The sequence below is a fragment of the Aythya ferina genome (genome assembly GCF_964211825.1).
Source record: "Aythya ferina genome assembly, chromosome: 2".
NCBI classification, from domain to species: domain Eukaryota; kingdom Metazoa; phylum Chordata; class Aves; order Anseriformes; family Anatidae; genus Aythya; species Aythya ferina.
The window spans coordinates 1,185,293-1,712,094 of record NC_140297.1 but is presented as its reverse complement, the minus strand read 5'-3'; the positions used below and the strand labels follow the sequence as shown (position 1 = coordinate 1,712,094).

The 526,802-nt window shown below is 51.6% G+C and overlaps 19 protein-coding genes, 4 long non-coding RNA genes and 1 pseudogene across 39 annotated transcripts; 12 read left to right on the top strand and 12 right to left on the bottom strand.

The window, feature by feature from the left end:
• Positions 1–39,880: 39,880 nt before the first annotated feature.
• LOC311432207 lies at positions 39,881–41,489 on the bottom strand. The gene is made up of 2 exons (XR_014689893.1): positions 41,040–41,489; positions 39,881–40,944 (listed from the first exon to the last, which is right to left on the bottom strand). It is a non-coding gene; the product is annotated as an uncharacterized lncRNA (long non-coding RNA).
• Positions 41,490–126,665: 85,176 nt separating this feature from the next.
• CCDC12 (coiled-coil domain containing 12) lies at positions 126,666–147,632 on the bottom strand. 2 transcript variants are annotated; one of them, XM_084512068.1, is made up of 7 exons: positions 147,464–147,632; positions 135,337–135,407; positions 128,797–128,876; positions 127,616–127,677; positions 127,497–127,531; positions 127,247–127,323; positions 126,666–127,030 (listed from the first exon to the last, which is right to left on the bottom strand). In XM_084512068.1, the coding sequence occupies exons 1-7, from the start codon at positions 147,611–147,613 to the stop codon at positions 126,951–126,953; spliced, it is 555 nt and encodes a 184-aa protein (XP_084368194.1). In that variant the 5' UTR covers positions 147,614–147,632; the 3' UTR covers positions 126,666–126,950. The 2 variants fall into 2 exon arrangements, with proteins under 2 accessions (XP_084368194.1, XP_084368195.1); XM_084512069.1 differs by lacking the exons at positions 126,666–127,030; positions 127,247–127,323; positions 127,497–127,531; ... (1 more) ...; positions 128,797–128,876; positions 135,337–135,407 and adding exons at positions 145,767–146,308; positions 146,778–146,902.
• LOC311433182 lies at positions 137,063–142,739 on the bottom strand. Its single transcript, XR_014690603.1, has 2 exons — positions 142,692–142,739; positions 137,063–142,120 (listed from the first exon to the last, which is right to left on the bottom strand). It is a non-coding gene; the product is annotated as an uncharacterized lncRNA (long non-coding RNA).
• Positions 147,633–148,276: 644 nt separating the features above from the next.
• On the top strand, positions 148,277–174,892 carry NBEAL2 (neurobeachin like 2). Its single transcript, XM_084508294.1, has 55 exons — positions 148,277–148,425; positions 152,523–152,611; positions 153,749–153,892; positions 154,681–154,762; positions 155,042–155,154; positions 155,254–155,336; positions 156,235–156,320; positions 156,936–157,203; positions 157,299–157,405; positions 157,634–157,717; positions 157,803–157,886; positions 158,020–158,118; positions 159,057–159,628; positions 159,708–159,840; positions 159,920–160,039; positions 160,119–160,446; positions 160,535–160,617; positions 160,771–160,863; positions 161,301–161,472; positions 161,971–162,104; positions 162,197–162,356; positions 162,428–162,530; positions 163,073–163,226; positions 163,390–163,548; positions 163,631–163,790; positions 163,944–164,029; positions 164,270–164,971; positions 165,055–165,233; positions 165,313–165,472; positions 166,685–166,822; positions 166,921–167,226; positions 167,385–167,534; positions 167,847–168,004; positions 168,088–168,212; positions 168,286–168,406; positions 168,504–168,661; positions 168,942–169,075; positions 169,204–169,311; positions 169,456–169,551; positions 169,644–169,768; positions 169,864–170,004; positions 170,100–170,230; positions 170,311–170,420; positions 170,524–170,641; positions 170,720–170,817; positions 170,912–171,028; positions 171,103–171,192; positions 171,293–171,402; positions 171,508–171,680; positions 171,905–171,999; positions 172,105–172,221; positions 172,304–172,465; positions 172,550–172,698; positions 172,788–172,923; positions 174,300–174,892. Exons 1-55 carry the CDS (start codon positions 148,375–148,377, stop codon positions 174,402–174,404), a joined length of 8,259 nt encoding a protein of 2,752 aa, XP_084364420.1. The 5' UTR covers positions 148,277–148,374; the 3' UTR covers positions 174,405–174,892.
• Positions 174,893–175,497: 605 nt separating this feature from the next.
• LOC311432199 (D-serine dehydratase-like) lies at positions 175,498–180,115 on the top strand. Of its 4 annotated transcripts, none has more exons than XM_084510435.1 (8): positions 175,498–175,524; positions 176,232–176,432; positions 176,542–176,822; positions 177,683–177,869; positions 178,715–178,836; positions 178,922–179,111; positions 179,196–179,301; positions 179,381–180,115. In XM_084510435.1, the coding sequence occupies exons 2-8, from the start codon at positions 176,284–176,286 to the stop codon at positions 179,468–179,470; spliced, it is 1,125 nt and encodes a 374-aa protein (XP_084366561.1). In that variant the 5' UTR covers positions 175,498–175,524; positions 176,232–176,283; the 3' UTR covers positions 179,471–180,115. The 4 variants fall into 4 exon arrangements, 3 of the variants coding, with proteins under 3 accessions (XP_084366561.1, XP_084366560.1, XP_084366559.1); XR_014689888.1 differs by lacking the exon at positions 175,498–175,524 and having other exon boundaries at positions 175,689–176,432; positions 179,381–179,659; positions 179,745–180,115; XM_084510434.1 differs by lacking the exon at positions 175,498–175,524 and having other exon boundaries at positions 175,684–176,432; positions 178,775–178,836.
• A 2,232-nt stretch (positions 180,116–182,347) lies between these two features.
• LOC311433087 (tumor necrosis factor receptor superfamily member 16-like) lies at positions 182,348–186,859 on the top strand. The gene is made up of 6 exons (XM_084511804.1): positions 182,348–182,848; positions 183,510–183,645; positions 184,336–184,722; positions 185,335–185,557; positions 185,647–185,792; positions 186,321–186,859. The coding sequence occupies exons 1-6, from the start codon at positions 182,789–182,791 to the stop codon at positions 186,623–186,625; spliced, it is 1,257 nt and encodes a 418-aa protein (XP_084367930.1). The 5' UTR covers positions 182,348–182,788; the 3' UTR covers positions 186,626–186,859.
• Positions 186,860–187,204: 345 nt separating this feature from the next.
• SETD2 (SET domain containing 2, histone lysine methyltransferase) lies at positions 187,205–237,331 on the bottom strand. Its single transcript, XM_084509362.1, has 21 exons — positions 237,044–237,331; positions 230,861–230,876; positions 223,416–227,860; positions 221,614–221,745; positions 220,569–220,697; positions 218,104–218,227; positions 217,016–217,093; positions 216,613–216,710; positions 214,446–214,572; positions 212,774–212,908; positions 212,056–212,184; positions 209,501–210,142; positions 201,374–201,422; positions 200,659–200,839; positions 197,322–198,006; positions 196,020–196,154; positions 195,702–195,841; positions 193,796–193,907; positions 188,429–188,509; positions 188,150–188,251; positions 187,205–187,986 (listed from the first exon to the last, which is right to left on the bottom strand). The coding sequence occupies exons 1-21, from the start codon at positions 237,079–237,081 to the stop codon at positions 187,825–187,827; spliced, it is 7,740 nt and encodes a 2,579-aa protein (XP_084365488.1). The 5' UTR covers positions 237,082–237,331; the 3' UTR covers positions 187,205–187,824.
• Positions 237,332–238,969: 1,638 nt separating this feature from the next.
• Positions 238,970–257,375, bottom strand: KIF9 (kinesin family member 9). 3 transcript variants are annotated; one of them, XM_084510378.1, is made up of 22 exons: positions 257,334–257,375; positions 255,685–255,857; positions 255,289–255,385; positions 254,554–254,719; positions 254,343–254,449; positions 253,643–253,867; positions 252,378–252,461; positions 252,168–252,260; positions 251,373–251,520; positions 250,698–250,762; positions 249,565–249,642; positions 248,904–248,972; positions 248,475–248,579; positions 247,238–247,293; positions 246,348–246,438; positions 244,968–245,101; positions 244,570–244,752; positions 243,132–243,340; positions 242,188–242,367; positions 241,194–241,309; positions 239,448–239,552; positions 238,970–239,173 (listed from the first exon to the last, which is right to left on the bottom strand). In XM_084510378.1, the coding sequence occupies exons 3-22, from the start codon at positions 255,382–255,384 to the stop codon at positions 239,069–239,071; spliced, it is 2,415 nt and encodes an 804-aa protein (XP_084366504.1). In that variant the 5' UTR covers position 255,385; positions 255,685–255,857; positions 257,334–257,375; the 3' UTR covers positions 238,970–239,068. The 3 variants fall into 3 exon arrangements, with proteins under 3 accessions (XP_084366504.1, XP_084366505.1, XP_084366506.1); XM_084510379.1 differs by lacking the exon at positions 239,448–239,552; XM_084510380.1 differs by lacking the exons at positions 238,970–239,173; positions 239,448–239,552 and adding an exon at positions 240,145–240,302.
• An 864-nt stretch (positions 257,376–258,239) lies between these two features.
• Positions 258,240–274,504, top strand: KLHL18 (kelch like family member 18). 2 transcript variants are annotated; one of them, XM_084512105.1, is made up of 10 exons: positions 258,240–258,379; positions 265,984–266,114; positions 266,314–266,454; positions 267,813–268,011; positions 269,199–269,359; positions 269,611–269,747; positions 270,626–270,848; positions 272,386–272,490; positions 272,806–272,917; positions 274,112–274,504. In XM_084512105.1, the coding sequence occupies exons 1-10, from the start codon at positions 258,245–258,247 to the stop codon at positions 274,496–274,498; spliced, it is 1,731 nt and encodes a 576-aa protein (XP_084368231.1). In that variant the 5' UTR covers positions 258,240–258,244; the 3' UTR covers positions 274,499–274,504. The 2 variants fall into 2 exon arrangements, with proteins under 2 accessions (XP_084368231.1, XP_084368230.1); XM_084512104.1 differs by having other exon boundaries at positions 270,611–270,848.
• Positions 274,505–274,520: 16 nt separating this feature from the next.
• Positions 274,521–277,595, top strand: LOC311433199 (uncharacterized protein). The gene is made up of 4 exons (XM_084512107.1): positions 274,521–276,721; positions 276,810–276,920; positions 277,164–277,247; positions 277,360–277,595. Exons 1-4 carry the CDS (start codon positions 276,557–276,559, stop codon positions 277,447–277,449), a joined length of 450 nt encoding a protein of 149 aa, XP_084368233.1. The 5' UTR covers positions 274,521–276,556; the 3' UTR covers positions 277,450–277,595.
• A 2,558-nt stretch (positions 277,596–280,153) lies between these two features.
• Positions 280,154–283,006, top strand: LOC311431416 (cathelicidin-2-like; the record flags this gene model as incomplete). The annotated part of the gene is made up of 4 exons (XM_084508871.1): positions 280,154–280,327; positions 281,114–281,221; positions 281,297–281,380; positions 282,859–283,006. 4 exons carry the CDS (start codon positions 280,154–280,156, stop codon positions 282,967–282,969), a joined length of 477 nt encoding a protein of 158 aa, XP_084364997.1. The 3' UTR covers positions 282,970–283,006.
• Positions 283,007–283,758: 752 nt separating this feature from the next.
• On the bottom strand, positions 283,759–286,464 carry CAMP (cathelicidin antimicrobial peptide; the record flags this gene model as incomplete). Its single annotated transcript, XM_084510440.1, has 4 exons — positions 283,759–283,885; positions 284,145–284,228; positions 284,347–284,454; positions 286,291–286,464. The coding sequence occupies 4 exons, from the start codon at positions 286,462–286,464 to the stop codon at positions 283,811–283,813; spliced, it is 441 nt and encodes a 146-aa protein (XP_084366566.1). The 3' UTR covers positions 283,759–283,810.
• Positions 286,465–289,166: 2,702 nt separating this feature from the next.
• On the top strand, positions 289,167–296,031 carry TBRG4 (transforming growth factor beta regulator 4). Its single transcript, XM_084507684.1, has 11 exons — positions 289,167–289,200; positions 289,294–289,716; positions 290,615–290,932; positions 291,903–292,074; positions 292,955–293,112; positions 293,317–293,427; positions 293,818–293,962; positions 294,281–294,523; positions 294,722–294,833; positions 294,929–295,043; positions 295,881–296,031. Exons 2-11 carry the CDS (start codon positions 289,336–289,338, stop codon positions 295,980–295,982), a joined length of 1,857 nt encoding a protein of 618 aa, XP_084363810.1. The 5' UTR covers positions 289,167–289,200; positions 289,294–289,335; the 3' UTR covers positions 295,983–296,031.
• A 1,176-nt stretch (positions 296,032–297,207) lies between these two features.
• Positions 297,208–305,727, top strand: NACAD (NAC alpha domain containing). Of its 2 annotated transcripts, XM_084507882.1 has the most exons (10): positions 297,208–297,518; positions 300,118–301,733; positions 301,788–303,486; positions 304,054–304,305; positions 304,409–304,497; positions 304,591–304,674; positions 304,918–305,064; positions 305,146–305,277; positions 305,357–305,479; positions 305,563–305,727. In XM_084507882.1, the coding sequence occupies exons 1-10, from the start codon at positions 297,410–297,412 to the stop codon at positions 305,575–305,577; spliced, it is 4,266 nt and encodes a 1,421-aa protein (XP_084364008.1). In that variant the 5' UTR covers positions 297,208–297,409; the 3' UTR covers positions 305,578–305,727. The 2 variants fall into 2 exon arrangements, with proteins under 2 accessions (XP_084364008.1, XP_084364007.1); XM_084507881.1 differs by having other exon boundaries at positions 300,118–303,486.
• A 1,244-nt stretch (positions 305,728–306,971) lies between these two features.
• CCM2 (CCM2 scaffold protein) lies at positions 306,972–319,105 on the bottom strand. 2 transcript variants are annotated; one of them, XM_084507884.1, is made up of 10 exons: positions 318,917–319,105; positions 313,025–313,198; positions 312,653–312,736; positions 312,317–312,500; positions 311,557–311,693; positions 310,822–310,957; positions 310,370–310,427; positions 309,092–309,230; positions 308,498–308,636; positions 306,972–307,592 (listed from the first exon to the last, which is right to left on the bottom strand). In XM_084507884.1, the coding sequence occupies exons 1-10, from the start codon at positions 318,944–318,946 to the stop codon at positions 307,312–307,314; spliced, it is 1,362 nt and encodes a 453-aa protein (XP_084364010.1). In that variant the 5' UTR covers positions 318,947–319,105; the 3' UTR covers positions 306,972–307,311. The 2 variants fall into 2 exon arrangements, with proteins under 2 accessions (XP_084364010.1, XP_084364009.1); XM_084507883.1 differs by lacking the exon at positions 318,917–319,105 and adding an exon at positions 314,039–314,159.
• A 136-nt stretch (positions 319,106–319,241) lies between these two features.
• LOC311432392 lies at positions 319,242–320,954 on the top strand. The gene is made up of 4 exons (XR_014690036.1): positions 319,242–319,421; positions 319,809–319,866; positions 320,412–320,577; positions 320,700–320,954. It is a non-coding gene; the product is annotated as an uncharacterized lncRNA (long non-coding RNA).
• A 798-nt stretch (positions 320,955–321,752) lies between these two features.
• Positions 321,753–331,139, top strand: MYO1G (myosin IG). Its single transcript, XM_084509153.1, has 22 exons — positions 321,753–321,911; positions 322,198–322,406; positions 322,487–322,580; positions 322,699–322,864; positions 322,948–323,001; positions 324,245–324,340; positions 324,414–324,530; positions 325,522–325,728; positions 325,807–325,952; positions 326,717–326,831; positions 326,936–327,106; positions 327,179–327,249; positions 327,895–327,969; positions 328,076–328,208; positions 328,581–328,747; positions 328,834–329,041; positions 329,438–329,661; positions 329,759–329,903; positions 329,988–330,092; positions 330,180–330,293; positions 330,509–330,663; positions 330,742–331,139. Exons 1-22 carry the CDS (start codon positions 321,817–321,819, stop codon positions 330,896–330,898), a joined length of 3,024 nt encoding a protein of 1,007 aa, XP_084365279.1. The 5' UTR covers positions 321,753–321,816; the 3' UTR covers positions 330,899–331,139.
• Positions 331,140–331,558: 419 nt separating this feature from the next.
• On the top strand, positions 331,559–334,055 carry LOC311431567 (GTPase IMAP family member 1 pseudogene; annotated as a pseudogene). Its single transcript, XR_014698877.1, has 2 exons — positions 331,559–331,943; positions 332,460–334,055. The product of XR_014698877.1 is annotated as a GTPase IMAP family member 1 pseudogene (transcript).
• Positions 334,056–338,369: 4,314 nt separating this feature from the next.
• On the top strand, positions 338,370–349,602 carry PTPN23 (protein tyrosine phosphatase non-receptor type 23). The gene is made up of 25 exons (XM_084509150.1): positions 338,370–338,510; positions 339,438–339,512; positions 339,659–339,786; positions 340,030–340,106; positions 340,294–340,343; positions 340,681–340,812; positions 341,037–341,117; positions 341,463–341,594; positions 341,745–341,792; positions 342,033–342,089; positions 342,368–342,426; positions 342,559–342,638; positions 342,824–342,938; positions 343,162–343,227; positions 343,421–343,566; positions 343,825–344,148; positions 344,540–344,694; positions 344,794–344,945; positions 345,087–345,266; positions 345,493–347,653; positions 347,919–348,103; positions 348,189–348,293; positions 348,387–348,525; positions 348,624–348,734; positions 348,809–349,602. Exons 1-25 carry the CDS (start codon positions 338,427–338,429, stop codon positions 349,376–349,378), a joined length of 5,412 nt encoding a protein of 1,803 aa, XP_084365276.1. The 5' UTR covers positions 338,370–338,426; the 3' UTR covers positions 349,379–349,602.
• A 97-nt stretch (positions 349,603–349,699) lies between these two features.
• Positions 349,700–396,673, bottom strand: SCAP (SREBF chaperone). Of its 2 annotated transcripts, none has more exons than XM_084509152.1 (24): positions 396,636–396,673; positions 393,735–393,831; positions 385,325–385,538; positions 375,303–375,432; positions 373,752–373,909; positions 369,987–370,207; positions 369,070–369,175; positions 368,012–368,184; positions 367,290–367,416; positions 363,143–363,255; positions 362,114–362,208; positions 359,275–359,373; positions 358,658–358,876; positions 357,536–357,969; positions 356,821–357,015; positions 355,923–356,124; positions 354,819–354,934; positions 354,046–354,595; positions 353,392–353,477; positions 352,896–352,978; positions 351,878–352,044; positions 351,310–351,390; positions 350,747–350,953; positions 349,700–350,631 (listed from the first exon to the last, which is right to left on the bottom strand). In XM_084509152.1, the coding sequence occupies exons 3-24, from the start codon at positions 385,444–385,446 to the stop codon at positions 350,386–350,388; spliced, it is 3,930 nt and encodes a 1,309-aa protein (XP_084365278.1). In that variant the 5' UTR covers positions 385,447–385,538; positions 393,735–393,831; positions 396,636–396,673; the 3' UTR covers positions 349,700–350,385. The 2 variants fall into 2 exon arrangements, with proteins under 2 accessions (XP_084365278.1, XP_084365277.1); XM_084509151.1 differs by having other exon boundaries at positions 396,515–396,650.
• Positions 396,674–397,201: 528 nt separating this feature from the next.
• On the bottom strand, positions 397,202–409,068 carry ELP6 (elongator acetyltransferase complex subunit 6). The gene is made up of 7 exons (XM_084511266.1): positions 408,913–409,068; positions 405,867–405,945; positions 404,596–404,666; positions 400,412–400,539; positions 399,717–399,909; positions 398,548–398,694; positions 397,202–398,115 (listed from the first exon to the last, which is right to left on the bottom strand). The coding sequence occupies exons 1-7, from the start codon at positions 408,964–408,966 to the stop codon at positions 397,990–397,992; spliced, it is 798 nt and encodes a 265-aa protein (XP_084367392.1). The 5' UTR covers positions 408,967–409,068; the 3' UTR covers positions 397,202–397,989.
• Positions 409,069–414,420: 5,352 nt separating this feature from the next.
• On the bottom strand, positions 414,421–419,476 carry CSPG5 (chondroitin sulfate proteoglycan 5). Of its 2 annotated transcripts, none has more exons than XM_084509148.1 (5): positions 419,314–419,476; positions 417,313–418,546; positions 416,539–416,727; positions 415,867–415,939; positions 414,421–414,813 (listed from the first exon to the last, which is right to left on the bottom strand). In XM_084509148.1, exons 1-5 carry the CDS (start codon positions 419,378–419,380, stop codon positions 414,649–414,651), a joined length of 1,728 nt encoding a protein of 575 aa, XP_084365274.1. In that variant the 5' UTR covers positions 419,381–419,476; the 3' UTR covers positions 414,421–414,648. The 2 variants fall into 2 exon arrangements, with proteins under 2 accessions (XP_084365274.1, XP_084365275.1); XM_084509149.1 differs by lacking the exon at positions 414,421–414,813 and adding an exon at positions 415,512–415,752.
• Positions 419,477–424,695: 5,219 nt separating this feature from the next.
• SMARCC1 (SWI/SNF related BAF chromatin remodeling complex subunit C1) lies at positions 424,696–506,700 on the bottom strand (the record flags this gene model as incomplete). 5 transcript variants are annotated; one of them, XM_084507488.1, is made up of 28 exons in its annotated part: positions 424,696–426,768; positions 428,326–428,502; positions 438,926–439,184; positions 442,843–442,977; positions 448,155–448,309; positions 449,195–449,309; positions 451,221–451,276; positions 460,767–460,928; positions 461,574–461,832; positions 465,515–465,574; positions 467,777–467,890; positions 468,215–468,368; positions 469,122–469,235; positions 473,580–473,651; positions 476,956–477,077; positions 479,503–479,540; positions 480,204–480,263; positions 481,010–481,134; positions 482,432–482,550; positions 483,239–483,364; positions 485,224–485,299; positions 486,305–486,374; positions 488,613–488,682; positions 491,480–491,572; positions 492,464–492,545; positions 496,178–496,263; positions 499,972–500,091; positions 506,392–506,700. In XM_084507488.1, the coding sequence occupies 28 exons, from the start codon at positions 506,698–506,700 to the stop codon at positions 426,683–426,685; spliced, it is 3,414 nt and encodes a 1,137-aa protein (XP_084363614.1). In that variant the 3' UTR covers positions 424,696–426,682. The 5 variants fall into 5 exon arrangements, 2 of the variants coding, with proteins under 2 accessions (XP_084363614.1, XP_084363615.1); XR_014688929.1 differs by lacking the exons at positions 424,696–426,768; positions 428,326–428,502 and adding exons at positions 434,099–435,231; positions 435,337–436,641; XR_014688930.1 differs by lacking the exons at positions 424,696–426,768; positions 428,326–428,502 and adding exons at positions 434,099–436,012; positions 436,094–436,641.
• A 718-nt stretch (positions 506,701–507,418) lies between these two features.
• LOC311431961 lies at positions 507,419–525,229 on the bottom strand. Its single transcript, XR_014689727.1, has 13 exons — positions 522,061–525,229; positions 521,110–521,352; positions 520,064–520,161; positions 519,615–519,971; positions 516,002–516,203; positions 515,167–515,210; positions 514,193–514,356; positions 512,958–513,122; positions 512,522–512,671; positions 510,941–511,113; positions 509,026–509,080; positions 507,811–508,087; positions 507,419–507,713 (listed from the first exon to the last, which is right to left on the bottom strand). It is a non-coding gene; the product is annotated as an uncharacterized lncRNA (long non-coding RNA).
• Positions 525,230–526,802: the final 1,573 nt, after the last annotated feature.

The window sequence follows — 526,802 nt, the reverse complement described above, 5'->3', positions numbered from 1 at the left end:
AGCAACTTTCAGTGGAGTAAGAGGGTGCATGACATCTCACTGGTTATGTCCCTAATCATCAAGTGGAGAAAGTAGTACAAAATTGCAGAGAAAATAAATAAAATGATGGCAAAAGGAAAACTGGACAAGCCAGACTTTCCTCCCCACTCCCACAGCATACTGTCCTCTTGGTTCTGTTTTTTGCCTTATGTGGTTGCAGTGGTTATTTTGAAGGATGCTCTCATGCCACCTGATACATTCACAGTATCAGTGTCATGAGGGGTGCCTCATTCCATTCACAGCTATGTGATGCCTTCATCCAGCCCAGCACAAACAATGCAGGGTGGTTCCCTACCCTTGCAGAGCTAAGACTGTAACTGGGCATGAGCAAATGCTGCTCTGCATTGCTGGTTTTGCAGCTCCCATCTTTCTTCCCAGACACCACCACTCAAAGAAAGCGTGACTTCATGCACCATCCCAAAGGCTTTGGGGATAGCCAGTGCAGCAGGTTCACTACACTGGCCACTAATGGTCAGAAGTGAAGCAGAACAGGAGGCTGAGAACACTATGTTGATCATGAGCAGTCGTTAAATTGGATTTTGCCCATGGAGCAAAAAGGAAGACAACCAACACAGTGGGAAGTTTTCCTGCAGTGGACGAGTGATGCCAAGAGCTGGCAGAGCAGAGGTGGGCTGGGTGCATTCTGCTGGCATTGTACCAAGCTGCAAATGTCCCCTTTTCCTCCTGAGAACCTAAGCATATCCCTAGGCACTAACCACTCCACTCCCACCCATGTTGCCAGAAGTCACACTGCTGAGATGGTTTCTCTCCTTCTATTCTTTTCTGCACTTTGCACCAATAGCTCAATTCAAACAAGAGGAGATTAGACCTGAACAGCCTCAGGTGCAATCTAGGTAAACCTGGAAAAGAAGTTAGGGATATTGAATCAAAGAGAGATAAACAAGTCAGACCTAGATCAACATAAAAACATGAATATTTTTTCCTTGTGAGAAGCAGAAGTCTCAGTTTGCTGCTGGCTGAGCAATTTGGCAGCTCCAAATCTCTTCAGTTCTCTCTCGAAGAACAAAAACCCTGCAAAGATTTTTCCATTTCTCCGTGCTCTGCTGAATGCCACAAAGATTAACAAGTAATATTAGCTCTGCTGAACTACCTTCATCTGCTCATGGAAAATAGAGGACGTCCAAGCAGCCAAAACTCTGAGCAAGAAAAAAGAAGTCAAACCCAAACTATGTCTGTTTGGAAGCAATACCCCTTTGGAGAAGGGAAGGATTGATATCTGCTAAAGTGCTAACAGCTGGGTTTTATATGCAGTACTATATAAATTTTCTGTAGGAGGAACACTGGATGCAACAATGGTGAATGATTTATCTGAAGCAGCAGGTGTATCCCAAACGGCATTTCAAGCTGTTTTGTGCATGTGTGTGGTGAGAGAGGAGAGCTTCAAGTGGTAGATCACGGCCACCTATGCAGTGGGATGTAGGCTGTGCTGTGAGCCAAATGGGCTGTTCAGTCAGCCTATCTGGAGTATATCTACCAGCTCCAGCATCAAAATAGCTCATGTTGTAGTTGGTGAACGTGCTTTTCTCCTGACTGGGAGAAAGCAAACTATTAAAATCACCATTGTAAAGCAGGAACCTGAAACTCACATTTTTAAAGGCTGCTCTTACCTACTTGAAACCCAGTTCTTACTCGTTTGAGAAGGAATTAAAAGGATGGTCCCTTCCAACCTTAAATTTCAAGCCTGGTTTTACAAGGTCTCTGCCCCTTTCCCTGTCTCTCTCAATGTTTGTGTGGTTCCCCCTCTCTCCTGAAGAAATAAACAAGCCTGGAGGACACCTTACTTCACCAGAAGTTGTACAAACCAGCCCTCGTGCTATGGTTATCCTCTTTGGAGGAGCCATGGCATCCTTCCAGGTACAAAACCAATCACTTAATTGACGATAGGATCAATGGACTGACCAACCCCTTTAGGGGCCGTGAGCTGGAAGGCTCAGCTGGCACATTAGAACCCTCCCCATGGCAGAGCCCAGGAGTAGGCTGCAGCTGGGAAATACTACGAGGAATTATTTTCTACCAGTGACATCTCCAATCAGAACACAACCAGGCCAATCCATTGCCTTTTTCCCACACCATGACTTTCCAGTCTAGAGTGAATTCAATGATTTCCATGAGACGCTGGGAAAGGAACGATGATGCTGAAAACACACAAGATACCGGTCTTATGAATAGACAGGAGGGAGCCATGACTGAGCAGGAGAGATGTTATAGTCCAGATGCAAACCCAGCCCTTCCTCGTGGCTTGGTCCCACCTGGGAGTAGAGCATTGCAGATACACTGAGAGTGCAGTTGGGAGATTTTATCAGCACTGATATCTGCAGAGAAAGTGCTGAAGGAACCTGAGATGGCACCAAGAAACATTTAGCTCACCTGGGAAGTTAAGTCTCTGAACATGTGGGTCCCGCAAGCAATATAGTGCTGAGCTGAGATCACGAGAAAGGAGAAAGCATGCAGAGGAGCTAAGTGAATAAACGACCAGGGTGAGTCTGCTGGAACAAGAAATGCTTTTTAGCGAACATGAGCTTCTCCAAAATGTCAAGTATCATTTATTCACTTATGCCTAAGCCTGAGGAACATCTTGTTTAAATCGCACACAACAGCAGAGCCAGACCCTGCACGCAAGTAAATCAGCATAATGCCACTGAACTCCAAGGGATCATGTCGATTTACACAGGCACATCACAGCTGCAGATTGTAGGGAGGTACTTAGGCTGCCAGCCAGGGTATGGGACAGGAAAGAGAGAGATTTAAAGGAGACCTTGGGGTGGAAAAGGTCTCTGACACAAAGCATGCAATCAGGATGAAGAGGGTAAAGTAGTCTTGTTGAAACACTTCCCTCCCCTTTTTGCTGTGGTGGGGTCAGCACAGCATCAGCTCCCAAACACACTCCAGGGATCTTTCCCCTATTTTGAAAACTGTGCCTCCCTGCCCCAAAGCCCTCCTGCTGCCCACAAAGGAAGGTCCCAGTGGGGCACGTTTACCTGGAGGTTAAGGAAGCGAAGGCTGGTGGGGTATCTGAGCTCCCCATTTCACAGGCTGTATCAGTGAGTTTCATGGTCCTCAGAGGGGTTTTCTTTCACGTTTGTCCCACCTCACGTTTTTTGGAGCTACCTCCCAGAGATGCAGCTGGACTAGGCACAGTCTGAAATTCCACAAACTTCTGTTTTCAACCTGCACTTTCTAAATGGCATTTGATGTCCTGCAGCCTTAGTACCAGGATAGACGGTTGCATGTCTCCCATGTGTTCCTTCATGCCTGTGGGCTTGCCATGGGGTCCACCTTGTTCCCCTCCCTAGCAAAATCCCATATCTCCTTCTCACTCTTCTGAATGAAAAAGGCAAAGGTGGTGTACACTGCCTGCTGTAAGCAAAGGAGTGTTTGGAGTAATAAACAGCACATTACTTTTTTTGCACTAATAAAATAACAGCTGGTATTTCAGTTTTTAATGATATTTTTCTTCTTAACTCTTCCAAGATATATACAGGCATATCTGGATATCGATGCTGTCTGTACTTCCCATATTGATACATCCATTGTAAAACCTTGCTTTCCTAAATGCAGGATGCTGCTGTTTCTGGTTACTTATACAAAAGCAGTATTGACTGCCGTCATGGAACTCCAGAAGGGAAATGTGGGAGAGGAAAAACCCCAATTCACTATACATGTATGCAGAAAACCACAGAATGTAGAGTATCTCCAGGGTTGCTGTAGGTGATCCTGGTGTGTAAGCTCACTTAGACACTCATCAAACACTGTTTAAGAACTAGACATCTTGCCTGTGCTCTTGATAACTACTTTGAATCAATAATACAAAGTCAAATCTATAAAACATGGTCTCCTATTTTACTTTTGGGAAGACAAAGAGAAAAAAAAGTCCTATTTTATATTCTTCAGGTTAGACTTTGGACATGTTTAGTTTTTCTCTGCAGCCACGAGGACTGGAAATTTAATTTTGGTTTTGAAAGAAAGCTGACTTCTCTGGTAACTATAGGAATGGAGTCATGAAAGGGAAATGCCAGCTCTTGGGAAACTTGCAATAAACTTACGAGAACTAGCAATGCAGTCTGGTGGGGAGCAAGAGTTATTTGGGGGAGTGTCTGGCAAGAAAAAGCTGAAGGAAAAGCAGACACGAGTCTAATCCAGAGGGATCCAACCAACCCAGCACAATTATTCATGTTTATTATTGTGCACATTTTTCTGGTCAGCTACTATCTGCCGGCTTGATGCCACCAAGTCCTAATCTTCACAGTTAGGAAAACATGTCCTTGTTGCTTTCTGAATCACTTCCCTAGAGAAAAGTATCAGGCTGTTTTGGAAATGAGTTCTTAAGTTTCTGCAAAGACATAAACTGTTAAACATCTGGAATGCTGCAAAAAGCCTGCTTTCCCTCAGTCCCTCGGCTAATTACATCAATAGCTGGAGGTTTTGTCTTCTCTTGGATTTAGCTCAGTCCTGCCTTGTTTGTTCATAGCTCCACCATCTCCCCTTATCTTGCTATGGGTATGGGAGAAAGATGATTTCATAAATTTCTATATGCATCTGAAATCTTCCTTGCTTGAAGCCTAAAAGTAGAAAACAACCCCAAATTCATTCAAAACTGACAAATAAGCAGTGGTCCTCAGTTGCACTAAAGGTCTACTTTATCCCAGGTGTTTCCATAAAACTGATAGTTCAGGGCAAAGGTAAATTTTGGCTAGACAAAAGAGTGAAGGCTGAAAGGTTAGAAAGCAACACAGCTGCTCAGAATGCATTCAGAGTCCCCACACTTTGTGACTAAATCATCCCTTGACACTAGTGGAAATTTTGAGTAGGATGGAGTACCAACACTCCCAGAGTACAGGGCTGGGTAACTTCTTAACAAGCTGTCAAAAAGACTTTGCCCTGCAAAGCAAGAGGTCACCATGACCCTGCTATGCTTATTTTTAGCCCTCATGTTTTGCATAGGGAATACCTTTTCAAAAAAGAGTTGTGTCTGGAAGTTTCAATGTGACTCTCATGTCTGATTAATACACCATGTAGACTGTTCCCTTGCATTCATGTGCCACAGATTAAGATAAATGGCCAGCATGGGGAAAAGGGTGATTTATACGTGTGTAATGAGATTAGGTGGTCTCATTCACTGAGAAAACAAACTAGTTGTTTTATAGGAATGTGAGGCTAAAGCAAAATGGCTTCAGTTTGGAATTTTCTTTCTCTCCCCATTCCTCTCCCTCAAAGGGTCACAATCAATTCCACATTCAAAAGACCTGCAATGGGATTGAATGAAACTGCAGGACTGAGAGTATCTGAAAAGCATTCTAGCATAAAATGAATCCCTTAGGTATAAATTAGGTATAAATTAGGCATCATTATGGCCAAAATCTTGGCCAGGGCATTTATTTGTCCAGTAACACTAGGCCAAATGAGAAGCATCCCTCTGTGTGTTCCCTCTATATATCTTCCTTCCCAGCTCTACTCCCAACACATGCATATATAAATATTTTTGTGCATTTGTGTGTATATACATGTATACACATTTATATAAGAACACATGTATATACGCATCCCTCCATATATCCTCTTAGGCTTTGCATTCTGCATATGCTCATGTTGTTGGCCTTGGGATTACTTCCCACAGCAGTGACATTTAGGTGTGCAGCAGTCCCCCCTGTTCTCCAACACAACAGTCTTCTCCAAGAGGACCCCAGCCAGGACAACCAAGAGAGCAGGACAGCAAAACACATGTTGGCAAGTCTGGAAGAAACCTTAACTAGGTTTGTCACATTCCTGTATGATAATTTAAGCCAGGAAGATCCTCCAGAGGTCATCTGGTCTCACACCCTGCCTGAGGCAGGGCCAGCTTTAACATCATAACCAACCCCAAAGGATGTTCAGGGCCACGTCCTCTTGGATTTTGAATATCTCCAGTAATAAATATTCCACAACCTCACTGCACCTTTGTTTCATTTTCTGGCCATTCTCATAGTATGTATTTTTTTATTTTTTATTTTTTGATATCCACTTGGAAATTCCATGCAACTTAATTTCACCTCACCTTTCATCTCCCTTCAGTTTTCAGCCTCTCTCATTCATTTCCATCACAATTCTGTGATTTTGATGGGGAAGAGCTAAGAACAGACATTGTCTGTTAGGAGTAAATTACATGAGATGTCTTCAGCACGCTAGGACATCCATATCCAGTATAAATGATTGGAGGGGTCTTAAAGTGCTTAAAATTTTCTCACCATGATGCTACTTAAGACTGGGTAGAATTACTATTATTATTGTGAAATCTTTGTGTTACAGTAAAGATGTGAGAGGAGCAATCTGACATAGATGAAGACAGGAAAACAAGGCCAGATGAGGATTTTTTAGGAGAATTTTAAATAGGAGACAAGGAAAGCAGAGAACACAGTGGATTGGGAGTCAGCAGAAGGAGATGCCACCCAAAATGGGACCCTCAGCCCCATCACAAAGGGCTTTATTTCTGACTCCCAGTGGGATCCAGGTACCTGCAAGTTCAGGTGGCTTGGAAGATTTTGCTAGATTTCTAAGTGCATCTTTTCTTTGTGGGGCAAGTCAGATCCCAGAATATTTGGTGTTTTAATTTACTGAGGGTACCTGGGTCAGAAGAGAGTCATGGAGACTCAAGTCATAGCTTACTTTTGCCCTTGAAGCACAGCATGATTATAAATGCTGGCTTTGCTCAGCAGAGAGCATCCTGTCTCTGGTTCCTCCCATGCAAATGCAAATGCGAGAATCAGCCGAGCTCATAGGGCCAACGATTTTAGGTCAGCCAGCTTTACTGAGTGCTGTCCCTGGGGTAAGGCCTTTTCTCTTCATAGGCAAGTTTTTCAGACAACATCCGTTACTTCTTTTGACTCAGACCACGCTAACCCTCTCTTGCGGTTGTTCCTGGCTGACCACATTCCCCCTGTACATGACGTTACAGCCCCTGCTCATATCTCTGCTATCTTTGCAGTTACATGCTCCTATCTCAGTTGCGTTGCTCTTGGTTTCCATGCCTCTGCTGAGTCTGGTTTTCAGCTGCATTTGACTTAAAAATGCTGTTTTATTCTTCATGCTCTCTACGTTTTTGCCCACAGCTCTGTGTGGGATGAGTTTCCAAAAACATCTCTCATGATATTGAAATAAAGAGTGTTGTCACTCCAGATATGCAGTGCAGACCTCTCAAACATAATCCTCCCATCTCCACACTACCTTTGAGCAGCTGAAGAAAGAGTTTACCCCACTGACACATGCATTATCACCCCAGACTTACATTAACATTTTTGTAAGACAAATGGTGTGGGCTGGCCCTCGCTACACTTCTGTCGCAATCCCTCTGCAGATGCTGGCGTGGAGATGGATGAATAATGGGAGTTTTGCTTCAGTGACCGAGCAGAAAAGGGAAAAGCAGAAAGAGGAATTCAGCAAAAAAATATTAAAAAAAAAAAACAAACAACTTTTTGTTACTTAAATAATTTTGGACTTTCCATTTTGGTTGAACCTGAGAAATTTTGTTTGACCCAAAATTCAATCTTTCATTTTACCCATGACTAATTTAGCCCTGATGATGGTGCTTAAAGTTGAGCTAGAATTGAAACTTTGAATTTAGGGTCATCTTATAATGGCAAATGTTAAAAAGATTTATTTCTGAATGTCAGAACTACACAGCATTTTGTCCTACACCCATGTGGTGTCCCTGTGGCTCTAAGAAATGTTTTCATGGGTGCATTGTGTGTTTTTTTTTTCTGTTCAGGGTGCGTGCCGAAGTGGGAGGGCTGTCCCACCACCTGCTAGAGCAGCATGTTCATAGTGTCAGCTTTTGGGTGGGTGTTTCATGACTTGCAAAGACAGCACGAGGTTGCGTGGGCATGCAATGCCTGCTGAGACAGCACTGCAGCATGGTCCCAAACCTGGCACTTTGCAAAACACGTAACACATATAGAGCAGAGACACAGTGACATGTTCCATGTCTCCTGCGAATGCAAAATATTTTCTAGAAAGTGGTCTGTGGTGGCTGAAGGTGTAGGTAGTGCACTTAATTGTCTGTACAGACTAGACTCAGACACGCACGGGTAGCCCATGACACACCATCAAGGCTGCACCCACTTGGAGCAGTGGTGAGGCTGGCCTCTGGACATCCTGTCTGCTGGGAATTCAACTCTGTGGGTCTCATTGTGAGCTCAGGGACTCAGAATTCCAGCCTTGCCCTGGGTTCAGCTCAAAGAGCCATTAATTACCCCCTTCCCCTAACTGTCCAAGCCCAGGAGTTGGTGGGACTACAGAAAACCACCTGTCTTTGCCATTTGGTTCTGCACTGCCCTGTGACTCATCCCAGTGTAACTTCTGTTTTTCATCCCCATGACTCCAGTTCTCCAGTGTATCCATCTCTATGTGACAGCACACACATATCACACAACCCCAAAGAGGTAACAAGAAAAAAATAGAAAGTAAGAAAACCCAAATCCAGTCCCCCTGTCCATGAACCTTTTCTCTAGTAGGGTGAACTAATAAAAGTTCACTTCCCTATATGCTCTTCACAGACTTTGGTGCGCAGTATGGAGTTTAGAGATGGCAGTCATTAATTTTACATAGATTTACTCATTTGTATACCAGAGTAAGTGGGAAGTACTAGGATGTACCAGAATCAAAGCTGTTGTCTGCACAGAACAGACAGTTTTGGGAGACTGCCCACAGACTTTGGATAGCACACACTGCAATGGGCACACATTGCAATGCCCCGGCTTCTTGAAAATTCCCTACTTTCTTATGTTACTCCCTTCACCCTTATCATTCAAGTCTCCTCCCTTTGGACATTCACGTCTCATTTCTTTAGCCTTTAGATGGACCTCATATTCCCGACAAAAAATGTTTCCACAATAATAGTGACCCCTGGGCAGAGAAACATCTCGCCACTGAAAAATGAATTTCCACACCCTCAAACATCCCTTTCAGAGAGCACAGCCCAGACGGTTTGCTCATTCTTCAGGAGATCTCAAAAGCATTTGTTAAACAGTTCAACACCCAGAAAAGTCTCTTTCAATACTGATGGTTAAATTACTTCAAATAAATCAAATTATTCCACTGATGACAGGTTGTTGTTGGGTTTTTTTGTTTGCTTGTTTTGGTTTTCCGTTTTTGACCTAGACTACTATTGTTTTATGTTCTCTCTAAATAGAATGAGCTTCAAGATGAGGAAATGCTTATCTTTCTTGCATTAGTTCAAGAGAACTACTCACTTTTGGAATATATTGAGCTGCTGGATAAGAAGGTGAACCCCAGGGGACTGGAGTTGCTCAGTTTATCGGGCACTTGGCACCTGTCAAACCCAACCCTGATAGGTGCCAGGAGAGAGAAGATAAGATGGTCCTAATCTCTTGCAGAAAGCAACAAAGCAGGCCCCCATGCTTTAAGTTTCTTCTAAATGATCTTTGCAGAGTAATGAACTTGATTTACCTCAAAAGGATGAGCTGTGATTCAAAGCTACAACCACGGGGCCTACTGCCAAGGCAACTGCATCCATGTGTAATTCAGTAACTCCATCCTCAGCCTGTCTGTGAGTTAAGTCTAGGTTAAGATGCTGAATGCCACCGACCTGTGCAGCACTGCAGACCAAGGGTGTATTTTATGATACCACTCACCCACTAGAGGTGCCAGGTCCAGGAAACAGAAAGAATTCAATAGACCTCAGCATTGCAATAAAAAAACTAGCAGCTTTGCTGAATGCATCCAGCTTGGGCTTAGGAGTTAATGGAAGTCGGATGAAGATCCAGCCCTTTTGTGTGCTGCTGTCTGGAAGAAGGCTTCTCAAGGTTTTCAGAATCCCAGGGAGTATCACAAAAGAGGTGTGTTTTTTTTCAGGATGCAAAAAAACTGCAAACAACTGCAAGCCCCAGTGGTGTGCTAAAGCAATTTGATCACAAAGTGAAGCTTGTGTTTCTTCCAGCCTCTAAACTGACCACAGACAGTGCACTTAGTTAAAAGCCAAGATGATTCCTAACAGAGTTTCAATTTTAATGATTTCATAGCGTACTATAAAAAACTAAGAAACATTTTTTTATTATTATCATTATTATTAATTTAAGTATGCCGTCAAACTCTCCGTGACTCTAAATCCATGCAATTCTGAGAATTGCAGCTACAAAATTGACTCACAGATTTTAATAGGACTTGATACTCTTCCAGAAGATTTATTATCATCAAACACAAGGTAATAGGATCAGCGCAGAGATGACTGCGAAGTGGGGAGAACAATGACATACATGAGGTCAGATTTGAAGATCTCATTATCCTATTTTGCTTTAAACCCTACAAATCTATAAGAGGCTATTTGAAGTTTTGTTTTGTTTTGTTTTTAGAGAGACATAACTCTATTTCTTTCTTTATTCTCTGCCTAGACAACTCTTTTACAACAGGTGATAAACAACCGGCCTTCATTATCATTTTATTGCATTACCCTTTGGTTCAAATCTAATTACATGAGCATCTTCCTTCTCCAAACATCTCTGATTAGTTTATACTCTCTGAAATTATTCATTTCCTCAACTAACGTCCTCTTTCCTGGTAAATAGTATGTATTTATATACATCTTTGACCTCATTAGCCTTGCACAGGCCAGAAGACACTTGTCCACCTTCCAGATTTAAGCAGATGCCAAGGGATTGCTCTCTGCAGCAAAGTGAAATGATTTTGTCATCGTTCTTAATGCTTTGTATACCCAAAGATATTTCTAAACAGCTCCCTATGTCTCTCCTTGTTCTTTTGCTAATGATTGCATTTCTCTGTCCCTGGTGTGTTTACATCAAGCCTATTCCATAGAGGAGATTTCCAAAAACCTGGAAGCAGTTAAAGCCCTAAATTCCCATGAAAGCCCTAGTACTTGCTTTGCACTGTTGAAATTTCCCCAGATAAGTTTTCCCTGATGGCTTTCCCCCAAGTCCTCTTTCTCCCCACATGCAGCAACCAGCCAAGATGCTTGCATGAGCACCAACTACTCTTTCCATCGGGACATGCCAGATTAGCTTAAACTGGTGAGGCAAACCCAATCCAAGTTTACATTATTATTTCTTCTTTTCAAGGAACCGAACTCTCGAAAAGCCCTGGGTCTTAGCTCTACAAGACAGAGGTTGAAGAGTCTTTGTTCCTCTAGCTCATTTTGACCCAAACTCCTTCTGGAAGCTGCCCATGTGCCATGACCAAGGAAACAAGAGCTGAGAGACCAAGGCCAGAGGAGAACTCCTAAGGGTTGAATCAAGCCCAGTGTTCTGGTGGACCTAAAGGAGCAATTGTCCATACAGTAGCAATGCCCAGCAGGGTTTTTATGCTGCCTGCAAAGCCTTTACTATCACCCTGGGGGTACTCAGCCCCAAGGGCCACATCTGTCATGGCTCCACATTCATTTAGGAGTGACTTCTTCTATCCTGGCAATAACTGAAGGGAAAGGATTTATCTTGTAGGTGCCCCCCTTCTGTCCTATCTTTCTAGGTGGAACTGGGGAGGAAGAAAATCCTCCCACAGCCTCCAGCCTGCAGCAAAAACTGACCCCCACCACCAGCTGTGCCTGTGCTGACCAGAGCAGTAGGTTAGGATTCATATCCTCGTTTAATTTGCAGCCACCCTTTAAGTCTGATGCAGAATAGCTTACAGACTCGCACAGGAAGCTTAATAATATCTCAGCTTATCACAGCCAGGAATAACAATATTTTTCCCTCAAAGGGAGAGCTCTTAATACTCTTTCATTACAAAACATATCTGGGCCAAAAAAAAAAAAAAAAAAAAAAAAAAAAAAAAGGAATAATTACAGGACTCGGTGTAGTTGGGGACGTTTCAAATAAAGAATAGGGAGAAACGTTCAGTGCAAATGAAGAGTCAATTACTGACTAATTTGTTTGTATCATTTAGCAAACCCTGCTGAGCACCTGGGGGGATGTTATTGCAAGGGAAGCCTGGGACTATTTCTCATAAATGTAAGCAGATTAACTTCCCTTTGTCTAAACCTCATGCATTTTGCATTACTCTGCAGGAGGAGAGATCACAGGTTTGTAGCCCTACGTTCACCTTGCTATCCATCAGGAGGCAAAGGAAAGAAGGCTGGTTCATTAAGTACAGGCAGTCTCCCACTGAGAGCCTAAGACTCACCCTGGGGTTGAATTCTCACCTGCACACAGAGCCAGACAGAAGGAAATTGTCCCTAAAAAATCCAAGCCTTCCTTACAGCCACAGGGAAGGTCCCAGGTGAGCAGCACCCAGTGCCATGTAATTCATCTTATCTATTTTAAACCTCTACAGAAAAAGGTGAATAGTGCTCTGGACATCATTTGCTGGATTTAAGTGGAAGTTAACAGTGATTCTTGTGACTCCACTTCAGCTGCTCTCCTGGGACAGATGAACTGCCTGGCAGGACTGCTGATTACTCTCCACTGCCCACAGCAGTGTCTTGGGATGTGCAGCTCGTGCCTAAATGCCAGTCCTTGTTCCCTTGTCTAAGCTGTGTAACGCCTTGCCATAGGGTAGTGCAGCTGCTCGAAGTAGTCTGCTAAGGGTTGTAAAATACACAGAAATTACCAGTCAGAAAGTACCTGGACTTAGCTGGTCAGAGGTTGAAAGAGTATCTGAGGGGAAAATTATGTATGTGTGTCTTGTTTCTGTACAATGTCTTGGGCACTTGTCTGTGATCCCTGCCAAAGTCGGGATTGTGGCATAGAAATACCTTTAAAGTGCAGCCATCCAATGTTCTTACAGCTTATTCTTACAGAGAATACAGAATGCTTTGGGTTGGAAGGGACATTAAAGATCATCTAGTTCCAACATCCCTGCCAAAGGCAGAGACATCTATCATCTCCATCTGTCTCCATCATATGCCCATCGATATGTTCTGTATATCAATGTTCTTATATGTATCACCTCCAAGACAGCCCTTCTGCCTGAGCCCATTCAGTCTCCACACTGTTCTTCAAAGAGCAAAAGTGCTATCCTTTAACTCTTTTGTTGTTGTTTTTTCTTCTGTATGTGTGGTTTTGTGTGTTTTGTTTTGTTTTGATTTGCTTTTGTCCCAAATCCCCAGGCATAGTCTGTATCCTTCCTGTTCTCCCATACATACTGTACCAGAAGCTGTATAAACCCAGGGGAAAAAAAAAAAAAAAGATACTGCTTCACCCAGAGATGCTGGCCTCCAACAGCCTAATGCACTGGTGACAATGCAATTACTTTAAGTAGGAATGTGGGTATTGTGACCACCAGCCTCTCATTTTTCCACCCTATTGATATACCCCTACAAAAAGAACTCTTGTATCTTTGCAAGCGTATGCATTTCTTCTCCCAGTAAATTACACTTTCCCAGGCCCCTTCCATGCTGACAAATTGCATGAAGCCCCACAGGCACGTTCCCTCATTTAATCAGAAGACTAACTGGACTCAGACACTTGGCCTGGACTCAAGTATAATGCCCGTCAGCAGTTGATGTGCTTCTTTCCTGACAGTCAGCTCTCCCTCCTTGACACGTTGCCAGAGACTGCTAAAGCAGCAGTGCTTCCTGCAAACATTTGTTACCCTCCCAGCAAGGAGCACCCCAAAGTGACAAGCGTGAGTTGTTAGATGTAAGACCGGCAGCAAGAAAAGAATGCCCCTTTCTCAGTGAAAAGGAAAAAAAAAAAAGAAAAAAGAAAAAAAAAAAAAGAGCATTGAAACAAAAGAGAATGAATGAAAATGAAAAGCAGGAATCTAATGTACTCACTGAGTAATTATAGTGGCAAAGGCATGCACCAAGCTGAGAGCTTCCATGGAAAAAATAGCTGAATATCAAGGAAAGCAAATTTCATGCTTATTTGCTGCAAATCCCGATTCTGCTTCATTTGTGTGCAGGGTATATAACCTGCCCAGAAATCCCCACATAAGAGGCTATATGCAGGAAAGTCGTTTGCATTTCTTCAGACCCTTGGCAAGCCATTCAGACCCCCAAAATGGGGGGGGGCTGGTTACATTCTGCAGCCCACCTCCAGCCCAACACCCACCCCCAGTAACATACAGGGCAGGTAGATGGGGGCACTGAGTGAGGCTCACTCAGATTGACATTTTCACTTGCAAACCTCACCTTCACAGCTGAATTTCCTCTGCTTTGATCATGCTGTAAGCATCCACGTGGATTTAAGTGTCACGATTTGGGAAGCGTAGTGTTACAAATCCAGGGAGAATAATCCCTTTCCTTTAAATCCCCTCTGGATTAATAATCATGGAAGGGTAAAAAGATATGAAGTTGAGTGGATCTTTCTTTTGGTGTAGCTATAAAACAGAGTTTCTAGCTATTAAAGCCTTTACAAGTATTTCTTTTTTATTTTCTTGCAAGAATCGCTATCCTGCCTTTATTCTAGCTTTTTTAATAACAACATAAAATGGCCCCAAAGGTGAAGTTATATCACATGCTCTCAGTTCTCATTTCACAGTAGTTTGTTGTTGTTGTTGCTTTACACTGTGAAACACCATAATTCCCTCCCCCACCCAAAAAAAAAAAAAGAAGTGTAGTTTTTCAAAAATCTGGCTCAGGCAGCAGGCTGACCCCCTCAGGAGAAAGTTGTGGTGCTCAAGCACCTTCACCTCAAGAATTTGGGGTGCTCAAGCATTTCAAGCCATGTGAGATGGTGGCTCAGCATCAGCCACAAGAACCAGGACACACTGCCTGGACCATGGCTCAAAAATGGCACCATGCAGAGCTGGTGCTGGACTATTCTGACCTCCGGGGTGTTCTCCTGATGGGTCTGCTTCTCATCTGGGGACAGCCCATAGGTTGTCCTAGGGGACTTGTTCAGCTGTGCTCAGTGGAGCCAGGCTTGGCTGAAAAGCTCCAGATTTTATTTTATTTTTCACACGTCCCTGGCTTCAGGATCTCAAGCTCTTGAACTTCTCTTGGAGCACTACCCAGGGTGGTGGGAAGGGATGTGGTTAGAAACAGGATGGGGCATCCCACAGTGTCCCAGGATACTTGGTGAGCATAAATACCTCTGTCCCACCAGTCCCTTAACCATTACAGGAATAATTTATCTGGATTAGGACAGACTGAACTGGCTATTGGAGGAATGAAGAAAGCAAGTGATGTTTTGTTGAGGGAAAGAAGAAAGACAAATGTGGTCAAGGGTGCTGTGAAGGCCTTTCCCAGCACAACAAAGCACCATGGAAGACAGTCAAATAATCAGAGAGAGGGAGCTTTGAGGGTTTGACAAACAATGACCATTAAATCATCCTCCTCCTGCACACTAGGGGGCTTTAGTCACCTTGGCAGGGAGTGGGGGAAAGTCAGACCTCAGGATCAAGGGAGGAACATGCAGCTGAGGGCTATGGGGATTAAGCTGGAAAACATGTCTCTGAGGGGAAGCTTAAAAAAAAATCATTAAAAAAAGCATGCATTCATAAAGTGCAAGGGAGCTTGGAAGAAAGGGAGGTGCAGAAATGAATTTGTAAGAAGCATACCAACTTTCAGAGGTCTCATTCTCTCTGATTTTGAAGTAAAGTCTCTGTTTCCATGCCTTTGCAACACACCAATGTGCCTGTGCCCCACCACTCCTCCTCCAGCCTGGCACCTTAATAAGAGCTCATCTAATGGATTAAGCAAAGACCTGAGATGCTTTGGCTGTTGGTTCAATTGGCATCCTGGCTAAATTCCTACAGGCACAGTAATCCAGGAGAGGTCTTCGTGGGTCAGTAATCTCTTAAAATTTAAGACTTTCATCCTCCAAAAACTCTGTGTCTCTGCTGCAAATTGTATCAGTGATGTCACTTAAGATTTGATGGAACCTCTCTGTGCAAGAGGCTTCCAGCTACAGCGGTATATGGCAGAAACATTGCTCCTGTACAAAACAAACCAGAACAAAACCACTTTATTTTATTAGATTCTGGTTGTGTGTTCAGGGTGAAAACATGCCTTGTGAAATTGAAGGGAACCTGTTTGATGTAAAAATCTAGTGGAGGCGAGTTATTGCAGCTTTTCACTGTCCAGCCTCTGGCAATTTCACCCCAGACACAGTGAGGTGAAAAGCAAAGTCTCGTCTTCTTTAGGGCTTCAAATTAAAAGAGAGAACTTTGTTCAGAGCATGTGGCCATTTCCATGGTAGTCTCCAATTTCCAGCACTGCCCTCACTATGATTGCTTTGAAATGAGAGTGCCTCTTTCTGGTTCAGTTTGTTGATGTTTGCGCGTAGATGTGGACTAAGGAAATTCACAAATATAGCATGCCATATCTCTTCTAGAAAAATCTCACATGCAGAATTTTTTTTATGATGGAGAATGGACATTTTCTGATTAATTAAAAGCAATATTGAATATACAAAACAATTCCTTTAGGAATGAGTTCCTTTCCCGCAATAAGCCTTGCATGGCGCTGGGGGGGTGAACATACTTGCTTTCACTGCTCATGTAAGTGGGAGCCTTTTTAAAATGCATGCTTCCTTGTTGCTATGTGTTCTAGATCTAAGACTTCTGATTATCTTCAATTACATACAATTACTTGATTAGATATGAGGCAGACCTAGTCTTTTACTGGAATCGCAGCCTTTATGACTCACACTTAAAATGAGTACTGCAAGCTAAATAGCATCAATCACTCAAGTATCTCCATACTCAAAGCACCAAAAATTGACCAGGTTAAACTGACTTCAGTAAAGGTGCATTGGTTTATACTGGGCTGAAAATCCATTTCTGGTATGGTAACAGGATTAAAGATCATATGATATATAACAAACCAGAGGCTGATTGGACAGCCGCTGCTGCATTTAGCCTTTGCCTCCCTTGAATTTGCCTCATTGTTTATTATCAAAATAATACAATTACGATTATTGGATTACCAGATAAATTCCTCTCTAGCAACAAGCTGTAATAGTGAAACCATCTGCCTTTGGTATTAAATGAACATGCTGAGTTATATATCTGCATTTCAGCATCCAGACCATTACAGAGACATTAGATCTCCGTTAACCTTATGCTGATTTAAGAGTTGTTGTTCTTTAGTAATGGAACTCATAAGAGAAAAAAAAAAAAAAAAAAAAAAAAAAAAAAAAAAAAAAAGTCCTTCCTGAGGCCACAGAGAGAAGCCCAGGTGATGAGTGTTTAAGAAGCACGTTTCCTCACTCCCATTTATTGCTGGAGACACCCCAGGTTCTGGTGGCGCCCACGCCACATTGGTGTTGTGACACCTATACAAAGAGGTGCCTGATTTGCCCCATGAATTCCCCTGAACTTGCTGTCCAAACACCTCCAGGGAGAAATTCAGGGAGAGAACCAGGCTTTCATGTTCTAGTTTGTCTTCTGAAGAGTCCTATCCAGGTGCCTCTCTGCCAAGAGAGGAATCCAGCCCAGGCTGGAGGAATAAAAGGTTGTTTCCACGGCCATGCCATTGTCGTATCATATGCATCTGAGAGGCAGCCACATCTGGAAGGAGAAAAATAAAACTCGTTCAATCACCTGCAAACAAGATCTCTCAGAGCTTTGGGTGGGGGAGAAAATGAAGTGACAAGCTGTGAAATACTGACCAAAAATGTAAGAGGAAATTGCACTCGGGGGGAAATAAAACTCCTGCTTTCAGATGGATTAGTTGGAATAAATGAGCTGGGAGAATTCAGCTTTCTCTGTACCTTGTTTATACTAATGAAGTATTCAAGCTCTTTCTGTTTGCATTTTCAGGGTGTATTTTTGAATTCATTCTGTTTCTAGATGCCTTTCCTTTTGAGGTTCCTGAACTCTTTAGCTCTTTGCCAGTGTTTATGGCAGGGATTTATTTATTCCTGTCTTAGTCAAAGGGATTTTTCACTCTCCTACTCATTGTTTCCTCAGCAGTAAGCCGGTAAATAGCATCTCACAGTGCTGGCAACACCTCATTTGCCAGGTGTTGATCTGAAGAGCAGCCATTTAAGCAAGCAGGTGTGGAAAGACTGAAGGGGTTGGTGTAACTTCAGGTAACACAGACAGAAGTGGACTTCTACGTGGATGTCATTTGCTAAACACTGTCATTCAGTGTGCAAAACCAGCATCACCCAAGAAGTGTCTGCCCTGGAACTTGACCCTTCTGCAGAGGCACCAGGGACCTGGAAGGACTAAGCAGCCCAAGAGGCCCAGTCCCTCCTGTCCTAAGCAGAAATACTCACCATCCTTCCCCAGAATGATTGGGCACCATGTGAAAAATGTCCAGGATCTGTCCTTGGTTGTTTCTTGCTGAACCTGTTCCAAAATGTCCATTTTCTACCTTTTAGAGACCTTCTAATTTCCCCTCTGAATTGATCCCTGCACACTTTATCTTCATTTGCCCTTGTTTTGACATTCTGCTTGAGATTAAACAATTCTTCTTTCTTACTGACCTTCGTATTAAAAACCACAGCAGTTATATCCCCGTTCTGCACTGTTTTTGCTAGTCAAAACTGATGTCTTCCCCAGTTTTGACCTCTCCTCCATTGCCAGTTCTTACATTGTCAACTCTTGGCATCATTCCTACTTCAAAAGCAACTTTCTTGCCCACAAGACAATGAGGACAAGACACAAGAAAGCCAGGTGGCTTCTCTTCTTTGTCATACATGTCTTTGACACATGCAATCCAGCATTTACTAGATAAGGTAAATTGCCTCAAAACCTCTGAGAACCAGACACAACCAGGTTCACCTCAGTCTTTTATGTCCCACCATCAAGACACAAAAAGCAGAGGTGATCTGAGCACAATCTCACCATGCCAATCCCAGGCTATGGCTCCCAGAAGGCCTCCCAGTGACAATTATGGCTTGTAGGGGACTCAGATTAGAAAATCCCACATTTATTCATGGCTCACCATCTAGCTCTGGGTGGAAAATACCAGCAAGCACATCCACACAGAGACTTCCAACAGTGCCTGTGCTGCTCCCTCAGCCCTGCCACTCATGGGTGTTTCAGCCCATATCCACCTTCCTGAGGCCAAGCATGGACTGCTGATGGTGGATGCACTGCTAGGGTTGTGAAGGTCACATCAGTCAGGACACCTTCATTCTGGGGAATGTATCCTTTTCAGGTTTTATTTCCCTTTTTCTGTCTTACTAGATTTGCTAGGTCTCTATCCAGCCCATCAGTCCCCCACAAAACACAGGCCTGTGCAAGTTCTATCAAGCTGTATTTAAACTTAAGCAGGAGGGATCTTCTCAGCCCCTTGCAAACCAGGTAACTGCACATTTCATTCCTTCCTCCTGGGCAGCTCTGCTTTCCTTCTTTTCCTTTGTTTCATGATCTCTGCAGAAGGGAAAAAGCATCTGCTCCTCCCCTGTTTACAGCTTCAAGGACACTCTGCTTCATGCTTTTCTCTTGGCCAAACCTACACCACTTCATAAAAATAAATATGGTCAAGCATGTTTTTCTAAACAGGACAGAAAGTACAAATCCTGTCCTTGGAGGCCCATATGCACACAAAAACACATGAGGGAAGGTCAATTGTTAATCTTGTAATTACCCCTTTTGCTCCTTGAAAGCAGCATTGTCTTCGAATTCACTGGGGATGCACACTGTGGCTGGGGAGATTTCAGCACGCGCTGGAGGTCGGCTGTGAGGGATACAAAGGCAGCAGAGGCAGGAAGAGCCAACGAGCTTCCCCACAGAGGTCTTGTGGATGTAGGCAGCGGGCCCCAATTCAGCTCGGCACACGCTGTGCTCGGCATGTGCTTTGCTGCTTGGGTTGCTCAGGATGCTCGTCTTTAAAGCACGGCATATAATCCTAGATTCATTAAGGTTGGAAGAGATCTTCAAGCTCATCTGGTCCAACCAGCACCCTACCACCAATGTCACACACTAAACCATGTTTATCGCGATTCCTCAGTACAGGCAGGACTTGGCAAGCAGTTTGCCACTTTGACACTTTGCCTGTGACACTCCCAGACCTGACTTTTGCCTCTCTCCCATTTCTCAGCAAAGTCTTCTTCACACATAGACAGCAAGCTCTGTGTGCTGATGTGCCCCAATACTTTTTCCCAGCTGTACATGGGCAGAAGTCACTCGTAGGTGCTGATCAGAATCCATATGATCAGCTCTCCTCTCCCTTACTATGCTAAAAGGGCATCTGGGTATCTGCAGCACCTCAACTCTCCTCTAGATATTCCTGTTTACACGAGGTCATGCAGGCAAATTTTCAGTAATAAAAAGTCCCCATTTGTGAGAGTGTGGGGTTTGTCCTTACTAGGATTTGCTCCAAGGCCCTCGTTTAAAACTGCTTACTTTACAGGAAGCAAATTCTTTTCAGCAGTCCTCTCTTTCTGCTAGCTCATTTTCCTTCACAGCTTCTCTTTCATGAAAAACTAACAGGAACAAATTAACAGACCTCTTTTTTTTCCTAAGGCAACAAGGGACCATTAGGTCATTTGAGATCGATTTCCCATATAACACAGTGTCACAACTCGGGGCTTTCCTTCGGCAATCACTTGGCTCCCTCCTATCCGTTTCTCATCAGAGGCACTGCTTAATGCTTCCTGGGAGTTCTCTTTTTTCCTAGTACTTGACATAACTCATCTCCTTGGTAATCCTTGCGGATGGATTGCCACCCCTCTGCTTCCCAATTTTCCCAGGCTTCTGGAGCCCCAGAGTTTATTCCTGCAAAACTGAGGATGTGGCAGTTCTGTGAAGGGGAGATGCTGTTCACGATCTCCGAACTCAGTACGTGATTAGGCAAGAACAGGACGGAACCAAGTGTTACAAGGGCAATGCTGAGGGTCATGTTCCTGGTCAGAAGAAGGGAGATATGCAAGAGAAAGAAAGGGGTGAAATCCGAAGGACTCAGCCCTGTCATTTTTCTCATGTTCCAGCTGTTACTTTCAGCAGCTTTCAGGTCTTGGAAGCTAAGGGCAATGTTCTGTGGCCTTTCACGACCATGAATAATAGGGATCATGTCACTAACCCAGGGCTCCAACCTGGCATCTGTTGCAACAGAATTACAGACTTGTTTCCTTAGGATGGTCATACTCACAGCTTGTTTTAGGTTAGTTTTTACACATTCTGTGTCACAAAATGTGGTGGGATGCCTCTTGTTTCTGACTGTGCTGTTACTCCTTTTTTGCACATTCCTATGTAGGAATTATCACTTCTCAACATAGACCCTTCCCATTTTCTGCTCCTCTTTGGCTGAGAGTGATGTCCGGTCGTGGTGACCATGTCTGTGCTGGAGGCTCTCAGCAGCAGGCTGGGTGCTGAGCTCCGTTGCTCTGCGCTGTCCTTGGCCATACAGCCAGCAGTGACAAATGTGGCAGGGTTAGATGTCTCCAGGTCCGCCATGGACAATGTGGACGAGAGCTTTGCACACAGCTTTTGCACATGAAATTACTCACTTTGCTTTTAAGGGTGAGATTTTTGCAGGAGCAGACCAGACCCTTTTTCAGTTGTACTCTATTTAAAGACACACTGTTAGGTCTAGCAGGCAGATGGACATACATGCAGACATATCTGTGTGCAAATACTTCTCTGTAAATAGTGTACACACATACATCCACATGTATGTCCTGCACAGACACCACACTACCTGATCCCCTGTTAAAGTTTGTCTGGCCATTTCAAAGCCTGAACATCCCATTCTTCTTTAAAAATAAATAAAAATTAAAAAAAAAAAATGCTGTGGTGGTAAAACAGGAGTAGGAATGTGACTTCATGTCCCTCTGCTTTGGAGGTGCCTGCAGCGAGCCACATTTGTTTGTTTACTTATTTATTTATCTTGCTATTTTGAGCGTGTTCAGGGGATTTCTTTTTTCAGGGGGTGGAATGTCGAAAGAGCTCTTTTAAAAATGGGTCACTGGTCCCCTCCCAACTTCCCACCCCCGCCCTCTCCAGCAAAATATATAAATAAATAAAAATATAAACAAACATGCTTGTTATTCTGCTTTAAAATCTTGAGGGATCTGTTAAATTCCTCCTGCACAGCGTGAGCACCAGTCTGACTAATGCTGGACATGTGTGCTCAGGGTTTTTTTTTTTCCTATGGTCGCCGTGATGTCCCCTGTGGGCTTTGATGCATGTCCATGAAGAATAAGGGGGAGAAGGGGTGCACGGGTTGGGACGAAAAAGAAGGAGAGCACAAAAATAACCTAAATTCATCTGTGGCACTGGCCAAGCACAATAAAAGGACTGAGGCAAGCACTCAGAAAGTCCCTTTTTAGAGCTTGGCTTGGGTTGCAGGCAGAACCCCCAAAAGGCCCAATCCAACCCTTGCTGCCAGCAGAGCAAATGTTGCCTTTGATTTCAGTGAACTCCAAAGCAGGCTCCCAGGACACAAGTCCACAGGCCAGGAAAATTGGGAAAAAGCTTGCAGGAAGGTAAAAAAACACCGATCCTGAATCCCAGCCACCAGCGTGACGAGCTCGCCCCTGATAACATGCACAGCCCAAATCCCCACAGGTCCTCACACCTGGGTCAGGTCCTTCCCTGATCACACTGAACGAGTCCTCCCAGCATCACTGTTCCCTCAAAACAGCTAGCACCATGCAGCTCTGTCACCTGGACACTAGCAGTAAATCAGGACACCTACATTCACCCAGTAATTTCACATTTGTTCAATCTATAGAAGAGAATCTGTCAAGGAAAACCAAGGCACTCCTGTGCTGTCTTGCCTTTTGGGATGAGGATGGGGCATCATGATTGGTCCAGTTCATCAGAGACCCTTGTGCTAAAATAATGGTTAATTAGTCATCACACCTCATGGCTGTAAATGGTGCAAATCCTGTGAGTTCACAGCTCTTTGCTCATGGTTCCTTACGAGCCACAAGTTCAAGATCATCCATGAGTCCCTGGGAAAAAACAAAACATCCAGAACATCTTCCCATAGACAAGGCAGCCCCCATTCTTGACGGTATTAACTGCCTTCTGCCCCAGCATCCTGAATCTCTAGTCACCAGGGAAGGTAGACAAAGGGTTGCCCACCCTTGCTGTTGACTTCACTGCTCTTTCTCCACCCATCTCCTCTGAAAAACCCTTTTTCCCCATGTTGGCTGCCCTGTCCTGAGCAATGTGAGCTGATGAGGAAAGAGCAGACAGTACTCGATGCTCCCCCGATGACGTGCACCAGTGCAGGGGGAGGTAGACGTGGGCTCCTGACCCAGACAGACGGCAGTTCAGCCAGGTTAATTCCTCTGTAAACACTTTTGTTTGTGCAGTGATTTCGTCTAAAAGGCCCAATTTTATAGGTATGTTTGTAGATTTGCAACTATATCTATGTAAAATCCATCGAAAGAAGCGTAGTGTTATTCTCCTCCAAAATAAATAAATAAATAAATGAAAAATAAAATTAAAACTAAATGACTTTCAGTGCTGTCCAGGATCCAACTACAACAGCCCCGCTGTGCCCCCAGCTCCATCCCAGCAGCCCAGCCTGCAGCAGGGCAGAGCCATCCTGGGCTTTCAGCCCAACTCAGTTACCTTCTCAGATCCACTTCTGCCTTGGGGCTGGGGTCTCCTCTCTCCTTGGCCTGGTAACTTGGGGCTCCAACCCTGGAGACAAAGTTTTCTTCAAGGTTTTCTTAAATTAAATCAAGATGTAAAATAAACTTACCTCTTCCACAGCCTGAGGAACCATTGGAAGAGTGCAAATGGCTTTCTGGGCAGAAAACTGCCCTACCACTTCTTTCTGGTGGTGGGGGTTCTTCCTATCTTTTTGCCAAGAAAAGCATTGCCCCGATAAAGAAGGCAGAGTTCTCCTAATCAACTGTAGGTTTCTCTATGACACCTGCTTGCCTCGGGCTCCCTCTTTACTGAAAGGATGGTTACTCAGTCATGAGTGTGATTCATCTCATCCAAAGTAGACATTGAAAACAGATTAAATACATTAAATTAAAATTAATCAAATTAATTTTAATAAATTTTAATTAAAAATAAAAAATATTAAAACCAGGTTAAATATATTGTGTCTTAATAGTTTCTGCATTTCTTTATTGTCTATAGGTGTCCCAGTTGGCAAGCTCATCTGGAAATGTCCCGAGTGAGATGATTTCAGCCTAAATCTCAGTGTTAAACCTCCACCAGCACCTCGGCTTGTGTAGGCTGTATCCTGGAGGCAGCTGTAGAGGTCTCAGAGCTGCTGAGATCTTCACAACCTCACGCCTTTGAGAGCTTTTGTGCTGTGCCAGCTGAAGGAAAATCCATCCTCCACTCCAGGTTTGCAGGTCAGTTTGGACTTATCAAAACTCATTCCCATGGGGCAGCTTTTGAAGCAAAGCAAACTGCCAGCACCCAGTCCTTTTCCTATCAAGTATCAGGGAATCTGGGAGATAAAAGGACCTTCTTGTTAAATGTCCCAAACATAGCAAATAAACCTGGTGACACAAACACCTCCTGACCTCTGGAGATCGTTCCTGCAAGAAGAAGTCTTTATAAGGCTGGGGGGCTTTTGCTAGCAGTGTTGGAAGGGAGGTTTATAACCCTGATCTAGCAGGAAAAAAGACCCATTACTGTTGCCACAAACCCTACAATGCTATATAAAGATTATAGTTTTTAAAGCTGGAGCCTAGGGAAGCTGACGTTTATGTGTGCCTCTTCTTGGTAGACACAAACTGAAGGAAAGGGAGGAAAACTTTAGGTGAAAAGCAGGAATTGCCACGGTTTCATGAAATTGAGGCTTTTTATTTTTTTCCTCATCTTACTAAATTTAGTGTGAAGTGAAATAGAATTACTTGGCTCTACTGCTGTTCCGGCCAGTTTATTTTTTTTAAAACCCAATATGAAACCAAGTCCAATTATAAACTCCTTCCCTGTGCTCTCCCTCAAGCCCCACCCAGAATAAATCACAGCCCCAGTCTTTAACAAGAATGTGAAACCACAATTCCGTTCCCCTAAAATGAAAAAGCAAAAACAAGACAAAAAATAAAAAATAAAAAGCTGACACAAGCCAATCAGTCAGGGGGGAAATGCTGACAAAATTAACACAAATGGTACCAATTACCACCTCAAGCCTTTGCCAACCACTAAATCATCCATAGAAACTAAGTTCACACCTCATCTTGCTGCTGGCATTGTAATTGCAAGTCCAACATGCTAGCTGGAGACACAGCAACTCCAGTTTTCCTATTTCCAGGTCTAGAAAATGGTCTGCACGTTTCCTCGCTAGGAATCAACAATGTCTCCTTTCCCAAAACACTCCAGAAAATGCTGACCCTCTCCTCCAGCATCGTTAACACTTCAGCCTGGAACTTAAAAACCTTTCCATGGAAGGGCTGGTGGGAAGTGTGCATGTGAGGAGCTGCACATGTGTGAAGGAAAAACGGAAATCAAACGCCCAGTGAACGAGCTGAAATAAAGCCGTGTGAAAGCAGGAAGGACGCAGGCCAAGGAGGCTTTTGCAAAGCTTCTGCTGAACTGAACTTCCAGTGAGCTTGGCAGGATGCAAATATAGGATGGGCTCTGCTAAAGGCAGATGCACCAACGAAACTATGAAAAGTTATCAGTCTGCATCAGAGGCACTCTCTACTCTGATAACAACTGGCCAGTTGCTGTCTTTCTACTGCGCCAAGGCAAAGGAGAATTTTCAGAATGTATTCAGTGAAATAGTTACAGAATATTGCTAGGACAGGGAGTCCAGGCATGGAGCAAACAAGCCTGCTGTTGCCAGATGTCTTGCAAATGTGAGCTTGTTCCACGGCATCTACCTGAGCAGCATCTCTCCTGCAGACAGAGTGAGAAACTAACTCATCTTCAACATACGTGTTAGTAGAATGGTCCCCAATGTGTGGCAATGTCTTAACCCCAAGGTAAAGCCGATACATGTAGCTTTCTATCATGTCATAGGCGACATTCTCAGACACCATCCAGTCTCCTGGGAATTTGCTTTTGACTGTTAATGGCACTTGGAAGAAAGTCAGATCAAAAATCAGAGGGTAAGCATAAAGCCAAGGACCATGAAGATAAGGTATTAAGCCAAGGATCAACAAGATTTAATGGAGCATAAAAGAAAAATGTTACTGGCAAGCCTGCTATCTGACCAGCTGAGTGTTTTCCATCTCACAGCTGATCCAAGCCAAGACGTTTTATTGTGTGCGTTTCTTCAAAAGGTGTCCTTTGTTTCTTCTCCCATGTCTTTCAAAGGACTTGGAATACAGAGGGCTTCGCCACATTAGAAATCCCCTGGCATTTTTCTGTAGGAGAAGAGGTGTTAACCTCACTCTCCTGGACAGGTTCCAGCTTGAGCAACTTCATTCATGCTGTTTAAATCCCTCCTTCTCTTTTATATGTAAGGGGGGATATAGATGCTCTAAAGCATCTCAGATGGCATTAGTCAGCAACACTTAGGATCTGAATCATTAACTGTCACTGATATCACTGAAACTGTCACTAATTGTCACTGATATCCCAAGCACAAGTATACACTTGGACTGCTGACATCTGAAGTCAGGTGTCTGCAACTGGAGCTGAATCCCACCCTGCTCAACACCAGCCCTTTGGGCTTCCTGCAGAGTCAGCAAAGATGGAAAGGTACTTCCAGGAGGTGTTTCGTGTGCCACGTGCTGTTCTTTGGTCCAAAGTCAGCTGTGTTGGCTTAAGCTGCCTTTCTGGGCATTTAAGCCAAGCTGCCTGACTGCACCGAAGGTGTGAGGAGGGCTCACGTGGCCCACAAACATCACCCAGCTCTGGGGCAGCACCCACCAGGAGACACAGCTAGGCATGGAGCTATTCCATCTGGGTGGCCAAGAGGACATCTGACCATGTGTTACGACACAAGAGCTGCATGACATCCCTCATCCTTATCTGGAGAAAAAAAATTCAAGGCTTTATTTTCTGCTTTTGGCTCGAAGTGGGAAGAAAAAGCCAATAATTCACTTCAGAAAGGGGAATATGCTGGAAATATTCCATTCCATTAATGTGCAAATGTTTGTTTTAACTGCTGTTTCACAACGGATATAGCTTTTACAGGACAAAACACTTGAAACAAGGTGGAAATGGAACATTTCAGCTCGAGCAGAGTGAAACTTTCCACGCATTGCCAGCACATCCTCCCCAGCACGAGAAACCCCTTTGTGGTGGCAAACTGAAGCTTTCAGTGATGCCACGGAGCTCACACGTGCACAAAAGCCACCCCTGCAATGGGTGCACCCCCGCAATGGGTTTCCTATTGTTTGAGGTCAGGCTAAAGTTAGCTCCATCCCTTGGTAAGGTGAGGGCTGAGGAAGAAAACCATCGGCTGCTTTGCAAGCAAATGCTGTGACTTTCCTTATGAGCCCCTTGGGGTTTGTAACCACAACATTTCCTCTCCCCTCCCCATACCAGCCCCATGCTGGCCTCAGGGGATGCAGCCAAACTGTTCCCTGAGAGAATATCTCAGCAGGTTGTTGAAATGAAGGAAAAATAAAGGCTGGCATTTTTTTTTACATTTTATTACTCATTTTCCTTTTGCTCGTATCCCTGTAAATGTTTAATTTACAGCCCGGTAAACTGAGCAGTCTCTGCTTAGAAATCCAGGTTGGATCCCTCTGCCAGTCATTCCCCTTCCTAACACTGGTCAAAGATGCTGATTTGCAGGTCTACGGCAAGGCTTCTTGAGTGAGGAAAGGAGAAAAAGGGGCAATAAAACAGACTAGGGCATCCCTTCGTAAAGCAGCTCCGTCTGGCAGTCATACTGGTGTTGGGCAGTTGGCCAGGGACACAAGAGGTGGTTTGGAGCCACCTTTGGCCTGTCCTTGGTGGCACCAAGGCTGAAGACCCTTCACAGTCAGCAGAAACAGCAGGATTGTGCCTGACTTTCATAGCAAAAAAAAAAAAAAAAAAGAGGGGAATATGAAATATTAAAATAACATGACCTCCCTCAAGGGTCCCTGGCACATATTAAAATTTTAATTTTCTCCTTCTGTTTGAAAGCCAAAGCCTATAAAAGGCTGAAAAAGTGGGGGGAAAAAAAACCTTTTAGATTCTCCTTAAATACATGCGCTGTCATCAATAATACAAGGCCTTGAACCCTGAGGCAAGGAATGGAAAGCGTATCAGAAACAGCAATTGCATTTGTCATGCTACTTGGAGGCAGATCTTCCATTTCAACTGTTCCTCTGGAACTCATAATCTGGGAAGGGCCTCATCATCTTCGACCAACTTCTGTGTCTGTGACATCCCTGCCCTACATACACATGTAGATGAAGTGAGGAGATGCTGTTATCCCACTCATACAGACAGGGAATTGGGGCAGAAATGTTGGAATGTGTCAGATATATAGATACATAGATATATAGATATGCAGCCAGTACAGCAGTCCCCAGCTGAGCTGGTCACAGAATCACAGAAAAGCTCCAGTGGTCACCAAGGCTCACTTAATGACTGATGGAAAAAAGCAAGTGCTATTGAGGTTGCTCAACAAATGACGGACATCAACTTTGGGATGAAAAGAATTGCAGCCACAAATTGGATTGATTCATGGTGTCCATGGTCCAGAGGAAAATCTGGGACACAAACAGAGGAGCTTCCATGGTGGGCTTCTATACTCAAGCCAAGAAACCCAGGGAGCCTCTAATCCACTCCCTTTCACTGAATGATGTCCCATATGAAGCAGAATATTGCATCTGTCTGAAAAGAAGCATGTGTGCTCATGGAATTTTGTCCCTGGTTGCTCTGTCTGACCAGCAAGGGAAAGCTGCTCACACTTTTGGGAGGAAAGCTAACCAGACCTGCTGCCTCTGTCTTCTAAAATGAGCAAAACCAGATTGGTTCACAGGCAGCAATGGTCAGACTTACAGGTCATTAGCTTTAGACCATGATCTCTCTGGCCCAGCACTGAGGTTCAGGGAATAGTTTGGGACCTTTTCTCTTCAGAGGGAATGAGGCAGATGCCCAGAGACCCACAATGTATGGGCACCCTGTGCCCGCAGTAGCTGGGTAAGAATAACCTTCCCTGCTCATTAAAACATGGGGCTTAAGTTTTCTTCTAGTGACCTCATACAATTAATAATAATAATAATAATCCACTTTCAGAAACTGGCGGGGCAGGGATTTTCTGCTACCTTCCCAAAACATCAGTGGTTAAAATGTTTGCTTCTGGCAAAGAAAAAAAGGAGGACAGCACTGCGAATTAGAGTCACGGAAGGAGGGCAGTTCTGCAAATTAATGAGTCAGAAAGTAGTTTCCTTTCCTAGAGTTTAGCCAGGACTAACAATTAAACCTCAGTACGAGGTGTATCCTGTGATCTGTTACAATTACAGATTACCACCTGCTCCACAGCCTTATCTGTATGGTGTAAAAAGAAACAAAAAGCAGATGGTTTGTGGCTGCATCCACAGCTGGAGGCAAGGTTGCTGCAGCTGTTAGCAGAGCCTGTGACGAGAGACTTTCTCAGGACGGGGCTGAAGCACAGGTTCCCAAGTGAGAGGAGCCTGGGACTGTTGAGTCCATCTTGCTGTTGCTGGGGCCAGTGACAAGCACCACAGGGTCACTGATGCTGTTCTCAATCAGCTCGTTTGTGCCACCTCCCACAGGCCCTTCCAGCCCCACCTTGCTTCCCACCTATCCCACACTCCTGTATTTAGAGGCAGGTGGCATTTACGTGGTCCATACTCCACTACCCACATTGCAACCTATATTTATCCATACCCAGCCCTCACCTCACACTCAATCTCCCTTCCCACCAACCCTCCATACCCAGTCCTTAGCCTCCCTCCTTCATTTCCCCCTTTTGCCCACTCTCACTGTCTCCAAACCCTGCCTCTTTTGCTCCACACCCTGCCTCTTTTGCCTCATCTTTCCTATCCATCTTCCTGAGTAAGGACCTCATCCCTATGCAATGAGACTGGGCACTCAGAATGGTCCCTTCCAGCCTGAAATTTGTTAAAGAGGAGCTTGTCTCACCTACCTTGAGATCTTCCAGAGAAAACATCCAGATTCCAGGAGATCACCCCAAACTGTCTCTTGCAACAAGGTGTTTTTTTGATTTGATTCCTCCAAGGCCTTTGAAGATAAAGCAAATTCTTATTTTCATTGCTGTATGGAATAACCAAAACTGGGAAAGACCTCACACCTCCGGACCTCTCACATATCTGACGTTTCCCTCAGAGACATTTGAGCAGGAATATGTCAAATGAGAGCCTGGCCTGTGACCTTCTCCCAGAGTTGACATGAATTTTCTAACCAGTTGCAGGAGAGAAGGCTTTTTCGTTCTAGCAAAATCTTCCTCCCTGGAGTTAAAACCCTGTTGCTGTGGATTTATACAAGAACAGCCAAGATTAATGGGATGGGAGATCCCTCCAGGGACCTTTTAATTAGGAGGGAAGGCTCATTAAAATCTTCCCAAATACCTGCATTGATGGCAATCTGGCCCACTCCTACACGTAAACAGCAAAGACTCTGTCTTCTGTCTTCCCCTTCCCTCCTCCCTTCTGCCAGGGAGGACAACTCTAGGAGGGCTTTGGAGGCACTACATGATGGCAGGGAGGGACAGAAAAATCAATTCCTATCAGACTGCCTCCCTGCAGAAGTCATCCGTGGAGCTGCAGCCTGGAGAGGGGAAGGTGCCCTGCAATGATCAAAATTTTCTCCAAAGGTCTGCTGTCAGTCCCCATGCATAAACATGAAAGGAGGTTGACCTTGTATGCATATTAATCAGATGCATATTGTATAGGATAGGGTCACCACTAAAATCTCACTTTTCCATTCAGCAGCCATCATGTCCCACAAAGGGTTGCAGCCACAGAGCACAACACTCAACAGATTTGCCCATGTGACCAAAAAAAGTGGAGGGACACACATGAAAGTGGGAAAAATAACCCAACCATCATTCTGCTTTCCAGGAAATACTGCGATTTCTGAATTGCAGCACCTCTGTTGGATAAAAATCTCCAAATCTATAAATCTGCTGCAAAATGAGAACCTAGTTTTAGAGGACTTTGTATAGCCAGCAGCTCTACAGACCCTAAAGACAGTGGGTGCAAAGATGAACAGCAAAGCCAACCCATCCACCAGCAAACTTATTTTTGCAGAAAAAAAATATCAGCCAAAACTAATGCATCAGCAATCTGGAGGAAGAGCTGTCGTCCACGTTTTGCTGACCTGCTTTTCTAAGAAGTGCAGCTTAAATTGAATGGCTGCTACTGAATCCGTTTAATGCTCCAGTGAAGGAGATCTGCATGTAAGTAATTACCAGCCCACTCTGTGGAATAAGAGGAGGACTTGCAAGAAAATTATTTACAGACAGGAAGGGCAGAAAAACTGGCCTGTAAATTATTCCTGAGCCCTACTTTATCTCTTCTTAATGTTTTTCCTGATGCTTGTCAATTAAGTAAATTTGCCAGATCCACACAAAGTAAGTTACTTCCAGATGTGAAACTAGGCCTTGGGAATTCCCACCTGTTCATTTTACACTGAAAAAAAAAAAAAAAAAAAAAAACAGCTCAAGTTCATCAGTTGTCCTCAGTCTGTAAATGCACCTCCTGAGCCCTCTGACATTTTTCAGCATCACATCATAAACCAGGATCATCCCACCCAGAGTCAGGTCCCTAAAGCACATAGTCAGGGCACCCAAAGTAGGGCCTTTCTGTCAAAAATGGGAAAACTGACGCAATCAATCCTCCCACAGCCTCAGTTATCTTCCAGTCACCCTTTTTTCATGTGGTGACCCCAAATCTGCCCGTGTCAGGTGTGTGTAGAAGTAAGTGGGACAAACTGGGATTACATGGCTGTGCCACCACCAGCAAATTGGGCAGAGCACTGGCTCGAGGTCAGTCCCACAACCACCCCCACATGAGTGTTAGCACTGTCCTTGGTGTCATTTTTGACCAAACTGATGAGCACAAGATAGCACAGGCCAAGGACAGTGGCAGTGGGCAGTGAGGATGAAGCTGTCTTGTTTGATGAGAGAGAAGATGTTGGGATGTTGGCTGTCCAAACAGGATTTACACTGTGCTACAGCCCCCAGGACCATGAGTAGGTCCCATTTAGTTTTCGGTATAGATGCAGCTTACATGCACATATTTAAGCACACTTAAGGACCTGGATTAGAAAAATTCTCAAGGCCTGCTCAGGCCACGTTTCTGTAATTTTACTGTGGGCTTTTCTCTTCAGCAGCATGTCCCCTGTCATCAGAACAGATTAGTCAGCTCAGTGTGCCGTCAATCGAGTAGCCACAAACAGCTAATGTAATTGCTACACGCTGACACAGCTTAGGTGAAAATACCCTTTGAGACATTCAGCATCCTCCAGCCAGCCTGTTGTGTTTTGTTTTGTTTTGTTTCCTTCTATAATGGGCCTTATTAAGTCAATTCATTATATTATAAATGATGGAGCTCCCCCACAATCAATATCTCATAGGAATTGAGTCTCGTCCACTTCATCTGCAAGAGTTCTTTTATCTCGGAGATGAAGAGCAGAGCTACTTGGACAAGGAGGTTGCAATTAGGACTATGATATTTGTAAGAAAACTGGCACCTGACTGGGCTTGCTGAATAATAAAGTAAACTAAGATAGATCCAAATAGAAACAACAGGAATCAAACTCTCCCTTTTCTGCATGGAAGTCCAGAGCCTCACGGTCAGCTGCCTCATTTCTCCATAGCTAGAACATGTATTCTTGGCTCATCCTGTGCTGCTGCATGTCTCTATTCTTGAGCTGCTATTTCCACCAGACAAAACCATGACTACATCATTTATAAACCTCTCAGGGCATTTGCAGTCCAGCTTTCACAGTTGTTGCCAGCAGCTTGAAACAGGTATGCTGCATCTCGTTTTGCATCTGTGCTAAATGCATTGGGATTTGCTGTGAAAGCTCCACTGCTCGCAGCAGAGGGGACTCAGCCTCTCCAGATGCAGTGACTTAATATCATTGCTCAACAAATCCCAACTATCCGATGCTCTGGGGACTTGAAATTTGTAGATCCATACAGTAATATAGGCTGGAAGGGATCTGTGGATTCCCATGGCACAAATCCTGCTCAGAGGAGAGCAGGTTGCTCAAGACTGAGAGCCCCAGCCAGGGCAGTGCTGCAGATGGGGTCTTACAAGTGCCTAAAAGAGTAAGGACCACCTTCCCTACAGCTGCTGGCTGTGGTTTTGCTGGTGCAGCACAGTATGAAGCTAAACTTCTCTATAAAGGCACAACCGAATCACTTTCACCTCCTTTTCCACCACAAGACCCTCATCCTTCTTCATAAATCTGTTCTTGAGCTCACCTGGCACCCAGGCTATGCTTTTTGGTTTTACAAATGGTACAGTTACTTATTCCAGCTTTTTCTCAGAAATTTTAGTTAAATTGACTCATCAATAATTCCTTCATTCCTCTTTCTCTCCCTTTTTAAAGGCTGGTACTGCATTTTTTCCATTCCTTGTCTTCAAGCGCCTCATCCATCTTCCATGTACTCGGAAGAACAGTCATTATGAGCTCTGCAGTTCCACGGGCTGTCTCTTAAAATATTTAAGAATGAAGTGAGGGCAGCCCATCTGAAATGCATTTGAGTGTCTGAGTGTTGAAACTGGCACCTTGCCTGTTCTAGACTGAGATGTCACTCCCTTATCCCTGGTATTAGCACTGTCCTCTGGTCACAGCTGATATTTCTAGGAAAGACTGCATAAAAAGGGCTCCTCGGTCTTCTCAGCAGCATCCATCAATCTCTCTTCCCCACCACTGAGTAAAGAGCCAGCTGTCTCTCAGATCTTTACTTTATTAAGGCGGTATATACAGAACCATAAAAGCAGCTATGAAAGTGCATATGTTTGTGGTATTCTTTTGTCGGAGAGACGTGTCCCTTGATTTCACGAGGTGTCCTGCTTTCTGAATCATCTTTAAATGTTCGGGCAACGCATGCTGGAGGGTTGTTCCCAGTCAGTGCTGCACCAGACCCAGGCGTTTGTGGTTGGAAGAGGCAGTGCTCTCAGTCTCCAGGACAGATGGGACACAGATTTAAAGTACCAAGCCCCCACTGAATGCTTTGTTTTGTTTGCTTTCTTCCCCCTGCCTCTTCCCCAGAGTGGAGATATAGTTTAATAACACAGCGTGTAATTAGTAACACAGCTAAGGAGAGTGGAGTATAAGAGGTTCATCATGGTAATGCTCACATGAGTGGAGCCCTTACCACCCCTTTCAAGTCTGATTGCTTCTTCCCCAGCTTAGTTATTTAGATGGCTTTGGGAATTCCCATGTCCGTGGTCACCAAACTGCACAAGGCAGCTGAAACTTTTGTTTGTCCATGCAGTGCAAAGGTCTGGTGCTCCCCACATGGCCGGTGTCACTCCTGAAATTATTCTGAAATTATTCTGAACTTATAGTGGGGAGAGCCTGGCATGCCCAAGTGTGCACACACACAACTGAATGCACAGAAACGCTTGGCACGGAGGTGGAAAAGTGCTTTCTGAAAGCAAGGGAGCCTCTGAGACAGAAGGACAAGCTAGCAGCACGTCCATGCAGGGAGCAAAGCGAGACCCCAGCAGCTGGGACACAGCAGAGCCTCTGGATGAGGACCATCAGGGATGCAGCACTGCTTTCAGACCCAGGCTGGTCACAGGAAAAGCAGTTCCCCTCTACTCCCCACACTTCCACACCTGCAGTGAATGTCAGCAGAGACAAACTTTAAGGTCACAAAAACCAACCAAGACCCTTCAGAAGAAAGAGACATCCCTGCAGTCAAAATTCATTACTCTGCCAACCTCATCACACACTAGCTGCCACCCGGGAACAGGCTTCTTCTTAAGCTAATTGCTTGTAATTGCAATGTTCTCTGTTACACTTCTCGCTCTGTGTTGCCTTAATGTGGATGCATGAGGTGAGAGGGAGATGTTTTTCACCAAATTTCTATGCACATGTAGAGGTTGTGAAGTCTGCAGGCATGAGGATCCAAGCTGGATCCACGGCTGGGAGCTTCTGCCTGTTGCATAAAGGATTCATTTTAAACTTAAAGGGATCACTAAAAATTACCTGATGGAGCAAGATGAAAATTAAGTTAATGGTTTCAGTGCTTAGTAAGCTATTTTCCTCTCTTGCAAACAAGAATTCAGTGCATCCTTCTACAGCAAATCTGGCTTTTATGTTGGGACTCACAGATCCTTCTGGATGAGCTGCTAATGCTTTGGTGTGAGTGTGGGCTGGCCTCTCTTCAATTTGCATCCACCTACACTCACACACATATGCGTACTGACTCAGTCCCCCAGTGGGTGGGCTCTCAGAGCTCTTGAGGATGAATGCACAGATCCAGATCAAGCCCTGGTTACTACCAGTCGCATCTGTGTGTGTTACAGGAAAAATCCTGTATGACTCTTGGTCTAGCAATGAGTTTTTCTCTCTCCTTACCTCCCCAGCTGGCTATTTTAAACCATAAACCTGAGCCAACCTGCGTGCACACTTCCAAATGTATTTCTGCTTGTCCTCTCTGTCTCTGAAGCCTCAATTTCAGACACTTGCAAAAATGTGTGGGGATGCTGCGATCTCTGGGTGCTGGGTCTGATGTGCAGGATGTAAAATATGACAGCTTTGCAAAATCAAAGCCTTGTGGTTGCTCTACAGCACGTCAAACTGTCTTCATTTACCAGACATGCATCTTGCACCATTTGACACCTCGATGTGTCCTCTTTGTCCTCCAGCCAACATATAAGTGTAAGACTTCTCATAAGTGCTATGTCATATTTGCTGGGGCTGTATGGATGCTTAAGATACCTCAGGGCATCTCAAATGCCTCCTGTGGACAACTGAGTGAGCCTTGAATATCCGACAGCAAGAGACTCAATTAGAGATTTGTCTACTTCCATGCTGCTGTGACTAAGCACAGAAGTTGGTCTACTGCCTCCACTGTTGCTCAGAGGATGCATACCCCTAATAAAACCAGTCACTGAGAGCTCTGACACAGAACAGGGGAGGGCACAGTCAAATGTGATGTTATTTACTGTGAAAGGAAAGCAATTTCATGCCGCTCCAATTAAGCTGTCATAGTCGTGGGGAAAAAAAAAAAAAAAAAAAAAAAAAAAAAAAAAGTCACATGTTTTGCTCCAGCCAGAGACAAAATCTTCAACCACTGTCAGCAGCAGCAGAGCCAACTGGGAATTGTTTTTTCCTCCTGCTGTCTCCTCTTTGATGCTTCTGTGAGACGACAGAGTGGAAGCCCGGTGGAAACCTATCTGCTTGCTGCAGATGGTAAATCAGATACCTTCAAATTGCAGCTGGAGTTGTGAGCTTGGACTAACCAGTCTCCAGGCTGCATTTTGATTATCTCAAGTTGTGTTTGTCACTCTTTAATGTCTCAGGCTTTTTCCTTCCCAGGCTTGCACTGGCTGCTTTATCAGCCACTGCAGACTATGCATTAGCTTGCTTTCACTGCAGTTGCTTTCAGTTTGGGAATTTCTTTCTACAAGGGGTAATGAACTCATTTATAGTAACAGAGGAGTCAGACAGCACAGCCAAGCTCACATCTTCAGAAGAGCAAATCCATTTTATCATGTGGACTGCTATTCTTCCTTAGAATTGTAGATACTTTCTTCTATTTCCATTAAAATATTAAAAACTGTGAATTCTAGCCATTCCCCATCAGTGGTTTCTCCTTTCAGTGGTGTGGTTTTGACCATTAGGATAGAGAGACATTGGAAAAAGTTGCCCAGAGGAACTGTGCAGTCTCCATCCTTGGATCATTTCAAGACCCAGCTGGACAAAGCCCAGCCTTGTTTTATGGATGCTCCTTTGGAGCAACCTCCATCCATTCTCCTGTCCCAACAACTCCTGACCTCGCTTTCTCCTTTCTCTCCCCCATGCAAGAGCAGCACATCTGAGGGGCAAAGAGCCCAGCAGCCAGCTTTGATGCAGGAGGAGAGAGCAGACACCCTCCTGAGGTCCCTCCTGCCCCTGTGCTCATCTTCCAGGGTTAACCTTAAGCACAGGTGGGAGCTTCAAAGCAAGGACATTTTCCTAATGCCTCATTTCCACTGCAAAATATTTAACAGGCTTCCTGAAACTGCTCAGCAACCATGGGGTCAGTTCATCAGCTGTCCATGAGGTTGGCTGTAAAACCTTTAATAGGTTATTAAAGATCAATCAGCCAGGGCCACATCTACCTGCAGAATCAGCATCTCGCACGCCACCATGCTGCGCCCAAGTGGAACAATAGCAAGAGAGATTCTGGGTGGTCCTTCCTATAGGACAAAGTAACCGATAGGAGGAAAAGCTGCCAAGCTTTGGGAAATCACAGACCCTGCAGGAAGCTGTTGAAGCCTCTGTGGTGAATACATATGCCAGCTGAATTTATGTCCTGGGTGGATGGGATTTATTACAGCAGTGGTACTGATTAGGTTCAGAAAAAGGCGATGGTGCAACTCGCACGCTTCCTTCTTGGAGGTGGGGGTGCACCAACATGCTGCACACAACAGCCAGCATCCCAGGAAAAGCAGCCACATTACTCAGGAGCAGCGAGGTGAGGAACTTGAATTGAAAGAAAACCTGTGAAGCATGCCATGGGCTGCAGCAATTCACCCTCCCCTTCACAGTCTGTCCCTGGAGCTGATGTAAACCTCAGCAACGTCCTGCAAGGTCTGAACACCAGGTGTGGTTTCCATAGCCAGCTCCATCACCATCTCTTGTTGTGCTGAGTGGTGAGACCACCTCTCCGTAGACTGGGAGAGGTAATTTCAGGGACTTACTGGTTGCAAAGCACGGAGGCAGGGTGGTGGGATGCCCTCCTGATTCTGTGCTGTGCCATGCTAGCTGGCATCTGCACGAGCAACAGACAAACTGCAGCAGCATCAGATCTAACCACAAGCCAGACCACTCACAGCGTTCTGTCACATCAGGGTTTTGATGTGTGTTCCTTTCCATTTTGGCTTTCTTTGTCTAAAACACTGATGGCTTGCCTGGTATTCAGATTTTCTGAGGACTTGGCTCCTCTTCTGCAGCAGGGTGGCCCTGTGAAACCCCCCCCAAAACTAGGAGCAGTGCAGCCTATTTTGTATCTCACCTGTTGCATGGCTTGTTTTACTGCTAGCTATGTGCTGGTCTGAGCAAAACCTCTTCTCTTGATGCACCCTCTCTGTAGTCAGTGCCTAAAGGCCAGCTAAGCCCACATCTCAGATCTCACAAGGCAAGAGGAACAGGATCAGAAGTCACTAAAGCCTCTTTAACCCACCCAGCTGCATGCATAATCCATGTCCTGTGATGCTCACCATGTTAATACCTGGAGCTATTCCTTCATCATGTTCTTTGTGCTTCATATCTTCCTTCCAGTGAGCCCTCATGCTCCCAGGCTGCCTCCCAAAAAGGTTGTAAAGCAACGGGAGCCCACTGCAGCCCTTGCAGCTTCCTCCTGCTTTGACATTTCTTTTCCTTCTTTTCCTTTCGCATCACATCATGTGGCAGTGAGAAATGTATAGCTTGTCATCGGAGGGAGAGGGGAGATCAGTCAATACCAGGCTCTTTCTTTTCACTCTGACTGAAAGCCACACATGTAGATTTTAAGGCTGCACTAATTTCCCGTCAGCTCTGTAAGCTATCTGTCACCCGTGCCCATATATTGTTCTCTCTGTCAAAGGGGGAAATAATTGAAACTGGAAAAAAAATAAATACTGAAGAAGGAGTTACACGGTCTCAGAGGGATTCACTTGAAAACAGGCCTTGCCCTGCAGGCCTTGGCCCGCGTCCCAGACACGAGAGCGGTGACTGGGAGCCTGCCACCCAACAGGACGGTGGTCTGGGACCTACAGAGGACTCTTGGGCTGGTGTGCTGGGTTTTGGGATCCCAGTCTGCCTCCCAGGGCACGGGAAGGAGGAAGGTGCACGAGGCCCAAGGGAACAACCAGATTTTAGGCCAGGGAAGGAAGGAGAAGAAGGAAGCCCGGTGTAGCCTAGTGGAGGAGGCTCAAAGAGTCCTTATCAAAGACTGTACTGCCACAACCTTGCACGTTTATTAACATGTTCTACTAAATCATCACATATGCTAACCACCAGAAAAAGCACATGATATGCTAAGTGTGAAGAAAATACACAGGCTGCTCAGCAGCTTAACTCAGCAGCTTGTTCTGCCTCCCCTTTCCCCAAGCCCACAGATTCAGCAATCATGTTGGGATATATGATCATTGCCCGAGGCACTCTGCTCTGTATCCTCTCTCCACATACTGCTTCCTCCATTGAATGCCCTGTGCCTGACTTGGGAGTCCCTCTTCAACCCTTGTTGGTTTTCTCTGGAGATCCCATAAATTCGCACATCCCATTTCTGCCTGTTCCTGCTTATGGCATCCCCAGCACCTATTGTCCAGGCAGGAGTTTCTGCTACAGCCAAAGAGGTGAGGAAAAATCCCACAGGGACCACACTTGCTGTTGGTGGATCACCATGGCTTTGTATCCTGGGGTGCTACACAATGCTCCCCTCACCCAGAGGATGCTGCCCATCCCAAATGTCAGTAGCTCATCCCTACCCAGAACACATCTTGTACCTTCAGACATAGAAAGTGGGTGTCTTGTTTTAGCAACTGAATCAAGCACTGCTTGTCTGTGGGGTAACATCTCTCTCTGCCAGTCAAGCTGGCCTCACCCTAAAATCAAGGGAAGGAAATAGGCACTTTCAGAGTGTGGCTAATTAGTCCTATTTTAAACATTGACAGTAGGATGACATTAGAGACAATTCATTCTCTCTGTGTTATGACCGTACTGACCCAGCCCTGGTAACTAGAAAGGGAACAGGGCTCACCAGTGCAGATGAAGATGTCCCTACTGCATAAAACCAGCTTTTCTCTAGCAAATACCACCCCTGATTTCCCAAACCAAGTGCTTCAGGATGACCCCATTTGCCATTGATTTGAAAACCTCCTCCTTTGAAAAGCTCCAAAGAAAACTAACCATCTTGTTTTTATTTTACAATCATCCCAGATGTCATAATTTTAGGTAGAAGAATATAGTTTTGTTTGGTTTGATTTGGTCAGGGTTGATTGCCACTGAGAACAAAGGAGAGAAAGGCAGGTTTAAGATGCTGTTTATTTTTTTGTTTGTTTGCTTTTGTCATGAGAAATTCTCAATTTAGGTTAAGGTGAGACACCTGTCCAGCTGAAAACATCTGCAACCCAAGGAGTTCTCTAGCAGAGTGAGAAGCTTGTGTAGCCTGTTCTGTCTGGCGTTTTATCCTGAAATCAATGGCTGGCATATCTGGTGCTGTGGCAGAAAAGTTTGTTGCCAGGAATGTGCATGAAGAGATTTTATTTTTCTTCTGTTAATAAAAAATAGAGGAAAAAAAAATAATCCAAAACTTCTCAAATGTCAGCTTCACAGTAGAGGCTGCTGTACCACCAGAAAACAGAGCAGGCTTCTCAGGAGATGGAAAACAATTAAAAGCAGGAAAACTTTTAGTCTCTCCTGCCAAAGGAAAATAATCTCAGCCTACAACAGATTTTTTTTCTGGCAAATAGTTGCGCAGAGAAGAAACAAAACAGGAAAAAAAAAAAAAAAGGAAAAAAAAAAAGAAAAGAGAGGCTTTCCAGGGGTACACATGAGCCTGGCTGCCGCCTGTCTCCTGTCCCTTCTTGACCTGCTGATCCCACCTGTCTCTACAGCGTCTTGAGGCAGTAAGTACCCGCACTTCACTCCCTACTTTGCAGAGAACATTTTTTCATCAGTTTTTAACCAATCCTCCTCCAAACTCAGCTGTGGCATTGCAGGATTTCTTAGCAGTTCTGCTTTCACTTTATCCACTGCCTTTGTGATGATGGAAAACCAGAGTGCATTCCCCTCTCTTCTCCTCTGCGGATTGAAGAGTCCTAGACTTGTTATGTTCTCCTCATGAAGAAATGCATCCATCCTCTTGATGACTCTTTTCTCTGTTCTTCTAACTCCAGTATGTGTAGGTATGGTCTGGTCCACCTGTGGAGACCAGAACTGTGCCCAGTAACCATGGCAGGAGACCTCGTAGCAGTAATTGAGGATATCTAATGCACCTTCTGAAGAGTTCAGGCTCATTTCTGACATTCTTATGTCAGCTCTCCAACACTGTCATGGAATCCTCCACTGATGGAAATTTCTCTGTTTCTCCAGCTGCACAATTTAAGTTTTCAACAACTTATTGCTGTGAAACGTTTCCCAGAGCCTGCCTGATATCTCCTCCTCTGGAGCTTTGGACCATCACTTACCAGGAGACAGGAGTAACAATTCCTTCTTCCATCTCTGCAGCTGCCTCCTAGATATTTGAAGACCATTTCTATGTCTCTTCCCCATGTTATCCATTCTATACAAACCAACCCCTCTGCTTTTAATCCTGCACCAAGTTTTTTCTTCTTTGGAGTCTTTCCTAAAGCAGGACACTTCCCAGCTTTGCTTCTATGTGTTGCCAACTTCTGTGTAGCTTTGCATTTTGTGTTCACTTGCCCCAAGTTAAAAATGGAATAAGTAAGTAAAATAATGCAAATAAATAATCTTTCCCCACGCTTTTAAGAAGAGTGGGGATTGATACACCAATGAAGAAACCAGAGACATAGGACAGGAGGAAACTTAAGGAGCTCAGCTTTGAGTGCTGTGTTCAGGACAGCATTGTTCATTGCTGCAGGCTCCATCTCTCCATCAGAAATCTTCGGTCCCAGGCCCTTCAGTGACACCATGTTCAGGAAACACCAAAACACCATGTCACCCACAGCACCCCACCCCACCACCTGCAAGACCAAGGCAGCCAAAAGCATCAGCCCAGCTGAGAGAAGGGCTTTGCTGATTAGACCACAGGACCAGGAAAATGGCAGAGGCTAATGATTTGTCATTATTTCAGCATCTGCTGACTTCAGAAAGAAAATAACCCGCCTCTTCCCTTCATCTTCAGACTTTGGGAGTGTTTTCCCATCGCCTCCCTGTTGAGTCTCCCTCCTCTCCTGATGAATGCACGACAACAATAATTTATTTTCTTTCAAGCTGCTTTAAGGCTAGCAGTTTTCTGACGCATTTAATTTTTTATCTTACAAATAAGGCACTTGGCAGCGAGTAAGGATCTGCATGCAGCTTTTAAACAAACAAAGCGAGACCAGCACGTCTTATGGAAGGGTGCAATGTCCTAGAGCTTTTTGCGTCGCTGCCAGCTCACAAAACCAGGGCTGTCTCTCCAAGCTGCAGCACCAACATCACCCATGGCGAGGAGCATTTCTGCTCCACACCGAGGCAGCCTCAAAAGCACCTGTGTGAGCCCCACACAGCTGATGAGCATGACCCACCCTCGTCAGGGTGGGCTGTTGTGATTGCAGGGTGAAGTCAACCCAAAAAGTCCTTCCAAGAGCAGGTGCTGCTGGTGGGAGGTGGAAGTGCTTGTTCTCTCAGCAGGTTGGAAGTACCGCTGGCGGCAGCTTTTACAGCAAATCTGCTCTTCTGTGCCAGTTCCTTGCTGGGCTCGGGGGGGTTGTTTCCCCTCCAAACCCCTTGCCTGGTTGATGTGGGTCTGGAGGAGCTCTGTGAGTCAGGGGGCTGCATGCATGAGGCTGTATGTGTGCACCTGCAGAGCTGCAGGACAGCTGCCAGGATGTTAGAAGGAGTGCTGGGGACGTGACCTCGCACGGCATTTAGGGGATATAAGGGACACAAGGAGCGTGGCTAAGAGCAGGAAGAAGTCCTTGCTTTGTGCTTTGCTGAGATTGAGGTTTCCACCCCTACACCTGAGAAATTTTGTTCAGATCTTTAGGTGGCCAACACAGAGAAATACCCTTCCTGGAGAAGAAAATAGAAAAGTCCTCTGTTTTCTTCCAAAGGAAGGTACCATAATAAATCATCTGTCTTTATTCTGTCCCAGCTTTTTATCCCACCATTTTGCATGTTTATAGCAATTCCTATTTTCCTGTAATTACAAAAAAAATAATTAATAATGACTGAGCCGATAGAGCAGGGACACCTAAGCAACTAAGAACAAACTTAAGCAACTAAAAAAAAGGTGGGGTGTTGATGTGTTTTGTAATAGCTTTCAAATAAAAAGAGGTCTTATGTGTCTCATCATCTGCTGGAGGGCAGGAGAAGGGCTCAGTCATGCACCAGGGCCAGTGGATGAGAAGATCCTCCATATCGAGCCATAGTCAATTGTAATTCCCTGAGCACTGGGCTCAGCTCTCCTTTCCCTGCCATGGTTGCTTTGATACATCGATAAAATCAGTGCAATGACAGCTGCAAGGTCCAAGGTGACCACAGATTTGTTACAATAATTATCAGTTTAAGCACAGTTTGTAGGAGCCTTGAATTACTTGACGGCTGCTGCCATCAGCTCTCATCAGAGCTCAGAGCTCTTCAAAGATGACACAAGTGCTGGGCTCTGCATATAAATAAAGGTCCAGGCACACAGTGTCTGTAATAAATACTAACGATAACAAATGATTCCTTGTCTGAAATAGATATATATACCCAACTTAGCAAAGATAGATTATTTATTTGGAAGATTTAATTTCTTTCCCCATTGACAAACTGTCAGACAGCACATCAAAATCTCTACTAGTTCACCTGTTATTCATCAAATAATTTGTGAGAACAGGACTTTCATCTACAGTGTGCTTTTTATTGCCACTTCATGAGAAGTATTCAGCATTTGACCTGTTTTGACTGACATTATTGACCACATCCTATCAAACCTGCTCTTGCAATATGAGAACAGCAATGTTTAGACTCTGATGAGGTTGTAATGGTTGTTCCTTAAACCTTAGCAACCACTTAAGGCTCTGTCCTGTCAGTATTGTAAAGAAACTACAGAAAAATATTTGTGTTTGAACTATTTATTGCCCTGAGTTCAGGCTGCCGTATTTTGAGCATGTTTTCTACCATGTCGCAACCTCCACCATTTAAGCAGAAGCCTAGATGAAAAACTCAGGCTTTAACATGTTTCTTCACTGACAATAGCGTCTTTTTTGTGGTGGTGGCCCACTGAACTCAGTGCAGTTTGTTTTGGAGGGAGTCATAAAATCAGTTATATTCACAATGAACAATACTCAGCCCAGAGGAAAGTCAGCACCATTATTTCAGAGATAAGCAAGTCCTCAACTAGGCTCTGCATGTAGAGGAAGACCTGGCCAGGCAACATCTGTAATATGTAGCAGCTGTTCTAAAAAATGTTTTGCCTGAAAGAAAGTGACGGAGCAAATAGTGAATGCATTGAACAGAGCTTAACTTGAAGTTGCTGCATTCCTCTACACACAAGCCAAAAATCTTTCAAAATCTGCCTTGATGGGGAAACCACTGAACATTTTCACTCATTCATAAAATGAACAATTTTCTTTTGGGCTCGGGACCCTCTGAGAAATTACTTCTCTTGTTCCAAGCACTGACTTCATTCTCTACAGGCAATTATAGTAATACTGCAGTTAAAGAAAAAAAAATAAATCAGGTCAATCAAGTTTGGACAAAAGTATGTTAGTCCTCCCCAGTGCATGTCCAGGCTGCTCTGAACAGACCCAGAATTTCGCACTCTTTCCTCTCATTCTTTGGTCCAAATGTCCTTGCAATTGTGGGAGATAGCAAAGGTTGATGACAGGTAGATATGTATCTTTGGGGCACATTCTCAAATCCATTCAGATAAAACAAAACTTCATAAAAACATTAAATAAATCAAAAAAAAAAAAAAAAAAAAAAAGACGATTTTAAAAATACCCACATAAATCAACGCAGTCTTGCACCTTGCAATGTAACACCACCGCTGGCTATCTATTTACCACACTAGGGTGTATTTTCTCCATCTAGCACCATTGCACCCACAAAAGTCAGTAAGAGAAGGGTCTGCTTTCACTGCAGTGAACTCGTAAATGCCATTGGCACTTGCACAAAGCAAACAGCCAAAAGCCCTGCACAGAGATCTGGGCCTTCCAGGGATGACCATGAAGGATTAATTCCCTCACACAAGGAGTGGATGAGATCTTGCCTGGGACAGGGGCAAGCTGGAAAAACACAACTTGCATGAAATCTCAGTGTCTGAATGCTGAATTTTCCAAGCTGATCTTGATTACCTCATGCCCCTCATGTGGTCGCTGGATCTGCTCTTTATGCCCTCAGCTGTAGACGAGGGGAAGGACCAGAGCAGAAAATGCAGCTACAACCTGATTCCCCAGTGTTGCATGCACACCAGGTGTGTCTGCAACAACAAACAGAGCAAGGCACAGGCTTGACTGCTGTCTCACACACCTCTGCACTGCTTAGCTTTTCACCCTGAGACCCCCCAGGATACCTGAGACCTCAGATGATGCCTGGGAATTGCCTGGGAACATGTTAGCTAAATAAAACCATACCAGTAAAACCATACAGGGGCATGCTATTTAGAAGCATATTAACAATTTCAAAGTATGGGCCACCCCAGGTCAGGAGTTATTTTTTAGTACCATGGGCACAGCAATGTAGAATCACAGAATCATAGAAATATTTGGGTGGGAAGGGGCCTTAAAAACCATCTTATTCCTCCCTATCTCATTGTACTCGTGTTCATCACTCATGTTTCACTCGTGTTCAATAAGTCATCGGAGATAAATAATCAATGGAAACAGCTGCTGCCTGCTCTCTAAATGGACCCAGATAAATAACATACTTTTATTTCTGGTGTTTCTTCATCTGTCATTGCCTTTCCCATTAAAAAGAGTTATTAGTGTGACTCCATATTGGATTTGTTCCTTAGGATGTACCCTGTGATTAGCTGTTTGGATTGTGAACTTATTCTGCCTGTGGCAGAATCACAGTCTAGAAAGAAAACATAGGCAAAAATATTTAAACAAGAGCATAATGGTATAATAGAGAGTATTGGAAGCTGCCACAAATTTACTTACTCTGGAGATAGTCAGATTTTAGCTTTGGGGTCTCCTGGGTGCTTTCATGCTAAAAACTTTCATGCTGTGCAAGCAAAAGATTGGAATTAGCATTTTTTTATTATTATTATTATTATTTTGCACCATTAGATCTGAATGCAATTACTTCTTATCTCTGTTTCTTACATCTTCCTTTATAGATGCAGATGCTGAGGTTCAAGAAGTGAAGTGGTCGTTTCCTCACTGATGTAGAACTGAATTCAGCCACTTGAATCCCCATGACAGAGGCATTTTGCAAAGCTGTGAAGCACGGCTCTATCAGAGCACAGGGCTGCAGAGTGACCACCTCTTAGAAATTAGTTTAATTACCAAGCAGGTTCCTAGAGAAGTGGTGAAGACACCCTCATCCAGAGGTAAAAATGAAAGGTTTCTCTCATGGAACAAGAACATGAGGAAAAATATCCAACAGTATACATTCTAGTGCATAAAATCCACAGCAAAAAAATAACACAATTCTGCCCACTGTCTCTAAGTCCTACTTTAAGATGTCTTGGGTGGGGGTCAGTGGCATGCCTGTGCTCTTATAAATGCACCAACACAACAAAAAGAAGAGCTTTTCTCCACCCCAGTTCCCATCTGGTCCACCACTGGAGGGATGGGGATGAGCACGGAGTCCAGCCAACCCAGGCTGCTGTGGTGAGGGAAGATGTTTGAGGGTTGTCATCAGCCCGTCCGTCTGCCGGTAGCTGATAGTGGAGCTCCCAACATTCCCACTGCTGGAGATGTCCTTGGGGCATTCTGATGAGCTCCCAAATTGTTTTCTTCCTCTCCAATTAATTATGTAGCTATCTGTGGCATCCAGAGCAGCAACATTTTTAATCTAGCATGTCAAGGCAGCCATCTGTCCTTCCTCCCTGAAGCTATAGGAGCTCGTCCGGTTACAGATAGGCTAATGCAATCACAGAGAGACACTATCACATAATTGGATAAACATGCCACAGCCATGTGTTTTGGCTCTTCCCTCCATCCTTTCTGCTGTCTCAGCTCCTTCTGCCCATTCCACCAGGATTTCTCCCTGTTGCAATCCGCTCCCTCTTCGCTTTTTAGGTTTTTCTGATTTCTCCCCTTCCTTTTCTTTTTTGCATAAAAAACAGAGGGCGTTTTTTTTATCCTCATTCCCATGCTAAAAGCTTAAAGTAGGCATCCCACAAGAGTAATATCCATCCACAAGAGTAATATCCATCAGATAAACACCCCTCAGAAATGTTTCAATACTAAGGGGAGAGGGAAGACCTGAATGAAGAGTCTTTAAGCATCAAGACTTACAACTCGGTTCGTTCATGTCTGTCCTTCTAAGCAAGTGATGGCTCTGGAAAGGGGACTCAGTTGTCTGTTCTGTCACCCTGTGTTAGTGACATGATGCTTCAATGGTGATTTTGAAACCAAGAAGTAGCATATAAATACAATGCATTGCTAAGAAGGGTGTGAGGAAGAGGAGAAATGCCTGGCGAGGATGCACAAATGGACAGCACATTTCCAAGGCTGAATCACCAGCACAGCCTCATCAAAGGAAGCTCACAGCAAGTGTGCAGAGTTCAGGACATCCACACTCAGTCGGTGAAATGGCTTTTTCTCTCGTCCCTTTTTGTTTTCCACTTTTATGCTAACATCCTTATATTTGTATGCATAAGGCTTAAGCTGCCCAGCACAATGAGACTGCCAATATATCTGAAATCCAGTGCAGACACTCAGGAACACCAGCAGTGAGGTCCTGCAAACATCAAAACAGAAAAATAAAATAAAATAAAATAAAATAAAATAAAATAAAATAAAATAAAATAAAATAAAACAAAACAAAACAAAACAAAACAAAACAAAACAGCAAAACAAACAGCAAAACATCACAGAGTCAGGCCAACCAAATTCTTGCAGTTCTGGAAAGAGAAGAGTTGCTGAGAAATTAAAGAGATGTTTCAATTAATCTTTCCCTTTGGGCAAATTCCTCCACATCCTAACCCTTTCCTTAGACACATTTCAACCAATTTTCAGCTTCTGATGTAAAATTCTGCTTGGAATTTCTCCCCACCAAGAGCAAAAGACAGTCTCCATCCAGCTGGTGGAGAGGCTGTAACATCCCCTTCACATTATACATGAAGAATAGGGGGAAAGGGAGATTAAATTTGTATTTATTTTGCTTGTTTAATTAGTCTGGATTTTGATGTGGGGAGTATATGGACCCACTGGTGTGTGTCTGTTCAGGTGGGTGTCTGAGCTGGATGCTATAGGTCTTTGGATGGAAGGATTTATATGTCTTTGAATGCAAAGGTGGTATGATACTACACAGAGTGGTGTTTGGAAAGAAAATCAGGGGAAGACAGTTTCAGCATGTTTCAGAGGGAGTTAGTGTTCCCCTTCCCTTATGCTATCAGCTTTCTCAGCTACTGCAGCAATGAAAATCACATCCAGACTGCAGAGGAAATCAAGCTGATCTTTGAAGCATGCTGGACCTTAATTCACATAAAGTGTGAAGTTATGTGCAGAAAGATGGTCATGAACTTAGTTTCTCAGGAAGCAGGGAAAATACCTCAAAAAAAATAGAATATGACAATAGGGAAAGAAAGTAGAGAAAGATGGAGCAGGAAGGAAAGGGAGACTTGGAGAAGGAAGGTGAAATTTGATCAATTAAAATTTCCCCCGAGAGCCCCAACCACTCTTTCCCCAGAGTAGAAATTGGAGCTAGAGGTTGTGCTTTAGCCTGCAAACCTTGGCTTTCCTTCAGCTCCCTCTAAGCAGCCCTTGTCCAATTTATTGCACTTGTGGAACTGATTAGTCCAGAGAGGAACAACCATCTTGAAAAGGGTTATTTGAAACTCCAGCAATAATCACTTTATTCTGAATTCCTCTATGATTCCAGGAGGGTGACTGCAGGTTTTAGCATGGGGAAGGAGCATTGCATATCTTGCCTGCATCAGCACAGAGCAGTCTCACCAGGTGATACCGCTCTGTGGTTTGGACACATGGAAGAGCAAAGGTTGGACATTTTACCAGAATGAAGACTGGGGATGTGTAGGGATGATAAATACAAATGGAGCTTTAAAAACATAGCCCAGTGCATTGGCTTGAAGCAAGCCTCATGTCTATGCTTTGGGTTGTTAGTGGCACACGGAGCTGACATTGCCCATGTTCCATCACTTTGGCGCTGCAAACCTGAGGTGTCATGAAATGCTCCTCCTTTCCTTCCCAGTGAAACATCCTGGTACTGAAAACCCTGAAAATGAGAAGAGTAAAGGAAATGAAGTTGAGCAAGATGTCTCCAGCAGAGATACCTTTCGTGCCCTACAGCTGTGAGTACTTAACAGGCAGGTGTCCATCTGGGGACAAGAAATTGTTAAAACCCATGACAAAGGATGATATGGTAGATGGTTTAAACATAGCCTGGATCTTCAGGCTTTCAGATGGGGTGTGAGCACCAGTCTCTGCAGGGCTCACTCAGGAGGTTTTCCTTCTCAGCGGCATTGCTCTGTGCTTACCATCCATGTGCCCTCTGCAGAACCAGTTACATTCCAGCATCAAAGGCAAGGCATAAGGAACAAGGCTGAAGCTGAAACTAGAAATTACTACTTTACTTCCATCTCTGAAGACGAAGCAGAAATGAGAGAGCTTTGGCTCACATTCCTTTTGGCAGAGAGGGTGTTGCTCTCAGTATCGAAATTTAGAATAAAAGCAAAATTAAAAGTGAAAAAAAAAAAAAAAAAAAAAAAAAAAAAAAAAAGAATAAGGAGAAGGAGAGAGAAAAAATGTCTGTGATTGACTAGAGCAATAAAAATCAGCCCAGGTTCATTTGAAACTTGGCTTGCCTTCGTGTCATGCCTGCACAGAAATTCAGCTGAGGTTCACTCCAGACCAACCCAGGTCTGTTTAAATACAATCCAGTCCTGCCCAGGGCTCAAGCAGATTAATCTGGAAGTGCACATATTGGCCCTGGCCAGCTGTGGTTTTGGCCCAAGCTCACTTGAAAGCAGCTCTGATCTCTGAGGACCTCAGGAACGTAATTGTGGAGGGGGGAACTTGGAGGGGAGGCATCAGGTTCACCTGCTGCAAGCCAGAATAAGGAACCCAACAACTTTATTTTCATCCAAGCAGGTAACAGAAAAGTCTTTTTAAAAATATATAGAGAGAAGATAAATGGAGAGGAGTCGTTTTCAATCCCCATGTGGCCAAAGGATGACATTCCCCTTTACAAGAAGTTAATTATTTTCACAAAGCCTCGCATCCTTCCCATTGGCACTGGCCAGGGCTTTGTCGTCCTGCTCTCTGGATTGCCATACCTCCCTGATTCATTCTGTCACAAGAGCAAGCACAGCTCCGTGCGGGGGAAGCTAAGGCGGCTGGGTTTCATAAACACTTTTGCAGGCCCACAAATCTTTAGCTGGAGCTCAAAGGGCAATTAATTTGTTACATAAATCTTAGGATAAACGCCGTGTTTGGGAGGCTTCCTGGTTTCGTTTTATGAAACAGAGCTGGGCAGAATCACAGGTTGGGCTCGTGGGACAGCAGCCTGTTGTGGAAACCCGTAAGCCATTCTAATTACATTTAGACACCTGCCTTCAAAAAGCATTAGAGCTTCAGGATCAAACACTTAAAATTTAGGAAATGCCAGAATTCGGGTAGCTGTGCAATACTGTTGGATTTTTTTCAATACTTTTTTGTTTTGTTTGTTTGTTTGCCAAAGCTAAAAAAATATTTAGGCCCAAATGAAAACAGATTATTCGTTTGACTGGGGAAAGGGATTGAAATCAATCCCTTGGAATGAAAAGGATTAATGAGATTAAAAATAAAAGTCCTAAAGACTTCATTTGGGATCAGCTTGAAACAGAAATGAACATATTGCAGAGTTATTGAATCCTCTAAAAATGATGTCTAGATTCAGCTTTGAACCAGAGACATTGCTTCCTCCTGACATTTTTTTATTTGAAATGGCTGAAAAATCTTCAGATTTATTTATTTATTTATTTATTTATTTATTTATTTATTTATTTATTCGGTGCATTCCGTGTCCCTCTTCCATTCACTCATATGCACACACACAGACTGCAGTTTCCAACTAGTTTGCTATTTACACCCCAAAACCGTATGTTTTTAATTGCCATCATTTGTCTTCTGTGCAATTTTCCATCACAGCTTAAATCAATGAGATGATTGCATGTTCCTCTGATCCAATATTTGATGCTCATCGCATATTTTTTGCTTAGGATAGATAGAGCTTGCTAGAAAATAAACTGTCAAAATTCTGCTTTTTTCCTTTTTTGCTGCTCCAACCCATATTTTTGTCACTGGCCAAGCCCTTCTCTGCAGACTGAACACTTTGTTTTTCATGGCTTCCCTGCAGCACTCACTGGTGTGTGGGCACTTTCAAAACAGGAATCCATCATCTCAATAGGGGTGTCACCACAGCATCCAACAAAGCCCATGTCAATATAGTAGCTCTGGAGTATCTGCTCAATTTTGGGAGACATGAAACGGAGATCTGCAGATGCTTCAGAAAGGCTGTCTCCAGCTGAAATTTAACTTAAAATTAGAAGTCTACATTAAGTCAGCCCTTACAGGCTCAAATTTGAGGCTTACAGGCTCAAATGTTGAGCTCAGGGAAGGCAAAGCTCCTTCCAGGCCTTTACAAAGTGACCGGCACTTGAATCCATGGCTTTTCTTGCCTTTAGATATGGATGGTTGTTTGTGTTTTTTTTTCTCTCTCACTTCCGTGCCTTGATCTCTAAGGGGCACCTATAAAGATTTCCTTAAAATGAGCCTGGAAACTTAAATTCATAAGCCTATTAAATGTATATGCATATATTTATGTGCACATGCACATAAGCATCAGTTTAGGTCATGGTTTTATCATACCCTTGTTGATCTATCCTTCGTCAATGGTAAGACCAGAGTCTCTAGCATTAAGAGATGTTATAGAATCACAGAATCATAGAATGGTTTGGCTTGGAAAAAACCTTAAAGATCACATAATTCCTACCCCCCCTGCCATGTCCATGGCCCCCTGCCCCCAGCCCAGGCTGCCCCCAGCCCCATCCAGCTTGGCCTTGGGCACTGCCAGGGACAGGGACCCACAGGGGCAACCTGCACCAGGGTCTCACTGCCTTCATAGTAATACCCTGAGTTGAAAGGGACCCTCCCCTGTCCCAGATCCGTACCATTCCCTCAGGTTCTGTTGCTGGTCACCACAGAGAAGAATATGTCAACGTATAGCCTAGCATCACAGAATCATTTAAATTGGAAAGGAGATGTGGAGATCATCTAAACAACCCGTGCCCAGAGCATGCCAACAAAGACATTTCATGTAAAGTTCTTGCTCCAAAGACTGCATCCTGTAAACAGCTGAGGGAAAGGAGGTATTCTACCCTATACATGGAGCAGCACCAGACAGAGGAACATCATTACCTGCCTCCAGGTGACTCTGCTCATCTGGTGCCTCTGCCTCTGCTCATCTGGAGGGGCAATGGCAACACAACTTCTTAGCTACAAAATTCTCCATTTCTTGTGCAGGAAAAACAAGGCTGGAATAAAGCCAGAACTGCCTGTCTTTCATTACACATGCAAGGACAGCACTGTAGGTAAAAGTAATGCATTTTATTAGACTTAATAATATAGCTGGAAAAAGAAGGTGAATTTACAGATGCATGAACCTTTTTTCAGATCTGGAAGAGCAACACCAAAAGTCACAGTTAAATTCAAGCTGACAGCTCAGTTTAATGAGCTGTGGATCACTCAGACCATCTGACCGAATAGAGAGAACCAGAAAGAAGGAGGGCAGGGAGCATGGTATAGAGAGGTGATGGCTGCTTATCTTCCAGAAGGAAGACACCAGAAATTCATCACACTTGGAGCAAAAGGTTTGATGAAGGAGATTACATGTCAAATTACAAGGTTCTGCGTCCATATTCCTCATGAGAAGGTGTTTTACCTCAAAGCCCCGGACTGAGATCAGAGTCCATGCATTCTTGCATGGGAAATGTTTTCTCAAAGGTAGTGGCTTGTTACCGTCCCTCCTGATGGAGTTTTCTCTGTCACCAAGCTTATCTCCCTGCTTGTCACCACACATGCTCCCAAGAAGTGCTGGCTTCACATCACCATTCTGTCTCCTGAAACCACAGCACTGTGCCATTTATATGGTCATTAGGATTTGGGGTTCGGCCCTTCTGAGCATCTTCATGGCTTCTTCTGGACCCACATCCTTCTTGTGCTGGGGGCACAGACCTTGGTGCAATACTCCAAGTGGGGGCCTCAAAAAGGTAGAATAGATTTGGGTGATTCCACTCCTTAACATTGGTGGGAGCTGGTGACCTTTCAGGAGGTCCTTCCCCTACAACACGACTTGAATAAGGCCATCAGAAAGCTGACATCACTATCTGAATGAAATTCATCCTCTGGGGGAAGGGATTTCCTCCCAGACCTGGACCACCAGGGTCATAAATGTTTTTACAGCTACAATGCATTGAATGACTCCAACAAGAAGAGGCTATGTGATCATCTGAGCAGACCCAAACAAGCAAATAGTCATCTTTTTAAAGAACAAAAGGTCAAAGGGAGGCAGGGCCATGAGGTCTCAGTCTGGAAAAAAGACCTTTCATCATGAAAGAGCCGGGGCAGCGCACACTAAGACGTCACTCATTGGGAGGGAATGAGCCTTTCCGACCCGAAAAATGATGCTCTCTATCACATGGAAACAATAGCTCAGTGCTGTGTGAAGGCATCTGTTTTAGTTCATGGGAACTGGGTTTTTCTCACTCTCCATGGGTTCAGTGCATGAATACTCCAGGGGTCTTTGATTTTGCACATTTCTTTGCTGGTGAGAGCACCCTGCGGCGAGCATGCAGCTCGCACACCTGAAAGGAGCAATTGGGATCAATCACCAGCAGCAACTCAGATCCATCCTTTGGTCTGAGGTGTCCTGGACCTCCTATCACACCCCAGCCTTCCTCATCCTCTCTTCTCGTCCTGGGAATGCTGGGTCCCCCACCTGCTTCCACTTCCCCCAAGCATTTCAATTTAAACCTAGGACCGAGCGAAATGCTACACCTTGCAATGATTCCCTCATTTTTAGCATGTTTAATAATATTTCCTGGCAATCCTGTGAGCCATCTGGAACCAGAGACTCCTCATAACCAGAGAGCTGAGGACAGCTTGATTGTCTGTTTGCTATTAAACTTATTTTTTGCTTTACAAGGAAGGGTGGGGATAGGAATGCTGTATTTATCAGCCTGCTGATGGCCCTGGCGTGGACCACTCACCTCCCACACACTTCACACTTCAGCAGACAGCGAAATGCCTCTTTAATGGACCTGTTTCCTTTTGCAATGTCTTCAGCAGGGGAAGCATCAGCTTCCTGACACCCATTGTGATGGGGCGTTATCTCAGACAACAATTAGTGCACCGAGCCACCCTTCATCCAGTACACCCATGTGGCGTAAGGAAGCCCAGGGGATGAGCTCATGAGAAAAAAGTGTCAAGCACCAGTCTGGTATGGACTTTGGTTTGCCAGAGGGCAGCAGAGGGGTCTGCTTTCCAGAGGGGGTGATGGAGGTAGGCGAGGGGTGAGGTGAAGCCTTTAACTCTGGCTGATCTCCGTTTCCCTCCTGTGTGAACACAGAGCAATCTGCTGATCCTGGGAGAGGACCAGGAGCCGGGTTTCCTGCCATGACATCCTCACCTCTCCCAGCTCTGGGCTCGTCACACGTTACACACCCACAAGATGCCCTGGGGTCGGAGCGGTGCTTGGGAGGGCAGGGCAGCCTGTAGGGAGGCCATCCAGAGGGCAGCTGAGTCGTGCCAGCTCAAGGTATGCTGAAGGCATCCTTCATTTCAGGGCACGAGCCTCTGTAGTTATTCAGTCCCAAGGGAATACCTTGTTATGGACCCAGGCAAGACCTTGATATCCTTCTTCCAGACGTGTTGCACCACCACCCAAAAATAAAGAAATAAATAAAATAAAATAAATAGTAAAAACAAAAAAAATTAAAAATGCATGTCCAAAGGAGCTCTGGAGATGTGCGTCTAGTTGGATGCAGCACTGCAATTCTAGCCTTTGTTTATAAAGCCAGTGGTGTCAGTAGAGCAAGCAGTAACCACAAGGTTCAAGGAGGGTGTCATGAATCCATTCATGTAGTACAGCCACCCACCTGGACAGAGAAACATCATTCCCAGCTAGAAATACAAAGGCACAGAAGTTAAAGAGAGAACCTGCATCTGGGTCGCAGTCCTGGTTTTGGGACTTTTTCCCCATTTCCAGAGAATCTCATGGGTTGCTCTCTCCAGGCTGGAATCCTCTGGGCAGCCTGGGGGCATGGGCTCCCTGCCCAGGGGCACCCAACAAAACCCCGCTGCCAAATTGTGTAGCCCTCAGCACTTTGACTACCTTCTGCCTTGAGTTCTCCTGGAAGGAGGTGAAAAGAGGGGGAGAGATTAACAGACCCACTGTGAAATCCTCAGATATTAACTCAGAAGCAATACAAGTGAGGGAGCCAGATGAAAGAAAGAGAGAGAGAGAAGGAGCCGTATTATTACAATTCACAAGATGTTTTGGCCCTGCAGGAAAGCGGAGTAGTTACATCACATCCCATGAATTCCTTCTTGCTGATTATTTATTTGCAAACACATTTTCTGGCCAAGATAAAGCTGGGTGACAAATGGAATCAATACTCTGACCCCAAATGACTCAGAAATATGCGGGTGAAAATATAGCTATGTTTAAAAACAACAGCACTTATTTTGGGAGAGCGGCTGTCATGTTGAGCAGCACGGAGGGTTTCACAATGCAGATGAGCAGAGCAGCCATGTGTTAATAATAACCATTAACTCTGTAGGGCTTTGTTCAGTCGATGGAGTGGTCCTGAGGAAGACGTGCAGTGTGTGAGAGACCACGCCACCAAGGCACGGGGTGGGAAAGCAGCTTGCCCAAGACCACACAGCCTGGAAATAGTCAATTCTCTGCCCTCCGGGGTAAGTGGTTGACTTTGCTGAGGCAGAATTCAACCAGTAGTGATTGCTTACGAATATCGCATTTTTAATTAAAAGCAGGCACAGATTTCCTGTTGATGTTTTTATTAGCGGCATTGTTCCAGCCGTGATGATCTAGAAATGCCGAGCTCAGCAGATTTTAAGCAGCAAGGTGTTTCCTTTTGTTAGGCAGGTCAGGTAAGCTTCCCTGCCCATGAATGTTTCTCTCCAACTTGGTGAAAAATGCCATGGAGCATATCCATTTCCATCAGTACTGGCTTTTATTTCTTTTCCACCAAAAGCTTAACAAGTGAAATCTTCTCATTGAAGTAGCTGGAAACCAAAAGGTTTTTAGCCAAAAGCAGAGGGAAAAAAAAAAAAAAAAAAAAAAAAGATGGGGGAAAGGAGAGGGTCTAACAGACAACTTGAAATTTTCCGCTGAACATCTTGCCAAAGAGGGATGTTTCGTTTCTGTCTAAAAGCTTTCCAAGCAGGTCTGCTCTTAATATATGCAGCTTGTAGTGTGCCCCACAGAACTAATTGCTGTGCCCTGTGCCAGCTCTCCGCTTCTCGCCACATCTGCTCACAATGGCCCAGCTGCCTCAAGAAGCCGTGAGGCCCGTCTTTTTGAACACCCATCCTCCTGCGTGCCTTTTCCTGGCTGTAACTTCTGTCAGCTGCGAGGAAGAGACTGAGGGCAGGGAGGAGGAGGCTCCGGTGACCCATAGCAGCTTTCTCTGAAGGGTTGTGAGAGCTGATTGGAACTTGTGAACATCCGAGCAGGGCAGGGGAATGAGCTCAGCTGAAGCATCATTGACTCAGTAGAGCTCTGCTGGTGATAAATTTGTCTGGGGATGATGCTCCAGCCTTCCCAGCATCTTCCTTCTCTGCTAGCACCATATTCTTGAAAGATACACCTAGGGCAGGCATTTCATCTTTTCTCAAAGTCATTTAGACCAGCCTTCCTGGAATCCCATTCAGTAAACTACAATTCTATGCAAATCTATGATTCCAAATTGCATGTCCTTCCAGGAGCTCTCTAAAGAAGCAAATCGGGTCCAGATTTGAGTTCACTCAATTATCTGTTGTTTATACAGGTGCTCAATGTCAGGCATAACATTAGCTTGAACCCTCTGGCTTGGAGGGAGCAAGAACTTTCCCATCACCCTGATAAAAGCCTAGTTCTCCAAAAAAAAAACTCAGCTCAGTCAGGATGAGTCACTTATTGGAAGAACTTACCCTCCTCATCTACCACCTGAGCACATCGTGGGCATTCAGCTCCAGAAGTCTCCAGGGCAGGAGCTTTGTAGATGCTCTCCCCATAGCTCAGGTGGAGAGAAGCAGGAAATTTTAGGGGAGGAGTCATTTGTCATACTTCAAGTGCCTGTGTTGGGATGAAACAAATCACACCCTTTGCTCCTTTGAATATGTTGATCAAATTTCAGTAAATAGATGCCATGGAGCTAGCTCAGGCAGAGATGTCTGTTTTGCCAACAACCAACTTTGGAGGATGGATCCCACCCATGGTGTCTGAGCTCCAGAGCCAGGCAGTAAGCATATAGGCTGCAGCACTCAGCAAGCCTATACCCACTCTCCAGCCTGATATTTACTTTGTGGTGCAGACATTCCTCCCATCTGGCATCTGTGAGGAGGAGGGGTCGTCGAGACAGGGAAAGCAGAGCTGTCCCGAGCACCACCCATGCGGTCCCGTTCCAACAGTACGCTGAGTTTGTCACGCAGGAGGCAATCACCAGCCAGTTATCACTCACACGCACTCATCACTTCCCATCGCTGCAAGTCATAGCACAACAAGTAGGGAACACATCTTGCCTCCAAATTTTTTGTTAGAACCCGTGTACATCACATCCAATGCAGATGTCTTTTCAGCAATGAGAATCTGCTGCGGTTGGAGGATTCTGCTCTCTCTTGCAGCCTGTGTCTATTATCGGACTCAAATTCCTCTTTTCTTTTCTTTTTTTTTTTTTTTAATTTTGGATATAAGCAGGATCTGAGATGAAATGCAAAGGATCCAGAACCGTGTTTTTCCCTCTCCCACTGATTTCTTTGCGGTTGACAAAGGCAATTGGCAAGGTCACTGGCACAGATGGCATCAGAGCTGTTCCATTCAAAATACCATGCCTTCAAAGGAAGAACAGGGATGAATGGGTACCACACCACGACCCAGCAATGCAGGCACTGGCACAGGCTTTTCAGCTATGTTGCATATGGTCTTGCACCTGCTCCTTTGCAGTTATCCAGCTTTGGCAAGCAAGCATCAACCAAACAAATAATGTTAAATTTAGTACCTTCACAGTCACTGATTGATATCACTTGAATAAGTACGAGTGAGATGTTTCAGGCAGGTCATCCCTCATAAAGACAAGCCATGGTTCCCCTCCTTCCATGTACTTCCTTATAATCCTCTGGCTTTAGTTGGCTCGATGGGAAGTTTCATAACCAAACCCTTTCTCTGGTTCTCATTTCCACTAGAGCTTTTCCACATGGCTTCGGACAAGTCTTTGAGTGCTTATTTTCAAATTACAGATACCTAAAGAGGCAGATGCATGTCTACCAGGGCCACCACATGCTTAGGTGGTTTCATTGCTATCTGCATCAGACCTTCTTTCTCCTTCAGCTGAGTTTAGGTGACAGGTTATCCAAACACTAAAGGTGAAACTCCTGTAGCAATGGGGAGATTTTCAAAATGTGGATGTTTCCAGCTGACCTTGTTTAAACTCTCCTTTTGGTTAGCAGGTATCAAAAGCACTTTTCAGACATGGACCATCTCATGCTAGTATCCAAAGCAAGTGCCTGTTGAGCATATTGAGTGGGAAGAGTCCCATCTTAGACATCTCATCTAAGCTACTCTCATAATCCCCCTTCACGGCCAGGAGAACCAGAAGGTGAGTCAGAAGGCGAGACATCTCACTGATGTTGGGCGGGTGGTGCAAGCAGGGACAAACCCAAAAATCCGTGTCAGCTCTGGGATGCCTTGAGCTGCAGAATGACAGGAGGAGGTGAGTCTGAGATGGTCCCAGAGCATCTGCCCTGATCTTCCATCTTCCCACAGCACCTGCTGGAAAGTGGACTGGCCATTGAGGGTCCTGGCCAAGGGAATATTTGATGTGATTTGACACAAACCCTTCCAACTCCCTGGAATAGAGAGGTGCCTCCCTTTCCAGCCATTGACTGGAGGATGAGCCTGCTCAGACTGCACACCCAGCTTCTAGCTGGGAAAACAGTAAGAACTTATCTAGTAGAGACGGCTGGTGGGACAGCTACGCACCTTTTCAGCGTTGCTACTTGTGGGACATAGTTGAAATTGCTGTACAGAATAAATAAATAAATAAATAGATGGGTAAATAAATAAATAGATAAATAAATAGATGGAATCTCCATCATCTCTTTAGATCCACAGGCAAAAGCAAGACTTTGGGTTTAGTCTGTCATTCAAAGAATAGCAACAGGAAGAGAGAGGGAGAAAACAGGACTAATTTGAAAAGCACGAAGGGAGAAGCATGAAGGTTTTAAACACCGTATCTGCCTCCTGAAGCCGGGCTTGCAGGAGGACGTGTGCTTTGTCCATCTCCTTGTTAGCAGCAGCACCACACATTGTCCACAGATGTTTGTGCTGAACCGTGGAAGTGCTTTGACAAAGACTGTTGCTTGTCTAACACAGTTGGGCAAATGTCCCCATGGCAGATTAATTGACTGAGTGATGGATAGGAGAAGAAAACACAGCCAAAGTACAAAGAAAAAAAAAAGGGGGGGGGGGGGGGAGGGGGGCGTTGGCTGGCCTGCTTGAATCAGCCCAATGGATTGTTTATTCCAAGTTTATATGGGGCACAATCTGCCTGAATCTGCTTGCTCTTCAAAGCAAGCAATAATACAATCTTTGCAACTGCCTCTATCAAACCACCATGGGTCCAAAATAACCCAGAGACCGGTCCAAGCCTCACTTCCCGTTGAGGCACAGGCCAAGTCCTTTCAGGTTTTGCCAGACTGTAATACTGTGTGATTTCCCATCGCTGTAATAATAACCCAGCATGTGAGCAGGGTCTCTGAGGGTTGCTACTCCTACAGCTACAGAGTCTTTGAAAAACACACGAGTGTGAGAGGAGATGGACTCTGCTCTACCAACATGCCTGCCACTTTCCAGATCCATTTGGCATGTCTTAGATTCAAGATAATTCAATTATGTTCATTTTTATCCAATAAGCTCCCTAATAATCCCCCAGAAAGCACCCTTAATGCCACACAAGTCTATATAAAATATACTTTTACTAAATATATTAACTGAGTGTGTAGGTATCAACAAAGATGATGAGTATTTAGTAAAATAATTGCGCTTATAACATAGGCGCTTATAACATAGGCTTATAACATAGGACAGGGATGGACCACCCCTCTCCCCTGCCAGCCCAAAGACCAGAGAAGTAAGGATTTTTATGACTTTAGCACAAAAATCATAGGAAGAAGCTCAGCTCAGTGCCTAACAGGATTGAACAATCTCCACAGGACAAAGAATTAAGTCATGAGTCACCACAGACAGACCTTTACACTGCCTGCCAGGAATGACTTTACTGATTTTTTCTGTTGTTGTATTATGCAGATTGTTTCCTCCCCAGAAACAGGTCACTTTTTGACTCAAACGTGAATGCATTTTTAGGGTGAGAAAGCTATTGCTCTAATATCATCCAGCAAGCCCTGATATGCAAAACTCAAATAACGTCATCCACCTTTTTCCATAATTAGCCTGTCTGCCTGTGAAGAGTTCAAGAACTTGAACTGATTGTAAAAAGGAAATTATCTTTCTGGCCACTTAATTTGATCTCCTCTGTCAAAGGTGGAGAAACAGTCATCATTTCCATTTCAGCAGCATTTCTGCATCTGATCAAGCTGCCATTCTTCGTGAAATTTGGCTGTTTTCCCCAAGCTAATTGCATGCTCTGGAAAAAAAAAAAAAAAAAAAAGAGAGTGATATTAATAATGCTAAAGTGCCATCAAAGCAGTGTCACAACATTGTTTCACCTTCTGTAGTGCAGTCACTTTCACCATCCTGGCAAACAGCACTTGGAGACTTCTACGCCACAAGACATTATTTTCCTCTCTGCTTAGTTGAGGGTTGGATATCTCCCAGCTTCAGTGACCCCTTTGACTAATCAGGGCTGTTGGCATCCACTAACATGACATTCCTGGACTTTAAAGTCAATGTGATGAAGATATGTTGTCAGGTTCTACAAAGAAGCTTTTCCCCAATTAATTTGTTAATAATTACTCTGGGCAGTTTTGGAGATGCCTACACTGGTGATACCAAAGGCCAGAGAGGCTCATAGCTCAGCAAGGTGTAATGAAGGAATTGAAGCTCTATGCATAACATACAACCACAACCAAAGGGATGAAGTTTTGCAAGGGAGAGTGGAGAGCAGGAGGAATGAAAGCCTGTAATGAGAAAGGTTCATGGAGAATCCCTCAAGCCATTCACTTGTATCACTGACCTCAGATATAGGGTCTCTGGTAGCAGGTTTATTTTCTCAAGAGCTCCATAGATGTTTCTTCTGATTTTCTAATGATCTTTACTAAAATGGACTTTTTAAAATATTTTCCTTTTTAATGTAAATTCCAGGATTTCAAAAAAAAAAATTTAAAGCAAAAGCTGCATTTTTTGCTCTGCCGGATGAACACTTGCCCTGTCTTCTGCCAGTGAAAGAAAATGAACACATTTTTCTCCAAACATATTTGGAGAAAGGGGTTAAATTCTCTTCTAAAATTCACAAACACATTTTAAGAAAGCCCTAATGATTTCATGAAAAAAAAAATGCTAAGTTATACAAAAAAGGCATTCCTTTCAAGCTGCTTCAGGAAAAAAGTTTATCTTTCTTAGAGCAGATTTTGTGAGTTAGCAGCTGAATTGCTAATATTTCTGTCATCACTGCAACAATCTTAGGGAAAACGTCTGTGTCAAATTATGAAATTAATTTTACTTCGCCACTATTGTTCATGATTACAGCCTTCCTTCTGGAGCAGAAGTCTCCATTTTGTAGCTAAGGCGAAAGATAAAAACTCTTATTTATTTCTAGAAATAAATGACATTGAAGCACTTGATGCTTTCAGTACTTTTACTGAACCCAAACAGAGGCGGTTAACTGTCAAACTTAGACAGAAACTCAGGAAATAAAGCATACCAGCACTGCATAGGACACAATGTATCTTGGTTGAAAAAAAAAAAAAAAAAAAAAAAAAAGCTTTGACACAAGATGAAATGACAAATTCTAGACAAATAAGAGTCCACTATGAAAGGTAGAGACAATGATGTGAGAAAAGGCCTGAAAATTCCTGGAAAATTGAGAACTGCTGAAACAATTACAGTTTGCAATCAGTGTCTTCACAAAGGCTTATTTGTTCCTGGAAATTGGTCGGCATCCCAGTGTGATAGACAATGGATAGACCTCAAAATACCACAGAAAGGGAGAAAGAGAAAAATGGAGATGAAACTGTGCACACATACACCCAAAACCCACCTGCAGTGACAAGCACAACCCAAGAGTGCCCAACACTGATACACAATATGACACAATGTGCATTGGTTCGATCTCAAGAGGTTTCCAAAGCATCACAAAAATATGACAAAGATGATGACAATGGTACTACCAGATATTAGGGCATAGGCAAACAAAGTAGTGGTGCCTATGTCTTCTACAGTTTTATTTACTGAAGTTTTTTAAGAACAAATTGGTTTAACTTCTGTCAGAAGTTATTTAAGTGGAGCAATTCCTGCCTTGGGACCATGGATGGATGACCAAATTTCTCAAGGATCTTCCCAGCTCCATTTCAGTGATTGCCTCTCCGGGGAAGCACTGTGTAGTGGCATCGGAGAGAACAAATAGACTCCAGCATGAAAGCAAATGGCACATCTGAACCTGTATCCTTCCTCCCTAATTTTGGATGTCAAACAGCGGGGAAGCTTGTCTCAGCCAGTCCTACAGGTTCTGTAAGTAGATGGAGACCAGCAGACAGAAGCACGATCCACCCATGATTCTTTGACCATCCTGTGTGACTCAGGTGGCTGGAGAGAAGATATCTTGTTCAGCCCTCTGGACACTGGGAAGTGGTATTTGCACCTCCGGATGATTCAGCCTGTTGAGGACAGATGTTTACAATGGACCTTTAAGAGAAATTAATGTCACTGATTACGAGGTTATGTGTATATATTTGTACTTGCCTTTCTTATTACCATTAATCATAAGTCAGTATTATTTCAACATAGCAATCACAGGAGGAGATATGAGGATTTTGCCTTTAAGTTTCTCCACCTAGGGGTTGGGTTGCTAAGCAGCATTCACAAGATAGGAGGCTGATAGCTCAAACCATGGGTGAACCTCGCTTTTTGCTCTGACAGATTACTGTCCTCTGCCGGGTACGCACAGAAAAGAGGATGAGAGACAGGCAAAGAAAAAAAGAAATGTTTTACACAGGAAAAGAAAATTAATGTGCAAACAGGGGGTGAGCCAGATTCATAGTGTGTTTAAACAATACAACTCTATTGACAGGGTCAGGGTGAGGCAGATTTGCACCATCTGCCTTGGGAACTCCATCAGAAGTCCTGGAGGCTGCCAAAAGAGAAGTAACTTAGCTTTGACTTGACAACAAGGCTATACAGCATCCCCTAAATCACATCTAATGCCCAGAATCATTTTCATGTGCTCTTCAGTATGAGGCTGTTTCTGATTATAGTGAGGAGAATTGAATTGTTATGATGCTAGTGGGAGAAAGAGGGGAATGGACAGGAGCGATTCTACCAGCAGGAGTTGTGCTAATGGCCAGGAAGCATCGATTGGTGTGTTTAATGCATCTTCCCTATTTAATGACACTGGAGGTAATAGAAAGCAAGAGAGGATTCAAATAATATCATTGTGAAAGATAATGGGAACAATAATGCTATTATCAATAAAGTCTAAAATGGCACGGTGTTGTTAAGAGAATCTGAGACACAAGTGGCAATCGTTCATATCCCAATTCGCCGTGACAATTTATTTGAATGCTAGCAATTAGGGGCTCCCGTTGCCCATCAGTTATAATAACAGGCAGGTCTCGTGCAAATTTGTGGTGGACAGAGCACATCCCAAACCAGTTTACCATGACCAGAAATGCAACTAAAATTTTTTGTTTGTTTTTAATATTCCAAAAGATAGGAACGAGTGGTAGTGAAAAGAGTGATAAGAGTAAGGACATGCAGTTAGTGAGGTGACTGTGGATGCCCAGACTGCTCACCCATCAGTTTTCACCAAGAACAGGTCATCTTTTAGGGACAAAAAAGGGTGGCTGGTCAGTTTGACACACTGCTTTATGTGCTCCAGCCATAAAGAATTGCTTGGTAAGCAGCAGAGACATTTGTCAGCCTACATGGGGAAGACTTCAGGGACAACACATAAGCACTTCTGGAGGATAAGTCTTTCCAGTTTAAGCTAGATGGAAAAGGATGAGGTTTCACAGCAGCCAAATCTAACAAGCCACCAAAGCCAGGCTGATGTTCCCTCTCCCCACTTTCCCCTTCTCCCATCAAGTCCCTGTGCTAGATCTAGCTATCCTGCAGTCAAAGATGAGTTGATTTGGGAGACAATTAAGGAAAAAAAAAAAAAGAGAAAGAAAAAAGCTGTTGACCAGGTCAGCCAGGTGAATGGGTCAGCCCCCAGATACACTAATGTCAACTCCAGCAGATAGGCTGGAAAGTATGTAATCTGCCAGGCGAGAGGAAACAAAAATATCATCTCCGTGTCCTAGCAATATTCCCGTTGCCACACAAAGATCCTTCAACAGCTAATACAGACTTGTGGCTTTTGCACATTGTGCAGCAAATTTCAGCAATGAATAGATCAATAAACTTTACTGCAAATTGACATCTCTGTGAGGAGGGGGGTTGGGAGATAAAAGAAATCACAGCATGTCCCACAGCTGAGGCTTTTCCCTCGGATATGTGTGCAGATTTAGCACTGTTGTATCCCGTGTCCTTCTGTGTTTCCAACTCCTATTTCTCAAACTGAATGTTAGGCAGGAAATCCCATGGATAGGAATAAAACCCTCAAAATAACACAAAGCCTTTTTGTGGGGCAGAAAAGCCCATCACCATGTTCAGCTGCTCTTGGAAGGTAATCAATCACATCGCTGCACAGTGACTTCATGCAGCTAACCCTATTCACAAATATTAATTAATTGAACTTAATGATAATTTATGCCTTAGGAACTACAGAGAAGTCAATGGCACCTTCTGGGAAGTTTGGTGATTTTTGTTTTAGCTACTATTCTGCATCTCTCCGAAAAGCTGGATTTGGGAAATTTTAATAGGTTTGGTTTCATTACTATTATTTCTATTGGTCTTCATCACTGTAGGATGTTTCCCCAAAGAAGCAGTGTGTGTTCATTCTACGTTTTCTTAATCTAGGAAGGAAAATCATCATGAGGATGAGGTTCATCTTACCCTCTGTGAGCCATCTCCATGACCAAACCTATGACTGTATGCCAAATATCTTGTTTATTAGTTGAGGGGATCCCTCTAGAGCCAGTGGGGAGGGAAAGAGGCACAATACATCTCTAGGAATGACCATTGTCTACCCAATGCTTTGCTCTGTGATGGTGCATGGGAAAGCAATGCTCAGGAGAAGGAGTATACCCCAAAAAAATGACATTTCTGAGTTGACTTGAATAAACAGGGAAGATAGGGGATGGGAAGAGGAATAGGGGGAGCAAATAGGATTCAGTTCATATCACTGCTGTCTTCCACGTTGCAACAAGACATGCCAGCATCTGATTATAACCCATGGAGAGACACTGGCACTGCTGAGGTGCAATCTGTCCACTCCATTTTACACTTCTGCTCTGGAATGAAACCAGCCACAGCATAGACAGTGCAGGGGACACAGGCTGATCAGCACCAGTGCAGATGTTTGCTTTATAAATGTCTAAGTTTCAGTGAGATGAAGCTCCCTGGGGACGTTCCCATGGTCAGTCAAGTTGTGCCAGTGGAGATCTGTGTATCCAGAGCTAATGAGACAGTTGGACTCTGTGTTACTGTTCCTTACTGGTGTCTCTTGCTATCACTGCATCAATATGGTAGTGGGGACATTGAATTTGATAAATTCATGCAAACTCATTTGCATGAATTTGATAGTGAGGATTAGCTGCCATGTCTATTGGCATGATAGAGCAGAAAAAACAACACCAGACTCTTTCTAGGGATTTTCCCATGAGATGCAGGTTCAGTGGCACAAGGAGGCAAGAAACAAGCTGGTCTCACTCTCAGTGCGTGTTTCTTGGCAGATTTAAATAACAGCTGAGAAACTTGCAAAGTGAAATCTGATCTGGGAGCACGCACAGAGACAAAATTAACAGGGCATCCCATGATGTCATTTTGAACAACCACTTTCCTGGCTGAGACAGAGGCAGATAATTCCCCGAGTCCAAGTCTGCACATGAATCCTCACTGAGGCATCTGCTGTTATTCCTCCACTCTCTTATCCTTCCCTCTATTATGGCAGCTTTGCCCAGGCCCTATAAACATCCAGGCGGCGATCAATGAGGTGTGAATATTTAGCTTATAAAGTTGCTCAAGCATGAAGGATATCCATTCAAAGAGGTTGGGAAAGCAGCAGTGGAAAATTATTTCCAGGCTTACTGTCACTGCTTTGCTGCTGCTTTGGATGCTCCTGAACTGTATCGATGCACCCAATTAGTCAGAGAAGTCATCTGTGGGCTCTGAACTGAAGACCCACCAGACACACTGCACTGGACATGAACCCGTGTGCCTGGAAAGGAAAAATGATGCATACCACTGGATTCTTCTCTATGCATTTGGAAGTGCTTCACATACCACCAGCAGTTGGAAAGCTCTGGCTTAAGTGCTCTACTCAGCTGGAAACAAGAGGTCGAGATGCCCGTGGAGGTATCTGCACTAGGAAATGAGATGTGCCGGGCGACCCTTGGTCCTTTGTGCCCTCTCTGTGTGCCATGGTGGTTGGCTGGTCCAACACATTCTGCTCCCCAACTCCAGAGCATGGTGGTCACACCCAGACCATCCACTGGAAGCTGCTCTTGGTCAGTGTGAACCAAACCATGTCTGGGATTCCCCTGGGAAAACTCTGCTTGACCTGAACCCAAACCAGGCCTCTGTGACAATTACTCAGTACAGACAGTTCTGGTCCTGATGGCAAGTGATGCAGTATGGCTCACATCTGTACAGCTAATACTCTTCCCCCCTGCCCCAGAAATGGAGGCTTGCTCTGTACTGCATAGGAGGGGGTGTTCCTGGTTCATGCTATGTCCTTCTCCATCTGCATACAATTACCGGGACACGTCTAGGAGACCACAAGTTGGCATGGGTCAAAGCTGTGCTGCAGAGCATGCTAACTATTAAACAGCATTGACAGGGAGTTCCAGTTCTTGAGCCTATGCCTTGGTTTTGTTTAGTTTACAAGTATTTGCTAGAAGCTTTTGCTACCAAAAGATTTTACACTTCATTATGTGAATAGGAGTAGTGAATTCCCTGGGGTTTCTTACAGGGTCTAAAGCCAAAGAAGTCAACAAATGTCAAAGACAGACTATGCTCATGGTATATTGCTGTGTGTTTTGAGTTTTGTGTCTAGGCTCTTTGAATTTAGAGAAGAAGAAAAAAAAATCTTTGAAATATTGCCATATTTTGCAAAGGCATAGGAGAAAGAATGTGTCACATGTTGCCACCGAAGAGGCCAATTTGGGGAGAAATGTCCACCCTTCTCCCTCACTACTAGATCAACTCTACTAACAAGGGTAAAAATGGTGGTAGGACTGGTAATCAACATTTGCAGCCACATATGGAGTCTGGATTTAAAAGGCAGGGGGTTCATCCCAGGCCCTTTTAGCCACCAAAAGCCAGCATCTTGTCTCAGCTCGTTTCCCCTAGTGCCCCTCTGTGAATAAGAAACTGCCTTCAGAAGGCAATTCAGGCTGTCTCTGCTGCACACCAGTCTAATGGCAGAATGAGGCTCCCTGTGGAGGCCCAGATCTCTCCCCATTGACTTCAAAGGGAGCCTAAAGAGCTGTTGTTGACTGGATGCCCCACGTGTCGGCAGCTGCAGTCAATGGAGAGAAATCCCACCCCGAGAGACCAACTGGCCGGTTCCTTCTCCAGGCTCAATCACCAGTTCTGCTGAGCCCTCTTCCCCAGCTGCTCTGCAGTCACGGACGCAGCCCCGTGTCGTGGCTGGAGGCAGCTCCTTGCTGGGGAGCCAGAGAATAGCAGGGCCACAGGGGGCTGGCACGTGGCTACAAAGCCTGCAGTGCCACAAGATCACCCCACAGGGCAAAGTCAGGTCATGCTCTGCATGGGCTGGACTATCCGAAATCTGAGCCTAGCATTTTCCTCTGGTTCCTTTGCTTAGCCTGCAGAGCATGAAAAAAGGAGGGAGAGGGGGAATAACCTCAGTGGCTTGTCCATCACCCCACACAGCCCAGCCCAAGCCCCACAGGAGCAAACAGAGGAGATCCCAAAGGAGGACAGCATCCTTTGGATGGGGGCTGCTGCTCAGAAATCCCAAAAGACAAGGGCAGAGGACGAACAGAATGAAAGCATGGTCCTGTCTGCATCTAGGACTAAACATGTGCTGTTCTTGGCCATAGCTCTTCTTGAGCCGTCAGCATGCTGACAAAGCATCTCTGTAGCCTCTGGGATGATGTATCCTCAGGGAGTGTGTTTATGATATTCAGGCTATATGTGCATCTGCTTTTACTCACCTCAAGGAGCCTTTATGCCAGTCTGGGCTGGAGAAGGTGTGGAGGTTATCCTGTGTTGAAGCAACAAGCCCCGTTTGAAATAGCGCTGGTTTCGTCTTACCTAGGGCTGCAGACAATTACACAGGCTCTTTGCAAACCATTCCTGCAACCTTTCACTCTTGGCAGCAGAGGTCCAGCTACGTTGGCAGTGGGAACACATTCTGTTCCCCTATCTTCAGAGATGAACACTTCCAAAGTAAAGTCAGACCTGGGAAGAGGCATGCCTCCTCGAGCCAAAGAATGAGCCAGTCGGTTTGGGGCAGACAAAGCCCTTCTATAGGAACAGGCTTAATTTTTTCTGGCAAAAATTCCTGCAGCTCTTCACCATGCTTCACCTTTGGAAAGCCGGTGAACATGACTGTGCAACTAGCAGAGGGCAGAGGAGAGAAGAGGCCCAGATGTCTGGGGCCTTGGCCATGGCTGTGAGCTCTACGAGGCCTCAGGGGTGGTTTCTGTTTCAGGAGCAGCTGGCTGGCCTTGCCGAAAGCAGAGTTTATATTTTGGGAGCACCTGGGTCCCAGGTCAAGATGAGCAGGTGGATGGGAAAGGGGAGCACATTTCATTATCCCACAGGTGTGGTCTATGTAGGCAGGCAAAGAATTTTGGGCTCCTTTGTACAGATTTAGAAAGTAAAGTCCAAAGAGGGATTTAGCTATTTACCAAGTGAGTAAAGCAAGGAAAAGATGAACAAAACAAGAGTCTCCTTTTAAAATAAAAAAATATATAAATAATAATTTAAAAAAAGTTAATGGTATCAGAATGGGCTAACTTTATTATCCTTTTGTGCAGAGTGGGATATAACTCTGCACTGGGTCTGCTTTGGTCTAGCTCAGCAGAACCTGCTGTGACTGAAGTCACTGAGAGGTCCTAAAGAGATGGTTTAAAGCAACTTTCAATGACCTTTGCCGCCTGGCACTGCTGTTCTCTTCCTCAGAAACGGCTCCCTTGGTAGGAGTGAGTCCTTCTCCACTGCTTTCCTAATCAGGCTTAAACACAGCACTGTCTATCACACTGGGGGTCACAAAGGGCTTATATCCCATAGATGTCTAGTCCATTTAATTGCTAACAAGTTCCCTAGCCGTGCTAATAAAGGCCCCAGGAAAAAATACATTTTAGGAGCAGAAACTGTGTCCAGTAGAACATCTTGAAGAAGACCACCTTGGCTGGGTGTGCATTTTGGGAGAGAAGTGTGGGGAGAGTCCAGCAGCATGGGTGAGAGCTGTGCCTTGCTTTGGCAGCACCCCAGGCACACACACATGTGCATTCACACTTACATGTATATATAATCACACATACATATATATGCCCACATGTAAATTTTGACGCACCACAATCTTCATCCCATTGGCACAAGGTAACATGGGGGAATATGACCAGAGAAAACTTTCTGCAGAAATATCTGCTTCCTCCCTTCTGAGATCAAGGAAGAGCCCTGGGAGATGCAGCCTTACCAGAGAAGCTAGTTTGCAAGGAAGCACAGTAACAAGACAATCACATTAACAATTCAGTGAATTACGTGAGAAACATATCAAAAGGAAGATTATTGTGGTGTTTTTTTTCTTGCAAAGTAGACATCAGAGTGAAAAGCGGACACATTTTAGAAAGCATTACGCACAAAGCCCCCAGTTTTCCATTGGAAATGTCTGATCCCTGCTGTGTGTATGAGGTTGAGTAAATGAGCATCACCATCTCCTTCACCGACACAATGTCAAAAATGTAGGAAACCTTAACAAATCAGGACCTAAGAGGAAATGAGCCTATGGATGTGAGATGGAGATGTGTGAACCCTCCAGTCAGTGCAGGTAGCAGGTGTTTTGTCCTCAAACAGGAGCCTCTTGCCCTTGTTTTTGTTACCAACCAGCCAGGGTTGCTGCTGTGCAAAATGGCATAACTCAGAGCAGAGAGACTGTACATATGCCATGCTCATGCTGTTGGTTATCACATTGGTCCCACCTCCAATTACTGGGCCTTGTTGGCCTCTTTTTGCTGAAATTCAAGTGTAATTTCAGGGAATTTCGACAAAGACACAGCTAGGGGAAGCTCTTGGTGCCTGATTAGGATAATTTCTGTAGTCCCTTGCTACAGGAATGGTATAGTTTTTCTTTAGCTTCACGTCTAGACCTTTTCTATTTTTGCTGTGTTGTTTTGAAGATAAAACCAGGGTGTAATAGTCAAAGGAAGACTATACTGTCCCTTTTTACGTTTATGACCTTCTGGCCAACAGCCAAGCTAGCACAAATGTGTCTGATCTCAAAATAACCCTCTGCCAGCTCCTACTTTATTTTTTATAGCCATCGAGCAGATGACTTCATTGATTTGAATACAATGGTGCCCAAATAGAGATTGCAAATAAGAAAGCAAAATCTTGTAGAAAGCAGGCAAATTGCTCAGGCTTGGCATGATGGAAGCTGAGACAAAAGGCGATGTGAATCTCTGTGGAGGACCACGCAGTGCTGAAAACAAAACAGCCCTCTTGGGTCACATACTTCTCTGGACATGGGCAAGACTCCTGGAGAAGCAATTCAATCATAGTTTACACAAATCTGCAACAGGAAAAAGGGTTATGATAAAAAGACAGAGGTAAGCTCCAGCAGTGTGTGAAAGTGAAAGATGAATTTAGATGCATACAAAGTAGCTACTCAGTGCAGCTTTTAAATAATGAAGGTAAATAACCCGCTGGGAACGTGGCAAGTTATCCCTGGAAATGTGAGATTTGGGTATCATTCCTCACTTCTTCTGAGTCCTTTTTTAAATATTACTTCCAGGAAGGAGATCCACAGAAAGAGAATTAGGCTCCTGATCTCAAGAGTCCCTGCATTGTACAGTCCAGTGCTGGGCGCACTGGATGAAGCCTCTAGTTTATATTCTGCAGCAGATCATCTTATCAATCATTTCCTACTTTTCTAACCAGAGCTGACATATACAAAGTCTTGATTATCTCCTGTTTTCTGTGTGCTCAGAGAAGATGAAAGATGTTTCTTCCCCTAGCATGGTACATTTTCTGCTCCCTTTTCAAAAACACGAATGATTATACAGAGCAGAGAATCAAATCTAGTGGAGGCTGTGCTGCCTCTCTGCTCCATAACCAAGCTCCCTCAGGCAGTGCTTCATATGCAGTATTTCACACCAGCAGGTTTCCTAAAGGGGCTCATGTCTCCACTGGAAAGTTCTTTGTGGTATCTAACCCCAATGCATATTTGCCTTGCAGCTGAAAATCATTGGGAAGTTGACAGGAGCAGAGAAGTCTGGAAACATCAGATCTGCAGGAAGAGGTAAAGGAGATGGGAAGAAGAGAAAGAATGGGGAACAGATTAAAAATAGAGACAAATCTTCCTTTCACATCCAATGCAAAGTAAACATGGAGAACCAAAGGTTTTCAATGTGCATTTAAAAAACAACATGGGCTGCAAGTAAAAACCCAGAGAATGCCAAGGAACCAGGGAAAGGGTAAAGGAGAAGAAGAAACAGTGTGGGAACTGCTCCAGCTCTTCCTGAACACTGGGGGATTCAGAAAGGGCCTAAACCACAGCAAAGAGCCAAAGATGAGGAAAGCCACAAGCACATTCTGAGCACGGCCAGCTCCACTTGAAGCAGATTAGCAGCACCAATAGATAATTGCAGAGTTGAAATGCCTGCCATGTGCCACAAGACTCAAGCTTCCCACTGGGGCCTTTTCCAAAAAAATTGCAAACAAGATGAGCATGCACAGCTATAACATGGCAAGCAGGGAAAGGAAAAGGACTGAGTCAGACCTCGGACCCCTGCTAAGCCAAGAGGTCGACCAATGCACACTGAAGAAGGTCATCAGCACTGATTGTTGAACACGTGAAAAAAAGGCTAGGAGAAAAGAGGAAGAAGCTGCAGGAATAAAACTTCAGAAGAAAATGTGGCAAAATATTAAAAGGATAGAGATGATAGAAGAAGGTCTTTCCACCAAGAAGAACAAAACTGCAGAACCCAAGTTTAAGTCCTCAGTCTGTAACCTGCTGCAAGCCAAAGGTGATTGAAGACATTTCTTCAATTTTAGTGCTAATCCTTTGTTTATATTTCCCCAAACCTTCCCTTTTAGAGTCTCCCAAGAAGTAATGAAAAATACTGTGGCTTGCTTAGCCTCCGGAGTTGATGAAAATGTCCTCTAAAGAGACCAAGGAGGAATCAGATGAAAAAAAAAAAAAAAGGTGTTGAGCTGGGGAAATACATAAGCGTACCTAGATTAGGATCACCGTGGAGTTCTGTGAGATTTTGTATGGGCTTTGGAGTGTGTTTTGAACATTTCCCTCAAAGAAGAAACCTTCCCAGACTCAGCACTGGCTCATGTCACCCTCCAAGGGATAATTAGGACTGAGAGGTGTTGGCAGGGGCTGCAGAAAGGATGGTGTGCTCTGCAGTGATGTATTGCTCAGCAATTCAGCTCCTGCATTCTCACCACTTCCAGGTGCCAAACATCTCTTGAATGCTGGAAGGACCTTCTGCAGAGAAACATTTGCTGCATAGCAAGTTTGGGATCTGGACGTGAGTGCTCAGTTCCCAGATGTGCTGGAGTCTGCATGGGATCAAGGGAGATAGCAACAAGATTAAATCCTGCACAAGCAGGGTTTCGACACAAATAAATGTTTGGGTACCAGCATGATTCTGGAGGGGAAGAGCTGAAGCACACACACCATTTCAGCCAGCACTCAAATCTCAGCCATTTCTGAGCACAAAGGGTGTTCCCATCAATGACCCAGTAAATGAAGAGGGACAAATACAATCGTATGTCCTTCTAGAACCTATTTAGGAGCCACGTCCGTGCTTTGCCTTGAGAAGAAGTTCAAGGGCTGCCCCAAAGACTATTAACATCAGTGGGGCAGGACTCATTCATTCTGAGGTCTTTAAACCATGCACAAAGTCTTTCTGTGCATTGCTAGCCCATAGCCAAATCCCTTACTCCTTTGTTTGTGTGTCAACAGTCTGAGTTGCTTTTCATGTCTAATTTCAGATGAAGCACCAAATGTAAACCACATTTCTGAACAGAACTTTTTACTCTAACATGGTACACTGAGTCTCTGCTGGTCTGTGCCTATACCTCAGCCATCTGTGATGCACATATGACATCCCAGCTGTTAAAACCACAGCTCCTGCCCCGTGACACAAATATTAATAGAAACAAATGCCCAAAGTGTTGCAAATAAACATACAGGATGCAAACAATAATTTCAGGTTCTTTCCATAAAGACCTAAACAGTTTCACTAAGTTCCTATATTTAATAACAACAGAGCTGAGCTTGTTGATGGCCCATGGAGTTCATAGTCTCATTGCTGGAGGTCTCAGGACCATGTCAGGGGCCGTGTATCGGGACTGGTGCACGGGGATCGCAGCCTGCCTTCAGGTCAGAAGTGGGCTCAGACAGCTGAAGATCCCTCCCAGCCCTGTTTTCTGCGAGTCTACAAAGGATTCAGCAAACAGCACCCATTCTGACTCCTTATTTTATCCTTTCTTTTTAATCTAAGGAAGAGTAGAATCCTGCTGGAACCAACTCCCCTGCTGGCAGCACTCAAAGCACATGTTATATCTTCATTAAGGAAGAGAAAAATGTGACTATACTGAAGTTTGAAGAAGGTGGTTTTCAATTTTCCCTGCTAAAATCCTCCCAGTGGCTCTGCATATGAAACTCTTTGGCAACAATAGCATGCTCCATTTAAAACATGTGCCAGCCCACCAAAAGCTGTCTTTGCTCTCCATGTTTTACTGCTACTTTCCTTTTTTATTATTTTCTTTTCTGTTTACATTTCCTGTTGCAGTTCCAGACTTTATGTGGTGAAGGACTGACAGAACAGTGATCTTTTAATTGCATCCCTCATTTTGCTTTCCTTTCTCTTTTTGTTTTGCTTGTTTCTGGACATTGAATATTTCGCATTTCTGCTGTAACTAACAAAAGGGAAAATCAACAAATTTTTTTGAGAAAAAAAAAATAATTTTAAACCCATTTAGATTAAGTCTGTAAAATCACCTACAAAAGTAAGGTTAGGTAGGTAATGGAAATAGCTTCTAGTCTTGCCACAAAATCAGGTTGCATGGAAGACTGTGAAGCACAACCTGACACCATCAGTAATTACTCCCCTGTGTAATTAGATAGTTGCACCATCTCACATGCAGGCACGCGGTGCTGCCTGCTCAGGACCCCATCCCTCTTCCTGAGAGGGCTCTTGAGCTTGGGACAGGGTCTCTAGGATGGCTGTTGCCTTAGAAAACACCAGACCATACAGAGATGACCCAACCTTGAGGAAATTTCATCCCGCTTTTCCTCAGTGCCAGTGTTGGGTGTGAAGCAAGAGGATGTCATGCTTAGCATCATGGATGCTCTGGGTTGAGATCAGTTTTTACTCCTGAAAGACCCCAAATGGGTTTGCTTTGCTGCTCAAAAATATTGTCGTCTCCACCCGCTCCGGGACATCCCCCTGTAAGGTTTTTTCTTCCAGAGCTTTGGAGGAACTACCTCTGATGGTGACTTAGCCCAGAGATGTCTGATGGATGTTAGTTTCAGTACATGATCCCCAAAATTACCAAGGTGCAGCCCCCACCTCTGCAAGCCAAGGTCCTGTTCCTGAACTTCACTGATCTGTCTGTCCAGCAAGAACAGGAGAAGAAATTGTCACACAGGGCAATGATTCCCTAGTTTGGGTCAAAGTCAAAAGACTTTGTAGTAGAGGGTAAGGTCCTTTTGATGCATTCAAAGCGTCTTGAGATCTTCAAAAGGAAAGGTCATAAGAGAGCGTAAAATAGGCTTGTTATGACTTAATCAACACACAAATACCTTCATCGTAAAACAGAAGGATCTTCAATAAAGCCAAGCCTTCCTTCCAGAAACTAATTTCAATCTTGATCCGGGAAGAAAGAGACCTAAAATAAAAGGGAATCAATACTTATCTCGTAGGCCACAAAGCAAGAAACCAGTGCCTTTCAATTGCTTTTTAAGTGCAACTGCATGAGTCAGGGCTCTGAGCTGTCCCGATAGCATCACCACTGAGCTCCCTTCTTCCCGTGGAAAAATTCAGCCAAGAAATGCTCTGCTGCAGCCCAGCACCTGGGGAATGAAGCAGAAACAAACAGAGCCATCAGATAAAGGTCAGGAGGACAGCAATGGTGAGGATCAATGAGAGAGGGCAGTAGGAGCCTGGGGAGGGTCACTGGGAGGACATAGCCACTGATCAAAGCCGAACAGGGACCTTCCACTGTGGGGAGGATGGAGTTAGGCTGGGGATGGCTTAGGAACAGGCAGCTCTGCCCTGGCTCCTGATGGCAATGTGCACAGAAATACAACAGGGGCTTTATTCTGACCGGGAAAGAGAGAAAGAAATAAAAATAAATGTGTTTTCTTTCCGTGACACTCTTAAAATGAGAAACACCAGCCATTTCTTATTCTAAGTGCAGGGTGTTGTTGTCTGTGGTGTAATGGTTCCATGCCACGGTGCACTAACTCTTGTTTTATGAGGAGCCACCACATACCAACAGCCTCCTTAGGATACTATAGATAGAGGTTTTTACAAAGGTACTCTGTCTGAAAAGCCAGTTTGCTTGGCTAAACACTGAAAACTCAGGAAATGTCGTGGCCTGGGTTATTGTTGCTGTTTCTAAAGCAACACGGCCACAAGCCTCAGGCAGTCTTGACTTTTTCTACTCAGCTTGAGAGGGTCTTGCAGGGCTGATGAGCCAAATCTGCTGTCCACCAGCCACTTTGGTCTTGTGCAAGGAGTAGCAGCCCAGGAGAGGGACGATGGCTGTAATTCCCACCCCACAAGCAGGCATCTCTTAAGGCACGATGCAGAACCACAGCCCCAATCCCATCCTGCAAACCCCACCATGGGGACCAGGCCAGTGCTGCTCTTTGCCAGGTGGGGATAAATTTGTTCCAGCTCCCTTCAAGCACCTTCCCATGGCACCATCCTACAGCACTGGTCACTCTCAAGAGGCAGAGCAGAACCAGGAGGAGAAGCACCTTCTCCATCACCCACAGAGGGGACCTGCAGTGAGTATGATCCCACCTTGTCTTCCCAAGTTGAAAGAAGCGAAGCCACTAATCTGGGCGTTGTGACAAGAGAGAAGAAATCTTCCTCTTACCACCTTAAAACCATCCCCTGCTGAACACCATGCACCAGTTTCACTTCTAATTTTCATCATTTTATCGAACCTCCCCAAGCGCAGCAGACCGGGGAGGGATTGGCAGGCGTGTAATAACCAGAGCCTGCGGCGGGGGGCTCGGTGGGAAGAATGCAAAATTGCCCTCCCAGACTGACATCCAGCGCCGGACTCTAAGCCATTTCCAGGATATTAAAATAGAAATGGTAACATGCCTAAATTTAGCCTCCAGTCTCCAAATGTTGGAGTTATGGGGCCTGATGGAACAATCTAGGCTGTAACGGTGCATCTCAGAGGGATATGTTTTCGCTGGCTCTTAAGGAAATTAACCTTGTATTATCACCGGCTGTGCTCATTTCTGTCATAATTGTCCTGCCCACCGGCCAGCTCCAGCTGCTTTCAAGAAGAGGGCTGATGCTCTCAGAAATATCAGGTTCCTGCAACATTTCTGAAGACAAGCGGTCAGGTCAGGGAGAAAGAAAATTACAGCTCTCTGGAAGGAAAGTCTGCCGTGGGGCTCAGCCCTGATTAAACATCAGAGGGAAGAGATTTTAAACACACTCTTTAATCCACAACAAGCCAGGCAGTTTGGGTTTTGCAGTTGGGAGAGCTATTTACTTTAAAGAGAAAAAGAAAGGGAAAAGACAACAGCAAATGGCCAACAACAGCAAGTGGCCATGCAGGAGACGCCTTACAAAAACATCTCCAGCTAAGATTAAAAGAGATTTCTGACACTGGCAGGGAGCAATTTTGGCCAAGATGCCAACACAGAGGTGGGGAAATGAAGGGAAAAGGCTGGGACAGCCTGTGCAGGTTTGCATGGGGTTGCGCTGCCCACTCTGCTCTAGCTGATATCTGTATTTCTGATTGAGCATTTTTTTTTTGAAGCAGATTGGCCACCCTGCTCTGTCTGACACCCGTATTTCTGGCTGAGCACTCTTTTTGGAGCAGGTTCACACGTGCAGCTTGACCAGCAAACCACCAACCTCGCAAAAGCCACGCAGAGCTAAAAGCGAGTGGCAGCGGGAGGAAATCGCTAAGTAGATACCCTAATTAGATAAGAGCTGCTCATTGCTGTGCTGAAATAATGTGGAAAGGGAAGTCGTGTCTGTGGAAGGCAGAAAGGTTCCCCAGAGATTATTTAGGGCAAACCGCACGAGGAGCTGTGAGCAGTTGTAGAGTGAAGCAGAAGGTTTTGTCAGAGAAAAGAGTGTAAGGAAGCAGAAAACCCTTTAATGAAGATGTCAGCATTTGGCAGGTTGGTCACGGCAAAGCCAGCTTGTGACTGATGTCTGCTCCCAGATTTGCTCCTTCGGGTGCTGATGGGAGGGAGGTGAGGGATGCTGGGGGGAGATGGGGATCAGGCAGCCACCCTGAGCAGGGCTGGGGTTTGTGTAGGATGGGTGCTTGAGGATCCAACCAAAGCCTGCTGTGATGCTCTGACTCGGTTCAGCTCCCCTGGGCAAACCAAGCCCAAAGCTGCTTCAGATCCAACTGTGGAAAAATTAAGTAATTCTGATTGATTCTGGGTTTTATGCTACTCTGCAACATCCCGTTGCCTTCCACTAGAGGGTCAGGCAACACGACTATCAGCTGTCAGCCGTGGTTTGCCTGTCATCAGCATGTCTCCTGCTCTGGGAGAATCGGAAAAGCAGCTCAGAAATCCAGCGAGAGCAGCTTTGAAAAAGAATCGAGCTCCTCTCCACCTGGAGGAGAAGGGGGTGCAAAGCAAGATATAAACCCAGTGCTGAAAAACAGCTCAGGAAAGAGAACTGCTGACTTTTATGGCTGATTCAAAAAGCTGAAATCTCCTAGTAGGGCGAAGCTGTCTTAGAGTGCCTATTGCATCTCAAACACCATCTGTCATCTAAACAGTCCATCCCGAAGTGCACCCAAATCCCTACAAAGTGGGAAGAAGCTGAATTCTCTTTGTTTGATTGATTTTTGTGTTTATTGTTGGTGGTGTTATTTTGTTTTGTGTTGTTTTGTTCTCTTTGACATGAAGTCAGCATCAATCACAGGGACATGGCTGCAGTAAGCAACCCCTGTCCTGGTGCAGTTATTTAGAGGCTGTGCTCCCTAAATAACAGGCAGGTAAATAAAATAGCAGGGCAGGAGGCCTGTCAAAGCCAACTCTGCATTTTTAAGATTTCTGGGGGCATGCAGCATCCTTGAACTGTGAGTTCTTTACACACAGAGCATCACGAGATCTGGGCTCCCTCCATCCTGGTGGAGATCGAAGAGGTTTGGGAAGGAATAACCAGGACACGTGTGCATTTGGTGTTCAGCAGAGGATGGCATCCAGTGCTGAGCACAGCCCTGGGCTCTCTGGCAGGGTTCTCTGCGATAACATCCATGCACCAGCTCACGTTGCAAACACTTTCATGCCATGCCATGCACGGCACAGGCAGAAAAATCAATCTTCCCTTCGCAGCCCAGTCCTGCTGGCTTAACCCTTGAAGCACCTTGAGGAAGAAACCCCCACAACTTGCCCAGAAGGGTCCAATCCTGAATCCAGCAAGGTGGACAAAAAACTTTCCCTGAGCTCCAGCAGAACATATCTGGGTGGCTGAGCTTAGCTGGGAGACCAGAGGAGAAGGTTGTCTCTTCTCATTTCTTGGTCCCATTTCTTCCAGTGGCTGCAGCCTTCTCTTTGTTCTGGGGCTTGGGGGTGCTGGTCTCATTTGGGGAAAATCTTTTTGGTGGTTTTGGCAGTGAGGAAGGCAAAGTAAATTGTCCCAGTTATGATTGGATTGGAGAACGAGAAGTAGTTGGAGCAAGACCATGGAAAGACTCCTTCAGATGGGGAAATGGAAAAGGAGGTGCTGATCTCTTCTCTCTGGTCACCAATGACAGGATACATGAGAACAGCACAGAGATGTGCCAGAGGAGGTTCAGAACAGACTTTGGGAAAATTGTCTTTACCCTGAGGGTGATCAAACACTGAAACAAGCTTCCTAGTGATGTGGTTGATGCCCCATGACTTGCTAGATACTTGGAGACAGTCTTCCCAAAACCCTTCACTCCAACCCACATGTCTGTACCAACCAAGCTATGTCATGTACACAGCCAGGGCAGGGAACAACATGCAAGCTTCTCAAAAGGGATTTCCTACAGAAAGAGGAAGTTTCAGTGTCCATACCCAGGAAGGTGCCTTCTTGTCAAGACAATGAGTCAACCAGTAGTTATGGAGGGGTAGCTAGAGAGGGCGAGAGTTGGATTCCTGTTTTTAGCAGCTTAGCCACAGAGTCAATGAAGTCTTGGAGACCCCATGTCCCACTGCTTTCAAAGGTAGGACTTGTCTTCCCCATGCACTGCATATCTGGAAGCTTGGCACTGACTTCTGAGCAAGACGGGCATCTTTACAGCCACTGCTGACTCTGGAGAGAAGCAGGTCTGACCTACCACAGACACATACTACTCACCACTACTTACCAAGAGTGAAGTGTTTTAGAAGTCCTCACTTCTGCCCAGAGGTCTCAAAGGGTGTAAAGACCTCTGTCTTCCCTTTAGCTGTCAAAAAGCCATCAGTGAATTTTGCTGAATCCTGCTCTTAAGTCCATGGGAACCAGAAAGATCCACACATGTAGAGCCTGGCTTCACCCCAACAGATGAAGATCTAAGCTGGGAAGATCTAAGCTTTTCCTCTTCCTGTGCACTGAGTAGAAAGAGAAAGGCATCCTCAGGTAGTAACTCATGGCCATATCTCTCCGGGTCTCTCCTTGGACTAGAGGGGCTGACATTGGGGAAAATTGTTTAGCCAGTGTTATCATTTCAGCTTGTACTGACACATCCAAAATTTTTGCAGAAAACAGACAAATGTACATTCTTTATTAAACTTCTTCCATCCTTTGGTACCTCAACTCCATGGCACGATAACTTGTCTCTGTGACTCATTGTGCCCTGAAGTTTTCCCCTGAACTTTATCCCTTCTGAATAACAGAGAACTCACTTTGGTCTTGTCTCAGCTGCTTTTGCTTTGAGGTCATAACTGCAAGATGCAGTCATACTGCCTTCTCTTTCATTTTTTTGTTGAAGGCAAACCTATAAATCAAGTGAGGAACACTTAGTGCTGGGCACTGGCTTGCTTGAATCATTTGTGAATCATAACGGACCACTTTGACCGACCAGGGCTCTGCAACAAGACAGTCTTTCCCGCCCTATTGGGATTTGGATACCTGCCAAATCTCATGCTGAACACATTAAGGACTTCGAACATATTACAGAGAAGACTAAGAGATGATTACATCCCAGATGAGAAAGGTCTACAAGGATGGGAGGTATCTGGTGTTTCAGAGACTCTTTCATGTGAGAGGCAGAGACAGAGAACGCCCTTAATGGCAGTGAAAACCAGAAAGATCCGAACTAGTAATTATGCACAAAATTATTGCAAGCATGATTCAATCAATGGAACAGCTTCACTAAGGAAATAGATTCTCCATCTAGGAAGATTTATCCCAGAGATGAAAGAGGATGTAATAATCTCTCTCACTCCCAACCAGTTAGCACCACATGGAACGACATATGGTCCTTGTCATACGATGGGAGACTAGTTACAGGCTGGTTCGGCTGCTATGTGAAACATGGCCTCACTTACATTATCTAAATCAGGACCAGGTGCTTTCTTCAATATGTGCTGTGGCCCAGTTCCAAGTTGTAGAGTTGAAAACCATAGCACCACAGAAAAATTCAGGTTGGAAGGGACCTCAGGAGGTCTCTAGTATGACCTCCTGTTCCAAGTGGGGTCAGGTGTGGGACCAGACCAGGTTACCTGTTGTTTTGTACATTTGGGTCCTGAAAACCTCCAGGGATGGTGGGAACTTGAGAACCTCCAGAGACCACACAACTTCTCTTGGCAACCCGTTCCACTGCTTGACTGAAATATAGAAAACTGTAGGAACTGTAGAAAACTGTAGACCAAAGGTCTTTTTTCCTTTCTCATCTCTGAATCCCAACTTTGCTGGAAAAAAAATAAATAAATAAAAAATAAAATAAAAAAATAAGACTTCTGAGTTCGGTAGATACCTACCAGCTTCCTAGGCAGGACTGCAGATTGTGGCTCTTCATTAGTCCTGCCATGTTTGCCAGCAGGTTATTTACCTGCTGCTTGCATGGTACGTCCCTGATCATAAATTAAATCCACATGTGCCTCCACTGGATACTCAAATATCCCAGTAGATCCACCATAGGTAACAACATCACATATATTTAGAGATCTAACACTTATTGGGAGAAGTAATTTCTTTAATTGGAGTTAATGATATAACAAGCCTCCAAGCACATAATCCCCTTTTCAGGTCTGAAAATGAAGTCAAAGATTCAACAGGAAATGTAGGTGATAAACAATTGCTTCTTGTTTGACCTAATTATTTTAATGACTTGGAAAACAAGAGGGAAAAGAACTGCAAGCAAAGTGGGGTGGAAATGAGTGTTATCAGGCAGTCAATTGGCAGTTCATTCACCTTGGCTGGTAGCTACTCCATCAAATTCAGGGATTATTACAAACCTTATCCTCTGCAGCCTTACCCTCGGTCAGCCATCACTCCAAAATCTTATTTGCTCTCGCTTCTGCAATAAGAGGCAAAGGAAACTCAATCATTTGGGTCAGAGCTTCATTCAGAGCTATTTGTGGCTCTGGACAATATTATTACTACCAACATATGTCTCATCTCCCTGAACATGGGGCATAGTTCTGAGTAAAATCTTTCAAATGTTATTGCTCCTATAAAAATGTTATACAGATTGTAGTGTGATGTACTGCCACTTGTGTTCAATAAAATGTCATGCACTGATACTGTGCAGCCAGAAAACATGATTTATACAGTACTCAAAAAGGGAGAAGAACTGGAAAAGTCCAGTTCTCAGACATGGACGTGGACAGGAGGCATCTGAGATACAAGTTTTGCAAGTGAGAAAATGCTGTTGATTGTTGTCTCTGGCTTCAGAGGTGGGGTGTGATTCATGGCTCTTTATTCCTGACATCTCTTCTAGAAGAGCCTTCAGGCTGGAACCATCATCCTAGACCCTCTTACAGCAGCAGGAAAGAAACAAGCAGGGCATGACTCACCTGGCAGGTCATGGGCACCCACTTCAGGCTGGGACAGGCTGTAGACTAACCTCTGCTGGTGATATCAGCCAGACTCACTGACATGAAGAGCACGGGGTGAGTGGTTAAGAGGCTGATGTGTATCATGTAGATGCACCTGTTCAGTCAGATGAGTCCAACTTGGCATCAACAAGCCATCAAAAGTACCCTTAAGGCAGGAATTCATCACTCTCCAAGCCTGAATCTCAGAGATATACTCCAACAAACACAAAGTGTCCCACATTCTTTTTCTTTCTGCAGGGAACTTCTCAAAATCATACTGAAGTTCAGCTCACGCTTCAGAAACCAGCAAGGCACCTGGGACTTACTACAGCCAGCCCTGCATCCCAGGACTCTTGCCAGCGTTGCCTTGCTTGGCAAGATGTGGAAAGATAACTACACCCCAAAGGGGTACACCAGCAAAATTTCTGCTGTGAATGCAGACACTGGAAGAAAAGAGTTGTTTGGCATTTTTTTCTGTCTACTTATGCTTTTTCAGGAATCACAGAAGCACAGAAAGGTGTAGTTTGGAAGAGACCCCCTGGAGCTCAGCTGGTCCAAGCAAGGTGATGTAGCGCTGCTGACAACTGCTTTTTTATCATTATCCACAGCTCTTTGTCTCCACCGAGGCACAAAAGAGGACTGGTGCACAACAGAAGTCCTGCCAACCTGTGGATCCTCTCCCTGAGTGCAAAGTGCATCTCACGTGCCTCTCATGCATCAATATTTATAGGTGCCTACTTACTTTCATGAAGCCCAGACCTACTTTTATTTTATTTTATTTTATTTTATTTTATTTTATTTTATTTTATTTTATTTTATTTTATTTTATTTTATTTTATTTTATTTTGTTTTGTTTTGTTTTATTTTATTTTATGTTATTTTTTTTAATGAAATGGTCACAGCAGTAAAAGACCAAATACAGAAAGAGCAAAATATTTTTCCAGGAGGACACAACCAATATCAACCAAAATGACTTTTCCTGCTGCACTTGAAGCCACAGTACGAATATTTGCTGGTATGCAAAGCTAAGTGATGAAGATCTTACTGTAGGCAGTGATACAGGTATCATAGCAATCCAAAGCACCAGCTATGGACCACAGCTCCATCTCTGTAAATGTTATCGTTGTCCTGGTTTAAGAGATGACAGCCAAGTTATGGTTGACTAAGCTGCTGGAGCCTGAAAATTGTAAACCCTTTGTAGACTTCACAGGTAGAGGAGGTACTCAAGAGCTCCAAAGTTGACCAATAAAGTAAATCTGAAAACGTCAGAAGGGAAGATAAAAGCAAGGAAGAACAATAGAACAGAATTTATGCTTGCCTCAAAACCAAGTGAATAAAATCAGAGAATGGCACTAAGACATCCAAAGTCCTGGCCAGTCTCCTCTGAATCCAGCATCCTGAGGATAATTCTCAGTCAGCACTCTGATTAAAATTGGGAAATGTTCTTTAGCTGCCATTAGACCCTCTTCAAGAGCATGGAGACTGAGACCAATGGACAACACCTGCTAATATATTCCTCCCTGCTACCATGACAGATTTTAAATGACAAAATGGTGTTAATTTTTAGCAGGAAAAGGTAAAACATGCCACTTAGGAATTTTTAAATGACTGGGAGGCCGTGGGGACAGTGGAGGACAATGACTTCAGTTTTGCTGCTGAGAATCAGTGATGAAATGGGGACGCAGAGAACAGAAAAGCCACTTTTATTTCGAATTGACGTATTGCAGCCTGATTCTCCTGGAATTGATTTTCTTTAGTGCAAAGCCACCGCATCCTGCCTGGGAAAGCTGAATTACTGTCATCTCTGCTATAAAGGTGTTTCTGAAGCCTAGGGGAGGTTTAAGTAGTTGTCTAGCTAAATAAAGGAGAGAACTGGTGAAAAACTATGGAAGACTACACTCAGCTATCTCTTGTGCAACAAAGTTGCTGTACAACAACACTCCTGACAAATACAAACCTTAATAGTGTTGAGATAAGGGCTCCTGGCTGGAAAAGATACCAGAGGAGAGACAGGAAAAGAAAGGGCTTTAAGATCAACTTAAATAAAACTGATTCTAGTTCAAAGTAGCATTACCTAGCCTTACTCCCAATGAGTAATCAATGCAAAGCTGTAGCAAAGGTGAAGCTATTCGCTTGGCTTCCCAGGGAGTCAGGAGGTCCAGTTGAACGTTGCCTCTCTCCACATTGCATCCTTCGTCCCTTCTCACCCTTCAAAAGCCACAAACTGCCACAAGGAGGGAGCTGCAGGCAAGAGGATTCAAGACGAAGAGCAAGAACCAACAACCACAGGCTCAGAGCTTTCACATCGAGGACATACGTGGCATTTGACCCGTCTTGTATGACCGTCCTCACAAATATCCCCTTTCATCTTGGCCTGGAAAGCCGTGCTAGGGCCAGTCCATCTCCAAGGGGCAGGGCGGGCAGCGAGCATCAGTATGAAGCACAAAGGTTTGCCAAGGAGTGTGGGATTTGGGGGGAGCAGGCAGTGGAAAAGGAGATGAGATAGCCCTGCGCAGGAGGAAGAAGAATATCATTAAGAAATAGAAGGCCACCAATGGGAGCAGAGGGGAATGTTAAAAAAAAAAAAAAAAAAAAAAAAAGGGAGGGAAAAAATAATCAAAAGGCCTAAACATCCCTGGTTTGGTTGAGAAATTCACATAAAGACAGCTTTTTGGGAAAGAAAGACAAAGCGCTACCTTTTCTGGAATTCAGGGATACAGACGTCTCTTTTTGGGAATTGTTTACACCTGGACACCAGGGAGTGGATTGAACAGCCAAAAAAGACTGAGGTAACTTTGAAAAAATCCGTGTTGGGACTGTGGGTTTTGTTTTATATTATTTGTTTATTTAAATACTTTTTTTTTTTTCAATGAAGCAGCTAGTGTTTGAAGAGATTGAGCTTGGTGGGATCAAGGTACATTTTTAGGTTAGTGGTAGCACTATTTATCATTTTTAAGACAAATTTGATTACTCTGATGGGAATTCATGTCTTCGGGGAAAGCTGCCCAGTTGTCATATTAATCATTGCTTTTAGTGTTTTCATTAGGGTTTTGGTTTTTGGTTTAGTATGGGATATTCATTTTTTTCCCCTTTTAATTTAGCTTTCAGTTGCCCCAGGGCTTTGGCCCGGTAACCTTTGCAGAGTGTTTTTCCTTCAGTCCCCTTGCAGCATCTGAATTTTATGAAGGCTGTTACTTCACAGCACTGCAGTGCCTAAAGATCTGTCACTCCTTCCACTGATGGGGAACCAGTGTCCAAGGGATTCTTTCTCGGAAGAAGAAGAAATTAAGAAAAAACCTCAGAGCAAAAAATGAGCATTTACAGTTTCATCTATGGAGCATGTTGTATTGATGTTCTTCCAAAGGACCTGTAGGCCACTACTGATATATTCTTCTACTATGGTCACATCTCCATCCCGATGAATGACAGTAAGACAAGTGCACCCAGGCAAACTGAGGCAGCTGCAGGAAATTCAGATCAGGCAATTCATCCTGGGTACCCAGTCACCTTGTGAGGATGAAAGGAATCCGTGGAGGATCCTGGCTCTTTGCCCAGATGATTGAGAGTGCCCAGATCTTTCCTTGGAAATAGATATCTACATTTTAGACAATGAAAGGAAAACGAAATCCCAAGTGAAATGAATTACACCCCCACAGTGTGCCACCCTCCAGAGATAAGTGCTAGAGCTGAGCAGTAAGGAAGTTTTAGATAACAATTTTACAGCTAGAGCAGCAATTTAATTGAAATCGCAGCATTTTCTGGGAATGCCAGAAAACATCACTGGGAAAATGCTGAAACAGATTGAGTCTATTTTCCCATTTTGCTTCAATGATGTTTAAATACTTGCTTTTGATAAAGAAAGTGCATCCGTTCCCTTTATCATTTTTATTCATTCATCTTTGACTTATATTTACAAGCTGCTGCTTTCAAAATCACTCTACATTTCTTAAAATATATTTCACTTTAAGACGAATTATATTGTTGTGGCATTTTCAAAACAAAACCATTCTCTATTACCAAAGAGAAGCAATTCAACATTCTCATAACCGACTAGATCAGCACTATCAAAATGAAATACTTAAATAGTCTGGGATATCAGCATTTTGTAATTCTTTTCCTGTAAAAAATGTTACCCTTTGGAGCAGAAACCAGTGATAAAAATATTTAAATACCCAATAAATACAACATTCTCATTCTCACTTAGGCCTACTAAATAACTAATGATAATTTGGGGGAACACAGAGTAATTCACAGTAGCACAAGGTGGGGGGGGGAGGGAAGGGGAGTAGGAAAACTACCAAATGGTTTCAATTTCCATTAATACCTCAAATTCAGGAGATATTTAAGTGTTGCAGTCAATAAGAGTTGAGCTTCACCTTAGCTGTTTGTTTTTAAGGACCCCAATAATGCCATAATCTTCACCCCCAACAAAACAAAATACCAGATTGGAGCATTTAGCTTGGGCTGTGCCTGACTGCGGGTCTCTGCAGGGACAGGAAAGGAGCCCCTGTGCTGGGGGGATCCTTTCTCCTTCCCCTGCCTTCCCCATAGTGGGGTCAGCCCCAGGGGAAGGGCAGAGCCAGATCCAGCACCAGGTGAAGATCTGGAAGATGTGATGATCCTCCAGCTCTGCACATCATAGTCTTTTCCCACCATGTCCCCAGTGAAACTGGAGATCTGCAGAGAAAAAGGTGGTCCTGAACTGGGCATGCATAAATCTCAGTGCTGACCAGGGACAAGGGCAAGGAAGGAAGAAAAAAGAGGGCACCAAAACCTCTACCCCCTCCAGTACATCCCTGCCTGGCTCTGCCTATGGTTTATGCAGAAATACACAGATGGCGATGAATCAGATTTTAGGACAAGTGGAATCAGCCTCTTTGGAGGATCTGGATCCTCTGTCCTGACTGCAGTAAGGAGGTTTCTTACTTGGGCATCTCCAATAAGTTTCTAGGGCCAAACAAGGCAGCCGGGAGGTGAACATCCAACTGCAGCAGGAGGGACCAAAAGTGTCACAGCCACAGCTCCGTCCCTCCACGCTTCACCCCTGCTCCTTGAAATGAGAACAGGAAAACAGTCAGTAAAGTTAACTAGTGGACGCATTTAAAAGAAATTAGAGGAAATAGACCCACATCCTGTGGAATTCACCCTTGCCAAAGCCTGCAAAGTCGAGTCCTGTGGCCAGATTTAGAAAGGGAGCGGAGAATTTAATGGCCAATAACATAGCTAGGCAGCAATGCCGGTGCACGCCCCACAAGCCACAATAGTGAGGCTTATGTTTCTGCTTGAATAGCTGAAAGCGTCTCTGTGACACAGGGCAGGAATGTCAGAGGCATCCCCCTAAATGTCTCTGCTACATTTTCAGACATGCAAATATTATTAGCACTACAATTATAGCAGCAAGGGCACCCAGGAGACCAGGGCTGGGCAAGCCAGCCAAGGCTTTAGAGAGGTAAAAGCTGTCAGCCCGACTAAGGCTGCCTAAAGTTAAGGTCAACACTAATAATCTAAATTTTCTCCTCAGTCTAGCCACCTTTTCAGAGGTCCCAGAGAAGCAAAATAGGAGATCATTGTATTCCCGTGCGCTGATGTTGTACCTTCATGCAACAGAGACCAGGTATAAATCTGACGGTTACAGCACTTGCCTGAAAAGAGTTTTGGGTGCTGGTGCCTACTTCCAAAATGTTTTTGAGAGCCACCTAAGTGTAATAACCACTTTGCAGCACTACCCCCTTTATAGTCCAAGTTCTGGGGTGTCTGATGGCTTCTGTTGAGAGCAAAGGTTTAAATTCAGCCCGCAGCAGAGAACAGCTGAAAAAAATGTTGGTGGGTTCAATCTGGTAGCTACAGGAATCGTAGAAGGTAGCAAAATACCAAGGTGGGGAAAGCAGCCTGTCCCAGCAAGCCTGATCCTGGGACACGACTCCTCTTCACAGTGCCTGTAGACCTGCCTGTAGACCTGCCACATCTTGGCCTCATCCCTCAGTTTCCTCATTCAAGATTAAAAATTTGTGCAACACGCTTGCAGCTACAAGTTATGTCAATGAGATGTCCACGCTATTTTTCATGCCTTGTATGCAGTTTGAAAGCAGTTCTCCCTCCCCACCAGGGACCTTCTCATATAGATGGAATACTTGCACCTGAATGTGCAGCAGCAGCATCTGCCTCCCAGTGCACAATTCCTATTAACCATCACGACAAGGTGGTGCCTGCAAGGGACTTTGCTAAAAAACTTCAAGGAACTTGCCCTGTTAAACTCATAAGCATGAAAACTTCCCATATCCAGTCCTTTCTGGGGAGCCTTTGAAAGGCTCTGCCAATTCGTCCTGCTGTCACCTATTCTGCAAGTGCCAAATCCTGGTTTCAGCAGAGCCAGGCTCTGAAGTTCAGAGCAGGGCCATGAGGGTGAGGTCCATGGCATGAAGTGGATCCCACAATTGCACAAGCTGGCACTGTTCAGCTTGCAAAAGTGATGATTTACAGGAGATACAAATGTGTTTACAAAAGCTGAGTGCCACATAAAGTGTGCCTGCTCTTTGTCTCTTCCAGAACAAGGCACCTACCCAGTGCTTTACTGCCTTTTTGGCAGGAAAACCCTTTTAGGACGGAGGTATCAGTGTTCGACTCGAAGTCTCTTGTTGCAGGGAAGCCCGTGACTTCCTGTTGTAATGAATGGTGCATTTTTTCAGATTGCACAAAACACCATCAAAATAGAAACTGGATGTCCATTGATACAATGGGATTCTACAAAATGCTAGAAACAACCAGAAAGAAAACGAAAGAGAGAGCTCAGTGAAATCATAAGGCCATGTTGACACGTGCTGTGTTTTTTAGGTCCAGCAGTTACTGGAGTCCCATCATTCAGCACCAGCTGGGAATTCCGCCTGTCATGGGGCCCAGATGTCATCCCTCTTGCCCAAAGACCAATGAAGGAGCATGAGGTAAAAGCTGGATCACTTGAGCTATTCCAGACAGATTTCCAACAAAACCTTCCTGACCCCACTTTCAGGATCCAGTCCACATTGGAGCAGGGAGAAAGATTACCTAACTATGGAAAATTTTCCCTTTTCCAGAACCAAAAATCATAAATAAAGTGATGCCATTCAGAACGAGATCTGGTTGTTTAAAGGTTGTTCTTGCAACGCTGGACCAGAGGCTTCTCATAAGATCCAGGTACCACCCATGTCTCGCTCAAGGTTTATGTGCAACTTAAACGATCCATGAGTTTCAGACAAGCAGATGCACTTCCAATATCACTTGAGAAGTAATTTGCATGTGCGTGTTCCATGGCAGATCTCTGGGCTATTTTTATTAGTTGCACACTCATGAAAGTGAGATCAGAAATTGAAATGTCATCTGCTACTTGATACTGATTACCAACCTTATTGACATATATTTTCCTCTTAATATATTTCATATGGTTATGAAAAATCGCAAGAAGGCATCTACAGTGTTGTTTAATAAACTGAACAGGCTTTGTTATTTTCATTTTTCCTAAGGGCCGAGGGAGCCCTTTCGGCAATTCCTCCAGTACTTTTTTCCATGGTTTCCTTCCAAATCACTGACACTTTGCTGGTATCAAGATGTCCAGATGCTTTTTTTCCTACCGTGGATCTGCCTGGTGAGACTCCTTGCTCCACAGTGTTGACGCATATATGAACTCCAAAATTCCCCTGGATTTTATGGCTTACATGGTATTGTAATGCAGTATCTAATAAATCACACACCACCTCATCTGGCATTTCTGCTTTCTAGAGCACTTCACAACCCGGGGGACCAATGACAGCTCTGCAGGATCTGAAAAGATGCTGACAGCACCACTCAGAGCCTGAGCCACACGGAGCTGGTTCCCAAATTGCCCAAGCAGGGAGAGCAAGGTGTCTGGGGAATCTCCTGTCCTGACAGAGACAAGATACTGCAGGAATGTGCACCAGAACTATCATTCCCATGATGTAGGCTGAGAATACACAGATAACCAGCTTCTAAATAGCTCAAAGCAGAAAGGTAAGAGCCACAGCTCTCGTGTTCAAAGGCAATCACTGAATCCTGGGCCAGTTCCAAAAGCATTATCATGGCCCTAAGCAGAGCCCCGCTGCCTGTAGATCATGTTTTGAAGCAGATATTTTTTATGCTGTAGTATTCAGCACGTTGCCCCGCACTGTGATGCCCTGCCCTGATGTGAGCCACGTTCACCATCCAGCCTCTACGGCACTTACTACGGGGTGTGAGAGCACATCAGGGTGGTGCTTGGTCCTCCAGGTCTGCAGCACCCAAAGACACTGGCCCAAAAGGAGCAAAGTCTAAGCAAGAGGAACAAAGGAATACATGATGATCCCGGTCTTCAGAGAGTCTCAACGGGGAAAAAGAAAGCTGGAAAGAAGACACGGGTAATAAAAAAAAAAAATATATATAGTAACAAAAAACATTCCTGTAGCCTCCATTGGGAGGTTGTTAGAGTACAGCCAAACCTGCTGTCATTGAAGATTTGCAGGACCCTAAACGAAAAGAAAGCTAAGAGGTAAATAAATACATGGTCAGAGCATTTAAATAGCATATCCAGAGTATCCATTCAAGCCAAAGGGCTATCCTACAGTGTCCAGGTTAGCCAAGCAAATGTCAAGGGAAAGCAGATAAGGTATCAACTGAAAACAGGCTGCGAGCAAAATTTAAAGACTAGCCAGCCAAGTCATGAAGGCAACCAGCAAAAAAAAAAAAAAAAAAAATACTTCTGCATATCAGAAACCATGGACTGGGAGAGAAAAAGAAGAGAAATCTCACAAAACAAAGGTGGCAAAGGCAACAGCATGGCCCATGGCTGAACACAGACCACATCACAAAAGAGAGGGTGCAAAGATAGTTCCTTGCAGTCAGCAAACCTGCCCTCAGCAGAGCAGCTCTGTGGAAATGCTCAGAGCTTGTACCATGAGTGACCACATCCCCAGCTCCATCCCAAAATCCTCATATGGCCAGCAGCCACCTGTAGGGTTGGGATGGGTCAGCAGTGGTCCCGTAGACAATACAGTGGCTTGGGAGCAGCCCAAGCCCCTGTAGTTGCACCCTCCCACTCTCAGTCATGTAAATGCAAGACATCCAGCTCAAGACCATCAGTTAAACACCTCTGCTTTACTGCATTTATGCCTCCACCAATGAAACCCAAGAAAAATGACCCAAGAGCTGAATCAGAATCAGAAAAAACATTTGAAGCTTATGAGAGTCTTTGTCATTCTGAATGTATACAAGAAGCAGAGATCATTTTATTTTTATTCCTCTGACAGCAAGTAATTTTTTCCAAATGGATGATTTTTAAGTAGCTGTCACAATCCCAAATTAACTCACAACGTATGATCTATAAAACTGGGTAAATAAATCATTCAAGAATGCCAGCCTTGGTCTCAATGGAAAGAGCAATGAATCCACAATATTTTTTCATCGATGAGTTTTGAGATCCGCTAAGATCAGGAGTAGCCAAAAAAACCACTGTCCTGACAGCTTAGTAAATATGTTCTTCCTTTTCCGTTTACCAAAATTCAGAAGGGGCTCTGTTTTCCTTTGTAACCTTGTTAATTTGCCATTGAAATTCACTGCCAATCATTAAAATATCATGCAAAGCCTGCATGCTGACTGGATTTGAAAGGATCTCAAGATTATAGGCATTTACAATGTGTTGGAATGAAGCCCACTTTGGAAAGTGAAAAAAAAAAAATCAGCCACCAGTGAGATTTCAGTGTTTTTAATGCGTGTGCAGTTGGTGGGAGGTTTGGAAGGTAGTAGCACGGTAGATCACCACCTACTCCTCAGTCACTTTGTAGTGTAGATAAGGGGAACATGGTGTTGAGTTGCTAAGAGGTTTAATTGCATGCTGTCTCAGCATGGACACTGAAGGATGCAGGTCCAAAGCTGCCTTGCCAGGATCCTCTCCAAGTCCTCATCCATCTGGAAAACCAGGGCTAGGGACAGTGCACGGTGCCTCCCAGGCTGCTCTCCCTGAGCTGTTGAGCTATGGCCATGGAAATCAGAATAGCCAAATTCAGCTCTTACCACGTTTGTTCCTGTCTCAGCAGGAAGAAGAGCTGAAATACTGGAGTTTCCATGCTTGAAGAGGTCAAAAATCTCTGCTGAGACATCTGAGATGTGTTATTTTAAGGGGAAAACCATACTGATCTGGATCAGCCTGAACTCGTGGATCATCAGACGGGTCTTGTACTTCACGAATCCTGGCAGCTCCCCCAAGGACCAGGGAGCTCAGGTTGGCTCGGTTTTCTGTCATTGTCATTCCAGTCGTGAATTACAGCGTCTCATCCAGGGAGAAGTGCATCACAACTGATGTAGTCTAGTCAGGGCCCATCCAAAAGAATGGGGGATGAGCCATGGAAGTGACAGCTCCAAGAAACGTCAGTGCAGATTGACCCAAAACTGTGTCACTTTGCTTCATGGAGAGGATTTGGAAGAGGCAGGGGGATCTGGAGAAGGCATTGTTTCATCAGAATATGCTTGGATAGAAGACATCTAGTGTTTGTGTGTAACTGGCAGTGTCTATGCAGACACTTGTCCCAGCACTGGGGTTCAGAAAGGCCCAAAATGCTTGTCACTGCCTACTGAAGGCCAATTAAATGCAAGTCCAAAGCTTCAGTTCTGGTGTTGAACAAACTATGAGCCAACAGTCAAAAACAGTCTTGGTCATCCTAATTATGCTGTGGTCATGTAAAAAGTAGCCAGAAATTTAGTACCGAATAGGAACAACTTTTGCTTATGTATTTGTTTTTTTGGATGAGAAAATCAGACCAGGAAACCAAACTTATGCAAACAAACCATGCTATCCCCAGACGCTTCCCTTCTTCTTCTGTCCAACCTTCTGAGTGATCTGAATCCACAGGTTCACGTCCAGCAGTTTTTCAGAGCTGCAGCTAGCCTGGAGCATGAAGTCAAGGATGTGGTGTGGTCCCAGCTGCAGCCCTGGAAGAAAGCAAAGCCATGGGCAGCAGTGAAAGCAGGGGACACATGGGAGGGAGCAGTGATGCTACTTGCATCCAGCCCTCTCTGCCTTCTGGTCTCTGGACTTCCCAGAAGGAAAACACCAGGCATGGGATGCTCTTCCCCGGGTAAAAAGTAGATGTCTTCAACAGAACAGGTTATTCACTGATTGCAAAGACCTCAGTGCAACTCCACTTACTTTAAACTAAGACTCAAGTCAAATTAATAGCTCTTTAATGCCCCAGTTCCTCCTCACTAAATAAAACAAAGTACTGGGGGGTGTATAGGAAACCAGCTTCATGGAAACAGAATCAGAGGACCAAAAAGATATCTACAGTTAGGGAAGATTCCCACACACCTCCCCAAATCACAGCACTTTCCAGGGTCAATTGTGGACCAAAAAGTGATGAAAAAATTATTGCTTTGTAGTTCGAGTCTGGAGATCCCAGGCTGTTGACCTGTTCAGAAGACAGAGCCCACCTTTTCCTGAATGTATTTGGCCTGCTCCAGCACATCCCTCTAATTTATCTGGTGAAAACCCAGTAGTTCTTTTCTGTCCCTAAGCTGAAAGCTTACCCCTATGTTTTCATACTCCAGCACAGAAAAGGAAAATGTAGATGTCTGGAAAAAAAAAAAAAAAAAAAAAAAAAAAAGTAACTAAAAAAAAAAAAAATAGTGTTGCAAAGTAACTTCCACAATACTTTAGCCAAGACTCACATATGCAAAATGTCATCTCCATGGGAGAAGAGCTTGGGCCTCACCAGGAACCTCACCTGGGGAGGAGACAGGTTTGCACTGCACTGGATGATAAATGCCCATTCCTCCCCATCTTGTCTTTCTTTTTATACAAGCCTGGAGCACTGGCAATTTGCATTACATAGGAGAGAGAACCCAAGGTGCCAGCCCAGATCCCAGCTCTGCCAGAGGCTTCCTGGCTGATCTCAGGCCAAGTGTTTCATTTGTCAGTCAAAAATTTTGGCTGGAAATAGAACTGAGACATCTTGGCATAGTTCCCCGGTGGTCTTAAGCTGCTAGGTGATACTGCTGTCAGCACTGACAGCTGGCATTACGGACCAGGAAACCCGTTTCTCTCATTTCTTGGGGTATAGCATGTGAATTACAGCCCTTGCTTTCCTGCAGGGTGTCTGTCCGTGTAGTACATCAGGTGATGGTGAGGCACCCTGCAGAGGTAACACCAGCATCTGAGCAGCACTGCACTGTGTTTTTCCTTGCTCAGGTGTATTTCCTTGCTCGGACAAGACACCAGCCTCCAGGACTGGAGATACAGTGCTGTGATCCTTTATTGTAATTCCCACATCACGTTAGAAAGGTGAGGGGCTTTGCTTTTTAAGCAGAGTAACCAGGACATTTTAGATGGATCCTTCAGTCTCTACCCAAGCAATGTGTTAAGGGTCTGGACCTGCTAGGGAACAGGAGTTTGCAAAGGAGAGCTGTGAAGGTATCCCAGGTTATTTCTCTCTCCCTCCTGATATTAGCCAAAAATGCTCTGAGCACTGTGAAGGAGGCTCATCTTTTTCCAAAACAGGACAAGAAGAGAGGGGCCACAAACACCTCCTCTCCTGCCCCTTCTGCAGTGAATATGAAGGGAATCACTCCTTGCAAGGAGATGTCTATCAATGGGACTGATCTGCCATCTCCTCTCTGCCTGCACAGATCATTGGGGAACTGGAGATGGGGAAAATTTTCAGGGAATTCACCATCCAGGTGCTCGGTGCCCATTCCACCAGGAGCTCGCCACTATCCGAGGCCGGCAGCGAGGTGGCTGGAGCCCCCGAGGCTGGCAAACAGAGTTTCTCAATCCCGACCTGGAACGAAGGGGAGGAGGGAAGCTGAACGAAAATAAATAATTTCTGGCTCCTCTGAATCAAAGCCTGTTACAATCAAAACAGCCCTCCGTCTGCAGCCAATGCCCTGGGGCCTCGTTCATCAAAAATTATACGCGTGCTAGAAGCCACAGGGCAAGTCTCTTCGGCAGAGAAGACCCTCCTCGTGTCAGGCAGTGCTGGGGAATGCTTTTATGCCTGTATCTCTGTCCCAGGCTCTCCTGGAGCGTGTGTGGACTCTTTGTCCAGTGTCCAACCCGGAGTGCGTTAATCCTCCAGCTCTTGCTGCAGGGCTTGTAGCAGCCCCTGCCCATGGGAATGACGGGCTGCCCGAAGGGAAAGGAGCAGAAGGAAATGAGGATTTGGGGGATAAATTGAAATGGGAAGTGGACAAGAGAGCATTGAAGGAGGCTGGCTGGAGAAACTCTCCGCACAAATGCAGGCAATGAGCCTGATTTTGGTTTTTCTCAGAGTGGCCCAGCGCTACCAATTTCAGGGGAATTATTCCTGATTTACAGCAACATAAATGAGATCCGAAGCAGGTCCTCTGCTTTCAGGAAGCGTATGCACTTAACGTCCTCCATCAGTCCGTGTGTGTGCGTGCACATATACGTGTACACATATGCGCGATGATATAGCAGATAAAATGAGCTCAAAAGTCCCAATGTGACAGGGTAAAGATGGCCCAGCTGACACCCCCCAAAAAGACACTGACCTGTGCTGAATATCTGGACTAGATTTTTCCTTTTCTCAAGACAGGCTTGCAAGCTCCCGTTTTCCTTGATGCCATCTCACAGCTGTCTGATCAGGGTTATTACCATCAGGCAAACCTCCCCAATTCACTGGCTTGGAGAGGCTGGAGAGGAGATAATAAAGAGACCAGACTTGGCTATTGGGTATTTCAATTCCCCTTTCACTCTAACTCCACGTTGCTGATATAAAGACATCATTTCTTTAAGCTTGAATATAGCTAGGGTCATATCTTCTTGTGTGTATAGAGTCTGGTTTACTTCAGTGAGCCTTCTGCATTGTCTGCCTCCTTCGTAGCCCTCACATAACCCAAAAATAGATCATAAACTTGGTCAGGCCTCTATCCCCTACAGACAGGACACTATAAGCAAAGAAGAGTGAGACAAGTAGGGACCCAGACCCACCGACATCCAGAGGTGCCTCCCAACCTCATTTAGCCTGTGCCTTTACGACAGGATGGAGCAAAGACACGACTGATTGTGTCCCGTTAGCTCACGAGAGGCACTGGGCACAACATTTTTCTTGGATTCTCCAGCAACAAGGGCATTTAAATAGAGTCGATTGGATGTTAATGCCGAGATCTGGAAGCAAAAAAAGCAATAAAAAGAGAAGCTGAGAACAAGCGAGGTGGGAGCTGGAGACTGAGTAACCTTTAAGCCGGTTACAATAGTCCCCCTTGTCTTGCAGCTGGAGTCTGGCCAGCGGGGTCATGAACAAGAAACTGCTCCCTCCCTGTGCAACGTATATTATTTCATTACTTGGTTTTATTTAATGTGGCAATAAATCCATGTATCCTACATGGCTGGAATGGTCCGGGGTCTTGCTTGTTATTACTGCCTGACCACCTAAAATTGCTGGTGCAAAACGAGGGCCCAGCTATAGCCAGATGTTTCTCCGTTTAGGCAATAGAGACAGACACATTCAAAAGGTGATGCAAGGTACAAAAATTAGGTACAAAATTACCAAAAAAAAAAAAAAGGTACAAGGTGAACCTCTCCATGGGCTACAGAGAGACCCCAAAACTGTTCTGTGGCTAGAATTTTGAATGATGAAGCTGGGCCTCAGAGCAGAACAATTAATGCTCAGGTAAAATCTCATCTGAAGACAAGGATGGAAAACTGACTTTGCAGCTGATAAAATACAAAATATTTTAAATCACACTAGTAGGATTTGGAGTACATGCTCGGGAGGATTCATTTTCATAGATGTAATTGTTTGACACTTTCCTATTTTTCTGTGTCTCTTTGTTTCTTTCCTATTTTCTTTCTCAATAGGCACAGGACTCTCAAAGCTTGGTGTAAATCATGCTGAGGAAGAAGCCTGCAGAGTGTTCTCTTAAAGACTTTCAAATATTCAGTTTGCCTCTATTCACCTATTGTTTGCAGGACGCATTTGGGTCTTTGCAACATCTGCAGTGACGTGTGATGAGAGAGTCCTTCCACAGATACCAAACAGGATATTTCTGTCTGAATTCAGACTGTAGGGCAGACCTCTGCGTCTGCAGTGTTTTGAGACTCCCTTTATAGTCTCTGGAAAGAAAAAAATATAAAGAAAAAAAAAAGACAGATTCGGCTGTGGTATGTGTCACAGGACTTATTTTGAACGCCTGCCTCGCAGTGTGATACGGCACTCGCCCCGCATCGCCTGTAAAGACGTCACAACTGGCATGAAGGAGAACACTTGTCCAGGCAAATCGCCACAGTTTCTAAATCAGCTCAGAGCTGGAACAGAATTTCTGGAGGAATCAAAACCGAGTGATCAAACAAAATTTCATAAGACCCAAGCAGAGATGTCCACATGCCAGTAACTTGATGGATCAACGCCAGCAACCGAAACCCTCCTTATAATACTTGCAAGTGGTCCAGCATGTTATAGACAACAACAAATGTCACAGAACAGAAAAGAAAATATATATGTATTCTATTTACACTTGAAAAGCAGATGACCTGCGAAAGAAGCCCAACTCCCTTTGCAGTGTACAGGACTGCTCTGCACATCAGCTGCCCACAGGCATTTGAAGTCAGGGCAGCAGAGGTGTGAAGCATCACTGCCTCCTCTCCGAGACCTCTCAGCCACTCTTAGATCATTGCAAAACCTTTTGTGTGCCCAGAGACTTAGGCAGAGCTGATTTAAGAGTTTAGATGATTTAATTGCTGGTAATCACTGACTTAAAGTGGGAACAAGCTAGTCACTCATGCACAAACTTTTCAGAGCCTGTAAACTGAGGCTGATGGTAGTTCATGCAGCTCCTAGAGCTGATTAACTCTAGAAGCCACTTCTCAGGCCCCCAACTTCACGTATTTTAGCTGGGATCCTTCCCTGAGCACCATCAATACCAGCTAGCCCTCATCAATATTCAGAAAGCATTGCAGTGTGAGGAGGGATTTTCAGTGCCTCTGCAGAAATCCTGAGGCTCAGACTGCCTGCTTGCTGCAAGATTTTCACAGCCATCACCTGTAGTGGCCAAAGCCAGGTGTCATCACCTGAAGGTGACAGATACTTCTTACCTCCCCGCTGCTCCTGCATCTGACTGTGGGACCATCCAAGACCACACTCAGCTCTGCTCCCTGTGTTTAAGCTGCTGTTCTTTATCTCACCAAGCTCAGCAGGAGCAGGAAAAGAAGGGAAAACATCCCCACCATGCACGGGTATCCAGAGGACAAGAGGCACCTGAATGAATGGGATCTCCCTCCTGGTTTAGGCCATTCTCTAACAGGTAAAAACGACCCCAAAACATAGACAATTTGGCCACTCGTGAGATTGAAGATTGTAATATAAGCCAGGAACAAATCAGGTCCAGAAGCCAGGACAATTCTCTGAGAAACCTAAGGCATCTAACGTTCTCCTGTTGCATCCCTGTGAAAAGCTCGGGTCACTTCTCTTGTGCCTCAGTTTCTCTCCCTGCTGTTACTCCCTTTTTCATGTTCAGACTTTACATCACTTCAGGCTGCATGTTGCAGCAACCACACTCCTGATCTTGTTTGGAGACCCCTCCTGCCAACTGGAACTCTGGTGAGGTATATATATTCTTACAATAATATCATATAACCTAATGCACCACTATATATTACACCATTATTCTTAAAATAATAGTATGCTGTGCAAGGCATGCAGTACCGTGCCAAAATGCCATTTTTTGGGTTTCCCACAGTATTTTAACAACACGCTGAGTCATGCTGGTGCTTCAGCTCCAGCCAGTGGGCTTGCTTTACCAACAGCACTCTCAGTGCATATTGTCTTCTCCTCACTTGCTCAGTATAGCTGTCACAGTCCTCCGAGCTCAGCATCCTTTTGTCCTGAAGTGCAGCTGAGTTTTAGCACAGGAAGCCATTCCTGGCAAAGGTTCGTGCTCGAGCTGTGCTTTGCCTTTTCTGCTTTTCCAAGTGAAACCTAATCTACAATCTTCTCTGCTACTTGAAGGATATTATTTGGTGGATGTGGTTTCCAACATATAGTTCAGTGCGTGATTTAGGACCTGATCCAAAAGGCAGTAAAATCCACAGAAAAACTCCCATGAATAACTTCAGCAAGCCTGTGGACTGAAAAGGGAAACCTCCCTGGGTGTTGCTGTCACCTCCCATCCACCGAGAGCAGCCACACTCCCACCGACGAGATTAGAGACACCAACATACCTGGCAGGAGCTATTTAAAACCTCTGCATAATAAGTGTTTTCTTGCATTTTCCAGCTCCAAACTTGTCAGTCATAAAGACAAACCCCAAATAGAAAGAGAAGCCGCCAGCTTTATGCTGGAGTCACCAGTCCATTGCAAGCACGAGAGAAGGTCAGATTATTTTGGGCCTGTCCCTGTCTGTGCAGTCACATACCAGCACGTGCATTCTTCAATTTGCAGATATCTGAGGTATGTGTGCAGAGACACACTGGCAGTGGCGGTGTCTGGAACCCATTTTGGGGGCCCTTGGAGCACTAGATATCCTTCCGAACTGCCAGCTTCAGTGTGGATGGAAATGAAGTTCAGGCACTGGAGATCAGTGCCCAACCACATGTATTTTGCTTATCCCAACATAAAATAAAGAATGACTCTACCTGGACCTACGCTGACACAGGCAGAAATGGGGTTCCACCATTAAAATATTCATCAGGTGTGGATGGGGTCTTGTCAGTGACACGGGTGGAAAGAAAAAAGTCATCTAAGCCTCACATCCCTTGTAAAATGAAGCTGGATTCAAAACATTTCTGAGGCACTTCTGGGGTCCAGCTGCATCTCCTTACCCATTTCTTAGTGCTCAAAAAGCCTGCAAGGATCTCCACAAGGACAGGTTGCATACAGTGAGTGAAAAATGGACTAAGCCAGCGTTTGTCCCACTCTCTGGCTCAATGAAATGCGGAATCAGGGAGAAATTTGGGAGCTGTGAGACTGCAGTGAGAAGGCAGTGAGGGTTCCTGGTTTGTGGGGCACCTCAACATGATCTACTGAGGCCAGTGAAGCGTTGTGCTGCATCCCATATCGATGCTCAGATTCACTTGCTGTCAGGGTCCTGTTAGGCCAATGCGATGGCAAATCCCCACCACATCCAGCAATGCACCAGCAAAAATAAATCTCCCTATTTCCTGCAGCAGACATCTCACCTTCACGTGGCCACACAGGGCTGCAATACCTGCCAGAGGGACAGAAACCTGATGACCTTGAGCACTGCAGAGACCAGTTCTGTTCAAGGCTGCCTAGAGTCAGTTGTAAGCATTCAGACTATAGCATTATTCCAGCAACACCAGGACAGGAATCTTGCAAGCCAAGACAACCTAAATTCAGTCCAGCATCAGTTTTAGCCTGAGAATAGAGGGATGCCCTTGAGGTTTCATATCAGAGCCCTCATTTACAGTACTCTGTTGCTGCAAGGTGGGAAGATCCTCCATACAGGTCACCAGCCCTCACTTTTTTTCGGGCTAGTTTCTGTGCTGGCCCAACCTAGGCTCATTTCATGCATCAAAATGGGATTTAGCTTTGGTAGATGTCTCCAAAAACTGTCGGTACCTCCAGCCTTCTCTACAGTCAACAGAGACATAGCCAGTAGAGTCAGCGACATTCCTGAAATAACTCATCCCACTTTAAACTGATGTCTAAAATAGGTCAGATGAATCACACCTTAAAATTGCTTATTTTTCTTTGTGGAATATAAACAGAGCCCAGGGTAGCCTGCTGAGCTGGACACATCTGCCCATGGGCATCTACACAGTGGTGATGCGAGTTGCACGCAGACTGTCACACAAGATTTACACAAACCATTTCCTTCAGAAGAGCCATATTTTATTTTTTTCCCTGCTAGACTGAGAGGCACACCAATTAATGATGAGCATGTTGGAAGAGATATAATACTTTGTGCTTCAGAGCTTGCGTCAGTCTTTGACTTTTGGAAGCCGGGATGAGACTTAATCCAAGATGCAAATTATTTTGCTGTTTTTAATTCCAGTGCCTCATATCCTGTCAGAAGCCTGAAAACCTGGGTCAGATCCACACATTTTGTTCCTCTCATCCCAGGTAAATCAAAGTCCTTCATGTTGAAAGCCCTGAGCTGACCTAGAGGATGGAAAAACCCTGACAATGCCCAGTGCTGTAGCTGGTTTGCACATGTGATGGGTCTGGTTCCTTCTGGTTTTCCACCTCTGCAGGACCACTTACCATGGATGATAGTATCTGAAACTTCACAGGTCTCCAAACACAAGACCTCACACTTTAGTGGCAGCACCAGGCCTAGACTCTGTGTGAAAGGTTCTCAGGTTTCCATTTAATCAACCTTTTCTGCATTCCTGGAAAATATATTTCTACTCCAAGAGGAATACTGCATTTATTTGCCAAATGCCCGGAGGTAAAACTCAGTGCTGAACTATTGCCCACAACATTTCAGTTTAACAAGTAGTCTGAGCAGCAAAGCAAAGAGAAGGAAGAAATCCAGCATTTAGCAATACTCAATTTGACTGTAGTAATCCTGCAATGTGGGACAATAAAAAGTGAGGCATTTTGGAGACCGGGGATCTACCAAGGGTGTTATTAGAGTCAGGAACATACCTCTTAAAAAGCTGTTTTCCAGCTCTGCTTGCTGCAGGGTCAGCCTGAGCAGCGATGATGATTCCTGCATGTGATGATGTCCTAATGCAGGAGCTACTCCTTTCCAGGACATGAAGGTAATAAAAATAGGTATTTACTGATGTTGGTGGGAATGGTTTTAAACTAAAAAAGGGTAGGTTTAGATGAGATATGAGGAAGAAATCCATCCATCTGCGGGCGGTGAGGCCTGGCACAGGCTGCCCCCAGGAGCTGTGGGTGCCCCATCCCTGGCAGTGCCCAAGGCCAGGCTGGATGGGGCTGGGGGCAGCCTGGGCTAGGGGCAGGGGGCCCTGGGTACAGCAGGAGGGTGGTATTATATGATCCTTAAGGTCCCTTCCAACCAAAGCCGTTCTATGGATCTGTAATTATGTGAAAAATCCTGGTAAAAACATATTTAGGGCGCACTGCAGAGGGCATGGCTAAATACCTGCAGCACCCTGTGACCAACTGGTCCACCACAAACTTGGAGCCCCCTTGATGGTCTTCACATGAACAACCTGATCACCCCCAGCCTGGATGAGGTCCCTACAGGTAACCAGGAGCTGGCTGCAAAACCAGAAAAGCCCCTGAGTGCTCTGTGCTGGGTCTTGCTGTCCCAAGGCCCATCCACGCCTGCCTCTCCCTTCATGGCTTGCACCCGAGACTGGCATCAGGGAGCATCATTAGGGCCGGGCTAGCATCACGTTGTGCCCTCTCCTGGCCCTGAAATGTGGAGCAGCACAAGAAACCAGCTCCTGCAGCAGCTCTCCTTGCTGGGACCCTTCTCTCCACCAGCTCTCCGATGTGACGAGGGAGGTCAGGAGAAATACAGCCAGAAAGAAAACGGCATTATCTGCTGAATGCCAGCTGCCAGCTGCACAAATGAACGCAATGCTCCATTTGGATGGTCTCTTGGTCTCTTTATCCCTAATAGAAGTGGGAGCCAGCCTGGGGAACACCAGGAGGCTTCTCTTCTTCTCTCCTGCACCGGCTGGGCTCAAGCACGGAGAAGTTGCTTGCTGCCCTCTCTTGGTTTCAAGTGGCTTTCATGTATCCCAGGGAAAATCTCAGCCTCCTACCTGTGCAAGTCCTTGCAGAGAAAGTGCAACAGGGCAATGGGACCTTAAGGGCTTAGGAAAGCAGCTGTTCCTCTCCCATACCTTCTGCAGACCCCAGAGCAAAGCTTGATTTCAGCTGCAGTACAGGAGGAGAGAAATTCTGGGGAGGAGCTGGTCATGCCTGCATGGGTACGGGACTTTTTTCCTCTAAACCAGACACAGAGGACTGATGCTTGAGCCCTGCTCACTGCATGGGGCTAGCTCATTTCTTCTGCTGGGCTGCAACAGCAAGCATAATTAGGAAACCCCCTTGGCATGGCTGTATGAAGTGTTGACCCATAGACAGCAAGAGCAGCCCACACTGAAATAACCTCTTCTGCAGCCCCCCAGGCCCCTTTCAAAGAGGTTTGGGTGATATTTTCCAGAGAGTCCTGAATTTGTCCAAAATGGGGAAACTTTAGTGGAGTGGCTTTAATTTGTTCATTGATTTAGCTTTTAAAAAAAAAACAGTGTGGAATAGTCTAAAAATGTCAGAATATCTTGTTTCTAAATGGTGGGGCTGAGGAGGGAATTTCTGCTTACAGGATTTTGAAACAAAGTTTTCTTTTTCCAGTTTCTGAAATGGTACTTATATTATTTTAAGTGAGCTATAAATTATCAAAGGTGAATTAATAATAAACTAATAACTTTGAGCTTTTTTTTTTTGTTTGTTGATTGGTTTGTTTTGCTTGTGTTATTTTTTGTTGTTGTTGTTTTTGTTTTTTTGTTTTTAGCTATTTCAGGCTAAGTGAAATGCTTGAATTTGATTTGAAATGGGCATAAATACCACAGTGTGGGCAGAGCTTGAGCATTATCATCTTGGCTGAGTGTTATCACCTTTGCTGAAAGCTTTAATCTTTCCATCTTTGAAAACAAACATACAAACAAACAGTAGATTATCATTCTTGTGAATGTGTCTGGTTACAATCAGCCAGCTGGTTAAACTCATTTTTTCTCCTTAGGAGACAAACCCTGATGGTCTGGCTCCAGTCCCCTTTTTGCCCATCTCCCAGTGGTGCGGTATGTGTCAAAAACACAACAAACAGAACAGAGCTGAGGAATTCTGAATTCACCAGAGGTCATCTGGGGACTCTTTGCCTTCTGTTTTATGGGCATCGTGTTTTATTTTCTATCTTCAGACATCTGTACCAACAGCAATCTGGTACACTCACAGACTTTTACCATCCCTGGGATAATAATAAGTTGTTCCAAATACAAGTGTATCTCTGAGGTTCGTTGATATTATCCACTACTCCTGACACAGAGAAATCATTATGGGATCGATCATGTCCTTTTAAAGTGCCTTGCATGTCCTTTATGAGCTTTCTTCTCATGAAGACTGGCAACCCAAAATCCTGTTTAGGGCTTGTTTTGGTGAATGGGGAACAGAAGGGCAGAATTACTCAGAGGCACCCAAGGAAATGAGTTCCTAAAGCAGACTCGCTATGGGGCATGCCATCTTTGAAGTGGAATTTGTTGAGGACCAAAAGCAACTTGAATCCAATTAACTCCTAGTGTGAAATTGAACTAAACCAAATGAAGGGGGTTTTTGACTCTAAATGGGACCATCCAGGCTGTGAACTGTTGTAGTTTAAATAATTCATCACTTCACGTACATGCCTGCCGTGAATTTGCACCAGGTTTCCTGAGCATCCCTGCAGCGATGGGCTCCACGTCACAGATCATAGCCAGGGGTGGTGGGGTCCAAGTCATGGTGAAAGGAGGATGGTGGCACGAGATGAGAAGAAGGTGAGAGGGGAGGTTCAACAGCTAGCTAACAGATATGAAGAGGAGGTCATGGAGTCATAAATTCATGACTCCATGAATTGTTTAGGCTGGAAAAGACCTTCAAGATCGTCAAGTCCAGCCATCAGCCTGACCCACCAAGTCCATCACTAAGCCATGTGCCTTAGTGCCACGTCCACACTTCCCTTAAATACCTCCAGGGATGGGGACTCCACCACTTCCCTGGGCAATTCATTACAATTCTTGATCACCATCTCCATGAGGAAATCTTTCCTAATGTCTAATCTGAACATCCCCTGGTGCAACTGGAGATGTACAGACACTCGGTGTTAGAGGAAAGGGGAAACCAGCAATGTCCTCAGAGGGAAAATGGGGCAAGATCTGCTGGAGCCTAGGCAGAGGAGGCAGCTGCTCAAGCAGGAGCAAGAACTGAGCCAAGAACATGTGAAGAGGTGGAAGAGGTGTGCCAAGGGAAGCAAAGATGCATCCGAGGAGATGAGAGAGACAGCTCAGCCAAGAAAGAGGCAATCAAAACCTTGTGAGGCTCATTTGAGAAGGCAAAGATGCATCCTCCCAGGCTCCTCAGTTAGGACCAGTCTCAGTCCTTTGTGAGCTCCTTATGTTGCTTGCAAGGAAATATCAATGCTCTGCCCTGCCAAGGCACTTTCTATCCACAGGCACAGGACAGGAAGCTTCGTTTCCATATCCACTAAATGTATTTCAGACACCTCCCTTCAGTTATAGCCAGCACACAATCTGGAGCCAAGGGCATTAGGATTATTATTGAATGCACCACATTTATGTATATGTGTATGTTAGTAAGCGTGCTGTCAAGACGTTAGAAGAGAAATCCTAAAAGAGCTGGTGTGCTTCAGGGACTGAATCAGGAAGTGCTACAGAAAGAATGAAACATCAAACACAATTACCACTTGCCTGATCTCAGCTTTTAAGAACCAAAGGAAATGTCTGTTGTGCCCTACCCCAGACCACCAAGGAGTTTCATAACCCACATTTATTTAATAGGGTCCATTATTGCTGCATATCCAGTTATCCCTAATGCAGGGGATGCTCACGTGTGACCAGACAGAGGCTGGTGGGACCTCAGTGCACAGAAAACCCTCTGGAAACAGGACATTTTTACTGGGTTTGGGTTGGTGAAGGTGGTTTCTTTTTTTGGAGGGGGTGTTTGCATGCAGGATGAAGGCTGGATCTGATCCTACTGCGTTGTCTTACTCTCCCTCTCCTGTGCTTTACCAGCCCTGCCTCAACAGTGTCTCCCCATTGCCTTTCCTCTCCTTCCAGGTTTCCAAATGCCCCAGAAATACAATTACAGGCCCCTGGCAGCTCCTCTCCTGGCTCCCCAAGGGTTTTTTATCAGACAGTGCAGGGAGGCTGGGTTGCAAGGAACCTGCAAGCTCAGGTGGCACTGGATCCCCTGCACAGCCCAGCACAGCACAGCTCCTTGATGGCAGCAGATGGACAGGGATTTATAATCCAGCATTTTGTGGGTATCCCTTCCCTCCAAGCTGCCCCCCACCAGACTGAAAAGTGCAGCGTTTAATATCCTCTGATGCTAATTCCATGGCGAAGATGGAAAATTCAATAACTTCAGCGTGCTGTAAATTGGGCTGAAAGTATTACACATCCCAGCTGCAGGGAGGGAAGCCCAAAAGCACAAAGGACAATGATGGGACATTGCTGTGAGCATCAGTGGCTTCCCCGTGTCCCATGGCATGGCTGTGCCAGGGATTCCCCCACTACATAGGATCTCAGGTCTGGATCTATAGCACGTGCTGCCAGCTGTAACAGTCCCCAGAAGCAGTTGAGACGACATGTCCAAGCAACACTAAATGCAAAGTAAAAAAAAAAAAAAAAAAGTGCAGCAATCTTTTACTACACATATTCATATTTTTAGTTCCAGTCTCCTGGGCTTGGCAACACAGCAGCAGAGATATATATAAAAACGTACTCTGCTTATCTTCATTTATGCCATAAGTTGCCTCTTTAATTTCACGTGGGCACAAAGCAGCACGAGCTGCCTCGTGCTGGGATTCATCACTCCAAGAGGGAATGGTAGGAGGGGAGAAAATCTCTTTGTGCAGAGCAGAGAGAGCCAAGCCAGCCATCTCTCCATCTCAGCCCAGCACCTTTACACATGGAGCAGCGACTGATGGCTTCTTTCTCCAGTGGATTTGGTGAAAATACAGCAGCACTTAACAGGAGCACATGGGCTTGTGCTAAGCAGTCTGTCTCGTTGTAAAGAAATTTATTTTCCTCCTAGACAACCCGATTCTTCTAATAAACTTTGCCTTCATATAGCCACGGAGTTTCCTTCCCAAGACCAGCCCAAAGTGCTTCAATCACCCCATCCCAGCCCTTCCCTGGGCCAGGCAGAGCCAAGGGACCTGGCCCTGCCTTCTCCCAGGCAGCTCATTGCTAACGTCTGTGCCTCAGCACATCTTTTGTGGACCCTTTTAAAGCATATTCCAATATTTAGCGCTAATGTTTCACTTGCATATTAATGCCTCAAATTTTATTACCCCGTGATCATAAAACCCCAGCTGCTGATCACGGCCCCAGCCTTCTTTATTTTACCCTGCTGAATTCCTGGGCCCGAGGCCAGGGTTGCTGAGTACAGCTCGTGGCTCCGTTGGCGTGTGGAGACAGCCCTCTACAGCTTGCTGCCTACATTCATTTACTCGCACGAAACGCTCAGCTCAGCTGCCAGCAAGCTGTTTTCCTCCTGCATCTGAAATCTCCAGGACGGGGAAGAGGATGGGGTGATCAGAGGTGTCCACAACCAGGACAGCCCTCCTGAATGGGTTTCTTTCACTACAGAAGATGATTTTTCCTTTCTCTGCCCCTTTTGTCCCTCTTTCCAAGCAGGAGGGAGCAAGGACCCCCTTTCACAGCACCTCAAGAGGGAAAGAGAAGGGAGTGATTTCAGTCCTAGACTATCCCGAGGTTTCTCCTAATTTTAGCTCAGTGTGCATAGGCATTTGGTGGAGTTTCCCCTAAATCCTGCTCTTCCATTCTCCCTGCTCCACCCCATGGCCAGGGGGAGAGATCAGGCTCCAGGAGGAGAGGGACGAGGGAAGAGCCAGTTGTGTTCACTGCATTTCTTGGTTCAATCCCCAGCAGCAATCACACCAGTGCTAAACCCATCATTTGGCAGCAGCTACAAGCAAGGAACAGACTCCCCATTAAATTTCTAATTCTTAATGAACCCTTTATCTGGATCTATGCAAATTACTACACCTGCTAATCAGTTAATTATGCAGTTCAATTGACTCTAAATTAAGTTGACCTGTGGCCAACAAGAAATAACAGATGAGGTGTTAGCTGTTGAGAGCAGCTAACAAGAAATAACAGACAAGGTGCTTGTTGTCAAGCCGGAGCTAGGTCCAAGGGGTAGCACAAGCTGGTAGCAAGAGGGGCTCGTGGTGGGGGCTGTCCCTGAGAGCTGATGTCCCTGCTGTCCTTTTGCCAATTCCTGAAGGATGTGGCCTCCAGATCAATGGAGATGCACCAAGCCACGTTGTGCTGACTCCATGAAAGGTCCTGGTGTGGTGGAAGGCGCATATGTAGTTAATTGAGGTCCAGCAGTGTGGCTCCTTGCTCATCAGCAAGTCAGTGACTTCCAACAAGCCGTAGGAAGGAGCAGGGGCAGATGCAGGTGCTGGCAGCCCAGACCATGGGAGGAGGAATGGTCTGGAGGTCAGGGCATTGACAGGACTCGGGAGGCCTCCGTTGGGTTCACCACCCTGTCACCAATTCTCTTGTACGACAAGAGATCCTCGGAGATAGGAGGTGCCAACCTCTGCCAGCTCACCAGCTCCAAAGGATGGGCAGACAGCACCTGGACTTAGCACAGACACCCAAATTTCAAAGCCCTGGGAGGGGATATGGTACAAAAACTGATGGAGAAACAGCCACAAGGTGAGCAGGCCTCTTGGAAAGCAGCAGGGTTTTTGACAACATGCGGCTTTCTCAGTGTTTTTTTGCACAGGAATCTGAGCTTCAAAGGCAGCTCCTCCTGTGGGTCAACGGCACAACAGGTCCCACGGGGGAGCAAGAAAATATGTGAATGATCATAAATGTAGGGGAAAGGAGAGGAGAAGACAGGACAGGACAGGACAGGACAGGACACCAAGACAGGGGGCTTTTACACGTTAAAGCTGAGCCCCTGAACAGGATCCACCATCCAGAAGTGAGATACTACAGACCGTGAAGCACCCAGAGGATTTCTGCAATTTCACTGATTTTTTTTTGTCACCAGGATATTGCAGAAGCATATCTTGATGTGGCAGCATACAGAAACTGGTAGACTGCTGTTGATTTCTCACACCTGGGGTGAAGTGTGATGGAGTGGATCTAAATCCAAGCTAGCAGCAGGTCGGTAGGCAAAGGCATTTGTTTTCTGGCTGTTGCATAATCATTGCTTAGAGTTAAAAAATAATAATAATAAAAATGATTGAACACAGAAGCTCCAGAGGGAGGGTAATATACTAAAGGCAGAAAGTTCTTCAAACCCCATTTCTTCTCTGTACCAACATCATTTCTGACACACCACGGCCTGTCTGCAAGTCTCCCCATGGCCTCTGAGCACAGGAAAGCCAAAAGATTGTGTTATTTATATCAGACTTTGAAAAAGATTGCTTTCCCTCCCCTACCGTCTCCTCAGCTGTCTCTGCAGCCCCAAGCAGATGCTCTGTTATAGGAGAGGAGGCTCCGAGTCTGGAAGATGTGCTAGGCAGAAAGCCTGGCCGGGTCTTTTGTTCACATGAAAAAGCGAGGGGGAAAGTGGAAGTGGTTTGGTTTTCATGGAATTTCTTGCTTCTGTATTTTATCAAAGAAATTGGTTGTAAAAACTATGTGTGAGTTGATATACCTGTGACTTTTTATTTTTTTTTTCCTTTAGATGGCTAGAAAGAAGACTAAAAATACAAGTTTAAACCCATTTCATTTGATTTCACCCAGCTCAGGAAAAAAAAAAAAAAAAAAGTCTCCATTGTATAGAAACAAGCATGTCATCAAAATTTCCATTTTGAGGTACAGGCTTTTGTATGAATATAGAGGCCTTTCAGGTGGTGCAGTTCAACTTTTTGGGCTTCTTTATGAGCTTCCTTCCCATATTGGAACAAAAATACCAGGGGACTGATTTTTGGCCATTCCCACCCCAAGCTGGGTGTCCCCTGGGTCTCCAGGACTCCATATGAAGGCTGGGAGGGAATACATGGACATTGTCCCAAAAGGTTGACCCAAAAGGAAGCAATGGAAAGCTTTAGGCTGAAAGGGGAAAAAAAGGGGTTGAACTTTCAGGGAAGTGAGGGAATTTCCTGGGGGATTGGATGGGGGGACAAGGAGATAATGGGCTTGAAGATAAGATTTGATAGGGTTGGTTCAAGGGCTCGTGGGACTCGTCACCGATGACCTCAATTCCTACAGAAAAGGAGAAGGGGTCAAGTTATCTTAGTCTGACACACCGGGAACGGTAACGACTAATGTGGAGCTGATTAATAGCAAGGAGTCTGAGGCCAGGTAGGAAAGATTAATAGCTGAGTTCATTAAGATTATTTCCGCTAATGTTAATTAAAATGGCAGAAGCGGAACGAGAATTTCAGCTACTTCATTAGGTCAGGCTCTCTTAGGCCGACAAGATCTTGAATATGGGGCATAGCTCTTAATTGTTTAATATGTCTATGGGTGCCTGATAGGCTCTGTGGGGATTTACAAGGAATTAATTTCAAAAGCAGGACTCTGCGGCTTGACCCTTGTTGATTTGAATTCTGCCATTACGTTGTATTAATAATAAATAGAGATTAAACCCATATCCTCCTGCCAAAGCATTCAGCAGCATGAAGAATAGCTGAAACTTCTGAGTCCAAATAAACTCTAGAAGAAATAATGGGTACAATGCCCACCCTAAAACACTGCTCCCCCAGAAAAATCCATGATTATATAGACTTTGTACCAGCTTGCTGTGCTCTCAGTTCAATTACCTACATGGAAATATAATTCTCAACTCAATCACCCTCATCAAGGGCGCTGGAAATTTTCTTTGTATAAAGCTTTATACCACAAAAAAAAAAAAAAAAAAAAAAAAAAAAAAAAAAAAAAACATTACAGCCCTACAGAGCACTTTACAGTTGGCTAATGTGTTCTCACTGAAGGTCGTTTTTAATGCACTCATATTGATTTGATAGGAATCTCGGTGTTGCCACCCCAATTAAGGAGGGTTATCCGAAAGGGTCATGGTGAGAGCAGAGAGAAATCGTTTAAGTGGGGTAGAAAAATAGGAAATCAAGTCAGCTCAGCAGCCAGCATCGGGGAGGCGTCGTGCCACATGGGGACCTGACATTGCACAAAACAAGAAGATCCACGGGGGAAAATTGGTGACAGAAAAGGAGACAAGGGAAGGGGGCTTGCTGGGACACTGCTCAGAGGTGCTGGTGCAAGGAGTGGCTCTTGGTTTCATTCCACATGAGAAGATGGAGATTTTCCAGCTTCATCTCACGTAGCCTGGTGCATTGCATGGAGAGGGAGGTGCTGGTCTCTACTCCCTGTGACAGGACACATGGGAGGCATAGAGCTGCATGAGGAGAGGCACAGACTGGGGTTTAGGAAAAAAAATCTTTACTATGAGGGTGGTCAGACACTGGAACAGGCTTCCTAGCAAGGTGATTGATGCCCCATGCCTGTCAGTGCTCAAAAGTGTCCTGGTTTTGGCTGGGCTGGAGTTAATTTTCCTCCTAGCGGCTGGCACGGTGCCGTGCTTTGGATTTAGGTTTGGATAATGCTGATCACACCCCGATGTTCAGTTGTTGCAGAGCAGCACTCACACAGAGCCAAGGAAGCAGGGAGCCTGGAGGTGCCCAGGAGCTAGGAGAGGCCATGGCCAGGACAGGTGGCCTTGGCTGGCCAAAGGGATGTCCCATACCATGTGGCATCATCCTGAACAATAGATATGGGGGGGGCTGTCCAGGGGCACTGCTGCTAATTGGGGACTGCCTTGGCATTGGCCAGCAAGCAGTGAGCAATTGGGCAGTGCATCGCTTGCTTTGTTTATTGTTTGTGTTGTTACTGTTGTGGTTTTTTTGGGTGGTTAGTTTTCTTTCTTTTTTTTTTTTTCCTTACAGTTACACTGTCCTTATCCCAACCCATGAGTCCTTTCAGTTTTCTCCCCATTTCTCCTATTATGGAGAAAGCTAAATAGATATCCAGAATATTAGAGAGGTTTTTTTTTTTTGCTGAAGCCTGGGTAAGGTCTGAGTACCCCCTACTCCAGGAGATGTTATTTTGCCTGAAAAAAGGCAATCACAGAAATGCCACCACTTCTGAAACCTTACAGCATCTCCTGTTGGAGCGGCTTTGCCTGAGCAATGCCGAAGAGTTTGCACGGGGAATGAGACAGAGCACCAAATGCAGGAACATTTCCATCTCCCCTGGCAGCTCACAGACTGGTGGTTTAGCTCCACAGGGAAGGGAGAACTTCCAGCAAAACTGGAATTTAAATGTCCATTCCCAGGAGCCTTCAGCAAAGTCTCCACTCTAGAGGTTCTGCTGTGGTTTTGCATGAAAATGCTCTTACGAGGCAATTCATCCATGCAGAGCCAGGGAGGTAAGTTAGGGACTTCAGTCATGCCAAGCGAATGGGGCTGCTGAGGCTGAGAAATGCCTCCAGGAGGGTCCCATTCCTCATGAAATGGCACTAATGAGGGGACAAGCTGTGGCAGGATCAAGGCAGTGCTGCAGGCAACCAGTGAGTCTTCTTATAAAGCTGGAGTGGATGTACCACTGGGTATGGGGAAGGATTTCTTCACAGAAAGAGTGATCAGGCATGGGAAAGGGGTGCCCAAACAAGTGGGGGAGTCCCCATCCCTGGGGGTATTTAAGAGATGTGTGGACGTGGCACTTCAGGACATGCTTTAGTGTTGGACTTGGGCATGTTAGGTTGACACTTGGACTTGATGATCTTAAGGATCTTCTCCAACCTAAATGATTCTATGATTGTGTTATTCTATGGAGATCCAGTGTATTCCACCCACGTCCCATCTCCAGATGTCTCAATGTGTTGGTAGATCCGTACCCCAGTGACTGGGGTCACAGCCTGGCACCCAACCCCAAACCTCATCCACCAGGCAGCTCCTGAGACTCAGCAAGGACAACAGCAAAGTTGTCTTCTCCTCCCCACCCCACCTCACCCTCACCAACCCCAAGCACCTCCACCAAAACCTCCAAGCCCAGCAGGTTCCCTCCCCAATTTGCACCACACGCTTGTCCTACAGACCAGGCTCCTTCCCGTTGTTCCCTCCTGGCCCCAAATGTGAGCTATGGGGTCAGAAGCACAGATCTACATGGACATGAAAGAGGACTCTGCGTCCATGGTTGCCTTGTACCCAGGATCCAGGTGAAACAAGACTTGCTCCAGGACTTCCCCAGCTCTCACCTTCTCGTGGTACAAAGATTAAGCTCCAGCAGAGAGCTGGGCACGACTCAGGAGTCACATCCCACACTGCTCGTCCCGCAGCTCTTTGGGGAAGCCAGGCATAAAGTTTCTGTCCATTGCAACGCAGCTAGCTCTGGAATCTTCTCCTTCTCCAGTGCACACAAAGTGACTGTGGGGAGGCGGGAAATTAGGCTGAAATAAATAAATTAAAGCCAGCAGGAGGGGATCGGCATGCTGCTTGAATTAGTGTGGAGGGTAATTGTAAACAACTGGGGAAATGTGCCTTAAATTAATTTTTAGGACCTAATGGGATTTTGCTTGGACGATAGTCAAGAATGAAAAGCCTTCAATGGCAAAACAAGGCACTTTGCATAAATTAGCAGTTATGACATTAGTGGAGCTGGCTCTTTTTTGGCTGGCAACTGGGAGTGTTTGTGCATATGTGCACGCCTGCATGGAGGACTTGGGATTTATTTATTATCTAGAGCTTGCTTAAAGGAGTTATTGCAGGACGGGGAGAATCTTGATGCAGACGCCTAAAAGCCAGGGCTCCTGGGCTCTGCACTGCGGCCACTGGCATGCCATGGGGGGAGATAGAAGGACAAGCCCCCAGCCTCCTTTTGTAGATCACACCATGGCAAAATCTCTCTGCTGTAGGGGTCAGGCTGCCCAGGGGACACGGTGGCTTCACTGGAAGAAGGGATGAGTTGTTTGGGGAAGCAAAAAAGACAACCACAAGAGCCCAGGAGAGCAATGAATATTGTCTTTAGAATTGGTCTTCAACCAAAAAAAAAAAAAAAGAAATCATAAAAAACTCACCCTGAAAAATGCAAGGACAGATAAGACCTCTTGTAAGCAGCAGCCTGGAGCCAAAATGGTTCATGGCCATTTCGGCTGTGGTGGCAGTGAGGGCTCGCACCCTGTATCATCTCCAGTCCCACTGCAGGTTATGCTGAACGGGGCTCTTCCTCATTTCAGTATTTGCACTTCTGTACTGCAAAAGCATTAAAGTATTTTAAATGCTGGTTGCAAAAGTAAACAACTTTGGGAAACAACTTTTTTTCACTGCTTTCTTGTGTCATCTTCATAAATAAAACTTTTTCACTCTTTAGTTTTTGTTTTGCTCCTCTGCAAAACAGTGGGTTTGAAAAAGCTGCTATGCTGTCTGATGGACTAAAGTTAAGGAAATCTACACCTTCTTTACCCAAACCCAGCATAAATGTCATCACCCACTAAGAAGGACTTCCAATGATCCATTAGCTGTGAAAATGATTTATTTTAAAATCATATATAATAAAATAAAAAGCTTGGTGGTATAAAGTGGTTTGCTTCCACTTTATACTCACATATAAACTGGAAAGAAGTCAACTCTCTTCATTGTCCACCATTTCTGGAGTGCTGGAGGCCTCATCCTCCTGAAAGCAGCTCTGTCTTATGAAGTTTGATGGAGCTCTGTCCCCTGGGCAATGCCGGCATGAAAGTGCTATCAGGTCCCCTTGAATCTCAGCATTTGTTGATGTTTAGCTGGGCTCATTTCAAGGAAAATCCCAGAAATGAGATCCCCATGCAACAAATGTCAAAATAACCCTAAGACAGAGACTAGAAGATGAGCTTGGAGCAGGACAAGGGATAGCCTTCTGCCTTCACATCGAGCAGAGGTTAGGGTTAGATGCCCCCTGCTTACAGTAGCTCATTACAGTTAATATTCTTGAAAACACCCTTAAGAGGCCTTTTAAGTAGAGCCACGGTCTTCATCATGCTCAAAGATCACACTCAGACATAAACTAAATATCTCCACAGTCTAAAAGACTGTAACTTCTGTGACTGGAATTTATGGAGGCTCCAGCAACTCCATTTCTCCCAGTCTTGGCTACTCAATCACCTAAGAAAGTGGTAATACTTATTTATTTAAAAAAAAAAAAAAAAAAAAAAAAAAAAAAAGAGCATTCCCCCACTCATTCCATGTTGCTTAAGCTGTATATTAAAATAAGTTTGCTATTAGGTTAATTTACCTTCCACTCCAGCTCTCACTCTGCTTGGAAATGGGATCCAGATGGATAACATTTCAGAGTTTAATTCAAGCTCATTAAAGACAGTGGAAGTTTTTTTCCACAAATTTCAAAAGGCTCTGACTCTGGCCTCTTTATCACTTTGCAGCAAGATGCTTGGCTACAGCCTTCATCTCTGAAATGCCAATAGCAATTTAAAAAGCTGCAAGAAGGTTAGTATTCCTTCTGGGTTTATTATTTCCACAGAATGAAAACAGATTCGTATCCTCACTGGAGGCAATAAAGCCATCTCCATTTGATCATCAGGGCGTATGAATGTTCAAACGCCGCCTCCTGCCAAACTTGAAGGTCCTTCATCAGCCAAACTCCTACTGACTTCAGCAAGACGTAGCCAGCACATGCATAAAGAAGAGCAACGTCTTCACAGGATCTAAGCGTGAAGTTGCCTTCCAGTCTGACTGTCACAGCATTCGGAGAAGCCATACAGATTATATTAACGTAGGACTCGTACCCAAATTTCTGCCCGACTTCTGCCAGTTGTGAGTAGCTGCACACCCCAAAAGTCTCTGGTTAACACAGAGAATAAATAAATAAATAAATAAAAAGCATGTAAAACTATTTCAGGCCTCCATGAGACGTTCATGCATTTCCATTTATAAACTTTCTGGACTGCCTCTTTATTTGACATGATTTAATCGCAGCTCCAATGGAGACCAGCTGAAAAGCTTTTCTCTTTCTGAAACCAAAGTGTTGACAGGCATGGGAAGACCCCTATCCTTACATCTCCATTCAAAACGCTTGCCAGAAGTTTTTGGCACTCCAAAGCGTTATGCTTCACGCAGCGAGAGGGACAGGTCCTTAAGAAATTCTGCACATTAGCTGTTCTACAGTTTTCTGACGGACAAAGCCCCAGTAGCACCAATGCCTTGAGCAACCATTTTGCAAAACATCAAGCCACGGTTACTTTTGCCAAGTGTTCCCAGGACACGAACCACCCTCAGCTTACAAACCATAATTCTCCATTAAATGCAGATGAACAGTAAGTCCCTCTCTCCTCTTTTTCTTCGTCATTATTTTAGTGAACAATAGGTCAAAAGCCCGCAGCCAGGCAGTTGCAACCGAAACGCCCTCACCAAAAAAAATTGTGTCAAACCTTTGCTGGCGGTGCTTAGGTGGGATGAGCTCATCCGACCTTCGGTTCTTCTCAGCTCTTCAGGTGCCCCAAAGGAAAAAAATAATTAATAATAGCATGGGTTTGCTATTATTAGCTACAGTATCCAAATGCCTACAAGATGAGGGCTTGCAGATACAGCCTCTGAAGAGCTGTGGTAGGTTAGCCCATTGTTGAAAACTGCCATTTACTGGGCATTTTCTGCTCTCTAACAATCACGTAATAAATTCAGCGGGAGTCTTATTAGAACACTTGGGGTATTTTTCTTTCAAATATTGTAATATGAAGAAATGAAGATCCACAGAAAGCTTGAAGTGCTTCCTGGCTCTCTTGTTTTAGCAAGATATTTGAGAGGGAGAGCTGCTCAGAGACGACAAGATGACAAGCACTCTTTAGGAACGGTCTCGCTGGGCCAAGAAAAGTGGGGTTTGTCTTCTGTAGGAAAATCACCTTCTTTTGCTGGAGAGGTTATTTCCTTCGTATGTTTCCAAGATTTTATTCCATGCTGATGGACTTTGTGGGACGTGTTTCTAGGTAAGGATTTGGGTAAGTGAAAATGAGCTTGGCGGAATGAGGTCTTGGTGGTCCAAGGAAGCGGAATGGGGAGGGAGCCTTGTCTCCACATGGCACCCTCAGGAGGGTTACTGGAGGGTGTCTGGCTTGTCTGCACCCTGAAAGTCCTGTCCTCAGAGCTCATGGGGGAAATGGGGCTAGTTTATTCCCCCCTTCTGCAGCACTTGATGGCACAGGGGTTATTTTTATTGTTGTACCAAGACTTGAAGGCAAAGCAACGTTGGTTTCCACCCAATCTGTAATGCACCAAGCCATAAAAGACTGAAGAAATTCCACTCCTGCTGACCAGGTGTGTTCGTGGAGGAGATGTGATGATGTCTTTAGGCACAGTGGTCCAGACAAAACTTCAGACCCGGGTTTGTCACCATTTCCTGGCTGCCAAAAGCTGTGAGGGTAAAGGACTACCCTGTTTTTCGCCCACCCTGTACTTATCTTTGAATATCAGCTGTCTGCCACTGGTTGAAAGAGGATCCTTGGATGGAAGAGCTGCTTTCTGACCGAATGGGGACATTTTTATGTTCTCAAGTCCTCCAGACACTTGAGAAACATGGGGAGCTCTGAGGAGCCACTCTCTGATGCATCAGCCAGCGCTGGGAAACTTTGAAGTCACAGAAAGCATCACCACCCTGCGAGCTCTGCTGTTCCTTGGTCCTGCTCAGAAGTCCTGACCCATCTGTGCTCAGCAGGAGAGTGTGAGGGCCCTACCAAAGAACAGCAGGACCCAGATGTCATATTTTGCAGTTATTCTGGTGTGCAACAGCTCAGAGGAGGAAAATCATCTCTTGGATCATTTTACTTCTGAATTATGTGGAACCAGGCAGAAACAGCGTCCAGGTCCCAAATTGTCCTCCACGGGTATGAGAGAGTGACCAAGAGGATGGAGTAAGCCAGTCTCCTCCGGTCCCTTGGATGTTTTCTTTCTCATCCTAAATTATATGTCAAAAACTGGAGATCTTAGAGACCGAGCTGGCACAAATCCTGGCAGCATCCTTTCAGTAGATCAAGGCTGCCTGGCACCACATGTGGATCTGGGGCAGAGATCACAATAAATACATCTCTTCTGGACTGAAACTCCTCCAGCTGGACCTCATTTTTTCCCTGAGAAAGCCAACTGACCACTTCTTTAGCTGTGCAGCAGCCCCCAGTTGCTCTTTTTGACAAAGTCAGCAAGTTTTCCTCTTGAAGAACTACAGAAAAAAATCTCTCCAGAGCAAATCTCTGAGCAGGTTATATCTCCTGGGGGTGTTCCCAAATTTTATCCTACCTCCAAGTTAGTGGGAGAAAATGAAAATGGACGTACAAACACACTTACATATTTATCACATAGCAAGAAATTTATGTCCATACACTGCAGCATCAACAGATCACACTCAAACTCCTCCTTGCCACAGTACTTTGGGCTTCACTGCAAGGTAGGGAAAAATGTGGGATTAAGGGAACCCTTTGGCCCTTGCAGACTTTGCTTTTGGAAAGACTTCACATCTGCTCTCAGCCCACAGGATGGAAATGTGATTTGTGGAAAGGCCAACGAGAGAAGAAAGGAGAAGACCAGCCCATTCTCAGCTTCTAGTAACCCTGTGAATTAAAGAGAAATCTCCATTTCTCTTTAACATAGTTCCAGATCTCAAGGTCTAGAGGGAAGGAAAAAAAAAATCAGAGGACATGCATATCAATGTGATGTGCCCATCCCACATCCCAGCTCCCCATGTGCACTGAGAGGTGGGGGTGACCGTACTGAACACGGCTGTCTTCAAGGATAACCACAAGGTTCAAAACCCAAAAGTCTTACCCTGAAATCACCGTCTCACACCTGAAATGACATTTCAGACAGGCAGGCTATGTCAGGACTTTGCCATTCCTTTTTTTCCTGCCCCTTTCCTTTGCTGGGGCAGGGGAGGACAGAGCCCGGCTGAGATCGGAGGCTGCAGCACCAAAGCACAGATCTGGGATGTGCTGCTGGTCCCCTTTACTCCCCCTTCTGCTGCTTCTCTGCCTCTGGTCACCCCATTAATACCCCAGAGAAAATCATTAGTTACATCTGGGCTGTGCCCTCTGCTCTGCTCATGGCCATGCAATTAGTGACTGGGAGTGGTAAGTTGTAATTAGGGACTTCACATGTTGTAGGATGGTGAGAAGCTGCCCGCCAGCTCCCCCCAGGATAAAACCTTCACACCAGCACTGCTCCTGATTTTTGCAGCAGCCAAGGGGCTCCTTTCCTAATTTTTTTAAGTGTTTGCTTGAATTTCTGCCACAAAAAGTGAAATCAAGACAAGAGGTGTGTTCCTCTTGATGGCTGTGGCCCAGCTCCTCAAAGGCACGCCGGTGCCTTGGTGCTCCAGCACTGATGTCAGCTGAAATCAGCAGGACGTGGTTTGGCAAAGGACTTGGTTCGGCCTCCCAAAATGCCCTCTCAGACCTCTCTACACCTCCACCTCCATTGCACAGGGCACGGATCTCCCAGGGTCCCAAGTCCTATCTGCAGGCCACGTCCAGAGCATCTCAGACAGCATCCAGCCATTTCCCGAGCGTGTCAGATGTTTAAGAAACTGGATTCTGCCCTACTGTTTCTGCTCAGTTCTGTACAATGATATTGAAAAAAAGTATTTAGTTTGCAGAGTCATGACTGTAGCCCAGAAGAGATTTTTTTTTTCTTTTGTTTACCAGAAGCAGCAATGGTCCTGATTCTCCGGTGGGGGCAGCTCACGGGACAGCCAGCAGAAGCTCTCATCTTGGGAAAAGTCAGGCTGAGGACATCACAAAGGGATTTTTTTCAGCAGCTGTCACAATCTGGGCCTTTCCTTTCACGTTTCTGACAGCCTGACCTTGTCCCTGGGTGTGGACCATGGCAGAGGATGCCTGGAGGACGGTGGGATGAAGGCTGCCTCCATCCCAGCAGGTGGGACCCCGGGATCTGCTGGATCCCTGCTTCTTGATCCAGCACCCCGGGGTGCCTCCAGCTTTGTGTCACACAGCCACCAGTCCCTTCCAAGTCTCCCAAGCAAAAAAGAGGCAGGAGGTGGCATTTCTAACGAGTGGGAGAAGCATCGTAATCAGAAGGAGGACATGATTTTGGCTGGGGATGAACCAGACCAAGTGACCAGGAGAGTCCTGAGGGGATGTGTTTTACAATTTTGTCAATTTTGCCTCATATCAGCGCTTTCTACACTTGCTGGTGCAAGGCAGCAAAGAAATCACGCTCCAGATCAGCGAAGAAAAACAGGCTGCTGTACAGATGCAAGCTATTAAAGAGAAAAGGTCGGGAGAGCAGCGGCAGCAGCAGATGGTATTTGCTAAAAAGGAGCCAGACTTGACTGACACAAGGCAGAGCGAGGATGGAGAAAGCGGAGACAGCAGGAATCGGACAAGGCATGGGTTGGTTTGGCTTTGTCTCGTTGTTTTTTTACCCAGAAAAAGTGCAGTGTCCCACCATGTGGCTGCAAAAAGCCCGGCAACAGCTCGAAGCACAGTTCACATCCAATAAATGGACATCCATCCTCTCCCCTTGCCTTCTCCAAGCAAGGAAGGAAGGAAGGTGGTGACATTCACCCAAGGCAAGGCAAGAGTCCAGACTCTCAGGTCCAGACTCTCTCCAGCCCCAGCAGATGACAGAAGGGCCGTCCCCACTTCTCCTGGGCCCCCTCCCACCTCACCTGTAGAATTACAGAGTCATTAGGGTTGGAAAAGCCCTCCAAGATCATCAGGTCCAACCATCCCCTACCACCAATGTCACCAGTAACCCATGTCCCATGTCCAAGCTCAGGAGTCGGTGCGGATTCACTCCGGGTGTGCTCTCAAAGTGATCCAGTCTAAATCGGGTCCTACTTCTGCCCGTGAGTCCAAGGGGCCATAATTTGATTCATGCAATTCACGTCTAAAACAAATTAACTTAGGGCAAATTCAGGCCTCTTTGATTCCGAGGGCTCATCCACCCAGAGACACTGGGGAAAATTCATCTAAGTTAACATCCGCCGTAGATTAGTTAAACTGCATTAAAACCCTGCGAGGACATTCTTAGTCAGAACTGAAGTGGCTTAATCTGATTTAGCTAAATTCACTTCCAAAGCCCATAAGCACTGCGTGGGCACTAAATCAAGAGGCACTTAATTGTGCACATGGCACACCAGCGATGCTGTGAGGTTTGTGGGGAGGTTCTCTGAGAAGCCAAGGCCTGAGATGAGGTTGTAGATAGCTCAGGTGTCCTGATGCCCCTTTTCAGCCCCTGCGAGCCCTGATGTCCTCGGAGGGCTCTGCAATGAGCTCTGCACAGCCCAGAGCCCAAGGGCCTTCGCCAAAAGATGATGCCCCCAAAAAATCACAGAGGGGAGGCCAAGAAAATTCAATAAATGCCCCAGGAAAGCAAAGAGCACAGGACAGCAGAGCCCACTATGGAGAAAGCCACTTTTTTTCCCTTTTTTTTTCCCTGTTTCTTAGGACAGAGCAGCAAGAACTGAGTTCCTCAAGTCATAAAAAGGATCTACATCTGTCTCTATAATGATTTTTGAGGCAGAGCTTGTAACCTGGCAGGAAAAAAAAAAAAAATACATGGTACCAAGCAAGTCATGACACAGTAAATCAGTCAAGAACTACTTAATTATTGAAGAAAAAATGCCCCATTTGGGAGAATAACGTTTGATAGATGGCGTGCCCTTACCTACAGGGGTATACAGCTCCCCAGTGGTGGAGGAAACAGAAATATTACTGCCGAGACAAGTAAGGAGACTTGAAAAAAATAAATCAATATATCCTTTTCTGTTATTTTGTGAACTTTAAGGATGAAAAGCAAGTAAAACAGAAAGCAAGTGACAAGGGCGATGAGCCAGCCAGCCCAGGGGGGCATTGAGGGACTTCAGCTCCTGCTGATGCTACAGGGACACCCCACAAACATGTGGGACCAGATGTCTGGAGCAGGGGTTTGTGACCTTGGCTCAGGCCAGACAACAGAAAAATGGGTCAGGTTGGAAGGGGATTGGGGCAGTGCCAAGTCCACCACTACACAGTGTCCCCAGGCACCACATCCACACGTCTTTGAAGCACCCCCAGGGACGGTGACTCCGCCACTTCCCTGGACAACCCATCCCAACGCCTGACTGCTCTTTCTTATCTATTACATTTTATTAATATTATCTATTATTAATATCATCTATTTTATAAATAACACCTGTTTTCTAATATCCAGCTGACATCACTGAGATTTACTCCTTCAAAAATTAAAAATAATTCTGCTTTATGTAGATTCTTGAAAAATTTTTAAACCTGGGGATGGAAAAAAAAATAAAAATTAAAATTAAAATTAAAAAAAAAAGTGTTCTTTTTTGAAATAGAAAATGATTTGCTTAAATTTCATTGAGATTTGCTACTTCTACAATGAAAATTAATTCTGCTTTATGTAGATATTTGAAAAAGCAATAAACTTGGTGGGGAAAAAAATGTGTTCTCTTCTGGAATAGAAAATAATTCGCTTAAATTTCAGCAAGTAGGGTTGGAAGTGGGTGGGCTTTGGTGTCCCTTCCCACCCAAGCCCCTGTGTGGTTCTGTGATAATCGCTCACGTCCGTCCTTGAGCACCAAAAGTGGTGGGATTGGGATGCTGGGAGCCGTGCTGGGGTTTTGTCCAGCCCAATAGATGTCAGCTTGGCAAAACCCATCGCAACTCCCACCAGCATGTGCCAGGCACAAATATTGCTGGAATTTGGGGGTGAATTTTTGGTCTCCAGCGCACAGATGGAAAGACCGAAGGGAGCCAAGAGCACAAGGAGGGATGGGAGGGCTAATCCTGCTGGGTGAATCAACAAGCTGATGTTTTTTACTCCACCATGGACCAGTTTTCTCTAATCACTGGGAAAAGGGCATCCAAGAAAGCCCCAGGTGCTGGGGCACTGCAGCCCCAAGGGCATCGCCACGGGGAAAAGCGCCTTAGCACCAGGCTCCATCAGCACGGGGCCGACTCCACAGCATGCACAGAGTCATTGGGCTCCTCGTCCTCGCCCTGCATCTCGCAGGGTGCAGGCTGGAGCCACAACGAGATGGGGATGGGGAGAAATTGGTATTCAGCATCTGCTCCGAGCTGATAGAAGTGCAGCGCACGAGCTCTCGGTCACTGCGGGATCCGGCTGAGCTGAGCTCTCTGGGAGAGCGGTCTGAGTTTTGATTCAATTAAAAAAAAAAAAATAGAAATAAAGCCCTTTGGGTTGGAAATCACAGTTTTTCCAACACTCCCCAGTTGTGGCTGAATGGCTTCTGGAAGAAGGAAAGAAATAAAGAAGCGTTTTGATAGAGATGAGTTCTGGCGTTAGCAAATCCCGGAGCGTGCGGCTCAGCTTCGGAGTGGCATTTTGAGTAGCCCAACAGGGTTTTATTTTTTTAATTTTGTTTTGTGTTGCGGAGAGCTTTGAATTCGGCTTGGTTTTTGGAGAAAAGAACCCCAAATCATGAGATTTTTCCACAGAACAGAAACAAAACCCCGTTCCTTACCCGCTTGCGCTATTTAGCCGTGAAAGGCTGCTTTTGAAGGATCCCCGCATCGTTTGGAAAATTGCTCATGAATATTCAGAGTTTACTGGAAAACCGGCCCTTGCTGAAAGAATGGGGTGGAAAAGGGACATCCAAAACTGCTCACGAGCGCCTTGTGGGCAAAGTTTCGCAGCGAACGGAGGGCTTTGCAGAGCAAAACCCCCAAAATGTCCCCGTGGGAGGGGGCGGCTCCTGCAAGCAGGGCACGCTGCAAGGCTCACCAAGCCTTCCTACGGTGACCCTATGGCAAATTTTGTCCCAAAAGTATGAAAGTTTGGCACCCTGGGCACATCCTAACGGGGATACGAGGTGTTTGGTCTCAGCGCGTGAGCATCTCCAAACCCTGGCTGGAGATAATCTGATAATTATAATCTCATAATTATAATCTGAAGCTTATCTCTGCAAATAAGAAGGGGAAATATATATATATATGTTTACAAGCACACAAAATTACATATATAGCAAACCACCAGGAACTAAATAATAAACACCGAGGCGTGTTCCAGCGTGTTGAACTTGGACGGCCAAAAATCCCTGCTGGAAAGCAAACCCAGCTCCCTGCGAGGACAGGAAAACCTGGGGAGAGGGAGGAAAAAGCTAGCAGAAAGCCTGAGTGGCTAAATTTCCTTGCATTAGGGGATGTCCGTTCCAGATCTGGGATGCTGGGGAGGCGATTTCCCTTTCTCTTTCTCCATCCCCAGCTGAGAAATGAATTTTTCCTGAGTAAATGCTGACTGACACAGATTTTTAGAGATGCGCTGGGGATGATGCACGTGAGATGCTGAACCTCCACCTCCTGGAGGAGGCAGGCACCAGGGGAGGAACCCAGCCCCAAAACTGGGTCCCAAAAGCCATCGGGAGACCATCCTGAGGTCTTTTTTAACAGCCAGCTCTGTGCCGTCCTCAGGGCTGTCCCCGTTCTGGAAGTGGCCGTGGGCAACCTGCTCCAGGTGGCCCTGCTTGGGCTGGACCCGGTGACCTCCAGGGGTGTCCCCGAGCTCTCCGCTGGTAGGGAGGCAGAAAGGAGAGGAAATTGTTCATTCTGGTCCCACTGTCCACCTCGCAAAGGACCTCGAGCCAAGTCGCCTCCTGGTTTTTGGGGATCTCGTTTCTGGTCATCCTCTTCCAGCCCAGCGCTCAGAGGAGCTCTCCTCCTCCAGAGAAACCGAGGGAAGCAAATCTGTGATGTTTTTCAGTGTTTCCATCACAGCAGCACCCCAAGGACATGTGCATAGGACTGAGCTCCCCAAGGGGGCTTCAGGTGGGTCCTTGGGACACCGCAACGCATCCCAAAAACCCTGTGGTTAAGTTAAAACTGCCCCTGGGCCACCAGAAGCTTTGTTTGGGATGCTGAAGGGTCCTGAGGATAAACACGGGCTCGGGGCAGAGCCCTTTAAAAGGCACAAAACCCCTCACCCTGTGGCCACGCAGCCAAGGAATAAATGAAATCCATGGGACAAAGAGTTTGGGGTCGCATACAGGGACCCCCACCCCATACAGGGACCTTTCAGCCTGGAACAGAAGCAGAAAGCTCGTGGGCGAGGGAAATCCGAGACGTTTCGTTTGGGTTTGTCCGGAAAGAAAACCTTTTTGATTTTTCATTTCCAAGTGGCATTATCACGCAGGGCTGGAAGAGAAAACAGATCTTTCAGGAATGCTCCCTTTGTCCAGAAAAGCGGGTTTTAATTGCTTTCGTTTTGTCGTGGCGAGGAAATACGACTTCAAACGGCTGCTCTGCCACGAGCAGGGGGACAAGACGGGCACCTCTGCTCCAGGAAGGGCTGTGCCTGCAGCCAAACTGGGGAAAAACGGAGCTTTCAAGGAATTTGCATCCCTTGGTGTGCTCCTTTGTGTGCGGAGGTTTGCTGACATCTACAGGGCATCTCACGGAGGAGAGGCCGTGGCTCCGCAGGGGACGTGGGATCGCGTTCCCCAATCTCCTTCCCGGTGAAGGAACTGCACGTTAAGGCGTGTGATGGCCAAGATAATTAATAAATGAGCACAAAAATACCCACACGGTGGAGCCATCGTGAAACACTCTCGAATTCATCAGCAGGGAAGGCCGCCAGCTCAGCAGACAGCTCTGCTTTGGCGATGGAGAAGCCGTCAGTGCCGCAGCTCGGTGGGTCCTGTTCTTTTTCAAGCAGGTCGAGCCCCTCAGAGCATCCCCACGTGCTCTGCCCCACGCCGAGGGTGTCCCCACCCCAGCTGATCCACCCCCATTTCTCACAGAATCCTCCAAATCAAAAGGGACCCCCCCCAGGATCACCAAGTCCAGCTGCTGGCGCCCGGACGAAACGGGGACCTGATGGCCAAGAGCACCCCGGCCAAACGATGTGGCACGGTCTCTGGTGGAGACCTTGAGGGATTTCTGGCCAGAAACAGCCTGGGAAGAAGGGTGAGGGGCATTAGGGCTGGTTTCTGGGGTGGCTGCAACCAAGGAGCAGTTGCAAGGACCTCGTCCTGGATCAGAAATGCCACCCTTTGCCCAGACAGGCTGCTGCGCCCCTTCCAGAGCTGTGTTAAGGACCTCTCCTCCCAGCTGCTCTTTCAACAGGCTTTTAAAAGCAGCGGGATGCGGGCGTTAACAGGAACAGCTATTTTTATCACAGGTTAACTCTGCTCTAAATCCCGCTGTCAGGGTTGTGTGCACCAGATGTTTCACCTCGGGACAAAACCGCTTTCCACTCAAACGCAGGATTCGGGTACCCCAGTGGCTGGCCGAGGTGCCCGACCTGCAACATCCCCGCTGCCACGGGACGTGAAGGGGACAGGGACCTGAAAACCCAGTGGGCTGAAGTCCCCGAGGATTAATTGAGCTGCCTCAACCTTGACAGAACAAGCGACAGCTTCTTCCCCGGCGGGATTGTTTTATTATGAAAAGATTTCTTCCAACAAACTCTGTCCGTTAGAAAACATCAGGAGGAGGGGCACAGGCTGCACAGCCCGCAGGGTCTGGGAATGTCAAGGAGCAGAAAAAAAAACGTGTTAGCCTCTCAGCTGGGCGCTTTTCCCAGCACAGAGCAGGTCCTGAGCACGCAGCAGCTGCACGGCAGCACTTGGGGGCTTCAGCGTGTCCCGGCGATGGGCTCGGTGCTGCTGGCAGAGCCCGTGCCCGAGGCTGCTGGATGGATTTCTTCAGTCTGAGTCGCTTCCATCCTGCTTTGCCGACCCGACTGCTGATGCCAGCTCTTCCTCCTGCCCTTTCAGTCGCTCTCCTGCAAGAGAGAAGCAGCAGCTGCTTAGCAATCGGCCTCCCGTACTGGGAAACCCGCAGGGAGAGGCTGAGCAACCCCAAAACGGCTGCCTTCCCCTTTTGGGAAGGGGATCGAACTCCACCAGTCCCTCCCCAGCCCAGCAGCAAGGCAGGGAGCTCCCCACGTGTGCCCTGCGTGGGGTGACCCCGCACAGCACCCCGCAGCACCCTCACGCACGTATCAGTTCAGCAATGGCTCTCTGAGTCCTCTTGTCCAGCTTCTCCAGTTTCTTGGCCACGTCTCGCTTCAAATCCCTGGGGAGGAGGAGGAGAGGGTGAGAACAAATCCCCAAACCCAGGCAGACGTGAAGGCAGGGGCCACGTTGTGGTTTTCCCAGCAGGACGAGCTGAGTTTCCCATTTCTAGCAAATCTAACCCAAAGCAGACAACCCCGAGGGGACGGTGACACCGGGACCTCAAGCACTCACCAGTCCGGCTTCCTGGGGGCCAGGTTTGCCAGATCCTAAGGAGGAAGAGGAGAGAGGCAGTGAGAGCTGGAAGGGAGGCAGAGGAACGCCCGAAACGGAGCAGCTCTCGGTGCACGTACCACTTCGTCGATGATGGGCTCCGGCTTGGCAGCCTCCAGCTGCTCCTTCACCACGTCTTCCACTAGATGGGGGAACAGGACCAGCGTCAGCACAAGGCACAGCAAGGGGACAGCAGGGAAAAACCCACCAGAAAACCCGGGCTTGTTTCAGAGCAGCTTATTAAAGCCTGTTTGAACGGCGTCGCCTTCGGAGGAATCACCTACGAGCGAATCCCCGTGGGTCCACGCACCCTTCCGCCACCCAAATCCTTTAAGAAACTCCTCGAAACCACCTGAAAGCGAGGCAAACCCCACAAAGAGCACCCAGCAGCAGGAAGTCTTCTGGGTTGAAGTCCTGTTTTGGCAAGGTCTGCAGTGATGAGCTGCTCGGCAGGTCTGCGGGGTTTGAATCTGCAATTTGTGACTCACCTCCGAGGGCGCAGCGTGGGGCACCTCGCAGGGACCCAGCTCCAGCCCTGCCCTTCTGTGAGGTATCTGGGAGCTCCAGATATCAGGGAAAAAAGGGGAGCTAAGGGGTCACCACGCAGCTTTCCCTCTGCTAATCGAGGTGTCGGTGCAAGGAGGGAGTGCAAGCACCGAGGCTTGAGCACATCCATCAGGGATGAACCGAATCCTGCTCCAGGAAACGCGTGTGCCCGAGGTGTATTCAGTGTGAAACCGCTTTGAGTCCGGTTCCTCCGTCCTCCTCCCTCCCCAGCCCCTGCTCAAAGTGCCCCAGGACTGGGGGTTTGGTTGCTGCAGGCACGGGAGCTGCAGCTGACGGGCACTGCGGCTCCAAAGGGGGGTGGCAGGGAGCTTGGGTTTTACTGGGAACACTCAAAAATTGCTGTTCCCGATCCCAAACCACACACAGGGGAAGAGTGGAAGGGTGGAAAGAAGTCAAAAACTTTTAAAAAAATGATAAAGAAAGCACAACATCAGCACTCCTGCCAACCAGGTCTCCACCTCCAGCTGGATGCAGAGTCCTGTGCTGTTTTTTTTGCCCTTTAAGTGCTGCCTCGTTCCCCCTGAACGCTGCCTGGCAGCAGGAGAGGATGAAATGTGCTGTGAGGGTGCTGTCAGCCTCGTCCCAGCAGTTAATAAAACCCCTGCAAGGGCTCTGCCTGATCTGGCAGCAGCACCACCGCTGCTTCTGCTTCTGCTTGGGTCCCCCCTCGCCCCAGCTCCCGGGGTTTGCTCACCGGAGGCCGGCTTGGCCGGGGGCACCTTCCTCTTCTTCAGCTCCTCATCTTCGGGGTCGTAGTTTCGCAGTTTGATCTCCCTGGGGAGGAAGGAGAAGAGGAGAGGGCAGTGAGGGGCGGGCACGCTGGCGATTAAATGCACGTAAAGGCTTTGGGTGGGTTGAATGGGTTCGAGCACAAACCCAGGCACTCGCTGCGGGCTCGGATCCTGCCCCGGGCTCTCAGCACAGCCTCGGGCAGCGCCGACTGGGCTGTGCAGGGGCTTTGCTCCAGCTTTGCCAGGCTCCACGGTGAGATCCAGCTCATCCCTGGGGCTTGCAGCAAAGCAAGGGAGGAGAAAAGGACACGAGCTACAGCCCAGGATGGGAAGGGGAAGGATGGGAGAGGTGGGAAGCACAAGGGGGAAACCCACCCCGGAGCACAAGCGCACAGCCCCGGGGCGCAGCACCCTGCCCTCCCCATCCCTGGCAAATTCATCCGGTTTCCCCCTTCTCCTGCCTCAAATCGGGCTAGAAACGAGCCATTTCTTTTGATTTCAGCCAGCTCGTTGAAGAAAGGATGCTAAAAAGAAACTCAGGGGCGTGATTAGCTCGTGGTTAGCCCATTGCTTCAATACCTCCCCCCGGCCAGGCGCGCCTGGACTGCGCCCGGCGCAGGAAGCAGCCACCCCCGAGGACAAGCTGCTGTGAGGTTTTACAGGGTTGGTTTGTTGGTTTTTTTTTTTACACACACGTGCCCCGGGAGGAGGAATTTATTGCATTAACCCGGACCCAGCAGCGTCACTCCCCAGCCAGCAAGGCAGGGCTTTTCGGGAAGCCTGATCTGGGATGATCAAGCGATTATTTTTGGCAGAAGGCGATGCCACGGCCAGGCACGGCTCTCACCGGCACACCAGGAGCTTAGGGACGGCCAAATTTTGTTGCTCACCTCGGAGGCAGAGGGGAGGGAAGCAGCTAATTCAGCCGGGAGGCAACGGGGTGTCAGGCTGTGATGCTGGACATCTGGCCACCAGCCTGCTCCTGCTCGCTGGAGAGGATTTATTGGAGCAAGAGGCAGCACCAGAGGGCAGGACGCCGACTTTCAGCCTCTCCCCCACTTTCTGCTGGGTTTAACTCACGTTTAGGATTCTCCCGCAGCCGAATAGAAACCAAACACAGGCTGCCCTAAGGTCAGAGGGGCTGAAACGAGAGCTGGGAGCCGAGCAAGCTGTTTCCTTCAGGCCAGCGAGACGTTAGCGTTGCACCCTGACAAGCCCTATTTCGACATCAGCAGCTTGTGCCGGCAACGCTGGCTGCTCAGCCCCAGCCGAAAACGATTTAGCAACGTTCCCACAAGCTTCAGCCCCTTCCCAAACTCATCGGGAGGCCGGCACCACGTGGGGAACGAGCAGGGAAGAGGGGCTGCCGGGGCAAGCTGCTCGCTCCGCGCTTAGCCCACAGAAAGCCCCACCTGGGCTGGCAAACAAAAGCCTTGCTAGCCGGCGCTGCCCGTGCTCGCCGGAGATTCCTCCACGAGATTAAAATGAAGAAAAAAAAAAAAAAAGGCACTGCACAACCCAGCAGGTGCTGGCACGGATGGGAGCAGCACCAGCAGAGGTCCTGCAGAAGGGGAAGCAACCGCAGGGCTGTGCCCAGATCCCCTCGTGCCACGGGCAGGGCACGAGCTCGGTTCCCCCCGGTGCTTTCGGCTCCTTGTTAAACCCGCACACAGCTGCAGGAGGGAGGGGAAAACAAAGCAGAAATCAGAAAGGGATCCCTTTAATTAGCTGCTGGATGATGAGGGAGCTCCCTGCACCTGCCTCCGGGAATCGGCAGCGCCCGGCGCACCCGCGGGGGATTTCAGCAGGCGAACCCCGCGGTGCTCGGCTCACCAGAAGCTGCTGCCTCGCTCTCCCCAATTTTTTATCCATCCGTAAAGACAGACGGATGAAGGGCAAGCCCCCAAAAAGAGCAGGAAGGATTAAAAGGGTTCAAAATATCCACCTAACGAGACAGCCAGGGGTCTCCCGCAGGGGTGGGTTGAATAAAGCCCAGGTGTCAGCGGTTCCTCTGGGGCTGTTTGCCAGAAAGCCAGCCCGGCCTGCTGCACACGTGGTGGATTAGCCAAGTGCCCACGATAACAACAAAAAAAAGCCTCAAATCCAGTTTCCCTCGCAGGCCCGGAGCTTCCTCCTGGGGAAGGAGGAGGGCTGGATGCGGCACGGCACGCAGGAGAGGCTCCGTGCACATCGCGGGACGCTCAGCGCTGCTTTTGGGGTTGTAAAACCAACCAAAAAAACCTTCACTCCCCCAGCCCCGAGGGCTTCACAGAGCAAACATCATTCTTCAAGTGATAAATGGACTTTTGAGGTCTCCGTGCTGAAGTCCTGTCTCTCGTGAGGATGCTGCAAGCAAGGCTGCATCCAAACCAAGTCGTTCCTAGCGCCCAGACCCTCAGGAATTATTTCTGGAGTGCCAGGTTGGAGACTTTGCGTTCTTTTAGGGAAGTCCTGGGTGTTCTCACACCCTTTCCTCAAGCTGTTTCGGGCAATCTTCTCCCGAAGGCGTGGAGAAATGGTGTCTGGTGTGAGAATTTGCTGCCCTTCCACCTCCTCGAGCTGCTCTCAGAGCCGGCCACTTTCTGGCACGGCCGCTCCAAGCGGCTCGAAACCGAATCTCCTTGGTGACACTTTCCATCTCGCCCTTCAGAGAGAAACCACGGCAAGAATTTGGGTTTTTCTTTGCCTCCCCGAGCTTCACTCGCTCCTGGGAGGCCCTGGGAAGCCGCATTTGGGCACGCAAGAGAAGTAGGAGACACGAGGGAGGTGCCGAGGGGCTGCTGCAGCACCACCACCCTCTGGGGGCACTGCGAGACTTGTTGTGCGCCCGGCCCCGGTGCAGGTTCCGTTTCACAACCCTATTTTTTTGCTGTTTGATCAAGGGGGTGAAGCTTTTCCCACCGTTCCTGGATTCCTCACCTGTCCCTGGATTCCTCACCCGGGGCAGGAGAGGAGGGAGCAACAAGCAGGGGCAGAGCCCGGCAGCTCCCCCAGCCCCTGCAGAGGGATCTCGGCGCAGAGCCGAGCGTGTCGCAGCGCATCCTCCTCCCAGAGGCACTCGAGGAATGCCAAAAAACAGGCGCCTCTCTTCCACCTCGAGCCCCCAAGCTCACCGAGGAGGTGTTGTTTTTATTTTTGAGGAGGTTTTGGGGGTTTTTTTGGAGGTTTTTTTGTCTCAGGACGTGCTCCTCCGGGAGCGCAGACGGGGCTCGGGGCGGGCAGCTGCATCTCCAGGTGCTGCAGGAGGACTCCAAATGCACCAGGAGGGTGCCACGAGGCTGTCCGGCCAAATTAAGGTGTCTTGGCCACCTGAAGGTGTCTTGGTGGCACCTGGAGGACCTCAGGACCTCAATATTCCTCCAAGCAGCCTTGATATTCCTCAAAGAGCCCCGAGCGCAGCTCCCCTGCGGCGCCGCGCCTGGATAACCACGCTCACACCCGCTGCAGCACCTCGCATCCCCGCACGGCACAGAGCTGCCAAGCTGGGAATAAAAAGATGTTCAGGGCAGGCTCGGGGGTCCTGAGCACCACGCCAACCCCCTGCCTGCAGGCAGGACGCAGGGAGGAAAAAAACACCCAAAATTCAGCCCCCAAAACGCTCCGGTTTCGTTACGGGGGGGACGTAATACTGAAATCAAGAGGGCACTGCTGGGAAGGGGGGCAAGGCAGGGGTTTGGTTATCAAAAAACACCACCTCCTTACAGATGTGATGTGTTTTTTCCCGTATTTAATATTTTTTTGAGCCCTCCACAAGCCTCTCCAGGACGGGAGGGAGGACAACGGCACAGCGGATACCGTGCTCCAGCCTCGGCGGAGCAGATTTGCTGCTGCGTTCTTCGTGCAGAGGGGAGGTGTGAAAAAAAAAAAAGAAAAAAGAAAAGAAAAAAGAAAAGAAAAAAGAAAAACAAGTGGTTTTGCCCTGCCCCGTGACATTCTTCCCTCCTGCCCAGCACTCAGCCGAGCTGCAACGTTCAGGGCTGATTCAGTGGTGAAACAGCAGCAGCTGACGAGCAGCAGCTCACCGAGGGTTGATTTCTAGCTACGGCGACAACTTCTGATCCCCCTTCCTTTTGCAAGCCCTGCTTTGGGTTTTAATTCACGCTTTTAACGCCCCGACGCCCCTGGGCAGCAGAGCTGGGAAGCAAATAAATCCAGGCGCTGAAACTATTAGAAATATCAACCCCCCCAGAGAGGCAGACCCGAGCTTAAATTGCTGCGTTTTGCACCGAGGGCCTCGTCAGCACTTGTTCCCGCCGCGGTATCTCGCGGCGTGAAAGATAATAACAAGGAACACACACCAAAAAAAAAAGAAATAGAGGGGGGAGAGCTGTGAGCTGAGCAGAAAAAAAAACAGGAAGCTGCCCCAAATCGTGTCGTCACGCTGGCAGCTAGAAGATATCTGCAAAGCAGGCTCCTGGCTCTGCTGCAGGGTGCAAAGTCCTGGCCCCCGAGGATGGGAGGAGGCAGCAGGCTGTGGTTAAAGCCTGCCTGGTGGTCAGTCCTGCCCTGAGAGCCACCCCGAGGAGCAGCCAAAGCAGCCCTAAATCCCAGCCCCTAAGGGTGAGAGAGCAGCCAAAGCTGTTCCTGCCTTCCTGCAGGGCACCCCCAGAGCAGGAGCAGCTTCCCCGGTTACACGGTGTGCCCGAACGCTGCACGCTGGCCGCAAGATTATTTCCTCAGCCACCAAGTTTCACCTCCCTCCGCTGTTTTTTTTGGTGGTTTGCAGCTTGAGGAAGCAGCCCAGCTACCCAGGCTCTTGTTTTTGGGGGTGAGGGAGCAGCCAGGGCATGCTTTAGCTCCCAGGACCAGGAGCAAATCATCTCAGCTCAACCTTTTAGCACCAGCCGGCGGCGAGGCATTGGCGCTCAGCGGTTCCCCCTTTTCGAAGGGTTGAGAAAGTTCAGCCGAGCTCGCCGGGAAATGAAAATCTGAGATGAGAAGCGAGTTAGCGGCTTGCTGGTCTCGTCCAAAGCACACGGCCGATTTCAGCCAGCAGAAAAAAAGAAAAAAAGAAAAAAAGAAAAAAAAAAAAAGGGCATTCGACGAGTCAAACAGAAATCCCTGGACGGGCTGGAGCTGAGCTGCGAAGCGACGACTCGCCTCGGCCAAATTTGTGATTCAAACGTTTCCTGCCGAGCCGATCTTGCTCTAATTTGCCTTGCAAAAGTCACATTTGGATCCTGGCAAAGAGCTCCAGGCTCCTGCGGGGAAAGCGAGCTGGAAAGGAAACTTTTTCGCCCCAAAAGCTGCCTCCCTCCCCGGAGGCATCACTCCCACGGATTTTAGGAGATGCCCTCCGTCCACGGGCAGTTTCTTGGTGACTGCACAAGGGTTCGTGCTTGCTCTGCCCATAACCTCGGTGAGGTTTCAAGGGCATTGCTGCAGGCAGAGGAAGGATTTGCTGAACCTGCTGCACGAGGAGAGCTCCCTGATGTTAAAAAAAGACCTCCTGGATCAACAGGGGGTGATGCTGAAGGTTTGATATAAAACCACGTCACCTCTGATATGCTTCAGGTGGCTAAAAAGAAGTGATCCCTGGCCTAAAAGTCGGTCAAAAGAGACAAAAATGATTATTTCAGGATTTTTAGCTGGGTGTAGGGACGCACATCGCTGCTAGCCCGACGGGTGGTGCTTTTAGGAGCGCAGGAGACGCGATGCTCCTCGTTTGAGGGCAGCAGCACCCCGCAGCACCTCGCCACGCCGCAGATCAGGTGGCAGGGCTGCAAAGCGAGAGCTGCTCGTTCATTATTCATCAGCGTTTCCGAGATCTTTAAACTCCTGCGTCAGCCTCAGCCCGGATCCCGTGACTCCGCCGGCACGAAACCCACCGGCGGCGCCTCCGGATGAAAGTTCAGCCTCTGAGATCGCTCTCGAGAAGCGCTCCCAGCCCCAAAACCAAAAAAAAAAAAAAAAAAACCACCACCTGGTGCTTCTCGAGAAGGCTCGCAGCTCCTGCCAGGAGTTATTCCCCAGCAGCAGCAGGCAGGGCAGCGGGGATCTCGTTCTGTTTTCTCCGCAGTTCCCCTGCGCTCACGTTTTTTGGTGATGGGAGCAAACAGCACTGGGCCAGGTGTGAGCTGCAAAGCCCCGGTGCATGGAAAAAAAATGCACTTTTAAACCACGCAGGTGTGAGTGATGGGGATGGAGTGATCGATGTGGAATTGATCTGTACTCCAGGTGCCTCCGAGGGCGTCGCCTTCCCCTTGCTACCCAAAGAAATGCATTAAGATGGCCGGAGGGCTTTCCTCGGCGTTCCCCCATCTCAGATTCTTTACAGAAGGAGGTTAAATTCACACCAAAACCAACCCAAATTGTGTGTCAGGAGCCAAAGATGGGGCTCAGAGCAACCTGGGGTGGTGGTGGCATAGCGGGGGGAATTAGGTGGTCGCTGAGGTCCTTTCCAACCCCAATCACCCCGTGATTCTGCGATCCTAATCAGCAAACACGAGGGCAGTGCCCAAACGGTACATACAAGAGAGAATTGGGAATAAATAAATAATTACTTGTGCCTGACGGTCTCCTCTTCGTCATCTCTTCTGAACTGCTTGCTCTCGGGCTCGCCGCTGCTCTTGTTCTGAAAAGACAAAGAGTTTACTCCGTCAGGCCCTGCAGCCACGCAGGGCAGCCCAGCTCAGAGCCCTTCCACGGGGGCTTGAAAGCACTGCTGAGCTCTGACAGCTGGAAATGAAGCTGCCTTTCCCTTTTTCTCCTCTTAGCGCCCTAAGAACTGGCACGGAAAAGTCAATTCTGCCCTCCGAGGCAGCGGGAGCGCTCAGGAAAAGGCGAGGAAGGAAGGATTTCCCTGGCGAAACTGCGAGAAAAACCCTTGAATGTGTAAGCTTTAAAATGTTATTTTGGATCCCGGGTTAAAAACCAGCTCGGGTGCAAACAGCTCGATGCTGGTTCAGGCCCAGCGCAGGCTGGAGGCGCTCTTTATAAAGGGAAAAAAAAACCAACAATCACTCCTAAAACCAGTATTTGGCTGTTTTAACCCCCTCCGAACGTGGGTTTTGTTTTTCAGAAGCAGGCTTCTGCTGTCACACACGTTTTTCTTCTCCAGCACAGAGCTGGGCTGGCTGAAAGCAGCCCACGAGCAGCTTTCTGCTGCTGTGCGAGCCGGGGGAAGCCCCTTCTTTCACTTTCTCGTTCCTTTCGTCTCCTCGCACTCCGCGCACGCTCTCCCAGCCCACGCTCTCACTGGAGTTTGATCCGGGAGGGTTTCGAGCACGTTCTGAAACACTGACGAGAGATTTGGGGAGAAAATGCTCGTTTCCCAGCACAGGCTTGCGTGCCCTGCACCGCCGCACATCTTTTTCCCCCCATACACCAAAATAATTTGGCACTGAAATCCCACCGCTCCCCTACAGCCTGCCCAAAGCCCCCTGTTCCTGGCACCTGCTGCAACCCGTTCCCCATCGCCACCCAAATATTTCCTAAAGTCCTGTTAATTTCCTGAATTTTTTAGAGATGCCAAGCAGGAGAAAGAGCAGGATAGTGAGGATGATGAGGATGGCAGCGAGGATCAAGGCACCACCACGTCTCCAACCACATGGGGCCCCTGCTCCCCGCCACCACCCGCCGAAAATTGGGCAGAGGGGTGTGAAAGCAGAACACAAACGAGGTCCGAAATGGATGTCTCGAGCCCCAGGAAGAGAAATTCCCCACGCTTTGCTGTTTGCAGGCTGTAAGCAAGATTTCGGTTTCGTCCGCGCGGTGCCCAAAGCCCCGCAGCGAGTCGCAGGGCTTCTGGTGCTGCCTCTGAGCACGGGAATTCACACCGAAAAGGGGCAGAGCTGTGAGAGAACGGCATTTTTCACCCGCTGCTGCGTGCGGGGAGCTGTCACGAGTCCCTAAATGTGTTTGTGGGACTCTGTGGGACTCAGGGTCCCAGCCCGCAGCCGATTCACAGCGCTCCTCGAGTTCACACACGAGGCAGCGAGCAGCGTGCACGGCCAGCAGCACCCTGCTGAGCCTTGGAGAAGCTCCTTCCTCTGCTTTCCACCCTTCCTCACCCCAAAAAAAAACCCCGCAGGAGGCTGGAGCTTGCAGGGCTGGGTGTAAAGAGAGCTGCAAAGATGCCATTAAAGCATCCGTAGCCTCAGAGGGGTCACACATGCTTTAAAACATCTCCTTCCTCCCGCACGCAGCCGGCTGCTCGGAGGCGATTCCCCCACAAGCAGGGGTTTGGGGTGAGGATGGAGTGTGGGATCAAGGGCTGGGAGAGTTGGGTCTCGTTACGTGATCATTTATTGATAGAGGCAGAGGCTCGAACACACATCTTATCTTACAGCTCTTCCTTTCATCGCTGCCACGTCTCTTTTTTCTTCTCCGCCCTCGCTGGATTTACCCCATGGCTCGCCACAGCAGCAGCATCTTAAGGGATCCCTGCTGGGCTCTGAGTTTTCCCCTCTGCCGTCCTCTTCACGTGCTCGTGCTCGCCAGCTGGGTCACAACTTTCGTTTCTTCAGCTCAGGGCAGGAAGGGCTCCTCCCCAAATCGCCTCCCGCGGGTGTCTGATGTCTCCCCGTGCTTGGTGGCGGCCCCACGGGCGCACAGCAGCACTTGGGCTCTCCCCATTTCTCAGCTGAACTTCACTTTCCCCTACCTAAAACCTCACCGCCGTGCAAGGAGCCAAAAATAACCCCCCTGCCCTTCCACCCTCGCCCGATTCCTCTTTTCTAGCACCCCATGGCGAGCTGCTCCTGAGGCTGGAGACGCAGCCGGGCTCGGCGAGGCTGCTTGCCAAGCGCCTGCCAACAAAAAAAAAGTCACTCCCATCCTTCAGCCCCTGCGAGGAGACAGCCCAAAGATAAGCTGTTGGCATTAAAGAGCTCGCTGACTCGTAGGCTGCACCAGGAGGAAGGAAAAAAAACACATTTGGCAGTCCCAAAGTCAGGCCAGCTCGGTGAAAGCAACCTGGAAGACGCTCACACCTACCCGAGGGGAGCAAAGAGGGGTCTGTGGGGAGCTGAGCCTCGATCAGAGCGAGGTGGCAAACATTTCTGTCACTTCCCGAGCTCTGGGTTGGCATTTTGGGATTCCCACTCCTTGTTCCAGCACACAAACCCCTCCAGCCCATCCCGGTGGCTGCAGGGAGCCGGGTCGCAGCCCCCGGTGCCGGGCGATGCAGGCGCCGTGCCCAGGAATGTGAGAAATGAGAAATCCCCCTGGGCTTCGGCGCTTTTCCTTCCTGGCAGGAGCCCCGTGCAGCCCTCTGGTTCCTTCCACTGTAACAACAAGGGAAGAGGCCGGGTTGCCTTCAAAGGTTTAGGGCCAAAAAGGGCCCTAAATAAATCACGTTGCTGACCCAGCTCACCCCTCTTGCCCGGAGTCTCAAACTGCGGTGTTTTGCCAGCCCCCTGGAATTTATCCAGTGCTTGGAACAAAAAAAAAAAAAAGATCAAAATCAAATCGCAGCAGGCTAACGACCTCTCGGGCTGATTATTTTAGGATTCCTAGGTGCAAATTACCCACGAGTGCTGATGTGGAGTGGTTTTGCTCGGTACCTAACATCCTCTCATCACCGCCGGCTCGTCGTCCCCACGTGACACAAGTGTGGCTCTCACCTCCTTCCCAAAGGAGGCTTCATACATCCAAATCTTTTATTTGTTTCCTTCTCTCCACCGCCTTAAAAATCAGCCTGAAGAACTGCTTCCCCCTCTGCTCAGGGCTGGCCCTTCCCAAAGTCCCAGGAAGGAAACTGCAGGGGTTTAATTTCTGCTTGGATCTCCCATTTTGCCCGTCCTGCTGCATTTCCAGCCCTCCCCAAATCCCCTGGGCGCCCGCGTTAAATGCAGCTGGTGATCCCCTGGATCCCCTAAAAGCCAACAAAATGACCCTACAGCTTCTCCTCCTCCCGGGAGCTAACAGCAGCTCGCTTTCCTCGGGGAGTGACCGGAATACCGAAGCTCTCCTTATCTTTCATTGAAGGCTCGGAGGATGGTTTTGTTACCAGTCAAGTGCTTCTCCGGCAAATAAACGTCTCTTCTCGAGGAGTTAAAAGGGGTCAGGGCTGGGAAAAAAAAAAAAAAAGCAGGCTCCATCCCTGGAGCTGCTCTCCCTGCTTCCTGGCTGCAGGAGCTGGTGTTAAAGGAAAAAAAAAATAAAAAAATAAAAGCTCCCAGGTCCCACAGCACCATTTTTTTGCTTGATATAAGCAGGTTTCATCCAGGTAAGGAGCAGTCGTTGGTTTTTTTTTGGTGATGTTGGCTGCTCTCCTTGATCTCTCCAAGCTCTGTGCTGAATGTATTCACTGTGGGGAGAGTCAGAGATGCCTCGAGACCCCCCAAAATCGATCAGGAGCTGTTCAGAAGCCATTTGCTCGTCGCAGTCCTCGCGGTAATCGTATAAATAGGGGATTTAGAAGAGCCTGAGCTACGGCCCTGCAGCTTTTTCCTTCTTGAAGCCATAATCCCGGTTCAGTCCCCGCTGGTTACTATGGAAATGGTTAAAGGAGAGCAAAGGAACAAAACCTCCCCCGAACAAAATTAATCCAACCCCTTGCTTTGTGCCAGTGCCTCCCAAAATAACCCATTTCTGAGATGAAAGGCGCCCGTAATTCATTGCTTTATGATTTAATTGTGCTGTTTACACAGCAAACACTCGCAGGTATTTCTTCCCGCCCGATAACCCACAGCACCACCGACCAGGCTGAGGTTGGCTGCTCTCAACGTGCCCATCACTCCCCGTCTGCTCCAATAAAAGTCACTGATTTACAGCACCGAACGCTCAGAAATCATCAGAATCTCCCCCAAATTTATGTTAAGCTGAGAAGCCAGCCCTGCCCTAGCTGCCCGGGATGATATTGTGGATATTTGGGGGACAAAACCCGTGTTCTCCAGGGCGGGAGGGCAGGGGAAAGCAGGCTGGCTCGGGGTTCGGTGCCTTAATGCCACCTCTGTTGTGGGACAAAAGGGGAAACAGAACCAAACGCTGCCCGTGGCCGGTTTCATTTCTCTAAAGAAGAAAAAAAAAGGGAAAAAAAGACTACAAGCAGGTCTGCGTTCACACACCAGGACCCTGAAGAAAGGTGAAACGTTTGCAGAAGAAGGTGGTCTGTGCATGAATCTCCCTGGCCCTATATTTATATATTTTTTAAAAAAAGTTAGCTAAAACACCCGAGTTTCACACCGAAATCACAGCCCCGCAGTGCTAATTAAGCGGTGCCGCTTGGGCGCAAGACAAACCTAGCTCTGCATTGCTGGAGCTGATGATTAACCTGGTTTCTGGAGGCTGTTTTTTTAATTTTTTACCTCCATGAATTAAACCAGAGCCCGCTGGTTGCAGTGCCACCAGCCCGTACCCACCACGGGCTCTCCTCAGCCTCAATTCCTGCAGGGAGAAAGGTGCTGGAGGGGCCTGGAGAGCACCAAGACGTCTTGGTTGGCGTTATAAATCTTTTTTTTGGAGGCTATGAGGGGATTTAAGGGAATTTAAAAGGAGATGTTGCCATTATCGAGCTGTTTGTGTAGCTCGGAGACAGCTCGGCAACGCACAGCCCCTCGTTTCGGGTTTTTACGTTCTTCCAAAGAGCTTTGAATTCCCCCATCCATGAAATTGGGGGGGTTCAAAACTACCCCAGAGGGATGCTGCGAGGGGAAACGAGCACAGCCCTGTGAAATAACTCGGCTGTTGCCTAGGAGGGGCGAGCCAGGTCTTTAGAGCCCGGCACCGAGGTGATCGGGCAGCGCCAGGAGGCGAGGCTTCGATACCTGCAGCTCTCTTCTGCTTCATGCAAGGTCACGGCCAAAGGGGACTTCCAGCCATGCACAAAAACCCGGCTGAAAACAAAATATTTAATTGCAAAGCCAAGGAACTCCCTGCAGAAATGTTGGCACGAAGCTTTCCGAGCCCTTCCTTTTCCGTGGCTCCCCAAAAACGCATGGAGTAAGCGCTCCTCTGCGTAATTCTGCCCCTATTTTATTTATTTAGGGATTTCTAAAGAGCCCGAGAACCTCTCCGAAGGTTTCATTTTCCAGGCAGACCCCTCGGGGGATGCTGGAGCACCTCCTGCACAGCAGCAGCAGCAGCAGCAGGGGCAGCAGCAGGGAACCCGAGCAAATAGCGCGGAGATTTAGCGCGAGCATCGACTGTGAAATAAAAAAAAAGAGGGGAAAAAAGGGAAAGGGAGAGAAAATAACCCAAAATTACACAGGAAGAGAGGAAAATTCCTCCTCTACCTGCAACTGGAGCAGGTAGAGGAGAAATCTTCCCCGCAGCCCGTCCCCTGCGGGGTGTTGGTGCCACCGCCCCGTCCCCGTCACCCGTCCGTCCCCGGCGGCGCTCGCCTCGCCCCGTGGGAAACCTCCCCCAGGCAAACAAACCCAACAAAAGGAGGGGAGGGGAAAAAAAAAAAAAAAAGGGAAAAAAAAGCAAGCAAGGCGTCGAGCTTCCTGAACCAGCTCGCAGCAGGGTCAAACGCGTGGCAGCAGGGGCAGGACGCGGCCACACGGCAGCCCAAAGGGGTGTGCGGGGCTGTGCCTGCCCCTAAAGAAGCTTCTGGGGGCTCCAGACGATCCCCTCGTTTCTGGGAGAGCCACAAAGGTCCCAAAAGGTTTTCAGTTTGGGATAAAAACCACCACAGGTCACACAACGGGCACCCAGGATAACGGCGGGGCATCCACGGGGCTGTGGGATTAACGGGATGAGCTCGGGGTGGTTTTTGCTTTTTTGGGTTTGGCTGTTAACAGCTCGCCCTGCGGGGACTGGAGCCTGCAGCCTGCCCAGCCAAGCACCCCAAAACCCCTTAAAATCCCATATAAAAGCCCCAGCCTTTCCCGATCCCACTAACGGGGCTGTGGCAGACCCCACACCAGCGATCCCAACGGGGTGGCAGCTCACAAAAGCTCCCAAAACGTGCCCCGAGAAGAGGAGGCGTGGGGCCACGCAGGCTGGGGAAAAAACCGGGAGGAAAAGGGGGGTGGGAAGGGCAGGAATTGCCTCGGTCCTAAAAAAAAAAGCGATGCTAAATCGAGACAAAAGCCTGGGTTTTAGCCAAGGCACCGCTTCCGACGTGAGGCGTGACAGGGCCACGAGGGCTCTGGCGGAGAGGCCGCCCGCCCCGCCACCCCCGTGGGCTCCCGCTTGCCTCCCAAGCTGGGTTTGAGGGTTTTTGGGGCGAAAAAGAAGGGAAAAAGCAGCTCCGTGGCTGCTCTGCTCGCTGGGTTTCTCAGGGCTGGGTGGGAGAAAGGCACCTCTGCTGCTCGGGTCAGCCCCACGACGCTCTCCGCTGGTGGATTTTGGAGGAGGAGCAGCATCCCCTCGCGCCTCCGCACCGCAGGTCCTGCTCTAAAAGGAGAGGGACAGCCAGGTTTTGGGGTGGTTTTTTGCTGGGAATCGCCTCATTATTTAGCCAGGACAACAACCAAACGCCGCCCCCGGGGAGGATTTGACAGCCACAAAGCCAAAAGCAACAGGAAAAACAAAAAAAAAAGCCAGGGCTCGAAGTGTTAAACACAACAGGGAAACACCCAGGGAAATTCACGCACACGCTGGACACGAAGGATGCCTCCCCGTGCTGGTTTTGCACTATTTCGGAGCAGAGATCTCATTATTTGCTCTATTTCTTATTTTCTCCCGTTATTTTTGTGCCCGGCCACACGAGCACTGAAGGTTTTTGGAGCCTTCTCCTTCAGCTGATCTCTCCCTGACGGGGAACCTGGCACAAGGCAGCCACTTTCTGCCTTTTTTGTGTCTTAACGTGAAATTAACCCCAAAAAAAATCCCAAACAGCCCCACCAGCACTCCCCACTCCCCTGTTTCCCTCGGGGCCTCGAGGAGAGGGAATAACCCGAGGCCACCAGGCAGGGGAGGGCTGGGCACAAAGCCACACGGATCCCAAGAGAGGCGAGAACAATACCGGAGCCAGAGGAAGGGAAGAGCTGCAGGTCTCGTCCTACGTGCTGCAAGAAATGGGTAAAAATGGGTTTTTACAGCGGGTTTTCTTAATTTGGCAAACAATCTCTGTCCTAAATGCATCGAGGAAGGAGCCTGCTGCTTGGATCGCCTCCGGAAAAGAGGCATCGAGCGCCAGTTAGCACCAAAAAGACACCCCGAGTCGTCAAAAGGCAAGAAAAGCCTCTGAAAAACACCAAAACCCAGCATCCGAAAGGGAATCGAGCGCTGACACGGGAAGAGGAGCTCCAAAGTGACCTTTAACCACACGGTTCCTCTTCAGCAAGCAGCCTCTCGGCTTTAACCACAGCTTACAGAGCTCGCGCCGAGGCGGCCTTGCCAGCGAGGTGGGTTCAGGACGAGGTGCCAAGAGAAATTCCTGCAGGAGCTGCTTTGGGTTGTGACCAGCAGAAGCCAGCAGGCCGGTTTTCCTACAGATTTTCCCTCTGGACTCAGCTCGTGGGTGCTTTCTCCGGGGTTTCATAAAGCAGGAGCTCTACCCGAAACGTTTTTCTGACTTAAACTTCGTAACAAGGCAGCAGCAGCTGAGCTCGCACCGAAATGTTGCAGCAGGGTGGTCTAAAAATAAGAAAAAAAGTCTCCTTCCATACAAAACCTCGTATTTTTGTGATGTTTGCAGGGCCCTCGAGCTGCAGCGATTATTTTTCTTATGGGTAGAGTTGGAAAGAGAAATATTAGGTGAAAACCCTCTGCCCATCACCACGATGTGAAAGGAAATCAGGATGAAGGAGCATCGGGGCAGGCAGATCTCAAACTCTGCCAGCTCCTCCTCAAAGGTTAAACCCCAATTTAAGTTTGGGGCTGCTACATCACAGAGGGGAAAAAAAAACCTAAAAACTGGCAGGGAAAGGCAGAGGAAAACTCTCAACACTTCATTCAGCTGCCACCAGTGCCAGCGAGCGCTTCCTCTCACCTCAGCAGCAGCCACACACCCGAATTATTTCGGAGCTGAGTCAGAGGGGCAAGGGCAGGTTACGAGCAAGAGCTGAGACAAGAATTCCTCCCCGCTGCTCCCGTATCTAGGGCTAAAAATAAGGAGCTGTGGGAAAAGCACCAGGCTCCTCGCAAGGAGATAACGCGCGTGCTTCTTTGTGTCCCTACTGCTTCGTTTTGCTGCTGCTCCCCAGACAGAAAACCCAACAAATCCCTTTCTAAATATTTATATTTCTGCACACACACGGATTTTTAACTACAACACAAGTTCCTCCTTCAGGAAAAGCCTTTAAGACACCACACTGGATACCAGAAAGAGGCCTGAGACCCCCTACACCCCCCTTTTATTTCTAAAACCAAGCAGTTTTCCACCGAACGGGTGAATCCCCAAACGGGCTTCGCTTTCACAAAGCCCCCAGTGCTTTTAAGAGAAGCTCTGACGTGCACAGAGCTCCCAAATTTCTCTCAATCACGTCACCTGGAAGAGCTGTGGCGATTTTTTGGGGTTTGAAGCAACGTAAACCTGACCCCAACGCCCATCTGACCCCAAAACGGGCAGACTGAAGGCCTCAGAAAGCTTGTTCCAAGGGCAACCTCTTCCCCAAGCAGGAGGAGCCGCAGTTAATTATCAACTCGCCCAGCAGAACGGCGCGGTTATGGAAATTCGGCTCCTCGGGAGTCACCCGGGGGACCTGCAGCAACAGCCAGCCCTTCGGAGAGGCTGGCACCCCTCGGCACGGCTCCCTGGCAGCTTCTTATCTGGGGCTTCAGCACGGGGGATTTGGCAGCAAAAGGGTTTTCTGCTTCTCCGTGCCACTGGGCTCCTTTTTTTTTTTTTTTTAATCCTGGAAAAACGTAAAGTGGTCGTGAAAGCGTCAGGTCCCCGGCCTGAAAGCGCTCGTGGTTCTGCACAGCCCTCACCTGGCAGGAGCTTCAAACGGATCCAGGACACCTGGGACCTCAAAATGTGGCGTTAAATAGTGATAAGGAGCAGTTAGCCAAAGCTCGTGATTGCATTTTGTGTCCCTCTCTGCGTTTTGTGTCCCTGCCTAAGCTTAAAGTGAGCAAAAAGATCCCCTTCAAAAGACGCTAAAGATAAAAAGTCTCCCTGAGAAACAAAATCTGGAGGCTTTAATCTGATTTGCAGCCATTAGGCAAGGGGAAAAAAAAAAAAAAAAAAAAAAGCAGGAAGGGAGCAGATTGTCAGGTTTTAGCCCCCATCCTTCCACTGCAGGAACCCGGGGGGGGAGTTTCCTGGTAATTAAAGGTGGCAGCAAAAACACGAGCGAAGCGTGGGTTAAAAACACAACCAGCCGGCCTCAGACAGGCTTCCCAACGTCCCAGGCTGGTGGAAAACGAGCACAGCCCCGTTAAAAGCTGCACAGTTTCCCCGTGAGCTTCCTCTTCCCGGCGCAGTTTTGCTCCACAGCTACTCCCACGGCTCTCCGAAGGCTGCCAGATAAGAGGCTGCTGTCGTTTTTTATTCCCCCAGCTCCGTTTCGGGTTTGTTTGGGTGTAAAACGGGGATCTTGCAATCAGCAGGGCTCGCACAGAAGCGGCAGCGATGGAACAGAAAGAGGTTGTGCTGCCCGAGCTGGCTGAGCCAGCACCGATCACGCTCACTGCAGGGGAATAAAACTGGTCTGGTTAATGCAGGGAAGAATCCCAGCACCAAAAAGCACCAAAAAAAAGGGTTTTGGTGCCACAGGAGCAGCTACAACGAAGCACGTGCTGTGCTGGGAGAAGAGACAGGCTGCAGGAGGGGCTTCTCTAAAAGCCAGGAGCTGCAGGAGCCTCGGAGCCGGGGAGCAGCAGCTGTAAAATGTTTCGATCCGGCTTTAAAAAGACAAAAAAAAATAAAAGGAAAGCTTGGAAACCGGAGATTAGAGTCAGACAACTCCAACCGCGCCCTCTGCCAGGGTTTGGGGTGGCACAAGCACGCCCTGAAGGCCGGGGGAAGGCTCGACTGGTTCCACAGCAGGAGCTCCCAGCTGGAGGGTGACTCACAAGGAAATCCAGCGGGAGGGTTTTTTACGACCACGCGTCACCGAGCAAGAAGGCAAGGGGTGAAATTCAGAGCCTGATAACAAAAAAAATAATAATAATTAAAAGCAATAATCCTGGAGGGATGTAGGTGCAGGGACAGACTTCACAGCCCCACAGGCTCGCCTCGGTTTGCCCCACGAAGTCCCTGCTCCCTGCCACGAGGAAATGTGTGCGGGTTTTGGGCTCAGGAAGCCTCGCTCCCTTCATGTTGGCCTAAAAAAAAAATTCAGGAGCTCTTTTTTCCGTCATTTTTTCTTGCTGAGAAGAAAAACTGAAAGGTTTTTCCCCTCCCTGAAAGCTCGGCACGGATAAGGACGGGTGTTTCAAGGCGAGGAACGCAGCAGGAGGTGTAGAAACCCCAGGAAGGTCTCGGCATAGGGGCAGGCACCTTCCCACCTTCCCGGACCATCCAAACCTCCACCAACAGCTTGAGGTTGACGTGGCAGGAGGGGAAGAGCTCGCAACCGCCTCGGGAACCCGAAAAGGGTGAATGAAGCAAGGCCGGGACCTGCCGAGACACGCCGGAGCCTGGCAGCTTTCGGGAGGCACCGCCGGGTTCTCACACCCGTTCTTCTTTCAGCTCTCCAATCGGGGGGAAATAAAAATATTTCAACACTCTCAGCTCAGGGATCCAGGAGATCCCATGGACGAGAACCTGTAGATGGGGACACGGGACTGAACTCCAGAGCACCTCATTTCCCCCTGCAGCCCCTCATAAAACCCTATTATTCCTCATTTACCTGCAGCGAACCCCAAATCCCAGCTCCCTCCTCCAGCTCTTGCACCTCTCCCTTTTCTTGTACCCTTTTTTAACCAAACCCCTTCAGACCCCCTCTCCTGCCCCACACCCACCCCATCGCCACCCTCCTCACCTTACGGCCCTAAAATCCCCTTCCCCAGCCCCGTCCCACCACCCTTCACCCCATAGCTCTCCCCTATACCCCTAGCCAAGCCCCTGCACCAAAAACCACGCTTTTTCACCCTAAATACCAGCCGTCCTCCGTGCCCAGCATCCCATAACCTGAACCCCAAAATGCTCAGCCCTGCCAACCTGGTGGATCCAGACCCCACCAAGGTCTTCAGCCTGGAGTAGGGAATCCTCCAGGGAAACCCTACAACAGCTTCCCAGTTCCTAAATGGGGCTGCAGCGACAGGACAAGGGCTGACGGATTTAACCTAAAAAAAGACAAATCTCTTCCCATCCAAATCATTCCTAAATTTTTGGTTAGCCCTAAAAAGGCTTCGCAGCTGGAAGAGATAATCCTAGAAGATCCCTTTCCAAAAGAAACAACCCTGTTCCTACACCCCAAAACCCTTTTCCCCTATATCTTCAGGTCCAACCCCATACCCCAAAAGCCACCACCCCTCAACACCTCCTGAACCGTTACACCCCCAGAATCACACCTCCCCGACATATTTATCACAGAGCACGGCAATAAGACAGAGAGTAACGGTTTTAAGCCAAAAGAGACTGAATTTGGGTCGGGTATTAGGATAAAAATGCTCATTTTCAGCGCAGGAGCTGCGGGTGCCCCATCCCTGGCGGTGCCCAGGGCCAGGCTGGATGGGGTTGGGAGCAGCCTGGGCTGGCGGGACGGAGCCATGAGGGGATTTTGAGGCGGTTTCGGGTGCGCTGAGAGGATTTTAGGGGCGCTGAGGCGCTTTTAAGCACCCACCCCCCCCTCATCCCTCCATCCTCCCGCACCCCCCCGGCACCCTATCCCACAGCCCCTCTACCTGCAGGGCTCGCTGCCTCAGGGCTCGCAGCCTCTCCTGCCGCTTCCTCGCCTCCTCCTCCAGCCTCCCCAGCTCCGGTTCCTCCACCACAGCCGCCGCCATCGCCTCCTCCTCCTCCTCCTCCTTGGCCCCGCCGCTGGGCGCCGCCATTTTGTGCCGCCTTCCCCCCCCCCCCCCCTCCCCTCAGCCGCGGCGAGCCGAGCGCCGAGCGCGTCGATGGGGGCTTCTTTTTTGGGGGGGAATCTCTTTTTTTTGGGGTGTCACCCCCCAACATTTAAAAAAATAAATAAAATTGACGATAAGCTAATAAATTAAAAATATATATAAAGAATCGTTGAGTGTCTCTCCTCGTGGGAAGGTGGGCGGGGGGGGAAAGGGGGTGCGGCTGGATGGGGGGGCCAAAATAAAGGTTTTTCACCTCATTTTTTTTTAATTTTTTTTTTTTTTTGGGGTGGGGGGCATCCCGTTGATGTCACGCCTCACCTTCATTCCCCACACCCCCCCCCCCCCTCCTTCACCCCTACACCCCCCATAAGGGGCTGCGTGAGGGCACCGGGGAAGGCTGAGGAGGAGGAAAGGGGGGGGGGGGTTATACAAAAACCTGCCCCCAAAATTTTTATTTTTATGCATTTTTTGGGGTGGGGGGCACCTCCCCGTGTGTGTGTCCCCCCCCTTTTTTTTTTAAAGCACGCACCTGGGGGAGGGCCCGGCAGCGGGGCGGAGCTGGCAGCCGAGCCGAGCCGTGCCGAGCCGTGCCGGGGGCAGCACCGTGGCCCCCCCCCCGGACCCTAATTCCTCCCCCTTTTTCCCCTTTTTTTTCCCTAAAATTCACCCCCAACCCCCCCCCTCCCTTTCATCCCTCAGGGCTATGGCCCCCCCGGGGCGCTGAGCCCGGCTCGGCCCGGCTCGGCATGGCTTCCCGGGAGCGCCTCTACGAGCTCTGGATGCTTTACTTCGCCAAGGTGAGCCCGGACCCCCCCACCCCAAAAAAAAACCCCAAAAATTAAAATTTAGGGACCCCCACACACCCCCCTAAACCCCCCTCCACCCCTTTTCACCCCCATCCCTCCCCTTCCCCCTTTACAACCCCCAAACCCACGCCCCCCCCCTCAAAATTTAAGGTTTCCTTGCCCCCCCCCTTGCTTCCCACCCCTAAATTTTTGGGGTTTTTTGACCCCCCCTTCCCATTCCCCCTCCTCCCTAAATCCCCCCCCTCTCATAGTTTAGGGCTTCCCACCCCAAAATCCTTTTAAATTTAAGGCTTCGGTGCCCTCCCCCCCCCCCCGCCCTCCTCTCCCCCCAAATTTGGGGGCTCCGCGACCCTCCCCTAAATGCCCGGGGGGGTTTGGGACACCCTAAAAAGCCCCCCCCCAGCCACCAGCCCCCCTTTCATCCCCAGCTGTGCCCCCCAACCCTATTTTTTTGTGTCCCCCCCCCCCCCTCCAGCAGCAGGTGCGGTGACATTGGAGCCATGTCCCTTATAGGGGGGAAATTTGGGGGGGGTCCCATAAAATGAGGGGGGATCCCATAAATTTGGGGGGAGTCCTATATCTTGTGGGGGGGATCCCATATCTTGTGGGGGGTCCCATATTTTGGGGGGGGGGGTCTCACATCTTGTGGGGGGGTCCCTAATCTTGAGGGGGGTCCCATATCTTGGGGGGGGTCCCACAACTTGTGGGGTCGGTCCCATACTTTGGGGCTTTGGGGTGGGGGAATCTGCTCCGGACCCCTTCCTGGTTTGGGGTTCCCCCCCCCCCCCCCAAGCGTATTTTGGGGGAAAAAAAAGAGGAATCTGGAGTCGGGGAGGAGGTGGTGCCGGGATACCGGTCACTGGGGTGCTCCCAGTTTGGGGACTGGGATGCGCTGGGGGGGCGGGCAGGGGGAGGTGTGTGGGGTGTGGGGGGCGTCCTGTATGGGGATATCTGTGGTGCCGGGGGGTGTAGGGGGTTATAGGGACAGGGGCTTATAGGGGTAGGGGTTATAGGGACGGGGGCTTATAGGGGCAGGGGCTTATAGGGACAGGGGGTTATAGGGGCAGGGGCTTATAGGGGTAGGGGTTATAGGGACGGGGGCTATAGGGACGGGGGCTATAGGGGCAGGGGGTTATAGGGATAGGGATTATAGGGGCAGGGGCTTATAGGGACGGGTGCTTATAGGGGCAGGGGCTATAGGGACAGGTGCTTATAGGGACGGGGGCTATAGGGACAGGTGCTTATAGGGACGGGAGCTTATAGGGGCAGGTGCTTATAGGGACGGGGGCTATAGGGACAGGTGCTTATAAGGACAGGGGTTATAGGGACAGGAGCTATAGGGGCACGGGTAATAGGGGCAGGGCTTATAGGGGCAGAGTTATAGGGGCAGGGGCTTATAGGACAGGGGTTATAGGGACAGGGGTTATAGGGACAGGTGCTTATAGGGACAGAGTTATAGGGACCGGGGCCATAGGGGCAGGTGCTTATAGGGACAGGGGTTATAGGGACAGGGTTATAGGGACAAGTGCTTATAGGGGCAGGGGCCGTGCCACCAGGGCGCGCACACCGCTGTGGGGACGTGTCACGCTGTGCAGGTGGGCACTCGTATGGGGCCATCGGCCACACGCTCCTATAGGGCCACACGCCACCCCAGTGGGGTGTACACCCACGGGGGACGCGGTGACCCCAGCGGGGGGTGGCTTTTTGGGGACAAAAAGGGGCGGACGAGGAGTCGAGGTGCCAGCGGGGCCCCATACAACTTCGGGGGGGCGCACGGAGAGGTGGCGGCGGTGGCACAGGTGACACCGGGGTGGGGACATCGGGGTGGTGACATCGGGGTGGGGACATCGGGGTGGGGACATCGGGGTGGTGACATTGGGGTGGGGACACTGGGGACGGTGCCGATGTCCTTATGGGGTCGGTGGCACGGGGCGGGGGCGCGGAGACCCCGGTGGCCCCCCGCGGGGCGCGCGGCGCGGTGACAGCGGCGGTGACAGCGGCGGTGACAGGAGGAAATGTCGTTGGGGCCGCGGGTGACTTGGCATTTCCTGACTCGTTTTACACAAGAACGGAGCAAAAAAAAAAAACAAAAAAAGGGGGGGGGGACAGGAAAAAAAAATATTAAAAAAAAAAAGAGAAAAAAAACAAGAAAATAGGAGCGAGGAGGGGAGCGCGGTGTCACCGTCACCGGTGTCCCCACGCGCGTTTCCGCTCCCCGGCCTCGCCACCGCCCCTTCCCGCGGCGGCACCGGGGGCCATGGAGGCTCGCGGGGCCCCCCCGGAGGTAACGGGGTGCTGGGGGTGGGGGTCCCAAGGGTGCTGGAGGGGGTGGGGGACACCCAAGGGTGGCACCCGCGGGGTGAGCGAAGAGGAAAAGGGGGGACGAGGAGGTTTGGGGTCGAGGGGAGGGAGGTGGTGGTGGTGGGTGCCGCGCGGGGAGGTGGGCACCCAAGGGTGCTGCGTGGGGTGGTGGGGGGGTCGTGGGGTGGTCCGGGGGGGGAAGGCACCCAAGGGTGCTGCGTGGGGGGACGGCTCGAGGCGGTGCAGGGGAAGTGGGGCACCCTTAGGGGGTTGTAGGCACCCCGGGGTGCTGCGCAGGGTGTTCGGGGACGTGGGGCACCCTAGGGTGCTCCGTGGGGGTTGTAGGCACCCCAGGGTGCTGCACGGGGGCATGGGCACCTAAGGGTGCTCTGTGGGGTCTGCCGAAACCCCAGGGTGCTCTATGGGGTGCGCAGGGGCATGGGGCACCCTGGGGTGACACAGCAGGGACATTGGGGCACCCCAGGGTGCTGCATGGGGTGTACGGACCCCCAGGGGTGCTGCACGGGGTCCACAGGGACATGGGCACCTAAGGGTGCTCTGTAGGGTGCACAAGGGACGTGGAGCACCCAAGGGTGCTGCACGGGGTCATGGGGCACCCCAGGGTGCTGCATGGGGTGCATGGGGCCATGGAGACCCATGGGGTGCACAGGCACCCAAGAGTGCTCCATGGGGTGCCTGGGGACATGGGTGGCCCAGGGTGCTGCATGGGGACAAGGGTCACCCTAGGGTGCTCCATGGGGTGCACAGCACCCAAGGGTGCTCCATGGGGCTCAGGGAGACGTGGGCACCCTGGGGTGTCCCATAGGGTCCCCAGGCACCCAAGGGTGCTCTGTGGGGTGCAGGGGGGCATGGGGCACCCAAGGGTGCTCTGTGGGGTGCAGGGGTTCAGGGGCACCCTGGGGTGCCCCATAGGGTGCCCAGGCACCCAAGGGTGCTCCATGGGGTGCACAGGGGCATGGGGCACCCAAGGGTGCTCTATGGGGTGCAGGGGGTCAGGGGCACCCTAGGGTGCCCCATAGGGTTCCCGGGCACCCAAGGGTGCTCCGTGGGGTGGGGGCTGGGTGACTCACCCCTTGCACAACCCCGGGGGCGGGGCCGGCGTTCTGCCCGCTGATTGGCTGGCGCCCGCCTGGAGAACCAGGTGCTCCGCGTGCTGATTGGCTGGCAGGTGGAGGGGTTGGGTCAGTTCTGAGCGGTGATTGGGCAGGGGTCATCTTAGAGCAGCTGCGCCTGGTGCTGATTGGCTGGTAGGTGCTGTGGGGGACAGGTGCTCTGTGTGCTGATTGGTTGGCGCCTCTACAGGTTGTTGTGCTCTGTGTGCTGATTGGTCGGTTCCTCTACAGGTTGTTGTGCTCTGTGTGCTGATTGGTCGGCGCCTCTACAGGTTGTTGTGCTCTGTGTGCTGATTGGTCGGTGCCTCTACAGGTTGTTCTGTTCTTTGTCCTGATTGGTCAGCACCTCTACAGGTTGTTCTGCTCTGGTTGCTCATTGGCTGGTGACCCCCAGGGGTGTGTGGCTCCCTGCCAAGCTGATTGGCCAGCTGTTCCTGGGGGGCACGGCCTCTCTGCGTGCTGATTGGCCAGTCTGCAAGGCACTGGATTCAGACCACACTGATTGGCCGGTGGCTCTGGCGGGGGGGATCTCTGCGGGATCTGATTGGCCAGCAGCCAGCCTGGGACTTCAGGGGTGCCCCCAGGGCAAAAATAATGGAAAAAAAGTAAAAAATAAAAATAAATTCGTGACCTGACGGCCGCCCCCCCCGGCAGAAGGACCTGGCGTACCTGCAGCAGTGGCTGGAGGCCTTCGTCATGAACTTCGAGAAGGTCATCGCCGTGCCCTCGCTGGAGCCCCGCAGGTGAGGGGGTCACCACCTCACCCCCCCCAAAAAAAAAACCCACTCCAACAAAAAATAACCCACACCAAAACGAAATAACCCACACCAAAATGAAATAACCCATACCAAAACGAAATAACCCACGCCAAAACGAAATAACCCACGCCAAAAAAAAATAACCCACTCCAAAACAAAATTATCCCCCCCCCCAAAAAAATAACCCATACCAAAACGAAATAACCCACGCCAAAAAAAAATAACCCACACCAAAACGAAATAACCCACGCCAAAACAAAATAACCCACTGCAAAACAAAAAATAACCCACTCTGAAACAAAATAATCCCCCCCCCCACAAAATAACCCACTCCAAAAAGTTAGCCTCCCCCCAAAAAGAATACCCCCTTCCCAAATAAATAACCCACCCCCCTAAAAAAATAACCCATCCCCCAGAAAAATAACCCATTCCCCCCAAAAAAAATAACCTATTCCAAGAAAAAATATCCACCTATAAAAATACACTGCCCCCAAAAATATACATCACCCCCAAAAAATGTACACACCCCCAAAAATATACACCCCCCCAAAAAAAAACATACCCCCCCAAAAAAACATACCCCCCAAAAAATACAACTCTCCCCCAAAAAATACCCTTTTCCCAAAAAAATAGCCACCCCCCCCAAAAAATAACTCGCCTCCCAAAGAAATAACCCACACCCATAAAAATATAACCCCTTACAAAAAAAAATAACACCTCCCCCCCCAAAAAATAACCCCTCCCCCCAAAAATAACCCACCCCAAATAAATAACCCACCCTAAAAAAATAACCCACGCCCCTAAAAATACCCCTTGAATACCCCTTGCCCCCAAAAATACCCCGCAAAAAAAAGAATAATCATCCCAGCCCCCCCAAAAAATTATATCTTCCTTAAAAAAATAACCCCCCCTTAAAAAAAAAATCCCCCCCCCCAGCCCTGGGGCTGGGTTTTGGGGTTTTTGCAGCGCCGGAGGCGGCTCATCCGCTGCCTCGCTCGGTGGTTTGCAGCCATCCGGCCCCACGGGAGGCTGGTGGGGGGGGTGTTTTATTTATTTTTTGGGTGGGGGAGGTCCCTTTCTGCCCCATCCTAAATTTTTTTTTGTCTCCTTTCCCCCCCCCAGGCCGGAGGATTCGGCGTCGGAGATCCCGGTGCTGCCGCGGGAGGTGCTGCAGGTGCTGAGCCAGCGGCTGGCGCAGTGCGTGGGGCAGGGCCCCCGCCTCGGGCAAGCCCTGCTGCTGCTCAAGTTCTTCATCATCATCTGCAGGTGGGTGACCCCCCCCTTGGATGAACAGACCCCCCCCCAAAAGGACAGACCCCCCCCTGGACGGACAGACCCCACCCCAAAAGGACAGACCCCTCCCCAAGTGGATAGACCCCCAGGGTTGGGGGAGAGGAGGGGTCCCACAGCTCCGTGGTGGCTCCCTGGGTGCTCGTTCCTCCCCCAGACAAATATTTGCCCCCCCCAAAAAAAAAATATATTTATTTTGCCCCCCCCAGGGCATCTTTACCCCCTTCCCAAAGCGTGGATTGCGCCCCAAAAGTGCATCCCCCTCAAGCGCATCGTGTCCCCACACAAGTGCATCACATTGCACCCCCCAAAAGTGCACTGTGCCCCCCAAAAGTGCATTGTGCCCCCCCAAAGAATTTAATTGTGCCCCCCCCCAAGAATTTCATTGCCCCCCCCCGAAGTCCATCACACCGTCTCCCCAAAAACCTCATCCCGCACCCCAAAATGCTTCGTGCCCCCCCAAAAAATGCATCGTGCCCCCCCCAAATTCATAGTGCCCTCCCCAAATTCATAGTGCCCCCCCCAAAAAAAATGCACGGTCCCCCCCCCTCACCACGGGTATATTTAGTGCTGGAGGGGGGCCAGATCCCAAACAATGGGGCTGGGTGGTGCGGGAGGACACGGGGTCAGCCGAGGACGTGGCGCCTTATCCCACCCCCCCAGCCCATTATCTCCCCCCCGGCTGTGTTATAACCCCCCCCCCGGGTATATTTTCCCCCCCCGGGTGTGTTGTCCCCCCCCCCACGGCGTTTTCCACCTTGCAGGAATTTGGAGAACGTCCAGGCAGACAAAACGCCCGGCTTCATCCCCGAGGTGCTGGCGCTGCTGCGGGGCTGTGCGAGCAAGGTGGGCACTGTGACCGTGACACCCCCACCCCAAAGGGGTTTTAGGGTCCTGGGGGGGGCGCTGAGCACCTGTAGGACCCAAATTTTATCTTTTTTTTGGGGAAAAAGGAGAGGGATGGGGGAAAGGAGAGGGACCGCTTTGCGCCTTCGTGGCGCACGGGTGGGATGGAGCAGGGAGAAGGCGGGCTGGGGGGGCTCTGGGCGTGTGTGGGGGGGTTGTTAATTATTAATTATTAATTATTTGGGATTAACCGTGCTCTGCACACCCCCCCACACGCAGCTGAGAAGCGGGCAGGAGGAGGGGGCGCAGCTGGAGAGCGTGATGCTCTACGCCCTGCACCTCTGCGAGTGCCTCTTCGACCCCTACCAGACCTGGCGGCGGCAGCTGAGCGGGTGAGCCCCCCGGGGGGGGTGAAAAAACAACGTCCCCCCCCCAAAAAAAAAAAATATTTGCACCCTTCACATCTCCCCCCCTCACTCCTCTCCTTCCAGGGAAGTCGTCAGCTCGCAGGAGAAGAGCAAGTACAAGTTCGCCCCCGCCGCTTTGCCCCCCGAGTTCGATGCCTTCTTCCAAGGTAAATCTGCGCCCCCCCTTTTTTTTGGGGGGGTCCCGGGGCCAAATCTTTTTATCCGTGCTATCGGCACCACCTGAAGCTGTTTTTTTTTTTTCTGGGCACTTTATTTTTTTTTACACCCCCCCCAGAGTACACTGGACTTAAAGGGATTTCACGGGGATTAACTCAAGGTGGCTTTCCGGGGGGCGGGTGTCGCTTTCGGAGCCCCCCACAGCCCCAAAACCTGAGCTTTCGAGGCTAAAATTTAATTTCTTTTGATTTCAATCGCCTAGACTTGACTGGAAAGGGAAACCCTGCGAACGCAGGTGCGCTCCACCAGTCCGCCGCCTGGCAGTTCTTGTAGGATGCGCCCCCCCCCCTCCTTTTTGGGGCAAAATCCTCCTTTTCCACACACTCAGCGCATTCACCTTATTTCGAAAGCCCCGAGAAACAAAGCAAATGGGATTTTTGGGGCGAAACTGATGACTTCAGGGCACCAAAGCCAAGCGATCGGCGTCCTTTTAACCCAAATTTTGGCCACCGTGGTGCACGGGGCTGACAAAAATACAGCCTGGCTGGGAAACCCTAAAAACCCCATAAATGAGCCGTGAAGGGGAGCCCCCCCCCGGGCAAAGGGGTTGCAGAAAGCACCTAAAACTCCCGGCAAGCTGTTACCCGTGCCGGCTGTGAATCCCCGCCGAGCTCGATTTTAGCACAAAACCCCGGGGTTTTAGAACAAAAAACTCCCCCCCGCAGCCAAAGCTGCCAAAATCCGAGGTGTTTGTGCCCCATTTCCCCCAACAGGGTCCAGTGCCACGGATTCCGGAGTGTGTTTTGGGGTGGGATGGGTGGAAAAGGGAATTCTTGCCATTTTTTTGCCACCTGCCCCAAGCGCCCCCGTCGCCCCTTGTCGTTGCAGAGAGCTTCCAGCCCGGCAGGCAGCTCCCCGACGAGCTCCAGCTCCGGGTCATCCACCTCTTCGGGGCCATCCTCTCCGGGTCCAAGGTATTTTTGGGGTGGGGACGGGGACAGGAGGGACACGGGGGTCCCCACGGCTCTGCCAAACCCTCGCTGCCCCCCCGGTGGGGCTGGGTACATCAGCACGGGCTGGGGAGAGGGAAACCAAAACCCAGCCCCAAGCCTGATCTGTTCCAAGCAAGATGCTGGGCTGGAATTGAACTGGAATTAAACAGCTTGACTTCCAAAAGCCTTTCAGGGTCACGGTTAGAAATCGCAGCCTGGGTGACGCCCTCAATTCACCCTAAAAAAAAAAAAAACAAAGTGAGGGCGAAGATAAAGAGCAGTCCTGGCCGCTCGGCTCCGGGGCAGATAAGAGCACCTTGGGTGGATAACTCAGTGCCGAGCACACGTGGGCTGTAATAAACTCAGAGCTCAGAAATAGCAGGACTTGATTAACAGTTCCAAAACGTGCTTTTTTTTTTTTTTTTTCAATTAATTTGCCAGCACCGGGCAGGAAAGCATCACGTAGAGACCTGGAGCGCTGCACGCATCGCCGGGGCTGGCTTAGACGCGGGGTTTTACCTTGGTGGCGGGGAGGGGGAAAAAAAAAAAAAAAAAACAAAAACAGGAATAAAATAAAAATCTCTTTGCTCCCGACAGCCCAACGCTCTGCAAGCCATCACGCCGGCAGCGCTGGAGGTGCTGCTGGGGGTGCTGAGGCGAGCGGGCACGGGGCCGGCGCCGTGCCCGGGGCTGCTGGAGCTGACGCTGCGCGGCGTGGTGGCGGCGGTGCACGCGCTGCACGCCAGCAGCCCCGGCCCCGTGCCCCTACGCTCGCTGCTGGACGGCTACTTCAAGGTGCTCAACGCCAACCCGGCCTCGGCGGCGCCGGCCGGAGGCCTCATCGCCCTGCGGGTGCAGATGTTGGGTAAAAACGGGAGGGTTTCGGGCGGTGGGGAGGCGGGTTTGGGGTCGCGGAGGGTGCTGAGAGGGGTTTTTGTTGTCCCGGTGAACGCGGTGTAGATGCCATCCCGGCCATGCTGAGCTGCGACGACCGGCCGGTCCTGCAAGCCGTCTTCCTCAGCAACAACTGCTTCGAGCACATCATCCGCCTGCTGCAGAACAGCAAGGTAGCTGCACTGCTTTGGGGTTTTTTTTGGGGTTTTGCATCCTCACCTCCATCCTCATCCTCCCCGGCTCAAAATGGCTCGAAACGGCTCGAAACGCCAGGCCACGCTCCAGGAGCCACCCCAACACCTTCCCCACCTCGCCCTCACCCCAAACCGGGGCAGGGATGGTGCATGACCCTATTTTTTCTCCCCCTACACCCCAACCTGGCCTTTCCTTCCTCGCCCCAGCTCTACCTCAACAGCACGCAGGAGGCGGGTGAAGCCCAGGACAAGCTCCCCGTGCAGCCGCCGACGGGCAGTGGGCTCCAGCAGGTATTCTGTGGGGCTGCCCCACAGCATAGCAGCCCAGTGGGGTCGGGGGAGATGCCCACAGCCCACCCACCCCCCTGTCCTGCAGGTCTTTGACGTCGGCTCTGATGCCATCGCGGTCCACGCTATCGGGGTGCTCACGGCCATCATGAGCAACTCGCCCTCGGCCAAGGTGGGTGAGGAGGGTGGACGGCACCCGGCGCAGCTGGGGTTGGGGTTTCTTTTTTCAAGCTGCGAGGTGTTTTGGGACAAAGCAGCTCGTCCCGGGGGCCGCTGCAGAGCCCGACGTGCCCGGGTGCTTGCAGGAGGTGTTCAAGGAACGCATCGGCTATGCCCACCTCTACGAGGTGCTGAGGAGCCAGGGCCAGCCCACCCAGCGCCTGCTCCAGGAGCTCCTCAACATGGTGAGTGCTCCCGTGGCTCCTTTTTGAGTGCTGGCATCCCACAGGGGAACAGTGGGGTTGGTCTTTGCCTGCTGCAGCCCCTTCTTTCACCCCCAAGTCCCTGCTGGGTCCCCGTGGTCCCCATCCCGAGGTGGCCTCACTGCCTCGAGCTTTGAGTGGCGCTCAGCTTTGGGGAGATTTGAGCTTTTGGGGAGGGGTCTTGGGAGGGTTCCCCCAAAATGCTCGGTGCACGGGGGTCTCCCAAGGGTTTTGGTGCGTGGGGGTCTCTCAGAGGCTTGGTTCGTGCAGGTCTCCAAGAGTTTTTGTCTGGTGGGGGGTCTCCCAAAACACTTGGTGCAAGAGGGTCTCCCAAGGGGGTTGGATCACAAGGGGCTTCCAAGATCCTTCATTCACGAGGGTCTTCCAATGCCCTTGGTTTACGAGGGTCCCCCAAGACCCTTAATTCTTGAGGGTTCCCCAAGGGACATGGTTCACAAGGGTTTCCCAAGACCCTTCATTTATGAGGGTCTCCCAAGGGGCTTGGATCACGAGTGTCTCCCAAGACCCTTCATTCACGAGGGTCTCCCAAGGAGTTTGGATCACAAGGGTCCCCCAAGGCCCCTCATTCACGAGGGTCTCCCAAGGCTCTTGGTTTACAAGGGTCTCCCAAGAGAGGTTTCCCAAGAGTCTCCCAAGGGACTTGGTTTATGGGGGTCTCCCAAGGGGCTTGGATCACAAGGGTCTCCCAAGGGACTTGGTTTATGAGGATCTCCCAAGGCCCTTGGTTTACGAGGGTCCCCCAAGACCCTTCCTTCCTGAGGGTCTCCCAAACCACTTGGTCCACGGGAGTCTCCAAGACGCTCGGCGCACAGGGCTCACCACTGCATACCCAGGCCAGTCGGGAGGAGCATCCATCCCTCTCCCCGTGCCCTCACCAACCATCTCCTATATTTCAACAGGCGGTGGAAGGCGACCACAGCTCCTTCCCGGCGCTCCCCATCCGCAACGAGCAGCCTCTGCTCCTGCTGCTGGCCTGGCTCCCCTCGCTGTCCTGCCGCGAGCTCCAGCTCTTCCTTGCCGAGCGCCTGCGCCGCCTCTGCGAAGCCTCGCTGCCCGGCCGCCTCACCTGCGTCAAGGCGGGCATGGTGGGCAGCCTGCTGGCCGCCCTAGCTGCCGAGCCAGCCCTGCCTCCCTCCTGCTCCGAAAATCTGCTGGAGCTGCTGCGGGAGCTGGGCGGCCTCTCCATTCGGCCCGGCGAGCTGCGGCAGCTGCTGCGGCTGCTGCGGCGCGAGCGGGGCCGGGGGGCGCATCCCTACACGGCGCCGGTGCTGCGGGCGCTCTCGGGGATGGCACGGGCTGAGGGACCCCCTCGAGCTTTGCAATATTTCGACCTGACCCCCGGCATGGCTGGGATCATGGTGCCCGCTGTCCAAAAATGGCCCGGCGGCGCCTTCGCCTTCCACGCTTGGATCTGCCTCAGCGAGGAGGAGCCCGGCCCGCCGGCGAGGCCGAAGAGGAGGCAGCTCTACAGGTGAGGCTGGTGGGGACAAAAGGAGGGTGAGGAGGGTGAGGTGCAGCCATCCCCACCGTGCTGTCCTCCCTTTCTGCAGCTTCTTCACGGCCAGCGGGACGGGCTTCGAGGCTTTCTTCACCGCCGACGGCATGCTGGTGGTGGCCGTCTGCACCAAGAAGGACTACATGACGGTGGCACTGCCAGAGGTGGCCTTCAACGACTCAGCCTGGGTGAGCGACGTCCCCGTCCTTGTCTCCATCCCCGTGGTGGGGACAGGGACGGGCTGATGCCCTCTTCTCAACCCCTCAGCACTGCGTCGACATCGTCCACGTCGCCGGCCGCCGGCCCTTCGGCCAGAACGTGGTCAGCATCTACGCGGACGGGCACCTGCGGAAGACGGCGCAGCTCCGCTTCCCCTCCCTGCACGAGGTCAGGGACCCCTCCCCGGCACCTCACCCCGCTCTGGGTGGCACCTTGGGGACTAAACACCGCTCCCTGTCCCCTGCAGTCCTTCACCTCCTGCTGCATCGGCTCGGCGGGGCACCGCACCACCACCACGGCCATCGGCAGCAGCCACCCGCCACCGTCCCACGGGCCGGAGCTGGCCTTCCCCCCACACCCTGCTCTCTCTCGCTCACAATCCTTCCCCGCTGCCCTGGGACCCCACGCCTGGACCCCTCTGCAGCCCCCCACCGAAGGGGTGGTGGCCACCACGGCGGCCGGCAGCCAGGACACCGAGTGGGGCACCCCCACGTCCCTCGAGGGCCACCTGGGCTCCGTGGCCATCTTCTGCGAGGCGCTGCAGCAAACCCAGGTCAAGGCGCTCTTCTGCTCGGGTACGTGGGGGCAGGGGGACATCCACGGGGGTGCTGGGGGGGTCCACGTCTCCAGCCCTTCGCCGCTCAGCCCTTTTTCCTCCCCCAGGTCCAAATGTGGCGTCCCCGTTTACGCTGGAGGGCGACCTGGTGGAGCTCAGCAGCAAGCTCCTGCTCTACTACACCCCACAGGTGAGGGCTCCCGTTGTGCCTGTCTTCCCCAGGACCTTCCCCTCGTGGTCCTCGGGGTCCAACCCACCTCATCTTCCCCCAGTGACGTTTTTGGGGTGATGGTGGGGACCCAAGTGTCCCCGAGTCCTCACGGGGTGCTGTGCTCTCTTCCAGGCCTGCAGGAACAACATCTGCCTGGACCTCTCTCCCAGTCACGGCCTGGACGGGAGGCTGACGGGGCACAAGGTGGTCAACTGGGACGTCAAGGTATGCTGGGTGTAGGGTGGCTCGGCCTGATTCACCCACCCCATAGCTTGGAGGCAGCCAGGCCCCACCGTGGATGTGGGGCAGGGGGTGCTGGATGGCCCTGGTGGTTCCCCTGGACCCTTTGGGGGGGAATCAGGGGAATATGTGGTATGGGATCTGTCAAGGACCCATGGGTCCACCAAGGGTGATGGCCCCTGGGCCACCAGGGTCAGCCCTGGAGGTTCTCAGTGTCCAGGCTGGGCACCATGGGTGGTTGCTGCAGGGGAAGAGGTGCTTTTGGGGCACCTTTTGGGGTGTTCCCCAGCTTGGGTGAGCTGGCAGAATGATCCCTGGGGTCCCCGGCCCCAGATGGACGTGCGACCTCCTCCTCTACACCCCCATCACCACGCAGCCCCCGGGGGACACCCAAAAAATCTCTCGCCTCCCCCCCCCGGCAGGACGTGGTCAACTGCGTGGGCGGGATGGGCGTCCTGCTGCCCCTGCTCGAGCAAGTGGTGAGCAAGAAGGAGGAAGCCGAGGACGAGCAGGAGACCAACGACCTGGTGGGGCCAGAGCTGACGTCCTCCAGGAACGCCCAGGGCATGCTGATCCCCCTGGGCAGGTCCTCAGGTGAGGTCCCCGAGTGGGGTGAAGCAGGAACAGTGCCGTAGGTAACCCCGCTGCCACGTGGGCTGGGTGTCTACCACGGGCAAAACCTTGCCCGGGGCACCAGGATTTATGGGGCAGTGGAAAAACCATCGCCCTCGTTGACGTCTTTTGAGGTTGTTACGACCTAATTAGTCATAAATGAGCGGTTCTGGGAAGGTGAGGGTGGCTCGAGCCTGCCTGGCTCCGGTTTTGCTTTTGCATGCGGTCCCTGGTGTCCTGCACGAACCTGACGTGGGTTCATGCAGAAGCCTTGGTGACATGAGATTCCTCCCGATACCCAGCTGCTAATTTTCGGGCAGAAAAATGAGGTTTCTCAGAGCAACCTGAGCTTTCTGCTCGGTTAAGTTTGGGGGAAATAGGTGAAGGGCCTATTTTGTGGTGGGGTCACCAGGCTGCAGAAGGGGGAAGGACCCTGGTGGGAGCGAGCTGGTGGCTCCCAGCTCTACCCATGCCTTGCAGAGAGCAGGCTGGAGAGGAACAGCGTGGCCGCCTTCCTGCTGCTGGTGAAAAACTTCATCCAGCACCACCCGGTGAACCAGGAGAGCCTGGTGCAGTGCCACGGGCCGGCCATCATCGGGGCACTCCTGCAGAAGGTAGGGAGCTGCCACAACCACCGGGCTCCATCCCAAAATCGCTGCCCAAACCACAAACCCCCCCCTCCTTATCACCTTATCACCCCGGGCAGGTCTCCGGCCCGCTGCTGGACATGAGCACGCTGATGGCCTCGCAGATCCTGATGGAGCAAGTGGCCTCCGAGGGCAGCGGGCTCCTGCTGCACCTCCTCTACCAGCACCTCCTCTTCGATTTCCGCATCTGGAGCAACAGTGACTTCGCCGTCCGCCTAGGTGGGGGCAGGAAGGGCACCCGCGGGGCTCCCCGGGGCCCGGTGGTGGCCACTCACCCCCTCTCCACGCAGGTCACATCCAGTACCTGGCCAACGTCGTCAAGGACCACAAGCAGCGCATCCGCAAGAAGTACGGGGTGCAGTACGTCCTCGACTCCATCCGGACCTACTACGGGTGAGCTGCTGCTTGTAGACGGGATGCCCGGCCCCCAGGCACTGGTATTGTGGTGGGCTCGAGCCCTGGAAGGTGCAGTTTGGGGTGGACGCCTATTATTTGGGGTGGACACCTTTTATTTTCGGTAGTATCCCCTCTGCAAGCACGTCATGGGGAAAATCTGATGGAGCATTATGGTGTGCACAGGACCTTCTGCTCCCCATGCCCCATCCCCAAGCTTTGCATGGTCTTTAACATACCCAGATCTGCCACTGATTAGCCCCAAAATCCACACCAGCAGTAGCTGGGGGCGTCGTGGTTCTTGCAACAAGCTGATGCTCTTCTCTTGCCTGACCCCATGGGTTTCTGCAACGGGATGCTCACACCCTGCAGAGACCCAAACCCGTGGGCTGGGTGTTTCCTGGGGTGCCCGCGGGGATGCTCACGCTGTCCTGGAGCTCGTCAGGCTCCGTGGTGGGATTTGGGATTGTGCTGGTGACGAGGGGCAAAAGGGCAGCTGTCCACATCCCCAGAGGGAACATCCCCGTGTGTCTCTTCCCCAGGGCCTCCAGGGAGAAGTCCACGACGACGGACGACATCAAGACGGTGCAGACCTCCCTCTTCAGCCTGGTGAAGGACTTCTTCTGCCGGAGCTTCTCCGGGGAGGAGATGCAGAGCTTGCTCAACTACGTGGCCGCGGCGCAGGACGAGCAGCAGGTACGGCGCCTGGCCGCCCAGATCCCACCACGCCGCCCCAAAAAGGGTCCCCAAACACGTAGGGCTGGCCTCGTTCTTGGGAGTAGCTCAGCGAGCAGGTGGGGAGAAGCCCCTGAGATCCCGGTGGGGTGCGTGGAGGACAGTTTGCACCCTTTGCCTGCAGGTCTGCGGGGCGCTGGAGGTGATCCACAGCCTGCTGAAGGGCTCGCCCGCCCAGGAGCAGCTCTTCGCCTTCCTCTTCGAGCCGGGCCACGTGGAGGTCCTCTTCTCGCTGCTGGTGCAGAAGAAGTTCTCGGATGAAGTGCGGGAAAGGGTCTTCAAGGTGAGAAGGGGGTCCCCGTTGTCATCCCCCGAGGGTGGGGGCTTCTCCACGGGGCCACCGCCACCCCTCTGTGCCTCGCCAGATCCTCTACAAGATGCTGAAGTACGAGAAGGTCCCCGAGCGCTGCAAGAACCGCCTGAAGCTGAAGGACATCGGCTACCAGGGGCTCATCGCCTGCCTCAGCGACGTCCCCGGCTCCATGCTGCTCTTCCGCTGCCTCTCGGAGCAGGTCCTCGGGGCAGGTACCGTGTCCCCTTTTTGTCCCGTCCTGGTGGCACGCCACAGGGCCATCCTGGTGGCTTCCCGCCCTGTCTCAGCTCAGTGGGGCTGGCTGGAGGTAGATCTGGGGAGCTTTGGTGGCTTTTGGGGGACCAAAACTCTCTCCTTGCCTGCAGATCCTCCCAATTATAAGGACCTGGTGGCCGTGGTGTACCTGTCCCACCGGGCTGAGCTGACCGTCCGGCTCGATATCTGCCGCAAGGTGAGCAGAGCGAGGTGCAGGGGGTGCCACCATGGGGTCACCACGGGGCTGAGCTTCCCCGTGGGATCACAGGGACATGGGGACAGCGAAAACACCCCACGATGGGACCTGGGGTTGCTCAGAACCACTGCCAGCCAGCCTGACCGCCCTGCTCCTGCCCTTTGGGGGGCTCCAAGCCCCCTGAGAGGTTTCCTGGAGCTGAGGTGACCCCGCTGGGTGTCTCCCCATCTTATCCCACAGCTCTTCCACTTGATCTACGCGCAGCAGGACATGGTGAAGCAGCTGGCGAGGCTGGCGGGCTGGCAGGACACGCTCACCAAGCTCTACGTCAAGGAATCCTACGAGTCCCGCCAGCACAGCCTGAGCCACTCGAGCAGCGGGGGCTGCCTGGAGCTCCTGCGCCTCTCCGAGCCCCCCGGCAGGGACGGAGGCACCGAGACGGGAGGGAAGGAGGCGGTGGGCTGCACGAGCCCCCCGCCCACCGAGCTGCAGGAGCTGGACGTCTTCCTACCTCTGGGCTACGAGGCCTCGGACCAGGAGCTCTCCGAGGGCTTCTCCGACCACTCCACCTCGCCGAGCGGCCGCGCCAAGTCCTTCCACTCCTACAACTTCAAGTCCTTCGACTCCTCCGACCGCGCCAGCCGCTCGTCCTCCAACCCCGGCGACGTCCCCTTTGACGGCGTCTACCACCCGCTCTCGCCCTTCTCCACCTCGCCCTTCGACCTGGGGCTTGACCTGGCCAGCACCAGCTCCATCGCCACGGCCGAGAGCGGCGCGCAGACGCCCGCCAGCGGCCCCGGCACCCCCTCACCCCTGGAAAGCTTCAAACCCTTCCCGGGGATGCGCACCCGCAAGAGCTCCAGCCTCTCCAACGTCCTGGATGAGAGCAGCTACCAGGACGCCCTGCCCAGCGACAACGTCTCCAACACCAGCAACCCCCAGGTGAGCGCCGAGCCGTGCCGCCCGCCTCCTTTTGGGGAAATTCCAGCTGGGTTTCCTAAACATTTTTTCCACCTTTCCGGCAGCAAACGCCCGAGGAGGAGCTGTGCAACCTCCTGACCAACATCGTCTTCTCGGTGACGTGGCGCGGGGTGGAAGGCTGGGACGACGCGGCGTGGAGGGAGCGTGGGCAGGTTTTCTCCGTCCTCACCAAGCTGGGCACGGCCTGCGAGCTGGTGAGGCCCCCCGACGAGATCAAGCGCAGGTTTGTGGGGGTTTACGGAGGGTCAGGGTGGGGGCTACGGGGTGGTGGGGACCCTACAGAGCTCCCCGCTGTCCCGCAGCCTGCTGGAGATGATGCTGGAGTCGGCGCTGACGGATCTGAAGGAGTCGGGGCCGGCCGCCCTGCCCGGCCTCACCCAAAATGCTCTCAAGCTGCTGCGGCTGCTGCAGGATTTCTTGTTCTCCGAGGGACACAACAACCAGGCCCTGTGGAGCGAGAAGGTGAGCGGCCACGGGCAAGGTCCTGACCCCAAGGAGGACTCTAAACCCTTGTGCTGCCCCCCAAGCCTGCGGTTAGCCTTGCCCCCAAACCCTGCCCTTACACCCACAGCCTGTAAATCTAACCCTAGAAACTAACCCAAGCCCTAATCCTAAAACCTAACCCAGTCACCTGTAAATTTAACCCTAACCTCTAAGCCTAACCCTAAAACTTAGCACCAGCCCTACGCTCTTGCCATAAACCCCAACACTAACCCTAAGCCTTAACCCCAACCCTAAGCCTTAACCCCAATCCTAATAGTACACCTTTGCTGTAAACCTAACCCTAATCCTCAACCCTATTGCTAACAGCTAACCCTGATGTTAGCCCTAAATCTGTAGCCCATAAACCTAACTCTAGGAACTAACCCAAACCCTAATCCTAAAACCTCACCCTGGCTCATGACCTCTAAACCTCAATTGTAAACCTAACCCTAAACCTTAACTTTACACTCTTGCTATGAGCCCTAATCCTATAGCCTGTCTGTCCCTAGTCCCTAACCCTTAACCCTACACCCTTATCCTAAACCCAAACCCTATACCATAATCCTATACATTAAGATCTTTATCCCTGATTTATATAAACCTAACCCTGAACCTCAACCCTAACCCTACATCCTTGCTGTAAACCCTAGCCCTAACTCCTAATCCTGACCTTTAACCTTAAACCTACGCCCTTGCCATAAACCCAAGCCCTTAACCCTATCTAAACCCTAATTTATAACCTATAAATGTAACCAGACCTCCTAAACCCTAATCCTAAACCTTAATCCTACATTCTTGTTATAAGACTCAACCCTAACCCTAATCCTAATCTTAACCCTGAACCTAATCCTGACCTTTAACCTTAACCCTACACCCATGCCATAAACCCAAGCCCTTAACCTGAATCTAAACCCTAATTTATAACCTATAAATCTAACCAGACCTCCTAAAAAATAATCCTAAACCTTAACCCTACATCCTTGTTATAAGACTCAACCCCAACCCCAATCCTAACCTTTAACCCTAACCCTACACCATCCCCATAAACCCCAACCCTAAAACCTTTCCCCTGCCCCTAATTCCTTCCCCTCCCCATAACCCAAACTGGTGTCGAGCGGTGGCTGGGAGATGGGGACCCGGCTCCATCTTTGGGGCTGCAGACGGGGGTCTCACTGTGCCCCCCAACCCCAGATCTACGAGGGGGTGAGCGGCCTCCTGGACAAGCTGGGCGTCTGGTACCACCTGGCCAACGGCACCTCCGACCTGAAGGAGATGGCCCAGACGGGGCTGCGCGTCCTGGTGGGCTACATCATGCTGCAGGACCCCCAGGTGGGTCCCCTGGGGCTCTAGGGGGATGACCCCAACCTTTTTAGGGCCGGGCAGGAGGCTTCACCTCACGCCCCCGTGCGTCCCCTCTCCCCACCAAGCTGCACTCGCTGGCCTACGTGAAGCTGCACAGCCTGCTGCAGACCGCCTCGGCCCCAAAAAAGGACGAGGCTTGCTACCTTTTGGGCAAGCTGGAGACCCCGCTGCGGCGCTCGCTGGACGCCAAATCGGAGACCTTCTCCTGGCTGGTGCCCATCGTGCGCACGCTGATGGACCAGTGCTACGAGACCCTGCAGCTGCAGCTCTTCCTGCCCTCGCTGCCCCCCACCAACGGCAGCCCCACCTTCTACGAGGACTTCCAGCTCTTCTGCACCACCCCCGAGTGGAGGAGCTTCATCGAGAAGCACGTGGGTGGCGCGGGGAACCCTGTTTGGGACCCTCTTCCCGGGTTTAGAGGTGGCTCTGGTGTTGGAGTGCCACCAGGCTGGGACATCCCAAACCCATGCCAGGGTGCTGGTGCCCTGCTGAGCACCCTACAGACGTCTCCTCTCTTCCATCCCTGCAGGTGCAGCCCACCATGGCCCAGTTTGAGATGGACACGTTCGCCAGGAGCCACGACCACATGTCCAACTTCTGGAACGCCTGCTACGATGCCATGATGAGCAGCTCCCTGCGGCGGGAGCGGGACAAGGCGGACAGCAGGAAGATGTTCCAGGTACTGCCTCCTCCTCGCCCCGGGGACATCTCCCTGGGGACGTTCTCCTTGTCCCAGGGCCATGCTCCTCACCCCAGGGGTGTCACCCCAGGGACGTGCTCCTGACCCCAAGGATGTCCCCCTAGGGACATGCTCCTCACCCCAGGGATGTGCTCCTCACCTTGGGGATGTCATCCTAAGGACATGCTCCTCATCCCAGGGATGTCACCCTGGGGATGTTCTCACACCGCAGACATCACCCCATGGACGCGTTCCTCACCCCAGGGCCGTCCCCAAGCCCCAGCCCTCACCGTCACCTCCCCTTTCCACCAGGATCTGGTTCTGGAGCCGGCGGCAAAACGTGCCAAGGCCGAAAACGCCCGGCACGCCAACGTGCTGAAGCAAGCCAACAACCACCAGAGCACCGTGCTGAAGCAGTGGCGCTCCCTCTGCCGCCTCCTCACCTCGCCTCGCTCCGCCTGGGCTGACCAGTGAGCACCCACACCCCCACCTCAGCTCCAGTTTGGGGTATGGGTGTGGATCTGGGGGTCTCTCACCCTCACCTGCCCCCCAGGAACCCGCCAGAGGTTCGCTGGAAGCTCTCAAGCGCCGAGACCTACTCGAGGATGAGGCTGAAGCTGGTGCCCAACCTGAATTTTGACCAGCACTTGGAGGCCAGCGCTCTGCGGGACAACCTGGGTGAGGCTGGTGGGCACCCAGGGGTCCTCGTGTCCCCAGGGGGGCTGCCTGCTGACCTCCCCCCTCGTTCCAGGAGCTGATAACCTCCACAACCCCGCCGAATCCCTCCCGCTCGCCATGGCCAAGGAGGCCAAGGTGAGCGAGCTGGAGGACGACCAGCTGGCCGAGGAGGACCTCCCCGTCCTGGACACGCAGTGAGTGTCCCCATCCCCATCCGTGACCCAAAGTTCCTCACTTGGGGGTGTCCTCACCCTTTGGGGGTGTCCTCACCCTTTCCCTGTGCCCCCCCAGGGCCGAGCCCAAGGAGCAGAACCAGCGGGAGAAGCTGGTGGTCTCGGAGGACTGCGAGCTCATCACCACGGTGGCCGTCGTCCCCGGCCGCCTGGAGGTGACGACCCAGCACGTCTACTTCTACGACGGCAGCAGCGAGAAGGAGGAGACGGAGGGAGGTAAAAGGGCACGTGCCCCGGAGAGCACGGGGAGGGGGGACAATCTCTGCCCAACCCCTGCTCCCAGACAGCCTGGAGCTCCTCAAGGGGGTCCCTGCGGCGCAGCGGGGTGAAGATGCCCCCGTCCATCCCCTGTCCCACCCCAAAGCCCACCTCCCGTGAGGCCGACCTTTTGGGGTGCTCTCCCTGGTTCCATCCCCAATCCCTGCCCTTCATCCCCTGCCTCTCCCCCATTCTGGGTGCTCGCTGAACCCCCCTGGGCTCTGTGCTCCCCCGGCAGGGATCGGCTACGACTTCAAGCGCCCCTTGTCCCACCTGCGTGAGGTCCACCTGCGCCGCTACAACCTGCGCCGCTCCGCGCTCGAGCTCTTCTTCATCGACCAGGCCAACTACTTCCTCAACTTCAAGAAGAAGGTGGTGCCACCCTTTTCTACCCCCGAGCCCCCCAAGCTCCAGACGGGGCCCCCCTGGAGTCACAGGACCGTGTCGGGTCCACGTGGGGACCTCGAGCATCAGCAGGGCTCTCGCCTCCATCCCTGCAGGTGAGGAATAAGGTCTACTCCTGCATCCTGGGCCTGAGGCCCCCCAGCCAGATCTACTTCGGCAGCCGCTCGCCCCAGGAGCTGCTGAAAGCCTCAGGGCTCACCCAGGTACCCGTGTCCCCCTTCCCCATGTCCCCCCCTGAGGGTGCCCGTGCAAAGGGCGGTGTCCACGCACCCCCTGCGGGGCCAGCTGTGGGGTTTGCTCCACCGTCTGCCCCCAAAATCATCTCGGCCACCCCCTTTTTGCTCCAGAAATGGGTTCTGCGGGAGATCTCCAACTTTGAGTACCTCATGCAGCTGAACACGATCGCGGGGCGCACCTACAACGACCTCTCGCAGTACCCGGTGGTGAGCGCCCCGTGTCCCCCCAACCCCGGGCTGCCCGGTGGCCCCAGGTCTCCCCCCAAAAGCCTCACCCACCCCCATCCTGACCCCCCCAGTTCCCCTGGATCCTGCGGGATTACGTCTCGGAGACCCTCGACCTCACCGACCCGGCCGTATTTCGGGATCTCTCCAAGCCCATCGGGGTGGCCAACGAGAGGCACGCGCGGGACGTGAAGGAGAAGTGAGTGCCCCCAAAAAAAAAAAAAAACAGGGACTGTGGGGGGTGTAGGGACTGGGGCACCTTCCCTGACCCTGCTGCTTCCCCCCCAACACCAGATACGAGAGCTTTGAGGACCCCACGGGCACCGTGGACAAGTTTCACTACGGCACGCACTACTCCAACGCGGCGGGCGTCATGCACTACCTGATCCGCACCGAGCCCTTCACCACGCTGCACATCCAGCTGCAGAGCGGACGGTGAGCACCCCGGGGAGGGTGGGGGGTGGAAGGGGGGACACAGAGCCACCGCCACCACCGCCGGGGTCCCACGGTGTCCCCCCCGTTGCCCCCAGGTTCGACTGCTCGGACCGGCAGTTCCACTCGGTGCCCGCGGCGTGGCAGGCCCGCATGGAAAACCCCGTGGACGTCAAGGAGCTCATCCCCGAGTTCTTCTACTTCCCTGAGTTCCTGGAGAACCAGAACGGTACCAGGGGGGAACGGGGATGGGAATGGGGACAGGACAACTGGTTTCCTGACCCGCTGTCCCCTCCCTGTTGTCCCCAGGCTTCGACTTGGGCTGCCTGCAGATGTCCAACGAGAAGGTGAACGACGTGGTGCTGCCGCGGTGGGCACGCTCCCGTGAGGACTTCATCTACCAGCACCGCAAAGCCCTGGTGAGATGGTGCAGCCCCCATCTCCTTTCCCACTGGGGAAAGTTCCTTTTTGGGGGGGCAGCGGGCGTCCCCAGCCCCCCTGTGACACCCTGTGCCCCTGCAGGAGTCGGAGTACGTCTCGGCACACCTCCACGAGTGGATCGACCTCATTTTCGGGTACAAGCAGCGAGGCCCGGCCGCCGTGGAGGCCCTCAACGTCTTCTACTACTGCACCTACGAGGGTGAGCTGCGGGGACAGGGGGTGGGGGGCACCCAACGGGTGGGGCCTCATTAAAAATCCCCCCCGTTCCCATCCCCAGGCGCCGTGGACCTGGACGCCATCGCCGACGAGACGCAGAGGAAGGCTTTGGAGGGCATCATCAGCAACTTCGGGCAGACGCCCTGCCAGCTGCTCAAGGTGGCTCAGTCCCCCCAAAAATCCAAGCCCCCCAGCTTCGTTTCAAGGGGTTCTGCCCCCATTCTCATCGGTCTCACCCTCTCCCTTCCTCCAGGAGCCCCATCCCGCCCGGCTATCGGCCGAGAGCGCAGCCCGCAGGCTGGCCCGCCTGGACACCCGCCCGCCCAACGTCTTCGAGAACCTGGACCAGCTCAAATCCTTCTTCGTGGAGGTGGGGACAGGGACACGGGGTGCTGGGGGTGCCGGCGGCGAGCGGGGCACCCACCAGCTGTGTCTTCCCTGCAGGGCATCAGCGACGGCGTGGCCTTGGTGCAAGCCGTGGTCCCCAAAAACCAGGCGCACTCCTTCATCACTCAGGGATCCCCCGACGTCCTGGTGAGCACGGGGAAACTGAGGCACGGGTGCTCCTCACCGGGAGGGTGACAGTGTTGGGGGTCCTCCAGGCACGTCACCAATGTCACCTCCCTCTGCCCAGGTCACCGTGAGTGCCAACGGCCTGCTGGGGACCCACAACTGGCTGCCCTACGACAAGAACATCTCCAACTACTTCAGCTTCACCAAAGACCCCACCGTCTCCAACGCCAAGTGAGTCCCCGTCCCCGGGTCCCTCGGGGCCGCGCGAGCTCTCCCGGTCCCTGCGGTGCCAGGAGCGTGTCCCTGCCTCCATCCCGTGTTGTCCTTCCCCCCCAGGACCCAGCGTTTTCTGCAGGGCCCCTTCGCCCCCGGCGCGGACCTGTGCTCCCGCACGCTGGCCGTGTCCCCCGATGGAAAGCTGCTCTTCAGCGGGGGACACTGGGACAACAGCCTGCGTGTCACCTCCCTGGGCAAAGGGAAGGTCGTTGGGCACATCACCCGGCACATAGGTACGGTGTCACCCTCCTTCGGGGTGCCAAGGGGACCTGGGATCACGCAGGGGACATCTCCGAAACCCTCAGGGCTCGTCCAGGCTCCACCAGGGCCAGGATGGGGCTAGCAGCAGCTCCGCGCCCCAAAGCATCCCTCTTGGTGCCACCTGCTGGGGTTGGGCTGCCAAGACACACACGGGGACAGGGCCCGGCGGCTCACGGTGTCTCTTGGGGTGTCACAGATGTTGTCACCTGCCTGGCGCTCGACCTGTGTGGCATCTACCTCATTTCTGGCTCCCGGGACACCACCTGCATGGTGTGGCAGGTCCTGCAGCAGGTACGTGGCTGCGCCGTGTGCCGGCTCTCGGGGTGAAGGTGCTGATTTCTGGGGCCTTACGGTGGCACAACGAGGTCCCTGACGTCCCCGTGTCCCTTCTACCAGGGCGGATTCTCCAGTGGCTTGGCCCCCAAGCCCGTCCAGGTCCTGTACGGCCACGACGACGAGGTGACGTGCGTGGCCATCAGCACCGAGCTGGACATGGCCGTGTCGGGCTCCAAGGTGAGCCGTGGATGGGTGGCGAGCCTCATCCCAGGGAAAACGGCACCGGCCATCGCTCCACCCTCATCCTCTTCCTCTTTAGGACGGCACCATCATCATCCACACCATCCGCCGGGGCCTCTTCATGAAATCCCTGCGGCCGCCCGCGGAGAGCTCGCTGCCCGCCGCCGTCACCCACCTGGCCGTGGGGCCCGAGGGGCAAATTGTCACCCAGACGGCCGTGGGCGAGCGCGCCTCCCTCAAGGTGAGGTGACAAAGCCGGGCTGCGCCTCCCCCTTTTCCCCAGGTCCTTTTGATCCATCATCCTTCCCCCTACTCCCTCCCACAGGACAAATTCGCCCTGCACCTCTACTCGGTCAACGGGAAGCACCTCGCCTCCGTCCCTCTGGACCAGGAGGTGACAGCCATGTGTGTGACGGAGGAATTCGTGGTGCTGGGGACCATGCAGTGCGGGCTGGAGATCCGTGACCTCCAAAGGTGAGGGTTGGCACCCCGCTGGTGCCACCAGCACCCCCTCGGGATGCTCGTGGGGTGCCATCCCCCAAATCTTCTCCCCCCTTTTGCAGCCTCCGGGCGGCGATGCCCCCGGTGCCCATGCGGGTGCCCGTGCACAGCGTGTCGGTGACCAAGGAGAAGAGCCACATCCTGGTGGGGCTGGAGGACGGCAAGCTGATCGTGGTGGGGGCCGGGCAGCCCGCCGAGGTAAGCACGGCCCCTCCTGGCTGTGGGGCTGGGGGTGGCAGTGCGAGACGGGGGGAGGTCACGTCGCTGTGTCCCCGTGTCCTGCTGGGATGGGATGGGATGGGATGGGATGGGATGGGATGGGATGGGATGGGATGGGATGGGATGGGATGGGATGGGAGGGCTAAACTGGGTTGGGGTGTGTTGGATTGGGATGGGATGGGACGGATGGCATGGGATGGGATGGATTAGGATGGGATGGGTGGGCTAAATTGGGTTGGGGTGTGTTGGATTGGGATGGGATGGGACGGATGGCATGGGATGGGATGGATTAGGATGGGATGGGTGGGCTAAATTGGGTTGGGGTGTGTTGGATTGGGATGGGATGGGACGGATGGGATGGGATGGGATGGATTAGGATGGGATGGGTAGGCTAAAGTGGGTTGGGGTGTGTTGGATTGGGATGGGATGGGATGGGATGGGATGGATGGGATGGGATGGGTGGGTTGAGTTGGGATGGGATAGGATGGGGTGGCTTGGATTTGGATGGGATGGATGGGTGGGTTGGGGTGGGTTGGGATGGGATTAGGTTGGGGTGGATGGATTGAGTTGGGTTGGGGTGTGTTGGATTGGGATGGAATGGGATGGGTGGGTTGGGTTGGGATGGGATGGCTTGGATTGGGATGGGATGGGTGGATTTTGTTGGGTTGGGGTGTGTTGGATTGGGATGGAATGGGATGGGATGGGAGGATTGGGTTGAGTTGGGATGGGATGGCTTGGATTGGGATGGGAAGGGTGGGTTGGGCTGGGTTGGATTGGGGTGGAATGGGATGAAATAGGTGGGTTGGGTTGAGTTGGGATGGGATGGGATGGTTTGGATGGGATGGGTGGGTTGAGTTGGGTTGGGCTGGGTTGGATTGGGATGGAATGGGATGGGATAGGTGGGTTGGGTGGAGTTGAGATGGGATGATTTGGATTTGGTTGGGATAGATGGATTGGGGTGGGATGAGAAGGTTGGGTTGGGATGGAATGGGATGGGATGGGGTAGGGTGGGACAGCCGGGATGAATGACATGGAGCAGGACAGGATGGGATGGGGATTCACATACGGAAGGAGATGGGGTTTGGATGGGAATGGGGATTCAGATAGGGGTTGTGGGTAGGGATAAGGAAGGGATTGGAGATGGGGATGGGAATATGGAAGAGGATGTGGATGGAGAAAGGATAAGGATGGGAATTGGAACGGGACGGAGACGGGACTGGGGATGGAAATTGAGAAAGGGCGTGAGCACGCAGCTGTGCATGAGGATAATAGGGGTGGGAAAATGGAAGGGGACGGGGACGGGGACATGGAAAGGGACGGGTCATGGGGCAGGTGCTCACCCCCCTCTCCCCTAGGTGCGTCCGGGCCAGTTCCACCGGCGGCTGTGGCGCTCCACGCGCCGCATCTCGCAGGTCTCAGCCGGAGAGACGGAGTACAACCCCAACGAGGCCAGGTCCTAAGCTGCCACCCCACACCCGGCCCCGCCGGGCTTCCCGCAGCTCCCGGCCCCTCCTGGGGGGCACGGCGATAAAGGGGGGGACCCCATAACCCCCCCACATCAGCGCCCCGAGCCCCTGGCGAGCCGGGGGGGCGAGGAGAGGAGGGGTGAGCCCCGAGCTCCCCGCAGCCGGGGCTGCGTGCTCGGCCCCTCGCCGTGGCCTTATTCAGCCCCCCCTCTGGGCTGGGGGGACAGCAGTGGGGTGAGGGGGGCGAGGAGGTGCCCGGGGGGGACCCCTCGCTGGGAAGGGGGGTGCTGTGTCCCCCCCCCCCCCCCACCAAGCCCGCTGGCCAGGAGCCGGCTGCCCCTTTCCCCGACTGTTTTTTTTTCTATCGATTTCTAGCTCTTTTACAAAAAAAAAAAAAAGGAAAAAAAGAAAAAAAAAAAAGAAAAAAGAAAGATGAATAATATATCTATCTATAAGAAATAAACGTGCACAAGGCCCTTGTCTGCCCCGAGCTGTCTCTGTTGGGGACGTTCACCCCCCCCCCCCCAGGCTGTGTTTTTGGGATGCGGCGAGCCACGGGGCCCTTTCTTCCTGCCCTACATAGCGGGGCCAGCCTGGCACGGGCTGTGCTCCGGGCAGGGGGCCAGCGGCCCCCGCGTGTCCCCAACTGGCACACGGGGACACGCGGCAGCCACCTCCCGTCCCGGCAGGCACACGTGTCACGAGCGTGTGGGGTCTCAGCCGGGTCCCCACGAGCACCGCGGTGCCACGAGCGCAACCATCCCCCCCCCCCTCCCCGTCCCCACAACCCCTCCAAAAAACAAAAAAAAAACCCTTCCCCACCTCCCGGGGAGAGGCTCGCGCATCCCCTCGTCCCCACGGCCTCGGGACCCCCACGGGGGGCTGGCTGCTGTCCCCACAGACGCCACCACCACCACCTTGTCCCCGTCCCTGTCCCCGTGCCCGGCCCCCGCGGCGCCCGTGTCCTCCCCTGCCCCGGCACCTCCGGGGCCCCACGGCTGGCAGCGACCTCTGTCCCCGAGCGGGGCTGGCCGCGGGTGCCCACGGCGTCACGTGGAGCCCAACCAGCCAGAGGCCGCCGGGAGCCGAGCCGGGAGCAGCCGCGGCAGCGGAGGTACGGACGGACGGACAGAAGGACGGACGGGGAGGGAGGGAGGGAGGCAGGGCTGGAGGCGGTGGGGGAAACTGAGGCACGCGACAGCTCCCCTGCGTCGCTCCCCGAGGGGTCTCGGCCTCCGACACGGCTGCTGGAGGGATGGGGAGAGCCCGCGGTGGCCGTGGCCCCCGTGTCCCCGACCCCAAAGGCTGGGCCCAGCTGTCCCCGTGCCGTAGATCCCAATCCCGAGTGTCCCAGTCCATTCCCCTCAGTGTCCCAGTAGCAGGTGTCCCTTTCCCAGCTCTCCCTGTTCCCATTAGCTCCAGTTATCCCAAACCCAAGAGTCCCAGTCCCGAGTGTCCCTGTTCCAGGTGCCCCAGGTGTCCCAGTCCCAGTCTTCCCAGTCCCAGGTGTCCCTGTTCCCAGTCTTCCCAGTGTCCCAATGTTCCAGGTGTCCCAATCCCAGGCGTCCCTATCCCAGATGCCCCAGCCCCAGCTGTCCCAATCCCAGTCCCAGTGTCCCCAGCTGTCCCAATCCCAGTCCCAATTGTCCCAGTGCCCCATATGTCCCTGTCCCCAGCTTCCCCAGCCCCAAATCTCCCTGTCCCCATTGCCCCAGATGTCCCCATCCCAGTGTTCCCAGTGTCCCCATCCCATGCACCCTGCCCATTTTACAGCACTCCCCCGCCTCCCAGCACCCCCAAATCCCACCCCCATCCCCATAGGGCCACAGGGGGGGGCCGGAACCATCCCCTCTCCCCAAAAAAAAGTCCCACCATGTGGCTGGGCGCCCCCCTGGCCGCGCTGCCCACCCCGGCGCTCGCCATCGACCGTGCCGTGGCGCGCCGCAACGCCGAGCGCATGCAGGAGCGCTGCCGAGCCCTCGGCCTCCGCCTGCGTCCCCACGTCAAGACCCACAAGACGCTGTGAGTGCCGCCACCCCCAAAACCTTCTTCTTTCCACCTAGACCCACCCCAAACCCCTTTATTTATTTTTTTTATTTTTTTTATTTTTTTTTCCCCCCTCTCCCGGCAGGGAGGGCGGCGCGCTGGCCACGGGCGGCACGCGGCGCGGCATCGCCGTCTCCACGCTGGCCGAGGCGCGTTTTTTCGCCGACGGGGGCTTCGATGACATCCTGCTGGCGTACCCGCTGCCAACGGGGCGCCTGGAGGAGTGCGCCCAGCTGGCCCAGCGCCTCGAAGCCTTCCAGGTGCTCTTGGACAGCCCCGGGGCCCTGCAGTGCCTGCGGCAGCGCCCGCTGGCCGGCGGCAAGCGCTGGCTCGTCTGGCTCAAGCTCGATTGCGGCAACGGCAGAGGTGGGGACGGGCACGGGGGAGAGGGATTTGGGGTGGGGGCCGGGTGCCGCCGGTCCCCGTGGAGCAGCACGGATAGGGTGGTTGAGTCGTGGCCCCCAAAATTCCTCGTCCCATCGTTCCTTACCAGCCCGCTTGTGGGGATGTCCCAAAGCCCCAAAGTGGGTCCGTGTGCCCCCGACCCCATTTCCAGCCACCTGGATATCCCATGAGGCCCCAACCCCACAGCCCACACCACCAGCGCCTTGACCCCGATGGAGCATTCAGGCTTCCCAAAAGTCACTTTTCACCCTCATTTCAGGGCAGGCGTGTCCCCTAAGTCCCTAAACCCACAAACCCAGCAGCTCAGCCATTACGCATCCATTAGCCCCCCTAAAAAAAACCCTTTTCATCCACCCCAAGGCTGCTCCCTGGGGGAGGGATTCTGGGTGCCCCCAATCCCAAAGCCCCCATCCCATCCTCAGCAGCTCAGCCATTAGCCCCCAAACCCCATTTGCAGCCACCCACCCCAACAATGCTCCAGGGCGAGCCCAAAGCCCCCAGCCCCACTATCTCAGCCAACATGGGATATTTAAGGCCCCCCAAAACCCTATTTACACCCACCCACCTCAAGGATGCTCCACGGGGCCGAGATGCCCAAACCCCAAACCCCATCAGCTCAGCCAACACGGGGCATCACACCCCGACCCCAAACCCCTCTCTCCACACCCCACAAGGATGCTCCATGGGGGCAGGCACACCCTTCACGTCCCCCCACACCCCATATCCCACAAAGACCCCTTTCAGCCCCTCCCCATGGCAATGGGACCCCCCCAACCCCACATTTTTAAGCCGGACCCCCGTCCCCATCCCCTTGCCGGCAGCCGGCGTGCGCCCCACGGACCCCGGTGCCCTCCCTCTGGCCCGGGCCATCGCGGAGGAGGCTCCGGAGGAGGTGACGTTGGTTGGGGTCTACGCTCACTGCGGGAACACCTACGGCTGCAGCGGCGTGCCCGCCATCCAGGACATCGCCAGGGCCACCACCGCCGCCGTCCTCGACTTTGTGGCCGCGTGAGTCCTTGTCCCAACCCCCCCAAACATCCCCTAATCTCCCACCCCCTTGGCTGGCTCCGATCCCATAAAAACCCCAGCCCCGAGAGGGCCCCGGCTGTAAATGCAAATCGCCCTCTTCCTGCCGGTGCCATAAACCAAAACCCCACAAAGCCCCTGGCGCCCCGGGGAGCCGGACGAGGATGCCCCGGCCCCCTTTGAAGTGGGCTCTGTGTGTCCCCCCCCCCCATTGTCCCCAGGGAAGGGACGAGGGGGATTTCGCATCCCGGAGCGAATTGCAGCCGGATGCCTCTCGCTGCCCCGGGAGGTCAGCGGGGTCCCCGAGACGCACGACAACGGGGACGTGCTGCAGCCCAAAAAGCCCCAAAATGCCCCAAAATACCCTCCAGGGGTGTGTGGGAGTGGGGAGGGGTCCTGCTGAGGAACCCGTTGTGCCCCCACTTTTCCAAACCCAGGAGAGTGAGACCAGGGGGTCCTGGGCACAACTGGGGGGGCGCTGGCGCATGGGGTGGAGAAGGCACAAAAAGAGGGGGGGGGGGGGGGCAAATGGAGCATTTTGGGGGGACCCTGCCTGATTTGGGCAGCTTTTGCACATCTTGGGGGGCACACCAAAACTCACCGGTGCGTCCCATAAAGGTTTGGGGGCGCCCGGGCACATCTGGATGCCCCCTTTGTACGTCCTGGGGGGCTCCCCAAATGCGTCAAGGTCCCCTTTTGCGCTCGTATTTTGCCACACCCCGGGGCACCCATGGGTGACACAGCCACCACCAACCCACGGTGCCCGGGGAGGTGACATCCCTCTCGGCCATCCCCGGGGGTGGTGACAGCCCCTCCCGTGCCACCAGGCTGCGCCAGGCCGGCGTGCCGTGCCCCCAAGCCAGCATCGGCTCCACGCCATCCTGCAGCCACCCGGTGCCCGAGATGTCCGAGCTCACCGAGGTGCACCCGGGCAACTACATCTTCTACGGTGAGTCCCACCGCGCCCCTCCACCTCCCCCGGCGTCCCCCCTTTTTTGGGACCCCCTTTACCCATTTCTACGCCCTCTCCCCAGACCTCCAGCAGACGCTGCTGGGCTCCTGCCAGCCCCAGGACGTGGCCATCCGCGTCCTCACCCGGGTGATCGGACACTACCCGCACCGCAACCAGCTGCTGCTGGACTGCGGCTGGACGGCGCTCAGCCTGCACGGGTGGGCGCAGTCCCCCGCCGGCTGTGCCACCGTCGAGGGACACCCCCAGCTCCGGTGAGCCTTGGGGACACCGGGGGAGGGATCGGGGTGACGGCACGGCACGGCACGGCACGGGGACCTGACGGCGCGTCCCCGCAGGCTGGTGGGGCTGACGCAGGAGCACGGGTTGCTGGAGCCCGTCGGCGGGCAGGTGGATTTCGGGAGGTTCCCGGTGGGCACCGTGCTGGCCCTCGTCCCTTTCCACGTGAGTGGTGTCCCCCCCGCTGCCCTGTCCCCCCGCTGTCCCCCCCCGGGTGTGTGTGGCACCTCCTCTCGCACCGCAGGCCTGCGCCACGGCTGCCATGCACCCGGTGTACTACGTGCACGAGGAGGGCGAGGTGGTGGCCCTATGGCACCCGGTCCGCGGCTGGTAGAGGTCGTCCTGACGCCGAGGTCCTGCACCGTGCGGGGTTCCTGCGCCCACCCCGAGGTCCTGCAGCCACCCCGAGGTCCTGCAGCCACGCTGAGACCCCATAGCTGCACCAAGACCCTGTACCCACACCAAGATCCCATATCCACACCAAGATCCCATATCCACACCAAGACCCCAAACTAAGACCCCAGTACCCACACTAAGACCCCAAACCTACACTAAGACCCCACACTAAGACCCCTATACTCACACTAAGACCCTGTACCCACACCAAGACCCTGAACCTACACCAAGACCCCAAACTAAGACCCCTATACTCACACTAAGACCCTGAACCTACACTAAGACCCCACACTAAGACCCATATACTCACACTAAGACCCTGTACCCACACCAAGACCCCATATCCACACCAAGACCCCAAACCTACACTAAGACCCCACACTAAGACCCCAAACCTACACTAAGACCCCACACTAAGACCCCTATACTCACACGAAGACCCTGTACCCACACTAAGACCCCAAACCTACACTAAGACCCCACACTAAGACCCCCGTACCCACCCCAAGACCCTGCACCCACCCCCATGCCCCGCACCCACGCCACCCAGGAGGGGTCAATAAAGCTCCTCTCCCCCTCTGCAGGCACTCTGGGCTCTTTGGGGTGAAACCCAGCGGTTTTGGGGCACAGCCGGGGCTGGGTGATGTCAGCCGGCTCATCCCAATGCGGCCGCCCTATGGGAACTGCCCGGCCTGGGATGATGGGGTTGGGGTGGGGACGGGGTCCTGGGGACACGGTGGGAGTGGGGTGGGTGAAATGGGGCGGCCCGAGTGGCCACGCAGCCCTATACACGGCCCTACACACACACGGCCCTACACACCCCTATATGCACCCCTATACACACCTATCCCTACAGCTACATCCCTGTATGCACACCTATACCTACACACACCCCTATTGGTACAACTACACACACCCCTACACCCCGCACACCCCTATACTTACACCTGCACCCCTATATATGCCTGTACACACCTACACACACCCCTATTTGTACAGCTACACACACCTACCCCTACACACACCACTGTGTGCACCTGTACCTGTCCCTACACACATACCTACACCTATACATACACCTATACCTACACCTACACACATACCTATACGTATACCTACACCCACACCATATGTACACACCTATACCTACACCTACACGCACACCCTGTGTACACCTATACTTACCCCTACACGCACACCTATACGTACACCTACACACACACCTATATGTGCATCTACACCCACATCATATGTACCTATACCTACACCTCATACACACCTACACACACCTTATACACACCTACACCTACTTGCACACCCTATGTACACCCATGCTTACCCCTACACGCACACCTATACGCACACCTATGCCTACCTACACGCACACCACACGTACACCTATACGTATACCTACACGTACACCTATACGTAGCCCTACATATACCACACGTACACCCGTACCTACCCCTACACACATCATGCAAACACCTACACATGCACCTACACACACCATGTGTACAGCTACCTTTACCCCTACACGCACCATACGTACACCTACACCTAGCCCTGCACACACCATATGTACACCTACAGCTACCCCTACACGCACCATACATACACCTACACCTATCCCTGCACATATGATACGTACAGCTACCCCTACACACACCACATACACCTACACCCACCTCTGCACACACAACACATATACCTGTACCTACCCCCACACATGCTGTATGTACACCTACACATACCCCTACACACACCATACGTACACCTACACCTATCCCTGCACACCCCATATGTACACCTACACACACACCTGCACCTACACACACTATATGTACACCTACACCTATCTCTGCACACATCATACGTACACCTACCATATACACCTGCCCCTATCCCCACCATACGTACATGTACACCTACCCCTACACACACCGTACGTACACCTACACCTAGCCCTGCACACACCATATGTACACCTACACCTACCCCTACACACACCATGCATACACCTACACCTAGCCCTACCCACACCATACGTACACCTACCCCTACACACACCGTACCTACACCTACCCCTACATACACCATGCATACACCTACACGGTACCTACACCTACCCCTACACACACCATACATACACCTACACACAGCATATGTACACCTACCCCTACACACACCATACATACACCTACCCCTACACACATCATACACACACCTACACCTACCCCTACACACACCATACTTACACCTACCCCTACACACACCATACGTACACCAACACCTACCCCTACACACACCATACATACACCTACACCTAGCCCTGCACACACCATACATACACCTACCCCTACCTACACCATACGTACACCTACACCTAGCCCTGCACACACCATATGTACACCTCTACCTACCCCTACACACGCCGTATGTACAACTACATGTACACCTACCCCTACACGCACCATACATACACCTACCCCTACCTACACCATACGTACACCTACCCCTACCCCTACACACACTATATGTACACCTCTACCTACCCCTACACACACCATACGTACACCAACACCTATCCCTACCTACACCATACCTACCCCTACCCCTACCCCTACCCACACCGTACCTACACCCACACAAGGGCCAGGGGCTGACCCCAACCCCCTCGGCTCCCACCCGGGCCAACCCCAGCGGGGCCGGAGCCGTGCCGAGCCGTGCCGGGCGTGGCCCCGCCCCCAGCCCCGCCCCCTCCGGCGGCAGCCAATGGCGTGGCGCCTCGCCCCTCCCTGCGGGGCCGCGCCGAGCCGGGCTGAACCGAGCCGGGCTGGGCTGAACCGAGCCGAGCCGGGATAAGGGAGCAGCACCGGGACCAGCCGGGCTGAACCGGGACGAACCGGGATAAACCGGGACGAATCGGGACAAATCGGGACGAACCGGGACGAACCGAGCCGAACCGGGACAAACCGGGATAAACCGGGACGAACCGAGCCGAACCGGGACAAACCGGGACGAACCGAGCCAAATCGGGACAAACCGGGATAAACCGGGACAAAGCGAGCCGAACCGGGACAAATCGGGACAAACCGGGACGAACCGAGCCGGGACAAGCCGAACCGGGATAAATCGGCCTGAATTGCCCCGAACCGGGCCGAGCCGTGCCCGGGGACGGCTCCGGGCGCTCCCCGCTCAGCAGCGGCCGCGGGGGCGCGGCTCGGCCCGGCTCGGCCCCGTGCCCGTGGCCGCGATGCGGCGGGGCCGGGCCCCGCTCTGCCTCCTGCTGGCCCTGCAGCTCTGCCCGCCGCAGGTCCGGGGGGGCCGGGGCTGGGCTGCTCCTGCCACCCCTTTTCCCTTCCTTTTTTCCCCTTTTCCCTTCCTTTTTCCCCCTTTTTCCTTCCTTTTTCACCCTTTTCCCTCCCCCTTTTCCTTTTTTTCCCTCCCCCCTTTTTCCCTATTTCATCCCCCTTTCCCCTTTTTCCTCCCCCTTTTTCCTTCCCCCTTCCCCTTTTCCCTTTTTCCCCCATTTTCCTCCCCCTTTTCCCTTTTTCCTCCCCATTTCTCCCTTTTTCTCCCCCTTTTTTCCCCCCCTCTCCCCCCGTGGGAGCGGCCTCCCCCCCTCCCTTCCCCTTCCCCTCCCCTCCCCTCCCCTCCCCGTCCCCATCTGGCCGCAAGCTGGGACCCGGGGGGGGCCCCTCGGGACCGCCCCCCCCCAGCCCCCACCCGCCGGGACCCGGCGCTGGGGGGGGGCCGCAATCAGCGCCTTTGTTCATGGGGTGGGGGCATCACCGTGTGAGCACCCCAAAATTATTTTTTGGGGGGGCCCCGAACGAGTTTTGGGGTCCGCGGTGCAGGATCCGTCCCTGAACGCAGGGCGGAGTTAAAGGGGAAACTGAGGCACGGAGGGCGTGGGGGGCACCCGGATTTTTTGACCCCCTCCCCCCAAAAAAAATTAATCCTTCTCCCCGCAGGTGCCGGCGCGCAGCCAGCAGTGCCCCAGCGGGACCTACACGGAGGACGGGGAGTGCTGCGCCTCCTGCCCCCCCGGATTCGGGGTGGCCGTGCCCTGCGGCCGCACCAACACCCAGTGCGAGCCCTGCGCCGAGAGTGAGTCCCTGTCCCCATCCTTGTCCCTGTCCCCATTCCCGTCCCCATCCATGTCCCCATTCCTGTCCCTATTCCCGTGCCCATCCCTATCCCTGTCCCTGCCCCCATTGTCCCCATCGTCCTCCTCCATGTCCCCATCCCCATTCATGTCCCCATCCCAGTCCCCATCCTCCCCATCCCCATTCCTGTCCCCATCCATGTCCCTGTCCCCATCCCTGTCCCCATCCCCATCCATGTCGCTGTCCCCATCGTCCCAGTCCCCATTCCCATCCCCATCCATGTCCCCATCCCCATCGTCCCCATCCATGTCCCCGTCCCCATTCCCATCCCCATCATCCCCATCCCCATCCATGTCCCCATCCTGCTCCCCATCCTCCCCAAACCCATCGTTCCCATCCCCATCCTTGTCTCCATCCCCATCCTCATTCATGTCCCCAACCCCGTCCCTGCCCCCATTGTCCCTGTCCCCATCCCAGTCCCCATCCTCCTCGTCCCCATTCCCATCCCCATCCATGTCCCCATCCCCATCATCCCCATCCCTTACCCCCATCCTTTTCCCAACCCCATCCCCACCATCCCCATCCCTTTCCCCGACCCCATACCAATCCCATCCACCATCCCAATCCCCATCCCCATCCCTATCCCCCCCACCACCCCCTCTCTCACCCCCCTCGCCCCTTTTTTCCTCAGACCAAACCTTCTCGGCGGTGAGCAGCGCGCTGGAGCCCTGCCGGCCCTGCACCCCCTGCGCCCCGTCGCAGCCCCTCGCCCAGCCCTGCACGGCCACCCACGACACCCTCTGCGCCTCCCGCTGCGCCCGCGGGCATTACCGACCACCCGCCGGCAACGGGACGGGCCCGGGGAGGCCGTGCCAACCCTGCCGGCTGTGCCACGAGGGCTACGGCGCCGTCCGCCCCTGCGCCCCCACGCAGGACGCCGAGTGCCGGCCGTGTCCCCAAGGTTTCTACTCGGAGGAGCGCAGCGCCGAGGCGCCCTGCCTGCCCTGCCAGCCCGCCTGCGGGCCCGGCGAGGTGATGATCCGCGCCTGCAGCCGCCTCTCCAACACCCTCTGCATGGGTGAGAGCCGTGGGGACGCGGCCGAGCTCGCCGTGCCTCGGTTTACCCGTCCGTAGCCCCACGGTGCCCGCGCGCGCCCCGCGGTGCGCACCAGGGCGCACGGCAGGGAAAACCCTGGTGAGGTTTTCCCCCAAAATCCCGCGCCCTCCCGGGGCTCGCGTGGGATGTCTGAGTTTGTAAGGGGTGGCACCGAGGCACCGAGCCCCCTCTGAGCCCCCCCCCCCCCCCAGAGTTATATTTGTGCCTCCCCTTCACGGGGGCCACCGGCAGCTGCCGCCCCGCGGCTGTCATCGCGGCCCCGCGCGCCGAGCAGATGCTCCCGGCAGCGCCGGCGCGGGGGCTTTGATGTGGCCAGGAAGGGATGGGGAGGGCCTGGGGGGGGCTGGGGTAGGGGGGTGGGGGCCTCTCTGTTCCATTCCCCGGCTCCGGTTTCCTCCCAACCCCCCAAAACCCCGTGGAGCATCCCTGGGGGGCTGTTTTGGGGACCCCCCTGCCCATCCTGCCCCCGTTCCCAGGGGAAACTGAGGCAGCAGAGCTGGGTGGGAGGGGGGGGTGGATCATTGGGACTCCCCTCATTTTTGCCGTGGGCTGGGGGGGGCTTTATCCCTGCAGAGAAGGACCTGCAGATACTGAAGCGGGCGGAGGGGGACCCCCAAAAGGAACCCCGGCAGAGGCAGCCGGCCCCGGGGGCCAGCGCGGCCCCCACCGCCTCGGCCGCTTCCTCCGAATTCATGCTGCCCCCCCCCGAGGACACGGGCAAGGACATCATCCCCGTCTACTGCTCCATCCTGGCCGCCGTGGTGGTGGGGCTCCTCGCCTACGTGGCCTTCAAGTGGTAAGGTTTGAAGGTTTCGGGGGGCGAGGGGGGGGACGTGGAGGGGTTTTTGGGGGGGCGCAGGGTGACCGGGGGGGGGTGCCGTGCAGCTGGCACACGTGCAGGCAGAAGCAGCAGCTGGCCAAGGCGCGTGCCGGGGAGCTGGGGACGGTGCCCGAGGGCGAGAAGCTGCACAGCGACAGCGGCGTCTTCCTGGACACCCACAGCCTGCAGGAGCCCCACCAGCACGGCAAAGGTGAGCAGCGTCCTCCCCGCCCCCGGGGGGACACCGGTTTTGGGGATGGGATTGTCCCCCGAGGTGGTTTTGGCCACCCCGGGATGGGGTTGGGGAGTACCCTAAGGCTGGCGGCATCCGGAGGGGGGTTTTGGGGTCGCAGGGAGGGGTCAGGGAGCATCTGGAGTGCCCATAATCCGGGGACCACCCGTGTGGGGTTGGGGTGCAGCATAAAGGGCACAAAAATGGGGTCAGGGAGCATCCCCTGGAGTTGGGGAGCACCCACACCTTGGGGGGCAGCACCTCGGTGCGGCACCCGTGCCCTGAGGAGCACCCGGATAGGGTTGGGGAGCCCCCTTGGGGAGCACTGGGGTGGGATTTGGGGACACCCAACCCCCCGGGGAGCATCACAGGGGGACAGCACCCACATATGATCGGGGAGCCCCCACACCCAGCTGCAGGAGACGCCGTAGGAGCAGCAACGCTGGTTTTGGGGTGGGACACGGCGCATTTCGGGGTGCCGACGCTGACCCCTTCCTTCCCTTTCAGCACCCCGTCCCGAGGGGCGTCCCTACGGCGCGCTGCCCCCGCAGCGGCAGGAGGAGGTGGAGAAGCTGCTGGAAACCGGGGGTCCCGGGGGCGACTGGCGCAGCCTGGCCGCCCGCTTGGGCTACGGGGACGAAGCCATCGGCACCTTCGCCCGGGGCCAGGCGCCCGCCCGCACCCTGCTCGCCGCCTGGGCGGCCACCGAAGGGGCCACCTTGGAAGCCCTCTGCCTGGCCCTGGCCGCCGTGGGCCGCCAGGACGTGGCCGAGCGCCTGGCGGGGCCGGGGGATGCCAGCTCCGTGGTGTGAGCGCACCCCCGAGGGGCTTTTGGGGCCACCGCCAGGATTTGGGGGCGCCGAGCCCCTCGGGGACGCCGCCCGCGGTCCCCTGGGGACGGGTGAGCCCCCGGGTGCCGGCAGCGGTCTGGCGCCGCGTGTTCTTTTTTAAGGTGTTTTTGTACTTTTTTAGGAGCGTGGGGTGGGGGGCGGAAGGCCTTTTTTGTATTTTGGGGGAGAGGGGGTGCATTAAACAGCCAGACGTGCCTTGGTGTCGCTCCTTTTGTCACCGTGACGCGTCCCCTTCGTCCCCGTGTCCCCTCCGTCCCCGTGTCCCCTCTGTCCCCGTGTCCCCCTGCCCTTGGGGCCCTGGGGGGGGCACACGAGGGGCTGGAAGCCAGCGGGGTGAGGAGCACCCAGGGACCCCAGGCTGCTCCAGGACACCAAAACCCCTCCACCCCCTGCGTTTTGGGGCTCACGGGGGTGCAAAAAGGGTGATGGGGGTGGGTCCCTGTCCCCAAATGGGGAGGGATGCCGAGGAGGGCCACCCTGCAGTGCCACCACCACCCTTTGCCACCTCCTGCCGCGCCCAGACACCTTTTCCAGGCCAGGTACGGTGTTGATTTCATTTTATTTTATTTTTTTTAAATTTTTTTTACATAAAAAGTTCAGTAAAAATTGAATAAAGTAAAATGATTTAAGCAGTAAAATCAATCTTTATCAACATAGCACGAGGCCGGCCGGAAATCCAGGGGCAGCCTGTTCCTGAATATTTACATGATAACAGATTAAACCTGGCAGAACGAAACGAGGAAACAAACAAAACAAAACAAAACACAAAAAAAAAACACGAAACTATCCTTACAAAGTGTTCCCGTGATATCAGCACGTGTTGGGCTAAAAGCGAGAAATAAAAATAAAAATAAAAACAGAACAAAATTATCAATATATTCACATATACGTTAAAATATAATACAGGTCTTGGTGACACGAGACGCGCGCGGGGAGCGCGCCGAACAGCACCGCCGGGGTGGGCGCCCGGGTCAGCCTGGGGAGAGGAGGTGGGGAAGGGCTGGGAAGAGCGCTCCCACCCCGCTCTTCCTCGGGGGGCCGTGGGGACAGCCCCGCTTCTGCAGAAATTCACAGGTCGGTGTCAAATCTGGGGAGGGGGATTCGGCGGCGGAGAGGGGCGCGCGCCCGCCCGGCCCCGGAGAGGGGGGTTTGGTGGTGGGTTACTCCAAGTCCGTGTCCTCTTTGGGTTTGTAAATGGCCCCGAATTTCTGCATGTATTTCTTAATGTACTCCTTCGTTTTGTGTTTCACATTCTCGTTGCACTCCAGGTCCTCCGGGTTCTTGCAGTACTTCAGCTCCTTGTTCATGACGCCGTGCGTCAGCTGCGCGGGAGGAGAGGAGGGTCAAGGAGCGGCACCACGCACGCCAACACCACGCTCGCTGCCCTCCCCAGCGCCTTTATTAAAGCTCCCCATGGACAAACAGCCCCCGTTTCCCTTTCTTCCCTCGTCCCAAAAACCTCTCCGCAACCCCGAGCCGCGTTACCTTGCGTGCCAGGTGCTTGAAGTCCTCCGTCGTGGTTATCCGGCCCACCTTGCAGTCGGGTTTGCGGTAGGGGTTGAGGCACTGCACGATGAACTGGGACATCTGCGGGCGGGGAGAGAGGGATCAGCACCAGCTTTCCGCCCGTTCCCCATCCCACGGCATCGGGCCAGGTGCCACGCTGGGCGTTTTGGTGCTGGGATGCCCCAAATCAGCCCACTCGGCCCCGTGCCTGTGCCTCGCAGCGGCACGTCGCCCGCCCGGGGCTCTGGGGAAACTCACTTCTTTCCTGAAGACTTCCTTGCTCTTCTTAGCCAGCTCGCTCGACGTGTCTGCCTCGGCTGTCTTGGGCTTCTTGGAAGACTGGAACAGGGAGGGGAAAAAAGGGAGATAAAACGATAGGAGGAAAATTAAAATAATTAACGAAGCTTTGCCGGGCCGGCTCCAGACGCAGACGCGCGCGGGCGGGCGGCGGCGAGCTGACGGAGAGGCACAGCCCACGGGGCCACCTCTCCCTCCCCAAAAGGGAACCCTCTGATGTGCTCCCAGCTTACACACGGGGGGACGAGCTTCCCCTGACCTTGTTTTTTGGGGTTGGGACGAGCTCCAACACCAACAGGGCAGCCAAAAAGCGTTAGTTCAGTGGCACGCCGCGTTACCAAAACCGGGGGTTTCGCCACCAAGCCTGCACCCAGCGGCACCCGTCCCACCACCCCATGTCCCCAGCGTCCCTTAACCCTTCCCCCGAAGCCAAACCCGCGCTCCCGAGGACAAATCCCCCCCAGCAGAGGTGGCGCCCACCTCCCCAAATCCGCCCGGCTCGCCCCTATTGTTTGCTTTGGGAAATGGCTGCGCGGAGAGGGCGGCTTCTGGGAGCCCAGGCTGGCCCGGGGAGGGAGGGGTTGAGCTCTGCGGTCTCCGTTATTAGCCTAAAATATGTTTAGCTGCGGGCGAGGAGGGGGGGGAGAGGAATCCGGAGGGGTTCCCCCCTCCCCTATTTATTTCGTGCGTGCGAAGGCGCAATGAGAGGAAGGGGAATCGGCGACTTTCTCCGAGCGGGTGGCTCCGTGGCGCTTCGTGCCGCGGGGTGGGAAGAGTTTGGGTGCCTGCAGGAGCCCCTCTGCGTCCCAGCCCTGCTGCTCCTCCGGCCCGGAGAGGAGCCCCGCGTTGGGAAAAGGGTGGCACGAGGCCAAATTCGGCGCCCCGAGACGCCCAAGTGTGGGGAGAGGCCGGGGGTGCCACCGCCTGCGCCCCGCGTGCTGCGCCCCGTCCCTCCTCACCCCCGGGGCTGCTTTGAGCAACTCCCGAGTTCCTTCGGTGCCGTAATCAAAGCCAGGCGCTCGGCTGCGGCGCTCGGCCATCCCAGGAACGCTGGAGGAAGCCTCCTCCTCCCCTCGCCGGCACCAGCCCGCCCCGCCAAACCCCCGGTTTCTGCCCCTGGCCGAGCCGTGGCTCGGCGAGCAGCAGGTTTGGAGAGGGCATTTTCGGAAATGACCCGCGGCCGCGGCGGGAGGCAGGGAGCTCCGGAGGAATTTCTGGCCCTCCCTTCCGAGCACCGAGCCCAAAAGCGAAGGCAGCAGCTCCCGGATTTAATTTCTGCCCCTTTAATGGAGTTTGGGGACGGAGCTGGTGCCGCCCGGCATCCCTGCGCCACCCTCCACCGAGCAACACCCGCCCCACACACACAGCCCCCTGGTTTTTTGTTTTTTTTTGTTTTGTTTTTTTTTTAAGTGTTTAGCGCCGAAAAAAAGCAGAAACTTCACCCCGAAGAATGCCGTGTTAGCTGGCAGGAAGCAGCCCTCGGAGGAGCCGAAAAAGCCCCGGCAGTAAAAGCAGCGCGGGGCTTCACTAAAACGCCGCCGGGGCAGCTTTTACGGCCGGGAGCTCTCCCGAGCGAAGTGAATTAGTGCAGGGCCGGCCCTGCTGGCCGCACATCAAAGCCCCTCTTCCCCTCCCTCGTCCCGGGTACCTACATCAAACGGCCCCTAATGGGGAGCAGATGGCTCCGCGCCGGCTCCCCGCTCGGCACCGAGGGCACCAAGAGGCAGTGGGGAGCGAGGGCGCAGCCCACGGCGCGTGTCCCCATGTCCCCCGTGTCCCCCATGTCCCCCGTGTCCCGTTTTTGGCTGCTCGGAGTCGCTTTGGCTTTTTGGAAGGGGGCATGAAGCAGCAGGATGTGGTGGCGGGGGTGCTGAGGATTCGTCTCCACGAAAAGGGGGCCAAGAGCCCTAAGGAACGGGGCGATGGCGCGCCAGGGTCGCCTCTGGATATCCCCAGCGCAAAAAAAATTTGTTGGGGAGCTGTGAGGGAGCAGGGGAAGGATCCTGGCCGGCCTTTTGGCCGAGGTTTGCCTGCGAGCCCCCAATTTTCTGGAGGGTGAGCGTCTCGCCGAGTCCTGCGGGGCTTCACGAGGAGCCCGCAGATCCTGGAGGGCAGCAGGGAGATGCCCCACGGCGCCTGCTGACGGTGCCCTCCCCAAAAAGCACAGCCTAGCCCCAAAATGCTTTGTGCGTGGCTCCGGGAGCACAGCTGATGCTCTGGAAGGAGCAAAGAGCAAGGAAGCGCCCCAAATTTTCCTCTTACAGCAGCGTTTTAGCAGCAGAGGTTATTCTGGCTGGCTGAGGGCTTTTTAGGGCGGGGAGCAGGGAGCAGCTCCCCCGAGGGCTCGGGGCGCGAGTCGCAACAGGACTCGGCGGCGGCCGGGAGCTCCCGGGCTCTGAAAAGGGGGAGGCTTCAGGAAAAGGCAGCAAAACCCCAAAGCTTTGAGTCGGAGGGGAAAGCAAAGTGTCTCCACGCAGACTTTGAGGATTTGCAGTGAGCACGGATTGAGAGAGGCCACGAGCTCCCCAGTGCCCACGGCACGGCTCCAAACTCCCTCCCCATGGGGACGCCCGGTGCAGGAATTGAGGTGCAGTCGAGTCCCACACACAGCCCGAGTCCCTGCAACTCTTACATCAGCCTAGGGAGGCTTTTGGGTTTTTTTTCCTTTCAATCATCCCAGCGCAGCCAGCAGCAGACACGCAGGGAGGTCGCAGACGACTTCCAGAGCAGCCCCCCCCTTGGCACGGCACGGGAAAACCCCGCCGCAGCCGCCCCGCACGCAGGGAGAGCGTGATGGAAGCCAGAAAACCAAGCTGGGAGCAGCAGCCCCGGCGTTTCCCTTTCTGGGGGGGGCGGAAAAACAAGCAGAAATAAAGAAATAACCTCAAAATCACCCGGGTGGCACGCCGGGAGCGAGGTGACCGGGGGCGTTTCGGGAGAGGGGCGAGCTGGGGGGCACCTGCAGCGAGCTGCCCGCGCGTGGGGAGGAGGAGAGGTGGTTTTGGGAGCGAAAAAATCACCGTGAAGAGTGTTTGGGACCAGGCGAGGCCGCCCGGCCCCGAAAAGAAGAGGAGAGCTGCACGCAAAGCCCCATCCCAGCCTCGCCTCTCCTTCCCCTTTGCGCCCTCGGGTGCGGATCCCAAGCTCCGGTGATGGTTGGAAGCGAGCGGCGTCAACCCACGCGCTCTCCCTCCGTGCCGGGGATGTTTGAGGTCACTTGGAGCTCCCTGCTGCGAGGTGGGGAGCGCCCGGCAAGGGTTGGGGCTGGCTCTGCCTCTGCAGCCAGGAGAGCACACCCTGATTTTAAAAAAAAATAAAAATAAAGCAGGAAACCAAGCAGCAGAGCCGCGACCCCGCTGCCTTCCCCGGCTCCCACGCGTTCCCCGGGCTCGGGGAGCGCCACAGCCTGGCACCAAGCCGCCTGCGTCCACCTCACAGCTCCTGAAATTCCCAATTTCAGCTTTTTTTTTTCTTTTTTCCTGCCGGTCGGAGGCAGGATTCGTTTCCTTTTCCGTGGAAAAAGGGAAGGAGGGAGGGAGGGAGGGAGGCAGCTCGCTGCGGCGGGCGCGTGCCGGAGCGGCTCCCCCCCCGCACGCGTCGCTCACGGACGCAGCGGTGCCGAGGGCCGGGGAGAAGCCAGAGCAGGGGATTTGTCCCCAAAAAAGGGGCCGCGCGCCCTTCGAGCACCCTTCTGAAACTCAGCAGAGCCCCTGAGGAAGGTGCAGAGGGCGCTGCAGTGGTTGCAGAGCACCCTGGAGGACGCGAGGAGCTCCTGGAGCCGCCGCGCACGATGTGAGGTGGAGCCGGAGGTGGCGGCAGCGAAGGGAGGTGAATTTTTGGGGAGCAGAGTTTGGGAGCTGAGCTGGGCGCTGCTGCTGCATCAAGACCTGGGATCGAAGGCTCCCGGAGCTCCCCGAGCTGCCCACCACAACGTGCATTTTGGGGAAAATGCGGAGAAATCAAGAGGAGAAGCCTGCAGCGGTGCCCTCCCCGCGACGCAGGGGGTGGGGAGATGCTGCCAGGAGATGCTCCAACGCTGCCGGGCTCTCCGCGAGCTCCAGGAGGCAAAAACAGGGGTGAAGAAGCCAACAGATGATGCTGAGGGGCGTGCTGTGCGTGCTCCCGAGGAAATTAAATCCTCCCAGCACACGGGAGCCGCCGGGGGAAGCCCCGAATAGCAGCAGCAGCAGCTGCCGGCCCTCCAGGCTGGAGGTTGGACCCCGGAAAAGCTGCGGGGTGGGGAGAAGGGGGGAAAGAAATGCGAGGAATGAGGCTGCAGCTCCAGCACACGGGGTGGAAGCTGAGGAAAAGTGTCTCTGTGGAGGCGCTGGACTGTGAGACACGCTCAGGCTGAGCGCACGGGGATCTGACGCTGGGGCCGTGACCAAAAAAAAACCCCAAAGCCCACAGATGGTGCTGCCCGGGAAGAAAAAATAAGAGTTAAAGCTCCAGAGTGAGCAGGAACACATCGCTGTATGTCCCTGTGGCTCATCCAAGCTTCAGTACAACCTAAAAAGCTCCTTGTGCGACGAGCAGAGGGCGTTATCCCAAAAGAGCCGTCGGGCTGGCACCGCAGAGACCCTAAAGTCTGCACCCTGCTGCCATGCACAAGCCCGGGGGGATTTCTCCCTCCAAGAGCCCAGCTTGCCCTCGCAGCCAGAGCCATCTGGAGCATTCCTGCAGCTCCCCAAAATGAATTTTTGACGCTGAGCACAGCCACGGCACCGCAGCCACGCTGGAAACTCAGAGGATTGAACGCGTTCCCCGAGAGCACCCAAAAATCCTTCAAGGCACGCGTCTGCGGGGTCACTGTCGGCTCCGTCACACCCCGGAGAGCTCCCAAAACGGCAGCAGGATGCCAGAGGCAGACCCAGGACAAAAATCCTTCCAGGTTTTTTTGGATTCCTCCGCGGAGTCGCAGGAAGAAACCACTCGGCGGCGGAGCAGCCGCGTGCCAGGTCTTCGTTCACTCCCTAATTAACTTTTTTTTTTTTACGGGCAGATAAATGTTTGCAAATAAAGTCGTTTAAAAGCCGACTCTCCGGGAATCCCAGCTCAAGCGCTCCGAGGATTTCGTTAACCCCTGGGATCCTGGTGGCAACCGGGACGTGTGGGGAAAGGGACAGGGAGACGTCGCCTCCGGTATCGAAGGCGAAAATCAGCCGGCAGCATAAAGACCGCTGCAAAACTGGAGAGGGCTGGGGTTGCTCCTGGAGCTACAGCCTGATAAAAGCACTCCTGCCATGGCTCTCATGTTTTCCCTGCTCTCCTCGCAGGAGGTGAGGAGGTGGAAGCGGGAGCTTTCCCCCCCTTTGGCCCCCCACTCACCTTCATGGGGTTTTCGTCGTACGTCGGAGTCCCCAGGTCCATCTCGGCTTCGTGCTCGAGGCTGGCGTCATCCCCCGGGCTGTCCCACGTCGGGGGATCCCACTGGGTCTGCCTGGAGAAGGAAGAAAAGAGCTGTCAGCCCCCAGGGAACCCAATCCTGCCCGCAGCAGCTCAGCAGGAGCAGCTTGGGTGAGGCACCACGGCTCGCTCCGGCTCCTCAGGCCAACGAGAAGGGAATAGAGGCTGTGCTCACGCGGGATGGATGGAGAAAATCGGGCTGAATATCCCCAGGTTGGGCAAAATCTGCAACGGGGCTACAGTGCTGGAGGCGAGGATGGCTTCGAGAGGGGTGTGAGCACGTGGGAGCAAGGAGAGGATGGTGCCAGGGGGCGAGAAGGACATCGGGGGAGGAAGGAGGCCAGGAGGAAGCAGAGACAGCAGGACGGATCGGGGTGGTGCTGCAGGGCACGCAGGGGCTCCCAGCAGGTAGGGAGACTGACTTAAAAGCAGACTAAACAAAAGGGATGAGAGGAGGGAGCTCTCCAGCAGCCCTCCTTAGGCACGGAGGTGACCTAACGCAGCAACTATTTTCCAGCTCCGAGCTGCGCCTGCGTGGAGCCGGGCCGTGGGCTCCTCTGCGAGGGATTAAAAAAAAAAAAAATAGTGGAGGTCTGCTTCGAGCCGCTCGTCTGAGCTTTTTGGGGTGTGTGAGCTGCGTCCAGAAACCCTGCCCTGCTTTAAGGCCTTTTGCTTTTTAGGGAAACGCTGGGGAGAAGCATCAAAGCCTGCCTGTTTCAGACGCGGCTTCATACACCTGATGGCAGGCAGTTATCGCTTGGATGCTGAGTAAAATGAAATATTCAACTCAGAAAGCTCACTGAAAGGTGAAGATCTCTTTCCCTCTCCTGGCCTTGCCCTGTCTGAAGCTCCAGCAGAGAAGGATTTGCAGAAACCTTCCTGCACGTGTTCCTCTGTGCCCCACGAGTGGTTTCTGGTGTGACTGGTGAAGGCAGAATTCCTCACCGCCAGGTAAGGCTCGGTGGTGCCTCCACTTCCAAACCACAGCTCAGCACAAACACTTTGCTTTTTTTTTTTTTTATTATTTCCTGGGTTTGGAAGGGCTCCTGTTGGGCTGCCGGCGCCGCTCTTGGTGCTGAAGGGAGCAGGAAGGAGGCTGAGAAGCCTGATGCAGAGAAAATGCTTGCACGGAGCCATCAGCGCGTCGAGACGCTGTCAGGACTTGCAGGGAAATGCTCAGCCTTAACCCTTTAGGCAGGTGAGTTCCCACAAAGACCTCACTTCAGGTTTAAATAAAAAAATAAAATAATAAAAAAACTTTCTCAGAAGTGTAACATTTACGATATTAATCCCTGATATCAGATGGAAAAGGTGAGGGTGAGAAGAAATCCTCCCTTTGGAGGATTTCGCAGCTCCCAAGGGCTTGAAAAGGCTCCGCAGGGCAGGGTTTCTTTTCCTGGCACTGCCACCAAAGCCACACGGGTATTTTAGGGACATGGAGCAAATGAAAAAGGGAATATTTTTAAGGCAGTGATGGGACGAAAAGAAGATTTGAAAAGAAATAAATGACCTGCAGTAAAGGATCTGCACAACCGTGTCCTACAACCGGATCTACACCGGGTGGTGACCCCAGAAGGACCCAGGTGGGCTCAGAAGCCCCCAACTTGCCCCTTTTTCTGAGACACTCGAGGCTGAAGGCATCGTTTGCGAGGAAATGATTTGTAATGTGTCAGTGCAATCATCCCACTGCCCCTGACACGTGTGGTGTGCCATCACAGCTGCCTCTCTTCCACCCGGCTCCATCGCTGGAGAGAGCTCGGCCCCGAAGCAGCACAACGCTTCCCTCATTATCCTTTAGCTCGTTATCCCCTTCCTCATTATCCCTTACCTCGTTACGACGTGGTAGTAGTAGATCTTCCCCTCGGGATCCCGGGCTGTTTTCCAGTTGGGCGGCAGGACGATGGTTTTGGGTTTCGGAGGGGACGGCGGAGGCAAGTCCAGGAGGTTATTGCTCACCACAAGCTCTGGCTAAAAAAAAAAAAACAAAAAAAAAAACAAAAAAAACACAGGAGTGATGGAAAAAAAGAGGGGCAGCAGCTGGAGGTGAGCAGGAGGAGCTGCTGGAGGGAGCTCTTTTAGATGTCACAGCACCCCGGGGTCACCAAATGCGGGTGGAAACCCCCCCGGTCCCTCCTCGAGCCGTTACCTGCTGGATGGGCTGGGGCTGCCCGGCCGCCACGATGGTGGTGACGGCGGTGGGGGGCTGCACGATGACACCCTGGGGGTGAGCCGTGTAGATCTGCTGCCCCTGGATGTACTGGAGGCCGGGCTGTGCGTAACTCTGAAACGAAACACAAAGGGTTTGGGGTCAGCATCGGTCCCGGGAAGGTCGGGGGGAAGGGGATGGAGCAGCTTCCCGCACCGAAAATGCCATCGTGGAAGGCAAATGAAATCTGCCCCCTGCTTCCAACGTGCAAGGAGGTCCAACGGAAAAAAAACGGCGATTCTGACCCAAACGAGGGATCTCTGAGGTCGTCAGGTGTGCGAGGAAGGCGGGAGGAACTCGAAACTAAAAGTTTTGGGCGCTCTTCAGCCTCACCGCGACACGTCTCCGTCTGCTCCCCGCTGCCCAAACGCAAAAAGCCCCAAAGATGGGAAAAGACAGCGAAGGAAAGGTCCAAGAAAGCCCCCAAAAGTGCTTGAAAACCCGGACATTTTCCTCTCCAGGCACCAAGACCCAGAAGTTACGGGGAGTTTGGCACAGCCCCCGTCACTGCCTCCACCATGGGAGGAAGGGAAGCGAGGTTAAGGGGAAGAAATCTCGTGTCCCGAAGGACTCGGGGAAGGTCAGGCCAAAATCAAGCAGTAGGAACCAGTGGCTGAGGCTGGATTCAAGCGAATTATTATTTTTATCATGAGGTCTGCAGCCATAAAATGGCCCAGGTGTCAGCTTCGGGAAGAAGGAGGCATCGGTAAGGTGCCGAGCAGCTGCACGCTTCCTTGGAAAGGAAGAGGAAGAGGGCTGAGAGCGAATTTTGACACAATTCCCAGCCCCAGGCTGAGCCTGACTGATGGGGACGTGTAATTCTGTGAAGGAATGCGTAATTCAAAGGGAACAGAAAGCAAAGGTTGGCCTGTGGGGCTCCAGCCATCAAAATCTGGCAGCTCCAGACCCCGCTTCTAGCTTAGAGCTCGTGTAAAGGGGGTAAGAAACATCTCTGCCCAGCTCTGAAATGCTGCCTGGCCCCGGTGGCTAGGATCTGTCGTGTTTGTGAACAGAAAACGAGCTGTATAAATGTTTTTTTCTCAGCCCCTGGGATGGGATTTTATCTCCACGACGCAGCCGAACACCAGAGCGAGGCAGGATGGCCCCAAAAAAACACGAGCGAAGGGTTCAGACAAAGTGTTCCCCCTCTCAGGCTGGCCCCGTTCCTTTCGGGGGCGTTTCAGGCCAGGTTTTCACCCCTGAAAAAGTGACGTTTACCCCCAGGGGGGGGGAATTAATTACCTGTACAATCGGCGGGGTGGTCTGCGAGTAGGGGGAGGTCACCCCGTAAACAGTCTGACAGGTCTGTCCCTGGTAATATATGGCCGGCTGCGACTGGGCCGGCGAATATGGCTGCTGCACCGCCACGGCCTGCTGGCTCGAGTCCCAAACCCCGTAACTTTGGCCCTGCACCGTTCCCGGGGTCGGCACGGGCAGGACGGCCACGTTGGCTTCTTGGTGGACCACGCCGTCCCCTTGCGGGACGTACGGAGGCGGCGGCGTGACCTCCAGGGGGGTCGCTACATGTTGGACTACTGGGACGGGCTGCGGGGGGGCCGGCATGGTGGCGGCGTCCACCGAGTGGCCCACCAGGGGTTGAGGGTGCTCGTAGGGGGCCGGGGAGCACATGGAGTCCATGCTCGGGGTGGGCAGCAGCACCTTGCCGGCGTTGGGGTTGCTGGGGTCGACGTAAGCCTGCATGGGGTAGCCGGGCGGGTAGCCGAGGAAGCTGTGGTGGGGGGTGCCGTAGCCCATGGAGTCGTAGGGAATGGGGGAAGCGATGCCCAGGTTTTGGAGCTGCTGCTGTTGTTTCTGGGCTTCCCGCTGGGCCACCTCCTGCTCGAAAAGCTTCCTGCGCTCCTCGGTGGTGAGCTTGTTGCGGTCCTTGAGCCGGACTTTCTTCTTGGATGACGCCGGCGTGTCGTACCTGGAGGGGGGAGAGAAGGGGAGAAAGCGGGTGAGGCCTCAGCGGGCAAAAAGGAAGGGGCTGCTGCTCGTGGTGGGTAATAAAGGTGCTCCGGCAGCAGCAGCTGCCCCAATTCTTTGGTTTTTAGCTGCCTGACCGCGTGTGGTGAGCCATGGAGAGGAGGAGGAGAGGAGGAGGAGAGGAGAAAGAGAGGAGGAGGAGAGGAGGAAGAGAGGAGGAGGAGAGGAGGAGGAGAGGAGGAAGAGAGGAGGAGGAGAGGAGGAAGAGAAAAGGAAGAGAGGAGGAAGAAAGAAGGAGGAGAGGAGGAAGAGAGGAGGAAGATGCCCACACCCTGCTGCAGGAGGTCCAAAATTGGAGCAGAACCAACCTGGGGAACCCAGCAGCAGAGAGGGGGGACCACATCCACCACCCCCTGGGCCAAAAGGGAACCCAGGGGGGAGCGGAGAAGCGAGGAGCCCCCCGCACGGGGTGGGCACCACCGAGCAAGGGACTTCGGACAACAACACAGACCCCAAAAACCCCCCAACTCCTATCCCTTCGGCGGGCTGCCCACGTCTCAATTCCTTTTTTTTTTTTTTTTGGCTTTTAGGGCGTGAGCGGGGCTCGTTTCGAGCTGTGCCCCATCCCTCCTGCTGGCAGACCGAGCCCCCCCAAGGCCCCAAAATGCAGACGTTACGAAGAACAATGGAATGGCAAGCAGCACGGTGCTGGTTGGGGTTATGCTATTTACTAGACCGCGGTTTTAGCTTTAAAAAAAAAAAAAATAATAAAGTGTGGATTTTTTTTTTTTAATTTTTTTTCTTTTGGAAGGCTTCAGAATTTTCGTCCCGCGACGCGGAGCAGCTGGAGGGATTTTTCCGAGGAGTTGAAAACAAAACAAAACTAAACTAAACTAAAAAATACAAAAAAAAAAAAAAAGCCGAAGGACTTTGATCAGACCTCAAGCATGGAAAATTTCAGATCAAAGGTAGATATTTTGAGAAGTTACGAGTGTGGTAAAACAGGGATTACAAGCAAAAATGGTTTGCAGCCATAAGGAGAAGGGATCCTACAAAGCATCCCGTCGATGCTTTAATATCCCAACTCCGTGTTCATGCGCTGGGTTCACATATCAAAAGCACATTGCTACCAACGCCCCCCCCCCTTTAAGATGTTCCTTCGTCTCCTCGCCTTCCCAGAGTAGCTGCGAGCATCTGGTAATGGGAACCTCATTGAGAGGAAGAGTTTCCTTTAAAGAATTCAAGTCCCTTCCTGGCGCCGCCTCGGGAGTTTACACGAGAGGCAGCTCGCGTGAAGGGGAGGGCAGGAGAAAATCGGGGAGGCGGCGAGGAGTGCAAACCCTCTCCCCTGGTTGTTCTCTGCTCCAATCCTTCCTACTCCTTTTCCACCTCTTCCTCTTGCGCTCATGTTGGTGTGCTCCGAGAATTTGGAGCCTTTCCTTCCCCAAATTGGATCAAACCTGGGGCACGTGCACCACGGAGGGAAGAGGGAAGGGGGCAGAGCTCCCCAAAGCTCCGCTCGCGTCGGGTCCGCTGGGAGCGGGGGTGAAGGGGCTACAAAATGCTGGAGGGCAGAAATGGGGCGTTTTTGGGGTTTCCGTGCCCCGCAGGGATAATCACAGGATCGTGGCTTTGGGGTTGATTTTTTTTTTTTTTTTTTACCCAGCCATTTCGAACTCTCCCAGCGCAGCTCCTGGTAGGCTCGCCTGGCTGACTCACCAGCGATTGTTCCCTAATTAGGGGACACAGTAATTACGAGGTTGCTTCAGATCCTGTTGAAGAGGGACAAGAGGAACCCGCCTTCTGTAAAGGAGATCCCTTTGCTAATGGCACTGCCTGTCGTGTTTTCCCTTTCTTAATGAATAAAGAGCTGTCGGGTAAGGAAAACGGGTGCAAGAGAAACAAAAATAGTGAGGGTGGAAGTGCCAGCGGGGTCACAGAATCACAGAATCACACAGAATCACACAATTTCTAGGTTGGAAGAGACCTCAAGATCATCGAGTCCAACCTAGAAATTCTTCAGGTCACTTAAAGTGTCCTGGGGACAGAGGCACATCCTCACCCCGAGCATCTCCAACCCATCTCAAAGCCTCCAAAACCACCCTGCTGCTCCTCCACGGGGAAGGGGACAGGAGCAGGGGGGTGGTGGTGCCCAATGTCCCTCCTCCTGGTGCTTTTCAGCTGGCTCGTGGCTTTTGGGGGATGTCCTCTTGGTGTTTTGTGCTCAAAATGCTGCTTGGCGTGGGTGCTGCACGTCCTCGTGCAGGCGTGGGCTTGCTGCAAGCTCAATTTTACGATTCAAATGTACAGGGGGGGGATAGGTGGCACAGGGCACGGGCTTGGGGGACTCTGAAAACCCCTTTACTGAGAGCCACGGGTAAATCCCTTTAACACCCAATCCCCCAGGGGTACAAAACACCTTGTGAAGATGAAGGTGAGCCTCACCAGAGGGTCAAGGAGCCTCACAAGCCCCAAAACGACGACTGGTCGGGGAGCACAGCTCGCCGTGCCCCCAAGAGGAGATTTTCTCCCCATCCCTGCGTGTTTTCGGACACCATCCGGGCTGATTTCCCCAGCGTTTAGCCCTGGCAGTGCTCCCAAGCACCCAAAACCTGTGCCAGCCGTGCCACGGAGGTTTCCCTGGACCACTTGCCTGTCCTCTGGCCTCTTGGTGCCGCGCTCGTACGCCGAGGACGGCGGGGACAGCGAGTCCCTGCGCCTCTTCTTCTCCTTGCTCTGGCTCTGCCGCTCGGGATCCCGCTCCCGGCTCAGGACGGGGTTTTTCGGGGTGGGAGTCTGATCCCTGTGGCCAGACGCCTCTCTCCCACGGTCGGCTGTTAGGGAAAACGGGGTGAAAAGAGAGAATTTTGTTACAATTCAGCGCGTTTCGAGCTGCCGGGAGTTTCAGTGGCTCCTCTGTCTCGGCCAACAGAGTCTCCATTCAAGCAAATTACAGGTTGCCTCGCATCAGCCTCGGGACTGCAGTGTGGTTAAAAGAAAACTTCCATCTTAATTTCTATTTTTAGGTGCTCCTCCGGCCCCTGAGCTGTTACCCAGTGGCTGAAAACGCATCACGCTTCTTTTTAGACCCCACCGGTTTCCCCTCCTCCCGTTCTTCCAGCAGGAAACCTCTTGCAGGGTGGAAACGTGGTGGCTCCAACCCTCAGCACGCGTCTCCCGAGGAGTTTTTACACCCAAAAACTCCTTCATAAAGCAAAAAGTTCCCCAAACACATCGACAAAGAAGCTCAGTGAGCTTCTTTGCATCTCGGGCTGGTTTCGCTGGACTCGGGGCTCTTGATACCATACCCTGTGAACATCCATCTGTTTTCTAGGATTTTTTTTTAAAAAAAAAGCATCAGGACGTACCGCTGCTCTCCTTTTCTGCTTGACTCTTCTTCGGGATTCGGTACACCTCCTGCAAAACAAGCCACAAGCCGGAGTCAGGTTTTCAGCCGGCCACGGGAGAACACCCCCAGCGCCCGCAGGGCTGCAAAACCATCTTTTGAAGCAAAGTTCTGGTTTTAAGCAAACCATCGTGGTGCTTTCTGTGTGCTATCCTTCATCAGCAATCCCTGTTTGATGGGGTTTTTGTGCCAGCGGGGCTGGCCATCCCACCCCCACGCCACGAGCTTGGAGCTCTGTTGGAATAAAGAACGATTTTAGCACCCCCGAGCTGTCCACCCCCACTGCCTGCAGCCTTCCTGACCCATATCTGAGCGCTGATGCCATTCCCAGTGCTGAATGATGCACTGGGAGGCAAAAAATATCTCTTTAGAGGCACGCAGAGTGAGGTGTGCACGTGTGATGCAAGCACGGTTCAGTGGTGGAGCTGGCAGTGCCAACTTAAAGGCTGGACGAGGTGATTTTAGAGCTCTTTTCCCACCTGCACGATTCTGTGATTTAAAAAATACATAAATATATTTTTTGCGTGTTTTTTCTGGACGTGTTTCAAGGCAGGTCACGCTGCCCAACTCCTCGCACCACCCGTTGTAGCTCTCAGACAGGCAGCAGGAGGCTCTGCCGAGCTGGGGGGGGAGCCTGCAGCACACGGCTGCTTTGTTAGGGAGGATTTTTGTGCCTTGTAAAGGTTTTTGGAACATCCTCCGGCCACCTCCTGCCCTTTAATCATCCTGTCTGATGGTTTCAGGTGCTGCTCTGAACCCTCTCTGCTGGCACTGGCTGACAGCCCCCAGTCCTCATCCTGCCCCCGGGCTCGGGGGGTGCTGGTGGTGGAGCCAGCAGGCTCTGCCCTTCATTTAAAAGCAGAAATCAAGGCAGAAATAAAAGGAAAAGAAGCCTCGAGGAAAGAGCCAAGAGGGTGTGCACCGTGCCAGGCTGGGGGGGAATTCTTTGTGACCTCAGGCTTGGAGGCAGAGCCCACGTTTGTGGAGTGTGCGCCACGTGGTGCCGAGCTACAGCACCCTCGTGAGTGGGAATGACTTAAAAACACGTCCATCAGCTCGGCAAAACGGGGCAGGACCTGGAAAGGAGGATGAAAACCTTCTCAGAGTCCTGGTTTTGCACACGTGGGGCTTGTCCGCGGAGGGCACGTTACCCAGCTGGGTCCCTGCTGGCCACGAACCGAGCGCTTCATGCCCCACCGTGCTCTCAGCTGTGATTTTCAATGAAATATTCTGAAACACAGCGTGCAAATGATGTTGTATCCTACCAGGAATGCCAACAGTGCCACCTGTGTGATGTACAGACACTATATCATGTGCACATACACCATATACACGTCCACACTACATATATAAATAGGAAAACTGACTGTCCGAGTCCCAATCCCCTAAAAGACACGGCTCCTTTTCATTTTATTTCCACCTCGGATCGTGCCCTTGCTCTCTGCCCTCCTCAGCAGCAGTTTCAGCAGCACCTACTGTTATTTTCTGGCCGAGCACAACCAGGTAAAAGGAAATAAGGTCAAAGACAAGAGGGCTGGGAGGCCACAGAGATGTAGAAGTGGCCCAAAAGAGGAGCACTCGGAGATGAATTCGCAGAAGAGGAGACTAATTCCTAGAAGACAGCATTAGGGCTAGGGAAGAGGGTGCTGTGGTGCGACGTGCTGAGATCCCAGACCTCTGAGTTCATTAGGGGGGGTGTTTTCTTGGGGTTAGAGACCAAAAAGAGGCAAAACCTGAGCAAAACCTGCTCCACGAGCCTCCGAGCGGAGTTAATTCTCCTCAATGCAACAGCAAAGGCATCAACACAACCTCGATGCCCTGGGGGAAAACACCGTGCTTGTGTAGCACCAAAATATCCTTTAATTGAGGGGATGGATGAGGCCGAAGGGGATTTACAGGGGGAATGAAGGCTGCTTGTGTTATTCCACCAGTGCCGAGCGCTGCCTACCTCAGCTTTGGGATTCAAAGCTATCCTAAACTCAGAAAGCACAGAGCTCCAGCTCAGCGTGACTGCAGGATCCTCACCTTTACGTAACCTTCATTATTTCTAAGAAATTTGCTGCTGAAGCAGCTCGGGAGGAGGGCTGTGCTCACCCTGCCAAGTTGAGGGCACGAAAGCCACGGTGCCTCGGTGCCAGGGGGGTCCCTCTGGCTCCTCGCCTGCTTTAGCAGCAGCTTAGGGCAGCAGGAGGAGCCCTCCGAGCCAAACACCACCTTTTCCCTTAAAAACATCGACTTCTCAGCCCTGATTTTGTTTTTTTAAAGGTGGTTGGGAATGACTCGAGGGTCGCCCCGGCTGACCTCAGCCCTCAGCAATGCGCCCACCTCCAGGGCTGTGGTTAAGGAGGGAGCCCGGGCTTGGGGAGCCCTGCTTTTTTATTGTTTTCCAGAAGGCAGCACGCGCCCCGTGGGCTGAAAACATGAATTTTCCTTCGGTGAAAGAAAGGAAGGAATAAGGGATCCTTCTTGTGGGCTGGTCACAAGTCACAGCCCCTTCCAAAGTGCTCCTGGAGGCTGTACGAAGGGATTGGGGCAGAGATTTGTCTTAAAGTAGGGTCAAACACCTATTTATTTTTCCCCTTTTTCTTTTTTTTCCCCTCAATTCTCCTCTTTTTAAACAAAGCCTGGTGCACACCTCGCTTCTGTCCTGCTCTGGGCTCTGCCAGGCTCCCCGCACCACCGTGATCCTGCTCCCTCCCCTGGCTTCATTTCCATTTTCACCTGCTGGATGAATTTAGCGCCTGCCCCGACCTCTTTCAGCCCCGAGAGGCATTTATAATCTGTAAATACGCCCTTTTTAATGTTCTTTCTTGCTCACACAATCGCTATGGGTGAAAAAACCTGAGGTTTATGGCGTGTTTTGAACTAAATCTAGGGAAACAAAGCGGCACCTCGCTGCTTGAGGTAGGAGGGACGCGGAAGGAAGCCCCTGGGATAGGAAAACCTACACAGCTCTAAACCTATAAGCCAAAAAACCCTGCGTGGGACAGAGGTGACTTCCCCTGGAAGGTTAGAGGTGTGGCACAGCAGCGCCCCAAGCTGCCCTTAAAACCAATTCTTTAAGCCCTCTCCAAGCTGAATCCCGGAGGCACAAGCGACCAAGTTATGCGGGAGGATTTCTCTTCCTGCCTTGCTCCTGCAGCCCCAAAAGCACCCATTGGTGCTGGATTTTCCTCTTTTCTTCTCCCCCTCCTGCACCAGCACCCCTAAAAGCCCCTCCTCGGATGCAGAGGGGAGCAGCACGCCCTAAAACCGAGCAGAGCACCCCAGGCAGCCCACGCCGCGCTCCCACCGACACCGACTGCGGAGGAGCCACCGGGGGCACGAGGTGCCAAGAATGAGCCCCGAGGTAGAGCAGCAGGGGCAGGAGAGGAGGTGCTGGCTCCTCCCAGCTCCAAAAAAATAAACAGCAGGGCACGCAACGTGAAAATAGGGGAAAGAATGGTCCAAAAGGATGGTGAACTGGAGCTGGGTACGGCTGGAGCACGGCTCTGCACGCAGCGGAACCGTCAGCACTGCTCCGGGGAGGAGCAGAGGCAGCAGAGCCTTTGAAAGGGGCAGAGAGCAGCGTTTGGGATCGGCTGTATGGAAAGCAGATGGTGGCCAAAGCAGAGGCAGGGAGAGCTGCAGAGCAAGGCTGGGTTATTTTGGGAAAGGGAAGGCGCGAGCTGGAGCGCCCGGAGCTGCTGACCCGACGGGAGGGCCGCCGGCGGAGCCCCCAGGCGGTTCTCTACCTTGGAGAACAGCTTTTAACGAGTTACACCAAAAATTAGCTGCACGATTCGGGTCTGCTACGTGCTTAAGAAAAGAAAAAAAAAGCCCCGAAAGGAGGCCGGCGGGCTGCAGGCACGCCCAGGAGGGGGGTGGGTGCAGCAGGATGCGCGTCCCGAGCGCGTCCCCACCCGCGGCGCACGTGCGAGAAGCTACAGGACGATGCTAAGGCAGGGAGGGGAGCAAGGACTGAGCCCAAAACTTCCTTAAATTAAGGCCAAAAAATAAATAAATAAATAAAAAAACAGCCTGGCCGCTCACCAGCGCCCATTGTTTCCACGAGCTGTAAGTTCTGACAAATTATAAGAGCCCTAATTAGAGCGTGCCGGAGGGAGAGCAGCTTCCCCGTGCTGCCCTCTGAAGATGTGTCAGACGGGATTTGGAGAGGTGAGCTGGGGGGAAATGCAAAGCTCGGCTCCTCGGGGCCACCCAAGCTCTGCCGTTTCCTATCAGGAAAACGATTAAGCTCCCAAAAGGGGGTTTTGAAGGAGGGCAAGTCCACCTTGATAAAATCAAACAGCCTGGGCATCACCTTGGCACTGAGCTGGTAAATTGTTGGGGAAGAAGTGTTCGGGTAAAACCCTTCAAATCCAAGGCGTTTGGTTCGTTCCAAAGGGGTTTCTTAAAAGAAAATAAATCTATTTATGAAAAAAAGAAGGCTTCAGGTAGTAAGGAGAAGGTTTGGAGCCTCCCAGCTGCAGCTCTCTGGTTGTCTAAGGGATGGGTTTGAGATGTGACGGGTAGCAGAGTGCTGCAGGACGCTTACGGGATGGGCAGTGGAGCTGTAGGACCCGCAGGCTGGCTTTGGGGGGCCCGAATTAGGAAAGCACGCCGCGCTCAGCCCCAAACCCGCCCGATGCCCCTCAGCACTGAGAGGTCACCCCGCAAAAAGCCACCACTGCGGCTCCCTGAGGGCTTCACACCCGCAAACCCCAAGCACCGGAGGGGTGCTGCACGTCCTCCGGCGCCGACCCTACAGCAGAAGGTGTGGGTGCTGCCAGAACACACCGAGATGCTGAGAGAGAGAGAGAGGGGAGCAGAGCGGAGCCGTTGGCCATATATCCACGGGGACCTTACCTGCTACGGGACGGGAGCACAATCCTGGGGTTGGAGGGGGAAAAAGCACCCGGAGAGCCCCGCGCGCTCTCCAGCCCCCGTGGTCGGGTCCGTTTTCAGCATGGGGGAAAAATGCACCACGGCCCCGGAGCTTGGGATCCGCGGGCACGAGCCCAGGCTGAAAACGTCCCCCTTTTTGGGGGGGGTGTGAGGGGTGTGTGTGGTGCTGGAGGGGGGGATGTAGCAGCAGCCACAGCTCCCTGGGGGTTACGGGGCCGGCGTGGCCGAGCCCCGTAAGCCAAGGCAGCCGTCCCCGTGTGTAGAGGTAGAGAAAAGAGAGAGCTCACTTAATCCTTTCATGCCAGGAGCTGGTTTTTTTTCCCCCCGGCAACGGACGCAGCAAAATACCGTCGGCAGCGCCGAGTTAACCACACCTCTGTCCTCTTTCCACCTAATCACTCTGCTCATGCATCACCATCCAGCTTCCCAACCATCTTCCCGTCTCTTCGCGGCGCGCACGCTACGTTCGCTCCCTTCTTCAGCACGGAGTTGGGACAAGGAGACACATGGTCAGCTGGTGATGTTAACAAGCTCCTTGCTGCCCTGAGAAGCTGGATGGAAATGGGTGAAATTACCAGGGGGGTCATCAGCACGACCGGAGCAGGACATAGCTTAAAAGTTACGAGGTTGCAGGCCCCCCCCTCCCGGCCACCCTCCTGCCAGCTCCGTTTCTTTTCCTTCAGGCGTCTGCCACCTGGGGCTGCGTTGTTGTTAACCAGAAACCAGTTAACCAGAGGGCAGTTAACCAGAAACCAGCATCCGAGAGGTGAAAGGCGGACAGAAGCAGTTAACTCGTGACCGAGGGCGGCACAGGAGGCACCCACGGGGTGGTGGTTTTCCCCAAAAGAGCACTCTGCTGTTTGGGCCGTGCCCCTCGGGCTTTTTGCATCCCTGCCACGGCACGAGGAAAGTCCTGAGCACGCCTAAAAGATCACCGAGGGGACGTGAAGCCACGTCCCAGCTACCAACTCGCACGGGTGACAGCTCCAGAGCTCCACCACGGGCTGCAGCACGAGCTCCCCGCGTACCCCGAGCTCCTCCAAGCTCCGGAGAAAACCCCAAACCTCCTGGGACCAGCAAGTGTCAGACCAGATCCGGGCTCGCAGCGCAATTTTGGAGAAGTGCCCCGTTTTGGGCAACTTTTTCCTTAGTGCCTTTATGTGTTTCCCTTGTGCTGCTCCAGGTTTCAGCCCTGCAGCACGTGAAAACCTCGCGCTGCAAACACGGGGCCGGGGGATCCCCACGAGCGCGTCTCCAAAGCAGGAGCTCGCTTTTTTTTGTTGTTTTCAGCTTAAACACCCCCAGGGATCCAGGACTTCCAGTTCCACCTGGAAGGGAAAATCCTTTCCAGGAAGGAAAAGGGCTTCCAGTCCCACCCCAACCCCAACCTGGCAGTGCCGCTCGCAGAAAGGAACCGTAAGAGCCAAGCAAACCTAAAAAGTCTGCACACTAAAACCTGGTGAGCAATTTTTGGCACATCCACACGGTAAAGAAGGGAAGGAAGAAGAACCTCAGCCTGATTTTCTACAGCAAGACCCTTCAGCTCACGTTTTGTTTGGTAAAGTCTCGCCTCCTCTCCCGGTACGATTTATGGCACAAATGATTACGCCCAAACAATTCTGTTCAAGAGCAGCTGATTTTTCTGAAAATTTCAGCAATTAAGGCAAGATTTCCCTTAATTCTTACACAAAACTCTACGTTTTATCAAATAATGTTTGCAGCCAGGGTAGTGAACGGACACAGGCAGGGGTTTGGGGACTCCAAGCTCCCTGTGGCCTCCTCCACCTGCGCGTGGCACGGCGTCACGGGCACCACCACCCCTCTGAATCGTTCTCCACTACCCACTTCAGTGCATAAAGCAGCTCTTTGGCTAGGTGATGCACCCTAAAATGTCAATTTGCTTAAAGAGCACTAATTAAAAGCGGGCGGGTGCTTGATTAGGAGAAGGGCAGAACTCCTCCACCACTTTTTCCACCAAAGCTGCCCCGTTTGGAAGCTCTGCAGAGCCAGCAGGGACCCAGCTCCATCTCAGCTGGATGCTCGGGGACGTGCAGAGGTCCCTTTCTTCTCCCTCCTCCTGTTCTGTTGGTGTGGACGCAGCCTCAGGGCAGTGCCTTTGCTCTGCTGGATCCCCAATAAATGCTTTCACACTTCCAAGCAAGGCTCTCACCTTCCTTGCTCTCCCCAGAATATAATCCTATCGGAGCAGCAGACCCACCAGGAGTTTCCAAAGACCTAAAGAAACCCCCAGAAAATACCTGAAGCGGTGAGCAGCAGGTTACAGAACCTAATTTCACCCCAAATCTCATCAAAGATTGATGTCAGCTAAAGATCAAGTGGCCAAGAAGGCCACCTGCACTGCTCAGGGAGGAGAGAAGGCAACCAGCAGCCCCCAGACCCTACTCTTACATCATTTGCTCCAGCAAGATCTTGATGGAAGCGAACCAGCGAGCAGATGGATGTTCTAGCAGCCCTTAAAGGCTTAGATTAACACCCCAAAACTGAGTATTTATGGGTTTATATGCAAGCTACGCACATCTAGAGGTTATCCCAGTATTAAAAGCGGTATCGAGAGGCCAAAATGCTGCCAACAGATGGGTTTTTCTGGAGGCTCTGCACGTTGCAGATGTGGAGCATGTGGTAACGGAACAGGAAACGCTGACGAGCTTCCCGTAACTTAATTTAAGAGGATACGGCTGCTGAATGGGCATCGAGCTGGGCACTGGGCATTCCAACCAGAAACGCTTCTCACGCTGTCACTAGTTCCTTTTCCTGATCGTTTGGGAGGTGGCTCTCACCCACGTCCAGCTGCCCTCCCCCTGAGCAGCCCCAAAAACACCCCAAAACCACCCCAAAACCACCACGAGGTGTTTTTGTGGTGGCCAGCCTGCACCGTTCTTTGGCGCACACCTTTTGGTGTGCAACACCAAAAACCCCGGACAACACCACCTGGACAACACCTGGACCAAAACCACCTGGAAATCTGTTTGAAATCCCGGACGGGGGAGCTTGCGGTGAAAGGATGCACACAGAAAGCACCCAAAAAGCCCTTTAAGTAGCCAAAAGCAATCGTAGGTGTCAAAGATTTACCAGCAGGACCACGTCTCAGCCCTGCTGCGCCGCGTTTAAGGCCAACAACTCCGCGTTGGCCTTCGCAGGGGCAGAGGTGGTGGGGCTGCGGGTACCCCGGGGTGCCTCTTACCTTCAGGTCTTTCCAGCTGTCGAGCAGCCTGGTGGCCAAGTCGCTGACGTCGACGATTTTGTCGGTTTGCTCCTGGCTCCTCTCGCTCTCCACGTCGGAGACGCCCTCCTCTTCGTCCTGAGACGGCGTCTCCATCGTGATGGGCTCCTCCAGCTTCGCCCCGTTGCTCTCCTTCACCTCCACCTCAGGCTCGGCCTCCAGCTCCACGACCTGGGGTTTGCTGCTCTCCACCGGCACGTCGGCAGCGGGTTTCATCTCCTGCTGTTGCTGCTGCTCCTCCGACGCCTCCGTCGGGGCTCCCTCCAGCTGGTCCAGGTCCTCCTTCCCTTCCTTCCCCTCCAGCTCGCTGGTTGTGTCCGAGATGGCACTGTCCATGCTGTTTTCACTGATAATTTTGAGCCTCCGAAACACCAGCTTCTTGGGGGTATCCGTGTCACCTTCCACGCTCTGCTTGGCGGATAGATCGGGCGTGTTGAGCGGCGTGTGAGCCCGCGACGTGTTCTCGCTCGAGTAGCCGTCGCCCTCGCTGAGCTGCGGGACAGCAGTTTTGGTCTGAGCCCAGCGTTGAATGATGGGGAGCACCTTGCTCTCCTCCAGCATGTTCTTGGTGGGAATAGGCAGCAGCTCCAGCGTCTTCATGATCTAATTGCAGGGAGAAAAGCGAGGTGAATACGAGCGCGACAGGTCACGAGGGGACAGCCACAGCTGAACCGCAGTGGTGAGCTTCTAAAGAGGGCAAATAAACCCCGAGAGGAGAAAAAATAAGCAGTGGGTTGCAATTAAATCAAGTTCAACGAGCTCAGACACCTACAGGTGGCCACAGCCACTTTTGGGATGATCCACGCTGCTCCAGGAGCCAGCCTCTCAAACCAGCACGCAGTCAGGCACGCTGGAGTAGAGAAAATCTGCGTCTACCTAGAGCTCCCGTCATTGTACACATGAGTTTAAGAGCCCACGGAATAAAAAAAATTAAAACCAATCCCATGGTGGTGCAAAACCTCGCCCGAAAACAGAGCCCAGATCCCCAGCGAACAGTTTTTTTTTTCTGAAGCGAGAGGCAGAAAGTCCTGTTGCTGCACTTCAACTTACTGATTTTTTTTAAAACCAATCCTTCCCGAAGGAAGGACAGGGGATGGTTTTATGGCATTATGCTGATTTCTGCCATCTGACGGCCCAAAGGCCAACTCTTAAAACAATGACTGTAAAAAAATAAAAAACGAAGGGGAAAGGCAAAAAAAATAAAGTGTGATCTGACCCCTATGACAAGCCTGACTTGCAACTCAGTGAAGAATGATCTAGATTTTAAAAGAATGTGTTTGATTTATAGAAAAAGACCGAAGTTAATGGTGTAGTGACCAGATGCATGAGGAGTGGAGACAAAGCCCCAGCCCCAGCAAGTCAACGCTCTTGGGGTCCCTCTAAAAGTGCTCATGGGGAGCAGCTCTGGCTTTGAGAACAACGCCGAGTGCCTGAACCCACTCCAGATGCAGCAGGGGAAAAGCAGATGCTAACCTGAGCGCTGGGTTATGCAGACAAAGCTGGAGGCCAAAGGTATTGCCTCATCCCCCAGAGCAGTAACTGCAACGTATGCGGGGCTCTGCCTGCCCTAAAACGATAACGCTGCGGTCGTGGAAGGGAAAACTCAGTGCAGGAGCGGTTCCTGCAGGAGATGCCACGCTTAACTCAGTCCTGGTACACTCTGAGACCCCTAAAAAAAGTTTTCCAGGGATTTACAGGCAGAACTTCGTGCAAGTGGCTGCCTCGTGGAGGGAGCATCTGAAGAAGTGCTGGACACTTCGGCTATGTTCTCATCAAAACCTGTGAGTCGGTGAAATTAGGGGAGCAAAGAGAAGTCCCTGATGGCCGGGCTGCCTTCTGCCATGCCATCTTTCAAAAAATCACTGGGTTACGGGGCCGTCAGACATCGTTCCTCTTGGGGCCAGGGCGAGATGAGCGTGGCACGACCCATTCACTAAGGCTAAAAGAGAAAACCCGCGTGGAGCTACGGGAGCAGGCTCAGAAAACAAAAAGGGGGTCAGCAGCAGGACAGGCACCCTCAAGCCCTGAGGCTCGGGCAGTTTCTGCTTTCTGGCTGGATTCGGGGCAGGGTGCGCCTCTCAAAAGGCCCAGCAAAAGGGCTGGCAGAAGCCCCTTTAAGGAAGGAACTCCCAGATGGTTTTTGCGTGCGACGCCGAAGCGCGTACAGAAAACAGAAACCTTAAAAGCTCCACTTGGGCCCGTCAAAGCAATACCTCAGATTCCCTCTGTCGTGCAGTATGGAAGAAATAAAGATCGCTGCCGCTGCTGTGCAAGTCTGGCTCATGTCACTAACTCCGAAATCTAAGGAAAACCACAGAGGCAAATTCTTTCCATGTATTTACTCCCCCTTAAAGCCGAAGTTTTAGACCGTAGCTGCACGGATACCTGCAGTTTGTTTTCACGGAGGCTTGGCATGCGGCATGCCTATCGATAAAAGAATCAGCTGCAATCAAAATAAACCCAAAGCAATTAGCAGGGTCGGCGAGGAAAGCCTCAGACCTGAGGCAAGGACTGACCTCCAGCTGCAGCTTCAGGTTGTTGGCGGTGCTCCCCCGGCCGTCGCCCAGCTCCGTCATCCAAATCCAGAGGAGAGAAAGCCCGTGGCACTCCAGGAAGGACTTCAGGCACGACTGCGAGTGCGTGTTCTGGATGGGCCAAAGTCACAGAGAGGCCACGGGAAGGGTCAGCGACACACAGGCAAAAAGAATTCGGGTTCCACATGCCGCGAGGGCTAACTGCTGCAGCGGGCATGTGTTCCTCGTCAAACCCCTCGCTGCTGAAAAAGCCCGGAGCAGGGAGCCAGAGCGAGGCACCTGCCGAGCCCAGCACGCGTCGGATGTGATTGAAGGGGACGTGGCTGCTGCCCTCGGAGCAGTAACACACGCAGCAGGAGGTTTATAACCACTACCTGCTGCACGGCTCGTTTTACAGAATAGAATTGCACCAGGCGTTGCGCAGAAATCTGGCGGCAAGCAACGTGCAGGCTCAGAGATAAGACAGCCACAACGTCATTTGCTTCCAGAAATGGGCATTTCATGACCCAGACCCATCAGTTCCACCAAGCACAAGGCGAGGGCTACACCACACATGGCCTACAAACCAAGCAGAACTGCTCAAGCTCCCTCTCAGCGTGCTGGCACAACTCAGACACCGTTTTCTATTACCCCCCTCTTCCTCTAACGAGCTCTAAAATGACATCCCTTAATCAGCAATCCCTCCCTGGGAGCTTCCCACCTGTATGAGCTTGAGGCAGGTGAGCTTCTGCTCCAGCGTTTCGATGCGCACCATCAGCCGGGACAAGCTGAGAACTTGGTTCTTATCCGAGAGGCCCTCCCCGTTCTCCAGCAGGGCTTCCAGCTCCCCGTCCACCTGCCAGGAGGAAGAAAACGACGAGGCAATTAATTCTCCGAGCAGGCCAGGCGGATAAAACACGACCCTACATACACGACGCTAAGGAGAAGTCCTTTCCCTGGCTTCGAGAGCCCCTCCTGACCACTGCTCACACAGCAAAAGGGCGAAGTCTGGCTTTAATTTGCCCCAATTTGGTTGGGTTTCGTTTATCTGCTGCGTTGTGGTTTCCATTCCACGTCGTTTAGGCCTTAAATGCCACGCAGAGCTGCACTGTTGCCACCAGCATTCGAGATGCACGCCTCTACGCCACGCGCAGAACGCTCTGCAGGGGAAATTCCAGCTGGATGCCCCCGAAATATTTTCTGCTTGGAAATTTACCTGTTCGTGGAGGGAAAAACAGATGTGCACGAGAAGATTATCCTCGTTTTAACTGCAGAGAAATTTACTTCTCCGAATTCCTAGCTCGTATCTACATCCTTTACAACCAGAGGCACATTCCTCTCCGCGCAGACACCGAAACACCAACCTCCACGATTAGCCTACTGCTCGGTGGCACCAATTCCCCTTTCAAACCCACCTACAGATGATTTATTTCCTGCCTCCCTGACTCTCAGACGCAGCAAAGGGAAACGAAGCTGGCCTTTTCGAAGGCAGCACCTCCCAGAAAAAGAGGTAACGTTATTTACAGGAATAGGGCTTTGCTTCAAGCACAGAAAAATTCAATTTAGTAGAGAGTAAGAAGAGTGCAAATCACGTCTTTGCACTCAGGAAAAAATCTCCTTTTGACCGCTTTTCTGCAAACTTTCCTCCTCCACCTACCACACAAATCCATCGCTGCAACTCAACGTAAATTGAAGGCTCACGTAACCACTTGGAGAGGATTATATGCATGAGGAGCTACAAAAGGGCTTTAAAAAGTCTGGATTTAGCTTACTTCATTTCATTCCCATACATCTGCAAACACAACTGAAGCTGAAGTCAAAGCAAACACAATGCACGTCCATGCAAGTTCCTCGACGCTGACTTGCCTCTAGGCCAAAGCAATTAGAGGTTCCAATTTCACATCCTAGCCCGTGGATGGCAAACATCTGCACCATTTTAGCTGTCAAATTGCAGGTAACGTCCCACACAGTGAAGCCAGAGCTGTTTTGTCTTTCCCTGGAATTTAAAAATCACGCAACCCAGCAAATTGTGAAACCCACGTGGAATTTAGCAGCCTCGTCCTGGAACGGGAAGCGTACGGTGTCGACGGCGCTGGATGCACTCAAGACTGCAAGAGTCTCTCTCCAGAGCAAGGAAATAAAGATTTAACTAAAGCACCGAAGTGTTCAACGTGCCCCATGTGAAATAAAATGATAAAAACACATTCATGAAGACCAAGCCTTGAGGTTGCTGTGAGTCACGGACCCTAGAGGAAGGCTCTACTATAACGGTGACCCGAAGACTCACGAAGAGAGCATCATGCCCTCAGCCAACCCTCTGTTGCTGCTATTCTTGAGGGAAAAACAAAAGAAAACAAACAACAAACTCACAGCCAGAGGGGAACGACACTCACCGAATCCTTCTTCCGGGAGCGTTCCTTTTTCATCTTCCCTCCTGCCGCTCGGATGCTGACCCTGTTCTCTCCCCCCAGGTAACCCCGGCAGTTGGCCGAGCCGCAGAAGCATTTCTGAGCTTCTTTGCTGTTCGTGGGCAGAAGCAACACACCAGTTAAAGAACGAATCGATGGCATTTCCAGTCAGTTGCTTCATCTTACTCCTAAGTGCATCCCGCTATTGCGATGAGAAAAGGCCATTACGGCACTGCCCAGGCACTTCTCTCTCTTTCCTCTCCGTTGTTTTTCAAATACCTGCTAAGCAGCTACAAGAAAACACGGAAAGCCATCACATCCCTGTTTTCTCGGGTGTTTTTTTTCTGTCTTGGAGTCTCCCTGCAACGCTGCTGCAAAGCAAGGCTGCCCAGACCACAAGGACAGGGCAGCGAACGTGGTTTTTTCACCAGCTGCCCTCAGAAGAAAGGGGACAGAGACTTTCTGCATGCCCAGGTTTTTCGTTCTGGCCACTAAACATTCAAACAAACCCCTCAATCCCCAAACAGCTGCTGTGATCCTGTCATTTCCACAAGAAACCAAAGCCTGGTACAGTTCCAGGCTCTTCCTAGATCAAGAACCAAGAACCAGAAAGGTGAAGGTGGGGGTGCTGGGTCTGAACCTCCTGCCCTATTTTGCCATCAACCAAAATCACACGTTCCTTAGGAAAAAGGCTTGCATTTTATTGCTCAAAACGAAATAAAGAACGGGCTGAAGGTTCGTGGAAGTAGAAAGATTCAGGTGGAAGACTTTTTTTTGCAGAGATTTACAACAATGGACAGCACAAGAGATTTAAGGTGCTTTGTCTTCAGACAATACGTTTACAAAGCCTCTGTATTTTCTACTTGACATGCCATAAATTTTAAACTATACATCAAAACTGCTTGGGAGAGTGTGCAGGGTTTTATTTGGTTTGTTTGTGTTTTTTTTTTTATAGAATCAGAGTGGAGGAAGTTGGCTCTGCAGTACCAATGGTAAGAAATGGAGAAGCCAAACTGCGGGGTCTCGTGTGAAGCAGAAGCTGAGATCAGGAAGGGTACGAAGAAGATCAGAGCTAAAAAACTCCCTGGAGACAGAGCCCAGGTGTAACACCAAACCTAGTGGTTTGGGCGACGCCAAATTAATACAGGCACAAATAAAATTATGGCCCTACAGACTGCGTATTGAATAGTGACTTTCCCAGCTTTAGAGACAGCTCTGTGCGAGCTGTCTGGGTACGAGGCACTAACTTTGTGACGTGCAAATTCAGGCTGATGAATCCCACCTAGGGGCTCTAACGAGCTACCAGGCCAAATACTGCCTCATCTTCATAGATCCGTGCCTGATTAATGCTTGGAACAGAACACGACATGACAGCGCCTGACATTTTAGCATGAATCCATGTGTAACACAACTGAAAATGCATTTCTGAGCCTCTGCTTACAGGAAGAGCCGTGCTGTGGCAGAAAGCAGGATCCAGAAGGAAAAAGGAAGAGGCACTCATTAAACTGCTATATTCGGTAAAGACGCCTAGGGATTATAAATTGGATCCACAATTAATCACGTAATTGCAGGTCCTTCCACGACTGTCAGATGCTATTTTGTGCTGATCGCTTTGAACAGAGGGAAATGTTTCACCTGGACGAGCAGTAACAGAAAATATCCAGCTCAAGTGCAGAGAAGGGAGCAAAGCCCAAGCTGCAGCCAGGCAGGAAGAGGAAACGTGCTATCTGCTAGGCTTTTACAGCCCCTGCAAGCTTTGCTAAGTTGTAAAACAGTAATGGGTGGGGAAGAAAGAAGAGACATTATTTAAGAGCATGGCAAAGCCTAGAGCTTGGCCAATTAATAGACAGAAGAAAGAAACAGTCAGGTAATTATCTGGGAAGTTTCCACTGCAGGGAGATGGTATGAAGGGTAAGAAAGAGCCAATAAAGCGAGACTGGAAAATAAATATTAAATAAAACAGAAAATTCCTCTTACAATCTCTCGTGTGTAATGGATGAAAATTTATCCAGGTAATTTTTTATCTAGTTGAATTCCAGCTCATTTACAACCGCTCTGCCAGGTGGGGCTTTCAAACAGTTTTACAGCAGGATTTCCTCAACACTCACAAAACCCACTTGCAGCAGCTTAAGTAGAGAGAGAGGAGACCTACCCGTATCTCTGGAACTGGTAGTCAAACGTCAGCTCCGAACCCGACGGGACGAGTTTGGTGGTGAAAAACCCAACTCTGAGCTGCCCATTCACAGTCCACTAAGGCGAGGAGAAAACAAGATGACAACAATTACCGCAAAAGCCAGGCTTGATTTCTTTTCCCTATTAAATTAGCAAGACTAATCCTTCACAAAGCAAGGGTGATAAGTTTTAAATCTGCTGAGTGAATCAGCTGCACTTGCCCGTTTCAAAGGTTTACATTTGCCTAATGAGATGCTACAACAACACACAAAAAAAAAAAAGACACAAAGATAAAGGAGAAATGCTTGTCACTCTGAGCTTGCCAAGTCGCAGGCCAGGGAAGCTGAGAAGCCAGCAGCAGCGGCTTCGAACCAGCAGTTTACCTTTTGTGTCTCACAGTTTGGTTCACAGCTGTGGTTCATAAAACGGGAGCAGTTTCCTTTCTGGGTAGCGTCTATTATCTAAAAAGGAAAGAAAGAAACAACAAATATGGCAGAACTGCCCCTCCTCCCCGGGCACTAGGCAGAAATGTTGGGCAGTGTACCCAGGAACGAGGCATTTTTGTGCACACCATGAAGGAGAACTGCACAAGTCACCAGCCTTTCCTCCCTCAGCTATCAAAATTGTTTGATTTGGAGAGAAGGGATTTTACAGGGATAACAAAAGCCCCCCCCAGAAGAACACTTCGCAACCGGTCTGTGGTTCTTAGTTTTCATTCCGAATTAATACAGAGCAATTCGGTGTGGTTGGGATCCTAAATTTTTAATATCGGTTTCTGACCCTCTGATACGTGGCACAACGAGTATCTGGGCTGGTGAAACCGAACGTTTTTGCCACGCAGATTGTGTTTTAATGGGAGATTTGCCTCCTGGATCACTGCACCCTCCCTAACTGGGCAAAACAGTCCCCTGTGCTCCCTTGGGATCACGTAACAATCCCGTGGCAGCTACCAAAATCGCTTACGTGGAGGGAAAAGAAAAAAGCACTTGGGTGTATTTTTAGCTCCTTTACTGTAAAGCTACCAAGACCCAAAAAAAAAATATATATCTTCAGAGGAGAGACAAGCAGAATAGGGTATTAAATTTCTATTTATACACCTCGCTCGCAGCAGGCCAGGGCCCACCGCCCAAGGTAAGCGGCGCTGCAGCTCCCTGCATTGCAGCTCCACAGCTCCGTGGGTCTAAAATAGCTGATAAGCTGGAGCAAAGATAAATAATTAAGGACTTCTGGTATCTAAATATTGCAATGACAGTAATTCTGCACGGAGGGAGTCCGCCAGCTAAAAGCGGCCCGGTTTAGCCTATTTCTGTGAGCTGGGGGAGTGAGGAAATTTGGTTTCTTGGGGTTTCTGGAGTGGTTTGTGTTGGAAAAATAACGCCGAGTTCAGGCAGTGTGCTCACACTGAGCCAGGGCTGGAGGCAGGCAGGGTTAAGGCAACACCGAGCAGAGTTTTGGTGGGTTCACCGCTCACCTCATCGTTTTTTAGGGCCATGAAGTAGTAGTGAATGTTCTTGTTGCGGGCATACTCCTTCACACGCGCCTTGAATTCCTTGTGGTCCAGCACTTCCCCGCAGTACTCCAGCACAAAGGTGTTCCTGCAAAGCACACGAGGGAGAAGCATCAACTCCGCTCAGCCACGAGCAATTAACAGAAAATAATTGCCACTGAGACGAGTCCTTTGGTTAGAGCTACGATCGTACTGCAGCTTTCGTCTCAGGCACTTCAGATTGATTTATTTTTGACACCATCGCACGGCTGTGGTGGGGTAGGAACATCCCAGAGAAAGGCCCGGACGCAAGAACAAAGCTTCCCTTCGAGCAGAACTGGTTCTCTACAAGAATGAGACTTTGTAAGTGATGTAAGAGGAAAATGAGGAGGATTCCCAGAAGGTGCTGGCAGATGGGCTTCCTAAATGGAGATGGAAAGCCTGCCTGCACCTTGCTGATGCGGTGAGTGAAATGAAGGGTCCATAAAAAATAAAACTTTTTATTTTTTAGCCTTAGGAAAGGTGAATCTGGAAGCAGAGATGGAGGAGAAGCACCAATTACCCTGACCCCAACACAGCAACGGGCCAGCTCAACCCTCACCCACTGCACTCCTTGCCATTTCCACGGCATGCTCCAGTCTGCTATAAAAAATTGTTGGGTTTTCCTGCTGCCTGTCCCAAGTTTCCTTGTTTAGTATCTGCCCGAACCCATCACCTCTTTCCTTGTGTCCATCCTATTTCCATCCCGGCCTGGAGAATCAGAAAATGGTTTGGATGGGAAGGGACCACGGTGGCCTCGCAGCCCTTCCCCTCCAGCACTCGTTTATTAATTACGTCCACCTTCCTCCATCTCCCTGTTCACCAAAAAAAGCGGTTTTCCACCCGAAGAGACAGGGATGACCTCCAGGAGAAGGTTGTCTCCTCCCAGGAGGAGTTTTTGCATAAGCAAGGAGGAGTTTTCTGCATAAGCAGAATTGTCTCCAGTGCCTCTTAGATAACTTGGCATTCCCCTAAAGCAGTCAAATCTCCCCTCTGAATTAGCCTCGGGTGTTTGATGTAGCACTGAAAGACGCTGCTGTAAGACCTACAGCATACTTAGGAGTGTCAGAACCCATCGCTGGATTCCTCAACACAAATCTTTGTCTTCCACAGAAGCAAAAAAAAAAAAAATCAGTTTCCACGGAAACTCGCTGAAATACCCCGAGTTAGAGAAAATCTTTGCACAATTAAATTCCAGGCAGATAGACTTCGAGCTCGCAGCCTCTCTCATGCACTTGAGACTGAGCAGACTCCCCGTGCCCATCCCGCAGCCTTTTGAAATGTAAATCACAGCGCCTGGTGAAACTCCCAGCAAGGCACGCCACCAATTTATCCTCCAAAGTCTTTTGTTGTTCATCTGCAGAGCTTCACAGCTGACTCCTGCAGGCCCTGCAAGGATCCGAGAGGGGACCCAGACCCGGATGACACGCACGACAAATGATGCTGTCTGAACCTGGGGTAAAAAAACCATCCAGATGTCCCGCAGCCCTGTAAGAGCACCGCTCCTCATGCAGCCACTCTCCCGTGGCAAAGCCTCTACGCTCCCACCAATCCCCTAGATTTGCCTCCTGTTTGTCCTGCTCCTCCCTGCTGCACCTTTGTGCTTCAGCCCCAAGCTGTTCCTTGAAACCACGCAGTCCTACTTCTTCTCTCGAGGACTTGAAGCTCTTTTTCTTCTCGTGATTATGAGAACAATTGGTGTGGCAGAAGGCTCCCAGCAACTCCTTGGTCTATCCAACACTGGCACCCATCCTGCTGCCACCCCAGGAGGAGGCCGATGGGTTCAAGAGCAGGGCAACACTTGTGTTCACGTCCAACCAGCTCCTCTGTGCACCAAGGCATCGATCCAGGTGCAAAAAATGCAAGAAATACCCAAGTTTAGCTAAATAGAGATGAGTCAAAAGCAGACTTGGGTCTGCAGGCATCACTGATGTAGAACCAGCACTCCGAAGCACAGCAGTTGGCTAACGACAGGCTAACGGGGGAGGAAGGAGCCCCACAGGTTCTCCGTGCAGTGCAGCCAGGAGGAGGAAGACTCCAGAAGAGGAAAAGCTCCAGAGGTGGGAAGAGAAAAAGAACAGACTCTCCTCTGAAGCGGTGGGACGGAGCCAAACACGGAGAGGAGGGAACACAGATTAAACACAAGAGGAAGCTAGAGGCACGTCTGCCAGAAAGCCTGCTGGGAACAGGTTGGTGGACGAGGGGAAAACCCCATCTAATACTCAGTTAGGGTACGTACATGCAGGTAACTGCTGGGAACACACGACAGCGAGCAAGGACAGCACAGAAAACTGGAGGAAATTCAGCACATCTCCTAACAGCGGCGAAGCTAAGGAACTGCAAGCACGTTATTTTCCGCTCGCGAGGGAGTAACACAGCACAGCTACGTCATTCGAAGAGCAAAGTCTTACGATGGGAGATCTTTGGCAGCTCTGAGTCCCCAACCTTTCTTCTCAGTGAGGATCACTTCAACATCTGCATGCTGTTTCTTCTGGAAGCGCCTGTTGGAACAGTAGTCGCCGTTTGGGCACCTGGAAGAACTAAGGGAAGGAAATGGAACAAATCAATTCCCAGCAGGACGACAGCGGCAACAGCAACAGCTCAGATGGGGAAGAGATACTGAGGAGCCATAATAAATTCAGTGTAAAACTTTCAAATGTGTTTTGCTATAAAAAGCATAACCATCTGACTGTCAACATGCAAATGCAGACAATTTATTTCTGGAAGGAAGATAAAAAAACAGTTTCAATCCAAATGCTACTGCACTCGCACGTCGTATAATCCAAATGGGCTGAAGTGGCCAATTCTCTCCACGTTTTTATGGGTTCTTCCCCTGAGATCTCCCCCTTCCCTACATCTGCTGCCTGGGCTAAATTAAAACCAAAGGGCAATGCTTCTGCCACGTAATTCCTTTCCTTCCACCCCAGCTGGTAATGATCCACATGCCAGGGTGTCAATCCCTTGCTGTGATCATCAGTCCCAGCCACGTGCACCTAGCCCTGCCTCCTGCTCATGCCAAGCCAGGTTCCTTGGCCTCCAAACCTCTTCCAGGAGAGGAGGAGACAAGAGCAGAAGGCTGGTAGGGCTCTGGGGAGAGCAGGGACATCAAAGGAGAAGCGAAAGGAGATGAGGATCTCACACAGAGCTACACCTGCATTTCTCACTCTCTCCCTTCAACCACGTTTACGACAGAGCAGAATTAAACCTCACGAGCAGAGGACTCCAGGCCTTTGCAGTCAGTTTTTAGCAGGAGGTTACTGAGGAAGGCACTGGCTTAGAAGATCTAAGGTCAGATCTAAACGCTGGTACGTGGGCTCTGACGCTCAATCCACAGCAGCCACTGGAAATGGGAGCGTGAAGACAACTTGCTGCCAACGACCAGAAAGGTTTGAACACTTTTAGGGGCTCCCCACTCATCCCACGTACAACGGTGGCCACTCAAGAAGCAGGACTCACCACTCGATCATGAGCAGGCGGTTGAGACAGTCTTCTCCACAAGCGACCTCCCCCTGAGCTCGTTCCTCCTTGGAGAGAGGAGGGCACTCGCACAGCATCCGCTTGATGTCCCGGTGAGATTTGTTCTTCTTTCTGCGGAAGACAAGTCATTGAAACACAGCTGAGGTAGTTGTGTGCACCCACGTACGTACCTGCACACAGAGGCAGGACTAAAAACCCTTTATTTCGTCGTACCAGTAAAGAAGCCCATTTTGAGAAACGTCTAGATTTTACAGCTAAAAGACTTCTCACCACATAGTACAAGTTAAAAGGTTTAAATTAAGACGATAAAAGGCTTTGATTGGCCTCTTTTGAAATCCTATATTCTGTAATCGGACGTAATGCTCCGGAGACAATCTCCAGAGCTCCCTCCAAGCTCAGCTATCCTGCAATGCTCCGTTTGGTTTCGCCGATTCAAAGGCCAGGAGAAAACCTATGTTCTAAAACATTAGCACATAAAACGTTAGTGAGCACGTGTATCGTTTTTAAAAAAGCATTCTTTTAAAAAAGTAATTAATTGAAGGGTTTAGCTACTTAAACCTCTGCTTTACTGTCAAGTAAGATGACTTAAATATATATATATATGAAAACTGGAGTTACAGCAAAGGTAGGGCACCAAAGGCATCTACTAAGTGATATTTTAGTTGCCACAGGATAATTAGCCCTTGCAAGGGAAATGCTTTGGAGTGAGGATCCCAGCAAGACAAAAAAAAAAAAAGGCGTAAGAAAAAAAAAAAAACAAACTTGGGTTGAAATAAACAGCAAGTTTTGTCTACATGTAAGTGGTCTATATTCAGGCTCTGAATTAAGAATTATGTTTTTTATATAAATGTGTTAAAGCATTTTGGCGAACAACACAGTTCAGAGCAGCCAAATGAAGCAACAAACACTTGAGTATCAAGACCCGCTACAGAAAACCCAGCGCGTGTGTAAATCCACGCGCGTGGAGCTCCCCCGCACCGCTGCCGTGCCCTCGCTGCAGAAGGGTTTGGTGTTTGTTTGGGTGTTTGAAAAACAGCCCTGCTTTATTCTGCCTCAGACTATGAGAGGGAGGCATCCCGAGGTGAGAAAGGAGCTTTAACAGGCATGTATGATGAGCAAGCCTTACCCCAGGCTGCCCAAGGACTGGTTACAAACTGGTACAGAGCTCCATTAAAGCAGGATTTAATATTTTGGGGCAAGGATGAAGGTTGTTGAGCTCTGAAGCAACACACTTGCTGAAGCCCAAAGCTCAAAAACAGATTTTTTTTTTCCAAGGGACCACATCCTGGTCAATATTCCCATGCAGAAGGGCTCATCAATCAGCAGCTCACTTCTGGTATTTCAAATTGCAGCTGTTAGAGCTAAAATAACTTGTTTGAGATGATAAATGATTACGTGCAAGCACCCAAAGCCTTTGAAAACACCCAACGTGTGTCCAGAACCTTTCCCATGCCCAGATTTCCCTTTGTCTTGAGGGTTGTCCTTTGGGGACTCTGAAAAAAATGAGATCTGACAAGCCCGGGGGGTGATGCTGCTGCACTGCTCTGGGCTCTACTGCAGCCCCACCACTGGCAGGGGGGGTCATATGAATGGTGGACAGCAGAAAACACAGGAAAAAAAAAAAAAAGGAAGAAAAAAAATCAAAAAAAAGCTATCACAGAATCAAATACAAGTTGAAATCTAGAAGTAAAAAAAATAAAATTAAAGAAAATTTTAAAATTTTCAAAGTAAATTGAAAAAGTAAAAGTAAAAAAAAATAAAATTAAAGAAAACTCAGTTACCTTTCTGTCAAGTACACGTTTTCCTCAATCAGGTCAAAGTAACAGGGCATTTTGCCTTGCTTGGCAAACTCCTTCCAGCGCTGCGGGTCTCGGAAGTCGTCCATGATGCACAAGCGACCAACCATGGAGGAGTCCTGAGGTGCCGCCTCCGCTTGCTCCCCCTCTGCCTTTACCTTCTTCCTCTCCCTCGAGTCGCCATCGCTCTCAGAGTCACTCTCCAACTCCTGGCGCCTTTTTTTTGGCGGCCCTCGCTCCTTCACGTCGTTTTTTTCCAAAGCCTTCACCTCCTCCTTCTTCTCCCCGGCGGACCCCGGCTCCTTGGTGGAATTGCTGCTGATCTCGTGGGCTTGCACAGAACCTGCCTCTTTCTGCTCAGGAGCGTGGAATTTACTCGGGGAGCTGGCAAAACGAGCCTTGCACTCATCATCCCAGCGGTCATCCTCCTCGTACTCCTCGTGATCCTCCGTTAGAGAATCCGGCACTTGCCCTTGAATCCGTTCGTAATTAATTCCAGACGGCCTGCTAGCAGACCTCGCGTCCCAATAACCGTTGCCTTGCCAGTAGTTCTGAGAGCCGCTGTAGGCTCCCGAACCTGGCTGGTAAACGTAGCCTGAGTAGACCCCGAAGCTGCTATCCGGCTGCTGGTAGGTGCTACTGGGCTTCTCCGGCTGGGAGAAATCCCAGCCCAAACCACCCAAATCCTCCGCTGTATGAAAACCGTCCACTTTGGAGAACTCCCCGAGGCCAGACTGATTAAGCCCACCCTTCCCCTGCCTGCTGTCCGGCTGGGAAGCGTTGGCTTGGTGTCGAGAGTTATCGGCGCTTTCCAAGCTCTCGGGCAGACAAAATGGCCGCTCCTCCTGCAGGCCAACAGGTCTACCCGCGGACACCAGCTCCTTCAGCCTCTCGTCCGGGTTGGGTTTGCCATCAGAATCCGCCGCCAGATCTGCCTGACTCGTGCTGTCAACGCCGTCGCTCTGAGGCTGGCAAGCGTCTGGACGAAGCTCTTCGGGCTCCTTCCTGCTGAGCTCGGTGGAAGAGGCCGGGCTCTTCTCCATGCCCCGAGGGGAGCACCTGCTCTCTGCCTGCGGGCCGTTTTTACTCGCCATATTCTCCGGCCTCTCTTCGTAGTAAGGCCGGCTGGGCTCCGGCCTCTCGTCGTCCCAGTGGTCCGAGTAGCGCCGGTTGCCTTGGCTGCTCCGCGAGGAGCACGGGCTGCTCTCCTCCATGGCGATGGTGGAGTTCTTGGGGACAACCACAACCGACTGGAGCCGTTTCCGCGGCACGCCGTCGTCGGAATCGGAATCCTCCGTCTCGCTGTCGTCGCTGCCCGCCTCGCTGTCGCTCTCGGCCGTGTCCGAGTAATCGTCATGGCGAGCGGGAACGAAGTCGGAGGCGCCGCCGCTGCTGTCACACGTCGGGGCCTGCGTTAGGGTTTCCGTTTCTTCGGCGGTGACCACAACGTCGCAAGATGGAAACAAAGCGTCTGGAAAAGCCGACGCCACCAAGGGCCCGTTCCCGGCGTCCTCAACTGAGGTGCCGAGGCCTTGCTCTTTCAGGTCATCAGACCCAAGTCCCTCGGTAGAAACCGCGCTTTCTTCCACCGCGACCTCTCTGCTGCGGTGCTCCAGCGGCACTTCGGAGTAATACGAATGCTCGTCCTTGAACGACAGCTTGCCTTTCGCCAAAGGAAGGTCGACGTGCCGGGTGTCCACCTCCAGCATCTCCTCAGCTTCCACATGGTGTGCTGGCCTCTCGCATTGGCTTGGCGGGGCCCTGTCCCACTTGGAGGGGACGTTGCCCTCGGGATGCTGCGCGACCACGGGATTGTCCAACCTGATTCGGGGGGAATAGCCGTCCTGGGAGGAATCCCTGCTCGAGCTGTCCACAGCTAGGCTCGTTTTATGGGCATGGTTCATGTGATACTGATCGTCTTCACAGGCGGACTTGGAATTTTGATCCTCTGGGCTTTCATAGTCGCACGTCACCGTCTGCGGTTCGACGTGCACGTCCAGAAACGCCTCAGAGGTAACTTTTAGCTCTGCTGGTTCTGCTTCGATTTCAACCTCCGAATGGTACAAAGAAGGGGTAGCATCATCGGAAATGTAGCAAAAAACTGATTCTTTGGTTTTGTCGCATGGAGTCGCCTGATCATCCAGCTTCTTAATTAACGTTTTAGAGTGATCTACATTCACGACTGGCAAAGGCATAGCTTCGCACTGCTGCTCTGGGACCGGAGCCTCCGTTTCCTTAAACAGGCTGCTACACTCGCTGGACTGAACACGAGAATCACCTAGCTCGTGCTCTTTAGAGGCATACGTGCTCTCAAATCCATTCGATGGCAATGGATATGACTTACTCGTCTTTACGACGGGTGACACTTCCAACCTACACAGGCTATCGTCAGAAGACGCTGCGACATCCTCTGTTTTGGAGGCACTGAGAGTTGCCAAGTCATCAGACCTACCCTCTGGGGACCCATTTATATTCATTTCCATAGGGAAACACGTTCTTAACTGCTCGTGCTTTACCTTTACTAAAGTCTCTTGCTCCTTAACACTGTCATGGCATTCATTTCCTGCAAGTTCCTCGGACCTCGAATGAGGAAAACCAGCTTTTGATTCATCTGTCTTTTTAAAAGTGGGTGAATCATTTAACTGATTTAATGGAGAAAGTGTCTTTTCCCTTTCAAATCTTTTTGCAATGGACACTCGGATCTCATTGCTTTTTAGACAAGAGGTCTCTAAATCTAGAGAATTAGACTGCTGCTTTATTTCTTCAACCGATTCTGTACAACAGAAAGAACTTTTAAATTTATCAGGCTTTGGCGCAGGGGTCTTTGAAGGGGTGGACTTATAACGGGAGGAATTCACATTACTGTCAGGCTTAGAATGGGATGTCCCCTTTCGATACCCGAGCTCATTAAGGGGAGAGCACCTTTTGGTTACTTCACTTTCTGAAGTCCGTTTTGAATCTCTATCTGCTTTTGAAGAAGACTTTCCTCTCCTCTCCATGTCACCATGAGATGACTCTATTTTGCTGTCCCTGTCCGACTTAGAGTAAGAAGTCCTTGAATCTCTGTACGAAGAGGAGTGGGACGACGTGCGCCTCGAGTCGCTAGATCTGGAATGTGTCCTCCTGTACTCGTCTTCCGAATCAGAGCTCTCCCTCGCCCTCGAATCCGCGTACGAACGAGAGTATCTTGTCCTTTCTCTGTAAGGGGAGCTCCGGTGGTATCTGCGGTCGGACTCGTAGTAATGCGAGCGCTCCGACCTCGAGTACGAAGAGCTGGTTCGGGAGCCCCGATCGGACCGGGAACGAGAATGAGACCGGCTTCGCCGTCTGTCCCTGTCTGACCTCGACCGGGACGACGAGTACCGCGAATCTCGCTCCGACTTGGAATAACTAGAATACTTCTCATCTCTGTCCGACTTGGAGCGCGAGGAGGACTTCACCAGATCTTCTCCCCTGAGCGACGCAGAGCTTTTCCTGGGATCTCTCTCTTTTTCCGCACTGGATATCTTCAGTTCATGCGAGCGCTGGCTGGAAGAAGTCCTCACAGAGTCTTCGTCAGACTCGGAGCCCAGCAACGCGCCGTCGGACTGGGAGAACTTCCTCTTCGAACCCTGTTTCCTAGAGCCCAGAGAAGCACCCTTCGAGCTGTCTGACACCTCGTCGTCTTTCCCAATATGGGAATCTTCCTTCTGTGGAGTTATTTCCACCTGCTCGGCCGTGTGTAGGGTTACGTGCTCTTCCAAACCGTGCGATACTGCATCCTGCTTGACGTCCAGCTCCAAAGCCTCCTTCGGCACCACGCGACACGGCTCCTTCGAAGCCGGGACTTCTGCTTCTACAGGCGGCGACAGCAGCAGCGTCGACATGAGCGTTACGGGCAGTTGTGGCAAGGCTGCTGCTGCGGGAACTGGCATGGATGCTGCTGGTGATGCTGTTGGAGGAGGTGGAGGCGGCGGTGGCGGTGTCGACGGGAAGTCCGCGGCCGCTGCCACCGGTTCCGTTACCGGTGCCAGAGCCGACGGCGGCAACGTCGCTGCTGCAGCTGGTGGCGGTGGTTTGGTAGTGACGCTAAGTAAATGTTTCTTAAAATGGATCTTCCCCAGTTCTACCTTCGGTTTTGGAGGCGAGGACTCCTCAGCTGAACCAGCAGCATCCCCAAGGTCCATTTTAATTTTGGGGTTAAAGTCAGTCTGAAGGGGTACTGCTGGGGAGTTCTGAGTTTCATTTTGTTTCTCGTTTCCGAGACCGGTCAGAAATCTGTTCGGTAAGGTTTTCTTGGTTAAACTAAAGCTGAAAGACACTTTTTGTCTTCCCTGCTCCTCAAGGTTAACCTTTGTTTTGGTGCCTTTGGGCAAAAAGCGACTAGAAGCAACACCTTTGAACACTGGGCCTTTGATAAAGCCAGCTTTCTGCACGGTTTCAGTCTTGCTCTGGAAAAGACAAAAAAAAAAAAAAAAGGCTGTTAGAAGAAGGTTTTTTTTAAAAAAAAAACAACTCTGTTCTACAGGAGCACTGAGCAATTTTCTTCTACCTGGTGAATTTTTTATGATTATAAAATAGAAATTGATATCCTGGGCTGAAGTCTGGGACAGCACAGCCACGCTGCTTTTCTGAGCCTGCCTCTCTTTTGATCAAAATCAATTATCTGCTCATTTCGAGTCTTGAACAGTACCTCCTCTGGGATTCAGGCTGAGGCTTTTTAACTGACTTATTAATAACCAAGCTGAAAGTTCTTTTTTAATTCTTATTAAAAAAAAAAAAAAAAGAAGGGGTTCGACACACTAAGTTAATCGAAGAGAGAGCGCCACTTTATTTGTTCTGTTTCTATGGTCTCACACCAAACACCCTGCACTTTTAAGCCTTAGGTGTGTTTGCTTTCACACCCCGGCAGACTGCACCTGGATGCGTTTGGTTTCGGGGTGAGGCAGGCTACCAAGAGCTACAGCCACAGCTTCAGGCCCCGTCCTTTCCCACGTGCTGCTTTATCTCGGGCATTCATCCTTCCCAACAAGTCTCGGGCTAACAAACAGGTCAACACAGAGTAAAGAACCTCTCACCTTACAGAACGCAGTTATCAAAGCCCAAGATTAGCAGCTTTCAGAGCAAAAAGCAGAGCGTGTTTATTTGCCTTGGCGTTTGTCCACCTATTTTAAAGCTCCGGGCTTGTCCCCGCAGAAGCTCTATCGCTATCCACCGCAGCGGAACAAGAGCACGATCCCCAAAGACGAATGCTGTCACGCTGTGCTAAAGGGGTGCTCCTCTCCATCTCCCTCATCCCCACAAATCCAAACTGCATTATTCTAATCACACTCTGGGCGAGGAGCATGACTCCAATGCAAACAGTCCTAGCAGTCGGAACACCGTACACGGCGAGGTTTCCCTCCCATAACTACTGCATGAACACATCGCTGGCAGCAGCAGAGGTTTCCTGCTGCCCACGGTGACTTACGATGTGCTTAGTTATCCTTTAACTTCTGTAACACAACGCACAGCTGCTAAGGCTAAAGGCACCGCGGTAAATTATTAAGGAGGGTGGTGGAACGGAAGCCCCATCCCATTTTGCTTGCATGCCTAGATGTAATTTAAACAAATATAACCTCATATCCGACGAAACACGTGGGTTTACTATTTTCATTGTGTGAACCATGTCATGGCCTCCATATGACTTCGTCTTGGCTACCCAGCCTAGCACCATGCACGCCTTGGGGGCAAAAATCTGAATCCTTTACAATTGGTGCCACCTCACGGGTGCTCTGAAATGAGCTCGGATGCTGAAAGGGCACCTTTCTTGACAAGAGGCACGTCCACATGTTTGTCTTCCTCACCAACACTGTCCCACACTCATCTCTAGAAAGGCTGCTGAAAATACTGTTTTCAAAGGGATGAACACGTTAGAAATTATCTATTTTTTGAACCTACACAACAGACTAATCCACAAGTGCACACAACCAAATTCACGAAGCATAAAGGACAAAACCAAGCGTTCAGCCCACTTGGTTGGAGTTTCTACATGTCTGAACGCTACCGAGACCGTCCTCCGAGAGCAAGGGAACATCATTTTGTGAGTTTGTTGGGTCACTTCTTCTCCTTCCGTGACCAGAAATCGACACCTTTCTACCCTGACCTGGGCATATGCATTGAAAGAACCTAAGTGTAAGAAATCAGGTTCCCATCTTCACACATATCCGGATGTCTAAGGGAAAAAGTCTCCACAAATCTGAATCCAAACTGTTATCATGGACTGGGATTCACCTGTTATATCAATTATACACTACATATATATATAAAATCACAGTAAATACAGTGCACCAGCATTCTGGAGTTGTCTTAGTAGAACTTTGCTGAAATTATTTATGTCCAAAATTCAGTTACGGAAATCTATGCCAGTTGTTTTGATTACAACCTTTCTATCTCTAAGCACAACAGAGCTGAAACCTGAGCTTGCACACGAATAACAGGGTTTGGATCCAGCCACCTTTGCACAAAACGCAGGACTGGAGGGAAAAAAAGGAGCTGCTGAGCTTCATTCCACTGCTTTTCGTATCTCTTCAGCAGAGATCACGCATCTCAGAACAAATGTTTCAACCTCACATGCTCACCCTTCCAGGGATATTTTTTTCTCCTTAAATAGCACCAAGTTTAAAAAACATGCCTTACATAAATGTAAAATACATTCCACAGGTAGCTTTTGAAATTTAAGAGGGAGCAATTACTGGCAGAGTAGTGGAAAAGTTCTCCTGCCTTTCATGTTTCACAGACAGCAAACGCTCCCCAGCACGCTGCTGTGGGCGTAGTGCAGCGGGGGAAGGCGGCAGGAGCTCGCTCTGCGTACTCCACGGAGATGAATGACTGCTGAGGAACGACTGGAGCAGCACGAGGCAGTGCCCCTGCAGCTCTCCAGCTGCTGGGAAGGCAGGAGCACGCACAGCACGTTCAGCCAGAGCAGACGTGGTCCTGAAGCATCAAAAATTATTTAGCGGCGGTCTTTCCCTCAGCTGGGGTGTCATAAAACGTTCCAGTCCCGGAAAGTTTCCTCCTTTCCCCACACATTAATGCAGCAGAAGGCTTCGTTTTCCATGGATGAAGTCCTTAAATATTCATCTTGTCGTGGTGCAGAGAGCAGAACCTACCTAGAGCAGTGACTCAGAGGCACCACCGCGCTCTGCTGCCCGCGGCCACGAGCAAAGAGATGCAGAGGTGGCTCTGAGGGAGCTCCCTTCCCCTCCAGACCTGACCATTGACCTGAAAACACCCCAAAACATCAGAATAAAACATGAAGATGTCCCTCGTCCCTGTCCAAGCAGGCGGGGTTGGGTTTTGCCCTTTGGTTTATCTGGCCCCAAGGCTCAGGAAATCCCTAACTCCGAACAACCACGCTGGGCTAAAGTCTGCTTCAGGAGTGCCATAAGAAAGGAATTAATTTTACTCACCTCATTTTCTTCTTCTCTATTGCAATCCAGCCGGGAAAACATGCAAAAGAAAACACAGAAAGAAGGGGTGAACATCAGGCAGAACCACAAAACTCACCCTTAGACCTCTGCCACCCCAAGCGTGGCCGCGCCAGCCTGCGCCCAGCCCACCGGCAGCTTCGGAGGGCACCTCGGGGATCTGAACATGGACAATTCTGCAAGGAAATTTGCTTTTCCGGAGCAAATCTCCCAAAACCAAGCATCCTGAAGGATGCTGACGGCCGGCAAGCCAGCCAGGATCCTGCCTCAACAGCCGAGCAGCTCCTCCGTGAGCGAGGAGGACGAACTGCGCTGCTCCGGTCTCGCCGTGCCCGACACCTGGAGAGCCTCGGGAAATATTTTGGCCCCTAAATGGAAACTACACGAAGGGATGCAGAGGTTTCAGGCACGTTTCCGCAGCGACAGCACGGAACCAACTGGGTATTTCCCCATTTGAGCAATCAGCAACCAAGAATTAGGAGCAACCGGCTCGAAAGCCCGATCGCCAGCGGTAAAAATACGGCAGAGGCTCGGGTCCGGCTGATAAAGCTTATTAACGGGGTATAAATCACCCCTACAGCAGCAATATCAGGGCTTGTGTTTATTGAGGAAACACGACCCGGCAGCTTGAGCAAGCCGTGGATACACAAAGGGCACCGCAGGTGATTTAATGGGGTTGGGAACACCGGTAATTCAGCGCCGTGCCGACGGGGCGGCCGGAAGCCTTTAGGAACAGCATTTCGGCACGAATTGCTGCCCAAAAGGAGCAAACCCTTTTTAGGATCTCAAAAAGCAGAGTCCCAGGCTTCCCCAAAACGCACGGCCATCAGGAAGGAGGAGTTAAAAGCTCAAAAGCGAGCACTGGAGGGGGTGAGAACAGCACCAAGGTCAAGCACGGCCGAGACCCAACCCCAAAACGTTCACACCGGTAACCAGATGCAATCAATAATCAGGTCCCGGGGGCAGCTCTCAGCCACGGAGATTTCCTCGAGAGCATCCAGCAGCCACTTTTAGGCAAACCAGAATTATTTTTTTTCCCCTCTGTATCGCCGGGAAGGGGTTTCCGAGAGGAGCAGCCAGGAGGCAGCCGGGGCCGCAGCCTCTTCCTTTCCGCCCCAGCCTCGAACACAAAAATCGGGTTGCCAAAATGAGGCAAGGCGCCGGGAACGCTTTGCCAAAGTTCCTCCCACGCCGGGCTGGGAGTCACACGGGTTTTCCACGATAGGAGAGAGAGAGAGAGAGGAAGCGAAGCAGGATTGTCCCCGAGCCGGGGACATCGTCCCAGCACCCAGCTCTTTGCTATCCTCAGGCACGTAAAACAAATCGTTGTTAAAATTAGCAACGGGCTCGGGCTTTTACCGGCGTTTTTCTGCGAATTTCAAGAGGAAGGGGCTGGCGAAAACCCGAAATAAAACGCAACGGATGGGTCTGCAAACACACCACGAACCCGCACTGCTCCCGGAGCGAGGAAATCCCAAATTCCCCACGCCCTGCACAAGGTTTACACCTCCCCAGCTCATCCTGGGCACAATAATAAGAAAAATACAGGTGTATTTTTCCTCCCCAGGCTCAGCATCCCTTAGAGATTCATCGGTGTGAATGAGACTTTTCTCCTTTGTAGACTTCTCTCCTTTTCCAGGCGGAACCCACAGCCCAAGCTCGGCTTTGTGGGGCTTTGTGGGCTTTGCTTATGCTAAAAAAGCAAAGAAACAGCACGCCCTCGGGCTCCTGGAGCCTAAATGCCAAACCTGGCATGCATCAGGGCAAAAGTGGGGGCTGAGCAGAGCCTCATCTCCCCTAGCTCCTTTTCTTTTTTTATTTTCTGCAAGCCTGCAACTCTTTTTATCTAAGACCTGCAGGGCTAACGACTCTGCCAGAGGGGAAAAAAAAAAAAGCCTCAGCCTGGCATTATGCAGGCATTAGCACAGGTCCATCTGAAAGCCTCGCTGCTACCTGGGCAGCAATCGCCTCCTTTTCTTAGGGAAACCGAGGGCAAAAGCCAAAATCCCGGAGGAAATGGCAGCCTGGGGACTGCAAAAAAATAAAAAAACCACAAATTTGGGGAAAATCTCTGCAGGTTTCAGCGCCGGGTTACGACTCGCTCTGCTGCTGGTGCTCGAAAGCGAGTGGGTTTGTAAAACTTACGGGTCTGAAGCTCTAGCACACTGCTTGCTTTGGGAATCTGGAAAAAAGGCAGGGATGTTAATGGGCAACCCCACTCTGTCCCCCGAGAAGCCCCACAGAGGAAGGGACACGGCACAGGAAGGCAGGAGGGGGGAGAAATCAAACGTTTGGCTCCAACAGAAGCTGGAAATCCGGGGAATTGCTCCCAAAACTGAGGTGGGAGCAGCTGCGAGCGGGGCCGTGGCCCCCATCACATCCCCAGCCCAGCACCCGCTTTTGGGGACGGGTTTGGGGCTGCACCTTTGGGTGCTGGTGCCTGGGGTCGGGGCAGGGGAAGACACCGCCTCTCCTGGCCTGAAATATGAAAAAAAAAAACAAAAACCCAGCAAATTCATCGCGCCAGGCAGGCTTTCCTGACCACAAACTCCCCCAGCACGGGGGAAAGAGGCTCTGCAGCAACCTTTTTTTCCCTTTTTTTGCTCAAAATCCATCCCTGCACATCGCTGAAGTCGGGCTCAGCATGTGATGAAACCAGCTGCCCCCACTGAGTTAAAAAGAGCTCGACACCAGGAATTAAAACCACAGTTTGGGGGGAAATCCTGCCTAAATCCTGCTTAAATATCAGCTCCTGGCCCCCGAGCACAAGGCTCGGAGGGCGCCGCCGCCCCCGAGGGAGGCGAAGAAGCTGGGAAAAGGCAGAATTACAAAATAAAATCCATCCCCCAGCAAAGTCCTGCGCTCACTTACAGTCATCGCGGCTCCACCTCACCTGGGCAGCACTCGGGGCTGGGTGCTGGAAGAGGGGGAAAAGGGGAAAAAGGGGAAAAAAAAAAAGCAACAAAAGGAAAAGCAAGGTGGCCCCTCCCCTGGGGGGCAGGTCCTGGGGGCAGCTCCTCCAGCAGGGGCTTCCACCCACCCTCCTCTTCCTCCTCCTCCTCCTCCTCTTCCTCTTCTTTGCCAGAGGAAGCAGGAGCACAAGGCTCCGGGGTTTTTTTGGAGCTCGGATCTCGATGCGAAACCTCTGCGGGTGCATTTGGAGCCCCAAGGCTTTAAGGCAGCTGTGTCCTGCTGCTCTCCGTCCCGTAAAAAATCCTGGAACTGCTGTGGGAAGCTCTGGAGCACGGAGCACGCGGCGGGTTTGCTCGGGCACGGCTGCGAAGCTCGGCTCTTCCTCCCCTCCTCCTCCTCCTTTACGATTTCCCATCAATTTTTGCCTCCTGACCTGGATTTCCCATCAATTTTTGCTTCCTGACCGGCGTTTTTCTTCGGCCCCAGGCTCTGCCCTCCGGGCACGTTCCTCCTGGAGCCATGGGGCCGATCCCAAAAACGTAAAACGTGCCGGGGAGAGGCAGCAGCAGGAAGAGGAGCACCCTCTGGAGAGCCCAAACCACCTCCAGAGAGGCAGAGGAAGAGAAAAAATTGAATTAAACCGAATCTGGTCCAGCAAACGCCCTCCAAAACTACCAAAAAAAAAAACGGTTTTCTCCAAACTTCTCGGCGACGGCAGAGAAACACAGCAGAGCCCTGGATGCTTGCTCCGTGCCCGCGTTGATCGAAGGCTGGTGGCACGTGTTACGTCCTCGTCCTCGCGCCGTGGCCACATGAAGCCCGCTCCGAGCCACTCCAAGGCAAGCGTCGAGCCGCGCGGGGAGAGAATTAAGCAAAAAACACGGCGAGGAAACTCTCTGAAAGCCTCCTCGACCCAAAATCCGGGTATTCGGCCTCTTTTTTGAGCCATCCCCTCGCCCCCAGGACTTGGGGGCGCTGAGTTTATGTATTAGGTGTTCCTGCAGGCTCAGCACGGAGCAATTAATTACCCGCAGGTGATTAAAGCTCCCGGAATTGTTTGGAAATCACAAGCTCCTGCCCGGTAGCCTGCAGCCGCCGACGGCTCTGTTCTCCGGCCTTAATTGCTCCGGCCTTAATTACTCCATCCCGAACCGCTCCGAATTGGCGAAGGCACGGGTCCCTCGACTGCTCGACGCCCCTTTTTTGGTGCTGGTGGTGGTTTTTTTTTCCCCTTTTCCTAACGCCTCTGAAGTTGAACGCTGTGAATCCCGCGGAGCTGCTGCTGCTGGGCCGAGGGAGGAGCGGCAGAGCACTGGGGGGAAGCTGCGGAAGAACCTGGGGAAGAAGAGCCCGGAAAGCCATAAAAAGCCCCAAATTCAGGCTCCGAACCCAGAGCCCGGCCTGCCAGCTGAAACAAGACCCGAAAAATAATCCGGGTTAGGCCCTCGCTCATCAGAGAGGCGTTTTGGGGCTTAAAAAGCCTTTTTCCTTAAAGAAGCTGACATCCCCCCGCTGCTGACAACGCACCAGGGGACCTGGGTTTGGGATTTTAGGCTCAGATCCCTGCCGTGTGCCTCTGCCTTGTGCCGAGGCGCTGGGAGGCACCGAGAGCGATCCTGGGGGCAGAAGCAGCAGGCAGAACCCAAATCCCTACAGGAAGCCAAAAAACCAAGCCCCAAAGCGACAAAAAGCCCACGGCGCGAGCAGAAAACTGGACTTTGGGGCTGTTTGGATCCATCCACCTCAGCGTGGGGCCTCACCAAGGTCCCACCACGGCGGGACCGTTTCGTTCAGAGCTCTTTTTTATAAAAGCTGTTGGAGAAAGCACCCTGGCTTCTCCCCGCAGCCCCGTTTTGCACGCTCGGAGGCTGTTTCGGCAGGGGACCAGCACTCATTTCACTCTAAATTAGCCCAAAACGCAAAATACCTACACCAGGCTAGAACTCGGTGGCTGATAGTGGAGCTATTTGAAAGCAACGGGGTGGAAAGCTCGGGACAAGCAGGAGCACGGTGCCCACCTCCAGGGCTCGCTCCTTGTCCCACACAACCCTCCCGCAGCAGGCAAACACATCCCAGAGAACCTCAAGAACTACAGCCAGCAGTCCTAGCCCGGCCCAGCACCAAATCCTCCGTCTCTCCCTAATTTTAGCAGGCTCAAACCGCAGGCATCGTTCCGCGAGGCCCCGCTGCAGCTGAAAACAGCTCCCCGGCTGCTCCAGGCGGGCGAGCGCACGGCTCGGGGCGCTCGCTCGGGAGGTTTGCTCTGCTGTCCTTGCTCCAAAGGGGCTGTTTCTAGCTTCAATTCTGCTCCAGCAGCGGCACGGGGCCGCTACGTGCCGGGTGTTTGCCTCCTCGCAGCCCCGAGCTGGCCGCCGGTCCCGGTTACGGAGCAGCCCCGAATCCTTTGGGGTGGGAGGGGGACGTCTACAAATGCAAAGACAGCGTCCAAAGCAACGAGAACAACAAAAATAATAATAATACAACGCGAAAAACACCACGGGCAGCTCTTCCACAGGCAGCAAGGAAAGCAGGACGATGTGGTGGAGGGGGTCAGGGGAAAGCCCCGTGATGGGAGAGCCACAATTCACCGGCCATGAGGAGCTCCCCCTCCTTTCGGAGCCCTTTCTATCCGAAAACGGGGCAGGGACTCACTCCCCTCACCTCCAAACAACCCCAGACAGCGAGGAGAGGGCGAAAAGAGCTTTAGAGGCAGCACCCCGAGGATCCCAAGCGCTGCCCCACACACCCACAGCCAAAAAGGGGCCAAAAAATAAAAACACCCTGGCACACCTCCACCACCAAACTAAACCCTGGGACCCCCCGCACGGCCCAACCGGGGTCGGTAGGGAGCAGGGCAGCGTTGCCGGAGCCCTTCCCCTTTTTTCCCTTCCTCCCCTCCGTGGGCTCCGCTCCGCTGCCGGCCTCCCCCCTCCGCCTCCCGGCCGCGGCGCTCACGCAAGACCGGGGATGCGCGGCCTACCCCGGCCTCCCCCCTTCCCCGCTCCGAAGCGGGCACAAAAAGCACCGGGAACCGAGCAACCACCGGGAGACGAAGCAGAAGAAGCCTTCACCCTTCTCCCTTCCTCCTCCCCTCCCTTCCTCGAGTTTTTTTGGTTTTTTTCCCCTTTCCCCACCGCTCCCGGGGCCCGCCGAGGCCTCAGGGCCGCGGGGCCGGCAAGCGGCGGCCCCAAGGGGGAAAGGGGGGGGCTCGGTGCTGCTCCCCCCCCAACCCCCGGTGCTGCCCTCGCTTACTCCGGGGTGGGGTGCTCCGGGTCGTAGAAGTCCCCCATGGTCGGGCTGAAGCCGTCGGGGCTGAGAGGAGAAAGAAGGGAGAAGGGGAGGGGGGGGGGGACGGACGGGGAGGCCGCTGTCCGCCCCCCTCCGAGCCCGGCCTGGGGGGGGGAGGCTCAGGCTCGGGCTCGGGCTCGGCTCCGCCGCCTCCTTTCCCCCCCCTCACATCGTCCGCAGGGCCCCGAGCTTCAGCGGCCTCCGTTGGGGCCCCGCCATCCGCTCGCAGCCCCTGGCCCTGGCCCTGCCCGCCCAGCACAGCGCCGAGTCCGCCCCGGCTCCTCCTCCTCCTCCTTCTCCTCTGCCGCCAGCACCGCCGCGACGCCGCTGGTGCTGGTGGTACTGGTGGTACTGGTGGTACTGGGGGTACTGGGGGTGATTTCGGTTCTCATCGGAGCGCTACGAGAGGTGCTGGGATGGGGAGAAGCGGGAGGAGCCCCTCCCTTAAATCCCCCTCCGGGAGCAGCGCGATCCCAGGGATCCGTAGCGGGATGTTGGGGTGCCCAAGGAAAAACGGGAGCCCCCCAGGATCAGCGGGATCCCAGGGATTGGGACCGGGACACTGGGGTCCCCAAGGATATCTGGGATCCCCCAAATCAGCCCCGGGACACCAGCACCTCCCCAGGATCACCAGGACCCCCCGGGACAAGCAGCATCTTCCAGGATCCGTACCGGGATGCTGGGACCCACAAGGACGACCGGGAGCCCCCCAGGATCATCAGGACCCCCAGGATCACCAGCACCCTGTGGGATCAGCACCAGGACAATGGGGTCCCCAAGGATATCTGGGATCCCCCAAATCAGCCCCGGGACACCAGCACCTCCCCAGGATCACCAGGACCCCCTGGGACAAGCAGCATCTTCCAGGATCCGTACCGGGATGCTGGGACCCACAAGGACGACCGGGAGCCCCCCAGGATCATCAGGACCCCCAGGATCACCAGCACCCTGTGGGATCAGCACCAGGACAATGGGGTCCCCAAGGATATCTGGGATCCCCCAAATCAGCCCCGGGACACCAGCACCTCCCCAGGATCACCAGCACCCCCTGGGATCGACACTGGGACAACTGGGGCCCCCCTGGATCATTGGGATCCCTGGGATCACCAGCACCCCCTGGGACAAGCAGCATCCCTTGGGATCAGTTCCAGGACACTGGGACTCCCAAGGACATCTGGAATCCCCAAATTCAGAACCCAGAATGACCCCAGGATCACACCCGGGACCCTGGCAACCCCAGACCCCCTGCCCCATACCCACCCTGAGCCCTCTCCTTGAAGGGAGACACATGGCCCCGGTCCTGCTGGCGGCCAGGCCACATTTCAGAGATAAACACCCCAAAATTACCCCCAAATGGTCTTGCCCTTTCAAAAATCCTTTTATTTCATTGATTTTACAAACCCTGGGGAGGGCTCCTGGAAAGATGAGGCTGCTGCAGCACCCCGAGACACCCGCGTGCCTTCGGGGTGCGGTGCAAACCTCCCCGCATCATTCGGGGTGGGAGCCTCACAACCTTCCCAATGCCTAAAAATTGCGATGTCCCTATTTATTTATTTTTTCTCCCAGATTTGGGGCCACGGGGGGAGCAGCTCACTGAGTTTTATTCCTTATCCTAAGCAGCGGAAACCCCGAGGAGGTGCCGCGAGCAGGAGGACCTCCGCCCAGCGGGCCCTCAAAGATGACAGCAGCACAAACTCCTCGAGCTTTGCAGCTGATCTCACCCTGGAGCAGAATCGCCTCCCCGGAAAGCACCGGGCAAACGCCACCCTACGCCAGGAGGGAGGGCAGAAGGAGCTGTGAAACCTCTCTGCCCTGACACCTCGTCGTGCAGGGGCTGGCGGAGCGCCCCGCCTCGCTTCCCGTAACTCCAGCAGCACGAAAGCAAGCTGCTTGTTTCGATCTCCCACCGTTTATTTTGGAGCAACCGATCACGGGGAGGAATTCGGGGGGTTTTCTGAGCTGCCTGCCCGCTTCCAGCCCGAGGCCGAGCTAGGTGACGAGCAGAGACCTCGGGGCTTTGCTCCTGGCGGCTGCGATGTGCCCGGGCTTCTTCTGCATTTGCCCGAGGGACGACATGGCTCTGGCGTAGGTGTGCTGGCGAGAAAAAAAAACAAGAAGTGATTAACAAAACGCTGCTTTCAGAGCAGAGCTACCAGTAAAAACCCAAATTCATGACATGGCCCTCGCCCCCAGGAAGGGAGGAGAGGTGAGAAGTGCTGGGATCGCTTTAAAGCAGAAGAGACCAGCACGGGATGGGGTCTCTACATCAGGCAGAGGGGAAAAAACGTTTCCAGGAGCTTAGAATTAGCTGCAGAATTAGTCCAGCATCCCAGCAAACCGGGCAGGAGCTGGGCCCGGCTGAGCTCACCCTCTGGTCTCGCTTCATTTTTGCTTTGTAGAACGAGGCCGACTCCGGGCCGGCCGGCAGCTCCAGCTCCTGCAGCCGCTCAAATCTCTCCTGCTCGTCCTCCTCCTGCGGGGAGAAAGAGAGACCCCGATCCATGCAAAAACCACACGTCGTGGAGACGCAGAGCTCAGCTGGGATGGAAACACGAGTTTTTAAGACGGCAGCCAGCTATCTGGTGGTGTTTTCATGGCAGATTTGAGGATAGCTCTGGCTTCCTTCGGTTACCTTCCCTCAATGAGCAGCCTGGAGAAGGTGACAGTGAAAATCTGGGGTGATAAAAGGTAAAGGACTCGAGCCAAGAGTAAAAGGTGAGCACCGTGGAGCAGTGCATTAGAAAATAAATGAAGAATCAGCCTGGAGAAGGAGAAGTGGCTCAGAGTTGGAATGAAACCCCCAGAGGAAGGTGCTGGTGCCCTCACGGACCCGCTATGGGGTCAGTGGTGGTGAGGGGGAGGCTGCAGCTGGGAAAGGAAAATGAGAAACCTGCACAGAGCAGCACTACGGGGTCACTCGTGGTTCCCTGCCTGAAGATTCCTGCCTGTAACGTCATCTGCTGACCCCATTACCCAGCGGGGTTGGGGTCAGTTTTGGTTTTTGATTTTTTTTAATTTGTTTTTTTTGCTGTTCTCTTTATAGAGTCCGTGTCTGCAACCTTCCAGCCTGGTACATCGCAGCATCCTGCCTAAAACCAAACTCTGCTTTTGTTTTTTTTTTTTTTCCTACATCACGTTTGTTAGTCGTAGCCCCAAGGGAATTCGCTCCGGAGGAGAGGGAGAACCTGTCTGCCACCAGCCTTGAAGCTCTTCACGCGCCTTCCTAGAAAGGCAGGAAAGAAAATGCTGAACCGAGATTTAGGGTCCAAACGATCAGACGCAGAGAAACGAAAGGTCTCAGTTTCGGTTTTCTTTCTAGGGAGCTCCAGTCCCGCAGCGCACGTGGGTTAGAAACGGGGCCGTGCACCTAGGGCAGGGGTCAGGCAGCTCACGCCCTCCTTCCACTCCTTCCCAACCCGCCTGCAGGTGCTTTTTGCTCCTCTTTGCTCCTCTTTTCCCAACCCCGACGCTTCTGGGGCTAGGCAGCAGTGACGGAGACGTGGTGTGGCACAGAGGACTTGCCCCTCGTGGTCAGGAGGGGATTTCTCTCCTCGCCACGCTCCCCTTCTTGGTGCCAGCAGGGTGGAAGCCCTACAAACAGCATTAAGGCTCTGGGGCTGATATTTAACAAACCTGGAAGGACTTTGGAGGGAAATAATGCAGAGAAGAAGCTCTGGTAAGTAAGAAACTGAAGAGAAACGCCCACTGTCAGGAACAAGAGCTGATGGATTCCCCCAAGCGGCGGTTGCTAACCAGAGGGCTGGCCACGCACCAGTTGCCACAACACGAAGCACAAAAGCCTGGCTGTAACCATCACAGATCCCAACTGCCAGCCTCCCGAGCACCCCCAGCACCTCTGGGCACCGTGCCTGCTCGCGGAGAGTCAGCAGACGAGCGGGCGCTGCGAGCACCGTGCCCTATTTTGGCCTCTTTGCAATGAAGCTAAGGTGGGAGCAAGCAGCCAGCTGCTCTCTGCGTCCCGTCGGCCGGCGTTTTGCTGCCAGCCACTCTGCTCGGAGAAAAAAGGCAGAGCTGCCCCAAAATGCCCTCCTCCTCCTCCTCTTTTCCTCCTCCCGGGGGCTGAGCTGCGCCCTCGCCGCGCGGCGAGACTCACCAGGCGCGTGACTCTGTCGATGGGAATCATCCCAGGCCTGATGTTGCCACCGGGCTTGAGAGCTTTCTGCACGTAGCTGGGGATGAGGAAGGACTCGCTGTACCAGATCTCAAATTCTGCAAGGCAAAAAAAAACAGGGGGCAGTGAACGAGTTTGCAGCCACCAGAGGCGAGGCTGGGTTTCCTCGGGCTCCCTGCTCACAAAATCACGCAAGGCCATGGGTGCTCCGAGCTCTTCTGTTTCAATCTGCTGGAAAAATTCGTTAATTAGGACAGGGGGGCAATAAAGACAGTTAATGAGGTCGGCAGATCCAGGAGGTGGCCAGGACGTGGGGACAGTCCCCTGGGCTTGTGCACCCGAGAGGGGAACGGCCACGAGATGGCAGTGCTCCTGCGTCCCGCAGCCATCCTCCCAACCCGCTGGGAGCTTGGAGCAGGAGATTTGGAGCTGCCGGGACGTTTCGGGGTCACGTTTCAATCCCAAATGCTAAAGGAGCACAGGCGCTTTCCATCCTGTCATAGCTGGTGATAACCCACAGCAGGTGCTGCAGGAAATTTGTCCTGATTAACGCGTCGTGGCACGGGAGCCAGGAACACAGGCACTGTGGACACGATGAATATTGCTGAGTTTTTCACCCTGGTTTCAGCTCCGAGATCTCTTTGCTCCGGGATGCCACAGGCAGCTGGCAGAAGCCAAAGCCAGAGCTAAGAGAAAAACCCGTGGCCAAGTTCCTGCACGGTCACTGTTGGGATGTGCCCAGGGAGCAGGGGACAGCGTGGCGTTATCTGCGAGAGAGAATCCGCGGAAGCTCAGGATTACACCACAAAGAAACCACAAGAATCGTCAATAAAAAAAAAAAGAGAAAGGCTGGAAGGCAGAAAGGGAAACCACAACAGAGCACGACGGGGGCTTGGCAGCACGGCTGGGAAGTGTTTCGGTGCCGAGCTGCCCTCACACACCCCAGCTGAGCCCGAGGCTGCTCAGAAACTCATACCTGCGATGAGTTTGTTCCGACACTGGTCCACCAGGTGCTGGCAGTACTGGATCTCTGCCTTCAGGTCCTGCAGCTCAGCGTAAGCCGCCCGGTACTCCTCCTTCAGGTCCTTCATCTTCATGATGAGTAAAAACTCCTTCTCGTCGATTATGAGGTGTCCCGTCTCGTCGACGTACTCCCCTGGAGGGTAGGGAAAGGAATCAAAGGTTTCTCGTGCGGGTGGAGAGGGCCACGGAGCAGTCGCTGTGCTTGGAATCACTCAGGGTTCAGTCCCGCGTGAGATGGGACACGGGCAGACAAAGAGGAGGGATTGGGACCCACGGAAGGATGCACAAATAGGGCATTGCTTAGGGCTTTCCTGGCTCCTGCTGGAAAAAAAAAAAACACCCTGGGAAGCTGTGGTGAGGGTTTGGGGGACAAAAGGCTGCTAAAAAGACCACTGAGCCAACGCTGCTTCTCTAGGATAAACATCTCGCGTTGTCAGCTTCCCTCAAATCAGTTTGTCCTTGTGGTTGCCAGCACCCACAGTTGGTAGATGTCATCAGAAAGAGGCCCAAAAAAAAAAAAGCAGTGAGTCTGTGAAAAGAAAAAGCCTCCCTCTGATACGGATTCAAGCTGATGCCGCTCATCATGAAGCCAAAGGAGCTCCGCATCCTGCTGGTCCTGAGGGAAGGGGCTATGGACGGAGCACAGTGCTCAAAGCTGCTCTTCGAGAAGGGAAATGGAAACCAGCAGCTCTGCAATCCCTTGGGGCTGCCTCCCAGGCCGTCATTCACTAGGCAGGGCCTCCTTGCTGTTGGCCATTCCCTTTTCTCTCCCTCCTCCTTGTCTCCCTAGCCAGAGTTTTGGCTGTGGTGCCACAGGACCGAGTTATCCTCCAGCAAAACCGCTCTGCAACCGGGGGCTCCCTCTTTGTGTCAGACTCTTCCTGGCCAGCGACTTACCCTGCTGCCACCGCTCCTGCCTCTGGGCCTCCAGAGCCTTTTTGATGTCCTCCATCTCCTGCTTGATGAAGTTGATCCTCCGGGCTACCGTACAGCTTCTCTTCTTCCTGGCGAGGAGGATGCTTTTGTTCTCCTTAAAGATCCAGTTGATCTCCCTTCCACACTCCTCCTTGAACTGCTCAAACGCCGCCGGCTTCGACGGAGGGGAGCTGCAACAAAAATTCAAAGAGCGAGGGCTCGTGCCGTGCTGGCTGCACCCTGGTGCCATCCCCACGACAGCTCCCTGCCCCTTTTTCCCCTCTGCATTGCTCCCAGAAGGAAGGATTCCTTAGGAGACGCCTCGGAATTGAATCTTCCCTGGAAAGAGGACCTCTAAGGGTTTGAATTTTCAGAAAAAATAGCTAATAGTGTTAAGGATTTTTATTTTTTTTGCTCTTTTCCTGCTGGATTCCCAGCACAGAGCGGCGACGTCTGCCAAACAAAGCCCTTGGCACGTGTCAGTCCCGCTGGATTTGGGAGGAATACTGCCAGGCGAGCAGAGGGCACGGAGGAAGGCAGTAGCACGGCGAGGTGCTTCAGGAGTAAATTCGGGTACAGCACGGCCACGGAGGTGCTCATAAGACTTCTGAGCTGCTTCACTCGTGGCCTGAGAGCTCAGCAACGACAGAGGGGTGGAAATGATGAAGGGAAAAGTGGTGTCCCGTGCTGTGGGTCCTGGTGGAGCTCCTGGGATTGAGCAGCAGCACGCTGCTGAGCGCATCGAGCCCGTGGTCTTGGCACCCTGAGCGTTTTTTTACCCCGTCTACACCATCCAGGAGGAAATGCAATTCAGTGCTGCCCTCCTGTGCTAAGTTCTGGTCGCTGTACCAGCAGATAACTGGCACGCTGCTGCATTTTGGGCCCCTCTGCACAATTCTCTCTTGCTATGGCATTTCCTGCCGTGACCTCACGTGGATATTGACCCTTTTTTTACGAGTGTCTGGGGTTTTGTGGCTGCTCACGAGGAACCTCTGCCCTCTGCCCGAGGGGTGAGGAGTGCTGCGACTTTCACAGGGGACCAGGTGGCGATGGAGTGAACTGGGATAGCTCAGTGGCAGAAAGTAAAACCTGCAGGCATGCCCCGAATTTAAATACAGGAATATTGGCTCTAAAATATACAGAGAGAGGGGAAAAAAAATCACATTTGAACGAGGAACTGACTCTTGGTCAGCAGAGATCACTTAACAGAGCAACTGGCAGAGCTCAGGGCAGGTGGGGAAGCCACCAGCATCTTTTGGTCCACTGGTGTCCATAAAAACCCTGCTGTGTCACCACCCAAGCAAGGAAGCTCTCTGAATCTCTCCTCTTTACCTTGAAAAAGGGAATTGTACTGGGGAAATGCAATGCACCCACTAAAAACTGGGAAATGAGTTATATTCCCTCCACAGGGACAGCTTACCTGGGCCGCTGGGAACCTTCTGCAGAGGCTGGCTTTGAGGGCTGCGCGTCGATATTGGCCGTATCCTCGCTCCTTGCTCTCTCCTTCACGTCCAAATCCTTGATGGGAATCGTTACCTGGCTTTTGGATAGTAAAGGAGCTTCCAGCTCTCTCCCAGAAACGTAGCTCCTAGTTCCTTCCTTCCTGACATGGGGGGGAAAAAGAGGAGGCAGGGTGATTTCTTCCTAAACAGGGAACTGGAATCAAAGCAAGGGTCTTTCTCTGCTCTGCATCGGCTGCACGTTCCCCCTTCTCTCTCAGGGGACCTCACTGCACCAAGCACTTTAAAGGAAACCTGCAGGTTTAACGCGGCTCCTGATGGCAAAGAAAAGGGAGAGCCGCCTGCCTGCTTCACTCACTTGGAGTGCTCGCTGCCCTTCCTGGATTTCTTCTTCTTCCCATCAGGTTTGGGTGAAATCGGAGTCGTTCTAGTCCCCAGTTCCCGTCTGTGCTGTTTCCCCAAGAAGTGGCGATCCACATCGACCACTCCTGCCTGGAAAGAGGAGAAATAAAAGACAGAGCAGGAGGCGTGAGCTTTGTAGATGACCAAACCACGCTGTACACCCCACACCCCCTTCATCTTGTCACACAACTGAATCCCAAAATCTTTGTTCACGACCAAGGACTGCAGGGAAACACCTCTATAAAAATGAAGTATAAACTAAAATCCTTAAATTATCCTTAAATTAATACGCTGAGTATTTCAGCTACTCAGGGAGAGAATAGCTTGGGTCCAGGGTCACAAAACCAAGCTCAAGCTTTTACTGTAAATTTTCCCTCCCGATTTTAGACAGTTCTGAACCCTGAGTAATTCAGACAGCGCTCCCAGGGTTTGACTGGTAACATCCCAGATTAAAACACAAACAGCAAAATCCTACAGCACCACGGCGTCAATGCAAAGGAAAAGCATCCTCAGAAGTCTTCATTCAGGGAAGGGGGACACGGAAGAGAATCACACTTCCTGCAGGACCTCTCAAATTGCCTCAACCATAATACAGAAGGGGGCACTGAGCGTTAAAATCCGCTCGTATTAGGGTTTGGTTTTGGTTTCCAGGTCTTTAAATAAAGACTTGAAGAGGCCTGCTAAAGACCATCTGTTTTGCTGTTATGCAAATAACGTGCCTTTTCCCTTTCGCCTGTCTTCCAAAATATTCAAAGCATCTACAGTTGAACCACAGGACGAGTGCATGACTCTGCAGAGCCGATAATGATTATTTTTCTCTGCTTGACTGGGAAAAGCAAGGCGAGGAAACGACCACTGCAGAGAGAAAATATTTCACAGATGGAAACGAGCAAGGAAAAACAGGTTATAACCACAGGTCGGAGTTCACATCATTTCTGGTTTAGAGATTTCTGGTTTTTAGAGTTCACTTTGCTGCGGAAATTGTAAGGATTAAAAGGAGGAGCTCAGCACAGGCAAGGGATCTGACCCTGCCTTTTACAGCCACCTGGCTGCCAGGTAGTTCTCCTCCTTCTATTATTTTATATTTGCTTCATTACCGTGTTCTCAATTATTCTGTTCAGATAACGGGCCAAATGCTCTGCTGCCAGGAATTAAACTCTCTGTTAATTGGTGCCCCTCTGCTCTGTGTGAGTTTCCTGGCCCGCTCATCACGTTAATATTTCTGAGCTTTAGATTTCAACAGGGAGAAGTTCAGAACCTGAGGCAATTCGGGGTTCAGCAGCAAAGAAGTAATTCTGAAATGGGTTCTGGGCAAGGCCCGAGCACCGGGAATTACCTTCTGAGCAGCAGCAATAGTAGCAAAGTCATTTTTGTCTATCAGAGCATATTTGCTTCGTAATCTGGCTTCCACTTCGTGTTCCTGTTGCCTAGGGGAGAAAGCAGCCCTTTACCTTCGTGTTCCCAGAGGATTATTTCATATGGCAAACCTGCAATACCTGCCAACATCACGTCTCCAAAGAAAACATCTTTTATCCGAGATCTCACTTCCAAACACCCCATTCTGCTCCTTCTGCTCTTCCCGTGGTGTTGGAACCTTTTCCATTCCCCTCATCCCTTTTTTTTTTTTTTTCTCTTATGTCCTTTCAGGCCTCACAGCTATGGAAGTTTTTTGATATCTGTTTAAATGCAGAGCTTAACCTTTCAGTGGTCCAGATCGAATAATATCACATCTGTTCAGTTATATCACTTTAATATCTAATCTTATTCTAATCTATTGATTATTAAATGGTGGGTTTTTTTCCACTGAAAGAGAGCAGGTGAAGCACACGATACGAGATTGAAGATTGTTATAGAACCTGCAAGTTAAAGGAAAAAAAAAAAAGCCCATCACTTTGGCACAATAAAAGGAGTCACAAGTTAAAAAAAATGACAATTATTGGGCAAGATTTTTACCATTTTGCTCCTGGGTCCCTGAAAATCCCGACTGCCCGGTCTGATGACACCCTCATCCCTCTTCGTCCTTTTGTGTTTCGCATCATGGAAACTGCCTGTCCTCATTTTTTCTTCCAGCCTGCCACTCACCTTCCCTCGTTCAGCCCCAAAGCACAGCTTTCAGCACCCACCGTGACATTTCCCAACAGGCACTTTCACGCTTTCTCCCCTTTAAATATAAATACATACACACTGATGGCCTTTAGGTGCTGGCGTGGGGAGGGAATATCTTACCTTACAATCAGCTTGAACTGCTTAAATACCTCCTGGACTTGCCTGACATTAGTTATCTGAGGAAGAGATGCACACAGTGAAGACAAAAGTAAGCATTTCCAGGCTGTGGTCAGCTGTACTGATGCAAATATTTCAGATCGTGAGGGTTTTGCTTTCCAGCTGGTGGCTATCAACACTCACGGGGAGTTACCTTTACCCTGTACTTGGCTGGAGGCTGACACCTTGCTCACTCTGAGGAGGTTTTTAGGGAGAGAGGAAGCTGATAGGCCTAGATTTAGAGCCAGACCTGGATAGGTAGGCTCCACGGAGTGCCCAGCCAGCCAGATAATTAATTTTTTACAATAATTTTATAAATTACACAGATGGCATCCACTGACTTTGTAGATTATGATGTCACTTCTCTTTTCTTTACCCTCCAAGACTGTCTACTTAGGTCTGCCAGAGCACTCTCTGCAGCCCTCTCAGCCACGACACCAAATCAGTTGAGCCTTGTCACTGTCTCTGCTCCAGAGACCAGGAGCCAAGACACAGGCAGACAAGTAATGGGGAGGGTGTAACTGAGCAGGAGAGGGTAACGATGACATGAAATGAGAGGGAAGGTCTCAAGCTGCTTCATTTCGAATCACAGAATCATTTAGGTGGGAAAAAAACCTTCAAGATCATTAAGTCCAACCATCAACTTGGCCTACCAAGTCCCGTCACCTCACAGACAGCACCCCAGGGCCTTTTCTGTGGGCACCCAGAGCCTTCCCCAAGCCTGTACTGCATGGGGTCGCCTTCTTGTTTGCCCCTACAGAAATATTTGTGCATGGGGGACTTCAGCTGGTTCTTTTGGCAATCATTTTGCTGTTGACTGGTACTTCCAGGCTGTGAAACTGTCCTAACAAACCTGTCCCTAAGAGATCGAACGTATTTTGGCAACACACCTCGCAAAAGATTTCGTATGATGTTGACAGGGCAAATTTTTGACATTACTTATTTATAGAAGTAATGCACAAACCAATTCAAAGGGTTTCACGACAGAGGAAAAGTCTCCTCGAGCTTTGTAGTGGGTTTACACGGCAAGGTTTTACCCGAGTAAAACCATCACAGGCTTCCAAAAAAAGCAAAAATTGTATGAAAACAAGGATTTTGGGTTAAAGACAGCTCTTCAGAAGACATTTTCATTGATCCTGCCCTGGGATAAAACGGGATGGAAGCAGTATCCAAGTCCTTCTCTGCTTAAAAAGCTATTTACCTCAATTTCATCGATGGCTCCTTGCAGGTATTTGTGGATCTGAGACTTAATCTCTGCTATCTGGACATCAGTCAGAGGGTCGTAAGTCACCAAAGATCGATTTGCCTGAGAGAAAAGGTGAATAAGTATTGATAAATTAAAAAAAAGCACAGCAAGTACTAGTCTGGCAAACACCTGCTGTGCCCCGGGAAGCCTTGAGCTTAATTTTTGGTTGTAACTTCTCGTCATCAGAGTTAATAAAACATGGGACTTGGGAGCATGCTGAAAGCAATGCATTCCCTCTCGTGTTTCAACCAAACGAGAGGAGGGCCTCACAAGTCAAAAAAAAAAAGAAATCAGGCATCTACAGGAGGTGGTGACTCTGCAAAACGATGGTTATGGCAAAGCCTTAACTAGGTGCCGTGGAAGATGGTGCAGCCAGTTCCTCACCAGGTTGTTGTGCATTGCCAGTTCTTGCTTCAGAAGAACAATTTCCTTCTCCAAAGCCCTCACTGTCTCCTAGCAGGAAAACAAAAAAAAGGTGAGCGAGTAACTAAATGCTGTTATTGAAAATAAAATAAGCGCTGGCGACTCAGAATGTGTGTCCAGAAAGGTGGGAGTACCCAAATCCGTTGGGATCTGGTGCAAACCAGACACTGAGCTGCTTTAGGGGCCTGTTAGAGCATCAAAGCACAATAGCTTCCTTAAACACGTGTTGGTTTCTCTTTCCCACTCCACACCTCCCAACGAAAACGAAGGGACTGGAGAGGAAATGACAGCTTTTTGCACAGCTCTCAGCTTCTTCTGGAAGCTGTTGGAGGAAACTCCCCAGCTGCTTCGCTGCTCACCAGTGAGATCAGGCCGTGAAGAGCAGCAGGGCTCTCACACACCCCATGTGCTACGGATCCAATAATTCTAAACTTCTTCTTGGGGCTACCAGTAATTCATTCAGCTTTGACTGCTGCCAGCTCCCTTTCAGCTGTGGAAGCGCACTCAGGACATCTAAAACACTGCCATCAATTTCTTTATTTATTTTTTTTTTTTTGCCTGGAATCGTGGCAGGAATATCATTTTACCAGCAGGAGCAGGAATAACGCTGCTCTCTACTTACCTCCGGGTCACACGTCACATTGATGACTGGCTCTGTTGTGATCCATTTCATTCTGGTAGCAAAACGAAGAGAAGACAACTGAAAAACACGTGTTGTTTTTTTTTTTGTTGTTAAACAGTAACTGAAAGAGATATCGGTGAGGATTTCATTTTCATAATCCCTTACTATTAAATCAGATCAGATCCCAGCACACAGAAAAGCAAAACTGTTTAACTACACAGAGAATTACAGGGTTTGTGATTCCAGGAGTGTATCCTCCAGTGCTCACTGGTTTCTGTGTGATGAGCCAGCTTCAGACCATCTCTTTGTGCTTTCTGTCCTGCATGTGGACAGCTCTTTGTGTGAAAGAGCTTTTATCTCGAAAACATCCCCCCACACACAGCTCTGAGCAAAATAACACGTCCTAACACCTCCAAATCACGGATCGATGGCTTTCAGGCTTAGTTCCTGCAGTGTGATCTCTCGGGAATAAGCCCCTGCAGCCTGAAAATCATCCCATTTCCTTGCAATTCCCCATTTCTAGATGCTATCACAAGTAGGAGCTGACAAACACAACACTGCCTCGAACACCACTGCGTAGCAGCTGACTGTGTTTGCATTTGTTTGGCTATGCAAAAGTTCCTTGGCATAGAGCAAGGTGTTTCCCTGCTCAGTGTCACAAATATGGCTAAGATGATCCACTTCACCCAGCGAGGCTTTCACCCATTTTAATCTTTCATGGCTCTGGTTCCAGCCTCCCAGACCAGCTGAAAGCCAGCTCCGATTTGATGTGACCTGCTACAATTCCATCAATTTCATTACACAATTTACCATTCAAAACACACTTGTAGATCTGAGCCAACAATAACAATTAACACTGTCCCGTGTGCTTCGATCCCAAATTTTGGGGCCTGCTGTAAACCAGGCCGGTCAGCACTCCGCATCACAAAGCAGACTGGTGAGATCAATCTGTTCTCTGAGCCTCTGAGATAAGATGAGCTCTATCCAATGTTTCTGAAGAATTAGACAGGATGTTTCTCCGGGACTCCAGCCACAGCCCTCCAGAGACTACTCTCTGAACGCAGTCAGGGCTGATGCAATTGCAGCAGCAGCAGGAACAAGGCTGTAATTCTGCAGAAATCAGTTCAACTTACAGTCTCTTCTACGTGCAAAGCTTCCCCGCAGATATTCGCCACTAGGACAGTATTGCATTTCCCTCCTGGAACAATAGAAAAAGAAAAAAAAAAAAAGGCAAAGAATATCATTTTGTTGCTGTTCTTCCCTTTTCTGGAAAATATTAGGTTACGTGCTGACTGAAAAACAGAAAAAGCAGCAACAGAGAACGTGGCCAGTTGGGAACTGCCCCTCTGAAGTTCCCATCTGGTGGAACAGAATGATCTATGAGTACATCAAACATCCCTCTGAGTTTTGATGACTTCGGTTCCTCCACACAAATGCCTGCAGCCTGTCTTCAGCTGCTTTCTCCTCAGCCTTTCCTGCACGTTCCAGACCCACCTCAGCTTCGGGTTTCTCATCTGGAGCCCGATGCTAAAGGAGCAGCAGCTGGAGAGGTTTGTAACGTGCTGCATTTTTGTGCTGGCTAGTTTTTCAACTGTTCCAGCTGAGGGAAGTTCAGCGAATTTCTGTTGGCCTGATCAGCCTGGCCTTTGTACTGTCTGTGCCTGCTGCTTTATTTGATGAGGAAAACCAGGCGTCCTTTGAAAAACGATTAGTTCCATGTGTTTAGAAGGCTCTGAACAGCTGATAGGCTCCCTGAAACACGATTTTCTACGGGTTTTCTTTGGGGCTGTTTACCCCACAGCTCTTACCCAGCGAGTCCTTGAGGACGTGAGTGAGCTTGCTCTGTCGGAAGGGGATGTGGTCCCTCTTCGGGTCAGCCAGGGCGATGACGATTTGCTCGAGGAACGACAGAGACTTGTTAATGTAGGTGGCTTCCTTCAGAACCTGCCCTTCAGACTGGAACCAAGACCCAAAGCGTGAGGACAGGGATCTAATCCAGATCAAACATTTCTCATCTAGAGCTCCCCTCAGCCTGAAAACAAGTTTTTAGAGACTTCAGTTTTCCCTTACGAGTCTCCCAGGACTGCTAGCTTCCCTTCACAACGGGGAAAGCATGCATTTGTCACAGGACCCTGCTCTGATCACTACACGGGACCTGTGAAGGTTTCAGCTGTTGAGATCTAATGCTCGGAGAAAGTTTCAAGAGTTTCCTGCTGTGACCAGAAGCGAGATTTGCACTGACACTCAGGGAATGAAGAGGAAAAGCACAAGTTCTTTGTCCCAATAGCAAAGGGCTCTGGCCTTTTCCTTGGTGAAGAACTGATAGATGGATAAACTGAGGGTCAGATAAACCAGCTGAACCTGGATCGGGTTGGGAGGCACACGCAGGATGGGACTCACGTCCACGGGGACTTGGCAAAGGTACCCAGCAGCTGCCAACATCTGAGCACTCTCCCGTGCATTAACGTGACTTAGAATTTGCCACAGCCTCTCCTATTTATCACAGGCCGAATTCTGTTGTGGAAAACCCTCAAATTTCACCTCCAATGTGTTGATTACCAGCCTCTCCACCACGTCCACCAAATATTTCTTCCACTACTTACCCCGGTCTTGCTCAGTCTCTCTGAGCCTGCCAGGTCGATTAGGTTGATCTTGGAATTAATGCATCTGACGTCTGAGAAAGCTCTGCAACGAGACTGAGGGGGAAAAGAGCATGGGCTGTGCTTCGCTGTAGGCAAAACTGAAGAGTAAAAACCAGCCACACAAAGATCCTCAGTCATTTGAGCCCCCGGAATAACTGCTGGAGCTCTTACCTCGATGTAGATAGTAAAGATGCAATGGGATCTGGAGGAATTCTTATTCAGTGAGTGCTCTGCTATTACTCGGTTGGTCTCACCCTGTAAAGGGAGTCAGAATTGAAGACAATATTTTAAAGCTCCTGCAAAAGGGAAATTGGAAATCCACACAGGTAAACAAACAGTGGTTCAATCTTCATTCTGCGGACTGTTGTTCACGTGGTTAGAGCCTCCAGTGCAGGAGCGCGGGGTATTTGTGTCACTTTCTCACTCAAAAGGCATTTCACAGCACGGTTGGTTAATAATCGTAATAATTGTGCCATAATTGTGCCTCTTACCAGATATATTCTCTGTATTTCCACTTTCAAGGCTCATTTTCACTACCCGGCTACTCTTTAGGAGGAAAATGGGAGCTCCTGGGAGTCACAGGGGCTAGCTTAGGACACCAGCCCCATCAGTAAAAAGGCAAATCAAGGATTTTAAGGACACCAGAGGGCTCCTGGTAAGGACACCCTTCCTGCCAACAGCACCAACGATTTATTCACGTTTTCCTTACAAATTAAAGCACCCGCAGGTAAAAGAAGGATGCAGCCACAACCAAATAAGCTTCCTTCACAAAGACAGCACGGTGTGAGCAGCCCTGCTGTAAAATCTGACACACACTGCCTGTGCTGTGACCACCCTATCTGCCAGAGATGTCAGTGCTAAGACTCTTTTCTTGGAGCTCTGACTTAGCCAGGACAGGTAGGGGAGTTTTCCAGGAAGGAATTCCAGTGTAGGCTGGCTGGGGGGGTCGAAACGGATCCCAAATACCCCACGCTTTGTGTTAAGGCAGCGTGAGGTGACCAGGGTAATGGAAAGAGGTCGTTTCAACTGCTCAGCACCTCTGTCTGCTGAAGGGGCCGGTGAGGCAGCTGGCATTTCAGGCAAACCTTGCGAAATGAAGACAAAATCTGTGGCTACAACTATTTTGGTGCTGCCTGGAATCCCCAGCGCTGCTGCTTTCCGTGGCCTCACCCCTAATTTATCTCCTCCATCACTTGACTCGTTCTCACATACCCTAAAACCTGGGTTTCTCCACAGAGATCTTCCAGAATCTCTCTGCCACGGATTATTTCCTTGCAAGAGCACGGACTGCAAGGAGTTACCAGTTCTCCCACACAGCAGAGAGAGAACAAAGAGGGCTGAAGCTCCCTCCGGCACTCCTGGCCACCCGCTTCTTGCTGTACTGCCTCTCCCCTCAGCCAAGCCACCGAGAGAATTGAAATATTTGCTTGGCTTGCCTCGAAAAGGAGATTGAGAGCATCCTCCTCGTGGCTGACGGAGTGTAGAGACAAACCCTTGACGTAAACACCCCGCGGGCAGTCCACCACAGCCATCTGCACGTCGCCGGTCCCGCTGTTTGTGGTGGTGGCCAGCAGGTCGCACAAGGTCTCGTTGTAGATCTCCAGGTAGGAGACCCGCACGGTGATGAAGGAGTCGACCGAGCGCGCAATCGCTTTGAAGACCTGCAGAAAGAAGAAAGGACGGCGGTGGCAGGCCTCCTTCACGAGCAGAAATGTTTATGGCTTTTCAGAGGAGCTGTTTGGGACTTGGAGAACAGCTCTCAGCTCATCTACGGCTAATTCTGAACCGTGGCTGCCTGCGGGCTGACAGGGCCAAGTCCATGTTTTTAGTAGGATTCCTCAGAATGATGTTTTTTGAGAGCCTTGAAGGTTTCTTCTTACATTCTTCTGACGTTTGGGAAGCAGTGAGCTACCCAACACACTCCCGATGCTCTGAAATCCCACCACTACTGTGTGTTATGGGATCCTTTAGCTCCTTAATGACCATCACTGAGATGAAATTTAAAAAAAAAAGGAGCGGTGGAAACCAAATAAAACATACCCAGTGTTAAAATGGTTTTATGAGCAGCAGAATGCTGATAGAAGTGATGCTTTTATTACTTCTTCTAGGCTCTTTTCCCGTCAGGATGCTCAGTACCTGCTGGATAGCTCGGGGTATGATTCCTCGATGCTTGTACTCGGCCGTTGCTCCCGTCATCGTGTAGGTTTTACCAGCCCCTGTCTGCCCGTAGCACATGATCGTGCCTGGAAAAGGATCAAAATGAAATAAACCCAGGAGGGAACCTTTCAATCTCCCTCAGACCAACCCTCCCCTCGCCATCGAAAGAGTCAAAATAGGAAGAAATCACCGTTATAGCCCAGCAGGGCATCAGACACCAACTTCTCGGCCACAGTCTCATAGGCCAGCTCCTGGGAGGTGTTGTGGAGGACCCCGTCCAGCCTGAAGGACCAGTCGGTCTGTCTGTTATTCACAACTCCTTTCCTGGCGTCTTTTTTGATGTAAATATCTATGCTCTGAACCCCCCCAAAACAAGAAACAAAAGGTTAATTTCAGCAGTTGTGAAGAGTTCCAGCAGTTAGCATCTAAAAAAACCCACCCACTGGAGAGCTGCAGGTAAGCAGAAGGTGGAACATAAATATTGTGACTGCTTTTACTGCTCCTGCTGGTATTTTCTGGCGGCAGGAGGCCCAAAAAAAGGAAGAAAGGTTCATCCGTTTGGCTTTCAGAGGTGGGACAGGGCAATTCTTGGGTTGGTGTTAACACAAGGATTATGGGGAGAAGTCAGGAACGCACAGATGGGGAAGAGAAACGGCCTCCACCACAACGGGACCCCTAAGGATGAGCTGGGATTCCTCAGGGATCAAGGTCCCGGTCCTTTATAGGATTTTCTTTAGTGATTGCACCACAAGAAGTGGGTTTGCCAAAGGTACTGATAGAAAACCTCGAGGCTCTGTCAGCACAGAGGAACGAGGAGGAAACCGTGAACCAAAAAGCACCAAGGAACGGAGGAATTCTGTGTTTTTATCAGCAAAACTGAAATCAAACTCCAAACCTTTCACGCCTGCCATCGCTTTTTCCCTACCTTGTTGTCTGGCCCAAACTTGATCATGTCTTGAGCAAAATCGGCCGTTGGTTTGACTCGTGCAAACGTACGGACCCTCTTCTCTGCTGCATCCATCCTGCAGGGAGAGGACCACGAAAAAGCACCGGCTGCGACCTCGGCTCACCCAAATCTCTGCTCCCGAGGCTCTGAGCGAGAAACCTGAGGCGAAACGAAGCCAAAATGCCCCAAAAGCGAGGCAAAAGGCCCTGCAGGCTTTGGGGTGCCAGCAAATCCAGCACTCTGAGCAACCTGAACCTGTATTTCTCGTGTCTTTGTAGCCCGTTTTTATACTGTTAACCTCTTTTTATGCAGTTATCCCCTTTTTATGCAGTTTTCCCCTTTTTATGTTGTTATCCCCTGTTCATAAAGTCCCACCTGAGGCACACAGGTGATTCCTTTTTAATCCCTGGAGCACACAGGTCCCGTATTTTCTCACTGTTTCCTACAGCCTGTGCTCAGCAGGCGAGATCCAGCACCAGCTTCTGTTTTCGGACAGGATTTTTGGTCTCTCTCGTGCATTAATCGCTTTTTTCCGGGCTCTCCATCACCTGAAATGTAAAGATGTGATCTGAACCAAGATTTCTGTTTGAATAAGAGGCGAGTGACTGACTGACAACGCCCCACGTGCCGTTTAACTAATTATAAATACACAAAGACCCAGGGAAACGTCGCGTTTAACGAACCCAAGTGTGGCTCCTTGCCTTTTTCCCAGATTCTCGCAGCAAAATTGTCCCCAGGGTCCAAAATCGGCAAACTCAGACAGTGGGAAAGGTGCAGCCCCCGTGGGAACGCTGCTGGTGGTTTATTTTGTTTTTTTTTATGGAGAAGGAGAGTGTTCTTCCCTATCCAAGGATTGGAGGAACTCGTGTCTTATTGCTCCAAGGCCACAGCGAGAAGGAAAACAGAGAGAAAGGAGCAATAGGGAAAATTCTGGCAAAAAAAAAAACTAATCTGGTGCCTCCCAGGATAGCGAAAGCCCGGATAATTTGGGGGTCCCCTGCTAATTTGGGACTCCATTTGAGGCTCCCCTTCTAATTTGGCCCCATCTGGGGCTCCCCTCCTAATGTGGGGCTCTGTTTGGGGCTCCCCTGCTAATTTGGCTCTGTTTGGGGCTCCCCTGCTAATTTGGCTCCGTTTGGGGTTCCCCTGCTAATTTGGCTCCGTTTGGGGCTTTCCTGCTGATTTGGGGCTCCATTTGGGGCTCTGTTTGGGGCTCCCCTGCTAATTTGGCCCCTTTTGGGGCTCCCCTGCTAATGTGGGGCTCCATTTGGGGTTCCACTGCTAATTTGGCTCCATTTAGGGCTCCCCTGCTAATCTGGGGCTCCTGTTGGGGCTCCGTTTGCGGCTGCCCTGCTAATTTGGGGCTCTGTTTGGGGCTCCCCTGCTAACATGGGGCTCTGTTTGGGGCTCCCCTGCTAATCTGGGGCTCTGTTTGGGGCTCCCCTGCTAATTTGGGGCTCCTTTTGGGGCTCTGTTTGGGGCTCCCCTGCTAAATTGAGGCTCCGTTTGGGGCTCCCCTGCTAATTTGGGGCTCCATTTGGGGCTCCCCTGCTAATTTGGCCCCATTTGGGGCTCCCCTGCTAATGTGGGGCTCCTTTTGGGGCTCTCCTGCTAAATTTGAGGCTCCTTTTGGGGCTCCCTTGCTAATTTGGGGCTCCATTTGGGGCTCCCCTGCTAATTTGGCCCCATCTGGGGCTCCCCTGCTAATGTGGGGCTCCTTTTGGGGCTCTGTTTGGGGCTCCCCTGCTCATGCGGGGCTCCTTTTGGGGCTCCCCTGCTAATTTGAGGCTCCATTTGGAGCTCCCCTGCTAATTTGGCCCCGTCTGGGGCTCCCCTAATTGAGGTCTCGGGGCCAATTTGTGCTCGGAGGTGATGTGGGCAGAGCAAAGCCCCGCGGCGGGGGCAGGCAGCAGCGCGCCCACACCGAGATTAGGGCCTGAGGGAGGCGTGAGGCGGGGATTTGGGGTCGGGGGTGGCCCAGAAAGTTCCTGGGGACATCAGACGTGGGGGGGGGCCGGCTTCACCTCTGCGCCTTGGGCCAGGTCCGGAGGTGGGAGGCGAAGCGGGGGCGGCAGAATTGTTCTGGAAGGAACCAAGGAAACCGTTAAGAATGTTCCAGAATTCAGCTGGGACCCCCAATCCCCCACCAAAAGCCCCCCCCCCCCCCCCGTATCCCAGCACCTCCCTGAGCAGGGCACCCCCACGCCCCCCAGGTACCTGCTGGGGGCTGGAGGTGGCACTGGGGACACTGGGGACAAAGCCTGGGGGGGGTGACAAGGCCCTGGGGGGGGGGGGTGACAGAGCCTGGAGGGGGTGACAAAGCCTGGGGGGGGGTGACAGGGCCCAAATGGGGGGTGACAAAGCCTGGGGGGGGTTATAGGACCCGGGGGGGGGGGGGGTGACAAAGCCCAAGGGGGGGTGACAGGGCCCTGGGGGGGAGGGACAGAGCCCTGGGGGGGTGACAAAGCCTGCGGGGGGGGGGGGGGGGGGTGACAGGGCCCTGAGGGGGGGGACAAGGCCCTGGGGGGGGGGTGACAGGGCCCAAATGGGGGGTGACAAAGCCTTGGGGGGGGGTGACAAAGCCTGGGGGGAGGTGACAGGACCCTGGGGGGGTGACAGGACCCTGGGGGAGGTGACCGGGCCCCTCCTCCCCCCCCCACCTCAGCGCCCCCTCAGCTCCGGCCAGGCCGCGGGCCCGTTGCCATGGCAACCGCCGCTTTCCCGCGCGGCGCCTGCGCTGGAAGCGCGGGGAGGGCGGAAGTGAAGGCGCGGCGGGGGGTGAGGGCGGAAGTCGGGCGGCTTCGAGGCCGGGCGGGCGGCGCTACGGAGGCCGGGAAGGGACAAGGAGCGGGGGAGGCGAAGCGAGGCTGAGGGGCGGCGGCGGCTGAGGGAATTGGGGGGGGACCCGGGGGGGTCCTGGGGGGCCACCGGGAGGATGCTGGAGGCGGCCGAGGCCGAGCTGGACGCCGAGGACCTGGTGCATTTCTCGGTGGGCGACCTGCCCAGCCGCGGCTACGGCGTCATGGGCGAGATCCGGCGGCAGGGCAAGCTGTGCGACGTGACCCTCAAGGTGCTGGGGGGGGCTGGGGGGGGTTTAAGGGGTTTTGAGGGGTTTTGAGGGGGCCTGGGGGGGATCTGAGGGGGCCTGGGGGGTCCTGAGAGGGATCTGAGGGGACTTGAGGGGGGTCTGAGGGGGTTTGGGGGGGTCCTGGGGGGGCTTGGGGGGGGTTAAAGGGTTTTGAGGGGGCCTGGGGGGGATCTGAAGGGGCCTGGGGGGGTTTAAGGGGTTTTGTGGGGGCCTGGGGGGGATCTGATGGGGTTTGGGGGGGGCTTAAGGGGTTTTGAGGGGGCCTGGGGGGGATCTGAGGGGGTCTTGGGGGGGGGTTAAGGGATTTTGAAGGGTCCTGGGGTGGGATCTGAGGGGGTCTGAGGAGTCCTGGGGAGGATCTGAGAGGATCTGAGGGGTCTTAGGGGGGATCTGAGGGGTCTTAGGGGGGTATAAGAGAGGTCCTGAGGGGTCTTAGGGGATCTGAGGGGCCTTAGGGGGTATCTGAGGGGGTTTGAGAGGTCTTAGGGGGGAACTGAGGGTGTCTAGGGGGTCATAGGGGGGATCTGACGGGATCTGGGGGGCCTTAGGGGAGACCTGAGGGGATCTGAGGGGTCCTGGGGGGAGTCTGAGGGGGCTTGGGGGGGTCTGAGGGGCCTTAGGGTGGATCTGAGGGGTCCTGGGGGATCTTAGGGGGGACCTTAGGGATCCTGAGGGGGTCCTGGAGGGGGTCTGAGGGGTCCTGGGGGAGATCTGAGGGAGTCTGAGGGGTCCTAGGGGGTATCTGAGGGGATCCTGGGGGATCTGAGGGGTCCTGGGGGGGTCCTGGGAGCTCCAAGAGGAGCCCTGGGGAGTCCTTGAGGTTGTGGGAGGACCCTGAGAGGTCCCTGGGGATGGAGAGGGGGGGTCCTGATGGGTCTTTGGGGGGGGCTATGAGAGGTATTTGGGGTTTTGGGGAGCTCTGAGGGGTCCCTAGGGTTGTAGGGAGAGTGCTGGGGGGTCCTTAGGGCTACAGGAGGGGTCCTGAGGGGTCCTGAGTGGGGGCTGAGGGCTTCCCTGCCATTCACCCCGCAGTGGGATTGCTCAGGGAGGTGTCACCCGGCCGACTCGGCTCAAATTGCCCCTGCAGAGCAATCCCTGGGGAAAACGCTCCCCGGAACTGCCCGTTTGCTGATTTTTGTCCCAAATCCTGGCAAAACGAGGCACCTTGAGCCGCTAACCGCAGCGGGAGCAGCGCTGCCTTGGCCCCGCGTGCTGTTCCCCTCCTGCTGTTATATTTTATTCCTCCCTCTCCGGGAGGGCGCGGAGCCTTTCGGCTCTGCAGAGGTTTAAAATCGGTTCTAAAATTCATCTGGTTTGCTTAAAACGAGGCTTAGCTTTCTTCTCCACCGGGATAATTTAGCAGAGATCCCCAAAACAGCCCATCCCACGTCGATTTAAACCAGCAGCCTCGCCTTCCTTGCACGCCACAGCCCCCAAATCCCCCTCTAGCTTCTCTCCTCGCCCTCAGGTCTGAGCATCCTGCCTCTCTGCCTCTGGAAATGGGATTTCTGGGCGCCGGCTAGGTAGGGAAAGGATGAAGAAGCACTAAAAAACCCCGCCTGGAAGATGCCGCGGCACTTTTGGGTTGCTGGGGTCGATGGCTGTGCGATTCCCTCGGCCCACGCGGGCTCAAAATCAGGAGGCAGCGTTGTCGTTCCGGCTTCTTTTAATTATTCCTCTTGGAAATTCATCCAGCAGGGGCTGGGATCTGGGATCCCTTCCCCTTTTTGCTCGCGTTGCCCCTGGGCAGCACGTGGCAGCACAGGGGCGAGGAGATTACGAGCCACGAGCATGTTGCCGGCGCTGTCCATCCCTTATTTATTTGCCTCAGCTCAGGGAAATCCTTCAGCCCTGCTCCCACGTGGAAACCAAATCTCACCAGGCTGCAGCCGAGCCGTGCCTCTCCCCTGGGGCTGCACGGAGCCACCCGGAGCCTTCGTGTGCAGCTGGTTGGGGCAACAAGGTTTGAGAAATCCCCTCCGAGATAGCTGCACGTCGGGGCTTTTCCCCCGGGAGCTGAATTTCAAGCAGTTCCCCGGCAGATCTGGGGGTTATTTTCGGCCTGCAGTGCTGCTTGAGCTCTTCTTGAGCTCCCTCTGCTCTCCCTGGAGCTCTTTTTTCCCCAGGCACTTCACACGTTGCGTTGCCTCCCCTCTAAATATGAGGCTTGTGAGTGTTCAGCCACCTCTGCTGCCAGCACTGCCGCTGATTTTTACCTTTTTGGTGGAAATAATGAGCTTTTTATCGAGCTACCTACACTAGAAGAGCTCCACATTAAAGATTTAGGCTCTCGTAGCCTCCGTTTCCTGCACCTAACAATAGTGCAGCAGGATTTTTCCCCTCGTTTTGCAGGGATTTGCAGTTTTGTTGCCTGAGAGAAGCTCCTCGGTGTTTGTGCCCTTCCCAGTCGCCAGTTTTGAGTACACAAATCAAGGGGTGAAAGCTGCCTGGACGGCTCTGCTTGCTGGGGGTCGCTCCTCTGCTTCTCACGCTCCGTAAAACGGGGAAGCAGCGCTCGTGGTGTTTCCTCGTGGAGAAATTCGGGGAAAGCAGAAGTTTTTTGAGCTCCTGGAAGCCGGCACGGAGCTGAGAGCGCTCCCTTGGAGCAGCTCGAGTGCTGCATTTCCACGATTAGCTCCGACTAATTAGAAAGGTCTCAAAAAATAACGCTAGCCTGGCAAGTGAATGGTCTTTCAAGCTGCAGAGGGGGGTTATTATTTATTTTATACACCATCCGAATCGGCCTGACAGGTGAGAATCCTGTTGGCTTCCCGTAAAGAGACTGTTTGGACCAAATTTTCCAAAGCAGGCTGCTCGTTTGAAACTCTCCAGGCTCCAGCAGATGCACGGGAGAGCTGCTGCCAAGCAGAGCAGAGGTGGAGGAGCCTCCCTTGGTCCCGCCGTGGCAGAGAAGTGGAATTCCAGGCGGCTTCGGCGGCTTCAGCAGTCCTTGAAAAGCCCGTCCCTGGCTGCCCCGTGGACGTGAGGGCCTGTTTTTGGGGAGATCCCGAGCACAACGAGGCTGTCGCTTCGTTCGAGCAGCTGGCAGATGTGAAAATCAGATAATCTGGGGTGTACTCAAAGCCTCTCTGCTAAGGACCTTACTGAAATCTTGTCGCCCAGGAGGAAGGAGCTGCTTTGGATTACAGCTGGAGCTCTTCGCTCACCTCCGTCCCCACGTCCCAGCCACTCTCGCTGCTCTTCCCTTATATGAAGACGAGTATTTTTAGAGCCTCACGCAGGCACTAAACCTGAAGCCTTCACAGAACCCACACGTTTCTGTGCTGAGCCTTTTCCTCAGTGCCCTCTGACTCGCAAAATCTTGCCACGATGCCTCAGATTCCCACTCTGAGGCGTGTCAGGAAAGATGAACGTTTCCTTAAAAAAAAAAAAAAATCTCTTTGCAGCAGAGAGCTCGAGAGACTTCTCAGCTCTGCAGCGTAACGAGAACAATAGATGCCTTCATTCCACCTACACCACTTTGCTGTGGAGGGAGCTTCAGCGTGCCCTGCGACTCGCTAAGGTTTTTGGGGTGTGGGAGTGTGAGGGAGAGCCTGCATCCTATTAAGCAGCGTGAGGAAGGGAATTCTGTCACCTTCATGGTGGGAAAAGATGCTCTGCGAGCAGCAGTGCTGCTCGTGCCTCTGGTAAACGGGTTTTTGTGCCTTAAAAGAAGCCTTCAGGCTTCGGGAAGCCTTTGTTTTGCTCGTGCTGGGGAAGGGGTGGGAGTGCTGCCCCAAGGAGCTGCCCTCCAGCCTCTTCCCAGCGCCCCTGCCGACGTGGAGCTCCTGGAGTATTTCTCTTCTTTGACACTCGTGTAAACAGAGTTGCAACAGCTCTGCTGATCCCGGCTCCGTGGTGGGGATGCGATCGCATCTGAGCAGTTTCGTTTGGGCCTGGAGATGGGCTGCAGCCCCTCGGAGTGACAGGTAAACGCGCCGAGCTGTGCTTAACCCAACAGCAGCGCCTGATTCCTGTAAAACCACAGCCACAAAATGGTCTGGTAGGGCAACCGAGAGCTTCAGCTGAAGGCTGACATCCCCAGCTGAGGTTCTGGTCGTGATGTGAGAGAGGCTGGACCCTGAAAGGCAGCCCAGGTTCTCAGCAGACATTAGGTGGGCGATTGAGACCTCAGACGGGAGCTGCTGCTGCAGGAGACCCCAGCTCACTCGCTTGGAGCAAATGCAGCTGTGTAGGAACGCAAAACCAAAAGGAAAATCATTCCTTTGAGGCAGCTGGTGAATGTAGGAAGGGCAGTGGGTTCCCAGTGCCATGCTGCCGAGCGAGAGCTGCTCTGCAAAATCAAAACAGGAACTGAGCAGACCGTCCCTGTGCCTGCGCGAGGGCTCGGAGGGCAAAAACGGGGTTACTCAACCCCACAAAGCTTTTTCTACTTCTTTTTTAGTGTTCTGCTGGTACTTCTGGAGCTAATGGGCAGGTCTGTGGTGGGTTTGGGGCAAATGAAGCCCGTTGTGGAGCTGATGGCAAGAAGGGCACGAGCTGTAGTGTCAGACATGTGGCAGACATAGGAAAGCATGCTGGTTCCCTCAGGAGGGAGGCAGATCGTTTAACTCCAGAGACGAGGAGCATTTATTGAATCATAAGTGAGGCTGAACGGAGGGGATGTGTGCTGTCTGCTCATCCTCTCGAATATTTCTCGTCCTGGGCAGGAAAACCAGGGCTCGAGAAACTCAGCTCTTCCTGCGGGACTGGGCGTGAAGCGGCGATGGTACGGACGTAACGCTGGCTTCTTGACCAGAGATCCCGATTTAGAAATCTCCCTCAGGGCCCTCTATCATTACGTGAGCAAGTTAAAAAATAAAAAATAAATAAATAAAAGGAATAGAAGTGGAGGTTTAATCGTGCCCAGTACCAGGAGACTGATGCCTCAGCTGCTGGCGGTGGCAGCGTGGAGCCGGCCCAGCTTCTTGCTGATGCAGCCCCTGTGGGCAGGGGCTGTGTCTGTCCCCCTCCTTTCCCCTGCTAGGCCAGCAGAAACCCATTCCCTTTTTCACCCAGCTCCTTTCGGTTTTATTTCCTCCATCTGCGAGGTCAGGCAGGGGCAGCGTGTGGGAAGCATCGGGGCCGGGGCCTGCGCGAGGCCTAGCCCCGCGTGGGGAGCCCAGGTCCCTCCTGTCGCAATTAAAACACGCTCTTAATGAATTAAAACACACTGATTAGTTCAAACCCTGCCTTTGGCAAGAAAAAAATGCCCCCTTTGGCAAGATAACCAGGGATGCCCCCAAAGAGGGCATTCCCCAAGGTGAAATCCTCCCCTTGAAGAAGGGTGGAGGACGCCTGGCCCTCAGAGCTGCCCGGTGCTGCCCACACGGGGTTTTCCTTCCCTGTAATGACACAGCCTAATTAACACGCCTGGAATCCTGCTGAATGGCTGCAGATGATTGCTTTTGTCATAACTGGGTGTGTTGTTTACAGCGAGGCTGTTTTTGGGGGACCAGGGACGTCCATCCCTGAAGCTGTGCAGCCCTTGGGGATGGAGCACGGCTCCACAAAGACACTTGAAAATGTGCTCATGTCCCGTGTAATTGGGGTTTGAGCGTGAAACACCCCTCGTGTGTGGCCTTTCTGCCTTTCCTAGGGAGAGGTGCAGGCAGTGGAGACAGAATTTGACATCAAATTTGAGGCAAATCAAGGCTTGTGCTGCCAGCAGGACACGGAGGTCTGGAGCCGCGGCGACAGGCTTGTAAAAATGATGGCTTGTAAGAAGGGTTGGTCTGGTTCAATTAGGATATTACCACTGATTGCCTGCATGCCACCATCCTTCAGTGCTGCTCAGGGTGACAGCACGGGGCGTTTTGTCAAACTGGAGGCTTGCACCAGGGTTTAGGTGATGTCCAAGGCACAGATCTGTTTTAAAAATAAATTTAAGCCTGTGTCGCTTTTGTGCTTTATGGTTATTTTCCAAAGCAGAGGGCTTTTCTCCTCATTGGCTAGCATGGTAGGCTTGTTTTGAATAAACGTAACACCAGTTGCAACAGCTGGTTAACTTTGGTTATAACTCCAGCTATATCTAGAGGATAGCAGCTCGCATTTGAAGCAGGTATATCTGTAGCGTTTAATACACATCCAGTCAGCTTTAATCCTAGTTGTTATTAAAAAAAAAAAAAAAAAAAAAGTGAAATGACACTTGAGAAGCTGTGATTTTTGGCAAGTTTGTGTCTGGGTGGAAGCAAAATTCAGCTCTGTTTTTCGTGCCCACTTCAGTAGTTGCTCAACCACATTCCGCGCTGCCTGGACGGGAAGGCTCACCCAAATACATCTTGTACTTACCTGGTAAAGCAATGCAACACGGCTGTGGGGCTGACTTCTTGCCAGGCACCACGACATCTTCCAACGTTTTAGAGATAAGACACTTTATTCTTTAATGTCTTGAGCCTGGTGAATACGGGCAGCAAAAAGAGAGCTTTCCTGTGTCTCTTGTGTGCCCGCTGGGCTCTCATCCTGCCCCATGCTCAGTGACTCCCTGCACCTTAGTCTTTTGCCTTAATTCCAAATGTTTTCAGCAAAAACCACGTGAAAGAAACACGTCTCGGGTGTTTATTCCTCTGGTTTTATCCAGCAGGTGGGGCGTTTGGGACCAGCAGGCAGGGAGATGAGTAGCAGAGGAGCCAGCCCCATATCCCGGTCACCCAGGCTGTGACTGTGCCCAGGAAAACCTGTGTAGGAAAACTTCCTGCCAGCCAGAGACCCAAGGAGGAGCCCCTGCACCCTCCTAGGATGAAATGCAAGGAGAATGCTGAAGCAGAGATGCTTTTAGCTGTGGTTGTGGTGTGCGTTGTGCTCTGCTGGGCTCGTAGCTTCGCTTCTGGGTCACATTTACTGAGCGTGGTAGCTCTGGGCTTGAAGGAAGAGGCAGGGCTGTGTTTTCAAGGTAACCATAAAACCCCAAACAGGCAAGGTTTTTGCTAACGTGCTGCCTAGACATGAAAAGGCAGCGAAGCTTTTTGCAGAGAAGAGAAGGGCTGCTTGGATGGCCAAGAGAGCAGAGGACCTGCTGTGCCAGCTTGTTTGTCCCAGCCAAACAAAGCTCAAAAGGGAAACTCCTGAAAGTGGGAAAACTGAGAAGTGCTGAAGCGGGAGAAAAGGGCAGTTTGGTACAAGCTCAGGTATCAACTCGTGTGAGTCAGGTTAGCCTGGAAATTAGAGGGGAAAAGAAAAAACTGTGAGCCAACGGAGAGGAGTAATAATCAGAGCTGCGTTACTGTGAGGAGGACAAAATCTTGCACAGCATCTGGAGCTTGTGCACGCAGCTGAACAATGATTTACATCAGCACGGGGTGCCGTGGTTGTGGCTCTTTGTGAGCAGTTTGGAGTTGACCCTGCTTCATCCCGCCCAGGTGAGCTGCCAGAAGGCTGGAAAACCAGATTCAAAAGTCTGAGTTCAGAAGACCCTGTCAGCTGTCTTGCCTTGAAAACTTGTCCACAAAAACCCTGGAAATTGTCTTTCAGCCCTCGGTTACTGCTGGACAGGCAGAGCTGTGCTGCAGCGATTCATCCAGATCGTTTGGTTGGTGGTGGATGGTGCTGATCTTCTCCTTCCCTTTTTTTTTTTAATTCTCCTTTAGGTTGGGGACCACAAGTTCAGCGCTCACCGGATCGTGCTGGCGGCTTCTATCCCGTACTTCCATGCCATGTTCACCAACGACATGATGGAGTGCAAGCAGGATGAGATCGTCATGCAAGGGATGGACCCCAGGTAACTTCCCGGGCACCTCAGTGGGTTTGATCCTGACAGAGTGAGTGCTTTGTAGGGCTTGGCATTGTACCTGCAAGGCTTGAAGCCTGCCCTCTCCGTGAATTGCACCCGGAGGGATTTCTCTCAGCAGTGTGCTGTGCTCGGCTGGTGGAATTGGCTTGAAATCATTTATTTTTTGCCTTTTCTCCCCTTTGTCCAGCGCGCTCGAGGCTCTGATCAACTTTGCCTACAACGGGCACCTGGCCATAGACCAGCAGAACGTCCAGTCGCTGCTGATGGGGGCGAGCTTCCTCCAGCTGCAGAACATCAAGGATGCTTGCTGCACCTTCCTCAGAGAGAGGTAAGGGGCAAAACTGGCTGAACAATTCCCTTTTTAGAGTTAGAATCACAGAAATCGTAGAATATCCTGAGCTGGAAGGGACCCACGAGGATCATCGACTCCTGGCACCACGCAGGTGTACCCAAAAATTCGGACCCTAGCCCAGCACGATGTGTGTGTGCCCCTAACAAACCCATCGCAGCACGTCCCCTGCCTGCTGCCGCCCGTAGCAAAGGGGAGGAACGGACTCAGTGAGGCATTGGATGGGAATCTCTGGCAGCGTTAAACTGGTTCCAGTTTTTCCAGTCCCCTGGCTGGTGTTTGCCTCCAGTTTCATTCCAGCAGCGTGATCTGGAAAGCAAGAAGCCGGGTTATTCCTTGGGAACATCCCGCACGCAGCTTCAGGCAGCGCCAGGAACCTGACCCGCTTCCCTTGCTCCCCAGCCTGGTTCCCCTCAGCTGCTCTGTGTGTCCGTGGGACATTAAACACAAATCCCAAACGAATGCAACGTCTCATCCAGCTGTTATTTCACTTCCAAACAGAGCTGTCCTAGAATTTCGGTTTGGGGAGAAAAAAGTGCATTTCCTCCGCGTACGAAATGCTTCAATTTACAGTCCCAGGTGAATCCTGAGTTTCTGCAGGTTTAAAATCAAGTTATATAAGATCAGGGCGTTAAATTTTCCTGCCAAAACATTTTATTTGGGGCGCTGGATGTGACACCAAGCTGGGAGGAGGTGGGTTGTGTTGCTTCAGGAGTCCCAGCGAGCTGTGGGTGGTTATATTTATATTTTATAATAATTTAGAATATATTTATACCTGGACTTAAGCAAGGTGAGTTGGTTTCTCTGCGGTTTGGCTGCTGCAGTTAGCCCAAATCCACCAGGAGCCACAGGGTGCCTGAAATTCATTCCTGGGTGTCCTTGAAGGACGTTTTTGGCGCTGAGCAGCTCTTTGCAGTGGCTGTGCTGGGGAGAGCTGGGGTCTGCAGCGCTGCTCCTCGCTGCCCAGCCTCGTTGCAGAAGCAGCTTTGGTGAAAAAGCTTCCTTATGGCAGGAAACGGCTTCGGGGAGGTGCAGCAGGTGCTGTTCTGGGATTGCTTTGCGAGCCTCACGTTTCCCCTCCACTGACAACTTCTCTTAGTGCAGAGGCTGCCCAGAGGCTCCTTGGCAGGTCTAAGGGGAGATTTCAAGTCGTGGTTTCCATCCTTTGGCTCCAAATCTCCGTGCAGGTGCCTTCATTCTGAGCCGCAACCTTTTATTCTAAACCCTTCTTGGCAGAGGACACAGCTCCGCGTATCCTCTGGTGCTTCGCTGAGCCCCTTAGCAATTCCATCCGTCCTCCTGTGAAATTAAACTCAATTTTGCTCTCCTTTGCCCAGGCTTCACCCCAAGAACTGCCTGGGCGTGCGGCAGTTTGCGGAGACCATGATGTGCGCGGTGCTCTACGACGCCGCCAACAGCTTCATCCACCAGCACTTCGTGGAGGTGTCCATGTCCGAGGAGTTCCTGGCGCTGCCCTTCGAAGACGTCCTGGAGCTCGTTTCCAGGGACGAGCTCAACGTGAAATCCGAGGAGCAGGTACCTGCGTGGTGGTTATCCTCCTCGGGGGGGGGTTTCTGGTTGCTTGGTGGAGGGATGGGATGATAAGAAATATCCCGTTCCTGGGCTGAGCGGGGCTGGGAAGCTGCCCTGGAGTGTGGGAGCCCTGAGAGGTAGGCAGAGCTGTGCTGCCTGGCTTCTTGTCTGTGCTGGGAGAGGTTTTTTTTTTGCTCTGGGAAATGCCTGCTAGGGTTTTTTTGGAGCGTAGGCTTCGCAGAAAGCTGCATCGAGGCGTTTTGGTTCACTTCTGAGAGAGGAGGAGCTGCAGCTATGCCCTGCTGCTTCAGCTGAGGGTGCAGGGAGTCCTTCCCTGCAGAGCTCCTGCTCCAGCCCAGAAGGTTCTGGAGGTGCGAGGAGTCTCCCAAGATTTTCTAACGAATGAATTTGGCATCAAAAAGCGCCTCTGGACAGGCGTGTTCCCAGAACAGCCAGAAAGCAGGGCTGAGCCGCTTCAGGACGTGTCAGCAGCCTCGCCAACCTGTCGGTGCGGGGCTGGCAGCCTGCAGGAGAAGCAGAACCTGTCCTCGAGCCAGAAAAAGCCGTCCTGCCCTTTCCGAGGAGGTGACTAACCAAAAGCAGCGCTGCCGCTGCCTCCCTGCTGGGAGATGAGCTCCCCGTGGTCCTGGGGAAGAAGTTTTTTTTGTGCTGAGAGGCGATGTGGGAGGCTCCAGACCTGCTCCATCGGGGAAAAACTTCATAATTCTGTTCTGGGCTGCCGTGGGCTTTTCTCCACGGCCCCAGGTTGCAATATAAGACGCTCAGGGCTGGGTGCATGCACGTGGCGTGGTCTGGCTCAGAGGACAGCTGAGCTGAACCTGTGGCCTCTCTCTCCAGGGACCACAGAGGGAGCTGAGAGAGCCCAGCTCGGCTGTAGGCATCCACCACGTGGTTAACTAAGGCTGGAAGAACTGTCTCCATCAAAACCGCCTGCTGGTTTTCAGGGAGCAGCACCGTGCTCTCTTCTTTCTTCGCAGGTTTACTGAATTTTAACACTTTAAAAAAATAAAAAATAAATTGCATTTTGCCTGACAAAACTCTTCCCAGCTCCCATCTTCCTGCAAATGACAACCCGCAGCAGTAGGAACTCAGGGCGGGGGGAAAAGCAAAAAACAAGCGAAAACCAAGCCCAAAATAAAATCCACCTTCCCCCGCCTCTCTTTGGGCAGGTGTTTGAAGCTGCCTTAGCCTGGATCCGCTACGACCGGGAGCAGAGGGAGCCCTTCCTGCCCGAGCTGCTGGCCAAAATCCGCCTGCCCCTGTGCCGGCCGCAGTTCCTCGCCGACCGCGTGCAGCAGGACGACCTCGTGCGCTGCTGCCACAAGTGCAGGTGAGGCTTGGCGGGGGGTTTGAGCCCACGGGGAGGTAGCAGGAGCACAATGTGGCTGTCCTGGAGAGGGAAATTCATCCTCTTTGTGGATAGAGTGAAAAACTCCCCGGTTTTAACCTGCCAGCAGGGTGTTCTGTCCGGACAAATGATAGCTGGGAAGTCAGTGGCTTAAATCCGCGTCCGACTTCAGTCAGCTCTCACCACGGGGGAAGCCACTGCTGACCAAATGAAATATTTCTCTTGGATTTCAGGGATCTGGTTGACGAGGCCAAAGATTATCACCTCATGCCAGAGCGCCGGCCGCACCTCCCGGCGTTCAAGACCCGTCCCCGGTGCTGCACGTCGATCGCGGGCCTGATTTATGCTGTCGGGGGACTTAACTCAGCAGGTACCTTGCACATCCACTCCCTGACGAGGAGAGCTGTCAGGTTTGCTGGTTAGGGCCGTGGGATTAGGAACTGAAGTGCTGCAGCTGGCCGTGCCTGTAGTTTAACATCTGCCCACTAGGAATTCGGTGTAGGTCAGGCTTATTTAGGACAGCTCTTGTGTAAATCAGAGCATCCTCTCCTATAACAATGTAAAACCTGGAGATGTGAAGCTGAATTGGTGAGGGTTGCTGCGTCAGAGCACAAAAAAGGGACAGAAAATGTTAATGAGATAATCTGCCCGTCTCGGATAACCTCGTTAACCTGGGAAACTTGATTTTAAAGCTGCCAAAGGACAGCTCGCTGATGAAGGATCCGATCAGCGGGTCCGTGCTGGGCTCTGCCTTGTGGGATTTCCACTCTGCCTTCACCCCGTGGGCGATTGCCAGGGAAGTTAACGCTCCCAGAAAGCAGAAGCACCACCAGCTGTGAGGGAGCAGGTCTCTGCTGCCCCTTTGAGGCTATCAAAGGCCCCGCTTCCACATGGCTGGGACTTGGCAGCCCTAAATGCACCGGGGACGTGCAAGATTTTCAACCCTCTCCAAACCCTTTGCATCACAGGGTGCAGTTCACACGAATTTTTCCGAGCGGGCTCTTTGTGAACGAGCAGAAACGTGGCTGGGAAATGCCTCTGGCTTAATTTTGGGGGAGCAGGGGGGCTGCAACAGGATTTGAGAGAGCCTGGCTGCTTTCCCAAGAGCCCAGCGGGCGCAGTCCCCGTGCCAGCCCCCATCTGTTGGGGTCGTGGCAGCCACGATTTGCCCCTCCGCTGGGCGACGGCGCGGCAGAGCCCGAGGAATGGGTCTCCCCCTTTTAATTTGAGTAGCAAATTTTTACGCAGGCGACTCGCTGAACGTGGTGGAAGTCTTTGACCCCATCGCCAACCGCTGGGAGAAGTGCCAGCCCATGACGACGGCTCGGAGCCGGGTGGGTGTAGCCGTGGTCAACGGGCTGCTCTACGCCATCGGCGGCTACGACGGGCAGCTGAGGCTGAGCACAGTGGAGGTTTACAACCCGGAGATGGATTCCTGGTCCAAAGTGGAAAGCATGAACAGCAAGAGAAGGTACGGGCTGTGAGAAGGGGAGATGGGGAGCAGGAGGGGTGAAAATGGGGTTTGGGGAAGGCTGGCGTGCCAAGGGAGAGAGGTTCCTGCGTGGAGAAGCAGCAAAAAAAAAACACACGGAGGGGAGAGGAGCAATGTGGGAGCAGGTGAGATTCCCCTAACCACTTCTGGGGGCGTTTGTGCTGAAATCTGGGCTCTGCTTTCTGCTAAGAGGGGAGAACTGTCAGCAGCTCTTTATAAGCTTTTATAAAAACTCCACAAAGTGACACCTGTGCAGCACAGCACGGATCCACAGGAAAGCCTTTAATACCTGGCTAGGTTAAAAGCAGCTGAGCAGTAGCCGAGCTGTAATCTCCAGAGGTCTCTGAGCTCTTGGAGCACGAGGGAGTGAAACCAAACCAAAAGAGCGGAGATGTTCTGCTCGTCGGGCCTCTAAGGGCTTCAGCTGGAGTGCCAAAGGACGAGTTTAGAGCCCCGTTTCTTCAGATTTTGATTCTAGATGTGGGTAAAATGCTATTTCGGTCAGCCCGTCCTCCCCAGCACAACACCGTGGCTGCTGCCGTGGCTGGACATCCTCCTTGGCTTCCAGGGCTTTTTGCTGTGGTTTTCTTTCCCCCTCGTGGCTGCTCCCTGGGAGCTTTGCAGCACTTCTTGACCAGTGTGGTTTGCCTGCTTTGGTTTCTGTGGTCCGGGATGTTTTATTTTTTTGGGCTGCGAGAGGCTGAGTGTGGGCAGGCACCCGGCGTCCCTACAGCTGCTGCTGTCTCCCTCCTGCAGGGGAGCACAGAAACGAGCCCCGGGCCCTTCTGGTTCTTATCCAGAGCTTCGGGGCTGGCTCGGAGGCAGAGCTCATCGAAATTCCTGGAATCCTTTCCAGGGAGATCGCCCACGGGGTTAATTTGTGGCAGGAAAGCTCCCTTTTTCCCCAGCAGCGAGGTTCCTGGGGGCTTTTCCCACGGCGAGAGGCAGTCGCTCTTCCACGATGGGGTTTCTGAGCCTCAAAGACAAGCAAATTGGGGGTCAGATGCCCTCGTGCAGAAGAAAATCTGCCCAAATCTGTTACTGTACAAACCCCTTGGCTCTTGCTGTGGTGCTGGGGCTCTGCTGTTGTTGCCAAGCTTCTCCAGGAGATTTTTTTTGTGACTTCATTTCCAAAGGTCTTTACGGGAAGCCAGGACCAGTGGGCTTTTGACCCGTGGCTGAATTACTCCTCGGGGTTTGGTTTTAGTTCCTCCAGTCGGGGAAAAGGGGGAGAAGGGAGGTGTGCTGGTGATCCAGGTGAGGTTAAAGAGGGGTTTAACCACTACATCTGGTGTCCTGCTGCCTTCAGATCCATCCTGCTTGGGATGGGGACACTGCTCAGCTCTCCAGGTGCCTCGTGCGGGCTGTTCCCCGTGCTGAAATCACCCCGCTGGTCCCACAGGGTGAATCAATCCACCCGGGAGGCAGCAAACGAGGCAGGCCGTGCAGATTTTGCTGTGTTTTAGGCCGCGTGGCCCCCTCCTAAAGCCACCTGACGGGGTTCTGCTCGTTGCAGCGCGATGGGGACGGTGGTGCTGGACGGCCAGATCTACGTGTGCGGCGGGTACGACGGGAACTCCTCCCTCAACTCCGTGGAGGCCTATTCTCCAGAAACCAACAAGTAAGAGCTCTCTGCGCCCTTCAGCTTCTCCTCCTGCCGCTGCCAGCGACGTGGCACCGCTGGGAGATTAAAAAAAACCCCGTGGTGAGGGGTGTGAGAAGGTGGTTGAGGTGTTTAGGGCTGTGCGGTGTCCCTCCCCGCAGGGCTTCGCCTTGATGCAGGGAGGTGAAAGCAAAGATTTCAATACAAATCAAAATAAAACAGGCAGTGGAAGAAGAATCACCGAAACCCGGTCCTGGAAAAGCTGACAGAGCTGCAATAATTTGGTGGCTGCTCGTGGAGAGCCCCTCCTGAGCTCTCTTTTCTCTCTCCCAGGTGGACGGTGGTGACCCCCATGAGCTCCAACCGCAGCGCCGCCGGGGTCACGGTCTTCGAGGGCAGGATCTACGTGTCGGGAGGGCACGACGGGCTGCAGATCTTCAACAGTGTAAGTCGCTTCCCAAGGGCTTCGTGCCGAAATCGGTCTGCTGCAGGCGGCTGGGAGGTGAAGCTTCAGGTCGGGAGGGCTCCGTGCCCTCTCCCCACGAAACCAAAAATGCCTCGGGCATTCACACCGTCAGATTTTGGCCTTCCCAGAGCCTTTTATTCCAGCTCGGGAAGAAAGGAGCTAGCCAGGAACCCACAGAAAATGGAGCTAAAGTGTCTCCTGTTCCCCACAAAAGGGGACAAAAGCATCGAGTGCGTGCATTTTGTTGCCTCCCTGCTTCCTTTATTTTTATTTTTTTTAACTACTTTTATCCTGGCCTCCCTTGAGCTCTGGAGACCCAGATGCCAGGCGCTTCCCCTGCTTCCTCCCTGCCTGTTTGGTGGCTTCATTTTCAGGACGATTTTCTTAGAAATGAGCTTCGCAGCAGGGGGAGCTGCTGGTGCAAGGCTCTGCACGTTCCCCAGGGCAGGATTTCGTGGGGCACAGGGAAGGCTCCTTCCGTGTCAGGATTGGATTTGGTGTTAATGTGCTGCTCTCAGGAAGCAAATTTTAATTCAGGGGTTTGCAGGGAGCAGCAATTTGCCCTTCCACCTCGCTCAGGGGTGGGTTTTTGTCTGCAGCAGGCAGCCCAGAGCCAAAAATGACAGCTCTGCTCGTCTGGGCTCAGCCCTGAGCTGGCCACGTGTGGAGTTCCCGCGGAAGGGGTCCCTCTGATGGTCCCTGCAGAAGGATAAGGGATGCAAAATGTTGGTGTTCTGCTTTTTGGGTCATTTTGTTTTGCCTTGAGGGCAAAAAAAAACCTCTTCCAAACGTGGAGGAGTTCCCTGCACAGGAGGGCACGGAGCTGAGGTGCAGGACAGGGAGCTCAGACTGCACCAGGAGAGGCCGAGGTGTGGCCGTGGGGAACTGCAGCCACTAAAACCCACCTGGGAGGCTCGGAAACCTCCTCAAAACCCATCCCAGAAGCAGATGAGAGGGGAGGGGAGGTTTAGGGGGGAGTTTTTTTGTGGTCTGTGCAGCAACAGCTCATTACGGACGTTACAAAACCCAAAGGGGTGAAACCAAGGAACGAACCGGGAGCATCCCGACCCGCTGGGGGTTGCACAATTAAAAACGGTCGCAGGGCTGCTTCTTCTGGGGGCCGCTGGCTTTTCCTGAGCTCCGTCCCTTTGTCTTTGTGCCTGGTGCCTGCAGGTGGAGTACTACAACCAGCACACGGCCACCTGGCACCCGGTGGCCAGCATGCTGAACAAGCGCTGCCGCCACGGCGCCGCCTCGCTGGGCAGCAAGATGTTCGTCTGCGGGGGCTACGACGGCTCGGGTTTCCTCAGCGTGGCCGAGGTGTACAGCTCGGTGGCGGATCAGTGGTACCTGCTCGTCCCCATGAACACCCGGCGCAGCCGCGTCTCCCTGGTGGCCAACTGCGGCCGCCTCTACGCCGTGGGGGGCTACGACGGCCAGTCCAACCTCAGCTCGGTGGAGATGTACGACCCGGAGACCAACCGCTGGACGTTCATGGCTCCCATGGTGTGCCACGAGGGAGGGGTGGGGGTGGGCTGCATCCCCCTCCTCACCATCTGAAGGAGATTTGGGGATTTGGGGTTGGGGGGGGGGGGCGGGGAGAGAGGTTTCGGGGCTGCCCCATCCTCGGGATTACGGTTTCCCCGAGGGGGGTGGGCGAAGAGAAGCGCGGCTCCGGGTGCTCCGGCGTCGTTCGCAACCACACACGAGGTGACAAAACCATCCCCTGCCCCCTCGGCTCCCGGACTGAAGCTCCGGAAAGATCAAATTTTATTTTATTTTGGGGGGAATTAACGGTGCGAGTGCTCCTGTGGGTGTGCAGGGAGCCGCCCGCCGCCCTCCCCAGCGCTCCTGCGGCCCCGTGGCTGAGCAAATCCTTCCTCTCTCCCCGCTTGTTTGACAAATAGCACTGAGCCACGTCGGCCTGAGACTTTGGGAAGCCAAGCTGCGGGCTTTTTGGGGAGCAACCCCGGTTGTGACACGGCAACGGCCACTTTGAGGACTCGGGGGAATGCCCACGCACCTCTGCCAGCACCAAAACGGCCCTAAAACAGCCCCAAAACCAGCCCTGACGTCCCGAGGGGTCGATCAACTTGAGTGTTTGGTGTTGTCGGCTGCTGCTGGGCACCCCTGGACCTTCCCCAGTTTATCAAAACGACCCAAACCCAGCAGCTCGGGTCCTCGGGGGCGCATCCAGGCTCTGCGCCTCGAGGTGCTTCTTGCGCAAGGCGCCGCTCCCGGGGCTTTCTTCAGCTCGATGGGGAAAACCTCTCCGCAAGAGCCGCACGGTGGAGAAAGGAGGAAGAGGAGAAAAGGGGGGGGACGGTTAAACCAGCCGCCGGCTTCGGAGGGGGAACGCCAAACGAAAATGACACTAAGCAACGGTCCCGGGATTGCCCCAGCGGCGGCGGGGGAGCCGAGGTGGCGATCAGAAAGGTGCCCCTAAAAGATCGGCGTCCCCCTCGTGTCTGTCGAGACGAAGAAAATGAACCTTTTCCCTCAGGATTTCCCAAAAAGCAGCCAGGAGAGGCGATGGGATGGAGCCCCCCCAAACACTAACCCTGCCGGGGGGCAGCCACGGGGGCTCGCGTCCGTCTTGTGCCCAAGTTTGGGGGTTTTGGGGAGGTTTGGGGCACCCCACAGCTCCCCCAGCCGAGCCCCTGCTTCTCCTCCATCCCCGCTTGGGATTTTTGGACTCGGGGTGTAAATGTGGATGTCTGTATATTCGGGTACTGCGGATATTTTAGGTCGAGCTGTCGAGCGCTCCTCTGCCTCCCTGCACCCACGGATGGCTTCGCTGGGGGGGCGAATTCCTTTTGGGGGGGGGGGTTCCCGTGCTGCTAAGACACTTTATAAAAGAAAAAAAAAAAGAAAAACACACACAAAAAAGGAAAAATATACAAAAAAAAAAACCACCTTGGGATCGTATTGCTTTCCAGGCTGCGCGTTGCAGAGCGGTGGGTGAGGGAACCGAGGCTCTCAAAACCTCTCACGGGTGAGGAGGCGCCGCCGGCCCCTTGCAGGGCTCGTTCCTTGGGGTTTTTTTGCTTTGCTGAACCAAAGAGAAAGGGGAGAGGAGGAGGATTGCCAGCTTTGAGGAGGCTTTGGGGGAGGAAAACTGGAAAAAGCCCGGATTTGGGGGCACGTGGCTCGTGGTAGGGGGCAACTTGGGAGAGCGCGGTGCCAGCTCTGCCCTGCCCTGCTCGGTGCCATCCCCTGCCCTGTGGAAAATTAAAACATTTGAGTTCAAAAAACCCATTAAAGATGCGTTCCTGCAGATGTTGTCGTGTGCTGGAGCCAGAGAGAGAGATGCGAGCAGCGATTCCTGGGTTGGGGCTCACCCCGGGGCTCTGAGCCATTCCGGTAGGGGCCCGCCACCCTTTTTGGGATAAAAACCAGCAAAAACAGTGCTGGGGGGTGCCTGCAAGACGCGAGGAAGGTTTCCAGGAACGCGGGGAGCTGCCAGGTTCGGGGATTTGCCGGGGCGGCCACCCCGAGCTGGCTCTCCAAGAAAAACACCGGCAACCCGATCCCTTCCCGTGCGTGGCGCCGTGCTGGAAGCCTCCCCTCCTCGCTCCTTCTCTCCTCATTCCTCGCTTTCGGATAACCCCAACCCCGATGGAAACCCCACTGCTGGGCGTGCTGCTCCTGGTGCTCCCAGTGCTCCCAGTGCTCCCAGTGCCACCAGCACCCCGCGAGCTGGCCCGAGCCGTGCTGGAGGCGCACGGGCAGGATGCGGGCAGCGGGCTGAAGCTGCTGAAGCTGCAGGGAGTCAGCAGGACGGTAGGGCCGAGCTCGGGAACCCTCCCTCCCCCCCCCTTTAATGCTTTTGGGGTTAAGGGGACGCCGTCCCTATTTAACCACCCCGCAGGAGTTCGACTGGGGCACGCACTTCACCATCAACCTCACCGCCCGCGAGACGGCCTGCCCCAAAAACCCCGCGGCGCCCCGAAACGCTGGCTGCAGGGCCCGGCCGGGCCAGGTAGGTGTGGGGTGACCCCAAAAACACCAAGGAGGGAGCGTAAAAGCTCTGCCCTGCCTCGGGACAAGCAGCCCAGCACGGGGTCGGGGAGCTCCTTTGGGGCCGTTTGCTTCCTCCCCGTGCCGGAGCCGGGAATTTGATCCCTCAGGGGTTGGCCTCGCTCGGCTTCCCCACTGCCCCCAAATAGGGTGGGGGCTTTCTGGGCGCCCCCTTCCCTCCGTTTCTCCCCCCTGACCCCTCCAGGTCCAGCACTGCGTGGCCCAAATCTCCGTCTTCGCCTTCCTGCCCGACGTGCCGCTGTCGATGCTGGAGTGCGGCCGGCAGCCGGTGAGACCCCCCCCACGTCCCCTTTTTCCCCAAATATTTCGGGGCTGAGGTCCCCGCGGGGGCAACATCCCCCTTTTAGGGATGAAGCCCACCCTGATTTCTTATCCTTCAGCCCAGCGGCTCGGGGCAGCCCCGCTCCAAAGGTCGGCGCAGCCCAGGGACCCCGCGAGCCTTCGGCCTCAGGGCCCCGGCACCATCCTAAATCCCCGGGACCGAATCTGCCCTGCAGGAGAGGGCCCACAGCCCCCGTCCCATGAACCCCGTCCCGCATGGAGCTGAAATAAGGATGTTTCAGGGCCCCTCGTTCACCTCGTCGACAATAAAAAAGCATTTTATGATGTTGGACAACTTCCTCGTGGCTCATGCTTGGCCTTTGGCCATGTTTGTTGCCCTTTCGGGGCCGTTCCTCCTCCTCCTCCTCCTCCTGGCTCCGTGCCCGCCGGGTCATACGAACACCGAACACCCAAAGCCAGAACCCGGAAAAAATAATAAATAAACTTAAAAAAATAGTCCAATCTGCACAGAACCACCCCAAAACCCAGCCCCTGTGCGTCTGGGGCCCTGCCCTTGCGCCACGCGGCCTCCCCTCGGCTCCTCCCGGCCCCACAACCCAAAGGCCCCCGGCTGCTCCTCGGGGCTCCTGCCCCACAGACCCTGCATTGACCCCGTTGCCTTCCTTTGGCCTCCATTGCCCTCCTTTGGCCTCCTTCAGCCTCCATTGGCCTCTATGGGCCTCCATGGGCCTCCATAGGCCTCCTTTGGCCCCCATTAGCCTCCATTCCCCTCCTTTGGCCTCCTTTGGCCTCTTTTGGCCTCCATTCCCCTCCACTGGACTCCTTTGGCCTCCATCAAGCTCTTTTGGACTCCTTTGCCCTCCATTGGCCTCCTTTGGCCTCCTTTGGTCTGCTTTGGCCTCCATTAGCCTCCATTCCCCTCCATTGGCCTCCATTACCCATTTTTGTCCTCAATTGCCCTCCTTTGCCCTCCATCGGCCTCCTTTGGCCTCTTATGGCCTCCATTGCTCTCCTTTGGCCTCCTTTGGCCTCAATTTCCCTCCTTTTACCTCCTTTGCCCTCCTTTGGCCTCCTTTGGCCCCCATTGCCCTCCATTACCCTCCATTGGCCTCCTTTGGCCTCCATTGGTCTCAATTGGCCTTCATTACTCTTTTTTGCCCTCCATTGGACTCCAATGCTCTCCTTTGCCCTCCTTTGGCCTCCACTGGCCTCCTTTAGCCTCCATTGGCCTCAGTTGGGCTCCATTACCCTTTTTTGCCCTCCATTGGCCTCCATTGCCCTCTTTTTGCCTTCCTTTGCCCCCCTTTGCCCTCCGTCTCCCTCCTCTGACTCCCTCCACCCCCCTTTGCCCTCCTTCCCCCTCTCCTCCCCACCCCGGCTGCCTACAGGGGCCGTGGCCCCGTGGTTGCCCCGCGGCAGAGCCGTGGCAGATTTACGGCCTCCCGGCACTTCCCAGCCTCGACGCCCACCTTCGGGGCCGGCGCCGAGCGCGTTTTGGGGCCGCCCTTGCGCCGCCGCTCCCCTGCGCCTGTTTGCTCAGGGCCGGCGGCCTCCCCCCTGCGGAAAACCCCGGCCGTGCCCCAAAAAAAAAACAGCACGGGGGGGCTCATAAAAGGGGCTCAGCTCCCAAAACTGGGCACGAGGAGGAGGCTGAGGGCAGGATGAGGCCGTGCTGGCTGCTCCTCCTGCTGCTCCTGGCGCCCGCCGCGGCTGTCTCACCGCAGCCGGACACGTCCCCGGTGCCGGGGCTGGAGGGAACCCCGACGGCCGAGGTTCCCGGCTCCGTACCCATAGGATCGGAGGGATCGGTGGCCCCGGGGCAAGATGGATCCCTGCCACCCTCCCGGCCGTGGCGCTGGCCCTCGGGCTCCCTTCAGGCCGTGCTGGAGGCCCTGCGGCTGCTCCACCGCGGCTCCAAGGCTCCCTGTGCCCTGCGGCTGCGGGTGACGGGACCCCAACCCGGCTGGGTGAGTGCCAAACGGGGGCCGGGGGTGACCCCACAGAGGGTCCCGTCCCCGTTTTGAGGGTCTCGTTTCCCCCACAGCCCCAGCAGGAGCTGACTTTCCTCGTGCAGGACGCCTGGTGCCAGCCCGCGGGGACACCGCCGGCCGCCTGCCCAAGCTGCCACGCGAGGGTGAGGACACGAGGGGACACCGGGGGGACATTATGGGGGGGATGCGAGGCCCCCAGGGGTGACCCCGCTGCTTCTCCCCACAGCCCGGTCTCAACTGGGGGGCCTGGATCCGGGAGCGCTGGGCCAGCCTCAGGCAGCGCCTACGGGACCGCGGCCACCTCTGGACCCGGGGCCGGCGGAGCCACAACGACCCCAGAGGGTCCTGAGGAGCCCCCGATGGAGAACCGGTGTCCTGGGGGCTTCACGGACCCCCGACCCTATTAACATCCCAATTAATGTCCCAATTAACGTCCCAATAAACGTCCCTTGCACCCGCTGTGTCCGTGTCCGTCCCTTGCACCCCTTCGTGTCCCTGCTGCACCCCACAGGCACCCCCCGAGCGCTGCTGTCCCCACGGGGATGTCCCCAGGCTGTCCCCAACGGGTCCCCTCCCCATATTCCTGTCTCTCAAGGGCCACTGTCCCCACAGGGCACGATGTCCCCATGTCCCCGGGGTGTCCCCAGGGTGTCCCCAAGCTGTCCCCTCCCCAGGGAGCAGCGCAGAGGGCACGGAGCAGGGCAGGGCACGGCCACGTCCCCACCACCCCCCCGCCCCCCGTCACCCCTCGCCCCTCGCCCCGCCGCTTCCCCCTCCCCAAAATGCCAACGGCCGCCTTGTGGCTGCCCCCGTCGGGCCCCGAAATTTCCGCCGAGGCCGCGTTGCACAAGGCCGGGGCCGCTAAAAGGCGGTGGGGGCTGCGGGGCGGCACGGGGCGAGGATGGCGAGCTGCTGGGTGCTGCTGCTGCTGGGCCTGGGGGGGGCCTGCGCCCTGCCCGCCCCGGCCCCCCTCGCCTACAGCCAGGCGCTGGCCCAGGCCGTGGACTCCTTCAACCAGCGCCCCGAGGTGCAGAACGCCTTCAGGCTGCTCAGCGCCGACCCCGAGCCCGCCCCGGTGAGCACGCGGCGAGGGGACACCCTGGGGACAGCCTGGGGACATCTTGGGGGCACCCTGGGGACACTGGGGGGACGTCCTGGGGACACCCTTGGGGATATTTTGGGGATATCGTGGGGACAGCCTGGGTATTTCAAGGGGGATGATGAGGGGACATCTTGGGGACACCCTTAGGACACCCTGGGGACACCTTGGGGACCCCTTGGGGACACTTTGGGATACCTTGGGGACACCCTGGGGATACCTTGCGGACACCTTGGGGACATCGAGGGGACATTGGGGTGACATCCTGGGGACACCTGTGGGGATATTTTGGGGCTATCGTGGGGACAACCTGGTTGTGTTGAGGGGGATGATGAGGGGACATCTTGGGGATACCCTTAGGACACCCTGGGGACACCAAGGGGACACACTGGGGACACTGGGGGGACGTCCTGGGGACACCCCTGGGGATATTTTTGGGATATCATGGGGACAACCTGGGTATATCAAGGGGGATGATGAGGGGACATCTTGGGGACACCCTGGGGACACCTTGGGGACATTGGGGGGACGTCCTGGGGACACCCATGGGGATATTTTTGGGATATCATGGGGACAACCTGGGTATATCAAGAGGGATGATGAGGGGACCCCTTGGGGCTACTTTGGGATACCTTGGGGACCCCTTGTGCCCATAGAAGGGACTTCTTGGGGCCACCTTGGGGACATGGAGGGGACCCCTGTCGATGGGTTTGGGGGGTGTTTTCACCCCGGGGGGGTCCCCGCCGTGACCGTTCCCCGCAGGGCATCGACCTGAACACGCTGCGGGCGCTCAACTTCACCCTGATGGAGACTGACTGCGCCCCGGGCTCGCGGGTCCCCACCGACGACTGCGACTTCAAGGAGAACGGGGTGAGGTTTTGGGGGTCCTGGGGGGGGGACACAACCCTTTTGGGACACGTGGGGTGACCCCGTGCGTGTCCCCAGGCCATCAAGGAGTGCTCGGGGCCGGTGACGTTCCAGCAGGGCACCCCCGACATCGACCTGCGCTGCTCCGACGCCTCCTCCGACGTGAGTTTGGGGGCACCCATGGGTGGGGACGGGGTGGGGGCTGAGCTTTTGCTCCTTCCCCGTGTCCCGCGGTGTCCCCGTCCCCAAAATCTCCGGGGTTGAGCTGCCACGACCCCACAGCACCATCCTAGGGGCAGCAGGGGGAGGGACGGGAGGGTCCTGGGCGCGTGCGGGGCTCAGATTTGGGGTCCCAGATGTGGGGTCCAACATTTGGGATCCCACATTTGGGGTCCCACATTTGGGATCCCACATTTGGGCTGCCAGATTTGGGGTCCCAGATTTGGGATCCCAGATTTGGGCTGCCAGATTTGGGATCCCAGATTTGGGGTCCCACATTTGGGGTCCCACATTTGGAGTCCCACATTTGGGGTCCCATTTGGGCTCCCAGATTTGAGGTCCCAGATTTGGGATTCCATATTTGGGGTCCCACCTTTGGGCTCCCAGATTTGGGGTCCCACATTTGGGCTGCCAGATTTGGGGTCCCAGATTTGGGGTCCCACATTTGGGGATCCCACATTTGGGGTCCTAGATTTGGGCTCCTACATTTGGGGTCCCAGATTTGGGGTCCTAGATTTGGGGGTCCCACATTTGGGGTCCTAGATTTGGGATCCCAGATTTGGGGTCCCACATTTGGAGTCCCACATTTGGGGTCCCATTTGGGCTCCCAGATTTGAGGTCCCAGATTTGGGGTCCCAGATTTGGGATTCCATATTTGGGGTCCCACATTTGGGCTCCCAGATTTGGGGTCCCACATTTGGGCTGCCAGATTTGGGGTCCCACATTTGGGGATCCCAAATTTGGGGTCCTAGATTTGGGCTCGTACATTTGGGGTCCCACATTTGGGGTCCTAGATTTGGGGGTCCCACATTTGGGGTCCTAGATTTGGGATCCCAGATTTGGGGTCCCACATTTGGGGTCCCACATTTGGGGTCCCATTTGGGTTCCCAGATTTGAGGTCCCAGATTTGGGGTCCCACATTTGGGATTCCATATTTGGGGTCCCACATTTGGGCTCCCAGATTTGGGGTCCCACATTTGAGGTCCCAGACTTGGGGTCCCCAGTTTGGGCTCCCAGATTTGGGGTCCCACATTTGAGGTCCCAGACTTGGGGTCCCCAATTTGGGCTCCCAGATTTGGGGTCCCACATTTGGGGTCCCACATTTGGGCTCCCACATTTGGGCTCCCACATTTGGGGTCCCAGACTTGGGGTCCCCAATTTGGGCTCCCAGATTTGGGGTCCCACATTTGGGCTCCCACATTTGGGCTCCCACATTTGGGCTCCCACATTTGGGGGTCCCACATTTGGGCTCCCAGATTTGGGGTCCCACATTCGGGCTCCCACATTTGGTGTCCCACATTTGGAGTCCCACATTTGGGGTCCCATTTGGGCTCCTAGATTTGGGGTCCCACATTTGGGGGTCCCACATTTGGGCTCCCACATTTGGGGTCCTGCTGACGCTCCACCTTTCCCCCCCGCAGCCGGTGCTCGTCCAGCGGGGCCGATTCGGCCGCTTCCTGGGCAAGGTCCGACGTTTTCGGCCCCGGGTCCACATCCGCGTGCAAGCCCACGCCTCCGTCAGCTTCGGCTGAGCAAATAAACGGGGCCGAGCGCGACCCCACAGCCTGACCCCGGCTCTCTCCTTGCCTCCTGTCCCCACAGATGTCCCCAAGTCCCCAGGGGGAAACAGGCACGGGGTGGGGGGGTCCCCGGGGCATTTCCCAGCTGGGTTTTTCGCCCCCGTCCCCTGCAAAGAGTCCTATGGGGACCCCAACTCCGACCCCATAACGGGCATTGCGGAGCCCCCCTGACCCCACAAGTGGTTCCCATCCCGTCCTTGTGCTGTTTTGTCCCCAAATCGCAGGGGTTGTGTCCCCAAAGAGCCCCCTCCCAGCCCAGGATGTCCCCAAATACCCCCGGGGGGGAGGAGGGATCAGCACGGGGCCACCGGGGCCATCAGCGGGGTTTGGGATGGGGTTGTGGGGATACACGGGGACCCCATGCCCTAAAGGATGAAGCTGTGGTGCCGTCCCCATGTCCCCCGTGTCCCCCATGTCCCCTGAAATGTCCCCACAGCCTCATGTGGCCGCCCCCGTGCCCCGTCCATCCCATGGCTGTCCCCAATTTTTATGGGACGTGGCTGTCCCCACCCCATACCGGGCCACGTGCCCCATATCCACAAGTCCCCATGCTCAAAACGTGCCCGTGGATGCACTGGGGGGGGGGGAGACATCATTTTGGGGCCCCCACCGGTCAGACCCCGCTCCCCCCACACCGCTGCCCCCCAAAACCACCCCAATCCCCGTCACCCCGTGCCCCCCGCACCCCAAAAGCACACAGAGGGGACACGGCACGGCCGGGAAGCAGCTTTATTTGGGGTGGGGGGGCACCAAAAAGGGGGGGACAGCGGCGTCGGGGGGCTGCGGGGGGGCCTCATTTCCTCTTCCAGGCCCTATAGAGCTTGATGGCCAGCGGCACCAGCTGCCAGAAGCGCTTGACCTGGCGGGACTGCGGGGACAAAGCGGTGTCACCGAGGGGGGGGGGACACACCCCGAGGGTCCCCACGCGCCCCCCTCCCTCCGAGGAAGGTCCCCCCCGGAGAGCCACCGGCACAGGGGGGTCCCCAACATCCTTGGGGCCACCCCACAGCCTGTGCGTGTCCCCCTCCCGCTCTCCACCAGCACTGGGGGGGGGTCCGAGCGTCCCGAGCATCCTTGGGGACACCCCGTAATGTCCCCAACCCCCCCGTGGTGTCCCCCCCACTCACGTCCATCGTGGAGTCCACGCAGGTGACATCGAGCGCGGGGCGGCCGCTCTGCAGCACCACGGGGCCGGAGCAATCCTTGATCAGCTGCGGGCATGGGGTGGGGGATGATAACGGGGTCTCGCAGCCCCCCCCATGGGGTTGTCACCTCTGTCCCCGTCCCCAAAGACCCCAAAGGACCCCCCCGAACCCTCGAGGCACTCACCCCGTCCTCCTTGAAGTCGCAGGAGTCGGGGCGGGCGCCGGTGCGCGCGGGGCAGCGCGTCTCCATGATGGTGAAGTTGAGGCTCCGCAGGGAGCTGAGCTGGACATCCTGCGGGGACACGGGGGGGGGGACACGGTGACAGCCACCCCGCAGTCGCTCCAAGGTGTCCCATTGGTGTCCCCAAAATGTCCCCTCAGTGTCCCCTTCACGTCCCCTTGGTATCCCCCCGGTGTTCCCAAGTTGCTCCAAGGAATCCCATTGATGTCCCCAGTGTGTCCCCAAAATGTCCCCTCAATGCCCCCCCAGTGTCCCCTCAATGTCCCCTTGGTATCCCCCCAGTGTCCCCAAGTTGCTCCAAGGAATCCCACTGATGTCCCCAAAATGTCCCCAGAATGTCCCCCCAATGCCTCCCCAGTGTCCCCCCAGTTTACCCGAAGTGTCCCATTGGTGTCCCCAGGGTGTCCCCAAAATGTCCCCTCAATGCCCCCCCAGTGCCCTCCCAGTGTCCCCTTCACATCCCCTTGATGTCCCCACAGTGTCCCCCCAGTTGCTCCAAGCAGTCCCATTGGTGTCCCCAGGGTGTCCCCAAAATGTCCCCAAAATGTCCCCTCAATGCCCCCTTCACGTCCCCTTGATATCCCCCCAGTGTCCCCCCAGTTTACCCGAAGTGTCCCATTGATGTCCCCAGGGTGCCCCCAAAATGTCCCCTCAATGCCCCCCCAGTGTCCCCTTCACATCCCTAAGATGTCCCCCCAGTTGCTCCAAGGAGTTCCATTGATGTCCCCAAAATGTCCCCAAAATGTCCCCTCAATGCCCCCCAGTGTCCCCTCAATGTCCCCTTGATATGCTCCCAATGTCCCCCCAGTTTCCCCAAGTTGTCCCATTGATGTCCCCAAAATGCCCCCCATTACCCCCCCAATACCCCCAGTGTCCCCTCAATGTCCCCAGGGTGTCCCCCAAGACTCCAGGCTGTCCCACCGATACCCCCAGGGTGTCCTCAGAGCATCCCCTGCCCCGTCCCCCTGGTGCACCCTCTGTGTCCCCAAGGTGTCCCTAAGGTGTCCCCAAGAAGTCCCTTCGATGGCCACAAGGTGTCCCCAAGACATCCCTTAGTGTCCCTTTCGTGTCCCCAGGGTGTCCCCAGGGTGTCCCCAAGGTGTCCCGAGGGTGTCCCCAAGGTGTCCCCTCATCATCCCCCTTCATATACCCAAGTTGTCCCCATGATATCCCAAAAATATCCCAAGGGTATCCCCAGGACGTCACCCCAATGTCCCCAGGGTGTCCCCACGGTGACCCCAAAGTGTCCTAAGGGTGTCCCCAAGATGTCCCCTCATCATCCCCCTTGATATACCAGGTTATCCCCACGATATCCCAAAAATATCCCCACAGGTGTCCCCAGGACATCACCCCAATGTCTCCTCAGTGTCCCCAAGGTGTCCCCAAGGTGTCCCCAAGGTGTCCCCAGTGTGTCCTAAGGGTGTCCCCAAGATGTCCCCTCATCATCCCCCTTGAAATACCCAGGTTGTCCCCACGATATCCCAAAAATATCCCCAAGGGTGTCCCCAGGATGTCACCCTAGTGTCCCAAGGGTGTCCCCAGAGTGTCCCCAAAGTGTTCCCAAGGTATCCCAAAGTGTTCCTAAGGGGTCCCCAAATCATCCCCCTTGATATACCAGGTTATCCCCACGATATCCCAAAAATATCTCCAAGGGTGTCCCCAGGACGTCCCCCCAGTGTCCCCAGGGTGTCCCCAAGGTGTCCCCAAAGTGTCCTAAGGGTGTCCCCAAGATGTCCCCTCATCATCCCCCTTGAAATACCCAGGCTGTCCCCACGATATCCCCAAAATATCCCCAAGGGTGTCCCCAGGACGTCCCCCCAGTGTCCCCAGGGTGCCCCCAAGATGTCCCCAGGCTGTCCCCAGGGTGTCCCCTCGCCGCGTGCTCACCGGGGCGGGCTCGGGGTCGGCGCTGAGCAGCCTGAAGGCGTTCTGCACCTCGGGGCGCTGGTTGAAGGAGTCCACGGCCTGGGCCAGCGCCTGGCTGTAGGCGAGGGGGGCCGGGGCGGGCAGGGCGCAGGCCCCCCCCAGGCCCAGCAGCAGCAGCACCCAGCAGCTCGCCATCCTCGCCCCGTGCCGCCCCGCAGCCCCCACCGCCTTTTAGCGGCCCCGGCCTTGTGCAACGCGGCCTCGGCGGAAATTTCGGGGCCCGACGGGGGCAGCCACAAGGCGGCCGTTGGCATTTTGGGGAGGGGGAAGCGGCGGGGCGAGGGGCGAGGGGTGACGGGGGGCGGGGGGGTGGTGGGGACGTGGCCGTGCCCTGCCCTGCTCCGTGCCCTCTGCGCTGCTCCCTGGGGAGGGGACAGCTTGGGGACACCCTGGGGACACCCCGGGGACATGGGGACATCGTGCCCTGTGGGGACAGTGGCCCTTGAGAGACAGGAATATGGGGAGGGGACCCGTTGGGGACAGCCTGGGGACATCCCCGTGGGGACAGCAGCGCTCGGGGGGTGCCTGTGGGGTGCAGCAGGGACACGAAGGGGTGCAAGGGACGGACACGGACACAGCGGGTGCAAGGGACGTTTATTGGGACGTTAATTGGGACATTAATTGGGATGTTAATAGGGTCGGGGGTCCGTGAAGCCCCCAGGACACCGGTTCTCCATCGGGGGCTCCTCAGGACCCTCTGGGGTCGTTGTGGCTCCGCCAGCCCCGGGTCCAGAGGTGGCCGCGGTCCCGTAGGCGCTGCCTGAGGCTGGCCCAGCGCTCCCGGATCCAGGCCCCCCAGTTGCGACCGGGCTGTGGGGAGAAGCAGCGGGGTCACCCCTGGGGGCCTCACATCCTCCCCATAATGTCCCCCCGGTGTCCCCTCATGTCCTCACCCTCGCGTGGCAGCTCGGGCAGGCGGCCGGCGGCGTCCCCGCGGGCTGGCACCAGGCGTCCTGCACGAGGAAAGTCAGCTCCTGCTGGGGCTGTGGGGGAAACGAGACCCTCAAAACGGGGACGGGACCCTCTGTGGGGTCACCCCCGGCCCCCGTTTGGCACTCACCCAGCCGGGTTGGGGTCCCGTCACCCGCAGCCGCAGGGCGCAGGGAGCCTTGGAGCCGCGGTGGAGCAGCCGCAGGGCCTCCAGCACGGCCTGAAGGGAGCCCGAGGGCCAGCGCCACGGCCGGGAGGGTGGCAGGGATCCATCTTGCCCCGGGGCCACCGATCCCTCCGATCCTATGGGTACGGAGCCAGGAACCTCGGCCGTCGGGGTTCCCTCCAGCCCCGGCACCGGGGACGTGTCCGGCTGCGGCGAGACGGCCGCGGCGGGCGCCAGGAGCAGCAGGAGGAGCAGCCAGCACGGCCTCATCCTGCCCTCAGCCTCCTCCTCGTGCCCAGTTTTGGGAGCTGAGCCCCTTTTATGAGCCCCCCCGTGCTGTTTTTTTTTTGGGGCACGGCCGGGGTTTTCCGCAGGGGGGAGGCCGCCGGCCCTGAGCAAACAGGCGCAGGGGAGCGGCGGCGCAAGGGCGGCCCCAAAACGCGCTCGGCGCCGGCCCCGAAGGTGGGCGTCGAGGCTGGGAAGTGCCGGGAGGCCGTAAATCTGCCACGGCTCTGCCGCGGGGCAACCGCGGGGCCACGGCCCCTGTAGGCAGCCGGGGTGGGGAGGAGAGGGGGAAGGAGGGCAAAGGGAGGTGGAGGGAGTCAGAGGAGGGTGACGGAGGGCAAAGGAGGCCAGTGGAGGCCAAAGGAGGTAAAAGGAGGGAAATTGAGGCCAAAGGAAGCCAATGCAGGGGAATGGAGGGAAATGGAGGCCAATGGAGGGGAATGGAGGCCAATGGAGTGCAAAGGAGGGCAAAGGAGCATGCTAGAGGCCAAAGGAGGGCAATTGAGGAAAAAAAGGGGTAATGGAGGCCAGTGGAGCGGAATGGAGGCCAACGGAGGCCAAAGGAGACCAAAGGAGGCCAATGGAGGGCAATGGAGGGCAATGGAGGGCAAAAGAGGCCAAAGGAGTCCAATGGAGGGGAATGGAGGGGAATGGGGGCCAATGGAGGGCAAAAATGGGTAATAGAGGGCAATGGAGGGGAATGGAGAGCATTGGAGGCCAAAGAAGGCCAAAGGAGGGGAATGGAGGCCAATGGAGGCCAAAGCAGACCAAAGGAGGCCAATGGAGGGCAAAAAAAAGGGCAATGGAGCCCAATTGAGGGCAATGGAGGCTAAAGGAGGGGAATGGAGGCCAAAGGAAGGCAATGGGGTCAATGCAGGGTCTGTGGGGCAGGAGCCCTGAGGAGCAGCCGGGGGTCTTTGGGCTGTGGGGCCGGGAGGAGCCGAGGGGAGGCCGCGTGGCGCAGGGGCATGACCCCACACACACAGGGGCTGGGTTTTGGGGTGGTTCTGTGCAGATTGGACTATTTTTTTTAATTTATTTTTTATTTTTCCGGGTTCTGGCTTTGGGTGTTTGGTGTTCGTGTGACCCAGCAGGCACGGAGCCAGGAGAAGGAGGAAGAGGAACGGCCCCGAAAGGGCAACAAACATGGCCAAAGGCCAAGCATGAGCCACGAGGAAGTTGTCCAACATCATAAAATGCTTTTTTATTGCCGAATTGGTAAAAAAAGGGCCGGATTTCCCCCAACAGAGGCCCCCGCCCCCCCCTCCCTCCCTCCCTGACCCAGCACAAGGGCAGGGGCCGAGCCCTGCGCACAAAATGGCGGCCCCCAGCTGCCGTACACCGGAAGCCGCTCTCCTCTGTCCCACTACCCCCAACCAATCAGCGCGCGGCGCGCCGCGCGGCGAACCAATAAGAATCAGCGTCGCTGCCGTGACGTCATCAGTGCGCGCCTGGCCACGGGGCGTGCTGTACGGCGGGGCCGGGGCGCGGTAGGGCACGGAAGGGCCTGGAGAAGAAGGGGGGGGGGGCGCGTTTTGGGGCCCGTTTTATAAAATTAATTAATTTGAATTTTTTTTTCGCAGCCTCCCCGCGATGCAGCGCTGAGCCCCGGCTTCCCCCCCAGCATGGCGGCCCGGCTGGTGGGGCGCTGCTGCTGGCGCCACCTCGCCGCCATCTCCCTGGGGCCCGGCGCTGCCTCAGGCCTCCGCCAGCCCCCCCGGGCCTCCTCGCTTCACGCCCCGGGAGCCGCCGCCGAGGGCTCGGCCGTCAAGGAAAAGGCTGAGGAGAGCCGAGGGGCCGGGCCCAGGGCGCTGAGGGAGCTGCTGGAGGCGGCCCAGGGGCCCCGGGAGCTGCTGGAGCTGAGCGAGGAGCCGGGGCTGAGCAGCAACCAGGCCTCGCTGGTTATCAGCCGCCTGTCCCGCCTGGCCGCCCAGCAGCAGCTGGAGGCGCAGGGTTTGCTGCAGGACCCTCGCTTCAAGCAGCTCCTCGGCGTGATGGACTCGCAGGTGGGTGCCTGGACACATAACACAGCCCCCAAGCTGCCCCCTCCCTCCATCTGCTTTTCTTTCTCCCCTTCTCCACTCATTTTCAGTTGTTTCTGCGAGCCGAAGCTGCCACCTGCTCAAGGGGTTGCTGGCTGAGGTGTTTTCGAACCCAACAGCACCGGGTTCGGCTCAAAAGAGGGTCCCCACATCAGCAGGACGTGTCCTTAAAAACAGGGATCCCTCAGAGCTGGCAAGGCCGAGCTGTGCAAGGAGAGCGAGGAGCTGGCAGCGCGGCCTCCCTGCCCAGAGGGGTGGCTGTGAAGGCAATTAGCTGAGAGTTAATGAAGCAAAATCTCTCTGTACACGGCTATCTTTCTCCAAAAAGCTGCTGCCGCAGCCTGCGGTCGTGGCTAATGCAGTGTGGGATGCAAGAAGGGGATCTGCAGGTGCTCAGGTGCTGGGATGCAGACTAAAATGACATAAAATAAACTAAAATCGTAGAATCACGGAGTTTTAGGGGTTGGAAGGGACCCCAAGAGATCAGCGGGTCCAACCCCGTGCCGAAGCAGGCTGAGCAGGCAGTCATTAACCACGTTGCAACACCTCGAGCAGCCAAAGATCCCAAACCTTAGGGCTTGAGGCACAGCAGGGTGCAGGGAAAAGGCTCTGAGGTGCCCGGGGGCCAGCAGCCTGCCCCTCAGCTGCGTCCTCCTTCATCTTTTCAGCCCCCAAAACTTGAAGAGCACCGTTTTAGGACTTTAGATAAAGGGTTGGAGGGGAAGTTGGAGGTTTTATTTGCTCAGAGCCGCCTGGTGCAAGCGCCCTGAGCACCAGCTCTTTCCATAACCACAAGGCGATGCCATCTTTTCGTCCCAGCTCTCTCTGATCGATGATTTTGATGTTCCTTTTGTCTCCCCAGATCTCCCAGGTGTGGAACAACACCCTGGTGAACGTGCTGAAGAGCCTCTACTCGCTGGGGCTGCAGAGCAGCAGCCGGGAGATGCAGTCGGTGGAGCACGAGGTGCTGTGGAGGCTGCGCCGCCTCACCTTCCGCCAGCTCGCCTCCCTGGCCGAATTCCTGGCCTCCAGGCCCCAAAAGGACAGCAAACTGCTGGCCGAGGTGGTCAGGAAGCTGGAGCTGCGCTGGACGGAGCTGGAGGGCACCCGCAGCGTGGTGACGCTGATGGCCAAGGTCGGCCACGTCTCCCCGGCCCTGATGGATCGCCTGGAGGACAAGGTGGGGCTCCAGGAGCTCTGTTTGCTCCCTTCCCTTCAAATCATCATTTTTTGGGGGAAAAACCAGCCTCAGGACATCCCCTGAGGGCACCTGCTCAGCCTGCCAAGCAGGGGGGTGTTAATCCCACGCACAGCTCTGTAATAACGCTCTGCTGCGTGCCCACGGGCAGCTCTCGGAGCAGCTCAGGTGCTCAGGAGAAGCGTTTCCCCCCCAGGAGCCACGCAGGAGGGGAGTTTGCAGGTGGGAGCTGCCTGAATGCGCTGCTCTGAGCCGCCTGAAGGCTGATGTGCTGCTCTGTGAGGCTGGAACCCCCTTGTTTTGTGCCAGAACCCCCTTATTTTGTGCCAGAACCCCCTTATTTTGTGCCGGAATCCCTTATTTTGTGTTAGAACCACCTTATTTTGTGCCAGAACCACCTTATTTTGTGCCAGAACCACCTTATTCTGTGCTGGATTCCCTCATTTTGTGCCAGAACCTCCTTATTTTGTGCTAGAATCCCTCATTTTATGTTAGAACCACCTCATTTTGTGCCGGAATCCCCTTATTTTGTGCCGGAATCCCCTTATTTTGTGCCAGAATCCCCTATTTTATGCTAGAACCCCCTCATTTTGTGCTGGAATCCCCTATTTTGTGCCAGAATCCCCTATTTTGTGCCGGAATCCCCTTATTTTGTGTTAGAAACACCTTATTTTGTGTTAGAAACACCTTATTTTGTGCTAGAACCACCTTATTTTATGCTGGAATCCCTTATTTTGTGTTAGAACCACCTCATTTTGTGCCGGAATCCCTCATTTTTGTGTTAGAACCCCCTCATTTTGTGCCGGAATCCCTCATTTTGTGCCAGAACCCCCTCATTTTGTGCCAGAACCCCCTCAACCACCGCCACCTGGGGCAGCGCCACCTCACACCCCTCATCCACAGCTCCCTGCCTGCCTCCCCCTGACATCTCAGCCTTTTTTTTTTTTTTCAGGCCCTGGAGCTGGCGGAGCAGTTCGGCCCCGAAGATATCCGCAAGATCACCCTGGCCCTGGCGTACCAGAACCGCCGCTGCGTGCCCCTGCTGCGCGCCCTCTCCTACCACCTCCTGCAGAAACACACCGAGCTCGGCCTCGCCACCCTCACGGACCTGATTTTTGCTTATGGTGAGCCCCTTGGTCGCTCTGAGACCCGTTGAGGCCAGCTCAGCTCCTGTGGGGTGCTCGATTTGCACTCTGAGATCCTCGGGGTGAGCTGGGACAGAGCAGGGAGGCTGGCAGCGGGGTGCCAGCCAGCACAGCCACCTCGTTTCCAGCCCCACACGCTGACAGCACGACATTTCCCTGCCCCTCAGCTCTTCCTCGTGCTCCCAGCACATTTTTTTTCGCTGAGGGAGACCTCCTGTGGCAGCTCAGGGCGTGCACGCTCAGCTCCGTGCTGCTGCCTCACCCCAGAGCCCGTTTGGGCACGGCCTGGGTGTGCGTGGTCAGAATTACACCCTGGTTTTCCTTCCAGCCTGCAGGAAAAAGGGAAATGGGGGTGAGGAGAGCGCTCTGGGGGCGCGGAGAATGTTCCAGAAGGGCATTTAGGGCAGCGGGCAGCCCAGCAGTTAGCTGAGATCACCCCACCAGTACCCCAGCTCCGTTTCACAGCAGGTTAATTAATAATTTGTGCGACCACCCCTTGGTTTCTGTGCTTCTCCAGCCCCTCTTCGTGCAGTGCTGCGTGCTCCTGAAGGCAAATTGGGGCGAGGCAGCCGGGGGAGAGCTGCTCCTCGCATCCCCGTGCAGCTTTTGGCAGTGGGATCTGATCTTCCACCAACCCCTGCAGCACGATAGCCTGCGTGGCTCGGGTTTTTCCTAAAAAATTAAGGATTATCCCATAAGAAACGGTCTTAGAGGGGGCTCACGCCCCTCCTGGATGCCCCCCAAGCCCCCTCCTGGCCCTAAAATCAGCCTGGTGGCACCCCGCCAGCTCCCGTGCCAGCTGGGTGTCAGCGGCTGCCGCTTTTCTTTTTTTTTTCTTTCTTCTTTTGCCCCTTTAAAGGAAAACTGAATTTCCACCAGCCCCAGGTCTTCCAGAAGCTGGCCACCGACCTGCAGCCCCACGTGGCCACCATGGCGCCGGGCGAGGTGACGCGCTGCATCAGGTCCTTCGCCCTCCTCAAGTGGCTCAGCCTCCCCCTCTTCGAGGCCATCGCGCAGGTGAGGAGGCGCAAGAAAACACCCCAGAGCTCAGCTTTCCCCTAAAAAAAATTAAAAAAAACCCTAAATGAGTCCTGAGGGATCCTGTGCCTGCGTTTTCCTGCCCTGCCGCGGGGCTGGGTGTATCCCTGGTTGGTTTTTTGAGTCTTTTTCCTGTCCCTGCTCGCTCCACCTCTGTTTTTTTTTGCCTCCCGTGTCCCTCAGTACGCCCTGGACAACGCCAAGCAGCTCTCGGCCGCCCACCTGTGCAGCATCATCCTCTCCTTCGCCCGCCTCAACTTCCAGCCCAGCGGCAGCGAGGATTTCTTTAACATGGTACAAGCTTCCTCCTTCCTTTTCCTGATGCATCCCGAGCCAAAAATGGGTCTGGGAAGGCTCCAGAACCCCTGTGGGGATGGGAATTGGGACCCCACAGCTCAGGACAGGCTGAAAACCCCTCCTGAGCTGCTCTAACGGGACCAGAAAGCCCACCCAAGGAGGAACAGCCCCCAAAAATCCCAATCCTGAGGGTTAGAGAAGCCCTCCAAGCTCATTTAGTCCGACCACCCTTCAAATTAACTTAATTTTTGAGGCATTGCAGGGAAAAAGAAAACACCAGGCTGCCGCGGAGCGGTCCCAAAAGCTTTGAGCAGCAAACAGAGGGGGTTGGGGCGCCGTGGGAGCCTCGTGGTGCTTTTTTCTGTGTTTTTTTTTTGTGTTTTTTAGGTCCACGAGGAGCTTCGGGACCAGCTGGCCGGGCTGGAGCCCCAGCTGCTGACCGACCTGGTGTGGTCGCTGTGCGTGCTGCAGCAAGCCCAGCCCCACTACCTGCAGCGAGCCCTGGCGCCCGATTTCTGTGCCCGCATCCAAGGTGAGACCCCCCCAGGGCACTGTCCCTACAAATTTAGACCTCGGGAAGCCAAGATTTGGTGTTTTTCACCCAAATTTTGCCCCCCAGGGAGGCGCAGCCCCGTCAAATTCGGTCCCTGCCTCCTCCTCCGTGGCGGGGACCGGCCAGCCGGCTGCCACAGCGAGCTCTGTCGCCCATGGGCCCCTCGTCCCTCTTTTCCCGTGGGATTTTGGGGACAAAACCGTGCCACAGACACCCCCGCCGTGCCTGTGCCCCTGGGGCTGCTCGTTTTGGGGCTCTTCACCTTAATTTCTGCTTTTTTTTCCCTCTCCCCGCCAGCCGATCCGTCCCCCAAAGCCCAAAACCTGCGGGTGAAGCTGCTGCACATCAACGCCGCGGCCAGGTTGGAGAACCCCGAGTACGGGGGCCCGTTCCTGACCCCAAATATTTGGGGAACTGCGGGGTCGGCGGGGGAAGGAGCCAGCCAGCTGCAGGGCAGCCTGCGGGAAGCCCTGACGGGGGTGCTGGGCAGCCAGGACAGGGCACGTTTCGACGCCCCCACCATCTACGGCTGGCACATCGGTGAGCTCGCCCCTCTCCTCGCACCACCAGGAGGGAGAGGGTTCGATTTTGGGGCTTAATCCCCACGTTTTGGGGTCGGCCCTTCCCGTGCAGCCTCTCGGCGCCGCCTCCTGAGGCTTTTTGGGTGGGAAGGGAGCTGTAGGGCGGCATCCTGGTGTCCCTAAAAGCCTCCCTTTTGTGTTTTTTTGCTCCCTGCAGACGCTGAGGTGGTGGTGAACGCCGAGAACAAACCCCTCCCCATAAAGGATTTCGCCGCCCCCCACCTCCTCCACGCCGAAGGGACGAAGCCGCTGCCTCCGGGAGCCAGGAGGTTGGGGCTGGGAGCCCAAAAACCAGCTCGGGGCCGAGCTCCCTCCTTCCCCCTGCCCTCTTGACATCCCCTTTTCCCCTTTTTCCCCTTTGTAGGGTCGCCTTCCTCAGGTGGGAGTTCCCAAATTTCAGCAATAGGGGCAAGGAGCTGCTGGGCCGCTACGCCATGGCCCGGCGCCACGTGCAGGCGGCCGGCTTCGTGGTGGTGGACGTGAGTAGCCACAAATTTTGCTTTTCACCTCTTTTTAGGTGAAATCTTCCTCCCTCTGCCCCCTTTTCCTCGTTTTTTTGGGGTCGGAGGAGCGGGACGGCACCCAGGGGGTGACCCTACTGTGTTTAGGGTCACCCTCGAGCCGTCCCTAACCCCGATCCCCAAAAGGGGGAGAGGTTTTGGGAGCTTTTTGCCCCTCTCCCCCTACTCCTGGGGGCTCGGTGCAGCGGGGCAGAGCCCCCCTAGAAGCCCCCCAGCGATCCTACAGCGGGATTAGCCGCCAGGAGGGGGGGGCTCAGTAATCGGGGAGGACAGCAGGCAGGGGCTTAGCGCCCTGATCCCTGCCCCGGGGCATTAATGAGCCTCCTGGGGGGGTAATTATAGCCCGGGGGGGGTAATTATAGACCTGGGGGGGGAATTAGGGCCCTGGGGGGGAATTATGGCCCTGCTGGCAGCGGGGGCAGCGAGACACATGGCCCCGGGGGGCTCTCACCCTATAAAAAGCCCGAATTCGGCCACGTTCTGCCCAAAAAACTGCAGTTTGAGGTGCTGTGCCCCCCCCCAAATCGTAGCTGGAGATTTTTTGGGGGGAAATAAGGAGGAAATGGTCGCTTTGGGAGCCCGCAGCCTTGTCAAATTCGGTGCCCGCCTCCACCCCGTGGCGGGGACCGGCCCAGGGGCTGCCACAGCAACGGGGCCGTGCTTCATGGGCCCCCTGCCCCTGCTTGTGGGGCTGCGGGGACAAAACCAAGCCACGCACAGCACCCCCCCCAACCCCAAATAACCCCATATTACGACCCCAAACCCTCACCCTTTTATTTTTTCCCCCCTTTCCAGGTCCCCCACTACGAGTTCCTGGAGCTGAAGCTGGAGCGGCAGCGGGCGGCCTACCTCAGGGACAAGCTCAACAAGGCCCTGGCCAAGGATTTGGCGAGCTAGCGTGGCCCCAAAACCCCCCCCAAATAAATAAACTTCCCCTAATAAACCACCCCGCTCTGCCCTGCTGCATCTATGGGGCCGGGGGGGCTGCGCCGCTCGGGGCCGGGCTTTTGGGGGCTGTTTTTGGGGTGTGGGGGAGCAGGGGAAGGGTTGGGGTGGTCGCTGCCCCCCTAAAATTCTGCTTTTGGGGTCAGGGCCCCCCACAGAGCTGAGGATGAGGGGTGAAGCCTAAGGGGGGCTGCACAGGGGGCAGCAGGACCCCAAATGCACCCCCGGGGAGCCCCCCAACCCCTTTGTCCCCGCTCCACGCCCCCCCCCAGCCGGCAAAACCCCACCAGGAGGGGTTTTTTGGGGGGATTAAGCCACCATTTGGGCTAAAAACAGCAAGTTTTCGGCTGTGGGGTCGCCGCCACCCCTCCCCACATCCCTCACCCCCCTAATGGGGTCGGAGCCCCCCCGGCAGGGCCCTGCTATGGGGCCGAGGCCGCAGCTGCTGAGTCACGGCCGGGGCTGCTCCTGGCACCGGCAGCGCGCCAGCACCCGCCTCGGGCTTTGATTTTTTTTGGGGGGGGGGGCAGAAGGATTTGGGGTGGGTTTTGGGGTCTGGGCAGCTGGGGTGGTTACCCCAAAAGGGCTCTGTGTGTCCTGGGGGTGTCCCATGGGTGTTAGGTCCCCCCCAATTCTTTTAAGGGCCATCTGTGCGCTTGGATGGGGTCTGGCGGCACAGCGGGGGGGTACCCAAATGTGTGACCCCCCCACCCCAAGCATCAGCAGGGAGCCGGCCCCATTGCCATGGAAACGGGAGGAGAGGTGCCAGCGCCATGGGGACACCGGGGGGGGGTGGCACCAGCTTGTCCCCAAACCCCTGGGGGGGGGGGGACACACACAGGGTTTGGGGACACCGCGGGGGGGGACCCGAAACGTGCGGCGTCAGCGGGTTTTAGGGGGCGCGGGGGGGGGCTCCGAGCCCTTGTTAATATGGGAAAGGGGGTGTGGGGGTACGGGGGGGGCTGATTTTTGTTTAAAAAATAAATTATAGGGGAAATAATGGGGGAAATAATGAAAGGGAGGGGGAAAAACGCGCCCCCCCCCCCCCCAGGGGTGCTGCAGCGCCGCAGTGGCGCACGGCCCCTTGTGCTGTTTCGGGGCTAAATAAATAAATAAAGGGATTTAAAAAAAAAAAAAAAAAAGGGGGAGGGATAATAATAAAAAAAAAAAGCACCAAACCTGCTGACATCATCCGGGATGACGGGGCTCTGTGTGTGTGCCCCCCCCCCTCAAACACCGATGCTCAGCCTCGCCCGGCGCAGCCGCCGTCGCCCAACGTCGCCGAAGCGAAGCCGGGGCTGAGGGGGGGGCTTTTGGGGTTGGGGGGGGGGGTCCCCAAACCCCCCAAACCCAAAGCCAAAGCCCAAAGCCCCTCGGCCATGCCCGGAGAGGCGGCCTCCAGCCCCCCGGGGTCGCAGGCGGAGGCTCCCGGCCTCGCTCCTGGCCTCGCTCCCGGCCTCCAGCCTCGCCCGGGTTCGCCGCTGGCAGGTGAGGGGCTGGAGGCCCTAAAATAATGGGGGGGAGGCCGGGGAGGGAGGGAGGGGAAGGGAGAGGGGAGGGGAAGGGGATGGAGGGTGGAGGGTGTGGGGTCGGAGGATGGAGGGTCGGAGGATGTGGGGCTGGGGGGATGGAGGCTGTAGGGATGGAGGCTGTGGGGCTGGAGGATGTGGGGCTGGGGGGATGGAGGCTGTAGGGCTGCAGGGACGGAGGCTGTAGGGACAGAGGATGTGGGGCTGGAGGAATGGAGGCTGTGGGGTCGGAGGATGAAGGGATGGAGGATGTGGGGCTGGGGGGATGGAAGCTGTAAGGATGGAGGGTGTGGGGCCGGAGGCTATAGGGCTGCAGGGATGGAGGCTGTGGGGCTGGGGGGTGCAGGGATGGAGGGTGTGGGGCCAGAGGCTATAGGGATGGAGGCTGTGGGGCCAGAGGCTGTGGGGCTGGGGGCATGGAGGCTGTGGGGCTGAAGGGATGGAGGGTGCAGGGATGGGGGGTGTGGGGCCAGAGGCTATAGGGCTGCAGGGACAGAGGCTGCAGGGATAGAGGCTGTGGGGCTGGGGGGATGGAGGCTGTAGGGATGGAGGCTGGGGGGCCAGAGGCTGTGGGGCTGGGGGCATGGAGGCTGTAGGGTCAGAGACTGCAGGGCTGGAGGTTGGAGGGCTGTGGGGCTGCAGGGATGGAAGCTGTGGGGCTGGAGGCTGTAGGGTCAGAGGCTGGAGGAATGGAGGTTGTGGGGCTGCAGGGCTGGAGGGACAGAAGATGGAGGACACGGGGATGGGGGCTGTGGGGCTGGAGGATATAGGGCTGGAGGGCTGGAGGCTGTGGGGTCAGAGGATGCAAGGACAGAGGATGTAGGGCTGCAGGAATGTAGGGTCGGAGGGATGGAGGCTGTAGGGACAGGGGCTGTGGGGCTGCAGGGATGGAGGCTGTAGGGTCGGAGGGCTGGAGGTTGTGGGGACAGAGGCTATAGGGTCGGAGGATGTAGGGCTGGAGGCTGTGGGGCTGCAGGGACGGAGGCTATGGGGCTGGAGGCTGTAGGGACAGAGGCTGTGGGGCTGGAGGATATAGGGCTGGAGGCTGTAGGGTCGCAGGATATAGGGCTGGAGGCTGTAGGGACAGAGGACGGGGACAGAGGAGGACACGGGGACGGAGGACGCGGGGTGGCAGCGCTCGACCTGAGGCTTTCCTGCCCCCCCTATATGGGGGGAGGGACACCACCCTGCCCCCCCCCGACCCCAAAATGTGCCCCCGCTACCGGGAGACCCCACAGCACCCAAGGGTGCCCACGCCCCCGCCCCCAACCCAAGGGCCATCGGTCACCGCACCCCAAGGTCACCCCACAGATATAGGGCCGGGGGGGGGGCCCCAGTGGTGCCCCCATCCCACTGCCCCCCCCCCCAGGGAGTGGGGGATATCGGGGGGGGCAGTGCCCAAATAGGGCCGGGGGGGGGCAGGGAGGGGATGGGGGAAGGTGGAGGGGGGATTAGGGCAATAAGGGGTTAAAGGGACCCTACAGAGCTGGGGGGGGTCCCCATAGTGAGTTTGGGGCTGGGGGGGGCACAGAGGTTTAACCCTATAGGGACAGAGTGGGGGTGCCCCAACCCCATTGCCCCCAGCCCCCTGTATCCCCCCCCCAAGCTTAATTTGGGGAAAAAAGCCCCCCCACAACCCCCCCATCCCCATCCTGGGTGCAAATGGGGGTCCCAAAGCCCCCCCCATAAGGCACAGCCCCCCCCCCAGCACCCCATAAGTGCAGCACAAACATCACCCCCAAAAAAATAGAGGGGGGACTGCTACGCCCCCAAAACCACCCCAAAAAGTGTCCCCATCCTTTATGGGACCCCCCCCAAAAAAAAAAAAATCCCAGGGGCGGCCCCTCCCCCTTCCCAGCAGCCCCACAGCCCCGCCCCCCCCCTCGCCCCTATAAAATCCCCTTGGGGGCTGGGGGGGGCTCTGGGTGCTGCTGGAGCCTCCCCTGCCCTATGGAGCCCCCCCTAAGAGCCCTAGGTAATGGGGGGGCTTTTTTGGGATGGTTTGGGGCTTTTTGGGGTGATTTGGGGCTTTTTAGGGTGGTTTGGGGTTTTTTGGGGTGATTTGGGGCTTTTTTGGGGTTTTATGGGGTGGGGAGGGCTGCGTGCCCCTCCTGTCTTTGGGGTCAGGACCCTGAACTCCACGCAGCGATGAGGGTTAGGGTGTGATGGATTTTGGGGTGGGGGGGTCTGTTATGTCCTCCCCCAAAATTGGGAGGGGTCTCAATGCTTAGGGTTACCCCCCCCCCCCCCAAGCCCTAAATGCCCTGGGTGCTGCTGTGTCATTCAGGGGATGCAACTGGGTATGGGGGGGGGTTTGGCTGCTCCCCCCACCCCAAAACCTCAAATAGTGGGATTTATTTTAATTTTTTTGGGGGGGGTCACCCCTATAATCATCCCCAGCCCCCCTGGCCTTAAATTAGGGACAAAAAGCCCCCCCCTCCTTAGGTAAGAACACAAAGGGGGGGGGCTCTACCCCATTTATTTATTTTTGGGGGGGGGGTCTATGAGGACATAGGGGGTTCCTTGCCCCCCCTACACTCACCCCACTCTCTCCACAGCCCCCCCAGGGGACGTCGCTGCTGTCGCCGCCGTCGTGACCCCCCCGATGCCCACCAAGGAGGAGGCTCGCCCCCAACCCGAAGGGGCCAGCTGCGACGCCCCCCCCGGCCCCTCCACCCCCCATGGGGCCGAGCACGGCCCCATCAACAACAAGGGCTGCCCCCCCCCCCCTCCCCAAAACCCCCCTCCGCCCCCTATAACCCTCCCCGCCGACCCCTTGGACACCCGCATCGTGATGGGCGAGGAGACGAGCTGCCCCCCCAAAAACCCTCCCGAAACCCCCCACCCTTTTAACCGACCCCCCCCCCAGGCTGCCAACCTGGACCCCGACCTCTTCTTCACCGCCCCCTCCACCCCCGTGAGGACCGGGGGGGCTCGACCCCAAAAGGAGGAGGAGGAAGAGGAGGAGGAGGAGGAGGAGGATGAAGATGGGGGGGACGCGGGGAGCGAGGGGTTGGGCTCCCCCCCCACGTCCCCCTCCGGATCCTATATGACGGCCGAGGGGGGCAGCTGGGGGTCTTCGGGCACCGCCAGCACCTCCCCGTCCTGCTCCCCAAATCTCCTGGTTGAGGCCCCCGACGGCGAGGCCGGGCCGGCGGCCTTCACCCACCGCTCCTCATCCTCCTCTTCCTCCTCCTCCTCTGAGGATGAGGCCTCGGCGAGGCAGGAGGAGGAGGAAGAGGAGGAGGAGGAGGGTGAGGATGAGGATGGGGGTAGTGGGGAGGTGCTGGGGGATGAAGGCTCCCCCGGCGGCCTCATCCCCGCGGCCCTGCTGCCCTTCCGCGGCAGCCTCCTCTTCGAGGCCGAGGCCGTGGAGATCACTTTGGTGCCGGCCCCGCCGGCGGCCGAGCCCCTCTCCGAGGAGGATGAGGATGAAGATGAGGAAGAGGAGGAGGAGGAGGATGAAGACGCCAGCACCTCGGCCTCCTTCCTCCGCTCGCTCTCCGAGACCTCCATCAACGAGGGGGTGGACGAGTCCTTCGCCTTCCGCGACGACACCTCGGCCTCCTCCGACTCGGCCTCCTACGACGGCGAGGAGGACGAGCGGCTCTACGGCACCGAGCGCCACGCTTTGGGGGGCTCGGGGGGTCACCACCCCCTTCCCCCGGCCTCCGCCGGGGACGCCGAGCCTTCCTCCGGGGACATCGAGCTCCATCTGCGAGGCCGGGAGGAGAGGGCGTCGCCGGGGGGGTCCCCCAGGCACGAGGCGGCCTCCGGGCCTCAAATTTTGGAGGTTTCCGCAAAGGGGGAGCGGGACGGTGCCCACCCGGCTGAGGAAGAGGAGGAGGTTGAGGATGAAGAGGAAGATGAAGAGGATGAGGAGGTGGTGGCGGCCTCTGAGGTGGCCTCCGTTGAGGCTCCTGCCACAGAAGTCAACGTGGAGCCGACGGGGGAGGCCTTCAGCCCCTCCTCATCCTCCTCGGAGCCGGAGGAGGCCTCCACCATGGAGCCCGACGTCCTCCAAGAGCCAGACCCCGTCTTGGAGGAGCCTCCCCACGTGGAGGCCGCCGTCCCCACGGAGTCCCTGCCCTTGGAGGAGGCCGAGGAGGCGACGCCAGAGGTGGTGGAGGCCCAAAAAATGATGGAGACCCCAGAGGTGATGGAGACCCCAAAAGTGGTGGAGGTCCCAGAGGTGATGGAGACCCCAGAAGTGGTGGAGGCCCTGGAGGTGATGGAGACACCAAAAGTGGTGGAGGTCCCAGAGGTGATGGAGACCCCAAAAGTGGTGGAGGCCCAAAAAGTGATGGAGACCCCAAAAGTGGCGGAGGCCCAGCCGGAGGCTGACCCCGATGCGGATCTGGAGGCCGCGGCGAGCGCCAGCGCCCCGCAGCCCCCCTGCGCCGGGGAGACCAAAGACCCCCAACCCCATGGCCATGGGGGGGACGCCCCCGCCCTGCCCGCCACCAACGGCGACCACGAGGTTGAGGCCACGGCGGTGGAGGCCCCGGAGCCTCCGTGCCCGCTCCAAGAAGGTGACCCCGAGGACGAGGCCGGCAGGACGGACCCCACCCCGGATGAGGAGGATGAGGACGCCCCCGAGCTGCAGGACGGGGTCACGGAGGAGCTCCCGGAGCAGGAGGAGGCCCCCGAGGAGGACGAGGCCCTCCAGGAGGACGGGGAGGCCACGGGCAGCGAGTCCCCACCGCCGGCCGCCAGCGACGGTGGCAGCAACGCCGCCACCGAGGAGCCGGGGGACGAGGACGAGGCGAGGGACGTGGAGGACCCCGAGGAAGCCTCCAGCGAGGACCTGGAGCAGGAGCAGAGCCCGGAGCCGGCCTCGACCAACGTGGAGGCCGAGTGGGACGCCACCGCCTCCTCCTCCTCTTCCTCCTCTTCCTCCTCCGAGGACTCCTCGCCCGAGCCGCTGGACACCTCGCGCTCCCGCACCGACTCCAGCTTCTTCACCGCCCCCGAGGACAGCGCGGGGGAAGCGGCCGCCCCCGGCCTCCTGCCTTCCTCCTCCTCCTCCTCCTCGCTGGCCCCCCGGCCCTGCATGGCTCTCTGCCTGCTGCCCCCGGCCTCCGACCCCCCGCCGCTGCGTTTCACCGCCTCGGAGCAGGAGGTGTACGTGGGGACCCCCCCGGCCCCCCTCGAACTGCTCCCACCACCATCATCATCCTCATCTTCATCCTCACCCTCCTCATCCTCACCACCACCTCCACCGCTCGGTGCCTTGCCGGGGAGCGCGGAGGATCGCCGGCACGTGGCCACCATGCTGCAGGGCGCCTTCGGGGACCTCCTGGCACCGGGGGGGCCGGGACAAAGCCCCCCTCTCATCGTTGCTGCTGCTGCTGTTACGGAGCCTCCGCAGCCCCCCCAGGCTGAGGCCGAAGGCGCCGTGGCCGCGCCTGAACCCAAAGAGCCCCAGGAGCCGGGCGATGCCGGGAGCCCCCCCTGCACCCCTCCGCTTTGCCCCCCATGGGACGAGGAGCCCCCGCTGCCCCCCGCTGAAGAACCCGATGCCAAAGTCCCGGCGGAGGGCGAGCACCCCCCGACACCCCCTGAGGAGGAGGAGGATGAAGATGATGAAGAAGAGGAAGAGGTGACAGCGGGATCCCTCCCCGAGGAGCGCGGGGAGCCTGCCCCCAGCCCCCCCGAGGCCGTTTCGGTGCCCTCGGCCCCCCCAGCAGAGCCCGGGACCCCCGAGGACCCCGCACCCCGAGAGGTCCCGGTGGTGCCGGTTGAGGTTTCGGTGCCGGCCGCCTGCCCGGCGCTCTCCAAACTCATCCAAGTGCCTCCTCCCGTCTCCTCCTCATCCTCCTCTTCCTCGCCACCACCGCCGCCGCGCTCGGAGGACACCTCAGGGCTCGCCGAGAGGCTGGAGGAGCACCCGACGGCCCCAGCGGCCTCCAGGAAGAGGCTGGAGGGTAAGAGTCCAACCTGTAGGGTGTCCCCTGTCCCCATAGGGTGCCCTCCGTCCCCGTGGGGGTCTTTGTGGGGTCCCTGGAGGTGTTTTGGGTTGGGTGGTGTTGGGATCAGGGTGAGCATCCCGGATATCAACCCCTGGAGGGGGTGCTGGGGTCCCTACCAAGCCCAATTTTGGGGTGATGGGGCTTCCCCTTCTTGTGGGGCCGCGGTGACCCCAATATCTCCCACCCCATGGGGTCCCCAGAGGTGTGTGGGGTTGGGTGGTGCTGGTTTTGGGGTGAGCATCCCGGGTACCAACCCCCGAGGGGCTGCCTGGGGTCCCTACCAAGCCCAATTTTGGGGTGAGGGGGCTTCCCCTTCTTGTGGGGCCGCGGTGACCCCAATATCTCCCACCCCATGGGGTCCCCAGAGGTGTGTGGGGTTGGGTGGTGCTGGTTTTGGGGTGAGCATCTCATGTACCAACCCCTGAGGGGCTGCCTGGGGTCCCTACAATGCCCAATTTTGGGGTGAGGGGGCTTCCCCTTCTTGTGGGACCGTGGTGACCCCAACATCCCCCATCCCCGCAGCGCCGGAGCCGTCCCCGCAGAAGGAGAAGGCGCGGGGCAGGAAGGCACCGGGCGGCCCCAAAACCACGAGGGGGTCGGAGGCGGCAGAGGGGGGACCCCGCCGGGCACCCCGGGGCTCGGTGCAGTCCGAATCGAGCTCCTCCAGCGAGGCCGAGCTGCCCTACAGCTGCCCCGGCGCCGCCGAGCACCTCCCTGCCATCGCCCTGCTGGAGGACAAGGCGGCCCCGCGGCGGGGAGAGGCCAACCATAAAGGTAAAGGGGGAAGATCTGCCTCTTTTGGGGGCGTTTGGGGTTTTTTCGGGGTGTTTGGGGCGGTGGCGGCGTCTCCAACGTGGTCCTTTTTGGCTTCTTTTAGGGTCGTGCAACGAGTCGGAGAGCAACGACGAATCCATCCCGGAGCTGGAGGAGCCCGAGGGCGCGGAGCCGCGGCCGGCGCAGACCCAGGTATAGGGTTGGGGGGTTCAAAACCCCACATCCCGGGGTACCCGAGGGCTCGTGGCGACCCCACTGTCGCTTCTGCTGTCCCCGTCCCCGTAGGCACCGCTCACCCACTCGCTGGGCACGGGGGAGGAGAGCATCAGCAAAGCCAAGCAGAGCCGGAGCGAGAAGAAGGCCAGGAAGGTGGGACGGGATGGGATGGGTGCTGCTGTCCCATGGGGTTTCTTTTTGGGGGATGTGGGGTTGGGATTAGGGCTCTGTGTGCTCCCCAGGGTGCTGCCCCCATCCCTGGGGTCACAGCTGGGTGTCCCCGTCCCACTTTATCCCATTACTGGGGGTTGGAGACCCCCGGGCTCAGCCCCACAAGCCCCAGTGGGGTCTGTAGGGTCGATCCTTCAACCCGTGACCCCAAAAAAACCCCCCCAGGCTATGTCCAAGCTGGGCTTGAGGCAGATCCACGGCGTCACCCGCATCACCATCCGCAAGTCCAAGAACATCCTCTTCGTCATCACCAAGCCCGACGTCTTCAAGAGCCCCGCCTCCGACATCTACATCGTTTTCGGGGAAGCCAAGGTGGGATTTTATTTTTTTGGGGTCGGGGAGGTGGGAAAGGACCTTAAGGGGCAGCCCCCGACCCTCTTTTTGTCCCCGCAGATCGAGGACCTGTCGCAGCAGGTGCACAAGGCGGCGGCGGAGAAATTCAAGGTGCCCATGGAGCACTCGCCCCTCATCACCGAGACGGCGCCCGCCCTCACCATCAAGGAGGAGAGCGAGGAGGAGGAGGAGGTAGGGTGGGTCGGGATCGGGTTTAGAGGCCCCATTTGGGGTTTTTGAGGGGGTGACGGCGCTGTCCCCGATCCCGCAGGTGGATGAGACGGGGCTGGAGGTGCGGGACATCGAGCTGGTCATGGCCCAAGCCAACGTCTCGCGCCCCAAAGCCGTGCGGGCGCTCCGGCACAACAACAACGACATCGTCAACGCCATCATGGTGAGCCAGGGAAAGGGATTTGGGGGTTTTTTATGGGGTTATCCCCATCCCGCAGTGCCTGACGCCGTGTTTTCCCCCCACAGGAGCTGACCATGTAGCAGCTGGGCCCCCCGGCCCCCCCCTGTATAGGTGCACAGTTCTTTTCCTCTTTTTTTTTTTCCCCCCCTCCACCCCGAGCATCCTTTACCCCCCCGCGCCTTCGCCTCTGTAATGCTCAATAAACGGCCTCATGCAGCACTGGGATCGCACCCCGCCGCCACGCCTGCTCATTTGGGGTCCCCTCTGTGGGTTTTTAGGGGGTTTGGGGGGGGGAACAGCCCCAATTTGGGGGCCTCAGAGTTGGGTTTTGGGCTCCCGGAGGCGAGCGAGGGCTCAGCAAGGAGACAAAGCGGGGTGGGTGCAGCGTTTATATTTCCCTCGAGCCGTGCTCCGTACAGAAAGACACCAAAAAACGCCCCCGACCCCAAAAAGGGGGGGCTCCGGGGTCTCGGTGGGGTGGGAAGAGGCAGCACGGGGCCGGGGGGGTCCCCATGGGGAACCCCAACCCCGTAGCTCTGGATTTTAGGGCTGGATCTCGAAACAGAGGATTAAAAAACCAAAATAGAGCTGCTGGGTGAGATCCCCGTACACAACTGTTCCAAAAATAGCCTTTTCTTCCCCAATTTTTCCGGAGGAGGCAGCGACGGGAGCGTCTGTGCGTGTTTTGGGGTGGGTTTGGGGTTTTTTAGCTAAGAAGGCACTGAGGGCTCGGTGGATCCAGGGCTGGGGGCTGATGCTCCCCACTGACGCTCCCCCTGGCTCTCGAGTTTGGCTTTTTTTCTCATTTTTTACAGAAAAATGAACCTCGTAGCCCTGCTGCTGGGGGGTGCAGGGGCTCCCCGTCGTCTCCTGCTTGGGGCTGAGCAGGAGGAGCCCCCAAATTGTGCCCGGTGAGGTGGAAAAGTTGCTGCCCGGGGTGCCCTGGGGCCATGTCCCAGCCACAAAACCCCACAAAAAGCAGCCAAAGCCCCACAAAGCCCCGGGATAAAGGGTGAGGAATGTGTTTTGGGGGGGGCAGGGTGCTGAGCAAAGCGTTTGGGGTCCCAGCGAGCTGTCCCTGCCAGCTCCGGGCTGCTGGAGCCCCCCCCATACTCTGTCCTTCATCCTCCTCTTCCTCTCCCTGCCCGCCTTCATCCCCGGGCTCTGTGCTGCAGCAGAGAGCCTGAATTTGCCCCAAACGAGGAGAATCTCCCCCCAGGATGCCCAGAATTTGGGGTTTTCCCCCCCCGTGAGTAAGGACAGGGACCCTGCTGCCCTCTCCCCTGGTTGTAGGGCCGGGCTGGCTGCCCCAAATCCAGCCCCGTGCCCCCTGCAGCCCCTCTCCTGGGAGATGGGTTAAAAAAAACACAAATTGGGTGTTTGTAAAAAATATGTACAACGTCTCCACTCGGCCCTGCAGCCCTTCCTTGGCTCCCCGTGGGTGCGAAACGCTCTGAGGACAGGGAGGCGAAGGTTTAAATAATTCACATTGTGGTCAACTTCATTGGGAATTTGGGGAGGAGGAGGGGGAGAGCAGTCCGAGGAGGGGACACCATGTGCAAAACTGTAAACCGGGCGGGGGGGGAGAGGGCTGCAGCCAGCTCGGGGCTCTCCCCCGGCCCTACTTTTGGTGCTAAAACCACGGCGGGGTGGGCTGAAGGCCGGGCTCCTGCCCCAAATCCTCATCACGGCACAGCCAGGCCTCGAGAGGAAGTTTTGGGGTCAGTTTTTAGAGCTGTTAATAAGGACGGGAGCCGAATTCCCTCCTGCTCCATCCCCCTAAAAAAAAAAACAAAAAAATCCTCTCCCGGAGCTCAGGAGGAGTCGCGGTCCATGCTGCAGCCCAGGGCCTCGATGTCGTTGCTGATGTGGGAGATCATGCGGTCCCACTCGTCCTCCTCCGAGGGCACCGACTGCTCGTCCGAGCTGCCCGCGGCCCCGTTGCCGTTGGTGGTGGAGTTGGAGGTGGTGCTGAGCGTCCGCCGGTACCTGCCGAAGCTGTCGGTGATGATGCCGCGGCCGTCCTTCACCCCGATGGTCTCCAGGAAGTTCTCGAAGTGTTGGCTGTCCTTTTCGGGAATGAAGGGCCGCAGGCCTGCCCCGGGGAAGGAGAAAACAAGAAGGAAATGGGGTAAATAGGGGGAAAAATGGGAAATAGGAGAAATTTTAGCTGTGTCACCCAGCCCCCGGGCTCGCCGCGGCGGTGTTGGGGCCGCCTCTCCGGCTCGCGGCCCCAAAACGCTGCTGGATGGGGTTGAGGAGAGTTCACGGGGCTGAGTTGGGATTTTGGGAGCTCAGCAGGGCTGGCTGCTGCTTCAGCACCGAAGCACGTTGCTGGGCTTTGAGCTCCGTGACCCTAATCAGCGTGTGATTAACGGAGGGGGGGGCTCAGGACCCTTTAATCTGTCCCCGCACCCCGCTGGGGGCTCACAGCTCAGCGTGGGTAAATCAAGCAGGGCTACGTGTGCCTGACGCCCAAAATGCTTGGAAGGAAACCCCACACACCCAAAAATTTGGGGTTGAGGGGGATGTGGAGCTAGGTGGGGGGGGAGGCTCTTTCTTTGTGCTGTTTCGGGTTATTGAAGCCAAAATTAAGCGGGGAGATGGAGGTGAGGGGACTCCAAGAGCCCCCGAGGCTCTCAGCGCCCTTTTAGGGAGGGGAAATGGAAGGGTCCTGCTCCCTTCCCATATAACTTCTGCGCCCTGGTGCTGCACAGGGCCACGGGGGTGCTGCCAGTCCTTTTGGGGTTATAAATTCACTTCCTGACGGTGCAGATCCCCGAAAAAAACCCTGTGCAGAGCAGAGGGATGAACGCCAAACCTGTCCCGTGCCATAAACAGCTTCAGGGGGCCACCAGCACGCAGAAACCCCACAGGACCCCGAGCATCGCCCCCTGCTCGCCGTCTGGCGCCCGAGGAGCTCACCCCGAGCCCACAAAACAACCAGCAGCAGCCTCGATCAACGTGAAAAAAGGGGAAAAAAGAAGGGGAGCCGCTCACCCAGCAGCAGGAACTTCCTGCTGTCCCCGTAGAGCTGCTTCAGGTTGATGCAGAACTCGTGGATGGAGGCCCCGTTGCGGTACTCGTGCAGCAGCATGGCGAACTGCTGGATCTCCTGGGAGGAGAGCTTCGTCCGTAGCTGAGGAGAGAAGCACGCCAAGAAGGGCAGGGGTTTATTTTTGGAGCGCTCTCGCTCGCTCGGAGGGAGATCAGGGGGATGAAATGATGGGGTCGGGGTGTTGTGATGCGTCCCAGCGCGCTGCCAGGGGAGCAGGGGGTGGAGGAGCTCCCGCAGGGGGACAACGTGAGCCTGAAGCAAGCAGGATTTGCCTGGAAAATGCTGTGAGGAGTTCCCACGCCAGCACAGACTTATTATACATGACAAGGTCACGAATCCAAAGCACCCAGACAGCCCCAAAGCCAAAAGAAAGGAGCTCGGGCACAAAATCGCAGCGCTGCAGGGGGCAAAAGGGACCACAGGAGGGTCCAACCCCACTGCCAAAGCAGGTTTCTTAGAGAAAGAGGGCTGCTGAGGGTGCAAACGTGTTCCTAAAAGCACGCAGACCCCAAAAAGGGAAGGCAATCTGTCCCTACCGTCATCATGTAGTCCTGCAGCAGCTCCGTGGCCGTGGTGCTCAGCTCGCTCTCGCTGACGGTCTTGATGTGGGGAGACTGCTGGGGCAGGAAGGAGGAGGGGGAGCTGTCACCGGCCTCTAAGGCTTCTGGAAAGGAACTGGAACAAGGAGAGATGGTGAGGAAATCCCCCCGAGCCCGAGGAGCTCCGGGTCACCCCGCTCCTGGAGGGGTGCTGCCGGGCAGCAGGACCAACGAGGAGCGCTTCAGATTTGGGATGTGCTGCACACGGAGCTCTAGGGAGGGAGAAATCCCCCTCCACGTGCTTTTGATTTCAGAACATCAGGGAAAAAGGTCCCCCAAAACATCTTATTGTGGGGTTAAATCTTAAACTCTGAGAATTTAAATCTTAAATTATGAGAATTTAAGATTTAAATCTTAAAATCTGAGAATTCAAGATTTAAATCGGTGAATCAGAGAATTTAAGATTTAAGATTTAAATTGGAGAATTTAAGATCAAGCTGGTAGACACCATTTAAATCTTAAATTCTCAGGTTTTAAGATTTAAATTCTCAGAATTTAAGATTTAAATTGGTGAATCGGAGAACTTCAGATTTAAGATTTAAATCGGAGAACTTAAGATTAAGCTGGTAGACACCATTTAAATCTTAAATTCTGAGAATTTACATCTTAAAATCTGAGAATTTAAGATTTAAATCAGTGAATTGGAGAACTGAAGATTTAAGATTTAAATCGGAGAACTTAAGATTAAGCTGGTAGACACCATTTAAATCTTAAATTCTGAGAACTTAAATCTTAAAATCTGAGAATTTAAGATTTAAATGGGTGAATTTAAGATTTAAATGGGAGAATTTGAGATTAAGCTGGTAGACACCATTTAAATCTTATTTTCTGAGAACTTAAATCTTAAATTCTCCGCTTCACCGATTTAAAATCTTAAATTCTCCGATTTTAAGCTTTAAACGGTGTCCACCAGCTCGAAGCCAGGGCTTTGTGTGCCAGGTTTTTTCAGCCCCCAGCTGCTGTTGCTGCTTTTTGGAGGTCAGCTGGGTGCCTACGTGACCTTGGGCCAGCAGCACGGAACAAAACGCCCAAGGTTGCTGATTTGGCAGCCCCGCGCCGCGCCCAGACACTGCTGATGCTGGGAAACCTTCCAGCCGGGCTCAGCAGACAGCAATTTTGCTGGGGGGAGGCTTAAAGCTGGCAGCGAGGCTGCCTGAGCCAGGATTTCTTCCTCTCCGGGGCTGTGGCATCGTGCTGCGCCTGCCCTCGACTTACACGGTGCTCGCTTCTGTCTCGTAGGGTTCCTTCACGTCCACTTTTGTAGAAGAGTCATCTGCAAGGGAGGTGGTGGAGAGGTGAAATTCGGGAGGCAGGAGCTTGGTGGCTCAGATTTTGGGGCTGAGGGGGCAGAGGGCTGGGCACGGAGCCCCAGGGGAGGTGCAAAAAAACTCCCCGGGGAGGATGCGGAGCTCGGTTTGCTGCCTCCATCCCCCAGGAACAGAGAAGGGCGAGGGGGAAGGACGCAGAGGCTGATTTTTTTTTTGGCTCCCCGCAGCCCGGGAGCATCTCCAGGCAGGTGCTGTTCCAGTTAAAGAAAAAAGGGGCTTGTTCTCAGCACGGAGAAGCCCCTGAAGGAGGGGAAACGCGGAGCTGGTGCTGTTTGGAGGGCGGGGAGGCAGAGGGGGGGAGGCTGAGGCTGGAAAGGGATCCCAAAAACGAGCACTCACCGCTGTGCAGGGACAGGTGGCGCGTCGGCGTGGACGCCCCATCGAATATTGCCCGGTCCAAGAAGTCGATGGTGGACTCGGTGTAAACAATCTGGAAGACTTGGCTGAGCAGGGAGCACAGCTCCTCCGCCGTCACCTGGGGAGGGAGAGGGGTGGGAAAGGGGAGGCGTGTGGGGCAGCAGCCCCTTTATCTCGGCTCCCTGCCAGGGCTGCGTGGGCAGGGGGATGTTTATAGGGCTGCTGTCTGCCCCTGAAGGGATGGGAAGCTGCTTTTCGGGGCTGTGGGACGCTGCCTGCCTTCAGGTGAGAAATTTGGAGCTTCAGGGCAGCTCTGTCAGCTCTCCCTGCTCCTCTGGCCCAAGGGGATGGTGAGAAATGAGCTGTGTGGCATCTCAGCACCCTGCCCTAACGCCAGGCGAGCAGCTCCCAGCTCCTAAATCCCACTCCCAGCTCCTAAATCCCACTCCCAGCTCCTAAATCCCACTCCCAGCTCCTAAATCCCACTCCCAGCTCCTAAATCCCACTCTCAGCTCCTAAATCCCACCCCCAGCTCCTAAATCCCACCCCCAGCCCTGCCCTGTCTCTTCCCCTCCCTCATTTCAGCCCCTCGGGACTGCAGCTCCGTGCCCTCCATCCCAAATTAGCGCGAGCACCCCGGGGAGCAGCACCTCTTCCCCCCCCCAGTGCAATTTGAGGCTGATTCTGGACTCGTGGCTGATGTTTTTGGAGCCTTACTTTGTTCTCCGTGGCCAGCACCACCAAGCAGCAAGCCTCCACGGGCACCACGCCGCTCTCCGACAGCGAGCCCGACGTCAGCGCCTTGGAGCTCTCGGCGCAGAGGCTCTGGCTGGGGGAGATCCCGGGGTCCTGAGCTGAGAGAGAGACACAAGGAGATGTCACAAGCAGATTTCTGACACCTCCATCGATTTCTGCCTGCATTCCCAGGGCTCAGACAGCCTCAGGAAGCTAGCAGCAGAATCAGAGCCCCATAATCTGGCTGTTTGTTCCTTCCCCAGCCCTTCCTCTGCCGTGGCAGGGTTTGTAATCCACTAAATCGTCGCTGTTCCAGCCCCGAAGGAGCTCAACCCCAATTCTGTCGGGGCCGGGGGAGGAATTTCTGGGCACGAGATGAGTTTTTGCACCCCCACAACCCCCCAAAAACGTGGCCCGGATCCAGCATCCTCCACCTCACCCGGCGTGCTTGCATTTTGTGAGCCCCACCGCCCGCGGGGGCAGGATCCCAGCCCTTCCTCAGCCCCAAGAAGGAGAAAAAAGGAGGGACTGGAACAGCTCGGGGGCACCCACACCCCCAAAACACCATTTATTGCCTCAAAACACCCCTTTGCTGGCATTTATGGCCGCCGAGCTTTTAGGGTCGGTGGCAGCAAGGCTTCTTTTTGCCCCGCTGGCCCCAAAACACCCCCTTTGCTGGCATTTATGGCTGCCGAGCTTTTAGGGTTTTTAGCTTTTTGCCCCGCTGGCCCCCCCCCCCTACCCGTTTTCAGCACGACCAAGTGAGCGGAGTCGTCGCGGATGTAGGAGACGGCGGCGATGTCGTGGATGGGGACCCTGAGGATGAGATCCTCGCCGTCCCGCCACACCAGCTTGATGTTGTAGGCCGACAGGCTGATCACGGCGTCGTGCTCGGGGCTCAGCTGCCCCGGGAGCTGGTGAGCTCGCTGCAAGGAGCGAGGGGAGCTGTTAAAAAACTGAATCCGTCCTCCCCCGGTAGCAGGGCGGGGGGAGGATGATGCTCAGGGTGGGATTCTGGCCCTAAACCCCCCCCCGAGCCTTTTTTGTGAGGGTTTGAGAGGTTTTTTTGGCGGCTCACCTTGGCGTTATCGATCAGGTGCAGGATCTCGGTGCGGCTGGAGGGATTCAGGTAGCCCGGGATGGACGTCAGCTGGCCTAAATACTGGGAAAGAAGCAGAAAGGGGGGGTTAGCGTGACCCCAAAACACTCAGCGGGCCCCCAGAAGCCTTCTTTGAGCTGCCAGACAGCACCCGAGCGCGAAAACCCACTCGTTTTTAGGTAAACCTCGCGTTTTAGGGCTATCAGGGCCTCAAAACTGCAGAGGGAGGTAACTCGGCGAGGCAGAGCCACGAGAGGGGGGGGAAAAAGAAAGCGAAAGAGCCGCCGGCTGCCTGTGGGGGGGCCCCGGGAGGGTTTGGGGGAAGAGGGGGAGAGGTTCCCCCGAAATTACCTTCACCTCCTTCTCGATGTAGTCGTTCAGGAGGATGTCCGGCTCGACGCGGTCGGGCAGGGACACCAGGACGGTGTGGAGGGGCCGTCGCTCCGTCACCTTCTCCTGGGCTTTCTTGTCTCGGCCCTTCTCGCCCTTCAGGAAGACTCGCTTGAAAGGGGACACGATCCCGGGCTGCAGGGAGGGGGAAAAAAGAGAGGGCAGGGAGTGAGGGAGGGCTGGGAAACAAAATTTGGGGAGCCCAGCGTGGGCTGATAGGGTCAGGAGTCAGAGCTACGAGTCCAAAGGCGTCGTTTTCCCACACAGAGGCGTTGTTTTCCCCTTGTTGCCTGCACAGGGAAGGATTTCTGCCTCGGATCTAACCCAAACCCACCCGTTTTTACCTTAAAACCGTCCCCCTGCGGCCTATCCCTCCGCCCCCTGCCCCTCTCCTCACGCACAAGGGGTGAGGCAGGGCCGGTGAGGCAAAAAAACCCAAACTAAGAGCAGGGAACGGCACCCAGGGGCTTCACCGAGCTGCTTTTTGGGGATTTCAACGAGGAGGAGACCGAAATAACCCCAAAATATCGCTTATGGGACGGGGAAGTGGTCGGGAAGAGCCCCTGCGAGCAGCAAATCCCAGCTCTCCCCGCCCGTACCCGCTGCCACAAGGACATCGGGGACAGCCCGGCCCCAAAACGTGACGTGGGAAGAGCCCAAAGGGCTCCAAAAAACCCCAACGCGAGGGCAGCCGGCCCCAAAACGCTTCCCCAAATCTCGTTTTCGGGGCCGGTTTTGGAGAAATGACGTGGGAAAAGCGGGCCAGCCCGGCCGGTTCCGCTTTCTGTGCCAAAATTGCGCCGATCTGCCCCAAAATCTGAGCGAACCCCAAATAAATCCCCTCGGGGACAGGGCTGGGGACGCTCCCGGAGAATCGGGGTCTCCTCCAAGCGGGGCTCGGCCCCGATTTTGCTCCTGGGGGAGCCCAAATTTAGGGTGGCGGCGTTTTTGGGGTCGATGGCGGCCCGCACCTACCTCGCTCTCCATCGAGCGCCCCCAAAAAAAGCGAGGAGGGGATCCCAAAACCTCGGGGGGAGCCGTCCCCGGTTGCTGGAGGCTGGCAGATCGCGGCCCGGAAGCGCGCCAACCGCAGCTTCCTCCTGCGAGCGGCGAAAATGCCGAAAACAGGCGGTTCTCACCAAAAAAAAAAGGGCTTTTGGGGAAGGAGGAGGGTCCGAGGGGGGGCAGCCCCGTTTGGGGTCGGGCTGGCGGCCCATGGGATTTCTTATTGCACGGTCTCAGCCCCAGGAAGCAGAGGGTGAGGCCTGTAGGGTGATAATCCCAAAGCCGAGCGGGTTTGGAGCAGTTTCTCCTCCAAATTTCAGCCGTTTTGGTAAAAATTGGGTGCTCTGGCTTCATTTGGGCTGTGGGGATTTTTTTTTTTTTAGGGCTTGGTGTTTGAGCAGCCGGCTGGGTGCTTGGAAATAGGGGCGGGAGGAGGCCGCCCCCAAAAGCAGCCCCCAGTGAGGTGCTTTGCCCAGCTCCGTGCAGCAAAATGGGTTCAGAAAAGGCTTTTTTGGGTGTCCCTAGAGGGCAGCCCCCACCTGCGGATGCCTTCAGGATTCAGAAGCCGCGGGGAAGGTCCCAAAAGAGGCAGATACAGGATCAGGGGGTAAAGGGCTGCTGTAAGGGGCATGGGGGTGCCTCCAGCAGGGCAGGAGCTGGCCCCAAACACAAAATTTGGGGCTGTTTCCACCCGGGGCCCCTCCTGGATGTTTGAATCCACCCCAAAATTATGGGTAATTAACGGGATAACGAGGTGGGGGGTGAATTACAGGGGCGGCGGGCAGGGAGGGGGCTCAGCCCCTACAGAGGGGGCAGCAAGCAGCCAACAGCTGATTTAACGACCCTACAGACAGCTTTACCGACCCTACAGCCAGTTTTATTGACCCTACAGGTGATTTAGCAACCCTACAGCCGGTTTTATGGACCCTAGAGCCGGTTTTACTGACCCTACAGCTGGCTTTACTGACCCTACAGCCGGTTTTACCAACCCTACAGCCAGTTTTACTGACCCTACAGTTGTTTTTACCAACCCTACAGCAGGTTTTACCAACCCTACAGCTGGCTTTGCGGACCCTACAGCTTATTTACCGACCCTACAGCTGATTTAACCAACCCTACAGCTGGTTTTATGGACCCTACAGCCGGTTTCACCAACCCTACAGTTGGCTTTACAGACCCTACAGAGTTTTATTGACCCTACAGCTGGCTTTACTGATCCTACAGCTAGCTTTACAGACCCTACAGCTGGTTTATTGACCCTACAGACAGCTTTACCAACCCTACAGTTGTTTTTACTGACCCTACAGCTGGTTTCACCAACCATATAGCTGGTTTTACCAACCCTACAACTGACTCTACAGACCCTAAACCTGATTTACCAACCCTACAGCTGGCTTTACAGACCCCACAGCTGGTTTTACCAACCCTACAGCCAGTTTTATGGACCCTACAGCCAGTTTCACCAACCCTACAGCTGGCTTTACAGACCCTACCACTGATTTACCAACCCTACAGCTGGTTTGACCAACCCTACAGCCAGTTTCATTGACCCTACAGCTGGTTTACCGACCCTAAAATCGATTTTACTGACCCTGCAGCTGGCTTTACCAACCCTACAGCTGGTTTTACTGACCCTACAGCCGGCCTTACAGACCCCACAGCTGATTTACCAACCCTACAGCTAGTTTAATTGACCCTACAGCCTGTTTCATTGACCCTACAGCTGGTTTTACCGATCCTACAGCTGATTTACCAACCCTACAGCTAGTTTTATGGACCCTACAGCTGATTTCACCGACCCCTACAGCTGGTTTTATGACCCTACAGCTGGTTTTACCGACCCTACAGCTGATTTACCAACTCTACACCTGATTTTACCGCCCCTACAGCAGGTTTTATGGACCCTACAGCCCGTTCCCTGCTCGGCCCTGCACATGCCAGGGTTCCTGGGCTGATTTTTGGCGTGTGGCCGCTGGAGCGGGTGCAGACACAGAGCTGTGGGACCAGCTGGAGGTGCACAGGGGTCTCTGCAGCCCACCCTGGTGCCACCAGGACCCTTCTTGGGGACCTTTATCCCTCCCCACCCCACTGAAAGTCACCCATCCCCACACCTGGGCCACCCCATGCCCATAATTCTGTTAATTTTGGCAATTTACTGGGTGCTCCAAGCATCCCTCTGGCTTTGGGGGATTCGATAAAGGGATGAACCGGCACCGCGGGGACTCGGGGGTCTCAACATCGGGTTTTGGGGGCGCCCAGCTTGGCTCTCACCCTTTAGGGCCAGGTCAAAATAACTTTGTGCTTCGGCGGGGCACGAGAGGAAGGGTTTTGTCCTGCAGGGTTTTGTCCTGTAGGGTTTTATTCCAAAGGGTTTTTGTTCTGGGTCGCTCCTCGCCCCACCCTGCTGGCTGCTCTCCAGCACCCTGAGTCATCCATCCCCTCCGACCCCCCCCCCCCCACCAGCTTTGGGATCTCCTTTGGGGCCAAATCACCCCAAATCCCCCCAGGGAATCCTCTCGGGGCGATCCCAGCTGCTGCAGGGCGCAGAGCAGCAGATTATTCAATTTAGGTAATTTAGGGACGATTTCCTGGAGAAAAGGGGGCCAGCACCCACGTCGGTCTTCAAGGAAACGAGAGAAAAAGCCCAAAAAGTGTCAAAAACCCCCGAGAGAGCGAGGCGAGGCGCCGGGCTGCGGGATTTTCCTTCGAGGCAAGAGGAAAGGAATTTTTTCCCCGGCTATTTTTAGCCAAGCCTCGTTCCTCCTCCGGCCCCGCTCCTCCTCCTGCCTCCCAGGAGCCCGGCAAGGCCGAGCTGGAGCTGCCCCAGGGAGGCAGAGGAGCCCTCTCCGACCCAATTTGCTTCCTCCTTGTAGGGTTGGGGGCTCCACGGGTCGCTGTGACCCCTATTTTTTTTGGGGGGGAGCTCGCTGCTGGGTAAAAAGCCATCAAGTCGGAGAGTTTTGGGTCCAGACGCTGAGGAAAGCACCCAAAAAGCTTTTTTTTAAGCCTTAAACCCGAGGGTGCAGCTCCCTGGCACCTCCCACCGCCTGGGGATCCATCTCTTGAGGGTTTTGGGGGGTGATTTCCCTTCTTTGCACCCCGGGAGGGGAGGTGGAAACGGGCAGACCCAAAACCGAGCGGTTTGGGGCTGTTTTGGGGCTGTTTTCACACCTCCTGAGTCCCTCAGGGTGTTATATTCGGGCTGGGGGCTCTCCTCGTGTCCCCAACGCTGCTTTGTCACCCTCCAGAGGCTTCCAGGCTGGCCGTGCCCCCAGGGGATGCTCAGCACACGCTCCTGCAGCTCCCATCCCTCGTTCAGGTGGCCCCAAAGCAGGATTTTCCTCCCAATCCGGCCCCAAAGCAGGATTTTCCTCCTCCCAGCCCTGCCCCAGAGCGGGATTTTCCTCCCAGCCCCACAAATAAGGCTGAAGGAACTCCCCTGCCCCGTCCCAGCCCCTAATCCTGCGGCTCACCCACACCTCAAGGGGATTTTTCCCTGGGGAAGAGCTTCCCTCCAAGCCCCCAGGGCTGGGAACCTCTGTCCCGACAGCCAAACGAGCTCCTGGACGGCGTTTCCAAGCTCAAAAACACCGCAGGGGGGTGGCGAAGAGCTGGTTCGGCACCACCACGAGGGAAAACGGGCAGAAAACGGGCAGAAAACTGGCAGGGAACTGGTCCCAGTCGGACCTGCAGCCCCACAGGACACCAGGGAGCGTGGCTTTGGGGAGCAGGATGCGAGGAGTGATGGGGTTTTGATGGAGGATCAGAGGTTGGCGGGGAGAGGAGAGCTTCTGCACGAGGTGTGAGTGCTCCCCACACGCTGCCAACCCCACAGGGCCCTCCTGAGGTGTGCTCGGAGCTCAGGATCCAGGTTTGGGGTCCTGGGAAGAGCATGGGGCCAAACCTTCCTACCTGGGGTGTGCTACAGGGCCCCACAGAGCTGCCAGGTCGGTCAGTGCTGGCTGGACTCGATGGGAGAGGGGCTACCGGGGGCTCGGTGGCCACCACTGAGGTGTTGGTGGCCACAGGGCTCGGCCAGGAGCCCTGCTGCTGTCCCCATAGCCAGGGCAGGGCTTGGAGGCTGGCACCCAGGGGGGCTCTGCGCGGCGAGCAGCTGCCCCAAGTTGGATCTCGTGGTGAAATGAGGTGTAAAATGGTGAAAATAGGCAAAAAAAAAGGGTAAAAGGTGAGCAAAGCAATGGGAAAAAAAGGACAAGATGGGGGGAGAGAAGGGAAATGGGGGGAGGGGGGAAGGGGGTAAGGAGAGGGGGGAAAGGGGAGGCAATGAGAGGGGAAAAAGGGAAGAATGGAGGAAAAAAGGGGGAAAAGAGGTAAAAAGGGGGGGGAAGAGAGGGAAAATTGGGGGAAGAAGGGAAAAGCAGGGGGGAAACGGGGAAAAATGGGGCAAAAGGGGGGGGAAAGATGGAGAAAACGGGGAAAAGCAGGGGGAAAATAGGTAAAAAGGGGGGAAAATCGAGGGAAAATTGGGGGAAGAAGAGAAAAGCGGGGGGAAAACGGGGGAAAATGGGGTGAAAAGGGGTAAAAGAGGGGAAAAACGGGGGGAAAAGGGGAAAAAGAGGGGGAAAACGGGGGAAATCGGGGGAAAAGGGGGGGAAATCGGGGGGAAAAGGGGGGAAAACGGGGAAAAGGAAGGGAAATCTGGGGAAAGGGGGGGAAAAACGGGGGAATAGATGGGGAAAAGGGGGCAAAACGGGGGAAAAGGCAGGGAAAAGGCGTCCCCGAGGCCCCGCGGCAGCAGCAGCCCCGCTCCCCGCCCCCCCCTCAGCCCCCCCCCCGGGGCCAGGCCGTGAGGCGCCGCTTGGGGCCTGGCCCCGGGGCCGCGCTCACCTTGCGGCCCTTCCTGCCCTCCTCCTCCATAGCGGCTGCGGAGGCGGCCCCGGCCCCCCCCGGGGCATCCCCGGCGTGGTGGAAAGGGGGAGAAGAAGCGGCGGGGGCCGGGCCCGGCTCGGGGAGCTCCCGGTTGAGCCCCGGGGCCCCGCGGCCGCCTCAGCGCCCCCGGCCCCGCTTCCAGCCCGCCGCCATCTTGGGCGGCGCCTTCCCGGCCTGCCCCGCGCGGCGGCGGCGGCGCCTGGAGGACTGACGTCAGTCCTCCAGCTCCGGCGGGAAGCGCGGCCACGCCCCCTTCATTTGCATAACCACGCCTGCTTATGGTGAGGCCACGCCCTCTCTCTGCCTCAGCTGCGGCGTGGTGACGTCACGCGCCGCAGCGCTCCCGCAGTCATGGCGGCCGCGGGGGGAGGCCGGGGCCGCCGCCATCGTTCTCCATCCGCCTCCATCCGCCTCCATCCGCCGCCATCCGCCGCCGGAGCCGCCTGTGATGGCCGCGGGAGGGGTGAGGGAGCCGCGCGGTGCCGCGATTCGCCCCGGATGGCTTTCGGTTATGGCGGCCGGGCCGGGATGCGGAGCTGCGGCCTGCTCCCCGCTGTGAGGCCTCGCCCTCCCTCATCCCCGCAAGCCGTCCAGCATGGCGGGGCCTGCCGTGGTCCCGGCCGTTCCTGCAGCGCTTGCCAGAGCAGCCGCGGGGTGGTTTGAGGCCTCCCCTTGTGCCCCCCTGGGGGAGGCTATAGAAATCCCAAACACGGGCCCGGCCCCTATGGGGGTGTGAGGGGCCTGAGGGGCTCCAGGCAGCTGGGGAGGGGGTCCCCGTTCCCACTGGGGTCTTCAGAGCCACCCCCTTCCCGTCCCTTCCCTCTCCTAACGCCCCGCTGCTTCTTTTTAGGGCCGAGCCTCCCCTCTGATGGCTAAGGAAGACGCCTGAAGCTGCACGGATCCCGCAGGTGAGTTAGCGGGGCCGCCCTGACGGCCCTTTAACCGGTGTCAGAGGGTTCGGAAGAGGCTTACTTTGAGTTTTTAACCGCCTCGTGGTGGTTTTGGGGCCGCCAAACGCGTCCCTGAAGGAAAACCACAACCGTGGGGCTGGTTAATGCCCCAGCAGGTAACAGGGAGGCTTAGTGGGTGCTGTAGGATTTGAGGCCCTGCACCCCATAAGGGTTCTCCTCACCCTGTTGGGTTTTCCCTCACGCTCTGCCTGCCCCTCGTGGTGGTGAGGCACCAAGCTGCGGTCCTCCGAGCACATCCCCTTGCCCCCACAGCACCCGCCAGGCTCCGGCGAGCCGCGGTCTCCGCAAGCCTTCCAGCGTGGTGGGGCCTGAGGTGGCCCCGACCATTCCTGCAGCGCTTGCCAGAGCAACCCCAGGAGCTCCGGGGCCTCCCCCTGCACCCCTGGGGGAGGCCGTGGGGGTCTTGGACACACCCGGGTGGCGCTCACCCTGCCTGCGGTGCCTGCTGGGGCTTTTTTAACCACTCTTGACTCTTTTTGCAGGGTTTAAATCCCGATTTTGGACCACGATGGGCTGAGGGGAGAGAGGAGCGGTGGCTCCAGCCCTGTGAGGCTCCTCCCGTGGCGGGGTCGCAGCCGTGAAGCCGCCCGCCGAGGCGTGGGCAGGGATCTGAGCCCCCCCGTGATGCTCTGCCTGGATCCCACAGAGGTAAGGTGAAGCCTTGGGGGGCCCCTCACTGGAAACTGGAGTCACCCTGGATAAAAAAAAAAAAACATTTGACCGAGCTTGGTTTGTTTTTCTGATTAACAAAACTCTGTGTTTAATTCCAGGAGAAATTCCCCAGCCCGCGTTGGCACCCAGACACCTCGAGGAGCTGCCCGATGCCACGGGGTGCTCGCGTCCTGATCGCTGCCCTCCGGGAGGGACGGGGTTTGGGCCGGGATCCCCCGCCCCCAAAACAAAATCTGCCGCTCTCCGTCGAGCCCGGCGTCGAGTGTGAGGAGGGGTGAGCGCTGTAGCGACGTTTTGGGGTAAAACCTCTCCTGTTTAGTGCTGTATCAGACCAATAAACACGATTTCCTCACGTTCCTGGTGTCTCTTTGTGGTCCTGGGGCCGCCCGTGCAGCTTTGCTGCGTTTCCTGGGATTTTGGGGAGCCAGCCTCATGAACGGGTGTTGAATTTGGGACATGGAACGGCCCCAAAACCCCACCCCACACCCTCCTGGTGCACCGGAGGCACCGACCAGCGCCCGTGGGCGTGGGGCCGGATGCGGGCAGGCACCGGAACGGGCGTAGTGGATGTAGTGCATGCAGTGTGTGTAGTGCGCGCAGTGGATGTAGTGCGCGCAGTGGATGTAGTGCATGCAGTGTGTGTAGTGCATGCAGTGTGTGTAGTGCATGCAGTGGATGTAGTGCGTGCAGTGTGTGTAGTGCACGCAGTGGATGTAGTGCACGCAGTGGATGTAGTGCACGCAGTGGATGTAGTGCACGCAGTGGATGTAGTGCACGCAGTGCGTGCAGCAGGTGCAGTGCATGCAGTGGATGCAGCAGCGCTACCTCCGGAGGGAAGTGACGCCGCGTGACCGCAGCTGGGGACACCGCGGTGGTCCCGATGGATAAAATCAGGGGGCTCACAGCCCTATGGCGCCCACCCCGCGCCCCCCACCCACCCAAACCCAGCGCCCACCTTTTCCCTTTGAGGATGGGTGCTGCAGGGGGCGACCCGAGCACCCCAGGGCGTGGCGCCGAGCCCAAATCCCCACCCCGTGGCCCCCGCTGTCCCCATCCCACCCGTGGGAGGTGGGAGGTGACGGGGCCGGGCCACCCCCACCCCGAGTCCCGTGGGGCGCCTGCGCTGCAGGAAGCCGGGGCGGTGGCGGCGGCGGCGGTGGTGGCGGCAGCAGGGGGGGGGAAGTCGGGCGGCGCCCCGCGTTGGGTGGGCGCAGCATGGCGGAGCAGGAGGGCCCCGAATTCGGCAAGGCCGACTTCGTCCTGCTGGACGAGGTCACCATGGAGCACTTCATGGAGAACCTGCGCCTGCGGTACGGGGTCGGGGATTTGGGGTGGGGATGACTGGATGGAGGAGGATGTGGGCAACGCCCCGCGATGCCGATCCCGTTAGGGCGGTGACGGGGGGCGCCGCCAGCACCGGGAGACCCCAAATCCCTTGCGGTGTGGGGAAAGCAGCCCCGGGGGGTGCAAATCCTGTCCGTCCTTATGTGTCTGTGCGTCCATCCCAACCGCGGTGCCCCCGTTTCCTGCCCACACCCCGCAGGAAGAGCCCGCGGTGCCCCGTGGCGCGGTCTCATCCTGCCCCACTGCTTGCAGATTCTCGAAGGGCCGCATCTACACCTACATCGGGGAGGTGGTGGTGGCGGTGAACCCGTACCGGCCCATGGGGCTTTACGGCCCCGCCGTGGTGGAGCAGTACCGGGGCCGCGAGCTCTACGAGCGCCCGCCACACCTCTTCGCCTTGGCCGACGCCGCCTACAAAGCCATGAAACGCCGCGCCAAGGACACCTGCATCGTCATTTCGGGTAAAAAGGGGGCACCCCAAAGGGGGGGGGTCGGGAACCCGTAATCGCCTGCCCTCGCCCACCTCCTGCCTCTCCACCAGGTGAGAGCGGGGCGGGGAAGACGGAGGCCAGCAAGTACATCATGCAGTACATCGCCGCCATCACCAACCCCACCCAGCGCGCCGAGGTGGAGAGGTGGGTCCGGCACCACGTCTCCGTGCAGAGTGGGGTGGTCCCGGGGGGCTCGGTGCCCATACAGGGGGGTGTTAGGGGGGGTTTTGGGGTCAGCGGGCCGTGTCCTCGCGCCGCGCAGGGTGAAGAACGTGCTGCTCAAGTCCAACTGCGTCCTGGAGGCTTTCGGCAACGCCAAGACCAACCGCAACGACAACTCCAGCCGCTTCGGCAAGTACATGGACATCAACTTCGACTTCAAGGGTGACCCCACAGGCGGCCATATCCATAACTACCTCCTGGAGAAGGTGTGTGGGGCGCGGGGTGTGGGGTGTGGGTATGGGGGCGTGGTGCTGGACCCCCGGCACCCACCCGCTGCTGTCTCTTCCAGTCCCGGATCCTCCAGCAGCAGCCGGGAGAGAGGAACTTCCACTCCTTCTACCAGGTGTGGGGTGGGGTGGGGTGGGATTGATGGGATGGGATCAATGGGATGGGTATAGGATGAGATGGGATTGATGGGATGGGATCAATGGGATAGGATGAGATGGGATGGGGATGGAATGGGATGGGGTAGATGGGATGGGATGGGATGGGATTGATGGGATAGGATGAGATGGGATGGGATTGATAGGATGAGATGGGATGGGATCGATGGGATGGGATCAATGGGATGGGATGGGACGGGATTAATGGGATGGGATGGGATGGATGGGATGGGATTGATGGGATAGGATGAGATGGGATGGGATTGATGGGATGGGATCGATGGGATAGGATGAGATGGGATGGGATCAGTGGGATGGGATGGGACAGGATTGATGGGATTGATAGGATGGGATGGGATCAATGGGATAGGATGAGATGGGATCAATGGGATGGGGATGGGATGGGGTAGATGGGATGGGACGGGACGGGATTGATGGGATGGGATCGATGAGATGGGGTAGATGGGACAGGATGGGATGGGATGGATGAGATGGGATGGAATGGGATGGGATTCATGGGATGGGATCCATGGGATCCATGGGATGTTACAGGATGTCTGGGATAGGATGGATCAGACATAATATAAAGGATGGGATGAGACAGGTGGGATGAGAGGGGATGGGACGGATGGAACCTATGGGATGGGACGTAATGGATGGGATGGGATGGATAGGAACAGGATGGAAGAGGTGGGATGGGACAGGATGGGTGGGATGGGGACGGGATAGGATGGATAAAACGGGGCAGGTGGGATGAGAGGGGATGGATGGAGTGGGGATGGGATGAAGGGAATCTGTGGGATGGGACGTGATGGATGAGAAGGGATGGATGGGTCAGATTGGATGGGGTGGGATGGGATAGAATGGGATGGGACAGTTGGGATGGATGGGATGAGATGGATGGGGTGGGACAGATGGGATGGGATGGATATAATCTATGGGATGGGATGAGGATGGATGGGATGAGATGGGGTAGAATGGGTGGGATCTATGGGATGAATGGGATGGGATGGGACAGATGGGATGGGACGGGGATGGGATGGATAGGATCTATGGGATGGATGGGATGGGGAATTACAGGACAGGATGCGACACGGTGGGGGCGAGACTGGGACAGGTCAGGGGACACCAGGCCAGGTGGGACGGGGACAGGGGTCCTGGTGCCCCCCAGGGCAGGGTGCTGACACCCCCCCTGCCCCATAGCTGCTGCTGGGAGCCCCTGATGATCTGCTGGCCTCATTGCACCTCTGCCGGGACCCCGGCGCCTACCGCTACACCCGGGAGGGCGCCCAGAGCAGCGTGAGTGGGCTGGGGTCAGCGGGGGGTGGGCGGGGGTCCCGGGGGTCCCGTTCCTCACCCGCATCCCCCCCAGGCTGGCAGCGATGACGCGGACGGCTTCCGGGCGGTGGAGGAGGCGATGACCATCATCGGCTTCTCCCCGGAGGAGGTGGGCGCCGTGCACCGCATCCTGGCGGCCATCCTGCACCTGGTGAGTGCACCAGTATGGTCCCACATGCACCAGTATGGTCCCATGTGCACCAGTATGGTCCTGTGCACACCAGTCTGGTCCCACGTGCACCAGTCTAGTCCCACGTGCACCAGTATTGTCCTATGCACACCAGTACGGTCCCATGTGCACCAGTATGGTCCCAGACACCCCACTATGATCCTGTGCACATCAGTCTGGTCCCATGTGCACCAGTCTGGTCCCATGTGCACCAGTATGGTCCTACATGCACCGGTATGGTCCCAGACGCACCAGTATAGTCCTGTGCACACCGGTATGGTCCCATATGTGCCACTATGATCCTGTGCACACCAGTCTGGTCCCACTTGCACCAGTATGGTCCCACTCGCACCAGTATGGTCCCACTCGCACCAGTATGGTCCCACATGCACCGGTATGGTCCCACATGCACCAGTATGGTCCTGTGCACACCAGTATGGTCCCACGTGCACCAGTATGGTCCCACATGCACCAGTATGGTCCTGTGTAGACCAGTATGGTCCCATGTGCACTAGTATGGTCCTATACACGCCACTATGATCCTGTGCACACCAGTATGGTCCCAGATGCACCAGTATGGTCCCGTGCACACCAGTATAGTCCCACGTGCACTAGTATGGTCCCCCACACACCAGTATAGTCCCACGTGCACCAGTATGGTCCCTGATACACCAGTATAGTCCCGTGCACACCAGTATGGTCCCACGTGCACCAGTATGATCCTGTGCACACCAGTCTGGTCCTACACGCACCAGTACGGTCCTGTCACACCAGTATGGTCCCAGACACACCAGTATAGTCCTGTGCACACCAGTATGACCCCACACACACCACTACAATCCTGTGCACACCAGTATGACCCCACACCCACCCGTACGGCCCCGTGCCCACCAACACAACCCCACGCCGCCCAGCCCGGCCCAGCCCCACCATCACAGCCCCAGTTCCACCCAGTACAGCCCAGTATCCGCAGGGCAACGTGCGCTTCGTGGCGGAGGGCGAGGAGGCGGCGCTGGAGGCCCCGGAGCAGCTGCAGGCGCTGGCCCAGCTGACGGCCACGGCCCCCGAGCAGCTCCGCAAGGCGCTGCTGGCCCGCACGGTGGCCACGGGCGGCGGGGAGCTGATCGAGAAGGGCCACAGCCCCACCGAGGCCGCCTACGGCAGGGACGCCTGTGCCAAGGTGAGGTGGGAAACGCGGAAAAAAAACACCACCGGGGTTCTCCGGGGTGCACACCGAGACCCCAAAATCCGTCCCCAGGCCGTCTACGAGCGGCTCTTCAGCTGGATCGTGGGGCGCATCAACGCCGGCATCGCGGCGCGGGGCTACGACGCGCGGCTGCACGGCAAGGGCACGGTCATCGGTGTCCTCGATATCTACGGGTTCGAGATCTTCGACACCAACAGGTGACGTGGTCCCCGTGGAAGGGGGGGGGGGGGACAGGGACGCGGGGGAGAGGTGGGATGGGGATGGGGGAGAACCTTGGAGGGGTTGTGGGGGAGTGGGGATGGGAGGGATGAGGAGGGGACAGATGGGGAGGACCAGGAGGGGACAGGGGACATCTGGGAGGGACTGGGGATGGGATTTGGGATGGGGAGGACCAGGAGGGGACAGGGGACATCTGGGGGGGACTGGGGATGGGATTGGGGATGGGGAGGACCAGGAGGGGACAGGGGACATCTGGGGGGGACAAATGGAAGGGATTGGGGATGGGGAGGACCAGGAGGGGACAGGGGACATCTGGGGGGGACAAATGGAAGGGACCGGGGATGGGGAGGACCAGGAGGGGACAGGGGACATCTGGGGGGGACAAATGGAAGGGATTGGGGATGGGGAGGACCAGGAGGGGACAGGGGACACATGGAAGGGACCGGGGATGAGGAGGACAAGGAGGGGACAGGGGACACCTGGGAGGGACTGGGGATGGGATTGGGGATGGGGAGGACCAGGAGGGGACAGGAGACACCTCGGGGGGACACGTGGATGGGATTGGGGATGGGAAGGGGACGTGGAAGGGATGAGACCCAGGAGGGGCGCGTGGAGGGGACGGGGCTCAGAGGGACACCTGGAGGGGATGTCACCTAGCAGGGACACCAAGAGGGACAGCAGCAGGGCCGTGAGCTCAGGGGGCCGGGTGACCGTGGCCGTCCTGACCCCCCCCCGGGCTCAGCTTCGAGCAGTTCTGCATCAACTACTGCAACGAGAAGCTGCAGCAGCTCTTCATCGAGCTCATCCTGCGGCAGGAGCAGGCCGAGTACCAGCGCGAGGGCATCGCCTGGCAGAACGTGAGCGCGCACGGGGCCGGCATCACCCGGCGGGGGGGGGGAGATTTTTTGGGGTGCTGGGAGACGGGAGGTGATTTTTGGGGACGCGTTGCCTTCCTCCTTAGATCGAGTACTTCAGCAACGAGCCCATCGTGGAGCTGGTGGAGCAGCCCCACCGTGGCATCCTGGCGCTGCTGGATGAGGCTTGCTTGGCCGTGGGGACGGTCACCGACGCGCTCTTCCTGGCCTCCATGGACACCCGCCTGGGTCGCCACCCCCACTACAGCAGCCGCAAGGTGCTTTTGGGGCTGGGGGGAGCAAAAGGGGGGGCCCGTGGGCTGGGGTTGACACCCTCTTTGCCCCCCCAGCTCTGCCCCACAGACAAGACCATGGAGTTCAACCGCGACTTCCGCATCAAGCACTACGCCGGAGATGTCACGTATGGGGGCTGGGGGGCACCACGAAGAAACCCTGGGGGGGTCTTGGGGCTGTGGAGGAGTTTGAGGGGGCATGGGGGAACATTTGGGGTCATGGCGGGGCTGTGGGGGCTCTTGGGGTGTCCATGGTTGGCCATGGGGCAGTGGAGAACCACAGCGGGCCATGGGGTTTTGGTGTCGTTTGGAGATTTGGGGGTTTGGGTGGGCACCCATGGGGGGCCATGGGGTTTTGGGGAACCATGGGGGGCCATGGGGATGTAGGGAACCACGAAAAAACCCTGGGGGGGTCTTGGGGCCACGGAGGACTTTGAGAGGGCATGGGGGAACATTTAGGGTCATGGCAGGGCTGTGGGGGCTCTTGGGGTGTCCATGGTTGGCCATGGAGAACCACAGTGGACCATGGGGTGATCTGTGGGGTTTTGGTGTCATTTGGGGACTTGGGGGTGTGGGTGGCCACTGGGGACTGTGGGCATCCATGGTGGGCTGTGGGGAACCACAAAAAACCCATGTGGGGGTCTTGGGGCCACGGAGGACTTTGAGAGGCCATGGGGGAACATTTGGGGTCATGGCGGGGCTGTGGGGGCTCTTGTGGGGGGGGTCCATGGTCCATTATCCCTGCCCCCCAGCACGGTGTCCCCGTCCCGCAGGTACTCGGTGGAGGGCTTCCTGGACAAGAACAAGGACACGCTCTTCCAGGACTTCAAGCGGCTGCTCTACAACAGGTTGGGGACAGCGAGGGGCTGGGGACACAGCCAGGGGACGCTGCCACGGGGCGGGAGGTGGCAGAGGAGCCCGGTGTCACCAGCCCCACGCCGCCACCGTCCCCAGCGCCGACCCCGTGCTGCGTGCCATGTGGCCCGACGGCGAGCAGAGCATCACCGAGGTCACCAAGCGCCCGCTGACGGCCGCCACCCTCTTCAAGAACTCCATCGTGGCCCTGGTGGAGAACCTGGCCTCCAAGGTACCAGCTGGCCACGTCCCTACGTGTCCCCAAGCCAGCCTGGTGCGACCCCAAATCGGCTAAAAGTGTCCCCAAGCCACCGGGACGCGCTCCCGAGGCGTGTCCCCAAGCTGGGTGGGCTCCCTAAATCCTCAAATCCAGCTGTGCGTGTCCCCGAGGCGCATCCCTATATGGCCAAGGTGTCCCCGTGCAGCCAGACACGGCCCCAAACTGGCCCTGAGCTACGTGGGGTTGTCCCCGAGCCACCAAACTCTCCTGTCCCCACGCCAGCCCCAAGGTTTGGGGCCACGCGGGCGCGGGGAGCGCGCCAAGCTGTGCGGGGACAGGGGAACGGGGCCACCCCCTGTCCCCCTATAACCAGCCCCTCCTTAGGAGCCCTACTACGTGCGCTGCATCAAGCCCAACGACCAGAAGTCGCCCACGCTCTTCGACGAGGAGCGCTGCCGCCACCAGGTCGCCTACCTGGGGCTGCTGGAGAACGTGCGGGTGCGCCGCGCCGGCTTCGCCTACCGCCAGCCCTACGACCGCTTCCTGCTGCGGTACGGCCCCAACAACCCACAACAGGGGGTCCTCAGCAGCCCTCGTGCATCATCCCACTCACCCGACCCCTTTTATACCCCCCCAGGTACAAGATGACGTGCGAGTACACGTGGCCCAACCACCTGATGGCCACCGACCGCGAGGCGGCGCAAGCCCTGCTGGAGCAGCACGGCTTCCAGGACGACGTGGCTTATGGGCACAGCAAGGTCTTCATCCGCACGCCCCGCACCCTCTTCTGCCTCGAGCAGGAGCGGGCGCAGCTCATCCCCATCATCGTGCTGCTGCTGCAGAAGGTGGGGTGACATTGGGGTGACATCGGGGTGACACGGGGCAGGACTCGGGGTTGGCGCAAGGAGTGGGTTTTTTGGACCCTCAGGCTGATGGGGCCGGCTCCGGGCTCCCCCAAACACTCCTGGGGGGGCTCAGGGGACGCATCCAGCCCCACAGCACATTTTGGGGCAGGGGCAGCACTTTGGGGACCGCCCCCGCTGAGCCTCACGCTGCAGGGCTCGGAGCCTGGCACCGTGCTCCTGGCACCCCCACCTCACATCCACGGACGGGGACGACGACGGGGAGGGTCCCCACCGCTGCCACACACCCCGGAGGCGGTGACACCACCGCCTAGGTCCCCAAATCCCCCCCGAGGGTGGCATTTTGGCGGGGACAAAGCGCCGGCTGCTCTCTTCCAGGCGTGGCGCGGCGCCCTGGCCCGCCGGCGGTGCCGCTACCTGCGCGCCGCCTACACCATCATGAGCTACTACAAGAGGCACAAGGTGAAGGCGTACCTGCGGGAGCTGCTGCGGCGCTTCCAGGGGGTCCGTGCCATGCCCGATTTCGGCAAGAGCCTGGCCTGGCCCGTGCCGCCGGCCGTGCTGGAGCGCTTCCAGGAGAACAGCCAGCAGCTCTTCCGCAGGTGCCAGCAACGCGCGGGGGTGCGTGGCGAGCGGGGGCCGCGCCGGGGATGCCGCGGTCGTGGTGTTTGAGCGCCCCGTGCGCCCCCCACCCCGCAGGTGGAGAGCGAGGCAGATCGTCAAGAACATCCCCCCCTCGGACATGGCGCAGATCCGGGCCAAGGTGGCCGCTATGGAGGTGCTGCAGGGGCTGCGGAAGGATTGGGGGTGCCAACGGGGCTGGGCACGGGATTATCTGTCCTCGGTAAGGGCACGGCGTGGATGGCGGGACCCCAAAATCCCACCCCAACCCGCTGCGCACCCCCACCCTACACCGCCTTCCCCGCAGGCCAGCGAGAACCCCGGGCTGGCGCTGCCCTTCGCCCGCCGCGTGCAGGCTCTGCGGGACAAGGTGCACTTCGGCTCCGTCCTCTTCTCCGGACACGTCCGTAAGGTGAGGGGCTCTGTGGGGCCGGCGTGTCCCCGTCGGTGTCCCCCTTTGTCACCCCCCTCCCCTCCCTCACTCGTCCCTGCCCCGCAGATCAACCGCTTCAACAAGAGCCGCGACCGCGCCATCCTCATCACCGACCAGCACCTCTACAAGCTGGAGCCCCGGCAGCAGTACCGGGTGATGCGGGCGCTGCCCCTCAGCACCGTGAGTGTCCCCAGCACCGGGTGGCACCGGGGTGGCCGTCCTGGCCGCCCCTGTCCCCTCCGATGTCCCCGTGTCCCACCCACGTGGGTAGATCTCCGGGATGGGGGCGGCACGCCGTCCCCGTCGCGGTGCCGTGGCACCACCGCGGTGCCGTGACTCCCTCGTGGTGTCATGACACCCTCGTGGTGCTGTGACACTATCGTGACACCCCACAGGTGACAGGGCTGAGCGTGACGAGCTGCCAGGCGCAGCTGGTGGTCTTCCACACGCAGAGCCACGACGACCTGGCCGTCTGCCTGCACAAGACGCAGCCGCCGGGGGACAACCGGGTGGGCGAGCTGGTGGGCGTCCTGCTGGAGCACTGCCGAGCGTGAGTGGGGCCGGGGACAGCCTTCTGGGGTGGGGGGCAACCCCCTAAAACGCCCCCGCTGAGGCCGTGCCCTTGCAGGACCAAGAGGGAGCTGCAGGTCCGCGTCTCCGACTGCATCCAGCTGAGCCTGCGCGGGCGCAAGAGGCTGCTGACCGTGGAGAAGAAGCCGGGCCTGGCCAGCCCCGATTTCCGCAAGAGCCGCGACGGTTTCATCCTCTACTGGCCCGAAAGATGAGGGGGTGGCCGCCCTGAGTGTCCCCCCTCACCCTCAAGCACTGCCACCGGCGCCGCGGTGGCCCCCCTGCGTGGGGTCGGGGGGACAGCAGCGTCCTCGTCCCTGCCCCGTGCTCCGTCCTGCTGGCACGTGCCCAGGAGCCTCCCCCGGCCCCGTGCGCCCCCCGTCCTGTGTCCCCCCCCTTCCCCTGGGCCATGCCAAAGCCTCTGAGTGCACTGGGAATAAAGAGAGCTGGCTGGGAGCGTGGGTGTGAGCGTGTCTGGGACATCCCAGCCCCTCTGTTCACGGTGCAGCCCCAAATCGGGGGGCGCTGGAGCCCGTGGGGACCCCTGTGGCCCAGGTCCTGATGTCCCTAACACTTGGGGTCCTTGTGCCCCTGTGTTCTGCTGTCTCTGGGTCCCCACATCCGTGTGTGTGCTGGGTACTGGGGTCAGTGCATCACATTTGTTGCGTGCCGGGTGTTTTCTGAGGGTTGGGGGGTTGTTGTGTCACTGCACAACCGCTTCTTGCACCACCGGGGCCGTGCTGGATTGCTTCTTCCTGGTACCCTGTTGCTTAATAAGGTGGTAAGTGGGTGATTTTCGCCCTAACCGTGCTGCAGGGCTGCTGTGAAAACAACAGCACGAAGCTTGGGGCTGCTCAGTTGGTTTGGCTTCGTCTCCAGCTCCATGCCAGGGACGTGCCCGGGGCATTTCGGGGACGGTTGTGGATTTGGGGACGCGCAGGGACAGAGCAGGACAATTCCTCCCAGGAAACGTCCTCGTCCCCTGCATCGGTGCCTTTCTGCTGGCACAAATCCTGCCGAGTCCTTCCCTGCAAAGCAGTGACCGCGGTGCCAGCAGCCCCCAGCCCCATGCTGGAAGCACGGGGGTCCAGAGGGCGGCTGCTTTTTTTGGGACCCTTCCTTGAGTCCCCGCGGGAGGTGCTGGCACTGCCTGCGCCCTGCGTGCCATCCCGCTGACACAAGGGCCGTGCTTTGGGCTGCTTCCCTCACCGCTTTCGCTTCCTGGAGGTTGCGAGCAGCAAGCACAGGACCTGCAGGAAGGTACGGGAGGGAGGCCAGGGGCTGCGAGGCTCCGTGCCGGCGGGGAGGGCTCCGAGGGGGCCTGGGGACCTGGCACAGGGCAGCGGGGCAGGGAAGTGGCTCTTCCCGCTGTCCCCTCCTCTCTCCTTCCCTTCTCCCCACTCCTCGCTCCCCATGCTCGGCGTGGGCACAGCCCCAGCTCAGGGGAGCCCTTGGGCACCGTGCTCAGCCCCACGCGGGGCCGCGGCTGCACGAGTGTCACCGCCCCGAGGGTCCCTGCCACCACCCGAGGGTCCCTGCCACCACGCTGCCTTTCCCCCCCCACGATCCTGCGCACGCTGAGGCTGCCTCGCTGCTCTGTTTCCCCGCAGCACCTCGCAGCTCCGGCTTTTATTTTCATTTTCGGTTCCTCGCTGCTGTCCGTGCACCCAGCTGCAGCCCCCGAGCCCTTCACACAGCGGGGGCACACAGAGGCTTCGAAACCATCCCCGCTTTTCGTGAAAATCCCTTCTTGGGTGTCTGCTTTTGTCTCCGCAGTGTGACCGTGGCCGTCCGGCGTGTCTACATGCAGCCCGGGGTCGGCGGGGGCTTGGAGATGAGGCTGATCCTGGCCGGGAAGGCTGGCGAGGGGAAAAGCGCCACGGGGAACACCCTCCTTGGGAAGCGTGTCTTTGAGTCCAAGCTGTCCACCCAGCCAGTGACCGTGAGCTGTGCAAGAGCACAGGGGCACTGGGATGGCGAGGACTTCACGGTGGTTGACACGGCCGACATTTTCAACCCCAAAGGTGACAGCATTGAGGTGAGCCAAGAAATTATCCGCTGCATCAGGCTGTCCTCCCCGGGCCCCCACGCGCTGCTGCTGGTGACCCAGCTGGGCCGATTCACCCAGGAGGACGAGGAGGCCGCAGAGAGACTGCAGGACATCTTTGGAGCTGATGTTTTCAGGCACACGATTGTCATATTTACCCGTGTGGAAGAGATGGGGGAGAGATCTCTGCACAACTACGTGTCCTGTACTGACAACAAAGCTCTCCGTGAGCTGATCAAGAGATGCGGGAACAGGTACTGCGGCTTCAACAACTGGGCAACTGGAGCCGAACGGGACCACCAGGTCATGGAGCTGATGGGGATGGTCCGCTGCATGGTGCGGGTGAATGGGGACTGGTACTACAGCAATGAGATGTACCTGGAGCCCATTTTAACAGAAGAGCAGGTGGAGTATCACATGGAGAGGTATAGAGCAGGCAGGGTGAAGAAGGAGCAGTCCGGCTGCAGGACAGGTGTGGTTTGTGGGCTGATTGTCCTCACCGTGGTGATTTCCCTGGGTTACTATATCACGCGGGTGCGAGGAGTGCCAGCACCACGGAACCGCTGAACGCCTGGGGCTGGAGGCACCTCTGGGCACCGCTCCAGCTGCCCAGGACCATGTCCACTGGGTGTTGGACATCTCCAGGGATGGAGACCCCAGCACCGCTCTGGGCAGCCTGTGCCAGCGCTCAGACACCTGCACAGCAAAAAAAGACTTTCCTGATGTCTCAGCGGGCGTCCTTGTGCCTCCAGCAGTGCCCGTGCCCTTGTGTCCTGGCTCTGGGCACCCCACCAGGCGTTCACACACACAGACGGGATCCCCAAGTCCTGGTGCAATGGAACCAACTCTCCCTTGGAAACGAAGAGGAATTGTCTATTTTTATTGAGCTTCCCTTTATCAGGTATCATGTACGTAGCACAGGGCAAAAATTATGTTTAACTTCTAACCCAGGCTCCCTTTGTTCAGGGACAGAATGCTCCTTCTGGGAGAAACCAAGGAAAGTTGCCGATAGCAAGTAGCCTGAGGTTGTACTTAGGTGACATGTGGCCATTGATGGATAAAAGGGGTTAGGGTGCTTCATCAGGGAACACCACCAAGGGCCCCCACAGAAAGGAAGGCATGCACAGAAGGGCCTGAAAAGGAGCCAGTAAGAATGATGCCACATGAGCACAAAACTCAGGTAGATTAGAATGAATTTGTATTAGATCGCTGAATAGTCATGAATTTAATGTCTCCATGGAGCCAGGAAGTCGACATTGGCTGTGCTTGATCTGTGGAAACTGCACTGAGCTCTGAGGCCTGAATAAAAGCAATATCTCTCCTGAGTGGGTGGAAATTGGCTTCTTGCACACCGGGTAAAGGAGCCACTTTTTCGGACAACAGCAGCACCTCGTTGTCCTTGGCTGAGCAATCGACAGGGTCCCAACATCCACCTGCGCATGGAGTGCTCTGAGGCATTACTGGTGTCAAAAAAGGCCAGGAATGTCAACAATTGGTCTCTCACGGAAGACCTGTTGGCTTTTTTGTAGCTCTGGGTTACTGAGCTTGGTAATGGCATAGATACGTGGGAAGCAAAGCTGTGTTTTTGCAACAGAAGGTGGTTTTGCAGCGGAAAATTCCACTAACCTTGCGTATTCAAAAGTGATTGTGCAGGCATGACAGTGGGGAGTACGTTAAGGAGATAAGGGGAAGGTCCCACTGTCCCAGAATAAGGAGGATAGCTCAGAAAAACAGGATGAGCAGCATGAAAGCAGTAAAAACAAAAATCACGAGCCCTCTAGTCACAAAAGAAGAAGGGGAGAAAAAAAAAAAAAAAAAAAGAGAAATTAATGGTTGGTCAAATTAAATTGTACCTATATGGTATAGAAGTGTGTAGGTACATAAGGTATAGGTCTATAAGGTATAAGTATAGTATATAAGGTGTAAATATGAGTATATAAGGTATAGCTAGTGAGGAAATGAGAGAAATCAGGTGTCGGGTAATAGGGGATATAGGGTTATGACAAACTTTTACTGTGTGCTCCTGCTTGCAGGACGCCCACCATTGCAATTGTGAATAAAATAGCTTCACAAAAGACCCTGTATGAAAAAAAAATATTGAGATTTTTCTCACACAATGGCCAGCCAGAAGGAAGATCTGAGCAGAGACAGAGAAATTTTAAGATAGATGTGCCCATCTTCCTGAGGAGCCCCCAGGAATGGCTGCCCTGCTCCGAGCTCGGAGCACGTCTCCGGGTTGGGGACAATCCTGTCCCAGGTCTGAAGCAAACCCAAAGCTCGGAAAGAGAGCTCCAAGGAGCCTAAATTAGTGCCCTGACATCTTTGGAATGATCAGGGAGATGTGGTGGGACAAATCCCATGGCTGGTGTGCTGCGATGAGGCTGGGGAGATGAGGAGGGGAGGTTGCCCTTCATGAGGGAGAGCAGCTGGAGGGCATGGGGCTCTGCCTGGGGGAGGATGAGGAGCCCACTGAGACTTTAAGATTAAGATTTAATCAGACCACTGATTAAAGGCAGAACAGGAAAAGGTGACACTAGGGTGTGCATCTGCTACAGGAAGAGCGAGCAGATGTGGCCCTCTACCGACAAAAAGAGCAGCCTCCTGCTCACAGACCCTGCTCATGGGGGGCTTCAGCCCTGTAAGAGGGGATAGCACAACAGGACACAATCCAGGAGGATCCTGGAGCACATCTGTGATTTTTTTTTTATCCTTTTTTTTTATCATTTTTTTTTTAAATTTATTTATTATTATTATTATTATTCTCCAAGTGATAGAGCAGCCAACAAGGAAAGATGCTCTGATGGACCTCATGCTCACCAGCAACGTGGGCTTGCTGGGAATGGGGAGGTCAAAGGCAGGCTTGGCTGCAGGGAGCGTGAGATGGTGGAGTTCAGGATCCTAAAGGCAGGGAGGAGGGTGAAAAGCAAACACATAACCAACCCTGGGCTTCAGGAGAGCAGAATTTGGCCTCTTCACGGATCTGCTTGGAAGAACCCAATCCTGTGGGATAAGGCCCTGCAGAGAAGAGGGCCCAAAAAAGCTGGTTAATATTTGAGGATCGAATATTTGAGGTTTTGGTAGCGGGGGCTGCAGGGGGAGGGCTCTGTGAGCAGAGCCCAGAAGGGGGACCCATGCTGGAGCAGCGTGCTCCTGAAGGATGGAGCCCATGGTACGGACCCATATCGCAGCAGCTCTTGAGGAGCTGCAGTCTGAATCACACTCAAAATGTAAATAATATGTGACATATGTGACTTTTTTTTTTTTTTTTTTTTTTTTCTGGAAACACCACTAATACCTGACCAGCACTGAAATAACCAAAATGAGTCTGGGAGAAGAGTCTCGGCTGAGAAAACTGGGGGTGTTTAGTCTGGAGAAGAAGAGGCTCAGGGGAGACCTCATTGATCTATCCAACTACCTGAAAGGAAGGTGTGGGGAGCTGGGGATCAGCCTCTTCTCACAGGTAACTAGTGATAGGACTAGAGGGAAACCTAAACTAGAGGTTCAGGTGGGAAATGAGGAGACATTTCTGCTCAGAAAGAGCAGTCAGGCATCAGGACTGGTTACCCAGGGAGGTGGTGGCATCACCGTCCCTGGGGGTGTTCAAGGAGAGGTTGGACGTGGTGCTTGGGGACATGGTGTGGCGGTGACATTGGTGGTAGGGGGTATTGGACCAGGTGAGCTTGGAGGTCTTGTAAAACCTTAATGATTCTGTGATTCTACATGACTTACTGGTTGAGCACTAAACAGAAGATGCCTTTTTTTGCACCATTTAAAACATCAGTAGTGCACGGGGTGGCCATCAATCAACTTTCTCAACAAAACACGCATCTGAAATTTGAAAATGCTTACAGGAAAGAGAAGTGGAAAGTGTGTGTGATAGTAAGGGTCTGGTTTGATTAGCAGAAGTGGAAGCCACCCTCACTGAGCATCGCTTGTACAGCAGCTTTAAAGGCTGCTCACCAGAGCTCCCAGCACACTGTGGCTGATGTAATCCTCACGCTGCTCTGTAATTTGACCTTGATATCGGTCGGTTATCTCTAGAAACATATGGAAGGAAGCTCTGAAGAGAAAAGCAGGGGTGTGGGGGGGAGCGATAGTGACCACAGCTGCTGCAAGAGCAGCCAAACCCATCTTGGTACTGAAGGAAACCAGAGGATGCCTCGTTGCTGGCTAACCAAATATTCCAGACTTCAGGAGCAAGGGCTTCCTTGTTGTGGAGGATTTTTGGTGCTTTTCTTTGGCCACAAGAGCTGTGAATTTGGCTCTGCACACCATCAGAGTAATACAAAGGTTTTCTGGTGTGGCAGTTGCTGGCAACAGCAGGGATGGAGCCTTGGTGTGACAGCAGCACCCTGAGGAAATACAGGGAAAAAGAGGGCAGTGCTGGACCTGCAGCCGCTGTCACATCCCTGACCAGTGCCAGCCCACTGGGTGTGCCCGGCATCGTGATGGCAGAAATTCACCTTTGTGTTGTGAGTCAGAGGTAATTGCTGCACTCCGGTGAGCCTAATTGGTCAAGTGATTTGTTGCACTCTGCTCGATGGAAATTCCGTGCCATTTCCAAACACTTCAAATGGGTACATTCTGCACTAAATCCCCCCAAAGCCTGAGAGGAGGTGGTCAGAGTGCATCGGATCCCTGCTCGCCACCCTTCCCGGGTGCCTGGGCACCCTCGGACCATAGGCAGGTGTGAGAAGCTAAGTTGTTTTTGCAGTAGAAAACTAATTTTCTGTAGTCCAAGGTGGCTGTGCAGTCATAACAAGGAGCAGTGCCAAGAAGATAAGCGGGCAGTGGAAGGCCTCACTGTTCCAAAACAAGGTGGAAGCGTGAGAAAAACAGGATGAGCAGTGTGGGAACGGCGAAACAAAGATCACAGGTTCTCAAAACATAAGAAAGGTGGGAACAAAAAAAGGGAAAAAGGAGAAATTAAAGGGTTGAAGAAAAATATATTGTATATATATGGTATAGTGTGTATATATAGGTATGGGGTTAGGGTTAGGGTTAGGGTTAGGGTTAGGGTTAGGGTTAGGGTTAGGGTTAGGGTTAGCTTGTGAACCTGTGGTACTCAGCCAGTGAAACGGGGGGTGATCAGGTGTCAGGTAATAGGGAATAACAGTATGTTTATTCAAATGTGTTTATTAAAATGTGAATGTTTATTAAAATGTGTTTATTAAAATGTGTATGGTTATTAAAACGTGCTCCTAATTGGCAGGACGCCCACCTCAGGCACCCCCCTTGGGCCTGGAGGCGAGCACCCCCCGGCTCAGCCGCCCTCAGGCTCCCAGGGGAGCCCCGGGAGAGCCGGGTTGGGGCCGCCCAAGCCGCAGGGGGACCGGGGCCGAGGCCCCGCGGCGCTCCCGGGCCGTGAGGAGCGACCCCGGGCGGGCCGGGCCTGGCAGCGCCCGGTGCAGGCCGCAAGCCTGGAGTAGGCCTCAACCTCCCCCGTTGCCATGGCAACAGCGTCGCCATGACAACACCTCCCCTTTTTCCTATTGGCCGTCGCCATGGCAACCCCGCCCCGCAGCGGGGTGGGCGGGGCGAGTCGCTATGGGAACGGCGCTGGGGAGGGGGCGTGGCTTCCGGGCGGGACCGGAAGCGGCCTGGGTTTCCCGTCAGGCGCCGCGCGGCGGGGCCGGTGGCGGCGGCGGCGGCGGCGGCAGCGGCGGGGCCCGGCCCGGCCCGGCCCGGCGGGCGCCATGGAGGCCGTGCCCCGCATGCCCATGATCTGGCTGGACCTGAAGGAGGCCGGCGAGTTCGCCTTCAACGCCGCCGTTAAGAAGGTGAGGGGGACGGGAGGGGGGCGGGAAGGGTTTGGGGAGGGGAACGGGGGGGTCACGGGGAAGGCCCGGGGCTGGGCTGAGGCCTGTGAGGGGAGCCCGGGCGCTGAGGGGGGTGTGGGGGGGGATGGGGGGGTGAGGGGAGGGGGGGGAGGGTGAGGGGGGGTGTGGGGTGAGTCGGCAGGTTTGTGGCCGGCCTCCCGTCCCGCCCTCTGCCGGTCCCGGCCTCTGGGCCCGGTTCCTCCTCGCGCAGGAGGCCTCCGGGGAGCCCTGAGGAGCCGTGAGGAAGCTGCCCGGGGGCTGGCGGGGAGCCTCGTCCTCATTCCCCTTCCTGAAGGGTGTTGCTGTGTGCTGACAGGGCCGGTGTGGGGCTCCGCGGTGCCTCTGAGCAAGGAGCCGCAGAGGCAGGGTCGGTGCTGAGCCCTTCCCAGGCAGGGCACGGTGCTGGGGGCCTGCCCCTGGGCTGGAAGATGCTGGGAGCAGAGCTGGGATCCCCTCCCCTGAGCTTTCCATCCCCGCCTGGCTGTGGGATTGTGTTTCTGAGGCCCTCCTGATGTTTGCTGCCATGCAGGCCAGCTCCCACCCCTCCGTGAGCCCCCCAGCAGAGGCAGTTCCTCACCCACAGCGGGCAGGGTCTCCTGGCAGGCACACCTCCTCCTGCCCTTGGGTTTTTTGCGGGGCCACAGCCACAGAGGAGCTGTGCAGTGACACCGGGCGTGGCACGGGGTGACACCGGGAGCCGCCCCGTGGCTGAGTCAGGCCCCACAGCCAGCTCAGCACCATCCTGCCTCCCCCAGGGATTTATTCCACGCCTGTACATGGAGCGAAATTTAAATCTTCCCTGTAAATCTGCCTTCCCCTGGCGTTTATGAACACCTCTGCGCTCTGTCACACCCCCTCACCTGTTTTTTTTCCCCCTCCCCTTCCAAGTTTGTCCTGAAGAACTACGGGGAGAACCCCGAGAACTACAACGAGGAGCTGCGCAAGCTGGAGGTGCTGCGGCAGGTGAGCCCCCTGCCCCCCTCCCGGGGTGGGCTCGGCCCCAAATCGCCCCCATTTGCCCACGGGAGCTGGGTGACAGCTCGCTCCCTGCACGGCCCCGATGTTTTCTGCCTCATGCTCCTCCCTCCCTCTTTCTCTCTCCCCTCTAGAACGCCGTCAACGTCCCCAGGGACTTCGAGGGCTGCAGCACGCTGAGGAAATACTTCGGGCAGCTCCACTACCTGCAGAGCCGGATCCCGATGGGTGCTGAGCAGGAGGCCGCGGTCCCCATCGCCTGGTGAGGGCCTTGGGGGGCTCCTCCTGCCCTCCTGGGGTGCAGTTTTCCCTGATGTTTGGGGCTCAAGTCCTATAATTCCAAACTTTTGGTTGTTATGGCGCTTTTTGGCCGGCTTCCCCTGCTGCTGGGGTGGCCTGGGGACATCCTAAAATGCCACCATGCCCCCGGGGTGGCTCTGGGGGGGCTGAGGAAGGGCCAGGAAGGTGAGCAGGGGGTAAGCAGCCCCCTCCTCTCTTCTTGCAGGACCGAAATCTTCTCGGGCAAGACGGTGACCCACGAGGACATCAAGTACGAGCAGGCCTGCATCCTCTACAACCTGGGTGAGGGTCAGAAACGCGGCTGTGCCCCCGGGGGGGGCCTTAAATACTCGGTACTGGGGGTTTGCTGCCAGTTTGGGGCTTATCTGTGCTGAATGCCTCTGCCTGGAGCCAGCTGCCCGCAGATTTGGTGCGAAACTCCCAGTTTTTGGGGTTTTGAGCCCGCTGAGCCCTGCTCCTCTCCCCGCAGGTGCGCTGCACTCCATGCTGGGCGCGATGGACAAGAGGGTGTCAGAGGAGGTAAGAGCCCCTGAGCAGCCCCTAGAAATCCCTAAAAAGGGTTTTTTTTTCCCCCTGGGGGCCAGCAGCCACGTGCTGACAGCCCTCAGGACTCGGCTGTAGCATCAATGCACGCCCCTGAGAGCTTTTTGGGTTCAAAACTCAGCTTTCGGCCTCTGGGAGCTGCTTTTTGGGGTCTTGGGGGGCCCGTGGGAGCGTTTTTAGCCCCGCTGAGCTGGATTTTATCCCCCTGCCCTCTGCTGTGTCGCTGCTCTGAGGCCAAATGTGCCCTCGGGCTCCTCCCAGCCACCCTCTGGCGTGGTTTGTGCCCACCTAACACGTTCTTTTGTCTTCCCAGGGCATGAAGGTTTCGTGCACCCACTTCCAGTGCGCCGCCGGGGCCTTCACCTACCTACGGGATCACTTCCCCCACTCCTACAGCGTCGACATGAGCCACCAGATCCTCAACCTCAACATCAACCTCATGCTGGTAGGAAAGGGGCCAGCGGGCTCCTGGCTGCCCCCGGGGTGGCTCCTGCTGATTTTAGGGCGGGCTCGGGAGGCAGCAGGGCTCCGTGCCCCGCTTTTGGGGCATCCTGTGGGGTTTTCAAGTCAAAGGGGCTGTAACTGGCGGGTCCTGGTGCTGGCTACAGGAGGGATTTGGGGGATTTCAGAGGAATCTGAGCGTGGGGACAGCCAGTGTTGCCTCCACAGGGCCAGGCGCAGGAGTGTCTGCTGGAGAAATCCATGCTGGACAACAGGAAAAGCTTCCTCGTGGCCCGGATCAGCGCCCAGGTGAGTTTTTGGGGGATCTTTTCCGTGCTCAACTCTTGTCACAGCTGCCAGGTGACACCTGGGGACGGGCTGTCCGGGCCCTGTGGCATCGCAGCAAGCCCTGAGCAGCCCCCAGCTCCTCCAAGGCAGGCGTAAGGGTGGCAGATTTCCTTAGAACACCATTTTTAACCCGTTTTTAACCCGTTTTTAACCTAAACTGACCAGCAGGGCACCCGCCAGCTGGACAAACCGAGCCCGGTGCCACCAAACCTGCCCCAACCCAGCTCTTCCTGGGGCTGCTCTCGGTTCAAACGGGGGCCTGGCTCTTTGGGGGCACCCCAAAACCCCCCCCCTTGCACCCCACAGGTGGTGGATTACTACAAGGAGGCCTGCCGGGCCTTGGAGAACTCGGAGACGGCCTCGCTGCTGGGCAAAATCCAGAAAGATTGGAAGAAACTGGTCCAGATGAAGATTTACTACTTCGCCGCCGTGGCCCACGTAAGTTTTTGGGGCTGGGGGGGGGCACCCCTCGCTCTCAGCCCCCCTCGCGGCCAACAAACGGGATTTGGGGGGGCTCAGGGGGGCTGAATTTCTTGGCTGAGTGATTTCCCTTCCACAAGGAGCTCTGACGCTTCTTTTTTTTTGCAGCTGCACATGGGGAAACAAGCCGAGGAGCAGCAGAAATTTGGGGAAAGGGTAAGCAGAGCTGTGGCAGCCTGGGTCGAGGTCCTGTTGAGCCCCGGAGGAGATTTTCAGCCCCCCTGGGGTTTCCACAGCCCCAAGGGAAGCAGGAAAGGGGCACCAGGAAAGCCCCTGAAGGAAGCTGCAGCCCTCGGGGGGTGGTGGTGGTGCTCCGTGCAGGGCAGAGGCACTGAATTTCTGTGCCATCTCCAGCACCTCTCCCAAACCTGGGACTAATTCTTCTTCTCCCCACAGGTCATCTACTTCCAGAGCGCCCTGGATAAACTCAACGAGGCGATCAAACTGGCAAAGGTGCGTTCCTTTTTCCTCTGGCAGCAGGAATTGTTGTTTTTTGTTTGTTTTTTTTTCTTTTAACGCCTCCTGAAAATGTGGGACAGGGGGATCTGGGGCTGCCTGAGGGGCTGGATTCTGCCTGGGTTTCTCGCCCGGCAGCTCCTGGGTGTGGAGCTGAGGGTTTTGGTCCTGTTTTGGGGCCCGAGGAGGGGCTGCTGCTGTGTGTGGGGCGTGCTCGGGGTATGGGGGCAGCAGCAATCCCCCTCCCTCGCCTGCACTCACTCCTGTTTCTGTAGGGCCAGCCCGAAACCGTCCAGGAAGCCCTGAGGTTCACCATGGACGTGATCGGTGGCAAGTGAGTGTGCAAAAATCCCCCGGACACAACTGGGGAGGGGGGCAGAAACCCCCAGGGAGCGGTTTCATTTGGGGTCTGGGGCTTTTGGGGCCTTTCTGCCTGCTTCCTGTCAGCCTGAGGTCTCGTTTTTAGGTACAATTCGGCCAAAAAAGACAACGACTTCATCTACCACGAAGCCGTGCCCGCCTTGGACACCCTGCAGTCGGTGAAAGGTGAGGCTGAGAGCTGCTGCCGGCGGGGTGCACACTCAGGGAACCCCAAACAGTGGGGTTTGGCGACGCCCTGCTCCCCTGGGAGCTTTTGGGGTGAAGGTGCTGAGCAGGAGGAGGGGTTTTGGGACCCGAGGAGCGTCCCCGTGGAGGTTTGGGGTCAGCACGTGTTTGTTTTGGGACCGCAGGTGCCCCGCTGGTGAAAGCTCTCCCCGTTAACCCCACGGACCCCGCTGTCACCGGCCCCGATATCTTCGCCAAGCTGGTGCCCATGGCTGCCCACGAGGCCTCCTCGCTCTACAGGTGGGTCCCGGGCAGGGAACAACCCCAAAAGAGGGCAGAGGAAGGAACCCGTGCCTCAGCCCAGCTTCCAGGCCTCTTAACGGGGTCCAGAGGGGGCCAAACCAGCTGCAGGGCTTTCCTTGGGGGACCTAAACCCTCCCAAAACGTCCCTGGGCTGATTCCTGCAGCGTCCGGGTGCTTTCCCATATCCCATCCCGACTCTAAAAGGATTTTTTTCTTGCAGCGAGGAGAAGGCCAAGCTGCTGAGGGACGTGATGGCCAAGATCGAAGCCAAGAACGAAGTCCTGGAGTACGTGTGAGCCCCACCCAGCCTCTCCCCTCCCCTCTCAGCACCCTGCTGCGAGCTCCCAGTTTGCCCAGTTCCGGGCAGGCCCCGATAACTGGTCCTCAGAGCCCCTGCTTTGGGGTGGGGAGGTTGGGGAACCCCGTAAGGCTGACGGGGGAGCTTCTGCTGCCTCTCAGGGCTTTGTTCCTGCCCGCAGCCAGTTCATGGACTCGATGCAGCTGGACCCCGAGACCGTGGACAACCTGGAGATGTACAGCCACATCCCCCCCGTCCTGATGGAGAAGTGCGCCGCCCTCAGCGTGCGCCCCGACACCGTCAAAAACCTCGTCCAGTCCATGCAGGGTAAGGGCCCGGGGGGGATACGGGACACGGAGCCGTGCCCTGGTTGCGTTTCGGTGTCAGAAACGGCTTCCCCGGTCACAAATTCAGCACTTTTTATAATTTTTTTCCCCAAATCACCCTTCCTGGTGGCTGCTCACGGCACATGGTGCTTCCTCACGGGCTGTTCTTCAGGGCTGGAGCAGATGAGGGCCAGGAGGGTTTGTGGTGGGGATCAGGGAATTTTTTCAGCTCTTTTCATCCTCTGTCTCTCCCTCCCAGTCCTCTCCGGGGTTTTCACCGACGTGGAGGCCTCCCTGAAGGAGATCCGAGACCTCCTGGAGGAGGATGAAGCCCAGGAACGGAAACTCCAGGAGCTGCTGGGGAAGGGCCCGGCCCCGCCGGGTTCCCCTCCGCCTCCTTCATCCTCCGGGCTGGCCGAGGTGAGCAAGGAGTGCTCCAAGTACCTGGAGGTGCACGAGAAGGCCAGCTTCACCAACACCGAGCTGCACAAAGCCATGAACCTGCACATCGGCAACCTCCGCCTGCTCAGCGGGCCCCTGGAGCAGGTCCGGGCGGCTCTGCCCTCGCCCTCGTTGACTGAAGGTGAGTTGGGAGCCCGCCTGGCCTCGCTGCGCCCCCCTGGTATCGTTTTCGTGCCCCGAGGTGGGGAGGGGCACGGCTTCTGCACCCCCCTGCTGCGTTTTTTGGGTTCTTTTCAACATCAGCCACGCTCTTGGGGCATCAGCCTGCTGCGTGGGGCGGTGCGAGGCGGGCTGTGGGGGCTTTTCTCCCCCAAAAATGCCCAAATCGCCATCCTGGCACCTTGAGATCACGGCGTAGGGATAAAATAAGTCCAGCAGAGGCTCAAACATCCAACCTGGGTGTGCCAGGACAGGCTGCAGGCTGTCCCCAAGCCCTCGCTTCCCACCCCACGAGCAGTTTGAGGGTTTTGGGGACGCCGCGCCCTCTGAATGTTCCCAATTCCCCCCCCCAGACGACAAGCAGGTGCTGCAGAACCTGAAGCGGATCCTGGTGAAGGTGCAGGAGATGCGGGACCAGCGCCTGTCCCTGGAGCAGCAGCTGCGGGAGATGATCCAGAAGGACGACATCACCACCTCCCTCGTCACCGCCGACCGCTCCGAGATGAAGGTGGGCTCCTCCTGCCACCTCCCCGGGGCTCTGTGGGGGGGGGGGGTTTCCCTGCAGCCCCTCAACTCCCCCCCCCCCTTTCTCCTTTCTCCCCGGCAGAAACTCTTCGAGGAGCAGCTGAAGAAATACGACCAGATCAAGGTGTACCTGGAGCAGAACCTGGCGGCCCAGGAGAACATCCTCAAGGCGCTGACGGACGCCAACGTCAAATACGCGGCCGTGCGCAAGGCCCTGGCCGAGGTGGAGCACAAGTGAGCGCGGGGGGAGCAGCTTGTGGGGTTTTGGGGGGCTCTGTGGGGTCGGGGAACACAACAAAAAGGGTAATTAACGCAGGGGCTTGCTGCTAATTGCACGCCAGCCCTGGTGCTCAGCCCTCTGTCCCACCTCCCCAGGTGGAACACCACCGTCCAGACTTTGGTGGCTTCCTACGAAGCCTACGAGGACCTGATGAAGAAATCCCAAGAGGGGAAGGATTTTTACACCGACCTGGAGGGGAAAGCTGCCAAGCTGCTGGAGAAAGCCCGGGCGGCCTGCCAGGCTGCCGAAGCCAACCGCCAGCAGATCCTGGAGAAGTAAGTGCCCCTCGCCCTGCTTCTGCAAATTTGGGGGGGGATTTAGGGCTTCGTGCCCCGCTCTGGGGTCGCTGGGACACCCCAGCGAGGTGGGAAGCACCTCTGGGTGCTGCTTATGGGGTCGGGGTTGGCTGTAGGGTGGCTGAGGGCTTGTAGGGCTGCAGGAGGGGGGATTTTTGGGGGCTGGCAGCCCCTCCCTGACTCCTCCTACCCCCTCCCACTTCAGGGAGCTGAAGAAGCAGCCGCCCCCCCGCCCCACGGCCCCCAAACCTGCCTTGCAGAAGAAACCTCCGGAGCTGGACGGGGGCGGCCCCGAAGCCGCCGAGGCCGCTCCGCTCGGCTCCCTGGGCTTGGCCGATCTCCCCGAGGAGCTTCGCAGCCTCCCCCCCGACGTGCTGGCCGCCCACCTGGCCCGTTTGCCCCCTTCCACCCTGGCCGCTCTCACCCTCGACCCCTCTTTGGCAGCCGGGCTGCGCCCCCCGGCCCCCCCCGAGGTTTTTTTACCCCCGGCCAGGCTGGCCAGCGCCCCGCTGCAACCCTACAACCCCGCCCGCTTCCCTGCCCTCCCCGGCCACTACCCCGTGCCCGCTTCTGCCCCCGCTGCCTTCCCAGTGCAGCTCCTGCAGCCCTCTGCCCCCCAAGCCGCCGTCCCCCCCCCCAGCTCAGCCCCTTCCTCTGCCCCCCAACTCTTCCCGGCCGCCCCCTTGCTCCGGGGCCCGCCCCAGCCCGCTTATGGGGTGCCCCACGTGCTGCCCCCACGTTCGTCCCCCCAGCACGGCCCCGCTGTTTCCTACGGGGTCAACCAAGCCGGGCTGCCTGCAGCCGCCCCCCCCAGACCCCCAGCTATGGGGCCGGCCCCCGGGGGTGCTCAGCCCCCACCCATGGGTGCCCCCGAGCAGGGCCCGGCCCCCCGCCCGGCCACCACCACCGTGGACAGCGTCCAGGCCCCCATCTCCAGCTGCGCGGCCCCCCCCCGCCTCCCAAATCAGGGGCCTACCGTGCCCCCCGCTGGCTTCCTGCCCCCCCAGCGCCCCGCTGCCCCCCCTGCCTCCTTCCCCTACGCCCCGGGGGGGCTGCAGCAGCCTTTTGGGCACCCCTTCCCCCCCGGGCAGCACCCCCACCCCACTTTCACCCCCCCAGCACAGCTGCAGCCCCCCGTGGAGCTGCCAGCTCGCCCCCAAAGCCTGGGGGGCCCCCAACAATTCCCCCCCCAAGCCCCTTTCCTCCCCCCCGCCCGCCCCCAGCTCCCCCTCCCCTTCCAACCCCCTGCCCGCCCCCCGCTGCCCCCCCAATTTGCCCAGCAGCCCTATTCCGGCCCCGTGGGGCAGCTGCAGCCCCCCCCAGCCCCTCCCCAGCCCCCGCTGTGCCCCCAGCTCTACCCCCTGCCCGGCCAGGACAAGCTGCCCCCCCACGGCCTTCCCCCCCCCACGGGGACCCTCCCCTTCCCCGGACCCCTCCCCAGACCCCCCGGGCCCAGCGTGCCCCCAACCCAACCCCTCCACCCCGCCCTGGGGGGGCTGCAACCCGGGCCCCCCCCCAGCTCCCCGGCCCTCCCTTTTTGCCCCAGCCCTGCCCCCATGGGGCCCCCCCCGCCTTCCCCCGCCCCCCAATCCGCCCCCCCCCACGCCGCCCCTTCTCCCAGCCCCGTCCTGAGCCAGCTGCAAGGCCCCGCGGCGGTTCAGGGCCCCCTGATCCCATCCCCGGCCCCCTCCCCGCAGCCCCCTCTGCCCCTACAGCCCCCCCAGCGCCCCCCACCCTCGCTGCCCCCCGGCGAGCCCCAATTCCAGCGGCAGAGCTCCTCCACCGACGACCTGCTGTCCTCCAGCCCCGAGAGCCAGCACGGGGGCTCCAAGGCGGCGGTGGGCCAACCCCTGCTGCAGCCCACCAAGGCGGACGCCAAAGAGGGCCAGAAACCCAAAGCCGTGCAGCTGATCGAGAAGGACCCCTACGAGAAACCCGAGCGCGTCCTGCGCCTCCTGGCTGAGCTCCAGCGTTTCCGAGGGCTCCTGGAGGGTTTGGAGCACCCGGCGAGCACCGCTGGTGGCGGTGGCGGTGGTGGTGGCACCCAACTGGACGCGGTGTGGAAGGAGCTGCAGGACGCCCAGGAACGCGACGCCCGGCAGCTCTCCATCGCCATCGCCCGCTGCTACTCCATGAAGAACCGGCACCAGGACATCATGCCCTACGACAGGAACCGCGTGGTGCTGCGCTCGGGGAAAGACGACTACATCAACGCCAGCCGGGTGGAGGACCTCTCGCCCTACTGCCCCACCGTCATCGCCACCCAGGCCCCGCTGCTGGGCACCGCCGCCGACTTCTGGCTGATGATCTACGAGCAGAAGGTCTCCGTCGTCGTCATGCTGGTGTCGGAGCAGGAGCTGGAGAAGGTAAAACCCCGAGCGTGGTCCCAAATCCCAGCTCCTGGGCTTCATCACCGCTCTTGGTCCCCACAATGGGGTGTTGTGAGCCTTTAAGGGGTGCCATGAGCCACCTCATTCCCTCCCCCTGCCCCTATTCCCCCCTCCCTGCCCCTATTCCCCCCTCCCTGCCCCTATATCCCCCTCCCTGCCCCTATATCCCCCTCCCTGCCCCTATATCCCCCTCCCTGCCCCTATATCCCCCTCCCTGCCCCTATATCCCTCTTCCTCTCAGCAAAAGGTGCTGCGGTACTTCCCGGCGGAGCGGGGCCAGCCGGTGGTGCAGGGCCCCGTCACCCTCATCCTCACGGGGCTGAAGGCCACCCCGACCCACGTGGAGCGGATGATCACCCTGCAGTACCGCGACCAGAGCCTCAAGCGCACCGTGGTCCACCTGCAGTTCACCTCCTGGCCCGAGCTGTACGCTAACGGGGCCGAGGGGAGGGGGAGCGGGGCGTGGGGAGGGGGTTTTGGGGTTCCTAAAAGCCCCTTCAACCCCCTCCAGGGGTCTGCCCGACAGCAAGGGGAGCCTCCTGCGCTTCATCCAGGAGGTGCACGGCCACTACCTGCACCAGCGCCCGCTGCACACCCCCATCGTGGTGCACTGCAGGTGAGCGGCACCCGGCGGGGGGCTTTTTAGGACAAAAAAGGGGGGATTCTAGGGGCTGTGGGGTGCCTGATGGGGTCGGGTCTCCCCTGGCAGCTCCGGCGTGGGCCGTACGGGCGCCTTCTGCCTGCTCTACGCGGCCATGCAGGAGGTGGAGGCGGGCAACGGCATCCCCGACCTGCCCCAGCTGGTGAAGCGCCTGCGGCAGCAGCGCAAGCACATGCTGCAGGAGAAGGTAACGGGGTGAGGGGGGAGGTATTGGGGTGCCCCTAAATGCTGGGGGGGTGCCCCTAGGTCCTGGGGGGGGTGCTCACCCCGCTCTCGTCCCCGCAGCTCCACCTCAAGTTCTGCTACGAGGCCGTCCTGCAGCACGCGGAGCAGGTCCTGCAGCGCCACGGGGTGGGCACGCCCGGCCCCAAGCCCCCCAACAGCACGTCCCCTAAGGTGGGTGCAGGGAGCTGGGGGTGTGGGGGGGGGATAAAAACCCCCTGGGGGCTCACAGAGCTCTTTCCTCGCAGCTCTACTTCCACCAGGACCCCCAGGACCTGGTGCTGGGGGGGGACCTGTCCATCAGCTCCATCCAGGCCACCATCGCCAAGCTCAGCATCAAGCCCACGGGAGCAGGGGGAGAAATTGGGGGGGGCTGGGGGCTCGATCCCGCCCCCATGCCTGATTCTGCCCCCCCGGAGGCGCTGCCAGCGCTTCCTGATGGCGTTTTGGATGGGGTGACGGATGGCAGCACCGCCCCGATCCCTGAGCCAACCCCCCCAGCGCCCCCCGAGCCCCTACCTGAGGCCGAGAGCAGCAACCACGTGGAGGAGGAGACCCCCAAACCCCCCCCGGCTGACCCCCCGGGGCCTCCGCAGCCCCCGCAGCCCCTGGCCTCCGCTCCCTCCTCCTCCTCGCTGGAGCTGCTGGCCTCCCTCACCCCCGAGGCCTTCACCCTGGACGCGTCGCTGAAGGGCAAGCAGCGGATGAACAAGCAGAATTTCCTCCAGGCGCAGACGGGAGAGGGGCTGCGGGGGCCCCGGCCCACCGACGACCCCCTCAGCATGCTCGACCCGCTCTGGACGCTCAACAAGAGCTGAGGGGGGGGCCTGGAACCCCCCAAAATCCTGCACTACAGCCACAGCCCCCGGCCTCCCGCCTCCCAGGGTGCTGGGTTGGCCCCTGGGGGGGTTGGGGGGCGCAGGGGGGGCCCTGCCTTCCTCCCCCAAGCTTTGTACAGGTGTACGGCGCCCGCCACTTTCTCTCACTCCCTTCGAACTGACTTTTTCAGCTCTTTGCTACTAAAATAAAGAGGTCGATCTGGCGCTGTGCGGGGTCTGGAAAACGTCCCCTCCCCGTGTGTTGTCCCCATGACCCTGGGGACAGGGCCTTGGGGAGCATTTCACCACCCCGACAACCTCGGGGGGGGTTAGTTCCGTTTAATGGGGGTGTCTTTGTACACATTATAAAACACGATCCGGTACAAAAATGCTGCCACTGTACAGAACAAAGCGTACAGCAGGGCTAAGGCCACCCGAGGCACCGCGCGGGCGCAGAGGGGGGGGACTTCAGCCGCCCCCTCCCACCTCTACAATCAGCAGGGGTCCACGAACGGCCAGCGGCGGCGTGGAAGCAAAACTCGTGCTCCCCTGCCAGGGCGTGGGGTGGTCGCCGGGCCGTGCCCCTCTCCCCAGCCCCGTGGGTGTCTCCGTCCCCTCCGCAGGGAGGCCCAACCTGAGAAACGCCTCCCCTGACGAGGAGGAGGAGGAGGAGGAGGAGGAGGAAGGGCAGGGTGAGGAGGGCGACCTCGAGGGGGGAGGCAGCTCCACCACGGCCTGCAGCTCCCCCGCCCTCCTGCCAGAATAAATAACTATATACAGCACATAAATAAATAGGGGCGGGGGCTGCTGGAGCACGGAGCCCGCGCTCCAAGGCACGTGGGGCTGCACGCGGGGGCCTCCTCCTGCCCCGCTGCGCTGAGGGCTCCGTCCCGGCCACGTTTGAACGCAGCAAAAACCCAGCTCCGTGTCACGCTGCAGCGAGGAAGATGTGATGCTTCGCCTCCAGCACCTGCCTCTCCTCCTCCTCTTCCTCCTCCTCTTCTTCCTCAGTCCAATTTCTCCAGCACCGAGGGCACGTAGACCAGGCTGAGCTCGCTGCCGAAGTTGCAGACGATGGCGGCGTTCTCCAGCACCAGGATCTGCCGGGCGGGCTGCGACTCGTTGCTCTTCCCCAGGTAGACCGTCTGCAGCAGGTCGCCGTAGCCGATGTCCCAGAAGGAAACGCAGCCCTGGCCGCCCGTCACCAGCAGGTTGTCCGAAATCACGCCCAGGCTGGCTCCGCACCCCATCTCCTGCGAGGAAACAGAGCACCGTAAGCACACTCGGCCACCCCAAAAGGGCTCAAGCCCCGATTTCACCTCGAATCTGTTCTTTTCCGAGCGCCCCGGAGCTTTCCCCGCTACCCACCTGCTGGATGGAGTAGAGCTTGATGCCCGAGCTGCGGTCCCAGATGCTGATCACGTCGTCCAAGCCGCTGCTGATGACGCAGGAGGTGGTGCAGGTGAGCGAGGTGACGTCCCCGCGGTGGGCGTACATGTGGCTCACCTTGCTGCCCGTCAGCACGTCCCACAGGCAGATGGCACCGTCCTGGCCCCCGCTCGCCAGCACCATCGTCTGCAAGGACAGGAGCAGCTCAGGCACCTCGGGGCAGGGCGGGCAGCCCCAATCCTGACCCCACAGCGCCTCGGACCCCGAACACGCAGGGTGATCCTACAAGGAAACGCTGCCGGCGCGCTGGGCGCAATCCCGGGCTGCCAAAGGAAAGCGTGGGAGGGAAAACGGAGCTGCTGGCTCAGCGTTTTCACTGCTTCTGTATGTGCACTGGGGGTAACAGCGCAGCAAAAAAATGAAAATCCCACTCCAGGAGAAGGTTGGGCCCCAGGAGGGCAGGAAGACAGGGCGCAGACCTGGGTGCCTCTGGCTAAAGGAAGAGCCAAAAATAAAAGCTGCTCCTCCAGCTGCTGCCTCACCTGGTCCATGTACACAGCCGTGATGGCTCCCGAGTGGCCCTGGAGAGTGAACAGGCAGCACGAGTCCTCGAGCCGGAACACCTGCGGGGCAGAAGGGCAACCATGAGCGTCCCTCAGGCTCTTGATAATGAAGCAATGAAGCTAATTAGCTCTTGCTAATGAAGCTCTTAGGTCGCACACCCCTCGCTGCCCTCCCCTCTCATGGCAGCAGGGCAGCGAGCCCCCTGGGTGCTGCTGCAGGGGGTGAGGGCAATGCCTGGCGGGCAGTGACAGGGCAGGGGGAGCGAGGCAGAAGGGAAAGAACTACTGCTGGAAAGGACGAGGGGAAGAGGAATACCCAGAACCCAGATATTGCTCTTTATGAAGTCGCTCAGCCCTCAGGCAGGAGCTCCTGCTCTGTTTAGGAAGCTGCCTCGTGCAGGGCTTTGTCCTCACTGCCTTAGGAACCAGATCCAGGCAGATCCAGAGTAGAGCTGGGAGCTGCAGGAGTGCACCCTCAGCCTCCCCGCAGGCACAGGCCGTGCCCCCAGCACGTAGAGCAGCCGTGCAGGAAGCCCTGAAGCCTTACCCGCAGCGTGTGGTCCTGGCTGCCCGTGACCAGGCGTCCCGCTGCGGCTTTCAGCGCCGTGATGGGCTTCTGGTGGGCGCAGGACACGGTGTGGGTGAGCTGGCACGTGATGATGTCGCTGCTGCTGAACACCGGGGAGGAGGGGATGCTGCTTCTGCTCGGGGCTCCTGCGGCCAAAACAAACGGCTGAGTGCTCGGGGCAGCACGACGCCCCAAAGTCAGTGCCCAACATCACCCAGAGAGGCCAAAATCACCCAAAGACCAAATCAGGGATGCCTCGGGGCTGAACTCGGGGAGAAATTGAGCCTGGTTCAACCTTACCACCCTGGCTGACGCCAGCAGCAGCTACAGCTGCTGAAGCAAAGCACCTTTGAGCGAGCTGGTGTGGTGGGAAGGGGGCCTGCCCACAGCAGGGGCTGGAACTGGGTGGGCTTTGAGGTCCTGCCAACCCAAAACCGTCCCGGGATATGATAAAAAAACAGAGCGAGCGTCTCCAACACCCAGCTCAGCAGCAGAGCTCCCTGCTGGGAATCGGCGCCCTACAACTTTGGCAGGACAGATCCCTGAAGAGCTCAAGTGAGGTCAAATGAAGGAACTCCAATGACCCCAGCATTGCAAACCAAAAAAAAAAAAACAAAAAACAAAACAACAAAAAAAACACACAAAGGTGTTTTAATTTGTGTGTGGCTGTGCCGAAGCCTTGTGCTACCTCCTGGCTGTGTGGGGCTCTGTGCTGTGCAAACAAAACCAGACCTTGCTGCATGAGCAATTAATTAAATTAAGTGTGGGGTGGGAGAGGAACGAGGTACAGGGAAGAGCTGACACCAAAATGTGTCCCCCAGCCTCCAGACTTAAGCACTGGAGAAGACGAGCACTCCAAATGCTTTAGCTCCATAGGGAATTCCCAAATTATTCTTCATTCCTGCACAACGTCTGGTTTGGCATCCTGCAACAGGGATTTTTTGGAGCGGAGCATGATGACAAGAGCTTTTGAAGAGGGTGTGAGACGCCCGCTTACCTCGGAACTGCAGGTGGTTGAAGGACGTGTGTGTTTCTAGCGAGAAGAAGTCCAGAGAGCCGTTCAGCCGGGCAGCAACGATCCTGGGGGAGAAATGCACACGCGTGAGCAGCAGCTCCTCACAGGGCAAAGAGCATCAGGACCAAACTACGCCACCCCTGACTGCAAGGGGACTTGGACATTGCATCGAGCTCAGGCCACAGAATCAGCCAGCAGATGGAAAAGCTTCTTAATTAACAGCAAGCAGAAAGTGGTGACCCAAAGGCATCAGCTCTCAGAATTATTCCGGATCCTCAGCCACCAGAAAGGCTGAGCACACACGTGTGGAACAGCCCCGGAGCACGGGGCACAGGACACCTCGCCCCCACCACGCTCTGCACGAGGTGGAGAGGTGGGAAGGAAGCTGCCAGCAGAGCCAGCGGAGTGCCGGAGCTGGGAGCATGGCTCACACCACGTTCTCCTCCCCGTGGGGATCACCAAGCACCGACGCCATCACCTGTGGTTGAGGAACACGAGCGCCGTGATGCCCGACTGCCCTTCCTCGTTACTGCTGCGCAGGGTGCCCTCGATGGCGTCCCACACCTGGGAGGAGGAAGAGTTAAAGTGTGAGCAACAGCAGGAGGCCCCTGAGCCTGCATGGTTGTGAAACCGAGCGGCTGCAGGGCAGGCTGCTGTCATCCTGAGGGAAAGATTCTCATTTAGTTTCCAAAACCAAGCTCAAATTGAACTGTTTCTGAAAGTTTCTCGTTGGAGGTATCGTCTCCAATGAAAGCTTGCTTCAAAACCCGTGTCGCTCCTGTCGAGTTCCCACTCATCTCACTTTGCTTCATGGTTAACGAGTAACGCTACCTAACGATGTGGCGGTCTTTAAGCTTCTTCAGCCTCAAAAAGCACTGCTATTATTTAACACTGAGCCATTTTTTGTTCCTTATACTAAGAACCTCCTTTGAAATGAAGTTTGGCAGTGCTGAAGAACAAGGAAGAACGATGAGCAAAGCACTGAGCAAAGAGAATTTGTTTCAGCTACTTCAGGAAACCCGTTTTAGGTGGCAACAGGCACTAAACCACAACTCCTGCGTTGTTCTAAACGAGAACTAAGCTGAAGCACCGAGCTGCTCGGTGCAGAAGAGGAATGGGACCTGTCCCTTACCTCCAGCTTCCCGTTACTGCGGCCGGCCACGATGAGGTTCCCCTGCAGGTCCAGGCTCCAGACGGAGCTCTCCAAGTCTCCTCCCCAGGAAGGAAGCGGCGATGATTTGTCAAAGCCCGTGAAAGACTCGTCCCCCAGGCTCCTCCTGCGGCTGCTGCAGCCTCCCTCCTCGTTGCCGCAGCCCAGGGAGCGGGACCCAGCCTGGCCGTGCGGGGCGGGCAGGCCGGTGAAGCCGATGCAGTTGGAGGTGCTGTGCTCTTCGTACACTTTGCCAACCAGGCTGCTGAAGTCGTAGCCAGCCTCTTTTTGGCGCCCGCCCACAGCCCGGAGCCGCGTCTCCGACTCGGGCACCTTCACCTGCTCGGAGAAGTTGGTGTCGATGAGGGAGGTGAGGTCCGGCTGGTCACAGAAGAGGGGAGGCTGGGGCGGGCCGAGCATCCTCTTGAGCTGGTGGCTGCTCTCAAAGGAGTCGTCCAGGCTGTTCTTGCCGTCCGGGCTGTGATCCCAGCTCTCCTGGTAATCAAAAACGCCGCTGCTGTCCCGTCGCAACCTGCAAGACAGCACCAGGGGGTCAGCGCTCCCGTCCTCACCGCCTCAGAGAATTTGGGATGGGCACAGGTGGACAGGGACGGCACAGCCACAAAGACAGCAAGAATGAGTGTGCACAAGCGTGGTATGGCAGGGATCCAGGCTGCCCCGAGGACTGTGGCTGCTGATTTCTTCCAGAAGGGGTTGTGCTGGCTGCTGAGCGACCGCAGAGACGCGGCACGTACCTCGGTTTGGGAATAACGGTGAGGCAGTCCCCGGTCTGAGCATCCCACACCCGGATCTGGCCCACCAGGCAGCAGCTGACCAGCAGCATCCCGTCGCTAGCCAGGCACTCGATGTCCTGGGAAGGAAGGAGGAGCAGAGCTGAGCACCAGCCAGGCCTCTGCACTCTCAGAGCCACCGTGCGCGTGGCTGAGGCACCGGACAGGTGATAAATTCCACGTCCAAACGCCACGGCTGGCTTAGCAACCTCTGGATACTCTGAGAAAAAGACCCGTCGCCTGAAGTCCTGGCTGTGCATTGGACTGCTGAAAACACACCAGAACCCAGCTGCCTTCCCCTTCCCTGATAAACACAGCCCAAAAAGAGGCCGGATCAGCTGGGTCTGTTCCCACTGTATCATCCCAGATGGGAACACACACGGATAGGAGCTGCAGGGACACCCAAAACAAAGGCAAACGCTGCAGTCTGAGAAATAAAACGGCACTCAGCAGACAAAGGCTCCGCAGGGACAGAGGGGCAGCTCATCTGGAAGACACTGCACAATATATTTGTTCATCCTCTGTCTGACTGGGGGCTGAGCGCTTTATTTCGTCTCCCAACAGGGAGGAGAATCTTTTGCCTCAAGAAAAATGAGGGAGCTGAGCTGCAGTGCACTCCTGTGGACACCCAGGGATGTTCTTAGCACTGGAAACAGTATTTGACTGCTCAAACCTACCCACTGGCTTTTGGGAAAGCAGAAAAAAATATTCAGTAGGCATTAAATACCAGGAATGTAGAGCTACCCCAGCAAGGAAAGCTGGATCAGCCCAGCCAATAAAGGCAGCAGTTGGCTACACAGAGGAGGGAATAACAGCGACTGCAGAAACCTCAGAGCAAGTTCCAGGAAGGAATGGGAAAGCCCTGCAGGTAACTTCATGCTACGAGACCCCAAAATGTACCCATCCAGAGCCTCTGCTGTTAACCTCCAAGGCTGTGTTACTCTCGGGCTAAACACCCAGCCTGTCTTTCATGAGGGCGGTTATTTAAGTGAAAAAAAAGAAAATAAAGCTGTGTGGCACACGTCACCCAGCTGCCTTTCTCACGACGACTGCGCCTGCCCGACCTACCATGAGGTGGCCCCTGAGAACCAGGGGCACGATCTCGGTCTCGGGCGGGGAGTAGCCGTAGTCGTCGCAGGGGAGGTCGCCCCGCTTCCTCCTGCTGTGGGCCAGCCCGTTCTGCCCGTAGTTTTTGGGGCAGAACACCTTGTACAGGCAGAAGAGCAGCAGGACCAGGATGATGCCCGAGGCCAGGCCCAGCGCAGCCACCCTGTGGGGAGAGAGACACACAGAGAACAAGGTGAGCTCAAGATCCCATCAGCAGTTCACGGGCAGTGTTTGAAACACTACAAACACGTGCCAAAAAGTCCGAGGTTTTCAGCTGAGAAAAAACTTCCAACAAGCTATAATAATTTCTGAAATATTAAAGATTTGTTTTTACAGGAAAACGTTGATTTTCATGAGATTTTCAGACTTGTCCTATGAAGAACACGCAGTTAAGAAAGAAAAAAAAATGCTACGTGGGGATCAGGGTGATACAAAGTGTGTTCAACACAGCCCAAGGAGGATGCAGATCCAGGTGGCAAGCTGGGAGCTCGTCTCCTCAGCAGGAAAGGAAATTCTCTGCTTGCACGGGAGATTTATCTAACAACCAAGGTTGGATCATGGCATTTATTCCCCCGAAAAATTCCTATTTCCCATGGATACACCCCATAACGTGTGTGCTAGGAGTACCAGCTTTAACACCACCGTTAAAACCATCCACTTAAAATACATCAAAGCCAAATCCTCAACGTGTGTGACCAGCTGTGCAACGGTCGGGGTGTGACGGTTGTACGACATTTCTGCGATACATTTTTTTTTTTCCCTTTTTTCCCCTTTTTGGGGAAGAGCCGAGCAGCCAAAGAGCCCCCTGCGTCTCCAGAGAGCTGAGGCATGGTATCAAGGTTGTGTCAAGGGCTCTTACTTGTACAGGGTGACGTCCCGGTGCCCCTGCAGCTTGGGGGAGGCTTGGTCAGGCTGAGCTGCAGCCCCCAGCTTGGCACCGCTCGAAGCCAGGAAGGGGTGGTAGCGGTTGGCTTCCTGGGGGTGCCGCACTTCTAAAGCCTCTTGGGGGTTCAGGTAGAGCGTGACCGGGATGGCTGGAAGGATGCTGATGTACCTGAAGGGATGGAGGTTAAGAACAGCTTAGGAACAGCAAGCACAAGGAAGATAAAAACCCCAAACTCGGCTCCGCTTCTCAGCAGCAGCCAGGACGGGCTGCCACCAGTGGAATGAGCTACGGATGGGATCAGATGGATCACGATGGTTTAAGTGAAGAAAAAGTGATCTGCTCTGGTTTCCTGTACGCTGGAGGCCAGCAGATATCACCCAGAGGTTTGTTCAGTGTCTGTGTTCCTCACACGTACCACCCCCATCACTTACAGACAAGCATACGAGTCACCTGAGCTTGTCACCTCCAAAAAAATGCAAGCCAGGATGAGGGTCACGAGCAGGGAATACACCCAAAAGCACAAAAAAGAAACACAGCCCTTATTTTCAGACAAGCAGCCCAGCAGCTTGGTACCTCTGCACCCCAGGACAGCCTGTTGAATAGGTTGCTCCTCGAGACACTTTTGGAGCAAGCCACGTGGAACACAAATCACCTAACTCAGGAGGACGAAGGGCAGAAGGGCACTTACCTTTTGGCCAGGGTGATGTTGTAGTAGCTGAAGAGGGACGGCCAGTGCCTGAAGGAAAGCTTCCTCCAGATCTCCTCATCCTCCGCTCCCCAGGTGACCTCTGCCTCGGTCCCGAGCTCCGTCTGCCCGTTCCCTTTGCCCTCGGGTCCCTGGGCCCAGCTGTGCTGGTTCGCCTCCAGCCTGCTCAGGGAATCCAACCCCGACTTCTGCTCCCGCTGCTGCGTCTGGTTTTCCGACAGCTGCACGGGGTCCGCCGGGAAGACCGAGAGATCGAGTTTGGGGTCGCCAGCAGGCAGGACCCCTCCGGGAACAGGCATGGGAGGCAAACCCGCCTCCCCCAGGGGGCTCTGCTCGGTGACCTGCGAGGTGAGGTAGGTGCGGAGGCCAGCGGGGTCCGTGTAGACCAGGATTCCGATCCAGATCACCGTCCCGGCCTGCGTGAGGAGAGAGGAGACAAAATCATTCAGTGCTCGGCCTTCTTCTTGCTGCCCCAACCCCATCACCGCCTGGCTGAGCTGATCAGCAGCCCCCCAGCGAGGGGAGCGCCCTGCCCTCGGTTAGGGTCGTGCTCCAGGCAGCTCCTTATCCTTTATGGTGACTGGGAGAGGCTGCATGACGTGCCCAAAACCTGAGCACCACTTTGTGAGCTCCCCGCCCCAGCCTGTTGGTGGTGACTGCACTGGGGACAAGCAGGGACAGGAGCTGGTGTCCCTCTTACACCCAGAAAAGTGAAAGAATTTGTCTTTCATGGAGAGAAATATCTCCGTGCCTTCGTCCCACACTGCCTGCAGGAACAAATATGACTTCTGCTCCGTAAATACCTTCTCTTTCCCCTCGTACAGTTCCTTGAAAATCTGCTTATGCAGAGATATCTCAGAGCAAACAGCAGAAAATTGCCTGCTACCTCCTAAACATCACGCAAACAGCAAAGCCCTGCAGCTGATGCATGCAGAGGGATGTTCTGAGGAAAGAACTTCTTGTATTATTCACCGTGGGGGTGTGTAAGCCTCGCAGGGGAACGAGGATGTGTAAAAATATCGATTTTTTTTTTATTATTTTCCCCCAGAAGCCTGTTTGGGTCAGGCCAGCGGGACCCGAGGGAGCCACCACCACGCTGCCTACCATGATGAGCCTCTGGGCCAGCCGGGTCCTGGCAAAGAAGTAGATGACCCTCAGCCTTTTTGGGAGGCGCAGGTTCCTGAAGGACGAGGGCTGCAGGGTGATGGTGTGGGGGGTGGCGGGCCGCAGGGCTGGCTGCCGCTCGTAGCGCTGCGAGCGGCTGACGGCCTTGGCGGGGGGCAGGCAGGCTTCTGCGGGCAGCCGCTTGTTCAGGTCAGCAAGCTGCCAGGAGGGAAGCAGGAGTCAGGAAAACAGAGAAAAACGAGCTCGGGAAGGATCTACGGGATCAGCTAGGACTCTGTTATCTGCCCTCATCCGTGCTTTGATGCGTTCTTCACCTCGGTTCCTTCTCAGCCAGCTTCCCTCTGCTGTCTCCTTCTGCACCCAACCATGTTTTTCACCACATCTCCTTCCAACCACGTTGTTCACCGCGTCCCCTTCCAACCCACAGTACCCACAATCTGCCTTTTTACATTCCCAAGGGTCCCCCATCCCTGCACGCGTGTCCCAGGACCTTTTTACAGCTCACTCCTTCTTTTTTTTGAGGGTGCAAATCCCAGGGCAGGCTCGCAGAGCAGGAGGAGCCCCGGTACGAGGCCGTGCTCCCAGCCCGTCCTCACCTCCATGCGGCGAATGTCGATGGAGAGCACGGTGGTGAAGAAGAACATCTGCAGGAAGAAGTCGGACACCAGGCCCACCACGGCGAAGAGGCAGAACTCCTGAGGGAAGCACAAACACACAAAAATCAGCTCTGGCAGCTCAGGGACACGGGGTGGATATCCCCGCTCCAGGAAAAGGGCAGCTCAGCACCCTGCTGCCCACAGCACGGGCCTGAGTGTGTTTTACCGACCACAGTCCTGCCATCGGGGCTTTGGAATGGTTGAAAGCTTGGTGTTAGAGCAGTGTGAGAGCTCGGGAGCACGTTTATTCACATTCAGATTTTTTGTTCTTAGCCATAAAACATCAAAGAGTCCCGGGAGAAACCAGCAGAGGCGCTGTCCCTGCTCCCAAAGCTCTCAGCCCCCTGACTGTGTGTGCGAATCGCACACCCAAAGAGCCCCCAGCAGTGCTGGTTTCCTGCCCTGCACCAATAAACCTCCTTCCCTGCACCAATAAACCTCCCCCTGATGGAAAACTCCTCCAGGAGCAGTGGGACTGGGCTCAGCCAGGTGTCCTCCCACCACACAAAGACCACCGAAGCCCCTGTACCCCCCCCGTGCTCACAACGAGGAGCTCCAGGGCTCCAGCTAAACCACGGCCGTGTAAATCACACCCTCAGCTGGTGCTTATTTAGGGTTGGGTCCTTATTTAGGGATGGGCGCTGAGCTCCCTGCCATGCTGCGCTTCCCCAGCAGGTGCCACTGCAGAAATTAGGAAATAATGCAGAAATAAGGGCGCTGCCACGACCTGTCAGGGCTCAGAGGAGATGTAGGGACTCGGAGAGATCAAGCACAGCGAAAGCAGGCACCAGCAGCAACCTGGGGCTAAAGAGGAGATCGAAGAGTCCAGCCCCATTTGCAGAACAGATTTGTTTTTGTCCCCCTCCTGCCTGGGTCTTCCCCAGCTTCTCGCAGTAACGCTGGGGCCAACAGACCTCCCAGCAAAACCAGCACGAGGCTCTGACCGCAGCTTCAGCCCTTCCTCGGGAGGTTTGGGGAGCAAACACAACACCCCGAGACGTTCTGGGAGTGAAAACACAGCCCAGGTTCCTCTCCAAAGGAGAAAAACAGGGGGAAAGCAGCACCCAGCTGGATTCCACTCAGCAAAAACCTCCACAAATGGCAAGCTCTGCATTTAAATATTAATTCCACTAATACCCCCACTTATTCCATTGAGGATTAGAGCTATCTGAAACTGCTGGCCCTGGGAATCTGAAATCTTCTTATGCTTGGGTTCTGCACCCCCTACAGCGAGACCCGAACCCAATTTCAGCGGGTGAGCTCCAGGAGGAGGTGGGGAATGCAGGACGGGCACCCAGGACACGTCCCTGCAGCGTGCTGGGACCACCAGAGCCACGGTGCAAGGAGAAGGGGGGGCTCCAACCCCTGCAACGAAAGGTTCCTCACAACGAGGAGGTATTTATGGTGTATGCTCACTTCTCACCTGAAGCTGAACACGTTCATAGGGGCAACGTGTGGCTGTGGGGACGTGCTGCTCTTCCAGGACGAGGAGCTAAAAGACCCTAGGAATGAGCCCAATTTACACCCAAAGGGATCATGCTGATGTTTGACCTGAGCAACCTCTGCAATCAGCTTCAAATAAAAAAATCAGGACAGGACACGTGGCTGGGTGCACCCTGAGGAATTCTGCTCGAGCTCCTCTCTTGCTGAACTTCTCTTGGCCACTGAGGCTCAAGGACCGTGAAGTTCAGCCCGCCACGCTCCCGTTCAACCTGGCTGTTTAATCTTCTGAGATTATCATTCACTTTAATCTGCAGTCTGTCTGCTGGTGGTTCCCCAATGTCACAGCAAGGACACGCTCAGCCCACGCGCGGCCAGCGCTGGCCTTCAGCTGCGCAGATGCTGCTGCCTTGCTGCCTGCACCTGCTCAAATCTGTGCTAGAAATTTCCAGACCTTGACACCGTTTTCAGTGTTAGACCCAACAGCACGGCCAATCTACTGGATGGTTCTTTGAGGCTTCAGTTTGTTCACCCCTGGAACAGAGACTGTGATGTCTGTGGCTGTAAAAAACCCAAAGGCTTGTAAATCCGGTGAGACAGCCCCAAACACACCGCCCACCCTTTCCCCAGAGGGGATCCTGCACTGGTTTTGGGTTTCTCCTCCACTGCTGAAGGGGATTAGCGAGCTCACAGCTCCATGATAGGAAGCTCCCCTGCACAAACAGAAAGGAGCAAAGGGACCTACCCCTTTTTCTGGGGGTGAGAGGCCTCAAAATGATGGGGTAGACGGAGGGGGTCACTGCCAAGGGGTCTGGGACACGCTTGGAGATGCAGGGAGGAGCGTTTGGGATTGCACGAAGCCACCTGGAGAAACCAGAGTGGAAAGGGAGGCATTTCCCTGAGTCACCTCTTCTGCTACTCAGCCACAGTAACGCCAGCTAAGCCACAGAGAATAAGGTTTGTTGTGTTAGACAGTATCATCTGTGAGACCGAGAGGCAAATAAATAGCAGACAAAGCTCCTGATTCCACTTACATCAACTGGCATTGACAAATCACGTTCCTCTTCCTACACACCCTGCTTTGTGTGTATTCTTAGAGTAGAACACCATTACTACAGACACTTCTGTGGCACTTTTCTGTGAGCAGTGAGGCTCCAGGATGATTTGCTCCCAGGAGACACGTCCCTGCCGTGGCACACGATCCCTTCCTTCTTCCCCAGAAGCCCTGAGAGGCAGCTGGGTGCTCTTAAAAAGAGGGCTGAGAGCAGAGCATTGCATCCTGCGTTTGTGCAGGGGTCACAAGCCTCTGTCCTGTGTGTTTAAAGTGCTCAGAACTCACCTGGATGGCTGGGACGAGGGTGAAATACCCGATCAGGATGATCCCGAGCTCTGTGGCCATGTTCTTCATAATTGACCAGCTCTCGTTGCTCAGGCCTGGGGAGAAAACATGCAGACAGGTAAAAGGAGACCGTTCCCTAGTGAGCGGGCGTGAGCAGAGCTGAAAGGACTCCTCCCTGGATTCCCCTTCTTTAAAATTAGGCCCCTATAGTCAACAGACAAAAAAGGGCATTTTTAGGCTAAAATTCAGCCGACCTCTTTGGGTATGGATTTATAATCGCCCTGTAGATTCCAATGTGTTTATCAGCCGGGTTATCATCCAGCCCCAGAGCAGCAGATGGATTTTTATCCAACTACACGGGGAGCTGAAGAAGACTCAGCTCACAGAACCACCTTGATTTCAGCAGGCTGAGGGTGCTGAGCAGGACAACGCAGGGATTCAGACGAGTCAGGAATCAGTGAGTTTTTGAGTCCTGTTTTTGATCTAGGATACAAAGCACTCTTATTTTCAAAGCTCAGTAGATTTTTCTGGGGATCACTCCAGAATCTCTCATGTCTATAAATGTCTTTTAAGTTTGCAAACTACATTTATCCACGGTTTGAGTGTACTCAGATCCCTATGCAGCTGCAGAGTGTATCTGTAACAGGGACAATAATTTGGTCACAGCCTCAGCAGAACTTCTTACAACCCATGGACTGCACTTAAAATATTCATGACACGAGGACAGGCACTAAATATCCTTACCAGGAGACACAGCTCTCTCTTACTAACACTTTTTAAAACTTGTTTTGCCAATGCTTCAGTCAAGAATCTTAAAAAGCAGTGCCCGCTGTTAGAGGCTTATGTTAGTTCTTAGAAATAACAAAAATAGTACAAAAGACTTTAAGAATACAATCACCGATTCATATTCAACACACAAAGTCCTCGTTTCCTCTACAGACCACGATTAAGATAATTCCCCATCTCCCAGTTTTGGAATTACCCCTTTTTTTTTTTCTCTCTCAGCGTTTTCCCAGAGGAGGTGCATACCTTGGGCGATGCGCAGCTTCACTTCCAGGTCGACAGGCGTGGAGACGACCGACTTGGTGAGGACCAGCACGTTCTCCAGGCCAATCACCACGACCAAGTAGGGAAATATCTCTCTGGGGGAAACAGAGGAAGAAAAAATGAGAATGAGATCTTTGGGTAAAGAAAGTGAACAGCAAACACTATCCATCACTCTTAGCCAAACCCTTTCTTGTGCAGTGTCATTCTGTGCTGAGGTGAGAGGTGTGATTTCATCTGCCTTGGATAGATACTAATATTTTTACAAAATTGCATGATTTTCTGAAAAACAGCCATTGTAGACAACCACTAAATCAGTCTTGATGCTCCTTAGGGTCAGGAATCAGAATCACAGAGTATCCAAGTTGCAAGGGATCCACAAGGATCATCAAATCCAACTCCTGGGTCCCCAAAGAAGAGCCCCAAAGGACAGCGCCCCTCAAAGAGTCTCTACGACAAAGTCTCCACAAAGAGGTGAAAATCAAAAAGATGGATTTGGGCACCACTGCAGCAGCCTCAGGAACAGTCAGCCAGAGAACATTGTACCAGGAGGGTAGGGACCATGTCCCACCATCAATGAAGATCTTGCTAAATCACAGCTAAGTACTCCATGAAAATAAACTTGCAAAAACAAAGAAACAAACAGCCAGGTCTCGGGCTGTAAAGAAGACACACGATGTGAACATCGTGGATGTGGATGTGAACAAACTAAACCCTCCCAGGGATATTTTCAACCCAAGACTCAAGAATACGCCCTGCAATGGATTTGCCCTTCAGAATATATTCAAGCAGAAGAGAAAGACCCAAGGGCACCACTGTGACTTTATCCAACCCTCTTCTCACGTTTTTTCTCTCTTTCAACTACTTACAGCCCAGCCCAGTAGGAGAGAAGAAGCTGATCCATGCACGTGGTAAATCTCTTCGTTTCCCTCCAGCTAAACTTAAGCAAAAAGAGGGCTGCGTCCTTTCAGGGGGGATCAATTTGTGCTGTGCTGGTCTGTGCAGATCCAAGAGGACAACGTGTGTGCGTGCAGCTGCACGCAGCCCTTGGCAGATCCCTCAGAGCCAAGAAATCTAAACACCAGGGTTTCAGGAGAACACCTCCTGCTTTCTGCCAGTACACAACCCCCAAGGACCATCTTCCCAGAGCCCACAGCCACCTGATGTTGGCTTCAACAAACCTTGCAGACGTGGGGCTGTCAGCAGCCCGTCCCTTACAAGTCCAGCTGGGGGAAAAATCCCTGTCTGGGATCACTGCTTAGCTCAGCGATTTCGTTCCAGCTCCTTGAACAAATGGCAGGCTGAAACAGCAAGAGCTCCATTCAAAGCAAAACCAAAAACAAAATCAAAAAATTAAAGACTTTGAGGTCTGTAAGGGCATGCTCCTGCAGAATCCTGTCCTTACACCGTCCTGCACGAAGCACTTGCTGTCCAGCACAGACGAGCTGCAGTAACCCTTCAGAAGGCAGTAAAGTCTGGAAAAGGAAACCCGTAATGCTCTCAACTATCTCCTACTTAACCAGTTGCTTCAACTGCAGAAGATTATTAATTAGTAGTCAACAGAAACAGCACCATGGATCACGAAGAAAACATCTCCTGCAGCTCCCTGACTCCATGCATGTATGTGGACAGGGAGAATCTTGGGCTTATCTGAAGATAAACCTGGAAGATATCACTTGGAAGCTTTATGGATCCATCACATCAGCTTCTCCTATCTAAAATGTAAATGTTTGCATCTGAGCTAGTCAATTTAGGACAAAAAATCATATATAAAATATTAAAATAAATAAAGAGAAGCAGGTTGTCATTTAAGATCATGACTCCTCTAAGCCAGCTGAGCTAGCAGCTCGTGGTGGCTGTGCTCTGGAATCGTTCAGAGGCTTTCAGAGTCCCCCAGCTCACTTGTATCCCACTTCAGTGAACTCTGGGCATTCTGCATAGCCTACTGCTCAGCTGTAAATCCTGGGCAGAGCACGTCACCAATCTCCACTTACTCTTCTTTTCTGTAAAATAAGACTAATAAGACCTCACCCATTCTACCTTGCCTTCATTAATATCTGAAATACGCTTTAAGACAAGGGGAAACTATGAAAGCAAGATAAAAGATGACTGATAATGATTAAGGTCTGGTTTTTAATATCATACAGCAGCAGTAAGCAGATACTGATCTCTAAGCACCGAGCTCTACTTCAGTACCTTACAAAAATTGGTGAGGGACAGAGGCTTATCGTAAATCCGGGTACCACTAAAAACAAACACACCCATATCTAGGAGGCTCTGCTGTAAACAAAACAGATAAAAAAGGTCAAAATTCAGCTCAGAGTTTAACCAAACAAATCTGACTCTGCACCCTGAAGCCGGCCAACCCCTAGCATGTTAGCATCGGGTCTAGGACATACCAAGAACACTCTGTCCCCACTCGGGAATCAGATAACAAGAGGGAAAGTGCTCTGGCAGACACTGGGGAATCAGGAAAAGGTCGGAGGATCCCTTGGGTACCTGCAGTCCCAACCCATTCTCTGTGCAGCTTGCTCACATATTAATGCCTCTTTCGTCTCATCCAGATCTTTCTTGCTTTCAGCGTGATCCCACCTGCAACAACTGCTGAGAACTGAAAATTGTGAGCATTTAGGAAAGGAAAAGACAAGCTTCAGTCAAAGTGCCTCTCTCCCCTGTGGTGTCTAAACGTTTACAGCACTTAGGAGAGGAGCAAGATCAAGCCCTGAGGGATCCTTCCCTATCACTTGCATCAAAAAGTACAACCACCATCACCAGCACGTGGCATTTATCTAAAAGAGCAGAATCAACCTGCTAAAAAAAATATTAATGTCATCAGAAAATAAAAACCTCGATGTCATCAGAACCCATCCCCACAGAACCCAAGTGTCCTTCATCCAGTTAAACAGCACTTATAAGATATTGCAAGGATTAAGTTTCAACCCCGAAGGAAATCATCTGTGCAATCATTTTAAGGCAAAGAATTTTTGCAGGAAAACTACTTTAAGGAACAAGAACTGATTAACTGTCCAGCCTGCAGGAGGAATAACTGGATTAGTTTAGCCCTTATGTGTGACAATGGTAACGCTGACAGCATACAAAGGCCTTGGTCATTGCACTAACTAAAACCAGACTGAACCAAGATAGGATGCCCCCCATGTATCTGCATCCAAACACTGTTTTTATTTGCTTTACAATTGTAAATTTCCAGTAGATCCTATCTTGATCTGGGCTTGATCTGTAATTAAGACTCTTGGTTACCACAGGGGGAAAAATAGGAACAAATAATTAAATAATTTTGATTCTGAAGTCAATTATTCGCAGCTCTTCCAGGCTTCTCAGAACTCCTCCACCTAGGTCTGGCTCCTGGTAAACTATCACCAGCACTGAGAAACCTCCCTCATGGTCAAACTTTGAACTGTTCCAGCAGTATATGGCTGGAAGGAGGAGTTGAGAAGGAAATCGGTGGGTACGTCCTTAATTACTTAGGAAAGGGATCAGAAAAATCAAAAGAAAGATCCCGAATTGAACTTTAATTAATGGTGTTCTCAGGTGTTTTCAACTTGACACAAATATGAGCGGTAATCACCGCATCAAAAGGCCAAACAGCAACGTGTGCAGGAGCCCCAGCCAAAAGAAAAGCTGACAAATGTCAGGGATGGCTGCAAAGTTCCCCAGCTGGCCCCCAGGCACAACCAGGGCAGCGCTGCCATTCTGAAAGATTCTTCTGAGCGAGCCCAAGATCAAGCAACGAGCGCTTCTGGGTGCTAAGACAAGTCACTGCAGGAGGAAGAAATTTGGGAGCCTGCTCAGCTGCCAGGAAATCAGATTTATAATTAAGACGTCGTCCCGATAACACCTTTTGCTTTAGGCTGAAAGAGCCAAATGCTAAGCAATAAAGTTGCTCCAGGAAGACCAGGACCCAGTCGAGTCTTTTTGCTGGACAGACAAAAACCACAAGGTCCTTCAGCTCAAGAAGTCTGTTTATAATTTTACACAGCAGTGTGTAAACACTGTCACCTAAGCTTATATGAAAAATACTAGATTTTAAGGGCTAAGCATCGAACAGCTGTTTGCAAATGATTTCACCTCTGTCTGCCCTTGTTTGGGAAGGGGTTTGGTGCTGGAAACGTACCCTCCGTTAAGAGTAGGGGTCAAACCAAACAGCGTGCACAGCCCGACTGACATGAGCAGAGAGCTGAGCACCGTGACGACCGCTGCCAGTGCCAGGCCCCATTTCGATTTCACCATGTCAATCTTCCCTGAAAAACAGAATGCAAAGTCTCTGTTACGAAGCAGAAGAGAAGGACACGTTAATAAAAAGCCACAAGGGGATCCTCAATCTGACTTATTTCTGCAGGAACTTTACTTGCTGCAGCCCAGAAATAATGGCACTTCCATGTCTGAAATGCAGATCCCACGTCCTCGCAGTACCTAAGAACTGTTACAGGGATGGGACAGAAGCTTGCAGCTTATCCTGGCAGTACAGCACTGCTGGGGCACGAAAAAAGGAACTTAAATATGGCTGGTAAGGTCTAAAGCGACAAGCTCAGAATGTGTATTTGATCTGCATGACCACAAATTGGTCTGTCCACATCGGAAAAAGCATCACTACTACAGCATTTAAAGCTGTGTAAGACAGGGAACACCTCAGAAGATACCACAAGGATGAAATTTCAACATCACCTTTGCTGCTGAAGCAGGAGGAACTGCAGTGCTATGGATGGAACTCGTTTTTCCCATATGTAGCCCGGGAAATTGTGCCCCACCACCCATCCCTCAGCTGGCAGGTATATATATCTACAGGTGGATTTTTAGCTTGCTCTACTCTCTAGGCTCTCCACCCCACAAACCTACGTGTGGAGAAGTAGATGTAGGCAAAGAGGATAATGTAGGTGGTGACGAGGGGGATCAGCTCAGCGATGCCGATCTCCTCCTTGAAGTGGACGTGCACGATGTTCTCCTCTCGCAGCGTGCAGTTGGGGCTGGGGTGCAGCAGCTTGAGGCGAGAACGGAGGCTGCTGAGGAACCTGACGTGAAAAGCAAGCGGGTTGTCACTCACACCGTGTCCAACAACCAGCAAACGATCCCAAGGAGGAGCTCAGTGAGGGCAGAGTACATCTGCACTGTGGGCTATCTCCCAGACCTTGATCTCTATGAAGATTCACAAGGGAACTGTGCAGACTCAGCAAAATTATTTAAAGCAAGGGCTCGTCGTCAACAAAATTTGGCCCTGGGGAACAGAACATCCCGTAGACTCAAACATCTCCTAAATTTTATGTAAGCGCTGCTGCTGACAGGCCCTACATGACAGTCCTTGAGGCTGAAGGGCTCTTGTACGGGCAGCAGCAGGGCAGGTTTCGACTCCTGTGCTGCCAATTTTGTCCTAGGCATTCCTCGGGGAAATCTGTGCAGCACCGAGCAGCTCGTTTAGTCCTCAGATCTGCTCAATCCAAGGCAGCTTTGCCAAAACTGCCAGAGGGGTTTCACAGTTGGTACCAGTTGAATTACTGCTTTCTGGAAAGCAAAACACTCAAACTCCACGCACCGGGAACTGGGTCAAAACAGACCTACTGGGCCTTGGCTGCAACAGTTGACAGCTCGGTGTGCAGATGAAGCCATCATCAGAGGAACTCCCACTGGCAGCTTTGGGTATTATATTTACTTTTTTCTTATATATATATAAAGAAAGAAACAGCAGTGATAGCGCTTTATTTCCCTAAAGCACAGCAAGTTTTATCCCCAAAGCAGCATTCTGCTTTTCTGTAGCACCTTCAGAGGATGCCAAAATACTCTAAAGCACAAGAAAATGGGGATTAAACAAAAAGTTAGCAATAAAAAGAGCAGAGAAAAGAGCTAACTTGTCCAGAATAAGGGATCCCTAATGTAAAAATAGCACAGCTCCAGCTCCCTACCTGGAGTCGTATCGCTGGAGGCCCAGTGTGACAGTGTACGACACCACTCGCTTCCTGTTGTACAGATTCACCCCGCTGTATTTTCCAGGGAGTCCAAACAGCAGATCTGCAAAAATACAGGATGAACAAAACGTTACGATAATAGGAAAAGAGGCAAAAAAAAAAGATAAAGATGGAGCACCTCTTCTCCGTCGAGCCCAGAGGCAATGGGAACAAATTAAGATGAGGGATGTTTTCTCAAACATAAGAAAAAACTTCCTGTGATGGTTGGTTATCCCCATCTTCTCCCTGACCTGATGAAGTCTGCCCTCTAATCCTAACCCGTAAACTCTCAGCTAGCTCATCACCCAGCCCTAAGCAAAGCTCCAAGCGTCCAGGAATTCCCAGGATATTGTGGACCTCTATCTCGCTTGTGAATGAGCTGTCAAAGAGAGGCTCCATGTGCCCCAAACCACAGCGTGCATACTTTATGGATGCTCAAAAAATAACCATTAAAATAAGCTTGTTTTATGGATATAAAGTCCCTTTTTAGACCTGTCACATTAACAGGCTTCCTGATACCTACAAAATTCCTTTCAAAACAAAGGAACAGCGTTTCCCCTGGCCTTGTGGAATCACTGAACAATAAGATCCCAGACACGGTCAGAATTTTTTTTTTAATTAAGAAAGCAAAAATACTTTAATGAAATCCAGTGTCATCTCGGGGTATATGCAGGCAGACGACAGCAAAAGCACAAGAGGGAGCAGGATGAATGTTTGCCTGTGACAATGAGGCAGTCTTTGAATACAATAGACAACGGCACAAGGGAAAAAGGCCAGAGTATATCTAGAGTAAGAAGAACAAAAAGGCTTGGACAACTCACCTGTTATTTTTAAACCTACAGAAAGGGGGCTTCTTTGGCACTTCAGCCTCTTACCTTTGAGAGTAGCTGATGTCTGTAGAGTCTTTGGTTCATGCTGGTGGATGGTTTTGATAATATCTGGGTCGGCGTTGAATCGCTCTCGGTCATTCTGCCAGAAGTTGCCCGGTGACAGTAACAGACAGCCATGCTCGGGGAGCAGATTCCGCAGCTTCTTGAGGCCAGGGAGGAGGTCCGTAACCTGAAGGCAGACTTCCTCCAAGCTCTTGACACCAGAACTGAAATGCAAACAAAGATTAGACGCCGCTGTGTGTGTTACAACCTTCACAATCAGGCAGAGCTGCTGAGATGAACACCCCAAGGACCTTCAGCACCACGTTACTGCTCTTGTCCTAATAACAAAAGATCGGGAGCCTCAGGACACAGCCTGGGACCTCACCGTAACAGTGTGCAAACTCCAGAACCCTGTTACCATTTCTCTGCATGCTTTATGGCCTCATAGCTTTCCTAGATGCCACAATTTTCAGTTCCACGTTTCAGATACCTCCAGTCAACAGAGAAACTGTCTCCCTGGAATTCTTAAAAGACCTTCAACTCTTCTGCATATTTCTTTCCACATATGTTGAATGCCTGAGGTGGATAATTTAAGGTGTAGATTTGTCCCAGAACTTCCTGCTAGCACCATTACATAATCCTTATCAACTATTAACTCAGGAAAGACTCAGCTTGGGCTTACAATAGCATCTGACTGTGACTGCTCAGTTACAAAACCCACCAGCACACCATTTGGCCAGACAAGCCAGAGCAGCTGATCCAAAAGAGAACACTTCCCTCACCGTGGCATGGGCAACCAGAGGGGTTTGCGCAAGAAGAGTATATTTAACAAAGGCTAATTTAAGACATTGGAGGCCAGTTTTCCCTGGCTTCAGCCCCACGGATTACAGAGAAGGTGTTGGAGTCCTATTTTAAAATGCCTTCTCTAGAGGATTTTTTTCCTATCATGACTGCAGAGAGAAAATATGGAACCCAACCGACGATGACTGAGTTATGACTTTGTCAGCACTCCCTCCAGAATCTTTATCTTGTCATTACAGGGCAAGCTACCTAGAAAAGTCACATCTGTCAAGATAAAATACTAGAGAATATGCTAGAAAATACTGTGTTGATAGGAACAGAAGCTTTCTAAAAGAGAATCCAAAAGGCCTGATGCTGTGATCCCTCCAATAACAGCCCCAGGCAGAGTAAGGAGACTATTGTTTTATATTTAGGCTTTAACTAACTTTGAAACATAACAGCAACAGCTTTTTATACTGCACAAAAGCCTGTAAGAGTTCTTATTTGTGAAGCAAGTCCAATGTACGCTGTAGATGCAGAGATGAATACCAAAAATAATGAATCGAGCCAATGCCTGCTACACTACAACAAATGTCAGGTCGCTTCTGACTTTACAAATGATGACTGCTCACAGCTTCAACAATCTCATTGCTGATGCAAATACAATCACCTTGCGTTTCCTGTCCAGTTGTCAGCAATCATCAGCTGCTTCTGTCCCACGTTAGTATAAAAGTATGCTTTTTTTGTCATATGAAGAAAATCAGCTGCGCTTAACTTTGATACTGACAAAGCAACCGATGGGAAGGAACTTCTGGGTAATTTCAGAATTTCACTCAAAGCTAGATGTTTCCTGAAATATGCAAGTCTGACACCAAATAGAAGACCTTATCCCAGGTCTGAGTGCCTAAATCCCTACCTAGCCTTTTCCTTCTGGTGGCTGTGTAAGTTTAATGTTGCTTCCACACTGCCTCATTGCTCACCAAGGGTAACACAGCAAGACAATGAGCAGATGACACACATACCAGGAGCAAGTTGTTTCTCACCTGTAATTGGCAGCTATGCACAGATAATATCTAAAGATACACATGTGATAAAGGAAGACGTGAAAACAGAAAGAATGTCAGTGCCAAGGCTCTGAGAGCTGCTAGCAAAAGCTCTATATTTAACAGCAGGAGTGGCATTTCTAAATATTATCAGACAGAGGAGACGGCTATCTCACAAGGATTGGTTTTAAAAAAGGACAAATCATCAGGTAGAGTGGTTAAGGGAACACTCAAAAATGAAGCAATGAAGGATGCTGCCAGGGAAGTAGGAAACGAACAAAGAGCAGATGTTCCCTAGCTATGTGAATCAGAGGACAAAGAATGAAGAAAGCTCCTGGCTAAAAAGCTAGGAGATGATCAAAGGCTCTAATCTCACCATTTTTCACCACGCTTGGCCTGTTGTCGGTGTCATTATTCTCACTGAACAAAGAAAGAGAAGGAGGAAAAGCCTTTCTGTCTTTGGAAAGTCAACCAGCCAAGAACTTGTCAACACACAGAAACTTGGAGCTCAAAGGGAAACACATTATAAAAAACAGAAGCAAATTAACATGTGCAAAATGTATTCTTGGTTTTCAAAGTGAGAATATGCCAAACTAATCAGAGTGATCCCTTTTTTTTTTTAATACTTGACTTCTTAGATAAAGAAAGCACAGCAAGTTCTCATCTACTCAGGCCCAATTAGGCTTTTGATTCAGCACCATGCAGAAAACGCTTTAGATCACGGGAAAGACAGAAGTTAGCACAAAAAATGTAATTCAGTGAAGAAATGGGTTAACAGGAAAATGGCCATGGGGCTGCTGAAAGGGCAACCGCTGGTCTTGAAGAAAACAAAGTGGAATTTTTCATGGACAGCTCGGAGAACCAGTATTTATTTTATATTTTTATTGAAAACCTTGGAATAAGATATAGAGACATCTGTCAAGGACAGAAAATAAAGCAACACTGCTAACACAGAAAGGGAACAGAGTATCTGAAATGGATGTTGTAAGGGCTGGGCTAAATTTAATACCGTTTCTATTAACTGTACAAAGTGCAAGGCCGTGTACTTGGGAACTAAAAAAAAAAAATCTGCTATCAGGTAGGAGCTCATCAGCTGGAAATGATAAAAAGAGAGATGGACATGGAGGCATCAATCAATCACCTGACAAATGCTGGTGTGATTGGCCATGAAAAAGGGACTTGCAACCTCCCTGTATTTCAGAAAAGTCATTTCCATGGAAAATGAGGTAAAAAGAGACTTCAGTGAGAATCCTGTGTACAATTCTCATCTCCTGAACAGGGGAGATGCAGTAAGAACAGTGCAGGGAAGAGCAACCAGGCTGACAAAGTGAACACAGAACCATCTTAACAGCGTATGTTGAGAGTTTCCTAAATTTAGTTTAACAAACAAGGATGCAGGGTGGGGAGAATGAGTTTTCCCAGTAAATATCTGGAAGCAGAGGAGAGCTATTTTTGCACGAAGGCTGTGTCAGGACAAAACCAAGCAGGTATGAACTAGTCTTAAACACTGCCAAAAGTGGAAAGTCAGGAGAAGGTTCCTGACCATGCAAAATTGTAGAAGAATAGGCATGGTGGGGCCAAATGAACCTGCTTTAATATAAACCTCACATGCTTATGAAAAGGATTATGTGAAACTGCTACCTGCTATAAAAGGTATAACCTCAGAGGACCATTCCAGACCTCTCTGCCTAAGACTCTGACCGGAGGGTTCCTGACAATTATCAGTAATTAAAGAACAGGCAAGTCCTCTAGCACGAAAGCCAAAGTGCTGTACCTGCAGGAGGGATATGCCACCACTGCTCAGCAGTGACCTCTCATTTTATTTTGAGAATCTGACACACTCAAAGCTAATAATCAGATTTAGGAGGAATAATTTAGAAGACGGGTGTGCACAGCAGCGGGGGGGGTCTGCCTCCTCCACAAATCCTTGACAAACAGTAACTACCTGTCTCTCAGGGCATGGTTTCTGATCTCCTCCACGAGCTGGAAGACGCGGGACAGCGGCGAACGGAACACATCCACGGCGAGGAAGTTCTTCTGCCATGGGGAGACGGTAGCTTTCACAAAGATCTGCTGAATGTAGGCCACAGGAGCACCAACATACTGTGGGGAAAACCAGAGGGAGAATGAAAACACATGGTGAGTGGGAAGCTGCTTAGCAGAATTAGATCACAGCTTGGCAACCTTTCAGGAAGGGGTTTGCCAGACTATATTTTTCTTTCCCAAGTTAAGAGGTGAAACATGGCAGTAGTAACCTAAGGAGAACAAAAAGAGTCTGTTTCTCACAGAGGCAAACTGCCACTGACCATTCTGTCATCGGTATATTGTGCTTCTGTGTGAGGCAGAGGCTCCCAGATCCTGCTGAATTTGGAAGGAAAGGCAGCAGTGGGGACTCGCTGCCTCTCACAGATGCCTCTCCCACACGGTGGTTCCCCCAACCTGTGCTGATCCTGCTGCGTGCCATTTAATTCTTCCTGGTCTGTGTGCCCAGGCTGCTGTCCCCTGCTCTAGGGGCTGCAGTGCTGGCAGAATTTTGGGCTCAATTAGCAGCACTAGGCAAGGAAGCAGGAGATTTAATCAGCCAGCATCAACCTGAGATAACAGCATAAAGCAAAAAGCTTCTCGGTTAAATGATATCAATCACAATGAGAAGAGCACACGTGGGGAGAGTGGAGAGCTGGAGGCATCAAAAACATCAAGCCAACAGCCAATTTCCACTTCACAGAGACCCTGGAATGAAAAGGAACAATGCAGGCTACAAAGGATCATTTTACAATTGGTTCCTGATGTCTTGGACCTGTTCTCAGCCTTCCTGGAAAGCATCAGGGCTCCATCCTGTTCATGCAAAAGAAATATTAATTCCTTACCCTTGAACATTTGGGTGTGAGTCCAGCTTACCTGCATGATAGGTACCAGTCAAGTGGTTGCTGCTCTAGGGAGACTGCATGCCTTCAGTTGGCATTAGGAAACTGGGGCCTGTTATCCCAGAACCCTTCATTAAATGTATTTAAAACCTAATAACGCTTCATAAAATCTACTGCTTGCCTTAGGACAAGGTTATCTGCGTTAATCCTTGAAAAACGGGCCCTTAAATTGCATTTCACAGCTTTCGTGGAATGGTTTGGGTTGGAAGGGACCTTAAAGATGATCTAATTCCAAACCCCTGCCATGCCCAGGGCCCCCTGTCCCCAGCCCCATCCAGCCTGGCCTTGGGCACTGGGGGCAGCCTGCGCCAGCCCTCACCGCCCTCACTGTGAAAGATTTTGACTATCTAACCTAAATCTGCCCTCTTTTACCTTAAAACCATCACCCCGTGTCCTATCCCTACACCCCCTGCCCAAGCTTCCCTCCCAGCCCTCCTGCAGGCCCCAAAGGCCGCTGTGAGGTCTCCCCGGGGCCTTCTCCTCTCCAGGCTGAGCAACCCCAACCCCTCAGCCTCTCCTCCCAGCAGAGCTGCTCCAGCTCCTTCATTTTCACGCCCACACCGAAGCCGTACCCAGTCAGGGCGCTCGCCGAGGTCTCCTTGCTGCGAGACGGGGTCTGGAGAGGGTGGAAAATAATCCTTCACCGGGGTGCTGTACTCCACGGGCCCCGTTCCAGGTAATGGCAGCTTAAGCAGCGGGTAGCTACGGTGAAGACAGAAGTGAGAAACATCTGGCTTGGTTTTTTATTTTTATTTTTTAACCAGTTCTCCTTGCAGGAACGCACCTAAATTATTAATTATCACCCAAAAGGTAGTGCTACAGCACAGCCATGGCTCAGCGATTCCCCAGCCTGCACAGAAATGAGATGAGGACTGTACTTAAGTGGCCACTTTCCTACCCAAACCCCATCCTAATCACCTGCTTTTCCTCATTAAAACCTGAAACGTTTCCAGTATTTGTCACTACCTTCATTTCACCAGCAGCAAGCAGCCACCAAAGCAGCTCTGTGATATTTATCTTCCTTGGCCCCTACGACCTGCGGGTCACCGCAGCAGCTATTGCACAACGAATGCACGAAACTAGCTCAAAACTGTGGTTTTGGGGAGTTTAGGATACCGGTGTCAGCTCCAGGGGGTCTCTAAAGTCACTAAAAGCATGTCAGGAAAAAGCAAGATTGCTGTTACACGGGCAGTGCCCAGAGAGTTGGAAGGGGAAGGGATGAAACAGAGCGGAGATCCCAGCTCCACGCCAACCCTGATACCAGACAGACTGCATTAACAAAGACTTTTAAGGTTAAAACTGCTAAAATTATCTGTTGTAAACCTTTAACTTCTCCTTAGAAGAATTCTTAATGAATTAATGAGTAAAAGGGATTGAATTGCACAGAATCAGGGAACACTCTGGAAGTGGGAGAAAGGGGGGTACTTAATCCCCACCAGAAGAATCCTTATTAGTTTGTGATTTTTATTGTTTTTCTTAGTTATTATTTCTTAATTATTATAGGGGTATATATATATGTATAGAAACGATGTATTTTATTTTAGCAATACCTATTCTCAATGGATTAGTGGTAGGATGGAGGGAAAAATCAGCATTTCCAATGACTGCAGAACATCTCTCGAGTTTTATCTTGAAATAATTGTTGGATTTGCACCCAGATGCCTGGAAAGACTGAAGAGGCCTTGTCCCTGATTGCTGTTTCCAGCAGCAACTGTGTCTGGATCCTCTAAATTTCTAAAAATGACAGATCAAGCACAGTCCTGGGAAGGAACAGATTTTGAAGCTGAGCTCCCTGCACATAATCCTGGCTACAATTTACTCTGTTATCAAAGGTGCCTTTTAAATAATGCTAGAAACTCAGGGGGCAACAGTACTGACCCTGGGTGTGGAAATAGCCATGAAGTAGGGAATAATCTGTACTGTACTGAATATGGTAGCCACGGGAATGCTGATATACATAACACACACCAGGTACAAGATGAGAATCCTGTAACCAGACAGCCTGTCCCAAATGGCAAGGGGTGGCACTGGCTATAGAAATACAATAAAGCCAGGAAAAAGCGGACCCTAGGATGGAAAGGAGCTTAAACCATGGAGGTGATAATTCCAGATTTAACTATTATTGAAGACCCACAAAGCCAAAGCCCCCTTGAGACCACACGCAGAATTAAGTGGACCCCAGATAATCCTTTAGTAAAATTCTCTAGCTTTTTACAGTTTTGCAAGGTGGTTTTTACCTTGGTTAATGGTGAGCAAATTAGAAAAAGCTATTGTAAATATGTTGAAGAACTGGAAAATAAGCTTGGTAAGTTTGCAAAAATAGTACTCTAGAATCAAATAGTGTTAGATTTATTAATAACCTCCTAAGGAGGAGTGTGCACTGTAATTAATACCAGTTGCTGTATATATGTAGATCAAATGGGATGAATTTGACTGACCTCAAAATATTTGGGGAAAAAAAACAAAACACAACAAGATCCTGCATAGAGTAGCTCAAGGTGACACTTCCTGGGGATTTAGAAACATTTGCGAGAAAGTAATTTCGTGACTACCTGAATAGAAATGGCTCAAACAACTATTTGTTGGTATTGTAATAAAAATGACACTGATTATCTGTCATTCCCCGTGACATCCGAAGAAGAGTATTGCACCTTCATGTTGGAAAAAATCAAAAATGTAGTAGGAGAAGAGGTGCAAAACCAACAGTAGGAGTAAGAAAAGAAGTGGGGGGAATTGTGAGAAATTAAGTTGTGTTTTTGCAGTAGAGAATTACTTTTCTGTAGTCCAAGGTAGCTGTGTAGCCATAATAAGGAGAAATGCTCAGTAGGTAAGCGGGCAGTAGAAGGCCTCTCTGTTCCAAAATAAGGTGGAAGCTTGAGAAAAAAGAGGATGAGCAGTGTGAGTATGGTAAAACAAAGATCACAGGTTCTTAAAACATAAGGAAGGAGGAAAAAAAAAAGGAAAAAAGGAGAAATTAAAAGGTTGAAGAAAAATATATTGTACGTATATGGTATAGAGGAGTGTTGAGTAGCTTGTGAACCTGTGGTACTCAGCCAGTGAAATGGGGGATGATCAGGTGTTGGGTAACAGGGAATAAAAGGTTATGCTGTGTTTATTAAAATGTGCTCCTAATTGGCAGGATGCTGCCATTGCTACCACGAATCAAACAGCTTCACAGAAGGTTCTCTCTGAAGACAATGATTTGGGATTTTTCTCACAGCTATCAGGGCTCCCTTTGTCTGGCGGAGCTGTCAGCGTGGCCGAGCTTTCCTGGCAATAAACACCAAGGCCTTGGCACCGTTTTCCTGCAGGACTCTGCTGTGTCAGGGATTAGCCCCAACCATCCTACAGGCGAGGTTTGGGGCCGAACAACAAAAGCTGGAAAAGAAGATTGGAAGGGGGAGCAAGGCTCGTTAGGTGTGCTCTGTTGTTAGCCTGACAAAAACGCATCTTATGATTGTTATTTCACTGTGCACTGGGAAGGAAGAGGAAAATAAAGGGGCTGCTGGCAGCAAAACCTGGGGAGAGGCACACAGCGAGCATCCTGCACACAGCTAAAATTAAGAAATAAAGAAATCGAAGTGTGATAAGCAAAGCTGAACGAAGAGGTGACCAGCAGAATGATCTGGAGACTAAATAATTTTGATGCTTATGCCTGAAAAAGGGGCACAAGATCTCAAAAAGGGGCACGAGGAAAACACTTGGGATTCAGAGAACCTAGAAGTGCATTTCTCTGTGTAACCCCTGTAAATTTTAGGGGCTCAGAAGGACAATTCCTTATATTCCTTATTCCTCTGGCAGGTGCTGGATGGATGCAGGACGTGCTGGGTGGACGCAGGAGGTGCAGAGGTTCCCTCACCTGGATTATGAGCAGCAACATCACCCTGCTGGGATCAGGGAGCACTTGCAGGAGCTGCTGGCAGGGCTGTGGAAGCAGCAGGAACAGCCGGGAGAGATCAGCAGCCTCCCTCCCCACAGCTGCCTGCAGAACACCAACCTGGCCACCACCACTGATGCTCTGGCAGCGGTGGGCACGTCCCGTCAAGCAGTGCTGGATTCTGATGTGCCCTTTCTGTGCTCGAGGCCACGAAGGAAGGCTTTCATGTGCTAGCTTACACGCCATGGGAACAGAAAAAAGAGCATTCTGTATTTTAAGAAGTAGCCTCTGGAAGTGGCTCGCAGTTGCTCCACGTTGGTTCTCTGCTAGTGGTGTATTTACAGCTCGATAAATGCATTTTTAGCAACAGAAATGGTTGTTGCTTGGAGTGGAGGAGGGTGTCGCTGACTTCTCTCATGAAGTTTCCTCCTGCTGTGTACCTGCTGCTCCTGAACCTCGGCTTTTGCTGCGTGAAGCTGGGAAGGAAGCGAGTTCATCCAACCCCTGGCAGCTCGTACACGGCTTCCAGAAGCGTCAGAGGCATCCAAAAATCACAGAAGCATAAAATGTAACCGATGAGAGACTGCCTGACTGCTGCTAATACAAAGGTTTGTTGAGAATCGTGGTTTTTTTTCTGTTGTAAAAGTTATTTAACAAAAAAAGTTCCGTTCAGGGGCAGAAGCCAACCACTCCCATCCTGATGTGCAAGTCACCTCCCAAAACACCGGGCACAGCAGCTCCTAACTCCTCTGGCTATTTCTGCACAACCAAGGGACACGTTCGTTTTGGTTGGATTTTTTTTCACCTTAGGATTTTCAAATTTGTCCAAAAAAAAAAAAAAAATCCAAAGCACACGCGAACGCAATAAAGGAAAGATGAAGCAGCATTTCTTGGAAGGATCAAGGGCTGTAAAACGAGGGGAAGAACAGAAGGGACATTTCTGATGGCAAAAAGCCCCCCGAGACATCTGTGCACTGCGAAGGATCCCATCCTGCTGCAGCTCCCAGGGGAACCCTTACTCCAGCACCCTCGTAGGCTGGTGCTGTGTCAGCCTGTCAGCATCCAAATCACATCCAGCACCTCCCCACAACTCCTTTCTTCAAATTATGAATATGGAACAGGAGTGGTGCTGTGAGAAGAGACCCGTATGCTGCTCCCAGTGCGTGTTTTTAATCCAACAGGGGAGGAATTAGGCAGCAACCAACCCTGCAGGTTATTCAGGCTGCCTCCCCCTGCATGATGCAGGACGGCACCATGTTTTCTCTCCCCAGCTTAAAAGTTTCTGCAGGCACATCCATGGGATCCTTGCTCTTCCTTGATATGTCCAGGACATGTGGACACCAAAAGCTGCCTCCTCTTGAGCCAGCTGCGATGGAAATTAATGTTCTCAGTAAGCAAAGGGGGCAGATATTTACTTGTATCACAGTGATGGTTGAGGATTTGGGTTTACGTAGGGTTTTGATAACGTCTGGTGAAAGAAAAAGCAAGGCACAGGTTCTGGTATACACTCACTGTAAATGTTTGGGTGAGATGTTAAAATAGTTCTTGAATTTAGTTAGCCTTAGGTGGGATATCAGCTGATTTAGTCAAAGATACCTGGGACAGCAAATGAAAAAAGTGAAAAAAAATAGCAAGAAACTCACTAGACCTGCTGTTTTGGACATCAAATGTTAGAGCATCTTTAGATGATACTTTAAAAAATATTTAAAACTTTATTTTAAAAACGTATCTCATAAAGAGATACTTTAAAAAAATGGCAAATAAAAATACCAAGAGCTAATACTAGGTTGTCAGAAGCATCCTGGCTCCCCACAGCCACTGAACAGGGACAGGGAGCTGGGACAAGCCTGGGTCCTCTCCATGTGCACGTCCCACCGTGTGAGAGCTGCTCCAGGTGAATTACAGGACGGCGATTTTTAGCCTCCAGGTTTGCTTCTCCTCGCATTTCTCTCCGTTAGGGATTTTTTTCCACCATCAGGGGAAGAGGTGAACACCGGAGGGGAAAGTTTAGAGACAGGAGAGGGAAAAAAAAGAAGATCCGAAAGAGGCCAGAGGGAAATTCAAGGAGAAGGGCTGGTTTTGAGGAGGGCTCTTTGTAGCTGCTCGTGTCACAGCGCGCCCTGACGCCCCTCCTCGAATCCCAAAGGGGAGAAAAACAAATTATCTGCAAGTCAGCAGCGCTGGATTCAAGCAAGAGCAGCTCGCAGTTACCAAGCACGAGGTGGGTTCGGGCAAAAAATGTTCATCCAGCTACTTTACATATTTCCAAGACAGCTTCCAGGGCCAAGATGGAGACCTGCCAGGTCAGCCCGAGGCAGCTGGCAGCGCGACAGGACCGCAAGCCCTACAATTGCATATTCCTCCTTCACAGAATCCAAGCGGAGATCGCCGCCCCCAAAAAGACTTCTGCTGGTGAACATGAAGGAGAGGGGAGCTGCCAGGTCTTAGATAACAGGGAGGGCGGAGATGCAGGGCCCTAAAATAGCTACCGCCTCCACCTCGTGTGCTGCAGAACAAGATTTTTACCGTTTCAGCCCCAAACCAAGCAGCACCAAGACCTGAAATCCTGTCGCTGATGAGAAATCTGATGTTTGACAAAAATGGGTCCTGCCAATGGGTATTGGGGAGCAGATATTTGGCAGCAACAGGTCCCTCTTCAGCCTCACGAAGCGCCCAGGCAATACCTGCTGCTGGATAAATTGTGTTTGTTCAGCGCTGCCTCCCACTGACAGGGCCCTACGAGGTCTGAGCAGCGCACGTACAGCTTCTCCCTGCCCTGTGCTGCCAGTCTGCTTTCTCAGGGCGAGGTCTGGCCACACAGAAGTTGCTCCTCGTTTCATCATGCGCTCCCAGGGGCGGCTGTGCTCCCTGGGGAGGTGGAACACGAAGAAGCTGTGGGCAACGCAGCTCCACGGGCTGCCACGAGCCTGTAAGACAGCAAAATGCTTTCAGAAGGGGGTGTACACGTGGCTGTGTGTGCAGATTGCAGCCAGGATGCTGCTGGAGATGTGCAGGGAGCAGCCCCCAGCCCCTCTTGGGGCTGGGCACCAGCTCTGGGGGCTGCTGGAGCAGGGCTGGGACCAGAGGGACCCAGGGGGGGGCCTCCAGCCTCGGCCACTCCATGGCTCTGTGCTTGTGTAATCGTGGGCCAGGTGGTTTATTCCGGCTTTTAGGAGTTAGCTGAACATCTGAACATGAAGACAGGCTTGGTTTACTGATGTGTTGTGGAAAAAAACGAGAACAGTTGAGCTGATTTCTTCTGTAGCAGGATTTTACCGGCTCGCCTGGATTCTGGGAGCACGCAGGTGCAGACAAAGACAGTTCCACCTCTCTCCCTTTCAAGATTTCGGGATGCAGGCCCCACCCTTGACTTCAGCAATATGCTGTATCTTAGATGTGGTTATCTGGCTGAATAAATACGTGTAAGGAGGAACAATACAGAGTGTTTCCCTTGTACTCTGCCACCTTCTCTTTTTTCCACGCGCTTCGGGGACAGGGAGCGACGTTCCCAACAAGTTGTCACAGCTCCTTCCTTGTTGATAACCGCCGGGATAAAACCCACTGGAGTGGTTTCGTCCTGCAGCAGCCAGCAGCAGGCACCAGGGCAGAGCAGGAGGACGTGGCAAGCACGCAGTGAATGAAACACTCACCGCACGACAAGTGCGAGACAGCTTCAGCCTGAAGCGAGGTCGTGCAGTAGCTAACAATGCACCCTCCGGATCAGTTCCTAAAATACTTCTGAAGTTTCCTGCTAGTCGGCGAGGTGACTGCTGGCCAACGCCATTTTCCTGTTGTTGTGAGCCATTTCACACAATCTGCCGGGCTGATTAAGAAATTACAGTCCTGCCTTTGGCCTGGGCACCCCGCCCCTCCAAAATAGTAAAATTTCACTGAATCTCATGAAAATACTTACTCAGAAGGATTCTAGTGCAGGGGCAAACTGAAAAGCGACTGAATATTTTGCTCTGGGTTTCTACTGTTGTAATTTCTATCCTTGTGTCAGGGAGTGAGCTTTCAGCAGCTCTAGCTGTGCTAGCCACAGGGCTAACAACTGCACGCAGCCACACGCCACAAATATCAGATTATTCCAGGCAGAGACCTCTCAGACTCGTGCTTATGAGCACCTCACTGAGCTGAGCACGCGTTCTAGCACAAGTCGAGGAGCCCAAAATATAATGCAGCTGCTAACTGATAGCATGGCTTTGTTGTAACTGGAGAAAAGTTTTATTTCTTGTTTTAGATGCAGGCACAATCTGTGGACTGCAACCGCAAAGCCACCAGCAAACAGGAGTCGCTCTCCGATCGCTCTGTGGTCCTTGCAGCACAGCTTCCTCTTTCCGTCTGAGAGCACAGAAGATGGCTCATCAGGAAGGAAACGTGGCTGGGGGGAGCATTTAAAACACCTTGAGAAATCAGCACAGCTCTGGCTGTGGAGAAAACTGACAGGGAGCTGAAAGCAGCTCCCGTTGATCATTTGCTTTCTGCAGCTACTTCATAAACTTGTGCCTGTCCGCAGATATCCTGCAAGAGCTCGGCCTCACCACGCTGAAATGCTCGGCTGTTTTAGGGCTGCACCCTGAAGAGTTTGGGTCTCAGTGCTGCTGCTTCCCGAGCCTGAATGAACACCCAGTTCACACCAGTTCACACCAGTTAAGGCAGGGCAGCACGGAACAGGAACTGAAACATCCCCAAAAGGTGTTTCTAGAGAAGGATAACTTTAAGCACGCTGCACTTCCAGTTTTTATCAAGGCTCTTTCCCTCTCACAGGGTGTCATGGTATTTTTTAAACCCTGTCCCTCCCAGGGCCATTTTTTGCCCCCTTTTTTTATTTAATTGAGTTACTGAAACTTATTAAAGAAAACACACACTATTGACTATGCTTGATGTCTTCAGCAAGCTTCTGCAGTCTAAAGGTAGCCAATAATTACAAAATCCTTGGCTACCAGCGCTGAGCAAAGCAGATACTTGCACAAATACACAATTACAAGCAGCTAACCTGCCAAAAAAAACTCGGTTTGAAGCTTCAGGAGCTTGGTGCAAGACACCTTGATTCAAATTGTTCTGGACACAGTACCAGAAAGACAGGATGCATGCGAGTTCTGGCCAGGACAGATGCTAGCAATCCTACCTCAGACCTCCTCCTGTCAGGGAAATCCGGAATTTAGGAGGGACATTAAGAAGCAGTTTTTATTTTGATCCCTCCCAACCTGCAGCATGTGTATGGATAAATGGATAAACGTTTTACACTGAAGCAGTCATCTCAAATTCCTGCATTTACCCCCAGGAACAGCACCTGAAAGGTAACTGAAAATAGGAGGCTAATGGCACTGGGAGCTCTGAAGAGGCAAAAAGCAAGCAAGAGAGCTGAGGCGTGGTGGTTAGGGGCTCGTGGTGGAACTCCGTGCTGGATGGCAGCCCTGACACCTGAAATCTGCATCCAGCAGAGCTGAAGGCAACAGTTAATAACTTGCAATCATATCAAATGATAAGCAGAACAAAGAATCCGCTCGCTTCAACCTTGTAAAAGTTTCATCTTTCTGCCCAACAAAAGAACTGGAAATAAAACTTTATCATTAAGAGTTGAAAGAAATCGTGCAAAGCAGTGCAAAACGGGAAAAGCACTGGCTCCGTGCTGTGCCCCTGCTGCTGCTCACAACCTGCAGGAGCCGTAGGCACGAGAAGTGATCCCATGGGTTTTCAGAGCACAGAAACAAATCTCCTCAACAGCCTTTTTACGTTTGATGTGTTGAAGTCTGTCTTACCCTCAGCAACGCTCAAAGAAAAACTGTCCTGTAGCAGCACAGGTGGAGCCCTTCTAAAAGCAGATCTCACCACACACGGCTTGTTTTGACCACAGGAGAGGAGATCCTTAAGACTTAAAACCACACAGACTGAACCTGCGTGCGTCTCGGCACAGACCTGAGCAGCAAAGTTGTCACAGCCCCAGTCGGTGTTTCCATTGCCTCACTGGAAAGGATTAAGGGGAACGTAACGTTTCGGATTGTCAAAATATATTCAGCCACAGCTCACATTCAAACCTCAGTCCCCGAGGAAAGTCGAGAATTCACAAGAACAAACAAGACATTCATGCCAAGGCAAGGGCTGAACAGTACAAGCTTCGGGGAGAACCAAATATGCAAGTACGGAGAGAAAAAACAACTTATTTTCTCCCCATTTTCAATTTATGATTTTGATGTCTTCCACCAGATGTTTGGGGATCACTTTTACTTACTGATTTGCTGATTAGTTTTTGATTTGCTGATTATTTTTTTTTTTATTTACTTATTAAACCACATGGAGATACTTAATTCCCTGTCTTTTCTTTTGTCCCACATAAAAGGATGACAAAAATCTACATTTAAGGAAAAAAAAAATAAAGGAAAAAGGACTTCTGGGATAGCCCACAAGACAGGGGAACCTGAGCATGTTCCTTGCATGGCTGTGTGATGTCTCCCACCAGGTGTTTGGAGATCACTTTTACTTACTGATTGACTAATTAGTGTTTACTATTTACTTATTAAACCACATGAAGATACTTAATGCCCTGTCTTTTCTTTTGTCCCACACAAAATGATGACAAAAATCTACATTTAAGGAAAAAAAATAAAGGAAAAAGGACTTCTGGGAGAGCCCACAAGACCAGGGGAACCCGAGCACTGCTGTGAGAGCCCCCAGAGCAGCCCAGCTGCCCAGGACAGGCAGAATTTGGTGACTTACCAGCAGGCCAAAATACAGAGCCCCGTGAAGAGGATGATGGGGATGGGGTAGGAGGCGCAGAGCAGCCCGTGGCTGTAGAAGGCCCGCGATATCCTCTCGCGCAGCTTTTCAGTCAGGGTCATCCTCAGCGGCCGTCACCTCGCTGCCATCCCGGGGTACAGCAGGGCGTCGGGCAGCTCCAGCATGTGCAGGGCTTCGGGGGCACCCTGTCCACCTAGAAATCAGGAGGAAAGCTCAGGAGGGAGAAAAAGAAATGAGAGCGAACGCCGCCGGCTTGCTGAGCCACCAACTTACTTTTTTTTCCTGGAGTTCAAACCCAAAGTTTTGTGTTTTTATCCGAGAGGAATGCCATTCGTGACTGCTCCAGGTAACTCATACAAGACCTAAATTTAGGCAGCCCCACATTTTGAGCTCCTCACCATCACCGTCCTGAAGGGACAGCACACGGGATGAGGAAGCAACCCCAAGCACAACCATCACACTTTTAATTTCAGGTGAAATTCTATTTCATGCCCATTTTAAAACAATCTACCTGGTTTTTTTTCCCCAGAAGCACAACTAAAATAATCAGATTTCAGCAACAGAAGCACCGGCACGTCGGCCTCATGACCAAATGAAAAACCTGGACAAATATTTTCGTTAATACCTCTCAGCAAGGCACCAGGACTTGCTGGACGGATCGACATCGCTGTCCTGGGCATAGGGAACTGCCTACCTGCCCCTTTCAATTCTTGAGCTCAAGAGAGAATAAACCAAAGAAATTTTACTTTCAACTTTCAACAACAAAACCATCTTCCAGAGCTGTTTGTGGAGTGGAAATCCCTGCACACACGAGCCTCCTGCTCCGAACTGATCGCTGAAAGCAACATCAAACCCCTGGTGAACGTACAGCAGGAGCAGAGCTCAGCCTGTGTTAGTAGAAGGGAAAGGAAATGCAGAAAATTAAGCTGGAACATCCTGAACTTCATCTCACCAGTGATTTTTCCAACAGGAGTCTTGCTAGAGATACATAACACAATGTTGGGGCTCACATATAAGGCTAATCCCCTTGACCTCGAGGCAGAAGATGAAAAGCAAACATTAAAAAGTCCCTAAAAGCAGAATTCTGCTGCTTTTCAGCACCCACACGCCACCCCTGTCCCGTCACAACAGCAGGACACGGCTTCACCTGATGGCCAGGATGAAGCAAGCAGAAAGGGGGAAGGAACAAAAAGGAACGCGCCTCACATCAGCCCCACTGACACTCATTATGAGGTTTCTGCATGCTGCAAACGCAAGGATTGGGGAAAAAAAAAGCCTTTCAAGCACTCACTGATCACAAAAGGGGGAAGGCAGCCAAAATAAAAGCAAGTTCAGGACCAGCACCACCAGCCTCGTCCTCTACCAGGGATTGTGGTGGCAGCATCCCACCGGGAACAGCTTCTACTGAATGCAGAGAGGCTTTCGGGTTTGCTTGCTTTGCCTGATGTGAAAAAATATCAGCACGAAAAGGAAAACCTGAGTGTTCCAAAGCTAACATGTGCTTACTGGCTTTTGGGGGGTTGCAGTTCTGAAATCTGTTAGCTTTGTGCTGCAACAGTGCTCACCAAGGTGGAAGGCAGGAACAGCTCCTGTTCAAAGCCGGTTTTGCAAACAGAGGTTAGGTAACTCAAAAGAAAGCCTCTGAGTTCAGGACAAATATTAAAATAGAATCCGCTCAGAGTGTCTTTTTTCCCCTGTTTTGCATGACTGCAGATCCAAGCCAAAGTTGGAATGGAGATGAGACCTTGGGGTGTTTCCTTCTGCCCTTGCAGCACCGCGCCTCGTGCCCTTCGCCTGCAAAAGGAAAGCACTGAGGGTCGGAGGTGCAGCGTAGGAAACAAAAGCAAACAGCAGGCTCAAAAGAGCGAGGTTTAGCTTTTAACGTCCTCAATTTCCAAATTTTCTCCGTTCCCAAGCAGCACCTTGCCCTACAGCAGAGCAGGCTCCGTACGAGGAGCAAAAACTGAGGAGCAAAACTTCGCGACGCACCGCGTTGCGTGCCAGGTCGCCACCCTTTTTCCTGAGGTACAGCACCCTCTGACACATGGAAATGAGTTCCTCCAGCAGCCAAAACCTCTTCTTCGGGGTTAACTGCAGCCCCAGATGGTTTCTTTCCTCAGCAAGGAAGAGCCAAGTCACTCACCTGCTGTTCAAGCACTGCACAAGGCAGGCAGAGAGGACGTTAAATAAATGCCCGTGCACTTGGAGCCCCAACTCCTTCTATTTAGAGGCAAAATTACCAAGTGTGGGAAAGCTTTTTCCTTCATTGTGAACACTAATTTATTTATTTTTTAAAAGATAAATAGATTTAAACATTCGAGTCCTCCAAAAAAGCTTCTCTGGAGCATGCCTCAGCATTAGGTAGTCGTAAAACCCGATCGCTCAGCATCTGATCCAGCAACAAGTCACCCTCCCGGGGCTGCTATCGCACATTTTGCCTCCATCAGGCCAGCACGGGCTTCCCAAATATCTTCCATCCCCAGAGGTATCGGAATTAAGCTTCCACTTTCAGTCATCACAAAAGAAGAGGAGACAGCAGGACTTACAGGTCTTGAGGACTCAAGACCAAGCTAGCCAGACTGCTTCAAAACCAGACTGAAAAATGAGGGAAAAATGGATTTGGGGTCCAGTTAAGATCTCGAGCCACAAGCAGAGCACCCACCGAGCACAATGCCTTGGTCACATCCGTGTCCCACCTGCTCCACGCAGCACTTTGACATCCTACAGGCACGTGTTTGTACACACACACATGGCTACAGGAATTTTACACACTCCTGGATTATTCCAGGACCCTCAGGAGCCATCACAGACTGAGCTCACCGCCTGATTTGTAGCCCACCCTCAACCCACAGAGCTCCCTGATCTCTCTTCAGTCCTTTCTATGGATCTGCGTTCACTGCGATGCCCAAAACTCAGCACAACGTCCCCCAGAAAACAACCAAAAAACCCCAAAGCATCCTGCGAGAGGCACAAAACACCCAGAGGCCAGATTGTCCATGAATCAAAGAAAAAAAAAAAAAAAGATTCCTTGCCCTCTGTTGGGCTGCAGAGGCAGCTCCTACCCCGAGATGCCAGCAGCGACTGGTGCCAGCAGCCTCCGGAGCTCTGCTCCCAGCCCAAAACGTCCCAGCAGCAGCAGCAGCAGGGGAAGGAAGAGGGGAATACGCCACGGGAACTCACTTCTCAGCACATCTCACTCGCCAAGCGGGAATTCTCCTCCAGCCAGGGCCAGGGACGAAGCGCTTCTGAAGCCTTCAGAGATGGGAAAGGAAGAAATCCGCTGGAGGCACGGCCCTCCTTCAGAGAAACGCCACACAATCGGCTCCAACACCCAGCCCCTCGCGTTCCCAGGAGAAGAATAAGGTGCTTTGTGCTGCGAGAGGACGCGGGTCACGGGGAGCAGAACGCTTCCGATGGGAAAACCCCGACCACGGCACTAACCTCCCGAAGGCTCCGGCCCCAACGGGTCGATCCTAACACAGCCCTGGGGAAACGAGGCTCCAGAGCTGCCCCTGTTCCCTCCTGGAAGGCTTCTTCTTATCTCTAGAAAGCAGAAGCTCTTTGGTAAGTGTGATCTCAGACTGCATCCTCGCCATCCCATAGAAGGCCAGAGCAGTACTGAAAACGTTGAGCTGGGTTTTTAAATCAGCTTTCAGAAGTCATCATAATATCCCAGACAACGTAAGCAGCTACCAAAGAGGGACCAACGCTCCAAAATAAGCTTCCAAACCCATTTTCAGTCTGTCTTTTGCACCTTCATGCCCCAAGAGAAGAACCTCAGCTAAACTCCTGCCCAGGAGCAGCAAACCCATTGAATCCGTTTCCTATTAAAGCTCACTTTTTGCTTCCTACAATAACGAGCACCGCAGTAGGCATCAGACACCTAATTGACATTTAGGAAGTGGTGGGATGCTCCACCATAAAACACCAGATCTCTACAAAAACAACAAGCTTCAAAGTTTCCTCCTCTTTTCGCACCCAGCCGAACGAAGCGAAGCGTACTGACGCCTTACCAAGCACACGAAAACATTTCCCAATCGTTTCTTCCTGACGTTTCCCAATCTTTTTCTTCTCTTGCCCAACCCGACTCTCGTTAGCGATGATCTGGGCTCCACTATTTACTACACAGAAAGAAACACGATCATACAAGGCAGCTTCTCTTAAAATATGGTTTTAGCATCATTTAATACCACTGCAGAAGTATCACTAGTGTACCCCTCACACGGGGCAGTAATAGGAAGACACACAATAGAAAACCTGCAAAATGAGTTAGGAAAAGGTTTAATTTAGTGAAGAGAAGGTGCAGGGCACACCCGAATCCCTGACATTTTCATTTCCAGTGTTGGCACTAAGCTGCTGAGCGAAGTTTTGGACAGAAGGTTTGTGCTCTCACATCAAGTTTACAGGGCCTCTGGAGAGCCCTGCTTTGCCCCTCAGTGAATATTCAGAGCATTTCTAGGCAAGGTGGATTTTTCCACGATTCCAACACACCCGCTGCAAATGAATTTTAAGAGTGCAACCACAAGATGGTATTTTTCCAGGCCTTTGGCAACCGGCAGTAGCAAACTCCTACTCTAATGAGATAAGTAGAAAGAAGGCAAAGGAGACAATGGGATGGTCTAAAAGCCAGCGGCTGGCTTTTAATTCATTTCCAGCAGTGAAGAACTCAGCATTTACTTAAACACAAGTCACCGTTATTGTAACAGTCATTAAAAGGCTGCCAGGAGTTTTGGAAGAGGTGAACAAGCGCCGAGGAACACACAAAGCTTCACCAAATGCCAGCAAGCCTTTCCCAAAAGACGCCTTCAAATGCCTCAAACCTACCTGAGGATATTTTATCAAAGCCTACCGAACGCTAAAGCAGAGATTCAATTCCTTCGCTTTAATCGAGGAGTTATGGAGCTCTGAATTCGCCATCCAATGGATTTGTCACTGAACCTCCCTGTCAGTAAGATCCAATTTGTAACTGTCCAGCTCACCAAGGGTTCAGGCAGCAGGTTTGGGCAGTGGCTCTGCACTGGACGAGCAAAGCTGCATCTTTCCAGGAATAAGAGTCCAAAATAAAAACCCACCGATGCGCAGAACAGCAAAGGAAAAAATGCAGACTACGTTAAAAAAGAAGAGATCGTGTTTAAAAAGCCTGAAGGGGCATTAGAAGAGCAAAATGTTTGGTGATAACAGAAGCTATCTAAAGATATCGTTTGGGAGCCATGGGAAGCTCAGGAGAAATGCCTACAGCATCAGCAAATCTGGCCAGGAGTTGAAGATGGGTCCAAACGAGGAAAATAGGGAGAAAAATTCTTGCAAACTACCTACAAAACACTCTGCAGCGGGCCAAAAAGGAGTGGAGGAACAGCTGGAGGAAGGTATAAGAAGGAATAATAAATCCCAATTCAGATACCAGGAGCGGGCCTGCCAGGGAATCTGTAGGGCCAGCAGATGACTGGGATATGGAAGTGCACCACGGCACGGGCTCTGAAGTCAGCAGAAAGCAGCCAACCAAATTTTGGGCTGGGAGGATAATTATTACAACACGTTGGAGAAGAGTCAGCCTCACAAATCCGCACGGAGATTGGAGATTCAATTCAGAAAGTCTTCTTAGGCTTCTCCAAGCGGGTTCAGCTCCTTACGGGGGCCTGCTGAAAAGCTGAGCAGTTGGGTGCTGAAGGAGCAGGACCTTCAAACGGCCAGAAATTGATCAGAAGAGGTTAAAAAAGGATCATAACAAATGTCTGATCATTTTAATAGAAGGAGGTACCTGGAAGAAAGGTGCGACAACAGCAGCAACACCTCCTGGTCATTCTTCCTCCTCCTCACCTCAGGAAGGACACAGAGCAGAATTAGAAGAGGTACAGAGAAGCCCAACCAAGGGTGATTAAGGAACAGTTTCCATAAAACAATAATATGGGAAGACTTTCCATCTGGAAAGGATTTGAGCAGCTAATGGATACAACAGACCTCTAAAACCCGAGGCCATGTGAGGAAACGACCGGGGAATGGCTGCCTCCTCCAGCACCACGCAACATCCCAGGAAGCTACAAAGCAGCAGCCCAAAATAAAACGTGCAGTGAAGCTGTGGACATCTCCACCCCAGGGCTCTCTGTCCATGCCACACGGGTTAGAAAAGCAACCGGGCACGTTATTTGGGAGGAAGAGGCAGGATTAAACACCCCACGAGGCGTTCCCCTGGCTTGTGGGGGGCACTGCCACTTTCCCAGACTTCTCATTCAGGACTCTTCCCCTGTGCCAAGCAGCACCCACGCTGGGTGACAAGACACCAACAAAACCTCGCAGCCCCTTCCTGGGTGATGCCTCTCACACGGCTGCTTCTGGAGCAAGCAGCTCCTTTTATTCGTCGACGCTGCTGCCTGACAGCAAGCGGCTAGGGAGTTGCTTTCCCCAAAAATATCAGGAGGGTGATGCAACAGGTACGCAGGGTTACGTGGGGATGCCTTGCTGGTACACACGGCAGCCTCAAAGGGCTTTTAGGGCATTTAGGGCTTTAATACCTGCAGTCTGTTCCACCCCACAGGTCCTGGAGGCAAACCTGTGGCCCCACAGTAACCCCGCAGCGCAGCCTCCTGCTCTATCCCGTTCCTCACAGAAGACGCCCACTGCAGCTTTCACTTTTTTTTTTCCAGCCTGTCTTTTAAGGACGTAAAACGAAAATATCTGACTTTTCTGGCTGCCTGCGAGCCTGCTCCTCCTGCATCCCGGCCTGTCAGCAGCATCAGTCGCTGGCCAGCTGGCTTCAGTCTGCAGAAAGTCAGCTCCAAAAGATACCACGAGAACAAACAGCGAGAGATCTCCTCTCTGCTCTGCCCTCCGCCATCCCCTTCCTATTAACACATTCAGAATTATTTTATTCCTTGGCAGTTACCCATTTACCTGCCACACCGATAGCTGGAACTAGCACGACCTCTTCCCCATTCCTTTACCTACAGCTGGGGCTCCTGTCGCTGCAGAGGATGCATTTCCTGCTTCAAACCCGGCCTTCGGGACAGAAAAAAAAGAATTTACTTCAGGCCTAGAGACCCAAATTGCCTGTTTCTCAAGCAGACAGCCCTGCCTGCATACCTGAATACCTCTTTCTACTGCAGCTACTTTTAAAGACTTTCTGCCCCAATAAATACCGGGCCTTCTGCACCTCGTAAAACTGCTGAAAGCAAGGTGAAAGTTAAAGAGGACAATAACGCTCAGGTTCTCCCAGGTAAACCACATCTGCACAAGGGTTTCCAGCAGCTTTTTCCCTTTTTCCAGACTTTCAGTCCCTTTTCCCTCCTGCACACGCTCTTTGGACGCACCCAGGGCTTTCTGCAGGTACAAGCCCGAGCAGCAGGCTATTAATTTTTAAGCAGTACCACCAGGGTCGTTGTACAGATGAATAAGGTATCTGTTACTACCAGGAACTTCATAAATATTCCCCCCAGTGAAGGACTTCTACTTCGGGGACTGAAGTTCCAAGACGTACAGACAATAAGCTAAAACAGAAGCTGGAAGGGCTCTGAAGTGATGAATTCAGAAAGAAACTTCTCTGGTAGGGGATAAAGAGACGTGAAAGAGCCACTGATGCTGGCTCACGGTGTCTGGACGTATCCTCACCACCCAGAAACCCGCTCAGGAAGGGCAGGAGAGCTTTTTTCAGGCATTTTCCTGCTGCTGCAGCCTGCACTGCCAGCACCGAGGCTCCGGGCACCTTTTGCATCACCACCTTCCTTTTTCACCACCTGCAATGAATCTAATTCAGCAGCTAGCTCTGGTGATCTCTGCTAGGGTTATTTTGCCCTGGTTTAACCAAGCCCACAGCTTAGACGGGATCGTTTGCCTCAAAACAGAACTCAAAAATTAAGAACCCAAGCTCAGCGTGCATTGCCCTGCGTCGTTCCCCTCCCACCCCCCAAAAAAAAGTCATGCACAGCTCTAACCAGAAGGGGTTTCGTTCTAAAATGTAAGCCTGCACCTTCAGGTGTTCCAGGCACAAGTGCAGGCATCAGTCCGGTGACTCACCTGCACGGGATTGATTTTCAGCAGGTTCTAGGTTACAGCAGCAGCGCTCAGCAAGCCCGAGTAAGCCACCAGGACCGGCAGCATCCGATCTGGGGAGCTTTCTGCCAGCTCCAGCACCGCTCAGAACCAAATATTTTTCTTTTTTATAACCAAAAAAGCCGGGACTGGCAGCTTGCCGAGCTCCTTCTTCCCAGCAGCGAAACAATCCCCAAAAACTCCTCTGTGAGATAACGAGCCAGGCATTGTCTTCCCCAAACAAACCAGCTATTATCCCCCCGGCATCTTTATCACAATGCTCCACTCACGAGCCGTTGGGCTTTTTTAGCAAAGAAAGGCGACCCTCAGGACCCTCCTCCTCTCCTCAGCTCCAGCTGAGACTCACCGTGCTGCTGCCAGGAGCTCAGGCTCGGTTTTTCTTCCCGAGGGAATCCAATCCTGCTAGGCACGACAGGCTCCGGCCATTCCGAGACTGCCTTCAGCTGAGGACACAAGAGAAAAGATTCAGGTGAAGGCAACCATCCAGCGAGCAGGATGCATCAGGACACATCCACGACATGCACGGGGCCGGTTTGTCATTTAAATTAAAGAAGAAGCAGGGCAGCCACAGATCTCAGCAATAAAACACCCCCCCAGCTTCAAGTTTAGCCTGAATTCGGCCGTTCTGCTTCCTGAAGTCCACAGGAGCCGTAACCCAGCCTTACCTCTGCCCCTGGTTCATGCTCAAGGCTGGGCTCGGGGGGCAAAGCGAGCTGTGGAAGCACCTCGAGCCCTTTGGGGACAGAGCTGGAGCCTGGCTACCCGCATCCCTGCGGGGACAGAGCGCTGCCAAGTCCCCCTCTGCGTGCTACCTATACAGTTGCACCACAGAAATTAATATTTTTATTCATCAGGCTCTACCTGTTGTATTTTTAAAAACTCTGTGCTCACCAAAGAAGAAGAACCCGACTTTTCTATGCATTAACACACAAACTTGGACAAGAAACCGAGTGAAAAGAACCCCGACTGCACGGCTGCCTTCAGAGAAACCCCGACAGATCTCATTCATCGCTGAGATCGGGACACTCAGAAACCTATTTTAACGCTCCTCAGGGGGAAAAAATAAAATAAAACAGATTCTTCTCTGCTCTTCTGTGACGCTGCTACACTGAAATCACGTTTGGAAAAATACCCAGCATTGTGTGGAGCTCAGCACTGTGGCTGGAAATACTGAGAGGAATTGTTTCGGCGAGAGGATTCGGTGAAAATCCCGGGGTGTTTTCCTTCCTGGTGAATTCAAGCCAGCTAATCGCCTCTCTGCGTTACACAACCGCTCGTCTAATCCTAAATTTATCAGGCCGGCGTGCTGTCAGAACAGCTACAGGTTTCACCACGGAGGAGACCGTGCCCCGTGTCGGAACTGGAAGCGTTTTTTCGTGCAACCAGCCCGGCAGATAAGCGGGCACCGCGCTCGGGATCGTGCTGGTGTCCGGGCAGCAGGCACGAAACCACGAGCAGAGCACTCGGGGACCCAACCAGCTCTGCCTGCGTCTCGTCCTCACCCGTCCTACCGTGCTCACCTGCTCCCCAGGCCAGAAATCGATTCCTAAACTTTAACCAAACTTCAAAGGCTGGGGCCGCCAGCTGGGGCGAGCGATCCTCGCGGCACCACAAAGTCCCCGGGGAACCACAGCAGTGGGACAGCCCCAAGGTAGCCGGTGACTGACTGATGGCCCACTTACCCACCTGCCTGACCACCTACCTGCCCAAATGACCACCTAGTGACCACCTCCCTGCCCAACTGACCACCTACCTGCCTGATTGGCTACTTACCTACTACCTGACTACCTACCTGCCCAACTGGCCACCTACCTACTTGGTTGACTCCCTACCCACCCGATTGACCACCTACCTACCCAACTGACCACCTACCCACCTCCCTCATTGACTACTTACCTACCTGATCGACCACCTACCTCCTCGATTGACCACCTAACCCAACTACCTGCCTGCCCAATTGACTACTTACCTGCCCGACTGACCACCTACCCACCTACCTACCTGCCTGATCAACTACTTACTTACCTACCTGCCTACCTACCTGCCCAACTGACTACTTACCTGCCTGCCTGACCACCTACCCACCTAGTTACCCGCCTGATTGACTACTTACCTACCTTCTTGACCACCTACCTGCCCGACTGACCACCTACCCACCTGATCAACTACTTAACTACCTACCTACTTATCTGCCCGATTGACCACCTACCTGCCTGATTGACCACCTACCCGCCTAGTTACCTACCTGATTGACTACTTACCTGCCTGATCAACCACCTACCCGCCTGATCAACCACCTACCTGCCTAGTTACCTGCCCGACTGACTACCTACCTGCCCGATTGACCACCTATCTGCCAACCTACCCGCCTGATTGACCACCTCCCTGCCTAGTTACCTGCCTGATTGACTACTTAACTACCCGCTTGACCACCTACATGCCCCATTGACCACCTACCTGCCCGATTGACCACCTAACCCAACTACCTACCTGCCTGATCGACTACTTACCTGCCTGATCGACCACCTACCTGCCTAGTTACCTGCCTGATTGACTACTTACCTACCTGATCGACTACTTACCTACCTACTCACCTACCTACCTGCCCGATTGACCACTTACCTGCCCAATTGACCACCTACCTGCCTAGTTACCTGCCTGATTGACTACTTAACTAACTGCTTGACTACCTACCCACCTGATTGACCACCTACCTGCCTGATCGACTCCTTACCTACCTACCCACCTACCTACCTGTCCGACTGACCACCCACCCACCTGATGAGCACCTCCCTGCCCCATCCATCCCCTCCATTACCCCCTGCCCACCACCCCCACACCTTCATCCCCTCTCCCCCTCCCTCCCCCATCCCACTCCCCCCCCACACACCCCAAATCCCCCTAAATCCCCCAAAAACCCCCGATTCTCCCCCACACACCCCCCGGAAGCGCAGCACAGCCCGAACAGGCCCCAACCCAGCCCCACACCCCCCCCGCGGCCTCCTCCCGAGCAGAAATTCGGGGAGGGGGCCCCGAGGCTGGGCCCTTTTATTTTTTTTGGGGGGGTTCCCACCAGCGGCCCGGCCTCAACGCCCCCCACCCCCCTCCCCCGCGGCCCCTCCTCACCTCACGGCCCCCCCCGCGGCGCGCTGCGGCCGATCCTGCAGCGTTTGGCCCGTTTTGAGGCGTTTTAGCCCCGTTTTTAAGCCTTAAACCCGCCCCCTCCCCGGGGCGCCGCGGGATTTACCTCACGGCCGCCCGCCGGCCCCGCGCGCGCGCTCCCGGCGCTCCCCGCCCCCACCCCCCCCTCACCCCCCCCCCGCCGGGCGCGAGCGCGCAGGGCAGGCCCCGCCCCCTCGCCGGCGTCGCCGTGACCACGCCCACCTCTCATTAGGCCACACCCCCCTCAGTACCAAACCACGCCCCCCATTGCCTGGCCGCACAGCCCCACTCAGCCAGGCCACGCCCCCTTGGCGATGTAGCTCCGCCCACACCCGCGTGGATACGCCCATTTGTGGGCGTGGCTAGGGGGGCGTTCATGCCAGAACCCGGAAGTGGCCGGGGGCTGGCGGAGCACGTGGAGGGGCTGGGGCCGGGACCTCGGGTTTGGGACCGGGACCGGGACGAGGACCCCGGGGCCGCTCCCCCCGCAGCCCAGCGCCTCCGTGTGCCCCTCAGCACCCTCACAGGGGAGCTCCCGACCAAGTCCCGGGTACCGGCGGTGGTTATTTAATTCCCCGCATCCTTGTTTTAATTAAAAGGAGGGATCAGGAGCCCCCAGAAGCATTTTAAATACAGGCAGGTGCCGGAAAATTTAAATATATGTTTGATATTTTAATAACAGGCTGTGCTTCAAGTGCAGACAGGTATTGGGTTGGGGTTAGGGGGCTGGGGGTTAGGGTTAACAGGGCTAGGGGTTAGGGTTAGGGGTTAGGGTCAGGGCACAGCAAAAAACCCAAGCACCCATCACCCAAAGCCAAGGCTGAGCCTGGGAGCTCACACCCCAAACACCCGGACACAGCCAGTTTTATGTGAAAAGAGGGAAAATAAAGCAAGGAGCAACCGCCCCAAGGGCTTAACGCCAGCGCAAGGCGAGGTGAGCGGCCGTATAAATAGCGCCGTGGGGTTTTTTTTGGTTTTTTTTTGTTTTTTTAACGGGGCGTTGAGCAAACCTCTCCGCCCCAGCTGGGAGAAAGGTAAGGGTTGCGACACACGCTCCCACCTCCTCCGCCCTTTCTGCGTCACCTCGCCAAGTGGCAGGGTGGGGAGGTGGCTCCCCGCCACGCCGCCGCCGCACCGCCTGGCACCAGCGGAAAAGGCGAGGCACGCCCGGCCCCCGGGGCACCCTCCTGCCTGTGCTCACACGCTCTGAGGGGCACCCTCGGCCGTTTTTCGCTCTTCCTCGTGGCCTTGGTAGGTTGGGAACGGGGTGGGAGGACGAAGGGATGCAATAAGCTCTTGGCAAGCCGCTGCCCACGCTTGCGTGTCGCGTCGAAGCCTCTCTCCGCGAGGGAGTTTTGCTCCTGGAAGGCAGGGGTGAGGCCGGCGGGGTGGTTCGGTGGCAGCTCTGCCAAAAAGGTGCTGTCCTGGAGCTGGCTGCGTCACAGCACGGCTGCAGAAAGCCCCCTCGCGAAGAAGGTGACGTTCTTCTCCTGGATCTTGTACTGGTAGACCTGGACGACGTCCTGCTCCGTTGACTGCAGCGACAGCCTCTTAATTATTTTGATCTGCAAAGGGAAAGGAAGAGGAACATCAACCTTTGGGCTGCAGCATCCTCACCCTCTGCCCCCCAGCGCCACCAGGGAAGGCTGTCGCTGTCACAAAATCCATCACACGGTGCCTGGGGACAGTTTATCACCCCTGGGGGCAGCCCCCAGCGACCCCGCTGCCCTCCCAACCCAACAGAGACCACTCCGGGCCAGGCTTGAGATCCGTGGAGGTGATAATTTGAGAAAGTTTCACAGGAACTAGCTGTTATCCCTTTGGATCACCGTGGTGCAGGGCCTGGTGCTGGGTAAACCCCTTCCATCCCGCAGAAATGGGAAGTCTCCAGGGGGCAGGACCTCACTGAGACATCCCCACCGCAGCCACAAGGGTCCGGGGGCTCCAGCAAACCCTGGAGACCACGCTGGGGGCTGCAGACCACGCTGCTCCGTTACCTCTCCGTGAATATCTTTGCAGAAGCCGGTGGCCAGCCCCTCTGCCCACAGGATCAGGTCGCTGTGATGACCCAGGGCGGTCCCGAGCAGCTCGTTTTCCTCGTCTGCTCCATCCTCGCCGCTGTGAACCAGCACCACGATGTTCCCCTGGAAGGAGAGAGCCGGGTGGTGCTGAGCCCCTCGCCCACCCGCTGGGGGTGAGGAAGAGGAGGGAGCGAGAGGAAAATGCTCGGGCATCTAGCGGTGTGTCCCCTGCTTCTGGAGTCCCCTGGGATAATAAATATAAGGCACAGACCCCTCTCGGACACACCTTGCTCTCTGTACGCCGTATATCCATGGGGGTGTGTGTGCGCCAGCTCCGTTACAAACCTCCCCAGAGGCTCTGCCTCAGCCCGTGCAGCTTGCCAAGGGCTTAAAATAACACCAAAGCCACAATCAATTAAAATGTACTTGAAGGCTTCGGAACATCTTGGGCAGAAATAGAAGCGTGTTAGCGTGATTTATCTTTTTTTTTTTTTTAGCTGCTTTGGAGGTAAATATTCCCAGCGAGCTGAACATCCCCTGTCAGGACGTACAGGGCAAACACCCCGGCACGATTTGAGGTGGAAAACAACAAAACTCGATGCCATCTACTTTATTTCTCACTCAAGCAAAGAGAGAAGTGGCCGTGGTGTAAATAGCAAAGGATGGATGTGGCTGTAACGAGTTTTGGCTGGGTTTTGTCAGAACAAAAGCTGAAGGCTGCTGGAAGCAGAGACCCAGTCCCTCCAACCACAGGAGGAGCTGGAATTTCATCTCTGTCCCCTGCAAGACTCCTCGTCACCTTCCCAAGCTGCCTCTTCCCCCCGTGCACACAAAAATGGGGGTGAGCAGCGATCTCTGGAGAGCTCTTAAAAACGGCATTTTCCACCCCAAAGCTCTGTTCACACATCAGGGGCACGGGGAGCCCTTCCTGCAGCACCTCCTGGGAAACCAGCTGCAAAAAACCTTGCAGGGGGACCCCAGGGTTTGATGCAACCCCCCCAAAAGTGGCCTTGGGATGATGATTTGAACTGTCTGGAGGGACAAAGCCCTCCAAAACCCTACCAGGCAGAGGAAGGTAAAGGAGACAAAGCCAGGCTTTGCCTCCGGAGGCTCTGGGATGTTGAAGCACACGGAGGGAGAGGTACCTGGAGCTGAGAGCACACCACGACCCGGCAGTAGTGGATGAAGTCGAGCACGGCCACCGGCGAGGCGCCCAGGCTGAGCAGGACGCTGAGGTCGTCCACCAGCAGCACGGGGCCCTGCCACGAGTCGCCCTCGGCGGGTGTCAGCGAGGTCCGGACGAAGTCAAACAGGGCTTTGAGGTTGGAGGTGCTCCCGCTGGAATTAAAAAGAGACCCTGAGGGATTCTGCCTGCCCTCCTGTCCCTCTCCTCACCCCGCTGACCCAAAAAGGGGATCGCCAGCCCGTGCCACCCCTGCTGTCCCCAAAGCTGTGCCACAACTGGGTTCAATGCCTCCCTGCCAGCCCCTGCACCCGACCCCAAAGGGTTTGGGTTGGTTGGTTGTGAGTTATTTGCACAAAAAGCCAGCTGGAGAGCTGAAATACGCTTCCTCTAGAGCTACAACGCGCTTGGCAGCGAGGATGGGAGCAGAAATTGCCCCGAAATGCTGGAAAAGGGGGGGCAAAATCCCTCTCTGAGCAGCAGGGAAAGCACAGCAATGTGTGTGGCGCTGGCATTTCCATCCCAATGTGTGTCCCGGTGTCAAGCACAGCTACTGAGCCCTGGAGGGAAGCTCAAGGGGAGCTTGGTCTCAGCCCAGGGCCTCGCTACTGCTCCCTGCTTTGGCAGGAATTGCTCTGCAGCAGAAGAGGGGCTTACCTTAGGAACTGGAGAGGACTGGGCTCTCCCGACGGCTCCTTCTCCCCAAACAAGAGGTCGAGGCAGGACTTGAGGCCCTCCAAGAAGACGAGCTGGCCCCGCTCCCTGGCGGCTGTCAGGCTGACTCCCTGCGGAGAGGAAAACACCACGGCGTGGAGCAAACAGCTCCAGAAAAAGGGTGCAAGCAGATCCAAGAGGATCAGCGAGGCTGTTTGGGATCAGATCTCATCTCACTGAAATAAAGCCACTGCCTCGGTGACTCCTGGAACTGCATGAGCTGGTGGACACGGTCACTTCCCTTCATTTTGCCAGGGGGAAAAAAAAGAAATTGCAGTGATTTGGGGTGTGCAAATGAGCTGGAATTGCTCCTGGGAGGACAGCACGGGAGAAAATTCTTATCCAGAGTCAGGGAGAAGACAGGGGCAGGGTGTGGGCAGGTGCTGATTGCTTCACCTCCTTGGCTGAAGGGTTTTCGCTGCTTTCCAATCATCACTGTGGCAAGATCGACGCCCTGGCAGCTCCTCAGCACAACCCACGCTCCTGGAGGAGGGCACGAGCTGGGCACCCTGATGCCTGGGAGGTGGCAGCACGGCTGGGGAAGCAGCCTCAGCCCTTCGGAGGAGGAAAAGGGGCCACAACAACGAGCTGCAGCCCCGGCTCCTGCTCTCAGCCTGCCTCGAGACGGGGCACATCCAGCACAAAAAGCCCTGGCACACACACAGAGGATCCCAACCCGAGGCTCGGTTCACCAATCTCATCCTCCTTTACCACCAAGGGCGGCTTTTGGCAATTCCGCAGCCCCCCAGCTTGCCTCAGCCCCCGTTTTGGGTGAAAATTCGCAACAGGACTCTCAGAAATCAAAACAGTTTTTTTGCTCCGTGCAGCAATCCTCAAGAAGCAGCAGCAGCGCTGAGCCAGAGGCCAGGAACCAGAAGCGAGGATGCTGAGAGAGCAGTTCCCTGATTTTTATTTTTATTTTTATTTTTGCTTTTTGCCCTGCTGGGAGCTGCAGGACACTTGGGCACAGAGCTGGGGACGCCGGAGCCGACGGCTCGGAGCAGCTTTTCCCCCAGGAGCTCGAGCACGGTGCCTGGCACGCTCCCAGCACCTCCTTCTGAAGAGGCCCTGGAGGTTTTCCAAGCGTTTCACCTTCCTCCCTCCTTTATTTTTTTATTTAAATAGATCAGAAAGCAATCCCCAGCACCTGATCGATGAGCTACCCCTGCCAGGGGCTGCTCTGTGAGCACGGAGGGCCCCCCAGGAGAGGAGGTCTGAGCAGATAAGGACGAGGTCCTTTGCAGGAGGATTAACCCCGAGCTCCTGCAGGGCTTAGCAGTTGCCACGGGCTCAGTGCTGATGACAGGGAAGACAGATTTACACCTCTCCCCCTGCCCTGCTGAAACCCTAGGGGGAAGAGATCCCTTCAGGAATTGCTGCCTGCAGCAATTAGGAAAGGGCTCGGAGGCAACGTCCTCGGTCACGGCCAGGGGTGAAGGGCTCCAGACCTGTGCCCAGCCAGTTCCTAACTCGGCCCCAAGTTTGCCCTTCCCGCAGAGGGCTCCAGACAGCAGAATCCAGCTTTGCTGGGTGATAATTCCTGACTAAAACCCCACAAGGAGCAGGGCGGGGGTGCAGAGCTAACACAAACCTCTTAAACTACTGCAAGCCCACACCAACATACCTGGGGCAGGGCTAAGATTCGGGGCAGCCTCACGGCCCTGAGCCCCCGGGGAATTTCTGGAGCCTGCAGGAGTCTCACTAGCACTTAAACCAGCCTCTGAGCTCACTCTTGATGTTGGTAATTCAGGAATCGAGGGCAGGGAGGCAGCCCAAAGGAAAGGCAGCTTGGGGCAGCGTGTGGATGGCTCTAACGGGGGAATTGGAGCCCCTCAGTGCTTGATGTTCCTAGGGGAACCTTCCTGGGGGAGCCCAGCACGTCCAGGCTCATTTTCCAGCTGGAATCAGGTCCCAGAGATGCAGCACTGGATGAGGTTTAACACCACCGCACCGCAGCTGCAGCCTACCTGAGCAGCAAGCACCTCAGGGAGCAGCACGGGAAGCCCCCGGCCAGCTCAAAATCGGTGAGAAAAGCGCCCAAAACAGCCAACGGCACCTGCTCGGCCACTAAAAGGCCTGCCACAACAAACGTCCTTGCTGTGGAGCCGCAGCACAGCCTGAAAGCTTTCACCACCTCGCAGCGCCACGCTCCGTTATCGCCCGCAGACCTTATCTCTGGCAGCCCGTCCCTTATCGATCGAGCCCGGAGACGCCTCTGAAATTACAGCCCGGCGTGACGGGGGCTGCCAGCTCCACACAGGAGCACAACGGCTCTCACCCACGGCCCTGAAAGCCAAAAAACTCGCCGCTGGCCAGCAAAATATTTGCAGGCGAGAGCTGGCGAGGCAGCGGTCACGAACTCGAGCAGCAGCCAAGGTGCAAAGTGCGCCGTGAGCAGGAGATCCAGCGAGGTTTTTCCCTCAGGGCAGCACCTGCAGGGGCAAGCAGAGGTTGAGCAGGCAGTGTCCTCAGTTTTGGGGTCTCGGCGTCGCAGCACGGGACGGGGGAGCAGGTAAAAGGGAGGCTGAGCGGGGATAAATGCGTCTTTCCTTTAAAAGAAAGCAAACGTTGTAAAAATGAGGGTGGAACCACGACCTGGCAAGCTGCCCCGGTGCTATTAAGTCTTCCTACAGCCCAGCGTGCTGTCTGGAAGGCCGTAACACCATGAATTGTCCCTCAGAATTCAGCGTGGATCCTCAGGAGCGGGGTGAGGAGAAAAGGAAAAGGTGAAGCTGTTACTGCGGAGGAAGGGCAGGCACGAAAAAAAAAAAATTAAAAAAAATCAGGGAAGCTTCTTCCTGCAAGTATAAAAGAAGTCGCTGCACTTGGCCAAGAGATAAGGAACTGGTTCTGGGCTGCTGCGAGCTGGCAACGCTGTGGGGAAGTGGGAAATAACACCAGATTTCAATGGGGAGCACAGGACACCGCTGCAAAGTCTGAGTCCTGTCCCCCTGGCTCCAGCAGCCCGCAGAGGGAAGGATTTCTGCCTCGGATCTCACCCACGCTGCCGGCTGCGAACGGAGCAAATTCCAAAATTCCACTCATAAACAGGGCTCTGATCCTAAACAGGTCCACGAGCGGAACCACCCTGCCCAAAACCACCCGAGGTGCTTGTTTAGGCAGCGAGCAAAGGCGAGACCTTAGGGAAACCCCGACAGAAATAACCCACGGAGGTCCAACCTCCGGCTGCTCGGGGCTCAGGACGAGCTCACAGCACCCGTCTGCTCTGATTTTTGGGCTCCCCCAGGAGGGAGATGACGCCGCCGCCTATTGCGAGCCCGCACGCACACTGCATGCCAGGAAATTTCCCCACGTGAAGAAACCCACCGAGATGTGGTGCTGCTTTCAGAGCAGACACGGTCAGGGGGTCCCCATCCCTCTCAGCAAGCTCCCCCCAAGGTTTCCTGCTGTCTGCAGGGACTATTTGGTGCTCACAGCGCCTGGTTTGCTCAGCAGGGATGCGCTCTGCAGGGGAAACGCAGGTTCAGCACCTGGCCGAGAGTCACAGCCTCATGTGGAAATGCTTCGTTTGCTCAGTCCCTTTTAATTAGCTCAGGTCTGAGCTCTCAGACCATTCATCTCCTTTTAAAGGGTGAAAACTGAGTATGAGGTGACATACCAAACCAAAATTCCTCCCACGTTTACAGGACTCCAGAGGCCAAGAGCAGCACGCAGATATCATCCTGAATTACGGGTGTTTCAGCCCAAAATGATTCAGGACAACGCAGCCACAGGCCAGAGGACAAAGCCAGCCTTCCTGTGCCATGTGCAGGAGCACAGAGAGGCCCTACAGACACTGCACCAGTGAAATTACACCCACCGGGCTGGGCTTGTCTGGGGAACACCAGAAAACTCCTCTAAACCTAAAGAAAGCAGGCAGGGGGGGTCTGGTGGGGCTGCTGCAGTGAGCATCCTAATCAGACAAGCCTGATCCTAATCCTAAACCTGGCTTTTTGTCCCGTACCACATCCCTCTGTTCCCTGCTGCAGCAGCACCAAGCCTGGTCGGCCCCATCAAGACCCGTGAATCTGTGCTCACCTGCAGTTCCCATCCCTCATCCTCATTTCTTTCCCCCCAAAAAACCAAAAACTGGGCCTGGAATTACTCACCCGTGCCAGGAGACTTACCAGCTTCTGTGCCACGATGTTGTAGTGACTGAAGGACTGGAGCAGGGCCACGAAGCAAACCTTACAGCCAGCTGGGGGAGAAGACAAAAAAGCCACGTTATTATTTCAGATTTTGCAAGCTGCCATTGTGGAGGCACACAAATCACAGCAGCCAGGCTGCAGGTCTGTCTGCCAAAGCCTGGAAGTGAGGCAGGTCGAGGCAGCCCCTCCGCTTGCTCGCGGCCGGGCTCCCAATTTTCACCTCTCTGTGGGTTCCCCCGATTTAGGGAAAATTTTAGTCAGCTTAAAAAGAAATGGAAAGAACGGGAAAGAGGAAAAAAAATTTAAAAAATAGGGTTTTTTTTCTGTTTCATGCCATTCTGCCCTGGGATCTCCCTGCAGTGTTTGCTGGTCCTGCTGCAAGGAGGCCAGCGGCCGACCATGACACGAACTACTGAAACCGCTGGCGTGCCAAAATTCCCTGTTTTGGCTCTCGCAGAGCGAGTGACCTTGTGTGGAATTACACCCAGAACCAGCAACGCTGACGAAGCCACCTCGCTCAAACGTGATTTTGGGGAAAGCCAGCACGTGACGACCCGGCCTTGTGGCTTGGGCACGAACCAGATCCCTGTGCCTGCTCCTCCCTGCCGGGGGAGCGCAGGTTCGTTTTGGAAAACAGGAGCTGGGGGCAGGATGCTCTCAGCCCCACAGCACTCAGAGCTGAGTTTCAAGGTGGAGAAGTTTGGTCTGAGCACATCTGTGGGGCCGGCTGCTTTGCCAGAAGAAAGTTTGAGGAGCCCAAGCACCCAGCGCCCTCTCTGCAGGGGCTGGCAGGTTGTTCCCAGGTGAAAGGTGAGCCAAAAAGCAATTAGGCAACTCGGCGAACCCTCTGCTTGTTTGTTTGTTGACCCGCTCCCGGCTTATCTACTTGTTCAGTTGTTCCTGCTGTATTTTAATTGTGTTTGTGAAAGGCTTGGTAGCGAAGGAACCGCATTCATCACCTCGCTCTGGGGTGCCCCTGTGATTTCCAGCCTGCCCTGCGCTGATGACGAAACGAGCTGCAGGGAGATGAAGGCTACGGGGCAAGTCCCAAGCGCCCAAGGCTATGGAGCACGTCCCAAGAACAAGCCGGGACTGGGATCCATAAATCCTGACGCCTTGTGCTAATCCAGGGACGCCACGTGCTCTGCAAAACCAGCCTCTGCTCAAGGAGAATCACTGCTCGGGGAAGGAAGCTCCAAGGACCAGGCGAAGACAAGCCCTTGCCTCACAGAGCCCTGCTGCTCGCGTACCTCGGAGGTAGAAGGAGAGGAAATGGTGCACCAGGAAGCTGCCGTCCGTCCTGGTGTCCCGCAGCAGCGTGAATTTGCCCTGGAAAAGAAGAAGCAAAAGAACTGAACAGAGGACGAGAGGCTCCATCTGGGTAGACAAGGTGACTGCTCGGGTCTGCAGCCAGAGGAGGATCTGCAGGTGATAGAGGAGGCAGAAGCAGCACTGCAGCCACCCATCCATTTACAAAAGGATGCTGGTCCATGGCAGCAGTGGATGCTGAGCTCTCCATGGAAGCTCTGCCCACCACCTGAAAGCCCTTACGTTGGACTCAGACCCGGCGGGACCCCTCGCTCTGTGCCCACCAAGAAGCTTTCACAGCTTGCTTTCACGTTCCTGGTGCTGGACACCTTCACCACGGGTGGCTGTGAGCAATTTCCACCTCCCAGCTCTCCTCCTCCCTCTGCACAAAGTGGCGCAGGTGACACGGGGACAAGAGCCACCAGATCTGCTCCCTCCCCTGCTCCCACTGTCCCAGGCAGTCCTCCCAGCCCTGCTGAGTGTAACCCCAGACCACGTTTGTACCATTTAAATACAGCCACTGGAGCAGAGCTCCCCGCACGAAGTATAAACCTTGTTTTGATCACGCAGGAAATTAATTCAGTTCATCAGCGCGTGCTTGTTATCAGCACCCGTCTCATCAAGGCGCTTGTTGCCATTACAACCTTAGCCAGGATTTCTCTTTAATCAATACAAATCACAGACGGGTTGTTTTTAATCACAAAGAACTTACCAATGCTTTTTTTTTTTCCAGTCTATTAGAAGAAAAACAAAAAGCCCTTCGCAGCAACAAGCACGCTACCCGCAGGCAATTTGCAAGCCATCTACCAGGCAGCTCCCCGATGCCTGACACGTGTTGTGAAGCGGTGCTAATGGAACAGCAAATATATAAACGTGTCTGCACAGGATGCAAGGCAGGACTTTGGGTCCAGAAAGGCTGCTCTGCCCCAGCCAGAGAGCATTTTTCCATGCAAAAAAAAAAAAAAAAAGGGTGCACCTCGGTGGTCATTACAATAGCAGGAGGCACCACACGGTGGGAATCTCGCCGGGATGCACCCTCAAAGGTGAAGCATGGAGGGGTTTCTGTGTTAAAATAGCACAAGCTCAAGTGTTCCTTGGTTCAGCTCCTGCTCCATCCCCTCAGACTCCCCTCCTGTATTCAGTCAGCCTGAAGGCAGCCCCACGTCCCTCCTCGTGCCCGCTGAAGCAAAGTCCACCTGACAGCTCTCGGAAAGCTCTGCGCTTCGCTACCACGCACGCTGTGCAGGACACAGTGGGATGCTGCCATGCAGAGCATACATTATTTAGCTTCTTCAAAACCTCCCGTTATTGACCTTTAATCCTGCCGATCCTCACTTCGCTGTCGCACTGCAGCTGCTTAGACTGTGCCCAAAACTCTCCATCACCAACGTGTACGTGATGGGAATGCCCGAACCATGCACCTCCAGAGGCAGCAGCTGCACCACAGCTCATGGGGGTGCACGGTCTGATCCTCGTCCCCCACCTGCACATCCTTCTCAAGGCCAGAAAGAGCTTGGGATGAAGCACTTTCAAAGGGAAGGCCTCCTTCTTGCAGCACCTTCTCCCTCTGCCTGCCCCTGGTCTCTCCGCACGCTGCTTTCGCGCTCTTTCCACCTGCAGGCTACGAAGCAGAAGCTGCAGCGACTTGTTAGAAACCGCCAAAATCAGTCGGCAGGGCAGCGGCAGATGTCACAAGCGTTCGGTGGTGACATCTCAGATACACCCACGCAGGCAGCAGCTTCTTCCACCTACCAGCCCTGCAGTCAGCACTCGGAAAATGGCGCGGATTTAACCGCGGCGATGCAGAAAATGGAAAGGCAGAGATGGGAAGAGATTTGCAAAGGGCTGGTGCTTTTTAAACGCAGCAGGACACTGTTTTCTGGCCAGCCCTTGTAGCCCAGGTGTGGTAGGACATCTGGGTGTGTTGTAGGAAGTCCACATCCCCGGCTGATGGAAGAGCCAACACAAATCTGAGGCAAATCCCCGCACAGATGCCTGGCGCCTCTGCTAGGTTCTGCCTACACTGCCAAGTCAAAACTCGGGATCTCGAGGCCAAACCTCCTGTCGGTTTTGCTCTTCTGAATTCCCAATTTGCGTCAAGCCCCACTTTGCAGGGCTGCAGTGTCGAACCACGATGCTGCTTGGCCACGGTCCTTCCCCTCGATTTTCTCTCCGGTTTCCCTGTCCACCGAGACCCCCTCCCAGGAAAAATCCTCCAAGATCACCTGCTCCAACCACCCCCTGCCACCAATGCCACCACCAAACCCTGTCCCCAAGCACCACGTCCAACCTCTCCTTGAACACCCCCAGGGACAGGGACTCCACCACCTCCCTGGGCAACCCGTCCCGATGCCTGACTGCTCTTTCTGACAGAAATGTCTCCTCATTTCCCACCTGAACCTCCCCTGGCACAACTTGAGGCCATTCCCTCTAGCCCTATCCATTTTATCTACAAGAAGAAGCCGACCCCAGCTCCCCACCCCTTCCTTATAGGTATTTACAGAGAGCAATGAGGTCTCCCCTCAGCCTCCTTTTCTCCATACCAAACACCCCCACTTCCCTCAATGCTCCTCACAAGACTTATGAACTAGCCCAAAAACCCACCCTACAGGGACAAAATAAACGAGAAGAGCACCCTAAAGCACCCTAAACCCCTACAGCGCGCCTTGCATACATCAGAGGGGCTAGAAAACCTTTGGGGCAACTCTTTTGCCCAGCCATTTTACGACCACAGCCCCCAGCAGCCCCACGCCCGATGGGGGCAGAAGCCTGGCAGCCCCCCTAGGGGCTGCAGGCGGGGTTGTGGGGACAGAAGGGGCAGAGATGGGGACAGCAGTGACATTGATAGTGGTGATGGGGACAGTGCTTGTGGTGGCAGCGTGGCCGTGCCCGCGCCATGGCGGCCGCCCGCCCGGACTACAACTCCCAGCACCCCCCGCGCCTCCGCCATCACCCCCCCCTTCCCGCCACCGCCACCGCCGCCCTCACCGTGCCCGGGCGCTGAGGGGAGGCGCCCAGGAGCTCGTTGAGCTCCCCCAGCATGGCCGGGGGCTGCCGCTGCCTCCCGCTGCCCTTTACCGGGGCTGTGTGTGTGTAGGGGGGGGGACACCACAGCCACGCATGCGGCAGGCGGAGCCCTCTTCTCCCTCCCCTTCCTCCGGTTCCGTGTTCACGGAGCGGAGCGGGGGGGAGAAGGATGGATGAGCCCCCCCCCGCCATTAATGGGGGTCCCCCCGGTGTTAAAATGGCGGCCGGGGAAAATTAATTAGGGGGAAATCTGTCACAGTTTTGCTGGCGCAGCTGCCCCCAGGAGCTGGGGGTGCCCCATTGCTGGCAGTGCCCAAAGCCAGGCTGGATGGGGCTGGGGGCTCTGGGCACGGCCATGGGGGGGTTTTGGGGGTCCCTTGGCACCCCGACCCCGCTGTGGTGCCGTGGTTGTGCGGTGCTGTCCCTCCGCCTGCTGGCAGTGCTCGGCCCCAGGGCTCCCTCAGCCTGCCTCGTGGTCACCTCAGTCCTACAGACCTGCCCCCATCATCCACACCAGTAACGGGACTGGGCCCAGTATCGCCCCTGGGGTCCGCCACCAGTGCCTGGACTCCCCCCAGACCCTACACCTCGAGCCACCACCCTCAATACCCGGCCATTCACCCAAGCCATGGCACATTGGTGGCTTCACGAGGGCTCTCCGATGTCCTCAACACTTCCCAAAAAGTCACCGGCACCTTGGGGTGCTGAAGAGCATTTATTTGGGGCTCTCACAGCAGAGCCGACATCATTCCTGGCTTCTTCCCTGAGTAATAACAGCTCATTTACAGCCTGCAGCCGTGAGCGTCCAAATCACGTAGAGTTATTTTCACCCCCCGCACCTGGATTCACGTTTTTTGGCACTGAATGCGCTTGCCCCCTTATTTTGAATTTTTTTTTTTCTCTTTTTTGTAGTATAAAGGAGGATTGCCCGGCTGAGGGAGGCGTGTGGAGCACTAGATGTGCCAAGGGGACTGGAGGAGCTGCGTGGTCCCAGCACTGCCTCGTCTGCTGCGAGCATTAGGGGGCATCAGGAGATGCTGAGAAATGGCAAGCGCTGAGAAAGAGCCAGGAGACACAAGTCTGTTAGCACAGGGCTAGAAAGAACCACAAATTATCACTATTCAAGGGTTTTGTGGGCTTAGGAGGGTGAGTTGGTAGGAGAAAGGGGACTAAGCCATGGAGGAGAGATCTGAGGGCAACTTGGGAAGCCCCTGAGCTGCAAATTTTGGGGTTTGGGAGAAGAGTTTTGGGACCACGCAGCGCTTGCCTTAGCCTCAGGCTTCCCCCATCTTCTGGTTTGGGAGAGCCGCAGAAAAGCCAGCGGGCTGCGTGGGGATTTGGTCGAGCCGCTGCAGCTCTTCTTCCCCCTTTATTTTTGATGTTTATTTGCGTGTTATCTGTAAAATTTGCCACCCTATTCCCCAACCCTTTTCAGAGAACGTAGGCACAGGCTGGGTGAGGCGCCCAGACCCCGAGATACCCCCCTGCCACCTCTCTCTGCTGCAGTAAACCCACTTTTTGGGGTCAGCCCCGTGCTTCCTGCCTTTTAACCAGTTGCAGAGCTGTGAAAGGGCTTCCTCTCCTTCCCTTGGACGGCTTCCTCGCGGTAGGAGCTTCAGCTGAAAGCTGCTTTAACAGCCTGCATCGCTTGGGCTTTTGTTTTCCTACCCTTTTCAGAGCGCTGGGAACCCGGCTCCGCTCTCGGGGCGTGGGGAACCAGCTCCGGCCGGGCTCCCTGCCTTAACTCCCTCGCTTCCCTCTGCCTCCTGTCCTCCCAGCCCTTGGGGTTTGGCTCACAGAGGGATTTGGCAGAGCCCGGAGCTGTTCCTACCTCAGGGCTCTCCCGTGTGCTGGGAGAGCCCTGATCGGGGCGTTTTCTGGCCACCTTTTTGCCTGCACCGTCACGTTTCTCTCCCCGGAGCGCTTCCCTTCCAGCTCCTCCAGGAGCCTTAGAGCCTTCCATTTGTGAATGAAACATAAATTCCTGCCTTTTTTTACTTTTGTGGCGTTTGCAGTGCAGCAAACCTTGCACCTATGGCATCGAGGAGCCGTGTGGCACCCGTAGGTAACCGTGCTGCTTACCGTTAAGCCATGTGGGACCAAAACGAGTGGCAAAAAAGCAATTATTCACCAAAAAAAAAAACAACACTAAAACACATCAAAACACTTCACCGTGCGGTGTTTGAAGCAATTCCCAAGAGCACGGTGGGGAGGGTTAACTGAAATCACCGGGCTCCTTGGTGTGAGCGTGTGGGAAGAGAGATTTTTTAGGGAGAAAACCTTTGCTTTACCTCCCCTGATGATCCCGAGCTGCCCGGGGTGTTCCCAAACAAAATCAAAGTGCTGGGCAAATCAAAGTGCTGGGCAGCCAAAGGAGCATGAAAGATCATTAGGGCTTCGGGGCCGGGAGAGGTTAACGAGCAAGAAAAAGGGCACGGCCCTGCCGTGGCAGAAAGCAGCTGGAGGGAATAATGCACGAGGGTTGGGTTCAATTTCCAGGTCATTTTACAACTGGAAGCAAACTCCCCGAGCCTTTTCCAGCTCCGAGGAGCCCCCCCAGGGACGTGATGGCACAGACACCTCCACGGGGATCAAACGGGGGCACCGAGCCCAGCGTCGCCTCCGTTGCTTTCTGCTGTCTGCCCAACGGCTTGTCTCCATCTGCCGGCTCTTTGCGGTGGATTTGTGAGCTCCCTGAAGCACGGCCCGTGTTTCCCTGCTGCCTTTTGGTCGCACCTAGCAAAAAGGAGAGCTTGGCCCCGAGCCGGGGCTCCCGGATCAGGTCCCAGGTGCCTTCAGCCAGTTTTCTGAGGATAAAGCTCAGAAAATCCCTCTCCAAGCCACGTACACTGCTTATCCTTCTCATTTACCCCAATTAACACTTTCTGGGTGGAGAGCACCTCCCTTATTCATTGCAGCTGGCATGTTTAGGGCTGGTTTTACCAAATCTTTGAGTGCTCAGCCCCTCATTTGCCATCACCTCCCTCCTCCTGCTGTCGCTGCCCTTTCTCCTTTCTATTCCCATCTCGATTTGGCCGGTCGGATTCCCCCACATGCCTGCGCCCCCCGTGTGGCTGTCCCTGGTGATCCGACCTCGTTCCCACTTTCTGCCGACCTTTTTCCCGAGCCCGAGGTCGGCGAGGAGCCGGCGACGGATCCAAGCCTGTTCCTGGGGCATTTCCTTTTGGGTTTGCTGCTCGCGGCGCTCCTCTGAAGCCCTGCCAGCGCCCCTAAAGCCTCACCCAGGCTCTCAGCCCATTTGTCTTTGGCTTCTTTGCCTCCCACATCCCTTCATGAGGGCCAGGAGCGAGCTCAGGCCGTGCTCAGCCTCCTCCTCGCCTCCTGCCTCTCCCCTCATCCCAATCCCTGCAGGTCCCCCCGGCCCCGCAGCTGGAAAGCGGCGATGGAGCGGGGTGGGAGCCTCGCTGGCATCAGCAAACACAGCCACAGCTGCTCTCCCCGCGCTCAGCAGCGCTCATTTTTTGCCCAGCTAAGAGGATTTTGCTTTCCTCCTCTCGGTTCAACCCGGCGCGGGCTCGGTTTCACACGGGGTTTGCTCCCTGTTAGGCTGGGATCAAGGAATAATCGGTGGCATCCCCCTGTCCGTGGCCACCAAGGTCCCCACACATCACCTGGGGGCTCCCCTTAGCAGCTGAGATGCCCTGGGGTCCCCAGGAGCCCCCCTGTGTGTGCATTTAGGGCTGGATGGGGTTTTGGCAGCCCCCGGAGACGGTTCAGGAGGCTGAGGAGGGTTTGGGATCGGTCCCACCAGCCCGACCTCCGTGCCCCTTACGCCATCGGGATTATGGCCAGCCCGAGGGAAGAAAGGCTCCTTGTCTCCACGCTGCTCCCGGGACGTGTCCGAGGGAGAAAAGGGGACGAGGGAAGGGATGAGGACAAACGTGGCTCCCGTGCCAGCCGCCTCTCCTCGTCCCGTGTCCCGTGCCAGCCGTCACCCGGCCAAAAAAGGGCCACCCCCCCCCCCAAAAAGGAAACCAGCGAGGCATTTAAATTTAATGGCCATCCCCGAGCTCCCCATTTAATGGGGTTGGGTCTCTGGGTGTGCTGGGAGGAGGCTACGGGGATGGAAAAAGTCACGGGGCTGCTCTGTCCTCCGGCAAACCTCGGGGCAGGCAGCGGGATGGGGACGTGGCAGCGGCCGGAGGGGAAACTGAGGCACGGCGAGGGATGAAAACCCCGGAGCGAGAGGGGCACCGGGGTGAGAGAGCTTTGGGGAGGTGAGAGGGCTCCGAAATGGGGCCGTGCCGAGCCAGCTCCCGGGCGTTAATCCCCCAAAACGGGGCTGGGAATTAATTAATTAACCCTCCAGCGGCCGATGGCGAGCGCCACGAGCAGCCAAAAGGCGACGAGCCGCAGCCTGAGCGCTGCCCGGCCCCGGGGAGCTCACCTCGAGCACGGCACGCTGATAATCACATCTTAATTAATTGCTTAATTTCCTCTCTCTCCCCCCCAAGGAACCAGCCAGATCCTCTCCGGCAGGGAGCGGGCAGGGAGCCACGGAGCCGCGTCCCCCCTGCGAGCCCGGGTGGAAATCGGGGGGGGTTTCCTGATTTACACCACCAGCAGCGTGGCCAACGCCACCACGGAAAAGGGAAGGGAAAGGTTTAGGGTTAAGGTTGGGGTTGGGGTCAGGATTGGGGTTGGGGTTGGCATTGGGGTTGAGGTTGGGGGTGGGATTGGGGTTGGGGTTAGGGTTGAGGTTGGGGTTGGGGTTGATGCTAGGGTTGGGGTTAGGGTTAGGGTTGGGGTTGGGGTTGGGGTTGGGATTGGGGTTGGGGTTGAGTTTGGGGTTGGGGTTAGGGTTAGGGTTGAGGTTGGGGTTGGAGTTGGGGTTGAGGTTGGGGTTGGGATTGGGGTTGGGGTTGGGGTTAGGTTTGGGGTTGAGTTTGGGGTTGGGGTTAGGGTTGAGGTTGGGGTTGGGGTTGGGGTTGAGGTTGGGGTTGGGGTTGAGGTTGGGGTTGGGGTTATGTTTGGGGTTGGGGTTAGGTTTGGGGTTGGGGTTAGGGTTGGGGTTAGGGTTAGGGTTAGGGTTGAGGTTGGGGCTGGGGTTGGGGTTGGGGTCAGGGTTGGGGTCGGGATTGGGGTTAGGGTTAAGGTTAGGGTTGGGGTTGGGGTTAGGGTTGGGGTTCCTGTTAGGCTTAGGTTTAGGGCAAGTTTTAGCATTAAGGTTGGGTTTGGGGTTAGATTTAGGGTTAGGGTTGGGTTTGGGGTTGAGGTTAGGGTCAGGGTTAGCAGCCGCAACGTGTGTTGGGAGAGCGCAGACACCGGCAAGAGAGGCTTCAGTTTAAAAAAAAAAAAAACAAAAAAACTTTTATTTCAACATCTCCCCTTTTTTCTTTTTCTTTTTTTTTTTTTTTTTTTTGATGTTTTGACTCATATTTCAAAAAAAAAAAAAAAAGCGGGGTGGTTGGGGCTGCAGGACGGGGGGGGAAAAAAACAAACAAACAAATAAAAAGTACAAAAAAACCCAAAAAGTGGCGCGGTAACAGCAGAGGCTTAGAAACCACGGCGCGGAACGGAGCCAAGCGGCAGGACACGGAGCACGAAGCACACACCCCAAGGACACGGCGCTGCCCGCGCTGTCCCCCTGTACAAAACACACCAAAGCATGCCACGGGCGGGGAGACGGGGGGGACACGGGGAGGCCGGCCTGGTTTAGGGTGTCCCCCCCGGTCCCTAAGCCAGGTTGTTGTGCAGGCAGGGCACCCCGCAGCCCCCCGGCTCGCCCCCTTTGCCGGTTTCTGGCGGGGCCGGCGCGGCGCTGGGGATGCTCGGCGGCTCCTCGTCCTTCAGGCAGGATTTGAGGGAGTCCTGCAGCTTGTGGGGGGCGTTGGGGTCGTCCTAGAGAGAGAAAGGAGGGCTGGGTTTGGGGATTTTGGGTGGGCAGACCCCCACGGAGCACCCCAAGGCGCGCTCCCGGTGCCCAAAACCCCCAGCACCCCAATTCTGGGCACCTCCAGCGTTGGGCACCCCCATCCCGAGCCCCTCTCCTCCCTTCTCTCCCCCCACTCTCACCCTTTTGGGGTTTCAAACCTTTTCCCTCGTGCTGTCCCCGTTCCCTGGCAGAGCCCCTCTCCATCCCCTACCCCCTTTTTAGGCACGGAAAGGCCCCCACCTCCCCGGCGTGCCGCCACCACCACCTCACCCCCCTCCCCTTTCCCACACCCCCAGCCCCTTGTAGGGCACCGAGGGGAATAAAAAAATCCCCCAGAAGGAATCCTGGTGGCTTTGAGCCCACGGGAAGGGCAGACAAAAGGGTTTGAACCCATCCCTGCTCGTTCCCAGGCGAGCCCCCGGCACCTCCAGCACCCAAAATCGTGGCCACCACGCACCGCCGCGTGTGTCCCCCCGCCCTAGGACAAGCAGCGACCCCAGGCAGTGCTGGCAGGAGCCCCGTGGGGTGGGATTTATTGCATTTTGTTATTAATTTATTGCATTTTGTTATTAATTTATTGCATTTTGTTATTGATTTATTGATTTTTGTTCTATCCTCCGCTCCTGGTGCCGCCGCACCCCCAAAAAAAACCAAAAAACCCTTCCTGGGGTGTCCCCCTCTCCCCCCTTGCTGTCCCCTCCGGTTTGGGGATCACGCAGCCCCAAATGGGCACGGCGGGGATGGGGGCACAAGAAGCGGGAGCCTCCTGCCGGGGGGGGGGGTCTCTCGCAGGCACTACGGGTGCTAAAATCGGGTCGAAAGACGGGGAAAACGGCTCAGGCCCGGGCTGGGGGGGCTCCGCGCTCCTCCCGCGGCTCGCAGGCGGCGAGGCACTTGGCGTCTCTCTGTGGCAAGCCGAAAAAAGCGGCGGTGGTGGGACCAAAACCCACAAAACCCCAAAAAGCCCAGCAGCACGGGGACCCCCCCCCCCCCCCCCGGTGTCCCCCGAGCATCCTTACGTTTGGGTGGGAGCCCTCGGCGATGGTGGAGAGGGAGAAGTTGTCGTTGTGCAGCTCGGACGGGGTGCGGTATCTGCCGGGGGGGGAGCAGTGCCATGGGGTTTTTTTTTTGGGGTGGGGGTCCCCACGGAGTGATTAGGGGGAGAATGGGGTCTTGGGGGGTGCCCCCAGGTGGAGGGAGCGACGGGGGCAGGCAGGAGTCACGGCCACGGAGGGGGACGCGAGGGCTGGCAGGAGTTTTGCTGCTAATTACACTTGGCCCAGGCAAACGCTAATTAACAGTTCATTAGGGACCCGCGCCGGGAGCGCTTTCTCCTCGCCTGGCTCCGGGGACACGGGGGAAAAGTGGCTGGGGACGGGGTGAGGGGACAGGACCCCGACCTTCACCCACCCCACAGCATCCCCAGAGGGGCGGTGGCAGCCTCCCCCACCCCCCCATGACCCCAAAACCCCATCACACCCCCTCCCCAACCCAGTGCCCCCAGTTCCCAGTGGGGCAGATGAACTGGAACCAGTAGAGGCTCAAATAGGATTAACCACGCAGCAGCAGCAGCATTTCTACCACCGACCCCAACCCCGTGCCACCCCAAAAGCACGCGGGGACGGGCGCTTTGGGGGACGCGAGGGGTTTTGGGGTCGTGTCGTGTGTCCCCCCCGTGCCACCCCGCTCACTTGGTCTTGCGCAGTTTGCTGTTCTCCGTCCGGAGCAGGTAGAGCTTCTTGGCGAAGCAGACGGTCAGCATGAAGAGCAGCAGCAGCACCAGGGCGGCCGAGCCCACGGCCACGCACAGCACCTGGAAGTCGGTGACGATGGCCTCGCAGCGCGTCCCCTTGTGCCACGTGTAGTCCTGCGTGTTGCACCTACGAGGGGACGCGGTCAGGGTCCCGTCCTCCCCCCCCTTCCCCAAAAAAACCCCTCCCCGGCACCAACACGCACCCCAAATCCCCCCCCCGGGGGGCTCCGGGTGCAGCCGACATCTGCGGATTACAGCAACCAGCAGGGATGGGATTAGTGCGTGACCCCACAAGGGGATGGCACCAGGGGGATTCCTGCCCCAAAAGCAGCGTGGCCCCGCAGGGACAGCCCTGGTGGGGCCCTCCCCGTGTCCGTCTCCCCCCCCCTTGTGCCAATCCCGACAGGCGCCGCGGCCGGAGCCTCGTCCGCGCAGCCCTGACCCAATTCCTGCCTGGATGCAGCGGGCGATGGAGAGCCCCCGGCCCCCGGCGTGGCCTTGGGGAAGGGGACACGGCCCCATAGAAGGCGACACGGCCCCATGGAAGGCGACACGGGCCAGCTATGGGGCACCCAAGCATCACCCCAAACCCTTCGCCCTCCTCCGGGATGCTGCTGGGGGTCTCCCCGACGTCTTCCACGGGGACGTGCCCCCCCCCAAGATGTGCTGCATCCCGGGGCGAAGCACCCACCCCCGGCACCCCAATCCCTACCTGCAGAAAGCCCCGAGGCCCTCCAGCAGGTAGCACTGGCCGCCGTTGTGGCAGTAGCTGGGGACGAGGTCGCAGACGGAGCGGCAGGAGCCGTTGTGCCTCACGAAGCCGCTCCGGCACTCGCTGCCATTCTCCGGCACCAGGCGCTCCCCGGGCCGCGGCGCTGCTGGGGGGCTGCCCCCGTTGGCACCGGGGGGTTTCGGTGGTGGCCGGGGGCTGGCTCGGGGTCCCCGCGGTGCCTGGGGGACGCGGGGCACGGCCGAGGGGGGCGGCCGGTAGCCATTCTCGTCCTCCAGACCCCCGTCTTCCTCCTCATCCTCCTCCTCATCCTCTTCCTCATCCAGCTCATCCTCCTCGTCCTCCTCCTCTTCGTCGCCCTCGGCGTAGAAGGAGGTGGTGGGGTAGAAATCCGACTCGTCGAAGGGCGTGAAGTCGTCGTAGAGCTCGTGGAGGCCCCACGGCGTGGCCCCGCCGCCCGGCTCCCTCCGAGCCGCGCCGCCGGCCCCCCGGCCGCCCCCCAACCCCTCGGCGCCCTCGAAGAGCTCGTAGTAATCCACGTCGATGATTTCGGGGGCCGGAGGCTCGGCCGTGCCCGGTGGCGGCGTCGCGGCCGTGCCGGGCTCCAGCACCTCCAGCCAGGTCCTCTCCGTACGGCCACGAGCCCCTTGCGCCGGGGCCGGGCTGGATGAGGCCGACCAAAACTCCTGCCCCGAGTCCCCCAACCCCGGGGCCGAGCCCCCGGCCGCCAGCAGCAGCTCGGATTCGGCCGAACCGGTGCCAAAAGCGGGGCTGGGGAGGCCGGGGACGCTCGGCGGGGAGGCCGGGAGCCCCCCCGGCGGCGAGGCCTTCGTGGGGTGCTCGCCACTGCCGGCCTCTTCGGGGCTGCCGATGGCCACCCTGCTGCTGTCACCGGGCCAGGTGACACCGGTGGCCACCTCGTTGTCCTCGGCCGAGCCGGGCGTGGGGGGCAAGGCGCTGGCATCGCCCTCGCCGCCAGCGGCGCACCCCGGGCACCCCAGCGCCGGGTGGGTGGTGGAGGCCGTGCCCCCCCCGGGGGGCTCTAGCTGGGGTCCCCGCGGGGTCTCGCTGGCCGCTGGGACCCCCCCGGGGTTGGTGCTGTTGTTGCTGGGGGTCCCCGGGGGGGCTCTGTTTGCCGGGTCCCTCTCCGGGGAGCCGCCCCCCCCCCAGGCTCTGCCTTCAGCCTCGCTGCCATTATGGGGGGGCCACTGGGGCGCTGCGGGGAGCACAAGGACATGGTGGTGTCAGGGGGGGTCCCGAGGATCCCCCGGGATCCGCCTCGCACTGGGAGCCCCCCCCCAGGCTGTGACACCCCCGGGGGTCCCCAGCATCGCCCCCGCTGCCCCCAGTCCCCCCCCCTTACGAGGGGATCCAGCCCTGCAGAGGGGATCCCGCCCCTACAAGGGAATCCAGCCCCCACCCCCAGGCACATAACGGGATCCTGCCCCCCCCCCCAGGCAAGGGGATCCAGTCCCTGCCAGGGGATCGACTCCCTCCGGGGGGGGGCTCCGGACCCTCTAGAGCGCATCCCAGCCCCTAAAACGGACCCCGATCCCCCCCCCATAGCGGATCCCAATCCCCCCAGTGCAGATCCCAATCGCCCTAAAACGGCCCCCAGCCCCCCCATACCAGCCCCCAGCCCCCTATAAAGGACCCCAGCCCCCCTATAACACCCCCCAGCCCCCCATATCACCCCCCAACCCCCCATATCACCCCCCAACCCCCATACCACCCCCCAACCCCCCATAACACCCCCCAGCCCCCCCACACCACCCCCAACCCCCCCCCTTATCCCCCCGCCCCCCCCCCCCCACCCATCCGCAGCCCCCCCCCGGCCCCTGCCCATCCCCGAGAGCCTCGGGGGCCGCCCCCCTCCCTCCCACAGGTGGGCTCAGCCCCACCGACCCCCACCCTTGGGCAGGGGGGGGGATACGGTGGGACCCCCCCCCCGGTGTGTGTCCCCCCCGGTGTCCCCGCACGTACCGGGCGCGGCGGGGCCGATCGCGGCGAGCAGCAGCAGGGCGAGGGCGGCTCGGGGCGGGGGGGCCATGGCGGCATGGATGGGGCCACGGCACCGCCACCGGCACCGGGAACCGGCACCGGGAACCGGGACCGGCACCGGCACCGCCCGAGCCCCCGCTCCCGAGCCCCGCAGCCGCCGCCGCCGCCGGAGCTCCGCGCCTGGGGGGGGGGCCAAGGGGGGGCCGGGCCGGGCCGGGCCGGGCTGGGCTGGGGGCGGGCGGGAGGCACCGGCTCCGCCCGTGGAGGGGGTGTGGGGGGGGTGGGAGTGCAGATGGGGGGGCACCGGGGTGGGACCCTCACCCCCCTCAGCACCGAAATGCCGGTGATGGTCGCGGGAGAAGCCCGGACCCAGGGGCTGCGCCCCCCCCCCAGCATCAGTGACTCCCCACCGCAGCCCTCCCAGCACCGGGACCCCCCCCCATCTCCCCCATCTCCTCCCTAAATCCCTCCCCAGCACCACAAATCCCCCCCATCTCTCTCCCCCACACCCCCAATGTCTCCCCCCCGCAGCCCTCCCAGCACCTGGACCCCCCCCATAGCTCTCCCAGCACTGGGACCCCCCCCCATTGCGATCCCAGCACCGGGATCCCCCCATCTCCACCCTAAATCCCTCCCCAGCACCACGAATCCCCCCCATCTCTCTCCCCTCCATCCCCAATGTCTCCCCCCTGCATCCCTTCCATCACCCGGACCCCCCCGCCATAGCAATCCCAGCACCGGGACCCCCCCCATCTGCCCCCTAAATCCCTCCCCAGCACCACGAATCCCCCCCATCTCTCTCCCCACACCCCTAATGTCTCCCCCCTGCACCCCTCCCAGCACCAGGACCCCCCCCCCATAGCAATCCCAGCACCGGGACCCCCCCATCTCTCTCCCCCCCATCCCCAATATCTCCCCCCTGCATCCCTTCCATCAGCCGGACCCCCCCCCCTATAGATCTCTCAGCACCGGGACCCCCCCATCTCCCCCATCTCCCCCCTAAATCCCTCCCCAGCACCACAAATCTCAGCCAGTCTCTGTGTCCCCCCCCCCCCCCCAGCACTTGCCCCCCTCTCAGCATCCCCAAACAGCCCTGGGGAACGGGGGCAGAACAGGGGGGCTCCATGGTGGGACCCCCCCCCAGCAGCCCTCACTGAGCCCCCCCACACTGTGTAGGATGAATTGGGGTTATCCTGCACCAGGACCCCCCCCAGCACCTCCAACCAGCACAGGGACCCCCCCAAAAAGCCCCCCCCCCAGCTGGGGGGCCCCCACCGCCCTCCCCTGGGGTCACTGCAGGGCTGGGACCCCCCCCCCGGGTGCTGGGGCAGCCGCTTCAGCGCTTTTCTCCCCAAAAATGCTCCCCAAAGTGGGGGGCAAGGGGCAATTTTTGGGTGTGTGGGGGCCGATTCTGCCCTTGGGGGGGGGTGAGGGTGGGGGCACGGGGCAGGATTTGTGCCGGGGGCTGCTCCAGGCCCCCCCCTGCCCATCACGAGCCGGAGAGGCCGTGGCGGCACAGAGGCCGGATTGAGCAGGGAAGGAAAAGCATCTCCGGGGACGTGACCGGTGTGATAATAGGGCTGGGGTGAGCCGAGAGGGGCCACGGGGGAAGTATTTTGGGGGATAGGGGGGGTGCGATCCCCTGCCCACCCCGGGGCAGCTCCCAAATCCCCCGCGTGCCGCCGCCAAGGTGCGGGGACGTGGCCCCGTGCGTCCCCAAGCGCCCGTGGGGACACAAGGACACCACGGTGATGGGGACACCACGGCATGCGCGGGGACAGCCTGCTCATGGGGGGCATTTTGGGGTGCTGAGGGGGCTCAGCCCGTGCCCACGGTGCTGCTTTCCTCCGTTCGGGTGTCCCTGCAGTGCTTCGAGGCCGGGCAGGGGCCTCGGGGCGGTGACACCCACGCGGCCCCGCGAGCACCGCGCCTCTCCGAGCTGCTTGGGGAGAGCCCGAGGGTCCCCAAGGTCACCTCGTGTCCTCCAACCCACCAAAAAGACCCCAGCAAAAAAAAGACCCAGCAAAAAGACACCGGCTGCTCCCACACCCTGGTAAAGGATGCTCAGAGCAGGATGCTCGGGGCTCAATTTGGGTGCCCCCCGTGCCCACCCTCGCTCCCCCCCCCCAGCGCTGCGCCTGGCCGGGCTCCCCGCAGCACGAACAAACCCGGCTCTGTCCCCGCTCAAAGGGGGATTGAAGGGGCTGCACCTGCTTAATATTCCCCGCGCTTCCGCCCCTGAATGCACCGGGGGCTCCGGCGCGGAGCTGTTTCCAAGGGGACCGGGCTTGGGGCCGCCGAGGGCAGCGGCAGCCGAGGATGAGGATGAGGAAGAGGCAGCGGGGACCTGGGTGCTCCCCATGGGGCAGGGGATGAGGATGAGGTCCCAGTGGGTCCCTGCTGTCACAGCAATGGGCTCGGCCATGGTAGAAGGGGGTCTGGGGGCGAGGACAGGGCTGGGAGGGAGGCGTGGGGCAAATTTTTTAATTGCTGGGTGGCAATTTTTTAACTGGCAGCCCCAGCAGTGCTAAAAACAACCCAGGGGCAGGACAGTGGCCGAGCTGCCAGCCCTAAACCCCTGACTGATCCCAGCCCTTCCTGGGGGATAAAAGGGGATGAATTCAGACACCTCACACCTACCAGGCACCAGCCAAACCCCGCAGAGCTGAGCTGAGCTGAACATTGCCATAAACCTAGGACAGGAGCCGTGCTTGGGGTGTAGGAGCAGGGAAAGAGCCTCAGGGCTCCCTCTGAGCACGTTTCGATGCCAGGAGCTGCTTCCCCGGGGTGCTGGAGCTGCTCAGACCCTCTCAGGGGCTGATGAAGCCATCAGGTCCCCAAAAGGAGCCATCAGGTCCCCAAAAGAAGCCATCAGGTCCCCAAAAAGCCCACCTTGGCAGCAGGCTCAGAGCTGCTCGCGCGCAGCCCGGCTGCGGGCAGGGCAGAGCTCAGGGCTCATCCAACAGCTCTGATCTGCAAAGATTTACAGAAATAAAGGAAAATAAATCAGCCTGAGGAAAATAAATCAGTCCTTACGAGCAGAACGGCACCCTTAGATCCTGCGGGCTGTGCTCAGCACCCTTTGCCCGCTCACAGCACCAACGAGTGAGAGCAAACCCAGCCCGGGATGGTGCCAGCAGCACCTCGCGGCCCCTCCAAGCTGCAGAAACCTGCACGGGGCCCAGAGGTTTGCAAAGGTGGCACCGAACACGCTGCACTTCAGAAATGCTTCTCAAGCTTCAAGGCTTTCCTTTGGTTGCTGCTGGAAAGGAGGAGGAGAGGATGAATCAAAGGCGCCGTTGAACGGCGAAGGACGCGGAGCGAGGACAGCGCTTCGCCCAGCTGAAAACAAAGGAGGAAAAAAGCTCAGGAGGGCAGAAGTGCTGAGCCCCACCGGTGGCTGCTCACCTTCCACGGGTGTTTAATGACCTCTGTGGCTCAGGTTTTGCTTGGTCTGAAGGAGAGAAGCCAAAACAACAGCGAGAGCCGGGTCCAGAGGCTGCAGAAAACCCTGCACGCACCACCCCGAGCAGCCTCCAAATGCTGCGGGACCAAGGCTGCCTCCGCTTCCCCGTGTCCTCTACTGCATCCTGGGCTCCTCTTGGGTGAAATGGATCCTTGCTGTCTGAGCTGTGGGCCCAGGTCTTCCCAAATCTCATCGTCTGCTGCTCCCGACCGCCCTCCCCACGGCTCCGCTCAGCAGCAGACTGCTGGTTTTGGCACTAGCCAGGTGGTTCCCAGCACGCTTCAACTTGGAAGGGGAAATAAACGAGGGGAAATAAATCCAAATTCACCCCAAAGAGGCATTTCCGACCCTGCACGGTGACCCCCAGGCGGGAGGAGCCCCCCAGCAGCCTCTAACCAGCAGGGAGCATCCCTGGGGCTGCCAAAAAGGGTCCCCGAGCCGTGACCCCTGGCCAGAGGCTTCAATTTCCAAGCAGATGAGGCATGGAGAAAGCACAGACAATGCACAAAGCTGTTCCTACAGAGCTGGGAAGGGAGCAGCAGAGCCACAGGGGCAGGGGGGCACTTGGGGAGCCTCTTTCCCCTGTCCCCGAGGGCTGGCAGCACCCTCGGGGTTATCCCGAGCAGCTCCGTGCTCGTTGCTGCCAACCTGGGGCTGCCACAGCTTGAAAAGGAGCTTCCAGAGTCGCCAAATCCTTCCTTTTAGTTTCTCATGGGAAAGGAGGAGGAATTGGAACAAGGAGGACAGCGGAGGACAATGCGCACCCTCAGGCTCCCCAAACTCGTTAGGTGTCCTAGCACGCAGTTTTTGCTTTAATTCATTTTTTTTTTTTTAAAAAAAAGATCTTTTCAGGAACCACACGGTGGAGCTGGTATTGCCAGGCACGACAAGAGCAGCCAGGAGTTTGGGGATGTTGTTAAGATGCAGAGATGGTTCAGGACGTGGCGTGTGCGCGTGTGGCTGTCTGGGCTGCTGCCCCACCGCTCCTCTGCGAACCCTGAGCGTGACGGAGGTGTGAAGAGGAGCAAAAATTCACTCCAAATGTGCCTCCCTGTGCTGTCCTGCAACAAAGGAGGAAGCCCCAACCTCTTGGTGTAACCGATCCCATTCCCCTGGATGCCTCCCAGACCTTCTCATGCCTCTCACATCTCCTGCTTCTGTGCTTTTTGCTCTCCAGCTTCAGGGAACAATGGTCTGCACATGCTGCGTGCACGGAGCCGGGGTGCCCTGGAAGAAGTGCCATTGTCAGAGGAAAAGCAGTTCCTCAGTTAATTGCAGATATCATTGTTAATTGCAGGTTATCACTGGGCAGATAACCCCAGGCTGGGCTCCCAGTTCCAGTTTAATCAAAGGGCAACCCATCCCGGCAGCCCCTACAGCCCTGCAGGAGAGGACAGAAGATCTGAAGGTTGAATTAAACAATTAACCGTGAGGCTCGTGGAGGAATAGAGGGCAGGTGGGACCCTGCTAGGTCAGTGTGCCCAGTCCTCTATTGGAAACGCCACCTCTGAGCAGTTCTTTCAGGTGTTTAATTCAGCCAGGGATGTGAGCGTGAGCAGTTGTCCGAGCAGCGGTAGCACAGCAAGGGTGTGAGACAGCAGGAATCAAAAAGAAAATCGTCCTGGGCCTTGAATGCTGTTCTACCTCATCCACATTCATGAAAGGTTTTAAAATCTGAAATATTCCCCAGAGCAGATCGCCGAGTGCATTGTGAAGGGCCTTCACTCACCTGCCTTGCTCAGATGTCTCCCGGCTCGCTGGTACCAAGCTCTGGCTTTGTGCTGGCCCCGCCGTGGTTCGGACACGGCCCCAAACAGCCCCGAGTTGTAGCAGCAGCAACTCAGCAAATCCCCAACGCACACCCTGAGAAACCAGACTGCAGACAAAGGGGCCCGAGCTTTGTACAAAAAAGACTTTTTTATTTCACAAAATTGGGTGGCTGCGTTGCAGGAATAAAACCGGCCCTATACAGAGGATCAGGATGAAAAAGTCAGCACATGTATTATTTATACAGAAACACAACAGTGTCAAGAATTCAGGTACTCTGTAGGATCATCACTAGTACAGTAAAAAATAAGTCTCCATCTGGATCCTTTATATTTGAAGTTGATCGCGCTAAAAACAACCTGAGGTTATTCTAAACCGGACTACGGTCTGAACCAGAATCCCAACGCTCACCCCAAAGCCCCTGCAGGGAAAGGTAAGGTTGGGAAGGAATTTCCTTGGTGGAAGGTGGAAGGCGGGCGGGCCCTGACCGTTCTCTGCTAGGCACTGTGGATTCTTAGAGCTTGACAGTGGAAAGCGTTATTCCTATGCGCTGCGAGTATCGAGGCCGCAGCCACTTGCCCGGGCGTGCAGCCAGCCCAGAAATGCTCACCCCACGCTCAGGCACCCTCAGGACCTGATGAAGTCCAACCTGATGAAGTTCGTGTTGGTGAGTCGATGACCTGAGCGCTCCTCAAAGCAAAGCCTTGTTTTTAAGCCTGGTGACAAACGGGGTTCTGCGGGTTTCGGGTTATTTGGGAGACCCCTCGCTGGCCAAGCCTCAAAACACCACCTCGTACCCCGCCCCGAGAGCTGCCCTTTGAGTACAGGAGCAGTCTCCAGATGCTTGGCGTGAAACCTGCCCAGCCCTCTCAGTTTGGGGACAGGGCAGAGGTCCCGGGGCAGGCAAAGGGTTCCTTGGAAGCTGCTGGTGACTGCAGAGCAGCAGCTCGGGGCTGTCTGAGTCCTGCATCGTACCCACAGGACCGCTCCAGTGGTCTCGTTCAGATCCCTCCCAAACTTTTCCCTTGGCCACAACCCCACCGACAGCAGCCTCGAGGTGGTGGGGGAGCAGATGCTGTGTGCACGAGGGGCTCTCCTGATCCCGATCCCGCAGCAGCTGCCCTCTGCCCACGCCGGCTGTCGCAGGAGGTAGTTCTGGCATTCGCACCCCAGCCACCCCAACCCAATCCCGTATGCTAGCACTTCTTTGCTACCTACTTTTTTTTTTTTTTTTAATTTTGTTCATTTTAAAAAGTAAAAAGTATATGCTCCAAAAAGAGGGACTAAAAATCGTGGTTTTTTATTCCTCAGTTGGCTACTGTACCAAACTACTCAGAGGGAAGGTTCAACTACCACCTTCAAAGGCAAAAGAAAGGTAAAAACTGGAGCAAGAAAACTCCTACCGTTGAGTGGTTTTATTCCAATTGATTTCCTCCTGGCTTCATTCGCACTGGATCAATATTTTCTTTAATAAGTTAGCGAGGCAGCCCCAGGACTCAGCTACTGTCCTTAATGATCAGACACCTCTAATGAACATGGCTGGCATTCCTGCACCTTCCGTGCTACAGCACGCCCTTATTTATTTTCCTTTTCAGCCCAAAACGCTGGTTTAGCATCCGATCTTGATGCTTTGCTCGTTCTGCCTGGAGAACCTGAAGCACGAAGCCACAGGTGGATTGGGCACGTGCTGCATCCTAAAGCTCAGTTAATGCCTCCACCTTAAAAACTTCATTATTTTTTTTTCCTATTTTTTTTTTTTCTATGCTTCCCAGGAGAACCCAAAGCTCAAAACACCAAGATGAAAGAAAACCAGAGTTGAGGACGCTCCGGAAGGCAAGAAGAAGTGTAAGGGGCTTCCCACCAGCAACACGGGAGCATCGCTGGCGTTTCTGATCTAAAGATTTCCCAAAGGAATGCCAAATCCTGACGGGCTGCGAGCGGAGGGGAGCAGGGGAAGGAGACTGTGTGTGTGTGTGCTTGTACACGGGGATGTGTGCACACACACACAGCTGGGGCAGGTGAACAGGAGGCGAAAGCCCCCCGGGGAACAGAAGGTAACTGAGGAGTTATTTTTGGTCACCACTATGCTGCTGTAGAAGTTCCTTCTTCCTCGACTGCTTAGGGAGCTGCTGAGGCCGGCGGGGCTCCTGCCGGAGGTGGGGTCACCCCTTCCGCTGGTGGAGGCGGCTGCGCAGGGGGGGGATCTGCAAGGACAGCAGAGAAACAATGAGCTGGGTGCTGCACGGCTGGAGGAGCACTGCACGCCCAAGTGGCTGGCTCAGACCAGCCCCAGGAATGACCACGGCTGCGGCTTCCCCCCCTCGAAGCATCACAGGAGCCCCCCAGCACGTCTCATCGCGCCTCTCCTACCCCTGAGCACTGCACGGGCCCTGTGAAAGAGGGGAAAAACCTTCCCCGTTTGCATAGGGAAGATGAGAGGCGTGCAGCTCACGGGGTGGTGAAGTTCACATCGTGCAGCTTTCAGAGCTGGAGTCCGAATTTCTCATCGCCGTGCTCGAGCCTTTAGACGCGGCCCCGTGCTGTTTAAAATAAAATAGTTGGAACAATGCACCTCACGCACACACAGCCCTGCACGCCGTATGTAGGTTACAGCAGAGGAATCCACAGCTGCAGCAAGTGGAAGGGGAGAAACGAGGTCCACAAAAGGCCAGCTTTCGTGCGCACGGAGGAGATGCTAATGGAACATGACTGAGTTGTTTAGTAGGGGAGGGAAAAAGAAAAAAAAAAAAAACAGAAACCGAGGTAGAGGAAAAGAGCAGGCAGGAATACAACCTGACATGAGATATTCCCAGAGGTAGAGGCTCAGAAAAATGGAAGAAAAAAAAAAAAATAAGGAAAGCTAGAGCACCGGGAGAATAAAGAGCAAGGATCTGCACAGAAATAGCATCCGAAGGAGAAGTAATTCATGCTTATGCTGATTAACACCAGTGAGTCAGTACTCCTCGGCAACTCCCTTCAGCTTTTGGAGCCCAAATGGGCAGACTTCTCCCAGTTATTTTTTGCCAGAGGTACTCAAAGCGATTACAATCCCTGGCTGGGTGGTGACAGCAGCGAGGCAGGCCAGCAGCTTGTCCCAGGCTGCAGGTAACGCGGCTGAATTTATCGAGGAAGTCACCGCAGCATCCTTCTTGCACCAGCCATTCAGCTTTCCTTCTACTCTCCGGGTTTGGCCACAATCCTCATGCTCATTCAAGTAACACCCACACGGTGGCTACTGACTTGAGCTTTTTTTTTTTTTTGGCTGGCGTAAATCGACTTCATTTTCAGGGTATTTATACCATGTAAGGAACGTTCCCAATATACTTTTTTTTTTTTTTTTAAATTAGTACTTCCTCTTTTTCATTCCACAGTGCTAAGTTGTCAGTTTTTATATTCTGGTCTATTTAAGGATTTAGCTGGAGTTTGTTCGTGAGGCTCTGCTGTGCATTCTCGCAGACTTAGCCGAGAGAGGCTTCTGACAAAGACTACAAAGCCTTAGCACCATAATGAATAAAATAACGGATGTTATAAATAAAATAAAGGACAACGGAGTACGTTTGGATGCCTAGAGGGGAGACGAGCACTTAAAGCTTCAAGCACACCTCGGGAACCAGTCTTTGGCTGCCAACACGTAGAGATATTCTCCCCGCAGCACACGAAGGGGTTTTCAACCACGGTGACTCTTCCAGCAGCGAGGCAAGCCACAGAAAAGCCACACCACGCCACGTACAATCAAAATGTTACTGGTGGAGATCACTTACACATGCCGTTGGGAGCTGCTAGAGGAACGCGGGGTCCGATGAGGTTCCCTGACATCGGCGACATGCCGGGTGGGGGAGGACCGCCGCCGGCCGGGTGGATGTTGGCCGCCACGCTGGGCATCATCCGGCCTGGCATGGGCTGTCCAGGCATCATCGAGCCGGGCCCTGGCATCTGACCTGCAAGAGCATCGAAGAGACAAGGTGCTGAGACGTGGAGAAACACGGATGTGGGAAGAAAACAGCCCAGTTGTTCACCGAGCAGTGAGAAAAGCCGGCCTGCACACGGGAGCAGGAAGAACTCCTGGGCACTTGTCATCTCTCAAAAGCATCAGCAGGAGAAGCAGGTGGAAGATAACAGAGCTCTTTACGTGAAGCCTTGCTGAAATGGCATTTAATATCCAGCCACACAAAGGCACAGGAAACAAACTGCTAGAACAAACGAGACGTTGAATTAAGAGCACTTGATGAAAAAGAGCAGCCACGGAGCCTAATGGATTAATTTAATGGGAGAAATTAAATCATTTAATTAAAAATTATACTGGATAAGTATTTCCACTGTTAAAAAAAACCTACTCTGACGTGACGGAGGTTCCAATAAATCTCCTTTGCTTATCAGCTCTGTAAGAGACCTTTATGTTTCAGCAGCGTAAAGGAACTGTTAGGACCGCGCAGCTTTGGACACCAAAACTTGCTGATTGCTGCTTGAAAGCCTCATTTGAAGAGATTATTTTGTGTAATCCAATTACATTTATTTTTACATATATACATAGTTAGTGAAGCAGCTATTAGGCAGGGGTTGTAAAGGCTTACTCTGGAGGAGCACGCTTTACCCCAAAACCCAGTGAAATATTTCACCATTTACGTGAAACAAAGCCCAGTGACAACCCTCCAACGGGGAAGGCTCTGAGAACAGGACATAAAAGCATCACAGCAGAGAGGCAGGCTGTCCTTGCACAACGGCAAGGCAGGACCAGGGGATAAGGGAGCAGCACTTGCTGCTGAAAGCTGACCCAGTGACAGCCCCGGTGCCCAGGAACCCAACACACCACAGCTCGCTGGCTTCGTACAGCCCCGATGCCAAAATCACCCAAAATTCGTAGAGACTCGGAAGCACTGGACCACAAAACACGACACGGGAGCTCACGGTCACACAACAAGAGGTCCAAGGACCAAGCTGATGCTGCTCCATCGCAGGAGCAAGACCAGCGCGCCTGCAAGCAGCAGATGTGAAGCTCTGTGGAAACATCCAATTTCTCAAACACAAAATTCACAAAAGACAAGGACTGCGTGTTTATCCCCAGACACACCGTCGCTGGTGAGTGGCCTGCAGCGCACACCGTGGCATTTCCATCACTTCTTATTAAAGAGCAGCAGCCAACCACAAAACCTGCCCGCGTTTGAGCCTTTAATCTCTCTTATTTTGTTCCTGCTGGGGACAAAGATTTCCTGCTCTGGTGATGGTGAGCAGGTGACTCGAATCCTTACTCCTCCGGTCACCAGCATGAAGAGGAGAGGAAACGTGGGGCATTTCCTAACGTTACACTGCACAACTTTGTCCTCAGCCTCTCCATGCAGAAAGATGCAGCCCTTGATGGTCTTTGGTGGCCCTCAGCTGACTCCAGTTTATCCGTATCTTTCTTATACTGGTGGGCCCAGTGCCCCAGATGTGTGGTCTAACAACATGCATGGTCCAAGTCCTTCCAGGCTCAGGCTTTGCGTTTGTCCTCGCTGCGTTTCGCAAGGCTCCTGCTTGTCTCAGTCCTCCTGCATGGCACCCTGCCCTCAAGCACATCGACACGCAGCGCTCAGATAGCCGAAGATTTAAGCAGACTTGGCAGGAATTTACTGCCACGGGCATCGACGCATCTGCTTTGGTCCAGCTCACTCGGGGTTGAGGAGTGGGCAGAAAGGGCACGGCAGGACACGGCAGGCATCACGAGATCAGTGTCACTGAAAGCAGCAACCCAGCACAGCTTGGGAATCAAAGATGTGGTCATCCAGTCGTGCTACAAGTGGGGCAGGAGCTCCAGGATCGGTGCTGCTGGGTTTACACCCACAGATCCTACACCACCCTCCTCCAGAGCTGGAGGGATCAGCACAAGGCTGTTTTGTCTCGGTTCTGTATCAAGGCAGAGCTCAGAAACCTCAGCCTGTGGTTATCCTACTGCATACAGAAATCAGCACAGCTGGGAGATGAGGAGCAGGCAGCTCTGCACCATCCTGCAAGGCTGTCGATGTGCAGAAACCGATGTGGTGGCTTCTGCGAGCTCGGTGGTAGCAGGTCAGCTCTGAAGCGTTGCACGAGGGCAGCTCCTGATCTGCACGAGACAGATGTGGGCACTTCTGACATGCCTGGCGTTACGTGATGACCTGTGGCACTGCAGTCACAGCATACGAGAGGACAGCTTGGATTTCAGTCGTTGAAAATTCTGTTAAAACACTTAAAACAAAACCAAGAGCCTGCATCAACAGCCACCTTCATCTACCCAGAAGAAAACGAGATTTGTTTGGCCACTTTGCTCACCGATACCAAGCAAGCCTCTTCTCTTCACTTGTGAAATGTCCTGGCTATTGCCAACTCAAAGGAATTACTTTCCAGGAAAGATTTATACCCTACCAGATCCAAGGCAGCTGCACAAGCCTCTGCGCTGACCCAGTACACGTACAAACCAAGCCACAAACTACTCGTGAAAAGCCAAATTTGCCAGAGAAGGGAGAAACTGGCCTGCCAAGCTTAAACACTGGCACAACGCGTCCAGATCTGGGTTAGCTCACACCAGCAGGATCAGCACTGCTTCTGGCCACGTCCCCATCCTCCCTCACCTTGACTCAAACGTTGTGCTCTGGAAGGAGACAAGACAAGGACAGCCGTGCCTGGTGCGCCACAACGACGTTGTTATGCTGGGAAGAACTCTAGCTTGAGCACATCTTTATTTTTTAATGAACTCTTGTGTTTTCAACTGCAAAAAAAAATAATGAAGGGGAACAACTGCATCTGCAGACATCCAGAAACAAAGGGAGGCTACCAAGCAGGCACAGGGCAGCTGAAACCACGGTGGCAGGTCTGAACCTGTGCCAAAATGAGAAAAGGGAGACAGAAGAGCCCAGGGATGCAGAGGGCTTTGCAGCAAAAGGACAAGACACTCACAGGTACGGGGGAAGTTATTCACTGGCAAAACAAAGGCTGATGGGGGAGAAAAGTGGAAAAAAATCAGCACATCCCAGAGGTGTTTCAGAAGACCAGGTAAAGCCAGGAACTGAGAAATCCCGTCTGGGAGCTGCCCTTTGACACAAGCCTGAAACTCTCCAAGCACAATTTGGCTTTCCTCCTTCGAGCACTGCATGCCTGCAAGACTCTGCCCATGCAAATGAAATGATTAGTACTGGAAAGCCTCGTCTGAAACACCCGAAGCTGGATCAGGCTTACTGCATGCACAGGGATGCTTCACATGAGGTCGTAAGCACCAATTAAATCAACTTAAAAATTTGTTTCTTTGTAAATTCGAATTGCATCCTTACTCCAAATCTTCTAACAACACTCGCTGGCAAGTTCCGGCTATCTGAACCGAGGTATCTGTCAGTATTTTTCTCTCTTGGAGATTTAAAATTAAGTGGCACCGCAGTTTTTTCCCATAAGCTGGAGAAGAGTGTGTCTGAGTACAGGGCTGGCTGGCCATTCGTCGCCTTTCTGATGGGATAAGCAACGATTTTGTCTTAAAATGAGCTTAAGGTACTTGCAGAGGAACAATCTTATCACATAGAGAAGTCCAAAATGCTGAATTTGAGCAGTAATCAAGCGATACCCAACCAAACTGGGATTAACAAAGGGGAAATTACTACTACCACCATGGCAAAAACGAAGTGCCATTCCTACAGAGATCATATGCTTTTTCATTTCACAAGAGATACCGCTTCAAGACAGCAGCTCAAGCATAAAACGTGGAAGTGTGACCTACATAAGGGGGAGAGCTTAAAAAACAGCAGACGCAGGAAGAGATAAAGCCAAAAGGTTCAATAAAATGAGATTTAGCGGACTAAAAAAAAAAAAAAAAATCCTTTACACGTTAGAGATTGGAGACATTTCCTAATGCCTGCTCCGAAGCGCTCCACTATCACCAGACTGCCGACTGCACATTCACGTTAGAGCGAAGCTCACGAGGAGCAGTTTTTGCAGGATCTCCAAGGTATTTATCTCAATTAAATAAGCCGCTACCTCTATTAAATCAGCTGCCCGAGGGGCACTACAGTGGCAAACACCGAGGATTTTTGTAGCATTCAGGGTGTGATGCACAGAGCCCGAGCTGATGCCAGTCCTCCTGCACACCTCTGCTATTTACCACGTAAAGCAGCGCTACGTGAGGGCATTTCCCCTTTCCGTGGCCAGGATTTCAGAGAAAGCGTTTTGAAATCCTGACGGGGGAGCAGGCAGACAGCAGCTCCGGGCACGCCGGCTGGCTCGCCGCAGTGCTGCGAGACGCGCTCCTCCTCGCCGCCAGCAGAGCCCACAAGACGCGGCAATCCACGCTCCGACCGGCCTCTCCTTCAGCACGTCCTCCCCCTACACGCTGCAGCAGGCAGTCCCGTAGCCAAGAACTGTGAATAATTAAGCACAATAACTCATTTCGCATCGAGTCTCGGGGGAGAGGCTGAATTTCCACTTGGCTTGCACGCGGCGTTTCTGGCGCTTCCCTCCAGCGCGGTGCGTTCAGATGGATTCGATGTCTGGCCAGGGAATTGGTGGGCTGTGTGGGCACCTCCGAAAACCTGGGCACACCACAGCGGGCTTTGGGGCCAGCCAACAACTCACCACGCTGCTCTGCTCGCCTGAAAAACCCAGTGTGAGATCCTTTGTCGAGAGGCTGCTTCGCGTGTTACACCAGCAAGGACAAACCTCACGCACAGCAGCACTGGGAACCTTCAAATATTAAGGTTTTTAATATAAACTCAATAATACCGCCTTGCAAGGAGCTGGGAGCTGCTCAAACTCACCGGGGAAGCTCTGCAGATGTTCAGCACAGTGCAAGTCAGCAAAATGTCATCTGGCATCCCCAAGGGGAATCGTGGTCCCTTGGTCAGCTCGTTTCCTACTCACGGCACCCTTTGGACACCCAGGATTTTGCAGGTGATGTGACACAGGCTCTAAAGAAAGGCTTTAAACCTGCCTGCCCTCATGACCAGCAGGGCAAAACCATGTACAAAGTGCCCACTGCACAGCCCCACAAACAGCCTTCAGCATGAAAGCAGAGCAAAGAAATCGAGGTAAAGTCAAGGTAAAAGTTCACGCTCGTCTCCTGCCAAAATGGAACCAGCACAACCGCCTTTCCACGACACAGCTGGGAATCTGCCACAGAGCATTATCTGGCTTTAATAATGTTTTTGTGCTACCAACCACTGCTACACCTTACAAAGCCACAATTAAGCATGGATTATGGCATTAGGGATGGATACCACAGACCTGTTTCCACACGTATTACTTTGCTTTCCTATCGTGTCACGACCCTCTGCAAGTCCTCTGCCAGCAAGCTCGTGATGTGCAAAAAGGAAGCACCGACAGCCCTTGGAAAATATTTACCAGAAGGAAGCGAACCCTAAAATCCTGATCTGGACAAAAAATATCCTGTGATTGTAGCCAGTTCAGCAGGGAAGAGCAACTAGTAGCTCATTTTTTATTTTTATTTTTTAAATATTTCAACAAAAAAATGTGGAAAATATATTGGGGAAAAATGCTATAAAGTTGCTCATCAAGTCATGGTGGAAGGTGCATCCTTACCTCTTTATTCTATTTCTGCTTTGGGTCGGAAATGATTTAGTAGCTGAAAATCCACTCTGAAGGGAGGAGTTAACGAATCCCAGCTATTAGTACACGCACCTCCTCCTTCCTCCAAGAACTGCAGGTTTCTCACAGCACACACCACAGGCATCACTTGGGCAAGGTACTTCTCAGTATTTAATGGATAACCTGAACACTGAGCAACCTATAACGTGCTTCAGATGATGCAACCAGCTGCAAGGCCAGGAGCACAGGAAAAAAATTGGAGTTTTATTTTACATTCTAATTACGAGGTGCATTTTTTCAGTGAGAAACTGGAATCCAACGTTATTTTTCTTTATTTTAAATGCCTTCCAGGGACAGGAGAGAACAAAATAAGCTCACTCAAAATGAAGTTAAGAGTTGTGGTAGTCAAAAATGTAGGAAATGGGTTAACAACTTGTCTGAAAACAGTGAACAGCACCACAGAGCTGACCAGGACCTGGTCACATCCAGGTGCCGAAGCACAAACTCAAGGCAGCCAAGCTCAAAAGCCAGGCTGGAGCAGCAGGCACCAAGCTCAGCTGAACATCACGGCAGACACAGCAGAGTCCTACTTCGAATTTTCAACTCCAAGCTGTGTCTTTTCAACCATCAAGCTGCTGCTTGCTCTGACTAGCTAAGAGAGGGCCCAGCCTGCCGCTGAATCCAGAGGAGCTGCAAGCAGCGACTTCTTTCTTCCATTTCTAAACGCCCTTCAGACCTTTTCATCACTTTGTTTCCTTGCCATCTCTTCAGCTTACGTCAATCACTTTAAAGACATTCGACTCAGCTTTTTCTTCACGGTCTGCTGACCCAACAGTTACACTTTTTGCCACTGTTAAGGTCAGAAACCTGGCTGGTAACACTGATGAGAACCAAGGCCTGGGGTCGGGCCCACGCAGCTGCAGAGGGAATGGTGAAGGTGTCTTTCCCCCTCAGGGCCTTGCTGCTTCGCTTTATTCACAATTAGATTTTGATAACTTGCCCACTGGCAGGTCCAAGTTGTTTGGGGATTTTTCTCCAGTGCCAAAACTGAGTGGGTCAGCCCCTGTGGAGCTGCCAGCCGGCCCAGCGGGCAGCGGCTCATCAAACAGCCTCCAGCAACCTCCTCGTACCTGAGGGAAGGATTACTCCACGTCACGCATCACTCGAGTTCCTTGAAGTGTCCACTTTCAGGGAAGCAGGTTATTAATGGACAGAAACAGAATTTGGGTACAAACCTGATTGTTTTTCTTGCAAAAAGGATTTCAAGCTCAGCACCGGCATTCAGCACACTGACAGCTCCGAAGCCTGAGGTTCACCAATTCGGCTAACACTGACAAAAAACAGTTCTCAGATTTCTTCTACATGTGTGTCTCGGCCCTCTCTAGCTGGGACTATGTCTGCTAGGTGAGGTCAATCTATGTAAAAACCCTCCAGAATTTCAGATCTCCACCAAGACACCAGGAGACTCCCCTGCAGGTACACATGAAGGGAACTTCAGGCACAGATGTACAGCCAGTAAGGTCAAGTCCCCCAGTTTCTTTCAAAGGACCCCAAATTAGCAGCTGAGGAGCAAAATTTGTTCCTGATCTATGCATGAAAAAGCGTATCATGAAATTATCTTACTGCTAAGATGCCCTAAAAAATGAAGTTAAGGAAAATACATACATTACAATAGGAACTATTACAATAGGAATTCTGTAGTATTTAACACAGATTCAGCAGGACCAGTATGATGCAATAGTGGATTTTTCTTTCTTTTTTTTTTTTTTTTTTTAAATGTATACAATACGTGGTGTGTGCACATGCGAAATGCAATCGCTGAGTGCCTCAGGGTTCCAGCAGGATTTCTGGAGATCACAGCTTCGTGTCTGTCACATGCACCGCCTGCGCACAGACCCAGGCTGCAACGTACTGATTTGTGAGAGAAACCAAAGTCACACACCAGGCAGCTTAAGCTACCTAAACAGAAAGTCAGGTCAATCTGTGAGTTACCTTCTCCGAGGGCTGAAGCATCCCTGTTACCACAAATACACCCTGGAGTGGCTCAGCATGTAAGTCCTGAACTTGCTCGAGGAACAGCGAGCTCTTCTCTTTCCTCTCCTTGCCCTTGAGATATGCAAAGCTCTGCTGCCTTCAGCCAGCTCACACTGAAGCCAAGGAGCTCTGGTGCTATGTTGTGGACTTCCCAAGCGTCTCTAACAGAACTAGAAATTTTGTTTCTGCCACTGAAGAGCCTGAGGAAAACAGACTATCTTGCTTTTCAGGCAGGATCAGTTCGAGATAATCTCGGTACAGAGGAAAGGATTTTGCCTTCAGATACTCCAAGTCTCCTATCTGCATTCTCACCTTCATAAAGATACCAAGCCCATGAACTACCAGGCTCAGTGAAAGGCAAGATTCACCTCCTCCCGTGCCTGCACGCCGACAGACGGCACCAGATGCTTCCCTCTCAGGGAGCCTGCAGTGCTGCTCCTTGTCCATCAGCTTGCCACCCTCTAACAGGAGGGGGGAGTCGATCTATTGACTAACTTTAATCAAATCTGAAAAAGAGATGTGCTGACTAATTAACACAGTACCACACTCCGCACAGTACTCGCTGGAAGGGATCACTGGAGATACAGAGGGCCTGGCTGATTATGATGGGGCTGAAGTAATAAGGCATTATGTGAAGCAGGGATGCAAATATATCAGAAATCAGGCTTTATTAGTCCCCTAGTGAATACAACAATGCATTTAATCTTGTTACATTTTCAGCCTCGATAGCACCCTGTAAATAGGAGCGGGTCTAATGATATGCAGTATGATTCCCCCTCCCTTTACACTGTTTTCAATTTGCCCTTTTTCCATTTCACAGAATGTTTCTTCATTCCACTAAATGAACAAACTGAATTGCCAATACAGCATACAACAGACAAATCAAGCTACAGCATTATTTTAATCTAAAAATTATAGCATATTTTATCACATCCCCATTCTACAATTCCAGAATTAACTTTTTGTCCACAAGTGCTCAATGAACTCGCTGACCCTGACCTCTTGAGAAGGCAGCTTAAGCATCTAGATCACAGGACGACTCTTATCTTCCCCTCCAATGGGCATTGCTCTGCAGCTGTTGACTGAATTGTTTTTTTGTTACTGCTGAGATTCACACAATTGGATTTGATGCCTCACATTTCATGGTCATCTGCAAACCCTGCTAGTTTACTAAGCACTTTTGCTCTTTTTCAGAGCATACATTCAACAGAGGGCTTTTCCAAACTGCCCTTACCTCAGGCTTTTATTAAGGCAAAAACAATCTATTTTGCACTTTTGGTTACCATGTCTTATTCTTGATCACGATACTCTAAACTTTCCAGCTTCTTCAGCTACACAAGATCTTCTGAAAGATTTTTAGCTAATAACCAAATCAGGCCATCTTTTAGAATGGCTTTAGGTCAAGCATTTGACAACTGACAAAAGCTCTTCTTTACTGCAATCCAGTCTACCAGGTTCATACATTCCAGGTGGTGACATTCTACTTTAAATGATCATTTCAACGACATGCAAGTATAGCAAAGCCTTCAATTCTAATTCCCACAAACATCTTCACAGCACAAGTGCAAAGTCCCAATCCCTTTCAACATTAAAATTGTTTTAAGGTAAAACCACAAATGCTCTTAGCAACTCTGCCCCTTAACAGCAGGGCTATTAATTTTGCCAAAAAACAAGTAGTAGTTTTGAGTAAATGGCAGAAATACTTTGTACTCTCAGCGGATGTTCCTCCTTTTGTTAGACATGGTCACTTGGCCACCTAATTTCTCCATCCCTCGGTATTAGGAACATCTCCACCCTTGAACACATCTAAACCTCAACAGGACAAGTCCCTCTGCTGTTGGATCCAGCCAGGCTTGCCCTGAGCAGCAGGCTGGGCTTTCAAGCAATTTTCCTGACCAACACAGCTCTGTGATTCTCATCTCTCATCAAGCATAACTGAAGGGCAGAAGGCAGAAACCAAAGCCCTAAGTAGGGGGATAGGAGCATATAAGAATCAGGTCTCCTGCCAAATAAAGCTGCCTAAGGAGCTTTCTGCCTCTGTTTCTCATTCTTGGCCTTTCCCTTAAGTTTTTTACCCGATTAGATGTGTCATGAACTGGAGAATCTGAGGGAATGATTGCTGTTGAAGGAGCAGAGATCACTTGGCATAAAAAAGTCTAAAGAAATACAAACAAGCTCAAAAGCATTTGAAAATGATAGTTGGTGGCAGCTCACAAGCTTTTTTTTAAAAAAAGAAAAAGGAAACAAACACTTTAGAGGCTTGGAGTGAGCACTGAACTCCAAGCACAGAGCCCTCAGCCTCGCCAAGCAACCTGCTCCAGTGCTCGGGGATCATCACAGAAAAGGGTTTTGTTGCGTTGACATGGAATTTCACATTTTAATTTGTGCCCATCCCTGCCTGTCTGTCACTGACTGCAACTGAGAAGAGCCTGGTGCCCTTCTCCTCATTCCCTCCTATCAGGTATTTATATACACTGCTAAGGTATCCGTCCCTTCCAGTCCCCCCAAATTCTCCCCACACATCTAATACTGGGACATAAGCTCCAAAATGAAGCTGCACTACAGGCAAAGCGAGATTATCCCGAGCTGGAAGGGACCCACAAGGATCATCGAGCTAACCATTCCAGCAAGCTGCTTCCATTTTACAAGAAACACCATTATAAAAACACCACAGAACAGAACATCCATAAAACCTTGTACAATTTCATCCGGCAATACCTTTTCCTCTTATTTTAATCTACTCTGAGTGGTTACAACTAACCTCGGGGGATTTCTCCTTCCAATTCTTACCTGGCTGTGGTGGGTGGGGTGGTGGCATCTGGTGGTGCATCATTGGGTACGGCGGGGGCTGCTGATGGGGCAGTAGGCCTGGATGTGCTGGTGCCCCGAGCGGGTTCATTCCAGGCCCACCGGAGTGCTGGTGAGGTTGCTGTGGGTTTTGACTGTGCTGCTGCTCCATTTGCTGACGAGCCCTTAATTCAGCGTATTTCAGCTGTTCCATGTGGAAATTCTGGCGTTCTGTCAGCAACTGCTGTCTCTGCTGCTCTAACTACGTCAAAAATGGGAGAAAAAATGCAAAGAGAAGAACATAGTTAAGAACTACATATTTAAGCCATTTCAATAGGATCGGCATTTGATTAGCAAAAAATTTGCAGCAGTTTTTGGTAACGGGTACAGGCCAGCTTCCAGCCGGAACTGATGAAGTCACCTTGTTTTGTCCTAAAGAATCCCCCAGTAATAAAATTAACACGTTACTCGATAATAACTGTACGGGACACTCAGCCTCAATGCAGTTCTAGCAGTAACTGGACGTTTTTCTCTCAATCTTCTGCGTGTTGGAATGAGGAGAAATAAACCAAAGATATTCCAAGGAAGGACCAAAGATGCAGGCAGAAGCATTGCTCAGTGACTACAGGCAGGACCCTGATCTGTACCCTCATTGTAAGTGTAGGACCTGTGCACCCTGACATCCAAACACCAATGACTTGCATTACAGATGAGCATTATTTAAAGAAAAGCCTCATGTAACTTAGGCCAATTAATGTAAAAAGATTGCTTGCAAACTATATGGCTTCATAGTTAATGCCCAAATGAAAAGATAAAGAAGCTTCAGAAAATATTTCTCAGTATTTCTCAAGCATTTGTGCAGCTAGTTTACAAATTTTGAATGAGTGTTTAAGATTTACTCCATTATTTATCTGAAAAGCAGGTTGCCAAGGAGACTTCCACCTCGTGGAAGTTCTCCAGAAATCCCGAAGCTCCACCAATGCTTTGTGTTAGCAGTTTGACTGCTGACAAAACAGGGATGAAAACGAAATTCCACTACAGAGCACACATTCACCAGCAGAACCAGATGGGGACAGAGCTAATGAATAATACATGCTCCTTGTTGGGGGCTGTTTTGCAGCATGTAGGGACCACAATGTGATTATTCATGCTGCCATGATTCCTTTGTCCTTGACCAATCTGATACATTAGTGGGAGGAACTCGATAAAAAGAAGAGACACATACACCAATGGTGTAATTGTGCATGTATGGAAACAGATTCGGTAGGTGACAGGCGGTTCAGAAGAGAATTACTGCAAATGACCCGAAACAAAGGCTTAAGCAAGAAGAACTGCTACACCATACTTTTTATATTCTTTTACGCTCCTGCTTTGCTCTCTTCATGGCACCCTATCCTGCTACACCTCATCTAAGAGGTCAGAGCAGTCAAAAAATGCTTTTTAAAGCATCACCAAACAGCATCCAGCATCTGAAAACACACCTTGTACTTAAGAAAATTAGTGAAAACTTCCCTTTTACACATTCCCTCCCTTCAGGATGAGAAGATAAAGTTGTACAGAAGAAGAGAAAGGCACATAAATAGAAGTTATGGCACAAAAGCTGGTCTTAAAACTGGTGCAGAGCCCAAAATACCCTGGTTCTGCATTAGGTTCTTGCATGTCACTACCAGTTCCAAAGCAGGTTTACAGACTTCTGCTGTACAGATCAGAATTAAGATGGTAGTAAAAACGCATTTTTTGGGGGCAGATTACCAGTAATCTGCGTTCTTCAAACTCCATAAAATCTGCAGGTTAATGTCAGGCAAGAGTGAAGCTTGGCTATCTCAGCAAAGATGAGCGTGCTTCAGTCTGCTGCACAACCCCTACACAGCTCAACTCATTAAAGCCACCACGTGCTTTAGGTACACATTCATGAATACTACACTCCTGATGATTTTCAGGTTTGTAGCAATGTATTTTTGCAGTGATTCCCATTGGAAGGGCCTCTTACAAGTGCTTTATGTGTACACTTATGCAAGTTGTCATCGTACAAATTCCATCTTCAGAAAATAACTCCTCCCTAACAGGAACATTAAAGAAAAGCATTCAAGTGTGATTATAAATTCCAGGTCAACAAGGCTCCTACCAATAGGATCCTTGGGTACACGATCAGAATTAGCACTGAAATTACTTCAGGTTAAACACCAAGTACATTTGTTTTGCCTAAAACCTAACAGTCTTCAGTCTGTAGCACAGAGTTCTTTCAACACTTGGAATCACCTCACCTTTACTGTAACGAAGGCACCTTTACTATAATGCAACAAATAAGGAAATATGCATAGTGCGTAACAGCACTAAGGAAATTTTTGCTTTAATTATTCCACCAAATATCCATAGTGACAGGTGAAAAGTCCAAATTTAACTGCTAGAAAGCCAAGGAAAAAAAACTTGTATGCACTTTTTGAAAAGGAAAATGTCATATGCCTCAAAGTGGAAAAAACCCTGTCAGTAATAGAATATATCCCCCAAAGAAAGAAACCTACAGAGAACCTTTTCAGAATAGTTAGGTCCATTTCTTGCACTGCCAATCAGTGTCAGAGGCAGACACCGCACTGAAATGGCTGAGGATGCTGAGCAATCTAGAAATTCTTGCTGACATTCTGCTACAACAAAGGACCACAGTTCATCAAATTCTATCGATGTGATTAATGCCAAAACGAGGATGTAAATTCCATTAAATTCACATGGTAGGGCAAACATGAAAACCCCTAGAACTACGAGTCAATATCTTCAACACACCTGGAGTAATTGCCTATTGACAAAAATGAGCAAGCTAAACAATAGAAAAATGCAAAAATTGACTGCTCTCTGATAAAAATGAGTTTTTGGGTTATGTTTACAGTAGTCAGAGAAAAACTGCTTCTCTGAAAGCCCCACTGATGGAAGAACACTCAGTAATTGATGTGTAATCCAGTCACTGGTAGGCTGAGACAGCATCTCTCATATTATATGCTGATTTTTGGGATGCACAAGTCCTCAGTGAGATGTACTAACAGCGTTACAACACAAACCCTGCCTGAGATGCCCCATACGTGTTCTCTCGGGGTCACTACTTTCTGCAGCTGGCTAGACCTCAGTCACAATCTGTGCCCTGGCTACTGCCTCAGACTGAAGTCAAACGAACAATTTCTCTGCTTTACTTGCCCAGCTCCTCCTCCTCTGTATCCTCCGTATCGATCATGCTTCATTGTCAGGTTTGATACTCGAGCTTTGTTCTCCTTTGATACCTTTCTGTTCCCTACGAGCAATCACCCTTTCTCATCTCTTGACATTACACTTTCCTTCCTTCTCTTGCACCTGCTGTTACCCCTCCAGCTCAGGCAAATCCCTCATCTCAAAATAAGAAGCTGTTACTCCTGAGCATGTATCCTTCTGCCACTGCATCTCACTTTGAGGATTTTTTTTCCAAGAGCTACTGAGAATGACCTCCGAAAAAACGAGCTACCTGCTTAAAACCACACCTCCCATCTGAACTGGGTCAGGAATAGAAGGCAGACACTGCTGGTTTCCCTTCCCTCTAGGGAAGCAAGGTTTCCATCCATTTCAGTCTCTTTAGAGGGAAAAGCCATTCTGCTGTCAGTTATCATTCACGTCACAAGGCCTACGCACAGGCCCAGGTCTGAGTCCACACTCATGCTTCCATGACAGGAAAAAGGATCGGGAAGCAAATCTGGGATACTGCCAGTTTGCTGCTTATGATAAAAGGGAGATTCTGGACAGAGAAGGAGGGCTCAGACACAACAGTATGGGGTAATTACAAATTTGAGCTGGGGTAGAAAGAAATGACTAAAGGTCAGAAACAGCTGAAACTGCTGATGGCATGAAGTCTTTGGAGTGACTGATACACTCCAGAATTTCAGATTAGTGTCCCCACTACTTACTGCCTCTTTCTCTCTGTCCATAATGGTTTCCAGCTCCTCAAAATGGCGAAGTTTTATCTCCAGTTTCTTCATCTGTGTTTCCACCAGAAGGGCAACCAGGGACTTGATCTTTCTTTCTTCCACTGCTGCTAGGTGCTGAGAATAAAACACAGGATTTTGCATTATGTGCATTTCACAAAACAGAGCACTTTAAGTAAACAAATTACCAACTACCTCCGCACCTGGCTTTAGCCATTCTGTTCCACTTCTGGACAGAAAGTAGGGTGTCAGATTATCAACTTTATGCTCAGAACCAAAAGCCCTTGGAAGATTATTGAGCTTTTACATAAATATACAAATGGTATTGTGGATGCTCAGCACTCAAAAGCAAACCAGCTTTGCTCAAAAGCCTTTTGAATGTGCAACACAGCATGTTCAGGGGAAATGCAAACAAAGAAGCAAAGGTTGGGTCATACTCAGTCAGCTGCAGGTCATCCAAGCACTCACCAAAACCCATACAGGAGGCTTTTACCAGGAAAAACCTACACAAACACTGAGATGACTTGCACGCCCCTGCCATTACGTTCTTTTTTGCTCAATTAAATTAGAAGCTATGTATCTAGCTAAGTATATTCCCATTACATTCAACACCATACTGCTAAATCATAAGCTTTCTTACTGCAGCAGTTCCACCTCAGGCTAGGGCAGACACTGCAGAGAAACCTCTATGAATCTATGAAAAGAAACTGGAAAAAAAACCACACCCTCTGCTTTCTTTCAATAACCAGGTTGCAAAGCTGTATATAAACAGTGTGAAACAGAGCTGCAGAAAAATGCAAACAGGTTCCTCGCAAGGATTTAGCTTTAACACATACACACAGAGATATGTACACGACTTAAGAGATAGATAACATATATAGGATAGGTAGATAGAAGATGACCTGTGAAAGCATTTCACATTTGCCAAGTGTGAAAGGCATGCTAATGATGCCTTCTACCAGCTTTTGCTGCAAGCCCACTGTTCAGACTAAAAATACACTCAAAATAAAACACTTTCCATGGGCAAACACTGCTGGGCAGTTTCTGTAGCAGCAGTCCCAGGATGTTTCCTGAGCAGGGCGCTGAGGCAGAGCCAGCCTGACACATCTGAGGGCTGGGGGACAGGGGGCTGCCTTTTGAGAAGGGCAAGGTGAGGGCAGAAGGGAATAAGGAAGAAAAATGCTTCATCTCAACCAGCTCAACCTGCAAGCAGGGAGTCATATTAAGCAGGCTGTGTCCCAAATCTTTGCTCGGAACTGGAAGAAATACCGAGGAGAAAAGCAGCATTAGAAAACTGGTAATCCTGACCAGAAGCAGAATTTCTCAAATCTCTGACGTTGTTTCCACCACTAATGTTTTCCTGGAAATGAACGCTGTTGAATGACAACACGCCAACAATAAAGCAAGTCCTTGGGAAGTCCTTTTCAGTAAGGTCCAGTTTTAGGGAACCAGAACAATCCCCCAAGTTCAACTGCTGGCACGCTGGTGTGAAATTCAGGCAGGATCTTCACTGAAGTGCTGACCAAATTTGATGGTGCACACCTGAAATAAACTAATTGAACTACTGACAAAACTAGAACATACAACGTCAATTAATATGGCTTAATAAAACAGGCTGCTCTGTACAAAAGTCAGTGACAAAAGCACCTTTGTTGGTGCACAAAGCCTCTGACAGTCATTTTGCCTTGCCTGATGTGTGTAATTTTAATAATGAAACCAAATTAACAAGATCAGCAAGACACATGATTAGGTAGAAGATGTCTCAAAATACACGTTAGAAAGGAAACCCTCACAGAATTTGTTTCTGAAGAGATGTGAAGAAAGCACTCCTTAGCCTGACATTACTCAGGGCTTTCACATGGACAAAGAACAAGTCGTTGCCAACTCTGAAGCTTACAAAACGGATAAAAGTTAACAGTGATTTAAACTGACTGATGAGATGGATGCAGCAAGGTGCTTAACAAGCAACAGAAAGCAAAAAAAAATATGACATTTTGACATTTTTCTGGGACACTGCCACTCTGAAAGAGCTGAGCATCCCCAAGCCAGCAGAGCCTCTGGCTGAGCACCGCTACAGAACAACTTCTGTTCCCCATGTAAGCACCAAGAGGACAAGAGGATTAGCACCTCCCTGCCTGGGATCATGCCCACTGCCACAAAACCCACTGCTTCCTCTGCTCACAAATTCCTTCTGAGTGAATACTTGGAGAGGAATTGCAGGACTAGCTACAGACCCAGCAAATAAACCTTACAGGCGGGTTCACAGAACCTAACCCACTCCTGATCTTTTTAACCCCTGCTTCAGTTAGGAGAGGGGCTAACCACAGCAAGAGCATGACAACGGGTACATGCAACTGTAAAACCAGAGCATGAGACACCTGGAAGACAGGTAGTGTCCTTGCAACACACCACAGGGAGCGTGACAACCTCTCATCCACACACAGGAGATTAGCTGGAACTGCAACAGGCAGAGAAAACGATTTCTTCTCCCTCCTCTCTTCTATTTTGTGAAAGGAGACCACGTGCTTCACCTCACTTTTGTTTTGAGGCCCGGAGTGCTCCGTCTTTTGCAAAGGAAAACAGAAGAAATAGTTGTATTTGCCATCTTTATGGTTTACCAAGGCACACAAGGAGAAGAACTGCTGAATCCTGTCCTGCACACGTTCAAGCAGGAGATGAAGAAGGTTCTACAGCAAGTTTCTAGAGCAGCAGCAAAAAGGAACCAGTTAAAGACAATTTGATTTGCCTATAAACAGAAAATAGGATATAGCTTCCCGCAAATAAGGAGAAATCATTTTAGTAACGGGGTCTGTTCTATTTCTGAATTTCACATTTCTGAATGCCTACACGTGGAACAAGCAGTTGCCAACCAGACTTTTTAATTCAATAGGAAAGCGTTGCAGTGGTACAATAGTGGCTGAAGCGCACCAGACTAGAAATAAAGCCTAACAGCAAGTTAACCACCCACGGAAAAAACTTACAGATAATTATAGGGGGGTTGCATCACTGGCAGTTTTGAGATCAGTGGCTTCTAGAAAAGATGCATTAGATCATAACTATCTCAAACAGGAATTCAGAAGCCATATGGTCTTTGCCATGCAGCCCCCAAGGTGAGTGAAGGAGGAGGCAGGAGGTGCTCCAGGCACGCAGCAGCAGTTCCCCTGTGCCCTGTGGAGAGGCCCCTGGTGGAGCAGGCTGTCCCCCTGCACCCATGGGTCCCACACAGAGCAGATCTCCACGCTGCAGCCCGTGGAGGAGCCCCCAGTGGAGCAGGGGGGCTGGGGGGAGCAATAATAGTCATGCCAAGTCTGTTTTGCTCACCAGTTAGCATTGTGGGCAATCTCCCTGTCCTTATTTTGACCCAGGAGCATTTTTTCTTCTCTTCTCCTTCTGAGGAGGGGGAGTGAGAATGCAGCACGGTGGTGCTGAGCTACCTACTGGTGTGAAACCACCAGGCTTATGTGCAGAAAGAAAAAAACCTGCTTACATTGATTTAAGAATCCAAGAAGAAAATGAGAAAAAGGGTCTTAAATAATTCTAATAGTGTTTGTACCAAAGCCATAACCTGTAAAAATGCATTTAAAATGTTGCTTCATTCTCCGTGTAGGAATACAGAGCCTCTCCCCCAGATGAGCACACTCGCTGGATGCCACTCCTCAAACAGAACTCACTGGTACAGCTACTTACCACAAAAGAAAAACAACTTCAGATGCCTGCCTTTGACCCTTGTTTCTCCTTAGAAGATAACTGCAATATTCCTCCGGTATAAAATCACAAGGAAAATAACTAACAGCTCTTCACATGACCAGGTCTTTAGCTTATTATGAAAAACCGAATTACTTTCTCAGGCAAGATACAGCTCACTGAAAGCCTTAATATTGTCTGGGTTTTTTAATGCAAGTGGAAAGAGAAATCCCTATTGAACCTGAATTCTACTCTAAGTGTGAACAACCTAATTATACTATTTCCTGTAATATAAAGCTAAAATTCTTCTAGAATATTATTATTATCATAATGAAAATTGTCATTAGCAAAGTCCCTTCTCCCTCTAGCACTCATTAGCACCAAAGGAAGGAAAGTAGAATATAATTTATTATTTGGAGAAAGAAGACTTCCATAAAATAGAGATTAAATTCCACACTTTAAAACAAAACATGGCTGAAAATCATAGAATCACAGAATCATTTAGGTTGGAAAAGACTGCAAGGGGAATGTTAATTCATGCAGCTTTTGATTTTAGAAACTAATTTGAAAGGTAGCCAACTAAAAATATCCTCAATCTCATGGATTCATAAAGAAGGGATTGTATTATTTCAACAACATCTATCATCATACTTCCTCAATATACAGGATGCATCTGGGAAAAATAGGTCTAAAGTTCAAGGGGCAAAAAAGAAAAAAAAAAAAAGACTGGAAAGTCAGTACAACACATACAACACCTCATTATGTCCACCATTATGTTCTGGAAATCCATCAGGAATAAATACCATCCATGCTTTGCTTTTGGTATCCATAAAGTAGATGGAATGCTGTGGAATATGGCACTGAATCACAAAGCTGTAAGAAACCCAAACTAAAATGTGAATCCCCAAAAATATGAAAAGAGAAAACCGATTTAGGAAAAGATATTCTGAAAGAAGTAAAGGCAGTCTGGTTCCTGCTAAAAGAAAAGGAACAAAGGACAGCATGCAATTAGTAATTACAGGGTAACGAAAAGCTACTAGACAGAACACTGATTCAAACCACAGCTCATTAAGAGGCTACAGACCAACAGAAGTTTAAAAGCATGTTTTTGTCTATCATTAACAGACACACAGCACCTCTTAACACAAATATCATCAAGTTGTCTATAAAACAAATTATAACACTGGAATTGAGCATCACATTGTTTTTACAGACAAAGGATCCAAGTACAGAGGGCTTGTGTGAAGGCCACAGAACAGACTGGCACAGAAGAAAGGCAACGTAAGGGTGCTGCCATCCAGACCTATGCCTTCAACATTACAACCAGACCTACTGAGCAGAGAAAAGTCTTTACAAAAGATGACAAAAGTTTTGGGGCTCTTTCTTATGGAAGTTCATTGACTTCATAAACATACAAATAGCAGCCTAAATTAAATTATACACAATTGCACTTCGTAGTTCAAGCAGAATAAATTCAAGATGACATGTGGTCTTTCAAGGTATTAGAGACCAGAACATGAAATTCCACAGATCTGGAACAAAGGATCATTTTAAAAACAGCTGTAACGTGAGCTGGAAATCAAGCCAACGCATATTTGCATAAAACAAACCTTTGCTTTGGTGGCAGCTGAGGCAAGAGCAGCAGCTGCAGCTGTAGCTACGTTTCCTTCTGAGATTTCATGTTCCACTTTCTTCTTCCCAGCCTCATTTTCTTTGTCTTTGCTTGCATCAACGTTCTCCTTGTTCTCTTCTGTCTCCTTTTCTTCTGAAAGAGATTTCCCACCACCTTTGTTACGTGCATTCTCCCTTTGTTAACAATATCACTCAGGACAGGAATTGCACTTCACGCACTGCTATTGGCCAAACAGATCCATTCATCCACACAGACACATTCCTCTGTAACACTACTGCTACTCGCCCAAATGCTGACGTGGGAACAATTTTAGAGGATCTGATCCAACAAATACGGCTAGTTTAAACGTTTTTAGTTTTCATCCTGTCAATTCATCTTCTGCCATCAGCTTTCTTTCATTAGGACGCGTGTAGCTGCATTTCCAAATCAACTCCATTATTACCTCTGCTTTTATATGTGAATCCAAGCATGGCTTGTTCTACCTGGTGCTAAAATTGCAAGTTCCAGTGAAGATCAATGTATCCACCAGGTACAAGGGGAACGTGTTAAAAATAAATAACAAGAGTAACAACTTAGGTAGGGAAAAAAGGGACTTGCTAACCTGTCAAAGCAAAGGCTTCACATCACTTCACAGGGAAATTGAGCTAGCACATTACCTTATAAGCATAGAAGTGAGCAGTCCCATTTCTTTGCATCAAGAATGATCAAATGGTGTGTAATACAGGCAGAAAAAAAGAATTTGTGACCTATACTCACTTTGCCATTGCAATTTCTTCACCCAGTCATAACACACAATGAAAGCTCAGCTCAGCTGAGGTCTAAAATGAGTTCAAGAAAGAATTTAGTGCCTGAGCTTTGCAGTGAAATTAAACTAGAGTATTTACTACTGAACCATGAAGCAGCCTGATGTGCAAGACAAAATACTTCTGCCACAGTTGAGTTTATAGTCTATTCCAACAATTTTAGAGGAAGGCTATTAAAGCTAACGCAGCTTGAGGAACAGCTGGGAATCATTACCTGTCTTGGTGTCTGCAGTCACTTCGCTATCTTGTTCTTTTTCTGGGTTTCTCTCGTTTTCTCCTTCTTGTGCTTTATCACCTTCCTCAATTTCACTCTCCACTTTGTTTTCAACCTAAATGGGATGAAGGATTGTTTGGAGAATGAGAGCTACACGAGACATTCAATGTTAACATGGTTTATAGCTTTCAAATTAATTCACTATCACAAAGGAAGAGATTAAGTTTTAAAGACTGGCTTCTACTTCAGCCCATTTTGACAACCATGCCCACAATCTGAACAGACAAAGCAACTGCCATACTGGACGGAAATCTACCAGATTCAGTAACCCAGGTAAAATGCTTCATCTGAAGGTACGTGAAACCCTGAAGTAAGATGACAGGTAAGAACATCTTCCACTCCCCGTGCTGTCACCATTTATTCTGGTAGTTTGTGCACCATTCTCCTATCTTTCCGATGCTACACTAACAACTCACACAGCTTTCAGCAATACATGCATCACCTCCAAATGCTCACGGTCGCAACAGCATCTTGTAAACACTACAACGGAATTACATATTGCAGGAGGGTGCTTCTGTCCAGGAATTGGTGGGAAAGAGCAATGGTTGAAAAGTAGAAGTAGAATAAAAATATTTGTTAAAAATCTAGGTGCCTTAAGACAGTATTCATAAAATCAGCAGCAGCTTCGTGCATAGGACCGGAAATATCATTTTCCGCTTATGAATAATCCAAACTGACCCAAATGTTTCTCGTTTATTCTGATTTAAAGAACAAAGCATCTTTTCAAGCTCTAACCAAGAAGTCTTCTATACATGCATCTACCTAAATGTACCTGACTATTTACCAGGAATACAGCGTAAGAACTATCTGAGAGCAAGTGAGAAGTAACATCAAGTGTACAGACAGCAATGCTTACGTCACTTTATTTCATTCCTCTGATGAAGCACGCAACACAGAAATACCATCTGTTGTTGCAGATAAGTGCCCACCACTATTCATTTAGCAGAGTGATGTTCGAATTCCAGCATATTAGTTTTAATTGCAGTTTAATGCCACTGGCTGTGATTGTTCCAGACCTAATGTTGACCGTCTGAAAAGAGGTACTGCGTTTGTAGACACGATGTTATAAAACTCCCCCCTCAAACACTTGCATTCTTGTAAGCATTATCAACAGGCTGAAGGAATTAATTTCTAATCTGATCTTTATTGGCAGGCTGCATCGCACCTGACATCAAAAGCTCATACTACACACACCTATAACCAAAATTTAACACTGACTTCTCGTGCAGAGGAGTTTTACTGACCAGCTCAGCTATGGACACCTTCATTTAGTCAGATCTCATTTGCCCACATCCGTGGAACTGAGAACGGTTCCAGAAACAGGCAACAAAGCCACAAGTGATGGCACAGACTGAACAGACCTAACTCACATTGCCACTGGAGACTTGTGACAATAGCTAATAATCATTCAGGTCGTCTGTTCAGCTCCACACAAGCTACTCAAAAATGGTTGCCAAATACTGCTAGGAATCCAAACAACTCACCATTTTCCAGGAAAGCCCTGATCTCTCTAATCCTGACGGAGCTGAAAGCTGTATTCAACTTCGGAAAGGCAATTTGCCACAAGACAAACTTTTCTAGGGCAAGACTTCAAAGTGATACTTGCTTTAGACTACTACAAGTCATGAACCAGAACAAACCAATGTCCTTCTGCAGCTTAAGTCTCTACAATTAGTTTGATATTGCCTGCTTTGCATTTCCTCCCAGTCCCAACTTTTTCTCAGGACTAGGAAAAAACATGCCAGCCATTTGTCCAGCACAAGCAACATCTCTGTGACTTAACCACTCATTAGAAAACGAAGTACTAAGAAGACTGGGAACTGTTAGGGAACGCTGTTCATTCACTAAGGACTGACCAGCACACTACCACCTACCTTTTTTTTAGCAGACACTTTGGAATTTAGTAATTTAGGTCTATAAGTATCAGAAGTATCTTTTCAGAAACAGCATGCTGAACTAAGCTTACCTTCTCAGACTGCTGGCCATCTGTTTCTGTTTCCATTTTTTCTTCTTCAGCTCCATCTGAGAATATAAATAAAGTACTTAGAATTGTCACAACATCCACTTATTATACTTATTTCAGAGTTAACTAAAATTTTCAGTTCTCTACTGACAGTAGCTTATGAAGAAAGCCATACAGCACTAAACTCCTGGAAAACCCAATTCTATTACACTAATCTTACTTTAAAAATCAAGTTTACTTGCACATTTAAATTTAACAGGCTTTTATTTACAGTCCAACAAGAAGGACAAAGCATTAAGTTATCTGTGCTCTACTCAAACACCCAATTTACCCACACAGGGAGAAAACCCCAAATCTATCTATCTTAGTTACATAAAGAAGAGTATAATGTACAGCTCTGCAGTATTCAAGTCATATAGTAATTCCCATTGGTAAGTCGAAGTATTATAAAATGTTTTTCCCAATACAGCCAATTTGATTCTGTAGATGGTTGTCAGCTGCATGATTAACCTCAATTACAGTGCTGCCAGACTTGTAATTCCTCCTTAGCACAAGATCCCCTGAGCTGCTTTTGATGAAAGGTCCACCCAGCAGCACTGTCGCGCGTTGCAGGTCAACTGAAGATCTAAATTGCATCTTGCAGGTGGTAAAAATACCGGAGCTCTGTGTTGAAATTTGCCAAAGCAGACTTTAAAATAATTATCCAACACCGAAGTAATACTGAGCCCTAGCCAATTTGTTAAAGCTGACACTGATGTTAAACACTAAGCACCTCTTGCTGTTTTTCACCCCAAAAAGCACTGGAGGCAAGTAATTCTTCTCCTTGGTGGTTCTGGCATGAAACCCAGCCCCGTGCCCCGTTTTGCATCCTTGGTACCTGCAGCTCCCTGCACAAACACCATGACCACCAGGTTCTCAGGTACGGCCCGACCCTGTGCTTACCTCAAAGCATGTTTCCCCCCAGAGAACTCTGAGAAGTATTCAAGCCCTCAGAAACATATTTAGAAGAATTAAGATGTTTTTGAGTTCCTACATCGTATGAGTTACCAAAAGGGGAGCAGCACAGAGCACACAAGGCCAAATATCTTGTTACTGCCTGCTAGCACTTGATGCCAGGCACGGCGTGTGGTTACAGACAATCGAATCGATTTTCCAGGTATTTCACATGCGATGTAGAACTAGAGGTCCCAGTGAATCAGAACTGAACAATGATGCTTCAGTCAAAGAAACAGGTCCAAAAGGTGCCCTGCGATAGATGTTCTTGGACAATCCTCTAACTCAGGCCTTAATCATTCACTCTCTTGCTTCCTCCTCAGCTGAAATGAGAGCAATACTTGAGGCTTTGTACTGAAGAAAGATCAATGAAGGGATCCAAGTTAAACCCAAATGCTTTATTTGCTTTCTGAGAACAAAACATTAGTACAACTCCTTAAAAACCCAACTGCAGCTTCCCAGCTAGCCACTCAACAAGCCACGCATCGCATCTGAGCATAAGAGCTGGTTGTTGGTTTGGTACAGAGCAAGAAAATAAGGCTCCCAGATTTGTAAAGAGCACGATTTCCAAGATATTCTGAAAAAGCAGAGCTAGTGTGTGCCTTCAGTGCTAACACCAAAGAACACAACGGCGTTGTCACAAAAACCTAGAAGCACATAACACGAACCATTTGGACACTTGGCAGGTTTCTCACCGCTTTGGATGTGTGGGTCTGGACACCACCCACTGCCTTTTATGCATTTTTCATATTTTGAACCCAAAATGAGTTTCCCAGACACACAGAAAAACCTGACCTTGACCACAAGCACCTTCAGAGTGCCCAGCCTCAGCTTCGATACTCGACTATATGCTTCCTGCTGCTGCTCATTTTGGTTTTTGGCTGACGAGACTGAGCTCTTCAAGCTAATAACCTCTTATTTACTGTCTGTGTGGCATTCAAACAGCCACAACAGAGACATCTGAAGGGTTCTGCCAAAACAGAGCCAGACCCCCTTGAGTTACAGACTGCTGTCTGAGTACCAGCTGACCAGTTATCATCCCTTCTAATTTTGGCACCTACAAAGGGAGATAAATAGCCTAACTGGTATGCAAGTGAGACTAAAATGAGGCAAAGGAAAAAAAATAAAATCCATCTTCTGTCAATGCTACAGCAGTAAAGCTGTTACCACGTGCTGGATGCATGCACCCTGTAAGAGAAGTGTTTTAACAGCCGTTAGTATATCCCTGTCCTCAGGACAGATCTTTTGGTTTGTTTATAGCCTTTGGTTCATTCATTTACTCCTTTATAGAACATTTAAATAAGCATTCCTGCTAACAAAAGCAGGCCTCTTCAGGGTAAGAGGATAACAACAAATGCATTGATAGCAAATACCACAAAGGAATCTGAATAATGTAGTACTATTTCCCAATGTATTTCCCATACGGACTGTTTACTCGACCAAGAAACACCGATCTGTTTGCAGCACCCAGATGTTCTGTAAGAACAAAAGGGAAACTTCAGCACAATCCTGTACTCTTTGTCTGGGACCTGAGACCCAAAAGACCTGACACCAGTAAAATTTAATGTATGGAGGCATTAAAAAGAGAGCTTATTTAGATCACTGGCTCCAGCGTATGGCTTCATACCAGTATAAATCTGCTGGTGAAAAGCCTTTATCCATCTCTAAGCTTCTGAAGACACTGGTTAGTGTAAGGGTGCTCATTTTCTGTAACCTTTACTTTACTGGGAATTCCCACGTGCTACGCTGAAGCAAAACAGATGTACAAAATGTTTTCCTTCAGCAGCAATTGTTCTGTGGAAAGGTTTTTACAAGAATCCCTTCAACATATATATAAAAAATAACAATGTCTGACAGAGATGATGGTTTTCCTCTTGGCTTGTTTAAAGCAGATAAACCTACTTATCTGAAGTATCTGCCACCAAAACTCAATTCATGGTGGATAGGGACACACCTTCTCTAAAGTTGTAACTCTGAGTTAGGATTTGGTGACCTAGTAACAACACAGAGAAAACCTAGGTTGGATTTGGGAATACCTAGGTTGGATTTTCTCAGCCAGCTATTTCAAACCCAGAAGCAGAGCTCCAACCTGTGCTTAAAAGTGTCATTCGTCCTGGTAAACTAAAGAGAAAGCTTTTTTTCAGCCAAAAAAGGAGAGGTAAAGTGCAAAACATTCCAAGTGTGCTTGGTTTAGTGGAGTGAAAGACCATGAGCTCAAACTAGGAATGGACTGCACAGGAGTACAGAAGTTCTCATTTCTGGTGCAGCTTAGCTCATACACCAAGAACTTCACACAGAAGGACCTGGACATATTAGAATGAGTCAAGAGGAGGCCCCAGAGATGCTCAAGGGGCTGAAGCAGCTCTGCTGTGAGGAGAGGCCGAAGGAGTTGGGGTTGTTCAGCCTGGAGCAGAGAAGGCCTTGGGGAGACCTCACAGCGGCCTTCGGGGCCTGCAGGGGGTGCAGGAGGGCTGGGGAGGGACTCTTGGGCAGAGGGTGTAGGGATAGGACATGGGGTGATGGCTTTAAGGTAAAAGAGGGCAGATTTAGGTTAGATACTCAAAATCCTTCCCTCTGTGGGCGGTGAAGCCTGGTGCAGGCTGCCCCCAGGAGCTGTGGGTGCCCCATCCCTGGCAGTGCCCAAGGCCAGGCTGGATGGGGCTGGGAACAGCCTAGGCTGGGGCAGGGGGGTGGAATTTGATAATATTTAAGGTCCCTTCCTACCCAAACCATTCTGTGATCCATGATTCCTACCATCAGGATACAGCGTAATTGAAAGAAAGGTCAGTATGAACAACCCAGAACTTAAATGCAGGGAGGAGTGGAGCAGTTCTGAAGCTCAGAGTGAAGCAGGCTACAAAAAGCTCCAGTTTGTGGACAATTTTAAGTAGAAAAGAGGAGATGTCTGCTTAAGAGCTCGTAAGGTGATGATTCGTTTGCTGTTCTGGAAGCTGACAACCTGTAGCTCAGGTTCCTCAGCCTAGACTCAAGTCTCAGCACCCTGTATCACTGCACTGCTCTCACTTCCCAAGGGCTTCCAGTCTGAGCAGTCCCCACAAACCTGCAGCCTCACCTTTATAGTCTGCTGGAGGGGAAAAAAAAAAAATCACTACAAAGTTTTTGTCATACAACTGCATGCCTTTTGCTCAGGATCACCAAATGGGTGAGAGCACTCCTTCCTACATACACATTCCCGGTCACATTTGATAGAAAGATGGAGGTAAGAATCATGCAAGTTGCCCCTGAGAACGCCATGAAGTCAAGTCCTGTAAGACACAAATCTTCACACTCTATCCAAAAAGCCAGTTTGTTCCCGGGTCTGTTAGATATGACTGACTTCTCTTTCTACCCTAAGATCAGCTTGGGGTGGTGGTTTTGGTTTTCTGATTACGATGCACGTCAAGGTTTCCAGTCCCGAGATAAAGAGGAGCAGTGACTAACAACGCGTGATTACCTGCAGAAAGCAAAGATACCAGCACAGGACAAGTCTGTGAAGGTTTACAACGTGCTACCTATCAAGCATGGGGTTGAAGGCATTTGCTGTTAAATCCCTATGCATACTGGGGCAAGTTTTATTAAGCATTTATTTTTTACTTGTAGACCATTGTTGAGTGACTCCTGCCAGAGAAGCCGTCCCAAGGCAAACACGCACCCTAAGAGGGCAAACTCTTTTCCCCCAAGCTTTAAAAAAAATCTCAAAGAAAAAAAAAAAAAGCAAATACAGCATCTCTCAGTAAGGCAAGTGCCCTTCAACTCTCCCCTGCCTCATAATACATCTAGCAAACCTTTCCCTAAGCTCAGCACACTTTTGTATTACAGAGGGACACATCCAGCTACAGGAAGAGTTGGAAGGTGTGTGTGTGTGACAGTAAGATTGTTGTGAACATCCTGATTTAGCTTAGGTTTTCGAGTCCTGGCTATAAGATAAAAGGTTATTTTAAAATCAGGATGACAACTTTAGGCAGGTTGTAGTCAATGGCTTTTGAAAACTGTTCTCTTCTATTAGCCAGCGAGCCGCTATCTGCAGTGACAGCGCTACGCCTCTGCAGTTCCCACTGGCATAAGCCATTCCGTGCCTGTACACGTCGAGGAGACCATGCTGAAATACTACATGTAGCAAGAAAAAAAGCGATCAGTTATTAGTTTGGGCATTAAATAAGTGTATTGGGATTCAAGCAGGTTTGTTTCTAGCTTACGGGCTACAGGAAGTACCTCTAAACAATTAGAGCTTCAAAAAAAATTAATTTTGAATTCAAGTATGAGAAGATTTAAAAAAAAAACAAACACCAATTTCTGACCCTCTGCATGAGAATGACAGAAATTACTCCTGCATTTCAGTGAGATACAAACACCTTAATGATTGAAAGAGGTTAAAAACACAACGACGTAATTGAATGAGGTAATGAAAACAGAACTGACAATGAAAACGAGGATTGATTAATTAGAGATACGTGTTCCTAATAAAAAAAGAAGAGAACTTTAAGACCCAATAATCCCTTTTACAGGGCACCAGTGAAGCTCTTTAACACTTCGCCAGGTCTGGTATCATACCTTGAAACCTGCAGGATGTGGGAAAAGAAATTAATGGTATTACTTAAATCAACAGCAGGCAGATGGTCACAAGACATCTCTCTAGAGGAAGAAAGCACCTGCAGAGGAGAAAGCACTGCCTCTCCACACCCTTCTTCAAACACCTGAAGCAGCAAATATTTGTTGCTCTATGGCAACTTGTTCTGCTTTGCATGTTATCTCCAGGAACAGGGGGGGCTGTGTTCTAATACATGAAGAATTTATAACTGCCTTCTGATGGAGCCCAGTGACTCTACAAAGAAGCTAAATTGACTTCAGGTCAGCAAGGGAAACCATAAAATTTCCACTGTCATAATTTACTGCATCACCAGCAAGCAGACACTTGCAGCACAGGCAGATAAGTAGCCTCTGTTGTTGCTAAAAGAACAGGAAGCCAAACCCTACATACAAATGCAGAGCGCAGGAGTTTCAGCTCAGCAGCCAGCTTCGAGCTGCCCGCGAGGCATCCCTTCCCCTTTGTTTTCAATAAGGCGACACGTGCAACGTGTCAGAAGTCAGCCTTAGATATTAATACTTAATTGAGAGGAAATATACCATAGCTGTAGAAAAATCCTGGGTCTGAACGTGATAAATACGTTACCATCTAAGCCATCATTTCTATCTTTCAAAGAAAGTCAGGACTCAATGGCCACCAGAGCTGGCCCCAAGGCTGCCACGGAGAAGGAATTCCAGATTCATGAAGCTGTGTGAGTCCATCACAAGGGGATTGATGGGGGGATTGATGGGCTCAATCCTCCAACAGCACGGAGCTAGCTTACAGGCACCTGCACACATGCAAAGTGAAGGAACTGTTCAGTGTCTGTTTATCTTAGCAATGCGTGCGTTATTTCAGAGTGAAAGCACACCCTAGGGACCGCGTGAGAAATCATCCTGCCAAAAATGAAGTAAAATAGCTTCTTCTGGGTACGTTTTCTGCTATATGTATTTGAGAACGTTACACGATCGTCCATAAAGTGTTAAATTTAATCATCTGTTTAAGTCGCTTACAGTTGTAGGGGAGCCCCTAAATCAGACACCATCCCCCCAGTGCCTGCTGTCACAGATGAGCTACAGCTGGAGGCCTCCACGCACTTGTGCCAGTGGAAATGCTTCCAGTGAAATACTTGGTAGAGTATTTCTAAAATCCACGAGTAACTGCCTCCAACACAGGCACTTCAGAGACTCCCCTGTGCCTAATTCAATGCACATATATGCAGGCAATGGAGTTAATCACCTTTGGAAAGTTATTAAGAAAGCACACATACTCAGTAAAGACCTAAGAGGGATACTACGCACCACAGGTGCACTAAATATTCCCCTTCTCTGGAGCTAAATCCCTGGCCTGGAGAACAGGCTCCTTTGTTTGCTCTCCTCCATTCACTCAATAAAACAAATGCAGGGAATCTCCTCCATCACAATCTACAACCCACAGCTGTGTAGCATTTTGGAAACTAAAAGATAGTACCCGCCATGCTTATCACAGAATCTGAACCACTTGAGTCCATTCTTAATTCGAACAAAGCTTTACAACATGAATCTAAAAAGAAGCATCATCAGCCTTTAGAAATTTAACAATGAGGACAAGAATGAGATTCTTGGATATCGATGTAAGCTCCAGGAATCTCTTCCAGTCCCATTTCCCCCCTTTCACATTCCACGCTCCCTACAATTCGCCAATATTAAGAGCTTTCAAAAGACTGCAGAGCTATGGTATAATTTTATTTCTAAAACACACCAACTGATGAGCTTTAATTACAGTATGGAACCCTCCATAGATATTTTTAGTCCTCTGTGGCGACGTGTAGATACAATACCTCGGGTCTAGTCATGCCAAACGGCTCCATTTCAGCAGTTACACACCACAACGCTGCACTTCAACATCCAACACACCTCTGCACGTGCAAGCCACGGATTCCCCTATGCCCTCCAGTGCAAAGCTGTTTTGGAGGTGGAAGGCGCTGCAGATTGCGGAGTGACCCAGTTCACTCTTGCTGAGCAGCTCCCCCAGGGAGAACCATCTGCTGTTGTCCTAATTTATTCCATTAGTCACAGCCCAATACAAATCGCATTAGCTATAACAGGACAGTATTACTTAGAGAACTCACCACACAGCTCATTCAGAAATAATCGTGTTATGGTCATCTGCTCTCCAACTCCCCATATTAAATGACAGGCACTTCAGAATTTCTATTTGCAACTTGTGTGCAAATTCTCCTACAGAAAGGGCTGCCAGACCAGCGATATCACTAATGATGCCGATGATAAACTTCCACAACTGTGCTGCAGAATTAAGACTCAAAGTATACACGATACAGAGGTCCTTAATGTGCATGCTACAGTGAAACCTGTACTCAGAAAACAGGGAAGAGTTGAACAGAGCCACAGCAGAAAAAAAACATATGTATGTATAAGCCTAAGCTTAGTTTACTTTAAAAGTAGTCATCACATTAAACCTAGTCTCAGATGGAGTGACACCTAGATTTGTTTCATAGTAGACTTGAAAATAAAACCAACCCCCTTGAACTTTCAACAGAGATTTCATGCTTTTTGACAGTTCTGTGCAGAGCACTGCAGATACTCCAGATGCCAGTGCTTCCTTTCCAACATGTTCTCTCTTTCCAAAGCACCGAGCTGCCTGACATCAAGTCTGTCCCACTGAGCATAGGACTAAAAAAAGATGAGAAGGATTGAGTGGCCTGTTAATTTTTTTTCCACGTAAGAAACACCTTAAAAAGTTAAACACTACTTTTAAATCTTATTTACAAGTGTAGTTCTGCATTGGACACTAAGTACCATAAATAGTAGTCCTGCATCTTCAGCTGTACAGCTAGCAGTTGGTAACTGAACAGAACTGGAACACACAGGTCCTCACGGTCTCATCAAACAGCATGCACCTTGCTCATGCCTCTACACAGAGGGTGACAGCAGGTCAAGTAGGAGACACACTAGCACAGCCCAAATCAAGCCTCCCAGTTGACCCAGATTACATTCCATTCAGTTTTATCCAAAGCTACCGTGGCATTTAAAGATGCAGTCACTAAACTCTCCAAAACAGCTTGTGGTAAGCTGAAGAAAACAGCAGCCAACAATGATGGAGAGAAAAATTAAGATGTACTGACAAGCTGGTAGATCTGTACCAAACGCAGGAGGATGGAAGTCTTTGGGAAAGTTAACAGGTAGGTAGCTGAACGTCCCCCTGCACTCATTTCACTGCTGTAGAAGAGCCAAAACGGAGAGGAAACGGGCTTGCACAAAGCTTTATAGGGAGCTGCAGCAAGATGCACCTTTACTCACCATAGTGACAAATAAACAATTTGCAACTGTCAAAGTTGCAGATAACAAACTTCATACCAAAGTATCTGTTGAATACCATAGAAAATAGTTCAGTTGAAGCTGAACTCCAAAACAAGAGCTTGTTAGTACGCAGTGTAACGTACAACAGCCAGAGCCAAGAACCACCACGTACCAGTTCACCTCTTAATAGAAAGCTGCTCTTCTGCTACCACCAGTTAGTGTACCCTGTGCAATGCTTACACTAAAACTAGTTGCCAAAAGGTGTGACAGAACATTACAGGCTCAGCTGGAGCACAAAGAGCCAATAAACCTCTGTTTGCTCTACCATAACTATGATGCTAGAAAGCCATCATCATTCAACTGCTCTCATGCTCATGGAACTGGCATGAAATCTTCCACTCTGGTATTTTTGCCCATTTGACTTGTACACATCCCAAGCGATGGCATTTTCACTTAGCCAGCAGGAGGAAAACAAATGGCTAAAACTAAAGCTGGCCCTAAGTTCATTAATTCATTGTCAAGAGTTAATAATCCGCAGAGAGTAGAAGTGGAATGGCCTGTCACACGCGCTCCTTACCACCATTCCCATCTCCCGTTGGAGGCGAGCTTAAGGTTTATTACGAGTCAGAAAGTGCCTGCTGAAATCTGATTTGCAGATATTTCTGCAAAATGCAGAACCGACAGACAGCCTACCGATTTTCTCCGGCTCATCTGGACCTGTTCCAGCAATGCAACTGCTCTCCAGCCCGTACGTTGGATCCACCTTCCCAGAGGCTCGTGCTGCTTCCTGTACTTTCTTTACATGAGCTTCAACTAGCTCCAGTGGTACTTCCTCTCTGACTCGAGAAAACTCCTCTGTTAAAAATTACACAGATATGTCATATTGCATGCATTTTATGGTAAATTTTAAGTTATTTTCTCAGAGAGCCATGCAGGTAGATCTTGTGACAAAATACATTCTCAATTTTCAATGTTCTTTCTTTTCACTTTAGATAATTTTCCCTCTCAAATCAAGTAGAAGAGATTCTCCTCCCAGTTATATAAAAATGCCTTTTACATGCAAAAATAAAGAAAAAAGCAAGAGGAACACTTTCATTGAGTTTCTTAGGGAATATAACTGTGGCTTATAATTTTAACACAAGCTAAAACAGGAAAACTAGAGGTTTAGCACTGTGCATTTTTAAAGAGCTAAATAACAACAGTGGTCACACACAAAACCAACTACAGGGCAGTGCTTGCAAACTATTACTACTCAATGAACACAGAAGGGGGGATGCCAGCCCTCTTCAGATATTCAGTGGCTTTTAGGAGTTATTCTAGCTTGTCTGTAAACTGGCGGGTTCAGTAACAACAGAACACAAACCTGGGTATTAGCAGACCTGAAGAACTTATTATCCATCCTGAATAACCTCTATAAACAGTTGATTCTGAGAGCATGCTGACACAGCAGAATGTTGTACAGACAAGGCGAAAAAAAAAACTTCTGGGGCAAATTCATACCTAATGCAGCCTTTGCTGCAGCTGATGCCACCCGGGGATCCACCACCGATGCCAGAAAAGCAACAGTACTCATCACTGGGTTGCCAGATTGGCTGAAAGGAACAGGCTGGTAAGCCAGCGGGCCAAGGGATGCATCGGAGTTCTCCAAATAGGGATCTTCGATAGGAAGCCTCAGGAAATGGAGAATGCACTCATCCTGGGTACGGCTCCCAACGTGCTCCGAGACTTTGTTCCAGTCATCTTTGTACATCTCCAGAGCCTGTAAAAGATTAAGACCATGGTATATACATTAACTAATCTGGAAAAAAGAAACACAAAGAACACTACTGCTTCATGCAAAAAGACTTTTGATACTAGTTATTTTGGTGATGCAACAACAACAGAATCAAACAACTATTTAAATCCTAATTTTTCAGTAGTGAAATTATTCCGCAGAAGAAGAACACACATCTCACTGGCACGTGAGTTAAGCTACTGAGAGCATTACATGAGTTTTGTGCTGTTACTATACCAAAGAGAACTGTCAGAAGACTTTGGATTTAATAGTAAGATTTGAATAGTTAGCATTTTCCCATTTTGCATTCACATGAAAAACTTCACAGAGAAATAAGTTTGCTTATCCTACAAAGCCTCAGCAAATTCTTTTAATTCCCCCCAGTACTCCCCGCAGTGGCATTCTTGTGCTCTCTCATTAATGTCTTAAGTCACCAAGCTCTTTGGGGCAGTAACAGTATTTATTTTACTTGCACTATGTATGACGATGAAGTCCATTTTAAATATCCAGCAGATGTAATGAAAACAAAAGAGCAAAGTACACCAAGGAAAAAAGGAAAATATATTCTGTATCATGAAGCAAAAAAGGGATCAGCTTTCGAGGAACTACAACCCAGTCCGACTCTCAGCAAGTATTCAAGTTAAGAAATCGTTATTATGCAGGTAAGACACCTGATAAAGTAAGGACCTTCCAGATTAAGTCAAAGATTTGTAATTCTTAATTCCAGTCACTTTTGAAGTTACTTCAGCCAAGCCTCAATTAAACAATTTAATGAATATGAGACACCAAAGATTCGGCATTAATTTTCAAGAAAAAAAAACTAATAAATTAGTACCATAAAAAAGTGCTAGCCTAATGTAATATTACCCTTCAGCAGATTTTGTTGTTGTTGAAAACTACCTTAATTATTTAAACATTCAGATTGCTTAAAATTAGAGCTTAAGTATCCTAAACAACTTTTACATTATTGATATGATTAATGATCAAGTCACCTAGGCAAAGTAAAAACCAATTTGATTTCTAGACATATTAAGTTAAACGTACCAAACAAGAAAAATAAACAAATCTGCAAACTCAAACAAAGGCCTATCAGAAGTCTTCCGAAAATATTTAATCCTAGAGGCTGCATATGAACAGTAAGCATCTGTTTCCTTGACTTACAGATCCCATTTGAATTTCGAATTGAATGGAGTTGGCACAGAAGTCAACTTGCTTTTTACTTGTGCACTTGGGCACATTGTGGATGTTGAAAGCCAGAAAAATGACCTGGAAGTGGTTTAAGCTTTACCTTGCTGAAGTCTTGTATTTCTCTCAAAAACCTCATTACTTAAATTGGGTGGGGAGGAGGGAGCCAACCCTACTACACCTTCAGAAGGCCACTGGTTCCCTGCTCCGGCCCCAAAACACGGGGTGTAAGATTAAATGGGCAAGCAGCAGAGTAAGGGAAGGAGGGAAGGGGAAGGAGGGAAGGCTGTGCTCCAGCAGAGCCTAGGATGGAAAGAACAATACAGAAACTGTTGCAGACCACAAACTAGACAAAGAGAGGGGTTTTAACAGCTCTGCAGAAAGAATACTTTGCATTGGGAATGAACAAAGGACGAGCCACGTTGGACAGGCCGCTCAATACCGCAGCGATCAATGGTCCCTAACTGCTTATAAACCGCTCGCCTGACCTCCTTCACCTCCTTCTGATCTTGCCCCAGTGCTTAAAGAAATCAAACCCCTCAGTTCACCAGGTCATCCTCACGGGGAAGTATTTATTTGATGTTCAACATTAATTTCACTTTCCCTAATTCCATCTCAAGTTGGGTGTCTTTGTCTGCCCGTCGTTAGTCACACTGGCATATTACATTAAGTTTTGCTTTTTATGGCCATGCAGGGTTTTTTTCTCTCCTTCTCCTTCATTACCTATTTTTCTGCTATACAAACTAGCTCTCCCAACAGTTGTCCTTACTATAAATAGCTGAAAGTGCCTTCAACTCCACGGAGACACAGAGCAGCAGTGTGGCAGGGAAGATGGTTCTGGGAGGGGAGCGAGATTCCCCCGCGTCCCCTATTCACTCAGTCAACGGGAGGAAGGACAATAATTATTTTAGATACGATTTATTCTTTGGAACTCCACTGCATGTATATTTGCCCAAAGCTACCCTGAGGATTTAATTGGACTGGGCTGCCTTGTTATAACTGAATTACTTATGCTTGAACTGATATACTCTCTTCACTGATTTATTCATAGGATAAATCCACGAAGAACATTATTAATTTAAACTCACATTAAATAAATTTGCAATCTGAAGACTTGAGGTTTTTTTTTTTGTTTTATTTTCTTTAAAAGAAAAATGAATACGCCATCTGGATTATTTAATTAGGCTACTACTTGCTGTGTATGATCATAAGTTACAGACACATAAAAGAATGAATCTTAAATCTTAATAACAGTAAGCAAAGACGACAGTGTATCAAGATATTACTCCTAAGTTTGCTCCATACAAGAACACCACCAACAATATCTTAGCTGTTTTCACCCTGTAAGCAAAATTTTTCCACATGCCGACACAAAAATGTGGGCTAAACAGTGTGCAGTCTGACATAAAAAAAAAACTGTTTTGGCTATTTGATGAACTCGCTTTCTGTATCTGTGAAGGCTGAATCAAAGCATGCTGCTGCTGAGGCACTTTGTCTAGTTCAGAAAAGAAGTCGCACAAAAGTTTAGTATTGTTCAGCACGGTTCATATCCATTGCTCACACTTTATCATATAAAGTTTCTTAACTTTTCAATGGGCTTATTAACAACAAAAAAGGCCAGAGCAATCACAGAGGTTCATGCTAGTTTAAGCTATCTATAAGTTACAAAACAAACAAAAGAAAAATCCCAAAATGGAATTATTTCACAAAAATCCTGAACTGTAACAAAACTGGATTATATGAAAGGAAGAAAAAAATCCCACCCAACATCTATCCCAAGAAAACATTCCTGTGATGAAAGCTCAGAACACGATTATATATATTTTATTTTATTTTTTTTCCTTTTTACAGGAAATGGCAGCAGATTAATTATTTCAGGCCACCTAGAGTCTTCTGACAAAGCACTATGAAAAACCACATTGCCCTGACAGCAGTAGGAAAGATCAGAACGTACTTATGCAGTACACCTTGTGTGATGGTTTTCTTCCCAGGTAGGAAATTCAAGAGAAATTCAAGATTCAATTATCGTATTCAACAGCTTCAGACTAAGCAATCTGGAGACAAAGACCTGATCTAGTGTGCCAACCGTTCTTTGACCTATTTTTCAGGGTACCAACGTGACTCCAGTTATCTCGTGCAATTCTTGAGAAGACCTCTCTGTGTTGCAAGATCTGTTCTTGAGTTTATGCACACATTCCCAAATGCTTACTTTCTGGGTTGCAGATACGAGTTCAATAGAACTGAACCTTAAAGTTCATGAAGTCCCTTGAGTACACAGATGTTACTACCATCTCTTTTTAGTAGTTGCATTCTTGTAGCAATGATGGTCAAATAAAGAGAGGGTTTCGAGGGAGAGCTGTAACCTTTTACCATCAGTTCAGAAGCCACAGTCACAAGAGACAGACCGGCAGCCTTGTACACAGATACTCAACCACACTCCTCCTCCAGTTATGTAAGAATTCCTTCCCAGTCACAAACTTACTTCTAATAGCAGCAACGTCTCTTGTTCTGTCCATTCTCTTCCAGCACTTGCACCTTTACTCTACAAAAGACAGAAGAAAAAAAAGTGAAATGTGTTTCTTTGCACAGAATTTAAAAAAAAAAAAAAAGGGGGAAGAATCTTTTGTTATTTGATCCACTCGATACCTAAAGCACCTACCTGTTACAACATTCCTTCTACAGCTCACCACTGCCTAGTTATCTAATACACAATTTCAGTCCACAAGTTAACCTAACATAGCTAAAACATGCTGGGAAATGCTTTACCTCACGTTTTGGGGAGGTTGGGGGGGGGGTACAGATTTGGTACGTTTTTCTCCTGGCTCACACCTATCCTTGCATGCAAATTCAGCCAACTGAAAAGATGATGTTCTATATAATAAAAACCCTCAGGAAAGTTGATGACAGTCAACTTTCAGTCAGTTTGACTTTGGCCAGTGAAATTAAGTCAAGAACAGAGCAGTTTACACAGAGCATTCTACAATTCACACCAAAGAAGAGCAGCAGCTAACAGATAGAGCACGGTATCTAACTGCCCCTCATCAGCTGCTGTGCAGAAGATGGATGCTGCTGGCAGTCAGGGAGATAGAATTACTCGATTCAGGCACAACTGGGCTACTGTCAGCTTAAAGGGCACATTTCTCAACAGAGTAGGGGTTATGTCAACCAATCTTCAGCACCTCTCAAACCTCTGGTATACTTCCAAGGCAGACTGGTAAGTGTAAAAGCACAGGTTGGTCCAAAAACAAAAGAAAAAACAACACATACCATTCAGCTATCTAAAAGCAGTAACTCCGTAAAGAGAAAAAAGATCTTAACAGATAATGAGATGAGCTATCCGAAAAGACAGCAGTCGTAGTAGCAAGATAATCTGCATATTTAGCAATCACTTGCTCCAATCGTTACTTCTCCCAAATTTGCACCCTGGGGTTAACTTCTCAAATTTCCTAGAAGCTACAAAACTCTTGGTGAAAACTTTTCCACTATTACAGTAACCCTAATCTATACACATCAAATAAAGACAAAATCATATTGTCAACTGCTTATAAAACAAAGTTATCTAGATTGGATGTCTCTGTATGAAACCACACCCGAAGGAAAAGGGGTACATAAATCTATCCTATCTCAACATGCATTTCAAAAACATCATTAGCCCACAGGAAATACTAAGCAAAGTGAGCTATCGAGCTACTGGTCAGTTCTCAAGCAGGCTGGTATGAATGGCCACAAGTGCAGTTGCCACAAACACGCAAAGCAAAAAGGGAAATCAGCTTCTGCAAGTAAGTGTGCTCAAATTTATTACAGATGCTTGCAAACAGAACCAAAGTCTAGAATTACTGAAAGGTTTATGAACTTTGTAAATATTTCTCTCTAAATTAAAAGAATGTGTCACTCCATAAAATGTGATGTGGAATCAGGCTCTATAAAAAAAAAATGCTGATCTCTAAAAACATTGTGTGCTGTTGTAGTGTCTTTTTCTCCCTCCAATTTAATATAGTTTTCTTGTGATCTCTTAGCACAATAATCATTGTACTTACAGAAACCATTGACACAGAATTAGCCTGACATCAGCCCGAGAGAGGCAGTAATCAGCATAACACTGCAGACCTTCCAGACTGAAGGCTATGCTAAAGTAGTAAGCTCATATTCCTCCAGTAGCTTCAAGCACTATCAAGTACCCACGCAAGCATCAGACACCAGCAGGAGTTAAAGTCAATAGGTTATGGAATCAGCAGCATCACTGCAATAGCATCTCAGAACTTAACTAATTATACAGTACGTTGCAATGACAGTGCTAAAAAGTCCCCTGCAATGGTTTTGTGACACCTTTTGTCACTAAATGGCTTTCTAGCTCTTAGTCTGGAAAACCTTGCTCAGACTTGGAAAACAGGACAGTTAAAGATGCTGCTGAAAGATTTTGATTTCAGTATTGAATTATTTGTAAGTTTGTTGATTCTGAAGCATTCAAGTAAAACATCCAAAAAACGTAACATGAGTTCAGTGTCTGGAGACTGACAGAACTGACTAGCTTGCGATAGGCACACGATTTTCACTTCTACAAAACTGGGTATCCAATACAACTGTGAGTGAGGCATGCTAACATCCTACACTGAGAAGGAAGAAACCTAAAAAAGGAATATAAAGAGTAACATAAGGCATTTCACTGTCATCTAGTAGAGGACAATTAATGAAGAATGCTTAATAGAAGCCACGGGGAAAAAAAAACAAAACCAAACAGACTTGCCTTTGCTAAAGTCTTTTTTGAGTAAATATCTGTGCGAAGTCCAAAGTTCTGTAGATCAGTAGGTTTCTCTTTGTTTTTCTCAGGAAAACTCAGCATCTGCTGAGCAGCTGGAACCTGCAAACAAACAGAACAAAAGACAGGTCAGAGGGTCAGGAACTGAAAGCTATTCAAGGTTTTCAGACCAACGTTAAGCAGAACAAAAACGAACAAAAAAACTGAATGTGACCTATAGAGATGTCTTTACACAGTATCACTTACACACAACACTAGCAGGCGTGACTATGGAGAATCTGACTACTTGAAGCCCCAAACCTAGATGGAGAACATTTCAGCAAAACACGCATACATTATTCTATTAAGATGTTCCAAGACACTGGCTAGAGCTATAAATTTCCCATATGTAAGGCAAAAACAGTTTGTGCCACCCATGGGGCTCACCTGGGGAGTGCGGATGTGGAGAGGCATCAGGCCGGAGGGCGTATCAGCGAGCACGTTGAAGTGAGGAGTAGGAGGAGGGCCCATTGCCATGGGACGACTTTCTGGATCCACCTGGTAGTTGATGAGACCCCACTGCTCCAGAAAAGCATGTACTCTATGAGACAACAGGACAAATTAAAATCTTAACAAAGCCATTTTGGTTATGTAGAAAGGAGACAGCGAAGGAAGCAGCTTTGGTTTGGGATCAAGCTGGTCCATAATCTCCTAAAATCCTCCACTAATCACAATGACCAATGCATATTACATACGAGCTTTGTGCAGACTTGAGAGTATCACTTCAGTGTGTTAGCTAAAACAAAGCATGACATTTTGGTTTGAGATAACAGGAAATCAAGAAAGACAATGGCAAAGCAGAGACAGGGCTGCATGCATGGAGCCATGTGCAGATGGAATATCCATGTGAGGGCTACACAGCCCTTGGTTTGATTCCCTCATCTATCTGTAGCTGTACTTCACTGGATCTACTTTTAGAAAGTTCCAGACTCTAGGACACTGCTGTACCTCAAAACTTAAGACTGGTGAAACATATACAACCAACAAAATTTAACTGCAAAATGAGGAAGTCTGAAAAGAACTCCACACACCGTACTGAACAGTAGAACCTAAATATTACAAGTTAAGATCCAAACTTTGTAGGCATGGTTCAGCACACAAAATATTATAAATAAAGGATAGCATAACATTCTGGTTACCATAAAATCATGGAACAGTCTGCTAATCAGCAGCCCAATGGCTATTTCCCACACCTATCCTGTCATACTGGAGCATTTCTATTTCTTTTTGTTAAAGTGAAAGCAATGGCTGAATGATCCATGGTTATTTTTGTTTTGTTTGTTTGGCTTTTTACCTCATGACAGCACACACATCTCCAGTCAGATTCCTTCTGCAGGCAGTGCTGGTCAAATACTCCTGAGGGTTTAAGCGATAGGTGTCAATCATGAAGTTGCGGTAAGCGAGGTATCTGGAAGACAATGGGTACATAGTTCATATTGTACATCAGTGTCTAACAAAGCTTAGAGTATGTATTTTAGGATTCACCTTCTCCAAACACGTTTATTACTGACAAGCAAACACCTCCAGATAGTTTTTTTTTTTGATGAAGTGTAGTAAGGTGAAATCAGTATCAAAATATGCAAGCAGAATTTATGTTTTATATACTGAATACAGTCCATCCATCTCTTCCAGATGTTTCATTCTGGATTTTCTCTGTAACTATTAGCAGCACAAAGCACACTTAAATCTCAATCACACAAAGAGTTGTGGGCAAGTAAAACTCAAAATTGAACAGCTCAAACTGTTACCTAGTAGCTGTTGAGTACTCAAAGCATTGCAACCAAAAGCAGTAGTATTAAGTCTAGAACCAGGTATGTCAGAAGGTAAAAGATGGGTTAACTCCTTGATACATCTGCTCTTCTAGCACTAACATTATGAAGAGGAAAGCTAACACCTTCTTTTTACACCTTTGCTTCTGCTCTACTACAAACACAATACTTGCAGAGATCAGGGATATACAGTTGGTCGTATACCCACTCCATTTTGGCTCCAAGTTTTGAGAAGACAGACACAGAATCCTTGGTGGAAAGAGGCCAAATACAGGTCGTCCTTCTTGCCCCACTCCAAAGGACTCTGACTACAGCTATAACTTGGTCACTAACCGAGTATTTGCTCAACAGACTGCAAGCTGCAAAAAAACATTAACAGGGCCTGGTCCTGGCATAGAAACAGGATAAATAATCCTAGCTGGTCCTCTCTGTGAGCCTGGAAGGAAAAAAGCTGCACAGAAAAAACGAAGTTGTATGCTGGATGGAACACTACTGTTTCTATATGAAGACTTTTTACACATTGAAATACCAACAAGGAAAAAGTTAGAGAACCAAATGGAGAAGACAAAATCTCTGAAAAGCAAAGGGAAAGAATCCAGAAGCCAGCACAGCACTCCCCACGCACTGAGCTGGGAACAGCTGAAGAAGCTACTCCCATGGGACTCCCATACTTCAGTGCACAACAGTCCAAGTAAGCAATTTTTGGGGTTCAGCCCATTTCCTGCTCTGTACACACTACTGGTCGATCTTTTTTCATAAGTTTCTGGAATGTACCAATGCTTCCTAATACAAGCTGTTCAGAACAAAACCTACCATAAAGTTACTGCTCGCCCTGTTCTTTAGATTGAACAAAACCAAACCTGCCAACAGACAGAGGCAAGGACCCTAAGCAAAGATCTGTTCAAGACGGTGTATTATAAATGGACAATTTCTACCTCCCCCTATTAAAAATTTAACATCTTGAATGCAGCCAGCACTCAATACTCGAGAACATAAATCATGCAGAGGATGAACACCAGTGTCTTTCACAGGCAAGACATAAGCAGACAGATGCTGCAGGGACCCATTCCTGCCAAAATCCCACATCCTCCATTCTAAAGTTATATATAGAACTTGCTGGAAAACCACCATGGGACCAGGTGTTGAATGTTGTTGTGGTAGGCAAGAAACAAAAGGGAGCTTCTTCCATAGAGGAATATTTGGGAAGATTTCTGAATGTTCCTGGAGAGAACTGGGTTGCCACCTGCTTGGAGAAAGGCTACCTTAAAGTGCTCTTGGCTGCAGAAACAAGTTTAATAGCTTAATAATAAGGTCACATTACTAGGTGGAGAAAGAAAAGCCTAAGACAGAAATATCCCTGAAGTTTATCCTGAAGGGAATCTGTTTTCAAGAGTGACATGCCCCATCGGCTATAACTTGTCAACAGCAAGAAAGAAAAGTCAACTAGTATTTAGTTAAAACCCTTTCCAGACAGAAACCAGGCCCCAGGCCCTACTGTCACAAGAAGGAACCTGTGTGAGCTCTTGAGACACGGTATTTTGTTTGGCCTGGAAACAGAGCTGTAGGCAAGACATTTCCATGCAGAAGGATGTTTATTCTATTACAAAACACAGTGCCAAGACCACGTGCTACTCCTGCAATCCCTACACGGGGACAAAAATACATCCCCAGGATTATAACAGGACTGGGTGAAGGGAGTCCCTGATTTGCAACGTTTCTTCATGTTTGTCCCCAAGCTTTCTCCAGACAAACCAACAGCCCAGGAGGAACAGGCAGTTACTGGGTGGCCTCACTTACGGGGGCCACAACCTGGTACCCATTGCTGTGGTTTTGGCTGCAGCTACTGGAAAGTTATCCACTAACTATCCAAACCTGGAACTTGAGGAACAAGGCTGAGAACCCTTGAAAGGTGTTTTTACAACTCTGCCTGTTTGCAGCCTTAAACACGAAGCACTAGAAGCCCTCAAAGAAAAATACACTGAATAGTACAACTTGGAGCAGAGTTAGTATCAAATACATTTTGGAATTGCTATGGACACAGAATTACCTCCAAAACTCAAACACAGAGAAGTTGGAAGCGAAGAGCAGAGACTCAAAAATCAGTCAGGGTACAAGAGACCTCAGAAGGTCTCTAGGCCAACCTCCTACCCAACACTGAATCCAGACTGGGTTAATTAGGGCCTTGTAAGCCAGGAAACATTTGAGAAAGAACACTGCACAACTTCTCCAGGCCCCTATCCCAATGCTTCATTTCGCTCAGAGTTCAAGAAGTTCCCTTGGTATCAACCTCAAACTTGATGGGATTCAGTTTATTTTTTTTCCTGCTGTCCCACTAACAGGCCTGGCTCCATCCTCTCCGTGACCTCCTCTGGGCATTTGGCAGCTACTGTCAGAGGTCTTCCAGTCTGAAAAGGTTAATTTATCTTTTCTACCTCAAAATCAGATCAGAACCCTTGCAAAATACCAGCCATGCCTGAGAAGAGATTCAGCTACAACACCACTTTCTGAAGCCTGTTTGGTTTACCTGTTGGAAGAACAGCACAGGATGATATTAACACTATCATTTGCACTAAGAGAAGCTCGTTTGGAGAATTATGTATGAAAAATGCACAGTTTTGCACAGGTTACAACATACTGAGAAGACCCCTCAAATACTTTATTTCACAGTTCACGAGAAAATGCTTTTTAAATCCCCAAAAGCTGCTTTGCAACTGAACCGAGATTTGCTACCATGATAAAGTAAATTTAACTAGCCTGGTTCTATTGCTCAAGTCAACGAGCATACAGTGGTGTTCACTGTGATTTTTTGTGAACTCTCAGGTTTTAGGATAATTGTTTTAAGAAAAACAAGTACATAGTCAACATAAAGCTTTTGAACAATCTCCCTTTAATCAATCACCTTTCAGGGCTGCTCTGAATAACTACGTTTACTGCTGTAACAGAAAATTCTCAAGGAAGGGAAGATGTTCCTTTACTAACACACATAATAAGATTTACAGTAGATTTCCAAAATAAGCAATTGATGCAAAATCACCAGCTTATCTATCTTGTCTCTTCACTAAATCAAAGGAGAAATTAATAATTTGATGTCTGGAAAGACCTACAACATTTCAGGACAGCATTCAATTGTGATTTATTTTAAAACTTCTTGAAAGCTCTTTATAAGTAACTGTTTGTATAATTTCAAATTAAGAACACTTAAGTTCTGCTGCAGATACCAGACCCCAAAAGGCAATGAGATAGGGTCAAACTGGATCTAAATTCAACCCAGAGTACTCTGCCTACATTTAAGAGGCACAATCAGAATTAAAAAGTCACTAAAGGGTTTGGAACAGCTATAAACAAATGCTTTTCTTCCTGTACTGCACAACTCCAGCTCTCTGATTTTAATCAGACTACCTAATATTCACTTTCCAACCTTCACCTGTTCTTTCAGAATTACCCATCACCTGCTCAAGGAACCATGAAATCAACACAGATAACTGTGGAAAATCCATTCCACAGTCTGACACAGCATCCTATAATAAACCTTGTCATCCGTGCTTAAACACAAAACTCTCAAGTCTCAAAAACACAGTGTGTCATGAAAAGAGAGCAAGAAAAACAGGAGGATCATTAAGGTTCTACGGTACCAGGATTTATTTTTTTTAACATGTCTCTGGAAGATATGTCCTGTACCACAAAAAAAAAAGTCCAGGAGCTTGTTCCGATATTACTTTTGCAAAACTAGCTTGATTTTTTTCCTGGATAACTACTAATAACTATTGCATTGATAATGAAAGTTTTACCTCTACTACTACAGTAATGCACAGACGTTATCAAACTACAAGTAGTAGTTGTGCAGTGCTCTTTCCTTCTTTTATGCACTGACAGACAGTATCTGTTTAACACATGTACAAGAGCAAGTCACTGAAGGATTCATGACACAAAAGGCTCCTGTATCTTGCAGAACTCTCACACGCCTATATTCACATTTTACTTACATTTCTGGAGTCTTGGACTTGTTTTTTCCGTTGAAGAATTCAGGAAGAGCGCGACGCTCAATCACATGAATACTGTAACAAAAATACACAATTCGAATGCCAAATCGTAAATAATCTTAGAGTACTCTACACACCTTCAAATGACTATCTTGAGAGCACATTTATGAGAAGGAAAACACTTAGTTTTTTAGAAACCTCAGTATTCTAGCACGAGCCTTTGAATTAAGCAAAACCGTATTAAAAAGGCATCACAACATTCAGTCACTGATTTGAAGCAAAACTATGTACTCAGTGCCACCATAAACAAACTCTGAAGAGAAGACTGAGCAGCAGCCCATTTTCATCTGCACATTCACAAGTTCTGCCTTCCAATGGAGGCATCTTTCCACTCTCTAAACGAATTACCACTAGCATTCACCCAAGAAACCAAAAATTCCTCAAATAAACCACGCTTTTATGGTATATACTTAGAAGACGGGAGTGTAAGTGCATGCTTTGAACCCAACCCCAAAACTTATCTACAGAAATTACTGCTGCTCACAAGTCAGACAGGAGACTGACTGGCTTCAAGAGCACTGCCAGCACCTCCCTGGTCAATTAGGAAACTAAAATCCAAACCACGGCTATTTGGAGCAACTTAACACTTTCTTAAAAATAATTCTTCCCCTTTGGACTCCAAGAAGAAATATGGAGATAAATCTGACCACGTATGGAACAGCAAAACTAACGATACACGAGGTGCTATGCAGCATGTAAGAGTGGACTAATGTAAGAATCACAGCTAATTCAGCTCTAGTTATTTGACAGAGCATTTTTTTCCCCTTGTGTAGCTGTTACAGGTAAAATGTAAATATTCTTTTATTAGAATTTTCCATTCTGCATGTACTACAAGCCTGACAATGTAAATAGCACAGTAAAAACTTATAAAATCAACTTGTTCATCAACTTATTCTCATATTCCCTAAATAAAAGATAGGATTGATCTATTTTTAACATAAACAAGGAAATTGAGTCCTGAAGGGTCATTGCACCTGTGGAGGTCTACCAACAAATAATTAACAAGAACATTTGGGGTAATCCATGGCATATATTAATCTATAAGAAGGTTTTGACTGCAAAGCAAAATTCCAATGTGAGTAAAAGCCAGACTACATGGACCTCAATTACTCCACTGTTTTTAATTTTTAATATGCAAATTCTATAAGGGATATTAGATTTAATACACCTAGTACTAAAGGAGGAAAGAGCTTCAAGATTCAAAAATATTTTATAAAGTATCAGAGATGCAGGACTTGTTAAAATAACTTGAGGGTAACTTCATACAATGGCACATCATTCAAATTAAAATCTGGAGAACAAATTGTCCTTTAAGAGTAGTTACTTTTAAAGGAAGTACAATTATTTTTTAATACATGATCTTCTCTCCTATCTTCTCAGCTTTTGGCCAAACCTGCAGTTGGCCTTCAATACTGACACTGCTCATTCTTGTCATTCCTGCAAAGAACATTAACTTAAAGAGGAAGATTAACTGATAAACTGTTTAGATTTTAGTAGCAAGCAAATTATTTGGTTCTTGCAATGAAATCACCCATAGCATAAACGATTACACTGAAAATGAATTGAGCATCAAAAAGTTTCTCTGTTTACTAGAAAATTAATTTTAGTAATGACTATGCTAAAACAGCAGTTTATAATAGATTTTAAGAGAGGCACATTAGAATTATTTCTCATCTTGCTTCAAATTTGTTGCAACTGGACACAAAGAAATATTTGCAATTTGGGAGGGCTGCAGACAGTAGTTTATATATTCACATGAGACAAGAAGTATCTTTCTGGCATCACAACAGCAGTTACACCTGAAGTCTGAGGCCGCACAGCAGTAAGTATATGCTCTCTACATCCCCAGGACTACAGAAACCTTTCTCCAGATGAAAGAAGTGCTCAGGGACACCAAAATGTCAGTCCCAAAATTGTGCTGCTATTTCAGCCTCAAAGCCGAATCAGCTTAATGTGCAGATTGTTTCTGGAGCACTAGGATGCAAAAAATCAAAGCTTTTTTCACATCTTGCTACCTTATGGATACCTACTCTTCCTGTCACAGAGATGTTTTGAGGTTGCCTTTTATAAGGTCAGCACGGCTACATCTGAGCCAGTGAGAAGTTCATTCTGTTTCTTTAGAAATGCTGCATTAGTCTCTGAGCTGTGCTTCACAGGCTGCTTTAGCTCTCAGGAACACCCTCACAGCTACTACAAATACACCCCAAGGAGGTTTTAACCAACTGCTCCCAGAGGGCACCTGTACAATAACAGAAGAGTCAGCTCACAAAATGTCACCATTGACATAATTTTCCCAGTAGGGAAGTATTACTGTACCTTCATATCATAAAAGGGAATTGAGCACAGAGACTATAGACATACCTACCTCGGGTTAAAGTACACCTCAATTAGCTCAAGCTACGCAGCATTTCACTCTGCACACATGACAGAGCTGTACGTACACCTTGAGCTTCTCTGCTCAAAAGCAGCTGGAGCACCTATAAACTCAGGCTGCGTTCCTTGTTTTTTCTGCTTCCAGGACCATCTCCAAGTGGGAGAGCAAGGGGACTGAGAAAATGGATGGTTCTGTTTAGGAGGATTTAGGTCAACTCAAGCTACTAGCACAGACATCATCCAAGCAACTGATTCCATGTAATAAAGTTTGCCAGAGCTGAAAATTGAACCAAAGACGTGAATCCTTGTACTCAAGTGTCCCAGTATTTCTCTTTGGGTTCCAGTCCAAACACTGCCTTGATTCCTAGAGCTACAAAGGAACACATGCTCAAAGAACAGCTTTCCCAGACATCCATTCCTTATCCTGTTTCCAAAATAACTTTTTATTAAAAACAAAAACCTAACTAAGAGTTTTAACTTGTAGAGAGACTTTCATTCCTTTCATTCCCACACCACAAAAAACTCAGTATACAGAGAAAATCAGCGTTATCCTAGCAAGTTAAGTGGTCATATCAAGTCACAAACCTATGTCTCCAAAGAGGATCTTGAAATGGAACACCTGACCTCCCTGCACAATTGAGGACTTATCCTCATACAAGTATCAGGAAAGTAGGGAAGAAAAAAGGAATTAATTCTCCCATGAAAAATCAATGCAAAACAAAAAATGCTGATACGGTAGACTGAATATCTATGCTATCTGAAATCCTCTTCCTCACTCCCAATTCCCCAAAACTGACATAAGTCATATTGGGAAAATTTATGGGTGGGAAAGATGTACCTATACACGGGAATTAGACCCAAAAGGAAGTAAAATCTTTCATCTCTTATGACTTACGAGAAACCACCTTCAAAACTCTACGTGCCCGGTACCAAATGACTTTCTTACCAGTTATAGTCAAACCAAGATGCATAGCTTGGAATAATGATGTGGTTGGTCTGTTCTGTGACGTTATCTTCACCTGGATCAATTGACCGACTTTGATCGCCTTTGTTAGGGTCTTCATCTTCCTGTATCACAGAGGGAATGCACTGGTTAACACATTGCAAACAACAGAAGATACCTAAGAACTCTCAGGCAGCAGAGTTAGCCTGTAACAAATGCTTTCCAATCCTCTGCAGCATAAAATTTTTGATGCAATCTCTTGTCAGTGAGGAAAGCCTCAGGGACAAGAAACAATCAGCTTTCATAAAAAAAATAAAGGAAGCATAAAGCCACTAAAAAGCTTTTACAGGGACAGTTGTCAAACCTTACGAACATACTTGGCAATACAGCTAGATCATGCTTCAAGTCTTGTCTATAAAATTTAAAGTCTAACTATAGGAGAACATGTCTTTGCATTTCAATACTGCAGTATACTGCAATGAGACATAAATACAGCACAAATCCAGAGAATTTTGCAAGTTGTCAGCCTTGCTCTTGCTGCCATCTCCAGATACTGACGCTGCAATAATTTTTATTATTTGTAAAGATGACTTATTTTTTGCCACTCTTTCCTATGAACTTTCTCACAAGAACATTAAAAGAAACCAGATTCATTACTTCTCCTAGTTTTACTGGGAAACACTTGTCAGTGGTAATAATTTCACGTCTGCAAAACTGCATCTCATTACCCTACATTTTTGCTTGGATAAACTCACATTAATCGATCATAAAGCTGGTCTTGGATACTTCTCTGTTGTGAAGAAGAAATACTAAGTTCAAACTGTAACCATGCCATGAAAACTCTGGCACAGAATATAAACATCCTGTGTTTGTTACAGGAGATGGACAAACCTTTCCTGCTAGAACTTAGACTAATAGATCCCAGATGCGAGAACGAGGGGGCAGAGGTTTCTTTAGGAAGGCTGTTGGTAATAAAGTTAATAGGAGATGCTCTAACAAGGAGGCATGAAGTGCTGATAATGGGTCACATGCGTTAACAGGTTAAAGAAATCACTGCTTGCCCATCAGAAAGTTAAGACTACATAGGACATCAGCACAGATTATTGTATGCAGAGGCAATTTAAGGCTTTCACTAGATCACTTTTCTTGTGCATTTCTAACAAAGAACAACTGATAGTTGAGCTCCGTACCTTACCACAGGCAATTCAATTTTTAATGATTTTCTTTATCTGAATTACCAAGCCAGTCAGATTTCAAAGAAACAGAAAAAGCTGTTAAAAACAATCAAGTCCCTAAAGCAAGATTTTAAGACCACCATGTTGCATCTTTTGAGGCAATTAAATTCCTCCAGAGACAACAAGGCATCCTTCTGAATCTGTTTAGTGACCTGATATTGGACCTGACATTGGCTGTTCTGAAAAGAAACCTGCTAGTCCTTTCTGCTAATCCTCTCTTCATCTCCAGAACTTCAATATCCTTCTCCTCCAAAAACACATTCAGTAAAGAGAAAAACCATGAAGAAAAAAAAAAAAAAAACACAACACTAAAAAACATAACATTTAGGATAGATCATAAAAGCAAGCCTCTTCCAACTTGACAGGGAAAGAACACTTGCAGCACGAGTTCCACAGTTAGGGGTCATTCTACATGGAGGGGTGGAGAAAGTGCACCACCAAAAAAAAAAAAAAAAAAAAAAAAAAAGAAGAGTATTTCTCATACTGGAAAAGCCTGCTGTCTTTTCAAGATGGTGTCCCTAGCTTGAAACACACTGCTCACCTAAGAATTTTGGCAACGTGTCCATGTGTATATATACCAAGATACTTAAACCCACTGTTCCTTAGCGTGATACCAGAGCCTAAAACCTATAAGAAAGGTTGCTTACTAGCTAAACAGCATTTTTCTTATCTAGAGTGGTCTTTTTTCCCCAATTTAAAACTTGGAAAAAGTATTTTTAAGCACTTCTGTAAAACAGATATATATTGGATATTTATAATGAAATACAATAAGATTGGAAATACATCAGTATGAAGAGAAAGTCAGATTTTCTTAATGTGTAACTAAGGACACGTTCATCTGTGTCAGCAGGCCTGCAACGTATGAACTAACACAGATGTGATCTTTTTCTTACCTGCCTGATCAGACAGGCATCTTACTCAGCAAGCTGTTAAGAATAGTGCCTGGCATACCAACAACGCAATTAGATACAGACACTACACAGGCAAATCCATTAAAAATGATCAGAAAACGTATTTAGGGTTTAGATTTAGTCCTGAAACCTAAAGAAAAAGCACAGCCTTTGAGAAACCTGAATCTGAAAACAGTTTCTTTAAAAATACTTTATACCTGTTTTTGTTACTCATTTCTAAAATCTTAGATTCATAAATACAAAGTAATCTCACGCTATTCATAGGATTTTTATAATAGCAAACCAACATGCCCACCAGCAACCAATTTGATTTCATATATCACTTGAGAAACATTACAGGGGTAAATTTCTGAAGATGCAGATCTCAGTTTCTACCAAATTCAGTATGAAATGACTGCTATTACCTTTCCTCCAGTTGCCACTGTCTCCTCATCCTGTTCATCTGAAAGGTAAAAGTATCAGGAATTAAACTAATAAAATGCACCTGACTACTCAGAATCCTTTCTAGCCATGCAATTGCTTAATTGGAAAGACTGCTTCATTTGTTTTGGGAAGGAAGTGAGAAGAAAAGCAGAGTGGACCACACATCATTAAGACAATCTCATCCATATGCAGGCACCCAATGATCCCAGACAAAGGAACACATACGAGCAGAAATACAGAGGAAGGATAATTAGAGTTTTTCCACACTTAGGAACCCATAATTAATTACTGCCTGGCCCACTGCCCTAGATGTAGCCTTGTATAATAGGATATGGGACACTAGTTTCTCTCTTATGCCGAAGGACTAGCAAAGCTCAGGGAACCTGTGATTCACCCTAATGCCTAATCCACGCAATAAGAAAAAAAATATACCAAAAAGAGCTCATATGTCACTTTCAGAAGAAACAAACAATGCCTACAAGGAAAAAGCCTTAAAAAGGGAAACAGTAAGTACATTCCAGCTGGAATACATATGAAAAATTAATTAGTTCAATAGAAGAGTAGAATTATAGATTCTTTTTAAAATTGAGAGTTAAAAATATTTATTCTGTTGCCCACAGGCACGACTTTACTCCTAAAAGGGGTGTGTGTGCACTCATGTGTCTTTTTGCATTTGTTTTACCGAGGTCCGCTACTGTTCCTCCTTTCACAGGTGTGTTTTCACTGTCTTTCTTTGGGTTCACTGCAAAAAGAAAGATCGAAATCCCAATGAGTAATCATCAGACAAGATACAATTATCAAAGTTTAACATGTTTTCACTATCTCATCAATAAACCATTTTGTTGGTCATGTTTTTGCAGTTCAGAAGAGTTCATCTGGTCAGTGTCGTTGGAGAACAACAGACCATTTATTTGGCTCCTCTCTAATTTCCCATCTGAACACAATGCAGCATCTATCGAGGCAGTCACTGTACTGTGCTCTTCCCACCTGCACAGCACGGAACGATTCTTACATGCAAATTCAAACCAGATGAACGCCAAACTATGTGACACCCAAAATGTCTTGGTGTTAAGGACTGGCTAAGCTAACCTATTCCTGACCTATACTTACTGCATAAATCAACACTTTTCCCTTGCATCAGGCTTGTTACTAGAGTTTCCACTAACTTGATGAGAATTCTTTTAATCTAGAAAACTTCATGCCCTGACACATGAACTCAGTATACTGGGCAAGAGCAAACCTAAAATAGCCAAACTAAACATTCAAGTGGACTGTCATAAATGTATTTCAAGAAGCCTGAAGAAGGTGAATTCGTTGCCTTTCTTGGAAGTCACATTCAGATCCTTGTCTAGATCAGCTTGGATGAGCACAGGCTACCTGGCCCCATGGCCACAAAGTATTCCAAAGATTTGATAACACATTTATTTTCTCTATACAGTGTAAGCAATTCTTTTAACATTCAAAGAATCCAGTTTATGCATATTTTACCATTTTTGGGAAGTACCACTTCTTCTATATTAGGTACCGGTGTGGGATCCTCCATGTCCTTTGTAAGATCTTCTTGCTCATCTTCTTCTTTCTGCCCTCTCCTTTTCCCATATAAGGCTGCTTGTCTAAAAGAGATCATATACAGCTACAACCATCAGACGTTTTCACCTAGACATTATTCTTCACTAGGTAGCAGGATTAAAGGATTGGGTTAACATATTTTTGTGAAAACATTGGTGCTTGTGGAGTTAACAAAAACTAGTCCCTCCATATTGCTAAAATAAAATAACATTTGAAAGGACACTATCAAGTTCAATTTCGCAATGTAATCAGATTCTCACCCAGAAGTACCTCTTGGTTTCAAATAACTAATGATCTTGCTTCAAGACTGTAGAACACCACTGTATAAATTCTTAATTCCAACCCCAAACTGTCTCCAGCACGTTGGAAACACTTGCATACTAGTGAGATTCAAGGCAGTAGTGGTTCGCATACATTTTTCCTTTTTAAAGTTGCAATAAAGGCATCTGCTGCATAGAACAGAGGATGTGACAGACCATTTCAAGGCACACTGCCTCATTTTAACAAAAAATGTATTTTATGATCAATTCTGTGTAGAGAGAAAGTCTTTTTGGAAACAAAGCCAGAATCACCTAAGCTTCTTCTTACAGGATTTAACTCAGACTTAACATTAGGAACAGAAAAGTCATAATAAGCTAATTCTTTCTCATCTCAGATGATAAATTTCCAGTCCCTTTTTTTTTTTTTTTCTCCTCCCAGAGCCCCACAAGACCACTAAGCAAGACTTGAATTTTTAAGGACTTAAGTATTCTCCTCCATACCATGCACAAACCCCATAAGTGATAAGCTGTTATATGCATATAATCTTGACCTTTATTTAAAGGTTGAATGAGTACCGAGGGGATAAGAAACAAAAAAACACCAATCTGTAGGCCAGCTGCAATCAACAAGTGCTACTCCAGTAAAGCGACATTTGAGAAGTGGACTTTAAGACACCTGGCTATGTAGATTAAAAACTTCTCAGTTAAATGCAGCAATTTGTGTGCCTCTGCTTCAAAACGCATACATGTACTATTTACTTTCACTACCAGAAGTGGTTTATTTTAGAAGCAGCTGAGTAACTTTCATTTGGCAAGTTCTACTCCCAATACAGCACTGAACCTTGTCACTGAGGAACAGGTAATATCATGACTTGCACTAGATTCTCCTCCACCTGCAGGCAATACATTTCTACAGAGGAGCAGGGAAATTATATGTATTCCACTAGCAAAATCACACTAATCTATTGCAGAAATAATTATTCTACTATTATCTAAGGTGTGAAAAGTGACAGAGGACAGATCTTCCCATAAGTGTATCTTCAAGAAAATTAGCCTCAGCTTCCAGGAATTAGATACTTACCCTTTCTTCCCTGTCTTTTTTCTTGACTCCACAGGAGTGGGGGGTGGAGAAGGAGAATGCTTTCTCTTCCTTGTACTTGCTGCTGCTTTCCTGTCTCTCCTCTCTGGACTACGTACAGGCTGTTAGAGAAATGAAGGTATTAGCTCATCCCAAATACTACAGTTATTGAAACGCTGTAGGCTACTCTTCCTTAATACATCTTATAACAAAGGAGCTAAAAGTAGTAGTATAACAAGCACCATATTCAGCTCCATACTTTCCAAATACACATCTGACATTGTGGAAAACCTTAACTTTTTTATAGCCATCCCCCAGATACCACAGTAACTATCTATGTAAGAACTGTGCTATATGAGCAAGATTCAACAGCTAATTTCTGATGTGTTCAATATACTCTATCCATCAGGAAAGATTTCCCAGCGAGCAGCCTGGCCTCAAGGTTAAACGGGCATGTTTTCGAGTCCTAACTTCCTGCATCAGGAGGGATACAAAAATTGGAAAATTTGGAAATCAAATGACACTGTTCAATGCACTCCCTGGTTTCGGTTAAGAGAAAGTACAAAGTGGGTCTGATCTCTTACCATCCTCAGCAAGGGGGATGGGGGTAAAAAAAAAAAATTAAAAAAAATCAAAAGGACACACAGTTCTGAAAAGATGTAACAGAAGAAACGTCAGACGAAAATTAAACTAAATTGTATTATCATAGGTACCTGAATCTGTTCAAACAGGTTGAATTTTAGCAACTTTTGCATAGAGAAGGAATATTAATTTTTTCAACAGGTCACTCATAAGCAGAGAACCACCTACCTCTTCATTTTTCATGGAGATTCTCTGCCGAAAACTCACTGATTTCCTGTTCTCGTCTACCTCATAATCCTCTTCATTCATCCATTCATTGAATATATCTGTGTCCAAAATCCACTTGGCATGAACCTAAAGAACAAAACAATATATTGACGTGTTGATTTTTTTTTTTTTTTTTTTTTTTAAAAGTTAACTCCACAGCAGACCTAATAGTACAAAGGGAATACCTGCAGTTTTGTTTAGGGTCTCAAGTTACAGACATCTGAGTTTTACACACAATAACAATTCTGAGGCAATGCAATAAAGGATGAACATGCCTCCAAGCCTACTTAATGCCTTGTCTGTTCCTCAGTCATTTTTAAGTCATCTGAAGAGCGAGGTCAGTTCTCACAGCTGGACAATTGCTCTATATTAAGTGTCCCAGAAATAGTATGTTTTTGATGCCAAAAATTACCATCAAAATCCTCCAAGTACAACACAGATCACCTTAGCAGATATAATGTGCCACAATGGAGACAAAAAAAATAGGCAGAGTTGGCCATATCTTGAAAAGAAAACATTGACTATCTTGACTTAAAATACCATCTTCAAATAAGTTCTAGTTCACATCACATAGCTGAACAATGAAAATAAATTGAGCTTCAGTGGATTTATACACAAAAAGCATAGTATGTGCCATTTATTTCTGAGGAACAACTAGGAATAAGTAGTGTTTGAAGAGACCAAATTACCTTCTGACCTGAGCTGCCCTTTCCTAACTCTGCTATTCAGATCAGCAGCACAGGAGCACAGATACAGAACAACATTCCACATTATGTATAAAAGAAGTCCAATAATAGGACAATAAAGGAGTATTTACTACTGTTTGATTGCAATTGCTTTGTATTGTCCTCTTGCAATGAACTAAATCAGAAAGATCTTTTTCCTCCCTGTGACATCAGCAAAGAGCAGAGCTCCCATTAGAGTGAATCTTGCCATGAAGGAAGATGAGATGAGACCCTCAAGGATTCTTTAAACTGCCGCTGGTTTTCTCAGAGATGTTCACGTTGGCTCTTACTCTAGGGACAGCTGCATGCATTCGTGTACCACAATTCTTTAGCAATATCAAGGCTTTTGGTAAATTCAGTCAAATCAAGAAACTTGCACCCTGCAGGGTCCTGAGGGCATACAGAAGCTGGTACCTACATCAGTACCGAGCCAAGACAAACAAGCCAGGCGAAACAGGGGGCCAGGGAGCCCATGGCCACACGTGATCTAAAACCACACCACAGTTCTACTTTGCTTTTATTTTATTGGAAATTAAGTTGTCACTACAGCAATAATAATTCAAGAAGAACAACAAGATTTTATTTGGACCACAGAATTCAAATTCAGATTTTCAGTTCTCCAAAATTCTCACAAAGAAGCTACTCAATTCCCACATAATCTAAGCCCGAATATTTTTGGCCATTTCCATTCTTACAGGAACAGATGAACTTTCTGCACACAAAAAATGCTTTAAACCCAGTGAGAGGTGTGAAATAACCTGGGGTTTCTAACTAGTAATTCCTTCCTCTAACAACATTCTTCAAAAAAAAAAAATAAAGATACAGTATTTTCCCCAACCTCCTCCTTAAATACTGTATAATACTATCATGCCCAGTCAGTCTCATCCCAGAGATGGCTGCGTTTCAGCAGCAGGGGAAGGATTTACTTTTAACACAAACCACCTCAAGTCATGCCAAAATAAACATGGTGATTTTGGCATTATCAGAGATGCATTAATTTGCCCTTTTCACTCCCCAGAAATTTCTCAACAGCATTCCTTCCCAGACCAAGGAAATGTTTCAGGTATTTTCATTACAGCTCTGGAAATAGTGCTGTTTTTCCATATATATGGAAATGCAGCCATTGATACTCAGCAGCGCATTAAAACATCTAGCCAGTAACACCTGGGGATGAGCTATATCAATACAATAACTTTGAGAAACTGTTTAAGAGAGACTTACCTTCCATGGCTTTTCAGGAATTGGAGGATCTTCAATTTCAGCATCTATTTCATTGGCATGAACCCAAGTGTCATAGCTAATGAGAAGAGTCAGGAAAAAAAAACAACAAAATTGGTCCCCTGGGCTGCTCATCCAGAAAGATCACCAGCAGGGATATTTATTCAGCAGTTTTGACATGTTCAAATCATACTGCTGGGATAGAATAGCAAATAATTTTCCACTCAATGAAAGTTAAACAAAAGAATAATCACTGGTTTCTGCTACAGGAATAGGGCACACTGAAAAGGGAGGTGTCAAGGGCATCTAATGCACATTATTAGCTTTTTGAATTTAGAAACCATCTCAGTGAAGTCAGCTCCAGATGCAGGGGTACAGATAAAATTTGAGTCACCTATTCGAACTCTGGCAGTAATTAAATCATTTCTGTTCTTATGAGTTTAAAGCAAGAGATGCTGGACTCTTACATGAAAAGTCTGCATGCTCTACTTCAATCCCTCCTGCTGTAGGATCTAGCTATTGTTTATATCCACTTTTCACACACACACTATTCTCCTTTTTGGCTTTAAAGTCTTACTAACTTTGTGGAAAGGCTTACTGTGCCCTTTGGAAACTGCAGCCTTCCTACTGGCTCTGCAGAAGACTAGACTCCTTTTCTAACTTCACCCACCTGACAGTACCATAAATCAGTATGCATAGATCAGCGTTAAAACCACTGATTAATCCTTCCAATTCTTGGAAAAAAACAATACTAAATTATTGAGTGGTTATACTTGTAAGACAACCACTGCTTGTTCTGGAACAGAAACAGTGACATTCAGTCATTCAGAATCAAAACAACAGGAATGCAGTAGTGCCTGTTTAGATTATGTTTTAGGAAGAGTCAAAGACAGGTCTGAGCCTGCTGCTCTGCAGAACAAGAGCACAGTTGTAGCCTATTTCAGGAAAGTTAGGATTCAGCAACCTGAAAGAGCAGCTTGTTTGAGGATGTGGATTTACCTACTTGCAAGTTCTAATCAGTACTTTGCCTTTAACAAACTTGAGAAAGATTTGGGGTGTGCTCTCCTCCCCCACCTTTATTTACCTGTCTGGAAAGAATCCCCAGTGTACCAGCACCTGCTTGTCTTTTTTCATCACAGGTCTCAGCCATTCATCTGCAAAGGGGAAAGAGATCTAGCATCAGATTCAGACTTAGCACACCAAACATCAGTCTGCTTTTCCATAGCCAGGCATAGAGAAGTCATTGCAATTCTCTCTGATGAAGTCTACTGTAATGAAATTACGGTGTCCTGACCTGCAGCAGTAATACACTTGCCTGCATTAACTTTGCCATGCATAGACATTCACGTGCTCTGCTTGTATACGACAGATGTTACACGAGTAAAATCATTTTAATGCAGCGAATTATTACATTTCCTGCCCTGGCCATATATATTCATACCCTAACAAGCTCATGATTAAGACCCAGTGGGGCTTGAAACAGTCATCTGCTCCTCCACAGAAGGGAGGGGAGTTGCTGGCTGACAGGTAGAAGCACTGTCAGCTCATCTTGTCCCATCTCATCTCCCAGGTGCTTTGTCTGGTTGGGATGAGACAGAGCAAATCCTCCAAAATGACGTTCACTAAAGACTAATTAAAGACAACAGAAATAGGGTAACAGAGAGATTCTCCAGTCTGTCAAGACTTTTTTTTTTTTTAAATCATTGTGCAAATGGAAAAACTAAACTTATCCGCAAATGCTTTGTCATCAGCTGGTAAATTTTTCCTCTTTTTTTAATCCTTATGACTTCTGAATCCCCTCATTACCTTCTTTTATTGGCTTACACTTATTTCACAAGATCCTCTTTCCAGTACCAAGTTCTACCCTCAACATATACTTAAGAAGACGGCAGGAACAGAATAAAATTTTGAAGGAAGAGAGTGATGTGATGGGGGAGTGGTGATGAAACCAGCTTTAAAGAAAACATTTCCAGGAGTTCCGTGAGACTTGATTTCAAATTTCTCCTTTCACATCAGTGTTAACACAGGCTTACTGAGCAGCACTAATGCTTTGCTGATCTTGTGATAGGGTGTACGCTCAGTTTGACTGGTATTTTAAGGTGTTTTTTGTTGTTTGTTTTTTTTAACTGCACACTGCACATCTGACCTATCCCCTGCAACTCAAAGAAAAGTATGTCCCAGAGAAAAACCTTGAATATTTGCACCTGTATAGCGTTACCCTGCTTGAATTCACAGCTTTTTTCTCACCTTACTGCAATCAGGCTTTGCAAGAGAGCTCTATCTATCACACCTGCATGTTCACTGCCCACAAGACAGATAGAAAGTACTGTGTTCAACCCTTTTCCAAGAACCTGAGGTGGTTAAAAATAAATACAAAGCTGTAGCTAGACACAATATTCCCAGAAGTACAGGACACACAAAGCCAAGAACCAGCGGACAAACAATCCGTGACCATTCCAGTATGGAAGTGAACACTTCCATCTAGTGGAGATCAGATGCCAGGGCTTGCCAGAAAAAGCAAACTTAATGATAGCAAAGCTCAGACTCAACAACAATCATCCACTAGACAATGAAATGTATTTAAGATGAAAAAAAGAGCTTGTTTTAGCTGCTCGCTGAAGGATACAACTGTTTAATTGCTTTTGAGGTGCCTATTTCCTATAGAGACAGACTGCATTATAATAAAGCCAACGACCCAAATCTATCAAGTCTACATGTTATTGTATCCACCTTGCCAAACCACATGCAACGATAACGTATCAGCATTCCCAATCTATTGCCTGGGAAGAGTGGAACACGGCAGAAAGTTTTCACTCCCTTTTACTTTGGCATCTACGACCTTTCACACATCTCATGTTTTCCTAATGCTGCTTCACTCAACATTTCAAACAATTCTTGCACACGGGGCAGACACACCAAGAAGGAAAAAAAAACAAACAGTGGAAACTTCAGTTTTAAGCCCCCCCACATCCATTATCATTCCTTCATTTTTTCATCTAAGTTGATTCAATTCTTCCAGACCCATAGGCTTTGGTCCCCTTCATCATATTAAGTTATTTGGGACAAAGAAAACGTTCATTTGCTTTGTATTATGCTGAATGATGCATTCAACAAATATTAATAGCTCAGTTTCCAACCCAATCACTGAGGAGTAGTCAGTGTTATGCACCCTTTCCTGAAAACGTTACCTCAATTAAAGATGTGAGTGTTATACGTAACAGAAGTAGGACACACAATGATTTGATTTGGAGTTGTTAATCCTAAAAATGTTTTGGAAGTAGCTCTCAGGAGCAGGCTAAGAACATTCTGTGCCTCTGTGAAGTCTCCCGTAAGTGCTAACAGAATGTAGTTGCAAGATTATTTCCACTTAAAAAATTGGAAAGCATCTTTACCATCATCCATTGAGGTAGGACTTGGATAAACGTGGTGGGTAGCCTTTGATTTCTCTTCAGTTACTGTTCCCTGTGGGAAGAGTGAAATGAAAGACAACACTGCATGAGAAACCTTCACACTACCCCAAATTTCTCAGTCGTTTCTTTTCACTCACATTCCATGCAACCTAGAAATATTCGAGGCTCACCACAACGCAACCATGAAGAATACCACCTCTAATAAGCACTAGAAAAAAGCAATTATTTTGAGACAATTTCTAAATACTACAATTTACATAATATTAACTCTGACAAGCGGGAACTTAACTAGAAATGGCTAACATGAGAAGGATATCCCCAGCATTCAAGTCTGTACATTAAATGACAAGAACTCCTACTCTTTGTAAAAAGACTCCTACATCACAGGAGGGAGTAAATCAGAAACATTAACTTTACACAACTTTTAGTCACATAATCAGACACAAGCACAATTTTTCTTCTTGAAGGTTTAGAAGAATTTTCTTCATGTATGAGAAGCAACAGGTAGACTCCTTGTGTTTATGTAGATGCCACAATTATACATATATACACCTACTGAACCTACATCAGCATGGAAAAAGATTCTGCTATATAACTAGATATCTGTTAAACAAACGCATAATACCACATAATCAAGAAAACCCTCTCCTTTCCTCATGAGGGGGACCAGCTGGATTCTCCCAGTTGCTGCAGAGACACTGCCAGTCTCCACAGATGAATAGCCTTTGGCAAAGACAGCAGAAATTCACAGAACTCAGGCTCTTTTGCAGAAGAGGAATTATGCTTTGCTATAGCTTTTTTTTATGAAAATATTATTCAAGATTTACACTCCATAACTATTTGACAGATTTATTTAAAGGACTTCAGAGCAGATGGGACAGTTTAAAGCAAACAATATATCAACAACTTATTTGAAGGAGTGATCAGCATCAAAAGAAGAACATTTTCAAAAAGCATGAAGATGCATTATGTTATGGTAGAAATATTCAGAGACTACTCCGATTTCAGGGACTGAAACGATCGTTTCTACCCCAAGCAAGAGTTTGCACAACTGGGTAGAAGGAGAGGAGGTGCTCTGAGTAGCAGCAAAAAAGAAAGCTAGAAAGTGAGAAGAATTTATCATCATTCAAAGAGAAGAAAAGTGGTTAGGCACGACTGAAGGACCTGCAAAGAGTTCAAGAACAATAATGGAAATTCTCCCTTCACTGCCCACGAGCTGGAAAGAACTCTCCAGGTATCTAACCTGACCTTTATAAATCATATCAGTAAGTTTCATTTGTTCCCTAAGGAGCTTCAAATAAACAATACACAGAAACTAGGAGAACAGGAAATCTTTCTAGATGCTATGTTGACTGAAGAGAAAGGGATAGATAACTTTAAATCAGCTTTCTGAAGGATGCAAGGAAAATATAAGGCTTATTTCCTGCCTCTGCTGAACTGAATACGACTGGAAGCTGGAGGCATAACAAGATGTACGAGTTCTCTACTGCCAGAACACTTTGTTTTTTAAATAGATAGATATAAATGCTCATCTCACTCTTTAACTGCTTTCAAGATCCTAAATTATTATTCTGGTTCTTCTGAAAAGAATCCTCAACATTTATAAAAAAAAATCAGATAAGGTCTGACTACGAGAAGCAGTAACATCTTCATCAGCAAAGACTGCAGGGAGGACAACATCTTCCTGATGATCCTAAGTCCAGAGATCCCACTACCACTTTGCTGGGGCAAGAGCGATGCAGCTCTTCTGTCCAGACTGCAGCAGGACATGAAAACATTGGGGAAAAGGAGCTACATTACTGGGGAAGAAAAGGAAGAAAATGACAATGGGTAAAAATCAAGACAGTGAGAAAACACTGGCAGCAACACAAATTAAGAATTCTGAACAATTCTGAGAATTTGAATTCTTCAAAGGAAGAGAACTCAAAAAGCAGAATTCAAAACAATTTGTTTTTATTTCTTCACATCCCTTTTAAAGCAGGCAGTTTTGTCACCAGAGTCCCTTAAATCATTCACTGATGAAGAACTACCACAGTCTGGGTGGGAAGGGACCCAGAGAGTTTACAGATCTTTTAAAATAATATCCTTTTACTTGCATCAAGGTATTTTCAGTGCTGTCTCCATTACTCTTTTTGTTAAACAGCTTGTAACCAGCAGTAATCTTTTATCTCATCCAGAGCCAGTTCTTCACCTGGTCCTATCTGTCAGAAGAGTTCGCTTTCCAGAACATTTCTCTTAAGACAAGTGACAAGACTGTTTACATTTTGAAGAGATGAAGCTATTCATCTTGTTCAGTTCATCATTTAATGTATTAAATCACAAGGGCAAGACGTTAACTCTTGGGGAAATACACTACCTGACAGGAGACGGATGTTGCTTGTGCTCTGTTCAGCACAAGACAAAAATCAAGTAAAATAAATCAAGAAAAAAAATCACTACCTCTTTTAAGATTAAAACTTCTATATGCTTGTTCCCACATATCTAGAATAGTTGTATGACACGCTACCATTTTGATCTCACATTTGGATAAACTGTGAGCTTCTGCTCTATGTAAGCAGGAATTCCCAGCAGCAAAGTCTTTGAGAAATCATAAATCTCAAACTGGTTACTACTTTAAACTTCAACAGATTTACTTTCTGAACAGAGTTATGATTCTGTTTCCATGTGAGGATAATTGCTAATGGCATTTTACAAATAGTTAACATTTGGTCTTAATTGACTTCTTGCTGCTGCCTTGTGCTGTCGAGACACAATCCAAATGCAGCTGGTATGCTGAAAGCACACAAATACACTTGGTCTTATAAAGTTACAAGAGACACATGTTTTAAGTAATTCTACATAACAGTTACCTGGTGGCGTTTGACAATATCCTTTAATTTATTAGCCAGCTTCAGTTCTATATCTGGAATGAGGTAGATGGTTGGTCTACTCAGACAGTTGTTCTGGAGGAGGGAATAGGAAATTAAATAAGAAATTAGTAGGCCATCTGTGACATAAACCAAAAAATGCCTGTTACAATCACCAATGCTTGAAAAAGCTCAAAAGGAACTGCACGTATCAGACAGGGACAAGACATTAATTCCAGCTCCAAAATCCTTATGACAATATTAGTTCCCTTGCAACCTCCCTACCACAGCCTTATTGAGTGTTTACAACTGGACCCTGCAGATTTGCTGTTAGCCCTGTCAGGGACATTATCATGGATGAAGGAACTCAACCCATTGTAGCTGTTCTTATGTTCCCACTTTCACAAAAGCATTTTTAATGAAAACTGTGTCTTGGATTACAAAGAATTTTTGACAGGTTCTGGAAGACTTCACGGGAAAAGGAATTCATCTGCCATGCAGATTTGTGCACTTCTACAGTCTACACATACATTTGTTCTATTTGCAATTTTAACATGTACTTTGTGTGTTAAAGCAGCCATCCAATAGTAATACTTCTTAATAAGGAAGTATCATTTATTTCTGCTGTCCTTCCTCCTATTTCCTTTTTTGACAAGCACCTGAAAGTTACATTTTTACTATCTTATTTGAGTATAAGCCACAGGTTTTTGACTTTGAGAAAAATACTCTGTTATTCACATGCAGCATTAAAAAAAAAAAAAGGAAAAAAATAACTTCAAATCAGACTTCACGCAGCTGTTACCTACTACCTTCTGGTAGTAACCCTGTACATTTGATAAAACAAGTGAGAGTCTAAAATGCACCCCCAGAAGTTACAGATGAAGCTCTTCAGTGGATCACAACCAAGGTACACGTGCTAGTGAATCACTTTCCCTGAGCACATGAACACATGCAGAGAAACTAGTTGGTTTTGTACAAGTTTCTTGCCTGCACTAGTGTTTTCTCAATGTTCATGAACATCTCCACGTTTCGATCCATTCGGGATGGATTCTGCAGGTCAAATCTCCGCCTGTTGAAGGAAATGATTCAAAAATATTAAAAAAAAACTAACTTTCCTCCATTCAGTAGTAAAGAATCTTTCATGTTTGACATAAAAAGCAGTATATTGCGGTAGCTATGTAACAACATTTGAAGCACGATCAGAAATATTTTTGCTTCACTTGGTAACTCTCACAAGAAAAAGAATCACCATGAAGCAATCAGCAAAATGCAACTGATTTGTGAAACGTTTAGGAAACATGAAGGTCAAAATTGTCCAGCAAAAACCCTGTAGCAGGGTTGTGCATTCCACTACAGTTGCAAAGGATAATTAAATAGGGACGTAATCGAATATTCAAGGTAGGTTTCAATGACTAGAGGGGGAAACTCGCGAACAAGTTCTTGTGTTTTCCTTATTTTTAGTTGCACCCACCCACCAGTCCCAGATGCTAACCCAGGAACAAAGAGCAACCCATTATATGGGATCTCCTGAACCACAGACCTGCCTGAGAACACCCCCACCCCCAGCATGTAGGTCGCTAATAATCCATGTCAGCATTTTACGATCGTCTTTATTGGACTCTGGTGCTTTCAAGTTCCCCAGTTCATTGACAAAGTAATCAAAAACTCTGGAAATAACGGTGCGGGTTTAAGAAATGGAGGGAGTGACACAGTCTGAGACTTTCTACTGGGGAGGAAGAACCCCGAGAGCCCTCAGCATGTGTTCTGCCAGGTCCCCCGACACGTGCAGAAGTCATGGATGAAATCACCTCAGCTGAAGAACTGGAGCAGTGTCCCAAAAAACTGGAAAGGCTGGACAGTAAGGGCACCAGTGCCACAGCTCAGCACCTGCGATGGCACCGACTCAGGGCCACTAAATGGGTACGGGGCTGCAGGGGCCTCGGAGGGATTTGGGCCTGACCCCGCACACCTCAGCCTTTTCCGCAGCACGACGGCATCTTTGGGTGATCAGCTTGGTGATTCTTAGGTGTCAAACACTGCCTGGTGCACTGCTGTGCTGCTAGTTTTGAAAAAAAAGCTGTCAATAAGCCTGAAAATGCACTTAACCAGAGTGCTGAGCTGGCGGTCGGGGCGGCAATCGGGATTTTAGCACAAGATGCTACTTAATGCAGCGAAGGAGCCGTGCTCTAATTACCCGGGGGTGACTGACAGGCTGCTTTCACTTCACACCCAACTTCAAGCACAAGAATTTATTGCTGCAGCCGCATCCTTAATGGCACTGTCTTTTAAACACAAGCTTGTTTCCAGTAACACAGCAAATCAATCTTTAAAAGTTCATAAATATACAATGAAGGTAAGCAAAGCAAAATTGATTTTGAGGCACAAAACCCATTACTACCCAAAAATGGCATCCCACCAGCATTATACTACTAAATTTAACAGACCCCTCAGCTGAGGCCACCACGTTTTTCTTCGTCTGAGGCTTTCTAGTATTTTCAAAAAGAAGTTGTCCAAGCAGGTGGCACCACATAAATATGCTGTAGCATTGAGCAGCACCAGCAAACATCCGCTATTAGTCTAAGCCTGTTTCTATCCTCAAATGGACTCTTAGGACCTGGCAAATAATTTAATGATAACATTTGACATGTTTATTAGAATCTTCTTTTAATTTTAAAAGAAAACTGTGACCTCTCTAGACTGCATTGTGCATGTTGAAAGCTCAATGCTGACTTCTAGAAGTAGAAGAAGTCATCAAGAAGTCTGCCAGTTCACTGCACAACACAACTTAATGCATTAAAGTATTTTACACCTAGATGCACAGGATTTTAAGAGCCAAGATCTTCTCCAGGATTTGTGCACTCACAGCTTTATAGCCTATTTAAAATGTATGCTTCTCAGGTAAGTGTAACAGAGCTTCAAGGAAGTGAAAGAAAACAAATGCCAAATAAATACAAACTATTTTCCAAGACACCCCAAAAAAAAATCTTCAGTAGCCGTGAAACAAAAGACATTTAAAGCATTCAAGGTTGACCAAAATTTTTACGTTTGGTTGCCTAAAATCTACACCAGATTCACTTGATGCTATACATGCCCCCAGACTTTTACCTGCTTCTGAAATCCATACGTTAAGAGAAGCATGTCAATATATTAAGAAATAACACTTCGTAGTTGCCCATTTAGATAAAATGGTAGTACCAATTCTCTGTCCTCAGTTTAACTGATACCCTCTGGCAGGTTTTAGCCAACAACTACGTGAATTGCAGTGATAGACAAGGTATGTCCAGCTGCACTGGATAAGTGCATTTTTGAGACATACCTATTATGACGAGGAAAGGTACTTCTCCTATAAGACAGATCATTCACAAACAGGTTAAGCAAGAGCGACAATGCATACCATTAAAAAAATATATCATATTTCAGGCAAAAACACCACATATTATTTGGTTGAGTCAGTGAAGGATACATTCCAAGATCTAAGTCTGATCCACAGAGTTAAATTCAAGTATTACTTCCCTCTACATCCCACATGCACAAACACAAGGCACTACCCACTAGTTTTGAGGAATCAGCAAGAGAGTGAGACGAGAGGAGGCAGCTGTGTATCTGAGCTTTGCTGACAAATTTCAATGAATGAAAACTAAATTTGTTAAGGAAAGAAAGCGGAACGTTTAAGTATGTCCTACTCATGAATATTTAACTCCTTTGCCTTAAGGCAGAAAGGTAGCAAGGCGCTCCTGAAAGAGACACCACACAGAACGTTACAGATATCACATCCTGGGTGTTGGCAATATCAGAGTAGGGGGGAAAAAAAAAGACTAATGGCTTTCTGATATAACCATCTTAGAGAGCCAATTAGCTGATACGAGTATAAACAACTCCTGAAAAACAACCAGCTGTACTAGAATAACTTGATTTTTTGCCTTTTAATTTGCTCTTGTGGGCCACAGAAACAGCCGATTCCAGGAATGCTCTTACAGGTCTGCACAACATCAGATCAAGAGCTATTAAAATTCATGTACGAGAACAATCTCTGCTTACTTTTATCTCATGACTTCTCATTCTCAATTCTTTTTCTCATGTTCTCAAATACCATAATTCATGCTACTGCCTTCTTGTAAAAATTATACTTCAGAATTGAACAAGTCAAACCACCACTGTGATATCACATTAATAGTTTTAATACTAGTGTCAACAGCTACATGGGCAGTGTCTGAACTACTCACGTTCCTCATTTATGGAGGTTGATAAGCAATGGATCACTGTATTTATTACTTTGTGATGGTGATGATTTGTATTTTCCTAGCCATAACTAAACCCTATAATCAGCACAGTAAGATATATTTGTATCTTACAGCTGGAAAATAAATTGTAAGATAACCAGTTAGTTTGCTCAGTTATACAGCACACAAATTGTAAAAAAAAAAAAAAAAAAAAAAAGAAAAAGTCTCAAGTTTGTAATTAGCTCCCAACCTAGAAGTTCAAGAGCTCAAACTTGGACAACTTGTCTTTAAATTTAGGAGTGAGGGCATGTCTTTAAAAAAAGCTATCATCCGCAAAACAGGGGAAAAAAAATCCTCTTCCCATCTCCAACTCCCTTGCCTACCCAGTTCTCCAGAAAGTATTAAATCTCGAGTAGGTTGCATAGCCATTTCATGTGCTTAATTTCATGCAGAAGGTGTATAAATCAAAATAAAAACTTACCAGCCCTGTTCATTCTTATATTTGTAAGCAGCACCAAGAATGTGACATAATGTACCTCCAGCTTTGAAATCCATGAAGCACTTTGCCTAGAGCCAGAAAGGAAAGTGAGAACAGTGACATTCACTTTCATGTCATCATCTTAACAATGAATACATACTTGGCAGCTGAGTTTCAGACATCTACACCTTGTCACTGTGTGATCTGCCTTAAAACGCTAAATCCAACTCATTTCTTCACTCTCACAAACAGGTACTCCGACAAGAAGTGAAATTCAAGCAGGACAGAAAGCTCTGCTGAATCTCACCAAGCCTCTTCTCTGAAGTCAAGCAGGACTGCTGCCTACACAGAAAGGCACTTTTTTTCCCCTAATTTTAGTTTGGAATTCTCTTTGCTATCTTGCTAATATCTCCCGTGACGATGTTTGTATATTCTTGGAAAAAATAAGTTACTGTCAAGTAATCTTAGCAATGGAGGAGAACTGGAGAGCTCAGCTACAGCTGAGCCAGACAGAAGCAGCACTGGAATCTGTGTTAAGCATGGTCCCCAGGGTACTGACATGCTGTGGATCTGAAGTTCTCAATACACAACTTGGAACAGGAAGGAGAAAGACAAGCAACAGCATTTATGAACTAAACTGGTTAAAGAAACTGACATGTCATGATTACAGAACAAATTAAAACTGTTTCTGTTCACCAGGCCTTCTCTCTACAGTTACAGATTGTTTCCAAAAGGACTAATAAATCAATTTGACTGAACCACAAAAAGAAAGCGATTTAAGTTTATTTAAGCCATGTAATTAGTTACAAACATGAACTTCTTTCTAATAACTGTGGCGCTGCTCTTGGCAACTTTTATACAAAACCAGGACTTTCCAAGAGTTTACTTAGGCAAACAGGTCCATTCCCCAGGCAACTTCAGGCACATCTAAAGAAAGCTGCTCTAATAATAAACCCAACTGATAAAATTAGGCCAGTCAGTCACGCAGATAAGCTTCCAGAGCAGAAAGGCACATTCTGCCTGGGTGTCCGTGTCCCCTGGCAGCCTGAGGAAGGATGCAAGCCCACGCCTCACAGCCCTGGGGCAGCGCCTACCCCAAGGGACCTGCTGCCGAGACCCCAGCCCTGTACTGGAAGGGGAAATTAAACCCATCCTCCCTCAGGAGTGCTGAACACACCAGGATCTGTCTGGTTTATGTTTCTCAGTTAAAAAAACTCACACAGTTCTGCAAACAGAACTGGGAGCGGCCTGGTGGCTGGGCTCCAGACAGCGGTGGCTGCCTGCGAGCTGCCTTCTGAGGGAACCGAGGGCACACAAAGAGGGAGGCACTGCTCACCCACAGCAGCTTTGGGGCAGCTTTTCCTAATCAGAAACATTTCTGATCTAGCTTCTAGCTTACTTTTTTCAATCAGATTAGGTAATTTTCTTTAACTCAGTTAAATGACGCTTCAGGAACGTTTGGTAACACAGAACGAACACCAAAGGATCGCTGGCAGGGGAGGGAGGATTGGGCACACACAGAACAAGCACGACGCACATTTTTCAAGCTATCCTCGTGGCATTACTGACAAGCACCTAAAATTCATTCCTCAATCAGGAAGCTAATATGGGAGCATGGGAACTAAACGAAACATTGCCCTCCTTGGCTCTAGGGCTGCTGGTGGAAAGAAAAGCAGTTCTGTGAGGTATCTGATACGCCAGCGTCCAAGAACAACATAAACAAAATCCTTCACAAGCACTCAATGAGAGCAGAGCCGCTCCCGGCCTCCATCTGTTGGGAGCCCTCCTGTGTGCAGAGAGAGGTCAGGATCCAAGGCGACCACACACGTACCTGAGCTCGAGTCGCCCATGTTTCAGCACTATCCTTAGCGACCTCAAGTCCCTTATGGGCTGATCAGGAGCCTGAATTACAGCTCTTTCAGGCTGTAATTCCTTCCCTGGAGTATTGGCTGTCTTACCAGAGGCTCTGGGAGGTGTTGGCCGTGCCAACATGCACAGGAGGTCCGGCCAACACCTCACTGTGAAGAGCAGCACAAATTCCCCTCACAGACTGGCGTCCATTCCTACTGCCTCTAGCAGGACCCTCTTATACTAGTAGCAGCAGCCGGTTTAATGAAAGGAAATAGCTTTTAGCAATTAGACAAAACTTGTTCTGCCGAGATGTAACTGTCAGCAACCTCCTACAGATTCCCCAACACTTCCACACAATGAAATCCAGCACAACAAGGCAATTAATGCCAACTGACCTCACAGCTTGCTGTCTTTTAAGAGTTAGTATCTTACCATTATCTTTGCTTGAAGCTGTCTTTAAGACAATTAATCAACATTTTTGTATTTGAGAACTATTAAGGTTAGACAACATGCATTTAAATGCAGTGATCAGAAGACAAGGACTGCAAGTACGCTGTATCAGTCCTTCATCTAACCCACATCCAGCTACAGATGCTTTCCTGTACCAAATCTTTGCCAACAACAGGAACTTAAGCTCAGAATTAACACCCTGTACTAAGTGCCAACTTGTTCCTGAAAAATGGGTACAGTTTAATGGTCCACACTGCCAAAGCAAAGCACCATAGCATTCATCTCTGATCCTTTTCACCACCACTGAGATGTCACCAGATCAGAATAGAAGGTGAGCTACATTTTAATGGCATCTTGTGGTGCTTCCTGGTATCTCCCCAAGCATCACAAGAATCCCCCAGTAAGTCAGTCTGAAAACTCCTTCTGGAAACAACACGCATGAGTTCACACTCTTAACAAAAGAAGTTACACAAGCAAACTGTGCTGGAAAAAAGCAACCATAAAATAATAAACAGTAGTACTCTATAAGTAGCGAAGCAAAGATAGAATTACTTTCATTTTCAGAAAAACTTTGGGTTAGGATACTGGAATGAGTTATAAACATTCCCAAGTGAATTTTTATATCCAAGAGCATCCTAAGTTCCCAGCATTTTGTGGCAGTAAGTGAAGACCCTCCTGCTGATGTCCACAATGCTTACAAACCCATTTATGACAGCTGTCTTGGCCCACAAAACCTACCCTAAACGAGCCAACTGGGTGCTTGATACCATGAGGATGCTGCCCTCCACAACCGAAATCCCGAGCTTACTGTCCTGAACATCTGCTGCACCCCTCTTCACCAAGTGTTTAAAGTTCACACTCATGTAGGCAAGAATCTATTCATGGTGTACACGGTTCCGAGCACAACAGGGCTGATCTCTGAACATTATCACTAAGATAGTGCTGGTAATGATGTACCAAGTTTGAATTTTAAATGGTAAAAGCAATTTTCAAAAATATTATCTCTGTATACCAATATTCTGAGTGTCTGGAAAACTGTCCTAGATGAACTAGGTAACTATGCACTACCAAAAACACGGCATAGCCAATTTTCAGCATTGACAGCATCACGGGATAGAAGGTTTCACTGGGCATTTCTGTTGATTAAACTTGGTTTTTTTTGGAAAGTGCACGTTATTCAGTCAATTTAGGGTGCATCAATCCAAATGGATTCGACTTAAGGTTTAGCAGATTACACAGAACGCGCACCACAAATTAAACCTTCCCACAGCATTCAGGAAATCATTTCCAAACGTACAGAAAATAATCTGTGTTAAACTGAAAACCTGCTTTTCAAAAAGGAGCGTGCAATTTCACCCCTTCCAGAGGATGCACTGACAAAAGCTTCAGACGACACGCACATCTCCCCGTCACCTGGAAGCACGCCAGCAGCGCGGCCCCTGGATGAAGAACAAAATAGGCTATTGTAGCAGCAGAGGGTTAACCCCAGTACTCACAGGAAGCTTTGTGAAGGCAGGATTGGTGACATGTTTTCCAAAGGCATCTTCCTGGAATTGCAGCAGCTGCACCACCAGCCCAGCCAGCGTTTTATTGGTAGGAGCATCTGCTTGAACATACTGAAAGACAAAACACACACGCTCACTTGGAATAGAGGATAACACAATGCGAAGGCTGGTTTAGTAATTCCCCAGAGCACTTTTCTCAGTTGCAGGGCACAGTTTAAGATTTAAGGATCGCTGGCAGGGGAGGGAGGATTGGGCACACACAGAACAAGCACGACGCACATTTTTCAAGCTGTACTCCTAAAACATAGGGACCTATCTGTGAATCATCATCAATCCATGACAGCCACTGGTGTTTTAAATAAATATTAACTACTTCCATCTGTTTCATAGATCCTACTAAAGGAACGGGCTAATTCTGGCCCACACATACCCAAGGCTTTCTGCAACTTTAGCGTATGCTTTGCAACAACATGAACATTTCCCAAAGTTACACTTCTAACAGAAAGCATACATGGAAAGGGAAAAATCACAGCATGGAATTAAGAAAAAAAATAGGCTGCAGAGTTTTCAGAACTTGTAGTATACTATATTCACTTACTAGATGTACTCTTCTCAGCAAGCCAGACCTCCAAGAGCAGAACAACCACTCCTTGTTCACATAGGATACAGGGCAGTATCAGCTACCCTATAGTCATTTTTGTACCATATCAGGTTCTCCTACAGCCTCTTAAAATAAAAAGAGCCAGAAAACCTGAAAAAAATAACTTAAAACCAGAGCCAGAACCTTCAAAGGTTTAAAGGGGTGGTGTTAGCAGGAACTAAGCTTTCCAAAGTCCCGTCTGTGTAGTGAAAGACACCACGAACACGCTGACTTTCCCATTCGGATGTTAAAGTATCCGACTACCTGAAGAATCGAGTTAAAACAAGCAGACATACACCTGAAAAATTCAAACTTCGCAACAAAGGACACAAACACCCCGAAGACTCCCTCGGTGTCCTTCCAAAGCTGCGTATTCCTTGCTCCTCCTCTCTCCCGCATGAAAGGAGGCAGTTGTGACAATTTTCTGCAATTAACAATTCCTATTAATTCCCGTCAGCTACCACAGAGATACGGAACAGCGATAAATCAGTCTTTATTGCTGTCAGAATACAACCAAAAGTGAAGACGTTTGCTCTCAGGCTTTTTTAAAACCCCTACCCTTGCTCTCCTCCCAGCGAGCAACTATTTTTATACATATAATTTTCCAACCAGAAGCCCTGCCTGCTGTGGCTGAATTCAGAGCAGTTTTAAGCAATCTTTTGTTGAATTACAGATGCCAGGCAGGACAGTAAATGCAGCACGTGACTAGCCCAGATGCCTCACTTAATCCAGCATCTGCACTTCCAGCCCCTCGCCAGGTGCTGCGGCTCGGCGGGGAGGGAGCCCCTCTCCTGCCTTTGTCACGGGCAGCAAAACCCTCCAGCAGGGAGGCACAGAACAACGCTTCCCCTCCTCCTGCTGGATCTGCCAGAACCCTTTTTCATGAAGGGCTGCTAAACCAAGAAGGATTACTTCCATGCATACAGCGTTGTGCATTTTTAAAGCTGTTAATTAATATTTTTTTTGTACAGGTTTAGAACAGGCGACTGTCGCACCCTGGATGTGCACAGATGCAGCACGTCACAGCTAGCAGCCCTGAAGTCCCCATCATTTTGGGCATTCAACCCCACACCATCACCTCACCCAAGTCCAAATACAACCCTGCCCTCGCAGCTCAGCCGGGCCCATCACCCTGCACCCAAACACAAATTTGGAGGGGCAGGCAAAGCAGGAACCTGCTGCACCACAGACCTGAGATCTGCACAAGCATGAAAATAAAAGCACAGCGGATGAAACACTCCCAATCCTATTAAATAATCTCGTTCCTGTTACCAAAACAGCTTTGGTCTTGCAGAGGCTCACACGCCGTACCTGTTAAACATCCAAAAAGCAAAACTGCTGCTTCCGACTTTAGTCCAGCTACCTCGAGGTGGAACCGTCCACCCAGCTACCCACAGCACTCTGTGTGCATACATACATCGAGGGATGAAGAATTTTTCCCCAGTAAAACAGAGTACACTGTGACAGCACGCCTTTAGCATGCACAGGAGGCATGCTCCAGGTAGATTATAAAAAAAAAATAATACAAAAGTGGCTTTTGCACATCTCCTCTGAAGCCACGCAACAAAACAAGCAATCGTTGACCCCAAACCTGCATTCAGCTCACGCCCTTCCCACCCATTTAGTGTACTTAAGCTCACAGCTTCTTTATGGCACTAAACCAAAGCCTCATTCTGCCTTCTGCATAATCCCCTAGGTACAGTTATCTCGGCTCCTGCTCTGAGGATCCCACAGGAAGGTAACTCAGGAAAGAACCAGAGCTCTTCGCACAAAGCAACAAAAACAGAAAATGAGAACTGAGGAGGGAACATCCAAGCTGGGGGTTTCTTTGTCATTTGCAGCTGGGAGTCAGCACTGCCAGCAGCAGCAGGGGACACGTGGCTGTGATTTAAGGGCTGAGGAGCTCCCGTTGTAACACAGGGCTCAGGGCAGGCAGGGCCAGCACCTGTCTGAACAGAACCAAGTCCAAGAAGTGAGATTTTGATGCTGGCTTCCTGCATTTTTCATAATATTTTCCCTCAGAAAGGCACGTTGACATGAGCATGCCTGGGAAATGCAATCTTCGACACGAGTTCTCAGGCAGCTGCTCCCTGCGGCACCGGCTGGAGGCTGTCAGAAGGCAGGGGCTGGGAATCCCCCACTGCCACCCTGCTCTGCCCCTTCTTTGTGCAGGAAAGGCACTTCCCTGCCTGAGGTTTCCCCTGAACGAGGACAAAGCCTTCAGAAGGAAGCACAAGAACCCGGACCTCTCGTTCATCACGCACACCAGCCGGGAACACAAACGGATCTGGCTTCGTAGGCTGTAGTGAAACAAAATTAAGGCGGATAATTTCCTGAGGGGTTCTCGGGGCTGTCGGGGGAGCACAGAAGGCTGAAGTCCCAACACACCTGCACTGCTCTGCACAGCGGACGGAAGCAGAGAGCGATTCTGCAGCAAATAAAGACCTTTGAACAATGAATTCTAGAAACGATGGACCAACAGCTTCGGTGTAAGAGGGTTTTGGTCAAGGCTGCTCTGTACTGCACACCTCCCTGCCAACTACAAGCACAAAAAACACGACGCGTCGTTGAGCTGCGCTGGCATCAAACAGCAACCGCACATGCTGGGAAGCCTTTTAGTGTAACTCAAGTCATCCAAGAACAACTGCATCCACTCCTAGCAGCAGCAAGCACTTACCTTCCCCAGCGAGCTCTGCCATTACGGCTGCACCGGACGAGCCCTTGCCGCAGACCCCAGGGACAGATTTGTACGTCCAGTTCTGATGTGGCTGCTAACCTTAAATCACCCCGTTACGGCTCCACGGCGTAGCCCTGACACAAAATCCTTTCCTTCTCCCAAACAAAGAACGTTTCAGCTCAAATAGCTAGGTAACGGGGAAGGGAAAACCAGCATTAAAATACTTTCATTTAGCTTATAGCTCTTTTTTTTAAGGGTGAAAGCACAAAAGAGCTCCAAACACGAAGGAAAACCTCCCTCCTATTAAACCACAGCCAGCCTGCCAAGAAACACCCGATCAGGTCAGCACCCCGGGTTCAGCTCGTGGCAAAGCAGTGGGTGGGTGGCCCCCAGCCGAGCACCCAGCACCCAAACCCCTGCCCCTTCCCAGCACCGAACACCTGAAGTCGTAAAAGTGGGTCCTAAATATTCAGAAAAACATCTGGGCTGCCAAGCCCTACCTCACACGGGTTAGTGTCCCTACAGACAGCCCGTGCTCTGTCTTCTTCTCTAACTCCTTTCCAAGGCAACATTCCCCTTGCTCTTTAAAAAAAATAGAACAAAACACCCCTAAAAACATGTTTTTGCAGCCTCCTGTCTCAGTGGCACAGCTTTTGGAGCCAGGAAGTAGCCACATCTCCCAAAGTGTCAAGCTGGAGATGCTAATGTGCAGGGAATGGTCCTCAGGGACTGCAACTGTAAGGCTGGGGTTATTCTCCATATCCTTCTTAGCACATGCAAAGTTGAAAAAAAAGAGGAGGTATTTTAAATACTTCATGACAAGGCATTTCACATAAGCCATCTGTTGCTCAATGTCAAAGGAATTACTGAACACGGAACACCCGAGATCGCTGAGCGCTTATACAATAAGCGTTGCCCTGCTGTCCTCCACTTTTAAAGTACAAATTCCTGCTTCTAAGGGACACCAAACGCTACGAAATGGGACTCTGAGCTCCTCCAGGCCTTAAAACCCCGGCACGATTCAGACACGAGCCCCAAATACCCACACCAGGGCCTGGGACGAAGCGGGGTCCTGCAGCTGCCAGCCTGGGGAAACAGCACAAGGCGGCTTTCATGCACCACACGCAGCCAGGACGGGGCTGAAGGCTTCAACAAACAATCTCGTTTTCTGTCATCGTATCTGCCCTCACAAACAGCGTGCCCCAACGTCCCTGCGCCCTGTAGCAGCACCCTTTACTAACCAGCCGAGTCCCCCCTGCCCAGCAGGAGCCCCCGGTGTGTTTTTGCCCATCGCTGGCTTCCTCGCTGCTGGCGTTTTGGCCACGGAGGAGCAGGGCAGGGGAGGTTTGTGCTAGGACAGCAGGACCTCCTTCTGCAGCAACCTGGGGTCACAGAACCCATGCCACTACCGTGACAAATTTATCACCAGCCACGCTGCCCACGCAGCCCATTGCTCCTGCTTAACAAGGGCTGGTTTTCTGCTACGCAGCACAAGCTGCCCGCACTACTATTTGAACCTCTTATTTTTCGAGCTGCACTTTAGAAACACGGAGAATTCTGGTAGATTTGAAGACCTGGCTAATCTGGAGCTGGGAAAGAGCAGATTCACAAAGGCAATTCTCTGTCCCCTTGCTGGCTGCCTCCTGGACCTGGGCCGTGCTCGCTGCGGTTCGCTGGGTTCTCTCCAACACGGCCACGGCTTCCTCGGTGCCCCCGGGGCTGCAGACACCGGGCAGGCAGCACCGAGCTGGCACGGGCTGGGCAAGGTCAGCTCTGCTCACTGCGTGCTCTCCTGAAAGAGGCCGTGCGTGCACAGCAGAGCTGCCACCTGGGCTACAGGAAAACGGGATTAAGGGCGAAGCATCCACCACACAAAGCAGCACGACCCAGCTCCAACCACAGCGTCCACTGGGAGCCTTGCAGACACTCTCTAAACCCCAGCAGCGCCTACAACAACCACCCGTTTCTTTGTCTCCCCAACCAAGAATCACTTCCCAATTTTTAAAGGATTTTCCGCAGCGATATTTTGAAATCCATTTGCCCGGCGGGTGGAAGGGGGGCGGGGGGGGGTTTCTTTACCCAATTTTAATTACCTCGCGGAGCCCACGTAACAAACAGAGGTATCTAATCTTTACAGCCGGTAACGCCGATAAGTGCAGCCTAATTATGAGCGACGAGGGTTGCTTCGGAGCGTGGCACAGATAAGGGGTGTATGGGGCTGAGATCCAACCTGCGGGGCTCTGCTCGGGGGGCAGCACCGGGAGCAGCTCCTGCCAGCCGTGGGGACCCGGTGCTGCTGGACACCGGTACCAGCCCGGGGTCACTTCACACACCTGAGATACTGGATGTTCACGGGGCTCTTCCAGCTCGGGATCACGATGCTGCTGGCGGCCAGTAACGGCAGGGAGCAGGGCCACACAGGAGGGCTGCTGCTTTTTGTGTTATGGTTTCTTACCAACAGCCACGACCCCAGAGCCGCTTTCCCAGCCAGTTTCGGAGCTCACAGCAGTGCAGGGCCTGGCCTGGAGCCGCTGTGCTCGTGTTGGAACGGCCGGGACGGGGACCGGGACCGTCCCCAAGCCCTGAAGCAGCCCCCCAGGCTCGGTTTGAGCAGCCCCAGGCTACCGGAGCCGCTCCTCTGGCCCAGTTTGAGCAGCCCCCGGGTACCGGAGCTGCCCCCGGTTACCGGAGCCGCTCCCCGGGCCCAGTTTGAACAGTCCCCGGGTACCGGAGCACCCCCAGTTACCAGAGCTGCCCCCTCCAGCTCCGTTTAAGCAGCCCCAGGGTACCGGAGCCGCCCCCCCAGCCCAGTTTGAGCACTCCCAGGTACCGTAGCAGCCCCCCCGGCCCAGTTTAAGCAGCCCCCGGTACCTGAGCTGCCCCCCCAGCCCTGCTCGTCCCGAAGCAGCCCCCAGTTCCCGGAGCTGCCCCCCCCAGCCCTATTTAACCCCCCCCCAGGCCCAGCCCCCCCCAGCAGCCGCCGCCGCCTTTGTTCGGGCCGGCCCCCGCTGCACCCCCCGCCCTTTAGGCCAACAACCCCTCAGCCTCCCGGTGTCCCCCCGGTGGTGTCGGCGTCCCCTTCCCAACCCCTCACCTTCTTGTAGTGCTTCCCGAGCCAGACGCGCACCGAGTCGAGCTGGGACACGGTGTCGGGGCTCTCCCAGAACTTGCCCGTCGGGCCGCCGTCCTTCCGCCGAGCCACCGACAGCGCCGCCAAACCCGGGCCGCCCCCAGCAGCCGCGGCGGCCGCCGCTGCCGCCGCCACAGCCACGGCGGCCGCCCCGGGCCCCGCTCCTCCTCCTCCTCCTCCTCCTCCTCCCGCCGCCACCGCCGCCGCCATTGTTGGCCTCACCGAGCGCCGCCGCCGCGGCCCTGCGCCTCCCCCCCGCCCCGCGCCGCGCATGCGTCGAGCGCCGCCCGCCCCGCGCTCCGCCCCCGCGGGGGGGACCGGGAAACCCCGCCCCGCAGCGCACCCCCTCCCCGCCCCTCACACACACACACACAGAGGGCGCGGCCGCCATCTTGGCGCCTGCGCTGCGCCTCACGCCCGCTTCACCCCTCAGGGGGCTGGGTCGCCTCACGGAGCGGCTTGTGCTGGTTTTTGAGCGTTTTTTATTTGTTTTGTTTTGTTTTTTTAAGGAAGAACTTCTTTACCGAAAGGGAAGTCTGCCCAGGGAAGTGGTGGAGTCACCATCCCCGGAGGTCTTGAAAAGATGTTTAGATGTAGAGCTTAGGGATGTGAGGTTGGACTTGATGATCTAGAGGTCTCTTCCAGCCTAGAAATTCTGTGATTCTGTGACAAAAAAACATGGCAGCCTAGCAGAGCCTTAACAAACCGCTCCGTGGGAGGAAGCCCACTGCCACAAAGCGCTACCAGAAACAAAAGGGGAGGGTGGCAGCGCAGCACCCGAAGCAAACAAGCCAAAATCACAGAATTTCTAGGTTGGAAGAGACCTCAAGATCATTGAGTCCAACCTCTGAGCTAACACTAACAGTCCTCCACTAAACCATATCACTGAGCTCTACATCTAAATGTCTTTTAAAGACCACCAGGGATGGGGACTCTACCACTTCCCTGGGCAGCCAAGTTGTGTGGAGAGCCCTGCACCCTCCCGCAGCTGCCCATCAGGCCCACACACTTCCTCACAGCTGTCCCTTGGGAGCTGTAATTACAGTAATTATAGAACTTAAGTTCTTTTTTTTTTCTTCCCTTCACTGTTCCTAAACAGCTGAGCCCTTGGTATAGGGCAGGTAATCTTTGTGTTCCTGTGGAGAAACAAAAAGTGTTTACCTCACGCAGCTTCAGCCCAGGCTGTTTGTTCCCTAAGTGGCTGCCACAGGATGTGGTAGAGCCCCATCGTCCTCCAGCTGGGAGCACTGCTCCTTAGTGAGCAGAGCTTACAGAGAGAAAATCATCTAATAAACTGTTTTGGGGAAAAAAAAAAAAAAAAAGTGGAAGATAGATAGGGAAACTGAGAAACGTAACTAGAAAGTAAATAAGGTGCAAGCATACCCTATTTAAAACTACCCAGTTTTGATGCTGACAGTCTTTAATAAATTCCCGAGTGAATCTTAAGCAGAATTTGTCTTGCTTTCATCAGAAGATCCCAGAGCATCGCTTGGGAACAGGCAGGGGTGCGGAGGCTTCCTCTGCAGGGAGAAGTAGGGCTGGGTCAGTCAGCAGCTGGGATCACGCTCCTGGGCTCCATCTCACAGCCCGAAGGATTTCAGCCAGAGACAGGTTCATGGGTAGGGAGCCAAATCATAAGAAAACGTAGTGCTTATTGTGGCTTCAAAAAAAAATAAATAATAATAATCAGATGGACTGAAATGCAATGAACTGATCTGCACCAAGCCTTCACTGCTGGGTACGTTCAGATTTGTCCTATCTTTCCACAATCACATCTAGTACTGTGTAGTAAGTCATTATGAGGCAATTTTCTCCAATTTTCCTCTTTTGAAAACACTTCAGCTACTAATGTTTTATTTGTGAATCCCATCATTCAAAATAAAAAACAAGTGACAGGCAGAAAGTAATCTGTATGTAATTATACAATACGTCAAATTCTAGTAAAGAAAATTGAGTATGCTTCCATGCTTTAGTTTTCATTCAATTACAGAAAAATATGAATGACAAAGCTGGGGGCTTCTCCAATTTTCACATTTTTCAAACCAACCTAAAGAGCACAGTCCTTGGTTCACACAAACACTAAAGAAACCCGCATACAGGTGGGGTGGTTCCCCATTTAACCCTAGAGCTTTTTCTTTTTTTCCTGAACTCCCTATCTTAATACAAACTAAGGCACCTAGCCCTACCTGCCACACTGCAGTTACCCATTTGCAGGCTGTGTGCAGGTTTTAGGCACCGTTACACCAGGGAACCAGACCCCTCTGGCAGAGGGAAGCCTTTGAGCTATGTGAACTCTAAACCAGAGTATCACTGAATGAAGAAATTTATTTTACAGAATGTGTCTAGGCTATGCTTGGGTATTTTTTTTACTGCCACTTTATCAAATATAGACTGAAAACAGCTCTGCATCAAAATCATCCCGATATAAAAACATTCCTGGGCTTACCCCAAGTTTCTAGAGCTCCTCCCGCCCCTGAACACTCCAACCCAGAAATAAATATTTGCAAGGAAGGACACTTGGGGAGAATAAAAACAACCAAACATCCAGAAATCTGAGCTTCACAGATCATTTTGAAAGGCAAAGTGCTGTTCCCACACTTTGGCATGCAGAATCCAGAAGAGGAAACGTGCGAGGCTCCCAAGGCCGTACGTTCTGTGGAGTGAAAAGGAGAGGAAGGAGCAGTTGCTGGAATTAAGAGCCTAGAATCATGCTCAAAGAATATTACAATACTCACTCAAAACTATCCTTTGAGCCATATGTAGCCCAAACACCTTTCATGGAATTCACTTTACCTACCAGTGTAATTCTTTTAGAAGAGTACATGCGAGCTAAGGCCAGGTAAATACTAAATACTTAATACTAAAGTACTAAATATTAAATACTTAATACTAAAATAAGTTGGTGAATAGTTACCAGCCTCTACAGGCTTCCATTTCAGACTCGTCTCAATTTTAACTTTCCCTAGCATTGCTTTTACACACCGATGCTACGGTATCATCCTGCTATGACCACTGGTATTATTTTCATGTCAAGAACCCAATACTTCTTTGCCAGATCCCTGGAGAACAGACAAGCACCACCTTCCCAGAGTAACCTCACCTCTACTGCCTCACCCAGCACTTCCAGGAAGATCTGGCATCCTCACCACAAGACAGCATCGCTCTGGTCCTGCTGTTCACAGAGGGACTGCAAGTTGTTGCAAGCCTCAGGGCTACACGAGCCAGTAGAAGAGCGCGGGTACAGATCATTAAGGCAATTAAACCCAGTAACTGGAGGAGCTGGCAGAGGCTGCCCTGCCCATCAGCCATCTGCTTTATTGGAGGACCCAAACCAAGGCAGCATTTGGAGCACGGTTAGTTAGGTAAAACAAGAAACCCAAGGAAAAGTAAGATCACTGTACAGTGAAAAATGTGAGCTGAGATGCACGGTTCGGGCCAAACTGCTTTATCTGTTCTACACAGGATGGTCACACGGCCCAATTGGTCCTTTAACTAAGCAATTAAAGCACTCATTTAGTTAAATGGGTCCTTTAACTAAGCATCTCATGGCTTCTTGGGCAATCACTGCAATCCTGAGCATGCAGAGAACAGTTAAGCATTAAGAGAGGAAGAAAAAAAAACACTTGTGGAAAAGCAATAAGACAAAAGCAGAAAGGCATACCAGCACTAGAGGGAACTGCTACAGCTGAAGTTACCTGGAGGCACTCCATCGTTCTGCCCAGGTGACTGCACTATTTTGGCCTTTTTCCAGTTTTCCAGAAGTGAGGATTAAGAACAAGGTGCTCTGTCAGTCCCTCTCCCCACTCTGCTGCTCACCGACTTGTGAAAACACCAGACAATGTCAGCTTTGGTAGAGAAGCAGGGGTCTCAAAAATAGGAAGCTCTCAAAATATAATGAGAGCAGAGACAGGCCTACTGCTGCTCCCACCGAGGGAAAGGCAGAGAGTTCAACTTTTACCCATTTTTACCAAAATAAAACAAAAACATGTATACTCAAAGCAAACCCAAATTTTAAGAGCAGTGAACGCTCTGGAGTTCACATTTCCAGGATGTTTCAAGAGGCTGATGACCCCACACTGGGGGCTTCTCCCACACTTTACGTGCCAAAATTAAGTTTATAAATAAATATATGTTAAAGCAATTACGTTCTTTACTATTAACTTGTAGCTAAAATAGCCCTGTAACGTGTTTTTAGCTCCATGCTTAAAAAAAGGAATGAGCAGAACGTGCTCAGCACTCAATTTAAAACCAACCCATCTGGTTGGGGAAGCACTGCAGCCGGCACGCAGCCAGCCAAGCGCCGCCTGTGGAAACAAGCAAGTAGCTGCTGCTGTTCGTTTTATAACAGCATCCAAAATGCATTTCCTAGCAGTCCATTAGCAGCAAAGACCAATCTGAGTGCCCCGTGTGCCCGCAGCCCCAGGCAATGCTAGGTAAAGGAGGTATTCCCCAGCTCCTCTAAGGCTACTCCCCCTTCTCAGATCAATTTCCCACAGCTTTTCTTTCAACTCACCATCGCCCAGCAGCCAGTGAGAGGGATGTGACTGCAAGAAGGGGCTGGAGGAGTCTCTGGGGACGCGGCCAGTGCGTGGTGCAGAGAACTGGGTTTTTGTGCCTGAGGACTAGAAACAGGAGAGCTGTGACTGGATGTTCCTTCGAGCTGCCTTTCCCCTTCCAACAACAAACCTGTTCATAAAACACGAACAGAAACCCAAGGTGAAGTCAGACTGACCTAAGACCGGTTGGTTATGTTGCTACTGCTGTAAGGTTACCTCCCCCCAAGGGAAAACAGAGCAGAAAAAAGGAATTAGAGAATAAATGTAACACAAGAGCCTCAAACGGAGTGCCAATGCTCTGCAGCTCTGAACGTGTCAGCTCCAGAAGGGTGGTTGTTTCCCAAATACAGCAGGAGGTGAAGAAGTTACAGCCCTCAAGAAGAAAAATACAGTCCAGGTACAGCCACTTTAAAAAGCTTACCTCACTGTAGAACTCGTCAGGCTTGTCCCACCTCTAATGACCTCTCCAATTACTAACCATGCTGATTTTAATACAAACGTGTTCTTCTTTGAAGTGCTGTGTAACCTTAACTTGATACACTTTCTATGTCAGTTACTTTTTTTTTTTTTTTTTCCATTTGGGACTGGCTTATTCCACGCTCCACAAATGGAGCCATCTTCTAAGCCTGTTGTGCCAAATGACTCCACTAGCCAAATCTTCCCTACAAACCCAGCTCTATGAGGACCTTTGAGTTAAAAGTGTGTAAAAATTCTCCTGCACCATCCCTTAGTGCATACTCTCCACGGTCAGTGTCTCACACCCCTCCTGCATACATACTGCCTATCAATAGGGATGGCTTTTGTGTAAGCTTGCGGCTACATGCTTGAAAAAAGAAAGAGGTATAAGGAAACCAGATCAGTTAAAAGCCAAACAGCTGCTGAGCAGTTGATAGAATTATCCTGGTGTGTTGTTCAAACACCCTCCAACAGGTTCCTTGCATTTGTTCATCACATCCTCAGCTGATATGGAAGGAATATTTATTGTGGATATCTCATATTGAATATATATATATATTGTGAATATTTCATATTGAATATATATGTAGTGGATATTTCATAGTGATATATGATACCTCCACAGCACTGCTCTCAGGCAATAAGATCCATCCCCAAACAAGGCTAAGTTACCTCAGCTCAGACCGAACATCGTGAAGTTGTAGCTCAGGTCCTGACTGCCAAGAACACCACTGGAGGCTGCTGATGTGCTTTCAACATGAAGGTTGTTGGGTTCTTTTGTTTGTATTATTATTTTTTTTTCCTATTTCCATCGGGTTTGTTCATTACAGCTTGCACCAGCAACCGCAGAACATAGTGAGTACTGCACATGTAGGAATTGTCCCATTACAAGAATGTCAAGGAAGCACAGACTGTAAGTTGGCCGTTTACATTACTTTAAAAATATATATTTGGCATAAAAATATGTTTTTTAAAGAACGCCAAATGGAACAGCAACCATAGTTCATTAAAGAACTAGGATATGTTTTAGCTGTGTTACCCTCTTCTGAGCTTGAAACTAGTTTGAGCCTTCTGTCACTCACCTTAAACTGCCATCGATCATTTTAAAATCATCAACTGATATGGGCTGATGAAGAATGAGAAAAAGATGTCAGAGTTTTGCCAGGGAAATATTGATTTAATCTGATTTAAAACAAAGGTTCATAACAGCTTCCTTTTGGGTTGCATTTTCCCTACAAAAGAAAGAAAGAATAGCAAGGGGTGCTTTGTTTGTTTGTTTAATGTCTTAGCTAAAGCAAGCATTCCTGCATCCTTCCAAGACGGGGAATTTCAACAGCTTACAAATTGCTGGACTCAGTTGCTTGGATGTTACTATATGACAGAGGTCAAGCTACCTTCCCCTGGAAGAAAGGTTGCTGCTGACTCCATTATACTTTGACTGGCTGCCCTCAGGTACTGGTTAAAAGCCCACATTTAGTTTTTTAAACATCACCTCAAACTCAGTTTTATTTAACTTACCGGAGGCGAGCAGAAGTGAAGAGGGTAGCTTTGGGAATGCACTGCTAGTTGGATCCTGCTTCTTTCCAAAATTGGACATTTTCAGAGTCCTGAGTTTATGGCTCAGCAGTCTGTGCAATCTGTCCTCTCTTAACAAGGTGTCAAAGTGTAAGTGGAGAGGGTTGCCTGAAAAGAAAAGTTATTTTGGTGACCGCAAGATTTCTCTTCACACACATCATTAGCAATGTGCATCTGTCAGTACTTTGATAAAACAGAAAAGTGGCACAGTCACTAAAGTAAGTGTGGTTGATTGCAGGCTTTCCCTCCCTTTGGTGCTGGGATACAGAGTGAGGAGCACGAGCACGGCCCCAGATCAGCAGCCTCTGTCCTGGCAACCTGACAGCCTGGACCTGGCAACCGAGCCTTCCCACCCCTGCAGCGTGCTGAACTGAACGACAGCCAGCTACATGCTGCTTGGCACTTGTTTGCAGCCTTATTCGAGGAGCTGAAATATTTAAGTAAGTTATACCAAAATCATTGTGGAGTTATGCTTTTGCAGTTGCACCATCAAAAGGGGATTTTCCTCGTGGTCCCTCGACCCGCTCACAAACTCCGTAGTGCACATTCTTCTCCTCCCGTGGTTAAAGGCACTGACAGTGCTGCACTCTTCAGATATTTGAACAGGAACTAAATGTTAAGTTCCACAGCATTAGGAAGCGTAGTTCATACTAGTACAGAACACACCGAAAAGGCCACCAGTGTTTCAGTGCAGAGCCTGTCAGACTCAGTGATTCCACACACACAAAACTGGTGCCAGGGGTCTGCCAAACGACAACCACACAGCCTGTTAAAAGCAGTGTTAGATTTTGAGTCTTTCAAGTAGCTCTCCAGGGCAGAGGGTTAAAAGGAACTTAAAATAATCGTTCTGCAAGTCTCCAGAATTAGGCTACCCCTCAGAGAAGGCACAGAGCTGGTTCTACAAGCAGTGAGCTAGCTTACAGTAAGCAAGTTACAGCAATCGCCTCAGACACGAGCCAAGGCACAGCATGGTCTCCGAGGCTCAGAGATCTCCAGGCTGCATCCTTCTTGCACTGAAGATGGGGCGTCTGTAGGTGAGCTGCAGAACATCGCTGGCTGGTTTTCATTACCCTCCAGAAATGTGGTTACAATTTAATTCACATATTTTTAAACCTCCTTTATGTAAGGAGGGAGAGCGAAGAGAGCAATGGCTCAGCAAGGGATCCTTTTAGACTTACCTTGAAATAAGGCCAGTATGGGATGGAAGCCAGGGTCCTGTAGGGCTATCTGCTCTCTTAGGGACGTTGTATCGGGGTCTATTGTCTGGAGAGGTTTTGCAGCTATACAGGATACAAGAGTTGGGCCATTCACGGCTGCAATTCACGGTGAGAGGTTTCAGTGGCTAGCAGAAGAAAGAAGATCAAACAATTGGAAAGGGAAGCACGCTTCAGATTTAATAAATAAAACTGAAGTTTAGACCTAGCACTTTCAAGTCTGCATTCTATAGGAACACTAGTTTCCACTCACTGAGAAACTGAAAGGCACCTCTCCGGCATAACCTTCTCCAGGCTGAGGAGATGCTCACAAATACACAGACCCCAGCACAACTAACAGGAACCAGCAGCAGATTTGCAGGGTGAAAAATAACGCCAAGAGTCAGAAATGTTTTAAAACTGGAGTGCAAGAGTACTAGAACAGGCTGCTTCTCATCTTCACCATGGATGAACTACCATATCAAGAAAATTAAGGGCATTAAGGGACCTGTTTAGTGTTGGTCTTTACTTTTCTATTTCCAAGTCAACAGGGTTATTACTTTGCAGCTCTAGTGAATCCACAATATTTGTTTGCCTTTAAAAAAAAATAAAAATAAAAAATGAAAGAACACTTCAAACATACCCATGCCTTTTCCCATGCTGCTCATTCTCATTTCCTTAAAAGCTCCTTACAGCTCTGGTGCTTACAAAAAGCTTGATAAAACTACTAGGCCAGCCATCCACTGACAGCAGCATCTGTCACTTTGACCAACATTGTCTTATTCTCCATTTTTAGCTCACTTGTCTATCTGGAGTGTAAGCTGCAACTGAAATAGCCCTGGCAGTTTGCTCAACCATTTTTCCCCTCGCTGTTGCTAAGAAATGCCCCTTTCCCTAAAACTGTCCAGGTGCTGTGAGATCACACAGACCAGGAGAGGGGGTACGAAGAGTGCTTTTACCTATAGCCTAAGCAGCCTGAATGAAGTCGTATCAGCTTTGTGCTCTGAGAAAAGAAAAAAATACATAATCAGACTAGAAAGAGTAACAATCTTTTTGTCTTGATCTGCAGCTTGTTAATTCACTGTAATTCATTCAATTACTTGTAAACGAACACTTGTATTCATCAAATTACTTGTAAATGAAAAAGGCTACAAGTAAGCAATTAAGATATGAGCGGGGTACTGAACTACCACTGCACCTGACCACAGACTTTCTTTGTCAGAATTAATGTATTAGACATTTTTAGTATCTCACCATCGCACAGATTGCATCCAAAGGATGCTTATTTCATCAGGCCTGACATCTCAGAATTGAGTAATGATAACCCACTTACACTCGATCGCATGCCAAGTCTTAATTAAGCTTATATATTTCTGAGTGGGTTGGGGTTTTGTGGGGGGGGTTGTGCTGGCTGGTTTTGTTGTTTCTGTTTTTCCCCCTCCTCCTTTTTCCCTTTTCCATGGACAATTCCAAGGTAATCAGCTCCACAAAGGTAAACAGCAGAAGATTGCTGCCAGGCTAAAAGTTTGAGGTGTGCTCTGGCCATCATAATTCAGGAAACAGTTACCTGATTATTAAGAACTTAAATTTCTAAATCAATTTTTAAGCCATAGTTAAATAAAGGACTAGCTACTTTTTTTAAACATACCTGGGAATATAAGTTTTAGGAAAAGTGCTTAGAAACTTATTAGACCAGAGTCTAACATCATGATAGTTTCTGCTAGAAATAAAACTACATATTCTAAATAAAAATGCAGCAAAATTGAATAACCACAGGGCAAAACTTCCACTTACCTTCCTGCTGAAGTGAGACACGGCAGTAGCTTGGACAAGCTCATGCTTTTTATACGTGCAAACTGGGCGGTTTCCAGCAGCGATGCAGGTGTTGTCTGGTACCCTGGTGTAGGAGCGAGGCTGTTAAACTGCTTTTGTTCACCAAACCTCTGCAACTTTCAAGCTGATCTGAGGAGCGCTGCTGCAGGAGCCAGTTTGCAGCCTGCAACCAAATGAAAAATAACCACCTCAGGGAGAGAGCAGCAAGCTGCAGGACCCAGTTACTGTGGCAGTGATGTCCACAGCATTTACATCAGCAGCTAATGCTTGCATTTCCGTTCTCAGCACACTATTAGTCTTGCCTAAATCGTCCCTCAAGGGATAGAGATTTCTAAATTCTCAATGTAGGAACAGACCTGAGGGGTCTTAATGACCATATTTTTGTTAGTTAAGGGCTAAAAGTCTTACTATCAATGCAGATGTGGTAGCCACTAGTAACGTGCATTCCTTCTTCAACAAGGCTTCAGTCAGCAGCTTAATTATCAGCTGATAAAATATAAGTGATTTATTTTACATTAAAAAAATGACACTGGCAAATATTCTATTTCTCTGTTCACCACGAAGTTGTGGATAATTCTGATCTTAGATTTCAATAAGTAGATTTGTTGCCTCACAGCACTCTCATTCCAGAGCCAGCTGTGGAAGTGCGTTGTCACAAGACCTTCTTCACATCATCATCCAGCTGGGCTGCAGCTTTGTCCAGGCCTCTGGAACCAGGCCACCACCGCACAGTTCCTGGCCACATCACTCCAGGTACGTGGAACAAGAAACAAAGATTGCTGCCCAGAAACGGTTACTACCTTCATCTCCAACAAAAACCCAACAAAAAGCATGTGTTTATGTCTGCGCTATTGTTCTTTGTCACACAGCAAAGAAAACTAATTTCCCATGCTAATTTATAAATTTTATAGCATTCCACATCTAAATAGCATGAGGAAAAAACAAACTGCAGACATAGGTAATTGATTTGCAATTTCCCAATGCTTCTACCTATTTTCACAAATTAGCACGAGATTTCCACTGTGAATTTTTGGTTACGAGCATACCTGGTGACCCAATAAAAGCTAGGGATGAATAGAAATTTCCATTCATGTTGAACAAGAAACTCAATGTATCAAAGCTAAATACAGAGGAATTTTAGGGCTTTCATTCTCTTCTGACTGTTGAATAAACTTTATATTTTAAAAGCTTCTTAATACATGGCATAGCTTGTAAAATACACACTTTCAAAACCTACACAAATGAGATAGCAAATCCTTCCTTCCAAGAGAAGCTTCAAAAACCATCACCAGATTCACAGGAACAAGACAAGCAGGTTACTTTGAACTGTTTCCAACACAAGCAGAGGGAAAGTTTTTTAATTAAAAAAGCTGGAGACAAAACATTTACGTTTTGGGTTTGTGTTATATGCATCTACTTGTTCAGGAGTGATCAAAGATAGATCCTACCACGCTGCACTGGAACTATCCTCAGAAACTTATTTTACAAGTTCCAAAGCAGAAGTCTTCATTTTAAACATGCTCCAAACCACCTGGTCTCTGCTCCTACCAGGGGGGAACAAATTCCTAGTGTATGACAAGAATTCCAGTTTGGGCACTTCTAGTTTCACACACATCTTGGGATAGGAGCTACCTACAATAGATGATCTTAAAGGTTTTCCAGAGTCCACCTGTTAGAGAATTACCCCCACCTCAAGCACTCAGCCAATTCTATAGAGGAGCAAACAGCACTGAGGAAAAAAAATCTTAAAAGCATTATTGTACCAGAGGCAAAGACAGAACCACCACTGTAAATTGAACAGACCGTGCTTAAATTAGTGAAAACACTGCCTAGTGCACGATTTGAAAATCAGGCTGGGGAGTAACAAGCTGGAATGAAGGCGACCAGACCTAAACAGATCAAGACTTGGGTTTTACACAGCAAACAACAGGTCTGAGGTAACAAGAAGGGAAACCTGGCTGCTGAGCTGTACCCCTTCTTCCCCTCCTCACCAGCCAGAGCTAGAGGCAAAAAGCAACAGCCCCAACTCCCTTTTGTGTTTTTGCAGCACTAACGCTGCCACAACCCCTGCTCCTGGACGTTCTCCTGCTGCTCCTTGTCCTGCCTGCACGCCTGCCTCCACCAGACCAAGCACAGAGCAGTTCAGCCCGCTGGCAGCACAGCAAGCAGCACTTCTCACTAAATCAGAGCTTCTCGAACCCCAGCAGGCCGATTTAAGGGACACATTCATCCTAATAAAACTATTAGTCATGGCCTGCCCTACGAAGAGATGTGCCCTGTTGATAAGGGGGACGTGGAGGTAGTGCAGCAAGCACTACCAATACAGGCTCTTTTACCAAACCTGGTGACACAAAGTATAATGCCTTCCTTGTGATTAAGGAAAATAGCAAGGGGAGCAAGCCTAAAATGTCATGGAATACAGAAAGCAGGAAGTATTTCAGCTGGGCTGAGGAGTTAGGCATGTAGTCATCTTAAAGTACAAGAGACCTGATATACCATGTTGCAAGCAACTGTGGATTAAGATTGCCGTTTAAACAGATTTAGAAGTTTATAATTTGGTCTAATACCTCCAGAATCCTCTGGATTTCTACAATATGAGTCAACAGAAAATGAGGTTTATTATCTGCAGAATTAAAGTGCAAGAACTGCAGTAGCCACTTTTAGAAGATCAGCAGTGCTCCTGTGCGTAACACGGGGATAATCTGTTAGGAATTTGTTCAGCTATTGATCACTAGCAGAAATAAAAAAAATAAATGTATACTTGGAGAAATCTGCACAGCAGGTCAAGAGAGGGGACCTTGCCCCTCTGCTCCATGCTGGTGAGACACCCCTGGGGTGTGGGGTCTGGTGCTGGGCCCCCAGTCCAGAAGGGACCTGGACACGCTGGGGAGAGCCCGGTGTGGGGTCGGGAAGATGCCACAGGGCCCGGAGCCCCTCTGCTGTGAGGAGAGGCTGGGAGAGCTGGGGCTGCTCAGCCTGGAGTCTTTCAGAGGCAACTGTCTTGGTGCACAGCCGCGGGCATTATGAATTTGCCAAATACAATTCAGGGAAATTTCCCCCCGTTTTGTCCATTAAAAGAAGAGCTGCGTCAACTTGCATCAAGAGATACTAGCCCAAAAAGATTCTTAAGAATGGAAAGACATCATTTCCTAGACATTATTTCCTGATGTCTAGGAAAAACTGTACACCCAAACAGGAGGTGTCAATGTTCTGCCTGCATATTCTGCACCTTGCAGCAACCTCCTGCTCAAGGACCTTTTGAGCCAGAAGTGACATCTCTGTGCTGAATCGTTCTCAGTGCATTTCTCAACTTCTCCAGTCAACTTTTGAAACCATTTATCTCTACAGAGTCCAATAACAATGAATCCTATAGCTTGTTCCATGCAAAAATGTATAAAGAGAGACATTCAGGTCAGACTCCACCACCTTTCAGGTTCTATCTTACTCACTGAGGGGAAAAAAATATATCTGCCAGCTAAGTATTATGTGGCTTTATAGCAGAGTGTGACAGCCAGCTAAAAGCTGCTGTTGCAAAGTCAATTTCAGTTGAAATTATCTTTAAACTTCCACTGACCTGTAAACAAGGTTTCCTGGAGAACTTCAGCCTGAAACCACAGGTGGTGAAAAGATCGCTGGCTGCACTGATCACGAAGCCTCTCCAGCACTACGATGCTTACGAGCTGGCTGGGAATGACTGATTTCATCTATCAGATGCTGGCGGTGGAGGGCACCATGCAGGAATGCACAGGCAATTCTCAGGCATCAAGATACTACAAATACCCTTTTTGTCTCTCCTTCAAGAGGAAGCAGCTGCTCTGACAGATTTTAGCAGAAGCACCGCAGGCCAGGCACTACACCCAAACGACTCAGAAGCAAGATTCACGATGCTCTCCCCTGCTCTGTCCTAGGAGCAAAGGATCTTTCCAACTTTCTGGAAATAAAACAAATAAAAAGGTAGCTGTGAGCAGTGAACGCAGTGGGGTTTTGGGTCTCACGTGTAGAACAGTCAAAACATCCACTTACCAAGAGGAATTTTGATTCCTGCTCCTCATTCTCTACACCTGGAGATGCACATAGTTACACACACTGCCAGGCTGTCCTGCGTCTTCTACTAGGAGTACCTGCAAGAATTCACTTGCAAATTTTGTAGAATTAACTACTCTGTTTTTGTTTGTTTGTTTGTTTTTGTTTTGGTTGCTGATGTTGTCTTTTTAAAAAAAAAAAAAAAAAAACAGGTATTGTTTTAGAGAAAAATATTTGGCAGGTCCAATTTCAATAAAACATATTTTGTTAAAATATACAAAAGTTGTAAGTATATATAATTTATAAATAAATATGTTATCTTGTTACTGCCATTGGATTAGTCAAAGTTTCCTGCACCAAGTACTCTTTTCTTTGTGGCACAGATTCAGTGGGCATGCAAATTCGTAAGTTAATAATTTATCCTTTGTAACCCCTTCCTAGTGCTCCAAAGATGAAACAAGGCTTTAAAATTCCTTTTTTTTTTTTTTTTTTTTTTACAATGTTTATCTACTCAATCTGACAGAAGCAAGACTTTAAGAACACACAAAACCACAAGATTTCAAAAAGCAAAAGGTGAAGCAAGTGCAGTGATCACACACCCAGTACAAATTACTGGTAAACTGATATCAGATGATACGTTAGTACACAAGAAAAATATCAAAAAAGTTAAAGAAACATAAAAATAGTACAATGAGATCAAATTATTCAGTGTGATTTATAAAATTGCTTTCACAAATCACACTGCTGTTGATTTAAGACTTGGTTTAATGATGAAAATATTTTTTCGCTTCCATCATTGCAGAATTATGTGGTTCTTGATTGCTGACCTGCTTCTGCACGTTATACAGGAAACAAGAGGTAACAGCATCTCCTACAGGGCGCTTTGGGGTAGGAGACGAAGGTGAGAGGTTTTTTTTGTTTGTTTGTTTAGAGAGTCAACATTAACGTTCTGCTTTCAAGGTCCTCCAGAGCTCACAGGTACAGGAAATCATAACTGAGATCAGCAAAAAGAAAAACAAGGCACAGCACAGACCTCAGCACATTACCTGGTGTTGGTCGTGGACCACTAGTGACTGCTATTCTAGAGTATTCTGAGAGTTTAGACTATTTAGATCAGCATGGCAGTAATTAATGAGCACTGCTCAGGAGATGGTAATTGCCACCATTAAGCCTACCATTCCCCTCCCACACTTTTTCCTTTTCATCATGGGTGAGGAGAGCTGGCCACCTTGCAGTTCAGTTTCTACTGCTCCAGTCGCGTTGCCTCTTCATCCTCACCAGTGCATGCTCTGTGGAATAATAATAATAATAAAAAAAAACACCACTTGAGACACTAAGCTACGTCTCTGGACAGCGTTCAATATGCTTACCAGTAGCTTAATGGGTTTTCACACCAGCAAAATATCTCCTTAAGAGAAGAACAGTGCAGAAGGTAGCTGGAAGGTCAGCATTCCTTACGGGGAGAGTTCAGGTTACTCGCTGTGGTCTACGCTGTATAGCACCTGTGCTATAATTATGCACATAGTTGTGCACGGAAGGAAATACTATGCAGAACAATCAGCTTATTGCATGCATCTGCATTCATCTCTGTGTAAACATCATAATTGCCTGAGAACAGTAACTGCTTCACAGCAAATTAAAGATAATCATAAGCTAAGTGGGTTGAAGAAATACTGACATTGAGCTAGCACCAGTTCCAGTTACTTAGAAAAGATTGAAAGCTTCTGAAAAGTAACTGTTTTCCTGTATTTTGCTGTGCTGTATGAGACACTGATATTATGAAAGTCTAGGGCCCTTAGGAATCATTATTCTCCATAGTATTAGGGTTGTATGAAAGAGAATTGAAAGCTTCCCCAGATCTCTACCTTTGGCCTCAGAACCTGTTCTAGTTGTGCTTCCATTTTCCATTAACATCTCAAAGGGATGGGTTGATGCTTCCCAACTGCTCTAGGAGAGTTAACTGCAAAGAAATTAAGAAATGAATTCTTAGTATGTACCCTTACTGAATCTCTCAAATCCAGGGGAGTCCCAGAACACCCAAAGGGACAGAAATAAGATGTTGCCACTGGAATTGTAAAAGCCAAGTTCCTGTACTCCCAGGGCTTCTTCTGGTTTTAGTTGTATGGAAAACTAGGAGAAGAAAACGAAAAAGGAATCTGACCATAGGAAAAGAAAATGCCTACGCTACGAAACAGGAGTCTATCCGTAACAGCAGGCAATTATTAGCACTAAATTGCTCTTGGGAAAAATCATACAACTAATTATATCAAACATCAAGCATTCTGGAAAATAACACAGGACAACCTGTGGGAGCATTCATACGGATAATTAGCGAAGCATATATTACAGTTACTGTTACCATTATGCAATTATCACCAGCATCAGTATCATGGGCACATCACACTTCCCACAGCCTCGGTAACTGCTGTTCTGCAGCACCACAGCTGAAGCTGGGGTGACTCCACAAAGCAGATTTTGCCTTCTGCCCCCAGAACAAGAGTAGCCAACAGACAGGTACAGCAGTAAGCCACACACAACCTGTGTTTAAGCAAACTGACACATCAGGTAAGCAAGGTGGAACAGAACTGCTGTTTCACAGAGCCCCATTACATCAATTACAACATTTCTTTCCAGACAGAAGAGTAACTCCACGTACTTTTGCCATTAGTTTAGGCATATTGCCAGAAGGTACGGATCTTCCAGGTGTAGAATGCACACCCAGCTTTCCACAGCACTGGAGAGGAGCTACCATATTAACAACAGCCCCCAAAATTAGAAAATAAGAGTTTCCACAGATCGGTTGCAAACAAACAAACGAAAAAAAAATCAATTTCAAAATATATAAAGAAGTCAATTTCAAAATATATCGAGTCTGCCACAGACTGATGTGAGAAAGATCAACGTACAGGGGCACATTCAGCTCTTAAGCTATGACAGCCCACTAGAAGTCATATTTCTTCTGCTTCAAGTCTTAGCTTCTAAAAAAACTCCTGGAGATTAACTAATAATAGAGCAAAGAACATCAACATCTCGTTAAATGACAGGTAACTACAGAAAGGATCTAGAAGTAGGGAGAATAAAACAGTACAGATCTGCAAGCTTCTGCCTGGAGTGCCCCATTGGACAGCCCCCTTGTTTCCTCTGCTTTGGAGGGATGCAAAGCAGCCAAGAATACATCAAGACGAAGCCAAAAGTGAAAAACCCCACCTGCTGCTGATTCCATTCTTCTTTTAAGCTACTACCCATTCCGAAGTCAGTATTTCATTATGTTTCTGCACTAATTCTGAATTGGAAATTATGACGTTCCTTTAGGTACGCTATTTTATGGCAGATATGCAGACTGAACGTGATAAAAAAAAAAGCTGATTTAACAGGGCAGACCATGCAGGGAACCTCCAGAGCAGCTGCAGCTGTTCATGGCTCTCTCAAGCCAAGTGCTCGGGCTGAAGCTGATTGTTACTCACACCAGAGCTCCCAGAAGTACTCAGACCTTACGGCTTCTGCTGTAGTTAAAAAATAATTGCTTCTTCCCAGCCACGTTCCAAACAGCATGCAGTTTTTATGGCCAGGCCACAGCCTGAAACACAAAGAAAACACTGAACAAGTAGCTATTCAGTCAGCAGCATCCAGTACACCAAACAAATCAGGACTTTTGAGAAAAAAAAATGAGGTAACACAACTGAAACAATCAAAACACACCACAGAAAGAGCAGTAGCACAACCACAGTACTTCCTGAGAGAATAATCTGACAACACCAGTACCTTTCAGGGTACTATCACACAATTTCTTTTGTTTGTTTTGTAAGACCAGAATGAAGACAAAAAAATCAGGAAGAGTACTTTAACATTAAGCTTCATTTTAACATGCCTCCACTGCAAATAAATAAACACACAACATCCTTACAAAATATTGCAGTTTTCCTCGATGCAACTTGGCTTGGATCTTTACGAAAAACTACATGGCACACTAATAGCAAGAAAAATTAATAAATACTGCAGATTTCTAAGTATTCAATGAAAGAGCTTCTGGACAAATAAGCAAGAAGAACAAAAAGAGGGGCAGTGCCATCCTCCACCACTAAAACAAGACAAAAACTGCTGGGAAGGGCATCATTTTACAAAGTTGCTATCCTGGATTTCTGGGTACATTTACAAGAATTTTCAGGTCTATTTTTGACTGCCAAGTAATCAATTCTGAACTCTTTTATTAAAAAAGGGAAACACGAAACACTTAAAGACTTAAGCTCACTGGGTGATGCCCTCTGCTCTGCCACTTTCCTGGCCTCCTGGCAGATAAGAGCTCACAACAAACTCCTTTGTGGTTTTTGGGTCCTCTGTCCTTCCAGAAATAACCCTCCAAAGGGCTGTCTGTCACTTTGCTCCTTGCTGCCTCGAAGTGCTGAGGGAAGAGGAATGGTGGCACTTCCAGTCTGGTGATGCTCAAGAAGCTCCAAGGGCCACCAGAGCCAGGAATACAACTGGTTATTGGGAAGAGTTACTTCAACAAACCATCAGAAAAAGACACCCAACATCTCCGTAACACAGCTTAATACACGTCTAAGACTAATTAACATCTCCCCTCTGTAGAAAATAGCAAACCTCAGGGTGTTTCACAGATAAAACCCGACAAGATACAAACATCATTTGGAGATAAAGGATCTGGTAGGCGCACTGAACCACTCAGCAACCAGAGCAGGCAGGAATAAAAGCTTTACAGCCTGCATTATCTCCAGGTTACCACAGAGCCACCGTGGTTTGGGCCTTTCCTAACGCACAAATATGTCTTTTGGGCCCGGTCGGATTCACGGTACTGAACTATCACAATCACAGATTCACCAATAACGCAGTAACCCTTAGGGGTCTGGTTGGATTCTGAGCACTGAACTATCACGGTCACAGATTCACAAATACCGTATATCCACCCTTAACTCCAGTTGCGTTTAATGAGAGCTGTCACAACCAGGAACAACACAATCAACTGTGATTTATTACAGCAACAGGTACACAGGTTCTTTGGATTGCTGGCGATAGTGACTGTCTGCAAAAGCAAGCTAGCATGCATGAAATATACAGGTGTTACAGGTGTGCAGCCTGGAAATTAACACTTTAAAAGGATCAAAGACTCTAGAAAGATTTATAACCAAGTATTCAAATCTCACCCAAAGACATCCCAATTGTTGGGGGGGGAAGAGGGGCTCAGCCCATTGACTGGTCCCAGAAGGTCCTAAGGATGTTGTATTCCCTCAGGATGGTATCTCCCCTGATGGTGGTATCTTCCCTAACATCCCCTCTCTCTTGGGCCAATTTATATTATTTTCTATCTTTTAGGTGGAGCTTGAGTGGCTCTAGTCAAGCATATCCCAGTTGTGATTGGGGAAATGTTCTCCCGTCTCCGTTTAAATAGGCTCTGAGAAATTCAGAGCTCAGTGAGGGGTGGTCGCACCTTGGGGGCGGGTAGCTTTTGGGATGGAGGTGTGTTTTGGCATTCTAATGTTATTATAATGAGCAAAAGTACACTAGGGTACAGCATTTGTCAGAACATGACAGGTTGTTTGCAAAAAGTGCAGCTCCTCTGCCCTCTGCTCTGTGGGGACAGCGCCAGGACCTGAGGGAATGGCATAGACCTGGGACAGGGGAGAGTCAGGCTGGTGTTAGGGAAAGGGTCTGCATCCAGAGGTGGTCGGGCACTGGGACAGGCTGCCCAGGGACGTGGGCACAGCCCTGAACTTGAAGGAATTTAAGAAATATTTGGACAATTCCCTCAGACGCTGGGGCTGGGGCCCCAACAGGCGCCCCCGTCTCCACAGCGCGATCTGGCGGCCCTGAGCGGGAACCTGAGGGGAGCACTCGCCCCGCCCCCGTGCCCGCTGCCGATTGGCTGCTGGGCCCGGCGCCGGCTGCGGAACCAATCGGAGCGGGTAAATAGTGCCTGCACGTGCTGGGGGGGGGAGGAGGGAGGAGAGGGGCAGGCTGGAGAGCCAATCACAGCTGTCAGCCCGCCCCCCGAGGCTATATAAGACGGGGCAAGGAGGCGAGGCTCGTCTTGGCGCTGGCAGCCATCTTGTCCCGTGGCGGCGCTGTGTCGCTGCAGCCCTCCGCAGCCCATAAAAGCCTGTTCCCACCGCGCAGCCCTTCCTCCCTCCTCAACCCATTTCAGCTCCTAATCCAATTACAGAAACGGCTCAGCCTGTGATTAATTCGTACCAAGCAACGGGGCTCCGTTGGGAGCACGGCGCTTGGTGCGGGTGACTTGGGAGCAGTGGGCGCAGCAAGGATACCCAGTGCATGTGCTTTAGGCAAAAACCAAACAAAAAACCCTAAAACTATAATCCTGCATATCAATAGATCTCACACAAGAAAAGTGCAATGTGTGAAGCCTTTGCTGAGGTTGCCTGGGAAGGTCCAGCGGTGACCATTGGCTGTCCTTGCCAACGCCTTCCTGAATTGTCCTTCCCTACTTTCGTGTGACACACTGAGGCAGAATTACTGTTAAACAGAGCTGCCGTGACTGTCCTGGGAGTAATCTACTCTATAGATAATAAGAACCAAAAAAACGAACTGGCCATGCACGGCCAAAGCACTCAAACCACCCAAAGAAACGCTGGGTGAAGACGCAGTGTTTCTGTATGTGCTCGTCAGGCCCTGGGATGTCTTGAGTTAATTCAGAAGGGACAGTAATATTTTCATTTAAAGATTTACAAAAAAGGGTCACAGATTAGCCATTATGCTCTGTATAGTG

What these genes read in the sequence shown, in the direction of transcription:
- CCDC12 (XM_084512068.1), bottom strand. Translation starts at nt 147,613, where the DNA reads ATGGCGGCGCCCAGCGGCGGGGCCAAGGAGGAGGAGGAGGAGGAGGCG. An exon ending in GAGGAGACCGTCAGGCACAA is followed by an intron (nt 128,877 to 135,336) that starts GTAATTATTTAT and finishes CTTCCTCCCCAG; the next exon opens with GGAGATCAAACTGCGAAACT. An exon ending in CCCGGCCAAGCCGGCCTCCG is followed by an intron (nt 127,678 to 128,796) that starts GTGAGCAAACCC and finishes TCCCCCATCTAG; the next exon opens with TGGAAGACGTGGTGAAGGAG.
- NBEAL2 (XM_084508294.1), top strand. Translation starts at nt 148,375, where the DNA reads ATGGCTTCCCGGGAGCGCCTCTACGAGCTCTGGATGCTTTACTTCGCC. An exon ending in CGGGCAGTGGGCTCCAGCAG is followed by an intron (nt 157,718 to 157,802) that starts GTATTCTGTGGG and finishes CCTGTCCTGCAG; the next exon opens with GTCTTTGACGTCGGCTCTGA. An exon ending in ACCAGCACCGCAAAGCCCTG is followed by an intron (nt 170,421 to 170,523) that starts GTGAGATGGTGC and finishes GTGCCCCTGCAG; the next exon opens with GAGTCGGAGTACGTCTCGGC.
- LOC311432199 (XM_084510433.1), top strand. Translation starts at nt 176,071, where the DNA reads ATGTCCCTGTCCCCAGCTTCCCCAGCCCCAAATCTCCCTGTCCCCATT. An exon ending in GTCAAGACCCACAAGACGCT is followed by an intron (nt 176,433 to 176,541) that starts GTGAGTGCCGCC and finishes CTCTCCCGGCAG; the next exon opens with GGAGGGCGGCGCGCTGGCCA. An exon ending in GGGCAACTACATCTTCTACG is followed by an intron (nt 178,837 to 178,921) that starts GTGAGTCCCACC and finishes CCCTCTCCCCAG; the next exon opens with ACCTCCAGCAGACGCTGCTG.
- LOC311433087 (XM_084511804.1), top strand. Translation starts at nt 182,789, where the DNA reads ATGCGGCGGGGCCGGGCCCCGCTCTGCCTCCTGCTGGCCCTGCAGCTC. An exon ending in GTGCGAGCCCTGCGCCGAGA is followed by an intron (nt 183,646 to 184,335) that starts GTGAGTCCCTGT and finishes TTTTTTCCTCAG; the next exon opens with ACCAAACCTTCTCGGCGGTG. An exon ending in GCCTACGTGGCCTTCAAGTG is followed by an intron (nt 185,558 to 185,646) that starts GTAAGGTTTGAA and finishes GGTGCCGTGCAG; the next exon opens with CTGGCACACGTGCAGGCAGA.
- SETD2 (XM_084509362.1), bottom strand. Translation starts at nt 237,081, where the DNA reads ATGGGGGACTTCTACGACCCGGAGCACCCCACCCCGGA. An exon ending in TGGCCCTAAAAAACGATGAG is followed by an intron (nt 217,094 to 218,103) that starts GTGAGCGGTGAA and finishes TTTCCTTTTTAG; the next exon opens with ATAATAGACGCTACCCAGAA. An exon ending in AGGAAGTCTTCAGGAAAGAA is followed by an intron (nt 188,252 to 188,428) that starts GTGAGTTTCCCC and finishes CCCCGCCCGCAG; the next exon opens with ATGTCCCAGTTCATCGTGCA.
- KIF9 (XM_084510378.1), bottom strand. Translation starts at nt 255,384, where the DNA reads ATGGATGCAGCAGAGAAGAGGGTCCGTACGTTTGCACGAGTCAAACCA. An exon ending in AGAGACTGAGCAAGACCGGG is followed by an intron (nt 251,521 to 252,167) that starts GTAAGTAGTGGA and finishes TCTTGGTTCCAG; the next exon opens with TCTGAAGGGCAGGTTCTGAA. An exon ending in GAGCCATCGATGAAATTGAG is followed by an intron (nt 247,294 to 248,474) that starts GTAAATAGCTTT and finishes TCTCTTCCTCAG; the next exon opens with ATAACTAATGTCAGGCAAGT.
- KLHL18 (XM_084512104.1), top strand. Translation starts at nt 258,245, where the DNA reads ATGCTGGAGGCGGCCGAGGCCGAGCTGGACGCCGAGGACCTGGTGCAT. An exon ending in TGCACCTTCCTCAGAGAGAG is followed by an intron (nt 266,455 to 267,812) that starts GTAAGGGGCAAA and finishes TCCTTTGCCCAG; the next exon opens with GCTTCACCCCAAGAACTGCC. An exon ending in CGCTGCTGCCACAAGTGCAG is followed by an intron (nt 269,360 to 269,610) that starts GTGAGGCTTGGC and finishes CTTGGATTTCAG; the next exon opens with GGATCTGGTTGACGAGGCCA.
- LOC311433199 (XM_084512107.1), top strand. Translation starts at nt 276,557, where the DNA reads ATGGAAACCCCACTGCTGGGCGTGCTGCTCCTGGTGCTCCCAGTGCTC. An exon ending in TGCAGGGAGTCAGCAGGACG is followed by an intron (nt 276,722 to 276,809) that starts GTAGGGCCGAGC and finishes ACCACCCCGCAG; the next exon opens with GAGTTCGACTGGGGCACGCA. An exon ending in GCAGGGCCCGGCCGGGCCAG is followed by an intron (nt 276,921 to 277,163) that starts GTAGGTGTGGGG and finishes TGACCCCTCCAG; the next exon opens with GTCCAGCACTGCGTGGCCCA.
- TBRG4 (XM_084507684.1), top strand. Translation starts at nt 289,336, where the DNA reads ATGGCGGCCCGGCTGGTGGGGCGCTGCTGCTGGCGCCACCTCGCCGCC. An exon ending in GGACCTGATTTTTGCTTATG is followed by an intron (nt 292,075 to 292,954) that starts GTGAGCCCCTTG and finishes GCCCCTTTAAAG; the next exon opens with GAAAACTGAATTTCCACCAG. An exon ending in TCTTCGAGGCCATCGCGCAG is followed by an intron (nt 293,113 to 293,316) that starts GTGAGGAGGCGC and finishes CGTGTCCCTCAG; the next exon opens with TACGCCCTGGACAACGCCAA.
- NACAD (XM_084507881.1), top strand. Translation starts at nt 297,410, where the DNA reads ATGCCCGGAGAGGCGGCCTCCAGCCCCCCGGGGTCGCAGGCGGAGGCT. An exon ending in GGGAGAGGCCAACCATAAAG is followed by an intron (nt 304,306 to 304,408) that starts GTAAAGGGGGAA and finishes GGCTTCTTTTAG; the next exon opens with GGTCGTGCAACGAGTCGGAG. An exon ending in TCGTTTTCGGGGAAGCCAAG is followed by an intron (nt 305,065 to 305,145) that starts GTGGGATTTTAT and finishes TTGTCCCCGCAG; the next exon opens with ATCGAGGACCTGTCGCAGCA.
- CCM2 (XM_084507884.1), bottom strand. Translation starts at nt 318,946, where the DNA reads ATGGAGGAGGAGGGCAGGAAGGGCCGCAAG. An exon ending in CTTGGTCGTGCTGAAAACGG is followed by an intron (nt 311,694 to 312,316) that starts GTAGGGGGGGGG and finishes TCTCTCTCTCAG; the next exon opens with CTCAGGACCCCGGGATCTCC. An exon ending in CCACCTGTCCCTGCACAGCG is followed by an intron (nt 310,428 to 310,821) that starts GTGAGTGCTCGT and finishes CCTCCCTTGCAG; the next exon opens with ATGACTCTTCTACAAAAGTG.
- MYO1G (XM_084509153.1), top strand. Translation starts at nt 321,817, where the DNA reads ATGGCGGAGCAGGAGGGCCCCGAATTCGGCAAGGCCGACTTCGTCCTG. An exon ending in ACTTCCACTCCTTCTACCAG is followed by an intron (nt 323,002 to 324,244) that starts GTGTGGGGTGGG and finishes CCTGCCCCATAG; the next exon opens with CTGCTGCTGGGAGCCCCTGA. An exon ending in CACGGGATTATCTGTCCTCG is followed by an intron (nt 329,904 to 329,987) that starts GTAAGGGCACGG and finishes CCTTCCCCGCAG; the next exon opens with GCCAGCGAGAACCCCGGGCT.
- PTPN23 (XM_084509150.1), top strand. Translation starts at nt 338,427, where the DNA reads ATGGAGGCCGTGCCCCGCATGCCCATGATCTGGCTGGACCTGAAGGAG. An exon ending in TCAACGCCGCCGTTAAGAAG is followed by an intron (nt 338,511 to 339,437) that starts GTGAGGGGGACG and finishes TCCCCTTCCAAG; the next exon opens with TTTGTCCTGAAGAACTACGG. An exon ending in ACAAGAGGGTGTCAGAGGAG is followed by an intron (nt 340,344 to 340,680) that starts GTAAGAGCCCCT and finishes TTGTCTTCCCAG; the next exon opens with GGCATGAAGGTTTCGTGCAC.
- SCAP (XM_084509152.1), bottom strand. Translation starts at nt 385,446, where the DNA reads ATGACCCTGACTGAAAAGCTGCGCGAGAGGATATCGCGGGCCTTCTAC. An exon ending in GAAGCTGCGCATCGCCCAAG is followed by an intron (nt 362,209 to 363,142) that starts GTATGCACCTCC and finishes TTTTCTCCCCAG; the next exon opens with GCCTGAGCAACGAGAGCTGG. An exon ending in AGCTCTACTCCATCCAGCAG is followed by an intron (nt 350,632 to 350,746) that starts GTGGGTAGCGGG and finishes GTTTCCTCGCAG; the next exon opens with GAGATGGGGTGCGGAGCCAG.
- ELP6 (XM_084511266.1), bottom strand. Translation starts at nt 408,966, where the DNA reads ATGCTGGGGGAGCTCAACGAGCTCCTGGGCGCCTCCCCTCAGCGCCCG. An exon ending in ACATCGTGGCACAGAAGCTG is followed by an intron (nt 400,540 to 404,595) that starts GTAAGTCTCCTG and finishes TCCTCTCCGCAG; the next exon opens with GGAGTCAGCCTGACAGCCGC. An exon ending in TGGTGTGCTCTCAGCTCCAG is followed by an intron (nt 398,695 to 399,716) that starts GTACCTCTCCCT and finishes CTCTCCTTCCAG; the next exon opens with GGGAACATCGTGGTGCTGGT.
- CSPG5 (XM_084509148.1), bottom strand. Translation starts at nt 419,380, where the DNA reads ATGGCCCCCCCGCCCCGAGCCGCCCTCGCCCTGCTGCTGCTCGCCGCG. An exon ending in GGCCTCGGGGCTTTCTGCAG is followed by an intron (nt 416,728 to 417,312) that starts GTAGGGATTGGG and finishes GTCCCCTCGTAG; the next exon opens with GTGCAACACGCAGGACTACA. An exon ending in AGCAAACTGCGCAAGACCAA is followed by an intron (nt 415,940 to 416,538) that starts GTGAGCGGGGTG and finishes CCCCCCCGGCAG; the next exon opens with ATACCGCACCCCGTCCGAGC.